The sequence below is a fragment of the Schistocerca piceifrons genome, chromosome 3, assembly GCF_021461385.2.
Source record: "Schistocerca piceifrons isolate TAMUIC-IGC-003096 chromosome 3, iqSchPice1.1, whole genome shotgun sequence".
NCBI classification, from domain to species: domain Eukaryota; kingdom Metazoa; phylum Arthropoda; class Insecta; order Orthoptera; family Acrididae; genus Schistocerca; species Schistocerca piceifrons.
In genome coordinates, this window is record NC_060140.1 from 732500173 (window position 1) to 733046509 (window position 546337).

Genomic DNA, 546337 nt, shown 5'->3' on the forward strand with positions numbered 1-546337 from the left:
ACAAATTGTTAAACTCGAGGATGTACGATTACAAATGGGGAACAAACGAAATCCGCTTAAGGTATCTATACACATTAGCAATGAAAAATCAACCATAAGTCAGACAGTTAATACTGTTACCTGAACAATAACGGCCTCGAAACTCAAGGCGAAATATTAGGCTTTTAAGGTTCAAAATGTCTCTGAGCACTATGGGACTTAACATCTGAGGTCATCAGTCCCCTACAACTTAGAACTACTTAAACCTAACTAACCTAAGGACATCACACACATCCATGCCCGAGGCAGGATTCTAACCTGCGTCCGTAGCGGTCGCACGGTTCCAGACAAAAGCGCCTAGAACCACTCGGCCTCAACTGCCGGCAGGCTTATAAGGGCATAGCGATCTGCCCAACAGTTACGACTGTATAACATTTTGACTCTCACATATTATGCTGCTTTGGGACGTTGGGTGTCTTATGTGTAGGCTCATTACACTTCAACAAATGGTAGAATTGTTGTCCACAAGCTCCACTAGAACATCAAGGCTGCGCAGGACGTTGTCCTTTACACTGAACATGCACTTAGGTGACAAGTGCAGATTCAAAACTGGAATTGACGACATGGGCTGCTAAGAAGTCCTAGCTGCAAAACAGCACCTGAACGTTGTCGCTCCTTTCAGCGGTGATACTGGCGTCCAGACGCTACATTCGTCAACACGAAAGCAGCAGCCCCACCGACCAGGCCACGGTCCCTCTCATCGGCTCCGCAAACGCCACTCGCCGTAAGTTCGCAACTGTCCCTCCTTTACACAGCACGGCGCCCCCACTGTATCCCGCGGCCTCACTCATTGCCGACGTACGACTCGCATTCTCTCTCGGACTGTCCTCATACCACCAGCCAGCCAATTACGTACGCAAGGGTCGCGAACCAGCCCGCACGCCAAGGTTCACGCCGTAATTATATTTGTGGTGTCTGTTTTTTTTTTTTCAGACATAAGCTCGAACTCGTACAGGGATTGCCAAGGTGCCACATGTAATGAGGCTAATGAGCATAGGCACTGCATTAGTAGTTTGTGGTATAAGTTGAGAATTAGAGTCTGACGGTAGGCGTGCTAAGGTAGTCCGTGCGATTTTGATGACCGTGTCTTGATTCATAGTCGCTGCAGGATCAAAATGTTGTCTGTTCTTTCGGACATGTCCAAACAACTGCCTACACGAACGACCAGTTGATAAGTGTCCAATGGTCCCGCATGCCATCAGCCCATTTACTGACTATGTATGACGATTACGAATGTTCTCTGGCAACATATGTTCTCTTTGAAGAGTTCACACACAGACACATCCATGATGTCGTTGAGCAGATTGCTGTTGGAGCGCCTCTTTGTGCTGCCGCATCAGCGAAACTGCAACCATGGTCGCTGTTCTGACGGTCACTGGTGCTCTGGACGTCGTCGCCTTCTTCTTATAAATAATTGTCTTACTGCAAACAATCCTAAATTATGGTCGAAGTACGTCAAGAGGTTGCAGCTTCATGCGCGGATGAGCGAACTACGCTGGTGTCCAAAACTAAAGCAATAAACTGCGATTTCGCCCTTCTGTGTTTAATTCAAGATGTAATCATTGAGACGCCCTGTTAAACCCGTAGGACAGGACAAGTAGTAGGAGTTGTGGAAGGGGGCCAGAATGAGCGGCTGTGAGTTACCCTCCAAACATAACACTTTATTTAGTTGTCCAAACATTACAGCGCAACCTCTAAGCTTGACTATCGACAGAAAACGTCTTTAATTCTAAAACGGCTGCAGGCCCACGAATTAAATACAACTGCTATATATATATTTTTTTAGACAGAAAGCTCTACACTTTAACCTTAAATAGTATTTAAGGCCAAGCGATGTAAGACTTGATAAGTAAGAATCCAAACTTTTAAAGCGGCTGAAGGCCCATCACTTTAAGAACAATACAATTACAATAAGCTTTATCTTCAGACAATGTAAGACTTGCCCAATTTAGAAAAACTTACTTTTAAAACTGCTGAAGGCCTTTGATTTACAAGCATACAAATTCCAACCATCGGCTATGAGCCATTAAACATAAACAAACGCCAACAAGAAAGGCAGTATAGGCAACGGCGCTCAGAAGTTTCCAGGGGGCTCGATCTGCCCTTGGAATCTTAACGTTTGCTTAGGTGAGACAAGAAGTCAGCCCAACTATACTCGATCCGCCGGCAACACAACCAAGAGACAGTCAGGGACCCACCGACAAGACGACTTGCTAACCACCGACCAGTATAAGAGAATTCCAAAGTCAAAACGTTACAGACATAGCCGCCCACAACCAAAAATACGTTAAGCTGTCAAAAACTACACACCTTGTTGGACAGCCACAACAGGTGAGCCGGCCGGGGTGGCCAAGCGGTTAAAGGCGCTACAGTCTGGAACCGTGAGACTGCTACGGTCGCAGGTTCGAATCCTGCCTCGGGCATGGATGTGTGTGATGTCCTTAGTTTAGTTAGGTTTAGGTAGTTCTAAGTTCTAGGGGACTGATGATCTTAGAAGTTAAGTCCCATAGTGCTCAGAGCCATTTGAACCATTTTTTTTTTTTTTGACAACAGGTGAGGAAAGGACACTGCCTGAATTTACGTGAGCAACCAGGGCAGGTAACCGGAACACTAATGGCCACAAGGCAGAAAATTCCGCTGGTGCACTTGAATTTCAAACCGACAAATATAGTTAATTCCACCACAAGGTGGCTAAATCTTCAACAACCAGAACACTCGCTGTTGCTCCCAGGAATACCGCCAACAGCGAACTACCAACGAAGGGGACAACGTGTACAGACGTGGCTTCAGTAATTAAATCACCACTCGACTTTGATGTCCTGGGTCGGTGAGCCACGAATCTCATAGTACTCGGGGCAGCCCCCATATGCTCCGACACTGCATCGAGACCGCGAGCGGCTCTGGCCGACTGCGACGTGCGGAGACTTGCTTGCTGATCCGCTCTAACCTACCGACTGGCTGCCAGTACGCCGGCAACATTTAAAACAAGTTGTCAGTGGAAATGACACCAACTACACACTCAGTTTGACAAACATTTGCACGAAGACGAACGACACTAAGCAGTGGCTGTGCAATCATGAAGAGAAATCTGGACTCGATTCACACACACAGCCAACCCATAAGCGATCGGCGAGCCAATGCACGTCGTCCAGTAGGGCGACCGACCGACGATGCACGATGACCATCCCCAGCTGAAGTGATGTGTGACAACAACGGCCGGGCGAGCCATGGACATGCAGGCCTCACTGCTGCTCCAACCCGACTGAACTAGTGCCGCGTTCCAACTCCCCGACTGGCAGGTCCGAACTGCACTCCTGGCACATTCCAACTCACTCCACGACAGACAACTGGGAAGTAAGAGCAATGCAGCAAAGATAACATGTGAGGGCTATATCGATAGGCGCTGCTGCTGCTGCCGCTGACGGGCAGACAAAGCAGCAACTCAGTGACAACAGAAATTGAAGCTAACATAACGAGGTGGCAACACGAAAAAAAAAACAGGATGTAAAATAAGAGATGGCACGAGCAAGAACCAATCACGGCTCAATCACACAGACTTAACAGGTGCCTGTACAACAATGGCGTAGTGTTTGCTGGGTAGTGGCTCTGAGCACTATGGGACTTAACATCTTAGGTCATCAGTCCCCTAGAACTTAGAACTACTTAAACCTAACTAACGTAAGGACATCACACACATCCATGCCTGAGGCAGGATTCGAACCTGCGACCGTAGCAGTCCCGCGGTTTCGGACTGCAGCGCCTAGAACCGCACGGCCACCGCGGCCGGCTGCTGGGTAGTCAAACATCCAAAATCACTGTAGACACAACCACAGATGGTGCGGTATGTTACAGAGAAGACGCCTACCAGGGCGGAGGAGGGCCATAGGAAGAATGGAAGCAGGACAGTCGCAAACTGATGTGGCCCGATGGCTTAATGCGAACCGCTCTGTTGTTCCTCCGATGTGGCGACATTTCACAGAGACAGAAACTGCATCCCAGAGATCCTGGCAGGGCCCGTCACGTGTGCACCAGAAGAGAAAAATGGTTCAAATGGCTCTGAGCACTATGGGACTCAACTGCTGAGGTCATTAGTCCCCTAGAACTTAGAACTAGTTAAACCTAACTAACCTAAGGACATCACAAACATCCATGCCCGAGGCAGGATTCGAACCTGCGACCGTAGCGGTCTTGCGGTTCCAGACTGCAGCGCCTTTAACCGCACGGCCACTTCGGCCGGCACCAGAAGAGAATGATGGTACCACCTTAGTACTGCTCGTCAACCTGAATGTGAGCTCGTAGCATCCATTGGATGTGTTGTATCGAGACAAACGGTGCTCAGAAGGATTCGGCAGAGTGGTCTTTATCGTCAGAGACTTATTGTATGTGTACCTCTGATGCGTCTTCACAGAAAAGAACATCTAGAGTGAAGCCGTCAACATGCCACCTGGACAGTTGAACAGTGGGCCATTGTCCCTTTTACAGATAAGGCCCGATTTGCTCTGATGAGTCATTCTCGACGGATTCGCATCTAGGGGGAACGTGGAACATGATTTCGAGACCCAAACACTGTGGAAATAGACGGATATCGAGGAGCATCCATAATGGTGTGGACATGGATTATGTTGATCACTAAAACACCTCTTGATGAAATTGTTCAGGTGGTTCAACAAGTTTTAACTGCTGTCAGCCATCGTGACTTGATCTTCGGACCTCATGTGCGGTTGTTGCGACGTGCTGTGGGCCGAGACTTCGTACTGATGGACGATAGTGCTCGACCTCAGAGAGCACAGGTGATTGACGTTTTCTTGGAAATGCACGATATTGCACGCATGGGGTGGCCTGCTCGCTCTCCCGCTTTGAATCCCATAGTGTGTGTCGGGGAGACGGGTTCCATCACGTCAGTATTCAGCAATCACACTTCAAGACTCGGAAACAACTCTGCAGGAAAAATTGCTGTTATTGCCTCAAAATGAGATTGATGACATCATTCACAGCAAGCCTCGATGTTGTCAGGCCTGTAAAGCTGCATTTACACATATAGCAGTTGTTTACGTTCTGTACACTCTACATTGTTTCTACTTTACTATCACCTTCTTGCACAATTTTATGGCAAAATTAACGGAACATTGCAAAATTTCCGTTTGTTGCTTTAATTTTAAACCAGTCTCGACAGGTCTCAATCCGACTGCTGACGAATCCCGGCGTTGTCCTTCACGCACGTGGCCTAACACTACTTTCTCAGAACTTACCATTAAAATGCGATTTCTGAATGGGAAACCGGTTAAATAGTCCTCCTTTGTACAGGTGCAGAATGCAGATCGAGTTACTCGTACCTAGTTCACGCAGTTGCGCTGAAATGAAAATCATTTCTATATCCAAGCATGTAGTACACTTCACTTCAGTACGATATTTGTTGGCAGCCGCCTTCATGACATAACAGTTTTAATGGACATGAGTGTGATCAGTGATGGATGTGGAAGATCCAACGGACAGCAGCGCGCTTCGTTACAGGATCATTTAGTAATCGCGAAAGTGTTATGGAGATGATAGATAAACTCCAATGGAAGACTCTGCAGGAGAGACGCTCAGTAGCTTGGTACGGGCTTTTGTTAAAATTTCGAGAACATACCTTCACCGAAGAGTCAAGCAGTATATTGGTCCCTGCTACGTATATCTCGCGAAGAGACCATGAGGATAAAATCAGAGAGATTGGAGCCCACACAGAAGCATACCGACAATCCTTCTTTCCACGAACAATACGAGACTGGAATAGAAGGGTGAACCGATAGAGGTACTCATGGTACCCTCCACCACACACCGTCAGGTGGCTTGCGGAGTATGGATGTAGATGTAGATGGAGTAGTGCCAGATGACGATGAAGTAACTTTCAGAGGCAAACTGTAGGGGACAAAAGCACCACCAAAGGGGTAACATCATTAGTGACACCGTCGATTGAGTCGGTTAGGATTGGCATTGGCTCTGAGCACTATGGGACTTAACTGCAGTGGTCATCAGTCCCCTAGAACTTAGAACTACTTAAACCTAACTAACCTAAGGACACCACACGCATCCATGCCCAAGGCAGGATTCGAACCTGCGACCGTAGCGGTTGCGCGGTTCGAGGCTGTAGCACCTAGAACCGCTCGGCCACTCCGGCTGGCGAGTCGGTTAGGAGCATCCACTTGCCTAACACGTCTCTCGAATGTAACGACCGGTGGAGACGGAAGGTCGATAAGATTTACGTCGTCCGCTTCGTCTGCTAGCCTTATCCCGACGCTGCATGTTTTTTAAGCGTTCCTAGAAACCGATTTGTTAAAATAAAATCGCTTCAGCGCTTGGACAGCCCCGTGACCATAGGGTAGCCTACGAAGGTCGAGCCATCCTGATGCAGCAATCTCGTATACTGGACAGGAGTTTCCCAGCAGTGAGAGAGGCCTGCGGTGCGGTGCCTTGGCCGGCCGCGACCGCAGCCTCACACTCACACACACGCGCGGCTGCCCACATACGCGGCACAAAACCGGACGGCTGCGCCTCCAGCAGCTCCAGTCTGCGCGCAGCGGACACAGTCGCCGGCCGCGCCGCTGCCCCCTCCAGTTCCTCCGGAGTCCACCATCCGCCGCGCCCGCTCGCTCTCGGCGGCCAGCGAGCAACGCCGTGCCGACCCACTGGCAGACAGTCCAGCACTTGGCACGGCTTTCTCCACGTGCCGAGGCCTCAACCTCATTCCGATTGTGCGTGAGGCGGCGATCCTCGCTGGACGGGTTTGGCGGTAAGTGCTGCTGCCATTGCGTCGGCTTGCTGTGCTCCTCTCGTTAGTAGCTAGCCGAGTGGTAGTTCCTTCCGTTCCACCTGCAGGCTGCATCAGAGCGCCATTTGTTTAAAAAATATGGCCAGTGGCCTCCAGGCGAGTTCCGTGAGGTCATTTACACACCTCGGTATTGCCGTGGTTCTGAAAGAGCCTCCAGGAAGGTAACTCGTGTAACTGTGATTCATGAACTACACCGATAAAAGAAATTAGTTGCTCTAGCTGGCTGGAGTTGAAGTAATCAGCCCTTCGAACAAGAAATCGTGCTGACATCTACATGAAGACACGAAAAATATGAATAACAACGCCATCAGTCACAAAAAATAGTGTTTTATTAAAGCTCACGATTCATTTCGGACCCTGTGGGTCCATCAACAGGTGCAAGTCATACGTTATTTACGTCTGTTCTTGAGTGAGCCGACTCAAAATGCACGTTCCTTTTGTGAGAAGATTAGGTGTTAAATTTGGAAATAAGAGAACTTAGCACTTAACCTTCCCACAGCAGAAACATACATTTCGCATCACCTCACTCAAGCAGACGTACACAGTATATAAAACAATTTGAACATAATAATTAACGTGAAGGTTCCGAAATGAATCGTGTAGTTTAATAAAACACGGATTTCTTGTGACTGAAGACAATATTATTCATACTTCTTGTGTACTGAATACAGTCTCGTCCACAGCTGCAAAATATGGGTAAAAATGCATTACCTGAAGAGACTGTGGAAGTTACTGAAAGTGTGAAATAGGTGACCGAACGTAGATTTGAACCTGTTTAAATACAACCGTACGGTAACGGGCCGCCTCTCTCTATTGTGTCCGCGAGACGTCCTTTGGTATTGGAGAAATAGACGCCATAAATATTAATACCGTCCTCTGTGAGTAAAAGGCGCAGTAATGCGGTAAACTTTAACGGGGTATAAACACAGGTTTCAGCGATTCTTCCAAGTACCAGAGCAAATCTCACTTTCACGGGGAAACGCGAACTGAAACGTATCTTCGTGCCAGGCCGAAGTGGGCATCGTATCGACATTCCAATGCTGATATCTGTCATTCGCCGCATTCTCTATCGGGTGAATAATCTCACTAACAACTGGAGTGTCTTAAAACGCTCTTTCGTCTCTCTGCCTCTTCTGAATTGCACATAAGTGGCATATTTACTCGTAGTTTGTAAGGAAAGGAGGCAAGCGGTGGCAGGTTGAAATGAAGCCATTCCTGACGCATGTTCAGATAAATCGCCCGGAAGAGCTCCTCTCACAAAACGCAGCTGCCTTCATTCGGCTACCAACTTCACGAATCTTCTGCTCTCCGAGTACTGGGCTCTAAGTTTATAGTTATCGCTGACTCCAGTCGGCTTCCCTTCTAATTCTTGCACTAATGACCTTGCCGTTCAACGCCCCTAACTCACCCATCCTTCCAATTCATTTATAGTATACCACTGCCGACGAGCGGTACGGATTTTATTTCAGTTTTATGAGCGCAAAATAGTGCCGCATTTCGACAATGCTCTGGAGCTACTTTCTTCATACTGCTGAGAGTGGTGCTTACTGGGCGCTGGAGCCTCGTTACGGCGTTTCCTTTCAGATGTAGGCTGCTGAGGTACCCTGGAAATCACCTTCGAATATATTTTTTTTCCTTATCACAACCTCTATTTACTAACTGAAGTTGTTGCTTTTGCTACTGGCCATAATCCGCTAAGGTTTCTTCCTTTTCTGCCTCCTGTTTCACATTATCACCACAAGATTGTAATTGAAAAATTGTAAAACCGTGTCATGTGACAAAGGCATCTATCTTCACTTGATTTGGATCCTAAGGGGTAGCTTCCTTATCCGTCACTTGATGTGTCGTTAGAAGTGTCTTATCTGATTCTGTTGGAACATGGAAATAGTTGCGCATAGACAAAGTTGGGGCGCGACGTGCTTCCAGGAGGATGAGAGCTTTGAGTTTGGTCTTACTAATCTCCATAAAATTATTCAATTTTTGGGTTTAGCGGTTGCTGTAGGGGTCATGTTCTTATTAATCAATGTATGCCCATACCATATGAGGATACATGCTACAAGCGTTTGGAGTGTGATGCGTATAGAATTTAAGAATGAAAAGTACTTGTTTGATCATTATAAACCAGTAGTACTTCGCTGACTTTGCGTGTAAAATTAGTAACAGTGACAATTTTTTCGCAGAAAACTAAATTGGTTTGAGTGTTGTGTTGTTCGTCATCATAATAACTTTAACAGTCTTCATTGTGCCATGTTCTAGAATAAAGACTGCATAAACTGATGCCGTACTGATAGCAGAGACGTGCTGATATTCAGTCTTTGTATTGACATAAATTTCATCAACTGTTCATATCATAGATTAATGAGTAATTGTATCTAAATACAGGCGTTTTCGAATGCACGGTTTGAAAACACAGAATACACCAAACCTGTATCTCATAAAATAACACAGTTAAAAAATTCATGATAGTGCGCACTCTGCGTCAACTACGTAATATAACTTTTAGGGTTTCATTTAATTATAAAAGAATTCTACATAACACAATAAAACCACAAGGTGCAGGATGCGAGAGATGTGTTGAGGAGAGCATATGGTCGGTAAGGGGAGAGATATTTTGGGGGTATATACTCCAATGTCACACAGTTAACTCAGCCTTATTGTTTTCTTTACGTCAGATGAAGCATCAAACGGGTTTACATTTTCGTACCATAGGGAATGCTAAGCGTGCCTGAGGAGCGAACGGATAATTATATACTAAGAATGCGAGTCGTCGGTTATAGAAAGCTGCGCCGCATTAGCCGAGCGGTCTAAGGCGCTGCAGTCATGGTCTGTGCGGCTGGTCCCGGTGGAGGTTCGAGTCCTCCCTCAGGCATGAGTATATGTGTTTGTCCTTAGGATAATTTAGGTTAAGGAGTGTGTGAGCTTAGGGACTGATGACCTTAGCAGTTAAGTCCCACAAGATTTCACACACATTTGAACATTTTGGTTATAGAAAGTGTAATGCCTGCTTCTACGAACAACGAGCTTTTTGGGTTGTTAGAGTTCAGTAGACTCTGCGTTTTGTCCACTTATTGTTTTCAATTTTTACTTCAGAGAGGATAGTTAACAACGACTACAATGTTCATGCTCAGCGTGTTTTGACTGACATTGTAAGTAATCGGTTTCCTTCATAAGTATACCCTGCTATATAAACCACGACAGAAAAAAATATAATATTGGAAGTTTGCTATACACTTAATGCAGTACATTCGAGGAATTTTCCAGTGGTTTATATGTTTAGACTACATTTTACTCGCAGAATTTAAAATCCCAGGAAACGTCTAAATTCCTGACGGAGTTTCAGTAGGATAACGAATCCCACCGAAAAACATTTTACGGTTGAATATAGTAATCTGTATAGCACTGCACCCTGCTGTATTGTCATGCCCTCCCTCGGAAGTGCTTTCACTACCTATTCTTCAGTGTTCAGTTAGGTGGCGGTGTGTTCAATCTACAACATATGCGGTAAACCTTTGTCGTGTGACTCTCTCTCTCTCTCTCTCTCTCTCTCTCTCTCTCTCTCTCTCTCACACACACACACACACACACACACACACACTGTGGAGTAGAAGACATTGCTAATCACAAACTACTTTAGTTTTTCGTGTATACTGTATAACTTATCTACGACGAGAAAAATTGTCACAACGCTTTGGGAAACATTGATTTATTATTGATTGCCTTTTCCGAACCTAAAAATAAATATCAATTCATCTAGTCAGAAGAGGGAGGTCTTCAGTTGAACACACATTCCGAATAAATTTGTGAATGGATATTTTTCGGTTGAGACAGTATTGAAGACATAACTGTCAGAATTACAAGAATTTATGAATGACAGAGCGCCAAAGTTTTGGGTGGCTTAGTCGTCACTTAATGACTGAACCACCAAGCCTCACGTACCTTATGGTGAAGATCATATAGTGGTTACGTTGGAAGGTTTTGTAACATCCGCCGAGGAAACCAGCAAGGGCTCGCAGAATCTCGCGGAAGGGCCATGCAGTAGCCGCTCGGCAGTGTTTTGCTCACGAGGCCTTCGTGGCAACGGCGGATCTGGTGCGTTGCGACAATGCTGTGGGGCCGTTCCTTTCCGGTGTGGCAGCTGACTGACCTTCAAGGTCACGCGCCTGCACTTGCAGCCGTCTTAGCTCGCAGCCGCTCTTGCACAGCGGCGTCTCATCTCTTTTGGACAGTGCATTCGTTAGTAAATTTCATCTTAGATCTTTTCCACGTAGAGAAGCACAGTGTAAATTGCACTAGTTAGCAAAGCATTTTCCTCTTCTTGCCTCATTTTTTCGCCTTGTCCACTAGCTAGAGCCTAATTACACGACTGGCCATTAAAATTGCTACACCACGAAGATGACGTGCTATAGACGAGAAATTTAACCGACAGGAAGAAGATGCTGTGATATGCAAATGAGTAGCTTTTCAGAGCATTCACACAAGGTTGGCGCCGGTGACGACACCTACAACGTGCTGATATGAGGAAAGTTTCCAGTCGATTTCTCGTACACAAACAGCAGTTGACTGGTGTAGCCTGGTGAAACGTTGTTGTGACGCCTCATGTAAGGAGGAGAAATGCGTACCATTACGTTTCCGACATTGATAAAGGTCGGATTGTAGCCTATCGCGATTGCAGTTAATTGTATCGCGACTTTGCTGCTCGCGTTGGTCGAGAACCAATGACTATAAGCAGAATATGGAATTGGTGGGTTCAGGAGGGTAATATGGAACGCCGTGGTGGATCCCAACGGCCTCGTATCACTAGCAGTCGAGATGACAGGCATCTTATCCGCATGGATGTAGCGGATCGTGCAGCCACGTCTCGATCCCTGAGTCAACAGATGGGGACGTTTGCAAGACAACAACCATCTGCACGAACAGGTGGACGACGTTTGCAGCAGCAGGGACTATCAGCTCGGAGACCATGGCTGCGGTTACCCTTGACGCTGCATCACATACAGGAGCGCCTCCGATGGTGTACTCAACGACGAACCTGGGTGCACGAATGGCAAAACGTCATTTTTCCGGATGAATCCAGGTTATGTTTACAGCATCATGATGATCGCATCCGTGTTTGGCGACATCGGGGTGAACGCACATTGGAAGAGTGTATTCGTCATCGCAATACTGGCGTATCACCCGGCGTGATGGTATGGGGTGCCATTGGTTTCACGTCTCGGTCACCTCTTGTTCGTATTGACGGCACTTTGAACAGTGGACGTTACATTTCAGATGTGTTACGACCCGTGGCTCTACCCTTCATTCGATCCCTGCGAAACCCTACATTTCAGCATGATAATGCACGACCGCATGTTGCAGGTCCTGTACGGGCCTTTCTGGATACAGAAAATGTTCGACTGTTGCCCTGGCCAGCACATTCTCCAGATCTCTCACCAATTGAAAACCTCTGCTCGATGGTGGCCGAGCAACTGGCTCGTCACAATACGCCAGTCAGTACTCTTGATGAACTGTGGTATCGTGTTGAAGCTGCATGGGCAGCTGTAACTGTACACGCCATCCAAGCTCTGTTTGACTCAATGCCCAGGCGCATCAAGGCCGTTATTACGGCCAGAGCCGGTTGTGGAGCCGGTTGTTCTGGGTACTGATTTCTCAGGATGTATGCACCCAAATTGCGTGAAAATGTAATCACATGTCAGTTCTAGTATAATATATTTGTCCAATGAATATCCGTTTATCATCTGCTTTTCTTCTTGGTTTAGCAATTTTAATGGCCAGTAGTGTGGTTTGCTGTCCACTATGAGCGTGTATGTAGATTTTAATCTGTCTTTCATTTGTAGTAACCATTTTTGTGCTGCCTACATAAAAATATTGTAAGAATCATCTCCAAAATGTGTCGAACATCAGAACATCTAACTATAGCAATCTTTTTTCCCTACGGGCGGTTCGCTGGCGGTACCAAATCAGTCGTGATTTAAGTACGGTTTTATCATCAACCTGGGCAGTTAAACGAAACGAAGGCACGGATTCGCAACAAAAACTCCAGCTATCGTGTGTAGTTTCGGATTAGGACGTCTTCTTAGTTTTCATTGCGAGTCATTTTATCGTACTGTAGCGATGAAGTCGCATTGGTTAAGACGATGAACTGGGTCCAGTTTGGTAACGTTTGGTTTCTTGAGCTGTAAAAATTTAACTACTTCTGTAAACAACTTACATTCACGCGTAGACTGTTTCATGCTATTCTCCGCATTGTTATTGGGGTGCCCACTGCTGGCCGTTAAAATTGCAACAGTGTGAAAACAGCGTACCACAAACGTCAAAATGTCTAAAAAATGTTCAAATGTATGTGAATCTTATGAGACTTAACTGCTAAGGTCATCAGTCCCTAAGCTTACACACTACTTAACCTAAATTATCCTAAGAACAAACACACACACCCATGCCCGAGGGAGGACTCGGACCTCCGCCGGGACCAGCCGCACAGTCCATGACTGCAGCGCCTGAGACCGCTCGGCTAATTCCGCGCGGCCAAAATGTCTACGTGTAGTACATTCTTGGATACGCAAACAATAAGTATTTCAGCGCAACTGCCCATGATACGTAGCAGTATCGTCATCTACATTATGTTTGTAACCTAAGATAAATCAGCGGGTTTCTAATTCAGAAACCGCTTTCTTCTGAAAAGATAATGTTGAAATTCATGTAAGAAAAATAAACGTCTTTCAGGCACGTAACAGAAGGCTACAGTGACGGAATCGTGGCCAATCGAGACTGCGGTTTATGTTTCAGCAATACTGCTCCTTGTGTTGGTCGGCATCCAATTACTGTCATACGAATATGTAATCGATGGGTTCAGGAGAGCCATACTCAACGCCACTTAGGATCTCAGTGGTTCCACGGGATTAGCGCCTGAGAGGATGTTCAGGATTGTACAGCCACTTTACGTTCCACGAATCAAGAAAAGGGTTTCTATGAAGGACGAAAAATATGTACAACGACAGTTTGACAACATCTTGTGCACCGAGCGAAGTGGCGCAGTGGTTGGCATACTGGACTCGCATTCTGGAGAACGAAGGTTCAAACGTGCGTCCGGCCATCCTGATTTAGGTTTTTAGTGATTTCCATAAATGGCTTCACGCAAGTGCGGGGACGATTCCTTTCAAACGGTACGACCGATTTCCTTCCCCATCCATCCCTAATCCTTTGGGACCGATGACCTCGTTGTTTGCTCCCCTCCCTGAATCAACCAACCAACCAACCAACCAACTAACAACTTGTGCACTACGGACTGTCAGCAAATCTCCCTCGTGCCCCATTTTTTTCACAAAATTATAAACTATCCGTTCGGTCAGTGACGTGTCTGATCAGTGTATTCCAGTTGTGTCTGTATCGTGATGTAACATCCGTTCGTGCGAGAGAGGGACCTCAAGATATAAGTATCTCCTATCTCTTCTCCACAAGTGATCACATGGTATGACTCTTGCGTTCCGTTTTGGAATTTTTGACTCTTTTTCTTTTGTCGTAACATAGTTCACACCCGAGAGGTCTATGTGGCATCTCGCCTGCTTTCACTACATGAAATTTACTTGCGGCAGTAACATATTCTTACAACATGACTCACATTCTATAACCAACATGCAGCATGACAATTGCCAAGACTCCAAGACTACAGAAAGGGAACCGCCACGTCAATGACCTGACGGAAAGCTTATAATTTTTTGGAAATATATATATATATATACAGGGTGTTACAAAAAGGTACGGCCAAACTTTCAGGAAACATTCCTCACACACAAAGAAAGAAAATATGTTATGTGGACATGCGTCCGGAAACGCTTATTTTCCATGTTAGAGCTCATTTTATTACTTCTCTTCAAATCACATTAATCATGGAATGGAAACACACAGCAATAGAACGTACCAACGTGACTTCAAACACTTTGTTACAGGAAATGTTCAAAATGTCCTCTGTTAGCGAGGATACATGCATCCACCCTCCGTCGCATGGAATCCATGATGCGTTGATGCAGCCCTGGAGAAAGGCGTATTGTATCACAGCCGTCCACAATACGAGCACGAAGGGCCTCTACATTTGGTACCGGGGTTGCGTAGACAAGAGCTTTCAAATGCCCCCATAAATGAAAGTCAAGAGGGTTGAGGTCAGGATAGCGTGGAGGCCATGGAATTGGTCCGCCTCTACCAGTCCATCGGTCACCGAATCTGTTGTTGAGAAGCGTACGAACACTTCGTCTAAAATGTGCAGGAGCTCCATCGTACATGAACCACATGTTGCGTCGTACTTGTAAAGGCACATGTTCTAGTAGCACAGGTAGAGTATCCCGTATGAAATCATGATAACTTGTTCCATTGAGCGTAGGTGGAAGAACATGGGGCCCAATCAAGACATCACCAACAATGCCTGCCCAAACGTTCACAGGAAATCTGTGTTGATGACGTGATTGCACAATTGCGTGCGGATTCTCGTCAGCCCACACATGTTGATTGCGAAAATTTACAATTTGAATCGAGGAAGTACAGTACATACTGACGAAACTAAAATGAGCTCTAACATGGAAATTAAGCGTTACCGGACACATGTCGACATAACTTTTCTTCATTTGTGTGTGAGGAATGTTTCCTGAAAGTTTGGCCGTACCTTTTTGTAACACCCTATATATATATATATATATATATATATATATATATATATATATATATATGGGATAAGAAAGTTTTGAACACGGATCCCCCTTTTGCAGTCCAACAAGACTCAGGTTGCACGCACCGCCCTTACCTTCTTCGATGCAGAGTTTATTCGTTTGATGCCCTGGCCAGCACGTTCCCTAGATCTGTCTGGAAACATCTGTCCTCGGATTGCCCAGAGCTTGGCACACCATTTATCGCCAGCGACTTCTATTGATGAAGTGTGGTACATAGTTGAAGCACCTTGAAATAACCAAGATCAGTTCTACTCGACCTCCAGATGGGCGCTGTTGCTGCCACAGGTACCAGCTCTGTACACCCTGTACGTCCCCAAATTACCTACTACACTGTTTAGGTACTATACGTACAATTTTTTTATGTGCTGCCATTGCTGGTGTGGTAATTTTAATAGCTGGCAGTGTGTTCTTGATATCAGAAGTTATGTTCGACCACTGGCTGCCTGGAGAACTAACATTTGGAAACGCTAACGCTTCCACTGCCAACTAATTATTTATGAGACATTTACACGGTTGTCAGTGATCGACATGGTAATGCGGACATATGTATTCTGCCTGACATCGTGAAGTGCGTGGCAGAGGGTACCCGATGTACCAGGGTCACCCCAATCCCCTCTCCCTTCATCAGTTCTATTTTCAGTTGACGCACAGGAAACAAGACTGTCTTTACCACTCAGTATACGCTCTAATTTCTGTAAGTTTTCTTCCATAGTCATTACGCGTGGAAAGTAGTAATTTAACTGACTCTGGATGTAGTCTACCGGAATTCTAAGACATAGGGTCTGTGCGATGTACATTTCTCTATATGTAACCTGCACCATTGCAATTTGCTGAGCCTACTTTGAATCATCTGTCCTATTTGGTAGATCTCCTTCGTAGGTGAGTTACACTTCCTTAGGACTCAGCCGATAAATTTCTGTCTGACGTCACTTTTCCCACCGCTTATTCTCCTTCTTCCTCCTCCTTGCCGGTTCCGGTTTCCCTACGTGATCGGTACTGTTACACTCCTGGAAATGGAAAAAAGAACACATTGACACCGGTGTGTCAGACCCACCATACTTGCTCCGGACACTGCGAGAGGGCTGTACAAGCAATGATCACACGCACGGCACAGCGGACACACCAGGAACCGCGGTGTTGGCCGTCGAATGGCGCTAGCTGCGCAGCATTTGTGCCCGCCGCCGTCAGTGTCAGCCAGTTTGCCGTGGCATACGGAGCTCCATCGCAGTCTTTAACACTGGTAGCATGCCGCGACAGCGTGGACGTGAACCGTATGTGCAGTTGACGGACTTTGAGCGAGGGCGTATAGTGGGCATGCGGGAGGCCGGGTGGACGTACCGCCGAATTGCTCAACACGTGGGGCGTGAGGTCTCCACAGTACACCGATGTTGTCGCCAGTGGTCGGCGGAAGGTGCACGTGCCCGTCGACCTGGGACCGGACCGCAGCGACGCACGGATGCACGCCAAGACCGTAGGATCCTACGCAGTGCCGTAGGGGACCGCACCGCCACTTCCCAGCAAATTAGGGACACTGTTGCTCCTGGGGTATCGGCGAGGACCATTCGCAACCGTCTCCATGAAGCTGGGCTACGGTCCCGCACACCGTTAGGCCGTCTTCCGCTCACGCCCCAACATCGTGCAGCCCGCCTCCAGTGGTGTCGCGACAGGCGTGAATGGAGGGACGAATGGAGACGTGTCGTCTTCAGCGATGAGAGTCGCTTCTGCCTTGGTGCCAATGAAAGTCGCATGCGTGTTTGGCGCCGTGCAGGTGAGCGTGCAGGTGAGCGCCACAATCAGGACTGCATACGACTGAGGCACACAGGGCCAACACCCGGCATCATGGTGTGGGGAGCGATCTCCTACACTGGCCGTACACCACTGGTGATCGTCGAGGGGACGCTGAATAGTGCACGGTACATCCAAACCGTCATCGAACCCATCGTTCTACCATTCCTAGACCGGCAAGGGAACTTGCTGTTCCAACAGGACAATGCACGTCCGCATGTATCCCGTGCCACCCAACGTGCTCTAGAAGGTGTAAGTCAACTACCCTGGCCAGTAAGATCTCTGGATCTGTCCCCCATTGAGCATGTTTGGGACTGGATGAAGCGTCGTCTCACGCGGTCTGCACGTCCAGAACGAACGCTGGTCCAACTGAGGCGCCAGGTGGAAATGGCATGGCAAGCCGTTCCACAGGACTACATCCAGCATCTCTACGATCGTCTCCATGGGAGAATAGCAGCCTGCATTGCTGCGAAAGGTGGATATACACTGTACTAGTGCCGACATTGTGCATGCTCTGTTGCCTGTGTCTATGTGCCTGTGGTTCTGTCAGTGTGATCATGTGATGTATCTGACCCCAGGAATGTGTCAATAAAGTTTCCCCTTCCTGGGACAATGAATTCACGGTGTTCTTATTTCAATTTCCAGGAGTGTATATAGACTGTAGCAATGTCAGCGACACTGGATGACCGTGAGCCCTTCCTGACGTTTCCACTACCCCTCCCCCTGTGTACACTATCTGTCTGCGCCAAGAGTAAATCTCATGTTCAAGTGTGAGAACGTTTTGTAAATGTTTGTGTAGCTTGTATCTGAGCGGGACAAAGACACCAGCCCGGTACCACATCCAGGTTGGCCGGCTCAGTTGGCCCTCGTCGTTCATCTGCGAGGCGGATTCGACCTGGGGCACACTTGCTTCCCCTAATCCTGGAAGCGGTGCGTTAACGCGCTCGTGTATCCGGGCGGGTAGCTAGACTTCCGTGATGGTTCCAGCTTAAATCCGCACGGACAGATAATCTCAGGTACCTGACAACTGTTACTAATTTCAGTGACTGATCACCGCCGATCCTATAGTCAAATCACTTTGAATTATGATGCGAGTCAACTGTCAGTTTCCGCACAGAATGCTAATCTCTGTGAGACTTCTCGCATTTTGTAACAGTTTGATAAATACGAGACCTCCAGGTATACGACAGAATCGTCTGTGAATTGCTTATGGAGCTAAAAATGCAATTTTCGGGAACGTTTGTGTGTATTGGAAACAGTAGCTGTAGTGGAGAAAAAAATGGTCAAGTGCAAGGAGGACTTGCGACATGAGGGTTCCGTAAAGATTTAATTATGTACGTATATCATTCATCCATCTCGGAAATCTAGGATCTCGACGGTTATTGACTACTATCCACATAGATGTTGGCAAGATATCTGTCCGGGCAGTTCCAAGATTTACGAGAATGCTTTAATTTTAAAGTATTTTGTAAAATTTTGAATTTGATATTGAAATTACTGAGCGATAGGAGTCTTAACAGATGGACAGACAGTCAGATAACAAATGACGAAAAAGCATTTTTTTGTGTGATATAAGTAGAAATTAGCAATTTTCGGATTTATTTCCTTTACTTAACAATTTTCAATTTTTTTCCTTTACTTGTACTGTGAACCCTTGCTTCTTGCCAAATGTCATGATTCTAGGTCAACGAGAGGTACGCTATTGGTTTTGATGAGTGACTTTGCGAATATCAAAGTATGTGACATAAATTGCCTTATCTCTTAAATGGATTAACTTGGAAACAAACTTTTTGCACCGCCAAGGGACAGTAGACCTTGCGTGTGACATTAAGTTCAACTTGAAATGTCTTTTCATTCCTGAGAAAAAAGGTTTTTAGCAGTCGGACTGACTGACAAGAAAGTGATTTATAGCGCTTCCGATTTTACTGTATGACATATGGAACCCTAAAAAGCAACTTTATCACAAGAGTGGAGAGCTTGGCGCAAAGTGTTACGGGGTTAGTCATAAGGAAATACACACGGTAGCATTTAACTGACTCAGAACAAAAAAACTTTTGAATGAGAGTAGAATGGTGCTCCAAAAATGTTATTGGCACAGTTGTTATGACGGTGAGATAAGTGAGCGTACAGAAGGTAAGTGCTCATATTCAAAATAGGTCGACAGAGTGAATAGTTCATTGACCGGAAATATGACTTCGATATCCTTAAGCATCTGAAACCTGCTCACGGATAACGTGATTCAGATGCCAGCAGCACGCTGAGTTACATTTGTTTCCACGGCACTCACACCCGACGCCCACCGGTTTATGTAATTCGACTCGCTTCAGAACCCACTTATCTCTTTGAAACAGCCGACTGCGTAATTTTAACCTCGGACCAAGGTCTCGCGACAATGGATGACAGCTCAACATTTACTCACTTTTCTCGCGGATTAAGTTACAGCTTCAACATTGCATTTTTATCTCATTTTTCCACTGCCTTCTTCCTCTCCTAGCTGCCAGAACTTGAACTACCAGCACTTATAAACGATATCAAGGCGCGCTGAAACAACAGGCACTGTGCCAGTTCCCTTTCTGGTACATCATCTTCCTCATTGAAATGCTGCAGCTGCCAAGGAATTACATTTTGCAGGCTCACTCTTTTGTCATTAATAACGGCACAGCAAGAAGTAATTACTTAACACTATGGTGCCGGTATGGGGTAAAGTATCGCTTTGTTGCTATACCGGCTTCTATCGTTATAGTAGAATTTCCCACTTCACTGTGCGAGATTTCTGTAGAGATTCCTAAGTTCCTTTTGAAACGCAACAAACGGTTAGGTAGCTTTTGAGGTGATCTAGCTAGCGGTATACGTTATTGAAACACTGTAACTTACGTTCACGTTACTGCTCTCGGTTGGCCATTCGATTTAGTTCATTCTTGTTTTGTACACCATCCAGATATTGCCTTAGCTTTCTAAACACAGCGTTGTTGCGTAAAAAATGAAATAATACTGTCAAAACATTGTCGCACTCTGGAGAACAGACAATTGGCCAATAACGAATAATAATTTTTATCGCCATAGTTCAGGAGAATTAAACCAGCGAACCTAGTCCAAACCACGAAAATCAAACATGAAGCGCAATATTTCCCATCCCCCCAAAAGGTTTCGAAACTGGATAAAAAAAAATAAAAACAAAAAAACAGAAAAGTTATGATGATTCTTTTAATGCTTCCCTTTGTGTAACCCGCCCACCGGTCCCCCCATTTGAGTACAACGCACAGAATGTTCATACAACCATGTGAAACCTTCAGAAGAGACCTCCTTTGGGACGTTGTTCAACTCCCGTCATATTCACTTGAAAGACGGTAATGTCCTCAGTGCGTTGACCATTCATGTGAATTTCTGCAATTTCTTCTTTTGTGGTGGTTTTGTTTTGATAACACGAAGACTCCTCACCAATGATGATTTTTTTGAGAAAGAAATTTTCGCGTTTTGCATTTTGATCAAGTCGCAGCAAGCGTCCACGCGCCGTTTATTTTTTCTTCAGAGTCAAGCTATGCGGGACAAATACTACACAAACCTTTCTCTTCTTTAAAACATTCTGAATAACGTCATGAACACTTTATTTGTGAGAAAACAACATTGAAACGCTGCGGTCGCACGTTCGCCACCTAAACTGACTGGTCGAATGCAAATCTGTTGTTTACAGTTGACACTTCAAGCTGGCACCGTAGCTACTGCTCTGGCTCCGCTTATCCGCCACAAATAAAATAAGTCATTCCTCCATCGTCATCGACCTTATCTGAGATGGGTGAAGGATTAGAGAAAGGATGAAAAATAACACTGTTGAAAGAAAAGTTGCTGCATTCGCGTTAGACGATTCTGGGAAACCACTAAAAACCTAAATCGGGTGGTGATTCGGGGAAAAAAAGCACTGCGGTATGTAACACTCACCTAGAACTGCCAAAATACACAACAATCCATTGGAGAGCCACAGTATGTCTTTCGAGACTATACAGCTGTCGACTAAGTTTGATATTTCCAATATGTACGTGGTCGTACATATACAGGCTTCTTGTTTCATAATCCTCACCACCAACCAAATTTAATGCTAACAGGTCTCGATAGATCGCATTTTCGGGCATTTGTGACTATGAACTTTCAACGAACCTTGGAGACGTGACTCCATGATCTAGGCACGAGGTATTCTAGCCTGACTTTTTCTTCTCTGAGATTTTGCAACTTTGACGGTTCCATTTGATTACTTCATCACGCATTTTTGCACTGAGAAATGATGTTTGAAACCCGGAATGGAGTCGTGCTGCTGTTTTATTTCCTCCCGAGACAAATTAGCTCACATCTTCTATAAGATGTCCGAACTGATATGCGTGAGATTTAGATGCCAGTAACCTCTATTTCAGACAACTCATACAGCCATACGCCACAAGTGAACAGTCTTGTGTTGTTGAAGACTGAAGCATAATATTTTCTAAGAGATATGGAACAAGAGCGTATCCCTGTATCATAGCATTTGCCGATGCCTTTACCAGAGATGTTTCGAAGTAATAACCGCTTGTGCCGATGTCATTAAGCCAAAAGTAGCAGTCAGCATACGTGCGCACAAAAGTCTTCTGCGATAATAATGAACCGTCATTTCTGGTACATAATGATACGTCGCTGTCCGTCAGCATTGCCGACCAGCCGCTCGTTTCAAAACGTAAAACCTAGTCATCTGTAGTCTGTCCACGCAAGTGTGAACCTTTCAGGCCAGCTGTTGGAGTTCTTCGCAAGTAAGTTACAGTACGTATATTCAATGTCAGTGAGCTAAATTTTGAGATAGCAGGTGCCTGCAGAGTCGAGCCGCTGTCACATAGAAGCACTGAATACCGTTGATAATTTGTTAGTTAAATCACACTGTCTCGTAGGCGTCAAAACCATGGTACTTTACAAAACACGAGTGCTGGACATGCAGTGTATCTCCCGAGATGCGTTACCTGTGTTACCTCATGGTGCTAACTGATAGTCTCAGTCGTCAAGTACGTAGCAGGCCTGCTTTCTATACAGGGTGTCCGTGGAGGGAATGATCAGTATCCAGGGATATCACAGGAACGTTCATTCGAAGCAAAAAGTCTGGTAAATATGGGCTCTAAAATGCTTACGTTAAGGGCTATGAGCGTTTGTTCATCTTCACTACTACGAAACATCTCTTCTACTGAAGAAGTGTTCATAGGTTTTAAGGGGTGCATTTTACAGCCCATGTTTACTGGACAGTTTTGGTGCATACCACCTCCTCCCAAAATATGGAAAGCAAAAAAGCTTGCATTAGAAGAGATTTGTTTCACATTATCGAAGATGAAGAATTGATCATAGCTCATAAGGTATGCGTTTCAGAGCGAATGTTCACTAGACCTTTCTGTTTCGAATGATCGTTCTGACATATCCCTGTATATTGACCTTTCTTTCTGGGACACACTGTATACCGGGATGATACAACTAACATATAATTGTCTGGATTGTGAATGTAAATGCTTTGTAGCATCTAGGGTGATTCATATCCTCATCTACGAAGAACATGTAAGAATTTGAGGTTAACTAGACCATTACTAATCTGTGCTTAACTGTTTTGTCTGCGAAGTATGTACGAGTATAACCAGCATGCATTTCTTTAGCGTTGCATTCTGTAACGGTATTTCTAATACGCACTCGTACGTTGGCTAAGTTGTACCAATTTTCAAGAATATATATCGTTGCATAAAAAATTTAAAACTAAATTTATGAAAATTGGTATCTCAAATTTATGAAAATTGGTATCTCACTTCTCAGATATAACGAAATATATGTTAGGGGATGAAAGTTGAGTACGGAAATATCTCCACAAGAACGCAAAAGGCATGATTAACAAAAACTTTGGGCTCCAGCTACCAGACTCGCTTTTTGCTTAGTAGTACTGTACATTCATGCTTATATGGACTCACTTAGCGTGAAAAGCTCAGAAGGTGTTGCAGTTTGTGAACAACATAAAAATTTGATTAAATAAAAAGAAAAAAATTATGCACGCCACACAGTCTACGCGAATGAAGCAGCGGGCGATAAGCTACTGCACGATATGAAGAAAACGAGACGCGCAATGAATGCGGTATGACTACAGGGGGACATGTCTGAGTAACTTGAAGAGAGGAGAAAAAAAACTTGTTTTACCAAAAAGACGCTTTTTATTTACAATTTATTACTGGAAGTACGGACAGTTTAACGTATGCCACAACTGTCGTCCATGAAGAATCTTTATCTCATGTTTGATACTGCATTGTACGAGGGTAGTTTGAAAAGTTCTCGGAACGGAATAGGAAAAAGTACTTACATCACTGAATCTTCTTTTATTTTTCTCCTTGTAGATTAATGCACTTGGTCCAACGATGTTCCAGTTCCTTGATCCCATCTCGAAAATGAAATACCTCCAGGCCTGCAAAATAGTTGTCAACTCCGGTTAACAGTTTTTCGTTTGAAGTGAATCTTCGTCCACCAAGAAAAATTTTCAGTTTTGGGAAGAGATGGAAGTCTAACGGAACCTTATCAGGTGAATAATAAGACGGGTGTAATTTTGCCATGGCGACAGGACATGTGCGCAGGCGTGCGTCTTGAGTCGCGGCACCTATCTTGCAGATAATTTTTTCATTTCTAATTCTTCAGCTAAAATGTGATATACCCTTTCAAATGACGTATGGCAAACGTGAGCAATCTCAGGCACTTTCAATCGGCTACCCTCCATGATCATTTTGTGCACTTTTGCAATGATTTCTGGAGTAGTGACACATCTTGGGCTGTGACTGCGCGAATCATCGTCTAAGTTCTCCCGACCAAATTTAAATTCATTTGTCCATTTGGCAACAGTTGAATATGCAGGAGCAGAGTCCCCCAGTGTATTCTGGAAATAGGCGTGAACGTCCTTTGTTTTCATACCTTTCTTTACGAAGCAATCAATCACTGCTCGAATCTCTGTTTTTTCCATCTTCGCAAATGACTACGCGGGAACAACAACAGAGCTACGTCACCGCCACAGCTCTCTTCCAACAGCACTGACGTGGCACGTGTTTACAGGCAACAGTCCAATGAATATCACGTGAACAACTCGTTGCGTAGCGCTGACCTCTCGTGGTGATTCTGATAACTTTTCAAACCACCCTCGTTTTACATACTTGTAGTAATTTTTTAGTTTTAGATACACCTCTTTTCGGGCAGGAAAATTCTTCAGTCCCCTGTGTATTACTCCAGAGGGAACAGTGAAGATGAAATGAAATTGATAAGAAGTCTCCCAGAGACATATATGCAACGATTCGTCGCACATACAATCAGTAAGTGGATCAGGAACGGAACGCTTTAGGTGGCACAACGAGAAGAAATCTGTAGCGTGCACGTAAATTTTGTACGGACTTGCAAAGCCCAAATGCACATGGAGATATGCTCATCGTCATTACCGTTGACAACCGCTGCTCCATATCAGACTCACGATTTTTTCCTTTCCAGTTTCTTCCTGCTTCGTGCTGCGTCCCGCTAAAGGTCCCCTGGCAGCTGGAACAGTACTCTGCTAATTATTACGGCGCCCTTTCTCACGGGAACTTTTTCCTCGGGCTGCTTTGCGCCGCTGCACTGTTTCCCACCGGCCGCGGGCGCTATCGTTGGGGGAGTGACCCGCGCATGGCTCCTGCTGTGTTATGTCTTCACGATGCAATCATATGAAACGTTGACAAAGGAGTCCTCATTAAAAACATGTAATAGTAGTTTTTGTTTGTCAATCAAATTTAGCGTAACTTGCGTATTTCCATTTGAGATGTCAAGGGGTGACTATGGTCAACTTCTAAAGATTAATGAGGGTTTTCTGCTGACGACGGCTTGTACTAGTCCATTCTACAACTGTATAAATGTGGACTTTCAGAACAATTTGCGAGATGCTTGGCGCGTTTACTTCCTGAGTTTTGAATCAACTCGTTCTGCACTTCGAACGTCTTTTGTTGGCGGATGTTGAAAAGCAGTCAGTAGGGCAGCTTCTAACTTCTGACAGATCTTGTAGTTAGAAACTTAGAACGCCAAATTTTGATGCAGTCAACAAAAAGAAATTACATTGTTAACAACGAAAATTATCTTAGTTCGTAGCAGCACATCAGATAAACTTGCATACACAAGGAGACGTCGAAAAATAAGTTATTTGTTATTACGGGGAGGCCATGTAACTTACACTGAATGTTGCACTGAACGTCAGAGTGACGAAGGTCGGACATTATTTTTTAACGCAGCCACCAAGTCTCTGTAAACAGCAGTCGGGATGCTCTGCCAAGTTCAGTTCCTCGGCTACAGAAATCCGCTCCTCGGTCACGGAGCCATTCGAGAACCGCTGTGTGAAGCCCTCACCGTTGAAAAATCTGCGACTGCTGCAAATTGAATGCCAGGACATTGTCGTAAGTCGTCGGTCAATGGCCTTCCTTCCCGATTAGCTTTAGGCCTGGACAAATTGTTGCCACCATTTCACTATACCTGCAGGCGGCGTTGCATTTGCTCCATATACCGCCAGAATTTCACGTTAAATCTGTGTGCAATTTAGACGTTTTCTTCGTGAGAATCGTTCTGTCCCACCTACTTCAGTTTTGGAGTATTTTTTCAGTTGCTGCACGATTTCACTCCCAAACTCTGTCAGCAGGAAACCCGGAACGTGTGCTCTCTCTTACCGATGTGCCACTCTTGTTGCGCTACGGTCTTAGCCTGGGAGAATACGAGTAATTTACAGTATGAAATCCTCCCATATACGATTAGATAAGAAAATACGATTCATACGGGTTATCTGAAACGTCATTAACAATAACGCAAGAGATATTATCCAACAGAAAAAAAAGGCCGAAATATTGTTTTGCTTGAATAAGATCTACACATAATACGGTTATAGTGCATTGAACGGTATAGTGCCAAGGTGCATATATTTTTCTGGCATTGCTGAACCGCAGCATTTCTCTGTCTGTTTAACGAATATCTTTGTAGATTGGCCATAACCATGGCTTTTTTTTTTTGGTCACTTATTTTCCACATTAGTTTATTTAGTCAAGACAACTCAGGACGATCACTCTTACATCCGGCCAGGAGCTACACATATCAAATATTTCGCTCCGAAGAAGTATAAGATTTTCTTTCGCTATCCATCTTTGTAGCTCAGTTACGGATGTGCACTGTATGCGAATAACATTTGCAACTACAACTGTTATTAAAAATCTTAACAACAGAAAAAGTGATTGTAACTAAAATAATTTGTAATGGGAACCAAAAGTTTGAAAGAGCGATAGTGGTATTTGACTCTTAGTGTCATGACAGACAGCGCCGGCGCAAGGCACGTGCGAAACGTGCGGCCGCACGGGACGGCACTTTCGGAGGGGCGGCAAATCTGCCGCCCCACTCTCTTTATTTTCTTTTAGGACAAACTCAACATTCATGCCCGAGAGAGGATTCGAAACCAAATCTCGGAGGGAGCCGCTTCGGGATGGCACGGCGCCTCGACTACCTGCCGGCCGCCCCTGTTGAACAAGGGGAGGGGGAGGACTAATTTGTTCCTCGCCACTATGGCAGCACAGTCGTGTTTACGCCGAAGGAACAGAGAGGAGGAAGCAGTCTGGCGTACACGCTACTATTCTTATGAGTGGAGCGCTGCCAGCCTGTAACGCGCCGTGGGCATACTCGCAACTAATTTTGCAGAATACGAAATCTAATTTGGAAATTCGAATGCAATGTTCGATACTGCGGTTACATGTTAAGCCTGTAGAAGTTTTGCTAAGCCCTTCAATGGCAGTTTCCGAGTGTTTTATTCTTCCTGCATTATGGAAAAAAAAATGGTTGAACATTATTACAGTCAAACATGTTCAGCACCTACAATGGCTAGAAGTATTCCGAATGGGTAAATACGCTGCGAGTAATTACAAGGGATAAAGACAGTGCTAATAACCATGGCGTAAGTTGGGTTGTGACGTATTTTTGAAAATTTTTGCTATCCGTTTCTGAGAGATAGTCGGACGTTTTGGTTTTTGAACCATGAAAGACCTGTCTCCGCCTGCATCAACAACAATTAAACTCTGACGGGCACTTTTGTTTGACAATACTACTCGCACACTATCACTTTGCCAACATTTATTCACTGTATAATGCGTGTGAATCCATGTTTCATCTTAGTAAACTACCGGTCGCTTTGATTATGATGAAAACCTGAGAAAGTATGATCTTTTAGCAACAATGCCCTCTCGTCCACACAAAACGAAACGTTAATTCTGACACCTTCTAAAACGAAAATCCATAGACAGAACATTGCTTCTAAGGGTTTCCTTGCTAGCTTTGAAGCTCATTTCTGTTTGACATAAGTTGAGCAGTTTTCGCAAAGTTCGCATTTCTTTCCATTGTTCGTAATGTCATAGAAATTGCTGCCTGATAATACATTTATCCATATCATCGCTCACATACTTATTGTGAGCTTCTTGCTTCTTCTTCTTGGGCGCTAGTTTAACCGTAGCCTCGCTGTACCTCGTCACGTGACCTAGTTCCTGGCATTGCCGCGTCACCACTTCGCCTTTCCGGGCAATAGGTATTGTTGCGTTCTCTGCAACGAAAACTACAAATTCGTTTCGGTAGTTGGCCGAGGGAGTCAAGATTGGTCAAAAACACTTTCAATGCGTTTCGTAAGAACAGAAGAATTGGTGCATCCGAATTTCTTGCAACTTGCTTTTCATATAACGTTCAATTAGTATTGCGCATGCGCGTTACTCGTCATAAGTTAGAATTTTTCTCCTTCAAGATTGCAGAATAGGAAAATTTATTTTTCTTATGATCTGTCACTTCAAAAATTGGCAAGTCGGCAAATAAGCACGCGTCGTCCCAATAGCTAGAATGAAAATAAAGCGAAGAAAAGTGAAGTGATACGGCGATGACTAATTTGTTACCCCTTATTCCATAATCAGACATGGAAGAAGCGACACATGGAAATTACGACAGATGTCGAGTGTCGAGTGGGAAATGAACAACAACAGTGCAGTGAGTTAATATATTTCGACCAGCATTAGTACCCGTCGATGCCCGGGTGTATATTTATAGCATTATTATGTAACTCCATCTCCTTATTCTTCCTCTCTCCATTGTCTTCCGCCCCACTCTTCGACCATCTCACCTGCGTCTGTAGTGAAATTCGGCCTGAAATTTTGTTTCACTCGGCTCAGTTCTTATAGCTTCATCTCCTGAACAGTGTATCCTACAGTAATATAATTTTCCGTTTACGTGCAGTGGAATATCAAGACACTGTCTTCGAAGTGTATTTCAAATAAAGTTAGTGCACTGACATCAGCAGTTAGTTTCACGGAATAGTTCTTTACAGGCTGGATCCAAACATGTCCGACGGTAGTAAAGAATGTCTGATAGTGAATATAGGAAAAGACGGGCGCTGAAGGAAGGTGACGATAAGAAGGAAAAGGATGCATTACAACGACATTTCAAGCCAAAGAGAGAACGACCTAGCAGCGGCGAGGGTGAAAAAATAGATCCTGAAAGTACAGAAACTAGTGGAGCTACTGCAGATACATCTTTATCTTCAGGACATGACAAGAAAGTTGAGGAACACAGTACTGCGACCACCGCATACAGTAGCAACGCTGACGGAGGGCCACCCACAACATGTTCAACAGACCTCGTCTAGAGTCAAGACCTGCGTTGTGACGAAAGCTCCGAGATTGAAACATCAGACAAAACTGAAATTAGGCGACCCGATTCGCAAAATACCGGAGGAACCTCAGAAGAGCTACTCACCACCGGAGAAGGGATCGAAGACGAGCCTAAACTGGAAGACACAATTGACTCAGATCCTGGAAGATGGCCGGAAATTATTACCGACTGCATTCGTCATGCGAGATCCATCAGAGCGCATTAAGGAAGCTGAAGAATGCCCTAAAAACGCGGACAACCGGCGTTACAGCCCTGTGCACTACAGCTATTCTTTGAAGAATTTAGAAGAAGCAGATAGACATTGGTTGGTGTACTCAAAGAGCAAGGATGCTGTGTTCTGCTTTTGTTGCAAACTTTTGTGTCATCTACAGTAGAAATTGCAAAGAACGGTATAAGCGACTGGCGGCACCTTGCTTCGTATCTCGAAAGTCACGGGAAGTCTTCAGAGCATTTGAATTCACATAAAAAGTGGATCGTGTTGTCCGAGGGACTGAAAAAGTCACGAACTGTCGACGACCATCATCAAATACTTCTGAATATTGAAAGCGAACATTGGAAAAATGTTCTTGAGCGCTTAATAGCTGTAATTCATTTCCTGGGTCGGCAATGTCTGCCTCTGAAGGGAAGTACAGATACCCTCTTTCAGCCTGACAACGGAAACTTCTTGAAACTCGTTGAATTATTCGGAAAGTTCGACATTGTGATGATGGAGCACCTGCACAGAACAAAGCAAGGTGAGAACAAGGGTCATCATTATCTTGGAAAAGGAAAACAGAATGAAATAATTCATCTTATTGGATCATCTATAACCAACAAAATTCTATTAATGATGAAATCTGCAAAGTGTTAGAGTATAATTCTGGACTGCACACCAGATATTTCAAAAGTTGAGCAGATGACAGTTGTGGTACGTTTCGTCCAGGAGACAAGACTCGACAGGGTATACGATGTCCGAATTCGGGAGCGTTTCCTGGGATTTCTTACAGTGCCCGATTCTTCAAGCTCCGCTTTAACGCACGTTGTACTCACGTTCTTGGAAGATAAAAAGATCCTACTGTGTAATATGAGAGGGCAAGGATACGACAACGAAGCAAACATGAAAGGTAAGAAGCCTGGTCTCCAGAAAAGAATTTTAGATATGAAAAAAGAGCATTTTATGTACCATGTAGCAGTCACTCATTGAAACTTGCTGTAAACGATGCCGCTATGTCTTCTAAACACGCTGTTTCCATGTTTTCGACAGTGAAAAGCTTGTATGACTTCTTCTCGTCCTCCGTTCGACGTTGGGATGTCTTGAAGAAGTATCTGCCTAACCTGTCGCTGAAGCCAGTGAGCGATACTAGGTGGGAAAGTCGCATCGATGCACTTACTCCCCTGAGGTTTCAAATTGGGAGCGTTTATGATGCACTGGTTCAGATATCAGAAAATTCGGTGGCATGACCGCTCATGAAACAACGTCACTTGCGAATCAAATAAAAAATTACACCTTTCTCACTTCTCTGGTAATGTGGTACGACGTTCTGCTTCACATCAGTGTAGTCAGTAAGACCCTCCAGATCATTGACATAAATGTTTCTGAGGCCGTGGAAATGCTTGAAAAAACGAAAGCATATTTTGAGACCTGCAGAACAGAAGAAAAGTTTGTGTCTTTCTTGACGGATTCCAAAGAATTGGCTACAGAATTAGAGCTAGAAGATCTAACGTTACCACGGATAAGTGTTTCCCGTCGACGAAGTAAGAAGCCAATACACTTTACCTATGAAGGAAGGGATGAGACAACAGATGACCCAACAAAACGTTAAAGATTGAATTCCACTATTATCTTTTAGATATAGTAATCACATCTTTGGATGAGAGGTTCAATCAACTGAAATCTCATTGTGATTTTCTCTGCGACATCGGCGAGCTGAAGAATGCACCAACTGACAGCCTGGACACAAAGTGTAGAAACCTCGCAGCGATTTTGCAAGATCATGAGCCAAGCGACATTGATGCACTGGAGTTGAGGGAAGAAATAAAAGTGCTTTCAACACTACTGAAATCTGGAATAGGTCCAAAAGAGACTATGAAGTTTATAGGAAGACATAATTTTTGGCCTAATGTTAACATTGCTCTGAGAATTCTCCTGACACTCCCAATGACAATGCCAGTGGAGAGAGGAGTTTCTCAAAACTGAAATTGATAAAGACATGCCTCCGATCAACGATGAACCAAACTCGTTTGAATGATCTTGCAACAATATCGATTGAGCACGAGTTTGCTGCTGACTTAAATTACACAGATCGTGTGAATGAGTTTGCACAAACAAAAGCCAGGAAGGTTTGATTTGTCTAGTATTTTTTTTTAAATTTTGATATTATGATCAGTGTCTTGGTTATTTACTGCGTTGTTTCTTATTTTGTTCAACATTAAATACATAGTTATCGTAAATATTATTGTTCAAACCAAATTATCGTTAAATTGTAAATAAATTTTGTTTTCCGTTGAATACATTACCTGTTCACAACCATTAAAAAGTGTTTATTTACGTTAACTGTAAATTCATTCCGCGTGGGATTAGCCGAACGGTCCAAGGCGCTGCAGTCATGGACTGTGCGGCTGGTCGCGGCGGAGGTTCGAGTCCTCCCTCGGGCATGGGTGTGTGTGTTTGTCCTTAGGATAGTTCAGGTTAAGTAGTGTGTAAGCTTAGGGACTTATGACCTTAGCAGTTAAGTCCCACAAAATTTCACACACATTTGAACATTTTTATAAATTCACAAGGCTTATTAAAATTAGCTAGATTTCTTCAATCAGGTTTGACTCCATTTTTGAGCTGGTGCCCAGCGACTGTCTAGCATAAATCTGTAGAGAATGTCACCAATCAGTCGCAATTTTTGTTTTTATTTTCCAGATCTACATAGATTTTGAGCACAGTGTGGCTATTCTCAATGCTTTGAGTCATGTTTACATCTATACCGTCATGCTGAACGTAACTGTCAACATGACGGTTTAGATGTAAGCACATATTAAAAGCTTTGAGACTGGCCACTCAGTGGCCGAAACCCTGGTAGATCTGAAAAAAAAAAATGCCTTCGATTGCTGACATTTCCTACAGATTTGTTTAAATAAAATTCCACAAACGTTTTGTAAAAAAAAAAACGGGGGGGGGGGGGGGGGGGGGGGAGGGCGGCGATTTAGCAGCTCGCACGGGGTGGCACTTGGGCTTACGCCGGCCTCGATGACAGAGTTGATACAACTGAAATGACAATGGCACTGATTGACAAAGAGAAAAGTGACAGTTTTAGCAGACAACCCTGAGGATGAGTAGCTAGGAATAGGCGGAAGTCGAAGGGGAGTAACTGCTGTAAGTTTACGTAAATGTTTCTGTTGCGACATGAAGTGGAGCTTTAACCCTCCTCTAAAGCTGGACAGGGATGTAATATCATGGAATATCTTTCGACGATGCGTGGTGTTGTGAGGGAGGTGGTGTCTACTTGAAGAATGTCTAGTGAAGAACTTTGTGTTTTGTTACTGGATGGTAGTTATACGGCAGAAGCTAAAAGTGATGTTCTAAAGACTTGCTTGCCACCTGCACTCTGGCAACAGCCCAGGAAGAAGCTTTCCACGAATCAACGTAAACGACCACTCCTCTCCTCAGATAACTTGTAAGTAGGCTGTTTAGGTTTTTATGTTGGTAACGCCACGTAGCGCTATGTATGAAAATCACTGTGCTGTGTGCAGTCTGTGGTTGGCATTGCTGGAATATTCGCTATTGTAGTGTTGGGCAGTTGGATGTGAACTGCGCGTAGCGTTGCGCAGTTGGAGGTGAGCCGCCAGCAGTGGTGGATGTGGGCAGAGAGATGGCAGAATTTTGAGAGCGGACGATCTGGACGTGCGTCCGTCAGAAAAAGGAAATTTGTAAGAATGATGTCATGAACTGATATATATATTGTGACTTTTGAACGCTATTAAAGTAAATAAATTGTTTGTTCTCTACCAAAATCGTTCATTTGCTAACTATGCCTATCAGTAGTTAGTGCCTTCAGTAGTTAGAATCTTTTATTTAGCTGGCAGTATTGGCGCTCGCTGTATTACAGTAGTTCGAGTAACGAAGATTTTTGTGAGGTAAGTGATTCTTGAAAGGTTTAGGTTATTGTTAGTCAGGGCCATTCTTTTGTAGGGATTATTGAAAGTCAGATGGCGTAGCGCTAAAAAAAATGTTATGTGTCAGTTTAGTGATGATCAAAATAAGTAAAGAAAAAATGTTTGAGTACGTTCAGTTTTGCTCAGTTGTTTGAAAATCAAATAACGTAAGAGGTTTACCAGCACAGTCATTCTTAATTTTTCTAAGGGTATGTTTCAAACTTACAGGAATGCATCCGGCCGACGCCGTCGATCACTCCTCTGTCATATCGTTTGAATATTTTTTTTCTTATGTCGAAAGCCTACTGTTGTTCACAGACTGCCTCTACTCAAGGTGCCGCATCGCTGCACCTGATAGTCGCTTGGCTTCTCAATTTGCACTTACTGCCCGGGATAATACACCAATGTCTCCAAAATAAAAGCTCAGGGACGAGCTGTATCCTACACATAACGTCGCACAGTAGATTTACTACTTGGTGCAAACAGCAATCGTCGTTAGTTTTCACAAGAAATTAGCGTTCGCAAAACCAAGCTAAGCAAGCATCACGGTACATCTGGTCGCATTTCTTGGAGTGCGGAAGGACAAAACACGCGGAAGGAAAATCTTGTCGTTGGACCAGTTTCTTCACGGTCGTAATGAAGTATTCCTTCAGTCAGAAGGCCACTCCTAAGAATACTGAAATATTTTCCGCTACTGTTAGTGACGGGTTTGTCCGGTTTTATCGCGTCCTCCACAGTCAGTAAGAAACAGGCGTCAGCGGTTTTCACAGGTTGGACAACACACGCACTCAACTACTTTTTATCTAACTTAACGTAGCAATTTCTTTTTAGTGCGAGGAGACGTGTCTGAAACCAGCCATTCACAAGTGTGGTATAATGTTTTCTTTACTATTTTTGATTCCTCTGTAAGGACGAACTGCCACAGCTAAGTGCCTGATACTCAACCATTTAGGTTTCGAATACAACAGAGAGTAAAATAAAAATACTAAAAGATGACAAAAACGTATAGATGTCATAAACTAAAACGGGTGATCTTGTTGTGATGGTGAGCGGCTGCGATGGTGAAGCAGTTGGCATTGTCATCTTGCTGAGCTTGTTGATGTCGGAGTTGCTGTGTTTCCACTGAAGATGATCCGCTGGGGCTTGACGATGTGGAACTGAGACGTTACTCCAAATCTTGTAATACAACAGCCAGCTGTGGCGTTTCTCAAGGGTGCAGCAAGAATATAAGAGTTTACAAACGCGGCAATTTAGAACAACAGAACAGCCGCGACGTAGAGGTTGGATAATTTTACTAAGACGTGCACAATGTATTATATCACACGAAAATTCCCTGCTTATAAAAATTCACCCTCTTGCAGTTTATTTGAATAGCTGAGTTATATTAGGCTGGTAGACGTCATTGTTCGGAAACAAGAGTCCGGTCAGACCCATGAAGTTTTAACTGCAAAATATTGAATATGGAAAGACACTAATTATGTCAGATTGTTTGCGTCCGAACAATCAGCCGCCAGTCTAGCTTATTTTTCTTACTGTAACATTAAGAAAACATAAAATAAATCATTAAAAGGTAAGGTCGTGGCTTGAATCAATAACAGAGCCGACACAACAGATAGATTTAAATAACCTTTGTTGAACAAATGCAATTATAGCTGCGACACTTACATCTTTCAGCTCGAACTCCAAACGACAGAAGATGATAACACATGAAGAAGATAAAAGAACAGCGCTCCTGCTTTGCCTTCATCTCTTTTACAGCTTCTGGAAGTTTCAGCATGTAAAATGCAATCTTTAAACAAAATCGTGACTCCCTTAAAAATGGAAAAAGGCTTTCTTATTGCACATCATTGCATTACCAGTTACGAGAATAAAAATTAGGCCAAAAAACAGTTTTGTGGCGAGCTGATGTGGGAATGTTGGTTGGAGAAGATAAGTTTCTAGTGAGTACTGCAATGTTTGGAGCTGATGGAATGGGTTCTGCCTGCTCGATGTTGGGTGAAGCTTAGGATACGACATGAGTACTTGGACAAGGAAAAGTAAAGCAGAAGTGAGCTCGGCTGTATGTGGCGGTATCAAAAACACAACAACCGGCCATTTAAGTTTTTGGAATGTGTACAGCGTAGCCAGAAACAAGATGATAAGCTTGCAGGGGTACTGCAGGGTAAGTTGTGCTGAGAAATAACTGTTAAGAAAGAAAATTCGATACGCTGCACCGTATCCAAGTTAATTACCATCGAAGTTGGCCAACCAGGCCGTTGCGCGCGCAAATTCAAGCGGCCCGCCAGATACAGTTAGAGTCAGTTGTTCTCATATTGCAGATGACAGCGCACGAGACTGGTCAGTCTTTGCAGTTGCGGAGGGAGAAAAATTCAAGTCTCTGGGCCTCGTGGTATGATTGGTTCGTTGAGGCTTAGAAGTATTCCAGCTAGTGATAGCAGAGACAATGATGTCGGCGTTGTCGAATTTATATAGACAGCATGTTACACTTGGAGTAAGCGCTTCAGTGTGGCAGACGGTTCTTTACATAACAGCTCAGCTAAAACCGCAAATAAAAGTAAAGTAAGTCCACTAAATAAACATGGGCTTGGTGAAGTTATTTCGTCTACTCAAGTAAGAGAGCTGGACAGGAAACGCGCCGAAGTTGTAATCAGTCTGCAAACAAAACAAGCGAGCCGCGGCCATATTGGGGGAAGTCACCTTTCCAAGAAGAATGTTGCTTGCGCTGTACAGGGTGACTAAGAATCAGTTTTTCCTCTGGCAGTGCAGAACAGTGCTCAGAGGTCTACTTGCGTCCTGTACAGCTGTGTTTCTTGCTTCAGTGTAATTGTAGTCAGGCTGCTGAAAGAACGTCCCTGACAGTTCACGCACATGGAGCGCATTGAGTGGCGGGAACACACTAGGGCCAAGCCTAGCTCAGCAGTTCGTAGACTCTGCCATGGTGACAGTATCCCATCGCCACCCGACAACTCTAGGCCAAGCGTGATTCTAGACTAAGTGGCTGCAAAGCGTTTATCGCCGATTAAGAATTACCGATGCAGTTCGTGTTGACGGAGCGATGTAAAGTGTCGTGTTAACATCATACGGCCACAGGAAAGTAGGCAGGGACGTTACCATAAAAAGCCAGTCTGTTGAGTTCTTATACAATGTACGATCATATTTTGGGATAACACCGGAATTGTTACACCTTTGCCAAAAGTCGTCGAACAAGCAGCTACGGGTGTGAAAATTAGAACGATCTCTGTGAAGCAAATAACGAGGGAGAAGTGTGGTGGAGAGCCACAGGCATAAACTGGTGCTCTTTCGACTCCAGGAAAAACCAGAATGCATGCTGATAAGGTGAGGGTTCTCGGTAATTTTCTAGAGAAGTCAGTGCACCATACTCCCAATATATGGAAGAGGGAAGAATGACATAGTGGACTGGCTACAGAAGAACGGCAAAGATTCTTTTTTTTCTGAGTCATCAGTTTCCTGACTAGTTTGATGCGACCCACCACGAATTCCTCTCTTGTGCCAAACTCTTCATCTCACAGTAGTACTTGCAGGCTACATCCTCAATTATTTGCTATATTATTCCAATCTCTGTCTTCCTCTACAGTTTTTGCCCCCTACAGCTCCCTATAGTACCATGGAAGTCATTCCCTGATGTCATAACAGATGTCCCATCATCCTGTCCCTTCTCCTTGTCAACGTTTCCCACATATTTCTTTCTTCTCCGATTCTGCGTACCTAATTTTCAACATTCGTCTGCAGCACCACATCTCAAATGCTTCGATTCTCTTCTGTTCCGGTTTTCCCACAGTCCATGTTTCACTACAATACAATGCTCTACTCCAAAAGTACATTTTCAGAAATTTCTTCCTCAATTTAAGGCCAATCCTTGATACTAGTAGACTTGTCTTGGCCGGGAATGCTGTTCTTGCCAGTGCTAGTCTGCTTTTTGATTTCAACCTTGCTCCGCCCGTCATTCGTTATTTTACTGACTAGGTAGCAGAATTCCTTAGCTTCATCTACTTCGTGACCATCAGTCCTGATGTTAAGTTCCTCACTGTTTTCATTTCTGCTACTTCTCATTACTTTCGTCTTTCTTCCATTTACTCTCAATCCACATTGTGTAGACTATTCATTCCATTCAGCAGGTCTTGTAATTCTTCTTCACTTTCATTCAGGATAGCAATGTCATTAACGATCGTATCATTGATATCCTTCCACCTTGAATTTTAATCCGACTCCTGAACCTTTCGTTTATTTCCATCATTGCTTGTTCGGTGTACAGATTGAACAGTAGGGGCGAAAGACTACATCCCTGTCTTACACCCTTTTTAATCCGAGAACTTCGTTTCTGGTCGTCCATGTTATTATTCCTTCTTGGCTCTAGTGCATATTGTATACTACCCGTCTCTCCCTATAGCTTACCTCTATTTTTCTCACATTTTCCAACATCTTGCACCATTTTACATTATGGAAAGCTTTTTCCAGGTCGACAAATCCTATAAACGTGTCTTGATTTTTCTTTAGTCTAATTTCCATTATCAACCGCAACGTCTGAATTGCCTCTCTGGTACCTTTACCTTTCCTAAAGCCGAACTCATCGTCATCTAACAACTACTATACTTTCTTTTACATTCTTCTGTAAATTATTCTTGTCAGAAACTTGGATGCTTAAGCTGTTAAGCTGATTGTGCAATAACTCTCGCACTTGTCAGCTCTTATAGTCTTCGGAACTGAGTGGATGATACTTTTCCGAAAGTCAGATGGTATGTCGCCAGTCTCATACATTCTACACACCAACGTGAACAGTAGTTTTGTTGCCACGTCACCTGGTTCTAAGCACTATGGGAGTTAACATCTGAGGTCATCAGTCCCCTAGACTTAGAACTACTTAAACCTAACTAACCTAAGGACATCACACACACATCCATGCCCGAGGCAGGATTCGAACCTGCGACCGCAGCAGCAGTGCGGTTCCGGACTGAAGCGACTAGAACCACTCGGCTGTTACCACTTCCCACAATGATTTGATAGGGAAATTCAAAAGGAAGAAATGTTTGAAATCGTGGAAGAGCATAAATCACTTAATATCGCTTACAATACTGACAAAACTGCAGAAGAAAATGGTCGTAGTGCGTAGAGCATTCCTCCAAATCATTGCCATTTCAGCGCAATAGGATTAGGTTAGACTCTGGCAAAACCATATGTTGCAGAGAGAAATAAAAGTTTGATATTAAAAGACGTCGAAATTTAAATTCGTGAGACATTGGGCAGTATACACCCACAACACGGAACAATATTTTCCCACACACGAGGCACCGTTTAGATTAGGTGCGATAGAAGGAGTAAAGACAGTGACCATGGCATATGCATTAAAATATGTATTGAAATACTGAAACATCGCCCTATTTACTTTATCTCAACATATACAGGGTGTCCCAGCTGTCTTGTGCACCCAAAATATCTCTGGAACAATAACAGCTATTGGAAAACGACTTTCACCGGTATCAATGTAGGGCTGGGGCCCATGAATGTACATATTTGGAAACATTCTAAAACGAAAGCATATGTGTTTTTTAACACTTATGTTTTTTTTAAATGGATCTCCTAAATTTTTTCTTCAGCAATCCATAGCATGACTAAGCACATACACAATGGCGTTGTTGCGGCGTGAACCCCTTGCTGCCCGTAATCGCGATGTGATTGACATATGTAATCACACCTCGATACTTATGAAGAGGGACACTTACTTGTCAATCACATCGCGTTTACGGGCAGCATGGGGTTCACGCCTGAGCCTCAGGATGTACGCTAGCAGCGCATGTCGGGTGTTTCAAGCGTCAACTTCGCGTCTCAATATCTCGGGATGTAATGGGAATATTGCGATGCAATCAACGCCATTGTGTATGTGCTTTGTCATGTTATGGATTGCTGAAGAAAAAATATAGGAGGTCCATTTAAAAAAAACATAAGTTTGTGTTAAAAAACACATATGCTTTCGTTTTAGAATGTTTCCAAATAAGTACATTCATGGGCCCCAGCCCTACATCGGTACCGGTGAAAGTCGTTTTCCAATAGCTGTTATTGTTCCAGAGATATTTTCGGTGGACAAGATAGCTGGGACACCCCGTAAAATTACGGAGAAAACCGCAACACCTAAAAATAAGTAATTTAGAGTAATGAAATTTTGAGAATCCATTTGTCTAAGTGATATAGTTAAGTGATTAACATTGTAAGATGCGAGATAAGCCATTTCAAATGTGAATTACTGGTACCTTAATAACCGGTGTTGAATGAAAGTTTTCAAACGTGCACGCACTGCGCTGTACAGGTGCCGGACGTCAGTTTGCGGAGTGGCATTCATGTTTGTTGCACTCGGTGTGTAACCTCCCCCTCACTTATCGACCTTAATGACAGTGAAAAATTAAACCGCGTGTACCTAATGGAAATTTGGGAAAGCAATCGTCACCGAAGTTAATCTGTCGGTAAAGAGGGAGGAAAGGGTTACATCTAAATGAAAGGAAAAATGCAAAAGAAACTGGTGGAAATTAATTTTGAAAAGGGGTAAAGTTAATAAAGAAAGTAAATGTGCGGCCGTTACGTTAACAATTAACTAGCGGTAATTAGATATTTGAGATTTGGGGGAAATCACGGTCGGCAGTCCTAAGGACAATTACTATAGTAACTGAAAAAGAAAGGTTATTACACATATAATTAGCACTAGAAGCGTGGCAACTGAAGGTTGACACGTGTAGTGTGAAAACTGAAAGTTTGTCAGAAGTAATAAATTTCGCTACACCCTGACTTAATTTAGCAAAAGAATTAGTAAAACCGGAAAATCGAAAGTTAATTTAGTGACTGAAGTTAATAGTGAGCTATCTTTCTGAAGCACATCGAAATCCAGTAAAATACGGTTAGTCTTGGACTACCTCAACAATCATTTCAAAAGCAACTTGACTCTGCGCAATTTAGAAATAAGAGATTTAACTTTGAACTTGAATTAAATGATTCTGAACAATTAACAATAGTAAAATTTTGTACGTACCAAGCTGAGCTGCAGTCACAGGTAAGCTAAAATATGGCAACAAAACTCGCACTCTTAATTTGTGCTTGTGTAATCTAAATATTGTAGCCAGCTATGAATACTTTAACTGAACTTTGAAATTAAAGCAGTGAAATCTAATTATATTATTTTAATGCTGGCGTTTGAATTTCAACGACACTCGGGTTCATTTCGGAAAAGGAAGGGACCCTGCTTGGCAATGCAATTGGGACAATGAGCAACAAAGGTTCATGCTAAGTTGCTGTAATTTTGCGAGGCAAATGGAACAATTTGAAAAGCTGAGGTCTGCCATACAGTTCTGAAACTTTACGTGCTTTTAGTCTTCCTTGTTGGTTGATTGAAGGTTTGAAGCCGTCGATCGAGGAGGTGGCGACAGTCACTCATTGTCGGCCGTCGCTGTTGCAGAAGCTGGATGTTGGCGTGCCTTCTTCTCAACACAGTCACCAGACGAAACGGGCTCTTGATGTGCGCCAGCTAATGCTTCCCGTCCGCGACACCATGTCAGAAACTATCATCGCAAGTCGAGCGCAATTACATGCTGCCAAACCCCGAAAGCGCGACAACTTGCGGGAGCTACACACAACACACCTGCTCCACTCGCTACTCCAGCCAGACTCCCCCATGCTCTGCCCGCGCTCCACGCGGCAGAGTTCACACTACCAAAGATCCTAAACACTTTCGTTCTCCACACGACCTATCGATGTATTCGTTCGATAGTATAGTTTTCCCTAGGCCAGACCCAGCGTATAAATACAAATAATCTTTACACAACAAATCAATTATACATCGACATAAATGCATATATATATATATATATATATATATATATATATATATATATATATATATATACAAATAGTAAAACAATTACAATATATAAAGGCACAGAAATGTCATATATTCAGGTAACAAAATAAGGAAAACAAATTATAGTACAATAGATGGAAATACGAGGATATGCATTTCCGGCGTTACAGGTGGACCAGCACCGGGACAGTTTATGCTGTTCGTGGATGAGGCTGACGTCGTAATCCGATGATGTCCCAACGTGTGCTCGACTGGAGACAGATCAGGTAATCGAGCAGTGCCCCTGCTGTCATACCAAATCGCACCGCATAGCTCGAGGTGCAAGTCCAGTGTGTCCAGCACTTAGACAGGTTAGTTGCAAGCCCTCAGCTGGCCTCCTTATAACCAACACACGGCCACCACTGGCACCGAGGCAGAACCAGCTTTGTTTAGAAAACATAACAGACCTCCACCCTGCCCTCCAATAAGCTGTCGCTTGCGTCCAATGAAGTCGCAAACAGAGGTGGTTTGTGGCGAATGGTATGCAGGGAGTCTAGCTCAGAGTTTTTCTTGAAGTAACCGATTTGTAACGGTTCGTTGTGTCACTGTGGTGCCAACTGCTGCTCAAATTGCTACAGATGCAGCAGATGCGCCACACCCATACACCGAACACGATTGTCTTCCCTCTCGGTAGTGCCACGTGGTCTTCTTGCGACTGAACAGTGTCGTGACCATCGCTGCCTTCATTCGCTACATTCCTGCTAAGTCTTTCTGCAGTATCGTAGTATGAACATCCATCTTCTCGTAACCCTGTTATTTGTCGCCTTAAAGACATTCTTGAATAACATCAACTCACCACATCCAGTCTGTAAGGAAGCTAATGGTCACGACCGTTACAGCGCGTATTGAAAGGAAACCTGATATGCATCCTCAGAGTGGCACTACTAGCACCACGCTTATGCGACTGGCGCGATGTTTGAATAGACATGATCTTTAAGTTATAGATAAAGCGCCTATCATCTTTTGTTTACGTCGCACAACTCCTTCTTGGTGTTGCGATTTCTCTTCCGTGAGTGTGTTTCGAAACCTTTTCTTTCAGACTACTACGAGAATGTATTTCATTTTCCTGTCCGCCGCCAGTAGCTGAGTGGTCAGCGCGACAGAATGTCAATCGTAAGGACCCAGGTTCGATTCCCGGCTGGATCGGAGATTTTCTCCGCTCAGGGACTGGGTGTTGTGTTGTCCTAATCATCATCATTTCAACCCCATCGACGCGCAAGTCGCCGACGTGGCGTCAAATCGAAAGACTTGCACCCGGCGAACGGTCTACCGGACGGGAGGCCCTATTCACCGACGTTTACATTTCAATTTGCTAAGCTTATTAGCGGTTTTTCACGCTTCAGTACTACGGCACTGCAACGGCCCTACGAATTTCGAGTGTGTCGTATGCAGTCGTGCGACCGACACGTCGTAACAACGAACAGGTGCGTAGTAGCACTGGCAACACAGCCGCCCGCTGTCAGGGACGTTTTTCCGGCGGCTCGACTACAGTTACTCATACCTGTATTCCATGTCGTGTTAATGCGCTTTGTGGACAACAAAACTCCTAAGGGCATGTGTGCGTACTGCGTCGTCACTGATTCGTAAGCTGAGCAGTGGAGGGATCGGTATAATTTGTGAAACACCCTGTAGTACTTGTCTGTTATGTAGTGGAGTTGAGAGGGTAGGGAATTGCTTTGTCGTTCATTTTGTAGAGCTATGAAGCGAGGAAATGCATGACCACTGCCAGAGGCCTACGACCCCCACATCCTCCAATGCCTTCCCTCACACTTTTACCGTCCAACCCCCTTCCGCCCTGTTACTGCCTCAGAACACAATTTATCCCTTAAAGCGGCTATACTGCTGATACATCAGTACAGACAATAGTTGTTCTTAACCAACTTTATTTAACAATAACCATTAATTTTATATAATTAAAGCACTATTTTAATAACCTGCGATTTTTCCTTCTTCTGCATCGGGGATACTATTACCACTATAGAAAATGAAAACATTTTCGTTAGGATGTTTCATGCAGTTTAATTATGCACGGGAAAAATTTTCGGTTGAAGATGCGGTTTTCGAAATATTCAAGAAAACTAAACCTCCTCAGCCCCCTCCATCACCCCCACATCCTCCACTCTCAAATCTTACTGGTCAGGACTTATGTATGTTTCTCATGGCACTCCCTCGCACCAGTGTATAAAAATTTGTAACTATATTTGCCCAAATGTTCCTTCATCGACCGGCCTATGGCGTCCGTGGCGCTGTGCAGGTTTCGAGCAGCCGTTAGCCTGGTTCAAATGGTTCTAAGCGCAATGGGACTTAACATCTGAGGTCACCAGTCCCCTAGAACTTAGAACTACTTAAACCTAACTGACCTAAGGACATCACACACGTCCATGCCCGAGGCAGGATTCGAACCTGCGACCGTATCGGTCGCGCGGTTCCAGACTGAAGTGCCTAGAACAGCTCCGCCAGAGCGGCCGGCGCCGTTAGCCTGGATGACGGCTTATGTGGGCGCGAACATCGACTGGTATAACGAGAAACGTGATTCATCCGACAAGGCGACACGTTTCCCTTGATACTCGGTACAGTTTCGATGATCCCATGCCGACTACAATCTTAACTGACGATGTCGTCGAATCAACAGGGGGACAAGTAGGACTCACGTTGAGAATGTGCACTGAACGGTGTTCTCCGAGACACTTGTGCCTGCACCGTCAGATCTGCCACAGGTCGCCGCCTACCTTGCTTTAGAGAGCGGGCGAGCCTCTGCGTTCTGTGATGAGGCGTGGTCGTTTAACTCCGTGTCGCCTACTCGTGGTTTCACCGTCCTTCAAGCACTTTCCATAGATGCTCACGACAACACCGCGCGAAAACACGCCTATTTCCGTCGTTTAGATGACGCATGTTCCCAGGCACTGGGACATAACAAATTGTCCTTTGCAAAATCATTTACGTCGAGCGAGTCCCCCATATGCGTTCGTATCATTGTTAGGATCCCCCATTCGTCTCTGCTCTACTTATTTACTTTACTTGTCGCACCACCCGCCAACGATGCCATCGGGCGACATACAGGTTCGTGGTGGGCAGTGAGCATAACGATTTGCTTTGCCAGTGTAGGAATAAATGGGCTGAGAGAGATTAAACGTGTTAGGTAGAAGCGGGGACTGAAGTTTCGCGCATTGTTTCAGAAAGTAACTGGCTTTAGAGGGCGAAAAGTTGGCAGTTTTCCAGGCGTATGGGTTTTGGTTGAATGGGAAAAGATATTTCTTGCTGGTTCGGCTCCATCCCCCTTAATTATTTTCTTGCGCTTCCTTTGTAGTCTTGTTTTTCCATGTCCAACTAACAGCTCGGCTCTATAAATTTTATGGCCTCGTACTAGTCCTGCCTCAATTTAGAACGGTTTCAGTTACAGAGTTAGATGCTTACTAGCCACGGCACCTGGTACTATGCAGAGTGAGTTGCTAGTTGCTTCGTACCAGGGGCCGTGCTCTTGGGAAGAGACTTTCACACCGCGAGGAGTGGCCGCGCGGTTTGAGGCGTCATGTCACGGACTACGTGGCCCCTCCCGCCGAAGGTTCGAGTGCTGCATCGGGCATGGTTGTGTGTGTTGTTCTCAGCATAAGTTAGTTTAAGTAGTGTGTAAGTCTACTGTCCGATGAACTTAGCAGTTTGGTCGCTTAGGAAATCACACACATTTAAACATTTTTTGAGACTTTGACAGGCTCACCTGCTTTGGGCTTTTTCCAGCAAGCCCCAGCCCCTTCCCTTGCGCACCCGCTTTTCCGGCGATGTGTGTAGCAATTGTAGCTCTTAACCCTAGAGTACCAAAGGGGGGAACATGTTACATTGTTATTAAAACCACCGTAAATCTTATTACCCAATATTTTAGTCAAAGGAAGTCATAATTTGCAGTTTTTACACTAGATAATTAAGATTATAAGGTTCCCAATGGTATGTCCCATACAAAATAAATACGAAGTGTCCTCGTTTACACAGTGTCCTCGTTTACACACTAAACTGACGATAACAATGGTTTAGTGATTTAGGGCTAACTAAGGAACTGCACAGTGCCCAGTGGTTTAAAATAAAATCTCGTTTCTCATCAGTTAATACCAGTTAATGCCAATTAATGCCAGCTGTATTTTCTACATCGAAACAATCTGCCGACAAGGTACAATCGGGTCGCACAGGCCACAGCGAACAGCAGACCCTGAAAAACTTTACGCTCACTTTCGGCTGACTACTGACATTTAAATAATTTTGTTCACTTTCCGCTCCCTGTCCGAGGGTTCCCGAACCGATGTAGAAGTTTCTTTTCATTTTGATCTCAGGAATGGGACAGAAGAGTTGCCAGTTTGGAATTGCCTACAAGAAAAGAGAACCTCACGAACAAATCGGAAGCATAATTATAATTTAATCGCAGACAATATTTCCCACACAAACAGCTAGTGTGGGACTGTGTAATGGAATGCAGTGGAAGGGTTACATATGTAGCAGTGCTCTCCTCCTCCCCCCTCCCTTCTTCACACCATCATGCTATTTAGGCTGCCCTTTTTTCTGCGCCTGTTGCGGAAGTTGGTTGTTATTAAGGCAGTTTGAGTTCCTTGCTACTTCGAGATGTTCCCAATCGTACTACGCTGCTGCACATTGTCTATATGCCTTCAATTAAAATATAATGATGATATCTGGCTTAGAAGACACGGTGGTGAGCCAGACGTGCATCGAATTTAAGTGCCATATTAACGACCGCTGGTGTGGAACACTCGCTAGCGCTAGTGTGGTTTCTCATGCAGTTTTCACGATTTTGGGCGCATACTGAGCTGCTTCTCAATTCTGCCTTAGGAAACGCTAGAGAAAAACAGAATACGATGATTCACGGACAAAGTTTACACGACTCACAGTCATATGGAGCAAATGACTTTCCTCTCTTAGGTTAACGGACACCCGTGGTGACAGTGAGGTTTTCAACACAAAAATGAAAACAACTCGCCAGTCATGAACCAAAGTGAAATCCATGAGCGTGGAACGGCAGTAGAATGAAGAAGAATGAGAAGCTTTACCAAATACGGCGTAATCTGGTCTCCTGTAGTGCTCCACCTCCTCCGCTGCCAGGGGTGACTAAATTTTTCGTCTTGGAAAAAAACAGTCTATCTTTGATGTTCGATAAATACCGAAAGAAAACAGGGGGAAAATCGGCCTCTTTCGGCTCTCAGAAGTACCCAATGGGTCGCTCTTTCACTTTTGGACGTCTGACAGAGGACCTGCCACTTGGAGGCAGTTCCGTGTTGACAACTCAGGCATTGTGGCGTGAATGTCACAAATGCACACGTATTCCAAAGGAGCGTAACTCCGATTTCCTATCAGTCACTTTGATAGGCCATTTCTGTATCAGTCAGACAAATGAATGGATGGTTACTTCAACAAAGCCACAACCGATTGGTTCTGCTGGCAAATCCGATGGCCTCGAAATAGGAGAACTGCCCTTCTGCAAGAGATCTGCCTTTCTGCAGATATAACCTGTCTGGCAATGGAGCTCGTTGAATAAATCGAAACGTTGGTATTCAGACAGTTCCTTCTCATGATGACTTGCCGTTCAGAAGCCGCCACAGAAATACACCAGTGGCTTTCACCGTTAGATTCTGTTGTCCTACCTGGTGAAAGAATTCGTGTTATTCTAATGACATAAGTAATTGTGAGGAAGCGCTTTTTTTTAGTCCGTGTTCTTACATTTCATGTCGGTCTTTTCCTCAGTCACGCCATTTACGGTATCGGCAGCTGATTTTCCTTCTTCCGCTAATAAATGTTGTGTTTCGAATGCAGTCCTGTTGCTGAGAACCTCAGTCACTGTCCTAAACTTCATGTTGCTGTTTTTAGAAGCGGGACATAATTGAAAAATGAAAAAAAGTGTAAGAAGAAAGTGTAACTGTTCAGTTAGCTTTCTTGTTGTCGCTCACACATCTCTATTGCACCTGCAGTGTAAAATTAGTGATAATCAACACGTTAATCGTAGCATAATGTGATTCGGAGCATAAGCAGACAGTGAAATGGATAAATTTGCAGACATTTTTACATTGAGAGGACTAAGTATTTTTATCAGATTAGAAAAAACATCCCAGTTGCTTCGTTACCTTTCGCGTAAATGACAGTTTTACCGACGGCATCAAACAATAATCAGCTGAAGGTAGATTTGTATATCACACCTGAGTTGACTGTGCTCTACTATATAAGCTGTGTCCTTCCCGACCTACTATGGCTACATCTACATGCAGACATTGCAGACCTTCATACGGTGTGTGGTGGAGGGTACTGTGTATCAAACTTAGTCATTTTCTTTCCTCTTACACTCGAAAATGGAGTAAGGGAAAAACGACTGTCTATATGCCATCGTACAAGCCCTAGTATATCTTATCTCAGTGGTCCGTGCGCGAAGGTACGTTGGCGACAGTGGAATCGGTCTGCAGTCAGCTTCAAACGCCACTTCTCTAAGCTTCCTCAATAACGTTCCACGAAGGGAACGACATCGTCCCTCTAGGGATTCCCATTTGCTTTCCCGAAGACGTCCTTAATATTTGAGTATTGTTCAGATCTACCAGTAACAAATCTAGCAGCCCGTCTTTGATTTGCTCCGATGTCTTCCGCAGTGGGGATCCCAAATACTCGAGGAGTAGTCAAGAATGGGTCGTACTAGCGTCCTGTATGCGGTCTCCTTTACAGATGAACTACACTTTCCTAAATTTCTCCCAGTAAATCGAAGTCGACCATTAGCCGCCCCTACTACAGTCCTTACATACTCGTTGCACTTCGTATTGCTTTGCAACGTTAGGTCATGATAGTTAAACGACGTGAATAAGTCAAGCGGCACTCTACTAACCCCATATTCGAACATTACGGATTTGATTTTCCTTCTCATCTGCATTACTTTATATTTTTCTACATTTAGAGCATCACACGAATAAGAAATTTTATCTAAATCGTCTTGTATCGCCCTACAGTCAGTCATGACGATACCTTCCTGTACACCACTGAAACATCAGCACACAGGCGCAGACTGCTGCTCACCCTGTGCGCCGTATCATTTATGTGTATAGGAAAGAACAGCGGTCCTATCACACTTCCATGGGACACTCCTGACAATGCCCTTGTCTCTGACGAACACGGTCCTGTTACTCAAGAAGTCCTCGAGTAGCATATCCTGGAACCTGTTGCGTATGGTTCAAATGGCTCTGAGCACTATGGGACTTAACATCTGAGGTCATCAGTCCCCTAGAAATTAGAACTACATAAACCTAACTAACCTAAGGACATCACACACTTCCAGGCCCGAGGCAGGATTCGAACCTACGACCGTAGTAGTCGCGTGGTTCCAGACTGAAGCGCCCAGAACCGCTCGGCCACTCTGTGGTACAGACTGCCTGAAGTTAGGCCTAAAGTTACAGAATACGAGAGTAAATATCTGAGACAGAAAAACATGCACGAAATTTAAAAAGTGTTCTACTACAAAAACGCAGAAGAAGCTAAATACGTTAACTTACCGCTCTGTAGGTGTGTAACAGGCGACAGCTGGAGCTCTGAGCCTAGCCTGTGATGCGGGAGCCGATAAGACGGGAGTGGGGGTTCAAGATCAGCTATTTAACGCGGACTCAGAACCACTGCGTACTTGTACACGCACTTTTAATCGGAGGTAACAGTTGTCTCGAAATAAATAAAAGTCTTGAGTGAATGAACACTGAATCTTGGCATCAGAACTTAGCACTTAAGCAATTAAGCCTAAAAGCTGTCTCTTCAGTTTTGTGACGGCACATCAAATGACTAGAGGTCGGAGTTTTGGTATGTTGTAACAATGGAATGAACTTACGATACAGATTTTGCTTATAATGATTCTGACGTATCTCATGTAGACTAGCGTTCTCTGCGTGGCCTAGCAGTGTTAGAGAGAGGCAAGAGATTTCAGAACAGGAAACAAGGCGGTCAGCCGATCCCCGGAAACAGGAGAAAGTGTTACGCATCACGTGATGTCGCAGACGAGATTCGGTTTCTCTTCCAACATCTACAGCGAAATATCGAAGTTCGTTTCGCGGTGGAACACGTAGGCAGCACGAATTGTGTGTGTTGTCTCAGCACTGCATGTGTTATCTCAATTACCTCATCAACCCGAGTACGCAGGTACCTGACCGTGTGAAGATTTGTTGAAACTTTAATTTTTCACGGAGCTTCTTGTACTACTTGTCATTTTCCTATAACGTTGGCGTGTGCAACAGTAACAACAAACTAATCATCTTAACGAATGTAAAATGTTAACAACTGCCTCTGATAAACGGCTAAAAACTGATGATCTTAAAATACTGAGACGTGTTTGTTCTTTCATCCATGAAAGTTATTTACCTGTAAAAGTCTGCACTTTTGTACGCACAATTTTTGAAGGTTAACGAATCAAGAGACCAACGAAGCACGGGCCACTCAGGAAACAATAACGTATGACAGATAGTTATGACCAGCAGATTCACAAGAGTTTACGTGAGGTATTATTTAACAAGAAGATAAAAATTTGATTGAAGCAGTATGTGTTTAGACATGAGTACTCACAAGGCCATATTTTTCATAAAAAAGTTTGGTGTATTGTCGTACATTCTTAACTTATTCGTCATCGAAGTTATTTTAATTTAATAATTTTTTTCATTCAAGATAAACCACAAAGTGCGTTATTTCTGGTTCTAGTTTATTTAAAGAAGTCCTGTTTTTCACTCGATTATTTCTATGAGTCTTTTGTCATAACTGCTTCCTGAACTACGTACTGACCATTTTAGCTTTGCCTCCCTAACAACCGCGTTATGTTGCCTGCCCCCACCCTTTGCTCTACCATAATGCATGCAGTTTCTTTTTCAGCTCCCCTGTATTTCTTATGGATGAGGTTTGAGTACTGTTTGCCCGTAAACATGCTTGCCGAGCGAGTATTTTACTCTATATATGTAGTCTGCTGTCAAAATGCTGCAGCGGAAGGCCAGTAACTTTGGCTGATTGCTGTAATCTTGTCTCACACGACAAATGAACGGATGAGCTATCGTCTAGACGGTACACGTAAAGGTGACCAGCAGGGATGTAGCCTAATTACTACATACACAAACTTTGTCGTTAGAAACAATGTGTTTAGTTAGTGTGTTGGGATTTCAAAAAAATGGCTCTAAGCACTATGGGACTTAACATCTGACGTCATCAGTTCCCTCGACTTAGAACTACTTAAACCTAACTAACCTAATTACATCATACACACCCATGCCCGAGACAGGATTCGAACCTGTGACCGTAGCAGCAGCGTGGTTCCGGACTGAAGCGCCTAGAACGGCTCGGCCACAGCGGCCGGCGTGTTGGGATTTGATACTAACTCTGATTCGAAATAATTTTTCTCCTATACATTATTTCGAGACCATTTAGGCATTTGTCGAAACATGTCTTTTCAAAATTATCCTGCCATATATATATATTTGTTATGCCTAAGGAGAAGAAGAAGAAGAAGAAGAAGAAAAGTTGGAATTTTTTTAAAACTCTCGTGTAAAAAAAAAAAGAAAACACTAATTTTAGAGAAATTGTTTCTACAGATATGCGTAGGATTGTTGATTTGTGCTATCTTACTAGTCGGGATTGGTTTACAAGTATAACGTACGTACTTAAAGTATCTTATCTGTATTTGAAATACATTATCTGTATTTGAAATACACAATTTTACATTGTTTCAGTACATTTGCTAAAGAAACATTTGTCTTAGTAATAACAGTCTCTTTTTTTATTATAATAAGTAAACGATTCCGAATGAAAAGAAAATGACACTAATGTTTTAATGTCTACAAATATTACGAATTATGTTACAAAGGCGATGGCTTCCTTTGAGAGTTTCGTTGCTGATAATCTGTCTAGGAATGAGTGACATTATAGAACCATGATAGTGTGATGATTTGAAGTACATAGGATATCCCTAATTTAATCTAAAAAGACTGAATTCCATTCTACATCGCCCAGTCACATTAATGTGACCACCTGTAGAAAGCCTGAATAACCACGTGTTGCACCGCGAACCTCTGCGAGACGTTTAGGAAGAGAGCCACTGAGGTTCTGGAAGGTATTGACAATGACGTGGAGCCATGCCGACTGCAGTGCCGAGATCAGCTGCGCCAGGTTTATCGGTTGAGGACCCATGGCGTGTACGGCCTGATCGAGGTGGTCACTCAGATTCCCAACTTGGTGTAAAGTCGGGGAGTTTGGTGGCCAGAGGAGTATGGTATGCTCATCCTCGTGGTCTTCGAACCACGTGCGTACAATGCGAGCTGTATGACACGTCGCGTTGTCCTGCTGCTAAACGCCATCGTGCCGAGGAAAAACAAACTGCCTGTAGGATGTACATGGTCCCAAGGGTGTAGATGTATACTTTTGTTGATCCATTATGCCTTCCGGAATGACAAGGTTACTCAGGGAATCCCATGAAAACATTCAATAGAACATAACGCTCCATCCTCCGGCCTTTTGCAGAATGTTTGCCTTCAGACGTTCCGCGGCGTACACGCCAACGGTCATCTATCCGATGGAGCACAAAAGAAATTCACCTCAAAAGGTCCCTAACGTCACTCACTGGGCGGTACTGGTGTGCCAATACCAGCCTTCATCGCCGATGATCAGCATGGGTGCACGAATCAGGGGGAGGCACAGACACAGCAACATTCGCTAAACGGTCGTTGAGGAGACCGTGTTGGTGGCCCCTTAGTCTATCTGGGCTGTCAGCAGCTCAGCAGTTGCACGTCTATTCTCCCGTACACATCTCTGGAGCCGTCATTCATCCTTTCACCATGGCCCGTGGTACACCACGGATGCCGCGACGCCGGTTTTGGGTAGCGCCATTTTGCCAAGCAAGGTATACTTTAACCACGGCGTCACACCAAGGTTTTACAGACTCAGTCATTTCGAAATACTTCCACCCTTGGCCCGAAAACCAATAACCATGCCATTGTGTACGTCAGATAAATGTGATTCTTGAGTTTCTCCCGGCGTATTTGATAATCAAAATATCCACGGGTGTGCTGCCGGTCAATAGTGCCCGTTGGACACTATTGACCGGCAGCACACCCGTGGATATTTTGATTGTCAGATAAATGGCTTCGTTTTCGCATTACGACAATGACTGCACTGTTTGTCGCTTCTCCCCCCCCCCTCCCACTCTTTTGCTCCCAGGCATGCTTTATGTACCTTCTACTGCTAGTGCTGCCATTTGCGCCTGTGTTGGTTATTTCGGGTTCACATCGAACTTAGGGTGTCACTTTAATGTCACTGTTCACTGGACCGTGTACAATACTCGCATTTTCATTGCCTCATTTGTACTCCATTGAGTGAGGAGTGTTTCTATTTGCAGTGTGCTGCAGCACCATAAAGTGGAATCTATATTTCCTGGAGAGGCAGTAAATTCGTGCGCATTATTCCCCGTCTCCATCATTGTTTTCATATAGATGCTTGACTGAGCTAGGAATAGTTCAGCACACAGTCAAACAAGTGTTTGTTACAAATCGGTGTTTCATGTGTGCCATCTCAACACTCTCGAACTTTTTTCTAAACAATACTTTGCAACAAAAAAATCAAATGTTCAGATATTCGTGAAATCTTATGGGACTTAACTGCTAAGGTCATCAGTCCCTAATCTTACACACTACTTAACCTAAATTATCCTAAGGACAAACACACACACCCATGCCCGAGGGAGGACTCGAACCTCCGCCGGGACCAGCCGCACAGTCCATGAATGCAGCGGCTAATCCCGCGTGGCTACTTTGCAACAAAAAACCTCATATTTCACTAGGCTTTAGAACGCTGCATCCCGGCTCCGGCACAGCTGAGTTGCTGTGACGTAATGGTGTATTGTCGAGGTGCAGCGACCGTCTACTGCTGCCAACAGGGGGGCACTCAGCTGAGTCTTGTACATGCAGACCCAGCTGGCGAAGAACCAGGCCCCACGATCTGAGGTGACGCACAGGTTCTGCAACGTATACCGAGTCCCGAACTCTCATTGCACTGACATTCATCTACCTCTGTATCTGTATTCATAATTTATAAGCCATCGTTTTACTTGTGGCAGAGAATGCATAGCATCAGAATAATTTCCGCCTTTACTATCCTACTTTCGCATCTTATACGAGGAAAAAGGTAGTACGTGCCCCATTGTATACGTCTTTATGTCTGTAATTTTACATTAGACACCACCACTTGTATGTATGTTGGTGGCTGTACTCTGCCTTCCTAATCGAATTGGAAAATGAGTTCCCCTAACGACGCTTCTCGTCAAGGGCAACTCCCTTCTCGTATCGTCTCTCACTGGAGACTGTTCAGCATCTCGGTGTTGCTGGCACGATGTAGCCATGCTACAGATCTCAACAGAAGTGCCTGAAAGTATAATGCCATGTATTTCACTTAACTATGTTACTACACAATATTGAGAAAATTGAAATTTACGTCATGTACTATGGCTCTGTTGATAAGAGTCGTTATAAAAATCAAAAGTTGCAAGAAATAATCGACAACCGGGCACAGTATTTTATTTTGCACGAAACGCGAATTTCAACTTTAAAAATACGTTGTGTGCGTGAAAACCTACCCATTACTTCGCTGACCACAGTAAAGAGCTGGCTGCACACTGCGGCACACAGTAAAATTTTCGTTAATTTAAGGGCAGTATTCCTCACATTCATCGCCGTAAATGTTTATGATTGCTATTCTTTGACTTTGCCGTGGTTTATGGAAGACTTCACTGATTTACTAGCGGCTTGAGGAGGAGGAGAGGGTGAGGTGGGGGAGTGTCGGCTTGTTTGTGTTTATGTTTACGTTCCCATGAGCCTGTGGCGTCCCGATTACTGAGGACAAGAGCCAAGCCGTCGTCGAGATAAAAAAGTCAATTTCTTCTCTGACTTTACGTTTGTATAGTGATTCTGCTAAAACGCGAACTTCAGCAAAGTCTAAATGCTAACCGCATGTTTCGATATTTTTAGCTACAGCTTACTTCTGTGTTGTTTGAGGCACACGTGAGGTTTTTGCCCATTTAGACGTTCTTTAACTGCTCAGTCTGTCTCCCCTTTTGTACACCCTCTTTCTTGTCTAGAGGACGCAACACCACTACAACTGATGATTCTACAGTGGTTAAAAAGTGTGACCGATCATATCCGAAATATCCGCCGGACTGAAGGCCTAAACTTTTTTCAGGTAGTCATAAAATAAACGCTATAGACCAACCAAAACTGGTTCAGAAAAGTGTACATATGGGGGACACGTAGTGTAGTTAAATGACGTCAGAAAGAGCACGAATGATGCGTGCGACTATGATAACCCAGCAAGTCACCTGTAGCAGAACATAGTGAAACATGCGGTGAGGATAAAGACATTGCTAATAGAATTTTATCAAAAACACCATAGTAACGTAAACGGAAGTCAGAGAAGTTGTCCAGATTGGTAACACCTGAACAAATTTAATCTTTATATTACGCTGCCAGCGGCATGGTGTATACAGCATGCGTATAAATTTACAGAAGTCTAATAGTGCGCCACAGAGTGCAGGCAGTTACCGGCAGAAGGTCTGAAAAAGTTGGTCGAAATGTCAGTTCGAAAGACTGGCAAGAAAAACGCCGTACCCGTTCTCAAGAACTTTAACATCACCGACAACGGCCGCTTCTCTTTTATTATCTTTCAACAATAACACTATTCTGAAACAGATTCATTGCCACAGTGTCGTCCAGCCTGTTATCATGTTGCAATTAGACAGTATTGACCGACTCAGAACACGGCATGATTGCCTGGTGGTGACTGAATGGTTTCGCCTATTAGAGCCGTCATCCGGACGTGGAGTGCTTGAACAATGTGTCATAATGTCGCCAATGCAGCACAAAAATATGTATTCTTCCTAACTGATCGGAAGGTCACAGCCGTTACGCATCCATTGGCGATGAAATACACTGTAGTTTTCAGGTCACAGAATGTCTGACTCATTCGAATTCCTGAAACGTCAAGTTTTTCGTTTGCCATATGAAGATCTCGATAATTACTTTGGTTAAAGAATTACAGTTATTCTTTCGCGAACGAATACCGAAACAACAGGAAACATAATCATTACTTCCTGAAACGTGTTTCTGCTTGGTTTGTATCGAGCAGGGATGTTTTGTTTTATCTCTGCTCTGCTAATCTTAGTCATTCCTTTACTTCTTCATTTTTTCTTCTTATCACTGATCTTCATTATACGCTGCATGACTTATTACTTAGACTACCTGTCAACTTTCCATCATTGAATATATTGATGATTTTCGTCTATTTTTTCTTTTTTTATGAATATCTGTTCTTCCCAGAAAAAGTTTGTTTTGGCTAATTAGTACTGTATGCGTTCGTGTACGTGTTTTATTTCGAATGCTGCCATATTTCTTTTCCACTCAGTTTATGGATAGGACCAAAAAACTCACTCGGACGTCTGCATTCTTTTTATTATTCTTACTTTTCTTCTTTTCCCTTTTTTAAGGCTCTTCCTATTAAACAGCAAAGCTCTTGTCAATCTGAAGATAGCTTCCAACATCACAAAATTATATTGAGAACAGACGTACACAGAGGTGACAAAAGTCTTGGGATACCTCCTAACACCGCCTCGGACATCCTTTTGCCCTTTCAGTAACTCGACGTAGTATGGACTCACTGGTCGTTGACAGTCTCCTGCAGAAATATTGAGCCTTCTTGCCTCTATAGTCGTCCATAATTGTGAAAGCGTTCCCAGCGCAGAATTTTGTGCACGAACTGAGCTCTCGTTTATATTCTGTAAATGTTCTATGGGATTCACGTTGGGCGATCTGGGTGACCAAATAATTCGCTCGAACTGTCCAGAATGTTCTTCAAACCAATCACGAACATTCTGGACGGTGACATGGCGCATTTTCATCCATAAAAATACCATCGTTGTTCGGGGACTTGAAGTCCACGAACGCAGATGGTCTCCAATTAGCAGAACATAACTATTTCCAGTCAATGATCGGTACAGTTGTAAAGCTTGCACAAAGCCTTTTTCTCAAATTGGGTCCATGGCTTCGTGGGGTCTGCGCCATATTCGAACCATACGGTCAGCTCGTACCAACAGAAATCGGGACTCATCAGACCAGGCCACGGTTTTCCTCTTCTAGGGTCTAACAGATATGGTCACGATGCCAGGAGAGGCAGGCAATGCAGGCAATGTCGCGCTGTTAGCAAAGGCACTTGCGTCAGTCGTCTCCAGCCATAACCCATTAACGCCAAATTTCGCAACACTGTCCTAACGGATACGTTCGTTCAACGTCTCTCATTTTCTCGCAGTGTTGTTTGTCTGTTAACAATGAAAACACTAAGCAAAAGCCGCTGCTCTCGATCTTTAAGTGAAGACCGTCGGCCATTGCCTTTACCGTGGTGAGACGTGATGCCGGAAGTTTGCTATTCTCGGCACACTTGACGCTATGGATCTCGGATTAATGAATTTCCTAACGATTTCCGAAATGGAATGTCCCAAATGTGTAGCTCCAACTAATATTCAGCTTTCAAAGTCTATCAGTTCCCGTCGTCCGGCTCTAATCACCGAAGTACAAATGACAGCTCCGTCAGTGCACTGTCCTTTTATACCTTGAGTTCGCAATACAACCGACATCTGTGTATGTGTATATCGATATCACGTGACATTGTCACTTCGGTGTCATTTAGCTGCTTTGTTAGTCTTTTCCTCTATACTCAGATCGAAGTACTAGTGACTTATCAGCAATGTACACTACAACACACTTTACAATAAAATTTTACCAAGCGTTAAATAATACTAAGAGTTAAAGACAGATCAAGAATAGGCCTCTAAAAATGGAAGAGTTTTGTCCGTGGTTCCAAAAATGGGGAGTTGTATGTACAAAGAAACACATTTTCGCGCACATGATGTCGAACTGAAGCCCCATTGAAAGTACGCAAAATATCTTACATTATGAAATCCTGTTGACTCGATCTTTGCTGTTACTACGATTTCTGCTACGCGTGTGGAAAGTAAAACTCAGACAGCATACACAGTCTGGACTTCAAAATCCCTTACTGTAGGAACGCAGGTTCCCCTTTCGATTTGTGTGCCCTAGAGATTGATCAGAGAGAGATACCTCCAGAGCTGATGTGCAGCTATAAAGGAATTAAGTCATCTACTGTTTTTAAAACGACCATACCGGAATTAATGTGGAACCAAACATGCGCCATTTCGCTACGTTGTCAATAAAAATTTCTTTCAGAAAACTACTCCTTTAAAAACCTACACGTTTTTCATTCTGAAGTTGATTACATCGTCCACCAGTAAGATCAGAAGGGATTATATTTAAAATATTGTGTTAGCAATCTTCATTCGATCGAATACGAAAAAAAGTGTTTTTCCACGGACCGGTTTACCAAGCTACAGTTTCGCAGCGCGTTATTTTCTAACCTGTTTTTCGTATAATACAACCCACATTCCACTTCGTCTTTCACTTTTTACTATCTAATGGTCGAGGGAAACCAGTCCCAGAATCTGGTAATTCCGTCAATGTTCAGCGTTTCCTTGCCTGTGGAAGATTATAAGCACCTTGCTATAAATTGAACATGCACGCAAAACGTACTTTAACTAATGGTAAATTAAATTATTTTCTTACGCTGTTGTGATACCTGTATGAAGTAACTGTCAGCAATAAACAAACCCTTTCGCTTGTTTATCCATTTATAAAGCCCGTTTATTCGCATCGCTGATACTTGATGAAAATGTCAACGGGTTGTTGATGTAATGATATGGAAAATGTCTGTTCCACCTGCAGATTAATTATACACACATCAACAACAGTTTCGTATCACCCCTTCATGTCGATGTTCGTGGCTCATTAAACAAAAATTGGCTCCGAAGCAAGCGCATATCCCCAAATAAAATAAAGAAATTGTGTAACAGCATAATTGTATGTTTTCTATTCACAACACTCTTGAACAGCGTCAGTATGTTGTGGAACGTCCCCTTGCTCCGATGCAAGCTTGAATTCGTCGTGGGGTACAATCGGTGAGATCGCCAACCTAGCCCTGGTCCAAATGGTCCGAGTCTTCAACGGCGATTATGCTTAAGTCGCGTACAGTACCTGGTCGCTGTTGACGTCTAGAAACAGTTCATTTCAATCGGTCCCACACATACTCGTATTCGACTGGGATCATCTCCGGAGAGCAAGCAGGCCACTCCCATCTGTTGATCCTAGAACGCTGAAGAAACAGCTTCACGCGAACAGCACAGAGAGCACGCGAGTTATCATCCATCAAGCTGAAATTGTCACCAAAATGTTGACGGTACGGTTCTACTGTTGTTTGAAGAATCTCATCCCTCAACCGTGGAACAGTGAAATTGCCCTCAACGACCATGAAGGATGTTCGGCGGACTTGTGTAATGGTTATTCCATATCCCCATTTCGTCACCACCTTGTAGCACATGTGGAACACAGTGATGGATGCATTCGATATTACCGGATTGTCACCAATCACGTTGTCTAGCATCCTACGTCCTCAATTATTTGCTGGGTGTATTCCAATCTCTGTCTTCCTGTACAGTTTCTACCCTCTACATCTCCCTCTGGACCACGGAAGTTATCCCCTGATGTCGTAGCAGATATCCTATATCCTGTCCCTTCTTCTTGTCATTGTTTTCCATATGTTCCTTTCCTCGCTCATTTTGCGGAGAACTTCCTCATTCCTTAACTTATAAGTCCACACAATTGTCAACATCCTTCTATTAGCACCATATCTCAAAGGCTTCGATTCTCTTCTGTTCAGGTTTTCCCACATTCCATGTTTCACTACCATACAATGCTGTGCCCCAAACGTACATTCTCCGATATTTCTTCGTCAAATTAAGATGTATGTTTGATAGTAGCAGACTTCTCTTGGCTAGGAACGACCATATTGTCAGTGCTAGTCCGATTTTTATGTCCTCTTTGTTCCGTCCGTCATTTTGCTGCCTAGGTGGTAGAATTCGCTAACTTCGTCTACTTTGTGAGTCCCAACTCTCATGTTCAGTTCCCCGCTGTTCTCATTTCCGCTACTTCTCATTACTTCCGTCAATTTTCAATCTACTCATAATCCATATTCTGTATTCATTCGACTGATCATTCCATTCACTACATCCTGTAATTTTACTTCGATTTCACTGAGCATAACAATGTCATTAGCGAATCTTATCATTGATATCCTTTCACCTTGAATTTTAATCCCACTCTTGAACCTTCGTTTTATTTCCGTCATTGCTTCTTCGATGCACAGATTGAGCAGTAGGTGCGAAAGACTACACCCCTGTCTTACACCATTTTTAATCGAAGTACTTCTTTCTTAGTCTTCTAGTTTTATTGTTCTCTCTTGGTTCTTGCACGTATTGCATATTGCCCTTCTGTCCCTGTAGCTTACCCCTATTTTTCCCAGAATTTCGAACATCTTACAACATTATACACTGTCGAACGCTTTTTTCAAGTCGACAAATCGAACGAAAGTGTCTTGATTTTTCAGTCTTGCTTCGGTTATCAACAGCAACGTCCGAATTGCCCTCTGGTGTTTTTACCTTTCCTAAATCTAAACTAATCATCATCTAACACCCTCAGTTTTCTTTTCCATTCTTCTATATACTATTATTGTCAGCAACTTGGACGCATGAGGCGTTAAGCTGATTTGCCGATAACTCTCGCTTTTATTGGTTCTTCCTATTTTCGGAATTGTGTGGATGATGTTTTCCCGAAAGTCCGATGGTATGTCACCGCTCTCATACATTATACACACCACCGCAATTGTGGTTTTGTTGCCAGTTCCCCGATGATTTTAGAAATTCTGATAGATTTTTGTCTATTCTTTCTCTCTTAATTGATATCAAGACTTCCAAAGCTCTTTTAAATTCTGGGGTCCTGCCTCTTCCCCGTCGAATCCTGTTTCTTCTTCTATCATGTCATCAGACAGATGTTCCCCTCGTAGAGGCCTTCAGTGTACTCTCTCCACCTATCCACTCTCTCCACTACATCTAACAGTGGAATTCACAGTTAACTCTTAATGTTACCACCCTTGATCTTAATTTCACCGAAGATTGTTTTGACATTCCTGTACGCTGAGTCCGTCCTTCCGACACTCATTTCTTTTCCGATTTCTTCGCATTTTTCATGCAACCATTTTGCCGTAGCTCCCTTACACTTCCTATTTATTTCGTTCCTAAGTGACATGTATCTTTGCAGTAGTGAATTCTTCTGAACATTTTTGTACTTCCTACTTTCATCGATCAACTGAAGTATTTCTTCTGTTATCCATGGTTTCTTCACAGTTGCCTTCGTTGTATCTACGGATTTCTTTCCAACTTCTGTGATTGCCCTTTGCTGTTCAGCTGTACCTCTTACTGGGCTATTCATTACCGTAGGATCTATAGCCTCAGAAAACTTCAAGTGTCTCTCTCTTCATTCCTTAGTACTTGCGTATACCATTTCAATGAGCATTGACTCTTCCTGACTAGTCTCTTAAACTTCAGCATACTCTTCATCGTTACTAAATTGTGATCTGAGTCTATATGTGCTCATGGCTAAGCCTTAGATGTAATCTAAATGAAATCTTCGCGGCCTCTTCCAAGTATACCTCCTCCTCATGTGATTCTTGAACAGAGTATTCGTTATTACTAACTGATATTTCTCCTCTCTCTTCCCTACTACCAAGCCCATATTCTCCCGTAACCCTTTCTTCTACTTCCTCCCCTGCAACCGCATTCCAATCCCCCATGATTATTAGATATCCATCTCTCTTTGCGTACTGAAATCCCGGTCAGTATCCGCATACACTTTCTCTGTCTCTTCATCCTCAGCCTGCGAAGTCGGCATGTTTACCTTAATTATTGCTGTCGGCGTTGGTTTGCTGTCGATTCTGATGAGAACAACCCTATCACTGAACTGTTGACAGTAACTCACTCTCTCCTTTCCGTCCTATTCATAACGAGTCCTACTGTTATACCATTTTCTTCTGCTGTTGATATACTGATCTGATCAGAAATTCTTGTCTTCTTTCCATTTCACTTCACTGACCCCCGCTCTATCTAGACTGAGCCGCTGCTTTTCCCTTACAAGATTTTATAAGTTCAGCATTCTGACATTCCATGCTCCAACTCGTAGAACGTTAGACTTGCGTTGATTATTCAATCCCTCTCTCATGGTCATCTCCCCCTTGGCAGTCTTCTCCCAGAGATCCGAATGGGGGCTAGTCCGGAATGTTTTGCCAGTGTAGAGATCATTATGACACTTTTTTCAGTACAGGTCACATGTCCTGTGGACACACATTATGCATCTTTAATGCAGTGGTTTCCATTGCCTTCTGCACCCTCATAGCGGCGATCATTGCTGATTCTTCCGGCTTTTAGGGGCAGTTTTCCAACTCAAGGGCAAAGAAGTGCCCTGAACTTCAATCCGCTCCTCCAACCCTTTGACAAAGCCGTTGGCATGGTACCACTAGATCAGAGTTTCGGCCTGGAACATCTGTTCTATATGATTTCTTGACTATATGTGACAGTGTCCGTTTCTAGTCTACGACTTGTGTTGACTGTGGTCATCGGGAATGGAGATTCGCATCATGCAATCGTCGCATAACATATTGATGCAGCACGTGGCGTCCTGAAGCCTCTTCGAACGTCGAATTCATTTATGGAACACTCATTCCACGGTGCCTTTGACTCAACACTCATAGATACCGATAATCCTGTGCAGCTGTCGAACGAGGACGACTTGTGTACCTTAAGTCCTCGACGTAACCTGTCACTTGGAACCGATTCCATGTTCGCACAACATCACTTTGACTCCTGTGCACGCATCGAGCAAATGGCCTGGTTGACAAACCACCCGAGAGTAACGTAATGATGCAGGCTCGATCTTTGATCGCGACGGTCCTTCGTGGCAGGATGGAATTTCAGTCTACTCTTCCACATACGTCTCACGCGTTTCTGCAAGTGCTTTACTTTCCACTGCAAGGCTGTAATCTGTTCAATGCGGCATTCTACTTGTACGCAGCGTTCATTGTAACTGTGTGTGTGCTTACAAATGGCGTAAGGGGTGACCTCCTGATCAATACATGAGCAGTTACAGTAGCGACACACCTGCACGCTATAACGGACTGATGCAAACTTTTGTTGGTTGTGTAAACAGCAGCCCCAGTCTCCGAAGTGGTCACAGTTCTGAAGTAGTAGTTCCATTTAACACTTAGGATCAGATGGATTAAACATACAGCAAACTGTCCTATAGGTGTTTGCACTGCGTGCTAGTTCGGAAGGAAGGAAAGAAGTTTAGAGTTCAACGTCCCCGTCAACATTTACATCATTAGAGACGGAGAACAAACTCGGAATGTTTCAAGGAAAGGGAATGAAATCGGCCTTATTCTTTGAAAGGGACCATCCCGACATTTGCGTGGAGTGATTTAACTAAATCACGGAACACCTGAATTTGGATGACCAGACGCAGATCCGAACGGTTGGCTCCCCGAATGGAAGTCCAATGTGCTAACCACTGAGCCACCTCGCTCGGTGCTAATTCAGTGAGACAGAAAGGATTTGTCACCCGCGCTCTGAAGATTCGATGTCAGCATTCTGATCAAAGTACTATGGCAGATCAATGATAGTTAAGCAAAAGTGCACTGAGTTAGCAGGAGTACCTACAGGGAGCCCATACTCTGAAGTGATTCGCGTAGCAGAGTTCAGCTCCTGAAATAACTGAAATTTCTAGATATACTTACAGATACCAGAGCCATTCACGGTTTCGATAAAACTAAATAGTATTTCTAGACTTTATATTCGTTTAAGAATACAAAGAAAAAAGTCATATTGCTCCCAGGCTAATACAAATCTTTTGATCAGACGCTTCTTTGGTAGCCTGTGTGTCAGTTTAGCTGCGTATTTTATCAAGCAGCTTATCATTTTGCCTCCAGACACCGTTCCACCAGGAATTGAACCGGAACCCTCCGTGTTAATGGCCAACTTCGGTAACCGCTAGAACACGGAAAGTGATTAGCAAACTAGAGAACTACATCTGTATCATTAACGATAAACAAACTTCTTTTTAGAATATTACGCATCTTTATCTTTTCGTTTTTTCATGGTATTGTAATCGAGTTTCAGGTAGCCTTATTATTTCTTAAAATGTGTTATCTTGAAACACAGCATGAAAGACCTAAATTGTTGTGTGAATTCGTAGTGTTACACTGTCTTTGGACATCAATACAATAAATGTAGTCAGTGTGGTCACCACAGACAGTTGAACTATCAGCCTTGAACCATGTTGGTGTAAGAACCTATGTTTTGTTATGTAGCCATGTGTGTAACAATTCCGTCTGATTTTGTAAATGTATAATCTCCAACAGGCAGGATTAAAAATACTGTTATAATCGTCGAAACGAATTCAGTTTTCCATAACCGATAAATGTTTCAGATAACGAAATACGAAGTAAATTATTGGAAAACTGAAATAGGTAATAAAAAGGAAAGCACTCTGTCTTCAGGCCACGAGAGACCTCGGTGGAGGATGCGGACAGGAGGGGCGTGGGGTCATCACACCGCTCTCCCGGTCGTAAGATGGTATTCTTGACCGAAGCTACTAGTATTCGGTCGAGCAGCTCCTCAATTGGCATCACGAGGCTGAGTGCACCCCGAAAAATGGCAACAGCGCATGGCGGCCTGGATGGTCACCCATCCAAGTGCCGACCACGCCCGACAGTGCTTAACTTCGGTGATCTCACGGGAACCGGTGTATCCACTGCGGCAAGGCCGTTGCTGAAAAAAAGTAATAACGTGGTAATATAGTCTCATGTTCACAATTATAACCATTGCCCATAATGCGTTAAACCAACACAAAAATCAGTGACAAAAAAACTGTCACCTTCATAACACAGTTCTCAAATTAATTAGAATTTGTCATACATACGAAAAGCTGTTGTATTAAGCGCTGGGTAACTGGTAAAGACTTAACAGTAACAGCTGTTATATGAAAGTGCCATAGTTATTGTAACAGCAGGTAACATACAGTCATTCCATAATGATATTTCGTCCAAGGAGTCACAGTGGCTAAGACGATATTATTGCTATCACGAACAGTTCTCTTCGCATCTCCATTCGGCGACTCTTATTTGGAAAGCATATGTTTTTTTTTAAAAAAAATCACGATGTACTGAATACCTGGTTGGTTCCTTCAATTATGTGACAGTTAATTCCTTCGTCTAACTTTTTCAACCGAATTATTACCGTGTCCTTAACCATGTTTACGTCCATATTCCCTTATTTTATAAGTGTACGAGTGACCTCGGTTACCAGTCTCTTGACTTCGAAATTCACTTTTATGCTATTTTACAAGTTGTAGAGTAAGGGAAGAGTTCTGTCATACGTCTGTCGTTTCATTATAAGGTCATTTTGCTCCTTCAAGCACTGTTTTGTTGACTGGTTTGTATTATTTGGTTTCGTGCTTATAAATACGAAATGTTCACTTGATCAGCAGCGTTCAGGTATCTTCCTCTCGTAAACGTTTAGTGTTGTGTCTTAAGTGCTACATTTTTCTGTTGGCAATGGTGATGAGTGCATTTGTCTAGTATACTGCTAATGATGATGAAATAGGTCAGAGACACAGTGAAACCTACTCTTCCAGACGAAAACAGGGCGGTCGGCCATCCTTATCCAGTGGACAAAACACAATCAACCATATCACATGCCTTCACCAAACGAAGCTGCAAGCAGGTTTGGGATGTAACCCAGCAAGTTGGCCTGTTAACGATACACATTTCACCACTACCAGGGCATAACACTCGACACGTCCGTGCTGTTCGGCACTGCGTCAGTGTGTGTTAAAGTCTCGATTTCCTATGATGCTGAGTAAGAGGTAAACATATCATCAGGCACATATACCACAGGTCTCCTCCCACACAAACGACCTCCAAGAAGGCTTCTTCGCACCGTACATAAGCATACAAGTCGACAGTATGACGTCTACATGCAAACTGTTTCAAGTTGCACATCTTATTTGTCAAAAGCTAACACCAGAGGCTTTTTATCAGCGTTAGCACTCCACTGCCGCGGAAGGTAAATACTGAGCGCCCTTGTAACCTCACATAGTTATTGTCTTGCATTCTACTTTCACTTGTAGTCCACTGCAGGTCATAATAGTAATGCTACTTGAAAAACTGTATTGACCATTCTCAGTAAACGATACAACATGCAATCTATTTTATGTAAATGTTCACCAACTTTGAACGGAAGGTCGCAAGTACAGAAACTATAAAAGTGTGGCAGCATCATGGGATTTTAATGTACCAAATACTACGCAATGGTTGTTGTGTCTATTATGTTTCTTTTTACGGTATATACATCTATACTCTGATATGACAGTAAAGATCATGACAGAGATACTTCCTGTTGCACCGTACCTAACATATTTTTGAAATTCAGTACACGTCTGTGCGAAATATTACTTATTAAATTTTAATATACGGTCCTCGTATGTGCGTGGTTGAAGAGTGTACCAGCTTTCACCATTAACACCGTTTCATTGAAATTTCTAAAGTACACTCCTGGAAATGGAAAAAAGAACACATTGACACCGGTGTGTCAGACCCACCATACTTGCTGCGGACACTGCGAGAGGGCTGTACAAGCAATGATCACACGCACGGCACAGCGGACACACCAGGAACCGCGGTGTTGGCCGTCGAATGGCGCTAGCTGCGCAGCATTTGTGCACCGCCGCAGTCAGTGTCAGCCAGTTTGCCGTGGCATACGGAGCTCCATCGCAGTCTTTAACACTGGTAGCATGCCGCGACAGCGTGGACGTGAACCGTATGTGCAGTTGACGGACTTTGAGCGAGGGCGTATAGTGGGCATGCGGGAGGCCGGGTGGACGTACCGCCGAATTGCTCAACACGTGGGGCGTGAGGTCTCCACAGTACATCGATGTTGTCGCCAGCGGTCGGCGGAAGGTGCACGTGCCCGTCGACCTGGGACCGGACCGCAGCGACGCACGGATGCACGCCAAGACCGTAGGATCCTACGCAGTGCCATAGGGGACCGCACCGCCACTTCCCAGCAAATTAGGGACACTGTTGCTCCTGGGGTATCGGCGAGGACCATTCGCAACCGTCTCCATGAAGCTGGGCTACGGTCCCGCACACCGTTAGGCCGTCTTCCGCTCACGCCCCAACATCGTGCAGCCCGCCTCCAGTGGTGTCGCGACAGGCGTGAATGGAGGGACGAATGGAGACGTGTCGTCTTCAACGATGAGAGTCGCTTCTGCCTTGGTGTCAATGATGGTCGTATGCGTGTTTGGCGCCGTGCAGGTGAGCGCCACAATCAGGACTGCATACGACCGAGGCACACAGGGCCAACACCCGGCATCATGGTGTGGGGAGCGATCTCCTACACTGGCCGTACACCACTGGTGATAGTCGAGGGGACACTGAATAGTGCACGGTACATCCAAACCGTCATCGAACCCATCGTTCTACCATTCCTAGACCGGCAAGGGAACTTGCTGTTCCAACAGGACAATGCACGTCCGCATGTATCCCGTGCCACCCAACGTGCTCTAGAAGGTGTAAGTCAACTACCCTGGCCAGCAAGATCTCCGGATCTGTCCCCCATTGAGCATGTTTGGGACTGGATGAAGCGTCGTCTCACGCGGTCTGCACGTCCAGCACGAACGCTGGTCCAACTGAGGCGCCAGGTGGAAATGGCATGGCAAGCCGTTCCACAGGACTACATCCAGCATCTCTACGATCGTCTCCATAGGAGAATAGCAGCCTGCATTGCTGCGAAAGGTGGATATACACTGTACTAGTGCCGACATTGTGCATGCTCTGTTGCCTGTGTCTATGTGCCTGTGGTTCTGTCAGTGTGATCATGTGATGTATCTGACCCCAGGAATGTGTCAATGACACATTCACGGTGTTCTTATTTCAATTTCCAGGAGTGTATATTTCCGCTATATCTTAAACATATTCCTATATTCTTTTTATCACTTCCTATTCGTCATACTTCCTTTAACGCGCAAGCAAGGATGTGGCAATTCACTTTGTCCTTGTATGTATACATTCGTTCTCCTCTATTGGTCCAATTCGATATAGAACCCATATAATGTCTGTTTCCCATATAGTTGAACAGTGTTCCAGCATAGCCTGTAGATAAATTTTACAAGCGGTCTTAATCGCAGTTCCTCTGCAATTTACCAGTATTCTATCTACGACTTATACTATACGATCGTTTTACTTAACATCGCACTCAATTACTCCAGAAACTTTGATGAATACAGTGATGGCTCATTCGTAAATGTACATGTTATTAATTTTTTTATGTTTTGTGATTTACAATTCATTTAGTTTCTCTATATTTAAAACTAATAGTCAATATTCGTAAGATTTTGGCATTTTGTCAGTATCTGATTCGACATTACTTTGGTTTCATTTTACATCAGTTATTCCAAGATAACTATCCCCTTTGTCATTACTAATAACAGAAATAACAGTTTTTGTGGATAAAGCGCAATATTCTCCCTCCCAAGAAATTTTCAGTCTTTAGGATAATATCTCGCGCGGTATTGTTTTCTTCTTGGAACGAAATTTTTTCGATGTAAAGTAGTACAGAATTCATGAGGTTACGCCCATCCATGGCTCTCAGGATATCCTATTGTGCGTTTGATACCAGCTTTATTTCCAGAAACTATTGAAGTTGCCATGAAGATGGTCATTAACTTCCTGGCAGGCCATTACTATTGAACCTAGAATGTGTTAGACAGTTGTACTATACATCAAGAATATGGGATGGTAGTTCTGTTTGTTAATTAGTTACATGTTCTATGGATCATTTTGCACGATAGATCGTAATGATTTTACATTTTACGTTCACATAGCAAATTAATTTTTACATAAAGTTACATTCTGAACATTTCTATATTTTTTCCGTTTTTTACAAATTAAAAAAAGTAATACAGATGTGAGTTAGTAATTTCTACCCTCCACCTTTTACACATTACTATAATAGAAATTCTTCTACGGAATAGAAGAAGCTGTCAAGGAGAAACTTTCTCAGTTTGTTATCAAATTTAGCTGTGCTGTCTGTCAGATAGTGTTAAAAAATTTTTGTTGTAGCATTGTGCAGCCCTTTTTGTGCTAAAGACAACCTTAATGTGGAGTAACGAATGTCATTTTTCCTTCCGGTATTGTAGTTGTGTACTTCATTGTTCTTTTTTAACTGTAGTGGATTATTTACAACAAACCTCACGAGGGAATACATACACTGAGAAGCAATAGTCAGAATGCCCAACTCCTTAAACAGATCGTAGGTGAGCCTCACATATAATTCTTATATCACGATTTTGCGCACTGAGAACTTTGAGTTACCCCAGAACAATATTCCATATGACACTATTGATGAAAACATGCAAAATATGTAAATTTACTTATTTGTCACTCCCCAAGATTTGCAATGATTCTAAGCACAAATGTGGCTGACTAAGTTGTTTTAGGAGTTCCAAAATGTGTTTTCTCCAATTTCAATTCTCATCAATATGGACCCCTAAAGATTTTGAAGTTTGCGCCCTATCTATTATTTCCTCACCATGTGTTTCACTTATCGGTGGGGTAGTACCTGTAGATGTACAGAGCTGAATATGTTGTGTCTTTTCAAAATTGACGGTGAACTTTATCTGCCATTTCTTCTGTTTCTGTGTGTATGCTTGGATTGATTTCAATACTAGTGTCATCTGCAAAAAGAACTAATTGCGTTTGCTGTATACTAGGCGGCAGTTCGTTTACACGTGTGAGTAACAGTAGTGAACCTAAGATTGATTTCTACCCAGTCAGAATTATGTCTCAGGACTATATTGCTTGACTGACTGAGTACAACTTCCTGCATTCTTTTGGTTAGATGTGACACTGTCCATTGGTTGCTGTAAGATCAGTTTCGCAAAACATCAATTTATCTAGGAGAATACTATGATTCACACAGCCTTAGCGAGGTCGCTGATAATACCAACCGGCGCTATTTTATTATTTAATGCTTATTAAATCTGGGGAGTGGACGTGTAAATGTCATTCTCAGGAGAGCAACCGTTCTGAAACCCAGACTGTAATTTGCTAAGGATACTAGTGTTGCTAACGTGAGATACTACCTTTTTAAAAGCGTTGGAGAATGATGTCAGCAATGAAATCGACCGGTAGTTACTGACATATCTCTTATCGCCTTTCTTAAATAGGGGATTGACAACGGCATATTTTTCTCTCTCTCTGGAAAAAATCTTGAGTTAATGATGCATTACATATTCCAGATACGACTGGGCTTATTACAAGGGTACAAATTTTTAGTACAGTACTGGAAACTCTATCAAAACCAGATTAGCTCTTATTGTTGGAAAATGTATAATTTTCTTAATTTCAGAAGTAGACGTTGGTGAGACATTCATAAGATCGAATTTTAAGAAAGTTCCAATTTCAACAAACTGCTGTGATTTTCTCTTGAACTGTTTGTCCCTATGCTTTTTACTATAATCAAGAAATGATTATTAAATCCATTTGGTACCTGTAGCTCATCATTTATAGCCCTTCCACTCAGTTCAATAGTGGTGTCTCTTTCTGTGACTACTTTCCTGTCTCCCATTTAGTCTCGTTCTGTGGGTAGTCGTCCTGTCTCTTGTTTCACTACATTCCATGTAACTTTAAGTCTGTTGTCGGAAGTACTGATTTCGACATTATGTGCATGTTCATTCATTTTTAATAACCTTTCTGAGCAATTTTGAGTAGTTTTTTTAGTGTACATCTACTGCAGATCCCTGCTCGTTCTTGTCAAAAGATACATTTCCCTTTTCCTTCCACAATATACTTTAATCCTTCTAGCGATCTGGTTTTTTTCCCTGACTGTTTAGTGTCCTTTCTGACTAGCTTATAATGAAATATATTTTCAAATAATTATATGAATTTATCATGAAACAGATTAAATTTTATGTTAGCATTTGGTTCATTATAAATTACGTCCCTTGTCAGCTCTTGTAAACTATTCTTAAAAACATTTGTCCTGGAGTCATTAATTATTTTAACTGATTTCTACTGAGGAGTATCCATACTGTAAGGCGCCATGTTATTAATCATAACGAAATGTGCATCATGATCAGAGAGAACATTTGTTACTGGGTAAACAGTTATTTTCATACTTTGAGCTTCATCAACGGAACATTATCAATTAGGGTCCCTAGAGTCTTTATCCACCCGTGTTGGAAAATTAATTATCGACAACAAATTTTAGGATCCAAATAAGGTTTCCAAGGTAATTTGTCCTATCATAATCCTTTGCAAAATCTGCATTCAAGTCGCTACAGTTTATTGATAGTGGATCTAATCAATAGTGACAGTTCTCCGTGCATGCGGCTTGTGTTTAAAAATAGAGCAAATTTTCAGAACTCGATAGGGACGTCTTAGAGTCTTCATACGTAGCCTTCTTTATATTGTTGGTACGATGAGAGAGAGCAGGCGCGCCCGTTTTGCGTGTGTGTGTGTGTGTGTTTCTTCTGGCTCTGAAACAAGCACTTTCAGAAACGCAAAGGAAGACAATCACACAAAAGCAGTTTTACCACACATAATACTTTCTCAACGGTGAAAGAATTAGTTAACAGCATTTCCGATGAGATGTCCCGAGAAAGATCTACCTCTTATTCTGGTGAAGCTCTCTCAGTTGTGACGCGTGTCGTGAATAAAATAAGATTATAAGAACTAAACGGTGGTGCTGAGAAAAAGCTGTGAAATCAGTAATTTCTCATCCTAGCAGAAAATTGTTTACCTAAACCATTACAGAGATACGGAATGCTATTGCTCATTGCAGCTCCTGAGTGTTTACTACTTGAGAGTAAAAACATTCGTTTCAGAAAGTTCTGGGAAGAATTAGACTGTCACTGTTACTACGCGTGGAAATATTTTGTGATGTAACACGAATGTTTATTAGCGTTGAGAAACAAGGAGTGACGCGGCTACGTACCGTGGTAAATGCTGGTCGACTCCTGTCTCTTATGTCTTACTCCGTTATTGTGATTCCTAAATCAGTATCTATACCTCTAATACGATAATCAACATATCGCGGGGTGCGGTGAACGGCGGATAATAGGCGTGATATACAAATATTATTTAGCCCCTTCCAGTCGCATTCACGAAATTCTGCAAGATGAACATTTGTCCGTGTAAGTCGCGATTTCTCTAATTTTATCGACATTGTCATCTCGTGAGATATATTTGGAAGAAAATAATACGTTTCTTGATTTATCTTGAAATATATTAACTTGACATCATAATCATAAATTTTTATGCCATTTATTACGCCTTTCTTCCAACAACCCTAGCTGAATCAACAAATCCGAAATGTAAGTGCTTTACTCATCTTTCACTTTTCTCTCCCTCTAAGAATCCACGAAACAAGAAGTACTTCTCTCTCTCTTTCTCTCTCCCTCCCACCCTCCCTCCCTCCCCCTCAACACAAACACATAGTGTACCATACTGATGGGTAATTCTCAGGAATCATGCAAATAAATTTTATGCGAGCATTAATTTCTCTTTCTTATCCTCCCTTGAAAGAATCAGTTTAGAATCTATCTTTCAAACATCTATATTACACAGAGTGTTTCAGAAATAAGCACAAAATTTTTGTGGGATGGTAGGCTCGGTATAGACAAGCATTTTAAGTGCACGAACATGGGGTCTGTGACTCGTAGATAGTGCGCTAGGCACCGCCAAAGCGCATTCGCCTTGCCTGGAGGAAACACCACTCGAAGTGTGCGACACTCTCTTGATGGCACAGCTCAAGCCGTCGGACCACGGAACGGCGGATATTGGGTATGTTCTGGTGGCTTAATCTAGGACGCCTGCTGCTGCAACAGCAATTCGAGCTACGAGTTCTTCCATAATGTCGGCCGGTGTGGCCGAGCGATTCTAGGCGCTTCAGTCTGGAACCGCGCAACCCCTACGGTCGCAGGTTCGAATCCTGCCTCGGGCATGGATGTGTGTGCTGTCCTTAGGTGAGTTAGGCATAAGTAGTTCTAAATTCTAGGGGATTAATGACCTCAGATGTTAAGTCCCATAGTGCTCAGAGCCATTTGAACCATCTTCCATAGTGTTTACAGGACTTTGATACATAAGTGCCTTCAAGTGCTTTCAAAGATAAAAATCAGTTGGTGTGAGATCCGGGTATCTTGCAGGCCATTGAACTGGTCCATTACGTCCAATCCAGAGTCCAGGCTATTCTCTGTACAAGAGTCTTCTTACTTGATTTGTAAAATGGGGAGGTGCCCCATCATTCTAGAAAAACATTAGTCTTCTGGTTTGAAGCGGCACATCTTCGAGAAAACCAGGATGTACGTGTTCGAGAAATACGTGGTAAACACGACCAGTTAGAAGATGTGGAAAAATGTTAGCCTCGACAACTTGGTTGTTAATAATTCCAACCCAAAGATTAACTGAAAATCGTTCCTAAAAATGGCGGAAACCGTATCTCGAGGATTTTCATTAGGATAGACATAGGAGTTACGACTTTTGAACATTCTTTCGTGGGTGAAAGTCGATTCATCAGGCCACAGAACAACGTTTGCGAAGTCGAGAGTTCCCATTATTTGCCAGAAAAACCATACGGCATAGTCGTTGACGGTGATCATCATAAAGAGTTCTCCAAACACGGCTAGCTCCGGCATTTAGAGCATGAACAACGGAGCGTACGCTATCTGAAGGATTGTCTAACATTTGTAATGCTAGTTTCTCGAAACCACGATTGTGAACACTCCGTGGTCGACCGCGCGCAATGAAATCTCTGATGTGCCCCTTTCACTGGGACAACGATCCACAGCAGCAAATATTCTTTGATTTGGTATTCATCTGTTTGGATGACGTTCTGTGTACAAACGCCGTGCTCCTTCCGTAGATCCTGCTGCACCAAAGGCGTGTCTGCAAGTTGGTTTCATCAAACCTTTCATGTCCTCCGCATGATAACACAGAGTCAACAAACTTTTTACATTCGCAAGTGCATACAATTGTTCCATAACACACTACTTTACCTTTGGTACAACACTTGATTACGAATTAAGTTGAGGTGGAAGCGAAGTACACAGACAACAGCTCACTTCCGAATGAAGATGAAGATAACTAGAACAGTGTTTCCTCGTTAGGGCACGGGCACCAGTGACACTAGACATCCAAACTTACGTGAACGTACCGCCGGTAATGACACTACCAGACGGACCGATGACTCTTTGAGGTCGCCTACTGTCGTAAATATGCTTCAGCGATGCCATGTCCGTGTACTTAAAATAATTGTCTATATCCAACCTATCATCACACAAAAAATAGTGTATTTATTTCTGAAACGCCCAAAATAGTCACATCTCCTTACGGCACTCCAAACGATATATTTAACATACTACTACCAGCGGTTTCCGACGATAACTGTTTTGAATAACATCAGAATCTGGTTATTTGAATGTAAGTTGCAAGTTTTTCGAAGTGAAAACTCTATATGTCTTTTTGTATTTCACAGGAATTTAACACTCCTTCGACTTTGTATGAGCCTGTTTATCAGTAACTTCATTCTCCAGATAATCCGTACCTTTTCTGAATAGTAGCGACATGCACAGTCTTAGAACTCTTTAGTAATGTACTAAGGATGTAAAACGTCTAAACAGCCACGGAAATACTGCGTGTTGAAAATGTGGTTTCACATGGATAACGTTTTTCATACCGCCGACGAATTCTTGAATAGCAATAAGTAACCATTTAAACTTGTTTGAATGGTAGTTAGGTTTATGAACAGTTGGATAAAATTTGTACTGCTGTAGCGTACCATAATGATAACATATGTGTAGCTGTCGCGTAGATAACAATTCTTGTGAATATAATCGAAATATCAAACTAGAGTCACCTGAATGAAATTTAGACGATAAATATGGAAAGTATTAGCAAATCCGAACTGTAGTACAGCTACAGTAACTTCTAGACCCTCATTAACAGGATGAGTTGCTGATCAGCTCGAGAAGACAGCTCACATTTACTGTAACCCTCTGCGAAAATAGAGAGCACCCTGATTAGAACAATAGGGTTCTTCACTGTTCAGCATCAAGCAGTACAACCACTCGGTCCAGTCACATTTATGTGAGTACCACATAAGTTCGACGTCAGCATGCAGTAGCCATTCACGCACGGCAGGTTGTAGCACTAGCAGTGGGGGGTATATGAAGCGTGTCGGTGAGAGGACAGTGCAGTAGTTATCGTAATGCGGAAACGTCCACAAGGGCATGAGAATTGGCTTTCGGGCCAAGGGTTGAAGCATTTCCGAAATGGCTAAATATGTAAACTGATCGTCTGCCGCCATGTTTAAAATGTAATGATGCATGGCAAACTGGCGCTATCCAAAACCGGCACACAAGGAACTGTGGTGCACCATGAGCCACTGTTGGTAGGGGTAAACAACGTCTGTGGTGAATGTGTACGGGCGAACAGACGGGAAACTGTTGAGCAACAGACTGCCCATACCAACCGAGGGGCTACCAACAGTGTCTCATTAACGGCCGTTCGGCGAACGTTGCTGCATATGGGCCTCAGCAGTAGGCGCCTGGCTCACGCACCCACGCTGAATGCCGTTCAACGGCGACGAAGACTGAAATTCGCACGCCAGTTGGACGAGCAGTGAGTGGTGACAGAGGGACTATTCAGATGAATCGTGCGTTTTATGCTCCATCGGATGGATGGCCGCTGGCGTGTAAGGCGTGAAATGTCTGAAAGTAAACACACTGCATCCATCGCCAGAATGATCCAGGTCGGAGGAGGGAGCGTTATGGTCTGGGAAATGTTTTCGTAGCACTCCCTCGGTGATCTCGTCATTCTAGAAGGCACAATGGATCAACGGACGTGTGCCTGTATTCTTGAGGACCATGTTCACCCACACATACAGTTTGTTTTTCCTCGAACACGATGGCATCTATCAGCATAACAATGCGACGTGTCACACGTGTCACACGTGTTTCGAAGAGTAACAGGATGAGTTTAACGTAGTCCCCTGACCACCAAACTCTCCAGATTTAAACCCAATCGAGAACCTGTGGGGCCACCGCAAAACTGCTGTTCGCGTCATGGATCCTGCATCAAGAAACTCGGCTGAGCACAGCACTGGAGTCAGCATGGCTTCATATTCCTGTCTGTACTTCCCAGACTGACTCCCTTCCCGCACGACTCGCAGCGGACCACGACGCAAGAGATGGTTATTCGGGCTTTTGACGGGTTGCCGCATTAGTGTCACGAGACAGTGTAGTAACGCTCCGAATTCAACACCTGGATACGCGCTGAATCGGGACTGTTTCTTTTCGTTGCTCCCCCTATTTCAAACGAGTTATCGCACGTGGCAGGTATTGGGTGAACTGAAACTATTTCCAGACTCCTTCGGTAATGCCATCGGATGAGGTCGATGGGTACCGGAAGGTAAGAATTTGTAGAAATAAACCCATACAAAAGACTTCACTACTAAGAAATTAACATTTCACTTTACTCAAGCGTTCGTAGCACCTGCTGATCAACAACGTTAGCGGTCGTAAAAAATTGATTTGTGTATGCCCTAGCATTGAACAATCAAACTGCTTAAAGAAATGCAAATTGCCGTAGAAACAAGTGTAAAGCAAAAACTAACTGGAACAAATACACTGGTTAATGCCGAGCAGATAAGTAATACGCGTTCTCGTTGCTAGTCCAACAGGTTAGGCAGAACCTTGAGACTCAGTAATTTCAAGGCAGTTTGGTATTTTTTCCCTTTTTTCTTGTCAACAGGAAAACAGACTAATCAAGGTAGAGAAAATGAGTTCTCCCAAAATTCATCTTAAGTAGAAATTCATTCTGAAATGTGTAGGTACAAGTTATCTTTCAAGTTCACGAATCGAAGGTATTCATAACTTTCGTGTAAATTTGTGATAGGTCTCTGTTCTACGGTCTCGTCCGCCCCTAATGTTATCATGCTGTGAACAGAGTATTACACCAGATCATAGGATAATTCACTGTTGCTTTCAAGTTTCATTTGTGTAAAAAGAAAGGACGACGAACCATGCTAAGTTCATGGTTTCTGTGGTGTCCCTAAATCATTATTGGCAAGCGCCGAGATGGGTCTGCCGTGGCAGATTTTTCTGTCAGATCTCTGTCTAATCCAAATTTATGCTCAGTTTATAATTAAGTCGTCGCAGCTGGAAAAATTAGCCGTAAAGATGAAATGTACTTGCCTTTCCAGCCGAGAAGACATTCGTAGAAAAATCTTTCCTGCCATTCCTTTTCATGGACAGTATGTCACGAGAAAGTCTGCAAACCATTGTACATTTCCTGGCACAGGAGACATGACACTTTAGCGTTTATTAGGGTTTCTTCTCGTTCCATTCACGTATGGAAAGCGAGAAGGGTGACTGATTAAATACCTCTGTGCGCACTATAATTAGTTTAATCTTGTCTTGCAATCCCTCCAAGAGGGATACGTAGGATGCTGTTGTATGTTTATAGATTCATCACTTAAAGCTGATTCTTGAAACTTACTAAGCAGGCCTTCACGGGATCTTTGTGTCTCCCTTAAAGCGTTGGCCAGTTCAATTGCTCAGAATCTCCGCGGCGCTCTCTCATAGGTCAAACAAACCTGTGACCATTCGTGCTGCGCTTCTTCGTTTACGCTCAATATCCACAGTTTGTCCTATTTCGCACTGTCCCACATCTTTCAGCAATATTCTGTGTCGCACAAATGTTTTGTAAGAAATCTCCTCCGTTGTCTAATTGCATTACTATAATACTGATTCCAATTTTTTAGATTTCCAGACGGCTTTTGATACCGTTCCTCACAAGCGATTTCTAATTACTTTGCGTGGCTGTGGAATATCCTCTCAGTAGTCTGACTATATTCGTGTTTTCCTGTCAGAAGGGTCACAAATCGTAATAAGTCATCGGGTAATATCTGGCGTTCCCGATCTACATAAACGATTTAGGAGACAATCTGGGCAGCCCTCTCAGATTGTTTGCAGATGACGCTGCCATTTGCGGTCATGATGATCAAAATTAATTCCAAAATGATTTAGACAATACATCTGTATGACGTAAAATGTGGAAATTTAAATAAGAAAAGTGTAAAGCCATCCACATGAGCACTAAAAGGAATCCGGTACACATCAGTTACAGGATAAATCACACAAATCTAAAGGCTGTAAAAACAACTAAATACTTACGGATTACAATTACGAATTACTGAAACTGGAATGATCACATAGACAATGTTGTGGGGAAAGCCAACCAAAGATTACGAGATATTGGCAGAACAGTTAGAAAATGTAACAGGTCTTCTAAAGAGACTGCTTACACTACGCTTGTCCTCCCCCTTCTGGATTACTGCTGTGCGGTATGGAATCCACATCGGATAGAATTTACGGAGGAAATCGGAAAACTTCAGAAAAGGGTAGTTCGTTTTGTATTATGGCTAAATAAGTGAGAGAGTGTCAGGGGCATGTGATACACGAATTGGGGTGTCAGTCATTAAAACAAAGGCGTTTTTCGCTGCGACATGACCTTCTCATGAAATCTCAATCACCAAATTTCTCGTCAGCATGTGAAAATATTTTGTAGACGTCCGTTTGCATAGGGAGCACTATCATCAAAATAAAATAAGAGAAATCAGAGCTCGCGCGGAAAGATAAGTGTTCGTTTTTCCCACTCGCTGTTCGAGAGTAGAACGGTAGAGACGTAGCTTAAAGAACCTTCTGTCAGGCACTTAGCCGTGAATTGCAGAGTAGTAATGGGGGTGTAGATGTAGATGTAATATTCTAGCAATGAACCGAGTTCCGGCATCTGCTTTACCAACGACTGATCCTTTCTATTCCCATTTAATATTCATGAAAATTTTTACATCCTAATCATCGTATTTAAACATCACGTTAGGCCACCCTGATTTAGCTTCTTTATGGACCACCTAGATCACATCAGGAGAATAATATTCGATAAGACACCCCCTAAATTTTTTCACTAGCATTGGTCAATTCGAAACAGTGTTCACCCTCTGCTGATGTCAGTGTTGGCGCACTTCTAAGAGCTTTCTTCCTTGCTTTGAGCCAAGGGCACAAGAAGTACACACAGAAGTAAAGCACCACATGTGAGGCAACAGCAGGAATGAAACGAAGTAGCCTGCTGCGGGGCTAGTAATCAACCAACGCCAGATCTGTGGAAATTAAAACATAAGACGCCAAATAATTCTGATATCTACGTGGAACGTTTGAAGAAGAAATTACTTTTTTTTCTAAAACACAAGGATATATTCTAAAGAAACTGCACACTCAGAATAAAACTTTGCAGTTACGATCAGTCACACAATCTAATAAAAAACAAAATTATTTACGAAAAAGAAAGTAATGGACAGTTATATGTCTATTTTAACAACATTTAAAATAGCAGGCATACGAAGAAAATAGTGGTCTCTCCTTGATCAGTAATAAATGGACTACAAAGCCATAAGCATATAATAGAGAGGGAATTACTCAGCTTACTTTGATTTAACACTGTTATTCCATAATATGCTTCTTAAAAAATACTTCAAATTTTCTCCTAAGAGACGGAATCTCTGCGATGAGGCGCTGTGGAGCGGACTTTGCCGATCGACTGCTGTTATGCTTTGCTCAAGGCATCATTGGACGTCTATTTTGTCATCAGTCTTCGATCCACCACGAGTTTCTCTCCTATACCAACGCCTTCAAATTAGAGTAGCACATGCACACAACGTTCTGAGTTATTTGTTGGATATATTCTAATATCCGTTCTCTCCTTCAGTGTTTAGTCCCTACACCTCCCTCTAGTTACTACCTGATGTCTTAACAAATGTCCCATCACCCTCTCCCTTCTTCTAGTCACAGTTTTCCACCTGTTCTTTTCTTTACCGATTCTGCGGAGAACATCCTCATTCTTTATCAGTTCTCCTAATTTTCAACATGCTTCTATAATACCACATCTCAAACGCTTCGATCCTCTTCTTTTCTGATATTCTCACAGTCCATGCTCCAAACGAACTTTCTCAGAAATTTCTTCCTCAAGTTAAGGCCGATTTTTTATACTAGCAGACGTCTTTTCGGCAGGAATACCTTCTTTGCCTGCCTTAGTCTGCTTTTGACGTCCTCCTGTAACGAGCTCCTCATCAGACCTTGAAGGCCCAAGGGTTGTCGACTGGTCGCAGTGTCACGTATTGCCATGAAGCGTCATGCGGATGCAGTATAGAAGAGCATGTGGTCAGCACACTACCCTCCCGACTGTTTTGCCGACTTTCCAGACCTGGAACCCGCTACTCTCAATCAAGTCGTTATTCAGTTGGTACCACTAGGCTCAGTGCACCCCGTACCACTTCTATCAAGGAAAAATGCTTGCCAGTACAGCGAATTTAACCCGGGTCTCTGGCATGGTGGCCGCCTACGCTGACCACTTAGCTACTGTGGCGGACTTACGTCCCCTTTACTTACTACAATAACACATGAGTGCTTTTTTGCATCCAGAGTATCAGAATTCCCCTTTATCTACTTTGTGGTCATCAATTTTTATGTTAAGCTCATCGCTAAAATTTCTGCTACTCCTGTTTCGCTTCGTCGGTTTTTGTTTCACCCTCAATCAATATTCAGTACTCATTGGACTATCCAACTGGTCAAGTCCTGTAATTCTTCTTCCATATCACTGAGGATAGCAATGTTATATGCGAATCTTTTTAATGATATCCTTTCACTTTGAATTTTAATCCCACTCATGAACATTTTCCTTATTTCCGCCATTGCTTCTTCGGCGTATAAATTGTCACTAAGGGCGAAGTACTACGCCCCTGTCTTCCACCCATTTTAATCCGAGCGCATCTATCTTGGTCTTCCACTCTTATTAGCCCTTCCTGATTTTTGTATGAAGAGGTATTTTTTTATACAAATGGGTATTTTTTTGTATAAAGGGTATATCATAGAACATTACTGTCCTGGCCATCAAAGTTTGCTTTTGCAAACTTGAGTCGCCATTTCTCCTACAGAAAGCCTGCATATCATTCGTGTGACGAAAATGAGTGCACCCCTTTCCACTCTACCCACGACGGGTGCTTTCGGGGTCAAAGCTGGATTCTCTGCCTGACAGTGAGGCAAGCTGACTACTCAGCTACTTTTATTATTGTTGTTGTTTCATTTAATGCATGGATTGGCTAGCTCGGTGCTGCTGTCTAGAAATGTGGTCCAAAAAATAACGTTACTCCTTAACGTCCCGTCGAAGACAATCTCGTCAGCGACGGAGCACGAGATCGGCTTGGACAAGAATGGGACGAGAAATCGGATGTTGCCATCCCATGGTTTGGGGTGAGCACAAAAAACCTGTATCTCAATGACCAGACGTGGATTTCAACTCCCGTCATGCAGAATAGGAGCGCAGAATCTCAACAAATCAGCCACAGTACTCAAAAAACACTCGACACTCAAATGGTGTTAATTACAAACTACTTATTCCTACCATAAAAGTAAATACTAATAAGTTTTTTTTTTACTCTTCATCTCCTGTTTCGCTCATTGTCTAGCCCATGTAGTGGTACATTTAGAGTAACAGTAATCTTCATTTAACGCTTTTACTTTTGTCAAACAGTTTTCATACATTTTTGGAATAATTCCGTACTGCCTGCAACTGTCTATTTTGGTTTATTTTTCAGCATCTTTGTGGCCTTGGGCCATTTTCAAGTACCTAGGTTAGCTTGTTGGCCATAGAATCAACAAAAAATTGCGTCGGAAAATATTGCCGTATCCGTATAGCGACTGGGTAAATAATACAGTCAAATAGCGGTATTTGATGGTGTACTGGTACTTCAGTGATGTGGATTTAGATTTTTTCAAGCTTGTAACTGATTTGTCTTGATCATTTCTTTCTCTTGGTACTAATCCTGTGCCGGCCGCTGGTGGCCGAGCGGTTCTGGCGCTACAGTCTGGAACTGCGCGACCGCTACGGTCGCGGGTTCGAATCCTGCCTCGGGCATGGATGTGTGTGTTGTCCTTAGGTTAGTTAGGTTTAAGTAGTTCTAAGTTCTAGGGTACTTATGACCTCAGCAGTTGAGTCCCATAGTGCTCAGAGCCATTTGAACCATTTTGAACTAATCCTGTTTTCTGCAATGACAAACGATATGCATTTGCTCATTGTTTTATGGCCAGATGCCATTGTTATAAACACATCCTCAATTTAATATAAGATGGAAATTTATATGCATATAAGCATGTCCATCTCTTCCGTATATAATGGTCTATTATAAAAGGGCTGTAATTTTTTGAGCACAGCCGTCACTCATTCTGGGAGATCAAAAATCTATTGTAACTTGTTGTAACTTGTTGTTTCAACGTATTTTCTTCCTACAGAATCAAAGAGATTATGTTAACATCGAAGCGCAGTGACTAATTATATTTGATATGTAAGGTAGTGTGAAGACCAACGCGTCAGCGAGAAAGGTGAAGAGAGGGAATACCAAGGAACGTGGTGAAGGGGAAAGCGTTGTCGGGTTTCGGGTGTTCCCCATCGTCGGTGGGATGGAAATTCCGACATATTCCCGCAGAGGTCAGCGAAGTAGCCTTGTGTTGCCACACCACCTGCCCGCAGCGACCAAGAACACGTGTCGGTCTGCTCTTAGCACACTACACGTCACGTTAAGCGCAGAGACAATGCCAACATTAATATTTTCGTAACGAGATTGCTATCTCTCTGTGTGTTCCTTTCTGTTGTCAGTTTCCTTTTGTCGGTGGCATAGTCTACCTCTCTGTTCACTCTCTCCTCTCAAACCCACAGCGCAGTGAGTTAAACAAACCTCTCAGGCAGGGGGAATGTAATGCTATGTAAGACGCTTGATCTCTTTGTTTTTCTGCATGTTGATGAGATTGTCGCAGTGACTAAGCCAACGTGGCGTTAGCAATTCCCTCCTTGCTGTGTTGCTGTTCAAAGTAACCAGTCAAATTTTTTTATTCCAGTCTTTGATCACAATATCAATTCTTTTGACGATGACCGGTTTCAGTCCATAATGACCATCCTCAGATCTTTTCTACACTATGTCCTAAGGTGATAAGGCCATAATGACATCGTCAAAACATATAAATGTAATCACCACAGCATCGTCACATAGATCTAAAATAAGGTGTAGAATAGGCCACAACGTTCACACAGTCATTGTTGCTTCATCACTGTACATTCAGATTTTATGTCTACGCTGGGAACGATCCAGTCAGCTGGAGTTTATTACAAACACAAAGAAACATTCTTGAACCTGGTGCACTGTCCTTGTGAAGAGTTTACTGTGTTCTTCACAAGGAGGAAGTATGTTTACAATCCACGTCAGCACATACTGCATTTGTAATTATGCACTGAGATGAGGCGGTCAGTTTGTAACTGCCGTCTGATTTAATTCAAACTTAGCTTGCTGCTCAGGCTTACGAGCGACCGAGCGAGGTGGCGCAGTGGTTAGCACACTGCACTCGCATTCTGGGGGACGACGGTTCAAACCCGTCTCCGGCCATCCTGATTTAGGTTTTCCGTGATTTTCCTAAATAGTTTCAGCCAAATGCCGGGATGGTTCCTTTGAAAGGGCACTGCCGATTTCCTTCCCCATCCTTCCCTAATCCGAGCTTGTGCTCCGTCTCTAATGACCTTGTTGTCGACGGCACGTTAAACACCAGACTCCTCCTTCTCCACACGGGCGAGCATCTAAACTGTAGGTGTCAGCTTTTGAAATTGTACGCATGTTTATATTAACTTTAAGCTCTAAATGGCCCATTTGACCATCAAATGAAATGTTTAGCGTTTGTCCTAAAATAGAGGCATAATGGTTCAAATGGCTCTGAGCACTATGGGACTTAACTGCTGAGGTTATCAGTCCCCTAGAACTTAGAACTACTTAAACCTAACTAACCTAAGGAGATCACACACAGCCATGCCCGAGGCAGGATTCGAACCTGCGACGTAGCGGTCGCGCGGTTCCAGACTGTAGCGGCTAGAAGCGCTCGGCCACTCAGGCCGGCAGATGCATAATGATTAAAGCTCAAAACTTGTATTCGGAAGTCATGGTAATTGTATATGTGAACCAACTTATGTTTATTACTATAGCGTAGTAGAAGTTCCGAAGCAATACACACAGAACAAACCATGATAAGCCTCGAGCAGCTTATCCGTCATAGGATAAAGAGAAATACGGTGCACGACTGTTGCAAGAAAGACCAGACAATAGTTAGTTCTGTTCTCAGAGTTAGTGGCAAACAACCGAAAAGCAGTCAAAGAGAAAACAAGTGCGTAATGAGGATCTGGTAACTGGTGTAGTACAGAGCGTTCATGGTGAACACACACTAGCTGTAAGCTATTTCTTTCCCTACCCCTAAATCTAAAGTGGGCTGTTAGAGTTGTGACCCACTGAAGACGCAAGGTCTTTGTGGCCAAATATCAGGTGAGCTACTGGTTGTATAATGGAAGTCCCAGTTGGGACTATTCGAGAGGCCATTTACATTACAACCAAGGGAAACCAACCTAAAACCTGAAACTTCCTGGCAGATTAAAACTGTGTGCCGGACCGAGACTCGAACTCGGGACCTTTGCCTTTCGTGGGCAAGTGCAAAGTTTGCAGGAGAGCTTCTGTAAAATTTGGAAGGTAGGAGACGAGGTACTGGCGGAAGTAAAGCTGTCAGGACGGGGCGTGACTCGTGCTTGGGTAGCTCAGATGGTAGAGCACTTGCCCGCGAAAGGCAAAGATCCCGTGTTCGATTCTCGGTCCGGCACACAGTTTTAATCTGCCAGGAAGATTCATATCAGTGCACACTCCGCTGCAGAGTGAAAATCTCATTTTGGAGCCTAAAACCTTTCAGAATGTGAGATGGGAAGTAGTTTTATTTTAATTCTGAGAGGATGTGTCTCAGATAAAAATATGAAAGCCTGTTATACATGTAAGTGCATTTGTTTACATGCATACAGCGTAAACTTGGTTCAAATGGCTCTGAGCACTATGGGACGTAACATCTGTGGTCATCAGTCCCCTAGAATTTAGAACTAGTTAAACCTAACTAACCTAAGGACAGCCCGCCGGAGTTGCCGAGCGCTTCTAGGCGCTTCAGTCTGGAACCGCGCTCCTGCTACGGTCGCAGGTTCGAATCCTGCCTCGGGCATGGATGTGTGTGATGTCCTTAGGTTAGTTAGGTTTAGTTAGTTCTAAGTTCTAGGGGACTGATGACCTCAGAAGTTAAGTCCCATACTGCTTACTGCTCAGAGCCATTTAAACGTTGTTGTTTTTTTTTTTTTTACATAAAAACAATACAATTTCCTTCTTAACTTTGAATGTCACAGCCAGCAGCCTTGCACCATTGTGCTTTATGATAAATAAATACAGAACAAAAGTAACTACTATGCACAAATCTTTACAACAAATATTGTATTACCTAATGATTCAATAAGGTGTCATGCTATCATCGTTCAATGTGTTTTGTGTGGAGGGAATGATGATGTGATACTTAACTGAAAATACTGATAATTTAAATTTACTATATCTTTTAAACAAATAAAGTTACAGAGTTGATATTTAGAACATTTGTCATTTTACTGATGCGCTTCTATTTGAAATGCTGTTCGTTAAGATCGACCAAAGCGTTCAGATTTTAGCATTTAGGTCTTTGATTCAAAACTTGTTAATTTCACTTCAACAGTAAATCCTAAACTATTATAGATATGATCAATATTCAAGTTTTATTGGGATCACCATGAAAGTTTATGGAAGATGGTAGATTAAAACTACTGTGGCTTCATTCCCTGCACTGCTACAGAATTAAATAGTTTTGCTAAATGTTTCCCCTTATGACCGATCTTAGATCCGCCTTATTTAACACTGCTGCGTCTCCTTGGCCACAAAAGCCTTCTACTGGGTTTCCCTATGACGTAGGTTCTTCTCTGTCTCATTCGCGCTCTACAGCGCTTAGGCCTCAGTAGACAATAGACGTCTGTGGATTTCCCCATCTCGTGGTTAATCTGCGCCTTTGTGGCATCCGGTCCTAGACGACAGGGTTCGTTTGACAATTCCTGAAGGCTGACTCTTTCGGCCATATACTTAAATGAGAGTGAAATACTCGTTAACTCGCAGGAATTATTATTTTTAACCAATTCTTTTCTCTATAATACCAATCTACACTCCTGGAAATTGAAAAAAAAACACCGTGAATTCATTGTCCCAGGAAGGGGAAACTTTATTGACACATTCCTGGGGTCAGATACATCACATGATCACACTGACAGAACCACAGGCACATAGACACGGGCAACGGAGCATGCACAATGTCGGCACTAGTACAGTGTATATCCACCTTTCGCAGCAATGCAGGCTGCTATTCTCCCATGGAGACGATCGTAGAGATGCTGGATGTAGTCCTGTGGAACGGCTTGCCATGCCATTTCCGCCTGGCGCCTCAGTTGGACCAGCGTTCGTGCTGGACGTGCAGACCGCGTGAGACGACGCTTCATCCAGTCCCAAACATGCTCAATGGGGGACAGATCCGGAGATCTTGCTGGCCAGGGTAGTTGACTTACACCTTCTAGAGCACGTTGGGTGGCACGGGATACATGCGGACGTGCATTGTCCTGTTGGAACAGCAAGTTCCCTTGCCGGTCTAGGAATGGTAGAACGATGGGTTCGATGACGGTTTGGATGTACCGTGCACTATTCAGTGTCCCCTCGACTATCACCAGTGGTGTACGGCCAGTGTAGGAGATCGCTCCCCACACCATGATGCCGGGTGTTGGCCCTGTGTGCCTCGGTCGTATGCAGTCCTGATTGTGGCGCTCACCTGCACGGCGCCAAAAACGCATACGACCATCATTGGCACCAAGGCAGAAGCGACTCTCATCGCTGAAGACGACACGTCTCCATTCGTCCCTCCATTCACGCCTGTCGCGACACCACTGGAGGCGGGCTGCACGATGTTGGGGCGTGAGCGGAAGACGGCCTAACGGTGTGCAGGACCGTAGCCCAGCTTCATGGAGACGGTTGCGAATGGTCCTCGCCGATACCCCAGGAGCAACAGTGTCCCTAATTTGCTGGGAAGTGGCGGTGCGGTCCCCTACGGCACTGCGTAGGATCCTACGGTCTTGGCGTGCATCCGTGCGTCGCTGCGGTCCGGTCCCAGGTCGACGGGCACGTGCACCTTCCGCCAACCACTGGCGACAACATCGATGTACTGTGGAGACCTCACGCCCCATGTGTTGAGCAATTCGGCGGTACGTCCACCCGGCCTCCCGCATGCCCACTGTACGCCCTCGCTCAAAGTCCGTCAACTGCACATACGGTTCACGTCACGCTGTCGCGGCATGCTACCAGTGTTGAAGACTGCGATGGAGCTCCGTATGCCACGGCAAACTGGCTGACACTGACGGCGGCGGTGCACAAATGCTGCGCAGCTAGCGCCATTCGACGGCCAACACCGCGGTTCCTGGTGTGTCCGCTGTGCCGTGCGTGTGATCATTGCTTGTACAGCCCTCTCGCAGTGTCCGGAGCAAGTATGGTGGGTCTGACACACCGGTGTCAATGTGTTCTTTTTTCCATTTCCAGGAGTGTATATCTTGTTAACTTTTACTGTCGTCAGTTATGTTGTTACTTCGCCAGCAAAACTCGCTTAATTTTTTCAGCTTCTTATTTTCTGTTCTGATTCCCTCAGCAACGCCAGTCTATAAAGACGTCAGAGGTAATAAGGAAGGAAAAGTGCCAGGAGATGATGGTGTTCCAATAGACACTGTCAAGGGAAAAATAATTGAAAAGGAACCTTAGCAAATTATTTATAAAATATCTGTGGAAGAAGTCACTTCCTACAAATTAAACCATGCTGTAATTATTGCACTTAATGAGAAATAAGATAAAAAAGGCTTAAAAAACTGTACACCATTAGCTTCCTCTTCGTAAAAAAACACCAAATTTCACCATGCGAACGAACAAGCTGTCTGTACAAGTGGATATAACGCAATACACTATCTGCATAACGAGTTATGCGTAGAACTGAGTAATGAGTGTGGTCCAAATGGCTCTGAGCACTGTGGGACTTAGCCGGCCGGGGTGGACGAGCGGCTCTGGTCGCTACAGTCTGGAACCGCGCGACCGCTACGGTCGCAGGTTCGAATCCTGCCTCGGGCATGGATGTGTGTGATGTCCTTAGGTTGGTTAGGTTTAAGTAGTTCTACGTTCTAGGGGACTGATGACCTCAGAAGTTAAGTCACATAGTGCTCAGAGCCATTTGAACCATTTTGAACCACTATGGGACTTAACATCTGAGGTCATCAGTCCCCTAATGAGTATGATGTACAACTTTATCTGGGAAGCACAGATACAGAGACGGCTTTAGATTCGATTTGAACGAAATCAACAAGGGAAGCAAGGCAGAGATTCAACATATGTGATCATACTGGAAAGTACAGAAGCGATGTTTTCAGAAGATCGAACTTTTGAAATAGCGCATAAACCGGCAGAGCGAACTAGCAGCGGCTATTTAGCACAACTAGTGGCAAGTTTAAAGATCTATGGTTCGCCTTTTTTTGCTCTGACTGTTAGTTGTCGAGCTACAGCCGCTGAAGTGAATACGTGGACAAACTGTTCGTCGGATTACTGACCAACATCTACATCTACGTGATTACTCTGCTATTCACAACAAAGTGCCTGGCAAAGGGGTTAATGTACCATCTTCAAGCTGTCTCTCTACCGTTCGGGACAAGCGTGGCGTAAGCAGTCTCTTTAGTAGAGCTGTTGCACCTTCTAAGTGTTCTGCCAATGAGTAGCAGTCTTTGGTTTGCTCTACCCACATCATCATCTGTGTGATGGTTCCAATTTAAGTTATTTGTAATTGTAATCCCTAAGTATTTACTTGAATTTACAGCCTAAAGATCTGTGTGAGTTATCGCGTAATCAAAATTTAGCGGATTACTTTTGGCACTCATGTGAATAACTTCACACTTTTCTTTATTCAGGGTCAATTGCCACTTTTCGCACCATACAGATACCTTACCTAAATCATTTTACAGTTCATTTTGGTCATCTGATGACTTTACAAGACGGTAGATAATAGCATCATCTGCAAATAATCGAAGAGGGCTACTGAGATTGTCTCCTATGTCGTTAATATAGAGCAGGAAGAATAGATGGCCTATAACACTTCCTTGGGGAACACCAGGTATTACTTCTGTTTTACTCGATGACTTTCCGTCTATTACTACGAACTGTGGCCTTTCTGACAGAAAATCGCAAATCCGGGCGCACAGCTGAGGCTATATTCCATACGCATGCAGTTTGCTTAGAAGACGCTTGTGAGGAACGGTGTCGAAAGCCTTCTGGAAATCTAAAAATATGGAATCAATTTGAAATCCCCTGTCTATGGCACTCATTACTTCATGGGTATTTGCGTTTCACAAGAAAGATGTTTTCTGAATCCGTGCTGACAATGTGTCAATAAATAATTTTCTTCGAGGTAATTCATAATGTTCGAATGCAGTATATGTTCCAAAACCCGACTGCAAATGGACGTTAGTGATACGGGCCTGTGAACCAGCGGATTATTACTATTTCTCTTTTTGGATATTGGTATGACTTGAGCAATTTTACAGTCTTTAGGTACGGAACTTTCTGCGAGCGAACGGTTGCATATAGCACTCCGTCTCCAGGCCACGAGTGGACTACCGGGACCATGCGACCGCCGTGTCATCCTCGGAGGACGATAGGAGGGGCGTGGGGTCACCACACCGCTCTTCCGGCCGTTATTATGGTATTCTTGACCGAAGCCGCTACTATTCGGTCGAGTAGCTTCTCAATTGGCATCACGAGGCTGAGTGCACCCTGAAAAATGGCAACAGCGCATGGCGGCCTGGACGGTCACCCATCCAAGCGCCGACCACGCCCGACAGCGCTTAACTTCGGCGATCTCATGGGAACCGGTGTATCCACTGCGGCAAGGCCGTTGCCAGCGGTTGTATATAATTGCTAAATATGGAGCTATTGTATCAGTATACTGTGAAAGGAGACTGACTGGTATACAATCTGGACCGGAGGCCTTGCCTTTATTAAGTGATTTAATCTGCTTTGCTAAACCGAGGATGTCTATTTCTACGTGTCTCATTTTGACAGTTGTTCTTGATTGGAATTCAGGAATATTTTACCAAATGACAATGAAAGAGGTTGAAGAACAACGTGTGCTTGTCAATTTTTACTATAAACTTGGAAACACTTTTACAGAGGCATTCGATTGGTTAGTCTTCGCAGAGGGTGGGCAAAGAGTCTCCTTGTCCAAAAGAAGCACTCATGAGTCGGCCAAGTATCAGGATGATGTTGGTTGGTTGGTTAGGTTTGTGTTTTTTGGCTGAAAAAGCAATGTGCATCGACCTGTTCATATGGCAATCAAGGGAACCTACCAGAGAATTTTAGTGCGTTTGATGGATGCTGTGCCCAGAAAAAGGCCTGAATTATGGTAAAAACTGACTCGGATGACGGTGCGCTGGTTCACGCATCGCTTCTTGTTCACTGCAATCTAGTAAAATATCTGACTCTCGTTGCGCCGCATCTACTCTGTTCTCCTGACCTAGCCCTAGCAAACTTTTCCTGTTCCTCAGCCGGCCGGTGTGGCCGTGCGGTTAAAGGCGCTTCAGTCTGGAACCGCGTGACCGCTACGGTCGCAGGTTCGAATCCTGCCTCGGGCATGGATGTGTGTGATGTCCTTAGGTTAGTTAGGTTTAAGTAGTTCTAAGTTCTAGGGGACTGATGACCACAGATGTTAAGTCCCATAGTGCTCAGAGTCATTTGAACCTGTTCCTCAAACTTAAAACCACTTTGAAATAAACGTTATTTCCAAAGCTTACCGAAGATTCACGATAATACGACAAGAGACCTTCGCGCCATCCCAGAAACTGCATTCCATAAGGTTTTTCAAAAGTGGAGGGAACATTGGGAACGGTGTACTATCAATAAAGGGGACTACTGTGAAAGCGACTGCACTTAAAATGTAGTGCAATGAGCAATAAAAATGTTATAAGCAAAATTTAGTCTCTTTCTGAACACAGCTCGTTTGTCCGTGCTGCAACTTCCATTAGACTTCGACAGGACAATGAGAAACTCGGAATTGGAGAAAGGGTCATTCAAAGAGATTACGTATCTAAAAAAACTGTTCTCAGCAGTCCTGGATGAAGTATTCACATCTCTATGTATTAATAAAACAATAAGAGTATCCGTGTTAATGGATAGTACCTGAACAACCTTCGTGTTACATGTGACACTGTAATGTTTGCACATAATGCAGATAGTGGGAAAAGCAGACGCCAGACTCAGATTCATTGGAAGAATTTTACGGAAATGTAACTCATCCACGAAGGATGGGAAGGAAGTGGCTTGTAAGGCGCTTGTTCAACCAATTATTCGGTATTTTTCATCTATCTGGGAATCCCAGCATGTAGGACTGACATAAAAAATAGGGAAGATCCAACGAAGAGCAGCGCGTTTCATCACAGAATCGTTTAGCCGGTGCGAGAGCGTTACGGAGGTGTTCAACAAACTCCACTGGCAGACGTTAGAAGAGAGGGATTGCCTATCGCGGAGAAGTTTATCACTGAAACTTCGAGAGGGCACTTTCTGTGAAGAGTTGGACAACATATTGCTTCCCCCCCCCCCCCCCCCTCCCCACATAAGCCTCGCGTAATGATCACGAGGAGACAATTCGAGAAATTAGAGCCAATACAGAGGCTTACTGAGAGTCACTCTTCCCACACGCTATTCGCCAGTGGAACAGGGTCGGAGGACTCAGTATTCCGCCACACACCAATAGGAGGCTTGCGGAATATGATGCATATGTAGCGTAGATAAACTTATGGCAATGCGACACGAAGTTCCCGCAGCACTACAGGCCGATTAGCCTCTTGCCAACACTCAGCAAGATCTATGAGCGCCTCCTGCTAAAACCCATACAAGAACATATTACCAGAGAGCAAATTCTCCCGGATTTCCAATTTGGATTCCGGCAGAAGCACTCTGCCCCACAACAGGTCATGAGAATGGTTGAAGCAGCCACAGAGGGCTTCAACCACAGAGGCTACTGCGGGATAGTGCTACTAGACGTAGCCAAAGCCTTTGATTCAGTATAGCATAGAGGGCTACTCTACAAGTTGTACTCACAAGGGTTTCCAGGGAGCACAGTTCAGCTAATCAAGAGCTACCTCACGAATAGGACTTTCTCCGTCAAAGTCGAAACAGCCACCTCCACCAGAAGGCGTATTCGTGCCGGGGTGCCACAGGGATCGGTCCTGGGGCCCGTGTTGTACAGCTTGTACACTGCGGACACTCCAACGGCCCCCCTGGTGGACACCGCGCAGTACGCAGACGACACAGCCTTCTACACGAGAAATGCGAACAAGGACATGGTCATTCGTAGGCTACAAAAGGTATTAGACGACACAGAAACCTGGGCCCGTCGCTGGCGCATCACCATCAATTCGGAGAAGACGCAGGCAATGCTGATTACCCGCAGGCTCGGAAGGCGCGAACCTCCTCAACGTCCCCCCCTCCACCTCCACCTAAATGGAACCCAACTCCCCTGGCGCAGAACCGCCAAGTACCTTGGCGTAACCTTGGACTCTCGTCTTACGTGGAAACCCCACATAGACGAGGTCCACAGGAAGGTCTGCGCCAGAATGTCCATCCTATACCCTATCCTGAACACAACCAGCTCCCTTCCCTGCCCAGTAGCAGTAAATGTATACCAGGCCCTGATCCGGCCAGTAATGGAGTATGCGTGCCCTGTCTGGGGATACGCGGCAATGCAGCACCTGGACAAACTCCAGAGGCTGCAAAACCGCGCCCTCAGAAGGGCACTGCATCTACCTCTCGGATTCCCCACAGACGACCTGCACGCCGCAGCCGAAATCCCACTCCTGAGAGAGCGTTTCCAGGATCAGGCAAGGGCCTTCTATGAAGGTACTTCCAGATCCGGAAATGCACTCATCCACTCCCTAGGTCGGTACGACATGTCCCGCGATAAACACAAGCGCCCTATGACGATCTTCGACAATTAAGTCGAAGAGAAAATCCCAATACCCAATCCCTAATCCAGTTCCTTCCCATACATCACCAATCATCTCGCCTACCTCAGGCAAGTCCCAGACACACTCACAACAATTCATCACATATCACAGACACCAAAAATATATAGAAAAATCACACACACATGTATTCAGGGGAGTAAAAGCCAAACGGCTACAGACTCCCCCTTCACACTTCCCTAAAGAGGGGAAAGTATTAGATGAAAGCAACAGCAGACACGAAGTTTCACTCGCTGAGTGGCAGTCAAGGGTTGAGCTTGCTCCTCTTACTCGCGCACTGTCAGTCATAGTCCCCCGCTTGTACGGGTGACACACTAGGGGTATCTACGGCTTTGCTTTTATTAAAGCATCGGCGGGAACCCAGTCAAGGTCTGCAGTAAGGACTTACGGCGGTCAGCATATTTTTTGGCGACGCCCGACAGCAGAATTGTCGTGTTTTCCTCTTCCAATTGCGGGATGTCGAGCTCCATTGGTGCTTTGGGATCGAAGCGGTCAACCGCTGTCGACAAAAAGCGCGTCTCGTTGTTGCCGCGGGCCGCGTCTCCGGCCGTCTCGGGCGCCCCAGCTGCCGCAGAGCCAGGCTCTGCCCCCCCCCCCCCCCCCCCAAGGTTAGGGAAAATGTGGGCCAGGACCTGGGAGCCGGCCGCGGAACCGCAGAGAAGGTAAGGTTTCCGCCGCCGCCGATCAGACCTCCACGTCCACAAGGAGAATAGGGCCAGCAATGCAGCCGGGCCACCTAACGGTGTCAACGATGGCTGTAACTGGCACCCCCCTGGCAGCACCCCCCCTCTCCGTTCCGGACGTGGCAAATAACACAGCAAAAAATGCCACCCTACACAGAACACCAACAACCTCATACATCGTCAGTACTTGCAATCCCACCCCTCCTAACCTCGTCCTAACCCCGCTCCTGCTTGCCCACGCCACCGACACACTACCTGAATACAATGAATCCATGAAAAATGACAAGCAGACGATCCGTCTGCCGACCAAAATCCTCCCCAAACCCACCCCCTCGTCTCAGTCCTCCACCCATTCCAAATACCTTAAATCCCCCCCACACAAGTCCACCATATCAAAGCAGTGGCGTCTAAAGAAGGACAGAAAGGAGAACCACTCCAAGGGGAAGAAGCAATCCACCACCCCCACCCTAACCAATTCCACACCCTCCAAGGAGCCTGCGCCCCCGACAGCACCTGTCGTCGCTCTGGGAGGGGATCAGGAAACACCGGCACTGGAAGGGAACCGCGTAACCGAGCAGTATTCGGATGGTTTCATGCTGGCGAAGAAAAGGTTTCGCCAGCCGAGGCTTCCGCCGGCCTGGGGAGTGGAACCCACCCCAAACAGATTCCAGGCGGTTGCTGAGGAGCCAGAGACAACAGAAAACACAACACAAACACAGAACCAAGTCGCCCACCACCTCCCCCCGATTGTCGCAGAGTTTCCTCATAACTACGAGGAGCTCTTCGAGTTGCTCAAGACAGAAATCGGGGGAGGCAGTTTCCAGGCAAAACCCGCTGGTGGAGACAAAATAAAAGTCACAGTACACACACTCGAGCACTACAACACAGTCAAAACACTATTCAACACAAGAAGCATACCTCACTACACATTCCCAACAACAAAGACACGGAACAGGAACATAGTTATCAGAGACCTTCCAAGACGAGTGTCCCCCCAGGCAATCAAAACAGACTTGACTGCCCGGGGGTACGTCGTCAAGGTGGTACAGCAAATGGGCAGCATAAACAGTAAGTGGCCGCTGTACCAGGTAACACTCCCTGACATACCCCAAAACAAGAGGGAGATTAAGATGGTCCTGGCGGTGCCTGTCACCACGGAGCCGCTGCGCCGTAAAAACAAGACGGTGCAGTGCTTCAGGTGTCAGGGCCTGAACCACATAGCTGCACACTGCACCATGCCAGTGAGATGCAGGAAGTGCGCCGAGGCCCACGACACCAGGACATGCACACTCAAGCACACGGACCCACAAATAAGGTGCGCGCTGTGTGGCAAAAACCACACAGCGGGTTACCAAGGTTGTGAGGTCCACAAAAGACACTCACAGCAGGCAAAGGGCGCAAAGGCCGCCCCCCACACACGTAAATAAAACACGACAAACCCAACCAACCACACAAGAAAACAAAATACAACAACACACACAGGCAAGGCCTGGCTAAAACCAAGACCAGACACACCCAGGGCAACATATGCAGAAGTGGTTTCTCCCCCGAGAAACCATGAAAGTGTGGCCCCGTCACCACAACACCAATCACAGTCACAAGAACAACACCGGGAAACACACAACAACAGCGACCAGGTCCACCAAGTCAGAGGAAGCTCTAGGGAACCCCACACACAGTCCCCCCCCCATGGACCAGTTGTTAGGCTTTATGGTGCAGACCATGAACCTCGTCATGGAAATGATGAAGGAATTCAGGGAAGCCCAGAAGCAGAACACACAGATCCTCGTTGCCCTTCAGGCAACAGTCCAGCAGTCGCTCCCCTCTGCGACTTCCTCAGTAGTTTCAAAACCCCATCATGGATAGACGACCAAACATCCATGGCCTGACAATGTGTGTCTTTAACGCAGACGGCATTGTTAACCAAGAGGTCGAGTTCAGAGAACTCATGAAGGAGTTCTCCATCGACATATGCATGATGGGGGAAACCCACTTAAAACCGGGAACAAAAGCGACAGTCCCCAACTATGTTAGCTATCGCAAAGACAGGCCAACCCATGGTGGAGGAGTGGCCATATACATAAAAAGAGGGATCCCCCACCACCAGGTATTCTTACCAGCTACCAATAAAATCGAAGCAGTGGCAGTGGAAGTAGCCACTGCCACTGGACCCCTAACAATCGTTGCAATCTACCGACCCCCACAAGACCAGATAGATGAGGGAGACATAGCTACTCTAGGGCAAATTGAAGGCAAACTCATAATAGGGGGCGACTTCAATGCCAAACATCCTGATTGGAATTCTAGAGTAACCTCCAGAGCAGGCGCCAGATTGCAACAACTAGCGCGCAACCACCATTTCGAAACATGGGGTCCAGTCGAGCCCACACATTTTCCAAAAAATGGAGGCAGGCCCGACGAATTAGACATAGCTCTCACTAGGAGGATTACTGGGTTTGTGACCGCGAGGACAATTAACAGAATGTCCTCCGACCACAACCAAGTGATCCTAGAGGTCGATGTGGGAGAATGGGTAGCACTCCCACGGTACCAGACGTCTTACAAACGTACAAACTGGGAGCGATACCGAGAAACTGTCGCCTCTGATATCGCTCGCGCTCCGCCACCTGCTGCCGAAACAGTAGATCAAGCGCTACAAGACCTAACAGGTACCATTCTGCAGGCAGCAGAAGAGGCCACCCCTCCACAAAGGGATGGCCCACCGCCGCAAATACAGCTCCCGGAACACTTGCTAGCTCAAATTCGACATAAGAACAGAGTGGCAAAAGAGTGGAAGATAACCAGGAACCAGGCCACAAGGAGGCTGCTCAATCGTCTACAGAGAGAATTGAAGGTAGCGCTCAATGAGCACAGAAACCAGCAATGGCAAAACCGCCTCTCAATCCTCAAAGTAGACGATCACACACTTTGGCAAGCAACCAAACAATTCACAAAAAGACGCGCTAGGATGCCGCCACTGCACGGCGAGCGGGGTATGGCCTACAGCCATGCTGAAAAGGCCAACGCCCTCGCCGACACTTTCGAGAAGCAGTTCCAAGCGGCTGAACCCCAGGATGATGAGCATGAAAGAGTGGTCCGTCGTCAACTGGCTGTCTTCCTCAATGCTGAGGAGGACCCAGAAGACGAACCCACAGTTTTTGCCCCTGAAGACGTGGCAAAAGTAATTAGGTACCTCCCCTGCAAAAAGGCGCCAGGACATGACAATGTCACCAACCAGTTGTTCAAAAACCTCCCACCCACGGCGATCGAACACCTCGCGAACGTCTTCAACGAGATGACTCGTACCCGCAAGTTCCCAGCTTGCTGGAAACACGCGGAAGTGGTCGCAATACACAAACCAGGGAAAGACCCTCTATTCCCGCAGCACTACAGGCCGATTTGCCTCTTGCCAACTCTCAGCAAGATCTATGAGCGCCTCCTGCTAAGACCCATACAAGAACATATCACCAGAGAGCAAATTCTGCCGGATTTCCAATTCGGATTCCGGCAGAACCACTCTGCCCCACAACAGATCATGAGAGTGGTTGAAGCAGCCACAGAGGGCTTCAACCACAGAGGCTACTGCGGGATAGTGCTACTAGACGTAGCCAAAGCCTTTGACTCAGTATGGCATAGAGGGCTACTCTACAAGTTGTACACTCAAGGGTTCCCAGGGAGTATAGTTAAGCAGATCAAAAGCTATCTCTCGAACAGAACTTTCTCTGTCAAAGTAGAAACAGCCACCTCCACCAAGAGGCGTATTCATGCTGGGGTGCCACAGGGATCGGTCCTGGGGCCCGTTTTGTACAGTCTGTACACTGCGGACACACCAACGGTTCCCCTGGTGCACACCGCTCAGTACGCTGACGATACAGCCTTCTACACAAGAAACGCTTACAAGGACCTGGTCATTCGTAGGCTACAAAGGGTTTTAGATGACACAGAAACTTGGGCCCGTCGCTGGCGAATCACCATCAATTCTGAAAAGACGCAGGCGATGCTGATTACCCGTAGGCTCGGAAGGCGCGAACCTCCTCAACGCCCCCCCCCCCTCCCCCTTCACCTAAACGGAACCCAACTCCCCTGGCGCAGAACCGCCAAGTATCTTGGCGTAACCTTGGACTCTCGTCTTACGTGGAAACCCCACATAGACGAGGTCCACAGGAAGGTCTGCGCCAGAATGTCCATCCTGTACCCAATCCTCAACTCATCCAGCTCCCTTTCCTGCTCAGTAGGAGTGAACGTATACCAGGCCCTGATCCGGCCAGTCATGGAATACGCATGTCCTGTCTGGGGATACGCGGCGAAGCAGCACCTGGACACTCTCCAGAGGCTGCAAAACCGCGCCCTCAGGAGGGCACTGCGTTTACCCCTTGGATTCCCTATTGACGATTTGCATGCCGCTGCGGAAATCCCACTCCTGAGAGAGCGTTTCCAAGACCTGGCAAGGGCCTTCTATGAAGGTACTTCCAGGTCGGGAAACGCCCTCATCCACTCCCTAGGTCGGTATGACATGTTCCGCGATAAACACAATCGCCCCATGACGATCTTCGACGACTAAGTCGAAGAGGAAAATCCCAATACCCATTCCCAAATCCTGCTCCTACCCAAAATACTACAATTATCTCGCCAAACCTCAGGCAAGTACCAGACTCACACAGAACATACATCACATCTCACAGACATCGAAAAAGTACAGAAATAATCACACACACAAGTACACAGGGGAGTAAAAGCCGAAAGGCTGCAAACTCCCCCTCACACTTCCCCAAAGAGGGGAAAGTATTAGATGTAAGCAGCAGACACGAAGTTTCAATACAAAAAGTATTCGAATACGAAGTTTTGCCTAGCGAATGACGGGGAGATGTGTATGGGAAATTACCAAGAGACAGAAGACAAATGGGTCGGTGACCTGAGTGGAGAGTAAGGCGCCATTATGATTGTGAGAAAAATGACATTGAGTTGGTTGTTACATATAACGAGGCGAATGGATAGTAGATAGGCAGAGGATGTGCTTCAATTTATATTAAGAGGAAACAAGAGACCGACAACCTAAGAAAGGTTTACGACAGTAGTAACTTACAGGATAGGTACCGATTTCCCCTTTTCCCCTCTTTTCTTTGCTTATATTAGCACAACTTAATGGAAAATAGGGGGGGGGGAGGTAGGAGGATAGATAAATAAATTTTCGTGGACCAAAAAGTTTCCTGATAGTAGCTCTCCTCACCATTTCATTAACAAATTTGATTTTTTTCTGGTAATAATTGCAGTTTGTAATTCGCCATGTTCTATGTGCAAACCTTCCGTTGTATAGACATTTATGATTGCAAACTTTAATTTCCGACGTTACGAACATGTGCTTCGCCTTTATTCAATGTTTCTCGAAGTCTAAATTTGCTCGCTCTAGATTTCTCAGTTTTACTTCGGTTGTCAGATGTCTTTCTGACGTTACAATCGCTCCTAAGTCTTTTATAACCCGAGCTGCACTGTCCGCCATGTTTTCCCCAAAGTAGAGGACATTCATACTTGTTTACCTATGAGTCACGATACGAATGGAGATTTGCTTTCAAATGTATTGAATTCGTCATAAATATGGGGTGCTACTCAGCTGTGAACTACATACGGTTTTCGTATGTTTCCATTCCCAAGTGACCCCTAACAAGGAAAAATAGGCCATAAGTAGCTGCAGACACAACTGGGAAGCAGGATCTGACGCACAATGGTGTATTGTAAGTATACGTTAATAAAAGTAGTTATAAATATGAAACCTGTTGCATACAACAGCGTTTCTTCCCCCAGTCGATAACTGCACTGAAGCAATTTGTCTAAAAAATTTTCGTTTCCTGGGATATTTTCGTAATTGGCTAAGTGAGGAGCAATGTTTATTGTGATGTACAGACAGAAAGTAACAAATAGTCATAGATTTTTACTGCATAACATCCCTATTTGAAGACATTCGTATTCAGTTATGAACTCATTTCGTTTAATATTTACAAACTACCACACATTAATCATTACATTTCAATTTTTCTGTTATACGGCAAGGGCAATCTAAATATCTATATACACATTAATTTCTGTTCGGTACAAGTCGCACGTGCAATATCAAATATTTTAAGCGAAATATTGTAAGAAGTTTCGTGAACAGGTTAACCACCCACAAGGAAAACATTGCGTATCCTCAGAGATGGGGAAAACATGGCGGACGATTCAGCTGTAACCGCTACACTTCTTAAAAGATGGGTTGGTGGTGTTTGAGGCTGGGAGAGGGGTGCAAAGGGGAGGGGAAGGGTGACATATTGACCAGACGCAAACTGGCCATCGTCCGAGAGCAGTGGACATATATCAGGAAAAGATGTGGTTTCCCGCCTTGACATGTCAACTAACAGCCTGCACGAGACACTATAGAAATATGTTCTTCAACCAAGTGATTTCATTAAAAGTACATTTTAAGTTTCGATTAATCAGGTTACTAGTTCTGCCGTAACTCAATTGTCTCTACTGTTTTTTGAATCAAACGGTTCAGTTAGAGTGGCGATAATAGCGTTGAAACTTCCTGGCAGATTAAAACTGTGTGCCGGACCGAGACTCGAGCTCGGGGTCTTTGCCTGCGAAAGGCAAAGGTCCCGAGTTCCAGTCTCGGTCCAGCACACAGTTTTAATCTGCCAGGAAGTTTCATATCAGCGCACACTCCGCTGCAGAGTGAAAATCTCATTCTGGATAACAATGTTGTTCCCAGCACAAGTAAAAAGTAATTTGGGGTGCTTCCCACGTGTACGGTCAAATACACAAATATTTCATAAATCGTTTTAGATGTCCAAATAATGTTTTTGACAAATAACTGCCCTCAAAGGAGCGAGTATTATTCTTTCTGGTTAATGCACTTATGCTATACGTTTCTTAACATCATTCGTGTGATCCTGTAAAAAGATGCAGCTATAACACCTTTGAAGTTCTGGAATTAACGTGTTTAGAAACGTGACAAAAAACGTGTTAAATTTCAATTTCTAGAATTTCAGGACCAAAATATCGCCCCCATAAGGAAGTAAGCATAACAAAACGATGTGAAAACTATCCTGGGCTGGCTCCTTAGTCTGTTTTAGGAAAACAAACTCCTCTGAAAAACTTGACAGATGTTATGGCACTCGCTACTTTCTTCAAGAGCTGCCTAGTTCAATGAGTCTATACGTAAAAACATTACGAAAATTGGCTACGTCTGAAACTAATTTCTCCTTTGTCGATAACTTCTTTCGCAAGCATTTACGATGTATTAGGGATTTCCATGTCACAGTAGACAACCTCTAGATATTAACTTCCTCCAAGCACCACGATCACGATAGGCAAGACTGAAATTTCCCAGCCATGTTTACTCGAACGATATACAACAGACCTTCATCTTTTTTGGCGCATGGAGCTAAGGTTAATTATGGTAATAGCTTTATGAGAGGATCTGATTTTAATGAAGCTCTTTTTGCCTATCACGTGTTCTAGAGATCTGCTTATGTTTCCAATTACCTGCGGTTATTCTACTCCAACTGCCAGTTGAACTGGAAGTCCTCGACTACTAATGACGTCACAGATCAGTAGCTGTCGTGCAGTTTCTGTTTACAGGTTTCCATTAGACAGGTTTTACAGATTGCTGCGGCCTCCGAGGCGAAGCTGAGTCCAAGATTTCTTATCGTCGTAACAGGAACTCAAAATTTTCCACAATGTGAAGGCAGATGTTACTGTACAGAAGGAACTAGTTATTTGGCCTAGGCAAAGACCAGAACTTGTTGGCTGAGAGGATAAAATGCACACGTCCGCAGCAGCCGGTATGAAAATGGTATAACCATGGTGACTGCAAAAGCAGTAACGTGATTTAGATCCCGGGAAAAGCTGGTGTAGTGGTAGAACTATGCGTGGCGGATGACAACCGTAGTGGCCAGACGTAAGAATCTGCCCAGGTCAACAGATCAGTTATTGTCTGATAAGGTATAGCTGGCAGTCAGTAACGTTTCGAAATCGTCATTTGTTTAGGTGACTCCAGAATTTGGGTCCAATGCATATTTTTATCTACGCTATGCAAGTTAATACAAATTACGTGGCAGCGCGTACCTTTCGTTTTTCAATGCCTACAGGTATTCTTACATTACAGCCACGAATAAATTGTGCAAATAATGACTACTATTATGCTTCGTGTGAACTGTACCGCCACTTTAAGACACATTACAGGTAACCGTAACCAAGTTTTGAGTTCCTCAGTGAAATCTGAAATGACGTAATTAGACTTAAAGCTCATGACGACTTTTTTTAACACCAGTAAACAAGTGCAGACCGAAGTGCCCTCCTGTAGACAGTCGCTAACCCTGTTAAGGTCAAAGGTGATAGGTATCAGACACGCCTTACAAATTTTCATAACAGGTCGTATAAGCATTTTATATTACTCTACGTAGATTAGCTGCAGTGTTGTCGAATCCATTCAATGACCCTTACTCTACCACTCATACCACCCAATTTTTAAGCCCACGAATTGTTACACCCAGGTATCTGCAGGCTCTGAGCAACATTAATGACCCATTAATACTGTGTTAAAAGCTTACTACATTTTTAATCATATGAAATCTTTCATTATAGTTGCCAGTCTTTAATCTAGAGCCGGCCGGGGTGGCCGAGCGGTTCTAGGCCCTACAGTCTGGAACCGCGCGACTGCTACGGTCGCAGGTTCGAATCCTGCCTCGGGCATGGATGTGTGCGATGTCTTTAGGTTAGTTAGGTTCAAGTAGTTCTAAGTTCTACGTGACTGATGACCTCAGAAGTCAAGTCCCATAGTGCTCAGAGCCATTTGAAACATTTTAATCTAGACTACAATGAAATAGTGATCTCACTGGACATTCGTACAATATTGTTGAAGAATCCTTTTAACAGATAATCATGTTATCTTCGGGAAGTCTGAACTACAAATAAGGCTATACAGGAAGTCATAAATACACACCGTAGTGTGGACATAAACAACTCTTTCCACGATTCCCCAAAGAGTGTCAAGTGTTGCTATTAAGTTTGTAAAACTATGTTTGGTAAACCAGCAGAATACCTGAGACGACAGAGAACTCTTTCAGCTTGTCAAAGACTGCTTTGTGGCACATGGTGTTCATAGGTTATATATTCGGCTCCGCCCAGAGTATGACCCTTCGCTTCATCGTCTATGCCGCCCTCTGTCATTTCCCCCTCCGAGTACGGTGTTTCTACCTTCCCGCTTATGCTTGCATGGCCCACAAATATTATATTTACTCCCTGACGTGTTTCAGATAATGCCCGTCTCAAAAATCGTACGACATAGATATAAGGAATTTCGTCAGTGTTGATTTATGGTTTGTGTCGACAACAAATGGTTCAAATGGCTCTGAGCACTATGGGACTTAACTTCTCAGGTCATCAGTCCCCTAGAACTTAGAACTACTTAAACCTAACTAACCTAATGACATCATACACATCCATGCCCGAGGCAGGATTCGAACCTGCGACCGTAGCGGTCGCGCGGTTCCAGACTGTAGCGCCTAGAACCGCTCGGCCACTACGGCCGGCTGTGTAGACAACAGCTACGAGATAATTTATATCACTCAGTATCACGTCGTTTTGAACATGAGTAGCGATCGAAACGCGTCAGGAAATTAAGAAAATATTTGTGATCAAGACAAACACGTAATTAAATTATATATGCCCAACTGCGACCGTTGCATTTAATTTTGTGTTCATGAAATGTGTTCGAATCTACAGTGCTCTTCATTTTCAGTTTTTCTCTAGTCCATTAAACAAAGATACTCCTCTGTGCTTACATGTATGTCGACAGTTCGCAGTGGGTCGCACTGAAGGACAAACGAGGCATAACCCTCCCAAATGCTTGCATCACCGTTCGCGTAGCATGTCTTCCTTTTTTTATACTTAACTGCAGCATTACTTCCACGGTTTGCTCAGGTGACATGACGGTGGCTTTGCCAGCCGTTTCATAGCTGAGCAGCTGAATCCAGTCTGCATTTCACGCGGATTCTCGCTCTTTTGATTACTCTGCGTTAGACAGTGTATGACAATGAGGCTGAGCTCTCACACTACAATACGTCCCCTGCTATATTACCCACATCCCTCATTTCTATGGTCTCATAACTGTTTAAAAGTCTCTTCTCATCGTTATCATCCTTTTTTTCAGAAACTATGAATCCTAGTCCACGAGCCAACTAAAATTTTAATTCTGGGTCACAGGAATTCTGGGCCATAGGGTCCTCTTTGCTATACCCAAATGACAGTAGCTCTCTAAGAAGTGTAAGGTACACACTGATATCTTGCGATACAGCCTTTTCTCGTCTTAGCACTAGAACAGAGCATGTACAGGGGCTACTACAGGTAATGCGGTAAAGACTTTCAATCATAAGGAAAATATTAATTCTTTAAGGGAAGAAAATGTCAAGAAATAGGAAAGACGATAACAATGAAGGTAATGCAGGAAGAAGATGCTGAAGATTTTGGCAATGGTCACGTCATTCTGTATTATATTTTAAGCTTTGTGTTAATTGATGATGATGAGGTCCCATACTCCTTGACAGAGCGTAGGGGACGATGCGGGAGACCCGCACCGCTGTACTAGGCAAGGTCCTAGCGGAGGTGGTTTGCCATTGCCTTCCTCTGACCGCATTGGGGATGAATGATGATGATGATGATGAAGACGACACAACAACATCCAGTCATCTCGAGGCAGATGAAAATCCCTGACCCCGCTGGGAATCGAACCCGGGACTCCGTGCTCGGGAAGCGAGAACGCTACCGCGAGACCACGAGCTGCGGACTTATGTTAATTATTCATTATTTAATGTTAGTATGGTTTATTTGGTGCCAAGTAGAACCACTTCCAAACTTGTTTCATTTGGCAGTCGGCTCTGCTTCGTGTTGCGCTCAGAATACTTGTTTGAGAGAGACCCTGCTTTGTCCAGGAGATATCTCCTTGTTATTTGAACGTCTAGTTTTTCTCGACAGCTAGTATCTTGACATTTGGTTTTTAATTTTGGATATCATCTTTAATGCTTACTTAAGTACTCACCCTTTGTACTCTACTTTTCCCAATCATTCTGCATCAGCATACGCTGAAGACCTTACACAGGTTGTTTATTTATATAAATTTTTGGATTACACTAAATTCCGCTCTTTACTGTCCTGCATACCACATAGTCTTGAATTTGTGCTGATTTCACATCAACTTCGACTGTGTCTTTTGTATCTACGCCAACGAGCGAGTAGATTTCGCACTGTCGTCTAAAGATGAATAATCTATTCGGCACGTTCAGAAATCAAGTACTTTCTAAAATTATGGGAGAAGGATTTGAAAATGACAAGGGAAATATTATTTAAGGGGTAAAATGATTTTTAAGATTATTCTGGAATATATTATCGGATAAAGGAAGGACTCCAGCAATGCAAACAGTCACCGTAGCTAATGGAGAAAAAAAGTGAACAATAAGATTTCGTTATGAATACATAGATACAAAAATTAAAAATGTTCTTATGTCCCTTCTTCAAATGATTTCGTATACCTCTTCAATACTGCGGTGACACGTTGGTGTTTCCATCCACTATTACTGGTGTCCTTGCAGGTCCTCACGATCGTCCAAATATTTATTACGTTGTACTTACGAGGACTAAGAAATAAATATTCAAACAAGTTTTTAAAACTGTCCTGAGTATATTTTCACACACAACCTTTGTACATTCATAAGGTTAATAAACTTGGAATTCGTACATTTTTTACACAAGTCATCATATGCGCCTGGTCTCGTTCAGGTCACAACAGAGACAGACATCTGCTAATTAATTAGTGCAGGCAAAATAGCTCGTAAATAATCATCTCTGATCTCGCTTTCTTTTATCGTTGTCACAGATGTTATCGCTATCTAGCGGTCAGAGAGCACATCTTTTAATCAACTTAAAAATTACCGCCACAGCTTTCAAGTGTTTTTGAAATCTCGTACCATTATTTTTGAATCCCTTAGACAATTCAGTGTTGATCATCAAGGTGAAGGCAAACCCGTCCGAAAACGCACCACAACTTTCATTCCCTTTCTTCTTTTAAGTTTTTTTATTCAAGATAATGCCTCAGAAGCAAAGGAGACATTGTCATCTTGCTTATCATTTATTTCTCCATTTTCACTGGAAGAGGATCAGTCTGTACATGAATCAGTAAATGATATCGTGGGGCATTTGTTATTTACATTAAGTAGCAAATTCCTATCCTAGTTATTAGATCGTGGAAAGAGGACCTACAGCTTAACGTGGAATCCGAACCACGTATTGTTTCTAGTGAGAGCCAAAGGCTAGCTTGAAGCAAAGACTGAAAAATCAACGATGCGACCCAGGCAGGCTCCGTCCCGCGACCTCTCGGTTTCCATCCTCCCGTTCTTAGGGATATGGCCAAAGGGATGAAATAGTTTTTTATTTTTATTTCCTTTTTTGTGATTTACAAATGAAAAACACAACATATTGAAACTAAGGGCGTCGCTCAACACATCCGAACGCAAAACAGCTCCCAACGCCATTTAAATATAACGAATTCAGTAAGAAAAGAAAACGGGATCCCGCAACGGCCCAGTAGGCGTTTATCCAGGTTGGCTTCTCGCTAACTTAAAAGTGATTGAGAGCTGGTTTCTCAGAGTGGGGCAGGATAAGGTTACGGTTGTGGATTGGGCCTTAATCAGTTACTCTCGGTTGCTCAACAAATACGTAAACTTTATTTAAAGAAATTAAAATTTTAAAACAATTTAAAAAGAAACAAAAAAACAAAACGCAATTGACTGTATAACGGCTGAAGGCCCGAATTAGAAGTCAGAAGTGTGGTGTCACCGCCAGACACCACACTTGCTAGGTGGTAGCCTTTAAATCGGCCGCGGTCCGGTAGTATACGTCGGACCCGCGTGTCGCCACTATCAGTGATTGCAGACCGAGCGTCGCCACACGGCAGGTCTAGAGAGACGTCCTAGCACTCGCCCCAGTTGCACAGTCGACTTTGCTAGCGATGGTTCACTGACAAATTACGCTGTCATTTGCCGAGACGATAGTTAGCATAGCCTTCAGCTACGTCAATTGCTACCACCTAGCAAGGCGCCATTATCATTTGCTATTTATCTTGTGATGCATGTACCGTCAGACCGATGTTCACCAATTATGGATTAAAGTTAAGTATTCCAGAAGCTACGTACTTTTTTTACTAGACTCAACTCCTTTAACGGTTCCAGACCTCACGCCAGCCTGCGTGAGCTTAAACGCGTGCCTTTCGGCTTCCTCTCATAGTGACTTGGCTGTCTTGCCAAGTCACAACAAGAAGAACAATTCCAAATAGCACATATTCAGACAAATACTTCGTTTTAAAACAAAAAAGTGAAATTATTGCTTGGCTGAAGGCCACACCAACAATAATTAGAAAATTACAAATATCCTTATAACAACATCACAATCTAAGGAATCAGGCCAAGCGGTTCTCAGCAAGTGTTCCAAAGGTCGGCCTGGGAAGGAAATTCAAACATAAGGCAAGGTGAATAGGTAGCCAAGAGGTGTACTCACGTAATAGGATGGCAACTCAAACTAGGGGTAGCTTAAGCGCCAATCGACCGATTAACCAATCCGCCTAACGTCCGATCACCGGTACCACGATGGAATATTATTAGGTAAGGGTGAAGAGACAGGCAGCACTATGTCTTCAGAAAACACCCAAGGCCGAAGGAAACACTAGAACCAAGGTCGACCTCGCAAAAAATATGCACAGTACTATACAAGAGGCTGTCGAACTACACGCCGTGTCGGACAGCATCCACACGACGAGGAAAGGTACACCGCCAGGAAATACGCTAACGTCCAGGGCAGGTAAATGGGGCGTTAGCGGCAACGAGGCAGTAAATATCGCTGGTTGCGCTTCACTAATAAGAATAATACTAAGTTCAGTGATGAATAACAAAGAAAGAAAGACGGTTGCAATGGTTCACCGCCTCGAAACACTTCAGTCGAGCAACAACCCGCCGACCAAAGGCGAGATCTCAGAATAGTCGAGGTTGCATTAGTAGTTAACTCTTCAGTCAACTTAAACTCCAGGGTTCGGTTAACAACGAAGTCGTCGCTCTCGCAGCTACCCCTCCTCGATCTGGCAGTGGCAGCACACTGCCAGCAGCCCCGGCTTGCCCTCGCGCTGCACGGACCTGCTCGCTGCTGTGCCCCAACCAAACTGATCTCCGTTCGCAACTCTCCACTAAATCCAGTACGCAGACAGCATTAAAATGACTGCTCATCAAAACCACAAGATACACACGGATCCGGGAACACAATTCCAACAACAACGCACAATACTAAAACCAGTCACAGTGAAACAACACGTACGAATTAAAAGTCGGCACAATCACAGAGAAGCCAAAAGCAGTCGGAAGACCAAATGCATGTCGTCCGCTGCGATGACAGACCGAACGACCGACCAACGATCGTCCCCACACTAGTGAGGCACGGGAAGGATCCCAGTATAAATCGTCGACTGACAACTTATTGCCATGGGGGCACTTCGACGGGCGGAAACACACACATAGGTGAAAGTTGTACTACTCGAATATCACGGTCCATTCAGCTAAAACTCACAGAATCCTGTCCTTGACGTGGTCGTGCACTCTCGCGACCACACCCTCCCTTCGGACAGTGCATGTGTGTCGCCAGCGGTCGGGTGAGTTCTGGCTGTTCAGGCCCCACTGCTGCTCCGTCCCAACTCAACTGATTCGACACACGACGACCACGAAATAATAGAGGCCGCTCCAAATATGGCACCACAGTACGCGCTACCGATAAGCGCTGCTGCTGCCACTCACGGACAGACAAGGCGAGCAAACGTAGTGGCGCCAGTGAACACACTAAGAAAACGAGACATCACTATCGCTATTACGACACGGCACAGTGATACGTAGTCCCCCGGGTACATTAGGCATGAATGTAAGGTCCTGAATCATAATCTATCTTCTCACTTCACTTCTCACACCAGGAACACTCCAGTTAGATGGAGGGTCCCTTAAAAACGAACCCAAGTAATAGATAAAACATGTTCTATATGTTACGTGTAGCAGCAAAATTCTTAATTACTCTTGCAGTATGTAACAGAAGTTCAAGACATCCTTGTCATTGGCACGATACAGATAATACGTACCAAGTTGACGGCGTTTGTCCGGACGGAGGGAAAGTACCGTTCGTCGGAAAAGAGTAGGTCGTCAGCTATGACTGCCATGTGCGCCGTACGCAATAAAGGGCCAACATTTTCTTCATGAGTAGCCAACACTCGATTGGTGTGCCACAAACCAAACGATGCCCGTCGGAGTCGACGACCGCTCTATGGGGGCATATCGGTATGTCGACCAGATGAATAGAGTGCAGTCGTGGACGGTTTGGGAATTACCCGCCCGTTAGACCACCAGGCTCGACGAGTGTGTAGATAGATCATGTATATGTTCTGATGAGTGAATTTGCATCAAAAGTATGTGACATACTTGGCCGTCTCTTTTGACTGAATTGAGTTAGAAGCTTAAATTGTTTTACCGACAAGGGACCGTAGACCTTAGTATTTGATATAAATTTCAACTTAATGCCTCTACCCATTCCTGAGAAAAAGGAGTCTTAAGCAAGGGACAGACAGACAGACTGACTGACTGACTGAACGCCTGGCTGACGGACAACAATGCGATCCCGTAAGTGCTCAGTTTTTACCCATTGATTACATAACCATAAAAACCCATTGCTTTCACCGTCGCATGCTGTCGCCAACAATTTCTAATGAATAAAATAAAAAATCTAAATTAATAAAAAATTGTAACACATGACAAAGACAAAATGTACAGGAAAATAATGCGCCGTTGGCGGAACGTTTTATGCCTATTGTCCTCCACCAACGGCAAACAGAACTGCAATACGGTATTTGATACTCTCAGATTGAGAGCAACAGACCTTTTACATAGTCCCTTTACACAGTACATCAGAGCTCTCTCAGTCGGTGGGCAGGGGCGTGTGCCGACGGCAAAGGAGCTGCCATCTTTCGGCCTCCAGCATCCCCGATGGATGTAAAACAGGCAGCGAGTTGTTTAGGCGTGTGGCGTTCTCGTCCGCTAGGGCAGCTCCGTGCGGACGGGAATCATTACGCATCGGCTGAAAGCCGGATTCACACTCACTACGAAGAAGTTGCGCACACCATCGATCTCAACAACACAGATTTCGGAAACGCGAGCGGTGGAATGCTCGTAATGTAATACCGCATCAGACGAGACAACTTGTCACAATATTTGCAGCGTGGTATCGTGCCCCAGCCGTGAGTTCGATGAGCAGACGGCGACAATCAGTCACCACGCTAAACTGCGACTCATTCAATAAAAAGGATACCACCACACAGTCCCTGGAGTCACTTACTTTGAGCAACCGAACACAGAGAGTAACTTCTCAACTGCGAAGAGACGTAATCCACTTGGTAGCGTGTGACCAGGCGGATGCTAGTGAGGACAAGTGCTGCGCTATTTGGACGTCTTCCGACACTTAGGGCAAGTAAACCATGCTGGGGTTGCATTTTACCTCGTGGTCGTCTTTGATCGTTGTGCAGATGAGCTTTTCTTCCCTCATGGTTATCCGTGGACATGAAATGAGACAAGGACTGCTTTCAACTCCCAAGCCTTCTCACGTTGTTGTCGGTCTCTATCTGGCAATGTTGAAGCTACACATAATGGTTCCCAAAGCGTTCGCTGTGACATTTAGCTTCCCTACGGTTCGGAAGCTATGTAAAAAAAAAAAAAAAAAAAAAAAAAAAAGCGTACTCACGTAGTCTGAAGAATTCTGTTCAGTCACAGTTCAGTCCGCCCAGTGTTGCGATGACGTAATAGTTTTTCGTTAATCTCGAAGACCCCTTAACTTACGGAGTGTATAAACCCTTAATACAATTCCAGCTTACCGATTATATACAAAAATTGTTCACTATTATGTCAACTACTCAGTGATGATTGTATCCAATGTCAAGATACGGCGAATGGGATCTGGCTACGAGTGAGATCGGCTCATACATCAATTGTCAGGTTAGACTAACATACACAAACAACAATAACCTACCCTGGAACGCGGTTTTCAGGGCGATATCAACTACGTATTACTTCTGTCGTGACTGTGGATATAAAATTAGAACAAAAGTAGTATCCACAGAGACACACGAGGAGTCGTACTTGACATGTTTCACTGCATGGAACAGTAAACAGCCTTCATGCATCTTTATAAGTATTGCCACCTGTCAATCATTTATCTGGTACATGCGAATTAACGTATTTCACGACTAAAGTTTGCTTTATTTGTTAATCTAAAATGTTTCACCCAATTATTTTAACTGTCTTCAATAACGTACAACAGAAATCATTATTATGATTGCATTGATGCAAAAATTCTCTTTCTTAGCTGTGATTTCAGATAAACTTTTTGTTTCCCTTACCTAAAAGTAAAGTATGTCGAAGAAATATTACTTTGGACCCGAGATAATTTTAACGTTTGCTGATAACATCGTTAATGAGAAGTAAACAGCCTGATGCACGAATTTGAATGCTGAACTTTAAAAGTGGAATCCATCCAGTGTTTAGTTTAAGATCAATATTCTGCTTCGGAGTTCAATGGAATTTACTTTACTCAGGTAAGAAGTATGCTATTACGACGGGCAAAACATTCGGCTCTGGAGAAATAATATCGAAATTTGATTAATAATACTGTACATTCCAGGGGATTGATAAAATATAGCTTAACTGCTGAATCTTAATTTTTATGTGTATTTCTGAGGCGGTATTTTCAGTGCCGATATTATTTGTATGCTACATGGCAGATTTTTTTAAAAAGAAAGCGTTTATGCTCGTAATTCGTCCTCTTGAGACGCTTTTTTTCAATCTTGTTCACAAACTCAGGAGAAAGGAAGAAAGCTAACATAAACATTAATGTCCTACAATCACAACATGCTACAACAATTTTTTTACTTACAATTGCCAAAACTATTTCACTGTGTGAGTTGGTTGTAAATAATACAATTTCATGAGCATACGAGTATATTAATGTATGTTTAAAGCGAAGGCAACAAATGAACAGAGAAACTATTTAAGCGAACGGTGGACGTATAGCACACCAGATTGATTTTATTGACAGTGCGTCGGGCTAGTGAGAGAACCTAAAAGTGGAAGACGCGTGGGGCCTTACATAACGATATGGACGCTGCTAGCCAAGCAGAGGTGACGGGATAAGTAGGCCTATATCCGACAGGCGGCCGAAAACCGTCTAGTGCCAGTGGTGTCCGACATCCGAAAGACTCTTATTTAGCAGCGACGTCACATACACGGACTCCGATATACGGGAGGAGAACTCTTTGAGCCTATCATATTCCACTGAGATAAAATTAGCTGCCGATAACTAGGCGTAATCCTTTATCAACGCTCGTGACGAAGCATACTGGCTCCAGGTAATTCCATGACCTACTGCCAGAAAAACAGCATGAACAGCTTCGTTGAAAACTAGTTTAGCTTCCACACGGAAGTGTTCCTTTGGAGACTATCATACGAGGCTGTTATAGCTGTTCCTTATCTTAAGATTACAGAAACTAAAACACTGTTGTTCAGAAGCAACTAAAATGGTATGGAGAGTCGGTGGCGATTCAAGCAGCAGGGTCTCGAGATGCTGGCTGGAAGACGCTTTACAGCTTTGACACCTACGATAAATTTGTTAATGGTTGGAGATTATAATACAAACCAGTCTTTTATTTCTAGTTTGGTAAGGAGATAACTGAAGTTGATACGGTATTACCTTCAGCCGCTTTAAAATATGGCCGGCCGCTGTGACCGAACGGCTCTAGGCGCTTCAGTCCGGAACCGCGCGACTGCTACGGTCGCAGGTTCAAATCCTGCCTCGGGCATGGATGTCTGTGATGTCCTCAGGTTAGTTAGGTTTAAGTAGTTCTAAGTTCTAGGGGACTGATAACCTCAGACGTTAAGCCCCATAGTGCTGAGAGCCATTTGAACCATTTTTTAGAAATATGTTTTCCTATCAAGTTTTATTGTGGGGACTGCTAGTCAGTACACGCCTTCCTGTAAGCACCTGAGCGAATTCTTAACCTACATTTGTTTTGTTTTGATTCCCCCCACTCTTTCTGTGGCTGTGAAATGCCTTGGAATGCTGTTATGTAATGAGATGGTGGGGTCTGCGCGTGGGCGTGTGGGACCCCGAGAGTTGTTCCACACCGAAACCTCCTCAAGTGATCATTAAGGCGTAGCCTGGAATTACGCCGTAGAAGAGCGTGCCGGGACCGCATCATTAAGATTTCGTCAGCTTTTAAGCGCGCTGTTCGTAGGCAGAAAAACGACCAAGACTCAAGTTTCTAAGAGACGGGAAAAGAACAGTCGCGCAGTGAATGTGTTCCAACATTCCACTGATACTTTGTCTGCTTTAGCGCGAATCCAAATGGTTTCGATTACCTGGCAGTAAGTACTCGACTGACCCATAGACAGTGACCAGCATATAGCTGTATGCGAATACATATATTTATTTAGAAAATGTGAACTAATTCCGCAAAAATAACGAAATTTGAGTTTACTTTTGGAAGAAATGGTCAGAAATGTTAGTTCTTAGTTGAAGCTATAAGACAGAAGAATTTTATCTAACTCTTCCAGAGCTTCTGAAAGTTTGTTTCTGTAAGATATTTTCACATTCAAAACGCAAAGAAGACCTACCTATTTGGTTATAGAGGTGAAATGTCGACTGAGCTTCCACTTTTTAATTTCGAATTCTGCTTTGCTCCTCGTAGTTCCTTGGATGAGCTGGTTCTCATGTTGGACGAAGGAGAAAGCGCGTTACCTCTTACATGATTATCTAACGAAACACTAGTGTGCAACCCTACCTTTGGCATTGCGAGCTCCTAATGTCGATTAAGAATAATGTGCCGCCTATATGTTTCTAAGGCTAACTGAATATCCTCGCAATGCGACCAAATGTGAAATCATGTAACTGATTTATTTAGGATGGAGATGGTATGGCGAAGATAAATTGTCAGTACTCAACTTTATATATAAACGTTAGCAGAACGGAATCCACCGAACTATACTGAAAGTGCCAAAGAAACTGGCGTATACATCGTATTCAACTACAGAGATATGTAAGCAGGCAGAACACGCCGCTGCAGTCGGCAACGCCTATACAAGACAATAAGTACCTGGTGCAATTGTTAGATCGGTTACTGCTACTACAATGGCAGGTTATCAAGATTTAAGTGAGTTTGAACGTGATGTTACAGTCGGCGCAAGAGCGGTGGGGGACAGCACCTCCGAGGCAGCGATGAAGTGGGGATTTTCCCGTACGACCATTTCACAAGTGTACCATGAATATCAGGAATCCAGTAAAACATCCGACCTCGCTGCAGCCGGAAAAAGACCCTGCAAGAACGGGATCGATGACGACTGAAAAGAATCGTTCAAAGTGACAGAAGTGTAATCCTTCCGCAAATTGTTGCAGATTTCAATGCTGGGCCATCAACAAGTGTCAGTGTGCGAAACATTCAACGAAACATCATCGATATTTCCTTTCGGAGCCTAAGGCCCACTCGTGTACTCTTCATGTCTACACGACACAAAGCTTTACGCCTCGCCTGGGCGCGTTAACACCGACTTTGGACTATTGATGACTGGAAACATGTTGCTGGTCTGGCGGTTCTAGGCGCTCAGTCCGGAACCGCGCGACTGCTACGGTCGCAGGTTCGAATCCTGCCTCGGGCATGGATGTGTGTGATGTCCTTAGGTTAGTTAGGTTTAAGTAGTTTTAAGTTCTAGGGGACTGATGACCACAGATGTCAAGTCCCATACTGCTCAGAGCCATTTTTGAAACATGTTGCTGGTCGGATGAATCTTGTTTCAAATTGTATCGAGCGGATGGACTTGTACGGGTATGGGGACAACCTCAAGAGTCCATGGACCCTGCATGTCAGCAGAGGAGTGTTCAGACTGGTGGAGCCTCTGTAATGGTGTGGGGCGTGTGCAGTTGGAGTGATATTGGACCCCGATACGTCTTGATACGACTCTAACAGGTCTCACGTACGTAAGTATCCTGTCTGATCACCTGTATCCATTCATGTCCGTTGTGCATTCCGACGGACTTGGGCAATTTCAGCAGGACAGTGCGACACCCCACACATCCAGAACTGCTACAGAGTGGCTCCAGGAACACTCTTCTGAGTTTAAACGCTTCCTCTGGCCACTAAACTCCCCATACATGAACATTAGTGAGCGTATCTGGGATGCCTTGCAAAGTACTGTTCAGAAGACATCTCCATCCCCTCGTACTCTTACGGATTTATGAACAGCCCTGCAGCACTACGAGTACTTCAGATATTAGTCGAGTCCATGCCACATAGTACATGACATTAATGCAAATGTTACGTTGAACACAATTACGTATCATAAGCTGCATAGCAAGTGATTACTGTGGTTATCAAAGCTGTAGAAACCGGAACTGCACGCTCATGAGCCTTACATATCCGTTGCATCAGAGCTCTTTTGCCGCCGACTGAAACTAGGATGCTGTGGTCGCTGAACGTGGCGAAATGCATCTGCCGATGCAACCTTGAGCCAGTTACCGTGACGCTGTGTCAACAGTACGACCTGCACCGGTAGTCGGAGATGTGCGAAGGCCGTCTGTCGTCGTTATCGGCTTCAGCGCTGGACACTACCGCTGCGAATTAATGTCTGATATATATACAGAACCTTGCTAGCATACTGGAGTGTGACGCTCGCGACTCTGCGAACTACGATACAGAACACGATTCACATTTATTTTCTGTTACATTTGCGTAGCGGTCGATGAAAGCGGAAACGTAATTGCTTCTGAATTACGAGAGTGGTTGATATAATCCTAATAAGTAAGCCAGCACACGCGAGAGCAAGGTCTAATTTTGGGTCTAGACTTTTCGTTTAGCTTCTTCGTAAGGTGATTGACACTCTTAAACCTTACATTGATTTAGTGTGAAACACTATAGCAGTACCAGTTCGTGAAGACATTGCCAGAAAATCTTTAGTGGTTAGTGGAACATATACTAAACTATCTCTAGGACATCATATCTGTACGAAGCTACAACATAATACACTGTGTTGATCTTATATAGAACAGGCCATCACTTGATAAACAGGCATAAGCATCCAATAATACGGATTTCAAACTGAAAAATCATTCCATTCTTCAAGTGAGGGGGAATGCGAACAGCGATTAAGAAAACAAACTCGTGTTCGCAAGCAGCTGTACACTAAATTTCCGTCCTATCACAATTATATAGATTTGCTATGGATTAAATAGATAAATGCATTTCGAATAAATTCTAGGATGGTTCCCAAAATGTGCCCATGACAGTAAACGCTAAACACAACATTACTTTTTTCGTCTTTTACTTCAGTTCAGCGCCAAAGGATTAGATCCACTGTCTAGAAAGATGAAACAAAATCAGACCCAATAAGCCTTTTAACATTTTTTGCAAAAGATGTTGTTTAGCGAGACTGTGAGTTTCAAGGTGTTTTGCAAAACACGAGTCGGAAAGAAAGGGCCTACACCAGAGGAAATGCAATGCAATTCCCATCTATTGACGGATACCTGCAGTATTATTTGAAAATAGCATTAGTGGTACACAAGAAATGTTAATATTATAACTCTGATAAATGGCTAACATCGTTCAGACGGGCGCAAACTAGCAAAGGCTTGTCGATATTTACTGTTTGGGAAGCGGTTCAAAAGTAAAATTCTATGGATGTGGATTTTCTTTCCTTTTGTAAAATAATTATCACCATGATGGTGAGCATGTAAACCACTTTCTAACAACGATCCCGTGTGTTTGCATCACCTACTAAACCGTGGCCCGCATCTCGTGGTCGTGCGGTAGCGTTCTCGCTTCCCGCGCCCGGGTTCCCGGGTTCGATTCCCGGCGGGGTCAGGGATTTTCTCTGCCTCGTGATGGCTGGGTGTTGTGTGCTGTCCTTAGGTTAGTTAGGTTTAAGTAGTTCTAAGTTCTAGGGGACTGATGACCATAGATGTTAAGTCCCATAGTGCTCAGAGCCATTTGAACTAAACCGTGATGATGAAAAAATTCAAACATGAATAATGCGATCGTAACGGATTTGTTTGGTCGCCGCGAGTTGAACAAGATATTTGCAACAAACTCTACAGGAAATATGTCGCATATCATGCGCAGTACAACTTTTAAAATTCATTTCGAAGATGTTCTAGCGAGATAGCGGAGTGTTTGAAATATTAGACCTCTGTATGGAAGAAACGGCGTACAAACCTCCATCACCAAGTAAGATGTTCGACTTATTAGTAGGTTATTGTTTAGCAACAAGTGTGATGAAGTTGTTCCTTTTACTGGTGAGAAAGCTCTCTTTTTCGTCAAAGCATGTGAATGTATGTTCCACCAAACTGACTGTTTTGTAAAATACTGAGAGATAAATCTTTATAGTGTCTCCTAATTAGATTTGAATTTATATCAAGAATTACAGCATACTGAGAGTCCGTGATCATATATACACTACTGACCATTAAAATTGCTACACCACGAGGATGACGTGCTACAGACGCGAAATTTAACTAACAGGAAGAAGATGATGTGATATGCAAATGATTAGCTTCTCAGAGCATTCATACAAGGTTGGCGCCGGTGGCGACACCTACAACGTTCTGACATGAGGAAAGTTTCCAACCGATTTCTCATACACAAACAGCAGTTGACCGGCGTTGCCTGGTGAAACGTTGTTGTGATGCCTCGTGTAAGGAGGAGAATTGCGAACCATCACGCTTCCGACTTTGATAAAGGTCAGATTGTAGGCTATAGCGATTGCGGTTATCGTATCGCGACATTGCTGCTCGCGTTGGTCGAAATCCAATGACTGTTAGCAGAATATGGAATCGGTGGGTTCAGGAGGGTAATACGGAACGCCGTGCTGGGTCCCAACGGCCTCGTATCACTGCAGTCGAGATGACATGCATCTAATCCGCATGGCTGTAACGGATCGTGCAGCCACGTCTCTATCCCTGAGTCAACAGATGGGGACGTTTGCAAGACAACAACCATCTACACGAACAGTTGGACGACATTTGCAGCAGCATGGATTATCAGCGCGGAGACCATGGCTGTGGCTACCCTTGACGCTGCATCACAGACAGGAACGCCTGCGATGGTGTATTCAACGACAAACCTGGGTGCACGAATGGTAAAACGTCATTTTTTCGGATGAATCCAGTCCTGTGTACAGCATCATGATGGTCGCATCCGTGTTTGGCGACATCGCGGTGAACACACATTGGAAGCGTGTATTCGTCATCGCCAAACTGGCGTATCACCGGGCGTCATGGTGTGGGGTGCCATTGGTTACACGTCTCGGTCACCTCTTGTTCGCATTGACGGCACTTTGAACAATGGACGTTACATTTCAGGTGTGTTACGACCCGTGGCCTTACCCTTCATTCGATCCCTGCGAAACCCTACATTTCAGCAGGATAATGCACGACCGCATATTGCAGGTCATGTACGGGCCTTTCTGGATACAGAAAGTGTTCGACTGCTGCCCTGGCCAGCACATTTTCCAGATCTCTCACCAACTGAAAACGTCTGGTCAATGGTGGCCGAGCAACTGGCTCGTCACAATACGCCACTCACTACTCTTGATGAACGGTGGTATCGTGTTGAAGCTGCATGGGCAGCTGTACCTGTACACGCCATCCAAGCTCTGTATGACTCAATGTCCAGGCGTATCAAGGCCGTTATTACGGCCAGAGGTGGTTGTTATAGGCACTGATTTCTAAGGATCTACGCGCTGGCCGAAGTGGCCGTGCGGTTAAAGGCGCTGCAGTCTGGAACCGCAGGACCGCTACGGTCGCAGGTTCGAATCCTGCCTCGGGCATGGATGTTTGTGATGTCCTTAGGTTAGTTAGGTTTAACTAGTTCAAAGTTCTAGGGGACTAATGACCTCAGCAGTTGAGTCCCATAGTGCTCAGAGCCATTTGAACCATTTGATCTACGCGCTCAAATTGCGTGAAAATGTAATCACATGCCAGTTATAGTATAATATATTTGTCCAATGAATACCCGTTTATCATCTGCATTTCTTCTTGGTGTAGCAATTTTAATGGCCACTTAAATTATTCAGTTTCTGTGTAATATTTACTTAAAGCGTCTGATGTACCCGCTCATTATCACCTTAAAATTGAGTCACGCGACATGGCGTCTCCTAGTTACGAGGTTAATTAAGAAATTGAAAATTTTAGTCCGTCTGAACTAATAGTTAATTGAATTTTTCAATGGAATGAAATTTAAATTCTTGTGTTGCAGGTACAACCGTAGTAGGAAACGAGAGAGACGCCCACGTTGACGCAGCCTGTACACACACACATCAGGAGCTGAGAGCCATCAATTAATATGAATTATCTTTTGGAGCATCGTAAGTTCGTGAGCTTCTCGTCTCATTTCTTGAGACACAGAATTTATTTTATTTCTAAAATAACTTCGGTTTTTAATAGTTTCTACTTCATGTAATTCATTCTTCCTCTGCGGCATGAGAGGACCGGTAACAATGTTATCCAGACACCACGGAACCTCGATATGCTCAGTAAACTTGGTTTCGAAAGTAAATTGCAGTAACAGTACAAGTGGTCCCACGAAACCAACTGATAATAATGTTCTGATGATATGCGCGAACAATGGATGAGACCCTGCTTTTCATTATTGTCACCATCAGCCAGTAAGGAGGAACTCTCTGTGTCTCAATGTTTCTTCCTTGACACCTGATGGCGCTATCCTTCACCTAATAATGTCGCCTGAAAATCCGATTCTCTACTAGCCGCTTTCTGTGGTGCTGCGTTTAGAGTACGTGTATGCTTGGTTGTTGTTGTTGTGGTGGTGGTGGTAAGTCCCTAGGGGACCAAACTGCCGAGGTCATCGGTCACTAGACTTACACACGGTGGTAAATATAGCAATATTCAAAGAGTTTCTGCAGAAAATACGGAGGGAGAGGGAAAGTTCACTTAAATAAGAGCTTTTGTAAAATCTAGTCATATCTAAATGCACTTGATAACAGCCAGAGCGCAGCATACGTATTATCTTCAGGGGAAAAAGACCATACAAACAGAAATAGAGGGGAGCCTACCTCAACGATAGTTGACTGGGATACGCAGAATAACACGTGTAAATGACGTCGATAGCTCTCGGTGTCCTGGGTGATGCTGTTGGTTCTATGGGGATGGAATACGTAGAAAGTTCCTGCGATAATCGGCAGGCCTTTCAAACCAGATGATGGATATACATTCTAAGAAAAAAGAAGAAAAAATGAAAACGACATTCCACGAAAAAATTATCCGAATGGGACGAAAATCGGTAGATGTGATGCAAATGTACAGACAAACAGATGATTACAGTTTCAGAAAAATTAGGTGATAGATTCGAGAGAAATAGCTTCTCACACTGAACAAGTCCATAACACGTTGGTCCATCTCTTCTCCTTATGCACGTAGTTATTCGGCTTGGGATTGACTGACAGTTGTTGGATACCCTTCTGAGGAATATCGTGCCAAATTCTGTCCAACTGACGCATTAGTTCGTCATAATCTCGAGCTGGTTCGGGCGACCTGCCTATAATGTTCCAAACGTTCTCAATTTTGGAGAGATCCGGTGACCTTGCAGGCCAAGGTGGAGTTTGGCAAGCACGAAGACGAGCAGTAGAAACTCACATCGTGAGCAGGCGAGAATTATCTTGTTGAAATGTAAGCCCAGGATGGCTTCTCCCGAAGGGCAACAAAACGGGGCGTAGAATATCGTCGACGTACCGCCGTCTGGGACGTCTCCAGACGAGTCTTCGCTGGTCATCAGACTCATTTCGAAGCGGGACTGAGCACTGAGGACTGTTCTTGTCAATGAGATTCCAGGCCGAAGACGTGTCTGGGACACCCCGAACAGCGCTGAGTGTCGCCTGTCATACGACCCGACAAATGGCAGTGACAGTCGGAGGTGGCATTTCTTTTCATGTTGTTGTTGTGGTCTTCAGTCCTGAGACTGGTTTGATGCAGCTCTCCATGCTACTCTATCTTGTGCAAGTTTCTTCATCTCCCAGTACCTACTGCAACCTACATCCTTTTGAATCTGCTTAGTGTATTCATCTCTTGGTCTCCCTCTACGACTTTTACCCACCACGCTGCCCTCCAATACTAAATTGGTGATCCCTTGATGCCTCAGAACATGTCCTACCAACCGATCCCTTCTTCTAGTCAAGTTGGCCACAAACTTCTCTTCTCCCTAATCCTATTCAATACCTCCTCATTAGTTATGTGATCTACCCATCTAATCTTCAGCATTCTTCTGTAGCATCACATTTCGAAAGCTTCTATTCTCTTTTTGTCTAAACTATTTTTTCGTTCATGTTTCACCTCCATACATGGCTACACTCCATACAAATAATTTCAGAAATGACTTCCTGACTCTTAAATCTATACTCGATGTTAACAAATTTCTCTTCTTCCGAAACGCTTTCCTTGCCATTGCCAGTCTACATTTTATATCTTCTCTACTTCGACCATCATCAGTTATTTTGCTCCCCAAAATAGCAAAACTCCTTTACTACTTTAAGTGTCTCATTTCCTAATCTAATTTTATCAGCATCACCCGACTTAATAGGACTACATTCCATTATCCTCGTTTTGCTTTTGTTGATGTACATCTTATATCCTCCTTTAAAGACACTATCCACTCCGTTCAACTGCTCTTCCAAGTCCTTTGCTGTCTCTGACAGAATTACAATGTCATCGGCAAACATCAAAGTTTTTATTACTTCTCCATGGATTTTAATACCTACTCCAAATTTTTCTTTTGTTTCCTTCACTGCTTGCTCAATATAAAGATTGAATAACATCGGGGAAAGACTACAACCCTGTCTCACTCCCTTCCCAACCACTGCTTCTCTTTCATGTCCCTCGACTCTTATAACTACTATCTGGTTTCTGTACAAATTGTAAGTAGCCTTTCGCTCCCTGTATTTTACCCCTGCCACCTTTAGAATTTGAAAGAGAGTATTCCAGTCAACATTGTCAAACGCTTTCTCTAAGTCTACAAATGCTAGAAACGTAGGTTTGCCTTTCCTTAATCTAGCTTCTAAGATGAGTCGTTGCGTCAGTATTGCCTCACGTGTTCCAACATTTCTACGGAATCCAAACTGATCTTCCCCGAGGTTTGCTTGTACTAGTTTTTCCATTCGTCTGTAAAGAATTCGCTTTAGTATTTTGCAGCTGTGGCTTATTAAACTGATTGTTCGGTAATTTTCACATCTGTCAACACCTGCTTTCTTTAGGATTCGAATTATTATCTTCTGCTTGAAGTCTGAGGGTATTTCGCCTGTCTCATACATCTTGCTCACCAGATGGTAGAGTTTTCTCAGGACTGGCTCTTCCAAGGCCGTCAGTAGTTCTAACGGAATGTTGTCTACTCCCGGGGCCTTGTTTCGACTTAGGTCTTTCAGTGCTCTGTCAAAGTCTTCTCGCAGTATCATATCTGCCATTTCATCTTCATCTACATCCTCATCCATTTTCATAATATTGTCCTCAAGTACATCGCCCTTGTATAGACCGTCTATATACTCCTTCCACCTTTCTGCTTTCCCTTCTTTGCTTAGAACTGGGTTTCCTTCTGAGCTCTTGATATTCATACAAGTGGTTTTCTTTTCTCCAAAGGTTTCTTTAATTTTCCTGTAGGCAGTATCTATCTTACCCCTAGTGAGATAAGCTTCTACATCCTTACATTTGTCTTCAAGGCATCCCTGCTTAGCCATTTTGCACTTCCTGTCAGTCTCATTTTTGAGACGTTTGTATTCCTTTTTGCCTGCTTCATTTACTGCATTTTTATATTTTCTCCTTTCATCAATTAAATTCAATATTTCTTCTGTTACCCAAGGAGTTGTACTAGCGCTTGTCTTTTTACCTTCTTCATCCTCTGCTGCCTTCACTACTTCATCCCTCAAAGCTACCCATTCTTCTTCTACTGTATTTCTTTCCCCCATACTTTCTTTTCATAGCGGGACCTTTTAGATTGTCATCGGTGGCGCCGTTACAGTACGACGATACGCCGACGATATTCTACGCCCCGTTTCGTTGCCCTTCACGGGAAGCAATCCTGAGCTTACATTTCAGAAGATAATTCCCGGCCATACACGGTGAGAGTTTCTACTACATGTGTTCCTGCTTGCTAAATCCTACCTTGGCCGGAAGGCCGCCGGATCTCTCACCAGATACAATGTTTGAGCATTATGAGCAGGGCCTTCCAACTATGTCAGAATTTTGACAGCGTGACGCTCCAGTTGGACAGAATTTGTCACGATGTCCCTTAGAAGTACATCCAACAACTCTACCATTCAACGCCAAGCCGAATTGAGTGCTTGCGTAAAAGTTAGAGGTGGAACAACGCGTTACTGATTAGCTCCACTGTGTGAAGCTCTATCGAATAAATCATTGAATTTTTCTGACACTGTGATCATCTGTTTGTCTGTACGTGTACATCACATTTGCCGAGTTCCGTACCATTCGGATAATTCCTTTGTGGTATGACGATTTTTTTTCTCTTAAAGTTTATTAGTTCAGCACCGTTCAACAAGCGAATACATTCATAAGCAGCTGAATTAGCGACGTGCATATAGAAGTGTCTAGCCTCCACACCTCCAAACTCTTATAATGAGGGCGGTTATGAGTCGTGGCATGACCTAAGCACGATGTCGAAAGTCTTCGGGAATTAGCCTAATCCCGGCTGCACCAGGTGGTCTGAAATAGCACTGAGATTCTAATACTATTCGGGAGCGCTTGTGGTACATTGTATAGCTGAAGGTACAAGGTGCCTGTGAGATATCCCACTTACCTGGGCGCCGTGTAACGATTAAACAATGTTAGACCGCTCACGCGTTGGTGGCGGTCGTCTCGCGTGGAAACCTGCCGGGCTGTCGCAGGCCACAGGCTTTGGTGCGTTCCGTCACGTACCCGCCGCTCTCGGTAAGCAGCGTGTAGCCACTTCGGCCTGCGGGCTGCCAATTGACCGAAACCATCTGCCTGCCTCGCTGAGTCGACGAGCGGTGTGCTGAAACACCTCCGCTTGTGTCCAAATGGTTTTGCTGTTCTATGGCAAAATTTTTAAACAGTCAGTAGGGAGAAATAACTAAAATGGCGAAGAATATGTGCTACAAGGAACGGAAAGTGATTTCTGCAAGAATATGGCTTTTCACTCTCACTTAGGCACGTAGACAGCCACTACTCGATATTGGTTGTTTCGTCTCCATGTGCTACACAAAAATAAATCTTGCAGATGAATCTAGCTGTTGTTTCGTCACAGGCAAGTGCGTAACGTGGAGACGTACTAACACCATTCTTCTCCAAGCCGGAGACGGTAACTTGTAGTTAGCACCGAGCGACGTTGTGTAATGATTAGTATTCCGTAGGACTGCAGTTCAAATCCCCGTCCGGCTATCTACATTTAGTTTTTCCATATTATCTCTGAATCAGTTAAGGCGAGTTCCTTTGCAATGGCTGATTTCCGTTCCCAATCCGACTTTGTGTTCTGATTCTTTGGTCACTAACGGTATAACTGGAATTCCTGTTGTATCTCACGACTCTTCACTCTTGCCAATGTTTAGAAAATTGCCGAAAGACTCTGTTCTATAAGAGCCAGAAATTAAAAATTAAAAGTGATGCTTTCCTCTGCCATCATAGCCTTTCATAAATATCAACATGATCCCAATACAATGGATAAATTATTAGTGAAAACAACTGCTAGCTGGGTTATGGTTCGCGGACGGCAGTTTACAAAAATTTTTAGTAGTAAATCGACTGCCAATTCCGAGAGCACTATTCCTAAAAGTATTACAGGCGAACGTTTGACACAGGAAAAGTTAGGCGCGTGGAATCAGTCGCAGGCTTAAATTTTCTTTTCTTTTATTGTGCTCGGAGTTTAATTTTTAACCACTACATTGCATGTTCTAAAGGATTATATGCTATTATAATCTTGCGGAACATAAGCATTATGGTGGATTTTATTTATCATGACGTTATACTACCAAAAACCGACGGAAGAATCAGTTAACATGGCAATTTCTAATCCACACGCATCCTTAGCTCTGCTGGACAAAGGGGAAAGGACGGGAGGTATCATCACCGCCTTCGTTTACTACAGTTTCAATGTGGACCACGCTTCTATCAAGTGACCATATACTGACCACAGAGCCGCGTACGACTCGCCTCCACATCGAGCGAGACGGTGTGAAGATTAAAACACTGGAGTCGCATCCAGCTTCAAACGACGTCTGGAAATGAGTAAGGTTAACATTTAATGTCCCGTGGACGACAGGGTCATTAAGGTTGCCCTCTTCCGGAAGTCAAGACTTAGGTCTTCCGTAGTTTCGCTAAGACAGTTATACTAGTTGCATTGTGAAGGCTACGGCAGATTGGCAGATTTCCTTTTCTACGATCCGATCTTGTGATCCGTCTCTCCTACCCTCGTGGACGACGAAACGTTAAAGCCTAATCTTTCTCTCTTCCTCACTTTCACGTAATTATGTAAAACGATGTTAACGTCGTCGTTACGTAAAGACAGATTCCAAGAACTTCTTTACGTTTATAAGTAACTGGAAATTATCCCTGTGCTTCGAGGAAGCCGTTAACAAAAGCCTGGTAGTGTACACCAACTTCTCTACAATGACGTGACAACATGCAAAGTACTGTTTTTTCGACATGTTATGACTTGTCTTATGATTTAAAAGAGAGATCTCATAGGGGATATAATTTTCCTCTTATCACATGCGAATGTTGTACCCCTCGAAGATTACAACAGTTATTTAAAGCTGTCGAAGGTGTTCTCCGTCTAACTGTGACAGGGAGAAAACTCGTACAGAGAAAGATAATGAACAGACACTAATGTTCGCTGATTGCATATAACACAGTGGATAAACGTCATGAAAGTTTTTAAACCAGTAAGGAGAAGCAAGCATTACGTCAATGCCGTAAGTTAAACAAACATTAAATCTAGAAATTTCCGAATAATTTTAAACAACAAAAAATGTGTCACAGGGATGTTGGGACAACTTTCGGAAATTTCTATTATCATTAGGAGTTGGTCTAGCGAGTGTCAGACAATAAGAATAGAGTGATGGCTTGTATCTCTTCGACTCCTATTTCTCTGCAGACGAACAAGGGGTAACTGACGGGAAGAGTACAAGAATTATATGAAGAGTAGATGAGCCGTGTATCGACTCGTGCTACACCTTGTGTTTGGATTGCATTGGTTTTTCTTTTCTTCCCCTGACATGTTTGTTTGATATTTTGTCTGTCATTAAGTGGCTGCTTGGTTGTCTTTTCCCTCTGCTATCGATATCTGCGTTTTTGCTTCTGGGAGACTGCTATGGAGGAAGTGAGATCTTTGACCAGTTGTAACCTCGTGTGGTGGCGCGGAAGTAGAGGGTTGCGTGCAGGGAGTGTGGTGGACACTGCAGGGAGTGTGGCTTTCCAGCGCGATGCAGTCGTGGTCGGTTGTACCGAGTCGCCACGTGATGTATGTCGGTTGTGTATAACGAGCGGGTCGAGTTGACGGAAGAGCTCCCCGCGTGTTGGTTGTATACAGAATCACCCCACGAGTAGTTGCTGTTCATTTCGCCTTGGTGGGACGTTAACAAGCTTCTTTAAATCCTCCGTTTCAACACTGGAGTTTAAAATGAGACACCTAACATGAAGGAGCGGTCACTACCCGTCAACGTTGCAGAGAAGACGTGAACTCCGGTGACAGAGCGTGCTGTCGCATGACCGTGGCGTCTTGGGTACGCTGGCGACGCGTGCGCGGTCGGATGTGTGGATCCTTGCCATCGGAGGTCGTGTACTGCCTGTTCGAGCATAATTGCAAGTTAAGTTCGTGGAAGGTTTAATCATTAAGTAATAATTTTGTGTAAGCCGCGTCTCTTCTGCCTTGTGCCCTCCGGCGACCGGGTTTCCTGTCCCTGGCACTGGTGTAATTGAAGACAGTGATCTTTCCACCTCCTCTCGTTACTGTCCGATGGGAGGTGTAGTTTTTGGGTGTGGTCACTCATTCAGGACTGTGTGGTGTAATGTTTCCTTGCACGAGGTTAGCTCTAATTCTGCAGCAAGTTAAGCCATCTTATAACAAGTTTTCGCTGGCTAAAAGTCGGTGCAGTGACCAGCCTGAGAGTGGCAATTGTGTTTACGGGCGTATTTAAATTGGTTAGTATTCTGTGAGTGAGTGATTTGTGGCCGCCTTACACGGGTCCGTCATACCTGTTATGTTCTAATGATATTCCAGGACACTTTTGCTTAAATTTTTTTTTAAATTCCTCCAAGTTTGTAAATTCCTTTTATTGCCATTAACCGTGTGTTTGCTGAGACCTGTTTAATTTTTTAAATGGCGGTGTTGGTAGCTTCACTACCTCACCGTACTTTATTAGCAAAATTCTGTATTTACTTTAGTAGCATGTTTACTAATGTTCTTTAAATTTTTTTATATTGTTGTATTGCATTAAATTACTTGATTGCCCTTAGCGGCGTGTTTTAAAAGGTTGTTTATTGCTGTACTGCTAGCTTCTGTGTTTTTTTAATTTTTTTAAATTGTTGTATTGCTATAAATTACTTGATTGCCGTTAGCGGCGTGTTTAAAAGGGTGTTTATTGCCGTACTGCTAGTTTCTGTAAGATACGAATAAAAAATTTGTGAAAATCTCAACTCGACAGTAAACTACTAGAAATTTGGCCCCGTTTCACAACCTGTGGTGTGGCTTGTAGTAACCGTAACCACTGTGTGTGTCAGTAGACTTCTATAAATTACTTTCCAAGAAGAAGAATAACTAGTAAACAAAGCTACGAGAAGTCTCTGGATGTTGAAAGAAAAAAAGCTGAGAAGTGAGAAATTTCAAATGTTAGAATATGTGTAACACCAGTTAGAAGTACTCTACTACAAGTGATGTTGTAGAACATCACTCTCATTAAAATCCTTCTTCGTGTACTTTCGCGTCATTTCATCAAATTTTGTATTTTACAAGGTGACACACCCGGCCGGATATCCGTGGAGTGTTGAAGCGCCATGTCGGGTCAGAAAGATGTGCCACCACCGGAAAGAATGCTCCTGACGAATTAAGGGAGAGGGTCGGTATTCCAGCCATCCTGGAAGTGGTTTTTAGGCGGTTTCCCACATCCCACTACCTGAATACTTGGCTGGTACATTTACACGTTCGCTAACACTTACGAAAATTTTCCTCCACTTTCACATGAATAACACTATACGCATACATTTGGGCTATACATATTCCATCCCATGGGTTAACAGTGTGACAAAATGAAGGGCATACGGTCGGCCGTTAAATTAACCATGCCAAATCCGTCAATAGCCATGTCGAACCTGCGCCAATGCGCGTAAGCTTACGTTTTTACACAGAACCCAACTAACGTTATTACAAAAGTGTGCAACACACGACTGTTGTTCTGTTCGAATTCGAAACTCGATTACAGTATGCTGTTTCTCACGCACCGACATAGTTACGTTAAACACCCCCATATTGCACGCTACGGTCGAAGCCCTCTATCGGCAGGAGTCTGAAAAGTAGACATGAAGAATAAAGATGCAAAATGTTAATATAGTTTGTTTTATTTAAAAAGCTTTAAGAATTTTCACATAAAAAAGTTCAGGGGCATTACTTTTCAGTACGCCCTCATACTCTATTCGATGCACAACTACACTGCCGGAAAAAAAAAACTGGTACACCTGGAAGGATGACGTCAACCTAACCTAACCTAAGCTAGGTGTAGTAAACGTACTGATAGTAATACAAGGTCGTCCGCCAACAGATAGCGTAATGGCATAGCTACCAGAGCGCCGTTTGTGTCTAACTTTTAACAGGGAATGCTCACAGCGAGATGGCTTTTAACAGGGAATACTCAGAGCCAGATGGGTCAGTGTAGTGCAGACGTGTGAAGCAAGCAGGCAACCATGCCATGGAAACGCACTCGTGCTTCCTATAGCCAACTGAGCGAGTTTCAAAGGGATCAAATTATGGCCTTCCGAGTGGCAGGATGGTCCTTTCGAACTGCCACACATATTGTACGTGCGGCGTCAGTTGTGCAACGATGCTGCTATCAGTAATCACACAAACACTCTCACACCAGTAGACGGGGTTCTGCACATGCACGCAGCACAGTTATTAGCAGTGGGACTACGGGCACGCTCCTATAGCCTATCTTACACTCACGTCACAGCATCGACGTGCATGGCTCTGCTGCTGCCTTCAGAGGATCACTTACAAGATGAAACGGCGCGCAATGGTCTTGCGATGAAAGCAGATTCTGCCTGCACGCAAGTGATGGTCGCTTGCACATATGACATAGACCTGAGGAGCACTGTCTCTTAGAATGCAGTATTATGGTCTGGGGTGCAATAACCTAGCAGTATTATGGTCTGGGGTGCAATAACCTAGAACTCTCGTTCACCTTTGGGGTTTCTAGAAGGGAAGCTAACCAGCGTTCGGTACGTGCAGAACGCTGTTAGATCCACTCTTTTGCCATTCTTGCAGCAGGAAGGTGATATGTGGTTTCAACAGGATAATTCTCGTTCACATATTGCCCCTGAAACTCAGCGTGCTCTGAAAGATGTGCAGCAACTTCCCTGGCCAGCACGATCTCTGGACTTGTCTCCAATTTGGCACGGGTGGGATATGATGGGACGAGAGTTCACTTGTGCGATTCGTCAACCAACAAGTCTTACAGAATTACGTGGTCAGGACGAACAATCGTGGCATAACGTATCCTAGAACAGTATTCGCCATCTGAAAGATCCGCTGGATGCAACACTCTGTGCCTGCATTGCCGCCTGTGGAGACTACACCACATAGTAATATGGGTGTTTCACCGTGGGTCGATACTTGGTAGCTCAGAACCACTTGTGCTACTGATCTGTAAATGCAATCATTTCATGCACTCCTTATGCACTGCTGCAACAATAAATCTTGAGTGAATATGAAAGATCTAAAAATGTGTACTAATTATTTTCGGCAGTGAGGGTCGGCTGGAAGCGCCTCGGGGCGAGAGAAAATTCCCCAACCTGTTGGGGGAACGGTCAGGTCCCTCCTACTTGGACCTCCGCCGCTTTGGCTGGCGGAAGAATCCTTAGTGCAGCGGCATACGAGAGGAGGAATTTCCGACAATTATCTCCGAGTAAAACGGCGCGACACTTAGTTCGTCCGGCACTTTGACGTCAGTCTCTTGGCTGTGAGCGTCTCTCCCAGACACAGGCAGGCGGCGCAGCACGTCTCTGCTCTTCAGCAGGCTTCCAGCAGCAGGTAAACGGACACTGAGTCCAGTTCCTCAGAATATGTCTAAGTTTTAATCACGCAGCTGGTACGTTCGAAAGTCATCATTTCGCATTCATCGGTTTTAACACATGGATGCGACACACATCAGTTCCATCTCGTTTTTGTGGTGGCCTTCTGTCCGAAGACTGATTTGATGCAGCTCTTCACGTTAGTCTACCCTATGAATAACGTCGGGGAGAGTTTACAAACCTATCTCACTTTCTTCTCAGTTACTTTTCTTTCACTTCACTCGACTGTTATAACTGCAGCCGCGTTTCTGTACAAGTTGTAGATAACTTTTCACTCTCTGTACTGTATTTTATTTCTGCTACCTTCAGCTTAAAAAAATCAAATCAAAATATGGCGACAAATTTTTTTCTAAATCTACAAATGCTATAAAAGTAAGTCTGCCTTTCTATAAAATGTCTTCGAAGCGAAGGACTTGAATGAGCAATTGAACAGAATAAACAGGGTCGCGAAAGGAAGATGTAAGATGAAGATCGATAAAAGCAAAATAACAGCAATGGAATGAACTCGAATTAAATCAGACTATGCTGAGGGAACTAGATTAGGAAATTAGACATTAAAAGTAGTAGATGAGTTTTGCTATTTATGGCAGTATAATAATTGATAATGGCCGAAGTAGAGAGGAAATAAAATATAGACTGGAGGAAAGTGTTTCTGAAGAAGAGAAATTCGTCAACTTCAAATATAAATTTATAAATTTAACTGTTAGGAAGGCTTTCCTGAATATAGCTTTGTATGGAACTGAGACGTGGACAATAATCAGTTCGGGCAAGAAGAAGATAGAAACTTTTGATATGTAGTGCTACAGAATAATGTTGAAGACTGGATTAGTAGATCACGTAATTAATGATGAAGTTCTAAACACAACTGGTGAAACAAGAAATTTGTGGCGCAACTTGACTGAAAAAAGCGATCGGTTGATAGAACACGTTCTGAGATATCAGGAATCATTAATTTAGCATTGGAAGGAAGTTTGGGGGGGAGGGGTTAAAATTGTAGAGGGAGATCAGGAGACGAATACAGTAAACAGGTTCAAGTGGATGTAGCTTGCAGTAGTTTTGAGATGAAGAGGCTTGCACAGGATAGTGCGGCTAGGAGAGCTGCTTCAAACCAGTTGTCGGACTGAATACAACAACAAAAACAACAGCAACAAGTTTTCCTGCATTTCTTTGGGACCCGAACTGAACTTCCCTGAGAGTAACTTACGCACTTCGTCAATCTTCTGCATATTATTCGCGGTTGCATTTTTATAGCCATCTTATTAAACTGATAGTTATGTAATACAGCTGTCAGCACTTGCCTTCTTTACAATTCGAATTATCACATTCTTCTTGAAGCCTGAGGGTATTTCACCACTCCCATACACCTTGGACACCGTATGGAATACTTTAGTTCTTGCTTTCAAAGAAACTTAGATCTTCCAGTGTTCTGTAAAATTGTTCACACAGTGTCGTATCTCCTATCTCATCTTCATTTACTTCCTGTTACATTTCTGTACTAGCGACTTCAGATTCATTTCCCTTGTATAGCCCTTCAATCTATTCGTTCCAACTTCCAGCCTTCCATTGTTGCTTAAATTTATTGCATTTTATTTCCGATTACTGGCTTTCAAAGGCTCGTAATTATCTGATTATTTAGTCTTCAGGTGACAGAAAGTATATAACGTGAAGGAAAAGGAAGCACCGTTTTAAAATTCCGTTTGATATAAAAGGTCATTAAAGACGGGATATTACATTCTTCTCTGGTACCTTAACCGGTTGAGCACTAGGTCGTGGATAGCATTATGAGAAAAACAGCAATGAACCAGAGCTCTGGAATAACAATCTTGTTTCTTCTGTGTCTACCAACGTAAATGTGGTTTATAGGCGGTTTCCTACAGGGTGGTCCATTGATCGTGACCCGGCCAAATATCTCACGAAATAAGCATCAAACGAAAAAATTACAAACAAAGAAACTCGTCTAGCTTGATGGGGGACACTAGATGGCGCTATGGTTGGCCCGCTAGAAGGCGCTGCCATAGGTCAAACGGATGTCAACTCCGTTTTTTTTAAAAAGGAACCCCCATTTTTATTACATATTCGTGTGTTACGTAAAGAGAGATGAATGTTTTAGTTGGACCATGATTTTCGCATTGCGATAGATGGATCTGTAATAGTCACAAACGTGGTATCACGTAACATTGCGCCAATGCGGACTGTATTTGCTTCGTGATACATTACCCGTCTTAATATAGACCATTTACCAATTTCGGAAAAGGTCGATATTGTGTTGATGTATGGCTATTGTGATCAAAATGTCCAACGGGCTTGTGCTATGTATGCTGCTCGGTATCCTGGACGACATCATTCAAGTCTCCGGACCGTTCGCCGGATAGTTACGTTATTTAAGGAAACAGGAAGTGTTCAGCCACATGTGAAACGTCAACCACGACCTGCAACAAATGATGATGCCCAAGTAGGTGTTTTAGCTGCTGTCGCGGCTAATCCGCACATCAGTAGCAGATAAATTGCGCGGGAATCTGGAATCTCGAAAACGTCGGTGTTGAGAATCCTACATCAACAACGATTGCACCCGTACCATATTTCCATGCACCAGGAATTGCATGGCGACGACTTTGAACGACGTGTACAGTTCTGCCACTGAGCACAAGAGAAATTACGGGACGATGACAGATTTTTTGCAAGCGTTCTATTTAGCGACGAAGCGTCATTCACCAACAGCGGTAAAGTAAACCGGCATAATATGCACTATTGGGCAACGGAAAATCCACGATGGCTGCGACAAGTGGAACATCAGCGATCTTGGCGGGTTAATGTATCGTGCGGCATTATGGGAGGAAGGATAATTGGCCCCCATTTTATCGATGGCATTTTAAATGGTGCAATGTATGCCGATTTCCTACGTAATGTTCTACCGCTGTTACTACCAGATGTTTCACTGCATGACAGAATGGCGATGTTATTGAATAGCATATTTCATGACAGGTAGATTGGTCGTCGAAGCACCATACCATAGCCCGCATGTTCACCGGATCTGACGTCCCCGGATTTCTTTCTGTGGGGGAAAGTTGAGGGATATTTGCTATCGTGATCCACCGGCAACGCCTGACAACATGCGTCAGCGCATTGTCAATGCATGTGCGAACATTACCGAAGGCGAACTACTCGCTGTTGAGAGGAATGTCGTTACACGTACTGCCAAGTGCATTGAGGTTGACGGACATCATTTTGAGCATTTATTGCATTAATGTGGTATTTACAAGTAATCACGCTGTAACAGAAATGATAAGTTCACAAAGGTACATGTATCACATTGGAACAACCGAAATAAAATGTTCAAACGTACCTACGTTCTGTATTTTAATTTAAAAAACCTACCTGTTACCAACTGTTCGTCTAAAATTGTGAGCCATATGTTTATGACTATTACAGTGCCATCTATCACAAAGCGAAAAAAGTGGTCCAACTAAAACATTCATATTTCTTTTCGTACTACACGAATATGTAATAAAAAATGGGGGTTACAATAAAAAAAACGCAGTTTATATCCGTTTGACCTATGGCAGCGCCATCTAGCGGGCCAACCATAGCGCCATCTGGTTTCCCCCTTCAAGCTAGACAAGTTTCGTTCTTTGTACTTTTATTCGTTTTACGCTTATTTAGTGAGATATTTGGCCGGGTCACGATGAATGGACCACCCTGTATATCACCATAGGCAAATAAAGGGCTAGTTCAAAAAACTTAACTCCACTTACAGTACCCGTAGTCTTCTGTACAGAAACTATAAAATTACGCTTTTTCTTCCTCCTCGACTGAAGAGAAATATACCGTTACAGGTTCGTACTGGAGTAAATGAACGGCGATATGAAGAGTTAGCTGAAGGGAGTAGAGATTGCAAATTCAGCTCATGCTCCTCTTATTGACTTTCTCAGAAATGATAAGTTCACAAAGGTACATGTATCACATTGGAACAACCGAAATAAAATGTTCAAACGTACCTACGTTCTGTATTTTAATTTAAAAAACCTACCTGTTACCAACTGTTCGTCTAAAATTGTGAGCCATATGTTTATGACTATTACAGTGCCATCTATCACAAAGCGAAAAAAGTGGTCCAACTAAAACATTCATATTTCTTTTCGTACTACACGAATATGTAATAAAAAATGGGGGTTACAATAAAAAAAACGCAGTTTATATCCGTTTGACCTATGGCAGCGCCATCTAGCGGGCCAACCATAGCGCCATCTGGTTTCCCCCTTCAAGCTAGACAAGTTTCGTTCTTTGTACTTTTATTCGTTTTACGCTTATTTAGTGAGATATTTGGCCGGGTCACGATGAATGGACCACCCTGTATATCACCATAGGCAAATAAAGGGCTAGTTCAAAAAACTTAACTCCACTTACAGTACCCGTAGTCTTCTGTACAGAAACTATAAAATTACGCTTTTTCTTCCTCCTCGACTGAAGAGAAATATACCGTTACAGGTTCGTACTGGAGTAAATGAACGGCGATATGAAGAGTTAGCTGAAGGGAGTAGAGATTGCAAATTCAGCTTATGCTCCTCTTATTGACTTTCTACATTGCATCGTCTGCCCACTGTCACGGTTTTCGCGTCCTCGTGGATGCATCGACCAAGGAGTACTCTGTATGGTCACGATCGTGTATAACTCAGTCTCTTAGTTTACGAGATCAGAAGGCTATTAGATAGGAGGGAAAAGGTAGATACTCCGTTTTTCGGCTTCAGGAAAGTCTTCAGTTCAGTTTCGTTGTTCAAGACACACCGGGTGTAACGTAATATGGCCAAATTCTCAGGACACACGCACAAAAGAGGAAAATATGTTATACGTTGATGGGCCCTGGAACAGTTCATTTCCATGTTAGAAACAATGTTTATAAATTTTTGTATTCATGGGAAAAACGCAGGAACAGGTCGTATCAGTGTACAATATCAAACTTTTCCTTACATGAAATACCCAAAATGCATTTGTCAGTGTTAACAGGGACGTCAGCTCACCGCCAACTGAATTCCGGACGTTCTAATCAAGGGCGTCCTTATCATTATTTGTAGGAGCGGGAAGGGGGTGTAGGGGGTGGGGGTAAGGGGCGAAACCTCGGGGTATGGAGTAGTTTTAATATTTTGGACGACAAATGGGGGCTTGCAAGTAGCCATAAAAACGTTCTGGTTCCGATCCTCTTTAAAAAAATGCGTAAAACCGAATTTTAAATCATTTTCTTGAAAGAAAAATTCCTGACTACACCATATTTTTTCCATCCGCTAAGAGCTGTGATGAGGGGGGGGGGGGGGGGCGACACCAGTTTGTCCCCGGGTATTGGCACCAATGGTTCCAATGCATCACTGAATTATATGAGGTTTTCTAATATTCCACGATACATGACGAAGACTCTCTGCATTCAATATGCAAGACCTTTCGGATGCCCTCGCAAATAAAAGACTATTGGGTCTGCGACCGCAGAACGCGACGGACAGGAATATGGTTCACATCTTCCTATCCAGCTGTCACAGAATTTCTTGTTTGGAAGCCAGCCGGTATTATCACTGTTATGGCGAAAAGTTCCATCCAGCTTGAAGTACACGTTTCGTAGCACTGATAAAGGTACATTTTATAGCGGATCAGATAGTGTATTCTTTATTAATACATTGTAATTCCGTTCACTGTGCGCAAGTAAAGTACAAGAAGACCTAATAGTCACTAACAATATCGACCCGGACATTACCAAAATATCTTTGTTGATAAGGTGCTTTAACAGTTGCGTAAGAATTCACGACAAGGCTGATTTTGAAAATCTACAGCCTGATTATGTTGAAAGACTCCTCATAGTGAAAACACAGTGTGCAGAATCGACCATTTGCAGAAGTGTGCCGGCGTAGGAAAGCTAGCTGCTGATAGTGCATGAAGACGCTGTAAATGGTACTGACGTAGGACTGAATTGTGTAACACTCGCTAGATAATTAGTGTTTAACATTACGTGTCATAACTACCTGCCTTAGCTGACATTATAGGGTCGTCGTCATTGCTTGAAGGACTGCCTCTTGCAATTGCGACGTAGTCGTCCTTACAGGCTTCCTCCAGGAGAGTGTAGCAAGTTGAAACGTCGCATGCGCCCTGAGTCGTTTGCTTTAAACGTTCTACTATCGGGCACCTTCCGGAAAACTCTCGCGACACAAAACGGTGAGCTGCATGCCCATTAACACAATAAAATCCATACCTCAAATGGACACTCCTACCAAAACCTCATTTGTATTCACTTCCAGTACACTGTATCGGAAATGAAGTGACGAACACTAGTAAGCAGTTAAGTGCTCGCCAAATCTGGCTCACTGAAATAGTTGATTTTATGTGTAAGTAAGCAAATTAAGCGATTCCCATGTCAACCCAAACTCTGACGTGAGTTCAATGTCAGTATTAGCTTCTGTGAAGTGGGACATAACACACTGCGCTGAAACTGAGAATTACATCTCGAACAGACATAGTCAAATTTGAACACTGCATATAAGAAACATTGTCATGTAATATGGTGGTATGTTCTGTTCCCTTGAGTTTCCCATAATTAACGAACGGCGAAAAGTTGCGAAAAATGAGTCCTGAAAGGCAATGAAATCTTTTCTGTTCTATGTCCATATGACGCCTCCTTCTTCTGGAAGTTTTCTCTTATTTTCTGTTACACACTCTATACAGGGTGTTAAAAAGTATTCCATATTTTTTGACATGGTAATATGGACCGAAAGGAGAAAACAATTTTCAGTAGATATGGCCTAAAAATGTGTACCTTAAGACCTATGAACACTTGTTCATCTTCGCTACTGTGAAACATCTCTCTTCTACTGCTAGTTCACTGTTTCTACGAGCGACCTACATAATCTTGTTCTTGTTCTTTTTATCGTGTCTTTGACTTTCCTCGGTGCAGGGTCGACATGGTTATCAACGAATTTGACAAGGCTAATTTAAGGGGTGTCCGTATGTAGTTCCTGTCGCCACCATGTTACCTCCCACCTCCGGAATATCTGTACCCCAATTGCCTGCGTGCGGTGTTATTCATCGTGTAACTGAGGCAAGACTGTGGTACGAGCCCGATACTCTCTGCTAGGATTTGGGAAACCACCTTGAAACCACATTCATGCTGGCTGGTGCACTGACTGTCGTCTATAATAATCCGCCAGGAGGATTCGTTCCGCTTTGACAGGTGCTTTAACACGCACGGCTATCCAGGCAGCAAATAAATGGGAACAGATTCCGCTACTGTGAAACAGCAGAGCTTCTAAGGTAATTTGATTGCTACTAGATGCTACCTACTTTTGTGACCCATTGCTAAAGGATGTTTCACTGTAGCGACGATGTTTAAAGTTCATATTTACTTCGAATTTTTGGTCTTTTTGTTGGTCCATACTATCACTCCTTAAATTATGGAATTATTGTAACACTTATGTAAATGTCTTTCAGACAATTAACTCTCTAATGATTTTTACAGACGGTGCAGTCGTACAAGAGGAAGTCATGCCGTAACTGAATTGTTACGAAATATATGTGTACTTGAAACTGATCAGCACCTAGTGCAAAGACCAGCAGTTGACCTTCAACATACATCAGTGTCATGTAACGTGGCTCAAAACAAGGAAAGACTACTACCGAATAAGTAAAGAAACTAAACGATTGGCAGTCATTCACTGAAATCAGCCACTTTAGGTATCGAGGAGTATTTGTCCGGAGCAATTTGAGGTGGATGACCACGTTATCTAGCCGTGGAGAAGGCAGATCGCAGGTTGATGTATACGAATAATTCTCACGTCAGAATCGCTCACAAAATCCTGTTACAACCAGTTTCTGATATTGTTCTTGAATCTGGGATCTTTAACAAGTAGAGCTAACTGAGAAGATCTGGAGATCGCGAGATTAAATACCAAACATTTGAAATTGTCTTTTGACATGTACCCACTGAGTCACGAAGCCTGTGAAAAAACTGTTCATTTTTTGCAAAAAGATCGTTGCTATTGTCTATAGACTATCGTACGTCACCGAATTCCGTTACAATGTAGCATAGAGATCTCGAGAACTGGTAGTGCCATAGTTTCTCTGAGAGCTTGATTTTCCAGCAAGATAATGAATACCGTAAGGAAACCAGTCACAATAAACAATATAGACATGATTCGACGGTTTAAAATGAGAACGGCGCCGGGCAAGAAGGAAGTAATCCACATAGGCTCCTATGAACCGACACGCGCCTTGTATACGGCACTTTTAGTCTTACAGGATGAGAATCAAGGGTGATAATATTAAAAAGTGTGTGGAATTGGCCCTCTTGGACGCGAAGAAAGAGCCAGTCCCTGCGGGTAGACGTGTAGCTAGCCTGCTGTCTCGCACCCAAGTTCTTTCTCTGTGGACAATCCACAACAAGGGACGGAAAGCACATTATAAATCGTTATATGTAATACAGTAACAGGTGTGAAACTTACTACATTACGATGGTTACGGGTTAATTAAATGATAAAGTGCATTAAACATACAAGTGGTTAAGGTTATCTAAATTTAAGTGATCAGTGACTTCGTGAATTCAGTCGCTTTCGAAGCATCTAAAAGCTGCAAACAAATCTACTAAACGTCGTGACCTGGTATATGTGAGCTCCTGGATACATTCTTGGTGTGAATTTCAATCGCCCTCATCACTGTTAGCATGCGAGTACGCAAAGCGTCGTTAGTGGTTTGTGGTGGCTCGGGATGAACAAATTCCTTACGACCCAAGTAGAACAGTCATGTCGGCTGGAAGGAATACCAGTTAAACTTGCGGGCCAGGAAAAATTGGGTGCCAGACGGTCTTGGAAGGAGGTCTTCAGATACTTCTTGTCTGAAAGAGGGATACTGCGTGGAGCACTCAACCCCTCCTTGGTGCACAAGTTGCTGAAGTTGACCTCTACACTTAGGAGACGAGATCATATGTTATACCCAATGGTACCTCAATCACGTCCGCTCTGCTTCTCAACTATACAGATTTCAGTCATCTCATTAGTGTGTAACACAGCTGCATGCATCACTGTAAGATAGAATGAAGTGGGACTCTACCGAAAACACAACATTTTTTGCCACTTTCCTTGTGCCAATGTTTCTGGATGTTGTACTTTCCATAGATATCAGAGCACCCAATCGTATATACGGCTCTGAATATTAGCGACCCGATCACGAACCTCTAACGTGGCACCTCTTTTCGAGTACTGCAGCATCATCGTCACTAAAAATAGAACAATAAACCTGTCACATTTGGACAGGAAAAGGAATCTGTTACGACATTCTTCAAGTAGTAATTCCGTTATTTACCAATAAGAACTCTGAGAAGGCACAGGCTTTTAAATCAGTATAATAATAATCTTAAATTCAAATTCATTGTCTTAACAGCTACACCATATCGCTCTCTGTATAAATTATACAGCTTGAGGCAGCTACAACAGACCACCCTAAATATGTCCATAATGAATAAATATATCGAGTTGCGTTTTTCGTCAAGTTATAGCGGCCAATATGGCGAATTTTCTTCCATTCGCAAGTAATTTTTATCGTTTGTATTTCCGGAATCTATGTACTTTTCTCTGCGGCATATGAAAGAAGTTTATAAGAGGACGTAACATGTATGGGACTTTATCAAATAGTATTGGGATAACAGTGCCGCAAACCGCTGTCCCGCCGTCACAAGTGTTCCACGAGCATCGGCCATATTATAACAAATGTGAGCAAGCACGTAATAAGGTACTGATTGTGTATTTGTTATGGCGGCTCTCATACCAAGTGTTCAAAATGTTGACCTTGAGAATTGATACACACAACGGTGCACGCAGAATTTCCTGTAGTGTTAATGGTTCAAATGGCTCTGAGCACTATGGGACTTAACATCTTAGGTCATCAGTCCCCTAGAACTTAGAACTACTTAAACCTAACTAACCTAAGGACATCACACACATCCATGCCCGAGGCAGGATTCGAACCTGCGACCGTAGCAGTCCCACGGTTCCGGACTGCAGCCCCCAGAACCGCACGGCCACCGCGGCCGGCTGTTAATGGTAGCACAGGCTCATATTATAAGGCATTTCATGCCTTCGGGAGTTGTCGGTGTTTCCTAAAAGACCCCTTGTTTTAATTTCCGCTACAGACAAAAGTACAGAAGACTTAAGTTTGGTGAGTGTGCAGACAGTTTCGCTTTTCCAATACTCTCCAAATGTTCTCTTGAAAGTGTTTATAATTACATGTGGGGAACGGGAGGGACATCCGTCATGTTGGTACCACACTGATTGTCTTATGTCCAGTGGGGTGTCTTTCACTAATTCCGGCAGCAGCATATTTCAGGAACCCCAGATACTTGACTGTATTTAAATTCCCATCACTAAAACAGGGACCGATGATAGGGTTTTAAGAAATGGGCACCAAACGATGATATACCAAGAGCGTTCTTTTTATCCACTTTTTTCGAAAATGGTTCAAATGGCTCTGAGCACTATGGGACTCAACATCTTAGGTCATAAGTCCCCTAGAATTTAGAACTACTTAAACCTAACTAACCTAAGGACATCACACACACCCATGCCCGAGGCAGGATTCGAACCTGCGACCGTAGCAGTCCCGCGCTTCCGGACTGCAGCGCCAGAACCGCACGGCCACCGCGGCCGGCTCCACTTTTTTGAGTCATCGTGGATTTTCATCTGATGATTAGTGCAAAGATCCACTTGCTTATGGTTTTTACATGATACTTCTTCCTTAAACAAAACTTTGCATAGATACGCCGCGTCCCTTTGCACTTTTCGTAGAAAACATTCTGAAAAGTGTAACAAATTTTGGAAGTCACTGGCATGAAGCTACAGATGCAGAGAAATGTGGGGAAGGTAAAGTGCGATACAATGTAGTGCTCGCAGAACACTCATTTGGTTGATCCCTCTCGTACTACCGAGATGCCTCTTACTAACATTTCCGCTGTGTGTTACTGCTACTAAAATGTTACTTTCATTTCTTTCACCAGTTTCTCTTTTTTCCCTTGGGGTATTTTACTCTCACACTTTCTTGAACTTTTTCCACAACGTTCGCAAAGCCGGCCGCGGTGGTCTAGCGGTTCTAGGCGCGCAGTCCGGAACCGCGCGACTGCTACGGTCGCAGGTTCGAATCCTGCCTCGGGCATGGATGTGTGTGATGTCCTTAAGTTAGTTAGGTTTAAGTAGTTCTAAGTTCTAGGGGACTGATGACCACAGATGTTAAGTCCCATAGTGCTCAGAGCCATTTGAACCATTTTGAACGTTCTCAAAGATAGATTGTGAGTGCTTCGTACGATCGGGATTCTCTTCATCGTACAACCACACCGTTGCTCTAAAAGTTTGGCGACATTCGCCTTACACGATATTCATTTCCCGATTATCACATACATTGTGAATGTCTCAGTAGGTTTATGTGTAAGTTTATCTGATTGCTACAACAGCGCAGAACAGACTGACGTGTTTCAAGAGCGCAGATGAACACAACAACCCTGCCTGAGTTACGTGTTTGCTTGCATTTGATATAATAGGATAGGCATTTGTTGAAACTCTTCTCTTGAGGCAGGACTGTGGTTTGCAGCGCTGTTATCTGGATACTATTTCATCATGTCCCATACATGTTATTTCGTTGAAGTTCTATTAGAAATTTTCCAAATCCGATCAAAAAAAGTCGGTTACGTAATTCGGGGAATATTTATAATTTATTAATTCTGGATACAATTGGAGTGTCCTGCCTTGGCTGCCTCACCCTGCATTGAGCATTGTTGCCGGGCGCGGTGGTCTCGCGGTTCTAGGCGCTCAGTGCGGAGCCGCGTGACTGCTACGGTCGCAGGTTCGAATCCTGCCTCGGGCATGGATGTGTGTGATGTCCTTAGGTTAGTTAGGTTTAAGTAGTTCTAAGTTCTAGGGGACTGATGACCACAGATGTTAAGTCCCATAGTGCTCAGAGCCATTTTTTTGAGCATTGTAGCCCAACAAAATGTTCAAATGTGTGTAAATTCCTACGGGACCAATCTGCTGATGTCATCGGTCCCTAGCCTTACACACTGCTTAAGCTAACTTATGCTAAGAACAGCACACACACCCATGCCCGAGGGAGGACTCGAACCTCCGGTGGGAGGGGCCGCGCAGGCCGTGATATGGCGCCTCTAACCAAGCGGCCACTCCGCGCGCCGCAGTCCAACAGTAAAGCGTCATGTCCTGGTACTTCATATCTTCATCATCGAAGAGATCCATGAGTTTCTTGAGAAACATAAATACTTATTCTTCTCCTCCTCTATGATTACGATTTTTCGAGTAATGTTCTACATTCTCAGTTCTTTATCACTCCTATAGATACTGTGATCTCACGCCAAAAGACAAGTACTTTTTCCCTTGTAGTGTAATTTGATAACTGGATCTCGCACGGACGCAGATCAACCACAACAAGCATCTCCTTGTTTGTATTAGACTAGAAGAAACTAACGAAAGTTATTTGCACAGGCAGTGTTAACTGATGACAACTGTACATTGATGAATACAGCCTACGTCACGTGGCAGTGCAGCAATTAGTTTCAAATTTCTTTTTATCTACGCCAATATTGCATATAATTTGGAATGATCTATTGCTGAAGATGCTGTTTCGATGGCTTCTAAAATTTACTCACAGTTTTCAAATGTTTTGAATACACGCGCATTTAAGTGGTAATTCCAGGTAGTTAGGCAACAGATATATCTGCATTTCCTGCGGAAAGTGTATTAAATACAAATTGCCTTATGCACCTATCACTGTAATCCGCAATAAAGCAAAAAAATAAATGAAGTTAAACAGCATTACAAGAGATAATAAGAAATATTAATTTGTTACTGGGTTATTTTACTTTCATAACTCAACTTCATCTACATCTACATCTACATTGATACTCCGCAAGCCACCCAACGGTGTGTGGCGGAGGGCACTTTACGTGCCACTGTCATTACCTCCCTTTCCTGTTCCAGTCGCGTATGGTTCGCGGGAAGAACGACTGTCTGAAAGCCTCCGTGCGCGCTCTAATCTCTCTAATTTTACATTCGTGATCTCCTCGGGAAGTATAAGTAGGGGGAAGCAATATATTCGATACCTCATCCAGAAACGCACCCTCTCGAAACCTGGCGAGCAAGCTACACCGCGATGCAGAGCGCCTGTCTTGCAGAGTCTGCCACTTGAGTTTATTAAACATCTCCGTAACGCTATCACGGTTACCAAATAACCCAGTGACGAAACGCGCCGCTCTTCTTTGGATCTTCTCTATCTCCTCCGTCAACCCGACCTGGTACGGATCCCACACTGATGAGCAATACTCAAGTATAGGTCGAACGAGTGTTTTGTAAGCCACCTCCTTTGTTGATGGACTACATTTTCTAAGCACTCTCCCAATGAATCTCAACCTGGTACCCGCCTTACCAACAATTAGTTTTATATGATCATTCCACTTCAAATCGTTCCGTACGCATACTCCCAGATATTTTACAGAAGTAACTGCTACCAGTGTTTGTTCCGCTATCATATAATCATACAATAAAGGATCCTTCTTTCTATGTATTCGCAATACATTACATTTGTCTATGTTAAGGGTCAGTTGCCACTCCCTGCACCAAGTGCCTATCCGCTGCAGATCTTCCTGTATTTCGCTACAATTTTCTAATGCAGCAACTTCTCTGTATACTACAGCATCATCCGCGAAAAGCCGCATGGAACTTCCGACACTATCTACTAAGTCATTTATATATATTGTGAAAAGCAATGGTCCCATAACACTCCCCTGTGGCACGCCAGAGGTTACTTTAACGTCTGTAGACGTCTCTCCATTGATAACAACATGCTGTGTTCTGTTTGCTAAAAACTCTTCAATCCAGCCACACAGCTGGTCTGATATTCCGTAGGCTCTTACTTTGTTTATCAGGCGACAGTGCGGAACTGTATCGAACGCCTTCCGGAAGTCAAGAAAAATAGCATCTACCTGGGAGCCTGTATCTAATATTTTCTGGGTCTCATGAACAAATAAGGCGAGTTGGGTCTCACACGATCGCTGTTTCCGGAATCCATGTTGATTCCTACATAGTAGATTCTGGGTTTCCAGAAATGACATGATACGCGAGCAAAAAACATGTTCTAAAATTCTACAAGAGATCGACGTAAGAGATATAGGTCTATAGTTTTGCGCATCTGCTCGACGACCCTTCTTGAAGACTGGGACTATCTGTGCTCTTTTCCAATCATTTGGAACCCTCCGTTCCTCTAGAGACTTGCGGTACACGGCTGTTAGAAGGGGGGCTAGTTCTTTCGCGTACTCTGTGTAGAATCGAATTGGTATCCCGTCAGGTCCAGTGGACTTTCCTCTATTGAGTGATTCCAGTTGCTTTTCTATTCCTTGGACACTTATTTCGATGTCAGCCATTTTTTCGTTTGTGCGAGGATTTAGAGAAGGAACTGCAGTGCGGTCTTCCTCTGTGAAACAGCTTTGGAAAAAGGTGTTTAGTATTTCAGCTTTACGCGAGTCATCCTCTGTTTCAATGCCATCATCATCCCGTAGTGTCTGGATATGCTGTTTCGAGCCACTTACTGATTTAACGTAAGACCAGAACTTCCTAGGATTTTCTGTCAAGTCGGTACATAGAATTTTACTTTCGAATTCAATGAACGCTTCACGCATAGCCCTCCTTACACTAACTTTGACATCGTTTAGCTTCTGTTTGTCTGAGAGGTTTTGGCTGCGTTTAAACTTGGAGTGGAGCTCTCTTTGCTTTCGCAGTAGTTTCCTAACTTTGTTGTTGTACCACGGTGGGTTTTTCCCGTCCCTCACAGTTTTACTCGGCACGTACCTGTCTAAAACGCATTTTACGATTGCCTTGAACTTTTTCCATAAACACTCAACATTGTCAGTGTCGGAACAGAAATTTTCGTTTTGATCTGTTAGGTAGTCTGAAATCTGCCTTCTATTACTCTTGCTAAACAGATAAACCTTCCTCCCTTTTTTTATATTCCTATTAACTTCCATATTCAGGGATGCTGCAACGGCCTTATGATCACTGATTCCCTGCTCTGTACATACAGATTCGAAAAGTTCGGGTCTGTTTGTTATCAGTAGGTCCAATATGTTATCTCCACGAGTCGGTTCTCTGTTTAATTGCTCGAGGTAATTTTCGGATAGTGCACTCAGTATAATGTCACTCGATGCTCTGTCCCTACCACCCGTCCTAAACATCTGAGTGTCCCAGTCTATATCTGGTAAATTGAAATCTCCACCTAAGACTATAACATGCTGAGAAAATTTATGTGAAATGTATTCCAAATTTTCTCTCAGTTGTTCTGCCACTAATGCTGCTGAGTCGGGAGGTCGGTAAAAGGAGCCAATTATTAACCTAGTTCGGTTGTTTAGTGTAACCTCCACCCATAATAATTCACAGGAACTATCCACTTCTACTTCACTACAGGATAAACTACTACTAACAGCGATGAACACTCCACCACCGGTTGCATGCAATCTATCCTTTCTAAACACCGTCTGTACCTTTGTAAAAATTTCGGCAGAATTTATCTCTGGCTTAAGCCAGCTTTCTGTACCTATAACGATTTCAGCTTCGGTGCTTTCTATCAGCGCTTGAAGTTCCGGTACTTTACCAACGCAGCTTCGACAGTTGACAATTAGAATACCGATTGCTGCTTGTTCCCCGCATGTCCTGACTTTGCCCCGCACCCGTTGAGGCTGTTGCCCTTTCTGTACTTGCCCAAGGCCATCTAACCTAAAAAACCGCCCAGCCCACGCCACACAACCCCTGCTACCCGTGTAGCCGCTTGTTGCGTGTAGTGGACTCCTGACCTATCCAGCGGAACCCGAAACCCCACCACCCTATGGCGCAAGTCGAGGAATCTGCAGCCCACACGGTCGCAGAACCGTCTCAGCCTCTGATTCAGACCCTCCACTCGGCTCTGTACCAAAGGTCCGCAGTCAGTCCTGTCGACGATGCTGCAGATGGTGAGCTCTGCTTTCATCCCGGCAGCGAGACTAGCAGCCTTCACCAAATCAGATAGCCGCCGGAAGCCAGAGAGGATTTCCTCCGATCCATAGCGACACACATCATTGGTGCCGACATGAGCGACCACCTGCAGATGGGTGCACCCTGTACCCTTCATGGCATCCGGAAGGACCCTTTCCACATCTGGAATGACTCCCCCCGGTATGCACACGGAGTGCACATTGGTTTTCTTCCCCTCTCTTGCTGCCATTTCCCTAAGGGGCCCCATTACGCGCCTGACGTTGGAGCTCCCAACTACCAGTAAGCCCACCCTCTGCGACTGCCCGGATCTTGCAGACTGAGGGGCAACCTCTGGAACAGGACAAGCAGCCATGTCAGGCCGAAGATCAGTATCAGCCTGAGACAGAGCCTGAAACCGGTTCGTCAGACAAACTGGAGAGGCTTTCCGTTCAGCCCTCCGGAATGTCTTTCGCCCCCTGCCACACCTTGAAACGACCTCCCACTCTACCACAGGTGAGGGATCAGCCTCAATGCGGGCAGTATCCCGGGCAACCACAGTCGTAGTCCGATCAGGGGATGCGTGGGACGAGCTGGCCGTCCCCGACAAACCCCCATCCCGACCCCCACAGTGATGCCCATTGGCAACAGCCTCAAGCTGTGTGACCGAAGCCAACACTGCCTGAAGCTGGGAGCGAAGGGATGCCAACTCAGCCTGCATTTCCATTGAAATATAGAAGTCAGTGCTCACAGAAAGTTATGTACACAGTTCACACATTTTACACAGGAAAAACAGAATGTTGTCTGGTGTTTATTTCAGTGAAAGATTTGTTATTCCTTGCGCTTTTTTACCTTCCGCTTACGTAGGAACTGCGTCGCAAAACTCTTTAAGTAGTGGCGGGACTTGACAGCCGTTGGCGGTTAATTTCACAGGAATATTTCAGAGACTTGTACATTTTTTAGCTTGTCCAAGAGCAATTCTGCAGCAGTTACGTTCCTCGCACTTGTTTTATCGTCGTAGTATCAGACTGTAGGCCGCATTTCCTTTCTTCACCACATTCTACTCCATTCCTTCACCTGTTATGGACACAAACTTCTGATGAATCTACCACACTGATAAGCTATCAAGTCTCACACATAATCTATAAATATTCAATATCTCTACAGTAGGCTTGCTTGCATTATAGTTTCCTCTCCGCGCGGAATGACTCCCCATTGAAACATACCTTTCACAGATTGTGCTGTATTCAGTCCTCCTCATACAACAGCGAAGTAGTATTATCAGTGACGATAACCCCTCATTTCTTTTTCTAAAATGAAATTTCTGAGAAATCATATGTTCCATTATGAATTTTATGTTAATACGCTGCGTAGAACAATATTAAAACAGTGAGTGAAACACAACTGAAATGCACAAAAATAAAAATAGAGTCGGCTAGTTCGAGCTGATTTTATTGTAATTAACACACGAGGGAATATTCAGATAGGAAAAAAGTGGCACCCGTTTTCACGTTGTTATTGCTGTCTTCTGAAACGAGCTCAGAATCATGTGTTAGATAACGCTTCCCGGGCGACGTTGCTTACACATGATGGTGGGGTGCTGCTCGTCACGGCAGTAGGCGGTAGAATCGTACTGGTGGCGGAAAGTTTTGTGACCAGGATGTGGCTGCCGTGAGGGGGGGGGAGAGGAAACCGGATGGCGTAAGGTTCCTGGAACGAGACGGTGCGTCAGTGTCCTTGTTTAAATCTATATCGTCCCTGCAGAGCTCAGTGGAGTAATGGCAGGCGAAGCTGTTGACAGCGAGCCGTACGTTGAGTATGGACGGTAATATCAACGTCGCCCTAAGGTTCCTCGGGAGGAGTGTGTTGTTTTACCAGCACCGGGATCGCTTTGTCACTTCCTTTCATTCTGTAATCATCGCTAACAACAGAAAAACAACACATAATGCTCTTTACAAGCCTTGTTCACAGTCATATTACCACATGGTACAGTTAGCCACAACCAACAGGTTGAAGACGTCCTAAGGTAATGTCTCTCAATAAGGTCATTGTCCTGAGCAGGCAACATTGCACAAATCTATGGCTCGTTGAATTCAAACATAACACCGAAAAAAAATCCACCTTCAGATTAACTACAAATTTTCATTTTACGATCGAATATGGTCGATTACCACCGTCACATATATGTATAATAAGGGCCTTTGAATGCTGTTTATGTAATGCAAACTGTACTACGAAAATCTGGAAAAAATTCGACAAATAACAAATGTATTTACAAATTGGGGCCGATATAATCTTTGTATTGCTACACTACACTTGGATCAGCGGCCACTTATATTAAAAGTATGAGCTGCTGACAAGGTGACGTCGTAGTTGTGATTCATATATACAAGGTGCTCCGTTGATCGTGACCGGGCCAAATATCTCACGAAATAAGCGTAAAACGGAAAAACTGCAATGAACGAAACTTGTCTAGCTTGAAGGGGGAAACCAGATGGCGCTATGGTTGGCCCGCTAGATGGTGCTGCCATAGGTCAAACGGATATCAACTGCGTTTTTTCAAATAGGAACCCCCATTTTTATTACATATTCTAGTAGTGCGTAAAGAGATATGAATGTTTTAGTGGGACCGCTTTTTTCGCTTTGTGATAGATGGCGCTGTAATAGTCACAAACATATGACTCATAATTTTTGTCGAACAGTTGGTAACAGGTACGTTTTTTAAATTAAAATACAGAACGTAGGTACGTTTGAACATTTTATTTCGGTTGTTCCAATGTGATACATGTACCTTTGTGAACTTATCATTTCTGAGAACCCATGTTGTTACAGCGTGATTACCTGTAAATACCACATTAATGCAATAAATGCTCAGAATCATGTCCGTCAACCTCCATGCATTTGGCAATACGTGTAACGGCATTCCTCTCAACAGCGAGTAGTTCGCCTTCCGTAATGTTCGCACATGCATTGACAATGCGCTGACGCATGTTGTCAGGCGTTGCCGGTGGATCAGGATAGCAAATATCCTTCAATTTTCCCCACAGAAAGAAATCCGCGGACGTCAGATCCGGTGAACATGCGGGCTATGGTATGGTGCTTCGACGACCAATCCACCTGTCATGAAAGGTGCTATTAAAAACTGCTTCAACCGCACGCGAGCTATGTGCCGGACATCCATCATGTTAGCAGTACATCGCCATTGTGCCATGCAGTGAAACATCTTGTAGTAACATCGGTAGAACATTACGTAGGAAATCGGCATACTTTGCATCATTTAGATTGCCATCGATAAAATGGGGGCTAATTATCCTTCCTCCCGTAATGCCGCACCATTCATTAACCCGCCAAGGCCGCTGATGTTCCACTTGTCGCAGCCATCGTGGTTTTTCCGTTTCCCAATCGTGCATATTATGCCGGTTTGCGTTACCGCTGTTGGTGAATGACGCTTCGTCGCTAAATAGAACGCTTGGAAAAAAATCTGTAATCGAGCCGTAATTTCTCTTGTGCCCAGCGGCAGAACTGTACACGACGTTCAAAGTCGTCGCCATACAATTCCTGGTGCATAGAAATATGGTACGGGTGCAATTGATGTGATGTAGGATTCTCAACACCGACGTTTTTGAGATTCCCGATTCTCGAGCAATTTGCCTGCTACTGATGTGCGGATTAGCAGCGAAAGCGGCTAAAACACCTACTTGGGCATCATCATTTGTTGCAGGCCGTGGTTGACGTTTCACATGTGGCTGAACACTTCCTATTTCCTTAAATAACATAACTTGGTCCGGACACTTGAATGATGTCGTCCACGATACCGAGCAGCATACATAGCTCACGCCTGCTGGGCATTTTGATCACAATAGTCATACATCAACACGATATCGACCTTTTCCGCATTTGGTAAACGGTCCATTTTAACACGGGTAATGTAACACGAAGCAAATACCGTCCGTACTGGCAGAATGTTACGTGATACTTCCTACTTAAACCTTTGTGACTATTACAGCGCCATTAATCACAAAGCGAAAAAAGTGGTCCAAATACTACATTCATATTTCTTCACGTACTACACGAATATGTAATAAAAAATGGGGGTTCCTATTTTTAAAAAAATGCAATTGATATTCTTTTGACCTATGGCAGCGCTATCTAGCGGGCCAACCACAGCGCCATCTGGTTTCCCCCTTCAAGCTGGACCAGTTTCGTTCTTTATAGTTTTTTCGTTTGATGCTTATTTCGTGTGGTATTTGGCCCGGTCACTATCAGTGGACCACCCTGTGTATATGCAAGGCATTAAATCATGTGAGTGGAAATTATCCTACCTTTGTGTACGTAGCACCAGTTTCATTCACTTTCAGAACGGCGTTTATGATTCCCGTATAATGTCTGTATATCTTTCACTACTTTCCTCTAAGAGAGTACTATTCGGATTTTTTTTAAGAGACGGCGTTCTATACTAGTGTACATTCCTCAGATTTATTCTTTAGGAATGTAACTTTTTCAGATAGGTCTGTTGAAACATTAGGTGTCAGACATAATCAGTACGGAAAATAAAAGCATGGAGTGCAGCTGACGGAACTAAAGATAGTGTTTTAATAGAAAAGAAAATGAAAAGTATCCTTGTGATCAGTTGAGGTTAGGAAGGGAATCGGGCCACCAGCTGTCAATAACATTACCAAAACCTACATAACAATGCCGACCCCAAAGAGAAACGGGAAAATGCGAGGACGAAGAAGATCCTTGCCGCCTGCAAGGTATGGACCTTAAAAAATATTTACACCTACAGGTGACACCCCAGCGCTATTTCAAGCTTATATAAATCTGCAGTATATGTCTCAGCACCATACATATATATGACAATGTCTCACTGAATGATTTTTGCATTTTTCCTTCTTGTAATTGTGACTGTCTTCGAACTTGAGTGTTAAAACACACGAAAAAATATCTACACGTTATTAACGGAAGTATCCCACCCTGTCCAGAAAGAGAAAGCAGGCAGGCTGCGCTAGTGTGGATGTGTCCATGTAGCAGCTCCTCCTACCGTAGTTGAAACTGCGTATAACACGGAAATAAATGACAGACCTCAACTAGGAAGGGCTGAGCAGCGAGATAAATGCGTAATTCGTAACTATGAAATACATAAAAATCGCTGGCCTCTTTTCAGAGAAGTCAAAAATGGCAGTAGGTGGCGTGCCAGTATCCAAAACGCTCGGCCGAACATGATTTTGGAGAGCAACACTTACGTAGGCTCGCAGAAAGAGCTGGTGCACTAGTCTCTAAGAAAATTAGAAACTCAGTAGCTCCAGCACTGAGAAGATGAACTGGGTGCCCACATATCGGTGCAGCAGAAAATGCAGAGCGATGTCTTCAAGCGTGTTCTTCGCGGTATGAACAGTCACTAGAGTGTCCACTGCAATTCTTTAAGAGGAACTTCATCTTGGAGAGATGGAGACAGTTGCAGTGACGGACGCTTTAGACATACTCGAATTACGAAGAGGGTTCGTAGAAAACGCGGGCGTATGCCTTGGGCAATTGTAAAGTAAGACGTGCCGGCGGCAAACCTCCCGCTAACGACGTTGTTTTCCACCGCTCTGAACGATCGTCGGTTGGGTCTGGGGGCTGCGTGAGTAATTGGTCGGGCGCTAACGAGCCAGGTTCCGGCAGGCGGCCTCACGGCGCACCAGCCAGAGCAGTGCGCACCCTCCGGCCACGAGAACGGCATGGCGTCTTGGCTGCTGCGTCCAGACAAGTACGAGCGGGTCGTCCGCGACGTCACTGGTAATACACTCATCTCTCGCAGCTCGCCATTTGGCATTTTGTACGGAAGTAAATTAATAGATATCGTATGGCTCACAACCAGCCATGAGTATTCCACCTGGGCTAGCGTAATTTTCCGTCTTGATCACTTTTTTTATTTTTTAACTATACAGCTTTACGCATTTCGAGTTAACCCATCATAAGGATATGTCTAACGCCAAAGATATCGATAAGCAGTTTTCACGTCTACACATCGTCGATACAAAGCATCTCATTAGATTCTCTTTTTTTCCTCCTAGGTCTCACTACGTTGGTTTATGTTTCAATGTCGTACCTTATTTACTCAGGCTGTTCTACAGATGATCATAACAGTTACTGTACATAAAGGAAATGCCAGGCTTTGGTTTATTGATTGGACACTGAAAAACTGCATTTGACGTGTGAAAGAGATTCCTTAAAAAACTTGTACGGTGTCTCTTAGTGTGTTGGGCAAACGTAAGATATCCATGTCCGGTTCCACTACTAGGATTTATTTAGTGTATTCAGAACAGGCTAATCGAGCGAGGTGCCTTTGTGGCACGACACTTCACTTGCATTCAGGAGGACAGCAGGTCAGATCTCCTACCAGCCGTGCACATTTAGATTTTTCGTGATTTCTCGAAATTGCTTATCGTAAATGCGAGACATGACACAGCCGGTTTCCGCTTTTCCAAACTAAGCCTGTTCTCCGTCCCTAATGTCCTCGTCGTTGACGGGGCATCAAGCCCTAATCCCTCATATCACGCTGCGCGAAATGTTACCGGCTTGCTTCGCTAATTTATCAGAAATGGAAAGCTAAATGACAGTTTCCGTCTACTGTCTTACAGTAGATGATTTCTGTTAGCAAATAAACATTTTGAATTGCAACTTCATCTTCAGGAGCAAGGTGATCATTTGTCCAAGTGCACTGCGATGTGCGTGGGATGAATAACGTGTATTGATAGAAGAGATGCGAAAACGGGTCTTCAGTAGAAATAACGAGACGATGAAGCTACATTATGGTGTTGTTAGAAATGGAAAGAAGAAACTACGTTCAGATACAGCATTCATAGGTGGAGAAATTTCCCAGATATGCATTACCCCACATCGATGTAATGAAGAACCATCATCAGTCATCTGAAGCCCCGAAAATCAAGTTCCGTCTACGGGTATTCTACAACCTGCTTAATGCTCATTCAGTTCATAACATACTACGGTTTATTTTAGGGAAGGAAGATTAGGGTTCTACATCCCATAGGTATCACAGCCATTACAGGCGGAGCCCCAACTCGTATTGTTTCGAGGAGGGGGAAGGAAACCGGCTGTGCCATTTCAAAGGAACATCCCGGCATTTACCTTCAGAGATCTAGGGAAATCAAGGAAACCCAAATCAGAATGGCCGGACGCGTATTTCCACCGTCGTCCTCCCAAATGTGAATTTGTTATGCGTTTCAATAATAATATAGACAGTCTGAAAATAGTATGCAAAGGTTTACAACATATTTACAATTTAGGTTGGTAACTCAAGGTGAATAGTTCCTTCGGCCTTTGTTTCCCACACAAGTCAAACTGTGCTACACCTCGATTTAGGACGAGACCTTACTGCCCAACAGTTTTTTTCTTTCTTTTCTTTCCTTTTTTTCTTTAAATCCTGGAAAACATTGATGGATGATGTCTGAGTTGTCACACCACCAAAGTTTCTCGATGATTGTGTGGTTACGGGTACTAGGTGATCGTGTTATTGGGCCACACATTCTTCCAAAAATTTTGGTGGAGGAGGGTACCTTAGGTTTTGTGGTCTTCGAGATTGCTTGAGAACGTTACGCTTACGCAACGTCGGGGAGTGGGGTACACACTGGATCAGGCATCGGCGCATTTGGCTTCTGATGGAAGACGATACCTAAACCACCAAAATGGTCCAAAATTGGTAGGTAGAGTAGGGTCGTACATTGGTCTAAAACATCACCTGACTTCAATCCTGTGGCATTTTCTGTCAGGTCTCATTTCAAAAGTGAAATGTACAGCGCTCCCGCTGATACGGTTGAAGAAGTGGAGTAACTAATTTGGGCCAACTTGAGTCTTCTGTACCGCCCGTCGGCTTTGAGCCATGACTTTGTCCCGTTCTAGTGGGTGACGTCGTTCATGAACCAGCTTATGTTCGAATCCTGCCCCGGGCATGGGTGTGTGTGATGTCCTTAGGTTAGGTTTAAGTAGTTCTAACAAGAGAACATCCCCATCGCACCCCCCTCAGATTTAGTTATAAGTTGGCACAGTGGATAGGCCTTGAAAAACTGAACACAGATCAATCGAGAAAACAGGAAGAAATTGTGTGGAACTATGAAAAAATAAGCAAAATATAAAAACTGGGTCGTCCATGTGTAAGATAGGCAATATTAAGGGCAGTGTGAGATGAGGAGTGCCGTGGTCCCGTGGTTAGCGTGAGCAGCTATGGAGCGAGAGACCCTTAGTTCAAATCTGCCCTCGAGTGAAAATTTTGCTTTCTTTATTTTCGCAAAGTCATGATCTGTCCGTTCGTTCATTGACGTCTCTGTTCACTGTAATAAGTTTAGTGTCTGTGTTTTGCGACCGCACCGCAAAACCGTGCGATTAGTTGACGAAAGGACGTGCCTCTCCAATGGGAACCGAAAACATTTGATCGCAAGGTCATAGGTCAACCGATTCCTCCACAGGAAAACACGTCTGATATATTCTATACGACACTGGTGACAGCATGTGCGTCACATGACAGGAACATGTTGTCGACCCACCTAACTAGTACACTTGGCGAATGGGTAAAAAGATTCTTCTACCTTGCCCGATTTAGGCTTTCTTGTGGATGTAATAATAACTCCAAAAAAAGTGATGAAAACATAAGAGTTTGTCACATAAACTGAAAATAAAAAGTTAAAATTTTCGGTTGAGGGAAGATTTGAATTAAGGACCTCTCGCTTCACAGCTTTTCATGCTAACCACGGGACCACGGTGCTCCTCGCCTCACAGTGCCCTCAATATTGCCTATATTATACATGGACGATCCAGTTTGTATATTTTGCTTATTTTTTCATAGTTCCACACAACTTCTTCCTGTTTTCTCGATCGATCTGTATTCAGTTTTTCAAGGCCTATCCACTGTGCCAACTTATAACTAAATCTGAGGGGGGTGCGATGGGGAGGTTCCCTTGTAAGTTCTAGGGGGGACTTATGACCTAAGATGTTGATTCCCATAGTGCTCAGAGCCATTTGAACCATTTGAACCAGCTTATGTTGCCAATTAATCAGACGTTAAATATTATCTTTGGTTGTTCTAGGGATGTGATTACATTTTACATGAACTTCGAATTATTTATGTATGTATTTTCCACTAGAATGTAAAATTCTTGCCCTGAGTGCTAAATGCTTTGAAATGTCGTGCCTCAATTTGTGTGTTATAACAATATTAAACTATTAATCCTATGTTTTATTTCAATATGTTGCCTGCTGTTAGTTTTGGCCATCTATACTGGTATTGCTTTCGACTTTCTGTATTGGTATCAGTCTTTCAAGTTGAACTACGTGGGTCAAGTAATGTTTTTGACGCCACCCTAAACCCCATTTTCCGTGGTTGTCCCACTAGCTTAAACATTTGTTGTTAAGAATTTGTACGATACCATATTTGATGTATATACTTTCATGTCATAACAATGTGTGATGTTAAGAATCGCCATTTTAAATAATGTTTGCGTTGCATCTGAAACGTCCCCTTTTAACAATTGTTACAAGACTGTCCTTAAACTGACATACAATATTTTTGGCGCAACGCAATCTGACTTTCAAAATTCCCTACAAAAGAATGGCCCTGACTAACATTAAACTATACCTTTCACAAATCACTTACCTCACAAAAATCTTCGCTGCTCAAGCTACTGCCATACAGCGAGCGCCACTACTGCCAGCTAAATAAAAGATTCAAACTATGGAAGGCACTAACTACTGATAGGGATAGTTAGCAAATGAAAGATATTAATAGAGAACGAACAATGTATTTACCTTGATATCATCACAAGTCATAATATATATATCAGTTCATGACAAATTACAAATCTCCGCCATCTCTCTCCCCACATCCACCACTGCTGGCGGCTCACCTCCAACTGCCAACGTTACGCGCTGTTCACAGCCAGCTGCCTAACACTACAATGGCGAGTATTACAACAATGCAAAGCTGCCACGGACTGCACACAGCACAGCCAGTGATTTTCATACAGAGGTGGCGTTACCAATAAAAAAGCTAAACAGCCTACTTACATAAAGAAAACATAAACAGCCTACTTACATAGAGAAAACATAAACAGCCTACTTACATAGCCCCCATGCTCCCCACAAAAAATTTTACAAAATATTTTTGGGCAGTGGCCAATAATGATTTGAAAAATTTTTTTTCATAATTACAATAACAAAGAAATCAAATGCACACACTTATTGATACATTGTTGGTCAAAAGCTAAAATTGTCTCACAGTCCATAAAGACAGTCCTAATCGTACCTAACAGGAGAATAGCAGTGTTTTTCTCAAAGTCTGATTAGTAAAAGAAATTGCACACAGAAGTAGTGGATTTCAATGCTGTCTTGAAGAAGTAGTGTTGTCCTTCCAACGGAAAGACAGTGCTGACTCTTGACATGCATACAGGTAATGGGCCACAACAGAGCAAACCCACAGCAGAGTCATTCGAAGTTTGGAAGAATATTGGTAGGTAGGTCATCACAGAACAGACCCACTGTAGTCCTGGTAGAGATTACGATATTGGTGGGCCACCAGAGGTGCAGACCCACTGCAGTCCTTGTAGAAATAATGCCGTTGGTAGGTCATCATAGATGCAGACCCACTGTAGTCCTTGTAGAGATAATGGTATTGGTGGGCCACCTGAGGTGCAGACCCACTGTAGTCCTGGTAGAGACGGCCAGCAGCCATCCGTTGCGACTGTGCAGGTGCACAATCACCATCGAAGATTCTTGCAGAGAATATAGCAAGTCCATAAACCACCACTTGTGCACTCAGAAAGTTTTTCTTTTAATTGTCCTTAGAACCAGCAATGCTGTTATCCAGTCCCTTGCTGAATTACCAACACACGTGCAAACACTATCAGTCCCTACTTCTCACATATTGTCCATATACTATGACCAACAGAAACGTGTGCAGTGAAATGTAACTTAATTTGAAGAACTGGTGTCTGTACAATTATAAATTTACAACATGAAAATACAATTACAAAGGTACAAAATACATCATTAAAGAACATAACAATACAGATAACATTTGTAGTAACACAGGCTTTACAAAAGAATAGAAATAAACATATACATCAGTGTTACAGGAATTATGACATGAGTACATACATAAAGATCACAAGAACTTTTGAAACATCACCTTCACACATTAGCATTAACACAAAACAGAGTAAATAATGTCTAAACATCTTTACAAAGTAAATAACATATTATTAATGCCAATTATATTCGAGGATAACAGTATTCCTCACCATAGTGAATGTAGCTTAATATTAAAAGAAGAAAAAATTCTATGAAACTACACAGAGACAGGAAGAAAACAAATACATAAGGGTACACACACACATAGTGGGATAACACCAATAGGAAAGGACAGGGTTCGTTTTCAGTGTAACATTTGGTACTGCAGTCCAACCCAAAACTTCATATATCTTTCCTCTTATTTCATCCTTTGTTTCCACAAAAAAAATTCTAACTAAGCATGCTTTCTGTGTTTATATGTTCACACATTTCGTACCTCATTTTTATTTTCCATTACCTTACCTCATCATTTATTTCCAAGAAAATCCTACCTAAACCTGTTTTCTCAATGCATTTCTTCCAATTCATCGCAACTCATTCTCTTAGAGGCTACCCCCTCTTAAGCTAACTTAAATCTACTGAGCTCAGATGCTAAACTAAGGAACGAGGCAATGCAGCAGCACAAAACAATTAACACAAGCAGCAATGACAAAAAATACAGATTGGCAAAGCTAGCAGCAGCAAATGTAATAACTTATATCAAAACATGACATAGCTCAAGCAGAAAAAATAGTACACTAAAGATAACAATGCAGATAAGGGAAATGTATAATCACATCTTAATGTCTATGTAATTAAAGTGGTGCACCACAAGAAGTTATTCTACCAATTACTTGAAAAGAAAATTATGAATGCAGTTACTAGTTCCTTCTTATTGTTCTCTCCATTCGAAGAGCTCCTTTTTCAAAGAATGTGGATCAGAAAATAATTATTTAATAGATCTGTTGACAGAAAGTGTTCACATTAGCAAATGCATTTAATTTTATTTTATGAAAGCAATGCTGCAACACAGCTGGAAAACAGATGTCAAATGAAATAAGCAATTACGCAAACCAAAGCATAAAAACATCATTCAATAGCTATGTGGCATTTCGTAAGTCAGTAGCTCTCAATTCTCGTAGAAAGACACTTGTCATTATCAGGTTTGCAGATGTAAGAATATTTCCAAGGATAATGGCCTCCCCTTTTTTTTTTTGTGCTACCTGTGCCGCTGAAAAGGGCTCGCAATAATGGCTTTTTCTCCAGGCGTCTGACACAGCTGGGTGCCCGCGACGCATTACGTGCAGGTGGTCACTTAACTTTCGTACGGAAATATTTACGACAGGAGATTCTGCTACCGTGGTAGTCTCATATAAAAATATTTCACAGGTCAAGAATTAGCGTTGCAAATCTGTAGAAACAAAACCCTATAAATATAACAGTGTCCAAAAAAATTTTCAGTGGCATTGTGATACATTCATGCATATACACACACATTTCATAACTCTTAAAGTACGATTCTTGGTTTCCAACAACCTTTTCATAAATCAGAGTCCCTAACCCCTACTCCTTATTCCTTACCTTATTACACATATACATATTCATATTCATCAACACGTCTTCAATATTTCATCATAATAGCTACATAGCATAATCAGATTCCTCATATAGCATCAGCTTATTTATCATAAACATACCTCAACAGCATAGTACACATCGTCGTCGTAATAATAACATCATAACACTTCAGTCAAATCTTAAAATCGTCGTAACTTCCTCCAAAAATTTCAAAACCTAAAAAAAATTCTCTGCTCATTTCAATAGTGTCATCTACCTCAAACGTACTTTAAAATCATGCTCCCTTACCAAATATATCATTCAAATCTCTCATAGTATCACAATGGTTCCGAAAAAATATGAACAGTTTACAAAGTACAGACAAAATACAGTTTCATAAGTGTGAAGTTATCCAACCGTGTAATTGCGTAAACATGTGTCACTGATGCAGTAAAATAAATGTTTGTCTCTCTCAGTTAAATAATCAGATAACTGTGTAATTTGTGTGTTAGAGAAATAAGGTACCGACGTAATTTCTGTTTAAATAATTTCTCTTGGTTCTTGGCTGGATATTGAACTTCAAACATTGTTGCATGGTAACAGTTTCTAAAGCATACTAGTAACGTGAAGTGAAACGTTTTATGGCAAAGACAAAGTTAAAAGGCAGATTATCTGTCAATAAACGGTTTTACATGTGAAATATGGTGTAAACCTTCACTCTTCCTAGTACGCAGAATTTCAACTTGAATGCAATTGTCAGGCGGTATACGTCGGTAAAGAATACTGGAGTTTTTCTCAAGGTTAGCGTCTATGTTATTTTTCTCTGAGCCACCTGGCGCACGCGGCTGCCTGCTGTGCGAGTCATTGTCTGTCTCTTTGTTGGCGCGCGTCGTTATTGGGATTAGGAGACCTAACTTCTACAAATTCGCCTTGCCGAGAGGGCCCTGCTCTGTTTGAATCCCGCCAGTTCTGATGCAATTGACGTCTGTCGTTATGATCATATCGTCTGTCGTCATTTCGGTAGAATCCGTAGTTTCTTCCTTGTCGGTCACGTGGTGGAGAATTTCTCCCTGAATCGTAACTGCGCGCTGGACCGTTGCATCTAAAGTTATTCTGTCTCCCTTGATAATGATTGTTTTGGTTCCCATATTGTCTGTTTCTCTGATTGTCTCTGTGATAGTCATTACCACGGAGAGGTGATCTTTCCCTGTAGTTATTACTACTCTGCCAACGGTTGTCATACGGGTGGTGTCTGTTTTGGTCACGATATGTGTTGTGAGAATAGCCTTGTCGTGTCCAGTTATTACTTCTTTCATCGTGGAATTGTGACAGTTGTGACCTGTAATTGTTGTGCTCCTGTTTCCGCGTTCCCCGATTGTCAGTGTCAATTTCCAATTCTTGTAACAGACCCTGAAATGCTTCAATGTCATCTTTGCAACGTCCTGCTAAAATAATATGTCGTAAATGTTCAGGCAATTTGAGTAAGCAAATGCGGATGAGTTCTGAGGGGCTGTATGGGTTTGAAAGATATTGATTCTTGTGCAACATGTCTTCAAAATATTTCACAAGACTGGAGAATTCAGATTGTTCGAAATGTTTCATCATTATGATGCCATGTTTTACGCGGTCTTGTGTGGCTTGAGACCAATATGCTGAGAGGAAGGCATGATAAAATTCTCCTTCACTGTGACAATCGTGAATGACCGATCGCATTCTTACAGCTGGTTCATTCTCTAAATAGCCACACATAAATTCTAATCTGTGTTCTAATGACCAGTTGGGAGGAAAACAATGAGAGAATTGATGGAGCCATGCTTGTGGATGAATGTCGTTGCCAGAATTCTTAAATGTTTTGAATTTACGTGTAGTAATGAACAGCTTATAGTCAAAATCATCGTGTCGGCGAGTAGCATCTCGGTCATAGTTACGTCGTTTCGGCGGTTCCATCTCAAAATCCAATGCGCCTTGCCAATTTCTTTCACAATTTCCGAAGTGCCCTGTGTTGTTATTTTGTGTCTGTTCCGTATTTGTATGTCCCTCTTCCCGTATTGGGGCGCGAGTGTCCTCTGAAATACGTAATTCTTGTACTACTTGTGCCAACTGATCTTGCACTTCCCGGATTTCTCTTTTGTACTGTGTATTGATTTGATTTTGATTTTGTTTGAATTTTCTAATTTGTTCATACTCTTCTGTGTCAGTGAAGGCTACAGGTGTTGTGTCATTCAGATCATCATCTACCTTTGTAGATAAGTTAGTGAACTGATCTGAAAGTTCGGCTACTTTATCCGATAGTGAAATCATTTCCTCTGTATGTTTTTCTGAACCAAGTTTCAGAGTGTCCATTTGTGTTGCAATCGTGTCTACTGTGACCTTTAAGTTTTCCTGAGTTTTTGCAAGTTGCGTAACCGAATCGGTAGATGCAACTGAGTCAATTTTAGCTCGTAAGGTGTTGTGATTTTCATGAAAAATAGTTTGCAGTTCTTTTATGGCTGCTTCATGATTCTGTAATGCATTTTCATGCCGCGAAAAAATAGGTTGGAAATGCTCACAAATTTGTGATTTTACGTCATTACAGACTTTTTGACATTTCGATTCAATGTTATGTAACTCACTAGTTAAATCTTCACGTGTTTGTTCAAGTGTGGTGTCTAACTTTTGAAGATTTTGTTCCATTGTGTCTAACTTTTTGAGATTTTGTTCCACTGTGTCTAACTTTTTGAGATTTTGTTCCACTGTGTCTAACTGTTGCTGTGTTTGTCTCTGGTGTTGTTCCATTGTGTCTAACTTTTCAAGCTTTTGCTGTGTTTGTCTCTGATTTTGTTCCATTTGTTGCATTAATTGCAATAATAATGTATTAGTGTCTGGAATCTGTTTCTCTACGCTTTTCGGCAGTGCATTTGCACCGACAACATTCACATTTTGACAAGCAGAAAATGTGTCTTGACTTATTTGAGAAAACGGTGATGACCCAAAACCTGAATCTACAGTATTTGCGAAATTGTGTCCTGTCATTTCGGATTCCTGAGGCGAGCTGTTGCCGACCGATCGATCGATAATGCTTCCCTCTTCACTAATTGTTTCACCGTCCACGCCATTGTTTGCCGCCCACTCCATTTCCCTATGCACAGTTACCAAATTACTACTTTGAACATCAGTTAATTCATTACTCGGTGGCGCTAACACACTGCTCTCATTTTCACTGTCATTTCTCAGTTTACTTTGGAGCCTAGTATTACGTTTTTCACACGCCATTATTGACACAGTATTTCACACGACAACACAGAAAAACACAATTTGAAGAGCAAAAATAAGAGAACACATTAACATAGCACTGAAATTAATATCTAGTTAATTACAGCTGCGAAATACTTGGTGCAAATCTATATGCATGCCACAACTGTTTTACTGTACAACAATGAAAGGCTACAACTACAAAGGAGATTCTCTCTACAATTACGCGCTAGCAATAAACAAAAGCTACACTAAATACACAAACTACAAGAAAAATCAGAAGATTCCAGTGAGGTATCCTAGGCTAAGGGTCGACATGTGAAACGTCCCCTTTTAACAATTCTTACAAGACTGTCCTTAAACTGACATACAATATTTTTGGCGCAACGCAATCTGACTTTCAAAATTCCCTACAAAAGAATGGCCCTGACTAACATTAAACTATACCTTTCACAAATCACTTACCTCACAAAAATCTTCGCTGCTCAAGCTACTGCCATACAGCGAGCGCCACTACTGCCAGCTAAATAAAAGATTCAAACTATGGAAGGCACTAACTACTGATAGGGATAGTTAGCAAATGAAAGATATTAATAGAGAACGAACAATGTATTTACCTTGATATCATCACAAGTCATAATATATATATCAGTTCATGACAAATTACAAATCTCCGCCATCTCTCTCCCCACATCCACCACTGCTGGCGGCTCACCTCCAACTGCCAACGTTACGCGCTGTTCACAGCCAGCTGCCTAACACTACAATGGCGAGTATTACAACAATGCAAAGCTGCCACGGACTGCACACAGCACAGCCAGTGATTTTCATACAGAGGTGGCGTTACCAATAAAAAAGCTAAACAGCCTACTTACATAAAGAAAACATAAACAGCCTACTTACATAGAGAAAACATAAACAGCCTACTTACACATCTTGGGGTTTCTTACGACACCATTGGTCAAAGGCGACGGATAGTATGGAAGGGTCTGGTTTTCCTGCTAATTGTGCTGTCTACTCAAGCTTACAACATGATCCAGGGATGTCTGAAGGAATTCGTAACTGATCGCAGAGACGAGTATCAAGTTGCATTCAAATACGGGAACGAGATGTGGTATACCTCCTTCAAGAGATGTGAGGATTGACAAATTAAAAATGTACCATGCTGAAGCAGTAGTGTATTTCGTGTTAAGGTAAACCATGTGCGAAATTTGAGACTTGTTAGAAAAGTTTGGATTTCAAATACTAGCTTACTAAGACAATATTTCCTACTGTAATCACTGGCGTTTCGCAACTACACGACTGCAGCTGTCTCGTCGACCGCTCGTTTGTGGACCTATGCATAGTGGAAAGTATTAACCTCTATATCGTGCATTATTGCCCCTGTCAGTATTCGCTGTTAACTATTACTGATATTTTATAAACATATACACAGACGTGTTGATAACTCGACTCTCCGCATATTTTGAACACGTCTTCTCCTACGCTGTTTGTGCACGCTTAATATTAATGTCGACTGTCCTATCTTAATGTCGATAGTTCGATTTGCAGCTTCCATTCTTGCCTTGTTTGAAATTGTAATCAGAACGATTAAGCGCCCATTATATACCTGCCTCGACGTTAAGTAGTAATCGGTAACTTTCCAAACTATTGATTCGGTCTTTATCTGTAGCCACTTTCACTTTGATGAAAGGTGTGGAAATTTTCTGAAAAGCTTTCGCTTCTTCTTGGCTATGGTATATGTCTGAAGGTCTAGTGTAACATGCAGTTTCGAGGGGATCTTCAAAAAGTAAGGTATCCATTATCATGGCAGTACAAGTAACTTTTACTGAATGTTGCTCTACATTTCAGAAGTGACGCAATAATACTGTTTTTCAGCATAGTTGCCAAACCCCTGAAAACAAAAATCGAAACGTTTTACCAATTGTTTAGTTGCTCGAAGACAGAAATGGGGTTGGTGGATGGGAAAGGATGACGGATCTATCCGAGAACCGCTGTGTGAACGTCCTTATCGTCAGAAAACATATTTCTCCACCAAAAGTTTAGGCTTACCGAAAAGACGAACATGGCTTGGTGTAAGATCTGGACTTCCTGACCAGCATATTTCATTTCTTTGTAGTTTGGTTTGGTTGATTCGGGGAAGGTGACCAAACAGCGACGTCGTCGATCTCATCGGATTAGGGAAGGAAGTCGGCCGTGCCCTTTCAAAGGAACCGTCCCGGCATTTGCCTGAAGCGATTTAAGGAAATCACGGAAAAACTAAAAAAAAAAAAAATATGCTGACCGGAGGGGGGTTTGTACCGTCGTCCTGATGCACGCGACTCTAGTGTGCTAACGACTGCGCCACCTCGCTCGGTCATTTCTTTGTGGTCTTGGTCAAATTGTTGGCACTGCATTTCGTCAATATACTACCAGAATTTCACGGTGAATCTGTGTGAAATTTGACCTTTTTCGCAACGAGAATAGTACTCTCCGGCGTACTTCAACTCCGGAGGACGTTTGCAATTGCCGCGCCGTTTCACTTGCACACTGTGATGCGCCCATTATACGTATCGTAGCAGAACTCTCTCAACAGGAAACCCGAAACATGTGCTCTCTTCTAACTGTGCGTCACTCTTTTTGTGCAACTGTTTCAGCGTGGAACGATATGTGTAACTTACTTCGTCATGTCACTACATACTTTTTCGAATAATTTAGATGTAGGCATCTGATTCCAAAGACAGTTCCTGGGTGCATTACGTTTTTCACGTGTCGCCATGTGAGGGTACGTACAGCACTGTCAAACATGATCGCTTTGGTGGTCCATATTTTATGGTGTGGGGAGGCATAGAGTTGCATGGGCGGACACCTCCAAATTTTTGAACACGGTACTCTTACCAGTCAGTGTGATTGTAACGCTGAACTCCTTGCCCATGTGCCTCTTTTATTGTGTCCATTAGGCCATAACTTCAATTTTATTGGTAACAATACGCGACCCCATCGAACAGCGGAGGTGGAGAAGCTCTTGGAACGGGAGGATATTCGGCGAATGGAAGGCGTGCGCTTCCCCCGACATTGAGACGTATTGCAACTCGTGCACAGACACTAACGACCATCCACCAGCTGTCAACGGTTCTCATGGAAGAATGGAACACCCTACCACGTTGCGGAACGTGCATTGCCGTCCATTGTAATAACACACCCTATTAGGAACCACACCCTGCCACTATCATTCCTGTCCGTCACATTGTGTCTTTCTTTCAGTTACCATCCGTACTATACAGTTCTTCATGTGATTGGTCCAAGTTTTATCAAGAAATGTTAGCTGGCAGTGACATTCCAAGCGAAAGTTACTTTCGTTCTCTACTTTTGCGCACCATTTTATTAACGCAGTGACGTTTGTCAGCGGTAGCTTAGCATTGTTACCAAAATCAGTCGTTCTTATTGTAACATTCTAGTCATTAATTTGTAACTTGAACTTCTTCTGTATGGCGCAGTGATTATTCCTAATCAGTGTTTCTTCTATTATTTTTAAACCACACTTAGGCTTATTGTTGTTTAGGAGAGCAAGGGGGCAGTTTCCAGACTAGCGATAAAAAAATATTCGTTTTAGGTAAGAAACTAGTTTTTTCACCTTTGTACGCATTTATATCAATACCCTTTTTCCAACGTTTTTCTCGTGGTTCCAGCCCTGAACTGCGATTGTGAAATGTTGCCATAACATCTTCATTGGACTCAATACGGTTTCCAGCACCAGTTTATACAGAAGAGATGTGAAACAGGATCTCAGTTCTGTAAACGGTCCAGGTATACGATTCGTTGATCAAAACTGTCAGTTTTGCCGACAAGCTACATTTATTGTCCTACTAGCACAGAAACCAGGCCTTGCCCAGGCATTTATAGCTGTGCGTCCACGTCCGTACCACGAAGCGCTTCACCTTGTGGTAAATGTTTATGACGTCATGTCTCCTGAATTCCCTGTTGTTCAAAAATGGCTCTGAGCACTATGGGACTCAACTGCTGAGGTCATTAGTCTCCTAGAACTTAGAACTAGTTAAACCTAACTAACCTAAGGACATCACAAACATCCATGCCCGAGGCAGGATTCGAACCTGCGACCGTAGCGGTCTTGCGGTTCCAGACTGCAGCGCCTTTAACCGCACGGTCACTTCGTCCGGCTAATTCCCTGTTGTATATTAATATAGTGTTGTAGGTTCATTTAGCGACATATACGGATACTACCTGCGAAATTTATTGCGAAGAGAGTTAGTGGCAAAGAAGAAACAAATTCAAACGTCATGCATGATCCACCAGTTTTTCACACATCTCACTGTTTATTACATCACATCTCCTGAACTATGTGTCGTACAATGATATAGTTCTGTATTTAAATTCAGAGATGTATGTGATACTGTCTGTAAAATGTGTCACGAATGCAGTTAGTAGTACGGTAGTAACAAATTACAACATCATACTTTATGCAGTACTTTTACTGCATGAATAGCAGGAAAACGGTAAATAATAAACATTTTTGCTTTCCTCATTTTGTAGGGATTTTCAGCGAGCAAAATTTCGTAAGAGTTTAAAATTATGTATAAAGTTTGTTGCAAGTCGCTAAGTGCTCTCATTCTCAAATACCGGATCGATAAAATCTGGAAATTCCCGCATAGTGGGATAAGCTTTTTCACGCACCAGCCCCACAGAGATTGTCGTCTGACAGTAAGGTATGTGTGTGCAAAATTTAGTTGAAATCGGTCCAGTGGTTTAGGAGGAAATGTGGAGCACACACACACACACACACACACACACACACACACACACACACACACAAAAACACACACACACACACACACACATACGCACACACACACACACACACACACACATTAACAGACATACAGGCACACCCACGCACATACAAACATCCATATGTATGGATTTTTGGTAATTACGATCGCTTGTTATCCTTTTCACGCCGCAGAACTGCATAGTCGTCATTCTTGTAATACAATTTGCAAAATATTATCAAGAAAAATCCCTTTCGCATGTCATAAATCGCTGGATATCTTTACCGACAGGTGATATCGATTTCACCATTTTTGGCGCTTGACGCACTAATTGCATTCCGCACTCTCGGTTTCGCATCATGGAGAGCCTAGTGATGAATCTGACGACGACCTGTAGCGCTTCTAGCATTCTGCCAGTTCACGTACTCGAATAAATACTGATCGGTTTCGTGAGACAGGATTAACCTTCCCATCATGGACAGACTGCAATAGCCAGTAGCAGTAGAAGTCAAGTAGCACCGTCTAAATTGGTCGCTCGATGATCTGCTGCTACTTGGCGCGGCTGCAGTGTTACAGCTCTGTGACCAGATGCTGCTGACACTCCAGTGTCAAGTCCCAAACGACGCAAGAGTTTTCCTGGGCATTTTTCCAAGGCCCCCCCTAATTTGTCTTAGTTCCACCAAAACTGATACGCCACTTACGAGAGTCTCAGGAACAGGCCATAGAAGGGTGTGCAACAATTGGAGGTAGACTTCCCGTTCCGCGCAATGCCGGACACACACTTGCCTCGTACTTGAAACTCCCTATAATATATAACTATTCTTAGTTCTGACGTGCCTATGTCGTTAGTTATTTGGTGAACTTCAAGTCGCTGGTCGTCCAGAACCATACTATTTTATCGAATTTCTTAACTATGATCGCAACTTTTTGGGTATTCTTCATGTATATCGATTTTTCAACTATAACTGAAAGCGAGGTTTTGATTATTATGTAATCAGTGGAATACTAGAGCTCAACCAAATATAATTAATTTTAAATTAGATGCGAAATGACTTTTCGAGAAAGTTCTCATCCTCAAGTTAAAGTAAGAAAGGCAATAGACGTTAACATCCCGTCGATGATGCGGTCTTTAGAGACGCTCAGGATAAAATACACTCGTGTTTTCACACATTAAAAGTGAACAAAGACCAGACACTAAAGCGCCCTGCTACACAGTCTCTGTCTTACATTAAAATCAGTCCTCTCCACGCGCCATAGGCCCCGTCACAGCCAGCCACCTTTCTCTTCCTATACAGCGTCCTCACCCGTCATGCTACTCACGGAAAATAACTTGCAGGATCAGTGACAACTGAGTGATGATTACCAACTCTGACTCAAATTCCTTTGGTGATAAATTGTCCAAAACAAGGAATTTTATAGCAACACGTTATTGAAGATTTATAGTTGAAGGAAATATAAAGGAGACTACTTAAAAAAGCTACAGAAATGAAAGTGTTCCAAAAATAAAGACGGCATTTGACTTCCATCATTACGGAGAATTTACCAACAAAACAAAATAGCATTCATATCACATCCATCTCTCTGCCAAATCGAGATCTTTCCATTTTTCCCTGCCATTTTTTATTTTTTCAATGTATGTTCCCTTCATTACAGTAATGTTTTGATTCTACATCTACATATATAAGTCCCTAGGCATCGTTTTTCCTGTGGCAGAGGGTACCTTATACCACTACTACTCATTTTCTCTCCAGCTCCACTCGCGAGTAGAGGAAAAAATTACTGTCTATATGCCTCCGCACAACCCATAATTTCTCTTATCTTCGTGGTCCTTACGCGAAATGTACATTAGTGGCAGCAGAATCGTTCGGCAGTCAGCTGCAAGTGGCGGTTCTCTAAATTTTCTCAATAGTGTTTCGCGAAAACATCGTCTTCCTTTCAGGGATTCAGGGATTCCCATTTGAGTTCACGTGTTAATCAACCTTTCCGATACCAAATCTAGCAGCCCGCCTCTGAACTGCTTAGATGTCTTCCTTCACTCCGACATGATGGGTTCAAATGGCTCTGAGCACTATGGGACTTAACTTCTAGGTCATCAGTCCCCTAGAACTTAGAACTACTTAAACCTAACTAACCTAAGAACATCACACACGTCCATGTCGAGGCAGGATTCGAACCTGCGACCGTAGCGGCCGCACGGTCCCAGACTGTAGCGACATGATGGGATCCCAACACTTCAGGTGTGGGGTTGCATTAGTATTCTGTGTGTTACAGATTAATCACACAACGCTAAAATTTTCCCAATAAACCGAAGTCGACCATTTGCCTTCCCTACTACCCTCCTTACGAGATCCCGATCCTTCAGTGGTGTTGCAACTCAAGTACTGTTGCATAAATCTACTGGCAGTCCAGTGCATTGCCACTTGGTTACGATATTTTTCTGCTAAATCAAAAATGTTGTAATTTTTTGAAAGCAGACTCAATTTTTCACAAAAATCAGTTTGAAAATTATGTACAATAATATAAAATTATTTTTATGTTTGTAAATCTTGCTCGGCTCAAAAATATGTTTTCATTGTAATTGCCCCCTCATATACTTATATGTAGGAAAGTGTAGAATTGTAATATGATCAGTTACCGGTTCTGGAGAAATCTAGAATTTCTTGCTGTGATATATTGTTTGTCACGCGCGCCAGAGGTTAATACGTCTTTGTCTATATGCGGAGTTATAAGTTAGTCTTTACGCTGTGGACAGAATGTGCGGCATGTACTTTTCTGTTGAAAACTGTGATTTATATTGAAAATGCACTCAAAATGTTTACGAACTTATTAACTGGGTACAGTGATTAGTAATAAATCTGTGTATGCTCTCAAGGAGACTCTCTTCAGCGATGTGTACAAAGCTGATGCATAAATTTCATTGGTTGCCACATCTGGAAGGAAAATAAACCGAAATTTGATGAAAATGTGAGTAAGTATCTTCACTAATATTCGATAACCCTGAATCTTCACATCGTCCCCCAACAGAAACCAACGCTAGGAATTACACTACATCCAGAAAATAAGACTAGTATTAAAACTTATTGCTCATCGTAACAACAATTTTAGAACTGTTTATAACATTTCTGTTTCCCGTATTGTACAGCTACCCACTTACGTAGCTATATGACTAGCTGAAGAGTTGGAGTTCTTTATTAAGAAACTACGTAACAATGACTCTTAATTGGGCAAGTACACTGAAATTCCCGAGCCACGGTACCGTAGCGCACAGTTAGAGTAGCTAAAACAAAATGACGCAGTCCGTTGATGAAATGCAATATTGTGCAGTTATTTGTTTCCTGAATTTGAAGGAGGAAAGCGCGTCAACAATACATATTCAGTTCGTGTTAGTGTGCGTCAAACGCCGAACGAGGTAATCAGTGGTTAGCACACTGGACTAGCAATCTGGGGGACGACGGTACACATCCCTGTCCAGCCGCCATGATTTTGGTTTTGCTCTGATCTCTCTAAATCGCTCCAGGCAAACGCCGGAATGGTTCCTTTGAAAGGGCACGGCCGATGTCCTTCCCCACCCTTCTCTAATCCGAACTTGTGCTCCTTCTGTAAAGACCTCAGTTAAGTTCCTCCCTTGCATGTCAAGCACCATACCATATGGCACAGTGGTTACATACGCAGCCGCTTGCAGTGTTGTAAAAACATGTTTGAACAACGTAGAACGAAGTGGCAGGCCATCTCTCCGCGAAGAACCGGAATCACAAGAGAAGTGAAGGTCTCGCTACGCGGTGAGCGTTGTATCACAAACGAGGTGACAGTGGAAAAAGTGAAAATAAGTTTGGATCAGTCTTAACGTCTTGAACGACATTTTGAAGATGACAGAGATACCGCTCACCACATTCATCACTGTCCAAAAATCCCCCCGAGCCGAGGCAGCATCGGAAATGTTTCCGCCGTTTCAAGCCCATCCAGATGACTCCCTTAGCCGCCTAATCACGATGGGCGAGTGCTGGGTGTATCACTACGAACCGGAGTAAAAGAAACAAAGGAAGCAGCAGAAGCTTGGACTTGCCACGGTCTAAAAAGGAGAAGACCCAGTCATCGTGGAGCAAGGTGGTGGTGTTTGTCGCGACTACTATGGTGAACTGCTGACACTCGTATGGGACGCACTGTTATAGGAGCATACTACCGATGGCCTCTGACGAGTTTTCCGAAGGCAGTCAAGGCGAAGGGACGCGGGAAGCAGTATGAGGATTTTTGCTCCACGAAAACATCACAGTTCATTCTACACACGAACGACTTCTGCCTCTCCCCCTCCCCCTCTCCTCATCCCGTTCCCTCCCTTATTTTCCACGCGGCACCCAGTGAATTCCTCCTTTTTCCTCGGATGAAGATACAATTCCTTGGCAGGCATTTCCAGAATGATTTTCAAGTTCGAACGTTTCCCGAACAGCCAGAAAGGAGCTTCTACATCCGAGGACTCCGCCACATCCATCGTTGAGAAAATGTGCAACACTGAAGGGTGGGCATGCAAAGAAGTTCTAACATCATTACCAAGTTTCGTGGGAGCAGTTTGAGTTTGTTGAGGTGGTAATTAAAACTTTAGCTATTCACGTAGTAAGCCGTAACAGGTGGGAGATGTAACGCCGCAGCTGACCGGAGAGTGTAGAGTGGAGAACCAAGCGGGGCCCTTGGCCGTATTCGGCTCAAGGGCGGCCCGTGGCAATCCTGCTCAGAAGGTCACGGCGCTGCCGCTGCAGCCGCCTGTTCGCCCCACTGCTGCGTCACAATGTGCTTCGCGTAGTAATTTTCCTTTCTGTGCTTTCGTGGGTTTTTAATTTAAATTCTACGATTTCGTTGCAGCCTTTCTGTCACAGCCTCGAAATGGAAAGGTAGTCACACCACATCCCCAAAATATTGTAAGTTCTGGTGAATGTTTTCAATCCATAACTGCATGATTTGACAGATTTGCGTTCCGCTTAATTGCTTGCCATTTATGGTCAAATAAAACAGTTGCAACGTATAGGATAATTAACTTCTTTTATAACCAAAAACCAAAATAGTGTACCAATATACAGGGTGGTCCATTCAACGTGACCGGGCCAAATACCTCACGAAATAAGCGTCAAACGAAAAAAAAAACTACAAACAACGAAACTTGTCTAGCTTGAAGGGGGAAACCAGAAGGCGCTATTGTTGGCCCGCTAGATGGCGCTGCCATAGGTCAAAAGAATATCAACTTCATTTTTTAAAATAGGAACCCCCATTTTTTATTACATATTCGTGTAGTCCGTAAAGAAATATGAATGTTTTAGTTGGACCACTTTTTTCACTTTGTGATAGATGGCGCTGTAATAGTCACAAACGTATAAGCACGTGGTATCACGTAACATTCCACCAGTGACGGTATTTGCTTCGTGACACATTACCCGTGTTAAAATGGACCGTTTACCAATTACGGAAAAGGTCGATACCGTGTTGATGTACGGCTATTGTGATCAAAATGCCCAACGGGCGTGTGCTATGTAAGCTGCTCGGTATCCTGGACGACATCATCCAAGTGTCCGGACCATTCGCCGGATAGTTACGTTATTTAAGGAAACAAGAAGTGTTCAGCCACATGTGAAACTTCAACCACGACCTGCAACAAATGATGATGCCCAAGTAGGTGTTTTAGCTACTGTCGCGGCTAATCCGCATATCAGTAGCAGACAAATTGCGCGACAATCGGGAATCTCAAAAAGGTCGGTGTTGACAATGCTACATCAACATCGATTGCACCCGTACCATATTTCTATGCACCAGGAATTGCATGGCGACGACTTTGAACGTCGGGTACAGTTCTGCCACTGGGCACAAGAGAAATTACGGGACGATGACAGAGTTTTTGCACGCGTTCTATTTAGCGACGAACCGTCATCCACCAACAGCGGTAACGTAAACCAGCATAATATGCACTACGGGGCAACGGAAAATCCACGATGGCTGCGACAAGTGGAACATCAGCGACCTTGGCTGGTTAATGTATGGTGCGGCATTATGGGAGGAAGGATAATTGGCCCCCATTTTATCGATGGCAATCTAAATGGTGCAATGTATGCTGATTTCCTACGTAATGTTCTACCGGTGTTACTACAAGATGTTTCACTGCATGACAGAATGGCGATTTACTTCCAATATGATGGATGTCCGGCACATAGCTCGCGTGCGGTTGAAGCGGTATTGAATAGCATATTTCATGACAGGTGGATTGGTAGTCGCAGCACCATACCATGGCCCGCACGTTCACCGCATCTGACGTCCCCGGATTTCTTTCTGTGGGGAAAATTGAAGGATATTTGCTATCGTGGTCTACCAACAACGCCTGACAACATGCGTCAGCGCATTGTCAATGCACGTGCGAACATTACGGTAGGCGAACTACTCGCTGTTGAGAGGAACGAATGTCGTTACACGTATTGCCAAATGCAATGAGGTTGACGGACATCATTTTGAGCATTTATTGCATTAATTTGGTATTTACAGGTAATCACGCTGTAACAACATGCGTTCTCAGAAATGATAACTTCACAAAAGTACATGTATCACATTGGAACAACCAAAATAAAATGTTCAAAGGTACCTACGTTGTGTATTTTAATTTAAAAAACCTACTTGGTACCAACTGTTCGTCTCAAATTGTGAGCCAAATGTTTGTGACTATTACAGCGCCATCTATCACAAAGCGAAAAAAGTGGTCCTACTAAAACATTCATATTTCTTTACGTACTACACGAATATGTTATAAAAAATGGGGGTTCCTATTTAAAAAAACGCATTTGATATCCGTTTGACCTATGGCAGCGCCATCTAGCGGGCCAACCATAGCGCCTTCTGTTTCCCCCCTTCAAGCTAGACAAGTTCCGTTCTTTGTAGTTTTTTCGGTTGACGCTTATTTCGTGAGATATTTGGCCCAGTCACGATCAATGGACCACCCTGTATAACGGAAAAACTTGGAAAGGTGAGACATTTTAGTAAATACTTCCACACAATTCACTGATCCCACAGCCCTCCCCCCTCGACCCCTTTGTACTTCAGATACTTGATTTTAGGTAAAACATAGCTGGAAAGAGGGTGGAATCGCAAATTTAGTCAAACATGCTTGGTATCGCACTTTACTATTGACCAACGATCCCCATAATTCTGGCTCGTTATATAGGACAACAGATGCGTACTTTCAGACAAACAAAATATTAATCATAATAAATAAAAGGCGCTAATTTTATTAATCACATACATTTTATAGACGAGATGATTAAAATTTTATCGCTACTCTCTCCCCCCGTAAACTCTGCTGCTATTATACTCTTGTTACATTCGTTTATGTATATTTAAGAAATGTCCAGATGATTACACATAGTACGTAAATTACATGATAACGGTGGTAGGGAGACCTTTTACGTGTAAAAAGCTATTGAGTATTTAACTCGTTCATTTTGCCTATGAAATACGATTAGGACAACCACTTTGGTACTTTCCGACATTTTCAGTTAATGTAACGAACAGGAGAAACAACCACTCGTCCATCGGGTAACTATGATATCCGCGAAACCTACGAGGCACACCGAAAGAACTTACTATAGTATATTTCAGCAAGTATTAGAAAATTATAGTTCTGTGTAAGATCGCTTAGCGATTTTTCATCATATCACCCGTTTTTCTCGAATAGTAGACAACAAAAGGAAAGCTGTGATTCGATATTTCGCTTCTAAAAATTAGATCTGTGCTAACGCCTTATAAAGAGGAACAGGATCCAACATTCGTATATAAGCAATTAGTCTGTTTCGCGACTGGTATATTTCGTAGTAATTCTCTCAGCTCCGCAGATCTGTGACACCCAAGGCCGTCAATGGCGTTTCTCTCTCACTATTCCATCAGTGACCATACTAGTTAGTGTTGGTTACCTGAGATCCAAACGTACTTTGGTAACACTATTATTTAGACATTTGATACCTTGGCCAAGTGGATAAGGTTGTTTGAGGTATCGAGTCATCGCTGAGTACCCACTTTTCAGACACTCGCCAAGGGGTTGCGATTTGGACAGGGTGTTCACAAATGGGAATATTTGGATGTTTTCATAAAAGTCCCTAGAATCTCGCTTAGAGTCAGGAAACTGGGACTATATGAATTTAGTGCTAAGACAACACTGTCTCACTCACAAATACATAACGTAGACTCTGTGTCTGGAACGACTCACAAGCTCATATTTGGATTGCCCTCTCCGACAGACATTATTTGGCTTCCGTTTTCCTTTCCATCGGTCTTGTGATTAGTTCGATGCGGCCTGCCACAAATTCCTCTCCTGTACCAACCACTCATCTCAGAATAGCACTTGCACCCTACGTCCTTAATCATCTGCTGGATGTATTCCTGTCTCTCTCTTCTGCAATCTTGGCTGGTTCAAATGGCTCTGAGCACTATGGGACTCAACTGCTGAGGTCATTAGTCCCCTAGAACTTAGAACTAGTTAAACCTAACTAACCTAAGGACATCACAAACATCCATGCCCGAGGCAGGATTCGAACCTGCGACCGTAGCGGTCTTGCGGTTCCAGACTGCAGCGCCTTTAACCGCACGGCCACTTCGGCCGGCTTCTGCAATCTCTCCAAGTACCACGGAAGCTATTTCCCGATGTCTTAACACATTCCATGACTCTTTACTTGTCAGTGTTTCTCGTATGTTCCTCTCCTCGTTGAACCTGTGGAGAACCTCCTCATTTATTGTCTTATCAGTCTATCTATTTTCAACATGCTTTTCTGGCAACGCAGGAATATATCCTCTTTTCTTGTGTTAGTCCTTTTTAAGTCTTCCTTGCTTCGTACGACACCTGTTTATCTTCGTGTACTTCGTGCTCCTCAATTTTATTGTTAAGTTTATCCCCAATCTTATTTCTGCTACACCTTATTACTTTCGTCTTTTCGGGATGCTGTCACTCCATCCTGTGTGCTCAGTAGACTCGACATTCTTTTCAACAGGTCCTGCAATCTTTCTCCCTTTCAAAGAGGATATCAATGTCGTCAACGAATCCTGTCATTGACAGACATCGACTCTGAATTCTGAGCCCTCTCGGAAAACATTTATTTCCGTCATTGCTTCTTCGGTTTGTAGATTGAATAGTAGTGGACTGTCTGATGCCCTTTCTAATTCGAAAACTTTGTTCTTAGACGTCTATTTTTATTTTTCTATCATGGTTCTTGTATATTTTGGATATAACCAGTCTTTCTACATCACTTACAGTCATTTTCCTGAGATCTTCGAACATCTTGCATCCTTTTACATTGCCGAACGCTTTTTCCTATGAATGTGTCTCGATTTTTCCCAAACCTTGCTTTGTTATCGAGCGCACTGTCAGACCTACCTTGCTGGCCCCTTTCCGTTTGCTAATGTCAAACTGATCATTTTACGTAACCTTAATTTTCTTTTCTCTTCTTGTGTACGTCGTCTTATGGGAAGATCTTTCAATTTCTGCACTTGAGAGCATTTGGTGTCCCTCTCAGCTTGGCTCAATAAATAGGCGTTTGTGTCGCTTTGGCTTAAACCTACGCAGGTTCCAGTCAAATCTTAACGCAGATCATTATTGAATAGCTGTGTGTAACATCCCCAACATGTAGATAACGGAGAAAAGAGCAGCAATCCATTGCGAAATCCCTCGTTTTATTACAGCAGATGTAGATTTCAACTGTTACGTGCTAGAAATTACAAAACAGGAGAATCACGAACAGATTTAACGTAGTTCACAAAGTATCGTAAGTGCAAACATAAGCAACGCACAGTGACATACTATGTAACAAAACATGACATGGTGTCATGTAGTAAACAACACCGTCTATTACGTGATACTTTGGACTAATGTCATCTGCTGTTACTTGGTATGTAACAAAACGTGACACTTTGGACTAATATCACATGCTGTTACATGGCTTGTAACTGTGCAGTGGTTATGTTTGCACTTACGATTCGTTATTAACTATCTTATGTCTGTTCCTGGTGTTCTTGTTTTGTAATTTTTAGCACTAAAGATGACTATCTAATAACTGAAACCTAGATCTATTGTAATAAAACGACGGATTTGGCGATTGATTGCTGCTGTTTTCTCCATTGTTTATCTGGGCAGAACAGGATCGTATGGATTCGAATCTAATCACCAGTCCGCAGCTCGTGGTCGTGCGGTAGCATTCTCGCTTCCCACGCCCGGCTTCACGGGTTCGATTCCCGGCGGGGTCAGGGATTTTCTCTGCCTCGTGATGACTGGGTGTTGTGTGATGTCCTTAGGTTAGTTAGGTTTAAGTAGTTCTAAGTTCTAGGTGACTGATGACCATAGATGTTAAGTCCCATAGTGCTCAGAGACATTTTTTTCTAATCACCAACATTTTCCTCACGCACTGGCAACACTTAGGATTCATCGGCACTACTGGCCATTAAAGTTGCTACACCACGAAGATGACGTGCTACAGACGCGAAATTTAACCGACAGGAAGAAGATGCTGTGATATGCAAATGATTAGCTTTTCATAGCATTCACACAAGGTTGGCGCCGGTGGCGACAGCTACAACGTGCTGACATGAGGAAAGTTTCCAACCGACACAAACAGCAGTTGACCGGCGTTGCCCTGTGAAACGTTGTTGTGATGCCTCGTGTAAGGAGGAGAAATGCGTACCATCACGTTTCCGACTTTGATAAAGGTCGGATTGTAGCCTATCGTGATTGCGGTTTATCGGATCGCGACATTGCTGCTCGCGTTGGTCGAGATCCAATGACAGTTAGCAGAATATGGAATCGGTGGGTTCAGGAGGCTAATGCGGAACGCCGTGCTGGATCCCAACGGCCTCGTATCACTAGCAATCGAGATGACAGGCATCTTATCCGCATGGCTGTAACGGATGGTGCAGCCACGTCTCTATCCCTGAATCAACAGACGGGGACGTTTGAAAGACAACAACCATCTGCACGAACAGTTCGACGACGTTTGCAGCAGCATGGACTATCAGTTCGGATTCTATGGCTGCAGTTACCCTGGACGCTGCATCACAGACAGGAGCGCCTGCGATGGTGTACTCAACGACGAACCTGGGAACACGAATGGCAAAACGTCATTTTTTCGGATGAATCCAGGTTCTGCTTACAGCATCATGATGGTCGCATCCGTGATTGGCGACATCGCGGTGAACGCACATTGGAAGCGTGTATTCGTCATCGCCATACTGGCATATCACCCGGAGTGATGGTATGGGGTGCCATTGGTTACACGCCTCGGTCACCTCTTGTTCGCACTGACAGCACTTTGAACAGAGGACGTTACATTTCAGATTGTTACCCTTCATTCTATCCCTGCGAAACCCTACATTTCAGCAGGATAATGCACGACCGTATGTTGTAGGTCCTGTACGGGCCTTTCTGGATACAGAAAATGTTCGACTGCTGCCCTGGCCATCACATTCTCCAGATCTCTGAGCAATTGAAAACGTCTCCTCAATGGTGGCCGAGCAACTGGCCCATCATAATACGCCAGTCACTACTCTTGATGAACTGTGGTATCGTGTTGAAGCTGCATGGGCAGCTGTACCTGTACACGCTATCCATGTTTGAGTCAATTCCCAGGCTATCAAGGCCGCTATTACGGCCAGAGGTGGTTGTTCTGGGTACTGATTTCTCAGGATCTAAGCACCCAGGCTATCAAGGCCGCTATTACGGCCAGAGGTGGTTGTTCTGGGCACTGATTTCTCAGGATCTAAGCACCCAAATTGCATGTAAATGTAATCACATGTCAGTTCTAGTATAACATATTTGTACAATGAATACCCTTTTATCATCTGCATTTCTTCTTGGTGTAGCAATTTTAATGGCCAGTAGTGTAGATCTACCGTAATAAAACGACGGATTTGGCGATTGACTGCTGCTCTTTTCTCCATTGTCTATCTTCAAAGATCGCTGGGCAGAATAGGATCGTATGGATTCCGATCTAATTACCAACATTTTCCTCACGCAGTGGCAGAAGTTACAAGGGAACGTCCCCATCGCACCCCCTCAGATTTAGCTATAAGTTGGCACAGTGGATAGGGCTTGAAAAACTGAACACAGATCAATCAAGAAAACAAGCAGAAGTTATGTGGAACTATGAAAAAAATAAGCAAAATATACAAACTGAGTAGTCCATGCGCACGATAGGCAACAAGGACAGTATGAGCTCAGGAGCGCTGTGGTCCCATGGTTAGCGTGAGCAGCTGCGGAACGACGGGTCCTTGGTTCAATTCTTCCCTAGAGTGAAAGGTTTAATTTTTTTTATTTTCAGACAATTATCAAAGTTCAGGCACTCACACATAATCAACTTCGCTCTCCAGATTTGCTTGGACATATGCAGGATTTGACGGTCTACACACGGAAAAATTTGAAAACGTTAAAAACATATGTTTGGAAAGAGCACAGGGAAAACTGTGCGACTGTGAAACTGTTGCATTCATTTGTTGCAGTTTATGTGACAAACTCCTATGTTTTCATCACTTTTTTGGGAGTGATTATCACATCCACAAGAAAACCTAAATCGGGCAAGGTAGAAGAATCTTTTTACCCATTCGCCAAGTGTACAAGTTAGGTGGGTCGACAACATATTCCTGTCATGTGACGCACTTGCCGTCACCAGTGTCGTATAGAATATATCAGACGTGTTTTCCTGTGGAGGAATCGGTTGACCTATGTCCTTGTGATCAAATATTTTCGGTTCCCATTGGAGAGGCACGTCCTTTCGTCTACTAATCGCACGGTTTTGCGGTGCGGTCGCAAAACACAGACACTAATTACAGTGAACAGAGACGTCAGTGAACGAACGGATGGATCATAACTTTGCGAAAATAAGGAAAGTAAACTTTTCACTCGAGGGAAGACTTGAACAGAGGACCTCTCATTCCGCAGCTGCTCACGCTAACCACGGGACCACGGCGCTCCTGAGCTAATACTGTTCTTGATGTTGCCTATCGTACGCATGGACTACTCAGTTTGTATATTTTGCTTATTTTTTTCATAGTTCCACACACCTTCTTCCCGTTTTCTCGATTGATCTGTGTTCAGTTTTTCAAGGCCTATCCACTGTGCCAAATATAACTAAATCTGTGGGGGGTGCGATGGGGAGGCTCCCTTGTTAGGATTGATCTACTTTTCACAGCCGGATGCAGCGATGAACAAGTTGTCTAGTGTGGTGCGCATTGTCACAAGAGGCCTGCTCTCTAAATACGGCGGCGCGGCGTCGCTTTTGCAGAGGTGTCGAGACGGAGCGGGATGGTGGAGGAGTCGCCGCCGGACGCCCAGCCCGTGGCGAGCGAGCCCGACGCAGGGGCCCAGCAGCTGGGCTCGCAGCACGACGGGCTGGACGCCGACAGCGCGGACGTGGAGCCGGGCGGCGTGGTCGACTTCTACCGCGACTCGGTCGTCTTCATCACGGGCGCCACCGGCTTCATGGGCCTCGTGCTGCTCGAGAAGCTGCTGCGCGCCTGCCGCGTGCGCAAGGTCTTCCTCCTGATCCGGCCCAAGCGCGGCAAGGACGTGCAGGCGCGCCTCGCAGACATGCTCGCCGACCCGGTGAGTACGCGGCACGGTGTCCAACGAAGTGTCGATACGTGACCCGAGAAAGGCGTCGTAAGAAAAGTATAGGCTGTCGGTAAACTGAAGAGCGAGCGAGTGCCCACTCTGCCTAGCCAGCTACGTCACAAGGCTCTTCTACAGGCTGTTTCACAACATAGTACCGTCCATGCCGCGGCGCTCACTTCAAATCTGTGGCGAAGCCGTGTGCAGATACGTCTCGGCTGCGTTTATTTTTAGACAAATGCATTAACAGCATAAGGAATACAAAAAACGATAGCTTCTTCCGAAACACAACATCATAGAGTAAATAATATTAAGATAAGAATGCAAGTCAGGATTATACTACAAACATAGAACCGAATGCCTGTTCATGTGAATGTATTGTTTATTCCTCTATTGCTGTTCGTAAAACGAACCCCATATAATGCAAACAATCTGTAGAATTTGAGGCTTGTTCTTACTTTGTGTTTCTACGAAAAGGTAGAAGTTTTCTTTGAAGGACTGCATTGAAACTTAACAATTTTTGCAACACGAAGGCCAAGCGGTTAAATGCGCTACAGTCTGGAACCGCGCGGCCGCTACGGTCGCAGGTTCGAATCCTGCCTCGAGCATGGATGTGTGTGATGTCCTTAGGTTAGTTAGGTTTAAGTAGTTCTAAGTTCTAGGGGACTGATGACCTTAGAAGTTAAGTCCCATAGTACTCAGAGCCATTTGAACCAATTTTTTTGCAACACGAAGAGTGTTTAAAAAGTAAGCAGAAATTAATAATTTTGCGTGTTGTATTAGTCCGATCTGCACTACTGTTTTGTCTCTGTTTTCGTAAACATGCCTCAAAAGTATGTGTTCAATGTTATGCATATTGGGTATTTACTCTGTTGTCAGCTGTCAGAAAGGCTATATGTGTATTTGGTAGCATCAACGGGTAGGTAGGTGGTTAGTGTTTAACGTCCTGTCGACAACGAGGTCATTAGAGACGGAGTCCAAGCTCGGGTTAGGGAAGGATTGGGAAGGAAATCGGCCGTGCCCTTTCAAAGGAACCATCCCGGCATTTGCCTGAAACGATTTAGGGAAATCACGGAAATCCTAAATCAGGATGGTTGGAGACGGGATTGAACCGTCGTCCTCCCGAACGCGAGTCCAGTGTGCTAACCACTGCGCCACCTCGCTCGGTAGCATCAACGGTTGTTTGTTTTGTATACAAATAAATTAGAGAATCTGTATTAAATTTTGTTATAAGAATGGAATAAAGGGTATGAAATTTTTAGAAATGGTAAATTTTGCTTTTGGTGAGTCTGTAATGAGTAAACCAAGGGCAGACGAGTAGTATAAACATTTCAAAGCAGCTCTTAAAGGACAGCGGTTTTACAAGCATGGATGAGATTAAAAATGCACAGTTAAACAGACCTACAAAATATCCCGAACAAACAGTTCCTAAAGTGTTCCGGGGATTGGAAAAAGCACTGGCATAAGTGTATAGTATGTAATGGGGCATATTTTGAAGAGGATAAAAAAAATGGCTCTGAGCACTATGGGACTTTACATCTATGGTCATCAGTCCCCTAGAACTTAGAACTACTTAAACCTAACTAACCGAAGGACATCACACCACCCAGTCATCACGAGGCAGAGAAAATACCTGACTCCGCCGGGAATCGAACCCGGGAACCCGGGCGCGGAAGCGAGAATGCTACCGCACGACCACGAGTTGCGGACTGAAGAGGATAACATTGCTATAGATTAACAAATAAAGTTCTTACCAAAACATAAAAATTAATATGTGAACGCACCTCGTATGTCAAGCTTTTTGCTTAGAAGTCAAGAATCGGTGTAAATGTTTCGAAAGAAATTTCAACAGTATTTAGAATAGCTATTGCGCAAATACTTTAAGCAATATGTCTTAGAATCAGGTCAACAGTAACCGAGATAGAGATTTAGTGTTCCATAAGCATCAAAGGTTTTACGTGACTTTGAAACTGTCTGTAACGATGGGTTTCCTCTCAAAATTATCAGTTTTCCTTCGTGACGATTCCAGTAAACCATGCGGCTTATTTTTTCATTCATTACTTATGCGTCCTATTAGATGAGGTTGACGTTTGCGTAAATTTTATCACTTTGACTGGGACTGCTAATATTAGCCACCGGTTCTTTTTGGGTCGCCTCCTTAATACAAGCTGTAATAACATTAGAGATGATCAAACGCTCGTTACTCCACAAATACCTCCTCTTCTTCGTATTCTGCACATTTTCTTGCAATGCTAGACGATTATCCATCACTTCCGGATATCGAAGTACATCAGTATGTATACAAAGTTAACTCACTGACACTGGCAACTAAGATCCCACGAACAGAAACGACGTATATCACTGCACGCCGATCTACACTGCTAGACAGGTAACGGGCAACAGATTTTGGGTGCCCCTGTAGGCCGGTGGCAGCGTTCTTCCGGGAGAGGCCACTTCCCCCACCAAAAGCGCTGCTCGCTCTTCAGTTTACTGACAGACTATATCGGATTCATCAAAGTATCAATACTTATCTTTGATAAAAAGGATATAGAGTAGAACCTCGATTAACCGTCACCTCTGGGGCAACGAGGAAGAGGGAGATGGTGACAGTGAGAAGAGACAGCAGCAGTGGGAAGGAATGAATGAGATAGCAGCAGTAAGAGAGATCAAGAAACGGTGACAGAGTGGACAGTAGTAGGACAGAACAAATGGGACAGTGACAGTTGGAGAGTCACAAAGAGATATCGACAATGAGATGGGCTGAATGAGTGACTGAGCGTGGGTAAGTGGGAGTAGATGGGTATGAGCGACTTACAGCGATAGTTTAGTGGGTGTGAGGATGTTACAGTTAGGGTAGGTTGGGTGAGTGAGAGGTGTGTTGCACGTCAAAATGAATGTGATTATGTTTGCATGCCAAACTTTTTGGGAAAATTTTTAAAGGTGCCAAGGAAGGCAGTTTGTACCCCATTTTTCAGTCAGTCTTTTAAACAGGATTGTATTCGCCTTTTTTGTGCTCCGACAGGGGCATTTTTCCGTTGCTTCAGTATATATTTCATAAATTAGGTGGCTTTTGCCTGTTAGAATAAAATGTTAGAAAATCTTACCTCTTCAAGGGTATTTTCTTTCTTGACAAGTCTGGTATGAAAAGCGACAGGGCCGCGCGGGATTAGCCGCGCGGTCAAAGGCGCTGCAGTCATCGACTGTGCGGCTGGTCCCGGCGGAGGTTCGAGTCCTCCCTCGGACATGGGTGTGTGTGTTTGTCCTTAGGATAATTTAGGTTAAGTAGTGTGTAAGCTTAGGGACTGATGACCTTAGCAGTTAAGTCCCATAAGTTTTCACACACATTTGAACATTTTTGAAAAGCGGCAGGAAATCTATCTTATTCAAATGCTTTGCAGCGTTACATGTGGAAGTGTGCAAATTTTGCAGTCGTTTCCCACTGCGGCTCTCTTTCATTTATTTTGCTACAAGGATGGCTGCCTGAGACAATATTATTTACCTCTTCCTTACGCCTTTCTTCACCCAATGGCAGTCTGAATTGGTGTGCATCTTATTCCCTCAGACTACTGAATCCTTTTCAAGAAGAGTTAACTCTGTTGTCTCTGTAAACGCCGTTGTTGAAGGAGCGTTAAGCCTTAGATTTATTCGAAATAGTGTTCAAGCTCAGAATTGGAAAATATGGGAAAAATCTGATGTAGACTTTAACGATTGTTTCAAGCACACTTTTAATCAAATTCATCATCTTACCAGTTCACTGACTGGTTTTCGCGCTTCTTGACGTTTCCCCTTCATAATTAAATCCTCAACAGAGGGACACATACAAACATACTCTCGTAAAATATCTGATGGATGCTTCTTTGAATTCACCCCACACTGTCCTCTGCATCTTGCAGAAAGATGGGTTGACTATAAGTGTCTTTACCGATACATCCTTCTCTCATATACAGTGCATCGTATGTGTTTCCAGGCACCTTGAAATTCCCTGACTTTAACTTTCATGAAGTCTTACGAAAAGTTGGGGGTGATGCAGCTATTTAAACTAATCGTAATGAACCTTATTAATTTTACTATGTAGGAAAATCATTGAAAGTTTGGGTTGTACGCAGCCACATGATGCCACATGGGCAAGTCAGAAACCATAGCTGATGCATAAATTAACAGTAATGTATTACAAAAATAAAAAGGAAAGGTTTCCAAAGGACCTAGCGCAAATTATGCAAACATCAGTATTATACAGTAAAAGAGCTGAATTTTGCCAAAATCTTACCCCTAATTATGTGCTCAGTCAGCACAACAAGCTATGAAAGTAAATCGAATATAATCTTGTTGAACGTTAACTCCTTCAATTTTAAGGAATATTGTAGACCCAAACGCCATGGGAATAATAGACAGCTCCAGTGCAACACTTGAGTGTTCTTTCATTCTTTGGGGCCCGTAGTGCAAAATATGTCTTCTAATGACATGTTTATTATGAATAGCAGCCAGCTTCACTGCTCTTTAAATGTTTTTTTGTTTTATAAATCATTTAGGATGAGTCCATTTCGGTATATTTCCATGATCAGGTACTCTGAAAGTACGTAAGTAAGTGATGGTCTTAATGTAATGGTCGGTAACAATGATCAGAAAAGTTGTAAAAGATTCGTTTGGTGTCTTTCCCTTACTTGTAATATCGTTACAGCCATTTCCCATCCTTTGGTAGAATTATTAGTTTCCCCTTAGATATATGCTGGAGATGTATATCTAACCTTACCCCTAATTATATGTTCAATCATCACGACACTATCAAAGCACACGCAAGCTATTTTGCTCTTGACAGTTTGAATTACATTTTTACATAGTTACCACTATAAATAAGTGATGTGCGGAAATTCGGTTTTTTTGTATTTTTTTATGCGTTTGGTTCTAACTATGTTTTGCCTGGAATTTGTTTTAGTTTTATTTGAGATTTTTATTTTACATTTTTATTTTTTCATATTATCTTTGTTACTGCCTATGACTTTTCATGTTTCTTGCTGTTATGTTTTTATTCTATACTCTTTATGTTGTTATCGCTGTTGCTACAGATATGTGTTATTTAGTGTGTCTGATTTGTAACTTTTTCATTTTTCTTGCTTTATAATGTGAACAAAGTTTTCTATGTACTTTTGTGCGTTAGGTCGGTTTGTTCATTCAGTAAATTTGTTGGGTTGCTGTATGCATGTGAATATACATCTCCACTTCCTCAAGGATTTTCATAAATGTTTCCTTTTGCGTAATGTGGAGGATTCGTAGTGCTTCGTTTACGGGCTTTACGTGGTGTTTTTCTGTTTTTAGATGTTGAGAAAATGTGGAGGGGCGTTGGATCGTCGCTAACATAGGAAAGTCTCAGAAATAAGAAGAAAGCAGAATCAACATGAGCGAGTGCCACATGATCCAGAGAACCGCGCGCATATACAGGGTGATTTTGCTAAGTGGGTACAAACAGCAGGAAACGATCCTTAGGGTAAAGCCCGTCTCACATAGAGCACGGTTCGCTACGATCTTACCGGCCGGCTAATGGGTCGGCGCAGCCGTCTGCTAGCCAGCTGCCGCCATGTTTCCTGTGACAAGTCTGATGCTACTTTTCTTGTAGGGCCTAGCTGGGTTCCCTTCGTGACGCTTGCGATGGCCTATTAGGAGTCCTGTTTGGGGACAGCCTACAGGAACTCTGAGACAACGCCAGTTAACCTTCGAGACTGAATAGAACGTCACGCACCCGCCTGCCGACCTGCGATCTTTCTCAGACGATCATAAAGAGACTGATTGATAAAAAAACATGACTCTCACGCGTCTCTTAGTTCTATTCACCAGCTTTATGAGGAGCTGCCTATCATTTCGTTGATGGTCATATTTGCTGTGATATTTTAGAATTAAGTAAAATACTGCAAAATAGGGGTCGCTATGAATTTGCATTTGGTGCATGTTAGGTCATATGTTGCTGCGTATGAAACGTAACTAAAATATTGAATTTTTCTTTAAACTGTGAAGGATTGCTATCAACAATCATGAGAAAATGAATAGTGTGTAAAGCACTTCGTCCCGAGCTCGTGCGCCAACAAAAAAGCCATAATGGAATATTCTCAAAATTCCTCATATCTCGTAAATGGTCTTAGATATGGAAACAAGATTTTGGCAAATGACAATATGCAAAGAAGGGAATATTCATCTTGTGATTAATATGCGAAACTTTCATATATACCGCGATATTCAAGCGACTACAGATTTTTTTCAACCAAATGATGTAATATTTAAGCGGCATTGATAGCTGGTGAAACGAGACTTGCTATGCCTTTAGAACAGTACACGTGAAGAAATTAAAGTTTATTTTGATACAGAGAATGGGCATTTTCATAAACCGTTGACACATCTTTACATCAGTTGCTGTTTTATGATTCTGTCCCAATTTTAACTGCGTTAGGATGTTAGTGAGATCAACATTTATAAACTCAGGTGCATTTTCGCGAAATAAAGCGATTAATATGTCCACAAACAGTCTTATGAATTACTCAAAACTCGTCACTGATAACGCTTCTCTGAAGAAAAATAAAGGTGATGATGAGTCTGGCGAAAATAAATCGCTACTTTTTGTTGAAATTTCTGCGAAATTCTATACCCCAGTGCATTTTTAATAACGAATTACATGGATCAAAACTGGGCAAAGGGTTTTTTTTCTATATCTCAGTAATCTGAGAGACACGAAAACAATTAACAGCACATAGCATGTAATCTTTTCTTTTCTATCCCTGTATGAATAAGGGATTGTACTTTTTTTTGCAACAAACAACTTTTACTTTCTAAAAAGTACTGCTAACCTGTTTACACCTTGACAGGTAATTGACTGTATTTTGCATATTTAATTTTTCATATTTCTCATATCATCGAGATATAGAAATGTAATTCTTTGGTGAGCGTGAGTCCACATCATTACTAAACACACCGTGGCATAGGATTCCCTTAGAATTTCAACAGAAGTATCGATTTATTTTCGCCGGACTTCTTATTCCCTCTAATTTCCTTCAGAGAGACGTTTTCAGTGGTGAGTTTTGAGAAATACGTTAATTTCGCTTGTTGCCACGGTCAAATCTGCTTCTTTCACGTAAACACAGCCGAGTTTGTGAATATTCCCGTCATTAAAATTCTAATGCAGTTGAAATTGCGATATAATCATAAAACAGCAACTGATGGAACGACAAGTCAATAGTTTATGGGAATGCCCATTCTCAATATAAAAATAAAATGAAATTTCCTTACCTATGTTGTTGCGAATCCACAAAAATTCTCGTTTCATCAGCTATCGATGGCGCTTAAATATTAGATTATTTCATTGAAAAAATCTGTAGTCGCCTGAATATAGCGGTAAATATGGAAGTTTCGCATACTAATCACATGGCAGAATGCTTTCCTCCTTGTGTACTATCATTTTGTCAAACTCTTGTTTCAGTATCTCAAGACATTTACGAGATCTGAGGAATTTTTGAATATTTCATTCTTACTTTTTCGCTGGCGCGCGAGTTCGGAGCAACATGATTTCCATACTATCTGTTTTCTCAAGTTTGGTAATAGATATCAATATCCTTGAAAATTTAAAGAAAAATGAAATATGTTAGCTACATTTCATATGCAGCTATGTTTGAGCTGACAGGCGCAAAACGCAAACTCATAGTGACTTCTATTTTTCACTGCAAACCTTCCGAAATTCTTGCAGTAATTTACTTAATCCTAAAACATCACAATAAATACGATCCTTAACGAAATGACAGGCAGTTCGTTATGAAGTTGACGAAGGAAGCTATAAGATGTACGAGAATCAAAATTTTTTTACTGAATAATTTCTTTACACTCGTTTGACAAAGATCGCAGTTCAGATGGCTCACGCCCTGTGGTTTACGGCGTCAAGCCAGCCAGCTAGCTTCCGCGCCCAATAATTTATCGTGTGTGGAGTTTAGCGTGCGAGGTAGCTGTCACCCCCACTTGCTAGCCAGTAGTCATGCGTGCCACCTACCAAACTTGTGGAGATTCTTACTCCGTGTGTGATGGGCTTATGGAGCAAAATAATATCATTCGAAGATACGACCAGAAATGCCTTCCAAGGGAGATGCTTCCACTTGAAGGTGGAGATAAAAGATCGTTGAGAGTGCAAGTTTCAACGATTGAAAGCACATATGAGAACATCAGCCAGTTGTGAATGTTCTTTCTGTACTAGTGTCTTACAATTAGCTTCACGCTTAAGAGAGGATTAAGACGAGCTCCACGATGTAGTAACCACATTACCCTTTCTATCATCAGAAGGTACGTCCTGCAGCAAGGGAGGCATCCTTTCTCACAGGAAGTGCAGATATGCCTCACCTGCGGGGTGTTGTGGAAGGACGATTGATCCTATGACGTGGACGTTAGTAATCACCGCGTACACACTGAAGGTGAACCAGTACTGATAGTTCGCTGCCATCGTAGCTTGGGTATTCTCCATAGTTCATACGTGGGTTGTGAAGTTTGACCATATCGCTTTTCGGAAAGGCGGCCAGATTTGTGAATAGGATAGAAATCCCAGCTCCGTGGTGACGTGTGTGACGAACCAGCGACATATCCATTGCCGTGGGTGCAAGTCTGAAGATAATGACTCCACATGTTCTAACTGATACAATATTGGCAGTCGTCATGGAGAATGTTCTTCACGGTCTTCTGGCTTACCCCATCCCGGGGCCTACTTGCTTGCTGCTGTTACTGGGTTACTGTCTTATCTCCACCTTCAAGAGGTGTACGTGTATGGTCAATGAATTTTTTTGCTCCTTATCCTCTCAGAGCTCGTTAGCTCCAGATATGCGTAAAGGAGAATACTCTTAGCTGATCCGTACCGCAGTGATGTATATTCACGCGTACTACATATAATTCCAAGCCATATCATGAAGCAACGGATTACAGGTATAACAAAATGCTATCGTAAACGGACTTTCCTGTTTTTAGGAGTCATAGTCAAGCATAAATGTCTAAATGATAGACGTAATTTGTATGTACTTTTACTTCCTTTTCGACACTGTTACGAACTCGGCTCTATAGCCATTTTAAGTAATTCGTTATTATCCTGTGATAAATAGTCACATTTCATCTATAGCACATGTCAGAATTTTGCATATGATGTTCTTCACATGTGCTACGGCATGCGATTTGACTAATTACTGTAGAATAATAATGAATCACTTGAAAATAGGTATAGAGTCGAAATTACAGAAGGGTTCAGAATGAAATAAAAGAGCAGTCAAATGGCGAAAGTGCTATCATTTAGATAGTAACAAAATCAGTTGCGTCTCGTTTATGTCTAGATTGTATTGGTTACGGTAGTGAATGTAATAAGAATGTGAGCCATCTCACGGTGTTGGCGAAGGCAATTAGATTTCATTTTTCTCCGACCTTTTATGAGGTGTCAGTTTTGTATGCGGGGGATGATTCTGTTGAGTGGTTGTGCATGTAGTGTGGTGTTACATCTTGATGGTTATTCAGTGGAAGTGAGATGGTTAAAACCAGTGCCCCCACAGACCCCACTCCCCTGTAATAGCACCAAGCAGACTGTCGGGCTCAACGCTCGCAAGTGACGCGTTGAACGCCACTGACACAATGCACCCACTCGTGTCACACGATGTCCCGATAAGCTTCGTCCTTAACCCACTAAATTGGAAAAGATCACGACGATTGGGAATTGCGTGGCGTCATCATCTCTAGCCAACATTCTAACGATATCCCGATGACATAAAATTTTACATCTCCAGAACTTGAATGGGTTGTCACTGAATGAATGCTATAGTAGCAAACTATGTTCACGACCTGAAGTACAGAAGTGATTTCTCTCACCACAGGTAGCTCACCCACTTCCAGAAGGTAAGCGTAAGAAATGAGAACATATTTCCTGAAAAGTATCTGGGAATCATTGCAGAGCTATGTAAAATTTAATTACCGAACATGTAACGATATCCAGAACGTGTAATTATAGAATTTTTGAAACTAAAGATAACTACAATTTAAAAAAAAAAGACTTATGAAACCGAGAAAGACATCTCCCAGCAACGAAACTGTCAGCATTGGATCTTATTAGCTCTGTGATTAAACTGCTCTGTTGGCTGTCGATTCTATTCTTGACAATGAGATGTGTACGTGGCTGACAGACTACATTTTATTAAACCAGTGCATTCCAGCCACACTCATTGGAATTCATATTGTTGAGTAGTGCATCCAGTAGTGACCTTCACGTACTAGAGGAGTTCGATATGGTCAGGCACAACAAAGTAAAAGCCTACATAAACCGCATAAGTTTGAAATGTGGTTGTAGTATTTCGTCTCGGTACCTCTGGGCATTCACAATATTCCTCCGACACGAATGAAAATTTGAAACTTCTTACATCCGTCCAACATGAACATTAACTAGGAATTCACCATCAAACTGTTCCTTATTTGCAACGTTATTGTCATTGTGCCTGCTCCCACTTACCACTCAGACTAATGTGCTTCGAGTATCACTATAGATTCTGTCTTGAGGCATAGTGCAATCTCGGGTCTGCTGACTCGAAAATAAACGTCTTCTTCTATGCTACGCTGTGAGCGGGTCGTCTGACATACAGACCATCAGCTCTGTGCACGCGATGCACAGCATGTCAAGGAACAGCAACTTCTGGAATCTTCAGTCAGTGGTAGTGCTGGTATGGTCTGTTTTCGTCGAGCAGTTAAGCACAGATATCCGTCCTACGTAAAATAATTACTGTTTCTCGGTATTGTACTAAAATGAAGCACATCCAGAAACTCAATTACTTAAAAGTGGAAAAGGCAATATATTTATGAAAAATTTAAAAGAAGTTAGGTGTACATCAAAAACTATTTTTCGACGTAGTCGCCTTCGTTCTCAGTGCACTCCATCAGTCGAGGGATGCGCATTTCGATACCTTAGTTAAAACCTTAGTCAAAAAAGTCTCCCGGCGCCCGTTTGGCACATTGTTTTACGGCGCTATGGACCTCATCGCCGGTAAAAAGCCTTTTTCCACCCGTTAACACCTTTAGAGAAGTGAGAGGAATAAAATCTGAATGCGCCATATAAGGGAATTGAGCTGCGTGGTTCCTACCGAATGAATCCAAGAGCTCGTCTGTGGCGTTGGCTTTGTGTGGGAGTACATTGTCATACAGTACGCACACTTCCTTCGTTGACGTTTTCCTTCTTTTGTTCTGTAGTTTTTTTTTATGGGTTCATAGTACTGTGCAGCATGGCGTTTGATACAGTTCCCCACAGTCGTTTAATGAACAAAGTAAGAGCATATGGACTAACAGACCAATTGTGTAATTGGATTGAAGAGTTCCTAGATAACAGAACGCAGCATGTCATTCTCAATGGAGAGAAGTCTTCCGAAGTAAGAGTGATATCAGGTGTGCCGCAGGGGAGTGTCAGAGGACCGTTGTTATTCACAATATACATGAATGACCTTGTGGATAACATCTGAAGTTCACTGAGGCTTTTTGTGGATGATGCTATGGTATATCGAGAGGTTGTAACAGTGGAAAATTGAACTGAAATGCTGGAGGATCTGCAACGAATTGACGTATGGTGGAGGGAATGGCAATTGAATCTCAATGTAGACAAGTGTAATGTGCAGCGAATACATAGAAAGAAAGATCCTTTATCATTTAGCAACATATAGCAGGTCAGCAACTGGAAGCAGTTAATTCCATAAATTATCTGGGAGTAGGCATTACGAGTGATTTAAAATGGAATGACCATATAGAATTAAACATCGGTAAAGCAGATGCCAGACTGAGATTCATTGGAAGAATCCTAATGAAATGCAATCCGAAAACAAGGGAAGTAGGTTACGGTACACATGTTCGCCCACTGCTTGAATACTGGTCACCTGTGTGGGATCCGTACCAGTTAGGGTTGATGCAAGAGATAGAGAAGATCCAACGGAGAGCAGCGCGATTCATTACAGGATCATTTACTAATCGTGAAAGCGTTACGGAGATGATAGATAAACTCCAGTGGTAGACTCTACAGGAGAGACGCTCAGTTATTCGGTACGGGCTTTTGTTAAAGTTTCGAGAACAGACCTTCACCGAGGAGTCAAGCAGTATATTGCTCCCTCCTACGTATATCTCGCGAAGAGACCATGATAAAAGCAGAGAGATAAGAGCCCACACAAAGGCATACCGACCATTTTTCTTTCTGTGGTGTCACCGCCAGACACCACACTTGCTGGGTGGTAGCCTTTAAATCGGCCGCAGTCCGTTAGTATACGTCGGACCCGCGTGTCGCCACTGTCAGTGATTACAGACCGAGCGCCGCCACACGGCAGGTCTAGAGAGACTTCCTAGCACTCGCCCCAGTTGTACAACCGACTTTGCTAGCGATGGTTCACTGACAAAATACGCTCTCATTTGCCGAGACGATAGTTAGCATAGCCTTCAGCTACGTCATTTGCTACGACCTAGCAAGGCGCCATTACCAGTTACTATAGATGCTGTGAAACATGTACCGTCAAGAGCGACGTTCACCATTTATGGATTAAAGTTAAGTATTCCACCAGCTACGTCAGTTTTTTCTACAGTCTAATTTCCTTGTCCTGTTCCAGACCTCACGCCAGCCTGCGTGAGCTAAAACGCGTGCCTTTCGGCTTCCTCTCATACCGGTGTTGGCTCTCCTGCCAACCCACAACACTTTCCACGAACAATACGAGACTGGAATAGAAGGGAGAACCGATATAGTCAAAGTACCCTCAGCCACACACCGTCAGGTGGCTTGCGGAGTATGGATGTAAATATAGATGTAGATTAACTGTTTCCCTCTGGGAGAAAAATTCGATGAGGAGACTCCCTCTACGGTTCGGCAAGACAGAGGCCATTGTTTTTCGGGCCTAAATGATGGTTTTTAATTTTTCAGGTAAGGGTAAATAGGGATGCCGTCACTGCATTGATTATCTTTTCGTTTCATGGGTGTAGCGTGCCACCCATGCTTCGTCGTCAGACATCGTACAGTCAGGGAATTGTTCACCTTCCAGATGGAAGCAATCGAGAAATTTGCTTGAAGATGCGATTCTATTGGGTTTGTGTTTATTTGTGCGCTGTTTTCGTATCCACCTCTTAAACAATTTTCTAAAAATAATGATCTCATGCACAGCAGGTGTGGAGATTTGTGGAAACATTGCGTTCATCTCATCCAAAAGCAATCGACCTTGTTCACCACATCATCATTGACGATTGGGAGACACTCACTCGCTTGTTCATCATGAACATTCGTTTTAGCACATTAACCAGTTGTACACATTAATACGATTCATCCCATCATCCCCCATAGACAGTTTTGATTTCGTTAAAAAAATCTGGACTGGCACGTTTCCCTTTGAAATAAACTGGATTACGCTCTTGATCTTGAGGCCTACGGAAAAGGACTAGAGTCACTCATTTTAACACACTACTACAAGAGTTTTTAGCGGAGTGAGAGATGCGAGCGCGCGTTCTACTGCCAACATCTTCTCCTACTGCCAACACGTTATCCTTGAACGCAATAGTGCCAAATTTGTCTCTTAAAAATTTCTTTTGTCCATCAGAAACTCAGTACTTTTACTTTCTGGACAACTCATAAAATGAGTCTTGTGTTTGGAATACCGAGTGCTGCTTCGACTCCATTCTGTGTCTGATATTCCTTAAGGTGCCTGAACTGCTTGCTCACAAGTTCTTTGTTACGTTAATCTTTTCTCGCTGATGCTCAGTCTTGTAGCATAAGGCAGGTGTAGCGGGCGAGTGGACGGTAAGGTAATGGTGCGGGGCGCGTTGGGTCAGCTGTTCGACCAGGTGCGCAGCCGCGTGGCGAAGCTGGAGGAGCGGCTGGCGCCGGTGGAGGGCGACTGCGCGCTGCCCGGGCTGGGGCTGCGGGAGCAGGACCGCGCCGCGCTGCTGGCGCAGGTGCACGTCGTCTTCCACGTGGCCGCCTCGGTGCGCTTCGACGAGCCGCTGCGCTACGCCGCCGCCATCAACGTGCGCGGCACGCAGGACGTCATCAAGCTCGCCAAGGAGATGCCCAACTTCAAGGTGCGTACTCTCTCGACTCCCGCCTCCTGAACTAGGGACGCATTTATACATGCACTGAGACGACAAAAGTCATGGCACAGCATTACGCACATGTACCGGTAGCGGTAGTATCGAGCGCACAAGGCATAAAAAGACAGTGCATTGGCGGTGCTGTCATTTTTACTCAGGTGATTCACGAGAAAAGATTTCCGACGTGGTTACTGCCGCACGATGGGAATTAACAGACTTTGAACGCGGCACGGTAGTTGGAGCTAAACACGTGGGGCAGTCCATTTCTGGAATCGTTGGGGAATTCAATATCCTAGATCCACAGTGTCAAGAGTGTGCCGAGAATACCAGATTTTAGGCATTATCTGTCACCATGATCAACGCAGTGGCCGACGGCCTTCACTTAACGACCGATAGCAGTGGCGTTTGCGTAAAGGCGTCAGTGCTAACAGACAAGCAACACTGGGTGAAATAGCGGCAGAAATCAATGTGGAGTGTAGGACGAACGGATCCGTTAGGACAGTACGGCAAAATTTGGCATTAATGGGCTATGGTAGCAGACGTCCGACGCGAGTGCCTGTGCTAACAGCATGTCATCGCCTGCAGTGCCTCTCCTGGTCTCGTCATCATATCGGTTGGACTCTAGACGACTAGGAAACTGTGGCCTGCTCAGAGGAATCTCGATTTCAGTTGGTAAGAGCTGATGGACGTGGACCCAAGTTGTGGACAAGGCACTGTGCAAGCTGGTGGTAGTTCCATAAAGGTGTGTGCTGTGTTTACATCGAATGAACTGGGTCCTCTGGTCCAACTGAATCAGTCATTGACTGGAAATGCTTATGTTCAGCTTCTTGGAGACCATTTGCTGTCATCCATGGACTTCATATTCCCGAACAATGATTGCATTTTTATGGATGACAATGCGCCATGTCACTGGGCGACAATAATTTGCGGTAGGTAAGAAGAACATTTTTTACAGTTCGAGAGAATGATTTGGCAACCCAGATCGCCCCACACGAATCCCATAGAATATTTATAGGACATATTCGAGAGGTCTGTTCGTGCACAGAATATTGCACCGGCAACACTTTCGCAATTATGGACGGCTACAGAGGCAGAAGACTCAATATTTCTGCAGGAGACTTCCAACGACTTGTTGAGTCCATGCCACATCGAATTGCCCCAGGTAAAAGGAGGTCCAACAACATATTAGGAGGTATCCCATGACTTTGTCACCTCAGTGTAGAATGGAATGGAATTCTCTCCAAATTCTTGAACGCCATGCACTCCTTCTTGCTATCTGCACCGGTTTATCTCCCTTATACAAACCCTGTACAGGGTAATCGCTTTCCTTTCCCTCCTCAAGCAAACTGCACACTTCCATATATCCTGAACACTATGTTTCACAATGCCTATAACAGCTTCTAGGGGTTGTAGGGAGGAATTAGTAGATAATGCGCTGATAAGGAACCCATGCCCTGCAGTGTACCGTTTGCATGTAAAATAACTTTGAAGACAGGATAACTTTCAAATCTTGCGCCTGAAACCGGCATTCAGCTTCCTTCTCTGGAACTTGGAAGTGCACTCACAGATAGTGAGATTTTCACTACAGACTCAGTTGCTGCGAGATCGACTACGTGGGCCAAACTGAAATTTTTGTACTTACCTTTCGTTACGGTAGTGTCTTCCAAGTTGAAAATACGTGTTGTGTGTTCACAGGTCCTACAATTTGTGTAGCATGCGTTTAATGTCCTCCCTTGCCTCTCAAATAAAAATACTGTCCATGAAGTTTTTTATGTATTTCCATCTATTCACTGGTAGGCTAATATCTACCTAGTGTAATATATTGCACAATTTTCAGCAGGGCTACGCAATAAATGTAAATACAGTGTAAGAGACACATACTTCCTTTCACTCAGACATCCACATTACAAGTCACTTTGGCCTCAGAAATGTCGAGGGGCTTTTTCAACTTCCCAGTATCAATACATCTACTACAATGTGACTTCCTTACCCAAGTGTTTATTAGAAAACAGTATTCGTATAAAAAATAGAACACATGCTACTGATTGTTTTGGAAATATTATATATCGTTGTACCACCGATCAATTATGGAAATATGCTTTGAGGTTTAGTCGTTAATAGTACTGGTAATTTGACCACACAGTGTATTTGGTACTTTCTTTGACAAAGGTGTATTTCAAATTTAATCTTCTTGACGACGTGACTTTTTCATTGGTGCCCAAATAATTTAAAAGCGTAAAAATATAAATAGAATTTTGGTGTTAACCTTGATACAGATAAATTGTGCTTGAAATTGTCCAATACGACGCAGTTTAAACCATACTTATTTCAGTACATCCTCAGTCCAACAAGTTTGACAAAATATGGAATGTTTTCGGATTCTCTATCACCTAAGCCTTCTACTGAGGTGTAAATTATGGGAAACGTAATTACTTTTTGTAATACAAAATTTGGAAATACAGAAGCGTCCGATCTTACCCGTCGGCTTTGACCCATGACGTCACAAATACCGTGGAAACGACCATAAACAACAATTCCAATATGGCGGATATAAAAACATCGAATACGTATTGTAAATCAATATTTTCGAATCATAGGCGGCCGCTGCCGCGGCCGCATTCCAAAAAAAAAAACTCCCAACCTAACCTCAAGTGGGCTACGCTACAGATCAATATGTTCATCAAATTGCTTCATATTACGTATATGTTCATTAGTGTCAAATCAATATTTTCGAATCATAGGCGGCCGCTGCCGCGGCCGCATTCCAAAAAAAAAACTCCCAACCTAACCTCAAGTGGGCTACGCTACAGATCAATATGTTCATCAAATTGCTTCATATTACGTATACATGTTCTTTAAACAAGAGTACATCAAACCATGTATTAGGTTTTCCGCGCCGTAATGACGTCACACACCACAACACGCTTACGTCACGGGTCAAAGCCGACGAGTAAGATCGGACCTTTCTGTTGACCCCAAAATTTAGTACATTACGTATTTCGTAAATTTCAATGATACTTCCATTATGTGGTAGTTTTCACGGTTATTTACGAGTTGTGGCCAGTAACAGACTACATTGAGAATCACTGTGCTTTAAACTGTCTCGCTATTTATAAGTATTTTTTTATTTAGTATTTTTAGCCATTGCACAAACATAGCTAATGAGAAGCAAATAACTCAACTGTTATGTTATTACGTACGTGTCAGTATCTCGAACATCATGGAGAAGGTTGTTATTCCAGTTATGTTATTTGTTAATAGTATACCGTAAAAATATCAGCTGGATTTGCTGATACTGAGCAGCTTATGACTTGATGCTCGACAACAGATCTGATTATAAAATTAATTGACCGATACTACGCATAAACTGTTAGACGCTTCGCGGTACGCACAAATCGGAGGTAATGAGTCTGACCTGTGTGCTATACAGGAGCCTATGGCATGGACAGTGTTTCGAGTACACGTCGTCGGGACCTCTTCTGTGTGACCAGCGACATCACCTTCAGAATCGACAGACCAGTGCGTTCGTAAAGTACTACAGTGAAACTTCCTCACTGCGAACGAAAGTTTTTCACAGCCGTTGCTGTAGCGGACGAAAATGGTATGTGACGTCATAATTACAACAAAGACTGACGACAGCGCTCTCCTCTCATTTTGTGAACATACCATGAAGTGGGAGATTGAAAAAGTGATTCTGTCTTCAAACTTATGTCCAGACGTTTGTTCCTCACTACAATTTTACCTGCTTAGTCCCTCTACAATCAATAGTATCCTCTAGAAACCCCCTGTATTACTCACAAACTTAACTACAGCAAGCGCACAATTTGTCCTCTAATTTCCAATCTTCATATACTTCTGCGCCTACATAACACATCCCACCAACGCTACAATTATACACTCTCCCTGCTCGGTTCTAACAGACTTCCTTCCCCGACAATGAAATCCGCCCTAACACTTACATCCCCCAGCCGCCCCTACTGGATCTAATCAACTCCATATCCTCTCCCTCACCAGGGCTCCCTCTTGGCCTCCCCATACTCTCCTACTCTTCCATTCACATTTCGATTGTCTAACATCCTACTCAGTTACACCTGTCCCATACCCTCGTTTTTCAACCACCTAACTTCCCCATTCTCAAATATCAGCTATTCTGCTGCAATGATACCTCCCCTCTGCCAAATTATCCGTTCCGGTTCATCAATTTTATTAGTATTTTCTTAAAACAAATCTTTTTAATATAATCAGTGTATTAACATAATATTAACGATTTTATAAACCGCGTAAATGCTTAATCTTTTTCAAAAGTTTAAAGCTGCGTTTATTAGTAATAATAGTTATGGTTGAAGGGTGGCACGTACCGCTGACAACCACAAAGTAAAAAGAATAAAGGGAAAAAATCAGTGGAACTTCTTTTGAATACATCACTGTGTTATTTTTGTACTTCATTGCTACAATTTGTTTTGAACCAAGATCTAATTTCCTATGGTGAACCATACATCGTGCATCATATATGAAAACTATCAACTTAATACCTCACAGTCAATAACAAAATCTAAATGGATTGTATACGGATGGTCCGAATAAGTCTGTAAAGCTTGTAGGGGTGTTGCAGGAGAGTCTGTGCTGAGCAGTAACTGCTAAGAAAAAAATTCGATACGTTTCTCCTTTTCCGAGTTATTTAGCATTAAAAACAGCGTATCACGTCGCCGCGGGCGTAAATTTAAGCACTTGCACGAGCTACAACGTAGTAATGACAGGTATCTGTGAACCCGCGAGTTACCACTTGTTCAAATGCTCAGTACCAATTAAAAAACACCTTTTCCGGAAGTGATAAATTTAAGTTAGAAACCAAGCGAGGGACTCCTTTGGTGACGTTGTCTTTGGCTGGCTGATTGAATTTGCGCCCGCAGCATTGTGGTTGTCCAACTTAAATGCTAATTAAATCGGTAACAAGTTCAGTGTACTGATGTTTTTCTTTACAGTTATTTGTCGGAACAACCACCCCTGCAACACCCTCACAAGTTTTTCATGCTGTTTCTGACCGCCTGTAATACAGTTCCTTAAATTGCTGCACTAAATATATCTAAAAAAACAAAAAAACGATTTCTAATAAATTAATTCATTAGTTATAGATAAAATAATAATTTCTACCAAGAGTTATCAGAATTTGTTAACTGTTATTCTATTTTAAAATCTGAAAACAGGAGCGAACGACACTAATTCTTATACTGAACATCTTCTCTGAAAGTTATTCAGGACAGTTAGCCTCGTAAAGGGAACGTCTTAGTATCCCAGTAGCTTATAGACTTTAAATTTTCAATTCATGTAATGTAGAAGAAAGAGTCAGGCTATTATGGCAACGAAAGTTAATAAAAGGGAGGAAAATAGCTTTGCTTATTAATTATGGCAGAAAACAATTTGCAGGTTATATGAGCAATCAGCAATTAATGTCAGGCATTCATCTCTGGGGTCAAATAACGGAGTATCATTGCATAAAATTCATACATTCTGTACAGTACGCTTTAGACCTGTAAGCATCGAGGAAGGTTTCGAAGGATGCAAGAGAACAAAGGTACCCTCATCACAAAATCAACCAAAATCAAAGACTTACTGAGAGGCCAAAATAAGTGTACGAAGACTGATTCGGTCTTTCGCGAACTCAGTACACGTAGCTAAATCTTCTATATAGTCTCTCACTGGCCGCATTGGCGCCGAAAAGGATGACATAGAAGCCCGAACCGTGTAATTTGATTTTCCGAAATTATTTCACTGCTAGAAAATAGTAATCAGTACAAATGCCGAAATGACATTTATTAAGGTGTGCTAGAAAGTAATGCTGCCGAATTTTTTATGTGAAAACTATTAAGGCTTTTTAAATACATATTTTCAGCCCTCTGCGACTAGAGGGCTCCGAATTGTAACGTGTAGCATGGCAGTGTGTAACGCACTCGTAATTACGTCGGTGCATCAGAAACAGTGGGCTAAGAGTTTGTCCACGCATGGAGCATCCTCTCCTTTAGTACGACAATGCCAAACCACACACGAGTGCTGTGACATCTGCAACAATCTGACACTTTGGATTCACTGCATCGATGATCCTCCATGCAGTCCCGACTTTTCCACATACGATTTTCATCTGTTTTTAAAACTTAAAGAACACTTTCGATGACTTCACTCTCATAGCTATGAAGTGGTGCAAGCAGAGGTGAGACTCTGGCTCCGTCAGTCGAACATTTCACAGTGACGGTGTGACATTTGAGAAATAAATATGTAGACGTGAAGAATAATGATGTAGGCTGTTAATACCGTTTGTTTTATTTAAAAAGCTTAAAGCCTTTCTACACTTTTCAACACCCTATAATTGGTTAATAAATCACTACAAGCGGTGATATCTCTTAAATATCTCTGTGTGAATGTTATGGGTGATTAGGGAAGAAACCACCTGAATATTTTAGTGGTATGCCACACACCAGACTGCTATGCGTTTGAAAAGATTTTGGTCAGATGTTGTTCCTTTATGTAAGAAATAGCTTACAAGACAGTAGTGCATCAAACTGTGAAGTACGGGTCGTTTGATGGGTTTCGCGTCTGTCTGAATACTAGAGAGAGGCAGTGATTAAGTTGAAAAAAGAAATTGTGTGATTTGTGATGCAAGTATTTGCCCGGTATGGTAATTTCACAGAAAGGCACAATGAAATTCACTGAGCCACCGTACCAGAAATACGTCGTGCAGCTCATGAATGGCTACTCTGCAGTTCATAGAAGACGTTCAGAACGTACCCTATACTAAGCGCAATGAGAACTGGATACTGAAGTATACGCGCTATGGCGGCTTTTGCACATCAGTAAACGATCTCTTCAAGCGTGTCAAACAGTCAAACTAAAAGGTTGAGCTTAAGTCTAGTGATCTAGTCATGGACGGATAGGAGAGTACACCAGAAAATAGCATGAGGAGTTAACGTGTGTGTGTGTGTGTGTGTGTGTGTGTGTGTGTGTGTGTGTGTGTGTGTAGTGCTAGCATACACCATTCTTCTGCGGTTTGCATTGCAGATTATAGGTGCGTACACGTAGTACGGACAAGAGTGTGAGCAGCGGTGTGTTGTTCTTTGCGGCAGGCGCTGGTGCACGTGTCGACTGCGTTCGCGCACTGCCACCGGAAGCAGATCGGCGAGGCCTTCTACAAGCCCGGCCTACAGGCGCACCAGCTCTCCTCCATCCTGGACTCGCTGCCTGATGACAAGGTCGACGCCATCATGCGTGTGTAAGTAGCAAACATGTACCAGCTGTCCTCACTGAGCTGACACCTTTATCGATACTTCAGTAGTAATCGTTTACTTCCAACACACTTTGTTGCTTGACAGTGCCGTTTCTTATTTGGTTTTCATGGAAGCTTAGTTGCCTTTGCATGCACACTGGACAAAAAATTAGTTACCCTTACGAGTCACCTTGCTAAAGCCGTGTAACACCACCTCTAGCCTCTGGCCTCAAACCGGCCTCGGCAACCCAATGACAGTGACGAAATGCTCATTGGTTCTTTGGTTCTTTCGATCTCTCTTAGCTGCTTTTTCTGTCGTGTTTGATGTGACTCTACTGAATTGACCAGTTATATTCAAAAAATTCCTAGAATGTTTTGTAAGCCGTTGCTCTCATGGAAGAGCTACATTTCCTTGCGATTATCCCAATGGACCTCAGTGGAAATAGAGAAATCGAGTATAGAATTTGACAAGTGAAAATTGTGTTTCGTTTGTATGTATCTCCAGCTCCGAATACTGTTATCACATTAGTTTTTTGTAGGTCTAATAATTATTAGAATCACTGTACATTAGTATCGCTTACAACTGATGCGCAAGGATTGATGACACGATTTTAGATGTTGGTTATTACAGCACAGAAATGATTTATTTCTGATTATAAGTTCATCTTCAAAATTCTGCCGTCTGTGTCACAAAAATAAAACCTTCGAAACGTACAAGAGGAATTTAGAAACGCGCTGTGTGCTTTTTAATCAATTCTCACATTAATATTAGACGCACAATCGTCACGCAATAATAATTCAAGTCCATTCCCTGATTATTCCTTCACTATTTAGGGTGATATTCTATATTTTTCACTGTACAGAGCTATTACAAACGTAGTTTTGACGACATCCTAATTTAACCAGGTAATATGTCTTTGAGTAGGAGGAGTTAATATTATCATGGAAAAAGAAAATTACAACAATGCTGGAACACGTTAAAGATGATAATTTCTAACAGGTGTGAATTATACAGCGGTAGTTAAATATGTGATACCTTGCTCATAATGGTACAAAGATCATTAAAAGTGTTTTACGAGGGCGTGCTGAAAAGTAATGTCTTCTAATGTTTATTCTGTTCTCGATACCGATTGAGGTATTACATGCCATGCATATTGCTCGGTCGACTTTCCCGTTTCACTGACGCAAGTTGCAACACTCAGCCGATAGAAGGCTCCGAATTGTAGCTTTTAACATGGCGGTGTGTAACGTAATTATGTCGGTGCGTGAGTGGCTGCATCTGATTTTCATCTATTTCTAAAACTCAAATAAACCATAGAGGACTTCACTTTGATGGTGATGAAGCGGTGCAGGCAGAGATGAGGTTGTGCGGCAATGTCAACAAAGTCAAACATTCTGCAGTATCGGTATCCACCAACAGGTCTCTCGTTGGAGTGATGCTTGGTTTGTGGAGAGCACATCAACGCGGTTGTCAGCGCCCGTACAGTTCCCCTACCTTTTCATAGTCCAGTCTCACCATATTCAAGAATAATGATGAAACGATTAGGACAACTCGGCCGGGACTCGAACGCGGGACTCCATGATCCATAGGCAACAACGCTATCCAGAAGACCATGAGATGCGGTCGTCTATCGTTGGGAAAAATTTGTTCGTTGTCGGGGTGACTGTGTTGAGAAATAAATATGTATACAAGAAGAATAAAGATGTAGAATATTAACAAAGTTTATTTAATCAAAACGTTTCAATGTCACTACTTTTCAGTACACCCTCACACATGCTAGCGGAAGTTGTTGCGTCAGTATAGTGAAATTAATGTTGGACATGCCTTTACAGTGAGTGGTAAATATTGACATGAAAAGTATACTAGTTATCGATAACTACGCTGTATTCGGTCCTTGTGTACGTGTCTTCACAGTTCCAGTATATATTTTACGTACATGTGTTTTCTGCATTTGGGCCTTAGTACTGGAGATCCTGTCTGAATTGTTGTTCAAGACACCCAAACGTTGAGAACACCTTACATTTTTTGTACATAATTATTATACTTACCCATATGTTACCCTGGAATGTATATCACCAGATACTTCTCTCCTGTCTCCAAATGTGTTGACTAAGAACTTAATGTTACAAGCAGGTAACGGCTTTTCTACCAAGAACCATTTTTCAGCAACACCCTGCAATAAAATGTAATCATTTTCTTTCTTCCAGTTCAGCTTTACATTAACGATTTTGGAAAATCATCTACGAACAGCACAAATTCTGGTTGGAAAGTCAGAACAACGATCGATAATCCTATACGGATTCGATCTGGGTTTGCATCACCTAACTGTCTTGCATACTATTTGTGTCAACATTGAAAAATTTTCTCAGTGGGGAGGTACAATATTAATTGTAGTTTTCAATGTAGGCTGATGGAACATGGAGAGTCTGTAGTACTTTAAGGAAGAGTATATAGTAGCTAAATAAGAACAATGTCACGTATCGTAAGTGCTGTAGCCGACTGGCGATATGCGGCTGTTGCAGAATCCTGGACAAGTGGCCGAATACTTACACGTACACAAAGGCCATCGCTGAGGAAACGGTCCGCGAGGAGGCCAAAGGAATGCCCGTCGCCGTCGTGAGGCCATCCATGGGTAAGTGCTAAGTGTACAGATGCCTCCATCTAGCCTACTCTTGCCGCGTCTATGATTATCTAGTAACATGGGAAGCCTTGATAGTGACACTACCAGCTATCTATGGTCTGGTGTCAGTTTTATATGTTGAATAACGCAAGTTATTTCATTGGACGATGTGGCGCCATAGTTTAGACCCTGTACTCGCAGCCCGGAGAAGCGGCGTTCAAATCCCGGCTAGCAATCCTGTTTTCTAAAACACTTACGGCCTATTGCTGTAGTATCACAACGTAACCTCTGTTCCTGTCCTCATCGTCTTCAGGAGTTGAGTCCCAATCTTCCATCATTTCCAGTAAATTTCCAAACACTGTACTGACGATATATCATTTTCATCTGAAGCACTCTTAACGATTTTGACGTTGTTACCATCACCAGCAGACAATTTATCGCCGTCCTTGCAATGTGTCCACAGACTGGTAGGCCTTGTCACCCAATGCACAGTACTCGGACAGTGTGATGTAAAACTCCAAATTTTTAGAGATGTTATGTACGCTGCGAACTGGGAATGGATGTTTCTAATTTCTTAATAAAGTGTCTTCCAGTTTATTTATAATTTCTTCATCACTTTAGAAAATTAAACCTTTTACGAGGACGATCTAAAAATTTTTGAAATATCCCATTTTCAAATGTTCTAATATGTGTGAATTTCTAAGGGACCAAACTGCTGAGGTCATCGGTCCCTAGACTTACATATTACTTAAACCAGCTTATGCTAAGAACAACACACACACCCATGCCCGAGGGAGGACTCGATCCTCCGACGGGAGGGGCCGCGCAATCCGTGACATGGCGCCTCAAACCGCGCGGCCATCCCGTGCGGCTATCGCATTTTGTCACACTGAACAAGATGGTGTAGTGGAAAGCCATGGATTTCAATCTACGACCGTCCACACATGTTCCCGTTTTCCTGATTTCCCCAACTTGCTGCAGAGAACTGGCAGGATGAAACCCTTGAAAGGGACACGGCCTATTTTCTTCCTGATCCATCCATAATTCAAGCTAGTGCTCCGATTCTAATGACTTCGTCGTAGGGAACGTTGAACTCCACTTTTTCTTCTTCATTTCCTCACATCACTTAAGATGTCTCAGCTGCTCTAAATTTCAGCAGTTTTAATGATCTTCGTAGGATGCGTTCGAGAATATGAGAAATCCATAAAAACTGATTTATTCCTTCTAGATTTTACGAAGAGTTGATTTGCTGCGTGATGAAAGCTTTTCTCATCTGCAACTGTAACTCACCACTGGGATAGTTTCTTGGTACTACGTCGAAAGAAATATGAGAGTCTGGAGCTGAATGTAAGTGCGAAAGTCATCTTCCTTGTAACACGATATCTCTTGAAAACTGTCGGTGAGACAATGTGACTCATTACGTGGGGAACGTTAGGACAACGCTCAAGTTCCTGGACAGTTGTTTTTTCACGGTAGAGGAGTGTGTCTGCGCGTTATCGTGATAAAGTCTTCTCTGTTTTAGAGTGTCAACAAGAGCATCTGAATAGTTACTAATGAATGTCAGCTCGTCTGTTTACTTTGGGGGAAAGTAATTCGCAGTAAGCATCTTTTTTGTCCTAACAAACTCACAATATCATCTTGTGCTGGTAGTCATACACTTTTGAATAGGATGTCGGTTTTTTTCTTATTCTGATGTTGGAAAAAAGTGTTACATGTACATCTTCAGCATCAGGAATAGTTCATTATGTACTTTGTCCATAAAATTTTTCTAAGCTTACTTTTTACTTATTCTACATGGTCTTCTTTGAAATACTCTCCTCTACAACTGATACACCGCTCGCAACGCAGTTTCCACTTCCGGAAGCAGTCTTGGTATGCCTCTTATTGGGTCACCCAAGTGCTGTCTGCGAATTTTCTTTTACCTGTCTATCGTTGCAAATCTTCGTCCTTTCAACATCGTTTTCAACTTCGGAAATCAAGAAAAGTCCACAGGGGCCAGGTCTGGAGAGTACGGAGGATGAGGTAACATACTGATTTCGTTTTTTGTGCAGTAGTCACGCACCAACAGGGATGAATGTGCATGTGCGTTATCGCGATGCGGGAACCATGAGTTACCTCGCCGTATTTCAGACCGTTTCCTTCTCACATTTCCTCGCAGGCGTAGCAACACGTCTCGGTAGTAGCATCGATTAACAGTTTGTTCCTGTGGCACGAATTCATGATGAACTGATCCTTCAAAGTCGAAGAAAACTATCAGCATGGCTTTGACATTTGACCTGACGTGACGAGCTTTTTTGGTCTTGGAGAACCTTTCCCGACTCACTGTGAAGATTCAAATTTGGTCTCAACAACATAACCGTAGGCTCAAGTCTCATCACCAGTTATGATTCTCTTAAGGAACATCTCGTTCTCATTTACGCGATCCAAAAGCTCTTCACAGATTGCGAGGCTAAGGTCTTTCTTGGTCTTGACTCACGGGCTGTGGGAAGAACTTGACGGCAACACGACGCATTCCAAGATGTTGTGTCAGGATTTCATGACATGATCCAACTGAAATGTTACAATCTTCTGCAATCTTTCGGGCAGTCTTCGATTGGCACGCACAATTCGTTAACATTCATGACATGAGCGTCATCGATAGACGCCGAAGGGCGTCCTGAACGAGGTTCATTTTCAACTTCCGTCCGGCCATTTTTAAACCATGTGAGCCTTTCGTTAACACCGAGTACGGTTTAAGCACTCATCACCGCAGGCTTCCTGCATAATTTGGTATGCCTCTGCAAAGGTTTTCTTGTGTTTCACGCAAAATTTAATGCAGACGCGTTGCTCCTCTAACCATGCCATCTCGGAATTCACACACTGTGCGACACAACGTTCTGCTCAGTACAGCACTGAACAATAACTAACAGACATACATCAATGAAACTTCCTGTAGTTACATTCTAAACACAGGCGTGTGCAAAGATGTCAATTACATTTAGCTCCAGCCCGCCATTGGCGCGAAATTGCGAATGTTCTGAAATTTTTTGAACAGACCTCGTACGTGAGTAATAGTTATTCGGGCACATCCTTTCTCATGCACAGTTAGGATAGATGTGACCAGACAAGCGACGTTCTTTCCACGAACTTTGTATTGATCACCTCCTAAATCAGTAGACTTCTCAATTCATCCCCTCGCATGTCAAATACCTGTCATTATTCCATTACTGCAACGCAATATCTAGCAGATCCAGGGACCTAGATGTACCTACGCATTATTCAAAATCCTTCTCAACCACTAACAGATCAACGGTTAATACTCATTTGATTCAAAATTATGCTGCACTATAAAGGAAACTCAAGCTTTTAGTATTATCATATTTGAGCATATTCCAGTTGTCCTGCTGATCAATTTTTGTCCTGCTGATCAATTTTGGATCAGCATCACTGTGCCGTTGTCAATGCTCATCCATAGTTTCTCACCTTTGTGTCGTCATATTCCACCTTCGTTGCATTTTCTTTCATAATTTATCCTAATACTTTTGTAGTATGTGCTTTTCTCTGTTCCTGAACCAATGAATTCCTGCTCCTGATTTGCATTTTTCAGTACTGTTGCCATATGTTTCTTACTGCATAGTTATCATTCCTCCCCCTCAGCATCAGCATTACACCTCTGAGGTACATACTTAACAATATCAATACGACTGATATTTAATTCTACAAGATTACGTGGAGGTTGAAAGGAATATGAATTCCAATAATTCTATTGGACGCGGCTCTATTCGAGTTCGCTAAATTATGGGTGAAACTGATGGTGCACATCCAACGTCATAATTTGCAGCTACGTCTGTGACTGCTGTGTCTTACGAAAGGCATTTTTGGTAGGCCGGAGCCATCATACTACACAAATGGGAGATGAAGCGGGAAGTGCGACTGTGGACTGACAGTGATCATAGGTGTCGAGAGTAGAGCGTGTGATGACCTTTCTGGATGACTTTTAAAGCGCCAGAAGCTTTCACAAGACAGCTAACGTTTACAGGAGCGCTGCAATGTCTGGGCTCTTGACAGCTCTCACAGGGAACAGTAACACAGTCTGTGACAGTTCTAGTGGGAATGTGTTTCATCATACGGAATCCGACCAGCACTGCCGCCTGTAACAGGTTTTGCGTGTCACAAAAACACGTTTTCATTGCGTTGCTACTGGTCTACCCGTCATCCATTAAAAGAGCGGCACAAAAAAGGAAAAAGACAACGGAGAAACAGTGTCGATATCTTGCAAGCGCTTATTGCTGTCAGGCGTAGCAGAGCAGGGGTAAAAACTCAGATTCGCTTTGTGTAACGATTCGCCAGTTACAGTCATTTGTGGAATAATGGTAGAAAATCTGTTATCAAAATATACCGTCTAAATCAATTCTGATAATTTATTTCTTATGAAGGAAAAAAGTATTAAAATGCACTTGAACCAGAAGTAGGCCTACAAGCGTAATAGATACGATTTCTAGTATTTGTAGATAAGCTTCAACCTGTGTCTTGAACTAAGGTGGCATTAGCAAACATCGGAGCAGTTGCGATCAGATCTTAACAATGACAATTTTAGTAGGAGCTGGATTTCAACGAGATCTCAAATCAGCTGGAGTTTTTAAGGCTCTTACGGCAGCTTGTGACACTATGTGGAGGGAGGCACTGCTGTCAAAATTTATAGAAATAATCCCCTGATAAAAGCTGGCGTTTCTAGTACACAATATGCTATATGACAGGCTCTGCGAGGTGTTCCTGAATGGACAAGCTAGCAGGTGGAGGTCCCTGAATAATGGTCCTCCTCAGAGATCTGCCCTTCATTCTGTTTAGCCTGTATATTCGTGACTTGCCAGAAACAGACTCCATTAAAAATCCAGTACGCAGATGACCTAGGTTCAAATGGTTCAAATGGCTCTGAGCACTATGGGACTTAACATCTATGGTCATCAGTCCCCTAGAACTTAGAACTACTTAAACCTAACTAACCTAAGGACAGCACACAACACCCAGTCATCACGAGGCAGAGAAAATCCCTGACCCCGCCGGGAATCGAACCCGGGAACCCGGGCGTGGGAAGCGAGAACGCTACCGCACGACCACGAGATGCGGACAGCAGATGACCTAGCCTTAGTCTTCCAGGGTAAAGACTTTAATGCACTGTGAGAATGTGTGCTCAAACAAAACTGATATTATTGCGTTACATCTAAATAATAAAGAAGCTCAATGGAAACCGCATGTGACTTTCGATGGAATCGAAGTGCAGTATAACTACAGCCAATATATCTACGAATCATCTGCATCTGTCCTTGACATTCAAATAAGAGTGCATCAAATTCAACAAGACATTTAGCTCGAGAGTGAATCCACTTCGTAACATTGCCAGATGGAGTTGGGTTTCGAACGTTAATAACAATCTATGCTCTGCTACGCTCGTTCCTGTGTTTTCTGCTGGTGAATATCGTACTCCTCTGCAAGAACACAGCACCTACACAACGAATATTGATGTGCAGCTTAATGAAGCCACGAGAATTATCACTGGAATTGTTAGACCTGTCTCCATTCAGCGGTTATCTGTCCTATCCAATATTGCTCTAAACGGCTAAGGCAAAGTTGCTCAAGAAGATCACCTCTCACAAGAAATCTTCTTTGTACGATTTCCTACAAGATCCACCAACAACTCCCCTGAAATTATAGGTTGAGTCACAAATTATCAATTCTTTCGATATGACCTCCAAATTGCGACAAATCTGGAATAAGCAGCCACCTAGCGACGTTGACGTGGTTCGGGATCCAACAGAGAAGGATGACAGATTCCGACTAATGAGTCATACTTGGTCGTGGCTGAACCGCAGTAGGACGAAAAAAGGAAGGTGCAGATACATCTTGAAGAAGTGGGGTTTCCGTTCATATGCTGACTGCCACTGAGGACTGGAGGAGCAAACAGTAGGACCTATTAAACTTCCTGGCAGATTAAAACCGTGTGCCCGACCGAGACTCGAACTCGGGACCTTTGCCTTTCGCGGGCAAGTGCTCTATCATCTGAGCTACCGAAGCACGACTCACGCCCGGTACTCACAGCTTTACTTCTGCCAGTACCTCGTCTCCTACCTTCCAAACTTTACAGAAGCTCTCCTACGAACCTTGCAGAACTGTTCTGCAAGGTTCGCAGGAGAGCTTCTGTAAAGTTTGGAAGGTAGGAGACGAGATACTGGCAGAAGTAAAGCTGTGAGTACCGGGCGTGAGTCGTGCTTCGGTAGCTCAGATGATAGAGCACTTGCCCGCGAAAGGCAAAGGTCTCGAGTTTGGGTCTCGGTCGGGCACACAGTTTTAATCTGCCAGGAAGTTTCATATTAGTGCACACTCCGCTGCAGAGTGAAAATCTCATTCTGGAGTAGGACCTATTGTTGCGGAGTGCTCACTGCGAGCATTTGACAGTGACCTGAGCACTCTACACCAAGTGACTCCGAGTGCTCTAGACTGGTTGTCATATTTGGACATTTCCATCTGATTGTATATATTTTTATGTACTTGTACGAATATACGATAAATAAATGAATAAACTGAAAAATACAAAAATCAAATAAACTGGACCAACAGAAACGAAACATAGAAGTTCAGGTCACTCACGAATAAGAAAAACACTAAAACAATTTCCTGTTCAACAAAATTACGGAAAATGTAGTGGAAATAGAGTACTTAGGAAGTACAACAATACGGCATGAGCGAAGCAAGGAAGATTCTGTGGACATAGTCGTACAGATGGTAAATGTTTAGACGAACTACAGAAATCACACAGTGGCTCTGAACTGAAAACAGAGGCATGAACTTTTACGGTTTGTGCAAAGAATTATGTGGAGTAGAAACACGGGCACTGAGAAAGAAGAAACTAATACTATTAACGATGTTATGGTACAAAAGCATACTAATAATAAAGTGGAAAGACAACTGATGTCGTTCAGTGGAAGGTACAACTGGAAGAGACGTAAACGAAGATTTTAACGTATCGTTGACGTTGACGGAACACACTAGAAACATTGATGAATATTAAAATAAGTGAGATCTGTTCTTGGTTTACATCCTTCCACTGACGAATCGTCACAGTATAGTCTATCTTATGATATTTGCTCTTCACCAAGGCCAGTATTAGCCATAAATCTGTGTCCAAAGAATAAAATTGCTTTGAGGATACGTAAAAATTCAAGTTGAAATACGAGAAGTGTTACTTTTTCAATGTTGTCGCTCATAGTTGGGCACTTACGTACTCCATCTATAAAAGAAAAATGAAGCGCACTTCCTGCCTGAGTACGTCAAATTCCAAATCCGTATCGCTATTTTCCAGTGCCAACAGGTTCCTAGCATTTCTATCCTCGTTGTTAGCGTTTCCTCTGGTAATGCATATATACATGAAATATCTCTAGTTGCTTCCCAGTCTGGATACCAGACTAATTGTAAGTCTCCTCGCAAACGGCAATACGTTTTTAATAAGATCGTGATCGGTAAAGTATTGCGTTACGCAAGCCAACCTACTGGCTGATACTTACTGCCTGATTAAAACTGTCGACAGGGGCGGGACTCTAATTTAGGTCCTTTACCTTTCATGGGAAACTAGCTCACAAGCTGGACTATCGAAGCACGACTCACCATCCGTACTTAAAGCTTTTCTTCCGCCAACACCGCTAGATAATTGCTTTACAGTCGTTGATATACTGTTCATATTGCGTTTTAATGTCTCGATTCACCTTCTGGAAGCTCTCGTAAAAATTTTTGTCTATTGATACCGAAAACAGCATAATACACCGACGGAAAAACATTGCAGCAGCAAAAAATAATTAATGTAGGGTAATGAAATGTCGGGATTACATTTGTCTTGATAACGTATTTAAGTGATCAACATTGCAAGATCACAGGTTAATGTATGCGCGAGATAAGCCATTGCAAATATGAAATGCTGGTACATTAATAACCGGTGTAACTTCCAAAATTATGAACGCAAGTATGCAGATGTGCATGCATTGTATTGTACCGGTGCCGGATGTGAGTTTGTGGGATGGAGTTCGAAGCTTATACCGGGCGGGTAAATACAGGGACAGTTAATGCTGTCTGCGGATGACACTGAAGTCGTCGTCCAATGATGTCCCATATTTGCTCAACTGGATACAGACCTGGTGATCGAGATGGCGATGGGAACATGTCGACACTCTGCATAGCATGTTGGATTACAACAGTAGTATGTGGGCGAGCGTTATCCCATTGGAAAACACTCCGTGAATAGCAGCATAACAGACAAATTTGCAGTCACGGTGCGTGGGATAACCATGAGAGCGTTCCCGGTGTCATACGAAATCGCACACCAGACCATAAATCTAGGTGTAGGTCCAGAGTGTCTAGCATGTAGACAGGTTGGTTGCAGGCCCTCAACTGCCCTTCTAACCAACACACGGTCGTCACTGCAACAAGGTAGAACCAGCTTTCATAAAGAAACACAGCACACCCATCCCTGCTCTCAGTGCGCTCTTGTTTGACACCACTGAGGTCTGAAACGGCGGCGGTTTGAGGTCAGTGTAATTCATGTTACAGGGCGTCTGGTTCGTAGCTCTTGTTAAAGTAACCGATTTGCGATTTGTAACTGTTTTTTGTCACTGTGGTTCCAACTACTGCTCAAATTGCTGCTGCAAGTGCACTGCGATATGCCAGGGCCACGTACCGAATACGATGGTCTTCCATCTATCTCGGTAGTGCCAGTGGCTGCCGGAGCGCAGTCTTCTTGTGACCAAGCATTATCGTGACCCCGCTGCCAGAAGTGGTGTACAGTGACTGCAATACTACCAAGTCTTTCTGTAGTATAGCGAAAAAATGTGTGTGAAATCTTATGGGACTTAACTGCTAAGGTCATCAGTCCCTAAGCTTACACACTACTTAACCTAAATTATCCTAAGGACAAACACATACACCCATGCCCGAGGGAGGACTCGAACCTCCGCCGGGACCAGCCGCACAGTCCATGATTGCAGCGCTTAGACCGCTCGGCTAATCCCGAGCGGATGCAGTATAGCGGAAGGATCATCCAGCTTCTTGTAGCCATATTACACGACCTGATTCAAACTCAGTGAGGTGCTGTTAATGACGTCTTTGTCACCTTGAAGCCATTGTTGACTAATATCAACACACCAAGTCTAACATCAAACGTCTAACTCTCACGATAGTTACAGCCACTCTTACGCGACTGGCGGGAAATTTGAACAGACATAATCTTTGAGATGTAGAAACATGTCTACCAATTACTTCTTGGTGTAGCGACATTTTTCTGTCAGTGTATATTGGAACTTGTCATATCCGAAACGTGAATGATCTAGTTCTGTCGGAAATAGTCATACGCCTTTTCATTGTACTCGAATTCATGTGCGAAGAATACTTAATTGTTACGTGCGCAAGTGTGCGCTGTGGTGGACCGCGAGAGGTTCAGAAGTTTGGGCTGCAGACGGCGTTGTGGGCTTTCAGTGATCTGCACGGCGGCCGAGCCGGTCCGCGGCTGGGTGAACAACCTGAACGGGCCGGCGGGCGTGGTGGCGGGCGTGGGGCTGGGCGTGCTGCGGACGCTCAACAACAACGGCCGCCTCACCGCCGACCTAGTGCCCGCCGACATGGTCATCAACGCCACCATCGTCGCCGCCTGGGACGCGCACCGCAGGCACCAGGAGCGCAGGTCCGTACACCTCACTTTGTCTGCTCGCCCTGTGTGGTCAATATTCCCCTCCTTTTCTAGCTCTAGTATGGTCTTCTGTCACGCTTTTGACGGAGGACGTGTGTGATGAAGTGACAGCCGAAGAAACAGGAGTCGACAGGGAAGAGAAAGGAGCTCCAGTATTAGAATCAGAAATTACAAGAGCTTTCGACGACTCAAAATCAAATAAGACAAAAGGGATATATAACACTCCATCAGAATTTCTAAAATGATTCGGGCCACTGGCAACAAAAGACTACGCAAATTACTGTGTAGAATTAAACTTCCTGGCAGATTAAAATTGTGTGCCGGACCGAGACTCGAACTCGGGACCTTTGCCTTTCTCGAACAAGTGCTCTACCATCTGAGCTACCCAAGCACGACTCACGCGCCGTCCTCACAGCTTTACTTCTGCCAGTACCTCGTCTCCTACCTTCCAAACTTAACAGAAGCTCTCCTGCGAACCTTGCAGAACTAGCACTCCTGGAAGAAAAGATATAGCGAAGACATGGCTTAGCCACAGCGTGGGGGATGTTTCCAGAATGAAATTTTCACTCTACAGCGGAGTGTGCGCTGATATGAAACTTCCTGGTAGATTATAACTGTGTGCCGGACCGAGACTTGAACTCGGGACCTTTATCTCTCGCGGGCAAGTGCTCTACCATGCACCCCCTAGGCTGTGGCTAAGCCTTGTCTCCGCAATATCCTTTCTTTCAGGAGTGCTAGTTCTACAACGTTCGCAGGAGAGCTTCTGTGAGGACGAGAGGTAGGAGACGAGATACTGGCAGAATTGAAGCTGTGAGGACGGAGCGTGAGTCGTGCATGGGTAGTTCAGTTGGTAGAGCACTTGCCCGCAAAAGGCAAAGGTCCCGAGTTCGAGTCTCGGTCTGGCACACTGTTTCAATCTGCTGGGAAGTTTCATATCAGCGCACACTCCGCTGCAGAGTGAAAATGTCATTCTATTGTGTAGAATGTTTGGGACTGGCGATGTTCCAACAGACTTTCGGAAGAACATCATCCATAAACTTGTGAAGATAGCAAGAGACTACAAGTGCTAAACTTATCGCACAATCAGTTTAATACACTGCTGGCCACCGTAAATGCAACACCCTGAAGGAAGCATCTGAATCAAGTGAAATTTACACCATGGGTTTGCAGCGATGAGATATGCAACTGATTAGAATTTCAGCGCAGACGCACATCACGCGCGCCTGTGGCGCCACCTCATAGCGCCATTTAAGGCTTGGCGATTTCGACGAGCATACGTTCGGCACGTGTGTTTACCTTGTGGTTGTTTCACAAGACGATCAGTTATGCCTCGTAGACAACAGCGAACATCGTTTGATCAAGTATCCGAGTTCGACAGAGGAAGGATAGTGGCTTACGGAGATTGTGGATTATCATACAGAGAAATCGCTAGTCGTGTTGAACGAAACCAAACAACTGTAATGCGGATATGTGACCGTTGGATGCAGGAGGATACGACGGACCGACGTGGTCGATCGCATTCACCTCGGTGCACCACTGCACGTGCTGATAGGCAAATTGTGCGCATGGCAGTGACGGATCGTTCAGTGACATCCCGAACCATAGCACAGCACATTGCGTCTGTAACGCATCATCCAGTGTCTGCGTGTACCATTCGACGCCGTTTACAGCAGAGTGGTCCGTCCGCAAGACGTCCATTGCTTCGTCTACCATTGACGCAGAACCACAGACGTCTCCGTCGCCAATGGTGTGATGACAGACGGATGTGGACGGCAGAATGGTATGACGTTGTCTTTACTGACGAGGCACGCTTCTGTCTGCAGCACCACGATGGTCGGATTCGAGTGTGGAGACACCGTGGAGAGAGGATGCTGGACAGCTGCATTATGCACCGCCACACTGGTCTTGCACCGGGTATTATGGTATGGGGCGGTATTGGATATTACTCTCGCACGCCTCTAGTACGCATTGCCGGTACTTTAAATAGCCGGCGCTACATATCCGAGGTGCTGGAGCCAGTTGTCCTTCCTTACCTTCAGGGCTCGGCCACAGCCATATTTCAACAGGATAATGCGCGACCACACGTGGCACGCATTGTCCAAAGGTTCTTCGTCAATAACCAGATTGAAGTGCTTCCCTGGCCGGCTCGCTCTCAGGATCTTTCGCCGATAGAAAACATGTGGTCCATGGTTGCTCAACGAGTGACCCAGATTACATCCCCAGCTGCCACACCAGATGATCTTTGGCAACGTGTGGAAGCTGCTTGGGCTGCTGTACCCCAGGAACACATCCAACGTCTCTTTGACTCAATGCCGAGACGTGTGGCAGCGGTGATCACCAACGGCTACTCTGGCTACTGATTCTGGCAGGAACCACATGTCACAGACGTCTGTAAACGTAATCATTTGATACTTGGTCAACATGTTATCTACGAAAAAATTTTGTTGTGCTACCTCTTGTCTTTCTTGGTGTTGCATTTACGGTGGCCAGGAGTGTAGCTCTTGCATCAAAGTTCCTGACAAGAGTAATGTACAGAAGGATGGAATAGAAAAGTGAAAATCTGCCGGATGACGATCAGTTCAGCTTTAGGAAAGGCACATGCACAACACAGCCAGTTCTGACGTTCCGGTTGACAATGGAAGCAAAACTGAAGAAAAATGAAGACGCGTTCATAGCATCTGTCGACCTGGAAAAAGTTTTCGACAGTGTGAAGAGATGTAAAATGTTAGAATTTCTGACGAAAGTGGGGGCAAGCTGTAGGAAAAGACGGGTAATATACAGTACACGCGGTGGTCCATTGATCGTGACCGAGCCAAATATCTCACGAAATAAGCGTCAAATGAAAAAACTACAAAGAATGAAACTTGTCTAGTTTCAAGGGGAAAACCAGATGGTGCGCTATGGTTGGCCTGATAGATGGCGCTGCCATAGGTCAAACGGATATCAACTTCGTTTATTTTAAATAGGAACCCCCATTTTTTATTACATATTCGTGTAGCACCGGTACGTAAAGAAATATGAATGTTTTAGTTGGACCACTTTTTTCGCTTTGTGATAGATGGCGCTGTAATAGTCACAAACATTTGGCTCACAATTTTAGACGAACGGTTGGTAACAGGTAGCTTTTTAAACTAAAATACAGAACGTAGGTACGTTTGAACATTTTATTTCGGTTGTTCCAGTCTGATACATGTACCTTTGTGAACTTACCATTTCTGAGAACGCATGTTGTTACAGCGTGATTACCTGTTAATACCACATTAATGCAATAAATGCTCAAAATTATGTCCGTCAGCCTCATGCATTTGGCAATACGTGTAACGACATTCCTCTCAATAGCGAGTAGTTCGCCTACCGTAATGTTCGCACGTGCATTGACAATGCGCTGACGCATGTTGTCAGGCGTTGTTGGTAGACCACGATAGCAAATATCCTTCAATTTTCCCCACAGAAAGAAATCCGGGGACGTCAGATGCGGTGAACGTGCGGGCCATGGTATGGTGCTTCGACGACCAATCCACCTGTCATGAAATATGCTATTCAATACCGCTTTAACCGCGCGCGAGCTATGTGCCGGAAATCCATCATGTTGGAAGTACATCGCTATTCTGTCATGCAGTGAAACATCTTGTAGTAACATCGGTAGAACATTACGTAGGAAATCGGCATACATTGCATCATTTAGATTGCCATCGATAAAATGAGGGCTAATTATACTTCCTCCCGTAATGCCGCACCACACATTAACCCGCCAAGGTCGCTGATTTTCCACTTATCGCAGCCATAGTGGATTTTCCGTTGCCCAATCGTGCATATTATGCCGGTTAGCGTTACCCCTGTTAGTGAATGACGCTTCGTCGCTAAATAGAACGCGTGCAAAAAATCTGCCATCGTCCCGTAATTTATCTTGTGCCCAGTGGCAGAACTGTACCCGACGTTCAAAGTCGTCGCCATGCAATTCCTGGTGCATAGAAATACGGTACTGGTGCAATCGATGTTGATATAGCATTATCAACACCGACGTTTTTGAGATTCCCGATTCTCGCGCCATTTGTCTGCTACTGATGTGCGGATTAGCCGCGACAGCAGCTAAAACACCTACGTGGGCATCATCATTTCTTGCAGGTCGTGGTTGACGTTTCACATGTGGCTGAACACTTCTGTTTCTTTAAATAACGTAACTATCCGCCGAACGGTCCGGACACTTGGATGATGTCGTCCAGGATACCGAGCAGCATACGTACCACACGCCGGTTGGGCATTTTGATGATAATAGCCATACATCAACACGATATCGACCTTTTCCGTAATTGGTAAACGGTCCATTTTAACACGGGTAATGTTTCACGAAGCAAATACCGTCCACAATGGCGGAATGTTACGTGATACCACGTACTTATACGTTTGTGATTATTGCAGCGCCATCACAAAGCGATAAAATTGGTCCAACTAAAACATTCATATTTCTTTACGTACTACACGAATATGTAATAAAAAATGGGGGTTCCTATTTTAAAAAAACGCAGTTGACATCCGTTTGACCTATGGCAGCGCCATCTAGCGGGCCAACCATAGCGCCATCTGGTTTCCCCCTTGGAGCTAGACGAGTTTCGTTCTTTGTCGTTTTTTCGTTTGATTCTTATTTCATGAGATATTTGGCCCTGTCACTATCAATGGTCCACCCTGTATACACGAACCAAGAGGGAACAATGAGTTGAAGACCAAGAACGGAAAGCTCTGATTAAAAGCGGTAAAACACAGAGATTTAGCCTTTCGCCCCTTCTGTTCAAACTATACATCGAAGAAGCAGTGATGGAAATAAAAGAAAAGTTTGAGAGTGGAATTTAAATCCAAGGTGAAGTGTTATCAATGATGAGATTCGCTGATGACATTGCTATCCTCGATGAAAGTGAGGAAGAATTACAGGACCTTTTGAATGGAATGGACGAACTAACGATCACAGAATATGGTTCCAGAGTAAATTGGAGAAAGACGAAAGTAATGAGAAGAAGCAAAATCGAGAACAGCGAGAAACTTAATACCAGAATTGGGGATGACGAAGTAATGACGTTAGTAAATTCCGCACCCTCAGCAGCAAAATAGCGAATGGCGGACGAAGCAAGGAGGATATCAAACGCACACTAGCACTGACAAAAAGGGCATTTCTGGCCACGATGATTCTACTAGTATCAAACATAGGTCTTAATTTGAGGAATAAATATCTGAAAATGTAAGTGTGGGCACAGCATAGTATGGTAGCGAACCGGAATAAAAGAGAATTTTAGCGTTTTAGATGTGGTGCTACAGTAGAATGTTGAAAAATATGTCGACTCTTAAGGAAAGGAATGAGAACGTTCTATGCAGAATCGGCGAGGAAAGGAATATGAGGAAAATATTGACAAAAAGATAGGCAGGACGATAGAACACCTGTTACGACAGCGGGGAATAACTTACGTGGCACTAGAGGGAGCTGTAGAGAACAAAAACTGTAGAAGAAGACAGAGATTGGAATCCATCCGTTGAATAACTGAGGACATACGTTACTAGTGCGACTCTGAAATGAAAAGGTTGACAGGAAAGGAATTCGTGGCGGGCCGCAGCAAACAAAAATCAGTCAGAAGACTGATGACTCAAAGAAAATAATGATGTTCATATTTTGTAAACACACTGATGACTGTACGCCTGCACTTCTGTTGGCCTGGGACCGCCCTCCCCATTCCGCAATCTTCCCCTTACAGTTGTTTTCAGAAGGTACCCTCTGCAATGTCAGGGTGACAATGGTCGGAGGAATTGTCCGCTGTTGTTGTGGAGGTATAACCCCGATCTGCGACTGGGGAATTTCTGGGTACCATTACTTTTTCTGATAAGCTGGTAGGCGGAAGGGAGGAGGAGGGGTTACGAAAGTTCTGATTGGCTGATTCTATTGGCAGAATTTATGTATTTATCACTGCAAGCGTAAAACTCTGAAGTTCATACTGAGAAAGAAGAGCCCTGAGATTTAATGTGAGCTGTCCGCTGGCCGCCGCAACTAAGCAGTTCAGTAAGCGACAAAATGTGCTTAAAATGTTTAACTTCGACAGTTTATTGGATTGGCAGTCATGGCCCGGTCAACAAGAGAAAATCGAACACAGTAAATGCTAAAATACACGAGAAATGAAATGAAATGTGTTTATGGAATTTTTGCCCGGAAATCTCCTTTTGGGTAGTTTTGTCGCCTGAAAAAGTTTTTATTTGACGCCACTTTAGCGACTTGTGCCTCGATGAAGCGACCTTAAATCTAGCCCGGGGCCCCGTGATCGAGAATCAGCAACGTTAACCACAACATAAAGAGTTACTGACATAGCAGAAATGAGGCGAGGGAGAGAGATGCTGTGGTATGAGCAGAAGTTTCAGCGCTACATGACTGGTAGCATGGATGACTTCAAGATTCGGCTGCAGTGGGGTGCCATTGGGTACACGTCTCTGTCACCTCTTGTTCGTATTGACGGCACTTTGAACAGTGGACGTTACATTTCAGATGTGTTACGACCCATGGATCTACCCTTCGTTCGATTCCTGCGAAAACCTACATTTCAGCAGGATAATGCACGACCGCATGTTGCAGGTCCTGTACGGGCCTTTCTGGATACAGAAAATGTTCGACTGCTGCCATGGCCAGCACATTCATCAGATCTCTCACCAATTGAAAACGTCTGGTGAATGGTGGCCGAGCAACTGGCTCGTCACAATACGCCAGTCACTACTCTTGATGAACTGTGGTATCGTGTTGAAGCTGCATGGGCAGCTGTACCTGTACACGCCATCCAAGCTCTGTTTGACTCAATGCCCAGGCGTATCAAGGCCGTTATTAAGGCCAGAGGTGGTTGTTCTGGGTACTGATTTCTCAGGATGTATGCACCCAAATTGCGTGAAAATGTAATTACATGTCAGTTCTAGTATAATATATTTGTCCAATAGATACCCGTTTATCATCTGCATGTCTTCTTGGTGTAGCAATTTTAATGCCCAGTAGTGTATTTTCCTCGTTGTCAGTAGATAAATTTATCTTACATAATTATAATAGTTGAACTGGTATTGTTTTATCTGCGGAGACACAGCAGTTATTGCGTTTTTGCAACCCAGAAAATTTTTACACTCGCGGGGCGTACAGGATGGTACAATCTCTCTCTTGGTCATTCATCAGCTGTAGAAATGAACATTTCTTCGTTCATACTTCATAGAAGGCCATTCTAGGGTACCAAAACCGGAGGCTGTGTTGACGACGATACCACACCCTGTATGGAACCAATTATCTCTGGGATGCCTTAAAACGTCACTATATAATGCACCGATTAAGTGGGTAACTAAATCGACTGCAGGTTGCCTGTGTCTGTGAAACTTTCTGGCAGATTGAAACTGTGTGGACGACCGGCACTCAAAACTGGAACCTTTGGCTTTAGGTTTAAATGATCTGCCGACCGAGCTGTGAAGACGTGACTCAAGACGCGCCCACATAACTTCACTTCCGCCATTATCTCTGCCCGCTTTGCAAATTTTACAGAAGCTTTCCCGCATGCTGTGACGTTTGGAAAGTAGAAGAATACGACTGGCAGAAATAAAATTGTATGGGTGCGTCGTGAACGTGTCTTGATAGTTCAGTCGATAGAGAACTTCACCACAAATGGCAAAGGTTGGCACTAATGAAGAAATTGACACTTTAGCAACCAAGCTGAGCAGCATGCACAATAACATCAAATTCACGGTTGAGCATGAATCCAATAACACCATCAATTTCTCAGATTTAAAAATTTCCAGCAAGAATCAGGAACATCACTTTGAAATTTACAGAAAGCAAACAGCCACAGATGTGTACATCAACAGCTCATCTCGCCATCCAAACATACATAAGATGGCATACTTCAGGTCCATACTGAATCGCCTGCATAAAATTCCACTGGAACCAGTTGAACAACATAAAGAAAACAATATCATCAAAGAAATAGCTCTAAACAATGGATATAACCCTCACATGATTGATAAATTATCACAAAAAATCAAAAAACAGCAGAGAACAAAGTCCCACACCAGACACCTATGCAGTCAACACAAAAGTCTGTAGACATCAGCAGAACTTCCTTTTCTAGGGAGCATATCCAATAAAATAAGTAATCTATTCAAAAACGCAAACGTAAATATAAGCTTCCACACAAGCCATAAACGTCAGCAGCTAACCATTCGTAACATAAAGAATTACAACCCCCCATACAAAAGTTCACATATATATAAACACAGATGCCAAAATTGCCTCTCCTTTTATATTGGACATGCTAGGAAAAACTTTGAGATTCGATTCAGAGAACATTTAGATGCCATACGTTTGAACAGTCCTTCAAAATCTGCATTTGCAATGCACAACATCATAATGTGGATGCCTGCTCAGTCACACATTACTGAAACTGTAAAATTGTTAAAAAAATAATAAAAAAGGGGGGATGTGCCGTACTACATTAACATAATTTCTACTGCCACATTATTAATGTATCTCATGTATATGTTGTTGCCTGTTTATGACACAGTATTTACACAATACCATACAAGTAACATTCATACAAAGTGGTCACCACATGTTCCCAATTTGTTTGTAATTAATGCTTACTGAATATGGTATGCTCACAATGTAACGTTTATTCTTTGTAATATAGATACTTGTAATGCTACCTTGATAATTTCAAAAAAGTATTTACATAATACCACGTAAGGAGCATTCACACAAGCTGGTTACTACATCTGTCAAATTCATCTGTAATATTATATGCTCATAATGTAAGGTTTATCTTCGTGTTTTAATTTTCGTTGTGTTTTGTCTATTCTTTAAAAATAGTCATAACTGTGAAATCAAAGCAATCTGTATATTGTAGTATCTCTGAGAGAGAACATCTCTGGTGCTGTTGTATTTGTAAAACTGCAATCCTTGTATCAACTTCACATGTGGCAAATACTTTTTGGTGTGTGTGAGTGTGTGTGTGTGTGTGTGTGTGTGTGTGTTGCTTTGCACAATATGGTGATATGCAAATCATATAAGTGCTGCATATATTTTGCAATATTTCAAAAATGCAATCTGCAACTTCGCAACAAAATTGCGCGGAATTTTCGATGTAAGTACAATAACTACTAAATCTCACACATTTGCTCACTCTGTATTTCATCGTTTGGAGGTTAGTCATGTTCACATAGGACGCTTCTAACACTGTTTTCTACCGGAGGGCACCAACACACCAAGCATATTTCGCTACAGTGGAAGAATAAAAATCGGAAACTGACGATTATGTAAAGTGCATCTTGTAAATTTTGTGAAGAGCCGTCTGATGATGAACATGTCAGTTCGAAACCGGTTACGGCGCTATTTACTTAAATAAATAGCAGTATTAATAGTGGCTGGTTGCTGTCTTCTTCTCTGTAAGAATCAACCTTCATTAACTGTACACAGCCACGATTTTACCACGTCAGTTTTAGACAAAATAGCAAACGATTCGATTTTGAGTCCCGGCACATGATTTAATCTGCCAGGAAGTTTCAGATCAGTGGACATTCCGCTGCAGGTTGAAAATTCATTCCGCAGGCTATGTTTGTACCAGCTGACAGACTGATCTCTTGCAGCAAGCACGCTCCGAGGATCGAGGAGGTGGCGGACAGCACCGCGGAGGCGTCGGCGGGGGCGGCGACCGCTGACAACGAGGAGCTGCCGAGCGACATCCCGGTGTTCAACTACGTGTCTTCGGCGCGCAACCCCATCACGTGGAAGCGCTTCATGTACCTGAACGAGAAGACGGGCACGCAGTGGGCCAGCTTCCACGTGCAGTGGTACTACTGCCTGTTCCTGACGCGCTACGCCTGGATGCACGCCATCCAGAAGGTGCTGCTCCACCTGCTGCCCGCGCTCGTCGTAGACACCTGCGCGCTCCTCATTGGTCGGAAGCCCATGTAAGTGAACTCTCCACCACTCTCGCCTGGAACTAGAATTATAGCTCGGTTTAAATTAGTTGGCATCTGACGTTTAAGGTCCAAAAGTGGCGACATTTTCGCGACAAGTGGCCTATTGTCAGCAGGCACAGCGCTCTGCTCTCCACAGGGATACAAAATCCATATAAAGCATCTGTATCCTACAAAAATACGCGTGAGAGTCTGAAATTAATTTACGGTATCGAGGGGCGCTCAATAAGTAATGCGACAGTAATCTTTTTTGGCTGCAAGACCCTATTTTTCTACATAATCTCCGTTAAATGCGACGGCCTCACGCCAACTTTCTGGGAGCGTCTGTATGCCCGCAAGGTACCACTTTACTGGTCGACGTCGCAGCCAACGTCTTATTGCATCAGTAACCTCCCCCTCATCCACGCATGTTTCCTGCAGAGTGCAACCTTTCTTGGGCCGAACAGATGGAAGTCACAAGCTGCGAGATGCGCGTTTTGCGGTGGATGAGAAAGAACAGTGCCATTAATTTTTGTGTGGTTACCTCGAGTGCGCAGTTTTGTTTGGTTGTGATCCGTCGATGGCGTCGAATGAGAGTGTCCGCACGTTCCAACACTGCACGAGTCACAGCTGTGCGCGGCCGGTTCGCACACGAATGATCAGACAGGTTTGCGTGACCTTGTGGTGGTGCTGGTGGTGGTACTGGTGGTGCTGGTGGTGATGACACACATCTCGCCCAACGATTCACCGTCCTTTTTGTTCACTGCCAGGTCTCTCAAGACATACTGCAAGCGCCTATGAATATCTGCGATGCTTTGTTTTCCGCCAAAAGAACTCAGTCACAGCTCTCTGCTTGGAACGCACCCCCGTTACAGGCTACGTATAACGCCACCACCTATCTGAACTTCATCAAACTGTAGCGGCTGAAGCGGAAATATTCCGCAATGTCCCACAACTAATTCCGCATTCTTTCAATCATAATTGGCCCAGAAAAAAGGGGAAATGTGTTCCATTACCTATTGAACGCCCCTCATAGATCACCACAGTGTCTAAGTTTGTCAAACATCGGTTCTTATTTTTACTGTTTTCCCTTCCACGAAATAGCTTCGAACTTATCACATCATAAAAACTATTTAACTTTCTGAAATATTCTTTTCTGTTTGCAGAAATACCTCTCGAGAAATCTGTACAGCGTTTAAGCTTAGGACGCGCTTTTTTGTCAATATTTAACTCGTAACAAGCATTAAATTTTAAAAAATCCCTGTCGTGTAGAAAAACGACGTAAACATTTTCAGATTAACACAGCTCTACACAGTGTTTCAACGTCCTTACGTTAAATCTCTAGGGATGAGTTAGTTTCATGTTCCTTCGATCATTTGCACAATAAATCGTAATGATGTGGGACGAGTAATTTTACATTCACGTCGCAAATTAATTTATAAATACGGCTACATGCTGAATATTTATAGGTATCTTTTTTAATACATATATATATATGAGTTAGTAATTCTTAATTCCTACCCACCACCTTTCCCACATTACAGTAACAGAAATTCTGCACGAAATAGAACCGAAATAGAACGAGTTGTCAAGGAGGAACTTTTTCAGTTTGTTTTCAAATTTTTCTTTACTTTCTGTCAGACATTTTATATCACTGGGTATAAGTTATCAAAAATTTTAGCTGCAGCATTGCCCACTCCTTTTGTGTGCTAAAGATAGCCTTAATGTGGCGTACTGAGTACGTTTTATAATAGAGATTTGCATCGACTACAACAATTTGTAAAACACAGGTAAAAAGATAGGGATCCAGTAAGACTGCTCCCACTGTAACAAACCACGATGAGCCGCTTTCTAACTCAACGTCAGTTTTGTAACTCCATACTCTTTGATGTGCGTTTATCATCTGAGCTGTCAGAGATTTTGGCAGATACAGCAAAGGCTGTAGAACTCGCTCTACTATTTACTCGCTGTAGCAACGTGGTGAAGGAGTTTTAATTTTCTACCGTCGGCTCTGGCTATCCTAGAAACTCTTACCAGCCTCTTAAAAAAAGCTCATTTTATGTTTCTGCTTTGTTGCCTTTTTAAGAGGGTACCGAGATCACTGACATTTTCATTATAATTTCATCCACGTGATAATACGGTTTAGACTCCTATGTGTCGACTTATAGCAAGAAACATGGATCATTTTCCTTAGAAAACACCCTGTTTCAAGTCATGATCTGGCAGAAATGGAAAGGATAGATTGCTACTCGCAGTATCATGTTGAGCTGCAGACAGGCACAGCGAAAATACTGTACGACATTGAACTTTTGCCCAAAGCCTTCGGCAGAAAAGAAAATACACATCACACATTCACACAAGCAAGCACACCTCATGCACACACCACCACTACCAAGGGTCGCTGTCGCCAAAATGCAGATGTGTCGAAAAAAAGCAGAAATCCTGAGTGGGATGGAAAGGGGAAGCGATAGCAAGGTGTGGGTAGGGGAAGTGAAGTGAACGCTGACTGCTGGAGCGCGCAGGGACTAGATGGCGGCAGGACAAGGCTACCAAGAGCATGGTTGGGAGGCTGTGGGGAAGGGAGAGGGGGGGATGGATATCGGAAAAGAAGAGGAGCAGAGAAAGGGAATAGACTGGCGGGTGTGTTGACAGAGAGCATCATACAATGAGGGTGAGAGGACATTAATTTGGAGGAGGTGATAGGACAGAGTGAGTCGAAATGTTTGGGTGGAGGGAGTGGGGACATTAGGTTACTGTAACTTCAGGTCAGAATAATTCTAGGACTGGAGAATGTGTTCTCAGAATAACTCTTATCTGTACAGATCAGTAAAGTTGCTGCTGGAGCGAAGGATCCAGATGGCCTAGGATGTGAAGCAGCCACTGAAATCAAGCACGTTATGTTCAGCTGCATGTAATACCACAGGATGCTCTATTTTGCTCTTGGCCACAATTTAACAGTGGCTATTCATCCTGGTGGACGACTGGTTGGTAGTCATATCAATATAAAACACTGTTCCATGTTTGCAGCAAGCTGGTATATGACATGGCTGCTTTCACAGGTGGCTTGGCCTCTGAGAGGGTAGAATAAGCCTATGACAGGACTGGAACAAGAAGTACTGGATGGGTGGATTGCGCAGGTCTTGCACAGGGATATGGTCCCTGTGAGAAGGGCCTGGGTATAGGGAATGGCATAGGTATGAACTAAGATATTGTGGAGACTGGGTGGGCGACAAAACACACTTCAGGAATGGCGGGAAGGATCATGGGTAGGATGTCTCTCATTTCAGGCCATGATAAGGGATAATCGAAACCTTGCCTCAGACAGATGTGATTCAGTTGTTCCAGTCTGAGGTGGTATTGAGTGATGAAGAAGATACTCCTTTGTAGCTGGTTCTTGAGATGGTCACAGGATTCGATGTATGTGGGGATATGGCGTGAGAAATCTGTTCGTGGACTAGGCCTGGGGAATAGTGCCTATCTATGAAGGCCTTTGAGAGACCCTCAGAATACTGGGAAGGCAGTTATTGTTACTGCAGATACGCCATCCCCAGTGGTCAGGTTCTACGGGAGGGATCCTCCAGTATGGAGCGACAGACAGAGGTTGCAGTAATAAAATTCTCATAGAAATCACTATCTTTCCTACGAGTTAGTAGAAAGGTTAACCCATTTACCCGCTGGATTCACATCTGACAATGCTTGACGATGTTCATCATTGCCATTTTCTACGCAGGAAAAAGGTAAAATTTCTTGTTTCAATGTTGACCGCATTTTTGGTGGACTCACATCCCTTTTGCCTCTTAGCTGGTGTTGTGTTACAAATTTTGGGATTCTCCTATCATCGTTCGCTGGAAATGGAAACACCATTTTTGTCTGTGTTGTTTTATTGCATAATTTTGCATTTAACTTTTTTTTAATGTCTTGATTTCTAATACTATCTCTTTTCGAACATCACCTGCGGACTCCTTGAAACTTCAATTCACCAACTTCTATTTTTGTTTTTCTCAGATAATCCATGTTTCACTTCTGTATTGTAGGAACAGTACAAGATGTCCCAAGCCATTAGTGTCGTAATTACACAGATTGCACACACTGTTCAACAGGGGGGATTCAATAGGTGCTCCGTCAGCACTGATCCACCGTTGACAGATGCTTGTTCATCAGCCTGTTTCACTCGATCCAACTTCATCTTCTCAAATTCTTCTTGGCAAATTTTTTTTGCAAGTTTCTTCATACAAGACTTCTCGGTAGTATGCTTCTGTGACGCTGTGCTCCGCACGAGCGTGACCCGTTAGCACCACACCATGGCAATCACAAAAAATATTCAGCTTCATCGAGCCCTAAGATCTTTGGATCTTCGCCCTTTTAAGACGGTGGCGAATCTGCATGTTTCTTCTGTTTTCTTTGTTCTTTTGACTCGTGTTCACAGTGGTACGCCGAGCGCTGGTTCACTATCATTGGGCGGCTAAAGAAGTCAACTGTATTGGCATGACACAGCTGCAAATTTCCGCCCCGATACAATGGGCTTTAATTTCAGCAGTCGCAACCAAATTTGGCCACGTTCAAAATTGCGTGCAAGATGTTCAAAACTCATTCATGAACTTTTTTTCCCAGTAGCGCCTCGGTTCTTATACGACGTCCTTCGAGCGACAGGACCTCCATTTCTTTTGAAATCGTCGGGTCATCACATAGATATGGTCCGCTGTATCATTGTTCTTCGTCATGCATACTTGTTTGATCACAAGGGCAGTGTCTGCGCCAATTAATCACTGTTTCATATGATGGTGTTGCATTGTGTCCTTTCATTTGTAACAGATTAGCTTGAATGGTTGCAGCTTTGTTCGCTTCAAATTCAGAAAACGAATAACCAAATGATGCTCTGCTATATCAATGAACTGCGCCATGTTGTTTTGCCTCCTCTAGCGGAAAAAAAATTGTTCTTGATGAACACAATCAACCGCAAATACTTTTTGAAAGCTTTATTTTTATGGCGTTATTGGTTTCGGAATACTATGTCCTTCTTCACATGGCTAATTTTCCAATCACAGTATTGCATCAGCATCATGACATCTGTTCCTGAGCTTCTCAAGAATATTTGAGCATTTACCGCAACTTCGTGTGTTGTGTGGATAAAAAGATAATGTGTCTGTATTTGAAAACATATGTAGTGAAACCATTATATACACTTACGTACATACTGCGAAAACAGCTTGTGGGTCAACTGAAAAAGTTAGCAATACAAAATGCTGTCTGCTACAACTTATATGTACACATGTTGTCCCAAAAATGTTGTGACAAACTTAGAGGGTTTGCAGAGGATGTCCTCAGGAACAAATCGAGAATAGGAACCCATGTCCAGAAACATAATCCAGTGATGCTACAGACTGTCAAAGTTATAAGTGCCGGCGCCTGTTGCTATGCCACTCCTCAGGCAGCAAAAGTGACCCCATCTGCTGATGGACCATAAGCGAAACGTCTCGCAATGACGTTTGTCATTCAGTGAACGTGACTGATTACCACGATCGCCAGTGGAGGAGTTGGAACTAGCTGCTATGCACAAAGGCTTTGTCTCCAAAGTGAGATGTTCTGTTGCGTTGTTAGATATACTGAAAAACATTGGAGATCTTAGAATGTTTCACGAGAAAAATAAACCCATGCCTGAAACTGTTATGGAAAAAGGCAATGGAGCATCACTATCATAGGGGACAAGGACTGCCTAGGCAACAGCTGTCTCCGTCTTCGCCACTTGCAATAGTGGCAATCAGTCACGGTCTCTGAATAGCAAGCAACGTAGAGAGACGTTCCGCTACAGTCCCTTAGAGTACAAAGAAACGTTGCTGCTGAAGGGTGGCGCAGTGGCAGCCGTCACGCTATAACTCCGACGGTCTGTAGCATCGTTGGATGACAGTTTCTGGGCACTGGGTCCTATGCACGATTTGTTCCTCAAGAAACCCTCTACGACTCCTCGAAGTTTGTGGGACAGCCTATATATACAACAGCTTCATTTCATATCATTTCGAATGTAGGCACATTCCCATTTTTTCCGAGCTACAGATGACATGAAGTGGCGCTAAATTCTCTAATATTCTTGTCCAGTGCAGGCGTGGACGACATGTTAGTGGCAAATATATTATTGTAAATGGGAAAGTTAGCCATCTGAAGATATGCTTGATACTCTAAATTGGTAACGTCATTAAAATTTTTTTTTTAAAGTATTTGTGTGTGGTTGCGTTCTTCTCCAGCAATCGTTAATGACTGTGCAGATCAATAAGATACGGCGTGAGTAACACGATATTCGAAAAACTAATTAGATACCATATTTTTCGAAGTGATAATTAAAACTTTTAGGCTAGTGCAGAGCCTAAGAAATTAAAATGTTCAGTCTGTTGAGGGAGATCAGTTGTCAATCATTATTATAAAATGGTTCAAATGGCTCTGAGCACTATGGGACTTAACATCTGTGGTCATCAGTCCCCTAGAACTTAGAACTACTTAAACCTAACTAACCTAAGGACATCACACACATCCATGCCCGAGGCAGGATTCGAACCTGCGACCGTAGCGGTCATGCGGTTCCAGACTGAAGCGCCTAGAACCGCACGGCCACACCGGCCGGCTCATTATTATAGTAATAATTGGCACTTTGCTCTACCATTTCATTTTCTGGAAATACTATACCCGATTGCAAAGTGCTAGAGTAACTCATCATCGCACCTAAGTTGCCACTCGTTTCGTGATACTAAGTGTATACGTTTTGTTAGTCCCATGTCGTTCACAAACTTTTTCTCCTCTCGCAGGATGCTGAAGGCGTACAGGAAGATCCACAAGTTCACGGACGTGATCGCGTACTTCTGCACGCAGTCGTGGAACTTCCGTGACGACGAGACGCTGCGCATGTGGCGCTCGCTGAGCGTGCGTGAGCAGAGACTGTTCCCCTTCAACATCGCCGACCTGGACTGGGAGGACGCGGTCGCCGGCTTCATCCCCGGCATGCGCCTCTACCTACTCAAGGATTCGTTCGACACGCTGCCCGCGGCGCGCAAGTACTACCGCAAGTGAGTCTGCATCCACACCCCGCTGCCGAGAGCAGCACCAGCACCCGCTCTCTGGCCATTCTACATCTACATCCATACTCCGCAAGCCACCTGACTGTGTGTGGCTGAGGGTACCCTGAGTACCTCTATCGGTTCTCCCTTCCATTCCAGTCTCGTATTGTTCGTGGAAAGAAGGATTGTCGGTATGCTTCTGTCGGGGCCCTAATCTCTCTGATTTTATCCTCATGGTCTCTTCGCGAGATATACGTAGGAGGGAGCAATATACTGCTTGACTCTTCGGTGAAGGTATGTTCTCGAAACTTCAACAAAAGCCCGTACCGAGCTACTGAGCGTCTCTCCCGCAGAGTCTTCCACTGCAGTTTATCTATCATCTCCGTAACGCTTTCGCGATTACTAAATGATCCTGTAACGAAGCGCGCTGCTCTCCGTTGGATCTTCTCTATCTCTTCTATCAACCCTATCTGGTACGGATCCCACACTGCTGAGCAGTATTCAAGCAGTGGGCGAACAAGCGTACTGTAAGCTACTTCCTTTGTTTTCGGATTGCACTTCCTTAGGATTCTTCCAATGAATCTCAGTCTGCCATCTGCTTTACCGACGATCAACTTTATATGATCATTCCATTTTAAATCACTCCTAATGCATACTCCCAGATAATTTATGGAATTAACTGCTTCCAGTTGCTGACCTGCTATGTTGTAGCTAAATGATAAAGGATCTATCTTTCTATGTATTCGCAGCACATTACACTTGTCTACATTGAGATTCAATTGCCATTCCATGCACCATGCGTCAATTCGCTGCAGATCCTCCTGCTTTTCAGTACAATATTCCATTGTTACAACCTCTCGACATACCACAGCATCATCCGCAAAAAGCCTCAGTGAACTTCCGATGTCATCCACAAGGTCATTTATGTATATTGTGAATAGCAACGGTCCTACGACACTCCCCTGCGGCACACCTGAAATCACTCTTACTTCGGAAGACTTCTCTCCATTGAGAATGACATGCTGCTTTCTGTTATTTAGGAACTCCTCAATCCAGTCACACAATTGGTCTCATAGTCCATATGCTCTTACTTTCTTCATAATTCCACACACCACTCGAGACGCGGAATGTAATAATCCACTGAGGTGACAAAAGTCGTGGGATACCGATATGCACTTGTACAGGTGACGGTAGTCTCGAGTATTCAATGTAGAATAGGGCAGTGCATTGGCGGAGCTGTCGTTTGTACTCAGGTGATCACATGAAAAGGCTTCGGAGGTGATTATGGTCGTACGATGGGAAGTATCAGACTTTAAACGCCGAATGGTAGTTGGAGCTAGGTGCATGAGACATTCCATTTTGGTAATCGTTAGGGAATTCATTATGAGATCCACAGTGTCAAGAGTGTGCCGAGAATACCAAATTTCAGCCATTACCTCTCACCACAAACAACGCAGTGGCCGACGGCCTGCCCTTTAAGTCCCAGAGCAGCGTTTGTGTAGAGTGGTCAGTGCTAACAGACAGGCAACAATGCGTGAAATAACCGCAGAAATCAATGTGGGACGTACGACGAACGTATCCGTTACGACAGTGCGGCAAAATTTAGCGTTATGGGCTGTGGCAGCAGACGACCGACGCGAGTTCCTTTGCTAACAGCACGACAGAGCCTGCAGCGCCTCTCCAGGGCTCGTTACCATATCGATCGGACCATAAACACCTGGAAAACCGTGCCTGGGCTAATGAGCCCGATTTCAGTTGGCGAGGGCTGATGGTAGGGTGCGAGTGTGGCGCCGACCCCACAAAGCCATTGATCCAAGTTGCCAACAAGGCACTGTGCAAGCTGATGGTGGCTCCATAATTATGTGGACTGGGTCCTCTGGTCTAACTGTACCGATCGTTGGCTGGAAATGGCTATGTTCAGCTACTTGCAGACCATTTGCAGCCATTCATCTTTGGAATTTCTATGGACGACAAGATCCGTGTCACTGGGTCACAATTGTTCACGATTGATTTGAAGAACATCTGGACAATTCGAACGAATTATCTGGCCAACCAGATAGCCCGACTTGAATCCCATCGAACATTTAAGGGGCATAAGCGAGAGGCCAGTTCTTGCACAAAATCTTGCACCGGTAACACTTTCGCAATTTTGGACGCCTACAGAGGCAGCATGCTCAATATTTCTGCAGGGGCTTCCAGCAACTTGTTGAGTCCATGCCATGTCGAGTTTCTGCACTACGCCGAGCAAAAGGAGATCTGACACGATATTAGGACGTATCCCACGACTTTTGTTACGTCAGTGTACACTTTATTTTACCTGTCCAGAGATGAAATTTGTTCTCTTCTGACTTTCAAAGGCGTGTTAGGAAATCTCTTCTGTAGTAACTTGTCTGGAGAAACAGCTCTGTACGGAAGCGAAACGTGGACGAGAAGCAGCTCAGTCACGAAGAGAGGAGAACCTTTTGAAAACTGGTGCTACAAGGTAATACTGAAGATCAGATGGTTAGATCGAATGACTACTAACGAGGTGCTAGGAGGAAAAAATTACATGATAGAACTTGAGAACACGATGCGATCCATTGTTAGGACACATCCTACACGAATCGCCAGTTTGGATGTCGAGGAAGGTGTGTGGGGTAAAAAGTGCAGAGAAAGGGCTAGATTTTAATAGAGTACGTTGCAGCAGTTATGCGGGGATGAAGTCGTTTACAAAGGATAGACTATCACGGACAGCTGCATCAAATAAGTCTTCAACTGAAGCTATGCAACCAGTTCGAATATTAACTGTGACTGTTAACGGCGCGACTTTTTGTCGATTACTGTCACGTTAAATGCCCTGCATAATAGAACAGTTTTAAAAACAAATCAGTTTCAGTATCAGTAGTCTCATTCCACAGTCACTCACAACAGGAAAATATATCTGTAAGGGAACTCTTTATAAGTTGTGCCTTGATAGTGTAATGGCTCATTCTTGCACATGACTCAAGTCACTCAGTTTTCAAAACGACAACAATGTGTCCGCACAATATAATTATTTAATCGTTAAATGAAAGCAAATAAACTTATGGAATACTGGTAATTACAGTGGCGTCCAGATACTGTTGGAAAGCATAATTACGTTCACTCACGCAACTTTAAGTGACAATAGAATTCAATATCTAAATTCTCATCCAGGAAAATTTCTACATTATACTGAAATCATGTTGTGAAAGGCATTTGCATCTCCGAAAATTCGAAGCAGGAATACAAAAATGCAGTCTTTTTAGTGCTCATCCAACCACTGACGTTTTACTTACTTTTATGATCCTTTGATTGTAGTCAAACCCCTATACCTTCCTAACGAATCAGCGTCTCGCATTTTCATCGCGTCTCTGTGATGCGTACGACTTCATACACGATGTTCAGGCAAACCTGCCAACCTTTGCGGTTTATCCGTAAAATTTACGGAAATTGCACCATTTTACGGATGGACGGTGTCATTTTACGACTTTGTGGACCGAAATTTGAAACCTTAACATTAGATAATCACCCCACTTCCTTAAAATCGATCGTTTGCATCTGTCGAAGGTAAGTCTACGATAGTCCACAAATGATTCTTTGATATGACTCATGCCTTTAACCGTGTGATGTTTGTGTCGTCACTGGAACTGAATTTAAAGCCAGGATAACAATTCTTCCACGTGAATCTTAAGTGTCGGCGGACTCTGCTCCGCAAATTCTTTGTTCCGCTCCGTTCGCTTGCTGTGATTGTACCCATATTCTTTGACCCCGTATGGACTGATCATATTCGTTCCACGTGTGTGTTTCACCATGAGCATATTCTTTGTTCACGAGATTGGCGTCGTGTTCGTTTAAGACTCTTGTGTGCTTTGACATGTTTCAATGAAGTGTTTGACTGCCTTGAGTGTTTATGTTAGAATTTTATGTGACGTTCAGTTATACAGGTTCTTTCGATGCTTCAGTACATATCGAGACATTTGTTCTCGGACATTTTCATACGCTATATTCCTTTTGTAAGATACATGAATAAATCCAACAAGAAACAGTACCTCCAGACGTTCTGCTGATTTTTCTTGCACACTAAAATCAAGAAAGGGGGAACAACATGCCTTTTGCACGATATGTTGGTGTGTTATTAGTATTGCACATGGTGGAAGAAATGATTTAAGTAATGATGTGAAGTGCGGTAAACACGTAAGTTATGTTACATCGAGGGAAGATAACAAGAAAATCAACACCCTTCTTGACAAGTCTGGAAACGTTGACAGTGACGTAATTAGGGCCGAGTGTCTATTTACTTCCTTTTTGGTGGAACAAAATGTGCCTTACGTGCCGCTGATCATGCTGGTGCTTTATTTAAAATGTTTTCCACATCAGAAACTGCAAAAAATATAGCTATGGTCGCATGAAAATGACATGCATAGTACATAAAATTTCAAAAAATGCATCATCTAAATTTGTTACTTGCCTTCAGAACGGATCATTTTCTTTGGCAACTGATGGAAGCATAAATATGAATGCCAAGTTGCATCCTGTTGTTGTTACATACTATGATATTCCGCGGGAAAAAGTAGTGAGCTCCGTGTTATCCATACCAGCTTAGATGGGGACTCAACAGGGTGCAACATAGTAACCTGATGATACCACAGCTAAGTTCTCATAACATACCAACTGAAAACTGTGTGGATTTCTGCTCCGACAATGTTCCTGTTATGACAGGACACAAAAATTGAGTTTCAGCAGTTCTGAAGGAAGTTCAACCAGATATTGCCATCATAGGTTGCATTTGCCACCTGATTAATCTAGCAGCTGAAAAATGTGCTGGAAGATTACCACTTACAGTGGATGAGCTATAATTTAATTCTTAGAGAAGAGTGTCAGAAATTTCAGCGCTTGCAGAATGAAGAGGCAAAGAAAATTCTGAAGCATGTATGTATGAGGTGGTTATCTTTAGGTAGATGTTTGGATAGACTACTGGACCAGTTGGGTCCGCTTCTTTCTTTCTTCGGGGAGGAAGTAATATTATGGACTCAAAACATTCCCATAAGGTTAACGTCTTTCAGAATACCTTGAGTTGAACAAAGTGGTCTTTCAGAATACCTTGAGTTGAACAAAGTGAATCCACAGAGTATCAGATGACGAAAATTCTTGATTCTGCTATTACACGTCTCCATAAAAGAATACCATATTCATCCAAATGTGGCAAACTTATCCTAAAAAGTAACACTTCTGCTACAACACGTAAGGAAAAATAGTTTATGTTGCTGTCCTCAAACTTGAACAAGGCCATTTGCGCTTTTCTTCATGTGACTATTCATGTGTTTGACAAACTGAATGTTGCCCTTCGAACTTCTTCCCCACAAGTTCGCTTTTTTTTAAAACTTCTAACTGATATGCTAAAGCAATTGTTCACCAGTTTTGTTGAGCCCAAAATTGTCAAAAACTCCTCGTTGCTTGAAGTTGAGTACAAGATGATTCAAAATCAAAACAGTGGTGATGAGTTATTGGCATTCATACTTTAAACATAGTGAATGATATCTAGGATACAGATAAATTCCTTTTCTTTTCATCAGTGAGAAATTACTTTTGGAGTGCCTGTGACTTTATCATCAACAAGTTTCCACTCAAGTATGATGTGCTGAAGCATGCTCAAGTTGCTAGGTTCGACAAAACCGAATATGTACAGTTTTCTTCCATTCGTTTCCCCCTGGAAAAAGTTTCCTATCATATTATGCTAGGAAGAGAATGAAACTTCAGATGAGGTGGTGAACGAGCATCAGAAACAGTTCACAGCTCTTCAGGTACGTGACACTTCGGTTGCAAATCAAGATCCCATAGATGTTTCCAGTTGGGCACAAATATCAAGAATTCGTGGAGTCGATGGATTTCTTCAGTATAACGGAATTTCTAGAGTAATGCTCTCTATTCTCACCATACCCCATAGCAATGCAGAATGTGAACGTGTTTTCAGCCTTGTGAAGAAAAAAAAGAACAGACTTCAGATTATGCATGTCCATGAATCTCTGGAGACTTTCTATTCTCAAGACTAGGCGTAGTGGTCCCTGTTATGACAAAACATTTTCTCAAGACTTTTTGCAGGAAGCTAGAAAGACCACAACTGTGACTTTAAAGTCGAACTAGCATATGATTTGCATGTCCATGAATCTCTGGAGACTTTCTATTCTCAAGACTAGGCGTAGTGGTCCCTGTTATGACAAAACATTTTCTCAAGACTTTTTGCAGGAAGCTAGAAAGACCACAACTGTGACTTTAAAGTCGAACTAGCATATGATTTGCAGAGTGTATTATATTAATTCTTGCCTATGTTACGTTAAGCAAGTTTTTTTCTGTAAAACCTTTTTTAATTAGCGCATATCTGCTTAATTTGTCAATGAAGTCCCTTTATGTATGCTCCAAACCAATATTCGCCACGCTTCCTGCTTTTTAACATGGATTTCTTCTTGATTGTCATGTTCATCTACAAATCAGCGAGCTATGATTTAAGTAGATGTGATTTCATTGAAATATCCTGCTTAAAGCATGAATTATTGTATTTTGTAGGCCAGAAGTGTTATTATTTTCGTCAAGCCGGGGCATGTTGAAAATCGTTAGATTTTTTGTCACGCATGAGTTTTACTGATAGACCTCTACAAAAGCTGGAAGGTATGGTAAGGTGGGCTACAAAGTGGTGTGGCAACTGCCGTCATAGGAAACCTGGAAAGGAGCAGAAACGAGTAGCGAATGAGATAACACAGGAAGCAGAAGATTTATTTAACTTGTATTTCTCTAAGCGTAATAACACTCATCGCGGTGTCAGCAGGGAAGAGGCTCTCTGAATGATGGTGTCAGAGCTGCGTTTAGTCTAAGTCTGGGTCTGTGTAGCGTCACACAGTGAAGAGGCTCGGCTCCGAGTGCGAGTGGCCGTGTGGCTACCGCCAGCCATCTTGTACCACGGCGGCAGAGAGCGCTCCCAGTCGAGAGCCACTGTAGGCGAGGCTCAGCAGGCGTGAAGCATTGGGTCCGCCGGGTCCCGCATGACTGCTATTGGCGTGTGAAAGAAACTTACAACTCCGTTGCCAACTTTGACGTCCCTGTGATGGTATCGATACGTGATACCACACTCTGGAATTCATCATCATCATCATCATTTAAGACTGATTACGCCTTTCAGCATTCAGTCTGGAGCATAGTCCCCCTTATAAAATTCCTCCATGATCCCCTATTCAGTGATAACATTGATGCCTCTTCTGATGTTGAGCCTTTTACTTCAAAATTATTCTTAACCGAATCCAGGTACCTTCTCCCTGGTCTACCCCGACTCCTCCTACCCTCTACTGCTGAACCCACGAGTCTCTTGGGTAACCTTGCTTCTCCCATGCGTTTAACATGCCCCCACCATCTAGGCCTGTTCGCCCTGACTGCTACATCTATAGAGTTCATTCCCAGTTTTTCTTTGATTTCCTCATTGTGGACACCCTCCTGCCGTTGTTCCCATCTACTAGTACCTGCAATCATCCTAGCTACTTCCATATCCGTAACCTCAAGCTTATTGATAAGGTAACCTGAATCCACTCAGCTTTCGCTCCCATACAACAACTTCCTTCTTGCAGAAGACAGTATATCGTAGCTGAGCACTCACTGCATTAGCTTTGCTACACCTCGCTTCCAGTTCGTTCACTATGTTGCCATCCTGTGAGAATATGCATCCTAAGTACTTGAAACTGTCCACCTGTTCTAACTTTGTTCCTCCTATTTGGCACTCAATCTGTTTATATCTCTTTCCCACTGACATTACTTTCGTTTTGGAGATGCTAATCTTCATACCATAGTCCTTACATTTCTGATCTAGCTCTGAAATATTACTTTGCAAACTTTCAATCGAATCTGCCATCACAACTAAGTCATCCCCATATGCAAGACTGCTTATTTTGTGTTCACACATCTTAATCTCACCCAGCCAGTTTATTGTTTTCAACATATGATCCATATGAACAACAGTGGAGACAGGTTGCAGCCTTGTCTTACCCCTGAAACTACTCTGCACCATGAACTCAATTTACCGTCAACTCTAATTGCTGCCTGACTATCTACATAAAGACCTTTAATTGCTTGCAAAAGTTTGCCTCCTATTCCACAATCTCGTAGAACAGACAATAACTTCCTTCTCGGAACCCGGTCATACGCCTTTTCTAGATCTATAAAGCATAGATACAATTCCCTGTTCCACTCGTGACACTTCTCCATTATTTGCGGTAAGCTAAAGATCTGGTCCTGACAACCTCTAAGAAGCCTAAACCCTCACTGATTTTCATCCAATTTGTCCTCAACTAATACTCGCACTTTCCTTTCAACAATACCTGAGAAGATTTTACCCACAACGCTGATTACAGCCGTCATAAAAACTATCCATCTTATCTTGATCTGTCCCTTCACAATGCGAATATACTGACACAATCCTAATTTTCTTGTTAGACACTGTCAAATCTATCCACATCAGTCGTTCGTTTACGTACCTTCTTGCAAACTACGCTGGATTCCATTTCTTTCCTGATGTAAAGCCCCACACCCCCTTGTGCTATTCCTGCTTTGACTCCTGGCAGGTAACCCTTGTATTCTCCCATTTCCTCTTCTTTCTCACCCCTTACCCGAATGTCAACCGAGCGAGGTGGCGCAGTGGTTAGCACACTGGACTCGCATTCGGGAGGACGACGGTTCAATCCCGTCTCCGGCCATCCTGATTTAGGTTTTCCGTGATTTCCCTAAATCGCTTCAGGCAAATGCCGGGATGGTTCCTTTGAAAGGGCACGGCCGATTTCCTTCCCCATCCTTCCCTCACCCGAGCTTGCGCTCCGTCTCTAATGACCTCGTTGTCGACGGAACGTTAAACACTAATCTCCTCCTCCTCCTCCTCCGAATGTCACTAACAGCTAAAACGTCCAACCCCATCTTACTTGCAGCCTCTGCTAACTCTACCTTCTTCCCAGAGTAACCCCCATTGATATTAATAGCTCCCCATTTCGTTGCCATTCGTTGCCGAGTCGTATCTTAGGAGTCCCTGGTTTGTCAATTAGAGGTGGGACTCCGTCATCTCCAAAGGTCCGAGGCATTTTGCTCTTATTGTTGCCAGCATCATATTTAAAGTACCAGGGAAGCAGGTTGCTAGCCTTACTTGTCCCGGGTCCCACTGAGTTTTACCCCTAACGGTTGAGGGACTAACCGGTGGATTTGGTAGTCTTTGCCGTCTGAGCACAAAGGTGACCACGACTCAGAATATGTCCGAGATGCCCAGCCTTATTCCAAAGTAACTGGCATCCTGACTGTCAGGACCACTTACTTGGCCACTCATACGTTGCCCGTGGTTCATGAACTAGGACATGACTACAGGAACCCACACCATGAACCACACACTCTGGAATTAATGGAGAAAATCCACAGCCCTCGGATAACTGTAGAATATAGCTGTAATCATTCTTACCACTATGCTTGCATCGATCAGTCAACAGCGAGTGGGGTCTGATATTGTTTTCCCAACAACTTTTCTCGTGTATCACTTTTACATTTCACATCCTCATAATATCCTAAAACAGATTTTTAAAAATATGTTACAGATCATTTATTTTAAGAAAGAGCATTTTCTTTAGAATTATGGGAGTACAACGTGGTTATTGAGTATTCATAAAATACACAAATTACAGAAACTTGTTTGCATCTCAGTGGCTTGTTTCAGTTAAACAGTTTCATATTCGGTGGAAAATCGCGTTTCTGTATATGTGCATCACAGAGTTTATAACTAATTCCATAGCTACATGAATTATGTGAAACGCAGAGAAAAATTATGCACGAATTATGTTTTATTTGGTAAATAACGGCTCCCTACTTTCCCAAAAAGCACTCAACAGTTCTACAACGTAGTACGTTACTTGAAAAAATACAGCAATTAATGATTTTTTACTTAACTCTACTGAGCCCACGACGCGTTTTGGATTTTCATCCATCTTCAATTGACGTAACACATCTATATCGTCATCATTATTATATCGACCATATTTTCAACGATGTAGCTGCTTTTTTTGTGTATCTTGTAACTTTTTGTTTCGCATTTATGTGCGTGTCACACACACTTTTAGATTCGCCATATTATTTAGTCCACAACTACGGAGTTTAGCCACCAGCGTCATTGTAAAATAAATGTCAGAGCTTAGTATTGTGCCATGTAACTTGGACAGTAAGTACACACACTTTTTTTGGATCGCAATTTATATTACGCATCATACTGATGGTAATTCACCCATGAACCATGGACCTTGCCGTTGGTGGGGAAGCTTGCGTGCCTCAACGATACAGATAGCCGTACCGTAGGTGCAACCACAACGGAGGGGTATCTGTTGAGAGGCCAGACAAACATGTGGTTCCTGAAGAGGGGCAGCAGCCTTTTCAGTAGTTGCAGGTGCAACAGTCTGGATGATTGACTGATCTGGCCTTGTAACATTAACCAAAACGGCCTTGCTGTTGTGGTACTGTGAACGGCTGAAAGCAAGGGGAAACTACAGCCGTAATTTTTCCCGAGGGCCTGCAGCTCTACTGTACGGTTAAATGATGATGGCGTCCTCTTGGGTAAAATATTCCGGAGGTAAAATAGTCCCCCATTCGGATCTCCGGGCAGGGACTACTAAAGAGGACGTCATTATCAGAAGAAAGAAAACTGGCATTCTACGGATCGGAGCATGGAATGTCAGATCCCTTAATCGGGCAGGTAGGTTAGAAAATTTAAAATGGGAAATGGATACGTTAAAGTCAGATATAGTGGGATTTAGTGAGGTTCGGTGGCAGGAGGAACAAGACTTCTGGTCAGGTGAATACAGGGTTATAAATACAAAATCAAATAGGGGTAATGCAGGAGTAGGTTTAATAATGAATAAAAAAATAGGAGTGCGGGTAAGCTACTACAAACAGCATAGTGAACGTATTATAGTGGCCAAGATAGACACGAAGCCCATGCCTACTACAGTGGTACAAGTTTATATGGCAACTAGCTCTGCAGATGACGAAGAAATTGAAGAAATGTATGATGAGATAAAATAAACTATTCAGGTAGTGAAGGGAGACGAAAATTTAACAATCATGGGTGACTGGAATTCGACTGTAGGAAAAGGGAGAGAATGAAACATAGTAGGTGAATATGGATTGGGGCTAAGAAATGAAAGAGGAAGGTAGAATCTTGCACAGAGCACAACTGAATCATAGCTAAAACTTCGTTCAAGAATCATAAAGAAGGCTGTATACATGGAAGAATCCTGGAGATACTAAAAGGTATCAGATAGATTATATAATGGTAAGACAGAGATTTAGGAACCAGGTTTTAAATTGTAAGACATTTCCAGGGGCAGATGTGGACTCTGACCACAATATATTGGTTATGAACTGTAGATTAAAACTGAAGAAACTGCAAAAAGGTGGGAATTTAAGGAGATGGGACCTGGATAAACTGACTAAACCAGAGGTTGTACAGAGTTTCAGGGACAGCATAAGGGAACAATTGACAGGAATGGGGGAAAGAAATACAATAGAAGACGAATGGGTGGCTCTGAGGGATTAAGTAGTGTAGGCAGCAGAGGACGTTGACGATGAATCATAGAAATTGCATCGGAATAAAATGCAAACGGCACAATGTCGACTTAAGTGCAAGAAGACTGGCTTTCCTTACTGTCTATGATTTGAGCTTTTCCTGTGAGATCAGTTTTGGATTCCGATGCTTCACTTCAGGTTTACAGTATCCCTTGGGCATTCACATTGACGATGAAACACATAAATTGCGTTGGAATTAAATGCAAAAGGCACAATGTCGACTTAAGTGCAAGAGGACTGTGTCTTCTTACTGTCTATGTTTTGAGCCTGTTTGTGAGACCAGTTATAGATTCCGATGCTTCACTTCAGGTTTTCTGTGTCCCTTAGACCTTCACATTGACGATAAAACACAGAAATTGCATCGGAATTAAATACAAAAGGCTCAATGTCGACTTAGGTGCAAGAAGACTGACTTTTCTTACTGTCTACGTTATGAGCCTTTCATGTGAGATCAGTTTTAGTAGGTAAAAAGACGAGGGCTAGTAGAAATCCTTGGGTAACAGAAGAAATATTGAATTTAATTGATGAAAGGAGAAAATATAAAAATGCAGTAAATGAAGCAGGCAAAAAGGAATACAAACGTCTCAAAAATGAGATCGACAGGAAGTGCAAAATGGCTAAGCAGGCATGGCTAGAGGACAAATGTAAGGATGTAGAGGCTTATCTCACTAAGGGGAAGATAGATACCGCCTACAGGAAAATTAAAGAGACCTTTGGAGAGAAGAGAACCACTTGTATGAATATCAAGAGCTCAGATGGAAACCCAGTTCTAAGCAAAGAAGGGAAAGCAGAAAAGTGGAAGGAGTATATAGAGTGTCTATACAAGGGCAATGTACGTGAGGACAATATTCTGGAAATGGAAGAGGATGCAGATGAAGATGAAATGGGAGATACGATACTGCATGAAGAGTTTGACAGAGCACTGAAAGACCTAAGCCGAAACAAGGCCCCGGTAATAGACAACATTCCATTAGAACTACTGACAGCCTTGGGAGAGACAGTCCTGACAAAACTTCACCATCTGGTGAGCAAGATGTACGAGACAGGCGAAATACCCTCAGACTTCAAGAAGAATATAACAATTCCAATCCCAAAGAAAGCAGGTGTTGACAGATGTGAAAATTACCGAACTATCAGTTTAATAAGTCACGGATGCAAAATACTAACGCGAATTATTTACAGACGAATGGAAAAACTGGTAGAAGCCGACCTCGGGGAAGATCAGTTTGGATTCCGTAGAAATGTTGGAACACGTGAGGCAATACTGACCTTACGACTTATCTTAGAAGAAAGATTAAGGAAAGGCAAACCTACGTTTCTAGCATTTGTAGACTTAGAGAAAGCTTTTGACAATGTTGACTGGAATACTCTCTTTCAAATTCTAAAGGTGGCAGGGGTAAAATACAGGGAGCGAAAGGCTATTTACAATTTGTACAGAAAGCAGATGGCAGTTATAAGAGTCGAGGGGCATGAAAGGGAAGCAGTGGTTGGGAAGGGAGTGAGATAGGTTTGTAGCCTCTCCCCGATGTTATTCAGTCTGTATACTGAGCAAGCAGTAAAGGAAACAAAAGAAAAGTTTGGAGTAGGTATTAGAGTCCATGGAGAAGAAATAAAAACTTTGAGGTTCGCCGATGACATTGTAATTGTCAGAAACAGCAAAGGACTTGGAAGAGCAGTTGAACGGAATGGACAGTATCTTGAAAGGAGGATATATAGGATGAACATTAACAAAAGCAAAACGAGGATAATGGAATGTAGTCGAATTAAATCGGGTGATGCTGAGGGAATTAGATTAGGAAATGAGACACTTAAAGTAGTAAAGGAGTTTTGCTATTTGGGGAGCAAAATAACTGATGATGGTCGAAGTAGAGAGGATATAAAATGTAGACTGTCAATGGCAAGGACAGCGTTTCTGAAGAAGAGAAATTTGTTAACATCGAGTATAGATTTAAGTGTCAGGAAGTTGTTTCTGAAAGTATTTGTATGGAGTGTAGCCGTGTATGGAAGTGAAACATGGACAATAAATAGTTTGGACAAGAAGAGAATAGAAGCTTTCGAAATGTGATGCTACAGAAGAATGTTGAAGATTAGGTGGATAGATCACGTAACTAATGAGGAGGTATTGAATAGGATTGGGAAGAAGAGAAGTTTGTGGCACAACTTGACCAGAAGAAGGGATCGGTTGGTAGGACATGTCGTGAGGCATCAAGGGATCACAAATTTAGCATTGGAGGGCAGCGTGGAGGGTAAAAATCGCAGAGGGAGACCAATAGATGAGTACACTAAGCAGATTCAGAAGGATGTAGGTTGCAGTAGGTACTGGGAGATGAAGGAGCTTGCCCAGGATAGATAAGCATGGAGAACTGCATCAAACCAGTCTCAGGACTGAAGACCACAACAACAACAACACTGATTGTAAGTACCCATCAGTAACACGCGTAATGTAAATTTCGATCGAAAAGAGTGTATATGATTTGTCAAACAGAATGACTAGTACTCAGATCATCGATTGACGATGCTGGTACCAAATAAAAACGCTAATAGCTAAGAAACTGCAAGTAACGACTCAAAAATTTCCATATACTGCGGTGAATGCCAGCTCGCATTAAACATGCATTAGTGCAAGATAACGTTCGTAAACACAGAAAGGCATTCAGTTGCTTTCGCTTACTGCAGGAATGGGGAACATTTGGTGACCAGTTAGCCTTATTTACATGTGTTACTGGCCATTAAAATTGCTACACCACGAAGATGAAGTGCTACAGACGCGAAATTTAACCGACAGGAAGAAGATGCTGTGATATGCAAATTATTAGCTTTTCAGAGCATTCACACAAGGTTCGCGCCGGTGGCGACACCTACAACGTGCTGATATGAGGAAAGTTTACAAACGGTTTCTCATACACAAACAGCAGTTGACCGGCGTTGCCTGGTGAAACGTTGTTGTGACGCCTCGTGTAAAGAGGAGAAATGCGTACCATCACGTTTCCGACTTTGATAACGATCGTATTGTAGCCTATCGCGATTGCGGTTTATCGTATCGAAGGTAATACGGAACGCCGTGCTGGATCCCAACGGCCTCGTATCACTAGCAGTCGAGATGACAGGCATCTTATCCGCATGGCTGTAACGGATCGTACAGCCACGTCTCGATCCCTGAGTCAACAGATGGGGACGTTTGCAAGACAAAAATCATGTGCACGAGCAGTTCGACGACGTTTGCAGAAGCATGGACTATCAGCTTGGAGATCATGGCTGCGGTTACCCTTGACGCTGCATCACAGATGGGAGCGCCTGCGATGGTGTACTCAACGACGAACCTGGGTGCACGAATGGCAAAACGTCATTTTTTCGGATGAATCCAGGTTCTGTTTATGGCATCGTGATGGTCGCATCCGTGTTTGGCGACATCGCGGTGAACGCATACTGGAAGTGTGTATTCGTCATCGCCATACTGGCGTATCACCTGGTGTGATGGTATGGGGTACCATTGGTTACACGTCTCGGTCACCTCTTGTTCGCATTGACGGCACTTTGAACAGTGGACATTACATTCAGATGTGTTACGACCCTTGGCTCTACCCTTCATTCGATCCCTGCGGAATCCTACTTTTCAGCAAGATAACGCTCGACCGCATGTTGCAGGTCCTGTACGGGCCTTTCTGGAGACAGAAAATGTTGGAGTGCTGCCCTAGCCAGCACATTCTCCAGATCTCTCACCAATTGAAAACGTCTGGTCAATGGTGGCCGAGCAACTGGCCCATCACAATACGCCAGTCACTACTATTGTTGGACTGTGGTATCGTGTAGAAGCTGCATGATCAGCTGTACCTGTACACGCCATCCAAGCTCTGTTTGACTCAATGCCCAGGCGTATCAAGGCAGTTATTACGGCCAGAGGTGGGTGTTCTGGGTACTGATTTCTTGGGATCTATGCACCCAAATTGAGTGAAAATGTAATCACATGTCAGTTCTAGTATAATATATTTGTCCAATGAACACCCGTTTATCATCTGCATTTCTTCTTGGTGTAGCAATTTAATGGCCAGTAGTGTATATACAGGGTTATTACAAATGATTGAAGCGATTTCGCAGCTCTACAATAACTTTATTATTTGAGATATTTTCACAATGCTTTGCACACACATACAAAAACTCAAAAAGTTTTTTTAGGCATTCACAAATGTTTGATATGTGCCCCTTTAGTGATTCGGCAGACATCAAGCCGATAATCAAGTTCCTCCCACACTCGGCGCAGCATGTGCCCATCAATGAGTTCGAAAGCATTGTTGATGCGAGCTCGCAGTTCTGGCACGTTTCTTGGTAGAGGAGGTTTAAACACTGAATCTTTCACATCACTATGCGTGAAACTTGCCCGCACGCGTTCAACCGTTTCTTCGCTCACTGCAGGCCGACCCGCTGATTTCCCCTTACAGAGGCATCCAGAAGCTTTAAACTGCGCATACCATCGCCGAATGGAGTTAGCAGTTGGTGGATCTTTGTTGAACTTCGTCCTGAAGTGTCGTTGCACTGTTATGACTGACTGATGTGAGTGCATTTCAAGCACGACATACGCTTTCTCGGCTCTTGTCGCCATTTTGTCGCACTGCGCTCTCGAGCGCTCTGGCGGCAGAAACCTGAAGTGCGGCTTCAGCCGAACAAAACTTTATGAGTTTTTCTACGTATCTGTAGTGTGTCGTGACCATATGTCAATGAATGGAGCTTCAGTGAATTTATGAAATCGCTTCAATCATTTGTAATAGCCCTGTATTTAAGCTCGCGGGCCGCGACGCGACAGGAGCGTTCCCAGCGCATAAAGTCAAACCTGTGGCGTCCGTGACGTTAATGTTTATGGCGTAACGCACCGATATGAACGGACCCATTCCCCGACACGCCATGTCAACAAATTGTACCTCAAAATACGCCTTTTTGAGAGTACATTCCTTTGAAGTTCACGACATCCTCACATGTTTACATTTATTTAAGCGTTGTGAACATGATTTTTTTCATTTATCTTCATCTTTTACTTACGACGCATTACAGTAGCTGCCTGTTGCAAAATCCTGCAATGCCGTAGTAAAGAAATAATGTTCACAACACGTAAACACATGTTAACATCATAAGATGATATGTCAGACATCTTGAAATGTCGCCCAGGAAAAATAAACTCCCATAAAACCAACAGGTTGCAGCTAATTCATTATAAATTACCTCCAGTTCCAACGGTTGCAGTGTTTTAATACGTCGTTAATAACAAGAATTATTTACGAATGTCAGTAGGAGAAAGAAATCCAAAGCGATCTGAGCATCGACGGGAGTATCCAAAAAGCGTCCCAATTGGAGTACAATGCGAGTCACTCCCTCCCTCTCAGATGGATTTCTTCCGCGGGCCACATCCGGCCTGCGCGTCGCTGGTTGCCATCCCTGATTTACAGCGTCAACGATAAGCTTCCCGGTAAAGTCTGCTGTAGTATGGACGAGTGGACACTTTGTATAGTTACGGAAACTTGTACCGTATCATCGAACAAACTGGTTCACAGAACCCTTGTGAGACCTGTTCTCTAGTACTATTTGGTTGTTTTTGAATACCCAATAAGTCGGAATAAAAAAGGAACGAAGGAATTTGTACCATGCTACTAGTTTGAACGTCATTCTCACGAAATACTATTTGGGTACATTTACAGAATCAGTTATCAATGTAGTACGTAAAACAGTTATATTCTCATTTTTTAATCAAAATTTGAAAAGGGCAACACTACAGTGCTAATACGAGCATAACAGGTTCCATTTGGGGAAAACACTAGCGGAGTAAAATTCTTAAGTTTTTCAGAGGAGGATTAGAAACGGTGATCAAAGACGGAAGAAGGAATCAGCTTGTTTATAGCCTAGGTGAGCCAGTCGTTCCGGATTTTTTTGAAATGACTTAAAGAAATCGCGAACGTACTAAATTTTAATAACTAAACAGGGATTTGAATTCCATTTTTCCGTAATCCTAATCCACTACATTAAACACTACCCCACTCCATCGATAATATCTTTGCTTACCCTTACACTACACAGGAAAACCACAGCAGGCCCATATTATCATACACAATAGTTTCTCTATTTCGAATACACTATCAGGGCAGAATGGCAAACACACACAAAAAAGAACCTTACACGAAAATATAATTGACTAACATGAGTAAATTAGTTGACAGAGGATCGAAACCTACTCCGTCGACAACGACGTTATTACTGACGTAGGACCGAGAAGAAAATCGGTCGTTCTTTTTTCAAAGCAGGCATCACGGCATTCACTTTAACCTATTTAGGGAACCTACGGAAAACCAAAATCACTATGGCAGGATGTGACTTTGACTGCAGTTCCTCGCGGATGGTACGTGCTAACCACTGTATCAACGCGCGCTGAAGCATTTGGAGACTTGTCCGCTGAAGCCAACTGCTTAGTGCAGATTCATCCGAGTTTACTTTCCTTGGCCCTCGTGGCCTTAGACCACTTCAGAAGGCTACTACATCGTCACACAAATTATGCCTGCAGCATGACACGCTAAACGCGTATACACGTAACCAGTTTTATAACGAAACATGAAATCATGCGGATAACCCGGCAGTCATCAGCTCAAGCATTAATAAGTCGCTAAACACGTATTCAGAAGTATGAAGGTTAAGATTCCTGTCCGGACATCCTAGTTTAAGTTATCCGTCGTTCCTCTAAATAAGTTGTGACGATAATGACGCCATCATTGTCCAGTCCGAACTAATGCCATTGAACTTTAATGTTTGTCCTCTCTTTCCTTCGTATGTCAGTAGGCTGTTTGGAAACATCAGAATCAGTGATCCACGAATCGCATAGACAGGCTTCAACAGATTACGCCAGTATTGTCGTAATTCATATACATGTAATACTGATTTCAAACTGCACTTTGTACACAAAACATCGACGTTCAACGCACGATCAGACACCGAGCGAGGTGGCGCAATGGTGAAACATTGACTGAAGTTCCGGAGGTCGGCGATTCGAATTCCCGTCCCGCCATCCAGGTTTAGTTTTTCATTTCCCTGAACATCTAAGGCGAATGTTTGGATGATTACTATGAAAAGTCACGGTTGATTTCTATCCGTATCCGTCCCAAATCCAAGCGTATGTTCCGTCTCAAATGACCACGTCTTCAACGGCATTTTAAACCCCAATCTTCTTCATGCTCAGAGTTTTTCGTTTTGGCGAACAATGGAGCAATATTTTTGTAAAGTCATGTGCTCGATAAGTGGTGGCCGTGCGATTCTAGGCGCTACAGTCTGGAACCGAGCGACCGCTGCGGTCGCACGTTCGAATCCTGCCTCGGGCATGGATGTGTGTGATGTCCTTAGGTTAGTTAGGTTTAATTAGTTCTAAGTTCTAGGCGACTGATGACCTCAGAAGTTGGGTCGCATAGTGCTCAGAGCCAATTTGAACCATGTCCTCGATAAGATGCGGAATGTGCTTATTCATTATGTACTAATGACGTGGCACCTATTGGCAAGTGATTAGGTAACCCTCTACTGTATTCACATTAACAAAGCCAAATTCGCGTGTGCCACTGATCGTGAAGTTCAATACAGCAATATCAGATAACTCTGCTGACAACACTGATTTTCGTACTTGTTTAAGAAGCAAGTGAAAAAGAGCTAGTTGTGTTCTAATTCCTTTGTGTCTTCGCAGGTTGAAGTGGGCGCACTACGGACTTGTCACCTGTCTGTGGCTTCTCCTGCTTCGGATGCTGTGGGCGATCGTGTGCATCTTCGTCTGAGCTCTGCGCCCGTGTGCTGACGAGTCCACAACCGCACAGCACTCCTGCCCGCCTCAAATTTACTGGGAGCCCTGCTGCGCGGCTCTCGCCCATCCTTCCAAGTTCTTTTTCATTTTTGCTACACATATAACTCAGATCCGCGATGAAGGTGGACAGGGAAGACATTCCAGGATACAGGAAACTGCAGTTCCGTATTAAAGGAAGGAAAAGAGAAAAGAGTCGATATACTTTCAGAGAGAGAAGAAAAGACAAGTTTAACGTACTTATTCACACGAACACATTTTTGCAGTGCAAAAACATACGCTCGAGTGAAACTGTTCATTCTAAACAGTCTCAGAAATTCTGAAACGTGTGTTATAGAGAGATAATGTTCTCTCGGTATTTTATAAACATAAATCTTATGACTGACAACTGTCCAATGTATATTTCTGTAAGATATTTAACAGTAGATGGTAGTTTTTGTATAATGTATAACCATTGCAAACTTTACTCTGCTACAAGTTTTTGTCTTATACATAAACAGAGATATTTAATGTGAGTCATGTTTGCTATTGAGATAATAAGCATATATTTACAAATAATTTATTCTCATTCTCGGAAAAGACTGATCCTTACCTCTCAGTGAAACCACGTCTTACACTACTACTTCGCTCATAACAGCGTTTTATATGGGAAGCAAAGTAATATATTGCACCACAGACTACACTATCTTAGCATAAATGGTGCTGTGATGTACTGTTGCTTTTCACTTAGCAAAATGTAAATTCGTGTTCGGCAAACCAATATACAGTTTATAACTGTGCCTGCCACTGTCTTATACAGTGTAAAGTTGACTAATACTCGTGGTGCGTCAAGCGTGTCCTTTTCCTACACGAATGTAGCCGTTCGGCCATATGGGCTGTCGAAGGCTCTTATGACGTAAAACGTGTTGGTGAATCTGTCAGGCGATGCTTCGGGTGTTATTGCTACAGCTGTCCCTGAGTTTAAGTGACACCACCACCGATACTCTCAGCGACATCTCACTACACATTTGCTAACTGTGTCTGTACAAACACTGCAAAACTGGACACTGTCAATTTAAAAACAGTTAAAACAAAAAATAACCTTTCGATGACACGGTGTACTCATGACAAAGCATAATAAATCACTTTTGGTCAGAAGTTCACGAAGAAATCCTGAAATCATTCAGATGACACTCTACTTACATTCATTTTGAAGATATAAGCACTAATTTTGCAAAATTAGCACTCTTCACACCACAGTTGTTGCCCTATCATGAGATAATAAGGATTTCTTGTGCAATTTCAGACAATTTACTTACATAATAACGCAAAGGATTTTTACGACATCCTGGTTACGTAATGAGAGGCATTTAGTAAATAACAGCTAGCATCGCTGCCTTCGGTGCTGTAGTACCTGTGTTCGATTCCCGGTATCATCTGATTTCTTTTGAGACGATGAGATCCGGAACGAGGTCCACTCAGCCTATTGACGCCAGATGAGGAGCTGATTCCATAAATAAGCAGTGGCCTCATCAGAATTCATCTACTGGCTAACGGCAGGAGGTATTGACGACATGCTGGTCACATGTACCACGCTCATAGATTGCTCCTCATACTGCCTTGTTGGTAGCACTCGGCCTCTTGGAGCAGTTCTAAGGCCTAAACCGTGAGTGGTGTTTGCATTTATCTTTTACTTGACTTGAACTGCAGATTCTGAGATCTTCTTGGTCTTCATACACTAGTTGACTGCTGGATGTCAGCTGCTTTCATAAATCCAGAGACAGCGACCCATTCCGCCGTGCGCAACTGTCAGAAGTGTGTTACAGTCGCGTGTAGTGGTATTCCTGCGTAGTTTATACTGTATAAAGGCTGTTCCACAGAAAATTCTAAACTACTGGCCATTAAAATTGCTACACCACGAAGATGACGTGCTACAGACGCGAAATTTAACCGACAGGAAGATGCTGTTGTGATATGCAAATGATTAGCTTATCTGAGCATTCGCACAAGGTTGGCGCCGGTGGCGACACCTACAACGTGCTGACATGAGGAAAGTTTCCAACCGATTTCTCATACACAAACAGCAGTTGACCGGCGTTGCCTGGTGAAACGTTGTTGTGATGCCTCGTGTAAGGACGAGAAATGCGTACCATCATGTTTCCGACTTTGATAAAGGTCGGATTTTAGCCTATCGTGATTGCGGTTTATCGTATCGAGGGTAATACGGAACGCCGTGCTGGATCCCAACGGCCTCGTATCACTAGCAGTCGAGATGACAGGCATCTTATCCGCATGGCTGTAACGGATCGTGCAGCCACGTCTCGATCCCTGAGTCAACAGATGGGGACGTTTGCAAGACAACAACCAACTGCACGAGCAGTTCGACGACGTTTGCAGAAGCATGGACTATCAGCTTGGAGATCATGGCTGCGGTTACCCTTGACGCTGCATCATAGACAGGAGCGCCCGCGATGGTGTACTCAACGACGAACCTGGGTGCACGAATGGCAAAACGTCATTTTTTCGGATGAATCCAGGTTCTGTTTACAGCATCTTGGTGGTCGCATCCGTGTTTGGCGACATCGCGGCGAACGCACATTGGAAGCGTGTATTCGTCATCGCCATACTGGCGTATCACCCGGCGTGATGGTATGGGGTGCCATTGGTTACACGTCTCGGTCACCTCTTGTTCACATTGACGGCACTTTCAACAGTGGACGTTACATTTCAGATGTGTTACGACCCGTGGCTCTACCCTTCATTCAAACCCTATATTTCACCATGATAATGCACGACCGCATGTTGCAGGTCCTGTACGGGCCTTTGTGGATACAGAAAATGTTCGAGTGCTGCCCTGGCCAGCACATTCTCCAGATCTCTCACCAATTGAAAACGTCTGGTCAATGGTGGCCGAGCAACTGGCTCGTCACAATACGCTAGTCACTACTCTTGTTGAACTGCGGTATCGTGTTGAAGCTGCATGGGCAGCTGTACCTCTACACGCCATCCAAGCTCTGTTTGACTCAATGCCCAGACGTGTCAGGGCTGTTCTGTGTACTGATTTCTCAGGATCTATCCACCCAAATTGCGTGAAAATGTAATCACATGTCAGTTCTAGTATAATACATTTTTCCAATGAATACCCGTTTATCATCAGCATTTCTTCTTGGTGTAGCAATTTTAATGGCCAGTAGTGTAGTTTTACATGGTCGAATGCCCAAATTCATCTCCGTGAGCTTCAGAGAAACAGAATGTCAATCATTTCATCCTTCTCTGATGTTGCGGGCAATATTCGAATCTCAACGTGATGCAAATATCTGTAGACGCATGGTGCTTAGATTATCCTATTTGAAAGAATGATGATTTTTATTTATATAAGGCTGTATTTTCTCTGTAGCTCATCCCATTTATTAAACATCCTCTTCTACAAAATACAGAACAATTGAATGTACGTCTATATACACACTCTACAAGTCACTGTTAAAGGCTTGACACTGGATACGAAACACTGCACTACACTTTAGGGTTTATTCCCGTTCTAATCTTTATGTAGCTTGGAAACAGTGACTACTTAAATGCTTCAGCGGGTGCTACGATTAAAGTGTGCTAACGCCCTTACGGGTGTGATCGTAGGGGGATGTACAATATCGTGCTTTGGCGGGATACTTGCGACATTCTCCAAGCTTCTGCAATCTAAAGTTTTGCAACATTTGGTGATGCTCTCTGGTGGGACAAACATACGACCATTCGTGTTACCCTTCCTAATAATCGTTCAGTATCCATGTTAGACCTTCCTGATGTAGGTCTGGCACACTCGAGCATTGTGGGGTAAACTAGTAAACTGTTCGAAAAAGATTTTTACCACCACCTGTATCTACATGACTACTCTGATATACGCAATTAAACACACAGCAGAGAGTTCTTCGAATCACCTTCACGCTGTTTCTCTACCTTTACACTCTCGAACAGCGCGCGCGGAAAAGGAACACTTGAATTTTTCCGTGCGAGCTGCGATTTCTCTTATTTTCTTACGATGATCATTTCTCCCTATGTAGGAAGTTTGTCCGTGAGGTAGCGACGAACGTCGATGCTCCTATGAGGAGGTGCTCCATCTTGTTATATACTCACTCCGTCTTCAGGCCACGAGTGGCCTACCGGGACCATCCGACCGCCGTGTCATCCTTAGTGGTGGATGCTGATAGGAGGGGCGTGGGGTCAGCACACCGCTCTGCCGGTCGTTATGGTGGTATTCTTGACTGAAGCCGCTAGTATTCGGTCGAGTAGCTCCTCAATTGGCATCACGAGGCACCCCGAAAAATGGCAACAGCGCATGGCGGCCTGGATGGTCACCCATCGAAGTGCCGACCACGCTCGACAGCGCTTAACTTCGGTGATCTCACGGGAACCTGTGTATCCACTGCGGCAGCTCCATCTTGCTGGAAGATGAAATTCTCATTATTAGCATTTAGTTGTGGAAACAACAACTGCATTTTTTTGGACTGCATAAGAAACTTTTCCTCGCCCTCTGCATTGTTGAGGCATAGCACACTCGCTCTACCGATACCATTGTTCCTAAAGTGTCGATACCAATGCGCAGCGATCTGTTTACACGGCGGTTCTTTTCCATTATTGCTTCTGAATATACGTTGCACTCTTTCAACACATAAACATCTCGCATATTACAACATATAAAAACCCTTTTTCTTGCTTTGTCGCCATTTGTCAAGTCGCTAAACTCGCAACGCCGACTGGTAGGCACAATACGTATTCGTTGAGTTTACGGTTCTTATCACGCATCAATCACATTTATACATGTAATACTTTGGAAAACAGAGAACTCTGAAAACAAATGAATCATTTATTGTAAATGAATCATTATTTTAATCAGTGGTAAATGTGTCGTACTCGGGTCATAGCGGTAGTTATCACGAATGATGTATGTACTCTTGTTTCTTATAGCCACATTACTTCGCTTAACGATGATTACGTATGCCTATCCTATGGTAATTCGGAAACTACGATAATAGTTTCCGTGATAATGAAGTGACAGTAACGGCAGACTCAGCGGGGAAGACGTTGAATTACCGTCGGTAAAAGCCCGACGAGAGCACCTTGCGGCTATGGACGCGCCGTGGGGAACCTGTTCTTCTCCTTGGGTATTTTATTACTAGCTGACTCAGGGCCGTTGTAATGCACAAATTAAAGCAAAAAGCGTAGCAGCGCCTGTTGCGGCGAGTCTTGTTTCTCAGCTACTTTGTGTCGGCATGCGTAGTTGAGAAGTGACCGAGACCGACTGCCACATTTTATTGCCGACATTTCACTGTCATGTAAATTTTATTTACAAAATAGGCTTTCATTTCCCATTAGCCTGACAAATTTGACAAGTCGTGCCAGGCTCACATTGTTACCACTTTTTGTTTCGGATCAATTGTTATCATAGACAACACAACAATAGAGGACGTCAATAATTACCTCGTCGTAATACGCCGTATTGTGACGAAACTGGTGTCATATATAACAGAGAAAACTTGTTATTGCAGTCTTTACTCCGAAGCCTGGTTTGGTGCTACTCTCCACGATAGTCTGTGCTACGCAGGCCTATTCATCTCTCTATAATTACTGCACGCTACATACATCTCAACCTGATTACTATATTCGAGCCTCGTCTCCCTCTGTATCTTACTCTCACACTGCCATCAGTTACCAAACCGACGATTCCTTGATGTCCTATCAACTAATCCCTTCTTTTAGTCAGGTTATGCCATAAAGTTCTCTTTTCTCCAATTCGATTCAGTACCTTCTCATCAGAAATTCAGCCTACCCATGTAATATCTACCAATCTTCTGTAGCATAATATTTCAAAAAAGTTTCTGTTTTCTTCTTCTATGAATTGCTTATCGTCCACGTTTCACTTCTGCGCATAGCTACGCTCTGAATACCTGTAGACATACTTATAACATTTAAATTTATATTCGACGTTAGGTACTTTCATTTTTCGGAAATGATTATTTCGTTATTGTCAGCCTGCATTTTATATCCCCAATACTTCGGCCATCGTCAGTGATATACTGTTCAAATAATCTACTGCTTTTAGTGTTTCATTTCCTAAGTCCCTTAGTATCTCCTCATTTAATTCGTCTACGTTCCATTACCCTAATTTACTTTTGTTGATGTTAATCACATTTTTAAGACACTATCTATTCCGTTCAGCTGCTCTTTCTAGTGGTTTGTTGCCTCTGACAGAGTTATGATATAAGCAAACTGTACGCTTGTCATTTCTTCTCTCTCAATATTGATTCCCTTTTCCAGTTTCTGCTTGATTTCCTTTAGTGCTTGTTCTGTGTACAGATTAAGTAACAAGCTACAATCAACACTTAATCACTTCTCAACTACTGCTTTCCTTCCATGTCGTTCGAATCTTGTAAGGGCATTACATTACTTTTCGCTCCCTGTATTTTACCTCTGTTACCCCAAAAATGTTAAAGAGTGTAGAGCAGTCATCGGTGAGGGTTGTCTTTCTTCAACCTATCTTATGACATAAATCGTAAGCTAAGTATTGATTTACTCGTTCCCATATTTCTCCAAAACAAGAATTGATCCTCCCAGAAATAGGCTCTACCACTTTTTCCATTCTTCTATAAACAACAGTAATTTATAACTATGACTTGTTAATCTTATACTTCGCTAACATTCACACTTGTCGGCAACTGCCTGTTTTGGGGCTGCAATGAATACATTCTTCTTGAAGTCGGGTATTTCACCTGTCTCATATACCTTACACACCCGGTGGAACAGTTTTGTAATGGATGGTTCTCCCAAAGATCTCAATAATTTCGAGGCAAAGTCGTCTACTCCAGGCAACTTAAGTCGAAACAAGACCCCCAGATAGAACATTACAAGTAATAAATCACATAGTGAAAAGAAAATCAAGTATGAAAGACCGGATTTCTTGTAAACATCCAGGAAATTAGCGAAATAGGAGCTCCAGTTACAAGTAGATGAATTCTGATTTCTTTGTAAGCCTTATAAATAAGACAGATAAAATAATTTACAAATACGAACAGAATTTGAAAAAGGGGTGCTACCTTAAATACAAGATGGCTATTGTTAGCAGAAGAACGATACGAAAATAATCACAAGATAGGGGGAACAATAAAACTCTATCACCTCACATGACAACAAGCAGATGCTCTATCGAAGACAATCATAATGTCAATATTGCTATTTGGAAACTTAAGAAACAACAGAATAACACCAGATTACAGCCAGTCAAGCTGATGAACATGATAAAAATACCGAGTAATAGTCGATTATTTGCATGTAGGCACACACTGAATTACAACAATTTCTCATATACAAACAACAACATAATTGGAATAAAATAATTTCGGGTATTAGGCTGCATCTTTAACTGGACTGACCTGAAGAGGATTGTTGCAAAGTAGGCCGAAACGTCAGCAAATTTGTTGCTTTACCGTCTCATAATGATACCCAAAATTGTTTTATTCTAAATGACACTGGCCGTGAAACCCTACAAAACTTTTAACAAATTAACTGATTTTCAGTGCAGTCCATTGAACTTATTTTTAGAATGAGCACTGGTATCATTCTTTGCTGAAACCTTCAAATTTATCGTATTGCATAGAAACCAGTCATTCCATGAACTATGTTCCGCGTCCATAAGTTACTATGTTAACTGTGATTTTGAACTTTGTAAGCACGCTTACGTGGGATAGTTGGCGCCTACAGTGTATGACTGCATCATTGCTTGCCTACGTTAATGTAGTGTGAGGTCGAGTACTGCTGTGCTCGATATGTCATTGTCTTAAATCTGGTTAGTTATTTACTTTTATGTTCCATGGATCATTTTGCACAATAAATCGTCATGATGTGGAACGAGTCATTTTACATTCATATTGAAATTAATTTATACATCTATTTGCACTCTAAACATCATCACAATATAACTATTTTTCTTATTTTCTTTTTTCCCCCAAAATGAAAACAAGATATACAGATTGAGTTAGCAATTCCTACCCACCACCTTTTACACACTACAAACATAGAGATTTTTCTACAGAATAGAAGGAGTTATCAAGGAGAAATTTTTTCAGATTATTTTCAGATTTTACCTTGCTGTCTCTTAGAAATTTTATATCACTGGGTAAGTGGTCAAGTGCAGCGTTGTACACCCCTTTCTGTGCTAAAGACAACCTTAATTTTGAGTAATGGACGTCATTCTTTCTTCTAGTATTGTAATTTTGTACCTCATTGTCCCTTTTGAACTGTAGTGGATTATTTACAACAAAGGGAATAAATATATTGCGAAGCAGTAGGCAGGATGCCCAACTCCTTAAACAGATGTCTATAAGATGATCGCAGGTGAGCATCACATATTATTCTTACAGCACGTTTTTGGGCAATGGAGAGATGAGTTACCCCAGAACATTATTCCATACGACATTACTGAATGAAAATAAGCAAAATATGTCAACTTACTGATTTCTCTCTCGCAAAAACTTGCTATGATTCTAAGTGCAAATGTGGCTGAACTAAGTTGTTTTAAGAGTTCTAAAATGTGTTTTTTTCTGATTTAAACTCTCATGAATATGGACACCTAAGAATTTCGAAGTTTCCACTCTATGTACTATTTCATCACCATGTGTAACGCTTATCACTGGTGGAGTACCCCTGGAGGTGCAGAACTGAATATGATGTGTCCTTGTGAAATTCAGGATGAGACCATTCGCAGAAAACCAGTCAATGATACTTTCGAGAACTTTGTTCAGCATTTCTTCCATTTCTGTATGTATACTGGGAGGGATTACAATACTGATGTCATCTGCAAAAAGAAATAATTCTGCCTGTTGTACATTAGACAGTAGATCATTACATATGTGAGAAACAGGAGTGGACCTGAGATTGAGCCTTGGGGAACGCCATACGTGGTTTCTCCCCAGTCAGAATTATATCCCTGGATTCTGTCGGTTGAATTACTACTAAGTACAACTTTCTGCAATTTTTGGTTAGATATGAGATGATCCATTGGTTGGCTATACCGTCAACCCCACAAAACTTCAATTTATCTCGGAGTATACTATGATTAACATAATAAAATGCCTTGGGTAGGTTACAGAAAATACCTACCGGTGCTATTTCCTTATTTAATGCTTGTAATATTTGGTGTGTGGACATGTAAATGGTATTGTCAGTAGAGCAATCCTTTTGAAACCCAAACTGTTATTTGCTGAGGATATTATTGTTGCCAAGGTGAGATACTATTCTAGAATACATCACCTTCTCAATGATTTTGGAAAATGATGTCAGCACTGAAATAGGCCGGTAGTTACTGATGTCCCTCTTATCACCTATCTTAAAGAGGGATTTAACAATGGCATATTTTAGTCTCTCTGGAAAAATGCCTTGAGTGAGTGATGCATTCCATATTTTGGACAGTATCGGACTTATTGTGTGGGAACAAATCTTTAGTACTCTATTGGAAACACCATTAAAACCAGAAGAGATTTTATTCTTGAGAGAATGTATGACCCTCTTAATTTCAAAAATAGAAGTTGGTGGTATATTCATATGATATAATTTTATGAGACTTACTTCTTCAACATATTGCTGTGATCTTTCTCTCGAACTGTTGGTCACTATGCTTTCTGTAATATTTAAGAAATGATTATTAAATGCATTTGCTTCCTATGACTTGTCATTTGTAGCCCTTCCATTCAATTCAATAGTAATGTTATCCTCTTCTATGGTAGGTTGTGCTTTCTCTTGCTTCACTATATTCCATATTACCTTAACTCCATTGTCAGACGTACTAATTTCTGACATGTGCACGTTTATTGATATTTTAACAACCTTTCTTAGTAATTTTGGGTAGTTTTTGTAGTGCACAACTACTGAAAGGTCTCTACTTAGTGATCTATGATTTTTTACTTGGATTTTTAATGTCCCTTCTAATTAGCTTATGCAGAAAGCTATTTTCAAATACTGATATGAATTTATCATAGACTAGATTAAATTTTATATTGGCATTCGGTTCTTTATAAATTTCATCCCAGGTTGTTTCTTGTAAACTACTCTCATTAATGATTCTAACTAACTTCCACTGAAGTAAGGCACTATGTCATTTATCCTGACTCACTGTGTATCACGATCAGACAGAGCATTTGTTATTGGGTAAACAGTTATTTTCTTGCTTTGTGCCTCACCAAAGAAAACATCAGCAATTAGGGACGTACTGTCTTTATCCACCCATGTTGAAAAGTTGACTACTGAGAGCAAATTGTAGGATCCAAATAAGGTTTCCAGATCATTTTTCCTCTCGGAATCCTTTATAAAATCTACATTGAACTCACCACAGACTTTTAACTGCTTGCTGATGACTGACAGACAGCACAGTAAGAAATCCAGGTTCCTCGTAAGTAATTCAAAATTTCCAATTAGGGATCTATATACTGTTACAATTAAAAGTGAACTGTTTTTAATTCACAAGTACAAACTTCTATGTGCTGATCACTACAAAATCTACTTGTGTCAATGCTTTTGAATTTATTTTCTGCCTTAATATATGCGAAAACTCCTCCTTTTCCCATATTAGTTCTGCATGAGTAAGCTACTAGACTGTGATCTTTTATATGTAACTTATCTAACCCTGTGATTATGTGGTGCTCAGACAGGATGTCTTTCTTTTCCTCTAAATTTTGCAAGCAGGCAAGAAGTTCTTCTACCTTATTAGTTAATCCTCTAATATCTTGGTGGAACCAGCTAAACTAGTTCTATGTGCATTCTTATGGGCCTCTTCTGTTAGAGTGACTTCTGTCAAAACAAGGTGCCTCAAACTTGATTCTAACCTAAAAAAGGTGCCCCTCTGGGAAACTTCTTCTGGAGCACTGTTTCTGTCATCATTTGCTTGAAGAATGGCGCGCTTACAGTCGAGGACAGGCGACTCATTTATTCGTTATCGAACAACAGTCGCCGCGCGCGATTAGCCGAGCGGTCTAAGGCGCTGCAGTCATTGACTGTGCGGCTGGTCCCGGCGGAGGTTTGAATCCTCCCTCGGGCATGGGTGTGTGTGTTTGTCCTTAGGATAATTTAGGTTAAGTAGTGTCTAAGCTTAGGGACTGATGACCTTAGCAGTTAAGTCCCATAAGATTTCACACGCACTTGAACATTTTTGAACATCAGTTATAAATAAACCAACTACCTTACCAACTTGTATCTTGTCGTCGATGGGACTATAACCCTCCCTCCCTAGTCAAGCAGCTCAAATCTTCTCGTTGTGGAACGCGGAAGCCGCCTTTTAACACGAGGAGTTCTGCTAGTTCCAACTCACTGGACGCAAAGATTAGCGCGGCTGCAGGATTATTGCTGTTGAATCCCAAAAGGAGAAAGTTATCTCGGACTGATGATCCAGTCTACATTGTCGTATGATTAATTACACAAGAACTAAAGGTGAAAGTTCCGCGAATACTTGCGTTTAGGAGATCGCGGAAATTGGAATTGCTATAAGATTCTCATCGACCCTTACAGATGAAGATTGACGAGGATTGCCCCTATGTCAACCTGTTTGTTCTTCTTGAACTGAAGAATACAATGCATCTCTCCAACTCTCCGTAATTGAATGGGAGCTATAAATTCCGCAACACGACGTCAACGGTCATCAGTCGCACTGAGCACAATTGTTTAAGTTGAGTTGCTCGAACGATTATCGACCAATGGATGCAAGTCCCTCAACGATACAAATTGCTTATGCATCTCATATTACTATGAGTACCTGGCATGTTTCTGTACGTGCATGGACCAGCGATTATCGTCACCAACAGCTGTACGAACGTAAAAAGGTATAGTCCGCTATGTTCCTATACAAACTTTTCTGGGACGAGATGTTAGAGAACGCTACGCACGTCTCCACCATGACAGAGTAATCCGTCTCAGTGGCCTTGCGCGGCACAAGAGGAGGATGTGTAAGGCTAGTGGAATAATGCTGGTTCGCCATCGAGGTCGGTCACATTTTGTGTGTAAGTGGATTCATCCTCATAATATTCAAGACGCCAGTGAAATTTATTTATTTTACAAGTGATGTTCTTAAAGAGGTACGAATTACTTTCATACTTGCACATCAACATAGCTGTGAAGAGGGCTGACCATACACATATTCAGCAACATAAAGGACAGTACGATCAAATTGATCCTGTGACAATGGGAAGTGTACTAAATCCGGTAGTTTCCAACTTTTAATGAAGATTTTCAGCAAACGTCATCGGACCGCAAAAATAACCCGAGACTAATAGAGTAAATATTTTAAAAGTGGCATCAGATGATCTTGGATCAGATCTATGACATTTTTCCAGACAATCGTAAGTCCGCGTTCTGCTTCACGTTCTGGTTAAAAGGATATCTTGTAAACCTCTGTGAGCCGGCCGGTGTGGCCGTGCGGTTCTAAGCGCGTCAGTTTGGAACCGCGTGACCGCTACGGTCGCAGGTTCGAATCCTGCCTCGGGCATGGATGTGTGTGATGTCCTTAGGTTAGTTAGGTTTAAGTAGTTCTAAGTTCTAGGAGACTGATGGCCTCAACAGTTAAGTCCCATAGTGCTCAGAGCCATTTGAACCATTTTTGTTAAACCTCTGTGAATTCCTTAAATCTCCTTAACCAAGTAGATCCACAGTGATCTCCATGCATTACAACAGCGATTCTGTGTGACATGGATTCGACCAGTCCTTTGTGGATTTGCGGATATATCTGGCACCAGAATTCTTCTCAATGAAAGTTCAGAGGTTTGTGAACGCAGAGCAGGCACCAAAAAGCGTCTTAGTGGTGTTCCATCACGTTCAAACCAGGTGATTGTGGTGGCCAAAACAGGAAGTGGGTGCCAAATCATCCTCCTTGAACCACTGTAGCACGATTCCGCGCTTGTGAACGGACAGTGAAGATGTCATCGCCCTTGGGAAGATATGAAGAACGAAGGGAGACCGGTGAGCGCAGTAATGTCCACGTAGTCCACAGCCGTCATGAGGCCTTCTATTACTACCACAGGTCCCACGGAAGACCAGGTGAATCTGGCCCGTAGCAAAATACCGCTCCCACCACTCCCTCCCCCATTCCTTCTGTGGCGCGTTGCACCTTTGGAGCAGCCATTGGCATGGGTAAAGGCGTATCTGGACAGGACCGTCGTCCTGGTGCAAACAAGAAACATGATTCATCCGACCAAGTGACACGTTTCCATTAATCCACGGTCTAGTCTCAACGTCCCCACACCCACTACAATCGTGACTGACGATGCTGTTAATTCAACTTGGGATTACGTTAAGTGTCACCCGCAGCGGTGCCTCTGTTTAACAATGCGCACTGGACGATGAGCTCCGAAATACTTTTGCCTGCACCGGTATTGTACTATGTCGCCAGATGTACCACATGTCGAGGCCTAACGTGCTTTACAGGCTGGGCAAGCCTCTGATCTCCACGCTCTGTGGTGAGGTGTGGACGTCCAGGACCTTGTCGCCTACTAGTGGTTTCATAATCCTTCGTCTCTTTCCATAGACCCTCACGACAAAAGCGCGCGAAAAGCCGACCAGTTTCACCGTTTTCGAGACGTTCTCAGGGGTCGGGCCAAAACAGCCTGACCATTGTCAGAATCGCTTACGTCATTGTATTTATCCATTTGTCCTGATTTGCCAGTCATCTCTGCTCCGCTCATATACTAGTTTAACCGCGTCACAACCGTTCAGCATCAGCAGGCGTCACTGAGTCTCGCGATGGGTGGTGGTCACACTGTTCTGGCTCATTAAAGTATTTCAGTCCTAGGGAAGAAAAGCGGTAGATTTACATACGCCACGCACCTCAAACATATAGGGAAGAATTCGTGCGTACAGCGATCAGGTACCAAAAATAAACGGAATCAATAACAAAAAAAGCCTGACTCTAGACTAAAGCTTTTATTTTGTGGTGGAGTTGGGTTTACTCTACTGATCCATCGTGATTTACATCTTTACTAAATTATTCAGTTGAAGGCAGACGATTCAGTAGAAGACAATAAACAGGCCACGATAATTATTTTCCCCTGTTCTTACCAGGTGAGTCAGTGCTTTCGCCTCTAATGAACACGACGACTTGTAAATGTGAGCCGCTCCGGATTAGCCGAGCGGTCTCAGGCGCTGCAGTCATGGACTGTGCGGCTGGTCCCGGCGGAGGTTCGAGTCCTCCCTCGGGCATGGGTGTGTGTGTCTGTCCTTAGGATAATTTAGGGTAAGTAGTGTGTAAGCTTAGGGACTGATGACCTTAGCAGTTAAGTCCCATAACGTTTCACACACATTTGAACATTTGTAAACGTGAGTGTTTCTTACCTTACTTCCTGCGTCCGTTCAAAAGATTCTGGAGACTGCCGACGAACAAGGAAGCATTCCCAAGCGTAAATAAACTATCCTATTTAAACTTGGATGTTGTGTAGGGTGGCCAAAGTAATGCAATACGTATCTTTTTGTTCGTGCTCAGTTTCACTTATAAGGGCAAAACAAAACCCCAAACATAATCTGGCATATTAGATTTAGAGGAATACCTCCGAAATGCTGATACATATAAAACATTTTTCATAGGAAAGTCGATATGTTAATAACGTTCTTTAAAACTGCACAATCAACTTTTGTAATAAGCCGAAATTTTGCATAATACTCAACCACCATTAATTAATTTTGAAAAACGAATATTTTTGTTTCAACATAAATTAAAGAGGCTTTCAAAGCACATACATCCAAGTGTAATAACACTGGTTTCCACAGTACAATTTTTGGAAAATAAGGTGCACACAATGAGCTGTCAAAGTATTTTCAACATATTAAAATACCTGAACATTCACTATTATTCCGACCAATTATTTTACTTATATTTGTTTTTGTTTTAAGTAGTTATTTCACGTTTTAAATTCATTTTTTCTGTTTTTTAGTTTACTGTTCCACATACATGTATTTTGCTAATTGAAAATAGTAAGTAACTCATTATTATGATGCAGAGTCATTACAATAATAACAATCTATAAAGAAATACTTCAAACATAACGCTTTTTACACCATGAACAAAGATTCCTCACATAAGAAACACGACAGAGAACACAATATGAAATAAAATAAAGCAAGATTTCAAATTGTCGCAGGTGATCTTCTAAATATCTCGATTTGTATGAAGCGTATTTCATTACATTGGTGAGCCTTGACGGAGAGAGTAGATTATGTACTAGTGACTGCAGCTTCATATATCTTGTTTCTCAAGTGGAGGTTGACGTAATTGTCATTCAACAGAACTGAATCTGAAAATCTTCTCACAGAGTTCTTCCAATGTCCCACGGCTGTACCTGTGACATCGAGCTCTTTGCGATCACCAGATGAACAAGTTCTTTGCCCTCAGGTGAAATGAAATGTCGTGTGGCTAAGGCCCCCCGTCGGGTAGACCGTTCGCCTGGTGCAGGTCTTTCGATTTGACGCCACTTCGGCGACCTGCGCGTCGATGGGGATGAAATGATGATGATTAGGACAACACAACACCCAGTCCCTGAGCGAAGAAAATCTCCGACCCAGCCGGGAATCGAACCCGGGACCTTAGCATTGACATTCCGTCACGCTGACCACTCAGCTAACGGGGCCGGACTGCCCCCCAGGTGTGAAGCGCTAATCGATTGTTTCACAATGACCACCCCAAAAGACCAACAATAATATAAATTTTTCTTCCTCACTGGCAAAGAAAACATATTTCTAATATCACTTGACCTGGTGACACGTTTGGTTGCCAGATTTAGATGCTGTCACAAGGACATTTGGGGTTTCAAAACGAGATTCTCCAATTTTTGGTCCAAACCAATCATCAATTTCTTATAAAACTATGAAAAGGCGGGAGGTCAGTGCGAGAAAACCTTTTGAGCATCGCACACGAGGACAAGAAACTTGTTCATCTGGTGATACGGCCACGAGACATATACAGCTTTCTGTGTTGGAAGAACTTTGAGAGAAGGTTTTCAGATTTAGTTTGGTTGAATGATTATGATGTCACTCTCCACTTGAGAAACAATATAATCAAGCTGCACTCACTAGTACATTATCAGGTCTCTTCACCATGGCTTACCAGTGTACTGAAATAAGCCTGACACAAATCAGGATATTTAGAGGATCACCTGGGACAGTTTGAAATACTAAATTTTGTTTCGTATTGTGTTCTCCATTGCGTATATTATGTGAAATAAATTCATTCATTTTCTGTGCATGCTTTAAGCATTCCTTCACACATAATCCTTACTGTAATGATTGTGGATCATAATATTATTATTATTTTCAGTTAACAAAATACACATATATATAATAGTAAACTAAAACGAAACGTAAATGCAAAGCTTAAAATAACAATTTAAAACATAAAACGAATAAAGTAAAGTAAATAATCAGAATAATAATGAATCTTCAGATACTTTAATTAGATATATTGAAAATACTTTGACAGGTCATTGCGTACAGTCTATCTTGCAAAAATTGAATTTCAGAAACCATTTTTATTACTGATGGATGTACATGGCATGAAAGCTTCTTTAATTTATATTGTAACAAAAGGTTTCGTTCTTTAAAATTAATTGATGGTGGTGGGGTATTCTGTAAATTTTCAAATTATTATAAAGTCGCTTATGTAGTTCACAAGAATTTTAGATATGCATCAACTTTTTTACGGTATATCATCGTTTCGAAGATATTTCCTCTAAACCTATTATGCCAAATTACCTTTCGGTTTGTGTTTGACCCCTTGAAAGTGGAAATGGCCGCAAAGAAACACGCAGTACCTTACTTTCCCCCTCTATTCACCCATCAAGTTTCATCAAGGTCGTTTATTTACACTTGGGAATGTTCCCTTGCCAACGAAGAATCAGTATGTAGGATGTTGCAGGAGGAATGGTCGATATTCAGGGACATGACAGGAATGATCATTCGAAGCAAAACATGGCTAGTAAACTGGGCTCCAAAATGCATTCCTTAAGTGCTATGAGCACTTGTTCATCTTTGCTGCAGTGAAACGTGTCTCTTATACTGAACAAGTGCTCGTAGCTCTTCGGCTATGTAATTTAGAGCAAACATTTACTAGGAAATTATTTCTTGTTTTTGTCCGAAATACTGCCCCCTAAAATGTGGAAAGCAAAGAGCTTGCAGTTCAGTAGATTTATTTCACAGTGTCGAAGATTGAAGTAGTGCTCATAGCTCTTAAGGTATGCATTTTACAGCCCATGTTTACTAGACATTTTTGGTACGAACGATCGTTCCTCCATATACCTGAATATCGACCTTTCTCCTAGGAAAATACTTGCCATTCTGTAAAAAGCAGAAATATTTTTTTTAAATACCGAATACTCTTACCATTCGTGAAGTCATGCTGGAAGGAGTTCAACGTCTCCAAATAGCTCTTTAAATCTGGGCATTGACATTACTTTCGGGAACAGCGAACACTTTCTTCACATGACACAAGACTGCTGCTCATCATGTAGTGCGTCAATGTTTCACACTTAATTCCAAAGCCGTTCGTCAAGCCTTACAAAGCTAAGGTTAAACCAACCGTTGGTGATGTGTCTGACCCATAGCAACGTTACGCTAAGCGCTCTTCGACGGACATTCTGCACCGCTACGTTTAACGAGCTTTGGAATTTGTGGAAATGGGGTAACTGACCTACCAGTCATACAGCTTGGAATTTTTTGTGCATAAAAAAATGAAAAAAATGTATGCTCACGGATATGAAGAGAAAGCTCAGTTAACTACCTTCTGGTGTTACAGTTCTTCTAATGCCCGTGCTTGCTACGAAAAAAGGACGAGGAATTCCGCCTTACGCAAGACGCTTTTCAGTATCGTTTTAGCCAGGCATGTTTCAACACATTTTGTGCTACCGTATTTTTTCTTACTTACAGGGTTTTCACCACCATTTGTGGGGCGGCGGGTGGAATTATTGTTAATATAAAATGTTTTGTTTTTCCCGGCCGATGCACCATATGTGGGGCGGCGGGTGGAATTAATTGTTATATAAATGTTCCTATTATTTATTTAATGCTGTTGTTTGCCGTTCTCAACACTGGCTCTCTAACTACAATATTGGCAACCAGAAAGTGATTAACAAAATGTGAAGCCTGTAATTAGAATTCCTAGTGCCCACTTCATCTGAGAAATACATTTATAGCTACAGCTTATAGCTCTGAGGAATTAGGAGATTGTCTGGGATTCATAATCAAAAACGATTCTCTCTATAATGTTCACTATATTCTGAAAGTCACAGACCAAAAAGAATCCACACAATCCAACTACCAGAGCAGTTCAGAGTCTAATGCGCTGATGCAACTATAACTGTTCAAATTAAATGTTTAAGTGAATGCTCGCCATAATTTGATGATAATGTTCATCAAACGCAACGCTAAATAATGGTAGAATGTCTGTCCCGCGGCGGCACGTGAAAATACGACATACGCAAACTGAAAATTGATCATTAAAGTCATCCCAGAATTAACACTTCACTCGAAAATGATTTCATGGTTACGCGGATCCCGAGTAACTTATTACGGCATCCGAGGCTGTTTATAGCAATGATACCGACGCGACGCGACTCCCGACAGAGGTGGTGCGCTAATCAGCGTCTGGAGAGAACTGGGGCCTTCTTCTCTCGCGCAGCGTTCTTATACACTCCTGGAAATGGAAAAAAGAACACATTGACACCGGTGTGTCAGACCCACCATACTTGCTCCGGACACTGCGAGAGAGTTGTACAAGCAATGATCACACGCACGGCACAGCGGACACACCAGGAACCGCGGTGTTGGCCGTCGAATGGCGCTAGCTGCGCAGCATTTGTGCACCGCCGCCGTCAGTGTCAGCCAGTTTGCCGTGGCATACGGAGCTCCATCGCAGTCTTTAACACTGGTAGCATGCCGCGACAGCGTGGACGTGAACCGTATGTGCAGTTGACGGACTTTGAGCGAGGGCGTATAGTGGGCATGCGGGAGGCCGGGTGGACGTACAGCCGAATTGCTCAACACGTGGGGCGTGAGGTCTCCACAGTACATCGATGTTGTCGCCAGTGGTCGGCGGAAGGTGCACGTGCCCGTCGACCTGGGACCGGACCGCAGCGACGCACGGATGCACGCCAAGACCGTAGGATCCTACGCAGTGCCGTAGGGGACCGCACCGCCACTTCCCAGCAAATTAGGGACACTGTTGCTCCTGGGGTATCGGCGAGGACCATTCGCAACCGTCTCCATGAAGCTGGGCTACGGTCCCGCACACCGTTAGGCCGTCTTCCGCTCACGCCCCAACATCGTGCAGCCCGCCTCCAGTGGTGTCGCGACAGGCGTGAATGGAGGGACGAATGGAGACGTGTCGTCTTCAGCGATGAGAGTCGCTTCTGCCTTGGTGCCAATGATGGTCGTATGCGTGTTTGGCGCCGTGCAGGTGAGCGCCACAATCAGGACTGCATACGACCGAGGCACACAGGGCCAACACCCGGCATCATGGTGTGGGGAGCGATCTCCTACACTGGCCGTACACCACTGGTGATCGTCGAGGGGACACTGAATAGTGCACGGTACATCCAAACCGTCATCGAACCCATCGTTCTACCATTCCTAGACCGGCAAGGGAACTTGCTGTTCCAACAGGACAATGCACGTCCGCATGTATCCCGTGCCACCCAACGTGCTCTAGAAGGTGTAAGTCAACTACCCTGGCCAGCAAGATCTCCGGATCTGTCCCCCATTGAGCATGCTTGGGACTGGATGAAGCGTCGTCTCACGCGGTCTGCACGTCCAGCACGAACGCTGGTCCAACTGAGGCGCCAGGTGGAAATGGCATGGCAAGCTGTTCCACAGGACTACATCCAGCATCTCTACGATCGTCTCCATGGGAGAATAGCAGCCTGCATTGCTGCGAAAGGTGGATATACACTGTAGTAGTGCCGACATTGTGCATGCTCTGTTGCCTGTGTCTATGTGCCTGTGGTTCTGTCAGTGTGATCATGTGATGTATCTGACCCCAGGAATGTGTCAATAAAGTTTCCCCTTCCTGGGACAATGAATTCACGGTGTTCTTATTTCAATTTCCAGGAGTTTATATAAAGCCGCGGTGCGGACGGCTAAGGGAAAGCCTGATCAATTCCGCTCTCCCGACTAGCCGCTGGGCTAGTAATGCACCACTTTAAGTTATTGAATAAATAATTGCTTCGTTTGCTGATGGCCGATAAAGATCTCAATTTAAATGTGCAATCAGCACACAGGTAAGTAATCATAATAAAAGTCTGACGTGGCTAAGTCAAATATTTTGGACGAGAGAATTAATTTAATTACACTACACGCAGTAGACGAGCTCTGAACCTGCCCTTTGGAGATACGCTATCGCTATAGTTTTATAGTTATTCAATTGAAACTTCTCACATCTTTATGATTATAGCGGATCTCCCTTCTACTTAAATTTAAACATCCTAGCCTTATTTATTCGCCTACTTAATCTATCTTGCTTCCTTAACTTCTAAGACAAAAAAAACCAGGAAATCACGAATTTCAACTAAAATTTTAATTTGTGAGATCCAGAATACTGTTTCTACTAAATTATTATGAAAAGGGAATCTAAATATAAATTTTTAAGTTTCTGTTGCGCCAATGATTTTTACAGAAAAACATCCAAATTTCGAAAATGGTTAAAGTTATTGAACTGATATTCAACACATATTGATTTAGTATTACTCCTGACATGCTAGAAACGTTTCAGGTTCTTTACTTGATTTTTAAAGTATTGCGCAACATTTATGACGTCAGAGCTAGTTACAGCGGACTAGGCTGGCACACAGTGGAAAAACTGATGTGAATTTTATACGGCGTGAGTAGGCTGCTTCCCTACACATTGACGAAAACTCTGCCCATGTTTGAAAATTCGTAAGTTCGTTGGCAATGGACCGTAATTCACAGAAATCAGCGTATTCACCTCGCCAAAACATATGAGAAAACACTACGACATCAAAGTCACGACAAACCGTAGATAGTGTAGCAGACTAGCTACCAACACAAATACCCAATAGCTCCATGTAAGTAAGAAAAATAACCCACTGAAGATAGCACAAAAAGTGCTGAAACATGCCAGGGTAAAACGAAACTGAAATGTGTCTTGCATAAGCTGGAATTCCTCGTCCGAAAACTCAATTAATCTTCAGTGTGTAATGTGAAAAGTTGTTTCACACACCCGGGGGTTTTTATCCATTGAAGCGATAAATTATTAGACTAATTCCGACAAAATATATAGCAAAGAAAATATTAACAGTCCAATTTTTCTCTTTAAATAGTAAACCTAGTGGTCATACCACTTATGACCAAGGTGTCGAATGGAATGTTCCAGCAGGACAAAAGAAGAGCCCAAACTGCATTTCACATCACAAACGCCATGAGAAATCTATGGATTTTTGACAGTACTGTCAAGTCTCCTGATTTGTCACACATATGTAATAATGTACAGAAGATAAGTGAAGAATATCAATGGTGCAAACTGCAATATCCGGAGGCTTTTCACAAGCTGAAATATTATCTAAAGTTTGCTTCTTGTCTGGTGACCTACGACCTCAATTTAAAAAAAATGGAAAAGAGCGTATGGCAATGTTGGCTGGGAGGCCCCATCCAGGGAAGTTCGGGCGCCAAGCGCAAGTCTTATTTCAGTCGACGCAACATTCGGCGACATGCGTGCCGGTAATGAGGATGAAATGATGAGGACAACACAATACCCAGTTCACGAGCGGAGAAAATCTCCAACCCGGCAGGGAATCGAACCCGGGCCCGATACACGGGCGGCAAGCACGTTACCAGCCAGCTAAGCAGGCAGACACCTCAAAACGCCTTCTTCTGGTGACTGATGCGTCTCAACATGACACCTTGGCTGTTCTTTCTCACAAAAATGAAGATGGGCATGAACAACTCATCACATACGCGTCCAAAGCGGCCGCTTCTGCCCAGATAAATTGTTCAAGAATTGTTCAAAACACTTATTGATACACTACAGAGGGTAGTTTAAACTTTCATCACCTCTACTCTAGGAGAATGATCCTATCCCACGTACTATACTGTAAATCGCAAGAAACGCCCAATGTGGCCCTGTTTAGTTGTTTGAAGCACTGTTTTCTAACGCGTTTTGTACACTGCCAAACATTTCTTTTTTCTGTCACACTCTAAACTGACATTGAGACGCTCTTTCCACGACCTCTCACAGAAAACTAGACATCACTCTATGTAAATCATATTCTTACCGCGGATAGCATAATACTGAATTATTTTTAAATAAAACACACTTACAACATAGGGAAACTAGAAGAGTTTGGGCAGCGTTGTGGAGAGTTTCCAAACTACCGTGCGAAAGTCTTTCATGACCTCTACATTTAGGTTCATATGTCCCTGTGACGGAACAGATGATGGCTCGGCGTTGCATTTCGAGTTATTCATAATTTGCACTCATGTACGCGATCGCTGTATAGCTGCTAGCAGCCCTCAGAAGTTGTCTCCGATCCACAAAACTTCTCCCCCAACTCAAACAAGCTATGTCACTCAATCATTATGTGGTAGCCGATGCGCGGATGTGATGGAAAAAGACACCTTCGATGTACTGTAATATTAAGCAACAGACTTGATAGTGCGAATAATTTTACACTAAGTTCAGCACCGACCATTGATGTAACAGCATGGCCCCCAATTGCAGTATCACAGCTAAACCAACTCTTTTACATCACTTTGTGAGTATGATTGCGAATGTGTGTAGATTACTGTGCAGTACATGCATTACCGTTGTGACGCCAGAATCGGCAGGTTCGAACGAGCAAAATATGTTTACGCCGCTGGACCCGTGCGGTCCGAGCGGCAGCTTGACCAGTGGCAAATGGTTCAAATGGCTCTGAGCACTATGCGACTTAACTTCTGAGGTCATCAGTCGCCTAGAACTTAGAACTAATTAAACCTAACTAACCTAAGGACATCACACACATCCATGCCCGAGGCAGGATTCGAACCTGCGACCGTAGCGGTCACGTGGTTCCAGACTGAAGCGCCTTTAACCGCACGGCCACACCGGCCGGCCGGACCAGTGGCGTGTGCGAGGGCTACCGCTGACCAGTGGCTCCAGGGATAGCCTCCTCTGCTGGCGACGATTTGAATTAGGTCAGTTGGAGTCTGGACCTAGTGGGGATGTGTACTAAGTCTGTTGGAGAACAAGTGATGACGGTACTGCTTGAAATAAAGACTTCAGTCCTTTTTCCCTGCAAAATCAGAGGATGTGAATTACATAAGTACAAGTGCAGTTTATTATTTGATGCGATTTTGATAGGTTAGCAGTGATAAAACATAAGTGACAGTCAAAGTTCGTAGTATATGGACTATTTCGTGCGTGTGATCGATTATGGTGTTGGAATTTGAACTTGTGACAGATTTTTCTTATGGATGTAACGCAAATGGCTTTCTTCCCGCCGAAATCGAACGTCTTGAATAAATAATAAATGATAATAATAATAAATAGAAGTACAGTTTTCGAGACATTATCGTGTTGGAATTTGAATTTGGCGCAATTTTCTAGTGGATGTAGGCCAGTAATAATAATAATAATAATAATAAATAATGATAAATGATAATAAATGATAATGATCATAATAAAGAATATTAATAAAGACAAGTACAGTTTTGCAGCCATTATCGTACTGGAATTTGAATTAGGCGCTAATTTTTTCTGGAGGGTTAGGTTAGTGGACATAGTACAATTGACCTATTTTCCTGCCAAAATTCAAATTTCGTGACAATTTTCTGGGCGCTAGGTTAGTGAAGGTAGTCCAATTTACCTATGTTCCTGCCAAAATTCAAACTTCCCACCAAAATCCGCCATCTTGGATGACGCCATGCGCTGTTGCCAAGTCTACACGACGCCATATTGGATGACGTGATTGCCGCCATCTTGAATAAGTTTGGAAACAATGGAATGTGGGGTAGCACGAACTTTGTCCCACTATTTCTGTAGTATGCAAGTAATATCAGATCTTGATCTGTTCTGGCCTTTATATAAATTTCCTTCGTCCTCTTGCATGAGTTGACCGATTCCATGTTTGTTACTGACGGCGGAAAAGCCAATAATTCATTTTTCTAATACTGGTTTTGATCTTTTGCTGTCAGAAATGCTTGAATTATTTGAGTAGCTTCGTCATACTGAATAAATGAAAGCCATCGGACAAGTACTCTTACATCGAGAAGAAAAGGGAGATTTAAGCATTTCTTCCAGTAATTTGCTGTAAGCAGGATATCGCACGAACCAAAATGAACCTAAAAAGAAAGAAACCTGCCATTTTAGGAAGACGCAGAAACTGCAGTTGCTGAAAGCACTGTGAGCTGCCGCTATAAAAGGCTGAACAAATTTACCCTTTGAAAACTGGTAGGACGTACCTATATACGCGAAGTCGCTAATGCTTGCTATTACGACAGCACTCTAGCCACAGGTAACCGGGTGTGATAAATAATTTCATGCCAAGCATTTGTTAGCTGTCATGGTTAGGAGGTAGTATATACTTCCTGATGACTCTACCTTGCGCCTATTTCTTCGCAGTGTTTCCTAAAGTGACGGTATGCAATGCTATTAATTATAATTCGTCCTTTGAATGGAATCGTAAAGCTCTGTGCCCTTCTTTGCTTATAATCGACTGGAGTAGGTCCTGCGCTAGCACCGAGTTTCGCCCTCCTTCGTCCTTCATTTCATAGTAGTACAACCACATCACATTGCACAAATGTCTGTTACTGCTAGCCACACGTTAGAGACAAAGGACGCGGTATTCCACATTATTCTCTGCATTCCTTGCATGTGTATGAAATTTATTCTTTTGTAAGTTATTAAGGTCTAAAACTGCACACTTTTTCAGGACAGCTATTCTCTACACGATAAATATTTCATGTCTATTTGCTATTAAGATCCAAAAATTTGCAATTGTGGAAATTAAACCAGTAGATACTCGTTAGAGGAAAAGTAGAGATATTTGTTTTAGTTAATTGGCCCATATTTCTGTAGGCAAAAATTACTTAGTTTTCTCTTCTGAACTACAAACTGTCCATACATTTTACATATAAATTCACTCAAAAGCAATTCACTGGCCTTCAGGAGAAAAGCCCACTTGGTACTTTCTTTAATCACATGTGGTTTGGAGGTATATTTTCATTTACTTAACGAATAAATTTCTCATGATCTGAAACGTCTAAAATGGACACCAGTGTGTAGTCAGGAATGATACAACTAATCAGGTATCGACAGGGCGTATGGGGATTAATTGGCGACTTACCTGCTATCTTTACGAAATAGGACCAACAAGAGGGAGAACGTATCCGTAAGTCCTGCTTCATTTATCACTGAATTCGTGTTTTTAGTACTCACAAGAGAGTCACTTAAATACTTAAAAGACATTTGAGTGGGAGATAACACAACAGAAGAGTCAAGCTTTCCATTTTGACTTTTTCGATCCGTTTGTGATGAGTTTAGTGTCATCTCCCACACTTTCCCATGTAGTACCAATATTTTCCACTCTACGTACCTAATACCCTCCACATCCTACATTCTCCGTTTTAAATTTCTATAACAAGTTTGTCCTTTCAGTTCTTCCCCAATAGTGCTAGCTTCAGTGACAAGTTAACTAGTTCTCAGCCCCTGAGGACACACACGCATCTGGTCCTTTCTTCTGGAAACAATTGTCCTACAGCTTCTAACAACCCTACCACAACAAAGGTCAAAAATAAATTATGATTGTAGTGTTGCTCACACTGCTAAATATTGCATTTTCGGGCAACAACAAAGTTATATTATGTGGCAGGTGTCATTAGCGCACAGTTAATAAAGTCATTTCATGAAATAATGGATAAACTAGGCACTCATCTTTTCATGTTTCCCACGCTGGTCTCGTTGTGAACTCATGGCTCAATCGCCGAAAATCTAGGTAGTGATGATTCCAAGCTCGGATGCAAAGAGGCCTAGGTGTTATTCTGCGATATTCAAAAGTTTTATAGATGTGTTTCATAAACCATTCTTGAAGATTAAACTTTTGCAAGTTAGTACAATGGTGATGTAAAAAAGTAATCAGCACTCCGAATTTAAATTACACTTCTTTTTTATTACTTTTGTTGCAACATCACTTCACAATATAAAACGTACTTGAAAATATCTTCCTCACTGTTAAAGTTCACATTTCATAAATTGATTACAATTTGCGTCTTTTCAACACGACGACCAAGACTTGACTCTCTAATAACCGCTTACGCCCTCAAAAATCAGAGTTACAAGTACGTCAAAGATCATAGTGACAAAAGAAAGAATACACACAAGAATAATATCATTGCAATATAAACATATCGATGTATCAAAGTACCTCTACATTAATGAAATCAAATCTGAATGTTGTCACAGAAATATGTTAACTATTTTGCAGAAACACAGTAGAATATTGCTGGTATCGAGAGGTTGAGGTGAGGTGCCGTAATGGTTACGTAATTCAAGTACCATTACAAGCTCCAAGTCTTGTCTTTTGTTTATTAATGTCATATCATTTCAGGCTCCACCGATTGAATTAACTGTTTACATCATTATGTAGCATAAAATTCGAAATGCTTCAAGCGTCGTCATTGCCAGTTTTCCCAAGCATGCTCCAACTTTTACTTCAACACAATGTTATGCTTCTGCTATTCTATTTCTGGAATATCATTTTGGCTTTTATGTCAGTATTTCATATTTGCATAGCCCTTCCGTCAAGCAAAACCTTTGTCATCTGCTACACTTGAAAGAGGCCAACTGAACTGGACATGCCCTCTGGCAATCTCAACAATCTGCATTAACTGGACCTTCAAGGTGGCAAACAGCTCCCCATGGAGTCAGACGAGGTAACGAAAACTATCGAGCAACAGAACAACGTGATGAAAAGGGGGGCCTTGACAAATGAGTCCCGAGAGCTGGTTCTTTCAAAAATCCGAATAAAAAAGGGGTTAATCTGTCTGCTGAAGCGAAAGATCTGTCCAGTTTGGTTCGATTTATTACAAAACCTCTGCGTCATAAACACAACACGAATTTTCTGACGAACTGAATCGAAAGGAAGAACTCACACAGCCAATAAAACAACTAATATTTATGGACAATTAACAGTCCAAACTAATGATTGATTCACTTGTCAAAGACCGCGCGAGGTGGTGCAGTGGTTAACACACTGGACTCGCATTCGGGAGGACGACGGTTCAATATCGCGTCCGGTCATCCTGATTTAGGTTTTCCGTGATTTCCGTACATCGCTCCAGGCAAATGCAGGGATGGTTCCTTTGAAAGGGCACGGTCGACTTCCTTCCCCGTCCTTGCCTAACCCGATGAGACCGATGACCTCGCTGTTTGGTCTCCTCCCCCAAACAACCCAACCCAACTTGTCAAAGACTGTGAGGAGTAAGGGAAAAGAGAATAGTCGTCATCTTACAAATCATTGATTAAAGGAAACGATTGAGGTGTCTGCAAAGTGATTGTCCTGACCTCGACAGAGGGCATTGTATGTCACATACCGCGACCAATGGAGCTCTTTCCCGCATTTTCTGCGACACGAGAGATCGTTTACCTGGATTGAGGCGGCGTCCGGCTGACAGCATCTCGCCTCCACAAAGGGAGAAAAGTAATTCTGAAATGAACTCAACCATTTCCCTTTCCATGAAAAGGACCGAGATCTTTATCTGCGAGTAGCGTCCTACTCTCCTGCTTTCTAGGAAGACTTCCGGCAATGGAAAACCGAAGTCTATACAGCCAAGCCCCGACCGAGTAGATTTGGCTTGTAAAAACGGCCAGTGTTCTGCACAAGGACAAGTTGTCGTCACGGCTCACTGTAACAGAGTTTTAAGGTGGAGTCAATGAATTCTCATTATTAGGGAAAACGTCTGCGCCTGCTGGCGGTCGGCAGCTGCCTTAAACAAACCGGCCTTGGATGAAGTCCATGCAGTGGCACTTCTCTTTGAAACGAAATCAACCTCCCGGGACAACCCTAGCGTCACTGAAGCCTCGCCTGTCCCTTCCTTAGCTCATAATGCGCCCCAGGCATGCAGTTACATAGAATTATTACATGCTGCAGCTACTCAGTGCGGAGAGAATATTAAAACAGTAATTCACGACTAAATTCTTGCAATCACTGAGACAGCTCATAATCAGCACTGATATATTTAATCGATACAATCATCTCTAAAATGCGAAAATGAATTAAAGAAATGAAATAAAAATGAGACGAGTGACACCAAAACATATAAATGCCTTTCACGCAATGTTTCTATCTTCCTTCCTTCAAGCACCGTGTTTCCTAGGCAGCAGAATTTAATCACCTCTTACAAATCTTTATTGTTTTTATGCTTTGCGAGTACTCTCTCTGTCACTGTCGAGTTTATTTGTTATTCATACATTAATCAAATTTTGCTCCGTGTAGGCTCTCTATTCTATTCAGCAGGTCTTCTTCGTCTTCTCAGTCTCAGGCAGAAGGACGGTGTCATCTGCAAACTTCAGCACTGGGACCTGTGCCCCTTACAATTTTATTTTTGTATGGATTTTCTTTCATTGTTTATTTGATGAACACTTTAGAAACAGCTATAAATTCAATCACGTCTAGCACTCTCCTAAAGACAAAATTATCTTTAATTTCTTAATGTAACCTGTCACAATCTAGCTTTTTAAAATTGAAGGTGCAATATGTTATGGATATGGAACGAAAATTTTTAATAAATAAAACCAGGAGTATGGTCAATGGGGCTGTGAAAACGATGACAATTATAATAACAGACCGAAATAAATCGAGCAACTGAACTATAACAAATTCCTATGTACTTCAGTCAGTACAGCATTGAATTAGCCACAAAATAAAAAACCGAATTACAGTGGACAAACAAGCATTTAACAAAATAAAAAAGTTAAGTTGGATATAAAATAATTGGTCTATCGTTCGGAGTATAGTTTTATATGGGTGCAGATGTGTACAAAAGAAATGAAGATGAAAACAGATTAAACTCTTCGAAATACGGCCATAGAGGAAGTTACAAGGAAAAACTTATACAAGAAGAGTCGAGTAAGTAAAGGGAAGATCAAAAGGCACGAAAGGATTTTAACTGTGAATAACTTTTTATTTCCTTTTTACCCTTTCTTTTGTTTCTGATTATGACAGAGGTAGAGTGTAAACAATATCCCCTCCTTGGTGTCGGTGAAAGTGGAATAATTAGGACGTAATCAAAAGAACGAGAACTTCCTAGAACACTTTCTGTGGGAAAAATACACGTTAATAGATACACAGGAATGAATGGCGGACAGAGAAAGAAAAAGAAGGAGGAGAAGATACATGACGACAGTCATATTGAAAATTCTAAATAGTTAAGTAATGACAAAAAGAATGGCAGAAGAAAGTAAAAACGTAGCGCTAATATTAAGTTAAGACCTGCCAATGGACTGGAAAATTAAAAAAACAAAACGATATTGTACCATGCGTTTCGAGATTTAATGTTTTGTCTCCAGTTGTATATCGTTCACAAACCCTACTAAGTTAGGTTGATGACGGCTATAACATGTAAATGAAGATGAGATATTAAACCACGAAATGTGTCGCACGTTATCTGCAAATCAGATCGTCTCTGGCTTCGGTTTTCAGTCTGTCTTTACACTTCTTTTACAACAGTTACAGCTTCAAAAGCTGTGCTTTCAAAGACATGATCACTCTTTAAAACCACAAGAAATTCCCTCAAGAGAAGAATTAGTACACGATAACTATGTAGTGCTTCAGGAATTCCGCAACAAAATTAGAGAAGTATAAGCTCATCTACATTTACATCACCATCTCTACTTTGCAGTACCCCTTATTGTGTTTGGCGGATGGCACTTTTTCCACCTCTGTATTCCCCCCCCCCCCCTCCCTTTCCCTATTCCATTCGCGAATGATGCACGGGAAGAATGAGTGTCCGTAAAGCTCCATACGACGTCTAATTTCTCTAATTTTCTTCGATAGCGTATTTCACGAGACGTATGTGGGAGGAGGTAATATTCTACTCGAATCTTCTTGGCGCGAACGTTCTTGGAATTGCGACGGTAAACCCCTCCGTGATGCACAACTCCTCTCTTATAGCATATGCGTCAGTTGAACATCTCCGTAACGTTCTCGCGCCGACTAAACAGTCTCGAGACGATACGCACCACTCTTTGTTAAATATTCTCTATCTGTTCTATTAATCCCTCGGGCATGGATGTGTGTGATGTCCTTAGGTTAGTCAGGTTTAAGTAGTTCTAAGTTCTAGGGGACTGATGACCTCCGCTGTTAAGTACCATAGTGCTCAGAGCCATTTTTTTTTTTTTGTTCTGTTAATCCAACATGGTAAGAATCCCAGACCGATGAGGAATACTCAAAGCCCCGTTACACAAGTCTTTTGTATGCTACTTCTTTCGTGGATGACTTACATACCCTTAGGATTGTTTCAATAAATCTCAACCAGCCATTTTCTTTTCCCATATTTTGTTTTATGTAGTCATTCCACTTAAGGGCGCTCCAGATGGTAACTGCTAGGTATTTTATGGTAGTTACTATTTGCAGTGATTTGTCGCCAGTACCGTAATCGAACAGTAGAGGATTTATTAGCTGATTTATTTGCATTATGTTACATTTCTTTACATTCAGAATCAACTGCCAGTCGCTGCAACAATTACCGATTCTCTTCATTAGTTCCTGCAATTTGACACAGACTTCTTTCGTTGCCACCTTCCCCCAATCACAAATGTTAGTCGAGGTCTCCGTAACCTCGTTTTTTGTTCACTTTCCGACAGTGCAGGACTGTATAGAATGGCTCAAATGGTTCAAATGGCTCTGAGCACTATGCGACTTCTGAGGTCATCAGTCGCCTAGAACTTAGAACTAATTAAATCTAACTAACCTAAGGACATCACAAACATCCATGCCCGAGGCAGGATTCGAACCTGCGACCGTAGCGGTCCCTCGGTTCCAGACTGTAGCGCCTAGAACCGCAAGGCCACTCCGGCCGGCTATAGAATGGCTTCCTCAAATCAAGAAACACGTAAGTACATCATCCTAGGGACTCCTGCCTATGGTGTACTGGATCTCTTGAACGAACAAAGCGAGCTGAGTGCCGTAAATCGCTGTTTATCGAATCTATGTTGATATTTATAGAGGAGATTTTAGATCTCCAAAAATGTCATAATATTTTAACATAAAACATGCTTCGTAATTCTACAAAAAACTGACGTCAGCGATATAGTCTTTAATTACGTACACCTGTCCCACGAATCTTCTTGAAAATGGGAATGACCTGCCCTTTTTTCCAGTCGCTAGGTGCCCTTCGTTGCTCCCCATCTTCAATGAAATACTTCCAGAAGAGGGGCAAATCGTTTCGCATAATATCTGTATTATCTCACTGGTATCTCCTCTGGCCGATTTCCTTTTAAACAAGTGAGAAATTTTAGTTGATTTTCATGAACAATCTCACACAGTCGTTCTTGCCAGCCGTGAATGGAACAGGGCGAATGACGAATGATGTAAGCTATGTCTCGCATGTAACCTCAGAAGCACACACTACAGGAGACTCTCAGAATGCGACCGTACATGTATATCGACTTTCAGTCGTGGAAACTAAAATTCGGTCTGCTTTCTCGCGGCGTCCTGAACCTTAGAATGCTAGTACAGCGTCCCGCTGTAATATATTTAAAGGCCGGCGGTGCGTGAGATGACTACGGAGCCGTCGGGAGAGAGAGTTAGGGTTTTTTTCCCACGAGCGCCCGTAGGCCGCTGAGAGTCAGGCTGCACGCCGGAGAGTTTCCACCCAAGCGGGCTCATCGACAGGCGCTATCAGCTCGCCGCAAGCGGCGTACGCTTCACGCTTCACGCCTCCCTCGGACGGCTATTTATCGTCGCATCGTCCCCGCGCAGCGCCTGGACTGTGTCCCGGCGATAAACCGCATAACGGCGGCATTCATACGCTGCACCAAGCAGGCGATTCGCTGCCGCAAAGCGGTTCTTCCTCAGCTGCAAACTACCGTTCCAGCACAATCTGTGTCTGATATATCGATTCTCAAAATTACACAACTGGTCATTAAAATAACAACACCAGGGAGGATAGCAAATAATGAAATTTTACTTACAGTATGTGTACAGCACAGTCGTACGACTACATGATTAAATTTCCAAGTGATTCGAGGGTGTACAGGAAGCGAAATTTAATACTTCATGCTACCACCTATGGGAGCCATAGAGGCTCTAGCACAACTAGGCTCAGTGCAGTTTTAGCTTACTATGAACACATGTGAACTTGTGGGACAAAGTTACTCCAAGCAAAGGTAATATTGCCCCAATTTTCTGCAAATATATTGCAGGCATTAACAGTTTCCAAAATATGATAAAACCGCATCGATTTACTCACACGTGAGCAATAGATACTAAAAAAAAATATTATACTACAGTTTAACAGTACCTTGTTAGTTAATCAGAACTTAACATGTCAAAGACGATGGAAAAGTTTTCCGAAATTCCATCTCCAACGAAGCCAAGTAAATATTCCAGAATTAGAAGCGAGAACAACTGCCAACATAAGTAACTTAGTAGATATCCTTGGTGTCGCGAGGCAGCTGAAAACAATTAATAAAGGCAAGTCTTCTGGTCTATATGGCATACGAAGGCAAGTCTTTTGGTCCAGATGGCATACGGATAAGATTCCTTTCAGGGTATACTTATACAATACCCTCATACTTAGCAACTATATACAACCAGTCGCTCAAAGAAATATCCATACTGAAAGACTGGAAAGTAGCACAGGCCACACCAATACTCAAGAAAGGAACTAGGAATAATCCCTATTTTACAGACCCATATCACTGATGTCAATTAGCGGTAAGAGTTTGGAGCATGTGCTGAGTTCCTACATCATGAATTACCTCGAAGGTAACTGACACATGGTCAGCACGGATTCAGAAAATGTCGTTCTTGTGAACCACAATTAGCTCTTTATCCGCACAAAGTAATGAGTGCTATCGAAAGGGGATCTCAAACTAATTCCATATTTCTAGATTTTCAGAGGGCTTTTGACACCGATTCTCACAAAAGACTTCTAATCAAATGGTGTGGCTATGGAGCGTCGTTTCAGTTGCGTGACTGGATTCGTGATTTCCTGTCAGAAAGGTAACGGTACATATTAAACGACAGTAAATCATCGAGTAAAACAGAAGTGCTATCATGCGTTCCCTAAGGAAGTGTTATAGGGCCTTTGCCTGTTTCTAATCTACATAAACGATTTAAGAGTCGATCTAAGCAGCCCTCTTAGAATGTTTTCAAAACATGTGTCACTTACCGCCTAGTAAAGTCAACAGAAGATCAAAACCAATTGCAAAATGATTTAGACACGTTATCTCTTCAGCGCAAAAAGTGGCAATTGTGTCTCAATCAGGAAAAGTGTCAGGTCATCCACATGAGTACAAAAAGAAATCCGTTAAATTTAGCTTACACGACAAATCACACAAATTTAATTAGTGCAAAAAGTGACAATTGTGTCTCAGTCAGGAAAAGTGTCAGGTCATCCACATGAGCACAAAAAGAAATCCGTTAAATTTAGCTTACACGACAAATCACACTAATTTAAAGTCTGTCAATTCGACTAAATACCTGGTAATTAAAATTACGAGCAACTTGAATTGGAAAGAACACATGGAAAATGTTGTGGGGAAAGCAAACCAAAGACTGCGTTTTATTGGCAGAACAAGATGCAACGGATCTGCTAAAGAGACTGCCTATACTACGGTTGTCCATCTTGTGCTACAGTGTTTCTGCGTTGTGTGGAATGTTTACCAGATAGCACTGATGAAGGAAATCGAAAAAGTTCAAAGAAGGCGAGCTCGTTTTGTATTGTCGTGAAATTGGGGAGAGAGTGTCACGCACCTGATACACGAACTGGGATGGCAATCATCAAAAACAATGGCGTTTTTCGTTGCGGCGAGATCTTTTCATGAAATTTCGATCACCAACTTTCTCCTCTGAGTCGGCCGATGTGGCCGAGTGGTTCTAGGCGCTTCATTCTGGCACCGCGCGACCGCTACGGTCGCAGGTTCGACTCCTGCCTCGGGCATGGATGTGTGTGATGTCCTTAGGTTAGTTAGGTTGAAGTAGTTCTAAGTTCTAGGGGACTGATGACCTCAGATGTTAAGTCCCATAGTGCTCAGAGCCATTTGAACCATATTCTCCTCTGAACATCACCAACTTACATAGGGAGAAACGATCATCATAATAAAATAAGAGAAATCAGAGTTCGAACAGAAAGGTTTAAGTGTTCATTTTTCCCGCGCACCGTTAGAGAGTGTAATGGTAGAGAAATAGTATGAACCCTCTGCCAGGCACCTAATCATGTAGATACAGATGTGAAAAGTGGACCATTGTTAGCCCAACTGTCTGTAACGCACTAGTAACTTCATTGTATCTAAAGTGCCACATAGGTTTTCCTGTTTACCTCGGTGTTGCCTTCTCACTTGTATGAAACACAAGTTGAGGCGGACGACCTTATGCAAACACTGCGTCCAGTCCGGGCGGTGGCGGCGTCTGTTTGTCCACACAAGAACAAGCTCCAAGGACTACGTCAAGTGCTCCTTTGGAGTGCCCGTGGGGAGTGGTTTGCACAACCTTCAAGCATCAAGGCTCGCCAAGTTCAGTCAGTCATCTTCGTTATCCTTGCATATTCCGTCATATTTTCTTTCTTGCTTCCCACGAAACTGCAGTTCTTAACACCTTGCTGCTAACCATCATTAAATAGCCTTCGCCCCCCACCCAGTGGCACGCATCTCACTGAGATACTGATACAGGATTTGTCAACAAAACAAAACATGCTAGATTTCTACAAAGATACTGTTCTCAAACGGAAACTCACGAAACTAATACGAAGAAATTACAAAAAACGATGGTAAATTTGTCAAGGCTTCTAGATGTGAAATAAAATTCGCGTCAAGTCGTCATGCTCAACCACATGCATCCACACTAGGAAATCAGGATACAGTATGTCCTAAGTGTCAGTAACACCCATTCATAAAAACAGTGTTGCTCAGAATTAGATCATAATTTTAAAAAATTTAACAACTGAAATATTACAACATACGTTCAAATAGTCACGCAGAGCCCGTAGATTTGTTTTGTGCTTGTGGAATCACATTCGAACATTCTTTCCACAGAAGTGTAACATCCATTGTTTTAATACTCTAGCGTATGATTTCCTTCAGCTAGTCTACCGTTCTAAAGTTATTTTCGTACACCCCCCCCCCCCCCTGCTCCCCGCAGATAAAAAGCACAAACACACACGCCCAGCGAACGACGCGGCGGAAAACCTTTGCTTCCTCCTCCTTCTCATGAAGGCTTCATGAATAGGGGAAGCATGGTACATGCCCCGAACTTGCTGGTGACAGCAGTGTTACCATTAATGTACCTTTAACTGAGAGCGGAAGTGCTTGAAAATTTGAAGGTAAACGTCTGTATTCCCAATGATTTGAGAGTACCAGCCCATACCTCGCGTACCGAAAACGACAACTAAAATCCAACTTTTCTCTGTCAAAGCCGCGCGAGGTAGCCGCGCTGTCTTGGGCGCCTTGCCACGGTTCGTGCGGTTCCCCCCGTCGGAGGTTCGAGTCCACCCTCAGGCATGTGTGTGTTGTTCTTATCGGAAATTAGTTTAAGTTAGATTAAGCCTATGGACCGATGACCTCAGCAGTTTGGTCCCACAGGAACTTCCCTATCTATCCATCAAGACGACTTTGATGCACAAGGTGAGGGTTTCCCAGTGGACCAGTAGGGATGTTTCGCTATTCACATGATCAGAAATGTGGACTAAAGCTTTGTCACTCGTGAAATATAGTGCCGGGCCAAGATCGCCATCCAGTCTTTTACAGTGATAAACTCGCAATAGTTAACCCTCTTTTCTTTATCAGCTGAAAGTAATGCCTGAACACATGAAACACAATAAGGCTTTAGGTGCAAGGACTTAGGTACAGAATGAGAACATGTCTGTTTAACACCCAGTATGTTGCGGAAGCTGATCGCTTCCTTTAGAGCTAGCATCAATTTACTGCAAAATATCTGCAATCACTATCGGAACCGGAAATGAAGGCTTACGATTACGTTTAGAATTATCAACATGTCACTGGACCACTATTTTGTTATCAAATTGTGAACACTATTTTTCGCAAGAATACTATAGTTCGAGAATTATTCACGGAAGATTTCATGAGTCCTTCTTAAATGAGACAGTGCGAATGTAAGCTTCAACTATACACAAACTTTCGCTCACAAAATATTGCATAATTTACTTGAATGACTCAGAGAACAATAAAAACACACTCACAGCTCTTCAAGTAACAAGTAGCAACTGAAACTTTGACTACTTACCACACCTGTCGCGTAATCAGAGTAGGAACACTAAAAAAACAGCGTGTTGCTGAAGGAAGGGGGCCACTTTTATCTCGGATATCCTGTATTTACAGATATAATTTGCATGGTACAATTACAGTATGATATGCATGATATAAACACAGAGTACAAAATACAATTACGTTTGAATGACACTGGTCAAACACAACACACTGAGTTTTCCACCATCCTCACAGACACATCAATAAAATACACATAGACTGATGAAGTGAATAATATTTACAGGTCTACTATGTGGATTATACACATACCATTCAGATAATAATTCAATGTCATTGTCACTGGTCATAGTGCACTATCACAGACATCAACATGCCATATGTTACTGAGAAATTAATGTAAAGCATTTCGTGGAAATATTTAAATTTATGTAAACTGAAAGGGGGGGGGGGGGGGGGGGGGAGAAAGGAAAGGAGAGGGAAGGAACTGTTAATGTCAGCTGCGTCAGGACTTGATGTGAAATCAGTGGCGACGAATAAAAATGTGTGCCGGATCAGGATTCAAACCCAGTATCTCCTGCTTAATAATCAGTTGCCTTAACAAATGTGCCATCCGGACACAGTGTTTACCGTAATTGTGCCGACTGTTTTGGCACGCCTCCCGGAATCCACAGTTGCGAACATGTAACGTAGATTGAAGAAGGAGTGGGGAGAAGGAAGGTACTACAGACGTCAGCTTCATCGTGACTTGGTGCGGAATCAGCAGCCATAAATGAAAATTTGTGCCTGACTGGTATTCGAACCCAGGATCTCCTGCTTAATAGGCAGTGCCGTTAACCACTGTGCCATCTGGACACAGTGTATATTACAGTTGCGTGGACTATCTACCAGGCCTCCCGACCAACCCACATTCCCATCTAGCGCCACCTATCCGCAGTCCCGTCCATTTCCAAGCTCACTGCTTTGAGATTCCAGTAATTGTGAATCTGCATTGAATGTGGTGGCTGCATTGCCCATCGAGGCATATCATTTACACGAATGTGTGGTGTCTGTTCTGGTTAAGCCAACTGCCTAGTAAGCACGAGATCCCGCGTAAAGTCTCAATGCAACTGACATCAGTAGTTCATTCCCTCTCCTTGCCTGTCTCCCCTCTCCCCCTTCCGTTTACATAATACCTATCAAAGCTGCGGAATTCGTATGATGTCTGTTCTTCCGGATGCGCCCGAAAGAACAGACACCACACAGTCATATAATATTTGATTTTCAGCTATTTTTGTGGTCTTCAGTTTGAAGACTCGTTTGGTGCAGTTCTCCACGCTGATCAATCCTGTGTGGCCTTTCCATCTCTGCAGCTGATGTTTCATACACAGAAGCGCCAAAGAAAATGGAATGGGCATGTGCATTCAAATACAGAGATATGTAAACAGACAGAATATGGCGCTGTGGTAGGCAACACCTACATAAGACAACAAGTGTGTGGCGCAGTTGTTAGATCCGTTACTGCAGCTACAATGGCACGTTATCAAAATTTAAATGAGTATGAACGTGGTGTTATTGTCGGCGCACGAGCGATGGGACACATCATCTCTGAGATAGGGATGAAGTGGGGATCTTCCCGAACGACCGTTTCACGAATGTACCGTGTATATCAGGAATCCGCTTAAACATCAAATCTCCGACATCAATGCGGCCTGAAAAAGATCCTGCAAGAAAGGGACCAACGATGACTGAAGAGAAACATTCAACATGACAGAAGTGCAACCCTTCTGCAAATTGCTGCAGATTTCAACTAGTGACAGCGTGTGAACCATTCAACGAAACATCATTGATATGAGCTTTTGGAGCCGAAGGCCCACTCGTGTACCCTTGATGACTGCACAATGCAAAGCTTTCCACATCGCCTGGACCCGTCAAAACCGACACTAGAACATTGATGACTGGAAACATGTTGCCTGCTCGGACGAGCCTCGTTTCAAATTGTATCGAGCAGATGAGCGTGCACGGGTATGGAGACAACCTCATGAATCCATGGACCCTGCATGTCAGCAGGGAACTGTTCAAGCTGGTGGAGCGTCTGTAATGGTGTGGGGCGTGTGCAGATGGAGCGATGTAGGACCCCTGATATGTCTAGATACAACTCTGGCAAGTGACGATGTAAGTATCCTGTCTGATCATCTGCATCCATTCATGTCTATTGTGCATTTCGACGGACTTGGACAATTCCAGCAGGACAATGCGACACCCCCACACGTCTGGAATTGCTAGTGGCTCCAGGAACAATCTTCTGAGTTAAACACTTCCACTTGCCACCAAACTCCAAACTCCCCAGACATGAACATTATTGAGCATTTCTGAGATACGTTGCAACGTGCTGTTCAGGAGAGATTCCCCCCCCCCCCCCTCGTACTCTTGCGGATTTATAGACAGCCCTGTAGGATTCATGGTGTCAATTCCCTCCAGCACGACTTCAGACATTAGTCGAGTCCATGCCACGTCGTGTTGTGGCACTTCTGCGAGCTCGTGGGGGCCCTACACGATGTTAGGCAGGTGTAACACTTTCTTTGGCTCTTCAGTGTAAATTCATCAGTGCTATAGAAGCTTGTAAACCCCCTTCCCCTATATCTTTAGTCTGCCGTGATCAGCAGGAGGGGGGGGGGGGGGGGTAGGAGTGGAGGGGTAAAATCCCTGGGGACCAAGCCTCATGGAGGGGCCCAAGTCTCTCCAGGGTTCAGACCCTCCACTGTGGGCAAATAACAGACTAGTGTTGTAAAATAAATTTTGTGTCATATAATATCCCCGCACCAACGTAGTCAATCTAACTCTTCCCCTCCAATTCTGTTTTTCAGTTTTATGAGTAAAAAAAAAAAAAAAATGGCTCTAAGCACTATGGGACTTAACATCTGAGGTCATCAGTCTCCTAGAGTTAGAACTACTTAAACCTAACTACCCTAAGGACATCACACACATCCATGCCCGAGGCAGAATTCGAACCTGCGACCGTAGCAGCAGCGCGGTTCCGAACTGAAGCGCCTAGAACCGCTCGGCCACAGCGGCTTTTATGAGTCATACCGGCTAACTGCGAGCACTTATATTTCGTGTTTCCTCTTGAATGCGTAATATTTTCTTTAGACGTCGTTCATCAAAACCACATTGTGATGAAGTCGAAAATGCGCTTTGTTTCAATGTTGTTGGAAATCCTATTAAAACATTTCCTCTACAAATGTACAAGGTAAAAGCTGTGAAACGTAGTTATAATTTGGTAGGTTTGCCAACAACGCTCAAAGATAAGGCACTTTTGATTCCATCACAAGGTGATATTACACGAAAAACGTGTATAAGGAAAATATTTTGCATTCAAGAGTAAACACAAAATAAAATAAAATAAAATAATTCCATTTCTGTATAGTTGTCCTGGAAAAATCGTGAAAGTGAAGGACTGAAATCACATGACAGAGGTCCATTGGCCGTGCTGATGCTCGGAAATAAAGAGATAATCTTCTTCTCTTGTTCATCTGTAGATAGCCAAGGGTATTGTCACGTGACTTGATGTGACATTATTTCTTGGTCAAAGAGGCTTGGCCTTCAGAGGTTAAGCTCAGAAAATTGGAGATCCAAATAATGGAAATTTCCTCAGTTTATTAGAGCTCTCGGGTTACTATGATCCAGTTCTTGCAGAATACATTAACAAGGTCAGAGACTGACAAGAAGCTGGAAACCGTTTACAAGTGAATTATCTGTCAAGTGATATTCAGAATGAATTTATTTCTAGTTGCGCCCACCATGTCAGCGATGTCATCTTGGAACCGAGGGAAAATGAGAAGTATTATTCAATTATTGTTGGTGCAAACCTAAGTTAGAACTACTTAAACCTAACTAACCTAAGGACATCACACACATCCATGCCCGAGGCAAGATTCGAACCTGCGACCGTAGCGGTCGCGCGCTTCCAGACTGAAGCGCCTAGAACCGCTCGGCCACACCGGCCAGCTATTGTTGGTGCAACCCCGATTCAAATCGTACTGAGCAAACAACATTCATCCTGCGTTATATTGACATCAAGAAGGAAATTGATAAAATATGAAATAAATGAAATATTTCTTGAATTCCGAGATTGCAGTAAGAAAACAAGAGCTACCACTGCATATTTAATTTGATTCACACTTGCGAAACGCTCAGTTGTTCTCAATGAATGTCGTGGATAAGGTTATGGTAGCGGAAGAAATATGAGGTGTTAAAAGGGGCTCAGACGCGTTTTCTTCGGTGAAATATCATTGCAAAATTTTCTCTATGTGCTTATTGTAATCTTATTTGGAGTATATGCCACTGAGAGTTGTCGTGAAAAAGATACTTTACAACTTGAAACAGTGTGTTGGAAGTTCTTTATATTCCATGTCTGACTTCTGCTGGACTGCTCGAGTTGACGCCGAAATACCAATTGCATCTCACTTGGATAAGATTGCCATTGTTATTGAAATTCTCAGTGAATTAAATTTGTCGGCTGAAATACGTTCGGTGATAGGGAGTGCTTCGGGTTATGTGATATCATTCAAATGTTTAATCATGGCATCATTGTTGGTACCAATTGACTACAGAAGCAAATTACTACAAGCTCGAAATACTAGTCTGATGTTGGGGTAAGACTTTTTGAGAACTTATTAAAGCTCTTAAAATATCTTCGTGAAAACTGAGGTGCCATTCTGCTTGATCTGAAGTTGTTGTCAGTGCAGCTAATATCGATCCTGAATTTTCGGAGGTGCACAGTAAGGTACGGAAACCATTTCGTAATGAAATCAAAAATGAAGTGAAAGATCTGAGTTCAGAAGACTGATTCAAGAAAAATGTATTTTACATCATTATTGACAATCTAGTACGTAACTTGAAAACACGATATGAAACAGTGAAGATTTTAGAGGAAACATTTAGGTTTGACGGAAATACTCAAAGATCAGGTCGTTGAGACATGCACATTATTTATCAATGAATACTATAATTACGTCACAACAGTTTTAGAAGAAGAAATTAAGTACTTGAAATCAGTTCATACTTCTCTGAATGCATTACTTTGGAACCATTAGAACTCTTGAGTAAGATGCATGACCTTAAAATTTTAAGATTGTTTCCAAACGTATGTGCGGATCCTTTACACTCTTCCAGTGACAGTAGCTGAAACAGAAAAGCCATTCAGCACTCTGTCTCATGTTAAAAGTTGTCTCGGATTAACTATACAGGGTGTTTCCGTAAAAGCATGCAAACATGTAACAGGACATAGAGAATGCTCCAGTGGACAGTTTGAGGTAGGGAACCTGGGGTCGGAGAAGCCAACTTAATGAATTATTGAAATAAACTTGTCTACTGCTCTGTTTATCATTACTGTTTTCCAGCTTATCTACAACAAGTTTACACGTACTATACTGTTTATGTACGTGTGCATTCTTTATTTCCTGTTAGGTAACATGGAAGGACGAGACTGATTACTAAGAAGTCATGATCCAGGTTTTGTTTACTTTGCTTGTCCATAAGGTGGCTCTGTTGTGTCATACTTACATTGTCCCATGACAGAACGTGCTACGAATCAACGACAGACCCATTCATTACTCAGTGCCATTCAGAGACGTAGAGTACAATACAATAGAGCAGCACCCGTACAGTTTCACAGAGCTCACTGATATACACCTTGTGTACGGGGAAGTATGTTGCAGTGCTCTCGCTGTTGAAAGGCTGTACACCGAACGATTTCGTAACTGGCATTACCCGTCATGACAAGTGTTTCTTTCTCTCGAGCGACGAATGAGGGATACTGGTTCACTGGAAAGAAGAAACGAGGGACGTGGCAAGATGAGGACCACTCGCACACCCGATTTTGGAGAGGTGCTGGAACGTGTTGCAGCGTACCCAACTACAAGTACTCATCGTATCGCAGGTGAAAAGGCCGCTGCACATACCAGCGTGTGCCGAGTACTCCACAAACAACAATTATACAGGTATTATCCACAACGAGTCCATGTAGTGCTTGTGACTGACTTTGTATCAGGAGTCGCATTGCATCAGTGGTTGCTCCAACAATGTATTGATCGACCATATTTCCTCCAAATCGTGTTGTTTACTGATGAGTCCTCATTTGGTCATGATGTTATTTAGAACAGCAGGAATAGCGATGTGGGGGATGAGAAAAACCCTCACCCTGTAGCAGAGTCACACCATCAACTACGTTTTGCTGTGAATATTTGGACCAGCATTTTAGGCAACAATCTCACTGGGCCATATTTTCTACCTGACCATCTGAGTGGCCACCTGTATGTGAGGTTCGTGCAGAGTTCCACCCAAGTTGTTGGAGAACGTACCCTTGGCTGCTCGTGAGAGGATGTGGATACAACATGACACTGAACCGCCTCACTTTAGTGTGGACATCCACAATCATCCCAATGCTGTATTTCCTGGTCGCTGGATTGGAATCGGATGTTCTATTCCATGGCCTGCGAGGCCATGTGACTTGAGGCCCCTTGATTGTTTCCTACGTGGATATCTAAAGTCACTTGCTTGTGAAACCCCGGTAGGTACACAGATGGAATTACTTGCCAGAATATTATCTGCCTATGATGTGATTCGAAACACACCAGACATATTTATCAGGATGCGTCAGAATCTTGTTCGCCGATGTCATGCTTACACTGTGGTTGATGGCCGTCAGTTTCAGCACATTTTGTAAGATATACATTAGAGATGGTAGGTTGATTGTGTCAATGATGGTATTTGCAGTTAACTGTAACTAATATTAATAAGAAAGTATACATAATGTCTTCTTATTGTCTCCTTAAACTGCATTCTCCGACCCCAGGTTCCCTACCTCAAATTTTTCAGTGGAGCATCCTCTATGTCCTGTTAAATTTTTGTATGCTTCTATGGGAACACCCTATATATCAACAACAGTTCACAGATTTGGCAACCTAGGAAACTTCATATAATGTCGCAAGGCTACTAAACTTTGATACTGTGATTCAAACATTTCCGGAGCAAAAGCTGACAAAGCGAGATTGGCAGTCTTATAGTCAAGTAGGTTATAATACGCTACCCACTGCATGACTCATACCGGTTTACATGGAGTGCTCTGATGTCTACTGAAATGTTTGAGCACACCATGGAATGAGTGGGGACAGAACACTACATGTCGCAGCGTTACTAGCACTAGACATTTCGTTAATGTACAAATCAGTATAATACATAGCCTATTGTCTTAAACTGAAGGGATGCGCGGTGTAGCCGCTCTGTCTTGGGCGCCTTGCCACGGTTCACGCAGCTCCCTCCGTCGGAGGTTCTAGTCCTCCCTCGTCCTTAGAGTAAGTTGGATTAAGTAATGAGTAAGCCTAGGGACCTATGAACTCAGCAGTTTGGTCCCATAGGAATTTACCATAAAATTTAAAATGAAGCCGAAACAAAATTAAATTTAGAAAAAAAATGGACCTTAAATACATTTTACAGTAACTCTTCATCGAGCAGCGTCTTTCGCCGAACTTCCAAGTTTCTCAGTCATATCAGTTTTCTCCCTTGCCACTTAGGTTATGGCTGAACTATCATTCAGTTCCCTAGTTGTGGTGACTAACGCTCCTGATAACTACATACATAAAAAAAAAATTTTCATCACCTCGGTTCCGAGAGTTCCCAAACCTGTACAGAAAATTGGATTAGAGATCAACATAAACATCAATTCCGCCCTTTTTATTACTCACGAATACCACACATTGCTTGTTAAACCACCATACAGCGAGACATCCAGAGGTGGTGGTCCAGACAGCGGTACTCTAATAGCCAGTAGCATGTCCTCTTGCATTGATGCATGCCTTATTCGTCATGGCATACTATCCACAAATTCATCAAGGCAATGTTGGGCCCGATTGTCCCACTCCTCAATTTGGCGTAGATCTCTCAGAGTGGTTGGTGGGTCACGTCATCCATAAACAGCCCCTTTCAATCTGTCCCAGGACGTTCGATAGAGGTCATGTCTGGAGAACATGCAGGCCACTCTAGTCGAGCGATGTCATTATCCTGAAGGAAGTCATTCACAAGATGTGCAAGATGGGGGCGCGAATTGTCGTCCATGAAGACGAATGCCTTGACAATATGCTGTCGATATTGTTGCACTAATGGTCAGACGATGGCAGTCACATATTGTACATCTGTTATGGCGCTTTCCATTACCACCAGCGACGCACATTGGCCCCAGATAATTCCACCCCAAAACAGCAGGGAAATCCCACCTTGCTGCACTCGCTGGACAGTGTGTCTAAGGCGTTCAATCTGACCGGGTTGCCTCCAAACACTTCTCCGATGATTATCTGGTTGAAGGCATATGCTACACTCATCTGTCAAGAGAACGTGATGCCAATCCTTAGCGGTCCATTCAGCAAGTTGTTGGGCCCATCTCTACAGCGCTGCATGGTATGGTGGTTGCAAAGATGGACCTCGCCTTGGAAGTCGGGAGTGAAGTTGCGCATCATGCAGCCTATTGCGCACAGTTTGAGTCATAACACGACGTCCTGTGGCTGAACGAAAAGCAGGCATGGTTGAACTACAGGCAACATGAGCCGTGTACCTCCTTCCTTGTGGAATGACTGGAACTGATCGGCTGTCGGACCCCCTCCGTCTAATAAGCGCTGCTCATGCATGGTTGTTTACATCTTTGGGCAGATTCAGTGACATCTCTCAACAGTCAAAGGGACTGTGTCTGTGATACAATATCCTCAGTGGACGCCTGTCTTCAGGAGTTCTGGGAACTGGGGTGATGCAAAACGTTTCTGATGTGTGTATCTTCCTTCGTCACTACTTCTCAAATCAGTTTATTTACTATTCTTTCATTCTCCTACTTTATGAAAACTTTATGGCGCTGTCACTCTTTCTCAATTTGTTTAATCTGTGCACACTCTGTCCTCTGAATGGTGTGTTAATTCGACACAATTTCGAAATGTGGTGCTACAGAAGAATGCTGAAGATTAGATGGGTAGATCACATAACTAATGAGGAAGTATTGAATAGGATTGGGGAGAAGAGAAGTTTGTGGCACAACTTGACCAGAAGAAGGGATCGGTTGGTAGGACATGTTCTGAGGCATCAAGGGATCACCAATTTAGTATTGGAGGGCAGCGTGGAGGGTAAAAATCGTAGAGGGAGACCAAGAGATGAATACACTAAGCAGATTCAGAAGGATGTAGGTTGCAGTAGGTACTGGGAGATGAAAAAGCTTGCACAGGATAGAGTAGCATGGAGAGCTGCATCAAACCAGTCTCAGGACTGAAGACCACAACAACAACAACAACAGGGAACTAAGGAGATGATTTATGACTATTTTTGTTTCATTACATTTACAATAACTTTGATTTTAATAGAACATTACAAAAGGTGTATCATAACACAAGGCATAAAACTAAACATTTTTCTCAATAAAGCAATGTCCAGTTATGAGCTGTTTTTAACTTGCACTGGGATGAAGGGAATGGTATATAGTAATAAAAACATTTGAAGATCTTCATTGGAAAACGAATGTGAAATTTAGGGCATGATCTTGGCAAGGGCTCATCACAATGATGTGCTATCAACTGTTTTCTTTCTGTGAGATTATTATAGTTAAATACAATGAAAATTGAAAATACTAAAATAATGAATGTTACTTAAATTTGTAGTCACTGCAATCTACTCTAATTCTGATTGAAAATGAGCATGGAAATCAAATATCTGAATGCAGAAAATATGCTCAAAAAAAAAAAAAAATATATATATATATAGTGGAGGGATCACATTTAACTTTCAGTGTCAGCTCTGTAATTAGGAAGCCTTTCTTTCCTCACTTTTACACAAAAACAGTTTTATGTATTTTAATACCCAAAACTAAGTAAACGAATTTCATAGATCACATTTTGTGACCAATAGTATCAAACCAACTTCAGTGGTTCATTGTTTCTGATAAGAATAACAGCTGAAGCAAAAGCATCAAAAGTCTGAGTGTTGGCTTTTATGTAGAAAACTAAGCATTTGTAGACATTGCATACTGATAAGTAATGTTTATGTTCTTCTCCTCTACACCGTCAGAGAACTGGGAACAAGTACTTCTTAAGTAATAGAACCCAGTACGTTGTCATCGATGGTGAGTGTTCATTGGAGGTGAGGGTATCATCTGGAGTGCCCCAGGGAAGTGTGGTAGGTCCACTGTTGTTTTCTATCTACATAAATGATCTTTCGGATAGGGTCGATAGCAATGTGTGGCTGTTTGCTGATGATGCTGTGGTGTATGGGAAGGTGTCATTGTTGAGTGACTGTAGGAGGATACAAGATGACTTGGACAGGATTTATGATTGGTGTAAAGAGTGACAGCTAACTCTAAATATAGATAAATGTAAATTAATGCAGATGAATAGGAAAAAGAATCCCATAATGTTTAAATACTCCATTAGTAGTGTAGCGCTTGACACAGTGACGTCGATTAAATATTTGGGCGTAACATTACAGAGCGATATGAAGTGGGACAAGCATGTAATGGCAGTTGTTGGGAAGGCAGATAGTCGTCTTCGGTTCATTGGTAGAATTTTGGGAAGATGTGGTTCATCTGTAAAGGAAACCGCTTATAAAACACTAATACGACCTATTCTTGAGTACTGCTCAAGCGTTTGGGATCCCTATCAGGTCGGATTGAGGGAGGACATAGAACCAATTCAGAGGCGGGCTGCTAGATTTGTTACCGGTAGGTTTGATCATCATGTGAGTGTTACGGAAATGCTTCAGGAACTCGGATGGGAGTCTCTGGAGGAAAGGAGGCGTTCTTTTCGTGAATCGATACTGAGGAAATTTAGAGAACCAGCATTTGAGGCTGACTGCAGTACAATTTTACTGCCGCCAACTTATATTTCGCGGAAAGACCACAAAGATAAGATAAGAGAGATTAGGGCTCGTACAGAGGCATATAGGCAGTCATTTTTCCCTCGTTCTGTTTGGGAGTGGAACAGGGAGAGAAGATGCTAGTTGTACTACGAGGTACCCTCCGCCATGCACCATATGGTGGATTGCAGAGTATGTATGTAGATGTAGATGTAGATGTACTCTGCTACATCTGTATAGAAACCTTCTGCTCTGCATCAGAACACTTCGCACTACTTCTTTTGGTGCATCCACTTTCTAAATACAATGCAATGACATGCCACAGTCTGTATAATATCTTTAAACATCCACATGTTAGCACTGCATCCATCACACAAAGCCAGTACATCTGATAGTGGCTCTATGACACAGGTATGTATACTGCCACACACTATGACTCAAGCTATTGCTCTATGAACAACTGTTAATTCGCACTAATTCTGCCATGCAAAATAAAGTACCATAGTATACACCAGCAGAAAAATGCTTCTACCACAAAAGGTGATTATGTTCCATTTGAAAAACTCTACCTTAATCCTCATTCTACCTTTCTCGCCAAAGATTTTTGCATGCGTTCTTTTCACACAGAACATTCTAAATCGTTTTACCCAGTCTCTCTTTGTAGTAAAGTCATCAGACAACAATATGTCCCTCTCAGTGACATTGCCCACATCTCTCTTGCACCATCTAATTTCCCTCCCATCGATTTACATTACATCCCGCAGCCACTGTCTCCTCACTGACTCTGCGCCATTGAGCTCCCATAAGCTTCGTCTCCACTCACTGTCTCCTCCTTTTGTCTTTCTTTCTCACTGCCTCTATCTCCACCATCGTCAGCAGCACAAAAATTCCAGCGGGAAGAAGTGTGTGTGTGTGTGTGTGTGGGTGGGTGGGGGAGGGGGGCGGGAGAGGGGACCAGCTTATTTGTTGCCCTATATTAAATTTCTGTCCAAAATGCGCCCTCCCTCATACCTATGTATTAAAGTCGCCAGCCTGGGAGGATCTCGACCCCACCCCTTCCCTAAGCTATATACGGTGTCCACTAATCTCTTTTTCATTTCAACTGTCTCCCTTCTCTTTTTCTCCCACTGTTTCGAACACATATACCCTTGCATCTCTCTTTTTCTTTTAATGCCACTGTCTCTCATTGACTTCCAATGTCTCCTCTGTCTAAGGGTTCTGCCCTCTGTTATTTCAGTCAATAAAGTCAATTTATTTTCATACTTTGACACATGTAGTTTGACCCATATAAACAAAAATTAGGTATGTATAATATAAGGTTAACAGGAAATCGTTTGCTTTACATTTTTTCTCAATACATCGCTCTTCGATCACTGCTCTTCGAAAACATCTGGCTTATGATTTGCGCTATAAAAGAGTAGAAATGTTATTAGAAATATTTTACTGAATCTGCAGTCTTTCCTGTTCACATGATTTTTTGGCAGTCATTCTAATTTCTTTTCAGGCACATTAACACCTGATTTTAAGCCCATTTGTTTTACTGCAGTACCACTTTGGGGGTACTTGTATAGATGTAAAGTGACTGTTATACACAATCAGTGTGTCATAAAGTTTTTTTTGGTGTAAAAATGCTGACTAAAAGCATAGTTTCGTGATGTCAGAGGCCTTGTGATGGCCCTAAAACTTTTTCCTTGTGTCCACAATGTCAGTTAAAACAATGATTACACCTTAGACCGGATGTTATGTGCATATTTTACTGTATAAGTAAGACAACTTTGAACCTCTGGATCTCGGTAACGGATAATGATATCTAAAAAAAATTCAAAGTTCCCTGGGGTCATCTTAAGAAGGTATGGTAGCATTTTCGACCGCCTGTCCTGAACAGAAAGTATCAACTTTCTGTATCCAAAAATCGTTATTTTTTGGATCTTTTAAGAGAATCGTACGTGAACAAATGGAGCTACTATAAGCCATCTAAGGTCCACCCTAGGCCACATCTAATGCAAAAGAACCAACTGATTTGTGCAATTTTCCTAGGCTGAAAAAGTGGGTAATGCCTGAACTTTATCCCTGTACTGTTGGATAGTGCCAGTTCTTCCGATAGGTGTACGAATGGTCAATCGGCCGAGGCCTACAAGAAATAGCTGACCCTTTATCTCTGTGATCAACAGAATCTGAGATATGACCTGAAACACCGCTTTGCACTTGCGGATTTGGGAACATATAGGCACCGTGCACTGCCTTGAGTTATTTTTAAATCATGTCAAACCTTATTTAAAATAATAATAAAATTTAGTTGCCAAGTTTGGGAATGGGTCCCAATTTCTGTCTCTCAGAGGCTCTGGTCGGACATGCGTAAGGCACCGTTAACAGAAAGAATGCATTTCATTGCTAAGTGAATATGACTGTGTTGCCTAATATGATAACATCTCTTTTCTTTACGTAAATTAAAGTTCCCCAAATTCAAGAGAGAAAATGTTGCTCTGAGAGGATAACGGTTCATACTGTTTGCTGTATTTATTGATTTTGTAAGTAACATGCCTCCTACTAACGCCTAGACCCAGCCATACTCATCAACAGTTAAATTTTTTCCATTTTCAAGCTGAAGTTTGTCATTGCTGTATTACTATTCCAAATTAATCTTTCATGCTACGACAATCCACATTAATCTTTTTAACTATTTAAATAATAATCCGTCTCACCAACAGATGCTAGTGCGCAAGAACGATGTCACTGATTTAGTGTGTAATTACTCCACCTTCTGCAAGTAAACCGAATAATTATTTCTGTTAGCCTACCAACTGACAGAATACTTCCACACTCATAATTTATCACTATAGCAAACTGTTCAAATAATGTGGATGTGATTCAACTGCACGCGACCGCTCTGTGCGAATCCCAAAGCATTAATGCCGCCTCGTATTCTTGCACTTGATTGGTAGTTCTTGGGCATTTATGAATGTAAAAGCAAGACTGCCCCTTTCTGGAAAGACACGCTCTGCTCCAAAAGTTCCAGAGAACCAGTGAAGCTTGTGGCTTCTTGTAGTGGCATCATTAACTACCGTTCACATAGGATGCCACAAATTTGACGTAGTTGCACAGCACAAGACATGGCCTGCATCTCAGTAGGAAAGGGAAGTGAAAACTGGCTGGGATTATAGAAAAATCATTAAGGGCGGGGGGGGGGGGGGGGGGGGGGCGGCTGAAACTCATGGGAGTACCTTTTTAGGCTAAGATCAGTGTCCAATCATTCTACATTGATTGAAATTAAACTTAATGAGAAGTTCAGACAGGCAGGTACTAGAGATGCGAAAATATCACAGGATTCTCATAACAGTACAGTGAAGAATAATGTTAGTAAGTCACAAGATTCACATAAAAGCGCAGTGAAAAATAATGTTAAATGTTAACACATTGCATCAGAATATCAGGGGATTAAAAAACAAAGTAGATGAGCTTCTTGTTTGTTTAGAAGATATAGAAATTGAGGGTGGAATAGATGTACTATGCCTGTCTGAACATCATATAGTCACATGTATGGATATGATAAATGTAAGTGGATATAAGTTATCAGTGCATGTAAGTAAAATAGTAAATGTAAGTGGATATAAGTTATCAGTGCATGTAAGTAAAATGGTAAATGTAAGTGGATATAAGTTATCAGTGCATGTAAGTAGAGACACTATGGAGAGAGGAGGAATTGCCATATATTTTAAAATCAGTCATAGTATGAAAAATTTGGAAACTAAAATATTTTGCATAGAGCAACATATAGAAGCATGTGCATGTAAGCTTAAACTAAATAATGGCACTTTTATAACTGTAACCATGTGTAGGTCCCCATTGGGAAACTTTCAACTATTTTTGAAAAACTTGGATTCTTTGTTGTGCTACCTGTCATACAAAGGAAAGCAAATTATTGCTTGTGTGGATTTCAGTGTAGATTTTCTGAAAGAGTCGGATAGAAAGGTTGACCTTGAAATATTACTTGGTTGTTTTAATTTGACATCAGTTATTCGTTTTCCTACTTGGGTGGTACAGGAAAGCAGCACACTGATAGATATTGTTTTCCTGTTAATAATGGTCTGTCTGATCTTGATGAACAGCTAGTCACAGTATATGATATAGCTCCATACAGTAATGCAAAACAGTCCTCCAAAATAGTGCATTCCATTAACAATTTAACAATTCAAAATTTTAGGGAAAGCTTGCAACAGTTAGACTGGGATGAGGTGTACAGGGAACAGGATGCTAATTTAAAATTTAACCTATTTCATAATACCTTTGTGAGTATCTCTGAAAATAATTTCCTTAAGAAAACAGTGAAATATAATTGTAAGAAACCATGTAAAAACTCATGGCTTACTAAAGGGACAAAAAATCTTGTAAGCAGAAAAGGGAAATGTATCTTATTGCTACGAGGAGTAATGATCCCAAAACAGTGAAACATTATAAAAACTACTGCACTGTATTAAGAAAAACTATTAAAAAGCCAAGAAATATGTGCATTGTGTCTGAGATTGGCACATCTGACAATAAAAGTAAAACCTTTTGGAATATTGTGAAAAGGGAAACAGGGCAACTGAGAGCACAGGAAGACTATATTTCCATCAAACACGATGAAAAGTTTGCTAACAAGAAGTCAGAAGAAGAAAACATTTTTAATAATCAATTTTTAAGTGTTGTAGAGAAAATAGGATCCAGCTATTCATTAGAAAATGCAAGGCAGTATGTGGAAGAGGCAGTACCTATGCAATTTTATAAAATTGAAATTCAACACACCTCTCCTATTGAAATTAGGAAAATAATAAATTCACTCAAAAGTAAAAGATCACACAGAATTGATTGCATTTACAACGGATTACTAAAAGCTTTTTCCCAACAAGTAAGTAGGTTTTTCAGCCACATATGTAGTAGCTCACAGAAACAGGGCATTTTTCCAGATAGACTGAAATATGCTATTGTTAAACCATTGCATAACAAAGGTGATAGATCTGATGCTAACAACTACTGCCCAATCTCACTTCTGACAACTTTATCCAAAATTCTTGAAAAAGTAATGTATTCAGGAGTAGCACCACATACTTACAAAATGTCAATTTGGTTTTCAGAAAGGCTTTTCAACGGAAAATGGTTTATATGCTTTCAGTGATCTAATATTAAATGCACTGAATAACCAAACATCGCACACTGGGATATTTTGCGATCTCTCAAAGGATTTTGACTGTGTGAATCATGAAATTCTTCTAAATAAGTGTAAGTATTGTCGAATGTGTGGGATAGTGCACAATGGTTTAATTCATACTTACCCGGAAGAATGCAGAAGGTTGAAATTAACAGTACAGATAGTCTGCAAAAACGTGCAGAGTCCTATAACTGTGGTGGTATCAAGAATGGTGTCCCACAGGGTTCAGTCTTGGGTCCCTTATTGTTCTTAATATATATTAACGACTTGCCACTCTATATTCATGAAGATGTAGAGCTAGTTCTTTTTGCTGATTATACAACTATAGTAATCACATCGAAAAAGCAAGAATCAACTGAGGAAATTGCAAATAATATCTTTCAGAAAATTATTAAGTGGTTCTCTGCAAATGGACTCCCACTAAATTTGGAGAAAAAACACTTTATACAATTATGTACAGTAAATGGCATAACATCATTGATAAATATAGACTATGAATGGAAGTCTGTTGCTAAGGTAGAATACTCAACATTTTTGGGTGTGTACATTGATGAGAAATTGAATTGGAAGAAACACATCGATGATCTGCTGAAATGGTTAGGTTCAGCTACTTATGCTGTTAGGGTTATTGCAAATTTTGGAGATAAACATATCAGTAAAGTAGCCTGCTATGCCTCTTTTCATTCACTGATTTCATGTTGTTGTTGTTGTTGTGGTCTTCAGTCTTGAGATTGGTTTGATGCAGCTCTCCATGCTACTCTATCCTGTGCAAGCTTCTTCATCTCCCAGTACCTACTGCAACCTATATACTTCTGAATCTGCTTGGTATATTCATCTCTTCGTCTCCCTCTACGATTTTTTCCCTTCACGCTGCCCACCAATACTAAACTGGTCATCCCTTGATGCCTCAGAACATGTCCTACCAACCAATCCCTTCTTCTAGTCAAGTTGTGCCACAAAATCCTCTTCTCCCCAATTCTATTCAATACCTCCTCATCAGTTATGTGATCTACCCATCTAATCTTCAGCATTCTTCTGTAGCACCACATTTCAAAAGCTTCTATTCTCTTCCTGTCCAAACTATTTATTGTCCACGTTTCACTTCCATACATGGCTGCACTCCATACAAATACTTTCAAAAACAACTTCCTGATACTTAAATCTATACTCGATGTTAATACATTTCCCTTCTCCAGAAATGCTTTCCTTGCCATTGCCAGTCTACGTTTTATATCCTCTCTACTTCCACCATCATCAGTTATTTTGCTCCCCAAAATAGCAAAACTCCTTTACTACTTTAAGTGTCTCATTTCCTAATCTAGTTCCCTCAACATCATCCAACTTAATTCGACTACATTCCATTGTCCTCGTTTTGCTTTTGTTGATGTTCATCTTATATCCTCCTTTCAAGACACTGTTCATTCCATTCAGCTGCTCTTGCAGGTCCTTTGCTGTCTCTGACAGAATTACAATGTCATTGGCGAACCACAAATTTTTATTTCTATGGATTTTAATTCCTACTCCGAATTTTTCTTTTGTTTCCTTTACTGCTTGCTCAATATACAGATTGAATAACATTGGGGATAGGCTACAATGCTGTCACACTCCCTTCCCAACCACTGCTTCCCTTTCATGCCCCTTGGCTCTTATAACTGGTATGTGTTTTCTGTACAAATTGTAAATAGCCTTTCGCTCCCTGTATTTTAACCCTGCCACCTTCAGAATTTGGAAGAGAGTATTCCAGTCAACACTGTCAAAAGCTTTCTCTAAGTCTACAAATGCTAGAAACGTAGGTTTGCCTTTCCTTAATCTTTCTTCTAAGATAAGTCGTAGGGTTAGTATTGGCTCACGTGTTCCAATATTTCTATGGAATCCAAACTGATCTTCCCCGAGGTCAGTTTCTGCCAGTTTTTCCATTCGTCTGTAAAGAATTCACACTAGTATTTTACAGCTGTGACTGATAGTTCGGTAATTTTCACATCTGTCAACACCTGCTTTCTTTGGGATTGGAATTATTATATTCTTCTTGAAATATGAAGGGATTTCGCGTGTCTCATACATCTTTCTCAACAGATGGTAGAGTTTTGTCAGGACTGGCTCTCCCAAGGCCATCAGTAGTTCTAATGGAATGTTGTCTACTCCTGCGGCCTTGTTTCGTCTCAGGTCTTTCAGTGCTCTGTCAAACTCTTCACGCAATATCATATCTCCCACCTCATCTTCATCTGCATACTCTTCCATTTCCATAATATTGTCCTCAAGTACATTGCCCTTGTGTAGACCCTCTATATACTCCTTCCACCTTTCTGCTTTCCCTTCTTTGCTTAGAACTCGGTTTCTATCTGAGCTCTTGGTATTAACACAAGTGGTTCTCTTTTCTCCAAAGGTCTCTTCAATTTTCCTGTAGGCAGTATCCATATTACCCCTAGTGAGATAAGCCTCTACATCCTTACATTTGTCCTCTAGTCATCTCTGCTTAGCCATTTTGCACTTCCTGTCAATCTCATTTTTGAGATGTTTGTATTCCTTTTTGCCTGCTTCATTTACTGCATTTTTATATTTTCTCCTTTCATCAATTAAATTCAACATTTCTTCTGTTACCCAAGGATTTCTACCAGCCCTCGTCTTTTTACCTACTTGATCCTCTGCTGCCTTCACTACTTCTTCCCTCAAAGCTACCCATTCTTCTTCTACTGTATTTCTTTCTCCCATTCCTGTCAGTTGTTCCCTTATGCTCTCCCTGAAACTCTGTACAACCTCTGGTTAAGTCATTTTATCCAGGCCCAATCTCCTTAAATTCCCACCATTTTGCAGTTTCTTCAGTTTTAATCTACAGTTCATAACCAGTAGATTGTGGTCAGAGTCCACACCTGCCCCTGTAAATGTCTTACAATTTAAAACCTGGTTCCTAAATCTCCGTCTTACCATTATATAATCTATCTTATACCTTCTAGTATCTCCAGGATTCTTCTATGTATACAGCCTTCTTTTATGATTCTTGAACCAAGTGTTAGCTATGATTAAGTTATGCTCTGTGCAAAATTCTACCAGGCAGCTTTCTCCTTCATTTCTTACCCCCAATCCATATTCACCTACTACATTTCCTTCTCTCCCTTTTCCTACTATTGAATTCCAGTCACCCATGACTATTAAATTTTCATTTCCCTTCACTATTTGAGTAATTTCTTTTACCTCATCATACATTTCATCAATTTATTCATCATCTACTGAGCTAGTTGGCATATAAACTTGTACTACTGTAGTAGGTGTGGGATTCATGTCTATCTTGGCCACAATAATGCATTCACTATGCTGTTTGTAGTAGCTTACCTGCGCTCCTATTTTTTTATTTATTATTAAACCTACTCCTGCATTACACCTATTTGATTTTGTAATTATAACCTTGTATTCACTTGACCAAAAGTATTTGTTCCTCCTGCCACTGCACTTCACTACTTAACACAATATCTAACTTTAACCTATCCATTTCCCTTTTTAAATTTTCTAACCTACCTGCTCGATTAAGGGATCTGACATTCCATGCTCCGATCCGTAGAATGCCAGTTTTCTTTCTCCTGATAACGACATCCTCTTGAGTAGTCCCCACCCGGAGATCCAAATGACGGACTATTTTCCCCCCGGAATATTTTACCCAAGAGGATGCCATCATCATTTAATCATACAGTAAAGCTACATGCCCTTGGGAAAAATTACGGCTGTAGTTTCCCCTTGCTTTCAGCCATTCGCAGTATCAGCACAGAAAGGCCATTTTGGTTAGTGTTACAAGGCCAGATCAGTCAATCATCCAGACTGTTTCCCCTGCAATTACTGAAAAGGCTGCTGCCCCTCTTCAGGAACCACACATTTGTCTGGCCTCTCAACAGATACCCCGCCGTTGTGGTTCCACCTAAAAGAGAAAGTATTCATTGCACAAAAATGTGTAATCAAAATAATAGCTGGAGCCCACCCAAGATCACCTTGCAGACATTTTTTTAAGGGACTCGGGATATTCACATTACTTTCACAATACATATATTCACTTATGAAATTTGTCATTAATAACCCATCCCAATTCAAAAATAACAGCTAAGTGCATAGCTACAACACTAGAATAAAGGATGATACTCACTATTGTGGATTAAATCTCACTTTGCAACAGAAAGGGGTGACTTATGCTGCCTCAAAAATCTTTGGTCATTTGCCAAATAGTATTAAAAGTCTGACAAATAGCCTACCAACATTTAAAAGCAAATTAAAGAATTTCTGAATGACAGCTCCTTCTACTCAACAGATGAATTCTTAGATATGAAGTAGTAACTGTAAAAAATAAATAAATTTAATCAATTAATCATTTTATGTAAAGAAAACTTATGTTAATGTGAGACATTCCACATCATTACAAAAAGTCATAGGTACAAATGTTATTGTGCAGGCTATGGCATTAGAGCTGTCACAAGAGTTAAATACAAGGAAGCTGAACCACAAATGTTGAAATGTTGGATCTGGAAACAGATTTCACACAGGGGCCACAAACATATTTATAAAAGAAATAACACTCGTAGACAAAATTGCTGTCTGCAATGGCAAACTAATCAGCAGCTGGCATGTATATATCATGTGCAAACAAGCCACTCTTCCAAGATATTAGAATCTTATTGTATTTGTTGATACAGGCTTATCACACTCGGGAACTATTTCCCACATATAATACAGACTTTATACAATACTTGTTCTCACAAATAGTGAAGTTTATACAACTCACTTTTTTGGTTACATTCATGTATTTATTAATCCAAAAATCTTGTAAGATTGCAGGATATGTAATTGGTTTGCAAATATCTCCCCCCTCCCCCCCCCCCCCCCCGACAAACACACACACACACACACACACACACACACACACACACACACACACACACAGACACACTGCTGCAGAAAATCAAATGTGAGTTGCTATTATTGTAGTTGAAGGAACTACGAAAATGTACCTGCCAACCACTTAACTTTTTAAACTAATAAAACGAAAACACACTGAAATTGAATGGAGTACAGCACCAATTATTCCACGATAACTGCAACAGAATGCTTGTTTTCCAGATACTGCCCCAATGGAGCAGTGGTGGAAGGAAAGTGGCACAACAAAGTATACAACCAAGTTGAACTTTACGTGGTATGACAGAAGTTATGTCTCATAAGTTGCGCCACTAAAAACTGGGAGTTCACACATACAACTATAGTATGCCACCAGCTATGGTGACACTTTTGTTGCATGCGTGAACACTGCTTTAAACTCCTTGGTGTATAACACTGTACCACTATCGATACCAATGTCCCTTACAAGCTGTGGACTGGTCAGCATGGTTTTATCACTTTTTTTAATCCACGTAGCAGTAAAATTCGCTTGATTATCTGATGTAAAGCATTAAATAAAAGTTTTGGTTAATACAGCGCACTTGTTTTATACAATCCTGTTCTAAACACTATATTGAGCTACCATTAAAATTACATCTGTAACTTCATTTATGTCTTATCATAAAGATAAGAAAAACTTCTGTTTTTACAACTAAAGTTCTCAGCCTGGCACTGGGGTAGCATTGAGATTAACGATTTTTCATTTTTGTTATATTGGTACATATATAACAACCTAACTAAAATGTAAACTTATTGCACTATTCATTTTGTAAATAAGAACCGTATTTTCTTGCTGCAATGTATTCTATTTCTTCCAGACGTGTTTTGCCTTTTACTTCAATGTATCTCCAGTGGGATCTAGAATTTAATAGTTTTGTTTTGCTATATGATATTGTTGAGTATAAAATACCATAATGTAAAACAAAACTGTATCATCCTAGATTCCACCGAAGATGCCTTAAGCACAACGTGTCTGGAAAAAAATAAAATATATTGCAGCAAGAAAACGCTGTGTTTATGTAAAAAAGAATATTTTTGTGCTTCCTGCAGATAACAGCCAAGCAAACAAACTTGTTATTTTGCTATTCTTTGGAATAATTTTGTCTGTGATTTGTTACAATGGATAGATTTTGTACATCAGCGTAGAATTCTTTGCTAAGGACTTCTTTCCAATGACAGAAGTAAATCCCAATTTGATGAAGATTTGTTAGAGAACTGACTCTTTTTTCTTTCTTTCATTTACTACAGTTAAGATATAAAAGGCTGAATTCAACTGCGGCAGTACTTTCCTTGAAAGGAAGCGGAGTTGGGGAGCAGAAATACCCACGCCAAGAACATCCCAAAACAGCAACTATACTTGAAAATATGGAGACTGTGATCAATATGTTTTTGGACGGTCGGCGTTTAAAGATGTACACACATCAAAAAATGTTTTGCATCACCTCAGTTCCAGAACCTGTACAGAAAATTGGAATAGAGGTCAAACAGCGAGAACTTCAGAGGTGGTGGTCCAGATTGCTGTAGACACCAGTACCTCTAAAACCAAGTAGCATTGACGCATGCCTGTATTCGTCGTGGCATACTATCCACAAGTTCATCAAGGCACTGTTGGTCCAGATTGTCCCACTCGTCAACAGCGACTCAGCCTAGATCCCTCAGAGTGGTTGGTGGGTCATGTCTTCCATAAACAGCCATTTCAAATCTATCCCGGGCATGTTCAATAGGGTTCATGTCTGGAGAACATGCTGGTCACTCTAGTCGAGCGATGTCGATACCCTGAAGAAACTCATTCACAAGATGTGCATGATAGTGGCGCAAATTGTCATCCATAAAGGCAAATGCCTCTCCAATATGCTGTCAATATGGTTGCTCTATTGGTTGGATGGCATTCATGTATCTTACAGCCATTATGGCGCCCTCCGTGACCACCAGTGACATATGTCAGCCCCACATAATGCCACTGTAAAACAGCAGGGAAACTCCACCTTGCTGCACTTGCTGGACAGTGCGTCTAAGGCATTCAGTCTGACAGGGTTGCCTCCAAACGTGTCTCCAACAATTGTCTGATTGAAGGCATATGCGACACTCATCTGACGCCAATCCCGAGTGATCCATTCGGCATGTTGTTGGGCCCATCTGTACCACGCTGCATGGTGTGGTGGTTGCAAAGATGGTCCTCGCCATGGACGTTGGGAGTGAAGGTGCGCATCATACAGTCTATTGCGCACAATTTGAGTCATAACATGACATCCTGTGGCTGCACAAAAAGCATTATTCAACATGGTGGCATTGCTTTCAGGATTCCTCCGAACCATAATCTGTAGGTAGCTATCATCCACTGCAGTAGTAGCCCTTGGGCAGCCTGAGCGAGGCATGTCATCGACAGTTCCTGTCTCTATATATCTGCTCCATGTCCGAACAACATCGCTTTTGGTTCACTCCAAGATGCCTGGACACTCCCATTGTTGAGAGCCCTTCCTGACACAAAGTAATGCAATCGAACCATGGCGTTGACTGTCTAGGCACGGTTGAACTACAGGCAACATGAGCCGTTTACTTCCTTCCTAATGGCATGACTGGAACTGATCGGCTGTCGGACTATCTCCGTCTAATAGGCACTGCTCATGCATGGTTGTTTACATCTTTGCAAGGGCTTAGTGAAATTTCTGAAAAATCAAAGGGACTGTGTCTGTGATACAAAATCCACAGTCAACATCTATCTTCAGGAGTTCTGGGAACTGGGGTGATGTAAAACTTATTGTGATGTATGCATAAAATAACTGATACTACAGTTGTATCAAAAGAAAAAAAAGTACAGCATATTTTACAAGAGAAATTAGTGATGAGAAAATCTGTGAGACTAGAGTCTCATTTGTTGAATGCTGACCAAGAGCTAATGTGAAAATGATGCTCAACATTTTGAGCTCTTTTAGAAAGGCTCCAACTGAATTTGTGCACTGATTTGATATTGTGGATCAAGGTCCCTTGCTTCATGTTATAAGTGAAATGGCAATCACAGCAATGGTGGGACCAATTCTATGTCATTCACCAGCCACAGCTGGGCAGACAGCATCAAGATACATTATCAAAATACATGAATATGACCCTACTATGATAGTAATTTAATACCACAAGACATATTTAAGCAATAAATTAGGTTTCAATAGTACCACAACAATAAAATAGTTACAGTTGCTGTTGGAGTCATGGAACTGAGCTGCAGCTCAAGTAAACACTATGCTATTACTAGAGAAGAATTCTTCAATATTGTAGAAGTGTTCCTCTTTTAGCTTCCACAAAATAGTGGTTTTAAACTGTTCCCATGGTAAAGACTGAATGTCATCAGATAGAGCATTAAACAATTTTAGGGCCACCATTGGGAAGCTGTTTTGTGTCTTTGCTAATTGACACCTTAGCATGTTGATACTGTCTTTGTTGTGAGTGCTGTATTTGTGAACTTTATTTCTCTTTCTGTAGATATCGTGGTGTCTCTTTATGAGGAAGAGGCAGTTCAATACATACTGGCTGTAAACAGTCAGAACTCCTAACCTGGTGAAAATTGGTTTACAGGGCCTGTTTTTTTTGCTTGAAGTCATGATCTTCATTGCTTTCTTTTGCGGTAAAAGCATGTTCTTGCAGACAGCATAATGGCCCCAAAACAACAGCCCATAACTGATGTGGCTGTGGAACATTGCATAGTACGCAGTTAGTAGGTATTGTTCTGGTACTTTATGATGGGCGAGCACGAAATACACAATGTCAGTTTCATAAGTCGGAAAGGTTATGTCAAGTGCTTTCTTAGGCTGCAAATGGTCATCTCCTTATTGGTAGCAAATATTTTTGTTGTTAGTTGTTTCATGTTTCATGGATCATTTTGCATGATAAATCATAATGATGAGGAACATTGAGGTTTGTACATTCACATGGCCAGTTTATTTTAAATATGGCTATATACTGAAGTCTACAGATGTGAGTTAGTAATTCGTACCCACCACCTTTCACACGTTACAATAATAGAAATTCTTTATATGGAGTAGAAAGAGTTGTCAAGGAGAAAATTTTTCAGTTTGTTTTCAAATTTTACTTTGTGTCTGTCAGACACTTCTTACTACTGGGTCAGTGATCAAAAATTTTATTGCAGTATTGTGCAGCCCAATTTTTTGCTAAAGACAACCATAATGTGGAGAAATGAATGTCATTTTTCCTTCTTGTGTTGTAATCATGTACATCATTGTTGCTTCATGAGGGAATAAATATCCTGTGAAGCAGTAGTCAGAATGCCCCACTCCGATGTCTACAAGATGATCATGGGTGAGCACCACATATCATTCTTACAGCATGTTTTTAAACAATGAAGACTTTCTTTCTTAAAGATGAGATTCTCCAGAAAATTGTTCCATATGACTTTATCGAAAGAAAATATGCAAAATATGTCAACTTACTGATTTGTCTCTCCCCAAGATTTGCAATGATTTTGAGTGCAAATGTGGCTGAACTAAGTTGTTTTAGGAGTTCCAAAATATGCTTTTTACATATTTATATTCTCATCAACATGGAAATCTAAGAATTTTGAATTTTCTGCCCTATTATTATTTCTAGTAGTACACATAGATGTGCAGAACTGAATATGTTGTGCCTTTTAAAACTGAGGGTGAGACCATTTCCAGAAAACCATTCAATGATACTTTTAAGGATATTGTTTACCATTTCTTTTGTTTCTGCATGTATGCTCAGATTGATTACAATCCTAGTGTCATCTGAAAAGAGAACCAATTTTGCTCGTTATATGTCAGATGGAAGATCGTTTACATGTTTGAGTTAACGGTAGTGACTCTAAGACTGAGCTTTGGGTTACCCCAATGTGAGATCTCCCCAGCCAGAGGAACCTCTGCTGTTTACATTGGATGAATTACAAAAGTACAACTTTCTGCATTCTTTTGGTTGGATATCACATTACCCATTGGTTGGCTATACCATCAGCATCGTGGCTATCTACGAGAATACTGTGATTTACACAGTCAAATGCCTTACAGAGGTTCCAGAAAATTCAAGCTGGCATCATTTTAATCTTTAATGCTTATTAAATCTGGTGAGTGGACATGTAAATGGCATTTTCAGTAGAGCAACCATTCCGAAACCCAAACTTCATTTTACTAAGGATGCTATTGTTGGTAAGGTGGGATACTATTCTATAATGCACCACCTATTCAAAAATTTTGGAAAATTATGTCAGCAATGAAACAGTTTGGTAATTGTTGACATCTCTCCTATCACCTATCTTAAATAGGGGTTTGACAATGGCATATTTCTGTCTCTCTGGAAATATGCCTTGAGGTAGTGATGCATTACATATTTTAGATAAGACTAGGCTTATTACATGAGAACAAATCTTTAGTACTCTGCTGGAAACACCATCAAAACCAGATCACCTTTAATTTTTGAAAGAATATATAGTTTTCCTAATTCCAGAAGTACAGTTGGTGACACAGTCGTGTGATTGAATTTTTGAGAGCTGCTTTTTCAACATACTGCTGTGATTTTTCTCTTGACAAGTTGGCCCATATACTTTCTACTATATTTAAGAAATGATTTTTAAATGTATTTGCTACCTACGAGCCATTATTTATAGCCCCTCCATTCAGTTCAGTAGTGATGGTATCCTGTTTTGTGGCTGGTTATCCTGTCTCTCATTTAACTACATTCCCCATAGCCTTAAGTCTGTCGTCGGGATTACTGATTTCTGACATTATGTACATGTTTCTTAATTTTTAATAACTTTTCTTGGAATTTTGAGTAGTTTTTGTAGTATGCAATTACTGCAAGATCCCTACTTGTTCTTGCCAACACATACATTTCCCTTTTCCTTTCACAAGACATTTTAAACCCTCTGGTGATCCACGGTTTCTAGATGGCTGTTTTATGTTAGTTTATGCAGAAAGCTATTTTCAAACAAATAGATGTTAGCATTTGGCTCATTGTAAATTTCATCATGGGTAATCCCTTGTAAACTATTCTTAAAAATGTTTGTCATTGAGTCACTTATTATTCTAACTGATTTCCACTGAGGATTATCCAGACTGTGAGGCACTATGCTATTTATCCTAACTAACTGTGCATCATGATTAGAGAGAGCATTTATTACTGGGTAAATAATTATCTTCTTGCTGTGAGCTTCATCAAAGGAAATATTATCTTGTTATCTTTATCCACCTGTGTTGGAAAGTTGATTACTGAGGCGAAATTGTAGGATCCACGTAAGGTTTCAAGATAATTTTTCCTATCAGAATCCTTTAGAAAATCTAGTTTGAGGTCACCACAGACTCTTTAAGAGCTTGCTGCTGTCTGACAGATAGCATAGTAAGGAATCAGGATTACTCATGAACACTTCAATATCCCCCAGAGGGGATCTATGTACAGGTATGATTAAAAGGGAATTATTTTTTAGAATTAATTCACAAGCACACATTTCTGTTTGCTGATCTCTATGAAATCACTCGACTCAATGTTTTTGAACTTGTGTTCTGTCTTAACATATGTAATGACTCCTCCTTTTCCCCTATCAGTTCTGCATAAGCAAGTTGCTAGAGAGTAATCTTCTACATGTAACTTATCTAGCAAATAGTTGACCTATTCACAGATTTTGCACCAACAGCTGTTCTCTGGTCAAAATACATTAGTGACTCGATAAAGATTTGGGTCCAATGGAGCGCTGACTGTAGCCATCGAAGACCCTACACAATTGCACTTTGTAGATGGAATTAGTGGAAAAATAGTTGACAATATTCTTCGCTGGGCAATTATGTCGAATTCTGAGTATGCTTTCTGACATAAAAAGATGTCTTTCACTGACAAACTGAGTACTTTTTAGTTTGCCTTCATACTACCAGTGATGGTTACAATATTAAAGAAGAAATGCTGAGTCACAAATAGGCACAACAAAAAGACTGTCACAAATAAATTGTTCGCCAGTAAGGCCTTCGTCAAAAACAGATCACACACACACACACACACACACACACACACACACACACACACACACACACACACACACACACGTGCGCGTGCTTATGCAAGTCACTCACACAAGACTGCAGTCTCAAGCAACTGATACCACACTGCAAGCAGAAGCACCAGTGCATGATGGGAGTGGTGACTGGGTGGGGGTAAGAAGGAAGCTGGGGTGGGAAGGAGGATGGATAATAGGGTAGAGGTTGCGGACAGTCCAGTGCTGCTGGGGAGAGCAGGGACGAGGTGGAGAGAGGATGTAGGGCAGCTATGTGCAGTCGGGAGGTTAGACAGAGGGCAGGGGAGAGATGGGGAATAGGGGTGGGGAGTAGGGGAAAAGGAGAGAAGTAAAAAGACTGGTTGCTATGGTGGAATGAGGATTGTATAGTGCTGGAATGGGAACAGGGAAGGGGCTGGATGGGTGAGGACAATGACTAACAAAGGTTGAGGCCAGAACATAGGATATATTGCAGGAAAAATTTCCACCTGTGCAATTCAGAACTAGGTGGTGGGGAGAGGATCTATAGGACAGGTGCGGTATGACCCTGTAATATACCAAGACCTGTCCCATGCATCCTCCCACTACCACCTATGCTAATCCAGTCAGCAACATCACCTATCCCATTAAAGGCAAGGCTACCTGTGAAACCAGTCATATGATCTACAAGCTAAACTGCAACCGTTGTGCTACATTATATGTGGGCATGATAACCAACAAGCTGTCTGTCTGCATGAATGGCCACTGGCAAACTTTGGCCAAGATACAAACAGACCACCCTGTTGCTGAGCACACTGCCAAACATGATATCCTTCATTTCAATGACTGCTTCACAGCCTGTGACATGTGGATCCTTCCCTCCAACACCAGCTTTATTGAATTGTGCAGCTGGGAACTTTGCCTAGAATACATTGTATGTTCCCGTAACCCGCCTGGCCTCAACCTTCGTAATCACTGTCCTCACCCATCCAGCCCCTTTCCTGTTCCCATTCCAACACTACACAACCCTTATTCCATCGTCTTACCCAGTCTTTTTACTTTTCTCCTTTTCAGCCATCCTCCCCACCTCTCCCCTGTCCTCTGCCTAGCCTCCTGACTACACACAACTGCTCTACACCCTCTCTCCACCTCATCTCTGCGTACTCCCCACCATCCCTACCCTCCTATCCCTCACCATCCCCAGCCCAGCCTCCTCCTTACCCCCACTCAGTCGCCACTCCTGTCACGCACCAGTGCTGCTCCTGACAGTGTGGCATCAGGTGTCTCAGACTGCAGTCATGTGTGTGTGAGTTGTGCATTTGCGTGAGTTGTGTGTGTGTGTGTGTGTGTGTGTGTGTGTGTGTGTGTGTGTGTGTGTGTGTGTGTGTGTGTGTGTGTGTGTGTGTGTGTGTGTGTGTGTGTGTGTGTGTTTGTGCGTGTGCTTGTGTGTGTGTGTGTGTGTGTGTGTGTGTGTGGTCTCTTTTTGATGAAGACCTTACTGGCTGAAAGCTTTATTTGAGACAGTCTTTTTGTTGTGCCTATATGCAACTCAGCATTTCTGCTATATGGTGAGTGGCCACTTTCCTTTTCATAGTATTGTTACATTCCATCCTGAATTTTCCATTTCTTAATGAAGAAGAAACATTTTAGTAGTAACTGCTTGCCAGAGCTAACCAGGATCTGAGCCACTGGTGGGCACTCATGTTAATTTGCAAATTCAAAAGGGGGTTTGATAACTGACAGATATTGTGAAATCAATCATCATTTGACATCAGTTTGTTGCTACATAATCACCAGAGGTTGAGTATACACTCTTAAATTTGTATGTGGATCATCTTCAAATTAGGGTTCAGTTGCACATTGTTGCTTGTGCAACCATCAACTATTCACATGGCATAATTAGACAAACAATAAGTGAAAATTTTTATAAACAGTTGAGTAACTGAATGAATTCAGAGACAGAAGAAAGGAATCATCCTTTCAGACAAACACAGGATTAAAGTTCCATGTCGATTTACTCAGATCAAACACAAGCTACTTCAAATTGTGGTCTTACAGAGGCTGGACTGTAGCACACTAAGCAATAAGAGATCAATATTATCTATCTAACAGAGCAAGCAGATTGCTTGCAGGTAAAGATGAATGTTGTAAGCCAAATGCAATGTTCAGTGCACCCAAATTGCTCAAACTGGACACAGTTCCTGAAGTTTAGTATGTTCATTCAAGACAACCAATACACCATAGCAAAATTCTGCCACTATTAGTGCTCACTGTTCAAATATTTTCTAAGTCCCAAACTATTACACTGAAAAATTCTTAAGTTCCAAATAGGAAATAATTCCATCTCCAAACTATCACTGAAACATATGTGGCTCAGTGGCCACGCAAACCTTACCTATGAACCTAACCAACTAATGACAAACATCAAAAGGTCCTGAACCATGTTCTGCTCACGTGCTTGAAACTTTTGTCATGTCACTCACTAGTACAGCCAAGAAGAATCTTGTGACTAGGCCACCACTCAAATGACTACATATTTTAAAATCTATGTATTTTCAGCTGTATGATTATAATATAAACTTTAAACAATTTAAAACCAGTTATTTATTACACATTAAACAACACAGAATAATCAACTTTGATTTATATTTTATATATCGCAAAACAGAATGACAAGAGTTAGTCAGCTCATAACTTTATTCAGTTTGCTGCTGATGCACTATACTACTCAGACAGCCATCTTACCAACAGTGACTTCTTAAAATTCTTATCAACAAACAAAAAGAAATTGTGTCACAATGTTTGTAATGCAACTATAACTCTAGTTACTGTTGTTACAAGCGATTTTACATGTAAATGTTAATAACTTTGTTAATATTTGTTATATGGATATGGTAATAATTTTAGTGACTTAATTTGTTTATTATGATTTCAATGCTGCCATATAATTTTTATAGTATGCCTGAAAGTGGTTTTTGTGTTTTTAATTCATATTCAAATTTTTTAGTTTGAAAAGTCAGACCTTGGCCACTCTGCTTGGCATGCTCAAGCATGTGGCAGTACAACTTACCCAACCATCAGGGGTTCAATTCCCCACTGGACAGCAACCCTTGCTTCCTATTGTGGCTCGCAGCAGTGATCAGAATACACATCACTCGCTCACCTACCTGGTCCAGCTGCCTCACAGCAAATGGCCACCTGCATGATGCTCATATAAACCCACCATTTTTAATACATTCTACACTGGACATACCGCTTATAATGTTACATGTTTTGTTATGACAAAATAGTTGTGAGATTTTACTACAGATGGCTTTATTGTCTTCTTGTATTAACAAGAAACAAACCAATGCTGGGGGACTGATGACCTTAGCTGTTTAGCCCCCCTTAAACATCCCAACAACCACCACCACCAAACCAATGCTTTCCATTGATGCTGGGTGTTGCTTCAAAGACGTGTTGAGCGGTATCTGTTTGGACTGACTTCAGTTGCACATTCCAAAAGCTAAAGTGGTAATATCTGGGAAAACACAAGAGAAAATGTGCCAAATGACTCCTAGGAGAGACACCCTCAGTCCCTGTCATCTCTCGCTGGGGTACTCGTGCATTATCTTCACATCTGTTGATTTTTTCTGGTTGAGAATAACATGAGACTGTTTGGCAGTCTTGGTCTGATACTCATTAAGCTTGCATTTTGTTCAGCAAACTATAGTGTGGAACTGTATGTAATGCCTTCCAGAAATGAAAGAACACAGCATCAACTTGGGTGCTTTTGTCTACAGTGCTCTGGATTTCATGGACAAACAGAACAAGCTGTGTTTTGCAAGATCTCTGCTTAAGGAATTCACCTATGTGAAGGGAGACATTAAGAGACAATGATTTTGTATTTTCAATCATAAGTGAGCACACTAGGGTTTGTATCACTATATGCAGTGTTGTTCACATTGTATACTTGCTACTAGAAAATGCTGGTCAAAATTGATTCAACGTTGAACTGAGTTAGACATATTGCACTGAATGCTGAATTAGACTGGACTTACCAGTACTGGAGCAATTTTTTAACTTCATAAAATGCAGGGCTCGACATACTTCGTTCATCTGAGATTATAACACAGGAATAAAGCAAGACAGAGAAATGGTGGACTTAACAGGGTATTGAGTGGTATGACAATGGTATTATAATTTCACATTGGTTTTTAAGATATTGGTAATTTAAAAGTTCATGTATATCTACACCTACCTGTTGTAATGACACACAGAATCAGCTCATATTTGATAATGAGAAGATCTCCTTCCACATAAAAAGATTTTTTTTGTTTTCTTCCTTTGTTGGTGTTTGGCTATCACCATGCAGCCATCTATCATATTTTATGTAGTATCATTCTTAATGGTTATTCTACTATGAACATCATTAATAACTACATATAAAAAAATAGGTTATTATTTAGAAATAAAGGAGACGACTCACCAAAAGGCAGAAGTGCTATGTCGTCGACAGATACACAAACAAAATGTACAGAGCTTTGCTTTGCTAGATTTTAGAATGAAATTCCTTTCTCAAGCTGTAGGAGAAACACACACGCACACACACACATACACATATTTCTTACAACCATAAAAAAAAAAAAAAATAGCCAATCATCACGAACCCCACAGAATACACTTGCGGTGACAAAATAGCAGAAGTTCAATCTCTGACTCACAGACAAAATGTCAACCTTTTCACCAAAGGTAAAGTAGCACTTTAAAGAAATCAAAAATTTTTTGTATTATTTGCATAAATATGTAAAGACTTGTTCTACATCAGTACAAAACACATGTTATTGGCACTACTGATGTAACTTACAGATTCGGGTGCACTTGGTGCCAAAACCAAACTGTGTTTCAATCTTTGTATCCCACTTGGTGCAGGGCATAATGAACCCTCAGATTAAGTGCCACAATGTTATTTTCACATCTCACACACAAACACTGTCACAATCTCCAAGACTGGAGAGATCTTTAATGCAGTATATCACTTAAACTGCGTATACTTGTAAAACATAAGCATAACTATGAAAAGCACCAAATGAAATGTTAGCTATGGAAATGCTAGCATCAACATGGCGGCTGCTTGGTTTGCTTGTGTCAACCGGTCACAGAGTAGGATCTGGGATGTCACAAAAATATCACTATTTCATCATGTTAACTCATAAACACAATGGACTCTTTCCCATATTGTAGAGGAATTTGTATACAGAACTGTTAAGTTTGCAATTTCAGCAAATGAATGGTCACCAAATATAGTTATTCCATTGGTTTTAAACTCTGCAAATTACTTTTTTGTTGCTAGATGCACAATGTTGAGACAACCAGATGTAACCTTCACTTTTAAACAGGTTAAGATGAGATTTGAGGTTTATATATAGATTTTTCCAGTATACTATAATCTAGTAAATGTCCTTGTATCATATATGCACCAGTCAAATCTAGATTTTTTTTCCTACACTGTATTTAACGTAATTTGTAAGCCTTGTTCACACGTCTGCAATGACTTACTCTTTCTTCAACAGTGGATTATATCCTTCATCATTGTCAACTGTTTCCTCCCAAATACTCCAGTTTGCATTTTTGACAACAACCTCCACACATAAAACACCGTCAGGCAGGCCTTGAAGGCCCAGCAGTTCCGACTGCTGCTGTGTCATCCTCAGCCTGTCGGCATCATCGGATGGGGATATGGAGGGCGAGCAGTCAGCACACTGCCCTCCTAGCAGTTGTCGGTTCTCATGGCCAGTGCTGCTACAACTCAGACAAGTAGCTGCTCAACTGGCGTCACAAGCACTGAGAGCATTCAGCTTGCCAGTAGCATGGGGAAGACCTAGAAAGTGACCCATCTAAGCCCAACAGTGATTAACTTCGGTGATCTGATGGGAACCCGTATTACCACTGTGGCAAGGGTGTTGGCATATATACATTGCATAGAAATAACACATGAACTGCACCCAGGAGTGAAGTCTGTAATAAGGAATGGTTTAAGTCTGGTGAACACATGGTTTCCTTTTCTTCAGACTTGGGGAATAACATGATTTGTGGGAACCAATCCAGATTTTGCAATATTTATATTTAATGATATTGTGAGAACTAATGTCCTGGAGTGAGAAAAATATGTTTCTCCACTTTTAATATAACACTTACGTTGAATACCCTATCATCTTTTTGGAGTGGGTGTTAACAATTTCTATATAGTTTACAGCTGAATAATTAAAACTATAGGCAGACAGAAGAAGGTTTATAATCTTTTCTCAGTGTTTATTGTCTGGAAGGTTTAATTGTACACAGTCAGCTTTTGTGTATTATTATTGCCCCAGGCAGAGAAATTGTAAAACTCTATTCAAAACTACACTGTTTGTAAGCAATGCAAATTACACCTCATAGAAGTGATTTGCACAGAGTACAGTGGAGTACACTGTGTTTTTTTTTTTTTTTTTTTTTTTTAAATTCTGTAGTTATAAATTGTACCTTTCAGTCTCATAATACCATGTAAAAGTTACTCTTGGATGCATATCAGGGACACTTTATAAAATCCATAAGATGGTTACTAATTTAATTGGATGGATAAAAATCTACTCACCAAGGGGCAGTGGAACACATACATAAAAGTAGGTTGTAATTAGATAAGCTTTTGGAGCCAGTGGTTCCTTCTTCAGGCAGAAAGGTTGAAGGGAAGGAAGAGCAGTGAAGGAAAAGGACTGGAGAGGTCTAGGAAAAGGGATAGATTTCGGAAAAGTCATCACGGAAGACTTACCACATAGGATGGGAAGGAAATACTTATCGTTGGGGGGGGGGGGGGGGGGGCTGCATCAGATGAGATTTGAAAACCTGAGAGCCTAAGGGTGGAAGAAAGGGTAATATGCAAGACAGAGATAACTGCTTACACATCGTGCATGAGTTAATAAGAGTGAAAAGCTAAGTGCATTGTATGTAAGAGAGGTGGAAGGGGGCGGTGAATAATAGATGGATAAGACAATGAAAGATGTAGAAAGTTAACGGAGTGAAGAAAAGAGTAGTTACTGTTAAGAAATGCTGAGACAGATGAAATTAATGTAAATTAAGGCCAGGTGGGTGGCAAGAACCAAGGACATGTTGTAGCGCAAGTTCCCAACTGCGAGGTACTGAGAAACTGGTGTCTGGGAGAAGAATCCAGATGGTGTGTATGGTGAAACAGGTGCCGAGGTCATAGTTGTCATGTTGTAGAGCATGCTCTATCACTACTTCAAAATCATCCCTTCTAAGCGTTCCAAGAATTCCTCACACCCAGCACTACTTCACAACCCTTCCTCAGGTTCCCACAATGTGACCCAGACCTGTCCTCTGCAGAACTCCAGACTCTACGTTCCATAAAAGCTGATGACTCCATCATTATCCTCCCATCAGACAAAGGATCTACCACTGTAGTATTTGACTGAAAGGAGTACGTTAGTGAAGGTCTACACTAGCTGTCTGACATTTCTACAAGCAGTGTCTACCATCAAGGTCCCATCCCTGTGATTCAAAATGACCTGCAGTCCCTCCTTAAAACCTCAGGCCCCTCACAATGACTAACACCTCAAACCATGCACCCCCACCTTTTACCTTCTTCCTAAGATCCACAAACCCAATCATCCTGTCCATACCATCCTATAGTTGTTGGCTTCAAATCACCCACAGAACATGTATCTGCCTTAGTTGATCAGCACATTCAACCCGTAGTACAAAAACTCTCCTCCCATATCAAAGATAACAAAAATTTCCTAGATCATCTGAAAACTGTGCCCGTCCCACTCCCACCACATACCTTGCTTGTCTCTATTGATGCTACCTCCCTCTATACCAACATCCCCCATGTACATAGTCTGTCTGCTGCTGAGCATTTCCTCAGTCACTGCCCACCTGATTCCAAACCTATGGCATCCTTCCTACTCACCTAATCAACTTTATACTTACCAACAACTAAATCACCCCTGAGGAGCAGACATACAAACAAATCAGGGGTATGGCCACGAGAACCAGGATGGCTCCTTCCTGTACCATCCTTTTCCTGGGTCACTTGGAGGAGGCTTTTCTGGGATCCATAGCTTGGTTAAGATACATTGATGACTTTTTACCATATGGATTCATGGTCAGGCTGACATGCTAAACTTCCTAGAATCTTTGAATATCTTCTCCCAGTTAAAGTTCACATGGTCCTATTCCCAATCCCATGCCACTTTCCTTGATGCTGATCTCATCCTCGCCGAAGGCCAGTGACACATTTCTCTCCACATTCAACCTACCTACGAACAACAGTACACATCAGCCTTCACTGCACGTAATCACCCCACCAACCTAGTTCAAAAGCAAATTTCCTGTCCCATCACATCCAATCCTGGTACTGGCTAATCCCTCCAAAAAACAACTTCAGAGCACACCACTGGTAACTCAGTATTATCCTGGTCTGGAATGTATTAATCAACTACTTCTACAGGGCCATGACTTCCTAAGATCATGCCCTGAAATGAGATCCATTCCATCTGAAATTTTGCCCAGCACACCTAGAATACCTTTTCATTGCCCTCACAATCTCCACAATATTCTTGTCAGACCCAATTCTCTGTCTGCACCCACGATCGCGTATAGGTTCCATTAAAAAAAAAAAAAAGGAAATTTAATAAACCTGATGAACAGTGACAGAGGATCAGAACTGAACCCTTCTTTTGGAAAGAGGTTTACGACTATGTTACAAATATCCATGAGTTATTCTGTCTCCCAACCCTATGGCTCCTAACCCTGTGACCATCGCCACTGTAAGACTTGTCCTATGCACCCTCCTTCCATCACCTATAGCAGCCCTGTTACTGGAAAACATATACTATCAAAGGGAGAGCAATTTTCAAAACAACATCTCATATACCAACTATTGTGTAAACACTGTCCGGCCTTTTACATTGACATGACTACCACCAAATTATCAATTAGGCAGAATGGGCATAGGCAGAGAGTGTATACTGGCAACATGCAATATCTTGTTGCAGAGCATGCTCTACAACATGACAGTCATGACCTCAGCACCTATTTCACCACACACACCATCTGGATTCTGCCCCCAGACACCGGTATCTCAGAACTCCGCAGGCAGAAACTAATGCAACATATCCTTGGTTCTCGCGACACACCTGGCCTTAATTTTTGTTAATTTCTTGTCTCAGCAGTTCTTCACAGTAACTACTCTTTTTTTAACTCTTTATTAGTTTTCTACATCTTTCATTGTTGAATCTGTCTATTTTTCACTCCCCCCCCCTCCTCCCACCTCTCTTACGCACAATGCACTTATCTTTTCACTTTTAGTAACTCTGCCTTGTATATTTCTCTGTCTTCCACCTTTAAGCTCTCATCCAATGCAGTCCCCAATGATCAGTCTTCCTTCTCATACTGTGTGGTCAGTCTGGGTGACTTTCCTGAAATCTACCCATTTTCCTAGACATATCCATCCTTTTCCTTCACCCCTCTTCCTTCACCCCTCTTCCTTCTCCGTCAACCCTTCTGCTTGAAGAAGGAGCCAATGGCTCCAAAAGCTTGCCTAATTACAACTTTCTTTTATGTGTGTGTGTTCTTCTGCCACTTAGTGAGTAAATTTTTTTATTCATCCAATAAAATTATTCTGTCAAAAATTGATTGTTTTCGTTGTCATAAAACAGTTACTGATGTTTTTATTGATTCCTGTGCTTGTGATTTCACAAAGAAACTTATTGTATGGGGTGAATCAGCTAAAACTTGCCCCCAGTTCTGTAGAATTGGAAAGTGCTATCCATGTGGGGTTTTGACAGAACAGATTTGTAGTTATGGCCTTAATTGTTAACCAGTGACCAGATTGTAATAATACTTAGAAAGTGTATTTTTGGCACAAACATATACTTTTTGATACAGAACCATGCCTACTGGTATTAAAAAACAAAAATTAGGGTAAATTAGAACATCATTATTTGTTGCAGGGTTCTAATGCAAGGCGTTTACGAAATTTTGTATTTTGAAAAGTTTCCACACCACCACTGTACAATACCTGTGGTAGTACACACTAAAGAACAACACAAGTGCATACACTAGATATGTGGATCTGACCAATATAACAAGACAACAGATCATCACAGGTTACATTCAAAATGATTACTTGCAGCAGCAATACACACTTCCAGTCTGGTATGGAACAACTGCTACATAGTTGCTAGTATTTCAGCAGAGATGTCCAAGCAGGCCATAGTAATACAATGTTGCATACCATCAGGTGTAGATAGTATGTCCTCGTAGATAGAGTCTTTCAGTTTTCCTCACAGAAAAAAGTCTACAGGCATCAAATCCTAGTAATGGGCCAGCTGAGATACAGATCCTCTACGTCCAGTCCAACAATTTGGGAAAAATTCATGGCGACATGCTGTAGTACTTTGTGCACTATGGCCTAGACAGCCATAAAGCTGATACCACAGGTTCCTGCTAGTCTGCTGATGAATGTCTCCTAGTATCTGTGGAATATAGTCTATTAGGATGCTGTAATGCTTGTGCATGTTCAGTGTCCTGTCTATGAGAAATGGGCCTATGAGCTGTTGGTTCATTATCCCACTCCATATGTCTACACTACATGAACACTGATGTGCATGTTTCAGCAACTTGTTGTCTGGTCATGATTTTCAAACATGGCTACATCACTAGGTACATTATACATGATACATCTGGAGTATCCTGCCTTAATGCCCATGTACAGAAGTTAATACGATTCTCATAATTGTTTCCATGCGGCTCTTGATGGAGAGAGATGTGATAGGTATGGAACCTTGGTCAATGGAGGTTGCATAGGACATTTGTCTGACCCATGCTACTTCCATGAGCGATTGTGTGGGATCTAACATGTGTGTCAACTGCAACAGCAGCAAGAACATAAATTTTCCCCTGTTCTGTGGTCATTTATTTCATTCTGTTATGTTGTCTCGGTGTTACACTATCACTGTCATGTAACTAGTTGCAGAGGTTGATAAGTATTTGCTGAGATGGTTGACATCTACTGGGATATCTTGCCACATACACCATACAAGAATGGACTGCATTCTTCCTACACTCTCCATACATCATTAACATGTCGGCTTTTCTGCAGTGGTAAATCCCATTGTCCCCGCATGATCTGCTGCTTGAACTGTCACCACTAACAGCCTAGCAAGTTGCAAGAACATACAAGAACACTGTAAACAAACATAACAAAATAATATTTTGCAAATATGCAGGTTGAATGGTTCCAGGAAGTGTCGGTGTGGAAACTTTGCACAACATGATATCTCATGAACAACTCGCACTAGACACCTGCAACAAACACCACTAACATTATTATTTACTTTACATTGTTAATGTGAATAGTCATTGTTCCACTTACAAAAGCATGTGTATGCACAAAAAATACACTTTCTCAGCATTATTACAATCTGTTAATTAGCTAACAATATGAACCCCTGACTACCAATTCATTCTGTGAAAACAACACATCAATAGTACTTTCCATTTCCACAATATTTGCAGTGCAAGTTTTACGTGATTTACCCTGTAAATCATTATCCTACAATTGGAGCTCATCCAACAATCACATTGCCACACTGCTGTTTTCTTAAAAGCCTTCTTGCACACAGAAGCCACAGTTTTATGTTAAGTAGATGGTTACTGATATGTTCACTCCTGAGCTTGTGATCTGACACAAATTCATTACATATCAATACTCATCTCATTCACATCAAACTGTCTATTCGAAATGTCTTGCAGTATTCTCTATCACTATGCCACATTGCTGTTTTCTTGCTAGTCTTTTTCCATGCTGAAGCCACAGATTGACATTAAGTAATCACACATGTCCATTTTGTTAAAAATCACAGCAAAATAGTGCATTATATAAAGCTCCATAATATAGAAGGATATAAGATGACTTAGACAAAATTTGTATTTGGTGTCACGAATAGCAGCTACTTATAATGCAGAAAAATGTAAGTTACTGCAGATGAGTAGGAAAAACAATACCACAATTTTTGAATACAACATTACTGTGGGAACTGACATGGTCAGGTTGATTAAATATGTAAGCATAATGTTGGAAAGTGATAAGAAATGGAATAAGACCACATAAAGAACACTAGTGCAACCAGTTCTTGAGTACCACTGAGTGTTTAGGATTCCCACCTAATCGAATTAAAGGAAGACATTAAAGCAATTCAGAGGCAGGTCCATAGATTTGCTACCAGTAGGTTCAATCAATGTGCAAGTATTATAGAGACAATTCAGTAACTCAAATGAAAGGGCAATGTTCTTTTCGAGCAGCACTACTGACAAAATTTAGAGAACTGGTGTTTGAACCTGACTGCAGAATGATGCTACTGCTACCAACATACACTTTGCGTAAGGACTACGAGCATAAGACAGAAATTAGGATTCCTATAGAGCAGATGGACAGTAGTCTTTCCCTCTGGGGGTGGGGACGGGAGGGCAGCATCCAACAGCCTTCTAAAATTTAGGAGGAATAACCAGAAGTGACATCCTGAGTGGACTGCCATGAACAATTAGACAAAGGATGGTCTATATCTACATCTACATGCAAATCACACTTAAGTGCCTGGCAGAGGATTCACCACCTTCACAATAATTCTCTATTATTCCACTTTTGAACAGCACACGGAAAAAATGAACAGCTATATCTTTCTGTGTGAGCTCTGATTTCCCTTATTTTATTATTATGGTCATTTCTCCCTATGTAGGTTGACATCAACAAAATATTTTCATATTCAGAGGAGAAAGTTGGCATTTGAAATTTCATGATAAGACTCCACCACAATGAAAAATGCCTATGTTCTAATGATGCCCACCCTATCTCCTGTATGATGTCAGTGACACTCTCTCTCCTATTTTGCGATAATACAAAACATGCTGCTCTTCTCTGAACTTTCTCAATGTATCTTGTAAGGATCCCACTCTGTGGAGCAGTACTCCAAAAGAGGACAGACTAGCATATTGTAAGCAGTGTCTTTAGTAGATCTGTTGCATCTTCTAAGTGTTCTTCCAATAGAATGCAGTCTTTCATTCACCTTCCCCACAACATTTTCTATGTGTTATTTCCAATTTAACAATTTAAGTCATTCATAATTTTAATTTCTAGGTATATAGTTTAATTTAAAGTCTTTAAATTTGACTAATTTTTAGTGTAACTTACATTTAATGGTTTCCTTTTGGTACTCATGTGGATTATCTCACACTTTTCTTTATTTAGGGTCAACTGTCAAATTTTCACCATACAGATATCTTTCCTAAATTGTTTTGCAATTTATTTTCAGCTTCTGATGACTTTACTATATAATAAATGACAGCATCAGCTGCAGACAACCAAAGACTGCTACACAGATTGGCTACTGCATCATTTATATAGATAAGGAACAGCACAGGGCCTGTAACACTACCTTGGGGAATGCCAGAAATCACTTCTGTTTTACTCAATGTCTTTCTGTCAGTTGCTATGAACTGTGACCTCTCTGACAGAAAATCATGTATCCAGTCATGTAACTGAGACTATATTCCATAAGCCACAATTTCATTACAAGCCACTTGAGAGGTAAAGTCAAAAGCTTTCTGGAAATCTAGAAATATGGAATCAATTTGAAATCCCTTGTCAATAGCACTCAACACTTCACGAGAGTAAAGAGCTAGTTGTATTTCATAAGAATGATGTCTTCTAAATCTGTTTTGGCTGTGTGTCAACAGACAGTTCCCTTTGATGTAATTCATAATGTTCAAACACAATATATGTTCCAAAAAAATCCTGTTGCATTTCGGCATTAATGATATGGGCCTGTAATTTAGTGGATTACTCCTTTTGCCTTTCCTGGATATTGGTGTGACCAGTGAAGATTTCCAGTCTTGGGGTATGGATCTTTTGTTGAGCAAGCAGTTGTATATGATTGTTAAGTATGGAGCTATTGCATCAGCACATTCTGAAAGGAACCTAACTGGTATACAGTCTGGACCAGAAGACTTGATTTTATAAAGTGATTTAAGTTGCTACACTACTCTGATGATATCTACATCTAAGATACTCTTGTTGGCAGTTATTCATGATTAGAATTCCGGAATATTTACTTCATCTTCTTTGGTGATGGAATTTTGGAAGGCTGTATTTAGTCACTCTGCTTTAGCAGCACTGTCATCAATAGTATTTTCATTGCTATTGTACAGAGAAAACACTGATTACATCATGTTGCTGGCATATATTACATATGACTGGTATCTCTTTGGCTTGTCTGTCAGATTTTGAGACAAAGTTTCATTGTGGAAACTGTTACGAGCACCTTGGATTGAAGTCCGTGCTAAATTTTGAGCTTCTGTAAAAGATTGTCAATCTTGGGGACTTTGCGTTCGTTTAAATGTGGCATGTTTTTTGGTTGTATCTACAACATTGTTTTGACATGTTTTGTGTACCAGTGGGGGATCAGTTTCATCATTTGTTAATTTATTTGGTACAAATGACTCAACTACTCTTGGTACTATTTCTTTGAATCCAAGCGACATCTAGTCTATATATACACTGTTAATTTGGAAGGAGTGGAGGCTGTCACTCAGGAAGGCATTTTCATTTGGTTTTGGAGGATTTTGGTATTCAGTCTCGCTATGACACTAATCCTTGTATCCATTTTGATGCTTGTTATTAGATCAGGATTATTTGTTGCTAAGAGGTCAAGTGTGTTTTCACAGCCATTTACTATTTTGGGGGGGGGGGGGGGGAGGGGGGAGGACATCAACTAACTGCTTGAAATAATTTTCAGAGAATACGTTTACCACAATTTTGGATGCTGTTTTATGCATACTTCCAGATTTTAAAATGTATTTTTGCCAACATATTGAGGGTAAATTGAAGTCACCACCAACTATAATTGTATGAGTCAGGTACATGTTTAAAATTACACTCAAGTTTTCTTCAAAGTTTTCAGCAATTGTACCATCTGAGTTGGGAGGTCAGTAAAAGGATGCAGTTATTATTTTATTCTGGTTCCCAAGAATGAGCTCTACCCATACTAACTCACAGAAACTATCTACTTCAATTATACAAGATTAATTACTTCTCACCGCAACAAAAACACCACCACTAACTGTGTGTAGCCTATCCTTTCTGAGCACTGTTAGGTCTTTCATGAAAATTTTGGCTGTACTTATCTCTGGTGATTGCCAGCTTTCAGGGCCTATAACTATTTGAGCATCAGTGCTTTCTATTAGCACTTGGAGGTCTGGTCCTTTCCCAACGTGGCTATGACAATTTACAACTGTTATACGGATGGTTCCTACATCGAACCTCTTCCTGTGTTCGGCCTGCACCCCTTGTGACTGAAGCCCTTTATTGTTTTCCCATGACCCTCTAACCTAAAAAGCTACCCATGATGAATGCTCCAAATTCACCTCTGTGAGACAGGCATCAAGGCCAAACCACGATGTATTGTGTCACATCACAAATATGCATATGAAAAATGCTGGATGTCAAATTTAAAATAAACAATATGTACAAACATATGGATAGTGTGCCAAATGCAAGTGCTCATGATCACATAACAGCTCACTATAGTAGCAGTCCAGTGATTTTCATGATCTTCACATGTATATTTGTGATGTGACATGATAAATAGCACAGATAGAGCAGATCTGAAGATGGTAACGTAGTCTTTCCAAAACAAGTTATCAAAATAAGTGCTTCACTAGTGATCTTGGCCTTTTGAAGTTTTTCTCATGAGTTTCTTAGATTAAGAAATCTATAACTAAATTTAACATCTGGTATATCAAAATTTAAAAGTAATGGTATGTGTAAGTTCCAAGTATATTATTTACTAAAAGAAATAAAATAACATATGAATAAAAGAAAACTATTACCCTAAAATCTGGACCAATCAAAGAAATGAATAAAAAAAAAAGGATACCTGCATGAGTAACCATTCGGATATCACAGTTACATAAAAGTTGTGATTAAATAAAAATAAACAGAATATGCAATATGTAGAACACAAAGCTATATGTCAAACATAGTGTGTTGTGCTAAAGTAAAGATAATCCTAATCGGATTCAAACTCTCTATGAACAAAAGAACATGCTGGGCTAAGAAAACAAAAGCTACAAAAGCAAATAACATGGCATCTCAGTTCTGTCAACATTTTCTTATGTATATGACAGAACATTGGAATCAAACAGTCTGCAACACTGCTATACATCACAATGTAGCAGACAGACCTGGTACAGTGTATAACTCCCCTATCAAAAACCCCAAAATAGTAGAAATGCCAGAAATATCTAATGGAATATGGGGACCAAGGATCAGTCTCTTGATGACACCCAATTTATCTGCAAATCATGGCATTCATGTAGCCAAAATAATGTACATAAAGCACACTGAATACATCTGAAAAGAAACAAGCTCCCTATTAGGGTAGTTACACCAACAACCTGAAAACAGCTTTCGCATCCCGCAACTACCCTCCTGACCTGGTACAGAAGCAAATAACCAGAGCCACTTCCTCGTCCCCTCAAACCCAGAATCCCCCACAGAAGAACCACAAAAGTGCCCCACTTGTGACAGGATACTTTCCGGGACTGGACCAGACTCTGAATGTGGCTCTCCAGCAGGGATACAACTTCCTCAAATCCTGCCCCGAAATGAGATCCATCCTTCATGAAATCCTCCCCACTCCACCAAGAGTGTCTTTCCGCTGTCCACCTAACCTTCGTAACCTGTTAGTTCATCCCTATGAAATCCCCAAACCACCTTCCCTACCCTCTGGCTCCTATCCTTGTAACCGCCCCCGATGCAAAACGTGTCCCATGCACCCTCCCACCACCACCTACTCCAGTCCTGTAACCCGGAAGGTGTACACGATCAAAGGCAGAGCCACGTGTGAAAGCACCCACGTGATTTACCAACTGACCTGCCTACACTGTGATGCATTCTATGTGGGAATGACCAGCAACAAACTGTCCATTCGCATGAATGGACACAGGCAGACAGTGTTTGTTGGTAATGAGAATCACCCTGTGGCCAAACATGCCTTGGTGCACAGCCAGCACATCTTGGCACAGTGTTACACCGTCCGGGTTATCTGGATACTTCCCACCAACACCAACCTATCCGAACTCCGGAGATGGGAACTTGCCCTTCAGTATATCCTCTCTTCTCGTCATCCGCCAGGCCTCAATCTCCGCTAATTTCAAGTTGCCGCCACCCATACCTCACCTGTCTTTCAACAACTTCTTTGCCTCTACACTGCTGCCTCGACTGACATCTCTGCCCAAACTCTTTGTCTTTAAATATGTTTGCTTGTGTCTGTATGTGTGGATGGATATGTGCGTGTGTGCGAGTGTATACCTGTCCTTTTTTCCCCCTAAGGTAAGTCTTTCCACTCCCGGGATTGGAATGACTCCTTACCCTCTCCCTTAAAACCCACTTCCTTTCGTCTTCCCCTCTCCTTCCCTCTTTCCTGATGAGGCAACAGTTTGTTGCGAAAGCTTGAATTTTGTGTGTATGTTTGTGTTTGTTTGTGTGTCTATCGACCTGCCAGCGCTTTCGTTCGGTAAGTCACCTCATCTTTGTTTTTATATATAATTTTTCGCACGTGGAATGTTTCCCTCTATTATATATATATATATATGGGCCATATGTTGAACTACAAAGGGCCTGTATATGAAATGAAGTAGAAAAATGACCTATTACAGAGTAGGGAGAAGAGAGAGGAAAGATGGGTGAATGGGGGCAGGGGGAGGGCCCCAGAAGTTACCGTACTGAGGAATACTGAGGATAAGAACCTAGCTTCTCTCATCTAAGGACCTTTCTGAAGTAATCAAGAAATGGTTTATTTTAAGATTCAATCTATGAATTAAATACCTTTCCTGGCTCCTTAAGGAAACTGGAATATATCTCTAAATCTTCTAATACATCCATTTCCATCCTTTATCCAATATGTGCAATATCTTTAGGTTATTTTCACTGTTAGTGACCTTATGGTGTTCATTACATAAATGTTCTTTAAATGTTGAAACTCTTCCTTGATGGCAAAATACAAGAATATCATTATTATTATTTATTTTATTATTCCTTATTAACCCACTCAATTATGACATTGTTTAAGAAGTCTGACTTCTCTTTACGATTTTTGTGCACATATGGTTAATCACATCTATTTGAAAACTGTTGTTGGCAGCTGTACCCTCCAATCCATGTATTTCATGTTCTATTTTTTCTTGTAGTGGAATTTTAAACATTCTACTAATCATGCTGTAAAAGAAGGCTGTCTTATACTTTTCGCTATTCACAGATTGAAAGGAGATAACAGCATTAGGTGTGGTCAGCTTTCTGTGAATGTCACACTTACATCTACCACTATTATTACCTGAGGTGATATTTAAAAAAACTAATCTTGCAAGTCTCTTCAACTTCATGTGTGAAGGCTATCGTAGGATGTAGGATACTAAAGGTTCTAAGGATATCCTGCAGGCAGTCATCCCATCTTTATACAATCACAGGGTATCATTGACATACCTACAGTAATACAAACATTACAGTGCTGCATGAAAAAAGTAGTCTCAAGGTAATTTATAAAAATATTTATAAGTGTGCTGTTTATAAATTTTACTATTGAGAGAAAAATAATAGTAAGATAAAACCAACTCTAGTAATCATACAAAATCATCATTTTCAACCTGTGACATATCACTAACTAATCTGATATTCATAAAATTTCATTTACAAATTATCAGCCCATACACAACCAGTTACACTGCCAACTGAATGTGGATCTTCACACTGAAGTTTATACTACTGGACATTATAACCTGTGGCATGATTTTGCAACTCATAGAACATATATGAGTCACTTTATCAGTATTCTTTGTTCACACATCATGTTCCATAAATTTTATCATGAATGAAAGACTGCAGGCACACACAATGAGTCATAAATTAATAAGCAGAAGCAGCCACTGCAGGCTACTTCCATAAAGAAATCTAAGAAAAATCTAATCATTGTCATAATTATAGGAACCACTTTTATATATCTTTATTTACATTTTGTTAATGGAGAAACAGCTTCTTGGGGGGAAAAAATTACCTGATAATTGTCATATTTTGTATAGTTCCATTCTATACTCTCTTACAGTACAATCTTCTGGGGAAACACTGCAGGAGTTGAAAAGTCTTCAAAAAGGAGCAGTGAAATTCATATATGGGGTCTCTAACAGAAAATATTCCAGGGATATACATACTAAGGTACATGTCCCATGGATATGAATGTCCTATCTCTAGTTGTTCAAGGTGTTTTGTTTTTTCTGAACATGAGTGTATTATAGGTCAATATATATACTCAGTGATGAAGTTTATAGCCAACAGGGAATAATTTCAGAAACATTGTGACATTCACAAGCACAGCACAGGTGAAAAATTTTCACCAATGCTCTGCAACTCTGACAAAGGTGCTCAGGGGAGTTACTGAGTCAGGTATAAAAGAATACAATAGGCTTCTCACCAGTATAGAAAAGGAAATTAATAATGAACAGGTATTCAAAAGGAAATTAAAAACAATCCTCATAGAAGAAACTGTTTACAAAATGAATGAATTTTTAGAGTTATATGGCATCCCTTAGTGTAACAGTAATGGTACCCAACAATGTAGGAAAAGATAGATTGCTACTTACTGTAAAGCAGACATGGAAAGTTGCAGATAGGCATGGTTAAAAGACACTCACATATATGCTTTCCGCCACAGCCTTTGTCAGTAAAGAAAGACACACTCACAACATTCACACACTCACTCACTCACTCACACACACATACACACACACACACACACACACACACACACACACACACACAAGCAAGAAAAAAATGTGATCCTTACTTATGTCATGAAGACAGAATTTTGTATTTTAACTCAAATTATGATAATAAAATATAAATTTGTTTATATCTTTAGGATACAAATATGTAACTTAGGACAAATTTTGTATTTTAAACTGAAAAATGTAAATTTATTTATTTATATGTCATTAGGATAAAGATGTTTACTTTCATTTATTTTACTATTTTAACTATTCATTTAAACTTATGCCAGTAAACAGCAGGCTTTAATATTATAAGCAAACAACTGTTCTTAGAAAATAAGTACAATTCTGTATAAGAGATAGATAAAATATTCATGTAACAATTGTTGTGGCCACCACCAACACTGAACATTTGGTTATTGATTTTGACAAGAACTACTTTGGTGTATAGTTTGATGACCTTTGACATAGTACACCATCAACAGCCACTGTATGAGTTCAGTTGTATTATTGTATGGTGTTTACAGTATAAGATTGCTTCATCTGTGCATATGGTTGTGTGTTGGTAATACCCACTGCCTAACAATTTGGTGTGGGGAAAAGGAATTGCCACACTGGCAACTCCTGACATATTCTGTTCAAAGTGTTTTCATGTGATGAATTTACACCTTTGCACCTAAGCTTACACAATGAACTAATTACAGTTTCGACTTGGACTCCGCCATGGGTGCAGAGACAGTGTTTTTTGACAGTGACACTCCTACCATTCAGCCTATATTTATTCTGCACTCATGTGTGACTACAAGCTTGCATCCATTCATGACTGTAAACTATAACCTCTCCATGTTGCAGTGATCTTGGTAGGAACCACATACAGGACAATGTGTCCACTTCCACAATGTGCCACAACATCACAATTTCATCTGATACCAAACCAAACAAGAGATATCTTCGTCTTTCCCAGTCCGCCACATCAGACATATGTACATAATATGGACTTGCTCCCTCCTTCCATTACACAAGGACATGTACTTTTGTGCGATCCTCACACTGACAACATTCCAGTATGAACATTCATGACTACAATCACATCATCTGTGACAACCATGTGCTCACCTACACCAACTGTACCGTGTGTCACATGTAGACAGCATATCACTATCCCCTCCTTGTAGACCTCAGGTAAAGTACCACTTCCTGGGTCCACATCACCACTACCATCACAACATTGCCACTCACCTCTTCCTGTGACACCACAGCTGGTGCTGTCACAAGTTTCCCTAAACTACCACATCTGCACAAGGAGAAATCCAAAATACGGTTTGCTTGATTGATAAACTGTTGGACAGTCATTGAATTCTGAGTGACGATGCACACTTCTTATGCCTGATTAGCCACTTACACAACAAACCAGACCTCATCAGTGACCTACTGCTGGATCTGTCCTCTCAACATAAATATGCTACAGTTCGGTTCCACATTATTGAACTTCTGTCCAATCCTCCTACTGAAACAAATCACTACACTATACGTGATATGCAGCTACAGGATTGGACCCAATCTCAGTTGTGACACCATCTCCATTCCCAAGTCGCACCTAAGGAGCTACCTGATGTTGGACTGGGGACACTTTGGCTGGTTAAATTTCCATACGATCTTCAACTACATTTCTTGTCTCACAAGGCTGCTGTTTCAGAGGAGAAATTCTGTATCACTGACTGGCCCTACAGTATTATTTGGTATCATCAGCTCCTTCCCTCTGACAGCTCCCTTATTGATGCAAAGTTTGGCAGCTCTCCTCCTGCCCTTATCCAGACGTCTCTGCAGGTTGTGTGTGCTGCCAGTAGCTCCCTCCTGTGCTACATGGCTGTCATCTTCCAGCATAACCTGCACTGCCAACACCTGCATCCCATTCTTCCCCTATGGCCAAGTGACCATACAGTGCACCCAGCAGCCCAATTGATCCACACCATTGCCACATCCAAAGTACCCATTATGTTGGTACCACATAAGTTTTAACATCTCCACACGATCTCGTTGACCACTGTGTGCATATCAAAACTCTGGCCACAAGTCTGTCTGGTCATCATGACTCACAGTGATGGTGTAGGGAGCCTCTCCTCTATTTCATCATCCAACACGCTGAATCCTCCTGTGGGTAGGCTCTATATTTTTGATCCTGCTGGCACTCTCCATTTCCTCATTGATGCTGGAGCCAATGCCTGCATCAGTCCACCATTGTCTGCTCCTTCAATCCTTCTTCCTGCATCATTGTTCCATTGTGCAGCCAACAACTACAACATACCTGACCATGGCTTGGCACACCTCCATCTCCAGGTCGTGCCAGATCTGTAATTCTCTTGGGCCTTCCAGGTCACTGACATTGACCTCCTGTCCTCAGGATCAATTTTCTCAAACCTGTTGGCCTCTTTACAGACCTCCAATTGGTCACATTGCTTCACTATGCATCAGGCTCTGGCATTTTGGATACCTTCCCCCTGCATCCCCTTACACTCCCACTCAGTGGGTTGCAGTCATCCACGCTACCTCCGACTGGTGATGTCCGACCAGTGGCGGCTACCAAGTATGCATTCTGGAAGCCCACAAATTTTTAGATGCAGATAAATTTGAGAGTGTGAAATTAATTGAATCTGCTGTATAACAGTTCTGCTTATGAGAAAATTTATACAACTATAACCACTGCCAATAATAATAATAATAATAATAACAATAATGATATAATTTGTATTATTTGCCTAACAAAAGAAAGAACTGTTGCATGGATTTTTGTTGTTTTGCCCATAATTAAGCACAATTTAGGGCAAGAATGAAATAAACTGTAAGCTTTCACTACTCTCCATTTCTTATTTTTGTGTAAGTTGGAGTTTGTGCTTTTTTAATTTTTTGGACGAATATACAAGATCTGTAACACATGTATTAATCCATGAATTAATTTTCTGGCGGAAAACTAGACACTCTTACATTGCACCTACACAACAACTTACTGTTATTATATACTTCTTTGTTAAATGTTCTCTTGTAGTCACACTTACCTGATTTCATCACTTTCTCAAACAATGGATCTGGTCTAGGACACCTCAGTTCCTTTGCAGCTAACATTTCCTGGTAATGCACTTTTCTCTTAGCACTTAAAATAGGTTCAACAGAGTTCACGTGTAAACTGCGCACAAAAGCCGATTCCCACACAGTAAACAACCAACTCCAAACACAAACTGCCATTTGTGGAAATGATTAAATTCAAGTAGTAATGCCCACCAACACAGTCTGTGGACTAGAATACAAATGATTCACTGAAGACCATAAGAGCCTAAAGCACACTGTCATCAGTCCCATATTTAAGTGAATATCAGAGAAACTGAGAAAGCTTTTCATCACTTAGTTCTTGGTTTTTGGATGTTATTACTATACTTGTATCATCAGCAAAAAGAACTAACTTTGCATCTTCATCAATGTGGAATGATAAGTCATTAATGTATATCAAGAACAGTAAAGGACCTAAGACCGAACCCTGTGGGACCCCGTACTTCATAGCCCCCCAGTTTGAGGAATCAGCTGTTGTTTTAACATTACATGAACCACTTATTTCAACTTTCTACATTCTTCCAGTTAAGTATGAATTAAACCATTTGTGCACTGCCCCCCTCAAACCATAATGATTTAGCTCATCTAAAAGAATTCCATGATTTACACAATCAAAAGCCTTTGAGAGATCACAAAAAATACCAATGGGTGATGTCCGGTTATTCAGAGCATTTAATATTTGATCAGTGAAAGCATATATAGCATTTTCTGTTGAAAAGCCTTTCTGAAAACCAAACTGACATTTTGTTAGTACTTTATTTTTACAAATATGGGAGGCTACTCTTGAATACATTACTTTCTCAAAAATTTTTGATAGAGCTGTCAGAAGAGAGATTGGGTGGTAGTTGTTGACATCCGACGTATCCCCCTTTTTATGCAATGGTTTTACAATGGCATATTTCAGTCTATCGGGGAAAACACCCTTCTCCAAAGAGCTATTACATACGTGGCTGAGAATCCTACTTATCTGTGGGGAACAAGCTTTAAGTACCTTGCTGGAAATGCCATCAATTCCGTAAGAGCTTTTACTTTTCAGTGAGTTTATTATTTTACTGATTTCAGAGGGAGAGGTTGGTGGAAATACAGTTGTTTCAAACTGCACAGGTATGGCCTCTTCTATTAGTAGCCTTGCCTCTTCTAGTGAAGATCTAGATCCTATTTTCTGCATAACATTTAAAAAATGATTATTGAAAATATTTTCAATTTCTGATTGTTTGTTAGCACACTTGTCATTTAGTTTTATGGCACTAAAGTCTTCCTGTGCTCTCGGTTGCCCTTTTTCCCTTTCAATAATATTCCAAATTGCTTTAATTTTATTATCAGAGATACTGATCTCAGACATGATACACATGCTTGTGGACTTTTTAATAACTTTTCTTAGTACCGCACAATAGTTTTTATAATATTGAACAATTTCGGGGTCAGTACTCCCTCTTGCTGTTAGAACAGTTCTCTTTTACGGTTGCAAGATATTCATATTCCTTTAGTTAGCCAAGGTTTTTTATATGTTTTCTTGGAAGTATGTTTAACTATTTTCTTGGGAAAACAATTTTCAAATACCCTTAAAAATGTATCGTGAAATAAGTTATATTTCAAGTTTGCATCAGGTTCCTTATACTTTGAACAGAAGTCTGTAGCTAAGGTAGAATTTTCAAACTTTTTAGGTGTGTCCATTGATGAGAGGTTAAACTGGAAACAACACATTGATGGTCTGCTGAAACGTCTGAGTTCAGCTACGTATGCTATTAGGGTTATTGCAAATTTTGGTGATAAGAATCTCAGTAAATTAGCTTACTATGCCTACTTTCATTCACTGCTTTCGTATGGCATCATATTCTGGGGTAATTCATCATTGAGTAGAAAAGTATTCATTGCTCAAAAACGTGTAATCAGAATAATTGCTGGAGCCCACCCACGGTCATCCTGCAGACATCTATTTAAGGATCTAGGGATCCTCACAGTAACCTCACAGTATATGTATTCACTTATGAAATTTGTTGTTAATAATCCAACCCAGTTCAAAAGTAATAGCATTGTGCATAGCTATAACACCAGGAGAAAGGATGATCTTCACTATGCAGGGTTAAATCTGACTTTGGCACAGAAAGGGGTAAATTATGCTGCCACAAAAGTCTTTGGTCACCTAACAAACAGCATCAAAAGTCTGACAGATAGCCAACCAACATTTAAAAATAAATTAAAAGAATTTCTAGATGACAACTCCTTCTACTCATTGGCTGAATTTTTAGATATAAATTAAGGGAGGGGAAAAAAAAGAAAAAAAAAAAAAGAAAACCCGACTTAAACATTAGTGTCATGCAATATTTTGTGTAATGTAATATCTTGTACAGACATCTTTTATTAACCTGACACATTCCACATCATTACGAAGTGTCGTATTCATGATCTATGGAACAAGTATTAATCTAATCTAATCTAATCAGTGTCCATATTTGTACAGGCAATGGGGGCCTACAGCATGGATAAATCTGCCTTACTGTAAGCTCAACAGATATCTAAAGCACGAATAAGTGTTACAATCTCACAATCTACGATGATGTGCTGTAGACTCTTAGGGTTCTCAGCACCTCCAACTGACCACCATGTGATAAAATCTGAAACTTGATTTACTATAACTCATTCAGAAACCAACAAAATAGGTTTTGATATCAGTATAATTAGAACATATGCTGATGTCTGACCTAATTTTACTCTACAGTGAGTGAACTGGCATAACAGAGGAATGTGCTATGGTCTAGAGTGATTTATGCTAAGCGAACGAGGGTACAAGTCTGCAGCATTGTGCTACCACCTGTTGGTATTGATGTAAACTTTTAGTTGAATGGTGGGGCTAGCTGACAGCTGTTCATGCCATGAACCGTGCATGTTGTTGATCAAATATGTATGTATGTGATCTATAATGCAATTACATCACACCAGTTGTACATGGGCAAAAGCTCCTTAAAACATGCATAACTGAAGATGCGCTCGCAGCCCCAATGCTAGGCAGCAAATGTAGCATAGCATGGTAGATTCAATCGCATATACTTCAGATTACCAATCTATGTTATGTTTAACACCATTAATGAAAAAAAGAAAAAAAGTAAGGGAAAAAAAACACTCCGCAAGGTGTCAAAAGCTAGTGTGTTCATGTGCTCTTGTGCTCTTACACAGCAGTTGCCACTGTGTCTGATGATGGATTTTGATGACTTGCCGGCCCAGCTTATAACTCACAACATCAAGAGATCACTGACCTTCACCCTGACAACAGAAAATTGTGATTCTTGAAGTTTTCCTGGCATACTGAATGTTTGATGAGATTTCGGGATTGCAGCCGGATCATGTTGACCTCTTGCCACAATATTTTGTCTGGCAATTGTCCAGCCATCTTCACATGAGTGTCTGCGACTGGATACTCCTAGTTCCTGGTGTTGGCTTTATAGCAAAAACTGGTGCATAAATGCATGCACATTGGCAGCCGTCACAGAAGCGTCCTTTATCAAAATCTGCACCCTATGCAAATACTGTTCTATCTGTGGCACACAGGCACATGCATAAAGGTGAAAATACATGTCTGCCCTCTGTTGGAATGCACGCTCACATCTCTAAAAACCAGGTGTCAGATGTTGGGAGATGCATCACTATGAATAAACTGTTGTCCCTCAGAAGAAATTCTGGCGACATCTGATGTATGGTTTTTACCAATGCCAGCACGCATTCCGACAGTGGGCAGACATGTAGTTTCACTTTTACGCATGCGCCTGCATGCCACAGACAGAACAGTAACTGCAGAGGGTGCAGATTTAGACAGAGGACACTCCTTTGATGGCCACCAATGCACATGCATTTCCGTGTCAATTATTGCTGCAAAGCCAATGTCGGGGACTTGCAGTCTCTAGTGGTGGACACTCACTTGAAGATGGCTGGACGAAATATTGTGGCAAAAAGTCAACATGATCTGGCTGCAATCCTGAAACCTCATCAAACAACAACAAATTGTATCAGCTGATTGCCAACACATCAGCCAACCTGTCACATGCTCTCTGCATGGTTTCTAACCTCACTGAGACATAGCCACACAGCAATGCTGAGGATTCACCTGCTCCTTATCTGCTTCTGCCTTCGCTGAACACTCCTCAGGTCAGTGACAATCAGACTTACAGTGTATCATGTCTCCATCGTCCAGTGTTGTTATGTGTCAACCATCCCCTCTGTTATAGGTGCTATTACTAATGACACTTCTCATAGGGTAGTCACTATTGATGGTACCCCTGTCCAGTATTACACTTGCTGCCTCAAAGCCAGCAAAGTCTCCCATGCTAAGGCAGAAATCTAAGACCTCTTAGATTCTGGGTTTGTGTGCCATCTGGATAGTAACTGGTCATTGCCTATACAACTTGTGCCTAAAAAAGACCGTTCTTTCCACTTGTGCGAGGACTATTACAAACTCAATGCCTGGATGATCATTGACAGTTACCCAATTCTGCACATCCAGCATTTTGTGTGACAACCGCATGGTGTGCAGAGTTTCAGCGTTGTTGACTGTCAAAAGGTATATCACGTAATCCCTATGCACTGTGACGATATAGATATAACAGCCATTATCATGCTGTTTTGCTTATTTCAATACTGCTACACAACTTACAGTCTCAAAAATGTTGTGCAGATGTGTGTTATTGACTCCATTTTGTTCCCACTCCCTTTCTGCTATGCCTACCTCAATGATACTGTCACGTAATCCCCATCTGCTGAATAGCACAAGTTTCATTTATCGTGAGTTCTCACAGCACTTTCCAACAGAACCATCAAGATAAACCATGATGTAACAGGAAAGCAGATGTAAAGCAATGGAGCAACTGATTGAGCAAGAGTTGGGATACAATTTTGAAATACATTTGTAAAGATATACCAAGTCAAGACAGTCTTAAGAAAACAGCAATAAAATACCACTTTTTGTAAATAAAGACTGGACTCAAACAGACTGGTGCATCACGATGAATATCTGAGCTGATATATATATATAGATGAGGTGACTTACCGAACGAAAGCGCTGGCAGGTCGATAGACACACAAACAGACACAAACATACACACAAAATTCAAGCTTTCGCAACAAACTGTTGCCTCATCAGGAAAGAGGGAAGGAGAGGGGAAGACGAAAGGAAGTGGGTTTTAAGGGAGAGGGTAAGGAGTCATTCCAATCCCGGGAGCGGAAAGACTTACCTTAGGGGGAAAAAAGGACAGGTATACACTCGCACACACGCACATATCCATCCACACATACAGACACAAGCAGACATTCACCTTCACTCAAACAATGAAAAATCTAGGATGGAATGTAACAATATTATGAATATTACAATGAATATTGTATGGCTTCAGTTGCCAAAGACTGCAGTCATGTGAGTGAGAGTTGCATTTACGTGTGTGTGTGTGTGTGTGTGTGTGTGTGTGTGTGAGCGTGTGTGTGTGTGTGTGTGTGTGTGTGTGTGTGTTCACTATTTTTGACAAAGGCCTTGCTGGCCAAAAGCTTATTTGTAACAGTCTTTTTGTTCTACCTATCTGCAACTCAGCATCTCTGCTATATGGTGAATAGCAACATTGATCGATCATAAGCTTTCTCAGTAATGCACAACTAATTAGAAAAACACACACATGCAGCAGAAAATTAATCATCAGCTGGCATTAACAAGAAACTAGCCAACAGGCCACAAAATTACTCACTCCTCATATGACATTCTCATAAGCATGAGAAATGGATTTAATGAAACCTTCAAAATGTAGCAATTGTGAAAGAGAAAAACTAACAATTAACATCAATGCATTAAAAAGAATCTGTTATGACAATCATCATGTCGTGCACTCATAAAATCAGTCTTAACCATATAATCGTATATTATAAGCAACATTTTGAAACGCACGGCCTTCAAGAATACATGACAAGCAAATAACATGGGTGCATTAAAATGATTCTGTCAAATAAATTGTCACCTTGAGTACTTCATGAATTAGACTTTGCAGAAAAATCATACACTAAAACACTAGCCTAAGTTTCAAAACACAAAACATATCTTCCCTTATTCTCTGCATGGTGACAAGAGGCCCAGTTTCTCTTAAAATCACATGTCTGTACCAGTCATGTCTCATGGAAGTTACACAACTTCCGACGTGTCTCACTTTTCTTCATGACATGCGCCCACCACTTCCAAGTCTGAAGGGCGATAGAGTGCCCCACAAGATAAATGATATCAATTCAGTCAGGGCTAATGCATGTCTCCAAGTACAACTGTCACACACAGTTCTTGGAGCTGTTCCACCAAACCACCAGTTCTGACAGACAGCTTGGGCACGTGATTCCAGAGACCAGCCATACAGGCACACACCAATCCCCCTTTTGGGGTTGCTCCTTCCTGACTACCATGGCAACAGAGTTCCCAGTTTAAATTTGAAATAATAGCTCCTGCCAGCCCCATTCAGAATTAAGCCCACCTTCCCAATGAAGTCTGCTCCAAATATGCAAGATGTGGCCAGATTTTTAACAATCTTCATATTAATTATCCACAACAAATCTCCCAATGCCACCTTAACCAGTAAACTCCCATGACCACCATAAACAACCCCTTTTCTGATGACAGTCCTTACCATTTACATTTACCTTGTTGTATGAGGAACCAATCATAATCAATTGCTGAAAAAGTACTCCCTAAATCCATGAGTGCACAAACTGACTCATTATTTACAGCAATACATACAACAGCTGTTGTTTATTCGATGTGTCCCTAATCGCACATATTAGTTTATTGTGTCAAAGATACAACAATTGTCATAACAAGGGCTGCAATGTCTTTCCCATACAATCCTTCTTCACATGATACAGTCCATTACAATTCCAACATTTTGATTCCAAGTTTTCCCCTCTCATGGAATCTCATTCCTCAGTACCTACTGATTGTATCCCAACCTGGATGGCATTTCCCTCCAAATTCACTTTCTTCCTCACAAAAGTCTTCCCCTCCCATTTCTTCCTGTGGTAGTCAAGGCACTCCCTAGCTTGAAGCTCTCTGATCAGATCCTCTAATTGTAAAAATGTCCCATGAACCTGACAAAACACTGCCCTCTGCCTACTTTCAGTATTCAGCATTTCTAACAAGTGTGTTATAACATGTTCCTCCGTGTGATGAAGAAACTGTGCCAATACACTTCTCTTAACTTGTGAAACATATTCCACTAACAGTTCACTAATACCTTGCCACTTTTCATACTCCCAATAAAATATTTCCATCAAAGATCATGGAGGAATGAGCCTAATTATTTGGCTCCTACACCCCACGCAAGTCTCCTTACATTGTATGGACTGCAAAATCTCCTTTTACAACCTATCTTTCACTGTTACAGCAATTAATCTTAAGGCATCAATTCCACTTACTTCCATGGCCAAAGTCATGTGCAGAAATACTAATGAAAAACACAAAAACTTCACAACTGAGTCCATTGACTCACATGACATGCTTGTGCACTGCCTTAAAACATCTTGCAACAGATTTTGTAACTTTGTTAACATATTATTCAGGGCTGTTCCCTTCATGTCCCCATTGTGTGCCCCTAAATTACTAACAGGGTGTGCATCATGCAGATCCATGCTCCTGTTATTTCCAAATATGCTCACTACAATTTTGTAACTCCTCGGCCTGTTCCAGATCAACACCAACCAAGTCAAGATAATGATCAAATTGGGCCTGTACCCTATGAACCCGACTAGCTGTACAACCCTCCAAATAGGGGATAACTTCTATAATCTCCACCAAGGTGTAACAAATAGTAGGAGTGACCAACCGTACCTCATTGGATGCAGTCACTTTATGTATCATTGCCACATGATGTGCTGACATACTTTTTCAGTCAATTCCTGTAGTGTACCATTGGGCTCAAGCCCAAGGTCACTTTGCCCAGATAAGTCAGATTCTTAAAACACCAGGCACTCTGGAAAATACAAAATAATGAATACTCACAACTTAATCTTAATATTAGCCCTCCCCTCCTCCCCCCACCACTCAATTAATCGAGATCACTTTGCTACTAAATTTGTAACAGGAAGGTAATGTAAAGGTGCATAGTGATTGATTGATTGAGCATGAATTGTGATACAGTTTCGAAAAAACATTTGTGAAGATATATGTACCCAGTTCACTTGCAGGCCTCTGGTTCTGAATTTTAGGTTTTGAATGTGTAGTGTGAGAGGACTTACTGTCCTCCCCAAGTTTCCACTCACAATAATTAGGCTGACAACAAGCTTTCTGATATATAAACACTTTATTCCGTATTACTTTACAGGTGCTATTCAGCAACATCTAAGAAGTGCACAAGGTGCCCACGAGCTGTGGCCCTTGGCTGGATGAGACATACATCTATCTGCTTGCTGCAGAGGCTCCAAGCTACAACAGCTGACCAACTTACCTGTGTGCACTTCCACACACATCGTTACATTGTTTCCTGAAAGGGAGTAGATTATACTGGACAGTCGGATCTGCCCAGTTTTCAAACTGCTGCTAGATGGCTCTTACATTGGCAAGTGAGCTATGGAACTCAACATACTCCCACTCTAAAATGAGTCACCTCATTTTACAAATAGCCATAAACTTAATGAACAACAAGAATCAAAACAATGAAAACAACAAAAATAATACCAGACACAAAATCAGGGCACATAAATATGAAATTCACTACTTTTGGTTGCACAAACCAGCAAATGTTACTGTCACACTGATGAGAGACATGAAAGGTACTAACATTAAACACAAAGCAACAAATATTACTATAGCACTGCATATAAAATGTATTAAGTCAAGATTGACAACAGTCAGTCCACAAAAGAAACATGCACAGCTTCTCAAGCTGATATTATGAATTAAGGATTTGTTCCTGTAAATAGCAATTTGGCTGTGAGCCTTATCATGTACCACCACACAAATCTGGGGGAACACTTAACTGATTCACTGCTTAGGCAGGGGACACAATTTTGCTATAGGCCTCTTAACCTGTACATTAGCAGTTAGCAGTATTCACCATCAGCACATGCACATTATTATCAGGCCCAGGAAACAGCTGCTCGATGACCCTCCACACCAAGGGAGGCAAGCTATCCTCCTTGACCAGGACCTGATTGCCTATCTGGGGAGGCTGTGCTCCTTCTGATTTCCATTTACTGCGTTGCTTCAGTTGATGTAGGTACTCAGTGCACTCAGTGGACCACCTCTTCCAAAAGTATTGATATGCTGCTATACAAGTTGCCACCTGTGCAACATATTGGCAGGAATTTCAAAGACGGAGGGTTTGGGATGGGCACAAAGTGGCTGTCCAATGAGGAAAAGCCCGAGAATGAAAACAGACAGAGAATGTATGTCATCAGAGAGAACACACAATGGCCTTGAATTTAGGCATGCTTCTATCTGAGTTAATACCATAGTTAGTTCTTCAGAAGTCAGTACTGTATTGGCAATGACACATTTGAGATGTGACTTCATACGTTTGACTCCTGCTTCCCACAGTCCACTAAAGTGAGGGGCATAAGATGAAGTAAAATTCTAATTGATACCCTCTGAGGTCGAAAAGTTCACCACACCTTCAACTGTTGTGTCATTTAAGTTCATTGTGTGCACCTACAAATGTAGTACCATAATCGCCATACATGTGAGAAGGTTTTCCTATAGTCACAATGAATCTCCTGTGGGCAGCCAGAAATGAGCTGGTTACTAAGTCACTAACTAACTCTAGATGGATGGCTTTGGTTGCCACGCAAATGAATAAGGCAATATTGGCCTTGGTAGTGACTTTACTCCATCTTCCACCATGCTTCACAGTAACAGGGCCTGCATAATCCACATCACAGTGCCGGGAAGTATGAGACTGATTTACTCCAGATGCTGGTAGTTGACCCATAAGTTGAACTGCAGTCTGTGACTTGAACCTAAAGCACACCAGACATTTCCCAATAACTCCTTTGACAATGTTGTGCCAGTTGGGAATACAAAACCTCCTACACAACATGTTCAGCAAAAGCTGTGACCCAGCATGCAACAGATTTTGATGTTCATGAATGATGAGAATTTTTGTCAGATGATGCTTAGATGGTATAATAATAGGATGTCGCTCATCATATCTCACTTCAGCACTTGTTAACTTCCCTCCCACTTGTACAATATCTTCTGCATCAACAAACAGATGCAAATCTCATAATTTGCTGTTATGTGGTATAGAAGAATTGGCCATTAACGGAGTGACCTCACTACCATACTCACAAAGTTGAACTATGCCAAAAGCCTTTTTGTTGGCATTTTGGCATTCTTGTGGGAATTCTTGTGGGATGAGGGGACCAGTTATCCTGTATGCTTGTGGCAATCTAGTACTGTTAGCAAACCTCAGTGCATAAGCCAAAACCCTACAGGTTTTCTTGAATGAGGAATATTTACACAGCAATCAAACTTAATAATGGACACCAAAGATACTTGCATACACCTTCTTTCAGACACATCTTCTACCACAAGTGAAGGATAAGTACAGGTCATAGTTGGATAGCCATGAGGGGCGATATCACCACTGCACAAGAGACCTTAGATGTGCTGGACTAATGCCACGTGATAAGTGATCAGCAGGATTGTCTTCTGATTTGACATGCCTCCAGTTGGGAATTGAACTCAGTTCCTGAATTTCAGAGACTCTGTTGGCAACAAAAGTTTTCCAGTGACTAGGACTACAGTGCAGCCAGTAGAGAACTACTGTGGAGTCTATCCACAGGTGGATATCACTATTGTTTATGATGTCTAAGGCACTGGCCACCTTATGAGTGAACCAAGCAAGAAGCAGAGCACCACGTAATTCCAGTCATGGACGAGACTGCAGTTTGACAGGAGCTACAACAGATTTGGCTGCAACCAATGAAACTGCAACCATGTTGTAGGAAAGAACACATCTGATGTATACAGATGTGAAGCATCACAAAAACCATGAATTTTGAGTTTAATGGGACAGGGAATGATCTTCCTTCTGACTGAAATATCATATAGGGAAGGCGGTTGCATGTAGAGGACATTCCATTCATCAGTTAGGTTGGATGGCAATACATCATCCCAATCAAGGGTTAGTTGCCACAAGCACCACAAGGACAGCTTGCATCTTATGACTGCTGGACCCAGAAGCCCTAGTAGGTCAAAAATAGATGCTATTGTAGATAGAACATTATGATTGGTAATCTTTGAGCACTGCTGACTCTTCAGCTGGACATGGAACTGGAATGTGTCAGAAACATATTGCCATAACATTCCTAACATTTTTATGGTTTCTTCACCAGTAAGATTACAAGGCAAAGAGGTTTCTCTGTCCTGCAATGGAATTTTTTCCATAATCTTATGACTACTGGAACACCATTTCCTCAGTGGAAACTCCCCAGAAGCAAGTAACTGAATCCACTATGTTTGAAGTTCCTGAGTTTCAGCTTCTGTAGTTGACCCACCTAACAAGCAGTCCACATAAAAGCTATACAACAGCACTTGCAATGCCACTGGAAACCTGTCTTGATTTTCCAAGGCCAACTGTTGGAGACATCTAGTCACAAGAAAAGCAGCAGGACTGGGTCAATAAATGACTGTGCACAATATATATTCTTGCATTGATTCAGACTGTGATTCCTGCCACAGAATTCTGTAGAAGTTCCTGTCATCAGGATGGAGAGACACTTGGCAATACATTTTTGTTATGTCAGCTGACAGAGCCACATTAAAGGACTGAAATTTTATTATAATGGAAAATAAACCTGGCTGGACGGTGGGACCAACCATCAAGATATCATTGAGAGACCCTCCATTAGAAGTGGCAGCAGAGCCATCAAACATGACCCTCAACTTAGTAGTGGAGCTGAAGAAAGTATGATGTGGAAGGTAAAAACTTGGACCAACAATATCCTGAGAATTAGAGACTTCCATGTATCCTAGTTTAATATACTCATGCATGAATGCAGTATATTCCCCCTCAAGTTCAGTTACCTCTTCAATCTTCTCTCAAGATGCTCCAGCCTCTGAGAGGCCTGTTCTCATGATTCACATAAGGGTTTACAGTCAGGTTTCACTGGCAGTCAAACCACAAATCTCCCATCTTCATTTTGAGCTGTGTGGTGCTGAAAGTGAGTCTCACACATTTTATCCTGCTTACTTATCATTTTGGTAGACAGTTCCTCTAGCTCCCAAAACCTTTGCAGTTTGGCATCTAAATTGTCAACTCTAACAATGCATGAGGGCACTGTAGAACGAGGCATGTTGCATGAAACTAAAGAAATCCTACCAAACAAAATCCAGCTGAATTTAGTTTCAATCAGTGATGGATGATTTGGTTTCTCTAGCCTTTCCCTACAAACAACATTGAAGAAAACCTAAGCACCAAGAATTAAATCTCTTGTGGCAGGCTTGTTGAACTCAGAATCAGCAGGTGGCAGCTGAAGTGGGACATTCCAACTTCCTATGTCTATATAGCTTGCTGGTAGGTCACTGGTGACATTTTCAGCAATAGCACGAGTGGCTCTGATATGTAAGTCACTAAGCCTAAACAACAGCTCAACATTACAGCTATAAGGCACTGAGGCTGCAAAGGCATTGTTCATGACATATCAAAGGCATTTGATTGTGTAAATCACCACATTATCATACAGAAAGCCAAACTACTTGGAATAAGGGGTGTCGCAGGTAACTGGCTGCAATCTCATCTTCAGGAAAGAAAACAGAAAGTAATTTTAAACAGCTCAGATGAGTCAAGGGATACCTCCACTCAGTCTGAATGGACTTCTATTAGTTGTGGTATGCCTCAAGGCTCAATTCTGGGGCCACTGTTGTTTTTGATGTTTATAAATGATTTACCATTGTGTGCAAACCTGCATTGCAAATTTACCCTTTTTGCTGACGATACCACCATCTTCATGAGTGGAAAATCAGATGTTAATTTTGAGAAGTCAGTTAACAACATACTCTCTGAAGTGATTAACTGGTTCAGTGCTAATGGTCTCTCTCTAAACTCAAGTAAGACAAATTTCATCCAGTTCCATACAAAAACAAAAAAAGTGAGAGAAATAAATGTAACATGTGGAAATCAACCAATAGAAAGAATGGCTGTGTCTAAATTTCTTGGAGTGCATATTGATAGCAAAATGAACTGGTCCTTCCATATACAACAGACCCTAAAAAAATTGAGCTCAGCTATGCATGCTATCAGAATGATGTCTTCCATTGGAGATTTAACCACTATGAAGTCCGCATACTATGGGTATTTTCACTCCATTATGTGTTACGGAATTATCTTCTGGGGAAATTTAGCTTTGGCAAAAAAAATTTTTGTGGCCCAGAAAAGGGCTATTAGAATTATGTGCAGAGTACCCCCTTGGACACCATTCTGTAACCTTTTCAAAAAGCTGCAAATAATGACCACTGTATCCAAGTACATATATTCGCTGATGTGTTTTGTAATTAAGAACCCTGCACAATATCCATCAAATAAGAACTATCACAAATATTATACAAGAGGGAAAGAAAATCCTCATTGTGAACTTAAGAACCTGACAGTTGTTCAGAGAAGTGTCAAATGGTCAGGAAAAAAATTTTTTAACCATCTCCCTAACCAGTTAAAATGTTTAAGAGAAAATGAATCTCTTTTTAAAGCAAAACTAAAGGAATATTTGTTAAATATGTCTGTTTATACATTAGAAGAGTTTTATGATGCAAAAAGGGAAACAGCATTTAGATAGAATTATCCATCCTGTTAACAAAGAAATGTGCTTGCAATTTTTCTCCAAATTAAAACATGAAATTTTCTATTAACACTCAAAGAAATCTGCTGTTAAATGTACAATATCTGTTTTTCCACTAAGCATTGTATTAACTATATGCAGTTATGTAGAACATTTTTATATATTTAATGAAGACTGTTTTGTATCTTTTTGTATGTTTGTTGTTTTGTATGTTTGACTCATTCCACATCTCATGTGACGTGCTCGCAATACGAGATCTACGGAACATGAAATAAATAAATGCCTTTCACAGGAAATGGCTGTTTATTTCTTTTCAATTTTATCTGCCATACCCTTAAATATAAATGACAGCTGGCTCGCACTATGTAGCAACGCCCTACAAGACCACCCCCTACCCAGGCTGTCTTTAATGTTGACAACAGCAGTTGCCAACACAGCATTACAGTTTGTGTGACATCTCCCCTCCATAGTCTGATGGGCCAAGGAGTGGTTTCCTGATTCACCATTCTGTCTATTCCTTGAATCGGTTGCAGTATACTGTACCTTCCCTTATGGGTCTTACAAGGAGAAACCTTCCATTTAGTTGAGAATTGATCATGGCGCATGCGCAAAAAACAAAGCTAATTTCTTGTTACAAATGCCCGTCACTCTTCGATATTTAGTGCTTGAAACCCCTTGCATTTACTGGTAGCATAAGGTTCATTACAAAGATGACATGCCCCCTCACATGCTTAGTTTGAGTTACTGGCATTTCCTTGCGGATCCCTTGATGTGATATCCCTGAATCTGATCAACTCAAGAGCCTGATATTTTGTTTTTAAAAAATCTATCAGTTAATTCAATGTGGTGAATGTGGACCCAGACATTTTTACCTGTCCTCATGGCAGTCTTTGGGTCACAAAACAGCCAAAATTGTTTCAGAAAGAATCACTTCATGAAGTGGGACGTTAGGTTTAAGAGCTTCTAAGGCCTTCTAATGGCTACACATGTGATAAATTAACTGCCTATAATTGGTAGCCATGCCATGGACGACTGAAGGTGGAGCTAACAAAGCCTTTGCATATCTGGCTACAATGATTTTGGGATTATCATACCTTTGCATGATAAGTTCCCAAGCAAGTGATAGATTTTTCTGATGTTACAGACATATGTTGTAAAAGGTTCCTTGCTTCAGCTCACAAAGAGGAGTTTAGGTAATGTAATTTCTGTACTCATCAACTGAATTATTGTTCATAATGAGACTTATAAAGGCATCTCTGTAGGATGACCACTTAAGGTAATCCCATTTGAAATTTGGCAAATTAAAGGCAGGTAGTTTTAAAGTACTGACACTGCTTCTTGTATTTGATTCCATAGGCCATAGCTTAGTGTGCTCCTTGAGTAAACCCTTGATAGTCGTTTCAATCAAGTCCCATGAATCCTCAAATTCTTCGCTATCCTTGCTGTGATCTGTGCATTTGTCTTCAATTTCCAGTCGACCTTGAGACAACTCAAAATCAGTCTCAACCCGTATCTCTGCTTAATTTTGCTTATAGTATTTCAAAGCTAGCATTATCTGCATTCTGCAGAAAGGTCCCTAGGTATGCTAGAGTGGCCTTTGCAACACCTCTCTGTTTGAGTAAATTTGTTCTCTCACAGGAATCAATCTTGGGAATGGGCAGAAGATAACAGGAAATCAGCAGTTGCACTTACCAGGTTGCAGTGGCAGTACAATATGGTACAAACTGCAACAGCATCAGCATCACGAGTGCTGTTTCCCGTGGCACAAAGTTTCGGTGAGAGGAGGAGCTGACATCACAGATGATGATGGAACCATCCATGTCTGTACTTCTCATGTGTAAAGCTCAAAATATATTACATGTCAGCAAAAGATGTCTCCCATCACTGGTGATAAGGCTGTTGTTATCGAATTTCCAAACAGGCCTTATAAAACCAGAATGTGTGCTACTCATATGTGGATATCTTCTTGTGGTTTTTCATTCATTCACAAATACAAGAACAAACATGCATGCGAACATAACTATTCCGCATGCTGACTGCATCTGGCCCAGAGGACCAAAAAATGTATGTACTTCACTTGCAGGCCTCTGTCCTCTCTTTGTTTCCATTCACAATAATTAGACAGAAGAGAACCTTTTTTATACATAAACACTTTATTCTGTATTACGTTACAGGTGCTATTCAGCAATATCTAACAGGTGCACAAGGTGGCCGTGAGCTGCAGCCCTTGTCTGGACAAGACATACGTCTGATCATTGCAGAGTCTCTGGGCTACCTGCTGGCCACTTACAACAGCCAATGAGCTTATCTGCGTGCACAAAGGATCTGGGAAATCCACTTCTGCACACACAGTTACAATGTTTCCTGAAAGGGAGCAGATTTTACTGGACAGTCTGATCTGCCCAGTTTTCAAACTACTGCTAGATGGCTCTTACAGTGGCAAGTGAGTTATGGAACTCAACAATATATCAAGTTGAGACAGTCTTAAGAAAACAGCAATAAAATACTACGTTTTGTAAATACAGGCTATACTCGAACAGACATGCATCAGAATGAACACTCAAGGTGATGTAAAAACACATACACTAATAACCATTGATATAGCAAATTCAAACAATCCGTCAATGTATCAATCATAAGCATTCTCAGTAAAGCACAACTAATTAGAGAAACACATACACAGCAGAAAATTAACCATTAACTGATGTTAAGAAGAAACTAGCCAACAGGCCACAAAATTACTCACTCTTCACATCAGCATTAATCTCATAAGCATGAGAAATGGATTTAATGAAACATTTGAAATATAGCAATTCTCAAAGTGGAAAAGTAATAATTGATGTAAATGCCTTAGAAAGACATAGGAAAATCATCAAGTCAGACACTCAGCAAATCAGTCTTAGCAAAATAATCGTACATTACAGCCAACACTGAAATGCACAGTCTTCAAGAATCCATGACAGGCAATTGCCTTAAAATGATTCTGTGAAATACATTGTCACCTTGAGTGCTTCATGAATTAGACTTTGCAGAACACGCATACACTAAAACAGTATCTTCCCTTATTCTCTGCTTGATGCAAAAGGTCAACATCCTCACACAATCACATGTCCTCACTAGTCATGTCTTACAGAAGCTACAAAAATTCTGACTTGTCTTACTTTCCCACTATGATGTGCATCCACCAACAACAAGACTGAAGAACAATAGAGTGCCCCACCAGATAAACAATATCAATTCAGCCTTACTCTTGCCCCCATAAAGTGCTCTGTCGCTCCACCCACACCTTTGATATCCTCTTACAAGTCAAGCCACAAACTGTCTCCATGAACAGATTCAAGCCAGCTTGGACACTTGATGATTACCTCCCTTCCACAAATACCTTGGCATCTCCTCTAGCTGACAATTTTGCTCCTTCCCCCATGGAATACTCACCGTCCAAATGCTGGTAACCCATGTGATCCATGTGTTTCATGTGTTCCAAGTGCAATGGGTACTGTGTGTGACATTCCTCCCTCTAACTCTGCCACTACGAGTGCTCATCTTGAACTTCCCACATCATCCTCTCCCTCCTGCATCACACACTTCAACATTAATGTCTTTTTTTTCTCGATCAATGGTCTCTCCTTACAGTTACGTGATGGCACTCTTTTCATGCTCCACAAACCTCCCATCACTCAATGACTCCACTCATCACATCACACTCCTGAGTGCTTTCACACTTTCTCCCGATGTGAAGGAAGATGGCGTCACTGCCTTGATCAGTAGCCTCGGCCGCCTTATAATCTGCGTGCCTCTGGCAGCGCATGCCATCACCAGCACAACGTGGAACCAATTGATTCCCATCTCCTGCATCAGCTGCCCCTCTCCGCCCTCCAGCATGGCATCAAGAGTCAAGAGTACATCATTCATCATTTCACCCCCCCCCCCCCCCACACACACTGGTTAGTCATGGCACAGTTGGTCAGACAAACTTGCCACTTGCCACAAATTATGCCTGACATCGACTGATCACCATGTTGCCTCATGACCGCCATGTCACCTCATTGACCTCAGCTCTGTTACTTCATTTTCTCTGCATGCTCTCACTGCTGGGGGAGGGGTGGACTGCTTCACTTGCACATACAGTTGTGTGTCAGTGATATCCCCTGCCCAACAATTTGCTTGGGGAAAATGAATAGCCACAGTGGATTATCTCACTTGAGTTGTTCTAGTTACCAGTATACTACTTGTACAATAGGTAATCAACAGGACCAAATAACAAACCAAATCAAATTCAAACAAAGCATTCATATAACTCTGCACAAGACACTAACACCTGGCTTTATCATAAAAAAGCCAAAACCTCTTTAATATATATTTTTCAAATAATGTTCTTATAGCCAAGGAAATGTCTATGGTGTCTAATGTTCATTGCATGTACCTTATCGGGTATTCCAGTAAAGGATTTCCAATGATTCTCTCATGGAAGCACACAGGAGGACCACATGAATGTGGACAACTTTCCATGCAAGATATAAGAAGGGTGGATAGGAAGTTTTATGCTATACCTGACAGGCAGATGAAGAATGAATTCATTCTTAAGTACACTATCATGGAGACAGTAAGGAGCAGAACATCATCAGAAGGACTAAAGAATAGGAAGGTAACGACTAAATACCTCATTCCTAAGCTACATAATGGGCAACTTCAGAGACTCAGGGTCTGTAAAAAAGTATTCTCTGAAACACTTGGCGTATGGCAAGATCATGTTCAGAATCCATGTTAACAGTCTCTGGAGACTGGAGTAACTTCCAAGGATAAGAGATGTGGTGACACGAGATCTCGTGCTTACGGTGATAGGAGGAGGTTTGTGAAAGGTTTGATTGAATCAATGTCAGGGGAAAAACATTGACAGACAATATTTCAGTAGTGACCTTTTAATTTCCAAATTAAACAATATGCACAACAAAAAATTTGACAAACATCTGCATAAAACTATGAATTCATTCAAAATGTGTTTGTTAATGATTATAACATTAGATTTGGACTGGCTGGCACAGACATTTGCTCTTTTTGCATACAGACCAAAGAGCAACTAAAACAGACTTTAGATCTCATGGAGAAAGACGAGTTGATGGCCAAGTTTATCACACATCAACTGAAAGGAAATGCAATTTACAATCAACTTTGCAGCGAAACCGAAGGGGAGAGAATAATGAGCTTTGACTGCCAACAAAATTTGATTCCCTGTAAGCTTCCTGATTAGTCTTCACATTACTTAAGACAACTTTATTTTTACAGTTTCACTATTTGTGAGGGCCCCTCTCATGGTTCCCAGAACAAGGACAATGTGTTTTGCTTTACATGGTCAGAAAATAAATTCTCGAAAGGTTCATGCCAAATTGCATCATCAATTTTTCATAGAGTATGCAATAAAAATCTGGAAAATATCAGTATTCTGAAGTTACTAACTTCAACAGATTGAAAAGGAAGTACATTCAAACCCCAGTCTGAAGCAACTTGAAGCAACTGAAGTTGGTCAGCAAGTTTAAATAATTTTCTTACGGTTTCTGTACACCAAATACATTTTAGACCATAAATCCACTGACTTAGACAACAATGATATAGAACAGACTTGGACCCCAGTGATTATTATGACATTATCAGAAACTTTGGGACTATCTAAAAACTTGGATCAGATGTAAATGTTGCTGACTGGAAAACATCTCTTAAAGATGCCTTGAAACCTCCCTCAGTATGGCACTTTCAGTTCAAGCCTTCAAAAAGGACATTAACTAAAAAGAAGAGCACTATTACCATTTAAGGAGAACAAAGCTGTAACACTTACACAGGATGTGGTAAAAGAACCTGCAAGAAGGGTAAATCCTAGATGAGAGTAAAACCAGTAGAGATACATAAAGGTGTTATGGTAAAACTAGAAAAATCAAAGATGTAACAGTCGTTTTAAAGAACCACTATTGACAGGTTGTATGGACATTAATGAACTTTTATTCTACAAGAATGTCTTCAAACAGCAGTCTGGAGCTGAACTAGATGAAGAATCTGATGTAGGAGAGCTACCTGATGAGGCTAAAGAGCAGATCAGTATTTGCTGTAAAAAGGGAGTGATTCTGTAATGATGTGCTATTTATAAAGTTGACAGCAATTGTTTAAGAAAATAGTTAGTAGGTATGTATTATGTTATTCTTTCTAGTAATAATATTTATGTAAAAGAAATAAATATTTTGAAATGTCTACATTATTTTTAAGATGTACCCATCATTTTAAAATCAAAACATTTCAAGAAACAGTTATGTTCACCTCACAGTTCCAAAAGTCATTATATTCAAAGTAAAATATTTATTTTAAATACAAATATTGAGGTCATTTTTGGGAAGTGTATGTATAAATCATAATATAAAAGAAAATTATAATAAATAGACTATAAAAACCAAATAACAGCTGAGTGACAGTTTTTTCTCATTTCTGAAAATTTTTGTTACCTGGAGATAATGGACTTAGGTAACAGTTGACTATTATTTATGTAATGACACTAGAGCATATGAATCCATAGGTCTCTAAAGAGATATCTGCATGATGTTTGGTTAACAACTTTAAATAATTTTCTTACAGTTTCTGTACACCAAATACATTTTAGACCATAAATCCACTGACTTAGACAACAATGCTATAGAACAGAAGTAAGTGACTGTATTCAAAGCTTGCTGGCAATCCTGTCTGTAGGTCAAAATAATGTGAGAGATTTCTAAGTGTAAAGTACGCAGAACTGAGTATTTTTGTTTAATTTATCCACATACTGATGCTACCTCAGTTTATTATCCTTCTGGATGCCTAGGAACTTGATACAAGGAGCTTCATCTAAGGTGTGCTTATTGGTCTATAGTTTCTGTTCCTGTAAATCATTTTTTAATTAAATCATATATGAGATAGTGTGTGCAAAAGAGCTCCAAAATATATGAATTATCTTTTTCAAGATGTCCAACAATTAGTTCTACATATCATTCTTACAGATAACTTCTGCAAAGTATATCCCCATAGCATTACCTTGTCTCACTGAGCTAATGGGACAACTCTGGTACATCAATTACAGCATTGCCAGAGTCTCGTTTTTTAAATTGCATTTCTATTAAACCTACTGGTGGGACTAGATTTTGATATTGTCTTAAACTGGGGTGTAGGCTCCCATGCCAACTGTAAAGTAAAGCATTTTTTTCTCCACCCTGTGCTTCCATATCTGCACAACTGAATTACATTACACTCATAAAACTGCCTCATTTTGCTGTTTCAGTTGCCTCTACAAGTGGACTATACAGCCCTGAAAGTTATTGTTGGTGCAATGGATCATTAACTTGAGGATTCAACTGCCTCATGACTACATGGAATATTATTTGTGAAATATGTGTTAATTGGGTATTCATGATGGAATCTAATCCTTATACTCTAGAGTGATCTGCAAGTAGTTTATAATGTTACTGATGAACATTCCTCAAAGAGCTATTTTGCTCAATTCATTGACTAATTTATTATTTTATTGTTGGAGAATGGTTTATATCAATAAACATCATGACCTGAAGTAAGGGTGTTCCATCTACATCTACATCTACATGATTACCCTGCAATTCACATTTAAGTTCTTGGCAAAGGGTTCATCGAACCACAATCATACTATCTCCCTACCATTCCACTCCCAAACAGTGTGTGGGAAAAATGAACACCTAAACCTTTCTCTTATTTTGACGATCATTCCTACCTATGGGTTGGGCTCAACAAAATATTTTCGCATTCGGAAGAGAAAGTTGGTGACTGAAATTTCGTAAATAGATCTCGCCGCGCCGAAAAATGTCTTTGCTCTAATGACTTCCATCCCAACCCGCATATCATATCTGCCACACTCTCTCCCCTATTACGTGATAATACAAAACAAGCTGCCCTTTTTTGCACCCTTTCAATGTCCTCTGTTAACCCCACCTGGTAAGGATCCCACACCGCGCAGCAATATTCTAACAGAGGACAAACGAGTGTAGTGTAAGCTGTCTCTTTAGTGGACTTGTTGCATCTTCTAAGTGTCCTGCCAATGAAACGCAACCTCTGGCTCACCTTCCCCACAATGTTATCTATGTGGTCTTTCCAACTGAAGTTGTTTGTAATTTTTACACCCAGGTACTTAGTTGAATTGACAGCCTTGAGAATTGTACTATTTATGGAGTAATCGAATTCCAATGAATTTCTTTTGGAAATCATGTGGATCACTTCACACTTTTCGTTATTTAACGTCAACTGCCACCTGCCAAACCATACAGCAATCTTTTCTAAATCGCTTTGCAACTGATACTGGTCTTCGGATGACCTTACTAGACAGTAAATTACAGCATCATCTGCGAACAACCTAAGAGAACTGCTCAGATTGTCACTCAGGTCATTTATATAGATCAGGAACAGCAGAGGTCCCAGGACGCTTCCCTGGGGTACACCTGATATCACTTCAGTTTTACTTGATGATTTGCCATCTATTACTACGAACTGCTTCGCAACCCCTAAGGTATCTACTTCTAAGAAACTCATGCTAGCAGCTGTTCGTGTTTCAAATTCTGGAATATTCCATTCGTCTTCCCTGGCGAAGGAATTTCGGAAAACTGCATTCAATAACTCCGCTTTAGCAGCACAGTCGTTGGTAACAGTACCATCAGTGCTGCGCAGCAAAGGTATTGACTGCGTCTTGCCGCTTGTGTACTTTACATACCACCAGAATTTCTTCAGATTTTCTACCAAATTTCGAGACAATGTTTCATTGTGGAACCTATTAAAGGCATCTCGCATTGAAGTCCATGCCAAATTTTAACCAATCTTCAGGATTTCGCGTTCTTCTGAACTTCGCATGCTTTTTCCGTTGCCACTGCAACAGCGTTCGGACCTGTTTTGTGTACCATGAGGGATCAGTTCCATATCTTACCAATTTATGAGGTATGAATCTCTCAATTGCTGTTGCTACTATATCTTTGAATTTGAGCCACATCTCGTCTACATTTGCATACTCAGTTCGGAAGGAATGGGGAGTGTCTCTTAGGAAGGCTTCTAGTGACACTTTATCCGTTTTTTTAAATAAAATTATTTTGCGTTTGTTTCTGGTGGATTTGGAAGAAACGGTATTGAGCCTAGCTACAACAACCTTCTACTCTACATCTACATCCGTACTCCGCAAGCCACCTGACGGTGTGTGGCGGAGGGTTCCCTGAGTACGTCTATTGGTTCTCCCTTCTATTCCAGTCTCGTATTGTTCGTGGAAAGAAGGATTGTTGGTATGCTTCTGTGTGGGCTCTAATGTCTCTGATTTTATCCTCATGGTCTCTTCGCAAGATATACGTAGGAGGGAACAATATACTGCTTGACTCTTCGGTGAAGGTATGTTCTCGAAACTTTAACAAAAGCGCGTACCGAGCTACTGAGCATCTTTCCTGCAGAGTCTTCCACTGGAGTTTATCTATCATCTCCGTAATGCTTTCGCGAATACTAAATGATCCTGTAACGAAGCGCACTGCTCTCCGTTGGATCTTCTCTATCTCTTCTATCAACCCTATCTGGTACAGATCCCACACTGCTGAGCAGTATTCAAGAAGTGGGCGAACAAGCGTACTGTAACCTACTTCCTTTGTTTTCGGATTGCATTTCCTTACGATTCCTCCATCGAATCTCAGTCTGGTATCTGCTTTACCGCCGATCAACTTTATATGATCATTCCATTTTAAATCACTCCTAATGCGTACTCCCAGATAATTTATGGAATTAACTGCTTCCAGTTCGTGACCCGCTATATTGTAGCTAAATGATAAAGGATCTTTCTTCCTATGTATTCGCAGCACTTTACACTTGTCTACAATGAGATTGAATTGCCATTCCCTGCACCATGCGTCAATTCACTGCAGATCCTTCTGCATTTCAGTACAATTTTCCATTGTTACAACATCTCGATACACCACAGCATCATCACTAATCCCTGTATCAGTCATGATGCTCTCTGTTAGCTCTGGATTGTTTGTGGCTAAGAGGTCAAGTGTGTTTTTGCAACCATTTACAATTTGCGTGGGTTTGTGGACTAACTGCTCGAAATAATTTTCGGAGAAAGCATTTAGGACAATCTCGGAAGATGTTTTCTGCCTACCACCGGTTTTGAACAAGTATTTTTGCCAACATATCGAGGGAAGGTTGAAGTCCCCACCAACTATAACTGTATGAGTGGGGTGTTTATTTGTTACGAGACTCAAATTTTCTCTGAACTGTTCAGCAACTATATCATCAGAGTCTGGGGGTCAGTAGAAGGAGCCAATTATTAACTTAGTTCAGCTGTTAAGTATAACCTCTACCCATACCAATTCGCACGGAGTATCTACTTCGACTTCACTACAAGATAAACCACTACTGACAGACACAAACACTCCAACACCAATTCTGCCTAATCTATCTTTCCTGAACACCATCTGAGACTTTGTAAAAATTTCTGCAGAACTTATTTCAGGCTTTAGCCAGCTTTCTGTACCTATAACAATTTCAGCTTCTGTGCTTTCTATTAGAGCTTGAAGCTCAGGGACTTTCCCAGCACAACTACAACAATTTACAACTACAATTCTGACTGTTCCTTGACCCAAGCACGTCCTGTATTTGCCATGCACCCTTTGAGATTGCAGCCCACCCCATACCTTCCCGAGGCCTTCTAACCTAAGAAACCGCCCAGTCCATGCCACACAGCCTCCGCTACCCATGTAGCCGCCAGCTGAGTGTAGTGAACTCCTGACCTATTCAGCAGAAACCGAAACCCCACCACCCTATGGCACAAGTCAAGGAATCTGCAGCCAACACGGTCGCAAAACCGTCTGAGCCTCTGATTCAGACCCTCCACCTGGCTCTGCACCAAAGGTCTGCAGTCGGTTCTGTCAATGATGCTGCAGATGGTGAGCTCTGCCTTCATCTCGTAAGCAAGACCGGCAGCCTTCACCAAATCATTCGTCACAGGTTCAGTCCACTAGTTGATTTGTTCTAATTAAGACTTCTAAGTTATGTGCTTCCAATGGGTTTCACCCTTGTCTTTCCTTCAAACTCATCCATAACCCCTACAACACAATGCTTTGCAACCCAGTCTTTCTTTGGAGTGATGGTATAGATACACACCAATTTTAAATACCATTCCATAAGAATGCATAGGCCCCATTACATTTGGGGTCACCCTCATCAGGCAAACAAGAGTTGTACCTTGAAAAGCAGTATGGATATATACCAGACATGAAGATGTATGCAGCCTGTAAGATCTTCATTCTCAGCATCTAATACATAGAATGTCGTTACAAAATATAACCTGTGTAGATAATATTATGAGGGTGGTTTGAAAAGTTCTTGGAATGGAATAGAAAAAAGTGCTTACATCACTGAAACGTTTTTCTTTTTTTTTTTTCAATGTAGTGTCCTTGTAGACTGATGCACTTGGCCAAATGATGTTCCAGTGCTTGATCCCATTTCGAAAATGATTTTCTTCCAGGGTTGCAAAATAATTGTCAATTCTGGCTATCAATTCTTCGTTTGAAGTGAATCTTCACCCAACAAGAAAAATTTTCAGTTTTGGGAAGAGATGGAAGTCTGACAGAGCAACATCAAGTGAATAAGGTGAGTGTGGCAACAATTCATATCTTAGTTTGTGTAATTTTGCCATGACGACAGCGCATGTGTGCGGGCACCAGATAATTTTTTCATTTCTAATTCCTCAGTTAAACTGTGATATATCCTTTCACATGACATCTGGAAAGTGTGAGAAATTTCACGCACTTTCAATCAGTGATCCTCCATGACCATTTTGTGCACTTTTGCAAAGGTTTCTGGAGTAGTGAGACATCTTGACTGACCACTGTGCGGATCATCATCTAAGATTTCCTGACAAAATTTAAGTTCATTTGTCCAGTTGGCAACAGTTGAATATGAAGGAGCAGAGTCCCCCAGTGCATTCTGGAAATCGGCATGAATGTCCTTTCTTTACGAAGTACACTACTGGCCATTAAAATTTGCTACACCAAGAAGAAATGCAGATGATAAACGAGTATTCACTGGACAAATATATTATACTAGAATTGACATGTGATTACATTTTCATGCAATTTGGATGCATAGATCCTGAGAAATCGGTACCCAGAACAACCACCTCTGGCCATAATAATGGCCTTGATATGCCTGGCATTGAGTCAAACAGAGCTTGGATGGCGTGTACAGGTACAGCTGCCCATGCAGCTTCAACATGATGCCACAGATCATCGAGAGTAGTGACTGATGTATTGTGATGAGCCAGTTGCTCGGCCACCATTGACCAGACTTTTTAATTGGTGAGAGATCTGGAGAATGTACTGGCCAGGGCAGCAGTCTAACATTTTCTTTATTCAGGAAGGCCCGTACAGGACCTGCAACAGGTGGTCGTGCATTATCCTGCTGAAATGTAGGGTTTTGCAGGAATCAAATGAAGGGTAGAGCCACAGGTTGTAACACATCTGAAATGTAACATCCACTGTTCAAAGTGTCGTCAATGCGAACAAGAAGTGACCGAGACGTGTAACCAATGGCACCCCATACCATCACGCCAGGTGATACGCCAGTATGGCGATGATGAATATACGCTTCCAATGTGCATTCACCCTGATGTCGCCAAACACGGATGTGACCATCATGATGCTGTAAACAGAACCTGGATTCATCTGAAAAAATGACGGTTTCCATTCGTGCACCCAGGTTCGTCATTGAGTACACCATCACAGGTGCTCCTGTCTGTGATGCAGCGTCAAGGGTAACCACAGCCATGGTCTCCAAGCTGATAGCCCATGCTGCTGCAAACGTCGTCGAACTGTTCATGCAGATGGTTGTTGTCTTGCAAACATCCCCATCTGTTGACTCAGGGATCGAGACATGGCTGCACGATCCGTTACAGCCATGCGGATAAGATGCCTGTCATCTCAACTGCTAGTGATATAAGACCATTGGGACCCAGCACAACGTTCCGTATTACCCTCCTGAACCCACCGATTCCATATTCTACTAACAGTCATTGGATCTCGACCAACGCGAGCAGCAATGTTGCGATACGATAAATCACAATTGCGATAGGCTACAATCTGATCTTTATCAAAGAAACATGATGGTATGCATTTCTCCTCCTTACACAAGGCATCACAATAACATTTCACCAGGCAACGCTGGTCAACTGCTGTTTGTGTATGAGAAATCGTTTGGAAACTTTCCTCATGTCAGCACTTTGTTGGTGTCACCACTGGCGCCAACCTTGTGTGAATACTCTGAAAAGCTAATCATTTGCATATCACAACATCTTCCTGTCGATTAAATTTCACATCTGTAGCCTGTCATCTTCGTGATGTAGCAATTTTAATGGCCAGTAGTGTACTTAATCACTGCTCGAATCTCTATTTTTTCCATCTTCGCAAATCACTACATGGGGCAGCAACAGAGCCACATCACCGCCACAGCTCTCTTTGAAGAGTACTGATGTGGCACCTGTTTACAGGCAACAGTCCAATGAATATCACATGAACAACTTGTTGCGCTGGTGCTGACCTCTCGTTGTGATTCCGAGAACTTTTCAAACCACCCTCGTAAAACTTTTTCTGAAGAGGTTAAAATGAGCTTTTGTGCTTCAAGTCACTATGTATTCTGGGATCATCCTACTTCCTTTCCTTCTCCCCACAAAAAGGAATGAAAACTTCAAAAATATAAAAATATGAGGAACGAAACTGAAATGTGAGTGGCCTGCATTGCTATATCTAAACTGCCACCCATCAGATCCAGTAGCCATAGAAAATTAATAAATAAATCAATTACTAAATTAGCTGACTCAGCATTACGGCTATTAACTGACCTGTTCCAATGATTACCATTTCTGGATTGCTGTAGTTAACTTACAGTTATTATTTGTTTTTGCGCATCTATTACTGTCAGTATGTAGATCATGAAACTACTGATCAGTTATCCAAGAAATTCCTTTGTTTACCTCAAATGGTGAAAGATCACTGCTCTCTGGAAAATTTAATTTATTATTTTAGTTTTAAGTGTACAATGTTGTTCATGGCATCTCTGCCATACCATTCAAAGCAGGTGAAAAACAACAAAATGCAACTACTGTTGTTACTGTTACATGGACTTATCCATGAAACAGAAGTATTATTACTAATATTTATTTATTTATTTATTTATGTCCTGAATCTTTGAGGTACATATACCATACCTTAGATGTTGGACAAAATGACATTACATTTATATACTGTTACATTGATTGTATACATTACATTTATAAATTGTTACATTGTTATATTGCTACATTGTTACATTACATTTTTATATTGTTACAACTGAAATTAACTATTTTTCAAGATACTGTGTTACTGAGTAAAAACAGTTTTCCAAGAGATATGAAGTTACAGATTTTTTAAAGCTAGGGATTTTGTTTATGGCCTTTAAGTTACTTGGCAGCTTATTAAACAAATGTGAACCTGAGTGATATACACCTTTCTTGCACAGTGTGGTATAACAATGATGTCTATGTATTTCACTATTTGCCCTTGTATGGTGTTCATGTACAGATTTGTTTTGAATAAATACATTTCCATTTTTAGCATGCTTTTTTTAGGTACATGACAACTTCTAGTATATAGATACATGGTAGGGGTAGAATCGCCAGTTCTTTAAAGGATGGTTCGCATGATTTTTGGCTGTTAGCATTTTTCATTATCCTCACAATCTTTTTTTGTTTCCAGAATGTGGTTATGCTATGAGGAGAATTTCCCCAAAATATGATGCCATATCTCAATAGAGTGTGTATGCAAGTGTAATACACTGCTCATGAATGTGTTCCATAGAGTAACAAGAAAGATATTGTGAAGTACATGCACATGTACACACTCAAACTGAAGGCAGTAAAAAAGTAACACAGGTAATTTGAAACATTCCTTTTGAGCTGTAAGTTGCAGACAGTGCTGAGTGCTCCATATTTTAATCATTTTCTTTCTCCTATTAAAGGAACATTTAGCAATTCTGAAATCTACAGAACCAATGCATTTTTCAGTTTGTTTTATCTTATGGCAACCATCAACTGCCAGTAACTGCCGCCTGCCAAGTGCACAGTAAATTGCCTTTGTATTCAGTGGTCTTTGGGGTTTTGTGTGGTTTTGACTCTGGTGGAGATGTTTGAGTTGTTATTGTCTGCAATGTTTTTCCTGTGTCTGGTGTAATTATACAAGCCTTAATAAAAATGCCCGATCGTAACTACTTAAAGTTTTCTGTGCATGGTCAGTCACTATAGCTAGAAAACCCACAATCTGTTGGCTGTATTTCTGTTGTTACTGTCTTGGCAGTTTGTACACTCCATTATTGTGTTCAATTTTTTTCTTGTGATATGATTAACTGAAGGATTATTGCCAACAGATAACAAAACACACACACACATACACACACACACACACACACACACACACACACACACACACACACACACACACGTTAGCTACATTGGGTCGTAAAGTAGCATCTTCAGAAGTGGTGGGAAAGTCAAAGTAAACAATGAATTACACCAAGAGACTGAAGAAGCCATCATAAATTATTCCTTTATTACAGACCATCAACTGTCCATTGTCAATGAGAATTCTGTTAACAAATGCTTTTTCTATATTTACTTTGAGTTATGATGGTCAATGGACATGTTGCTGTATGCACAGAAAGGTCACAACTTCCACGAAGACTGTTAGTTTGCTATCAATTCCTTTACTTGCTGTGTCGCAAATCACAGATTCTAAATAAGCAATCAACAAGTAGGATGACTGGTTAGTAAGCAGTATTTTGGTTATTCTTGCTGAGGATGTCACTGGGGGTCATACCTAAACTGGATATCTATAACTTAAAGTGCCATTGATCAGAATTATCTTTGATGAAAACTGTATTGAAATTGGCAAATATGATTACTTTCCAGTTACTTGTATTAATTCTTGTTAGTGCCTTTCCTGGTTGTTTAATGAAGTTTAAAACATTTCATGTTGAGGGCCTATAGAATGACAAAACTGCCAACTTGCATGTTTCCAAGTCTGTTACCAAAGTGTAGCACTCAAAGAGCTGTTCATAGCAGTATTCATTGAAGTCTCCGGCTTCGGACATTAGTCTACTGTTTGGGCATACAGCACTCCTATTTTGCTCACATTATATCTACAGTAATGTGAAACTAACCTGTATCCATCCAGAGTCATCTGTTCAGCTTATGTGATTTTGATACAATGTTCAGTTAAGCATAGTACATTTGAAGAAACATCTATAGGTGTTTCAAAGACCTGCATTGATGTGAAAAGCTCATTATCTTATGTGATATGCTTATTATGCTTTTATGTAAAAATTCAAATGAATTATGAATGATGTTCTCTCTATTGTCCAAGCCTGTATTTTTTTTCTTCACTGATTGTTGCAGTTGACTCTATAGTCACTTGGTTGCATTCTATTTTGAAACATTTGTCCTAAAAAATGACTAGTGAAAAAATTTGAAATCACAAATCTTGCACACTGTTCTGGTTACAGTGAATGCTTCTGGGAATTAGTCAGACAAGTAATGTTTTAATGGAAATATTCATATTTAAACAGTAGCAAGTGTGGTTTTACCATATAAGGGATGACATATCAGGCACATTCATTTTTGACAAACCTTTTCTGTGGAGTGCCTGAACAGATATTTTCATCCAGGGCTTGTAAAATTGCTCAAAGAGTGACAAAATTTTCAAATTTATATGTGAGGATCATTCCCAGTGATGTACATGATATAATGCCCAGTGCGTCATTGAGATTTCTATTCAAAGTGTTCCCGGCACTTCCAATAATCAGCAGATGATCTTATTTGCCAAGCTGTTTCCACAAAAGTCTGGAATTGCTGATGACCTCATTGAAGCCTGTGCTTGGGTTAAAATATTAGTTACCTGGCACTGACTACCTATGGAGTTCTGTAATAGTGCAGACATTCCACCCCCCCCCCCCCCCCCACCCCGGCCCCCCATGAGTACTCTCTACGAGACTGAACTTCTTGCTCTTTTTAACCCACTGACTACTACCAACCTTAGCTCGTTCTTTTCTCCCCTGTTTTGTCCAGGAGTTTCTGAACTCACTGAGTCACACTTTTGCCCATAGTCTCCAGAGCAATGAGGCTCTTGGGAGTCATCTAGATTAGAGCTAGATCACTTACAGCATCTTTTGAACTACTTACACGATCTGGCAGTGAGTCAGCTTTTGAGAATATGGAAAATTTTATGTTTCCCTTCTGGTGATGCTGCCATTTTTCCATCATGATCATATAAACAATTTATTACAGGACTCTCATCTGCTTCATGAAAGACAGTTGGATTCTGAAATAAATTGCCAACTGTTGTTCCAGTCTGTCTTTCTATTCTGTTTGCATCTGCTTTTCTATGTTTACTTTGAGATGGGACTGTCATTAAGCATATTTCTGTATGCACAGAAAGATCACAACTTCTATGGAAACTGCCAGTTTGTAGTTAGTGTATTCACTTGCTGCTTCTAATCAGGGATTCCAAATACTAAGCCACCTTGTAAGATGGCTGGCTACTAAGAAGTACTTGTATATTTGGCTATTCTTTTTGGGAATGTTACTGTGGGAATCAAATCAAAGCTGAACAACAGTAACTCCCTAAGTGATTTCAATAAGCACTATCGATAATAAGACCAGTGTTGAAATCTCCACATATAATTACTTCTCAGTTACTTATATTAAGTTTTGTCAGTACACTCTATAATTCGATAATGTAGTTTAACATATTTGTTGTCGGAGGCATGTACCAAAACAACTATCTTGTATGTTTACAAATTTATAACTGAAGTGTAACACTCAAAGAACTGTTCTGCACATTATTCACTGACGTCTCTGGCCTGGGACTGTATTCCCTGTTTTTGTATATAGCTCCCTTTTTCCTCAGATTATGCTTAAGGTAATGATATACTAACTTGTATCCATCTTGTTCTCTTTCTGCAACTTATAAACGATTTTCTGTTATGCATCACACATTTGCAGAAACGCCTCTAGATGTTTAAGTAGCTGTGGATGCATTATAATTGTTAATTGTTAGGAATAATGTACTCAAATATATATTGCTTATAGAAAGAATTATTCAGTGTTGTAAGTGATACAAGCATTACTCACAACTGCATCAAAACAGCTAAAATCAGACTTTAAAAATATAAAGAGAAACTTACAGAGGGGCGTGTTAATGAACACATCGACCATGATCTCTGCAACACAAAGTCATTACATATATATAATCATATGAATGTGGACTTGTGTTTTAAGCAGCTTTAACACTCTCTCATAGTACCTATTCTTATTTTATTGCGGAATCAAAGATTTAACTCAGTCTTTCATACAGTTATTTCAGTTAGTTTCTTCCATTCCAGTCAAAGTTTTCACTCTAGATAACATTTTCACTGACAGACTTTTAGAGAAAATGTCTATTGCCTGATCTAGTGCTGAAACATTTTCTACATTGATCTTCTTCTCACTTGATAACTGCTGTACATACTGATAATGTGTTTCAGTAAGCTTAGAGTGTTCATAGAATATTGTACCTTTTATGTATTTGATAGTACTTTATCAGTATGCAACATAGGAATTGAACTTTATTGAATAATTTCAATTTCCTCCAGTAAATGTTGCTGCCATACTAATGATTTACGTTCCTTGCATGCAACAATGAAGTTGGCTTCCATATTTTGAAATTATAGTTTCAGCTGTTTTTCCTTCTCATCCCATCCGGTAAGTCTTCCCTGACCTGGAGTCCTGGGTGACTTTTCTAAACTATGCCCTTCCCTAAACCTCTCCAGTCCTTTTCCTTCACCCCTCTTTCTTCCCTTTCAACTCTTTCACCAGAAGAAGGAGCCACAGGAACTGAAAGCTTGTGAAAGTTAAATCCTTTTGTGTGCGCATGTGTGTGTGTTCCCCTGCTGCTGCTTGGTGAGTAGATTTTTTTTTTTCTGTCCATTTACATTATATTATCAATAATTGATTATTTTTGTTATTACATGAATAATGTTTGTATCAAGTAGATCACTGAATAAATCTTTACCTAAGCATTATATTTTTAAGTACATTGAGCATAACAGGGAACCTTTATAGCGTAAGTTTAAAGTAATCAAAAATGAATTGGTGGCATTTCCAATTTGCATTTTTCATTAAAACTAAAACAAACATTATTCAAGTTATTAAACGAAACCTTGGATTACAAAATAGATCAGAATTTTTCTGCAGTACAAAAAGAGAATCAGCCCTATCTCGTACATTCCTAAGGTTATCTGATGCGCTTGGAAAAAAGGGATCACTGTTGATTGTTGTTTCAAAAAGAGACCTTAACACATATATCAGACTTTAATTATTTGAAATAGTTGAGACACTTTGTCATCAACAGGCTTGCAAACAAGACCAAAAAGCATGATAACAGTAAAAGGTAAGATAGAAACAAATAATTGATGACTCAATGTTCCATATTTTGTTTCAGTTTCATATTTTACAGCTAGCAGCCTTCTCAGTCTTGTTTATGCACCTGACAGTATCTCACTAACTCAGCTTAATTACTTAAATTTTTTATAAGGGGAAATCAAATGAAAATGAGACTAATGGAAAAAAAGTAAGTTAACTGTTTATCAATTCAAAAATAATCACCATAATTATTAATACATTTATCTCACTGTGGGACAAGGTGACCAATGCAATCATGAAAAAGTGTTTGCAACTGCCTACATTCATGAGGAGCCTGGATTCCTTACCGTGCTGTCTGTCAGACATCAGCAAGCAGTTAATAGTCCACGGTGACTTCAGTGTAGATTTTCTGAAGTATTCTGATAGGAAAAATGATATGAAACCTTATTTGGATCCTACAATTTGCTCTCAGTAGTTAACTTTCCAATACGGGTGGATAAAGACAGTAAGTCCTTAATTGATAATGTTTTCTTTGATGAGGCACAAAGCAAGAAAATAACTGTTTACCCAGTAACAAATGCTCTCTCTGTTCATGATGCATAGTTAGTCAGGATAAATGACATAGTGCCATACAGTGTAGATACACCTCAGTGGAAATCAGTTACAATGATTAATGACTATAGGCCAAATGTTTTTAAGACTAGTTTACAAGAAACAACCTGGGATGAAGTTCATAAAGATACAAATGCCAATATAAAATTTAATCTTTTCCATGATAAATTCATATCGGTATTTGAAAATAGCTTTCAACATAAGCTAATCGGAAGGGACATTAAACAGCCATGAAAAAACCATGGATCACTAAGGGGATTAAAGTATCATTTGAAAAGAAAAGGGAAATGTACCTTTTGGTAAGAACAAGTAGAGACTCTGCAGTAGTTGCACACTACAAAAAACTACTCAAAATTACTAAGGAAGGTTCTTAAAAAATCAAGAAACATGCACATAATGTCAGAAATCAGTATGCCTGACAAAGGAGTTAAGGCAATATGGAATATAGTGAAGCAAGAAACAGGACAACTGACCACACAAGAAGATAACATTACTACTGAATTGAATGGAAGAGCTATAAATGACAAGTCACAGGTAGCAAATATATTTAGTAATCACTTCTTAAACATAGTGAAAGCACAGGGATTTCTGGGTGGGAAGGCATGCTGGTCCCTGGCACGAATCCACCCAGTGGATTAGTGTTGAAGTCCGGTGTGCCAGCCAGTCTGTGGATGGTTTTTAAGGAGGTTTTCCATCTGCTTCAGTGCATGCAGACTGGTTCCCCTTATTCCGCCTCAGTTACACTATGTCAGCGATAGCTGCGTGATCACTGTCTCCACATACACGTACACTATAATTATTCTACCACACAAACATTGGGGTTACACTCGACTGGTGTGAGACATTCGTGGTGGGAAGCGGGGGGGGGGGGGGGGGGGGGGGGGGGGGCGTCCACTGGGGGTCGAACCACACAATAACCCCCTGTGTTTGGTGTGGGGTGGTGGTGGGGTGAGTGGACTGCTGTAGCCTGTTGTGGGGTTGTGAACCACTGAGGGCTATGGCGGGGACGAAGCCTCTCTGTCGTTTCTAGGTCCCCAGTTCCATACAATACAATACAATACAAGCATAGGGACCAACAGTTCAAGAGAAAGATCACAGCAGTATGTTGAAGAAGTAACTCCCATGAAATTACATCATATGAATGTATCACCAACTTCTACTTCTCAAATTAAGAGGGTCGTATATTCTCTCACCCCCCCCATGAACCATGGACCTTGCCGTTGGTGGGGAGGCTTGCGTGCCTCAGCGATACAGATAGCCGTACCGTAGGTGCAACCACAACCGAGGGGTATCTGTTGAGAGGCCAGACAAACGTGTGGTTCCTGAAGAGGGGCAGCAGCCTTTTCAGTAGTTGCAAGGGCAACAGTCTGGATGATTGACTGATCTGGCCTTGTAACAATAACCAAAACGGCCTTGCTGTGCTGGTACTGCGAACGGCTGAAAGCAAGGGGAAACTACAGCCATAATTTTTCCCGAGGGCATGCAGCTTTACTGTATGATTACATGATGATGGTGTCCTCTTGGGTAAAATATTCCGGAGGTAAAGTAGTCCCCCATTCGGATCTCCAGGCGGGGACTACTCAAGAGGATGTCGTTATCAGGAGAAAGAAAACTGGCATTCTACGGATCGGAGCATGGAATGTCAGATCCCTTAATCGGGCAGGTAGGTTAGAAAATTTAAAAAGGGAAATGGATAGGTTGAAGTTAGATATAGTGGGGATTAGTGAAGTTCGGTGGCAGGAGGAACAAGACTTCTGGTCAGGTGACTACAGGGTTATAAACACAAAATCAAATAGGGGTAATGCAGGAGTAGGTTTAATAATGAATAGGAAAATAGGAATGCGGGTAAGCTACTACAAACAGCATTGTGAACGCATTATTGTGGCCAAGATAGATACGAAGCCCACACCTAATACAGTAGTACAAGTTTATATGCCAACTAGCTCTGCAGATGACGAAGAAATTGAAGAAATGTATGATGAAATAAAAGAAATTATTCAGATTGTGAAGGGAGACGAAAATTTAATAGTCATGGGTGACTGGAATTCGAGTGTAGGAAAAGGGAGAGAAGGAAACATAGTAGGTAAATGTGGATTGTGGCTAAGAAATGAAAGAGGAAGCCGCCTGGTAGAATTTTGCACAGAGCACAACATAATTATAACTAACACTTGGTTTAAGAATCATGAAAGAAGGTTGTATACATGGAAGAACCCTGGAGATACTAAAAGGTATCAGATAGATTATATAATGGTAAGACAGAGATTTAGGAACCAGGTTTTTAAATTGTAAGACATTTCCAGTGGCAGATGTGGACTCTGAGCACAATCTATTGGTTATTACCTGTAGATTAAAACTGAAGAAAACTGCAAAAAGGTGGGAATTTAAGGAGATGGGACCTGGATAAACTAAAAGAACCAGAGGTTGTACAGAGATTCAGGGAGAGCATAAGGGAGCAATTGACAGGAATGGGGGAAATAAATACAGTAGAAGAAGAATGGGTAGCTTTGAGGGATGAAGTAGTGAAGGCAGCAGAGGATCAAGTAGGTAAAAAGACGAGGGCTAGTAGAAATCCTTGGGTAACAGAAGAAATACTGAATTTAATTGATGAATGGAGAAAATATAAAAATGCAGTAAGTGAAACAGGCAAAAAGGAATACAAATGTCTCAAAAATGAGATCGACAGGAAGTGCAAAATGGCTAAGCAGGGATGGCTAGAGGACAAATGTAAGGATGTAGAGGCCTATCTCACTAGGGGTAAGATAGATACCGCCTACAGGAAAATTAAAGAGACCTTTGGAGATAAGAGAACGACTTGTATGACTATCAAGAGCTCAGATGGAAACCCAGTTCTAAGCAAAGAAGGGAAAGCAGAAAGGTGGAAGGAGTATATAGAGGGGTCTACACAAGGGCGATGTACTTGAGGACAATATTATGGAAATGGAAGAGGATGTAGATGAAGATGAAATGGGAGATATGATACTGCGTGAAGAGTTTGACAGAGCACTGAAAGACCTGAGTCGAAACAAGGCCCCCGGAGTAGACAATATTCCATTGGAACTACTGACGGCCGTGGGAGAGCCAGTCCTGACAAAACTCTACGATCTGGTGAGCAAGATGTATGAAACAGGCGAAATACCCTCAGACTTCAAGAAGAATATAATAATTCCAATCCCAAAGAAAGCAGGTGTTGACAGATGTGAAAATTACCGAACTATCAGCTTAATAAGTCACAGCTGCAAAATACTAACACGAATTCTTTACAGACGAATGGAAAAACTAGTAGAAGCCAACCTCGGGGAAGATCAGTTTGGATTCCATAGAAACACTGGAACACGTGAGGCAATACTGACCTTACGACTTATCTTAGAAGAAAGATTAAGGAAAGGCAAACCTACGTTTCTAGCATTTGTAGACTTAGAGAAAGCTTTTGACAATGTTGACTGGAATACTCTCTTTCAAATTCTAAAGGTGGCAGGGGTAAAATACAGGGAGCGAAAGGCTATTTACAATTTGTACAGAAACCAGATGGCAGTTATAAGAGTCGAAGGACATGAAAGGGAAGCAGTGGTTGGGAAGGGAGTAAGACAGGGTTGTAGCCTCTCCCCGATGTTGTTCAATCTGTATATTGAGCAAGCAGTAAAGGAAACAAAAGAAAAATTAGGAGTAGGTATTAAAATTCATGGAGAAGAAATTAAAACTTTGAGGTTCGCCGATGACATTGTAATTCTGTCAGAGACAGTAAAGGACTTGGAAGAGTAGTTGAATGGAATGGACAGTGTCTTGAAAGGAGGATATAAGATGAACATCAACAAAAGCAAAACAAGGATAATGGAATGTAGTCTAATTAAGTCGGGTGATGCTGAGGGAATTAGATTAGGAAATGAGGCACTTAAAGTAGTAAAGGAGTTTTGCTATTTGGGGAGCAAAATAACTGATGATGGTCAAAGTAGAGAGGATATAAAATGTAGGCTGGCAATGGCAAGGAAAGTGTTTCTGAAGAAGAGAAATTTGTTAACATCCAGTATTGATTTAAGTGTCAGGAAGTCATTTCTGAAAGTATTCGTATGGAGTGTAGCCATGTGTGGAAGTGAAACATGGATGATAAATAGTTTGGAGAAGAAGAGAATAGAAGCTTTCGAAATGTGGTGCTACAGAAGAATGCTGAAGATTAGATGGGTAGATCACATAACTAATGAGGAAGTATTGAATAGGATTGGGGAGAAGAGAAGTTTGTGGCACAACTTGACCAGAAGAAGGGATCGGTTGGTAGGACATGTTATGAGGCATCAAGGGATCACCAATTTAGTATTGGAGGGCAGCGTGGAGGGTAAAAATCGTAGAGGGAGACCAAGAGATGAATACACTAAGCAGATTCAGAAGGATGTAGGTTGCAGTAGGTACTAGGAGATGAAAAAGCTTGCACAGGACAGAGTAGCATGGAGAGCTGCATCAAACCAGTCTCAGGACTGAAGACCACAACAACAACATATTCTCTCAAGGATAAAAGCTCCTCTGCATTTGATGGTGTTTGCAACAGAGTACTAAAGATTTTTTCCCACATACACGTATCATGGTTCATGGTGTGGGTTCCTGTAGTCATGTCCTAGTTCATGAACCACGGGCAACATATGAATGGCCTAGTAAGTGGTCCCGACAGTCGGGATACCAGTTACTTTGGAATAAGTCTGGGCATCTCGGACATATTCTGAGTTGTGATTACCTTTGTGCTCATACAGCAAAGACTACCATATCCACCAGTTAGTCCCTCAACCATTAGGGGTAAAAATATGGGACGCGGGGCAAGTAAGACTAGCAACCTGCTTCCCTGGTACTTTAAATATGATGCTGGCAACAATCAGAGCAAAATGCCTTGGACCTTTCGAGATGATGGAGTCTCACCTCTAACTGACAAACCAGGGACTCCTATGATACGACTCGGCAAACAAATGGTAATGAGATGGGGAGCTATTAATATCAATGGGGGCTACTCTGGGAAGAAGGTAGAGCTGGCAGAGGCTGCAAGTAAGATGGGACTGGATGTTTTAGCTGTTAGTGACATTTGGGTAAGGGGTGAGAAAGAGGAGGAAGTGCGAGAATACAAGGTCTACCTGTCAGGAGTCAAAGCAGGAATAGCACAATGGGGTGTAGGGCTTTACATCAGGAAAGAAATGGAACCCAGCATAGTTGCAATAAGGTATGTAAACGAACGACTGATGTGGATAGATTTGACAGTGTCTAGCAAGAAAATTAGGATTGTGTCAGTATATTCACATTGTGAAGGGACAGATCAAGATAAGATGGATAGTTTTTATGATGCACTCAAAGATGTAGTTGTTAGAGTAAAGGACAAGGACAGTGTTCTGCTCATGGGTGATTTTAATGCCAGGATTGGAAATCGAACAGAAGGGTATGAAAAGGTTATGGGTAAATTTGGAGAGGATATGGAGGCCAACAGGAATGGGAAACAACTCTTGGATTTCTGTGTCAGTATGGGCTTAGTAATCACAAACTCCTTTTTTAAACTTAAGACCATTCACCGGTATACTTGGGAAGGCAGGGGAACCAGATCTGTCATTGACTATATAATAACAGATCAGGAATTCAAGAAGGATGTGAGGGGCACACATGTATTCAGGGGATTCTTTGATGACACTGATCATTATTTAATCTGCAGCGAAATTGGTATTGTGAGGCCGAAAGTGCAGGAGATCAGGTCCATATGTAGGAGGATAAGAGTGGAGAAACTTCAGGATAAGGAAATCAGGCACAAGTACATAACAGTGATCTCAGAAAGGTACCAGTTAATTGAATGAAGTCAATTACAGTAATTGGAAAAGGAATGGACAAGGTACAGGGACACAGTACTAGAAGTGGCTAAAGAATGTCTTGGAACAGAGTGTGTAAAGGTAGTATGAAGAAAACAGCTTGGTGGAATGACACAGTCAAGGCAGCCTGTAAAAGGAAAAATAAGGCGTATCAGCAATGGCTACATACTAGAACTCAGGTAGACAAAGAAAGTTATGTTGAAGAAAGAAACAAAGCCAAACAGATAATTGCAGCATCCAAGAAGAAATCTTGGGAAGATTTTGGAAACAGGTTGGAGACTTTGGGTCAAGCTGCTGGAAAACCATTCTGGAGTGTAATTAGCAGTCTTCGAAAGGGAGGTAAGAAGGAAATGACAAGTATTTTGGACAGGTCAGGAAAACTGCTTGGGAATCCTGTGGATTCCTTGGGCAGATGGAGGGAATATTTTGAAGAGTTGCTCAATGTAGCTGAAAATACGATCAGTAATGTTTCAGATTTTGATGTACAATGGGATAGGAATGATGATGGAAATAGGATCACATTTGAGGAAGTGGTGAAAATGGTCAATAGATTGCAGTGCAATAAAGCAGCTGGGGTGGATGAAATTAAGTCGGAACTCATCAAATACAGTGGAATGTCAGGTCTTAAATGGCTACACAGGATAATTGAAATGGCCTGGGAGTCAGGACAGGTTCCATCAGACTGGACAAAAGCAGTAATCACACCAATCTTTAAACATGGAAACAGAAAAGATTGTAACAACTACAGAGGTAGCTCTTTAATCAGCATTGTGGGTGAAATCTTCTCAGGTATTGTTGAAAGGAAAGTGCGAGTATTAGTTGAGGACAAATTGGATGAAAATCAGTGTGGGTTTAGGACTCTTAGAGGTTGTCAGGACCAGATCTTTAGCTTACAGCAAATAATGGAGAAGTGTTATGAATGGAACAGGGAATTGTATCTATGCTTCATAGATCTAGAAAAGGCATATGACCAGGTTCCTAGGAGGAAGTTATTGTCTGTTCTAAGAGATTATGGAATAGGAGGCAAACTTTTGCAAGCAATTAAAGGTCTTTACATGGATAGTCAGGCAGCAGTTACAGTTGACGGTAAATTGAGTTCATGGTTCAGAGTAGTTTCAGGGGTAAGACAAGGCTGCAACCTGTCTCCACTGTTGTTCATATTATATATGGATCATATGTTGAAAACAATAAACTGGCTGGGTGAGATTAAGATGTGTGAACACAAAATATGCAGTCTTGCATATGCGGATGACTTAGTTGGGATGGCAGATTCGATTGAAAGTTTGCAAAGTAATATTTCAGAGCTAGATCAGAAATGTAAGGACTATGGTATGAAGATTAGCATCTCCAAAACGAAAGTAATGTCAGTGGGAAAGAGATATAAACAGATTGAGTGCCAAATAGGAGGAACAAAGTTAGAACAGGTGGACAGTTTCAAGTACTTAGGATGCATATTCTCACAGGATGGCAACATAGTGAATGAAATGGAAGCGAGGTGTAGCAAAGCTAATGCAGTGAGTGCTCAGCTACAATCTACTCTCTTCTGCAAGAAGGAAGTCAGTACCAAGACTAAGTTATCTGTGCACCGTTTAATCTTTCGACCAACTTTGTTGTACGGGAGCGAAAGCTGGGTGGATTCAGGGTAGCTTATCAATAAGGTTGAGGTAACGGATATGAAAGTAGCTAGGATGATTGCAGGTACTAGTAGATGGGAACAATGGCAGGAGGGTGTCCACAATGAGGAACTCAAAGAAAAACTGGGAATGAACTCTGTAGATGTAGCAGTCAGGGCGAACAGGCTTAGTTGGTGGGGTCATGTTACACGCATGGGAGAAGCAAGGTTACCCAAGAGACTCATGGGTACAGCAGTAGAGGGTAGGAGGAGTCGGGGCAGACCAAGGAGAAGGTACCTGGATTCGGTTAAGAATGATTTTGAAGTAATAGGCTTAACATCAGAAGAGGCACCAATGTTAGCACAGAATAGGGGATCATGGAGGAATTTTATAAAGGGGACTAGGCTCCAGACTGAACGGCATAATCCGTCTTAAATGATGATGATGATACACATATCAAAAAAAGTTTTGCATCACCCCAGTTCCCAGAACTTCTGAAGATAGACATTGACTGTGGATATTGTATCACAGACACAGTCCCTTTGACTGTTCAGAGATGTCACTATACCCACCAAAAGATGTAAACAACCATGCATGAGCAGCATCTATTAGACGGAGGGGCTCCAACAGCCAATCAGTTCCAGTCACTCCACCAGGAAGGGGGTACACGGCTCGTGTTGCCTGTAGTTCAACCATGCCTAGACAGTCAATGCCACAGTTTGATCACATCTGCATTGTCTCTTTGTGCCAGGAAGGGCTCTCAACAAGGGAAGTGTCCAGGTGTCTCAGAGTGAAACAAAGTGATGTTGTTCGGACACGGAGGAGATACAGAGAGCCAGGAGCTGTCGATGACAAGCCTCACTCAGGCCGCCCAAGGGCTATTAATGCAGTTGATGAGCGCTACCTACAGATTATGGCTCAGAGGAACCCTGATAGCAATGCCACCATGTTGAATAATGCTTTTCATGCAGCCACAGGGCATTGTGTTATGACTCAAACTGTGCACAATAGGCTGCATGATGCGCAACTTCACTCCCAACATCCATGACGAGGTCCACCACACTGTGCAGCATGGTACAGATGGGCCCAAAAACATGCCAAATGGACTGCTCAGGCTTGGCATCATGTTCTCTTCATCGATGAGTGTCACATGTGCCTTCAACTACACAATCATCGGAGACACGTTCGGAGGCAACCCGGCCAGGCTGAATGCCTTACACACGCTGTCCAGTGAGTGCAGCAAAGTGGAGGTTCCCTGCTGTTTTGGGGTAGCATCATGTGGGGCCGATGTACACTGCTGGTGGTCATGGAAGGCACCATAACGGCTGTACGATATTTGAATGCCATCCTTTGACCAATAGTGCAACCATATCGACAGCATATTGGCAAGGTATTCATCTTCATGGACGACAATTCGCACCCCCATCATGAAAATCTTGTGAATGACTTCCTTCAGGATAACAATATCGCTCGACTAGAGTGGCCAGCATGTTCTCCAGACGTGATCCCTATCAAATAAATTGAAGTTTTATGGAACTGATGGTATCACCAACCAATTGATCATGTCATATCTAACTGAAAGAATGCAGAAAGTTGAACTTAGTAGTAATTCAACTAACAGACTCCAGAGACATAATTCTGACAGGGGAGAAATCACATATGGGGTTCCCCCAGGCTCAATCTTAGGTCCACTACTGTTTGTCATGTATGTAAATGATCTACCATCTAATGTACAACAAGCAGAATTAGTTCTTTTTGCAGATGCCACCAGTATTGTAATCACTCCCAGTATACATTCAGAAATGGAAGAAATGGTGAACAAGGCTCTCAAAAGTATCACTGTCTGGCATTTTGCGAATGGTCTCCCCCTGAATTTCACAAAGACACATCATATTCAGTGCCAGGGGTTCTGCAGCAGTGATAAGTGTAACACATGTTGATGAAATAATATACAGAGTGGAAACTTCAAAATTATTAGGTGTCCATATTGATGAGAATTTACTTCAGAAAAAAAACCACATTTCAGAACTCTTAAAACAACTTAGTTCAGCCACATTTGCACTTAGAATCATGGCAAATTTTGGGGAGAGAGAAATCAGTTCGTTGACACATTTTGCTTATTTTCATTCAGTAATATCGAATAATGTTCTGGGGTAACTCATCTTTAAGAAAGAAGTCATCGTTGCCCAGAAACGTGTTGTAAGAAGAATATGTGGTGCTCACCCATGATCATCTAGTAGACATCTGTTTAAGGAGTTGGGCATTCTGACTACTGCTTCAAATTATTTATTCCCTCATGAAGTTTGTTGTAAATAATTCACTACAGTTAAAAAGGAACAATGATGTACATAATTACAATACTAGAAGAAAAAATGACATTTGTTACTCATAATTAAGGTAGTCTTTAGCACAGAAAGGGGTGCACAATGCTGCAACAAAATTTCTTGACCACCTACCCAGTGATATAAAATATCTGACAGACAGCAAGGTAAAATTTGAAATTGAATTGAAAAAGATTCTCCTTGATAACTCCTTCTATTCCGTAGAAGAATTTCTATGTTTGTAGTGTGTAAAAAGTTGTGGGTAGGCATTGCTAACTCAATCTGTATATCTGGTTTTCATTTCAGGGGAAAAAAAGAAAAAAAATAATTATATGGTGATGTTTAGAGTACAAATAGATGTACAAATTAATTTACAATATGAATGTAAAATGAGTCATTCCACATCATGACAATTTATCATGGAAAATGATCCATGGAACATAAAAGTAACTAACAAACTAAGTAACCATGATTGTACCCAGGTTCATCCAATGGAAACTGACAGCCACAAATGTCTTCCTTCAGGACTCCAAATATATGGAAATCATGTGAGGAGAGATCGCCATATGGACACTTTGCAAAAATTGAAGTGCACCATCAAGTCCTGTTGCAGGATAATGCCAATACAGATATTGCCAAGCTTTCCTTGACAACACTGCACAAGTTTCACTGGGCAGTCCTTACACATTCTTCATACAGTCCCGATCTCTCATCATGCAATTTCCACATTTTAGGAGACGTGAAGAAAGACATTTGTGGCCACTGATTTGCTTTGGATGAAGATATGCATGTCTGAATACCATGATGGTCTCATAGGCAACTGAAAAAATCTTCCATGAAGGCATTGACCACACTGTGTCACAGAGAGATAAATGTACTAACAGTTATGGCAATTATTTTTGAAATAATAAACAGATTTCTTAGTTTTACCCATCTGTCTTGTTTTCATTTGACTGCCTCTTGTACATTCTATCACAGACTTTCAGTTACAAAATATATGTCAAACTCAACACAGACAATTACAACAACAAGACAAAAAAAACCTAGGGAATTATAATAAGGGAGGCTGGGAAATACACAGAGTGTCTCTAATAACCAAATAAAACGTGGCAGCATTAAGGTACAAAAGACATATGTGGATGTCAAAATTTTCAACAGCCTTTATTTTATAACAGCAGATGTTGGCTGTAAGAACACCACAGATGTTTGTACTCCTGCCTTAACCTCCCAATTAATGATCAGAACAATGCAACAAAAACTAAAATTAATAGTTAAGAATTATATCTAAAAACAAAGATGCTGTAACTTACCAAACAAAAGCATTGGTATGTTGATAGAGACAATAAAAACAATAAAAAACACACAAACACACACACAAATTTCAAGCTTTTGCAACCCAAGATTGCTTCATCAGGAAAGAGGTAAGGAGAGGGAAAGACAAAAGGATGTGGGTATGCGCGAGTGTATACCTGTCCTTTTTTCCCCCTGAGGTAAGTCTTTCCGCTCCCGGGATTGGAATGACTCCTTTGATTTTGTATTTATAACCCTGTATTTACCTGACCAGAAGTCGTCTTCCTCCTGCCACCGAACTTCACTGATTTTCACTATATCTAACTTTAACCTGTCCATTTCGCTTTCTACATTTTCTAACCTAGTGGCCTTTTAAGGGATCTGACATTCCATGCTCCGATCCACAGAATGCCAGTTTTGTTTCTCCTGATAACTATGTCCTCCTGAAGACCTCTTGCCAACTGTGTTAGTTCTGTTGAAAAGATGTGTTGCGATCAGTGTATAGTATAACAAAATGACACTAGCAGACAAGATATTGATAGTGCAAAAGAATTCAACTCTGAAATGCTTGGAATATAATGTCACCCTACCTATAAAATGTTTTGTGAGTTTTCATGAAAGGTCACTTTATTTTAATTTCACTAAATTGTGTCAGTAGTACTACAATAAATTTTCATACAGTGTTCATGCATGAAAGAATAAATATCTAATTTAAAAGAAATAAAGTAATTATTTGTACAATAGGTCTACTCTTAAGTCCACTGTTCCAAAAATGGAAAATTAGAGAAAATGTAGATCTGTACCCTCCTGGGACTGTTGTTAAAAAAATGGAATACACTAAAAACTGAGATTAAACTTTTTAAATGCAGAAAATCTTATATGGATAATGGCTGTGCATGCTAAAGACATAGAAAATCCATAAGAAGATTAATTTCTTAAGGGAAAATGAAGTTGGTTCCAGGATGTCTAAGGAAAACCTCTATAAGTGAAAGATATCACTTTTAAACTTATATAAGTGAGGAACTTGGTAAGTGACACACCTCTATAAGCATGAAAAAGTTTCTGGTCTGTTGAGCTTGTACTGACAGTGATAAGTGTAAAGTCTGTTAAATGCTTTGGCTGAGGTTTTTCATAAAAACAGCACCTAAATGGTATAGGAGAAGGAGCAGTGGCTTTTTCAAAATAGCTGTTTCTCTTCTAACATACACTGATAAAAGTAATCCAAATAATTGGCTTAATTGTCAGTGTGAGCAGATTAGTACTAGTCATAACTCGATGATAGCTTACTTTACAGAAATAGTCAGCAATGGGTGCTTCTGCTAGTTAATAAATAACACGACTTATTCCACAACCCAGAAGACTTTCCTTCATGACAGGATTTATGGAATATGATGTGTGAACAAATGACGAAATGAATGGCATAATTTAATTATACTGTTGCCATATCAGTTCATCTGTGAGGGTACAGTAAGTACCGGAGTGTCTTGAGGGCCTGTATTGTGTTCTTTGTTGTGTCTTACATTGGTAAATGGTGTGAAATAACTGTGAGCAAATTTACCCTCTTTGCAGATTATTGTGGCATCTGCCAAAGAATTCTGCATGAAACTCGTAATATGTGATCTAATAAACTCATAATAAACTCACTCTGATCCTAACCAAAAATTTCGGTGAATATAGTTCCAAAACTCTCAGGGTGGTTAATAATATGCAAGTTTAAAAAAAAAATGAAGATGAACAGATAGCTTCAGCAGATTCACCCAATTTGAGAGGCTTACACATTGACAATAGGCTAAACTGACTTTTCCATATTTTTAATCTGAGAAAAAACTTATCATTTCACATAACTGTATTGACTATTGATAAACATGCTACAAGAACTGTCTATTTAGGATACTTCCACTAACTGTCATCATATGTTATAACTCTTGGGAGAAAATCTTTGTTGGTTGTTAGTTATTTATCCAATCAACATGTGGTTCCATCCAAAAAATTGAAGTAGGAATCTTTCAAAACTGTAGAGTAGACACTCACAATGAAATCACTTGATTAAAACGAAATGAAGCAAACTTGGGTCCTTTGCAGAAAGTATACATTATTGAGGCACAGCAGTGTTCTGTGAATTGTCAACACACGTCAAGAACTTTGTATAGACCTAACTCCAAAACTGAAGGAGAAATGCATCACAATATTTACTCATTTGGTAAACTTTTGAACTTCTTGTAAATAGTTTAGGGTGACGAGACGTTTTGCATTTTAAGAGATCATACCTTATTTAGCTTTAGTGTCCCATTTCCCAGACAAGATACTTAAGGGGTGTATATTCACCTATTTTTCATTAACTGTCCTGCATATCCTGAACTGGCTGCCTAGTGAGCTAATTGGTAAAGTGCCTGACTACAAATTCAAAGGTATTAGGTCAATCCCCATTCTGTCCTAGGTTTTTTATTTGTCATTCATCACTTTTTCCAAGTCTGGCAATGTTCATTGATACGTAAAATGTCAGTACAAACTATTCTAATTTGCTCTGAAGAATGACAGTGGGTTCCCATCTCTCTCTGTTTTCGATACTGCAATGCCTAAAAAAAGGGAAAACCAGTTTATTTCAACCAATATTATATCATGCCTTTGTGGTGTACTGCAAACTATTCACATAAATGGCAAAAAGGTAATGTGTATTTACTGGTGAAATTAAGGCTGAGTTTCCATGTCTGAAATTAGAACAACAAAGTGAGAAATTATTTTGCATACTGCATAAAAATACTTTTTCAACTGAGCATGGACATCAATCTGCAACATATTAATGTGAAGAAACACAAGCTTGTAGCTTCACATTATACTTCATCACAAAGCCACAAAGCGTTTTTTTTTTTTTTTTTTTTTTTTTTTTTTGTTACAGAACACAACAACAGGGCCATTATAAATTATGAAGAAAAGTTTATTGTTGCTACGGAAGGTTTGCTAGCTTCCTATGCAATGAAACAACCATTCCATCAGGTCAATGAACTGTACTGCTGCGATCATCAGGACACTGCTTGACAAGAAATTTACCTGCTCCAGAGCAAAGCGTGGATCTATAATAGAATGAGTATTGGCTCCATACACATTGTATCAAATTTTTGAAGAGCTGAAAGATGCCGTTGGCACTTCTAATTACAAAAGTGTAAAATTGGTACTAGTGGTCATTAGATACTTTGCACCAAGTAAGGGCTTTTAGATGAAGGTGACTGACTGCCAGCAATATAACAGGTGAAACAGCTGATGTTATAACAAATATTATCATGGAAGCTCTTAATAAATTCCATGTGAGGGATAAAATTTTTGCAGTTTGTGGTGACACTGTAAACAAAATGTTTCAATATTTCCTCACTCACACCATTCCTGTTGAAGAACAGGAAGAGTTTTGTGAAGTGGGAAATAAACAGGTGCTTGGTAGTGTTAAAAGCAGATCGCTTCCCTTGGAATCAATTGTTAACAGAATTACTGATACTTATGATGGATTCAAATCTTGTTATTTGCTCAAGGGAAATGTCCTACTGTCTTAAAATCATTCTTTAGGGTTCCTCAATCACTGCTTTGGCTCTGCTTCATTCAGAGACAATTCAGTTCACTTCAATTTATTATCATCCATTGGATCATGTATATGATATAGGAATTGTCATATCCAGGGTGAAAAGTATTTAAACCGACAAACTCTGGGAGGTTGTAGGGGACATCAAAACAAATATTTTTCCCTACTGTCATTTTTTCCTATGAGGATTATTTAAACAAGTAGAAGTCGTATTACGCTCTTCAGTTGTTAGAGGTTGTATTACGATCTTCAGTTGTTAGAGGGCGTATTATGCTCTTCAGTTGTTAGAGGGCATATTACGCTCTTCTGTTGTAGGCAACTGCTGTCCACCAGTGTAGTAATGCATTGTCTCTGTTTGCTAACAGAGCAATACAACTGGAGTGAGTACAGTGATATGGTTGGTGCGTACTATCTAGTGCACCACAACGGATGAGCTGCACAGCGGGTTTATCAACAACAATATCCTAATCGTCGTATCCCACATCATACGACTTTTACTGCTGTGTACCAATGTCTGCTTGAGACTGGGTCATTTTACAGATTACCTGGACAGGGATGCCATTGCACGGTAAGAATGCTCCAATTTGAGGAAACTGTCTTAAAGCATGTGGAGCGGGATCCTTCAATCAGCACTCGTGCAATTGCACGTAACATGGGGACAAATCAGACGAATGTAAGAACAGTCCTCCGAGAGCAATTGTTACATTCATTTCACCTACAGTGTGTCCACAACCTGGAACCAGTTGATTATCCACCCAGAGCACAGTTTTCGCAGTGGTACCTGGAACAGTGTGAAATGCATCCTACATTTCCATCCTCTGTGTTGTTTACTGATGAAGCAACGTTCTGGCATGATAGAGTCTTCAACATCCACAATTCGCATGTTTGGAGTTAGGAATACCCACATGCCACAGTTACTAGCGCTCATCAAGTGTGGTTCTTCGTTAATGTGTGGGTTGGTGCCATTGGGGACTGTTTAATTGGGCCGTTTCTACTACCTTGGCCATTAAATGGCAGGCACTATTACAATTTTCTCACCAGAGTGTTGCCAGAATTGCTGGAAGAAGTCCCGCTCCCTACAAAACAACGCATGTGGTTACAACATGATGGGGCGCCATCACATTTCAGTCATTGTGTGCATCGATTCCTGGGCCGACGGTTCCCAGAAACGTGGATTGGCAGAGGTGGTCCTGTACCATGGCCTGTTCGATCCCCAGACATGTCTCCTCTGGACTTTTTGTGTGGGGAGGTATGCGCAACCTTGTTTACGCAACTCCTGTTGCATGAGAAGAGGATCTGGTTGCCTGGATAGTAGCAGCAGCAGCAGCAGGAACAATTCAGAGTACTCCTGGGGTTTTTGCCCGTGCCAGACAGAACATGATCCGATGGTGTAACCTTTGTTTACGTGTCAATGGAGGCATTTTTGAAAATCTACTGTAGCCTGATTGAAATTGGGCTGTGTTAATGTGTTGTCTCTTGGTCATAAAAAAATGGAAAAGTGTTTGTTGATTTAATTAATTTGCCACCAAAGAAATCTTCCTCTACCAGTTTAAATACTCCTCATAGGGAAAAATAACATTAGGGAAACATATTTGTTTTGATGTCCCCTACAACCTCCCAGAGTTTGTCAGTTTAAACACTTTTCATCCTGTAGAAAGAGAGAGAGAGAGAGCAATTTATATTTCCAACAATTAAAGGAAATTACATTATTTTGTAATTACACTTTACGTATTTGTGCAATTGGTTGTCTTACTTGTACATATAGGTTACATAACAACAGGAATAAATCAAGTGATACAACCTAACTGTTTTGATAACAAAGAAATTTATCAACACTATAATATGTTGTTGCAGTTTGTGGTGACACTATAAACCAAATGTTTCAAGATTTCCTCTCTTACACCATTCCTGTTGAAGAACTGAAAGAGTTTTGTGAGTTTTGTGGAGTGGAATATAAACAGGTGCTTGGAAGTCTTAAAAGCAGATCTCTTCCCTTGGAAGTTAACAATTCAGTTTCTTTAATTCTTTTTAAATTTATGTAAGTTTTGTAGTTTTTTATTTATCTAGGCAAGGCACTGAACATAATTTTTGGAAGATACATCACACTATTTTGGTACACGGCATTTGAATGAATGTCTCTGTGAAAATCTTGCCTCTTCTGGTTTCATACTTGCTTATTTTAATGTTTAGAGTAGAGAACTCTTGATGTGAATTATGACAATGTACAGATTCATAAATGAATAAACCAGGGAGGGTACCAAAATTTTTAATTCCTTAAAGAGTTCTCGACATGGCTCCCTGTGAGGAACACCCTTAAGAATTCAAATGGCTCTTGTTTGGAGCTTAAAATAATTTTTTTTTGTAAATGCTGTATTCCTCAGCATATAATACCATACCTTATAAGGCTATGTATATAAAAGTAGCAGGTACATAATACTGTTTCAAAATTGCAGTTTTGTTTAAATTTTCTTAATATATAACAGTATCTACCAAGTTTTTTATTCAATAATTCAACATGTTTTTCTCATCTTTAATTTTCGTCCAACCATACACCTAAAAATTTGGTGATAGATGTTTGTTCCATTACACAGTTCCCCAACTCTACTGAAGAGTTATTTTTTACTTTGATCTCTATATGCCTAAAATTCTTCCATTTTTTTGCCATTTATAGCCAAACAGTTGCCATGAACCATTCTGCTGGCTCATTTGTTGTTAAAGTTTTTTTTTCTCGTATGTCAGCTTTGCTCTTTCCTTTCATAAACAGGGTTGCATTATCTGAAAAAATTACTTTTTCTCGTATGTCAGCTTGGCTCTCTCCTTTCATAAACAGGGTTGTATTTCTGAAAAAATTACTGATTCAGCTCTTGTTAGATGCTTTGGAAAGTCATTAATAGAAACCAAGAGCAGAGGGCTTAAAACAGAACCTTAGGGTGCACCGCAGTTAACTTTCTTGAATGAAGAGTAATATTTTTTGCCATTATGTGTTATTTCTACATTTTTATACCTCTCAAACAGATACAATTTAAACCAATTTTCCATGAACACCATAGCAATATAGCTTCTCTAGCAATTAATCATGGTTAATGAGGTAAAATGCCTTGTACGGATCTAAAAATATTCCACAGCTTAAGTCAGCATTATCTACTGCAATTAAAACCTGTTCTACGAAGTGATACACAGTTGTATCAGTAGACCTGTTTTTCCTGGAGCCATTCTGTGCATTGGTAAGAATTTTACATTTGTCTGGGAAACGCAACAGTCTCTCATACATTTCCTCTCAGAAAATTTAGCAAAACCTGATAATTGTGACAATGGCCTGTAATTTTGTGCCTTATATGTACAGTCTTTCTTTTATAAAGTGGTTTTATTATTTATTTTTTAAGTGCTGAAAGGAATTCACCAATTTTAAAGGACATATTAATAATATCAGTTAGTTCAATAATTATTTTGTCTGAACTACGTTGTATGACTCTAACATGAATACCATCACATCCACATGACATTTCATTTTTCAGCTTATTAATTTCATTTCTTGCTTCTGAATGTGTAACTGGATATAAAAAGATTGTTCTTTCCCGTATGTGAACTTTTATGTTTCTAACTTTTTTAGTTTCTCAAGTTCTTGGTAAGATTTTGAGGAATGTTAATATAGCAGTCATTAAATATATTACCAACATTTTGAGGGTCTTAAACAACTTTTCCTCCCTGTTTATAAACAAATTTTTCTCTGTCAGTCAGAATTTACCTACGCTCTATTTTATGACCTTCCAAATGCATTTGGTTTTATTGCTGCCTTTCCGATAAAAGTCATTATTCAGCTTTTACTGCTGCATGCACGCCCTTTCTATAGACTTTTCTATAGCATCTAAGATGTGACTTTAGAGCTGCATTACAGTTTGTAAGCCTTCTGAGTGTTCTAGAGCGCCTGCAGATTTCTTAATTCCTGCAGTTAGCCATGAATAATATGTAGGCTTGTTATTTCAGTTATTTATTTAAAAAAACAGAGTTAAATATGCTGCTAATGTTGTTTACCGTCGATTCATGCCAGAAAAGGCTGATCCACTCACAAAGCTGGGTTAACAAGTCGCCACAGTGACATACTAACTGTATACACGGGGCAGAAATTGCTAATGACGTTCAAGCACTGTGCTATAGATCTGTCTGTTATTGCAGACTTTATTTCATTCTCACAGGCACTGGCATGGCAGATGAGGTGAATATCATGTATTGGACACCCTGATATCTCGGTAGTGGTGACACATTAATCTGTAGTGCAGGTCGAGGTCTAGGTTAGGTTGGAAAGTGATAAGTTTGTTTGGACTTGGCGAAGCCAAAAGTGAAACCAGAAAATCTCGTTGTCCTAACAAATTGACCTGCCCAATATTTAAGGCCTCCCAACACTGATGAATGCAAGGGTAGAGGGGCAGGTGGCAGTGCAATTAAGTTTTATGGCACGTACACAAACATCTCCGAACTTAACCTAGAAATCGGCCTTCTTTCCGGGATGGGGAGGGTAAGTAAGGAAAATTAACTTCTTTCCTGGATTCGCTGTGATGTAACAATACTGGTATTGGTACAGACTTTGCAGTGAATATTACACATTAAACAACTTCTATGATGTTTTAGGCTCACTATGGGCAACTGTTGGTTCTTTTCTTACCCCCACAGATGGGATTCCATATGGTCTGGTTCGTCATTGCGGTTGTCTGGCAGAGCTGAGTGAATGATGCAGTCATTAAGTTTTTTTTATTATTTCAAAAGACGTCATTTATTATATGCAGGTAATCTCCTGAGTTTGATTCCCTCTTCTTATCACAAAATAACCGGAATTTTCTTTCCATCATAACAGAATCATTTTTCGTACTTCTTACAATACCGCGGTGCCCCTAAGAGAAAACATGACATGCTTCAATCTAAACAAATTCTAAGTCATTTCACGTATCCTTTAACACAAATCTGTTGCTACTGCAGACACGAATGTATTACCCGTATTGTGTATAAAGTCTTGTGCTCTGTGGAAGCGCAAATTATACATTTATATTTTTCTCCTCTTTATTGCGTAAAGTAGGTAAGCTTGGTGCCAGTAACTTAATAATTTATGATCTGAAGTATTTCTCAATATATTATGCGAGCGTGCGAGTTTGGGTAACAATTGACCATAATGCGAATTAACTTCTTCGTTGGGCTGTGATGCACTATACCCAGCATGCTGGAGTTACACAGATTACTCATTAGTCATTGTAATTCCTGAAAATACAATGGAAAAAGAATAAGGAATTGCACAGGACCATACAAACTGAACAAGCAGTATCTTCTCCAATTCGAAAGACAATTATATGAATGCAGCATGGATTTCAGTAAATCTATGAACTGTTTAACAGTTTAATATAAATTCTGTCAATATCTGGTGAGTTATTCCGCAGCAGCCTTTTTTTTATCATCATAACGTTAGGCTAGGCGCAAATTGAGAAGCGTATAGCACGTGTGACGTGACACTAGACTACAGCGCGACACGCACGTGCCGCACGGGTCGCGCGGGTGTACCGAGCGAGGTGGCGCAGTGGTTAGCACACTGGACTCGCATTCGGGAGGACGATGGTTCAATCCCGTCTCCGGCCATCCTGATTTAGGTTTTCCGTGATTTCCCTAAATCGCTTCAGGCAAATGCCGGGATGGTTCCTTTGAAAGGGCACGGCCGATTTCCTTCCCCATCCTTCCCTCACCCGAGCTTGCGCTCCGTCTCTAATGACCACGTTGTCGACGGGACGTTAAACACTATCTCCTCCTCCTCCTCCTCCTCGCGCGGGTCCAGTGCATATTGCGACGCATACACCATACTTCGCACGCGCCGACTGGCGACGCTCTGCGCTGACTGACCCGAAGCGCGCGCAACCTCTTATCTTTCTCAAACGATTTTACAGAAACTATTCTCTGAAAATATATGATTTTTGCCTTACTTGTAGCGTTTATGTCAGCTTCGTGACAAAGTGCCCATCACCTGGCTAATGACCGTTCTTATTGTGATGTACACATTTTAGTGAGACACTACGCAAAACTCAAAAAGTTTGCAACGAAAATTAGGGGTCGCTATGATTTTGCGTTTGGTACGTATGAAATTCAGCTAACATGCTGAATTTTCGTTTAGACTTGGGAAGAGATCTGTATCTGCCTCCGATCTCGAGAAAATGGATCCCATGTAGCGCGCTCACTTCCGATCTCACGCCCGCGAGAATGAAATACTCGCAACATCTCTCGTATCTCCTAAACCGCTCGAGACATCGAAACGAAAGTTTGGCGAATGATAGCACACAAGGAGGAGAGTGTTTTGCCAATTATTAAACACACGGAACTTTCTTATCTATGGCGATATATCACTACTTATACTTCTTTTTTATTTATTTCACTCCAGTGACTGAAATTTTTTAAGAGTTATCGACAGCTAGCGAAACAAGAGCTTCCTAGAAACAAAAAAATACAAAAGTTCAAAAAATGTGCCCGACAGATGGCGCTTCATCTGATCAGAATAGCAATAATTAGCATAAGAAAGTAAGAAAAAGCAAAGATGATGTTCTTTAAAGCAAATGCTCAATATGTCCACCATCATTCCTCAACAATAGCTGTAGTCGAGGAATAATGTTGTGAACAGAACTGCAAAGCATGTCCGAAGTTATGGTGAGGCATTGGCGTCGGATGTTGTCTTTCAGCATCCCTAGAGATGTCGGTGGATCACGATACACTTGCGACTTCAGGTAACCTCAGGTAACGGACTGAGGTCTGGGGACCTGGGATGCCAAGCATGACGAAAGTGGTGGCTAAGCACACGATCGTCACCAAACGACGCGCAAGAGATCTTTCACGCGTCTAGCAATATGGGGAGGAGCGCCATCCTGCATAAACATCGTACGTTCCAGCAGGTGTTTATCAGCCAGGTTGGGGATGATGCGATTCTGTAACATATCGGCGTACCTCTTACCCGTCACGGTAGCAGTTATTGCTGTCCAGCGCCATCTGTCGAACATTTTGTGAACTTTTTTTTTTGTTCTAATAAAACCCCATGTCATTCCAAGCATGTGTATCAATTTTTACCTCTCTATCTACTTTATTCCATGGTTTATTAAGTTTTCAAATTTATACTTACTTTTTGATCACCCGGTATTTACTGATAAACAGAAAAAGTGAAATAGGTAATTATAAGTAGAAAGTTTGCCTCTTTTGTAATACGGTATGTGTTTGTTGAACTCTACTAAAAAGGGTCGTAACTACTGTGTCTAGAGCCTAATCAGTTGCAGCAAAAGATAAACACTTTAATATATAGTAAGTAGCGTTTGATGAACATACGTTAACTTGACTTTCGTTACCCAGTGCGGGACGTGATTTTGTTGCAGAGAGCAGTCTTAGAGATGATCATCACGATCTCGTGCTCTTCCTATGTCGAACTTCATGCAGCTAACATATGAATAGCCGGTTGTCATGACGTGTATGTTCTAGCGTTTTTATCACTTCTCCATAGAAGTTAGATTTGCTCCAAGGACACTCATTAAACTTGCAGGGACGAGTCTGTTAAGGAAGCGAAAGTCGCGCACATTATAGGAGAACTCCTACGAAATACGACTGCAGCATGTAAGACGTGTCTGTCGGATTTCTGACACGTGATGCAGGGACACTTTCACTGTTTCTTCAGTTTGCTGGGTCGAGTGAGCCACGAGAAGAACCACCGAGTCAGTTTGTAGAGGAGAAACGCCGCCACGGCAGCCACAGCCAGTATGAAGGCAATGACGTCGAGCAGCAGCAGCTGCCACCAGTGCAGATCGAGGACTGCGCTGCGCAGGTGAGGCGCCCCCTGGTGGCGGATCACGTACTCCACCCACCACACCGCCCTCTCCAGGGACGTGCTCTGGTGCTCCCGGTAGATGGCAGAAAAGCGTTTCAAGTTCTCCTGATAGCTGCAACAGTGAAACGGCATAATTCCAAGACTGACTAGATTTAAAATATTTGATATTTAAGAGCTTAACATGATGGATTGCTTCCACCAATAATATACTAACAAGAAAGTGGCACTGTCAATTCCAACAGTCCCGCTGCTTGCGCTGCGCAAAGCATTGTGTCTGCCGGCCAGTTTTCAAGTTGCAAACTTCTCCAGACGCTAAAACTTTGCTGATTTAAAGAAAGAACGTAACTCCCTCCACAATTAAAATAAAGAATTTCAGAATTTTTACATGTATTTGTAGAAGATAGTAGTTTTTTTAAACGTGAAACTTTCTAAGTATTAAATATTCCAAAAATTGGGAACTAAAGAAGCAAACACCCAAGCTTATACGTAGCAAATGCAATCCGATATGCAACTTCGGAGTGTCCCCTTGCTGCGATTTGTATTTTGATTAACAACGAAAAAAATATTTCAGGGAGTTCAGTAGCTTTAGAGACACGACGAGACAAGTTTCAGTCTGTTTAGAGACACTGACTCCACGACTTATCTTACACAAAAGATTAAGGAAAGGCAAACCTACGTTTCTAGCAATTGTAGACTTAGAGAAAGCTTTAGACAATGTTGATTGGAATACTCTCTTTCAAATTCTGAAGGTGGCAGGGGTAAAATACAGGGAGCGAAAGGCTATTTACAATTTGTACAGAAAGCAGATGGCAGTTATAAGAGTCGAGGGGTATGAAAGGGAAGCAGTGGCTGGGAAGGGAGTGAGATAGGGTTTTAGCCTATCCCCGATGTTATTCAATCTGTATATTGAGCAAGCAGTAAAGGAAACAAAAGAAAAGTTCGGAGTAGGTATTAAAATCCATGGAGAAGAAATAAAAACTTTGAGGTTCGCCGATGACATTGTAATTCTGTCAGAGACAGCAAAGGACTTGGAAGAGCAGTTGAACGGAATGGACAGTGTCTTGAAAGGAGGCTATAGGAAGAATATCAACAAAAGCAAAACGAGGATAAAGGAATGTAGTCGAATTAAGTCGGGTGATGCTGAGGGAATTAGATTAGGAAATGAGACACTTAAAATAGTAAAGGAGTTTTGCTATTTGGGGAGCAAAATAACTGATGATGGTCGAAGTAGAGAGGATATAAAATGTAGACTGGTAATGGCAAGGAAAGCGTTTCTGAAGAAGAAAAATTTGTTAACATCGAGTGTAGATTTAAATGTCAGGAAGTCGTTTCTGAAAGTATTCGTATGGAGTGTAGCCATGTATGGAAGTGAAACATGGACGATAAATAGTTTAAACAAGAAGAGAATAGAAGCTTTTGAAATGTGGTGCTACAGAAGAATGCTGAAGATTAGATGGGTAGATCAAGTAACTGAAATATCGTGTGACGAGGGCCTCCCGTCGGGTAGACCGTTCGCCTGGTGCAAGTCTTTCGATTTGACGCCACTTCGGCGACTTGCGCGTCGATGGGGATGAAATGATGATGATTAGGACAACACAACACCCAGTCCCTGAGCGGAGAAAATCTCCGACCCAGCCGGAAATCGAACCCGGGCCCTTTCGATTGACAGTCTGTCGCGCTGACCACTCAGCTACCGGGGGCGGACATCACGTAACTAATGGGGAGGTATTGAATAGAATTGGGGAGAAGAGGAGCTTGTGGCACAACTTGACAATAAGAAGGGACCGGTTGGTAGGACATGTTCTGAGACATCGAGGGATCACCAATTTAATACTGGAGGGCAGCGTGGAGGATAAAAATCGAAGAGGGAGACCATGAGATGAATACACTAAGCAGATTCAGAAGGATGTAGGCTGCAGTAGGTACTGGGAGATGAAGAAGCTTGCACAGGGTAGAGTAGCATAGAGAGCTGCATCAAACCAGTCTCAGGACTGAAGGCCACAACAACAACAGAGATCTCTGCAGTGCAAAGCTCCATACTCGGGATATGAGCGTAGGCGAGCAGATGCAGAAACCACCAATGGCAGTGTGCTAGTGCAAGTGGTTTGCCGTTGCCTGCCTCCGATCTGTTATAAAGTGTTAAGTCTGTATCTGTGTCGTGTGCATGTGTAAGTAGGCTGTTTATGTTTTCTTTATGTAAGTAGGCTGTTTAGGTTCTTATATTGGTAACGCCGCCGCCACATAGCGCTCTCTGTATGAAAATGAAATCACTGGCTGTGCTGTGTGCAGTCTGTGGCTAGTTTGCATTGTTGTCTGCCATTGTAGAGGGGCAGCTGGATGTTAACAACGCGTAGCGTTGCGCAGTTGGAGGTGAGCCGCCAGCAGTGGTGGATGTGGGGAGAGAGATGGCGGAGGTTTGTAATTTGTCATGAACTGATATATATATTATGACTTGTGATGATATTAAGGTAAATACATTGTTTGTTCTCTATTAATATCTTTCATTTGCTAACTATCCCTATCAGTAGTTGGTGCCTTCAGTAGTTTGAATCTTTTATTTAGCTGGCAGTAGTGGCGCTCGCTGTATTGCAGTAGCTTGAGTAGCGAAGATTTTTGTGAGGTAAGTGATTTGTGAAAGGTATAGGTTAATGTTAGTCAGGGCCATTCTTTTGTAGGGATTCTTGAAAGTCAGATTGGGTTGTGCTAAAAAATATTGTGTGTCAGGTTAAGCACAGTCTTGTATAATTGTTCTAAGGGGACGTTTCATATGTCGACCCTTAGCCTAGGATACCTCACTGGAATCTTCTGATTTTTTCTTGTAGTTTGTGTATTTAGTGTAGCTTTTGTTTATTGCTAGCGCGTAATTGTAGAGAGAATCCCCTTTGTAGTTGTAGCCTTTCATTGTTGTACAGTAAAACAGTTGTGGCATGCATATAGATTTGCACCAAGTATTTCGCAGCTACGCTTGCAATTAACTAGATATTATTTTCAGTGCTATGTTAATGTGTTCTCCTATTTTTGCACTTCAAATTGTGCTTTTCTGTGTTATCGTGTGAAATATTGTGACAATTATGGCGTGTGAAAAACGTAACACTAGGCTCCAAAGTAAATTGAGAAATGATAGTGACGACGAGCGTAGCTTGCCAGCACCACTGTGTAATGAATTAACAGACGTTCAAAGTAGTAATTTGGTAACCGTGCATAGGGAAATGGAGCGGGCGGTAAATAATGGTGTAGACAGTGAAACAGGTAGTGAACAGAGAAGCATTATCGATCGATCGGTTGGCAACAGCTCGCCTCAGGAATCGGGAATGACAGGACACAATTTTGCAAGTACTGTAGACTCAGGTTTTGGGTTCTCACCGTTTTCTCAAATAAGTCAAGACACATTTTCAGCTTGTCAAAATGTGAATGTTGCCGGTGCAAATGCACTGCCGAAAAGAGTAGAGGAACAGATTCCAGACACTAATGCATTGTTATTACAACTAATGCAACAAATGGAACAAAATCAGAGACAAACACAGCAAAAGCTTCAAAAGTTAGACACAATGGAACAAAATCAGAGACAAACACAGCAAAAGCTTCAAAAGTTAGACACAATGGAACAAAATCTTAAAAAGTTAGACTCATTGGAACAAACTCTTGAACAAACACGTGAAGATTTAACTACTGAGTTACATAACATTGAATCGAAATGTCAAAAAGTCTGTAATGACGTAAAAACACAAATTTGTGAGCATTTCCAACCTATTTTTTCGCGTCATGAAAATGCATTACAGAATCATGAAGCAGCCATGAAAGAACTGCAAACTATTGTTCATGAAAATCACAACACCTTGCAAGCTAAAATTGACTCAGTTGCATCTACCGATTTGGTTACGCAACTTGCAAAAACTCAGGAAAACTTTAAGGACACAGTAGATACTCTGAAACTTGGTTCAGAAAAACACACTGAAGAAATAAGGACACTATCGGAGAAAGTAGCCGAACTTTCGGATCAGGTCACTAACTTATCTACAAAGGTAGATGATGATCTGAATGACACAAGACCCGTAGCCTTCACTGACACAGAAGAGTATGAACAAATAAGAAAGTTCAAACAGAATCAAAATCAAATCAATACACAGTACAAAAGAGAAATCCGAGAAGTACAAGATCAGCTGACACAGGTAATACAAGAATTACGTATTTCAGAGGATACTCGCGCCCCAGTACGGGAAGAGGGACACAGAAATACGGAACAGCCACAAAATAATAACACAGGGCATTTCGGAAGTTATGAAAGAAATTGGCAATGTGCACCGAATTTTGATATGGAACGGCCGACACGACCTAACAATGACCGACATGCGACTCGCCGACATGATGATTTTGATTATAAGCTGTTCATTACTACACGTAAATTCAAAACATTTAAGAATTCTGGCAACGACATTCACCCACAAGCATGGCTCCATCAATTCTCTCATTGTTTTCCTCCCAACTGGTCGTTAGAACACAGATTAGAATTTATGTGTGGCTACTTGGAGAATGAACCAGCTGTAAGAATGCGATCGGTAATTCACGATTGCCACAGTGAAGGAGAGTTTTACCATGCCTTCCTCTCAGCATATTGGTCTCAAGCCACACAAGACCGAGTAAAACATAGCATCATAATGATGAAACGTTTCGAACAATCTGAATTTTCCAGTTTTATGAAATATTTTGAAGACATGTTGCATAAGAATCAATATCTTTCAAACCCATACAGCCCCTCAGAACTCATCCGCATTTGCTTAATCAAACTGCCTGAACATTTACGACATATTATTTTGGCAGGACGTTGCAAAGACGACATTGAAGCATTGCAGGGACTTTTACAAGAATTAGAAATTGACACTGACAATCGCGGAACGCGAAACCAGGAACACAACAATTACAGGTCACATCCGTCGCAATTCCGCGATGAAAGAAGTAATAATTTGACACGACAAGGCTATTATCACAACACAAATCGTGACCAAAACAGACACCACCCGTATGACAACCGTTGGCAGAGTAGTAATAACTACAGGGAAAGATCACCTCTCCGTGGTAATGACTATCACAGAGACAATAAGAGAAACAGACAATATGGTAACCAGAACTATTATTGTCAAGGGAGACAGAATAACTTTAGACGCAACGGACCAGCGCGCAGTTACGATTCAGCGAGAAATTCTACACCACGTGGCCGACAAGAAAGAAACTGTGTAAACTACCGACAAAACGACAGACCTGAATTCCATCAGAACTGGCGAGCTTCAAACAGGGCAGGGCCTTCCCGTCAAAGTGAATTTGTAGAAGTTAGGTCTCCTAATCCCAATAACGGCGCGCGCCAACAAAGAGACAGACAATGACTCGCACAGCAGGCAGCCGCGTGCGCCCGCTGGCTCTGAGAAAAATAACATAAGACGCTAGCCTTGAGAAAAATTTTAGCATTCTTTACTGATGTATACAACATGATAATTGCGTTGAAGTTGAAACTCTGCGTACTAGAAAGAGTAAAGGTTTACACCACATTTCACATGTAAAACCGTTTATTGAAAGATAATCTGCTTTTTAACTTTGTCTTTGCCATAAAACTTTTCACTTCACATTTCTAGTATGCTTTGTCAGATATAGAATCTGTTAACATGTAACAATGTTTGAAGTGAAACATCCAGTCAAGAACCAAGAGAACTTATTTAAACAGAAATTACGAATGCATTGTTATAATGAACAGACAACACAGTGTTATTGTGTGTGTACATTCTTGCTTGTTAGTTGCACGATTATGGAACGACTATAAGGCTTACATACTTAGAACATTTACCAGCACTGCTAATGAGATTTTAATGCAACATTTTGGTTTACTTGAAAATATATTCTGGATTTAAAGTACTTTCTGTGAGATACCAGATGACACAGTGGTTAGTTTATGTGACAACTACACGGTTTTATCACGACGCTACTAATGAGTGACAATTTACAATGTTGCTTTTGCAGTGTTTCTGTTTTATATCTGCACAGTTTTTCTGCATTATTCTGGAAAGTAAAACACGTTTTAGTAGCAACTTTTGTGGTATAGCAACAATGAGACAGCCCTTTTCGTGGCACAACATCACGTTACTGTACAGCACTTTCTCCATCTCGCCAATAAGCATAATAACTAAGATATCTATACGCAAAGCATTTCACTTTTGTTTATCATGAGGTAAGTACATTGACTTCTGCAGAACTTAGCTTTCGGAGGACGATAACTACGACACTTCGACAGAGATTATCTTACAACAAGACGCACAGTTTAGCGCTACAGTACATGTATTTGAGTGATTAATTTTGTACTTAAAACATTTATTTTTAAAGATTTTTGAATTACAAAGAAAGTTTTCCGTGATACATTTCATTCCATTGCTGTAATCTGTAACACCTGAGGGTATAATTACATTAATCCTCAGGGGGGTACACGCTTACTTTGTGTACCATGTGTTTGGCAAGCACAAGGAGCCCTAGCTAATATGGTATTTGCTTATACAACTTTACACTTCGGTACCATATTTCTCTAACACAGAATTACACAGCTATCTGATTATTTGACAGAGAAACAAACATTCTTTTTACTACATCAGTGACAGATGTTTAAGTAATTACACAGTTGGATAACTTCACACTTATGAAATTGTATTTTGTCAGTACTTTGTGAAATGTTCATATTTTTTCAGAACCATTGTGATACTATGAGAGCTTTGAATGTCGTATTTGTTATGGGATCATGATTTTTAAAGTAGGTTTGAGGTAGATGACACTATTGAAATGAGCAGAGAATTTTTTTTTAGGTTTTGAAATTATTGCAGAAAGCTACTACGTTTTTGAGATTTGACTGAGGTGTTATGATGTTATTATTACGACGACGATGTGTACTATGCTGTTGAGATATGTTTATGATCAATAAGATGATGCTACCATATATGAGGAATAAGAAGTATGCTGGAAACCAAGAATCGTACTTTAAGAGTTATGAAATGTGCGTAAATGCGTGACTGTATCACAATACTGACGAATATTTTATTTGGACACTTATATTTATAGGATTTTCTTTCTACAGATTTGCAATGCTAATTCTTGACCTGTGAAATATTTTTATGTGAGACTGTCACTGTAGCGGAAACTGGTGTCGTAAATATTTCCGTAAGAAAGTTAAGTGACCACCTGCACGTAATGCGTTGTGGGCACGCAGCTGTGTCAAACACCTGGAGAACAAGCCATTAGGGTGTGCCTTTCCGGAAGCACAGGTAGAAAAAAAAAAAAAGGAAAAAAGGCAGACCTTTATCCTCACCATTGACATTTCTTTAGAGAAAATATTGCAAATGCAACACCCTCATTACTTCCATTAACCTTGCTATTGACATTCCTTTGTAGAAAGCATCGCAAATATTACACGCTCATTACCTGAAAACATATGATTACTCGTACTTTGTGCTAATTACTGCAATGCTTATGAATTGATGGGAAATATTCGTACATCTGCACACCTGATTATGACAAGTGTCTTTCTATGAGAGTTGAGAGCTACTGACTTACGAAATGCCACATGACTATTGAATGATGTTTTTATGCTTTGGTTTGCGTAATTGCTTATTTCATTTGACATCTGTTTTCCAGCTGTGTTGCAGCATTGGTTTCATAAAATAAAATTAAATGCATTTGCTAATGTGAACACTTTCTGTCAACAGAGCTATTAAATAATAATTTTGTGATCCACATTCTTCAAAAAAGGAGCACTTGGAAAGGAAAGAACAATAAGAAGGGACTAGTAACAGTAACTGCATACATAATATTCTTTTCAAGTACATGGTAATATGTTTTTTACAATAAGTTGTTGTGGTGCACCACTTTAATTACTTAGACATTAAGATGTGAATAGACATTTCCCTTATCTGCATTGTTATCTTTAGTGTACTATTTTTTTTGCTTGAGCTATGTCATGTTTAGATATAAGCTGCTGTTTGCCAGGCATAGTGCTACTGAACTTTTATTTGTGTTACTCTGCTAAGCCAGATTTATTTTTTTGTTTGCTGCGCATTGCCTCATATTAGTTGTAATGTTGAATTGCTTGGTAATTTAGATTTACTGTAGCTTGCTTTGCAATTTTCCATTTTTTTCATTGCTGTTTATATTAATTGTTTTATGTGCTGCTGCATTGCCTCGTCCCTTAGTTTAGCATCTGAGCTCAGTAGATTTAAGTTAGCTTAAGAGGGGGTAGACTATATAAGAAACTGACTATGGAGAATAGGTAAAGAATGCATTGAGAAGTTATACAAAAAAAAGTACAGAAAACAGGTTTAGGTAGGATTTTTTTGGAAATAAATGTTGAGGTGAGAAATGTGTGAACATATAAATACAGAAAGCATGCTTAGATAGAATTTTTTTGGTGGAAACAAAGGATGAAATAAGAGGAAAGATATATAAAGTTTTGGGTTGGACTGCAGTATCAAATGTTACACTGAAAACGAACCCTATCCTTTCCTATTGGTGTTATCCCACTATGTGTTTGTGTACCCTTGTGTAGTTGTTTTCTTCCTGTCTCTGTGTAGTTTCATAGAATTTTTTCCTCTTTTAATATTAAGCTACATTCACTATGATGAGGAATACTGTTATCCTCGAATATAATTGGCATTAATAATATGTTATTTACTTTGTAAAGATGTTAGACATTATTAATTCTGTTCTGTTTAATGCTCATGTGTGAAGTTGATGTTTCAAAAGTTATTGTGATCTTTTATGTATGTACTCATGTCATAATTCCTGTAACACTGATGTATATATCTATTTCTATTCTTTTGTAAAGCCTGTTTTACTACAAATGTTATCTGTATTGTTATGTTCTTTAATGATGTATTCTGTACCTTTGTTATTGTATTCTCATGTTATAAAATTGTAATTGACACCAGTTTATCAAACTAAGTAACTTGTAAGCATTCATTTCACTGCACACATTTCCGTTGGTCATAGTATATGGACAATATGTGAGAAGTAGGGACTGATAGTGTTTGCACGTGTGTTAATGATTCAGCAAGGGACTGGATAACAGCATTGTTGGTTCTAAGGACAATTCCAAAAACTTTGTGAGTGCACAAGTGGTGGTTATGGACTTGCTATATTATCCGCAAGACTCTTCAATGGTGATTGTGCACCTGCACAGTCGCAACAGATGGCTGCTGGCCGTCTCTACATGGACTACAGTGGGTCTGCACCTTCGGTGGCGCACCAATACCATTATTTCTACAAGGACTACAGTGGGTCTGCATCTTTGATGGTCCACCAATACCATTATTTCTACAAGGACTACAGTGGTTCTGCGCCTCTGATGGCCCACCAATACCGTAATCTCTACAAGGACTACAGTGGGTTTACTCTGTGATGACCTACCTACCAATATTCTTCCAAACTTCGACTGACTCTGCTGTGGGTTTGCTCTGTTGTGGCCCATTACTTGTCTGCCTGTGTGCAATTTCTTTTACTAATGAGAAACTGTAATTACTATTATGATGAATGATCAGGACTATCTTTATGGACTGTGAGAAAATTTTAGCTTTTGACCAACATTGTATCAATAAGTGTGTGCATTTTATATCTTTGTTACTGTAATTGTGAAAATTTTTTTGTCAAATCTGTATTGGCCAGTGCCCAACACCATTTGTAAAAATTTTTTGTGGGGAGCATGGGGGCTATGTAAGTAGGCTGTTTATGTTTTCTTTATGTAAGTAGGCTGTTTAGGTTCTTATATTGGTAACGCCGCCGCCACGTAGTGCTCTCTGTATGAAAATGAAATCACTGGCTGTGCTGTGTGCAGTCTGTGGCTAGTTTGCATTGTTGTCTGCCATTGTAGAGGGGCAGCTGGATGTTAACAGCGCGTAGCGTTGCGCAGTTGGAGGTGAGCCGCCAGCAGTGGTGGATGTGGGGAGAGAGATGGCGGAGGTTTGTAATTTGTCATGAACTGATATATATATTATGACTTGTGATGATATTAAGGTAAATACATTGTTTGTTCTCTATTAATATCTTTCATTTGCTAACTATCCCTATCAGTAGTTGGTGCCTTCAGTAGTTTGAATCTTTTATTTAGCTGGCAGTAGTGGCGCTCGCTGTATTGCAGTAGCTTGAGTAGCGAAGATTTTTGTGAGGTAAGTGATTTGTGAAAGGTATAGGTTAATGTTAGTCAGGGCCATTCTTTTGTAGGGATTCTTGAAAGTCAGATTGCGTTGTGCTAAAAATATTGTGTGTCAGGTTAAGCACAGTCTCGTAAAATTGTTCAAAGGGGACGTTTCACATGAAGTGGAAGAAGGTGCAACCCGGTGGCCAGCACACAGTCTTCCTCTCGAGGAAAGCACCGGTCTTAACGTCTCTATCCGACGGACGAATCACCAAGAAGTGTCACATGCCCTCCACTTCATGAGACACTGCGCGGAAGTTTGGAACTGAATCCAGGACTTTGGCTTAAGGACTGGTGAGCAGGAACATTACACCACCACCACTTTTTCCCTTGCCGGGCAAATACGGGAAGTGAAAATTTCATCCACCACCAGGATTGTCACCGCTCTAGTACGCGCCAGCGACCTCGGCTACTCATAGAGATCTATACCATACTTGAATTTCAGTTTTTTACTAGACTTTTGTAAGACATAGAAGCTTTACGGAGATTTTCTGTCGACAATGAGAGGGAAGTGCCGTGGGGGCTGCTTGGACTCGTGGCAATTTCTTAACTGTCGACACTAAACATCAGACAACTAATTTAAATCAGACTGTAGTTGTTCCAAAAACTATCTTGATCATGTGTTTTTAAGTGCGTTTTGGTGAATAGTTATCTTTGTACTGTGTACAAGTGCAACTACGAAAGGAAATCAACATGCGGTGTACACCAATATACAGCGCGGCAGCGTGTATTCCAGTATTGTAACTGAGGAAGAAGTTACATTGTCGTGTACTATGTGCGAAATGTTAATAATGGCATCAGCAATCACAAATCTCAATTGACTGTGAAGTAATGGCAGTGATTCATACACTGTGTGAAGGAAAAAAGGTATCGGTATACTTTCTCGATGAAATGTATACAGTTTATGGAGAGAATGTGAAACATTTATATCGCATGTTTTTATACGTACAGGATGACGTACGCGATCAGGCAAGGACGAACTTGTTCAAAATTTGAGTGAAAAAACGTAGAGAACATTATCTGAATCGTGCAGGAAAAGGGAAGAGTAAATGACAAGTTGAAGCTTAGAGTCAGTCCATAACTGTTATGTCCTAGCCAGTAATGCCACCCGAGCCCGCTGCCAAAAGGATGGCAGCATCAAAGTCCGGACGCCGTCCGCATAAGCAGCGCCAGCGATACAGGAAATCGCCGCAAGTCTGCGCGCGCCACCGCTGGCTCCTGGCTTCTTAAGCGCTGGAGTCGCGAGCGCTAGGACAGTTCTGTATTCGCCGCTCAGTAGTATACTCGCCTCCGAATTGTGTACTTGGTAGTCAGTTGTGTGTTCATCGCAGCAGAGTTGTTGTATGTCGTCAGCCGACGCTGACCTAGCCGCTCCGACTCGAACTAGACAGATCTCTGTAGACACCGAGTTCACTACTGTGTTACTGTATCTTCATTAATAAAAGATAAGTACCGACTTTTATTTAATCAGAGTGTTTGGGGTTTCATCTTTCTGTTTACTGTTCCAGCGGACCGGTCGGCCCGCTATTAAAAGTGTGGCGGTGACTTCGTTAGCCATTTCTACAGCCAAGTGTTTGTCGCTACGAACACCGCCACAAAAATAACAGTATTTAATTTACAGCAGATATTAACTACATATTTTCTCCAATGGGAAATCCTGTCTAACATATTCCGAAAAACATTATAAACGTAACTTCCAGTCTTGTTTCATGTACAAGTATCCATATCTATATATCCTGATCGCGTAATTGGTGGTATACATCTCATGAAAGGAGATATCTCTTTACGAATTCCGTTCTGGTTTAGAGTTTTAACTTGTCTCATATATTTCATTCGATCATTTTCCCGAAGCAGCAGCCGACAGGCTACTGCAAGTTTTGTGCTCTTTTGGGCTCCGACATTTCTTCCAGATGACCGTAATATCCAAGGATGTTTCTGATTACATACGCCGACGAAGGTGATTGTTTTCAATAGTACATTTTGCAAGAAAAGAGACATGTGTTCTGTTCGTTTATGGCGAGTCTACTGAGAGAGCTCACACAAGCTTACAGAAGCTTATGAAGTGTCGACAGACGTTTTCTTAAAAGAAGATGTTGCTCAGTGGTGCAGTTTACAGATTAACACACAATAATCAATTCACCAAAGTACAAGGAAAAATTGAAATCATTTTTTATTACTTAGTCGACATTTATGGTTCAAATGGCTCTGACCACTATGGGACTTAACTTCTGAGGTCATCAGTCCCCTAGAACTTAGAACTAACCTAAGGACATCACACACATCCATACCCGAGGCAGGATTCGAACCTGCGACCGTAGCGGTCGCGCGGTTCCAGACTGTAGCGCCTAGAACCGCTCGGCCGCTCCGGCTGGCAGTCGACATTTATATTTCCCTTGTATAGGCACGGGCTGGTTCTTTAATGAAAATGAAAGTAATACAAATATACGTTCTAACGGGACAACTACTTAAGGTGCTCTAATTTACGTAAATTTATGTTAAGACATAACTTAAGGTTGCATGTGTATATAGTAAAACTTGATACATACGTTAATGTATTTTTAATAATAACTGACGTTAATTTCCAAATTGCAATCGTGTTAACGTTTCTCCTCGTAACATACAGTGTCAAAAAGCGGGGACGGGTAGTGTGAGGGATTATATACTTCTGTGGAAGGGTAATTTGTATAATGTGACCTCCAGAATACTGCGTGAGCTTCGAGGTTTGATGGAGAGTTCATGTTGTAGTTGGCAGCACAAATTAGTCACCTCCTTCCTAATCGTGCGTGATGTCTTGACGAGGTTCGATGATGGTTGCCAGTTTCTGCGAGGCGGACATCTCTGTCCAATCATTCCTGTCACAGCAACCCGAGCAGCCTAGACAAATTTCCTGCTTACCGCTCCGGACGTTTGGCACAATTTATCGGAGATTTTCATCTGCATTCCCTTCAGAGAGCTTTGTGGACCTACAAAGTCGCCATCTACGTGCGTCCGGAATTAGCACGACATATCACCGCCAGCACAGCGACTCCGCTGCGGCTCTACTCGTCAGCAATCCAGGAACTTATGTTCTAAAACCAGTCTGCCTCGTCTCAGAATTCAAAGAAGGAAAAGACTGAAAGGGGCCAAAATGACCAATGAACAAGACGAACTTTTTTGTGGTACGAGGAATCTCCTCCAGTCAGACGACTGTTCAACATCTGAAATTCGAACGAACGAGTCCCTCGGGCGTGGCTCTAAGAACCAATGCTAACTCTAGGTGCAAACTGAGATGCGTATAACACGTGAGAAGTGACACGATAATACAGCGCGGCGCGCACTTTCCGCACTTTCCACACATGTCGCACTTGTCCTGCGCATATTGAGCCACGTACACATTCTTTGCTCGTGCCGATGCGCAAACGATTGCACAGAAACTATTCTGTAAAGAAATTGATTTTTACTTTACCTGTAGCTTTATATGTTAGCTTCATGGTGAAGAGGCCATTATTTCACGAATGGTCGTACTTATTATAATACTCACATTTAACTAAGAGTTAAAGTTTCCGATTAAAAATAGGGGTCGCTATGATTTTGCATTTATTGCGTATTACACGATATGTTGCTGTCTATAAAATTTAACTAAAATAATGAATTTTTCTTTCTCCATTCTCAAGAAAATGGATGTATGTAACACGTTTACTGCCGATCGGACTCGCGAGAGAATGAAATATTCATAACATCCTACGTACCTCTTAAACACATTGAGACATCGAAACGAGATTTTGGCGAATTACAGCACACATGGAGGACAGTATTACGCCAAATCGTCAACACATAGAACTTCATTATCTACGGCGATGTCGCAGAAGCTATAGTTTTATTTTATTTTTTTTTCAATCCAGAACTGTAATCTTTTAAGTCATCGACAGCTAGTGAAAAGAGAATTTCCTAGTATGAAAATAAACATGAAATTTCTTCTGTTATGTTGCTGAAAACCGACACAATGAGGTTTTTCATAAGCTATTGACCTCCTGGTTGCCAACTGCTTGTTTAACGAGGTACTATGTTTCAGAATTCTGTCGCAATAGCTACTGCAGGGTGCGTTTGTGCAAATTATACTGTGTTTTCACGAAAGAAGCACAATTACACCTGTCAACAAGAGAGATGCAGCCGTTACTCATAAACGATGATACTTCTTCGAATGAGGAAAAGTAAACAATTCACACAAAAATAAACCGCCGATTCTGTTCCAATTTTGGCGGAATCCCAGTAACTAAGTTTTTAATAAGTGAACAACTGAAATGGAAACTTAAAATGGAAACTTACCGAAGGATTTTCGTTCTGTTCTTCATGTAAGGAATATCAAAATAGTGAAGAGTGTATGCTTCAGGCGGAGTGACATGCACATGCCAGATGCTGGTTACTCACCTATGGCTTCAGTCCAGAACCGCGCTGCAGCTACAGTCGCAGGTTCGAATCCTGCCTCAGGCATGGATGTGTGTGATGTCCTTAGGTTAGTTAGGTTTAGGTAGTTCTAGGTCTAGAAATGACCTCAGATGTTAAATCCCATAGTGCTTAGAGCCATTTGAACCATTTTTTAGAAGTCATTCCTCGCCAGGTGACGCTGCTATCGCCTGGATTTGATATCGGTAGTAGGTCAGTGGGCATAGTGTTCTGGCTGACAGGTGTATATAGAGAAAAGGAGCGGATCTATCGCACTTCCTTGGGCCAGTGCTGATGATACTTTCGTCACAGATCAACACTCGCCGTCCAAAACTGCGTACTATATTCTACTACTTCAAAAGTTTGCGAGCCACACATATATTTGAGGACCTATTCCGTATGCTCGGACCTCTGTTAACAGTCTGCAGTGCGACACTGTGCCGTAAATCTAGCAATGTGGAATCTGCCTGTTGCTCTGCATTCGTGGCTCGCAGTATATCGACAGAGAAAAGTGAAAGATGTGTTTTTCACGATAGATACTTTCTAAATCCGAGTTGATCTGTGGGTAGAAGCTTTTCTTTATCAAGGAAATTTATCATATTCTAATTTAGAATACACTCAATAATTTTTCTGTAAACTGACTTTGGTTGTTCATGGTGTGGGTTCCTGTTGTCATGTCCTAGTTCATGAACCACAGGCAACGTATGAGTGGCCAAGTAAGTGGTCCTAACAGTCGGGATACCAACTGCTTTGGAATAAGGCTGGGCATCTCGGACATATTCTGAGTCGTGGTCACCTTTGTGCTCAGACGGCAAATTCTACCTCAATCGTTAGAGGTAAAACTCAATGGGACCCGGGGCAAGTAAGGCTAGCAACCTGCTTCCCTGGAACTTTAAATATGATGCTTGCAACAATCAGAGCAAAATGCCTCGGACCTTTGAAGGTGACGGAGTCCCACCTCTAATTGACAAACCAGGGACTCCTAAGCCCAAGATACGACTCGGCAGACGAATGGTAACGAGATGGGGAGCTGTTAATATCAATGTGGGCTACTCTGGGAATAAGGTAGAGCTGGCAGAGGCTGCAAGTAAGATGGAGTTGAGCGTTTTAGTTGTTGGTGACATTCGAGTAAGGGGTGAAAAAGAAGAGGAAGGGGGAGAATGCAAGATCTACTTGTCAGGAGTCAAAGCAGGAATAGCACAATGGGGTGTAGGGCTTAACATCAGGAAAGAAATGAAGCCCAGTGTAGTTGCAATAAGATACATAAACAAATGACTAATGTGGATAGAGATGACAGTGTCTAGCAAGAAAATTAGGATTGTGTCAGTAAATTCGTATTATGAAGGGACAGATCAAGATAAGATGGATAGTTTTTATGATGCACTCAGTGATGTAGTTGTTAGAGTAAAGGACAAGGAGTGTTCTGCTCATGGGTGAGTTTAATGCCAGGATTGGAAATCGAACAGAAGGGTATGAAAAGGATATGGGTAAATTTGGAGAGGGTATGGAGGCCAACAGGAACGGGAAACAACTCTTGGATTTCTGTGACAGTATGGGCTTAGTAATCACAAACTCTTTTTTTTAAACATAAGAAGTATTCAGGGGATTCTTTGATAACAATGATCACTATTTAATCTGCAGTGAAATTGGTATTATGAGGCCGAAAGTGCAGGAGATCAGGTCCATATGTAGGAGGATAAGAGTGGAGAAACTTCAGGATAAGGAAATCAGGCACAAGTACATAACAGTGATCTCAGAAAGGTACCAGTTAATTGAATGAAGTCAATTACAGTAATTGGAAAAGGAATGGACAAGGTACAGGGACACAGTACTAGAAGTGGCTAAAGAATGTCTTGGAACAGAGTGTGTAAAGGTAGTATGAAGAAAACAGCTTGGTGGAATGACACAGTCAAGGCAGCCTGTAAAAGGAAAAATAAGGCGTATCAGCAATGGCTACATACTAGAACTCAGGTAGACAAAGAAAGTTATGTTGAAGAAAGAAACAAAGCCAAACAGATAATTGCAGCATCTAAGAGGAAATCTAGGGAAGACTTTGGAAACAGGTTGGAGACTTTGGATCAAGCTGCTGGAAAACCATTCTGGAGTATAATTAGCAGTCTTCAGAAGGGAGGTAAGAAGGAAATGATAAGTATTATGGACAGGTCAGGAAAACTGCTGGTGAATCCTGTTGATACGTTGGGCAGATAGAGGGAATATTTTAAAGAGTTGCTCAATGTAGGTGAAAATACGATCAGTAATGTTTGACATTGCGATGTACAATGGGCTAGGAATGATGATGGAAATAGGATCACATTTGAGGAAGTTGAGAAAATGTTCAATAGATTTTAATGCAATAAAGCGGCTGGGGTGGATGAAATTAAGTTGGAACTCATCAAATACTGTGGAATGTCAGGTATTAAATGGCTACACAGGATAATTGAAATGGCCTGGGAGTTGGGACAGGTTCTATCAGACTGGACGAAAGCAGTAATCACACCAATCTTTAAACATGGAAACAGAAAAGACTGTAACAACTACAGAGGTATCTCTTTAAGCAGAATGTGGGTAAAATCTTCTCAGGTATTGTTGAAAGGAAAGTGCGAGTATTAGTTGAGGACAAATTGGATGAAAATTAGTGTGGGTTTAGGCCCCTTAGAGGTTGTCAGGACCATATCTTTAGCTTTCGGCAAGTAATGGTGAAGTGTTACGAGTGAACAGGGAATTGTATCTATGCTTTATAGATCTAGAAAAGGCATATGACCGGGTTCCTGGGAGGAAGTTATTGTTTGTTCTACGAGATTATGGAATAGGAGGCAAACTTTTGCAAGCAATTAAAGGTCTTTACATAGATAGCCAGGCAGCAGTTAGAGGGTAAATTGAGTTCATGGTTCAGATTAGTTTCAGGGGTAAGACAAGGCTGCAACCTGTCTCCACTGTTGTTCATATTATATATGGATCATATGTTGAAAACAATAGACTGCCCGGATGAGATTATGTTATGTGAACACAAAATAAGCAGTCTTGCATATGCGCATGACTTAGTTGTGATGGCAGATTCGATTGAAAGTTTGCAAAGTAATATTTCAGAGTTAGATCAGAAATGTGAGGACTATGGTATGAAGATTAGCATCTCCAAAACGAAAGTAATGTCAGTGGGAAAGAGATATAAACGGATTGAGTGCCAAATAGGAGGAACAAAGTTAGAACAGGTGGATGGTTGCAAGTACTTAGGATGCATATTCTTATGGGATGGCAACATAGTGGAAGAACTGGAAGCGAGATGTAGCAAAGCCAATGCAGTGAACGCTCAGCTACGATCTACTCTCTTCTGCAAGAAGGAAGTCAGTACCAAGACTAAGTTATCTGTGCACCGTTCAATCTTTTGACCCACTTTGTTGTATGGGAGCGAAAGCTGGGTGGATTCAGGTTACCTAATGAATAAGGTTGAGGTTACGGATATGAAAGTAGCTAGGATGATTGCAGGTACTAGTAGATGGGAACAATGGCAGGAGGGTGTCCACAATGAGGAAATCAAAGAAAAACTGGGAATGAACTCTACAGATATAGCAGTCAGGGCGAACAGGCTTAGATGGTGGGGTCATGTTACACTCATGGGAGAAGCAAGGTTATCCAAGAGACTCATAGGTTGAGCAGTGGAGGGTAGGAGGAGTCGGGGTAGATCAAGGAGAAGGTACCTGGATTCAGTTAAGAATGATTTTGAAGTAATAGGATTAACATCAGAAGAGGCACCAATGTTAGCACTGAATAGGGAATCATGGAGGAATTTTATAAGGGGTACTATGCTCCAGACTGAACGCTGAAAGGCATAATCAGTCTTAAATGATGATGATGATGATGACTGACTTTAACGGTATTAGTCTGTAATATTGTGTGCCTGTTTTTCTTAGACATGGGAGTCATCTGCGCTTTTTTTTCAGTCGCTTGAGGTTTCCCACTGAGGAAGAGATTCACGATAAATAGAAGCTAATTATGGAGCTAAGGGCGAAGAATTCTCTGTGAAACAGATTGGGATTCCATCGTGACGACTTACTTGTTTTTAACTCTATTAGTCCGTTTGCTTATTATTATTTGCCAAAACTACATTTCGATATGATAAGCTGTACATGAAATACGAATGGTCTCGTGACTCCTCATGCTACGAGGTGTTTTTTTTTAAGTAAGTAACATTTTGAAATTAAAAAAAGACGTGGTAAGATACGGTATCTCAATAATTTTATTTTTACATGAAAGCCTGTACCTTAATCTACTTTTCTACATAATTTCTGTCAATATTGAGGCACTTGTCACAACGTTGTACCAGTTTTTGAATACCCTCCTCATAGAAGTCTGCCTCCTGACTTGTTAACCACTGCATCACCACTGCATCATCTTGAAGACGCTGACTGTCCAGGTGTTTCTTCAAGTGTAGGAACAGATGGTAGTCACTGGGCGCAAGATCAGAGCTGTACAGAGGATGATCTGTAGTTTCCCATCGAAAAGATCTGATGAGATCTTTGGTCTGATTCGCCATATGCAGACGGGCATTGTCTTGCAGCAAAACAATGCCCTTGCTCAACTTGCCACGTCTTTTGTTCTCAATTGAACGTTGGAGATTGTGCAATGTCTTACAGTAAGCTGCTGCATTGATTGTCTCATTACGAGGCAGAAATTCCACAAGCAGTACTGCTTTTCTGTCCCAAAAAACTGTGTACATGATTTTCCGGGCAGAATTTGTTTGCTTAAACTTCACTTTTCTGGGTGAATCTGAATGCCGCCATTCCATGGACTGTTGCTTTGATTCTAGCGTGACGTAGGCCACCCATGTTTCAACGATCGTAACAATTTGGCTTAAGAAATCATCACCGTCATTGTGGTACCGCTCAAGGAAAGACAATGCACTGTCTAAACGTTTAGTTTTGTGCACAGGTGTCAACAATTCCGGTACCCAACGTGCGCACAATTTTCGGTAATTCAAGTGGTCGGTCACAGTGCCATACAAAACACTATGAGAAACATTAGAAAAGTCATCCTGCAAGGAGGAAATTGTAAAGAGTCTGTTTTCTCTCACCTTATTGTCCACTTCCTGCACCAACTTTCATTAACGACCGAAGGACGCCCACTCGGTTGCGCATCATGCATATTTGTGCGGCCATCTTTAAACGCTCTCACCCACTTTCTTACCATTCCATCACTCATAATGTTTTCTCCGTAAACTGCACAGATCTCACGATGAATATCGATCGCTTTTAGGCCATTAGCACTAAGAAATCTTATAACAGCCCGTACTTCACAGTCGGCGGTACTCACGATTATCGGTGGCATCAGACACTCAGTACACAACATAGACAAGGAAGAATCAGACTGTAATGGCGTCAGTGCGTAGACAACAGGTGTAGGTACCCAGTGCGCATGCGCACTTATTTAAAAAAACATGCCTCGTATATTATACACGGTGCGAGGACGCGATGTATTTGTCTCGAAATAACCAGTTCGCCGCGACGGCTGGCAGTGGCCGCAGCGCCAGATACGCGCTCTGTATGGCGAGCACCGTGCAGCGGCCCGGTCGACGGTGGAGGTGGGCCACTATGTCTGCACAGGTCATTAGGCCCTAACGCCAGTACTGGGCACATAATGGACGTTACCAGACGAGATGTCCGCACCGTGAAACCTGCTCCTATCAGTACTCTTGAATTATGTGTGGAGGTCTGTGGGGATGTGGAAATTCGCAGTAATAATTACATTCGGATAAAAGTTAACGGATATTGTTAATGATACAATACGAACTACATTAGTATACTCTCGCCGCGAGAAGTGGCCATGCGGTTAGAGGCGCCATGTCACGGACTGCGCGGCCCCTTTTGCAGGAGGTTCGAGTCCTCCCTCGGGCATGGGTGTGTGTGTTGTTCTTAGCATAAGTTAGTTTGAATAGTGTGTAAGTCTAGGGAACGATGACCTCAGCAGTTTACTCCGTTACGGATTCACACACATTTCAACGATTTTAATACAATATCAGACTCAAATGGTTCAAATTGCTCTGAGCATTATAGGACTTAACTGCTGTGGTCATCAGTCCCCTAGAACTTAGAGCTACTTAAACCTAACTAACCTAAACTGTACTTTATTTGCGTCATATGTGAAGCAACAACTGAAGTCAGGACAGAAACGAAAGTTCCAAACGATGGAGTATCCTACAACCGCCTTCATGTCGCTTTCTCGCAGCTTTCGGTAGTGGCATAAGCTACAGCTGTTACCGCAAAACAAGTAGGTTAAAATGGCTCTGAGCACTATGCTACTTAACTTCTGAGGGCATCAGTTGCCTAGAACTTAGAACTAATTAAACCTAACTAACCTAAGGACATCACACACATCCATGTCCGAGGCAGGATTCGAACCTGCCACCGTAACAGTCGCGCGGTTCCAGACTGACGCGCGTAGAACCGCTCGGCCACTCTGGCCGGCATCTCAGACTCAAAAAAAGACACACCACAAAGGAATTATCTGAATGGAACGGAAATCGGTAGCTGTGATGTACATGTACAGACAAGCAACAGTTTCAGAAAAGTTTGATAATTTATTCAATAGAAAGAGGTTCACAAATTGAGCAAGTCAACAACACATTGCTCCACCTCTTGCGCTTATGTAAGCACTTATTCGCGTTGATATTGTTTGATAGATTTGCTGGATGTCCTCCTGATAGTTATGCGCCAAATTCTGTCCAATCGACGCGTAAGATCGTCAGAATCCCGAGATGGTTGGAGGGGCCTACCCATAACACTCCAAACGTTCTCAATTGAAGAGGGATCCGGCGACCTTGCTGGCCAAGGCAGGGTTTGGGAAACTCGAAGGCTAATAGTAGAAACTTCCGCTGTGTGCGGGCGGGCATTATTTTGCTAAATTCCGAGATAGTTTGAGGGGCCTGCCCATAACGCTCCAGACTTTCTCAATTGGGAGAGATCTGGCGACCTTGCTGGCCAAGGTAGAGTTTGAAAATCACGAAGGCAAGCAGAACGTTTGGAGCATTATGGCAGGACCCTCCAATCAGCTTGGGATTTGGACGATCTAACGCGCCAGTTGATCATAATATGATACGATTTCCCTCAAGAGGACATCCAACAACTCTATCAGTCACCGGCAAGCCGAATAACAGCTTGCATAAGGGTCAGAGGTGGACCAACGCGTTATTGCTTTGTACACCTGTAATATCTGTTTGTCTGTATATGTAGATCACATCCACCGATTTCCGTCCCATTCGCATAATTCCTTCGTGAAGTCTCTTTTTTTGTGTGTCTTAGAGTGTAATATTTTGGATCACTATTATTGCATGTTCGGGGTGGAGTGCCACTATGTTGACTGTAATACATAGTGTGCTGGGCATGGTAGACGCGTTGTTGATATCTGCAAAGAATAAAGATGACGACATAGTTTCCTTCTTTTTTCCCTCACAGTTACAAATAAATCCTATTCCACCGTTCCAACAGCTGTCGTGTCCGAGTCACTCCTACTTGTTTTGCGGTAACAGCTGTGCCTTATGCCACTAGCTGCGACAAAGCGACATGAAGGCGGTTGTAGGACACTCCATCGTTTGGAACTTTCGTTTCTGTCCTGACTTCATTTGTTGCTTCACATATGACGAAAATAAAGTACAGTTTAAAATCAGTGAATCTCTCAAATTTTTTAAAAATATATTTACAAGTGCCAATTGCTTATTGCATTGAGAAGTGTAGCACGACAGATGGTTGTATCCTTTGGAACTATCAAGAAAATGAAATGCTATGTTGTATTAAAATGTTGTCATGATCGGGCTCTACGTTTTTACGAAAACTCAGGCCAAGTGCAAGCCTGCCCTCAGAGCTCAGGCATACAGATCGGATTAAATTTATTGACAAAAGTTATCATCCACAAGTACAGATGTGCATGCGAATAAAAGACTTGCGGATGCTGTTAAGGGATTTATGATTGCGGATAAGGGACTTCGCAATGAAGGGCGTGTACTGTTTTTCTTACCCGCACGGACATCGAGTTCTGGGCGACAGATGAGTGATCATAGATTGCGATACGACCGTAACGCGTCTCGTTGAGTCCATGCCCGGTGCATCATCGACTTCATTAGAGGGTAAATGGGTGCTGCACGCTACTAGATCATCATCATCATCATGTTGGACCGTTTCCAGCCTCTAGCAGGGCCTGTATGGAACATAGGTCTCTCCATCGTCTTCTGTCTTGCCACCATCTCTCTGTCTTCACCTTGGTCCAGTCTTCTCCTTTCTTCTGGACGCATTCCTCTACTCCTTTAAGCCATATGTCTCCCGGTCTTCCTCTTAGTCTCTGTCCTTCCAGTTTCATCTCGTGTATCCTCTTGGATATCCTCTTCTTCTCCATTCTCTTAACGTGTCCATACCATCTCAGCCCTGATTTCTTTATCTCCTCCTGTAGTGGTTCCACTTTCATGAACTCTCTGATCCTCTTATTTCTAACCTGTCTATGTCATTCCATTACTGTTTCTCAAGAATTTCATCTCACTAGCTTGTACTTTGCTTTTCTCTCTTCCTTTCATAACCCAGGTTTCTGATGCATATGTCAGGATCGGGACATAGTATGACCAGTATATAACCTTTTTACTGATTTGGGGTACACCCTTGCTCCATATCAGGCTTCTGACACTCTTCCGCCATGCTTCTGCTTTTCTCCCCCGCCCGTTTATTTCTCTGTCGTTTTTTCCATCTTCCTGTACCAGGCTTCCTAGGTACTTGAAACTTTCCACTCTCCTCAATCGTTCCCCACCAATTGTTATTCCAGTTGTTCCTCTTGTAAGTAGGCTGTTTATGTTTTCTTGTTGGCAACGTACGTAGCGCTCTGTATGAAAATCACAGACTGTGCTGTGTGCAGTCTGTGGCTAGTTTGCATTGTTGTCTGCCATTGTAGTGTTGGGCAGCGGCAGCTGGATGTGAACAGCGCGTAGCGTTGTGCAGTTGGAGGTGAGCCGCCAGCAGTGGTGGATGTGGGGAGAGAAATGGCGGAGTTTGGAAATTTTTAAGACTGGATGTCATGAACTCCTATGTATATTATGATTTTTCAACACTATTAAGGTAAATACATTGTTTGTTCTTTATTAAAATCTTTCATTTGCTAACTATGCCTATCAGTAGTTAGTGCCTTCCGTAGTTTGAATCTTTTATTTAGCTGGCAGTAGTGGCGCTCGCTGTATTGCAGTAGTTCCAGTAACGAAGATCTTTGTGAGGTAAGTGATTTGTGAAAGGTATGGGTTAATGTTAGTCAGGGCCATTCTTTCGTAGGGATTTTTTGAAAGTCAGATTGCGTTGCGCTAAAAATATTGTGTGTCAGTTTAAGGACAGTCGTGTATAATTGTTCAAAAAAGGGGACGTTTCATACGGATCCTGGCAGGGTCGCCATATGAAACGTCCCCTTTTTTGAACAATTATACACGACTGTCCTTAAACTGACACACAATATTTTTAGCGCAATGCAATCTGACTTTCAAAAAATCCCTACGAAAGAATGGCCCTGACTAACATTAACCTATACCTTTCACAAATCACTTACCTCACAAAGATCTTCGTTACTGGAACTACTGCAATACAGCGAGCGCCACTACTGCCAGCTAAATAAAAGATTCAAACTACGGAAGGCACTAACTACTGATAGGCATAGTTAGCAAATGAAAGATTTTAATAAAGAACAAACAATGTATTTACCTTAATAGTGTTGAAAAATCATAATATACATAGGAGTTCATGACATCCAGTCTTAAAAATTTCCAAACTCCGCCATTTCTCTCCCCACATCCACCACTGCTGGCGGCTCACCTCCAACTGCACAACGCTACGCGCTGTTCACATCCAGCTGCCGCTGCCCAACACTACAATGGCAGACAACAATGCAAACTAGCCACAGACTGCACACAGCACAGCCTGTGATTTTCATACAGAGCGCTACGTAACGTTGCCAACAAGAAAACATAAACAGCCTACTTACACTCTCTCCTTCTTTCTTGTGATAATCATCTCACTCTTACTTATGCTAAATTTCGTCCCATATTCTTGTACTGTTCGCTCCCATACGTCCAACTGCTCTTGGACTTCCTCCTCCTTATTCCCCCAAATCATCAGATCATCTGCACACATGCTACTAGATACGTATATCTAATTCAGCTGGTTAGGACAGAATTCACTTCATGGAACACGTTGTGACTTACCTCGGATCTTCCAGAACTTTCCGCAGGGCGTCCAACATAGAATCCTTAGTAATGGCCCAGAAATCTATTTTGACTCCAATTCCTGATCTGAGCATTTTCGCTACGTTGTACTGCTGATCTCCAAAGAAGGGAACTCCGACGAGAGGGACACCGTAGTATGAAGCCTCGTTGAAACTTTGAAGTCCACCCTGAGTGATGAACAGGCGGATGTTTGGGTGAGCTGCAATAGAATTTCGAAGAAACATGTGCCAGTGGTACAGGATTCATAATAGAAAATCACAAAACTCCAGGTAAAAATGTTCAACTACTTATGAAACTGAAAGAATCCAGTCTGTTCTTATTCGTGATAAGCATATAAATATCGGGAGTTTCATAAAGCACCTAGATTTAAAATACTCGTATTTTTTGTAGCAAGAAGTCAGCAACACTGTCACTAATATTTTGACCCTTGAGAAGTATAGTGGAGAAGGGTGGTAGCAACTGTAGACTTTTTTGTGGCCCCTAATAAAGAAGTGTACTGGGAGCGGTAAATGCAAGCTCCTAGACTGCCTCAATGTAAGAAATGGCGCGCAGGGAAAAAGTGTTGGCTCTTGTGTGTAGAAGAAAAACATAAGATTCAGAAGAGCTGACCTGTGTGCCTCGCACACAACTGTCGAATGCTTTATTCGAAATCGAAATCGTTTAATGCGTAGTCATGTTCAGTAATGTACACGAAGCTGAAGCCGAAAAGTGTATTCAACGATGACTGCCACTGTGCAATACTACTAGCTGATCTTAGTGGATAGCACCAAGTGGAGTACACCCAGTTTCAACGAAGCAGTGCTGGGGAACAGAATATTCAAGAGTCCGCGAATAACATATATGTTAACGTTCATTCGTAACAGTGGAGAAATATAAAATTGCTCAATGCATGTGAGCAAAACCACAGTAAACGAAAGAAAACGATTACATGAAAATTGTTCCAAAATTTCGGGCTTCGCGAATCGTCGAATGATTCAGATGACAACGAAATTTGAAGAAGCAGGTGTCACGAACGACAAAGGCCCACAAACCTTCCTGATTATCGGTTTGGTTTCAGATGTCATGATGGGTGACTGTGTTGTATGAATGCCAAAGAAATCGATTCGTCACTGCTCTTAACAGTTGCATTTCTGATGTCAACTGGTATCTATAACCTGGCGGAAGATCTCCAATTTCATGTCAGCATAGCCCAGTTAAGAAAACAATTGCAGCCATTCACAGGCTACCTATCGACTGTACATGTTCATTAAAAAAGACGGGATAAATTCCATGTGTCAGCCCCTCCTAAAACAGTAACTGAATTTAAATTACTTACGTATGGTTGTATTTACAGGGATTGGTCAAAACAGCATGAATAATTGAGAAAAATACAAAATGTTTATGAGGAGGCTGTTGATCCTCTTTTGGAATGAATAACATCTTTTATTCTGTGTGATACGAACAACTCATGCACACGCTCCGAGGCATACATACTCACTTCTACAGGAAGTTTGCTGATTAAATAAATATTCTTGGATGAGGAAATAAACTGTCCACTTTGTGCTACAAAATGACTCAGGAACATTCAGTTATAATCATATCAGTGGATTGACGGAGCCACACAAGGCGCTTTATTTCGTTATCGTGTGAACTAAATAAGTCTAGGACAGTTCCAGCTACGAGAATGACAGCACTATTCCCTTTAAGTACAGGTAGTTCACTGAGGAGCAAAATTTGCTGCGTTGAATTAAGAGGGGCCTCAGTTTTATATCCATAATCCCAATTTGTCACCAGCTCATGCAGACCAATAAAGTCACTGTGCAGTTTCACACCTTACAAGATCACTGAATCACCGACATGTTTCTCATTAAGAGGGGACAATCAATATAATAGGCATTCTCCAAAAGTAAATATGTCCACTGGTTGGATGTATTGTGGGCGACGATTCATCTTACCAGATGACATTCTCCCCATTAATGTCGTGTTCAATTTGGACCCTCTCGATACCAATTTCGAAGTTTTTTCAAGGTAAAATATTGTGTAATTTATGTTTTTGAAACAGCCGCTCTACCGTGAATGTTTGTGACACGTAGTTTACGCCACATAGCGCATGATGAATTCAGTCGCGATAACAACTGAAATTAATGCACATCTACAGGCAGTTTTATTTGGAGCGCTGCTGTTTTGCAGTTTCTTACCGTAATTCGCTTCAAGTTTTGGTCATATTTGTGCTTGAGAGATGTCTGATATAGGCTGTCCTTGCAATCGAAACGGTACTTCTGTCGACACCAATAAGGGCTGCCATTTTCGGTACTAAGGCTTTTTCAAATCGGGCCATAACAGTCGTGCCTCTTTTGGAATCTTGGAAAGCATGCATAACGAACTTTTAACACCTAAATATGTTCTGCATATGTCCGCTATCATATAGACATGAACAGGTGTGAGTGCATTCTTACCCGTCTAATATCACGAGTCAACACAAGGGGGCTGGAATATATGACAGATTTCCTTTGGGTACTGCTGTTACACAGGTGTTCATACCATTTTTTCCAGTCTTAGATGTAATGTTTGTAAGTTGCAATTTCAACAACGTAGGAATGCATCACCAAGCTGAATAAAGTCGTTCGTTTAACCAGGCTGATGCAGTTCTGTTTGTGATGTTTATGTAAGTCCAGTTAGTTAGCTATGTATAAACTTGTATAATGCAATATCAGTCGGTAAATCATCTAAAAGTATGTGTTACATATATTTGAGATTGATAATTGTTATACTATATGTAATCTTATGAATGGTGTTCAAGTTGTAAGTTGCTACACTGAGTAGAGCAGTTGGTCACATGGCCAAGTTTTAAATAGGCAGTCAGCAGGGTTCATGGCCTTCGTCACTTGATCATTGGGTTGGTTCTGCTAAGATTTGAGCGGCGAGAGAGTCGCTTGAGCTTAAGTTTTTTGTCGTGATTTCTAAACATTTCGATGTGCACCAACTCGGGACTATTTTGATGTGTACCAATTCGTGACTTAGAAATATTTGTCGCCCTGAATGCTAATGGACATCTCATCGAGGGCTATCAGTAATTGCCTTTTCACTCGAGATGAATTTTGTTACTTTATAAAAACTTGTGTTCATTTGATGAACTTTAGAATTTGAATGCAGTTTGAGTTGATTTGATGCTCGGCTCGATGCCTTTAGTTTATACTCATTACTATTTTTGAATGTTCCGCTTGCTCTGCAAAAAAAAAAAAAAAAAAAAAAAAGGTTATCTTCGATGAAGAGTCATCGACAGATCTCGAAGTAACTTCGAGTGTTCCCCAGGGAAGTGTGTTGGGATCCTTGTAGTTCATGTGTGTATTAATACCTCTGGGACAATGTTAATAGTAACATCAGACCTTCCGCAGATGATGCATTTATCTATAATGGAATACTGTCTGAAAGGAGTTGCGCAGGTGTTCAGTCAGACCTTGATAAGTTTTCGAAGTGGTGCAAAGACTAGCAGCTTGCTTCACACGTTTAGAAATGTAAGACAGTGCACTTTACAAAACGAAAAAAAGTAGTGTCTTGTGACTGTAATACCAATTAATCACATCTGGAATCGGTCAACTCTTAAAGATACCTGGGTGTAACATTTTGTGTGGATATGAAATGAAACGATCGCAAAAGGCTGAGTCGTAGGTAAAGCAGGTGGAAGACTTCGGTTTGTTGGCATAATACTAGGAAAATGCAGGCAGTCTACGAAGGAGGTTGCTTACAAATCACGCTTGCGATCCATCTGATTATACTGCTCAAGTGGGTGGGAAGCGTACCAAATAGGACTGACAGGGGATATTGAATGTATACAGAGAAGGCAGTACGAATGGTCCCAGGTCTGTTTGACCCGTGTGAGAGAGTGACAGGGTTTCTGAAGAAGTTTAACTGGTAGACTCTTAGAGATAGACGTAAACTATTCCGAGAAAACTTACAAAATTTCAAGAACCAGCATTAAATGATGACTCTAATAATATACTACAGCCTCCGACGTGTCGATCCTGTACATATAGTAAAGACAAGAATAATTACAGCTCTCACAGAGGCATTTAAACAATCATCTTTCTCGCGCTGCGTATGTGAATGGAACGAGAGAAAGCCCTAATAACTGTACAGTGGGACGTACCCACTTGTCACGCACCTTACAATCGTTTGCTCAGCTAATAACGAGCATCAGAACGGACGCGGGGTTAGTGGAAACAGCGTTGTCGTAGCGAGACTGAATATTGTAACCCCCAAATACTACAAAAATAAACGAATAATGTTCCTGTTCAAAAACGCAGATAAAAATTCACTTAACGCCTTCCTGAGAGACAGTCTCAACTACTTTCAAATTAACAGTCTAAGTGCAGACCAGATGTGGCTTGAATTCATATAAATAGTATCGACAGCAACTGAGAGATTAATACCAAATAAATTAATAAACGACGGAGATGGTCCCCCTTGGTACACAAAACGGATCAGAACACTGTAGCAGAAACAAGAGAAAAAGCACGCTACATTTAAACGAACACAAAATGTCCAAGATTGGCGATCTTTTACAGAAGCTCAAAATTTTGCTCGAACTTTAATGTGAGTGCTTATAATAGTTTAGACAACGAAACTTTGTCTCCAAACCCGGCAGAAATCCAGAGGGACTGTGGTCGTCTGTAAAGTGTGCTAGAGGCAAGACACAGTCAATCAATGCCTTCTCTGTGCGACAGCAATGGAAATACTATTGACCACAGTGCTGCCAAAGCAGAGTAACTAAACACAGCCTTCTGAAATTCCTTCACCAAAGAAGACACAGTAAAAATTTCAGAATATGAATCAAGAACAGGTGCCAACATGAATAACTTAGAAGTAGGTATCCTCGGAGTAGCGAAGCAACTTAAATCACTTAAAAAACGCTAGTCTTCCAGTCCAGACCGCTTACCAATTAGGTACTTTCCAGAGTATGCTGATGCAATAACTCCCTACTTAACAGTCATATATAATTGCTAGCTCGTCAAAAGATTCGTACTCAAAGACTGGAAAGTTGCACAGGTCTCACCAATATTCAAGAAATGTAGTAGACGTAATCCACTTAATTACAGGCCGATATCATTAACGTAGATATGCAGCAGGATTTTGGATCATATATTGTGTTCAAATATAATGAATTACGTCGAAGAGAACGGTCTATTGACACACAATCAATACGGATTTAGAAAACATGACACACAACTAGCTCTGTACTCACACTTGCTGCTGAATGCTATTGATAAGGGATTTCAAACTAATTCCGTATTTCTAGGAGGCTTTTTGGCACTGTACCACACAGGCGGCTTGTAGCGAAACTGCGTGGTTATGGAATATCGTCTCAGTTACGCGATTGGATTCGTGATTTCCTGTCAGAGAGGTCACAGTTTGTAGTAATTGACGGACAGTCAACGAGTAAAACATCAGTGATTTCTGGCGTTTACCAAGATAGTGTTATAGGCCGTCTGCTTTTCCTTATATATAAACGATTTAGGAGACAATCAGAGTACCCGTAGCCGGCCGGCGTGGCCGAGCGGTTCTATGCGCTTCAGTCTGGAATCGCGCAACAGCTACGGTAGCAGGTTCGAATCCTGCCTCGGGCATGGACGTGTGTGATGTCCTTAGGCTAGTTAGGTTTAAGTAGTTCTAAGTTCTAGGGGACTGATGACCTCAGATGTTAAGTCCCATAGTGCTCAGAGCCATTGGATTTTAGAGTTGCTTGCAGATGATGCTGCTGTTTATCGTTTAGTAAACTCATCATAAGATCAAAATAAACTGTAAAACGATTCAGATAGTATCTGTATGGTGCGGAAATTGGCAATTGACCCTAAATAATGAAAAGTGATCGGTCATCCACATGAGTGCTAAAAGGAACCCGTTAAATTTCGATTACACGATAAGTCAGTTAAATATAAATGCCACAAATTCAAGTCACTGCCCAGGAATCACAATGCGAACAACTTAAGTTGAAAGGAACACGTAGAAAGAGCGGAGAAGGCAAACCAAAGACTTCATTGCATCGGAAGAACACTTACAAAATATAACAGATCAACTAAAGAGATTGCCGACACTACGATTGTCCGTTTTCTTTTGGAGTACTGCTGCGCGGTCTGGATTCCTTACCAGATAGGGTTAACGGCATACATCCAGAAAGTTCAAAGAAGAGAAGCACGTTTTGTGTTAATGCGAAATAATGGAGAGAGTGACACTGCCATGATACAGGATTTGGGGAGGACATCATTAAAACAAAGGCGTTTTTGTTGCGGCGGAATCTTCTCACAAATTTCAGTCACTAACTTTCTCCTCTGGCTGGCTCTGAGCACTATGGGACTTAACATCTGAGGTCATCAGTCCCCTAGAACTTAGAACTACTTAAACCTAACCAACCTAAGGATATCACACACATCCATGCCCGAGGCAAGATTCGAACCTGCTACCGTAGCGGTCGCGCGGCTCCAGACTGAAGCGCCTAGAACCGCTCAGCCACACCGTCCGGCCTTTCTCCTCTAAATGCGAAAATATTTTTTTGACTCCGACCTACATAGAGAGAAACGAATAATAAAATAACGGAAATCAGAGCTCGCGCTGAAAGACATAGGTGTTCGTTTTCTCCGTACGCTGTTCGAAATTGTAATAACAGAGAATTGTGGCGACAGTGTTTCGATGAACCCTTCGCCAGGCACTTAAGTGTGATTTGCAGAGTATCCATGTAGATGTAGTAGATGTGGATGCAGATGTGGACCGAACCCTCCTTGTACAGGGCCTTCCATATATTACGCAAGTTTTAAATTGAGTGGTAAAGTTTTGGAAAAATTGGAAATTTGTGGTAAGTCTTATGGGACCAAACTGCTTACGTCACCGGACTCTAAGCTTACGCACTACTTAATCTAACTTAAACTAACATACGCTAAGGACAACGCACACACCCATGCCCGAGGGAGGACTCAAACCTCCGACGGGGGTAGCAGCGCGGACCGTGAAAGACGCCTAAGACAGCGTGCTACTCCGCGCGGCGGTAAAGTTTTATTTTCGAGTTTACAGTACTGTATTTATTACTTTTAATATCGTTTGTATTCCCATTACTTGATCAGTCGTTGCTTGTGTATTTCAGTATCTCAGCCGCCATGGAGCGGTTCACAAAAGAGGAACGAGATATCATTGTGAAAATCCATTACAGAACCAGCGAGTGCTATGCAGAGACTGCTCGTAGACTTCGCCAGACCTTCGGATTAACAATGCCCCTACAGCATTAACAGTTTTGTGGGTCCTTTGCAACCGTAAAATCACCCGGACGAAACCGTACGGTTCGCGCGGAATAAAACATTGAATTGGTGTAGAATAGTGTGCCTGTGAGCCCTAACAAGTCCCTTCAACGTGGGTCTCAACTACTGGGAATTTCGACAGACTCTTTGCAAAGAATTTTGGAAAAGGAACTTCATATGCACCAATGCAAGATTCATTTGACGCAATATCTTAAACCCACAGATCATCTGAAACGGGAACTTTCGCCGAGTGGGCTCTCACAAAACTAGAAGCGGACAACAGTTTTGCAAAAAACATTAATCTTCAGCGGCGAGGCACTTTTTCAACTGTTTGGGTTCGTGAAAATTACTGTATTTGGGGTCAAGAAAAGTAAACCCTAAGGTGGTCCAAGAGAGCCACATGCGTACACTGCGAACCACAGTTTGGTGTCTTACAGGCAGATGGTGTGATCGGCCTTTTCTTTCTTGAAGATTTCGACGGTAATGCGGTAACAGTTAATGGTGAGCGCCATCGCGAAATGGTCAGAAACAACTTCTGGCCTGCTCCGGACGATGTGGTTACATCCAATATGTTGTTTCAGCAGAAGGGGGCTACGTGCCACACATCCTGCGAGACAATAACCCTACCTCATGAAAAATTCTCTCAGACTGTGATCTCACTTCGTGGCGAATTGGAATAGCCTCTTGAATCGTGTGACCTCACTTCATGTGCCTTTTTTTTATTGGGTTATGTGAAGTCAAACTTCTACGAGAACAAATCACAAACAGTTCTCAAACTGAAGGGAGAAATTCAACAGCTCATCAACGACATCAACAGTGATATCTGTGAAGTTCATAGAGTAACTGCTTGCCGAGACAGTGGAGGTCGTCATAAAAAAAAAAAAAAAGAATTTTCTTATATCGATGGATTTATTATTTCATTAGTACATTTTAAAAAAATGGCGTAATATATGAAAGATCCTATACAAACTTAAGGTCATGTACTCACGATGTGGAGATACGTCCGCAGTGCGTGGTGTTGCGGTAGCGTTTACGCTTCCAGCATGTGGGGTCCCGGGTTCGATTTCCGGCGGGCTGTGGACATACGTCAGCAGTGCGTGGTCTTGCGGTAGTGTTTCCGCTTCCAGCATGTGGGGTCCCGGTTTCGATTCCCGGCGGGGTAAGGATTTTCTTCTGCCTCGTGATGACTGGGTGTTGTGTCGTTTTCATCATCGTAATTTATCCCCATTACGGTCGGAGGAAGGCAATTGCAAACCACCTTGCCTAGTAAAGCGGTGCGGGTCTCCCGCATCGTCCCCTATGCTCCTCGGAGTATGGAACCTCGTCATCATGGAGATAAGGCAGCAATGAACAGACCACAAATGACTATTAATCTCCGTTCGTCGAACTGTTACCGGCCGCCGGTAGCATTACAGGTGGACTGTAGAGCAATCACTGCTGAATGAATGGTGACGAAATGGACTCATAAAAAAGGTGTGACAGGTAGAGTATGCACGGATCCTTGCTCTGACAACAGCTGGAATCCCAGCAGAGGTTACAGACGCAATGTCACGGTGAACCAGTGGGAACAGATAGCTGGAAGCTGGGCTGATATATTGAGCGTCTCGAGCCACTTACTGCTGACACTATACCATAGACAAAAGTCACTTGCATGGTGCAACACCAGAGCCAAATTGGATATAAAATGGTGTTCTTTGGCGTTCAGCGATGAGTGTCGCTTCTGTTATTGGCGGTGAGATCGATGACATCGTGTCCTTTGACCATTTGGTGAAAGGTGAAAGGAAGCAGCGATCCTCGAGACCATACCTCACCAACTACTGGGATCGTGGAATGGGGACTAACCGGACAGGAGAACGGTCAGTTACCGTACTGTCGCCTAAAGTTAATGACATTTTCCTCTTTAGTGTCATAATTTCGTGAACACTGGCGAAAGTTAAAAAATATTGGAATAATGGAACCACTTACCCAAAACTTCTTCTTGAGGTAGCCACTTTGCAATAATGACATTGCTTGGCTTCCCTGGTAGGGAGTCGTCCTCGAATTTCCAGAGCACCCTTTGCGGCAGTTCGGAAAAAGCATCCATGAGGGCTTGTCGTGTGAACACAGGAAGGCTGCTGCTTTTTACGTTGGAACAAAGACTGAAGTATGTGAATCCGTGTTTCGCACCGTTCAGGAAAGATTGTATCTCCTAAAATGATAGTCACGTCTCACGCTATGGGTGGCACATCATATAGCGTGACTCAAAAGAATGGGAAATTTTGGAACACCTTGTGGCAACGCTGCGAGGTAGGTGGTGCCGAATGACATACAGAATGCTGCTCGCACTGTGTTGCCATTCAGGAAACAGTACACATAGAGTAATGGAACGGTGTGTTGCTTGCCTTTACGCCAAAAACCTATTACAAGAATGGAAGTGTGGAGGCCGCGCGTAGAGAGTTTCGGCGTCATTTCAACATCGGACTGCACGGTCGTGTTCCCTCCGCGCACGCAGTCGTTACCTCGGTCCGCAATTTTGAAACAACGGGTTCTGTGTTGGCTGGCTCTGAGCACTATGCGACTTAACTTCTGAGGTCATCAGTCGCCTAGAACTTAGAACTAATTAAACCTAACTAACCTAAGGACATCACACACATCCATGCCCGAGGCAGGATTCGAACCTGCGACCGTAGCGGTAGCTCGGTTCCAGACTGCAGCGCCTAGAACCGCACGGCCACTCCGGCCGGCTGGTTTTGTGTTGAAGAAGCAATCTGCAGGGAGGCCTCGAACCGCTCGTACGGGAGATAATATAGAGCCTGTGCAAAATGTTCTCGTGAGAAGCCCACAGTGCGTTGTTCGACGTCACGCAGAGTCTCTACAGTTGCATCGTTCGACTGTTCAACGAGCACTGAAAGTGGATTTAAAGTTCCATCCGTACAAGCTGCAGTTCGTTGAGCAACTGCAACCTAACGATCTGCTAATGCGTAATCAGTATGCTGAAGGAAACTTATTGTCGGATTAAAACTGTGTACCGGACCGAGACTCGAATTCGGAAGCAGTTCGAGTTCGAGTCTCGGTCCGGCACACAGTTTTAATCTGACAGGAAGTTTCATATCAGCGCACACTCCGCTGTAGAGTGAAAATTCATCCTGGAATATGCTGAACGCTTGTTAGCAAAAGTGCACGATGATGACAGTTTCATTAACAACATGTGGATGTCGTACGAAGCTCACCGTCACCTCACTGGCTTTGTCAATAGACAGAATTTTCGCTGCTCATCTCAGCAAAATTCACGTGGGACCACTTTAAGAACGCTGTTTACCTCACTCGACCTGATACCACCGAAGAACTTAAAGCAAGAATACGAGAGGAAATCTCCAAGATTCCTACTGAAATGTTAGATGGAGCCGTGCATAACATTCAGGAATGCGCGCGCCGAGGGGCAGCTCATATGTCGGATGTGATGTTGAAGAATCAAAAATGCTTGTGGCATACTCATTTTTGTACACTGACGTAAATAAATATGTATAAAGTATTTTTGCTCATTCATTAATCTACATTCCAAAATTTCCCATTCTTTTGAGTCATCCTGTATATTCGTTCTAGAATGAGCTATTGTAAGACATACCTGAGGGAGTGGTTTTTGGGGGTCCCTTAATATGAAGTCCAGTCATCTGTATCACATTAGGTTGTATTGGATACGGATAGCTGGAAGAGATGACCACTTGCAAGCAATAGGCTTGTATTATATTGTAATTCAGCGATGCTAGGAACTTCACTTCCGAAGTGAGTTCTCATTATTTCGTCTTGAGATTCTATCAGTCTTTTGACGTCCCTACAGTCAGTCATCAATTGATACGCGTTGTCAGCTCTTTCCAAAAGCGTCATGTGATCCGCGTAGGGAGTAGTCAGTTTTGGGATATATGCAGGGTTAATCGGATTAGCCACCATGCGATGCATCTGTGGAGTCATTTGAGCCGAAAGGAAGCCAACTACTGGTGGATGTCCCAATTTATGAACGAGACCAAAGTAGCAGAAATATATGAACATTTCCATTATCACCAGATCGAATTTTTCTCCAAACCTAGAACAGAAGATAACAAATAAAAATGAGAACTAAGAAAGTTGTTACCCACTTTCATCAGAAAGTAAAAGCGACAAAAAGACAACTGACACACAGAACTTCGGAACGAAACCCAGAACATGTATACCTCTCATGCATAAGCTCTTGTAAAAATAGTCCACATATTCAGAAGACATAATAGTCTACAATATACTCTCCCAAATAAGACACATACACACAAACACACATACACACACACACACACACACACACACACACACACACACACACACATACGCTCATCACATACACCAGTCAAACACTACATAAATGAGTTGCAGTACCAAACTTACAGAGATGTTTACAAACGCAACAGTTAACACATCAACGCATACTATACTAACAATTACTTCAATCAGCATTAGCTACCCACCTTATTGACACGACAGCAAATACTGGGTGTTACAAAAAGGTACGCCCAACATTCAGCGAACATTCATCACACACAAAGAAAGAAAATATGGTATGTGGACATGTGTCCGGAAACGTTTAATTTCCATGTTAGAGCTCATTTTATTACTTCTCTTCGAATCACACAGCAATAGAACGTACCAGCGTGACTTCAGACACTTTGTTACAGGGAATGTTCAAAATGTCCTCCGTTATCGAGGATACATGCATCCACCTTCGTCGCATGCAATCCCTGATGCGCTGATGCAGCCCTCGAGAATGGCGTATTGTATCACAGCCGTCCACAATACGAGCACGTGAGTCTCTACATTTGGTACCGGGGTCGCGTAGCTTTCAAATGCCCCCATAAATGAAAGTCAAGAGGGTTGAGGTCAGGAGAGCGTGGAGGCCATGGAATTCGTCCGTCTCTACCAATCCATCGGTCACCGAATCTGTTGTTGAGAAGCGTACGAACACTTCGACTGAAATGTGCAGGAGCTCCATCATGCATGAACCACATGTTGTGTCGTACTTGTAAAGGCACATGTTCTAGCAGCACAGGTAGAGTATCCCGTATGAAATCATGATAACGTGCTCCATTGAGCGTGGTGGAAGAACATGGGGCCCAATCAAGATATCACCAACAATGCCTGCCCAAACGTTCACAGAAAATCTGTGTTGATCACGTGATTGCACAATTGCGTGCGGATTCTCGTCAGCCCACACATGTTGACTGTGAACATTTACAATTTGATCACGTTGGAAAGAAGCCTCATCCGTAAAGAGAACATTTGCACTGAAATGAGGATTGACACATTGTTGGATGAACCATTCGCAGAAGTGTACCCGTTGAGGCCAATCAGCTGCTGATGGTGCCTGCACACGCTGTACGTGGTACGGAAACAACTGGTTCTCCCGTAGCACTCTCCTTACAGTGACGTGGTCAACGTTACCTTGTACAGCAGCAACTTCTCTGACGCTGACATTAGGGTTATCGTCAACTGCACGAAGAATTGCCTCGTCAATTGCAGGTGTCCTCGTAGTTCTAGGTCTTCCCCAGTCGCGAGTCATAGGCTGGAATGTTCCGTGCTCCCTAAGACGCCGATCAATTGCTTCGAACGTCTTCCTGTCGGGACACCTTCGTTCTGGAAATCTGTCTCGATACAAACTTACCGCGCCACGGCTATTGCCCCGTGCTAATCCATACATCAAATGGGCATCTGCCAACTCCGCATTTGTAAACATTGCACTGACTGCAAAACCACGTTCGTGATGAACACTAACCTGTTGATGCTACGTACTGATGTGCTTGATGCTAGTACTATAGAGCAATGAGTCGCATATCAACACAAGCACCAAAGTCAACATTACCTTCCTTCAATTGGGCCAACTGGCGGTGAATCGAGGAAGTACAGTACATACTGACGAAACTAAAATGAGCTCTAACATGGAAATTAAGCGTTTCCGGACACATGTCCACATAACATTTTTTTTTTATTTGTGTGTGAGGAATGTTTCCTGAAAGTTTGGCCGTACCTTTTTGTAACACCCTGAATATTGAAACGGTTTTCATATATTACATGAAATAGACAAAGGATAACAGAAAAATTTATATAAAGAACTTGACGTATCCATAAATGGCACAAAATATAGAAACGAGTTCCTGAATGGCGAGATAGAAAGCAATAATGTCATTTTTTAAAACATTCTTCATAGTCGGATACTTGTTTTCAGTAACAAAGTAGACAGCTGTGTATTTCTTGAACCCTTCCTTCAAAAATGTGTTGATATGAAATACATTTTCTTGTGTTTTCTGGGAGAAAACTAATACGTATCGTGCTGTAGTTCAAGTGTGATATACTTCTTTCAGAATGTAGTTTTCACTTTGATTCGAGTGTGCACCGTTTTGAAAATTCCTAGCAGAAAAAACTTATGTCGGATTGGGGTTAGAACACGGAGTTTTCAAGTAAAGTTCTGGGTTCGATACATCTCACTTTAATCTGCTTGGAAATTTCATAACAACACGTGGTCAAGTACAGCATCTTATCAGCAAATCTCTGATTCCAGCAAAGGAGCTCTGTGGGAGTGCGAGCGATGTTATCGTTTTCGTATGGTTCTCTGTGTGCCAAAAACTGGAATACATGCTCACATCATACGTAAGTAATAAATTTTTGCACTGAACATATGTGACGTAAAATTTTTAAAAAAATTGATCGTGACTCATAAAACATTTCTCTGCAGAGCGTTGCCACCTAACTTCACTTTCAAACACAACAAAATAAAAACATCCCAGCTTTGGCATAAGAAATCATAATTTATGGTTAATAGATGGGAGCTTGATGGAAGCAGGTTGTTGCCGATACACGTCGTCACTAAACAAATATTGGTATTAGACGTGAATGAAGCAACAGAGTGTTCTGTATAAAATTCGTAAGACCGTCGCTGACCTTATTCAGATCTATATAAAATGCATAAATTTCGGTACAAAATTTCTAAAATCTCATTTACCGTTTTATATTGGCCTTTTAGTTCAGCGCCCGAAGACTGTTACGGTAAACCAGTACTTTACGCTAGTGATCTGAATCAATGACTCACCATCAGTGTTTGGATTTTGAAGGGAATTCACTTAATCTCGCCGTCTGACAGTCACTATATTAGTAAAAGAACAGTAGGCAAAGGTAAGATCGACACATCGTATTACTGAACAGGATTCGCTAGAGCGTTAGAGGCATATTCGCGTGTTTGTGGTCGAAGAAGGATAAAAAATGATGCTGTTGCAGCCCTTTATCAGTTAATACAATTGTAAATGTTTGTGGGGAAATCAAAACTGATAAGCTTTTGGTTGATTCCTGTGATGTATACATGCCCGACTGTTCCGTATTTTCTATGTTGGGAGAGAATGTCAGGTAGAATTACGGATTCAGTACAACGGGATTAGCTGTGAGAGCGGTATCGTCATGCTCCAAATATCCCAAGGAAGCCGCACTGAAAAGCAAAGGAAATCTGGTTATTGGATCATTTCTTTGGTGGCCTAGCGAAATTAATAGAATACAAAATCCACTGGTACTTCTGTGGTGGTAGTTTGACGGACGAGCGTTTCCTTTTTGAAATGCTTAAGTTATGAAGGGGATGAAGATACCATTGAAATAGCTGAAGCGGGATCTTTGAATACTTACTGCTCATTACAAGTACGGATAGTGCTGGTCCCGTGACTGTTTTTCTGTAGTATTAATGGAAGGAGCGAAGTGATCAGAGAAATCTGAGTGTTTCCAATGCGTTGAAAATAAACAGAAGTGGCAAAATTTAAAATTCATTCTTTGAGGAAATAATATATAATTTATTTAATCATGTCGAATAAAAGTATTCCTGAAAAATGTGATTTATTTTCTTTATTGTTATGCCACTCCCATCATCACATGTCGGCGGGGTGGGCTGCCAGCGATAATTCAACCCTCTCTTCAGCTAAGGGTCAAGTGGAACTAACCAGAAAAAAACACTAAGGTGAAGGTTTCACAAGTGAAACAATTTTTAAAGACGAAATTAACGGAAGATTTTATATGTAAGGAACATGGTTTTCTTCGATTTTATTTTATGGCAGGAATAATAAAAAATAAAAGCACAAACAATAAGAGTAGGTTTAAAGCATTAAGCACTATGCAAAACACTGATTTTAGGCAGACAGCGTTCAGGGCTGGAAAGAATGCCAATGTGCACTCGATGTGGCTGTCGGGGGGTATCACCCAAGATGTGGAGGGGGCCTTGCCTGCGGCAATCTAGCATCCAGAATGCAGTCGTCAGCAAATTGTTGCTCACGTCAGCACCAACTACGCCCGTCACATGACTTCTGAGGCAATCCTGTTCATACCGGTGGCTGGCGGAGGTGGTTAAGACAGCTGATATCGCGCGCAGTGCAAGCAGAGCTCGCAAATTTTGCAGCATTGTTCCCAGAGTTGATCGGGGTCCTTTGGTTCGGAGGCGAGTGGACGTTGTTGTTGTTGTTTTTGATGATGGTGATGATGATGATCGGCCGAGTGGAGGGTCTCGACCAAAGGCTTCGTCGACTCTGTGACGGTTTCCGCTGCGGATTTATAGACCCGTGTTATCGTGTGGGGATTTGTAGGACTACCCTTCATTTGTCAGGGATGCACTACACAAAGGAAGCAGCTACTCAGGTAGCAGAGTACTTGTAGACTGCACATGAAGGTGTTTTAGGCTAGGCAGTGGTCTGAGGTGCTCTGACGAACACTTGCCAGTCGATATGTAGCAACGGGAGTCAAACGGAGTTCAGAATAGACACTTCGACTGTCATAATTTTATCAGTAAATTGTAGAAGTATTCGTAATGAAGTTCCCGGATTTACTGCTCTCCAGGAAAGTTCTCGCACTCAAATTTTTATTGGGACTGAGAGATGGCTGAAACCCAAAGTGGAAAACTCAGAGTTATTTAACGAGTAGTGGAACGTATATCGGAAGGACAGATTGAAGACTATAACAATTGTAGATGAAAGCAAGGTGATTGATTGGTGTTTTTACCTTCAACCCGATTCTGTTGTGACAGCTCTAGTCGTTACCGAGCGAGGTGGCGCAATGGTTAGCGCACTGGACTCGCATTCGGGAGGACGACGGTTCAATCCCGCGATCGGCCATCCTGATTTAGGTTTTCCGTGATTTCCATAAATCGCTTAAGGCAAATGCCGGGATGGTTCCTTGGAAAGGGCACGGCCGACTTCCTTCCCCATCCTTCTCTAATCCGATGAGACCGATGACCTCGCAGTTTGGTGTCCTCCCTCCAAATCAACCAACCAAGTTCTAGTCATTCAAAGAAAGTCTAGGGCCAATAGAACGTTAATTACCAGATCATGCAATACTAGTTGGAGGCTACCGATTATAGACTGGAATGCCTATGGATTCATTGCTGGGGGTTACAGACAGACAATCATGCGAAATACTTTTGAACGAGTTTTCTGAGAACTGTCTTGAGCAGCTAGCTCGTCAGCCCACATGCAATGGAAATGTCTTAGATCTTGTAGCTACAAATAGGCCGGACTTTATCGACAGTGTGAGTATAGAAACGGGGATTAGCGAACATGTCATTATAGCAACTATGATTACGAAAATTAATAAATCAGTCAAGAAGGCTAGGAGTTATTAGTATCTCACTTAGATAGTGAATTGGGATCACTTAGTTCCACTAAGATTATGGGCAAAGATTAAGCAAATTGTGAATCGTGACATACAGAATTTTGAGCCTAGTAAATGGATATAGGATGGAAAACACCCGAAATGGTTTAATAATGAAATTCAGAGGATGTTGAGGAAGCAGAGGCTGTTGTACTCTCGGTTCAAAAGTGGACGCACAAATGACGACAAGCGAAAGCTAGAGGAGATTCGGGCGTCTGTGAAAAGATATACCGTCACAACTTAGCAAAAGATCTGGCAGAGAACCCGAGGAAATTATGGTCTTATGCAAAATAATAGAACCAATTATGTTGCCCTCGACGGCAGGTGTTCATCAGAGACAAGGGCATCGTCAGGAGTGCCCCAGGGAAGTGTGATAGGACCGCTGTTGTTCTCTGTATACATAAATGATTTGGCGGAAAGGGAGGGGGGGGGCAGCAGCAATCTGCGGTTGTTTACTGATGACGCTGCGGTGTACGAAGAGGTGTCGAAGTGTGAGAAGGTACAAGTACAAGCTATCTTACACTAAATTTCCAGTTGATGTGACGAATGGCAGCTAACCCTAAATGTGGAAAAATTTTAATGCGGATGAGTAGGAAGATGAAACCTGTAATGTTCGGTTACAGTATTACTTGTGTCCAGCTTGACACAGTCAAGTCACTTACATATCTGGGCGTAACGTCGCAAAGCGATATGAGATGGAATGATCATGTGCTAACTGTGGTAGGTAAGGCGAATGGTTTATTGGGAGAATTCTAAGAAAGAGTGGTTCACCTGTAAAGGAGAACGTATATAGGACGTCGGTGCGACCTATTCTTGAGTACTGTTCGGGTGTTTTGAGACCCGTATCAGGTCGGATTGAAGCAAGAAATCGAAGAAATTCAGAGGCGCACTGTTAGATTTGTTACGGCTAGGTTCGAACAACACGCAAGTATTGCGGAGATGCTTCAGGAACTCAAATGAGAATCTCTAGAGGGAATAGAGGGAAGGCGGCATTCTTTTCGAGAAATACGACTGAGAGAATTTAATGAACCGGCATTTGAAGCTGACTGCCGAACGATTCTATTGCCACCAACAGACATTGCACGTAAGGACCAGGAAGATAAGATACGAGAAATTAGGGCTCATACGGAGGCATATAGACAGTCGTTTGTCCCTCGCTCTATTTGGAGTGGAACAGAAAAGAAAATGACTAGTAGTGGTACAGGGCACCCTCCGCCACGCACTGTACGGGGGCTTGCGGATTATCAATGTAGATGTAGTTGTAGATCTTAAAAGGAGGTACTTCACTGTGACTAAAACTGGAAGGTCTTGCGTTGGGAAAGACCTATGATTCTGCAGGGGAAAAAGATTGGACGTTGAGGAGGGTAGGAGGGTTGGGATATAAGAACGGAGGACTGATGCCTAATGTGGAGGAATCGTGAGTTTATTAACGGAGGGAGGTGTGGGGGGTAAAAATTGTAGACGGAGACGACGGGATGAATACAGTAAGCAGATTCAAATGGATGTCGGCTGCGGTAGTTACGTAGAGATGAAGAAGCTTGCACAGAATAGAGTCGGACTGAAGATGTCAGAAAGAGGGGGACTAAACGAGGAAATTAATATAAGACGCTGAAGAAATGCAGCAACAGCTAAACTATTATTCCTGCAGTACTATCCATTTGCCTGCCATTATGGCGTCGTCTCGGTGTTCTCTCATCTGCTAGAATACAGTGAAGAACCTCCTTCTTCCATCTACTTTGTATTACTCAGGTTACAATTTCCGTATTCCATTGCCCAGACAGACATAATTACGTTTCCCACTGCTGTGTGTTGTTTGATTCATTTGTTTATTTTCCTGTAAGGCCTAGTATTTCACGATGTGCAATCCTCATTTCTTGAAGATTTCTGTATAAAATGTCCTCATCTTCCCGCCACGAGTCAAACCTTGTAATATAAACTGATTGCAAACGTCCAGTGTTAGACACAGCCCATACTGAATACTTTATTTAGTTACCTGAGGTATTCTAAATCGTTGTTACACTCCTGCTTTTATTTTGTTGTCAATCGATCCATGTTCCCTAATCGCTCTAAACAAGAAGCTTGTCAATTAGTGCCATGACTTCGTTGTTAATCTGAGATGTTTCCTATTCAAAGTGTTTCTCAAAAATTATTTTAGGCTCATTATAACTGATTTTGAGTGCCCGCGTAGGTTATCCGTCCTGATATATATTCAAATTTGAAATGGCTGTTCAGTGCAATTAAAAGAGCCGTTAAATAAGGAAACAGTACCCTTAATATTTTGGATACATGTACGTATACTGAAACATGATTTATATTTACCCTCGTTAAAAAATGTATATGCCCTGTTTTCTGTTGCGAATAACAGTCTTGCAGTGTCATCACCCTCAGCAACCTCGCTTCTGTAAGGAATTAGCTTTTTCCTTACGAGAACACAATGTGAATACTGTTGTACCACATAATGTGCCTCAGATATGAATTGTTTTGAACTGCAAAAAAACCTGCACCGTTAATTCATCAAAGCGCATATATGATTATTTGTAATTATGTCCAGTGAACATTTAAACGTATCTTACAAAACAACATCGAATTTTCATTATCAATGCCAACGTTATTCCTATTACTTCATCTACATAAACATTGCATCTTTCTAGCTCTTTGTCCTTCGGTCTGACCCCTTAGCGATCTCCTTCTAGGCATAGCCTAAAACAAATATAGTTTATGTAGTTTCCATGCAATAATGGAAGTCGGATGTCATGGTCACTCAAAATAAAGAAATTAAAAATTACCATGCTTCAAATTTTCTGGTACGCCGGCAAATTAGCACAGTTACCCCTACAGAAAAGTAAGTGAAACAACGACGTAAATATATAACGTTATTTACAGACATAGTTACTACAATATTTTGATTTCCAGTACTGACATCATCGACCTAGCAATTGTCGTATTGTTGCTGCCCGATACGTGTGTGTTACCGTAAATTGACGATGTGGGCATGAAAGTCCCTAGAATACGTTTCCATGAAACATTGTTACTTTCCTGTGTCATTTCCACCATAGCACCTAATGGGTGCGCAGAGCAGAAGTTGGTAGCAATTCAATTCTCGACGTTCGCGAATTGGAGATCTTAACGCGTGATAAAGAAGATATCATCAAAGCTGTTATGAATATGGAAGTACTAACTTCCTTTTACCATTCTTAATTGTTAAGTACACACGATTTTTACTTCGTGCTGATCTATGACAAATGACATACCGAATTATGTTAAGTTTCATTGGTCTCCTTGTATAATTAATATTAAAAATCGGTACTTCAATTTTCATGTTCATGTATTAATGTTATGATGAAACTACTGGGTAGTGGAAAATGTAGACAGATTACCAGAAAGTAAGCATTTTCTGCTACTCCATGCCACCGTGGTAGTGGAAGGAGGCGGGGGAGGACCGTTCTCAGAGGGGCAGCACCTGTAATAACTGCTAGTAAAACCTGTTGTGGAACATACTTCAATGTGAAGTCATCAGTTTCTGCGAAAGAGTACTTTGCAAATGTTTGAATACATAGTGAATCTTTCATACAGTGTGACTTTAAGACGCCTATGGAAAATCAATCAGCGAAGAGATAATGCTGAGAGGAACGAAACGTTATGCAGTTTTTTTCTTTCTTCACGCAAACCAATATTTACGTAGCTATAACTACTTTTCTGTACTTCACAAATGACGAGTTAGAATGACATAAAAGTAATTAATTCATACGTAAAATGATCACATTATAAATATACCATGAGTTGCTTCGTCTAAAAGCAGCACGTTGGCCGCTAATGCACGAATCGTGTCAGCAATGAGTGAAATTTTAAAAATGATCGTAGCTTTTGATAGCATAACATTAGATGTCAGTAACGCCCCATCGGAGAGAGTGGCTGCGGTGTTGTGGGACTCCGCCAAAGAAGTGTATGCGAGCCAGCACAGTTTGACAGAGATATGTGGAGAGCAAGGCGAAGGCAACTTGGACGATTGGATGTCCCAGCATTCAACGACCAGCTAACGAGGTAGTAATGGGGACTGCTGCTAAGAAAGCATAAATGGCGTAGATTCGAAGAGTATAAATATTGACAGCTATACCTATGTGAGAAGGACTGGTCGGACGCTTGGTTTCTAGTATTCTGTCTACATTATATCTGTATAATCTGAAGCTTTCTAAAAGAAGATTCTTGTGGTAGAAATTCTCTCTCTGTGATTCTTGTCCTTGGACCCTACACGCACGGAGAATATGCTGATTTTGCGAATTTTCGTCAAATAATAACGATTTATTAAACATTACTACAACGACATACGAGGGCTTAAATGGAAGCTGTTGGGAAGTGCCTTAATTTTCCCACAGCACCAACACTACCCACTTCCAGTCTCAACTTTTACAGACCGACGATTACATTTATTTGTTATAAACAGTTTATCATATAGGTTAATTTCACTGCACAAACAGAAAACAGCGTCTAGTAGGCTCAAGGTACTTCTAAGACCATGTAATGAAATATTCATATTTTTCAAGATATAAATACATTTCTCATCAAGACAAGTTTATCATTTAAACAATTGTCGTAATTCAAAAACGTCGCACGATACTCAAAAACTAACTGCCGTAGTGAAATCAGAAGGTAAACAGTGCACATTAATGTGCCAAATATATTCTTTCTGTTAATTATTGTATCATTTTCCATGACAGGATTGTCGTATTTTAGAAAAATTGTAATAAAGGATTTTAGATAGTTTGAATCATAAAAGTGTGTGTTATAGTGACATGCAGTAAGATGGGTTCATTAGATCGTGGAGTGATGGGGAAGTGATTTATAATATTTATGAGAAAGCAATATATAGAGGCAGTTTGAGTTGTATTACCACTTGTACCGCAGTATGTGATGAACGTACTGTGAGAAGGCTGCTTGCTTCGAGCATGGAATATTTTGCCACAACAGTTGGTGGCGAATTTAATTAAACAGTGGTGAAAATTTAATAACGCTTCGAGTATAAACAATTAATAAAAGTCACCACGAGAGATTAGACGGACTTTTAATTGACTGGGGCGTTCTCGATTTAATGAGTGCAGGTGGATTCACGCCAATGCATTTTAAAGCTATAAGGGATTAAAAAAATAAACATGCTAAAATATAAACTATTGCCAGTGAAAGTAATTTCAGTATGGGCTGCCATTAGGCACACAGTATTTTATTGCTTGAGCCTAATGAACAATAAAATCCAGTGTTCATTTAAACATCAATGTTCATTTAAATTTCCAGTGTTCCTTTTAACATTAAGAAGAAATTTATCGTCAATATTTTGTTATTCTGGTGAGAACTAATGGTCAGAAAGAGCATAAGTTTTGACAGGACACATGTCAGCAGGCATACGATTAGGGATTTCGATGATTCGACACGTGTATCTTCGGTGTAAGCCTGTATTCCTGTACTGTCATAAAAATTCAATCCGACGGCAAGTGATTTCGACAGTAAAATAACTCAAACATTTTTATAATCATCACATAAGGAGACTTATATGTGTCGATGCGTAATATGAGCTGTTTCAATCTGCAGATACAATCGTGGAAAGAAGTAAAAGGAACAAAATTGCAGAAAATAATATAACTAATGCCAAGAAATTTTGTTTATAAAAGCAACCATCAGAAACCGCAAGAGGCTGTACCAAACAACCGCAGGAGACACCACCTGCTTCGTATTGACAATTCGCGCTGCGTAAGTACAAGAGAAACACGCCGTATTAACTTGAAGACATTCATAAAACAGCCCTTGCTACAAAAGACTAAAATTCACAATAGAACATGAGGACAACAAAACCATAAATCTACTGGATCTCAAAATTACCAACCACCAACAAAAACGTAAGTTCAGCATTCACAGAAAACACAAATATACAGACATGACACTGGACAGTTCATAATGCTAACCCACCACACAGGACCATGCTGCATTTACGTCCATGCTACACAGAGTACACTCTCTTGATTTAGAAGAAAACACCCTCAGGAATGAGCTAGATACAATAAAAAACATTGCCATAAACAATGATTACACAGCCAAAAAACTGGCAATTTAGACAAGCAAATGCACAAAAGTAAGACAACAAATGGCCACACTGTGAAAGAAGAGAAAATATTTGCCAGTATCCCATACCTGGACGCCATATCACAAAAAGTCGCTAACCTTAAAAAAAAAAAAGTAACAGCTGCGGTGTCAACTAATAATAAGTTAGGAAACTTAATCGTCCATAGCCTAAAATCACAAAATTTCAACAACAGTGCAGCGTGCAAACTATCATGTCCCATTGTCCTGCCTACTATGTAGGGAAAACAGGCAGAAACTTCAAAACCCGTTTCCAAGAACGCGTAAATGCTTTCAAGCTCAAGCACACCAAAAAATCAGTTATTGCACAACATATGTTGGAAACGAAACATATCGTCAACAGCCTAGAAAACAGTTTGGTAGTACTGCATAATGAAGCCAATGATAAGGAACTAAATCTGTTAGAACAACTGGAGATACAGCTTCATAAAATAAAAAATTATGTTAAATGAACAAACAGATCTCGCAAGCCACGGTTATTTCAGTGGTTTTAAAGATCTATTCCTAAGTTATTCCCTGCATGTGTCAATTGTTTAATAATTCGATCTCTGGCACTTCTAATAAATTCATCTTTGATCACACCTATTACAGCAACATCTGTGAAGTGTTTACAAAAGTGTGTATGTAAATGTAGCTCTTGAGTGAAGTGATACTGCGAGACAACAGGATGGATGAACCAATATATGATGTTTCCAGAATGAGATTTTCACTCTGCAGCGGAGTGTGCGCTGATATGAAACTTTCTGGCAGATTAAAACTGTGTACCGGGCCGAGACTCGAACTCGGGACCTTTGCCTTTCACGGGGACGGGGCGTGAGTCGTGCTTGGGTAGCTCAGTTGATAGAGCACTTGCCCGCGAAAGGCAAAGGTCCCGAGTTCGAGTCTCGGTCCGGCACACAGTTTTAATCTGCCAGGAAGTTTCATATCAGTGCACACTCCACTGCAGAGTGAAAATCTCATTCTGAGTTTGAGATGTTTCCAAAGTTACGACACCTTCTAGCTTGGCTGACTACTGAAACTTTTTGTGCTTTTTGCGAGCAACTTGCTTTCTTTTACCTGTAGAGGCTCAATGAAACCTTTTTAGTATGACTATTTTAAGTGCGAAGTAGTTTTATGTTTTTCTTATTTGTCATTAGAGAACTGCAGAAAAGCAGGGATAGTTCCGTAAATATTGGTCTACGTGAAGAGTGTTGCGTATCTTATCGACTACTTTCAGCGATATCTGTACGTCACCCTTTAAGTGACACTGGTAGTTCTGTATACCACTGGTAAACAACTGGAATTACCAAGTACAGTTTTTTTTCTATTAGTTCATTGGTATGACTACTTAATATCTCATATCCCGTGATAAAGTTGTTTTTTTTCTATTAGTTCATTGGTATGACTACTTAATATCTCATATCCCGTGATAAAATTAAAAATGCATGATATTCATTGCTATTCTCAAAGAGTAAACGCTGACATGTATTTCACTGTGATGCTGGAAAAACCTTTTGTCACTTAAAGACTTAATTTCTCCTTTTACCTCGGAAAGTTAGCCTGTTTTTCATTTTCCATAATGCCAACACAATTCAAACGGACGTTTGTTGGAATAGCAATGACAAATATTTTGTTAGACAGTTCAGGGTAATGTAAAGAGAAAGGTTACACAGACAACCTTCGATCTATCTGAACCGACTCGCTTTCTTTGTTTTCCAAACCGTCAGCTGTGTTCCAAATATACGATTCATATATATTTAATTCTAAGCTATAAGACAGTGTTGCCATCATGCTATACCTTTTTTAAGGAAATCTGTTTTCGCTTGCGTCAGTCTGCCATAGAGGCATACGAAATCTATTGGATCACATCTAACCGTTGGGGAAGCAACTGGAGGAGGTTCTAAATGTGGAAAGATTTGTACATTTATAGAATGCCATTACAGATACACCAAAAACTGGTGTAATGTTTATTTATTCATGAGAAACCAATTTCGGTCAAACTACCAGCTTCGTCACGGATTAATGCTGCACCACATAAAGGAAGTTCTTTGATGTCAAATCCACAATTGCTACCAGTTTCAGCATCTGTCGGGGAAACACTAAAAGCACATTATCGTCCATAATACGATGTAGGAAAACTTTAGCATTCAAAAGGGTTTCCAGTCGTCTCGGAATAGATAAATACAGATCCTGTACGGTTTTCAAGGGAATCGTATACCATTCGTAGAACAAAACAGTGGCTGTTCAGGTAACAATGATGGAAGTGCACAGTGATAACGCACCCTTTCCCCAAAGTAGACCACAAAGTCTGAGTAATATTGAGATTTGGTGACAGTAGTGGCCAGGGGAGATGTGAAATTTCATCCTCGTGCTCATCGTATCAGCCCCAGACGACGTGAGCTGTGTTAACACGGGCTTTGTCGTCTTGCAACACAGCATCACCATTCGAGAGCAAACATTGTACCATGGGATGGATCTGAACAGCCAAAATGGTCACGTAAGCCTTGGCAGTAATATGACATTGCGTAGTCCTAAGGGGCCTATGAAATACCATTGAAATGCCCAAATCATCACCAGACACCCGCCACGTTTCACTCTTGGAACGTAAGCTCGGTCAGAAGGTGGAAGAAGTATGAAATTAGACTTATCCGAGAAAATAACTTTCCTTTTCCTGTCAGTGATTAATGTTTTTGGAATCCCAGCTTGTCCTGAAATTCCTTGGTTATGGAGCTCTCTTCGTGTCGTTTTGGTGCTCACAGTGTTCGCGAGTGCAACATTCAGTTGTGCAGTGACATTTGCAGCTATCGTCCTCTTACTTCTCCTCACAATACTCTTCAATGATCGCCTGCCAAAATCACTCCACACACATTTTCGTCTGCGTTGTGACTTGGCGGTTGGTGTTTTTCCGCTTTCCTTGTTTGCGATATGGTGCCTCTTGAAAAGCAAACATTTCACGTACCTTGGTTGCGGAAGCATACGAGCACCAACAATTTGCCTACATTCGAGCTCACTTAACTTCGACGTAATGCACTCACTACGACACAGAACACGAGTGACACTTGAAATGCACTGAGGACATTGCACAGGTTCCGTTCTTGATCAAATACAACAGTGCAACTTACAGGGTTGTCTGGCATCTGCATTTATGTTTAAGCATGCATTTGTCGCTGTGTTCCATATTTTTATCCATCTATTGTCTCATACATTTTTTTCATTAGTCACTAAGTGCACAAATCGACCACCGTCGTGCTCAGCGTACTATCTGACCAAAGTCGTATCATTGGATACGACCCAACTTCCGTGCATTTTAAAAGTGTAACACTACTTTGTGAGTATCAGGTAGTAAGCTACTTCTTGATATACACCCTAAAGGTATTTTTAGAAGAAGTTGTACCAATCGTCTTGGTCTCTTAGCGTTACATGTCTTACACTGAGACTTACAACGCGAAGAAAAATACACAAAATGATTTGGAATCCTTATCGATTTCACTGTACTTGGAATTGGGACAAGACAAGTAAGGCCATCATGGTTTGATACTAAATGCGAAATAGTAATTGAAGAAAAGAACAAACCATATAGAAGGAAACTGCGATCACACTGTACGAGGAGGATAGTAGAAGAATACAAAGAAAAACGGAGGATTGAAAAGAGGACTCAGCAAAGAAAAAAGAGAGAATGGATGAAAGCAAGTGTCAAAGAAATGGAGCTCATGAGATGCAAAAATGAAATAAGAAAACTCACAGAGAGGTGAATGCGGCACGGAAATCTTTTGGCAGCAAAACAAGCCTAATAAAAGATGAGACAGGGAATATAATAAGTGAAGGGAATGGAATATGCGAAAGATGGCGCAGGTGTTTTGATAGTCTCCTCAACCCTAGAATAACTATACCAGAGAACCCAACAGACACGAATGGGGAAGAAGACCCGGACAACAACACTACCCCACCAAATATAGAAGAAGTGAAAACTGCCATGAAGAAATTGAAAAACAACAAGGCGGCAGGGACAGGTGGTATTTCAGCAGAACTGTTTAAGCAAGGAGGCAGAGAGCTGGAACAAAGCCTTCTGAAAATGGTCACCAGAATATGGGAAGAGGAGAAAATGCCACAACAATGGAAAGGGGGTATCATATGTCCCATATATAAGAAAGGAGATAAGATGGAATTTGGGATATAAAATACTCACTAATATACTATTCGACAGAATACTCCCAATCATACAGAGGGAGACGGGGCCGTACTTCCTGGGAAGTCAACCATAGATCGAATATTCACCTTAAGACAAATCCTGAAAAAAACAAACGAATACGGAGTTGACACGCATCTCCTCTTTATAGATTTCAAAGCAGCTTATGATAGCATAAATAGAGAGCAGTTATACCAAGCTCTAGATGAACTGGGTATCTCTAGAACGTTGGTAAGGCTGGTGAGAATGACAATGAGCGGAACACAAGGTAGTGTAAGAATAGGAGTGCGACAAGGTGATGCATTGGCATGCCTTCTCTTTAATGCCGCCCTGGAGAAGGTGATGAGAAACGCAAACCTTCTGAACAGAGGAACGATCTTCTATAAATCGGTGCAGATACTGGCCTACGCAGATGACATAGATATAATAGCAAGAACCCAAAAAGCACTGGAAGAGACATTTACAGCTCTTGAACAGGCCAGTAGGAACATGGGGTTAATTATTAATGAACAAAAAACAAAATATATGGCAGCTGGAAAAGCACATAGAGAAAATATGCCAAATGTAATAACAATGGGCAATTACACATTTGAGAGAGTTGAACATTTCAAGTATCTGGGCTCGACAGTTACACATCTGAATGATACCTCCTTTGAAATTAAGCAGAGATTAATACTGGCCAACAGAGCCTGTTTTGCCCTAACAAGACTTCTATTCTCAAGGCTCCTGACTCGTACCACGAAATTAACTATGTATAAATCACTTATAATATCAGTACTTACATATGCCTCTGAAGCCTGGACATTAACAGCTAAAGATATTGAAACACTGGATGCAATTGAAAGAAAGGTACTTAGACGAATTATCGGCCCAATCTGTGAAAGAGGAAGATGGAGGAGGAGATACAACCATGCGTTGTATACCATATACAAAGACAAGGATAGTGAAATCATCCAGATTGAGGTGGCCGGGACATGTGGCTCGCATGAATGATACAGAAGTACCAAAAAGAATTTTACAAGGAAAGCCAGGAGGACAGAGAGGACGTGGTCGACCAAGAGCCAGATGGGAAGATGGAGTAATCGAAGATCTTAGGAAGATGGGCTATAGAAACTGGAGAGTATTGGCAAAGGACCGAGAGAGATGGAAGGAAATTATAGAAGAGGCCAAGGCTCATCATGAGCTGCAGAGCCAAGAAAGAAGAAGATTATGCTGTTGTCGATAAAGCTGTACCAACTGTCTTCGTCTCTTAGCATCACATGTATTACATTGAGACATACAACGCGAAGAAAAATACACAAAATGATTTTGAATCCTTATCCATTTCACTGTACAAGCTGTAACGGCTATAAATCAGGTGCTCAATCTACAGGAAGATGTTGCAAAGTCCTAATACCGTTGTTAACAGCCTAAGCTACTATGTACCGATCTTAGCTTCTCTATTATCTGACGAAAAAGAGTACTTACTGAAGTTGTTTTACAGCAGGAGTTTTGAGCTGAAGGTCACATCCTTTGTGAGCAGCGTTTATCATCACTTCCAACCTCTCATCTTTGGACAACTGGCCAATTTTGGTGAAATCAACAGCGTTCTTCCACTCGTCGTTCATAAACGGTATATCTATCTGAGTTGTGTTTGGTGGTGGACCATGCAACACAGAAATAAGTTTTCAACAACACTGAGATGAACCTATTGTACTATATGTGGTGTCGTCCGAGGACTGAGGTCCCATCTCAAACTTGGTTCCTCATGACGCAGTAAGGACAGTCGCGGCCTGAAGCTGGAACGATTGAGAGACGGGGGCGTAGACACGCCCTCCAGAGGTTTCTCACGCTGCAGCAGCTGGAAGGCTACTGACGTCAGAGCGCAGTGCCTCCCAGCCCACTATGCATTCATCGCTTACGACAACAGCATCGTCTTACTTCAGATCCAGCTCCGCGAGTTTTACGAGAACTCAGAACTGTGTCGAAGTTACTAGGCAATTGTACAGTGTGCGAAGATACTATCGTTCTGAGTTGTATCAAGTGATAGGTTATATAGAGTTCAGCGACAGCAACGAATACATTTTGTCATCCTGTGGACATGGTCTACTTCCAAGTAAAGTATTGAACCTTGTTCAAGTATTAATAAAGTGCTCTAATATTTTGTGTACGTTGCAGTATCCACTCGACCCCCTCTAGAAGTAAATCTAGAATTGCTAGAACCCATTACAGAGTCGTCACGTGTGTGTCAAGTGTTTTTTCGTCGGGCACTACGCCATAGAGAGTGATCAAAGCTAATAGATTTTGACCATTGCTTCTTTTGATCAAACGTCTTGTGTCCCATGTAAAATTTGGGCTTAACATCGGAGGTCATCAGTCCCCTAAACTTTTACTTTCTTTTAATTACTTTTCACAGAAGGCCTTTTGTCCTATCGTTAATGGTTTGCACACATAGCAACCATTCTGTTCAATTATATATAATATGTCAAAGGATACAAAAGTCGTTCCCAAATGTATCCACTCTCCAGCAAGAAGATCGTCGCAGCATTCTTTCTTGAGAACCGGACAGGGCACCTCTTTCTTCGTTTGAATTCAAAACCTCTTCAAAGTAAGGCAAGGTGACGCTGATGTTTGTGAATCACTTGTGTGCGTGCGTGGAATGCAGAGGGGAGGGCGAGGGTTTGCAGCTGGCTGCATAACCCATCTTGACAAGAATGACACTTGCTACTTGGATTCAGAAGCCATCCTCGGTTCCTTCAGGCAGCTGGCCGAATAGTTAAATGTGCCGGCCAGCGTCACACGCTAGTTGTAAGCACGGCTCGAGATCTTCTGCTGCGTGCACAGAGTCGATAGCATGTCTCTGGTTAGGTCGAGTGGAGGAATTAATCACAGGCTCAGATGATTCTGCGACAATCTAGAATGTGACCTTTTTGACTTCCGCTGTCGTGTGGAGAAATGTAGCACATTCGCTCAATACGTCTGGTAAGTATTACATAGAGGAAGAGAGACTGTGTGGCATTTTACGTTAGAGGACCACTCCATAGACGCTGTGATGAATTACGTGCCTTGGTCAGAGAAGAGACTATTTTAGCCATCAATGATAACATTTGTTCTTACAGTTCAGAAAAAGAAGATATTACTGTTATCTTGGGTAACCGTAGGAGGGTAAATAGTTTTTTTTTTTTTTTTTTTTTTTTTTGCAACCTACGTCCTCAATTATTTGCTTAACGTATTCAAATCTTTGTCTTCCTCTACAGTTTTTGCCCTCTACAGCTCCCTCTAGTACCATGGAAGTCATTCCCTCATGTCTTAGCAGATGTCCTATTATCCTGTCCCTTCTCCTTATCAGTGTTTTCCACATATTCCTTTCCTCTCCGATTCTGCGTAGAACCTCCTCATTCCTTACCTTATCAGTCCACCTAATTTTCAACATTCGTCTATAGGGTAAATAGTATGGTCTCACTTATTAAGATAATAATATCCAGATAGTGGGTGCTGATCATCAGATCATCGAAGTTAAGCGCTGTCGGGATGGGTTAGCACTTGGATGGGTGACCATCGGGTCTGCCGGGCGCTGTTGACAAGCGGGTGGCACTCAGCCTTTCTGAGGCAAACTGAGGAGCTACTTGATTGAGAAGTAGCGGCTCCAGTCTCGGAAACGGACATACGGTCGGGAGAGCGGTATGCTGACCAAATGCCCCTCCATAACCGCATCCAGTGACGGCTATGGGCCGGTCGGTACCGTTGGGCCTCCATGGCCAGTTCAGGAGGAGTTTTAGTGGGTATCGATCTATTTGTTCATGTAAAGAACTCCATAATATATAGAGTAATTATTATAGCTTTCGAATGAAAAACAATCAGGGTGAAAGTAAGCATCAATGGTTGGTCAAGCAAGGTTATTAAATACTTTTGTAGACCATATGCCCCAGGAACTGTTCAATGTCATGCATAAGTTTCCTGCTCACACCATCGTAATAGGGAGAGATTTCGAATTACCAGGTACAGATTTGAAGAAATTTGTGTTAAAGATAGGTGTCAGGCAAGTACATTCGAGTGAGACACTTCTAACCACAATTTGAAAATTACCTCGAGCAATTAGGTAAAATAACCTCTCGGGAGCCCAATGCGTTATATCTCCTGGTAACTAAGAAATTCGAACTTCTTGTTTTAGTCCATGTGGTTAATGTAGAAGAATAAATCAGTGATCGTAAGGCTGTTATGGAATCAGTGAGTACATATGTTAAAGGAATGTTAAGGAAAGTACTGGAAGGAAAATTTTTCTGCCCAACAAGTGTGACACGAATCGGATTACAGATTATCTAACAATCCACACCGAGCATTTATCTCTGTGAACGAAACCGTGTAGTTATCATCATCATCGTCATCATCATCATCATCATCATTAGCAGTCAGTTGAGTCATTTATCAGCTGTTCATACTTTCCGCTCACGGGACCACTAAAAACGCAGCGGTTTGTGTTGCGATGTTAACGGCAGCCTAAGCAAGAGACGGTAATTCCGTAGTCCAGTTGCTGTTAGTATCAGACCAATGGTACAGTGCGACACAGAAAGCTGCAAGGAGTCCATTACCTTTTTCAATAGCAGGTGCAGAAATGAAGGTATTACTATGTGCCTGGTGCACTAGACGGCGATCCTCCATTCTGGTAGTCAGACGTATTCGGCCGAACCCTTGACGACAAGTATAGCTACCATCACATTCCCGATTCTACCAGCCAGTCAAATGGAGACCCACAATGAGGCCTTTTTTAACCCTTTCGGTTATGGCGTCCTCATATAAGGACATACTAAATAAATGCTTAGTATATTAAAATTCGTCAATTTTTACCATTTGTGATTGTTGTCCTCATATTGTCACAAGCAGAGAATTTATTTGAGAATGGTGTCACCATCTTCTGTCAATCTGTGGTACCACAAAACAAAACGGATTCGTAGTCACATGGACGCTTCCCAGAAATCTTTGTACCTTCCATCAGCCGGTTAATATCTCCTGAGTTTAGGTAAGATCAAAATTATTTGTGCGTCGAAATGTGCATGCTTAAAGGTGAAAACTAAAGGTGTCCTTCAGAAAAAGGTAAGTGACATATTTATAACTTTATACATGTCTCCAAATGAGGACATTGTGATGGAAAGGCTGTAATAGCATAGAAATTTAGGACATTATTTCGCTGTCTTTTTAGTCATCTTACGGTGATTTCACAATGCCCCGAGTCTAAGACAGACGAAGGCCACTTACAGAACAAGTTATAGAGCTCCTTAAATCATCTGAAATTGACGATTCATCCTATGATCCTGGCGGTAATTTTGAACAAGAAGACAATGATGGAAGTAATGTTAGACATTTTGTTCCATACGGTATACTGTAAGCTGAGTAGCCTAGACGCAAAGCCCGCTAACTGCATGATAACTGACTTTGAAATAATCACGGAACACTCTTCCCATCCGAACGACAATGCATTGGCAGCAAGGATGTTTTTGCTGCGTACGAATTTGTTACAGCGCAGCCAACCTAAAGCTGAATAGGAGACATACTCATTCTAGATGTCTGTTCACGTGCTTTGCGTCCGGACATGACATGGCGACAGCCACGCCTATTGGGCATTTACCGGGCTTTGCACCCGAAGACAAAATGCAGTTAGCTGCTGTTGAAACCGAAGACGATTTTCGGCAGCCATGTTTGTTCATGCAATTGATATTGCATGTGTAAATGCATGGACTGAGTACAAGAAAAATGCATCAGATGTAGCTGCTCCTAAAGATAAGACACTTGATTTGCTTCACTTTGGGGCAAGTGTGGTCAAAGTACTGACAAAAATAGATGAACCAGCTGCCAGGAAAAGAGGCTGTCCCACTCGTGAGAGTCCAATGCGCCATCTCCAAGTACTTCAAAACGAGTCATTGTGGAAGTCCGTCCCGAAGCTGATGTTCGTTTGGACAACGTTGAGCATCTTGCAGTGGTCAGTGACAAAAAATCGTTTGACAGGTGCAAGAAACCGGCTTGCAACAGCAAAACCAAATTTTATTGTGTAAAATATACAATCGCTCATGTTTGGATGGAAAAAAATTGTTTGTTTGATTATCATTCTTCAGAAGGGTAAAACCATAGTTTATGTATACAATTTAAAGTAAGCTTTGTGTAGTTTATTTATTTTGATGAAATAGAAATCAAATAAGATACTTCGAGTTTTCGACTTATACTGCACCCACTTGAACACAATGTCTTCATTTGGGGACGCGTTGTTTCCCCGCTTACGGGGCACCTCGGAATATTTTATACATCTGAAAAATCATAATTTAATTCAAAGGACTGGATGGCACAGCAATTATTTGTTTTTTTTCACGAAAAGAATAATTCGTGACCGAAATCGTTAAACTCTGTCAGTTGCTGATGACGCTGTCTAACACAAGTACGCGGAATTTCCTTGTCCTTCACAGCTATCACTCAACATCTGACGCTACTCAAGCCCCTTATATACACCACAAGGCCTGGCAACAGCACTAAACACGAAGAACACAAATACACTCTGGTGGCTATTTTATCTGACACAGAATTGCAACACTTATCCTCTACACACTCGCCGACGTTGTGTATGTATATGAAGTTAAATTGATTCCGACCATGTATTTTAGGAGCTTCATTTTTTTTTCAGGCAGTCCATCCAACAGCACTGTATACATCACTTCAGTTCTTGTGTTTGTAGATGTCTTATTCTGATCAGTATTAACATTTAAGAACAGGAACTGCATGTCACGTCTAAGTTTTTTAATATAATTTTTTTCATCATAACTTCCTATAAAGGTATTACCTGTGGTTGTTTTTAAATAAGTAGCTGCCTTTGTTGTAAGAATTAAGTTGCATGGTAATATCACTAATTGGAATAATCTGTTGCTGGAATATCTTTTAAGTCATCGCTGTTATTGATTACTTCACTGTCAAATGTTACGTACGTCATCTAAGCCAACAGTATGAAAGAATACATGATAAGAGGCCTCACAAGCAAAATAAAGGAGCCATACTTCTTGCCGGCCGAAGTGGCCATGCGGTTCTAGGCGCTACAGTCTGGAGCCGCGTGACCGCTACGGTCGCAGGTTCGAATCCTGCTTCGGACATGGATGTGTGTGATGTCCTTAGGCTGGTTATGTTTAAGTAGTTCTAAGTTCTAGGGGACTGATGACCACAGCAGTTAAGTCCCATAGTGCTCAGAGCCATTTGAACCATACTTCTTGTGGTCATTGCACCTACTCACAAAAGTACACTCTGAATTGGACCACCGAGGAGCTTGAATTACAAAGTAGTGGAACAATGACCCTATTCTAAAGGTTTAGACAGCTCCCCTCCTCTCCTCCCTACCCATCTGTCGCCACATCTAAAGAAATGTATGTTTGGGAAAAGCTTGGAGACCATTGAACATGTTATGGTGGCTGTAGATGGATAATTTGCAGTCATTGCACAATCATACTTCGAGAATGAAATCTTATGCACTGAAAATCGTCGGATGAAGTCTGTTCTTGAATAAAATAAATTACAGCCAGGCCAAGAACCTTCTACATTGTTTGGCACATCAGTCATGTGAGACTAAATATTCGAGACGACTGTGGATTACCGTGGTCATCAATAGCTGTGTTTACTCAGATGCACTTTTTTGGTTCACATTGAAACCTCCCCTTAGAAAAATTAATGAATTACTGTGCTCGTAAACCTCTTACTTTATTTGATTTTCAAACAGCTCAGCAGAACTGCACCTACACAGACATTTCCCTCTTTCCTTATTCTGATCAACACTAAACTGACACACAATATTTTTAGCGCAACGCAATCTGACTTTCAATAATCCCTACAAAAGAATGGCCCTGACTAACAATAACCTATACCTTTCATGGACCACTTACCTCCCAAAAATCTTCGTTACTCGAACTACTGCAATACAGCGAGCGCCACTACTGCCAGCTAAATAAAAGATTCTAACTACTGAAGGCACTACCTACTGATAGGCATAGTTAGCAAATGAAAGATTTTGATAGAGAACAAACAATGTATTTACCTTAATAGTGTTCAAAAGTCATAACATATATATCATTTCATGACATGCAGTCTTACAAATTTACTCTTTGTGGCGGACACACATCCAGATCGTCCGCTCTTAAAATTCTGCCATCTCTCTCCCCACATCCACCACTGCTGGCGGCTCACGTCCAACTGCGCAACGAATCGCGCTGTTCACATCCAACTGCCCAACACTACAATAGCGAATATTTCAACGATGCAAACCAGCCACAGACTTCACACAGCACAGTCAGTGATTTTCATATAGAGCGCTACGTGGCGTTACCAACATAAAACCCTAAACAGCCTACTTACAACATCAGCTGAGATGTCCCCCAGCGTGAATGGAAAAGTTTGTCGAGCATGACGTCGGATTGATAACGGTTATGTCCGCGCCTTGTATTTCAAGCAGGTCGACGTTAAAAATCAGAGAAATTGAATATGACTTGCCTCCATGGGATTAGGGTTGATGATGGTGACGTGGTGCCCCCTTTCAGCGAGAGCTCGCATGACGACGAGGAAGGGCCTCTGGTGGCTGATGGATGGCGTTGGGTTGATGCCCAGGATCCTCGCGCAACTGCAGGCGTGAGCCAGCAGCGGTAGAAGCAGCAGCGGTAGGCCGGCCCTCATCCTGTGACACAAACAGAGCGCCAGTGCCCAGAAATGTATGCAGCGCTGAGTACAAACGCAAAACACAGAAAAAGTGGACGAAGTACTACTCAAGCACCGAATTATTGCACTTAGCCGTTATAGGCGGCACGCGGTAACGTTACAGCAACCCAGTACAGTGGTGAATAAGGAAAAACACATCTGACTGTCAATGCTTTCAGGTCAGTCGTGCGTATACCGTCAACCTCGATTACGCACTGCCTCATGATAAACCGACTGAAGAGCTTTCACTTTCAGGTGCTATAATGTTGTGGTCGACTAATACAGGAAGACTGTTGTGATAAATCTTCTGCTTTTCCGGTTTTTCAGTGAGCAGTATTGTATTTAATGGTATCCAATCCATGAAAAGAATGTATGAATAAAGTCATATGTACCATACTGCGTACTGACCATGTCATTTGGTCTGTCAAGGAACAAAAGTATTTTACGGTATTCAGTTCAGCACACAGACAGCTCGGTTCTCGTAAACATTCGCTGTCCTAAAGATACCCTAGAGCACGGTGATCTTAACCTGAGGAGACGGATTTAATTCTTCTGCTTGAAATCGAGAGAGGTAACACAGTGGTAAAGGCATTGGACTAGCATTCGGGTGGAATACGGTTAAATTCTCTTACAGCAATTGTGATTTACAATTGTCGTTGTTTCCGCAAATCATTTAAGGAGAATGGCGGTATGGTGTCTCTGGAATGAACACAGCTGATTTCCTACCTCATCCTGAACAAAATACGAGAGTGTACTCCGTACCTAATGACATCCTAGGACGTTAAAGAGTGATCCTCCTTTCTTATAAATGAAGGTTTACCATAGCAGCAATTATCATCTGAATAATTAATAAGTGTGCTCCGAGTGTCACACTATAGGCTGCGGTAGGGGATACGTCTTACCACAGTTATTCACTCTATACCCATTCTACAGAGCTTCATACACTGAAAGAAAATTGCACTCTTCCTATAGCCCGTCTGAGATATTGTTTATCCAACTTTAACCAATACTGTTTAGTGAGTAGAATGTTACTGGTCTCGTAACTATGATTCCACGACTGTTTCCTTCATAATGTGGACAAAATCAACCAGTTGCTAACCCGTTAGCCTGCCCCCTAGGTTCTTCGGCTTCCTCTTCGGTTCCAACACATGACAGGTGTACGCGCTAAAGCAGTTCTCAACAACAGTTTGCGCTACTGTCTTGGATGAAGTGTTTGTAAATGAAAACATTTTTGCGGATTTTCTTAAAGTATTTTTGACGTATTTAACCGATGCGAGAAAGCCGATAGTCCATAACTGAATAGAGTAGGGCGTGCGTCTTCAGCTAACGTGCATAAGAACGGACTTATGACGAGCACTCGGTCACCCCACCAAGTAGATATTTTCTCAAGCTACACGAATTTCGCTACATTTATTGATTCATGGTACCATATTACAAAAGTAATCTGATAGTGCAGATCACATGTTTCCTTAAAAAAGATTCAAAACTGTTCTCACAACGCAACCGTTTAAGTTGTTTAATGATTTTAAAAAAATCTAAACTGAATGCATAACGATGTGCTCTTCAGGTTTACAGTTATTTATTTTCGCTCTTCTTCCCATTCCCCTCACGCATGAAGCGCGGAAAGAATGATTGTTTAAATACCTCTGTACATGCTATATAATTAATCTGATCTTGTCCCTGCAGTTTGTCAGTTTTATTCATGTTCACCCTGTGTAGGTGGTTGTAATATATTCCTAGATTCGTCATTTAAAGCTGGTTCCTAAAACTTTTTAAGCAGGCTTTGTTGGGATAGTTTGCATCTACCTTCAAGATTTTTACTGTTCAGGTTCTTCAGCGTTTCTGTGAGACTCTGCCACGGGTCAAAGGTGTGACATTCGTGCTGGCCTTCGCTGTATACGTTCAATATTCCCTGCTAGTCCTATTGGTATGGATCCCAAACTCTCGTGCAATATTTTAAAATGCATCGCACGGGTGAATTGTGAGCGCATTTCCCTAGTATTCTACCAACAAGCCGAAGTACACTATCTGCCTTACTCACGACTGAGTCTACGTGTTCCATGCTCCTACTAAGTGTTACACCTGATATTTGTATGAGTTTATCGATTCCCGTTGTAACTCACAGATATTATATTCATAGGACAGTATGATTTTTTGTTTTGTGAAGTGCACAGTTTATGCAGTTCTGAACCTTTACTGCAAGATGCCGAGTTTCGCACCACTTTGAAATATTGTGGAGATCCCACTGAATATTTGTGCAGCTTTTTCCAGACGCTGCTTTTCGCAGACGATATTGTTATTTTTTGAGAGTGCTGCAATTCACTAATGTTTGTTTAAAATCAGTGTTCGGGGAAGCGACTCCCAGCAGACTTCAACAATAGCAGACGTAATTAGACACAGAAAATACGTTGTGTTATCTTCTGGTATTATGAGCATTAAATTCACCACAATAATTGTTCTGTATGTCGTTTCCCTGTTTATATGGACATCCCAGCGATTCCATCTCGTCGCTATTGTCAGTCTCTACCACCACTTCATCCGCCGATGACGAGGCATTAGCTCTAAAGACTCATCATTAAATTCGGCTTTATGATTCCTATTCCGAACATTTAAAGGGTGCAATGAGGCAAAGAGCAGTCGCTGGTGTACGGGTATGATGCTCTTTAATCGACAGTCAACCGCACATTTGCATTTATTGCTCTACGATCGCTGAAAGTATTGTTCTTTATTATAAAATGTCCTTTACCTCATTCGACGAATGGCTTGGTGTCATATGTAACAAAATAAAGAAGTAGAATGTTTGCTGAATACAGTTTGTAGGCCTTTCGTAGTTTCTCCATAATGCGTGAGGTAATTTTCGCGATGGTCTCTGCAAAATGCACTCCCAGTACCCTTGTGCCTCGGCTCTGCGGACGTCGTCGTCGATGTGATGTTCGACCCTAACCTTCCTTCCTTCCTTCGTAAACTCATACGTTGTTCAGTATCTCCAAATAGTGATAGCTTTCCTTACTTTCCGGAGTATACTTTCTCTAACTTTAATTCGCGCTATACACACTTTCCCTAGTGGAATTTATGAGCAAGTCGACATCTACACAATCACTTTATGGTGATACCGTCGGGCCTGATTGCCATTTTCATTCTTCCCCATTGCGTTCGCGAATGGTAAGTGAGGAGTGCGATTATTGGTAAGATTAGCCTCTGTAAGAAGTGGTATATCCGTGATTGCTTGTACCATCGTGGTAATGCAATTCATGAGAAAATGCTTCAGAATCCCACCAAATTAACCCGACACCTGTCGCAAGAGACCGGCGTTTCACGTCGATCATGCGGACGAATATTCCACCTGGATCTGCACAAGCATCTCTACAGAGTGTCTGTTGTCCATGCATTAAAGCCAGCAGATGCACCTCAGCGCCTCCAGTTTTGTGGGTTCCTGTTCACTGAGATAACGATGAATGGCTTGGACTTGGATCTGTTCTTTATATCTGATGAAGCCCTATTTCACCTGAGTGGTTGTGCCAACTCACATATCACGGGTTATGGCCAGCGGAGAATCCGTGTAACTTCCACGAACCACGGTTGCATGATCAGAAGGTTGGGGTTTGGTGTAGAGTGTCTGCAAGCAGCATCGTTGGTCCCATCTTCTTTCATCAGTCGCTCACTTCTGCGCGTTTCATTGCCAACGTTTTGAGACCATTTGTGGCAGCATTAATGGTGAAGGAAAAGACCTACAGTTACTTCCAACGTGATGGAGCAGCTGCCCATACAGCCGGCCGAAACTTGAAGTACATTTACACAATCTTCTCATCTGACAGAGGTGTTAGCAGAGATCAGCCTGGTTGCAGCCCCAGCTGGCCAACCAGGTCACCTGATCTGTCCGTGTGCGATTACTTTATGTGGGGAGCCCTCAAGTCTAGGGTGTATCACAACAACCCTCATTGTCTTCAAGGACTGCAGCAGACCATTTCGGATGAGACTGCAGCAATTCCAGCGTCCAGCTTCGATCCGCCTTCAGCAACTTGCTGACCAGGATCCAGAAGTGCAAACAGATGATTGGTGGTCACTTTCAGCACCTGATATAATCAAGTTAGTACCGTATATCCTTTCCTCTGGTGTTTTTCTTTGTGTCCTGGAACTCTGTTCCCTGGGCCTCTTTTATTTGCCCCACCTTGTACAATTATATTTTGCCACATTTGGTGTTACCCGTACATGTACAGGGTGTTTCAAAAATGACCGGTATATTTGAAACGGCAATAAAAACTAAACGAGCAGCGATAGAAATACACCGTTTGTTGCAATATGCTTGGGACAACAGTACATTTTCAGGTAGACAAACTTTCGAAATTACAGCAGTTACAATTTGCAACAACAGATGGCGCTGCGGTCTGGGAAACTCTATAGTACGATATTTTCCACATATCCACCATGCGTAGCAATAATATGGCGTAGTCTCTGAATGAAATTACCCGAAACCTTTGACAACGTGTCTGGCGGAATGGCTTCACATGCAGATGAGATGTACTGCTTCAGCTGTTCAATTGTTTCTGGATTCTGGCGGTACACCTGGTCTTTCAAGTGTCCCCACAGAAAGAAGTCACAGGGGTTCATGTCTGGCGAATAGGCGGATAGCCCAAAGCAATCACACGATCATCGAAATATTCATTCAGGAAATTAAAGACGTCGGCCGTGTGATGTGGCCGGGCACCATCTTGCATAAACCACGAGGTGTTCGCAGTGTCGTCTAAGGCAGTTTGTACCGCCACAAATTCACGAAGAATGTCCAGATAGCGTGATGCAGTAATCGTTTCGGATCTTAAAAATGGGCCAATGATTCCTTTGGAAGAAATGGCGGCCCAGACCAGTACTTTTTGAGGATGCAGGGACGATGGGACTGCAACATGGGGCTTTTCGGTTCCCCATATGCGCCAGTTCTGTTTATTGACGAAGCCGTCCAGGTAAAAATAAGCTTCGTCAGTAAACCAAATGCTACCCACATGCATATCGCCGTCATCAATCCTGTGCACTATATCGTTAGCGAATGTCTCTCGTGCAGCAATGGTAGCGGCGCTGAGGGGTTGCCGCGTTTGAATTTTGTATGGATAGAGGTGTAAACTCTGGCGCCTGAGACGATACGTGGACGTTGGCGTCATTTGGACCGCAGCTGCAACACGGCGAACGAAAACCCGAGGCCGCTGTTGGATCACCTGCTGCACTAGCTGCGTGTTGCCCTCTGTGGTTGCCGTACGCGGACTCCCTACCTTTCCAGCACGTTCATCCGTCACGTTCCCAGTCCGTTGAAATTTGTCAAACAGATCCTTTATTGTATCGCTTTTCGGTCCTTTGGTTACATTAAACCTCCGTTGAAAACTTCGTCTTGTTGCAACAACACTGTGTTCTAGGCGGTGGAATTCCAACACCAGAAAAATCCTCTGTTCTAAGGAATAAACCATGTTGTCTACAGCACACTTGCACGTTGTGAACAGCACACGCTTACAGCAGAAAGACGACGTACAGAATGGCGCACCCACAGACTGCGTTGTCTTCTATATCTTTCACATCACTTGCAGCGCCATCTGTTGTTGAAAATTGTAACTACTGTAATTTCGAAAGTTTGTCCGCCTGAAAATGTACTGTTGTCCCAAGCATATTGCAACAAACGGTGTATTTCTATCGCTGCTCGTTTAGTTTTTATTGCCGTTTCAAATATACCGGTCATTTTTGAAACACCCTGTATATAAGAGCGCTGTGAGGCCTTTCGATTTTGTGAACGTGGGAGACTGCTTTTTATAGCACTGCTCGACTGTATCGCAATTCAGTATTTATTAATTAATTTATTTTTCATCGAAAAACTTTTCAGATCGTGGAATACAAATTTCCTTTATAAATACTCTGCGTGATTGGGAGGCACAAACACACATGTAGACATATGCACTGACAGCAAATTTAATAGCACTATTGCAGCAAATAATTGATTGTTTTGGCTTTACCTACAAGAGAGCTTGCACTACTTGCAGTAGGATATTTCGTACTCCCTTTTATAAAATCTTGTATTCCAAATGTTCTAAAAATTCTGCTGCTGAATAAAAGATATAATTTAATAACAATGACGTTGGTTTTTCACTAAAAAGTGAGAATGTTCAAATAATTCTTATCTTTCATGAAAAACTTTTGTACTATTTTTAATGGGAACTTTGAACATTGATGACCTTACTGAGTGGATATGGAACTTCACTTTTTTCTTTGTAACATATTCGTGGACATTGAATTTTTTACCTGCGTGTAGTACAAAAAGACAGTAGCTAGCACATAGATAATGGAGGAAATGTGCGTTTTAGTAGATCTAACGTAGCAATTATTACGCGCGTCCATTTCCGTGAACAAAGCGTTTGAATTGTGAGCCAGATGCAGTCGATAGCTGCCGATGGAAAGCTCTGCAGGCGCAAATCATGACGACGGGCACATTCTGTGAAATGGACCGTCTCGTTTCTGTGTATCAAGCAGGGTGGAAACTACTTCTGACGAACCTACTTCAGATAAGAAATACGTCTCGTGTGATCACGGGTTAACCTCTGACTGCTGGCAGCGTTATCAATTGCGGAGCACTAAAGGTTGCTGCTTCGGCAACAATGAAGCGTTGCCATTGAGATGCAAGCAAGTGCGCATTATGTGAATGGTTGTGGTAGATGCGTAAAACAGCCACGCCAAAGACTTTTCAACTGTCAGGATTCTTCTTTCGCCACGTGGACTACAGAACGTCTTACTTATGGCGAAGCACATCCGTCTCTGTTGGCTGTGGGGAAAGCCTGTAGACATTCTCACAAATAGAAGTGGGATAACGTTCAGAAGGATATGTAATACTTGACGAATGATTAACAGAAAAGGAAGTGCTTGCAGCATCATTGGATGCTGTTGTGCGTGACGGACCGCAGATCATCTATATAAATGGAAGTTAATTGCCGCATGTAAGAAAGGCCATCACGTGAGACCGTCTTGACCAATTTGTTTGGTGCTTTTTTTGTGTTTTTCCGCCTTACGAAACGTTATCAGTTAATAACGGCCCGACAGATTTGGATAAGTTTTCTGTCTGTTGTGTGAGTAATTGTCAGAACAAGGTTTGTGTGAAAGAAAATCTTTGGAAAATGCGCCAGAGAAGTCGGAAATTAAAATCCATTTGACAGATCATCACTTGAGAACGGCTCCGCCAGTTTGGTTGATTTCTTTTTTTTGTGTTCCTAATTTTGGATGATAATGGTATTTTTGGTATAAAAAAGAAAATAAAAAGAATTGCGTTCAGATTGACAGTTCTGGCGTCACTTGGTTTCTTAATAAAATAATCAGTTTGACAGTTATATATATAATCTACAAATACGTATGCAATATATAACAGGAAAACGTTGTTACCGAAAAATATCGAAAACTTCTTGACGGATTTACTTCAAGTTTTTACGCAATACTCTAACGTTAGGACGAACACAGGCAGCAAGGCTATACATTTTTATTACATGTAATACACACGTCTAAATGTTATATATAAAGGAGGAAGCGTTATTACCACCAATATCGGAAAGTTCTTACCGATTTACTTCTAACACGATGCTCTAATGAACATTTGGACGGACATAGGCTATATATTTTCGTAATATATTACATATATGAATATTTATGTAATACATAAATCGGAAACGTTCTTACCAAAAGTCTCAAAAAGATCTTTACGGATTTACTTCAAATTTTTACATGATACTCTACTTAACATTCAGACGGAAATGGACGTAGAGAGGGGGTAAAAGGATATGGACAGCGAGAAGTGGGAGGAGGTTACGCACAGAGAGTTGGGGGAGGGGGGGGGGGGCGGAGGAAGAAGTGTGTGGAGAGATGAGGGGGTATGAGAAGATGGACAGAGAGAGGGGGATGAAAGAACTTAGGATGTATATGCAATTCCCATAAATATTTATCAGTTGCGAAGCATTGCCGGGTTCGCTAGTATTGTTAAAAAATATTATCTATTCATTTATATTAACTGAGTACGGTATCTCAACTTTGGAGCACGTATTTCTTTTCTTGTTACAAATACAGCTAAAAATTTTGTTGATAACTTTCTCTCTCAAACATTTCCGCGGAACAACAAGTTTCTTGTGATTTTTCACAATGGAAGAATGTAACTCTTCGACAGAATTTTGGAAGCAACAATGACATGAGCCGTGCGTTTGGATTCATAATTTCCTGTCAGAAAGGTTGCATTTCTTAGTAACCGACGGAGTGTCATCGAGTAAAAACATAGTGATAGCCGGCCGCTGTGGCCGAGCGGTTCTAGGCGCTTCAGTCCGGAACCGCCTGAGTGCTACGGTCGCAGGATCGAATCCTGCCTCGGGCATGAATGTGTGTGATGTCATTAGGTTAGTTAGGTTTACGTAGTTCTAAGTTCTAGGGGACTGATGACTTCAGATGTTAAGTCCCATAGAGCTCAGAGCCATTTGAATCATTTGAGCTACAAGTGATATCTGTCGTTTCCCAAGGAACTGTTCTACGTGTAGGCGATTTAGGAAACAATCTGAACAGCCCTCTTAGATTGTTTTCAGATGATGCTGTCATTTACCATCTTGTTATGTCATCACAAGCTACAAACCAATTGCAAAATGATTAAAGAAGGTTCTGTATGACACGAAGAGTCGTAATTATCTCTAAATAATGGAATGTGTCAAGTCATCCATATGAATACCTGTAGCAATCCGCTAAATTTCGGTCACACAATAAATCACACAAATCTAAAAGCTGTGAATCCAAATGAATATTTAGGGATTACAATTTCGAATAACTTAAATTGGAACGATCACATAGCTAAGTAGCCGGGACAGCTCACCAAAGACTGCATTTTGGCAGTAGAACTCCTAGAAGATACAAGACATCTACTAACAAGACTGCCTACACTACTCTTATCCGTCCTCTTCTGGAGTATTGCTGCGCATTGTGAGATCCGCATCAGAGAGTATTGACGGGAGACATCAAAAAAGTTGAGAGAAAGGCAACTTGTTTTCTGTCATCGCGAAATAGGAGAGTGAGTGCTACAGTAGATGTACGAGTAGGGTCGGCAGTCATTAAAACATGGATGTCGTTCGTCGCGGCGAGATCTTTCCACAGAATTTTAATCATCATCTTTCTCCTCAGAATGTGAAAATGTGTAGGGAAAAATGAGTATCGTAATAAGAGTTCGCACGGAAAGGTTTAAGTGCTCGTTTCTCTCACGCGATGTTAGAACGGAAAGGTAGAGAAATTGCTTGAAGATAATTCAGTGAACCCTCTGCCAGGCACATAATTGTGAATTTCAGTTGGTCATGTAAATGTAGATGAAGAGATAATGACCTGCCTATTAAGTATCGCCACCGAAATTTTACACATGAACTTCTCACACAGCATGAACAACATCAAACAGTATACCACTTTCTTATAGACACAGTACATATTGACGACACGTGGTCGAATAACGTAGGGCTACTGACGACTCCTATGCAGTTAACTGCCCAGATAATCATCCAAGTTCAACGTCCTTCGACAGCAGTAATAATATTTAAGAAGGCCATTATGACGACAAAAATATCACAGTATTGTTCAGAACACGTAATCTGTGCGAAAATGTTAATCAGACGGGAGAGTTGCGTTGTAATTTCCCATTATTCCCAATTTCGTGATAATCTGCTAAGATTAATGGATATTAGTCAACTAGGACGAATTAAACCTCTTGTGTACGCCACTGATGCAAACGTGAAGTCTGTATTTTTTAACAAGAGGTGGAGCCCCTCCACGCCCACACCGGCATGATGGCCAACACAAAAGGTCTACTGCCATCTCTGCATAAGGGTTAGTATTCACTAAAGTGAGGTGGCGCAGGATGTGGGTGCTGCGATGTTTGCGTACGTCTGGTTAGGATTAACCATTAATAAGCGCTCATCTGGAGATAGATTGGTCGAAATCTGACGAAGGGTAGCGGTTTGAAGGGCAGAGGAAAAAAAGTGCCAAGGCAAGAGCCAAGGGAAAAAAACCTCTGCGAAAGTTAGGTCGGGCGGCAAGAGCAGTAGCGGTTGTCTTGCTGCCTGCGATAGGTTGTGCAAGGATAGGCTTTGTTAGTAGTGGGTATCATGCATGTCGATACCTTGACGTTGTGCGTTTGTGCTGCTCGGCGGCTGGCGCTGGGTGCTGGTACAGAGTCCTCGTTCAGCGTCCTGCAACCTGCAACAGTTATGTTTGTTATCGGTCTTGTGTCCGATAGGTCATATACCGGAGGCACAGTGTGAGGGAGTGTTGGGAGATTGTTCGTGCGTCTGTGGGCGAGCTCGTCGGTGTCGCTGCTGTGGCCTGTTGGTCGGCTCTAATAGCAGCTGGTAGTTGCCAGTCAGTATTGCTGATATGCAGGGGCTTACCGACGTTTGTCGCTGTTTGCGTATGTTAGTTTACCATAGGTGGTTATGCCCTAGCTAGCAGTGTCTTTGGTCGCTTGTGTTTCCACCTGTGGTTGTGATCGTAGTTTCCCAGAGTGAGGATGAAAGGATTGTTCGAGTGTCTCGAGTTCCTGTATAGTCGTGTGGCGTGTTTCTTGAATACTTCCTTGAGGGTATCAAGGCGGTATTCATGGTGAAGATCCACGGTGCGTGTGTAGCGTGAAGCATTGCTAATGATTCGTAGCACTTTGTTCTGTATGATCTGCAGGCGGCGCAGTCGTGTGGGAGCTGCATATCCCCAGACGGGAGCTGCGTACGTCATCAGAGGTCTAATTAGTGTCGTGTATAAGGACCTCGACACCCTCCTATTCAGTGTGCTTTCCCTGTTGAGCATTGGATAGAGCTGTTTGAGCCTCGCGTGCGCTCGGTTGGCAACGTATTCGATGTGGTCCCCCCATGTAAGTTTCCGGTCCAGCCAGACACCAAGGTATCTGACTTTCTCTCGGAAACGTATTGGGCGTGTATGTAGTGTTATCGGTCTACAGTGTTGGTGTTTGCGCAGTAGTTTCGGTCTGCGTGTGAACAGAACTGCTTCGCACTTGTCGACGTTTACTTTAATACGCCATCGCTCCAGCCAAGGCTCAGCTGTTCTGAGTGCTGTCTGTATTCGTGAGTTGATGTTCGACGGTTTCCAGTCTTGCGCGAGGATGGCTGTGTCATCCGCGTAGACGGCTAACGTCGTGTTTCGTGTCGCTGGGTAGTCATTAATGTACAGGTTAAACAAGATGGGCCCCAGAATGCTTCCTTGGGGTACTCCAGCTTGGATACCGTGTTGTGTTGATTGTTTATCCTGCACGTTAGTGTTGAAACATCTGTTCGTGAGATATGAGTGTATGAGACGTACGAGTCCGTCTGGGAAACCAGCTTCGCTTAGTTTGCGTATGAGTCCGTTGTGCCAGAGACGATCGAAAGCCTTTTCGATGTCTAGGAACACGGCCCCTGTGGCTTTGTTCATGTTGTAGCCGTGTGTTATATGTTCGACTACGCGGAGGAGTTGTTGTGTTGTCGAGTGGTGATTCCTAAAGCCGAATTGCTCCGGTCTTAGGGTGTCGTTGGCGATGCAACGCCTAGTGATACGTTTTAGTATTACCTTCTCAACAATCTTGCTGAGCGAGCACAGCAGACTGATGGGTCGGTAGTTTTGTGGGAGGGAGTGGTCTTTCCCTGGCTTCCTGAACATCAGGACCTTGGCCGCCTTCCAAAAGTCAGGGAAGTGTTGGTGTGTCAGGATGGCATTCGTTAGGTGTGTGAGGTATTCTACGGCTTTATCCGTGAACTCCTGGAGGACACGGTTTTGAATGCCATCAGGCCCAGGGGCTTTTCTAGCGTTGGTGTGCTTGATAGCCCATGTGACTTCATTTGTGCTAGCACGTCTGATTTCGTCGCGCGAGGGCTGGGCTACAAGTCGTGTAACCTCCTGGTCCGTTTCAAGTGTGAATGCTGGGTCTGAAGGAACCAGATTCGGCATGAAGGACGCTGCAAGCGTTGTGGCCATAAGCTCTGCCTTCTCCGTCGCGGAGTAGGCTGGGCCGTCTGGTCCTTGTAACGTGGGAATGTAATGTTTCTCCCTGGTGAAGTGTCTGGCCAGCTGCCACACGCCAGGACGTGTGGTATCCAGCCGAGCGAGTTTCTGTCCCCATTGTTCGTTTCTGAATGTTTGGATTTTATTCCGTATTATGCCCTGGAGTCTGTTGACGTGCAGTTTATAGAACGGGCGCCTGGTACGCTGCCAGTATCTCCTGAGGCGGTTCCTCATTGAGATAAGGCCCAGGATTTCCTGGGGCAGGGCCGTCGAGTGTTGTCTTGGTGTTGTAAATGGAATGGCGTCAGTCATTGCGTCTTGGACGGCAGTTGTGAGAGCCTCCACAGCCTCATCGATTTGCTGTGTGTTGTTAATTTCGTGGGTGTCAGGAATGCGACTATCAAGCGTTTCCTTGAAGTCTGTATTGTGGCATAGCCGCCTTATTGAAGAACGTGGAGGGCAAACAGGTCATCATGGAACTCAACCTACAGGTATTTAAAACACCTCGGAATCCACCAGTCTACAAAGGGAAGGTCGGAAAAACGTCAAATATAGACGTTAGCAGATGTGGCAGCGGCGTCTCATGTGAGGCGCTGAAGGTTGAGAGTGGAATGACAGAGTGACGACAATATCATGTACTATCATCACTGGAACGAACTTCAAAACACTAAAATCGTACGCATAAGACCCAACTACATGAAGAAGGCTAACTGGGAAGAACTGAGTAGGGTGTTTCGGTGTCCAGGAAGCCCATCGTTGCGTGATGCTGTAGATGTTAAAGCGCAAGAACTAGCAGTGGCTGTACACAGAGAAATGGTGGCGTCGCTATGTATCAGGAGAGGTCCATCTAAAGGAGTGCCTTGTATCTGGACCGAGCAGCTGCGGGAATTAAGATGTGAAGCAATAGCCAGCAAGGTATGCCAAAGCAGGGTGGCCTAAGAGGCAAGAATCCGAAGGGTGCATGGGTACAGACATGTTAAACAATGTTTTAAGGAAGCGTTGTGGAAAAAAATAGAGCGATGAAAACAATTTGTGGAGCCTAACTCAAAAATCGATCCAGGGGGAAATTCATAAAAAATAATCTTCTAAAATATACGATCACCAACCTCAAGCTCAAAAGAAATGGTGAGACGGTAACAGAAAGTTGGTAACAGTTAGCTGCCATAACGTTGTAATGCGGGATGAAATGGAACGAGCTCGTAAAGACGGTAGTACGGGTGGCGAATGGGCGACTTTTGTTTACTGGGAGAATTTTAGGAAAGCGTAATTCACCTATAAAAGAGCCCGTGTGTAGAACACTTGTGCGACCCATCCCAAATAGTTCAGATTAAGGGAAGACATCGAAGCAATTCAGAAGCCTGCTGCTAGAATTTTTACCCGTAAGTTGGAACATCAGGTGAGTGTTTCGGAGATTCTTCGTGTAAAAAGAGAATTCCTGGAGGGAAAACGACGTTCGTTTATCGAAACACTGTTGAGAGAATTTAAGTAGCAGACACCGAAGCTGACTGCAGAACGATTTTACTGCCGCCAACGTACATTTCGTGGGAGGATCATAAAGACAAGGTAAGAGAAATTAGGCCTCGTACGGTGGCATACAGATAGTTTTCCCTCGCTCCACTCGCCAGTGGAACAGCCGAGGAAATGACTAGTAGGGATAGTAGTGGTACTGTACGGTGGCTTGCGTGGAATGCAAGGAGATGTAGGTATAATGGATATGTCGCTTCCTGATGATGAAGAAGAAGTCGGGGAACAATATCGGCGTATGTCAGGAACAATCTTATGAGAAGACTATCGAAAGTAGATGCTTGTTTGCACTCTTCTCACAAGTAGAAATTATGAAAATAATTTTTGGATTAAGAAAGAAAAAATCCCCAAGACCGAATGGACTCGCTGTCGAAGTAATAAAAGCCTTATGTGACCGCACAACGAGTGTCTCTAGCAAGGAAAGATCGCTGCACCATGGAAGAATGCTGAGGTAGTGATTATCAATAACCGGCAAGGAAGTATCTGATGATACCCAAATCCCAGAGACCAATTTGTCTTATGAAAGTTCTCGGTAAGATATCTGAAAAACTGTTATGCAACAGGCTAAAAGATCACAGGCTGTTACATGGGATGAGCCCTCACCAGTAAGCTACAGGTTTAGAAAAGGCATGTCAACAGAAGATAAATTAATAAATCGACCTCGCTATTGACAGAACTCATTCTACTCACGCTCTAGTGATGATGATCGATACTACTGGCGCCTTCTATAACATACACTATGCGATCAGAAGTATCCGGACACCTGATTGAAAATGTCTTACAAGTTCGTGACACCCTCGATTGGTAACGCTGGAATTCAGTATTATGTTGGCCAACCCTTAGTCTTGATGACAGCTTCCACTCTCCCAGGCATACGTTCAACCAGGTCCTGGAAGGTTTCTTGGAGAATGGCAGCCCATTCTTTACGGAGTGCTGCACTGAGGAGAGGTATCGTTGTCGGTCGGTGAGGCCTGGCACGAAGTCGGCGTTCCACAACTTCCCGAAGGTGTTGTATAGGATTCACGTCAGGATTCTGTGCAGGCCAGTCCATTACAGGGGATGTGACTGTCCTGTAACCACTCAGCCACAGGCCGTGCATTATGAGCAGGTGCTCGATCTTGCTGAAATATGCAATCGCCATCCCCGAATTGCTCTTCAACAGTGGGAAGAAAGAAGGTGCTAAAAACATCAGTGTAGACCTGTGCTGTGATAGTGCGACGCAAAACAACAAGGGGCGCAAGCCTCCTACATGAAAAACACGACCACACCATAACACCACCGCCTCCGAATTTTACTGTTGGCTCTACACACGCTGGCAGACGACGTTCATCGGGCTTCGCCATACCCACACCCTGCCATCTGATCACCACATTGTGTACCGTGATTCCTCACTCCACACAACGTTTTTCCACTGTTGAATCGTACAATGTTTACGCTCCTTACACGAAGCGAGAGTGGATCCTGATGCAGTTTGGAATTTTTCTGTGATGGCCTGGATAGATGTCTGTCTATTACACATTACGATCCTCTTCAACTGTCGGCGGTCTCTGTCAGTCAACAGACGAGGTCAGCCTGTATGCTTTTGTGTTATACGTATTCCTTCACGTTTCCACACATCGGGAACAGTGGACCTAGGGATGTTCCGGAGTGTGGAGAACTCGCGTACAGACGTGTGACGCAAGTGACACCCAGTCATCTGACCACGTTCGAAGTCCGTGAGTTCCGCTGAGCGCCCCATTCTGCTCTCTCACGATGTCTAATGACTACTGAGGTCGCTGATATGGAGCACCTGGCCGTAGGTGGCCGCACAATGGACCTAATATGAAATACGTATGTTTTTCGGGGTGTACGGATACTTTTGATCACATAGTGTATGATGGTTGTCTCTCTTTGATTACTTTATGGAGTTGAACTAGCCAGAGGTGCTGAACAACTGCCCGAGAAACTATTGCCGCGGGGAATATGTATCTTTAATATGACCAGGGAATGAAATGACGAAGACCATCACTATTACAGCATTCTATGGAAGCCAGTTCGTAGATGTTGGCCACTGATGGGATCGTGTATACAACTAGAGTTCACCCCCTCAGCGTCAGTTAAGCCCGAAGATGGTGTAATCAGTCAGCGAAACTGCTGGTAATGTAATAAAGTAACACTGAAACGACTGCTGCAGGTTTTTCGTTCCATTACGTAAGTGGATGGCTGATGTCCTGCAGACCAATAATCAGAAGGATGGACATACAAAAAGTACCGAATGCCTGTCCAAAGAGATCAGTGTCTGGCCCAAAGTTTTAGGCTGCAGCATTGGCGCCCATATTACAGAATTTACAAGACATCAGTAAAGTAAGACGACTGGTAGGATTTTCAGATGACTTGTTGCTCGTCGCAATTGATGACGAATTATAGATAGTTAATATAGTGCAGCGCTGCATAAACTTGAAGGATAATGTCGAAGTGTCACACTGTCACCAGTAGCTCACAAAACTATGCACCTTCTGCTGGAAGGTAACCTAGAAATGAAACCTCAAATAAAATTAAACTCCGTAACGATTAGAAGAAGCGTAGTAACGACATATGTCGAAGTATATCTGGATGAATGTGCAATTGCACATCATGTAGAGGAAGCTGGCAGGAAACGTACAAACGTGATGAACCAAATTACAATCATAGCAGATAGGTAATTCCGACTTCCCTTGAAAACGACCAGAGCATCTCATCAATCTATATTACCATCACCCTATATTTCCATCACCATTACCGAACCGCACACAAACCTTGAGTTCGGTGTGGGGTGGCGGTGGGATGTGTGGTTTTCTGTGGCCTGTTGTGGGGTGGTGTACCACTGAGGGCCACAGTAGGACGAAGCCTCTCGGTCGTTTCTAGGTCCCTGGTTTAATGCACAGTGCACAATCTCACCTCCTCTCATGGTCGATCTACACTTCCATCGAGCGCCACCTATCCGTAGACCCTGTCCATTTCCTCCATATTCCCTCTTGTGAGTTTCCCACAGGAGATCGGACGTGTTTGTACATCCGCATCAAAGAAGGTGGATTCATTGCCCAGCTAGGCCGATCAAATTATATGAATGTGTGGGTCTTTCGGATATGTCCGAAAGAACAGGCACTACGCATTCATAGAATGGAGAATGTTATGGAGCAGCACATCTGTCGAAAAGCACCATTGTGGAATGGTAAGCCAAGTTTCATGCTTGTCGCATTCAACGCAAGACGCTGGTCGATGTGGAAGGCCATCTGCATCAATTACGTCCGATCAAGTGAGTGCGATTATTGCTACCTAGGTCACTTAAGAAGGCCTCGAAGAGTCGACGGTTCCTGTCGGACAAGGATGTGTAGCAAACAGTTACGGACTTGTTCACACAGCAGGACATGAAGTTTTAGCCAAATGGATGATTGCCTCAAAGCTCACGGTGGTTTTGCCTGATTGGCATGCCCATTCCAGACTGTACGGCCTTAGGATTGAAACTTTTTGATCGCAATGCAAAGTGATGACATACAGAAGATACAGGTACCTGTAAAAAATTACTTCTTTCTACAACTGCCCTAAGGGAGTAGTGTAGTGTAGTGTAGTGACGGGCATAAAACAAGCACGTGGGCCCTTTCTGTGTTCTATTTTTTAAACGTTTGAGAACTGAACTCCTATTTCATTTACAAAATGAAGGCCACTAAAAATACCCAAAGAAGAGCTTACCTCAACGATCTTAGAACTAAAGAATCAGGGAAAACACTGTCAAGGAATTGTTAATAGCCGTATATCCCATATTATTAGAGAGAACGAAATTGTTTTTGATGGGTAGAGGAATAGAAGTACCAATTTAGCAGCCAGCTTCATTAGCCGGAAGAGTTTAAAGAGGAGTGCTACTAAGATTTAATGGTCTTGCCTACTGCACTCTCCGAATGATACTCTGTTAGAAATTCTAGGGATATACGCACCGGACTAGGATGTCAGGAAAAGGAGAGCCCGTTATTGGTTAAAGAAAGACATCCACATAGAAGTATGAAAGATACTCGGAATCGAGGCCAACACAAAGTTAATACAAGAACGTATGTCGTAATTGTGACAAAATAAATAGGACACCTCAGTACGGGGAGAAGAACGTACGAATTTCTCCCTAACATCAGGGAGAGACTAAAAACCGGATTTCTTACCTCGTCGAGTGCACTGATACATTACCTGACCGGTCATGGTCCTTATGGTACGTATCCATACAAAATCAAAAGACAGATGAATGGCAGCTGCGTCTGCGGCCGTGTGGGCACTCAGGAATAGACATTGTGGCACTGTGGGCTGTACGAAGATGCAACGGGTAATGGGCCTCAGGCATTAAGGGTTCTGGATCCTGAAGCAGCACTGAGAAACGAGTCAACCTGGCGCGTCTCGGACGATACTGAAGCCGTAGTATCCAGGAACGCACAGGAAGACTTCACGTGACATTCAATCGCACGCCATAGGGCTTCCGTCATGGCTAGACAACATGCTCAACGGACGGAGAGAATAAAACTGAAATCGGTGACACGGAATGAAGTGGTTTTTGAAGAATTTACACCGCATGGTGCAAGTAATAACGGAAGTATCGATTCTAAGACATTACAGTGAATCGTGGAATCTCTTGTTACATTGGAAACGCTGCTGACGTGCTGCCTTATATCCAAGGAATCCAGCAGACAACGGCTGTTGACCGGAGTAGTATGAGAACGAATCCAGCAGCAGAAACAACCATACACAGTTTAGGCGCACCCTAATACATAAACAAAAACAGAACTAAATTTATTTCTTTTACCGTGAATAAATTATTTATCATTTATATCCAAAAAATGTGATATATATGACCTATTTCAGCTTCTTAAATAATAAGCTGTAAATGTGAAGAACAAATTAAAAGAGGCGCTATCAATTAGAACACGTTGTAACAGTAATAAGTACTGGCTCCGCAATTGCAATATTTTGTGCAGAAATTAATAAAAGCAACAAAAACGTGTTTCACGACGTAAAATGTATAGTGATAGCACATATTCTTACGCTACGTTTCTAAACACTGGAACCACGCGCATATACAACTGAAAACTACCAAAGCCTGATGAGCTACATATGTAGTTCGGCAGAGAGCCAGTGACACACGTGACTGGATATACTTATCTTGGCTATGACAATGTGTTTTCTGCGTCAAATGACGATATTTATGATTCGTAATGCTCTGATGCAGCAAAATGTGTATCATTTATGCACCGATTTAAGGATGATCTCAACAACAGAAATCTTTGCCGTTAGTCAGTAGCTCATGTGACTATAATCTCTAATCGGCGCCATATCAAGCATGAGAGGTGGCGCGTTCTGCGTCTCAGGACAATCTTCTGGCGTATATTCGCAAAGTGAATTAATTTTATCAGGTCTTGCTGTAACTACTAAATGCAGAACAGTGCTTGGTTAAAATATCTGTTCTGATGTTATTACTTCGCGTCCGTCTAGCACAAAGTTAAAAACTAAGCATGGTTTATAGTAATCCGTTCACCCTTGCAATACACACACACTCTCTCTCTCTCTCTAATAGCCAGTTTAAGACTTGACTAGACCTGTTACTAAAAAAGACTCACTTTTTATCAGTTAAGAAATAGATGGAAAAAAATAAAAACACCACTTTTAATGGATTCCAATGCACTTTGCAGATAACCACTTTTGGCCTCGTTGTAACTGCACAAAATCTTGATTTTGAGCTGCTGGGGCACCCACTGTGTAGTCTTGCCCCAGTTCCGAGTGAAATTCCCCTTTTTCGTGCTACAAGGAGCATCTGCGTGATACCAAGTTTTCGTTGGATGACGAGGTTGTGGCCGCGCGGAGTAGCCGTGCGGTTTGAGGCGTCACGTCACGGACTGCGCGGCCACTCCCGCCGGAGGTTCGAGTCCTCCCTCGGGCATGGATGTGTCTGTTGTTCATAGCATAAGTTCGTTGAAGTAGTGTGTAAGTCAAGGAACCGATGACCTCAGCAGTTTGGTCCCTTAGGAATTCACACACATCTGACCCTTTTATGAGGCTGTGGAGACGGTTCAAGAGTGTATGTTGATGATGTCACGAAGTTTCTTGCAATTATTGTACAAAACTGGAAAGCTTTCCACGAACAGGATCGAGAGCACAGACGTTGATCACAGACGTTCAGGAAGATTATGTACAGAAATAATGTTGCAATGTGTTCCAATTAAAGTTTATTTTTTAAAAAAAAAAAAAACTGCCTTTACTTTTCGACTTGTCTTAGAAACAGATAGCAGAATGCCGACATCGAATAATAAAACCTGCTTGGGGTAAACCGCCATACGGTACTCTTGAATTTGAAAGTCACAAACGCCAAACAGCTTTCATTACATCGAAGCTTCTGCCGTGCTCGAGAACACATACTCAACAATAGTGAAAAGACTAAATTCGTCTACGATAATTTCCCTTGGTCCTGGGTCCGTAGTTGCTATGAATTTTTGAATGACGCCTGTAACTGCTAATTGACGATATTATCCAATGTCTCAAGGTAAATGAAAATGGCCAAAGGCTAAAATTCTACAACTACATCTGCATCTGTATAGATACTCCGCAAACCACGGTACGATGCGTGGCAGAATGTACCCTGTACCACTCCTAGTTGTTACCTTTCCCTTGGCATTCTCAAATAGAACGAGGAAAAAAAAACTGTCGACATGACTCCGTATAAGCCCGGAGTTTTCGTATATTATATTCGTGGTCCTAACGCCTAATGCATGTTGGCGTCAGAAGAATCGTTCGGCAGTAAGCTGCAAATGCGGGTTCTCTAATTTTCGCCATAGAGTTCCTCGAAAACAAAGTCGCCTTCCCTCCATTGGTTCCCATTTGAGTTTCCGAAACATCTCCGTAACAAAATTTTAAACATGGCTGAAGCAGCAACTGTTGAAAATCTTCACGGTAAATGATAACAGCCAAACAGTCGCAGGAGAAAGATTTATAGAAATCCTTGACCACGGTTTCGGTATATCTAAATATACCTTCATCAGGAGCAAAAATACACCTGAACAGGGAGACACCTTCATTAGCAAAAAAACTTAGCAGCATAATTGAGATGGAAAAAAAAACACTTATAGCTTCTGGTAACTTTGAAAATTACCAAAGTATTACAAGCACAAAAACTTTTAGTCACTTACTAAAATCACATCCTGCAGTGGAGACGCATAAAACAATTGTCCCAAAGGCGTTGTCAGTAGTTAAAATTAAAATATCACCTCCATCTGTGCAACATAATCATGGACAGATGGTATATGCGAACACGGCATATTATCAGTAACTAGCGTGAAGAGAGTGTGGAAGCACTAGGGCAGACATTTTCACCGACAGAGGGCACTTGTGGTACAGTGCCGTATATCAATGAAGTGTATGACACGTTCTTGCAAACGCAGTAGAAGGGCATGTGACAATAAACCAGTACTAACATTTCTGGAATGATATATTTAAGGAAATTTAAAGCATCTACACTCAGAGATCAAATACAAAATAATGTTATAAGAGATGAACTTAACATGCAGGGTGCCCCAAAAGAACACCAACAAACTTTATGTACAGGTTCCTTATACAGGAATAAGTATACGTGTCTAGTAAACATGGGATCTAAAGTGCATGCTTTAAGAGGTATGAGCACTTGCCCATCTTCTACTATGAAACAGATCTCCTCTGGAGCGAGGTCTTTCCTGTACTTGTTTTGGGAGGAGGAAGTATTGATCAAGAAAAAAATGCCAAGTAAACATGGGGTCCAAAACTCATCCTTTAAGAGCTACGAGCGTTTGTTCATCTTCGCTGATGTGAAACACATGTCTTCTATTGAACAAGTGCCATTAGCTCTTAAGGTATACGTTTCAGGGTCCACGATTACTAGACTTTCTTCTTGTTTTTTTTTCCATACTAGCTCCTCCCAAAACATGAAATGCAAAGAGCTTGAAGCAGAGAAGATGTGTTTAATAGCATCGAAGATGTACTAATAATCATATCTATTAAGGTACGCGCCTTATAGTCCTTGTTTACTAGACACGTTTTTTTGTTTTGGTGTAAGAAACCTGTCCCTAAAGTCTGTCGGTGTTCTTTTGGGACACCCTGTACATTGTGTAAATAAAGATAGAGCATCAAATGCAAACAACAAATCAACAGAATGGAGGAAGACATTAGATAAACAAGTAATCAGTTGTAAACCAGCAGGAGAAAGAGATGTCGGACGACAGAGAAATAAATATCTCCACTGAAGACGGAACAGGCTGTAAGTTTACTTCATGAAGTGAAGAAGAAATGAAGAAGAAGAAATTTCGGATATTTCGGAGCAAGTCTGACCTGATACATAACAATATCCAAATTTCCACCTATTTGCACCTATCCAATTGTCTTGAATTCGAAAGTTCTTCGAGGGCGGTATTAATATAAGTACCATAGTTACTCAAAGAATAATCAATGTCAGATTAAAAAAACGTGCTCGACCCTTTTGTCTCCTCTTGTATACTCTGCGTCCTTATGATTTAGAACGAACAGTCACTCCGCCATAGAAATATTACAATATGTAGACATTCTCTGAGTTTATTCAGCGGCAGAATCGCATCTACAGACCAAAACGGTAAGTCCATGAACAGAGATTTCTGCTCGCATTTTCGGTCACTCCTCTTGTGGGAAGTATACTTTCTAGATAAAATTTCATGCTTCATTCCACAGAATGATATTTCACTGGTGGATAAGCTGGGCGCCTCACATACAATCTATTGTTAATAAGTGCGAAGAAGGATTAAATGTAATTTGTTCTTTCACCCTTGTGTGATAGGAACGACACCAAAATATTCTTCTTACCATGTACCAAGGAATTATTTAATGTAGACTGAACTATTGAAATATGGGTGTACGCTGCACCACAATGAACTCAACAAATTATACCAGCGGGGAAATGCTCCTGCTGGAGTACAACAAAGGCGAATATGTTCCAATTTAAAAACCTTTGTTAGAAAACTGGGGAACCAGCTTCCGTAATCTTCATTCTGCCTTCTTCGCAAAAACTTTGGCTTGCGAACTTATCACGCTCTTTTAACACAGAACATTCTAAATCCATTTACTCTGTCTATCTTTGTAATCCATGAAATTGACCGAAAATGTTAATTTTCAGTTTATTTTTTGTTTATTACTAGAATTTATGGACAATAAGTTCTGAAAGTTTGCATGATCAAATCGCATCCGAAGTCCTAGAAAATAATTAAACGTGTAAGGCGACCTTCATGCCACGCCCACTTTTTGAAGCAATGCATCAGTACAAGCTAGGTGAACAACGATTACTTTCAGGTGAACTTGCACGGGATGCATCAGGAAGGCTGTGGTACATACTCCTCGGTTTTATAAATTATCTGTGACAGCGTTCCGTATCTTATAAACAACAGCAAGCCTGCTGTTTGTTCATGAAAAAACAATTCTTGTTTTGCCCTTTGCTACTAATGGAGATCTACACAAGCGTTCGATTATGATGCAGTTCTTGTATTTAATGATGGGGACGTAGGGAGGATGAAGGTATTAAAGAGAATACCTTTAAGATAGAAAATTTCAGTCAATACATCTTGAGAAAAATAGATGTACAGCCTCTCTGAGCTGAAAAGTCAGTTGGAGATCTGGTAAAGGAAAGAGGGCAGGAAACATGAAACCAGAGAGAAGCCTTGAAGAGAAAGAGGACGCTGATTACATCTCTGGGGCCTTATGGAGAAAGATCATAGGAAAAACGTTAGGTTGAACTTTAAATTGCGTTCCGTTAAAATTATATTTCTTTAAGTATATGTACCTTTTTCTAAGAAACTGTTAAGGCTAGAATTACGAAATAGTGTACTTATTTCTATAAACCCAATAAATGTCGTCTCAAGACTAAATTTTGAATTTCTGAGTATAAGTTGAGACATGGGACAACGTTCTTCAAATTTTGCATGAATTTTAAATTATACTTAAAGAACTATAATTAAAAATTATTAACATTCTCCTTTTTGATATATTCTAAAAAGTCATGCGAGAATCTTACTGTATGCAAAAATAATTCGCGCCAATCAGACATCCGCTCCAGGACTCTCTGCTCATGACGTGATTTTCTTAAATTACTCAGTACATACTACCAAAGAAAAATCTCACCTGGTAACCTACAGAAACCTAAAAAATGTTAACCATGACGCTCTTCAAAAGGATTGCTCAGACATCCCTTGGCATGATATAAGCAATGAACCGACTTTAGACGGAAAAATTCGGGAATTATGTCGCAAAATTATTGCACTGTATGATAAACATGCTCCTCAACGCACTGTCAAGGTAAAGAGACCTCCCGCTCCGTGGCTCACCACTGCATTACGCCAGTTAATGAATGAACGTGATGCTGCACATAGGGCCTTCAAGCGTAACCCAACTCCCGAGGCGTACGAAGCTTATAGGAAACTCCGAAATAGAACGAAGCAAAGCGTGAGGAATGCCAAAATCAGACATGCCCGCTCTGTCGTATGCGGCATATCAAAACCTGCTGCACTGTGGAAAAAGCTGCGCAGTTTCGGTATAGGGAAGCGAAGATCTGACGCTGTTTATCAAGCGTCTGCAGAAGAATTAAACGATTTCTTCTCAACAGCCGTAAACTGCCACGCAGCGACAAATTACCAGCCCCAAGATATCAATCTCTCGAGAGACAAGTTTTTCCTAAAACATGTCACTACCGGCACAGTACACAAGGCAATTATGAGAATCTCTTCCGAGGCAGTAAGAAATGATGGAGTGAGCATTGGCATGATTAAGAACGTCGTAAACACTATTACTCCAGTTATCACAGACATCTTCAACCTGTCTCTTGTCAGTAGTACATATCCCACTGAGTGGAAGCAAAGCTTAATTCAACCTATACCCAAGACTGACAACCCTAAGTCGCCAGGTGACTACAGGCCGATCAGCATACTTCCTGCAATATCTAAAGCCCTAGAACACATCGTCCATGAACAGCTGACGGATTACCTGAAAACTCATAACATGCACGACAAATATCAGTCAGGTTTTCGAAAGCACCATAGTACAGCAACTGCATTAATCAAAGTAACTGATGACATTAAACATGCTATGGACAGACGTGAAGCTACCATCCTAACACTGCTTGACTTTAGCAAGGCTTTTGATACAGTTGACTTTGATATATTACTAATTAAAATGAGGCAGCTGAATTTCTCAAACAGCGCAATACACTGGTTCGACAGCTACCTCAAAAACAGAAGTCAACAAGTCATTTGTGGGTCGGAAAAGTCATCATGGAAAAACGTGCGCTCTGGAGTTCCCCAAGGCTCCGTCCTTGGTCCATTACTCTTCTCACTGTACATTAATGATATTTCTTCAGTGATTCACTCCTGCAACTACCATCTATATGCCGACGACATCCAACTGTACATAAGTGCAAGCCCCAAGAACATTGCTGACGCAGTAGCGAGTATGAACGCAGATCTTTGCTCTGTTTCTCGATGGGCACAGAACCTAGGTCTGAAACTAAACCCCAAGAAATCCCAGGTCATACTTATATCTCATCCAAAGTTAATCAGTCGGTACTTTCGCGAAACAGTCCCTCAAATACTCCTCAATGGTACCCAACTACCATACCAAAAAACAGTAAAAGACCTTGGAATTATCTTGGATGAACACCTAAACTGAGAAGAACAAACAGTCACAGCTTGCCGGAAATCGCTCTCCTCCCTACATGCAATTCAAAAATTTAGAAAAATATTTCCAACCCATGTTAAACAAAAATTAGTCCAAACACTAGTCTTGCCTAATCTTTACTACTGTGATGTAGTTCAACATGGCACAAATAATGAAAATTCGAGATGCCTGGAGCTAGTGATGAATGCTTGTGTTAGATACGTATGCAACATACGGTTGTATGATCATATCAGTCCTTCATACTCCCAGCTAGGTTGGATACGCCCACATAAGGCACGCGATCTCCACACGATGTGCTTACTTCATCGATTTCTTAGCCACTGGTGCCCCCAATACTTATCTTCTCACATTAAACACCTATCATCATTCCACAACCGCAATACCAGATCGGATACGTCTAGCATCTTGGCTGTACCCTTACATAACACAAAATCTTTCTCCATGTCATTCTCCATCTCAGCCATACGACTATGGAACGCGCTCCCCTGTGATCTGCGTCTTATCCAAAACCACTCAACATTCAAGAGGGAACTTAAGACTTACATATTAGGGACGGTATAGCCACCATTGTTGCGCCCCCCCCCCTCATCTTTTTCTTTCTCCTCTCCATCATAGCTTCGAATTTTACCATTCTGTTTCTCTTCCTCTAACCTATCTACCTCTTCTATATCTCTTTCACCCCATTCCATCGTCTTATGTCTCTGCTTGATGAGAATAACTCACAAGCTGCAAGAATATAACGAGAAAATTCCCAACTAGCAATAGGACTGACACTCATATAAGAAAAATATGTTTACTTTCATATACATAGTCATTATTATTATTATTATTATTATCATTATTATTATTATTTTTATTATTCTTGATTGTTATAATTATTTTTTGATTGTTATAATTATCATTGTACTACTTTTATAATCTCTATTTTTTTTCTTTAACATTAATACTGTATAACATGTTATATGTCCTAATTTTCTGTAGACACTGAAATTTGTTGAATCTGAGTATGCCTGGTTAGGTGTAAGAGAGGGCCTAAAGGCCCTAATCTTGCCAGGTAAAATAAATGCATAAATAAATAAATAAATAAATAAATAAACAGAGAAAATTTTGTAGAAATCTCTCTAACAGTTTCTAAAAAAAGTACATGCATTATTTTTTAAAACTAAAAATTTTAAATAATGCAAGAAACTTAACAGTTAATGTGTTAGTTTCATGTGAAGCATGGTACAAAATTTCATTGCCATTCTTCAAAATTTGAATTTGGTGCACCTTTTAGATAGTGTGAGTTATTCATTAACGTCCCCCCTTAAGCCTTCATATTCAGCATCTCCCTCTCACTGCCGCTGTATATATATGTCTGTCTTCCATTGACTCCCTGTCTCCCTTCGTCTTTTTTTCCCAATGCCACTGTCCCTCTCACTTTGCATCCCACTGACACTGTCTCCTCTCTCTTTCAGCTTCATTGTCACTTTGCAACGCTCTTTCAGCCCAAAAAAGTGCTAATAGTTAGTGTACCAAAATTTTTGGCGACGAAGGCGGAGTGAGAACTGAGACAGCTGATTCCTCACTTTTCTGACAGTGTCTTTTAAAGAGGAACATATTCGCCTTTCTTGTGCTCGAAAAGGAGCTTTTTGCCACTAGTTCCCTTCTTTTTCCTGCTACAGCAGGGTGTGCTGTTCATATAAATTGAATTTTGTAGTCCAGTTCGACAGTTTTTTGTATACTGTGACACGTGTATATAATTTGACACATATAAACAACAAATAAGTACATACAATGTAAGGTTAACACAAAATCGTTTGCGTTACTTTTTTTTCTGGATAATTTGTTCATCGATGGCAATTCATTGAAAACACCGATCTCATGATTTATATCTTAAAAAAGTAAAATGTTATTATAAATATTTTACAGAATTTGCAGTCCTCCAGTTTTACATACTTTCTGGCAGTCTTTTTAAGTTCTTTTCAGGCATTTTTAATTCAAGTTTTGTCACTGCAGTATACCTCTGGGCGTGTTTGTATAGGCGTGAGGTGCCAATTACAATTAGGCAGAGCGCCATTAAGATTTATTGGTGAAAAATGTTGACTAAAAACATAGATTGGTGACCTCAGAACCCTTGCGATAGCCCTAGAATCCTTACCATGTTTTCACTACTTCACGCCTCAGTCCGGATATTACGTGCGGTACCTTTGAACCTCTGGATACCGGTAAGGGATAGTGATATCTAAAACTGTTTCAGCTTTCCCCAAGAAGATCATCTTAGGAGCACATGATAAAAATTTCGATTATATGCCGTGAATAGAAATTATAGACGTTATCATCCTCACATCTGATGAGTTTGGTTCCCAAAAGCATGGTTTTTGGATGCATCTTGATAACGGACACAGATTTTCGAAAACGGGAAATAGCGTATGTAGATGTATGTCTAAAAAATGTGTAGTTAAAACTTGAGAAATATGTTACGGATAGTTATTTAAATAACTACGACCCACGGTGAAAATAAGTCTATAACGGGATTTTGCGGTTATATGCATCAGTACCGTAACTTTGAACGTCTGGATCTCAGTAACGGATAATGACATCGAAAAAAGCTTCGAAGTTCCTCGAGAATATCATCTTAAGAAAGTATGGTAAAAATTTCGACGGTCTGCCATGAATAGAAATCGTAGAAGTGTCTATCCGTACAATTGGTACTTTTCGTACCCAAAAACCTTGTTTTCTGTGTTTTCTCAGGAGCCATCCATGAACAAATGTAAGCCTCCTAAGATCTACCCTAGACTACACCTAACACTAAAAAACCAATCGATGTGCTCTATTTGCCTGATTCAGAGAAAATGAGTAATGGTTAAATTTTGACCCTGTACTGTAGGGCGACTACAGCACGCCCGTTCTTTGGACAGCTCAAGGGCTAGCTCAAGGGCTATCCAAAGCACTGACCCCTTAACTTTGTAATTAATAGAACACGAGATATGACCCACTGGGAAATCGTATTTTCGCGCCCGGCTTTTTGGAACACATTTGTAACGTGCACTGTTGTGCACGAACCGATATTCTTCAATACAGAGCCATTCGTACTTGTCTCGGAGGCTTGCGTGCGACACCTACAAATGCCGTCTGATGGAGTCAGGAGAGAGAAATTTGAGCTTTAGATGTCAAATGCTCGTAGATAACCTTTTTGTTTCAAGGCATTGCATCCAATGATAGTCCTGCCTGCGAAATTGCAGACTGCCTTTACCAATTACGGACTGCCTCCAAGAGAACAAATAAAAATCCGGCCCTTTGTACCAGCTTTGAAATTTGATCTCAAAATTCTTCGTATTTGCGTTTACCGAAATAAGATCTTAACAGACTTAGGTACCAAATTTCAGTCTTATTTTAAAACGTCAGGCTCGGAAAGTATACATATAAACTGCTGGGGCTCAGTGACTTGGTCGATCATTTCCCGGGAGGAGTATACAGAATGTGCTTTTCTGCGCCTTCAGATTCAAGTCACTAAGGCATTCAAACTACCTAAAGCCACTTCGGTTTTAACGGCAGCGACAGTAGCAATTTCGGAAGCATTGAAATTTGTACCTTCAACTCCCTTCTTAAACATATTAATCGAGTCCTACTTCGGGAGTGTCACTGAATGTATTTCACACCCGATACGAAAGAAAACAGCCAACCGTTATATACTGGATGTTGTACGGCAATATGTTAGCAGTAAACGGAGAGCATTTATAGGAAAAGGAAGATTAGCGTTTAGAATCCCGCCGATATCGAGGTGATTAGAGACGGAGGACATGCTCGGAATGTTTCAAGGATGGAAAAGGAAATCAGCCAGGCCCTTTCAAAGTAATCGTACCGGCATTTGCCCAGAGCGATTTACTGTAATCTTGGAAAACCTAAATTAGGATGGCCAGATGCTGTTTTTAACCGTCGTCCTCTAGAATTTGAGTTTATTGTTCTAACCAATGGGCCGCCTCTTCTTCGATTTGAAATTGGCGTTTACGGTCTAGTTATATGAAGTCAAGATCCACGGAAGACATCAATGGCAAGACAGATGTGAAGCGTCTCATCAAACGAAACGTGGACAGCATTACAACCTCAAATTTCTACAAGATCGAGGTTTACCAAGACACTTTTGGAGTGATCAACAATTTCCTCTATAGCATCTTCACAAGCTAAGATCGCTAAAAGAAGCATTTCATTAAATGACCAGTTTTGACAGAGCTATGTTGTCGTCGTAGGATGTACAAAACGACACAGCAGTTAATCGTGACCTCAGTGACATAATCCAGAAGTTTGTTTCATCAGGCAAGGAAATGGAAAGTCAAATTATAATAAAAACACGAATTCTGGAAAAAAATTCTCATCTCTTTATTGAATGGGAAGCAAATACTAAGCGTCATACTAAAGCCAGTGTGCAGTGGCAGCCGAAAACAGTAAGATACAGATCTCTGTTTCTTTAAATTTTTCTTAGAAAGTATCTGCAATTTTTAATTTATTTACTACAACCACACATTAAATTCGTTGTGTTCAGTGGTTTTCACCAATATAGTTAATTTAAGCCATTTCCTCAGTAATGACTTTTATTTACTAAACATTTTTTTAAATTATAAAATTTGCAGTATCTGCGTAGAAACAATAGCAGAAAGATAAATTTACAGTAATGGGGGAGGTCTGGGGGCACTGTTTTGCTAGTTCCACCGCGGACGCAGGATCACGTGGGTACGGCTGCGTTCTTGGCATTCAGAAGACAGGCGAACGGGACCTTGCACGATGAGCAGGTGGCGCGCGCTTGTTGCGTTTCAGCGTGACGCAGCTTTCCCACCACGTGCTGCGTCATTAGCCAGAGCCGTCTCTGCAAAGTAAGAGTGACTCTGCAGCTTCGCAGTCCACCGCAGTCTGAACCACTGCGGAAATACAGCTGTTGCGTGTCGTTCTGATGAAGGAAAAGAGCCAGAACCCGTGGAACTGCATGCCACAGACGAGTGTTTGCAGCTGGCCGCCACCACAATCTCTACGACAATCACCAGACAGCAGACAATTTGTCCTCTCGTTAGTGAAGAGAACCTGCACGTCAGTAATCCAGGTTCCATTGTAGGCGCTTCACGCTGGTGTGAGTTGTGCTGTACTGTTTTTTAAATTGTATTTTATTTACCTTTTTTTATTTATTGGCTTTCGGAACGTGTCCAACAAAATGGTTCAAATGGCTCTGAGCACTATGGGAATTAACTTCTGAGGTCATCAGTCCCCTAGAACTTAGAACTACTTAAACCTAACTAACCTAAGGACATACTTGGAAGGAGAGACAGCATTGGTCGTATTTTTTTTGTTTTATTAAACGCAAAATCGATTTTCGGTCACTTAGTGACCATCTTCAGTGCTAGAAGTTAAACATTATTTCACATTACGATCAGAGAGTATAAAACAGAAAATCACAACTACATCTGCATATGAACATAACATTTGGTAGGAACATACCTGTAATATATAATTTAAATTGGTAATTGGTAGGCACTGGTGTCAACAAGCTTACAGCGATCACATAAACTGAGGCCGCTGTTTATATGCACTTGTTCAGCAGACCTCGGTGTGACAGGGCTTGGCACGCCCTCTATGTGACATGTGCCACGTGAAGACTTAATATTACTGGTTTTGCGAGATATTAACACTAAATAACTCTTGTGCATTTGTGAATCATGAAGTAATTCAAATTTAAAATGTACGTAAAAGACATAGCAGACGAAGGGGGAATTACGGAACAAAAGCGAGCATCTTTTTTAAAAACCGAAATTAGTAATGTTATTAGAACAAACCGAAACATGTGTGTCTGTGTGATGAGATAGTTGGAATAGCGGCCATTGTAAGTGTTCTCGTAGCAATTATGACTGAGGCGTTGTATATAAGTCATAGTTGCTACAAGAACGCTTACAATGGCCGCTATTCCAACTATCTCATCACACAGACACACATGTTTCGGTTTGTTCTAATAACATTACTAATTTCGGTTTTTAAGAAAGATGCTCGCTTTTGTTCCGTAATTTTCAGAACTTATGGTCGCCTACTGAACATAATTTTACTACAGTCGACATCTCTTAGGCGTTGACACGAAGTAATACTAACCGGTTATCACTTTACGTAATTATTTTTAATGTATATTAACAATTCCTTTTCTGTTTGAATAAGTGTTGGATATCGTGCATAGCCTATGTTTAATTTCTCTAAAGTACGATGTACATTTCTGGTATAAGTGGCACTATTACCTGTCCTTCCTCATGATGGTTTCTCGATGTTTGATGTATACTACCTGTTCGCACCTTATATTTTTAAATTTATTTCAATAACACAATTAGAATTATAGGTACTTCTTAAGTCTGCTTGTATTTCATATGGGTCCCACTACTACTATAAGTTATGTAAAATCAAATTATTTTATTAATATTCATAACCGGTTGCTTGGCAATTTTATTACTGTTTTATCAATCTGTGAATGTATGTATGGGTTCTGACCAGTGCTTATGCGGAAGCGTACAATCAGTGATAGGACGAATGATATGTACATTATCACACCGTTAAATATGATAACAAAATTGTTACTCTACACCCTCAAACCTATTTTGTTGTTGTAGTGAATATTGTTTAATGGCATTTGAATTGTTACTTAGTGGCATTTTCGTACTATTACTATTTTTATATGTTTGACTTCTCAGTTTTAACGTAATATTTACGTAAATCAAGAACGATATACTTCTAACTTCCCACGCCAAATGATGGGGCTATGTTTTACAATAAGCAACCGTGTATATTTGATGTCATGTATGTATGGGTTCTGACCCAGTGCTTATGCGGAAGCCTGTAACCATTGTTATAACACTGCTATCTTGTCCAAAGGGACAAACGAGACATACATCAGCACGTCGGTTAAATATGATAACAAAATTGTTTATCCACACCTACAAACTTTTTTTGTAATGAATATTGTGTTTCACGGCATTTTAATTATTAAGTAATGGCAGTTTCGTACTATTATTATTTTTATATATTTGACTCCTTAGTCTTAACGTAACATTTTACGTAAATCACGAACGTTGTACTTCTAACTTCCCACGCGAGATGGTGAGTATTATGTTTTTTAAAAAACCTGTGTTATACCTCATTTCATGTTATTCATTTATTATTCTTTTTCATTGTCTTTGCTCTTTTACCTGTCCTGCACTCTGACAACTTATCATCGATCTGTTTTATGTTTTATAAGTTTGTTTTTTAGAAACAATACGCCAATGTATTTTAGATATTTCCTTCCCCATTCGTCTGCTATGTGTTTTACGTACATTTTAAATTTGAATTACTTCATGATTCACAAATGCACAAGAGTTATTTAGTGTTAATATCTCGCAAAACCAGTAATATTAAGTCTTCACGTGACACATGTCACATAGAGGGCGTGCCAAGCCCTGTCACACCGAGGTCTGCTGAACAAGTGCATGTAAACAGCGGCCTCAGTTTATGTGATCGCTGTAAGCTTGTTGACACCAGTGCCTACCAATTTAAATTATATATTACAGGTATGTTCCTACCAACTGTTATGTTCATATGCAGATGTAGTTGTGATTTTCTGTTTTATACTCTCTGATCGTAATGTGAAATAATTTTTAACTTCTAGCACTGAAGATGGTCACTAAGTGACCGAAAATCGATTTTGCGTTTAATAAAACAAAAAAATACGACCAATGCTGTCTCTCCTTCCAAGTATACCCATTATATGGTCGTGGTGCACAGGACACTCCATGGAGTCGCCAATCAATAACCTATGGACGTCACACACATCCATGCTCGAGGCAAGATTCGAACCTGCGGTCGTAGTGGTCGCGCGGTTCCAGACTGTAGCGCCTAGAACCGCTCGGCCACTTCGGCCGGCCGTGTCCAACACCCATATAGTTATTTCATCACTGGTAATGTTATATTACCGTTTGTTTTGACAATTCAGAGTATACATTAAAGTCATACCTGGTGCGAAGCTACAGCTGTACTGTTGTTCGTAATGGACAGTTACTCGTCAGATTGATCTTATGAAGACAGTTGCGTTTTATCGGGATTGACACACCCATGTCAGGGGTCTCTAAACAGGAAGTGTGGATTTCTGTTGCGTTCTTCTCGGACCATAATTTGTCGGTAACTGTGGACATCTGGTGTTGGTGACTGTCAGCAACAACCACAACGCAGATCTTAATTATGCCATATCTCACGGTAGAATTTTCGTCAATCCGGCGGGCAACATCCCGTGACGACAACTCTTCGTGTAGTAAACTAAAAACGCATGCGCGATTTAAGCTTCAAATGAAGCACTGAGGCGTCTTTACGAACAGAACAGTATACAGTGTGAACCAGAACTCCACCGACAAACTTTCAGGAGTGGTAGTATGGACCAAACCAACAAAAAAAGTTAGTGGCTATGGTCTCTAAAATGCATACCTTAAGAGATACGAGCACAGGTTCAATAGAAGGTGTGCATTAGAGCATTTTAGACTCCGTGCTTACTGGATTATTTCTTTTTTGGCCCATACTACAACCTCTGAAGGATTGTAGGAAGAGCTGTGGTTCACCCTGTATACAAGCTGCGGTTAGAGACACAGCGCTCTCTAATCAACCCCACTAATAAAATAGGCTTACTTTTGCCTTCGTTAAGTAGGTGACTGTACGTATCGCTTCCTCCGTACTTTAGAACAAAGAGGAAAACGTTTGCGTTTTAAAAATGAGAAAGAGACCTATTCAGGTCATGAGAAGGATGCATTTAAAACTATTTGAGGTTACCTTATCCCACACTCATTTAAAAGTCAGGCTGACGAAGCTTGTTACTGAAGTTGTCGGTATTATTACCAAACAGTACTCTTGTATGACTGCATTTACCTCTTCTACTTTGTAGTTAGCCCACTTTGCTTTCGTCTTGTCGTTTACTATTAACAAATACGAGGTGCGACTAGAAAAAAACCGGACTGATGCTGGAAAAAACATTTATTTACAATTATTTACAATTTCATGTTATCTCCTTCAATGTACTCTCCTCCTCGGTCTCTACACCGCTCCATACGAATTTTCCACTGTTCATAGCAATGCTGCAGATCATTTTCGGTAAGTCCATACATTACTTCCGTCGCTTTTTCTTTTACTGCTTCAACAGTCTCAAATCTAGTTCCTTTCAAACCTGACTTGACTTTAGGGAAAAGAAAAAAGTCACAGGGGGCCAAATCAGGTGAGTAGGATGGATGATCTAAGATGGGAATGTTGTGTTTTGCCAAAAACGTCTTCACTGACAACGCACTGTGACCTGGGGCATTGTCTTGGTGAAGGATCCATGACTTTTTTCTCCACAAATCGTTCCGTTTTCTCCGTACTCGCTCACGGAGGGTAGCCAGGATGCTAATGTAGTAATGCTGATTCACTGTTTGTCCCTCTGGTACCCAATCAATGTGCACAATCCCTTTGATGTCAAAAAAAAACAATCATCATTGCCTTGAATTTCGATTTTGACATTCGTGCTTTTTGTTGTTGTGGAGAACCAGGAGTTTTCCAATGCATCGATTGGCGTTTAGTTCCGGGATCGTAAGTAAAAAACCACGATTCATCGCAAGTAATAACATTTTGTAAGAAGGTGGGATCACTTTCAATGTTTTCCAGGATGTCAGAACAAATCATTCTTCGGCGTTCCTTCCGTTCAATTGTGAGACACTTTGGAACCATTTTTGAACACACTTTGTTCATGTTGAAGCTTTCATGAAGAATCTGCGTAACACTTTCCTTGTCAACTCCTGTTAACTCAGACACTGCTCTGATTGTTAAACGGCGATCTTGTCGAACAAGTTTACCGATTTTTTCAATGTTTGCATCAGTTTTTGCTGACAATGGTCTGCCAGTGCGAGTGTCATCACTGGTGTCTTCGCGGCCATCTTTAAATCGTTTAAACCACTCAAACACTTGTGTTCGCGATAAACAATCATCGCCGTACACTTGTTGTAACATTACAAACGTTTCACTTGCAAATTTTCCTAGTTTGAAACAAAATTTGATGTTAACACGCTGTTCTTTCTGTACACTCAACATTTTCCGACGCACAGACAAAAGTCAACTACTTAAAACAGACGCCACGGGCAGACTGAGTGCAGGAGGCAGATGAAACTCGAGCAGTAGGCGGAGCGAGAGTCACGTGACAGGCCACGCGACTTTCAGCCTTATTGCATTCGTTTTATTGTTTCACCAGTACTAGTCCGGTTTTTTCTAGCCACACCTCTTACACCTCCTTTTCCCCGGTTTCCCTTATTTTTGGAGTGCAACAAACTTTTTGTTGCGTTCTATATGTGGAAGGTTTTAAATGTTACAGGTGTGTACTCTGTGCTGTTCGGTAGTGTTTTACATCGCCACTCTTACCTGAGAATTTTCCGCAGATATCTGGCAACTAAAACAAGACTGGAAAGTCACAATTAACGACATTATGCTAGAGTAACTTTCCCGCTATTAGAAAGGGTGGTGGTACATTTATAATACGAGGCTCTTTGGTTTCTAAAATGTTTGTGAAATCTTATGATACTTAACTGCTAAGGTCATCAGTCCCTAAGCTCACACACTACTTAATCTAAATCATCCTAAGGACAAACACACACACCCATGCCTGAGGGAGGACTCGAAGCTCCGCCGGGACCAGCCGCACAGTCCATGGCTGCAGCGCCTTAGACTCTTTGGTTTCTAAAATGCTCCGGTGTTTAGCAATGCATGCCAATATAATAAACGTTTTATTAAAATAAAGTTTAAAATATTTTTTTTTACTGTGCTTTGACTTCTCTTGGCGATTAACCTAGTAACGGTTGGAATTCCCACGCGCTCTCGCCAGTAGCGTATCAGCTGTACTTTACTAATACTTTCGCGTGAAAACATGTGACTCAGAACACACAATCTTATCTCTGTAGGATCCAGAAGTGCAGTCACTGTTTACGTAATTCTGAATTTGGTACTACGCCAAGTCACGTTGTTTTCTGCAGTTGAGAGGCTGATTTAAATATTCTACTTAAGACATCCATCGTCTAAAAAGAAATGTTCCAGGTAATCAATCAGACTTCAGTGAAAGCTTATAGCAGTCACGAATGGGTAATCTGCAGTTCTTCCAGAATCACACTACCCATCGGAAAGAAGTGGGACAAGTTGAGTGGACTGAGAGGAGATTACGCTGGAGGAAAGTGCTTTCTGACGTCAGAAGAGCGTTTCACTGATATTCGAAGAGCTTTCTCCGGAAGACTCGGTTAATGCTGAGTGTATTGAACTCGCTGTTCCGGGCCACACGGACTACGTACGAAACTGCCGAGTCACTTGCAAACCGCAGCGTCCTTGTCACCACGCGTGTAGCCAATCAAAGGAAGTGCCCGGAGCTCCGCACGGCAGTGTAGTGCTGAGCAGCGGGTCGCGGTTCACCGCGTGTAGGTAAGTGCCGACTCACGCCTTTGAGGAACACAACGTCCTGGTGCTGATATGGTTCTCTCGTACTGTGCATTCATTTCCTTTTCGAAGTTATTTCTTAGTCCCTCCCGCTGTGGGGAACGATGTGATATATAACTCGTATTCTCAGCACATTTTGCTATCTGCATACATGTTTAAAAATCTGAAATTGTCGAATATTGGTCTGCATCAAGACGCTTAGACAGGACCCGTGTGAAAAATAAAAAAAAGAAACAGAAATTTTTCTTAAACAGACTAGCCATGTTGGCTTACGGAATCACTATGAAGCCTGGTGATTTCTTTGTGTGTTGTACAGCGTGTTCCTCAATTCCTATTACATTCTTCTAGGTATTGTAGAGGAAACGTAATACATGAAGTTTTGACAAGGAATCCATGTCCAGAAATGTATAGTTTGGTTGTAAAATGTGTCTGAGTATGGGATCACTTTCAAATCTCCCTATCCAAGGCATGCATACAGCTAAGAAAATGATCGCTCTACAGGAGCCCTCGTCGTGCACAATATTTATTCGAAGTCGAGAGTGCGGTGCGTCCGTGGAGCACCACATCACCGTCCTAGTTGCGAACGTATCAGTTTCTCGCACTATTTGCATTAGCCGAACGAAAATGTTCCGGGTGATCAAAAAGTCAGTATAAATTTGAAATCTGAATAAATCACGGAATAATGTAGATAGAGAGGTACAAATTGACACACATGCTTGGAATGACATGGGGTTTTATTAGAGCCAAAAAAAAAACAAAATACAAAAGTTCAAGAAATGTCCGACAGATGGCGCTTCATCTGATCAGAATAGCAATAATTAGCATAACAAAGTAAGACAAAAAAAATGGCTCTGAGCACTATGGGACTTAACTTCTGAGGTCATCAGTCCCCTAGAACTAAGAACTACTTAAACCTAAATAACCTAAGGACATCACACACACCCATGCCCGAGGCAGAATTCGAGCCTGCGACCGTAGCGGTCGCGCGGCTCCAGTCTGTAGCGTCTAGAACCACTCGGCCACCCCGGCCGGCATTAAGACAAAGCAAAGATGATGTTCTTTACAGGAAATGCGCAATATGTCCACTATTATTCCTCAACAACAGCTTTAGTCGAGGAATAATGTTATGAACAGCACTCTAAAGCATGTCCGGAGTTATGGTGAGGCTTTGGCGTAGGATGTTGTCTTTCAGCAGCCCTAGAGATGTCGGTCGATCACGATACACTTGTGACTTCAGGTAACCCCAAAGCCAATAATCCACGGACTGAGGTCTGGGGACCTGGGAGGCCAAGCCTGACGAAAGTGGCGGCAGAGCACACGATCATCACCAAACGACGCGCGCAAGAGATCTTTCACGCGTCTAGCAATTTTTATTTTTGGTTTTAATAAAAACCCCATGTCATTCCATGCATGTGTGTCAATTTTTATGTCGCTATCTACATTATTCGTTGGTTCATTGAGTTTTCAAATTTATACTGACTTTCTGATCACCCGGTATGTGATGTCATAATTATTAGGCTGGTGCGTAAGTTCGTAGCGTCTTCGTTTTGCTTGTTGTTATTCCGGTTACTATGAATTTATTTATCCATTGTCATCTTTATTTACAGTTCATTGTTGCTATTTGAGTTTACATATTATCATTTGGAGTTAGTGAGTGGAGCCGTGGACGCTAGAAAATCGAATGGCAAGTCGAGAAATCGGAACATTTTTGACACATTCTTCTGTTTGGGTTCAGTGGTGGGATGACGGCAGCGCAGGAAGCCAGAAACATTTGCGACGTTTATGGGGATAATGCCATTGGACAGAGGACGGCAAGAAAATGGCTTTCTCGATTTACGAAGGATCGTTTTGACATTAGTGACTGTCCACGTTCAGGAGATTGAAGATCGTTTAAACGCATCAGTCCACAATCATCCACGTCATTGTACTCGAGAACTGGCAAATGTGATGAATTGTGATCATTCCACAATCGTGCGACATTTGCTTGCAGTGGGGGAACTTTCGAAAATCGAGTGCATGGGTACTGCATGCTCTAAGCCAAAATCACAAAAATCAGCGGGTGGCCGTATGTGCATCTCTACTTGTTCGTCATCAACTGGCTTGTGAACAACACCGACCATTCCTATCCTGTATCGTTACTGGTGGCGAGAAATGGTGTCTTTATGTTAAAATAAGGAAAAGAAAGGAATGGTTGAGTCCACAAAAGCAGCAACTCCCTGTGCAATGACCTATACGCATCCATGAAAGATAATGTTATGCTTCTGGTGGAGCAGCAACGACGTGGTGTAGTACGAACTGCTTCCCCGAGGTGTAACCATCACTGCTAACGTTTATTGTCAACAACTGATACGTCCTGGAGATGCTGTCAAATAATGACGACCAGGAAGACTTTTACGTTACTCCACGATAACGTCAGCCCACTTTCTGTTAGATTAACATAATACACTACACAGGAGTTGGGTTGGAAAGTCATTCCGCACCCATCCTATTCACCTGATCTTGCACCCTCCGATTTTCATCTTTTCCGCTGTCTATCGAACAATCTTCAAGGACTTTCTTTCCGTATGAAAATGCCCTCCGAACACGGCTGGACGAGTTCTCCGCCTCAAAACCACGTGATTTCTACTGTCGCGGAATCGAGTAATTACACCACCGTTGACAAATTGTTGTGAATAGTGAATCAGAATATATTATTGACGACTAAATTCTCTGTCATGTGCATGTGTTGTGTTTATTATTATTATTATTATTATTTCTTCAATAAAATTCTTCAGGGTATCAGACCGCATCGTCATAATTTTAAATTGCGCCAACGTTTCGGCCAGCGTTGCAGCTAGCCTTCATCAGGGCCCTGATGAAGGCTAGCTGCAACGCTGGCCGAAACGTTGGCGCAATTTAAAATTATGACGATGCGGTCTGATACCCTGAAGAATTTTATTGAAGAAGACAACGGCCGCGGAAGCCTACGCTTACATTATTATTATTGTTGTTATTAAAGTTATGCGAAAACGCTACGAACTTATGCACCAACCCAACAGTTTTTGCGCGAACCTTGAAGCGGCAGACCTGAACATGATCCGATCTTCAAATTTGTTGTGTATCCAGACGGTACATTTCCGGTCATGGATTCCTTAGCAAAACTTTAATTACTAAGTCCCCTCTACAACCACAAGCCTGTTGTTAATGTATACGGACGACAGTGTGCAGGAGGTCGAGCCGTCGGATTTGAGAGTGGGGGTCCAGGTCTGCCGTCAAATGACAGAACAGGAAATTAGGTACAATAAAGATAATATATTTCAGTGTATGGCATACAAGGGACGAGCCTAGGGTCGGAAGTTACCAAGTTTAGGCCGGTCTAGGAGGTCGAACAATTAATTGAAATGGGCAACGGAGGGGGAAGCGGTTCATGTTAACTTAAGTTGGTGGCCGGTCGTGAAAAGCAGAGCCAGAGGCTCTGCCTTCGGAAAGTCTGTTCTGCTCGAGGTCTGGATTACAAGAGAGAGAGAGGAAACTGTGTTCCACACCGCAGAACACTCCAGCGTCCACACACAGAACTGCCTCGGTTTTACGAGACAGGCAACTTGTGTCACGTAGGCACAGCGTAAGTTCTCTGCAAGAAAACTCATAAAGATTTCACTGGGCCTTTGAAATAAATTTTTTAAACAAATTCCCTAAAATATTCCTTGACTGGTTACCACCATGTACACTGCAATAGGAAATGTGATAAATCCTGTGCTATTTAGTGTGCACTTGTGAACGTTAGCTACTTAGTTAGATGCTCGCAGCTAGCGTCTGCAGGTGGGCGTCATCTGTCCCACTTGTAGTGCACGTCTTGCTTATCTACACCAGGCGGTTTTAGTACTTTTAGCTTGGAGAAGGCTTTCTTTCGCAATCAGTTTTACACTGTGAATATTCTTGATCTCATTTTCGCGATTTAAGAATAACCAACTTTATATTATTACGTAGTGCACTGTAGCCCTCAGTTCCGACGATTGGAGCACAGATAGCTTCACATTACGAGCGCCTTCGTGCGCCTCTTCAGTCGGCGAGTTACAGTGTAACGGATTCAAGACCGCGTGATTGTGTATAGAACTTAGATTGATTTTTAATTTAGTTTTCCATTATGTTACTTCTCTTTCTTTCTCTCTTTTTAAACAATCTGATGATGACTTGGTAATAATTCTAAACTAATAATGATGCGGTACCACTTGTGTGACATGGTTAGAAATAGCCATTTTTCTATCTATTACTTTCCATATTATTTGCTCTTATCAACCTATATTAAGGTTGTCCCACAACTTCTACAAAAGCACCTGAGAATTCATTGACACATAACTGCATTTGCCTATTGAATGAGTCAATCAGTTGAGTGAACTCCGGTATGGAGCATTTCAGTGATGTATGACAAATTTTTTTCCCTCGTGTGACGCTATGTACGTAATAGGCGACACCATGCAGCTGCCTTTCCTTCTGGGAAAGTCCTGTTATTAACTTAGCAAAGCCATGCCCCAGATCCTCATCTTTTTTTCAGTTAGGTAACAAGTGAACATTTGTGGAATGTTAAAACTGTGTGCAGCACCGGAATGCAGTGAGCCCCACTGGTAGCACACTTCTTACAAATGGTAATCGTAGCGAATATACTGTTAACGTTAGAAAAATGTCGTCCCCATAACACATTCAGACTTTCCATGGTTTCGCTATATGAGAGTGAATGACTTGCTGACTTACAATGGAACCATAAGATCTTTAATCACGGATTTCGTTGAATAGTAGGTATGTTGTAGAGGGGCCTGTTCTGAGTAAGTGGCTAGCGACGTTACATGTGACGGCCCCTAGTTTTCGGGAAAATCTATGTTGAAGCTTTATGCGTACATTCTACAACTGTTAACGTTTATCAGGTTTCGACCAAACGGGCAAAGCTCAGTGTCTAAAGTTCGTGGTTACCAAGCTGGCGGTACTGGTTCAAATCTTGGCCGTGTGCTTATTTTCTTGCATTATAGATTCGTGGGGAGGGCAGACTGGTCAGACAAATCTCTGTGGATGAAAGAAAGCATGCACCTGCACCGGAAGGATTGTCCCACCGAAATGTACTCCACTTTGCCACCGCTGTGACGGTTATTGTTACAGGCACGAAAAAAAACTCTTAATTCTCTCGACTTGCTGAAGACTAATAGAGAAATCGCTTCGGCGGAATATACCATACGAATACACTCTTTAATTCTGCGTCAATCTGGTGCTCGTGCTTTCACAGAACTCATCAAATACACAAAGTTGGCATCGACGTTAATCGAAGAAAGAACAGCCTTTTTCTAATACAAACGAAATGTGTTTTCCGTTATTGCTTCTGAAAAATCCGTGTCTGCTTAGCAGTAGCTTTCATCGTGTGTGCGTGGTGTTTTACGAATTCATCCTTCGGTTGCTTCTACGACAAATACCATCCGGAATTCTGTTCTAGCACAGAATGCGATGTGAGCTATATCGAGTAAGACGACTGTGTAATGTATTCTGTAAGAAACCGAATACACATTTGAAGAAAGTTTGCCATAGTGAGTGACATATTAATGAAATTAATAGATAATTTGCCATGACATATACTATTTAATTATATTCTGTAATATGAAATTGAGAAATTCACGAGCTGGATTTGAACCGGCACTTACATGGTGGTGGCCTGGAACGTGTAATATCTCTTTATATTCTACTAATTATCCCTGCACAATTCTATGAGTGAATTACGTTTCCTTCTTGACCATCTATATACTCGCAGAATCGATGCGCAAAGTAATACAGTACTGTTACTATTCCATGAGCGCATAATTACTCTTTGTAACATTCTCTCTGGTGTGTTGAGAGGACTTCTAGGATCTTCTTCGTGCCGAATAGCCGCATTGAATAATTGTAATTTTGCCATCGAGATTACTGGAAGAAAGAGATTGAAAATATATTGCATGTTACTCAAGAAAATATATACTGAGCATTTACATCAAAGGTGTGTAAGGAATTTAATTATATATGTATTCTCCAATTGGAAATTTGCACGGAGGTGTCGTTTCGCTGGTAGTCAAAAGGGAACTTCCGATGAATTGGTAACGAACCTGCAATTATTAGATCCAAGAGCTCCCTTATTTCATCGGATAATTAAACTCTATCAAAGCAAACTTTCCGCTTGATCTGAGGTTTCCCGACTACGCAACGCAAGAAAACCAAGACATTTTATTTACACAGGATTGCAGATCGCTTCGAATCATCGAGATTGCGGACAAGGAAAGTCATCGTCCGATTCTTGTTAAACAAGTAAAGCTTAATTATAACTTTCTTGAGCGACTGTGATATGGCTGCTTATGAATGAGATCATTAATAAAGTACTAATAACTAACTTTCCTCCTCACCAGCAACCAGTATAAACACAATATTAATTAAAATTATAAACGTTAGCCGCTGCACTTCGCTCGCTTCGTCGAAAAATGGCTAACGCTACAAGTATACAGTGCGCATACAATTTCAACGTCGATTTTTTCCGGAAACTATCTGCTGTAACATGAAAAGGCGCTGCCCAGGTACTCAGCACAGTTTCCTCTACAACATACCTAAAATTCATGGAAATCCATAATTAACAGGTCTGACTGTCCCCTTTTCAAATAAAGGAATAACGTTAGTTTTTCCGGCAGATGTCACAAGGAGGAAATAAGGTCTTTCACGTTGAATAAGTCCTTTGTATAGACGCTTACTGTTACGTTATGGCGAGGTTACTGTTGCACAGTATCAGTATTAGAAAAATCGGGCAAAAGAGCGAAAGACTTACTTATTAGTGTTCTTAGGAGGGTTCTGAAAAAGTAATTGTAGCGCGTCTGTAAAGCATATCGCAACAAGACGCTAGTGCGACCAATTCTGCAGTACTGTTCGAGTGGTTGGAGTCCGTATTAGGATAGCTATAGGACGTTATCATAGGGCAAGGCTGAAAGTAATGCGCAAGCCGACGACATCAAGTGGAAATAGTCACATGACAGAGGTACGACGCTATTATCACACAATAGCAACAACAAGAGTGGTGAGTAATAACTGCTACGGATGTAGTCGGAATTCGTAAAAAGAGGAAAAGTTACTTTCATAGATAAGTACCACAAATGATTACAACCAACATGGTTGGGAGAGTCAGCGATCTTACTTGCGATAGTTATTTGTGAAGAAACAACCATGATTCCAAAATATCATTTATTTAAAATGACCGGTTTCGGCACATTCAGTAGACGATCTTCAGATTGACTGCACCATTTGCTGTAGCTGCCGACTTTCTGTACAGCTGCGTGTTGCCAAGACGATAACTGCTCCATAACTACAGTTATCATCTTGACAACACGCAGCTGCTTAGCACGTCAGCATACGGTCGCAGGTTCGAATCCTGCCTCGGGCATGGATGTGTGTGATGTCCTTAGGTCAGTAGGTTTAAGTAGATCTAAGTTCTAGGGGACTGATGACCTCAGAAGTTAAATCCCATAGTGCTCAGAGCCATTTGAACCACATCAGCATGTCAGATGCCCGTCTGCATGTAGTTTCGATGCGATAGAGGTCACTAGCTGACGGACACTGTTAGAGCTGCAGTCAAAATACAGCCATTTTTATTTGCAGTTCTGTTTGTTTAATTTTTTAGTAGTTTATTAATTACTATTATAATTGTGCTTAGTTATGAGGGTGAATGAAGGTGTGAGTGTGAAATGATGTTTTTGTGAATTTTTTATATCAGACATTGGAGTAAATGGTCTCGTGAGGAATGTTAGAGAATGATGTGTATGTTAGTCATTTGTACCTGGGGATTTATTATAAACTATTTCGTCAGTTTATGGTACTTGAGAAATGAGGTTATGATTTCGGTGAAGTAGTTTTGTTGAGAGGGAATTGATTTTATATTTGTGGGTTTTCAAAATTCGTTTATGTTGATTTATTGTTCTGATTCAGTGTCAAATTGTGATTGGTTCTGTATATATGCGCTGGATTGAGCGGGTTTGATACTGCTTTCCGATTGGCTGTGATGTTTCTCTGCCAATCAGAAATTAGCCTATTCCCGCGTATTTTGGGAACTAGAAACTTCTTTTCTGTAGAGAGATAAATCGGAGCTTTTATCTCATAGTGACCAGACCTGTTGATAGGTGCTTTGATGAAAATTATTAATATTGTGATATTTCGGTACCAAAACATTTGAGAAGTGCCGTAAAGTGTGGAAGAGAGTTCGATTTAATGCACGATGCGAAATTCAGAACTTTTGGTTACGTTTTAAATAAGTAAATTCCGCGTGGGGTGTTAACTACTCGCGAACGAGAATATTTTGTTGCCTGAGACTGATTATAGCAACATTTGAGATAGCTGTTCTAAAAGAAACAATCCGTTTGTGAACTTTTTGTTGAAGGATAACTAATAATTACAGTAACCTGGCTACGGTTATGAAAGATGTGTGCGTGTGGACCTTTCAACCTTCGTACTGCTTAGAAAAAAACCTCGGTAGTAACTAGTGTATGCAAGTTTACCGTAACAGAGTAAAATTTTACACACATAAATGCTTTCATTTAACTGTTATTAACCTTCCACTGATAGAACAATTTTTAGTGCGACTTGTCGTTACGACATGTACAGCTGTTTCTTTTTATAGCTTTTCCTGGCTGAGAATTTGTGGTGTGCGAACTGTAAGACCTTCGGTACACACACTATCAGATTAGACTTGTCGCTCTAACGAAGTATGCGAGTGTCAGCAATATGTCTCGTGGTCTTATTGTGGCGTGTTTATCTTCTGCCATTAGGTCAGACGATAGAAATGCCACTTGCACGCTTAGAGTAGCACATTGACGGTGACCAACTTTAAACAGAACTTGATTAATTTTCACACACATTTATTAAAATAATAACATGCATAAAAATAACTTAACTTGGTTCTGGATGCTATTTACAATTGACAATCTGAAGTTCCTTTGGTCTTGGTACGTTAATCTTATTCTCACATATCTCTGATACTTGACAAAGTGTCTATACATTTCTCTTCATGGCTATGTACAGGAATATGATAATCTTATTAGGCGCAGACTGAATCTTGACTATAGACTGGTACAGACAAATGCAGACTGATGCAGACTGACTCATCAGAGGTCTGTACACTCGTTATAATACCTCGAGAATTCAGGTATCACTGCGCGAGTGTGATCCGCGAGGAGAAAAGGTTCTACGTTAGCAGCAATCTCATTGGCTGCGTTACATATTAATACGCGGATCGGCGGAAGCAGAATTTTGTCCGTCTCTAAGACAGCGCCATCTCGTAGTGCGGAGACGGACGAGCGCTGCGCCTGCGCTGTTGTGCTTAGCGGGGCGCGCTGTTTTGGGAAAGTTGTGTACGTGCTAACTACGCGGAACTATGTACACAACAGAATTGCATTTCAGTAACTTCAAGGAGGCGTGCGTGTGAGAAGGAATTCAGCACGAGGTGAGTGGAACTTTAATTCGCAGCAACATCGCATCGCGTCGCCCCAACCATGCCACAGATACGTTAAGTAATCCACTCCATAAAAATAATTTCAGATAAGTTTTGATGTGGACTGATAAGTGAAACCGGATAAAATAACATCTGGTCTACACAGAGGTTTCATATGATGAAAAAAAAAAGAACACTTTCAGATACGGAGAAATGTGCTCCAAATGCCCAACATAAATAGAATAAATTCATAAAGGAAGAAACATTGTAGGTAACTGGTTGTGAGAGTATTAAACCGAATACGCCGACCTGGTTAACCACATGACACAAAAATCTGAGAAGTACGGTAAGGAAAGAGAGATCGACAGTAGCATTGTAAGCGGCCTGGCAGTTAACTTCGAATTTGGGAAATTATGGTGCGATAATCCGTATTCATGCTTTGCGAAATACGTGTACTGCATGATAACGTATTTCATTTATACTTAAAGTGTATATATATGTAAAGTCCAATATTGCAATGTCGACCATGCGCTGTTGTCAAGTGGAAATTATATTCCTGGTTACGACCGTCTTGTATTTATTGCACTCTTTGCATTGAAACGTAAATGGCGACTCGTATTTGGCTTAATTTTTTCTCTCATCTGTAATATTGAGTAGAGTAAGTTATTCCACAATTTTTTTGTTTCACTTGAAACAGAAGTTGGTCTCATGGCATGGTATTCTGTGGGCTCATGTCTGTTTGAACCATGAACCATGGACCTTGCCGTTGGTGGGGAGGCTTGCGTGGCTCAGCGATACAGATGGCCGTACCATAGGTGCAACCACAACGGAGGGGTATCTGTTGAGAGGCCAGACAAACATGTGGTTCCTGAAGAGGGCAGCAGCCTTTTCAGTAGTTGCAGGGGCAACAGTCTGGATGATTGACTGATCTGGCCTTGTAACATTAACCAAAACGGCCTTGCTGTGCTGGTACTGCGAACGGCTGAAAGCAAGGGGAAACTACAGCCGTAATTTTTCCCGAGGACATGCAGCTTTACTGTATGATTAAATGATGATGGTGTCCTCTTGGGTAAAATATTCCGGAGGTAAAATAGTCCCCCATTCTGATCTCCGGGCGGCGACTACTCAAGAGGACGTCGTTATCAGGAGGAAGAAAACTGGCGTTCTACGGATTGGAGCGTGGAATGTCAGATCCCTTAATCGGGCAGGTAGGTTAGAAAATTTAAAAAGGGAAATGGATAGGTTAAAGTTAGATATAGTGGGAATTAGTGAAGTTCGGTGGCAGGAGGAACAAGACTTTTGGTCAGGTGATTACAGGGTTATAAATACAAAATCAAATAGGGGTAATGCAGGAGTAGGTTTAATAAGGAATAAAAAAATAGGAGTGCGGGTTAGCTACTACAAACAGCATAGTGAACGCATTATTGTGGCCAAGATAGACACAAAGCCCATGCCTACTACAGTAGTACAAGTTTATATGCCAACTAGCTCTGCAGATGATGAAGAAATAGGTGAAATGTATGACGAGATAAAAGAAATTATTCAGGTAGTGAAGGGAGACGAAAATTTAATAGTCATGGGTGACTGGAATTCGTCAGTAGGAAAAGGGAGAGAAGGAAACATAGTAGGTGAATATGGATTGGGGGGAAGAAATGAAAGAGGAAGCCGCCTTGTAGAATTTTGCACAGAGCACAACTTAATCATAGCTAACACTTGGTTCAAGAATCATAAAAGAAGGTTGTATACCTGGAAGAATCCTGGAGATACTAAAAGGTATCAGATAGATTATATAATGGTAAGACAGAGATTTAGGAACCAGGTTTTAAATTGTAAGACATTTCCAGGGGCAGATGTGGATTCTGACCACAATCTATTGGTTATGAACTGCAGATTGAAACTGAAGAAACTGCAAAAAGGTGGGAATTTAAGGAGATGGGACCTGGATAAACTGAAAGAACCAGAGGTTGTAGAAAGTTTCAGGGAGAGCATAAGGGAACAATTGACAGGAATGGGGGAAAGAATTACAATAGAAGAAGAATGGGTAGCTCTGAGGGATGAAGTAGTGAAGGCAGCAGACGATCAAGTAGGTAAAAAGACGAGGGCTAATAGAAATCCTTGGGCAACAGAAGAAATATTGAATTTAATTGATGAAAGGAGAAAATATAAAAATGCAGTAAATGAAGCAGGCAAAAAGGAATACAAACGTCTCAAAAATGAGATCGACAGGAAGTGCAAAATGGCTAAGCAGGCATGGCTAGAGGACAAATGTAAGGATGTAGAGGCTTGTCTCACTAGGGGTAAGATAGATACTGCCTACAGGAAAATTAAAGAGACCTTTGGAGAGAAGAGAACCACTTGTATGAATATCAAGAGCTCACATGGCAACCCAGTTCTAAGCAAAGAAGGGAAGGCAGAAAGGTGGAAGGAGTATATAGAGGGTTTATACAAGGGCGATGTACATGAGGACAATATTATGGAAATGGAAGAGGATGTAGATGAAGACGAAATGGGAGATAAGATACTGCGTGAAGAGTTTGACAGAGCACTGAAAGACCTGAGTCAAAACAAGGCCCCGGGAGTAGACAACATTCCATTAGAACTACTGATGGCCTTGGGAGAGCCAGTCATGACAAAACTCTACCATCTGGTGAGCAAGATGTATGAGACAGGCGAAATACCCTCAGACTTCAAGAAGAATATAATAATTCCAATCCCAAAGGAAGCAGGTGTTGACAGATGTGAAAATTACCGAACTATCAGTTTAATAAGTCACGGATGCAAAATACTAACGCGAATTATTTACAGACGAATGGAAAAACTGGAAAAACTGGTAGAAGCGGACCTCGGGGAAGATCAGTTTGGATTCCGTAGAAATGTTGGAACACGTGAGGCAATTCTAACCTTACGACTTATCCTAGAAGAAAGATTAAGAAAAGGCAAACCTACGTTTCTAGCATTTGTAGACTTAGAGAAAGCTTTTGACAATGTTAACTGGAATACTCTCTTTCAAATTCTGAAGGTGGCAGGGATAAAATACAGGGAGCGAAAGGCTATTTACAATTTGTACAGAAACCAGATGGCAGTTATAAGAGTCGAGGGGCATGAAAGGGAGGCAGTGGTTGGGAAAGGAGTGAGACAGGGTTGTAGCCTCTCCCCGATGTTATTCAATCTGTATATTGAGCAAGCAGTAAAGGAAACAAAAGAAAAATTCGGAGTAGGTATTAAAATTCATGGAGAAGAAGTAAAAACTTTGAGGTTCGCCGATGACATTGTAATTCTGTCAGAGACAGCAAAGGACTTGGAAGAGCAGTTGAACGGAATGGACAGTGTCTTGAAAGGAGGATGTAAGATGAACATCAACAAAAGCAAAACGAGGATAATGGAATGTAGCCAAATTAAATCGGGTGATGCTGAGGGAATTAGATTAGGAAATGAGACACTTAAAGTAGTAAAGGAGTTTTGCTATTTGGGGAGCAAAATAACTGATGATGGTCGAAGTAGAGAGGATATAAAATGTAGACTGGCAATGGCAAGGAAATCGTTTCTGAAGAAGACAAATTTGTTATCATCGAGTATAGATTTAAGTGTCAGGAAGTCGTTTCTGAAAGTATTTGTATGGAGTGTAGCCATGTATGGAAGTGAAACATGGACGATAACTAGTTTGGACAAGAAGAGAATAGAAGCTTTCGAAATGTGGTGCTACAGAAGAATGCTGAAGATAAGGTGGGTAGATCACGTAACTAATGAGGAGGTAGTGAATAGGATTGGGGAAAAGAGAAGTTTGTGGCACAACTTGACTAGAAGAAGGGATCGGTTAGTAGGACATGTTTTGAGGCATCAAGGGATCACAAATTTAGCATTGGAGGGCAGCTTGGAGGGTAAAAATCGTAGAGGGAGACCAAGAGATGAATACACTAAGCAGATTCAGAAGGATGTAGGTTGCAGTAGGTACTGTGAGATGAAGGAACTTGCACAGGATAGAGTAGCATGGAGAGCTGCATCAAACCAGTCCCAGGACTGAAGACCACAACAACAACAACATGTCTGTTTGTTACTATTTACAAATCCGCGTGATAGCTACTCGATTTTAATGCATTGTAAGTATATTGTTCGTCTTCTACGGTAATTTTTGGTACCCTCACATTTAATGGTGGACTCCGAAATTTTCATTCACTTCTGCTAAAATGTACTACTTGTAGAATATGTTTATAACGTGAGAAAACATTTGCGTAACTACTGTTACAAATTTAGCATTTGCAAAGAATAATGCTCTAGTTACCAACACTACAAAGCGTACTCTTCTACATTTGCCTCTGCGAAATGCATGGCACTCAGAGGCAAGAAGTAACACCATTCAAAGTAGAATGAAGAACTCACTCTGTGACAAGATGTAATAAAACTGAGTTCCAATGCTGTCAAAACCTGCCAACATGGAGTTCTCCAGTAAATGCGAGAAAGTACGAAATATTGCATGCAAACAAAAATAAAGGAGAATAAAAGCAATATTCTTGACAGACATTTAAATCGTGCAGGTCACCACGGATTTGTAAGCAGAAACAAATACACAAAAGTCCACAGAACACCATGTGGCGAAACCAGCTTCTGTATTATATAAAATAAAACAAATATGGAATCAATTAGTCTACCCATCATTAAGACTGCAAGCTGAGCTCAATCCCATTACGATCAACAAATTTACAATGTAGTTCAAAGAGTGAGTTACACACAAGTAGTTGTAATCAGAAGTACAATGTGGTGAAATCAGTTCTGATAACTACAAAACTAATCACTAAAAAATCCAATTAGAAAGAGAGATGATGCATTGATAAGCTTGTAGCACTCCAACTGGCCTGGCAACGAACCAAGTCGAGTTACTGTAAGTCCCGAAATGAGTTTCACCTCCGTGTGGTTACCTGTGATTGATCTCTGCAACAGAAGATAGAAAACTGGGTTAGTGCCAGTACATCTTTCTGGTCAAAGGTAGCCTTGACGCCAAATGCGCTTCTGGCTAGCCGAAGATTTTACATTATTACAACCCAGCGATTTTACACCTACAGAGAGAACTAGGCAATTATTTGACACAACCCTAGCTGTCCGTAGGGTTTTCTATAATACGATAATTAAGTGGTTATTTAGTGGAACACAGAAAACTAACAGATGAATTGGACAGTGTAAGAAATATATTATAAAAAGAGATATTAACATTTACCTCCATAAATACTTGCGATTAATGATGTGAGGAGGTGATGTGAGTCACTCCGGCTACTAATAAGAAATTAATTACAAATAAGGCAGCACAACTGTGTTATAAGTGTAGACACGACGGAGGGCTAAACCGACCGCTGCAATAAAATGCAAGCAGTAGTCATATTTAGCCGGGTCTTTTATCGGCGAGCTCAAAGTGATAGCTCTTTATGGACGAGGAATATTACAGGGTGTTCCTCAATGATCTTTACAACTTTCATCACGTATATTTCAAACATGGTACAAGTAGCTTCTTGGGGCTTAATCTCCACACACACCTAAAGTCTTAGCATCCGTTTAACAGAGTTCAATATGTGCGCCATCTTTAGCAGACAATATATCTATGCGATATACCAGTTTGCCCCACGTGCAGTCTAGCGTATCCTTAACGCGTGGACTTCCTGTAGGACCCACACTTACGCCTGGTAGAAAGCATCATTCAAAAACCCTAAAGAAAAGAATATAATGGGGTTATGTTTGGAGACATTTGGGCTAGAAAAAAGTCCTCCTCTGCCAGTCCAGCCACCTTCCTAATGACAGAGGCCCAAAGAGGAGCAGCACCATCCTGTTGCAGCATGTTGTCAGGTTGCAGTTTTTCGACCAGTGGAAAATAAACTGTTCTATCAAGTCCAGATAAATAGTCGAATTTATTGGCTCCTTTACGAAGAACAACGATCCCACCACATGGCCATGAAGCAGAAGATAACACTAGACTGCTGCCCTGACTCCTTCATGCTAAAGAGTGTGTGTGTTTGTGGGGGGGGAGTCATGTATTGCGACTTTTGACTTATCCATTGTTAAGCTTGAGGCTGTTGGGAGTCAGCAAGAGCACTCCAAGGCAAGAGAGCGAGACACAGCACGGGTGGCGGATGTAACAGGAGGATCTAGCTTACACGGAAGAAGCTTGGGAATTGCAGACGCTCTGGACAGCTGACCCAGCGTAGACGTACCATTTAGTTAGAAAATTAACTGCACCGCCTAAAAGCTGTTGTAAGGTTCCACAATAGACTGTAGTCGCCAACAGGCACGTCTTAGCATATGCAACAAGCATGATCCTTGATCCTGAGGATAGCACCGTCAGTGGTTTTGCACAGGTTAGAATGAGAAGGGAAATGAGCACTGAGTTACCTGTTTAAATTTATTTTAGAGAAAGTGGATCTGCAATGTTGACTGTTAGATGCTTAACGTTGAGCTTCTTGTTTTGAATGGTGCGCATACCAGCCCCTAAAGCTAAAAGCTTGCGTAACGCAAACTTTTGGAGACAAAATTCAACTGAGAGACTTCATAGAGAAATCTAATGGCAAGAATTCTAAGAAAATCATGCCCTGTCTGAAGCTTATCGTTATCACAACATCTGGCTATGAAATTAAATGAAAAACTGATTACTCTGAAACTAAATTTGGTCCTTGTGAAATTTAGTTAAAGAAAGGAACTGTTTTCTACCTTGTTTGCCTTACATGGGTTGCACTGGATAACGCCGTGCAAACTGCTCTCATAGCTACAGCGCGTCTCGATTATAGAGCTGCCTAACACAAAGGTGAACTGCGTTCCGTAAAAAAATTGCTATCAGTCTTGGTTCATAATTTTTGATAGTGGATTTAAATAAATTGGAAATCAATTGACTTTTGGGATGTGGAGAATGACTCTGGGTTAAATGAACTCAATAGAAGTCTCATGTCATTTAACTTAATAAGATTTAATGAAACTTCAATAGATAGTTAAGCTTTATCTGAAATCTCATAACTGTAATCCAAGAATTACAAAAATTAAACTATTCTTTTTCTCTTCACAATAAATCTTCCATTAATCCATAATATAATTCCTAATAATCCCCAATGTTTGCTGCTCGTTGCTACTAAACCACATCTAGCACCAAAGCTCAACTGTCTGTCTCCTCTCCTCGCGATGAACAGATAACTCTGGCTCGCACCTTCGCAGAGCAAAGATCGCCTCTGACTCATCTCTGTCAAGGGTGCTCGCTCATGACTAAGCAGTTCAACACTTACGAGGTCGATTTCAGACACCCAAAACAAGGAAAGTTCCTACGAAAATATACACACACGCCTTTAAGTATAGCAGTTGAAACAGTGGAGTGCACTCGCAAGATGGAAGTCACCACCCTCAGGGGAGAGCAAAGTGATGTAAAACACTTGCTGTCAGCCGTGCTAGGAAGTACAGTGGTGTTTCCCTTTTGGCTGAACGCTGTTGGTGCTGTCGGGTTCACCTAAACTGGTGGCTGTCCGACCTTTGCTCAACGTGATTCAGAAGAATAAAGACCTTCAGTTCAGCAACAATAACTTTATTGCGAGCGTGTATCTGACGATGCCAGGCATGCATGGACTGATCGGAGTTACAAAATTTGCTTCCAGACTCTACAGAAGGATCCTTAACCCTGGGAAATCTTCCGTAGTTATTGGAGGGAAAACAGTACTCGTCCACACAACCCAGGAGGCACAGAACTACGACGAGGTGCCGCTAGTGGGGTGTCAGGAAAAACATACGCAGGCTTAACCCGATTCAACGCAACAGTCGTGGTTTTGCCGTTCACTAGAATATCCATCGTGTGGGCACTGCGCCATAGCACTTCATATGGACCAGAATAAGGAGCTTGTAGAGGCGGTTTAACGCCCTCAGTGCGGAGCATGACGTGACGACATTGTTGCAGGTCCTGGTACCCGAAAGTGGGCGGCTTGCCATGACGTGTGGCTTTCGGAGGGCGAATCTTTGATACATGGTCCCTCAAGCGTCGCAAGAAATCCGGCTGGCCAGTAGCAACTGTCTCTATGGCATCAGCGTGTACAAAGTCACCAGGAAGGCGCAGTGTTTCTCCATAAACCAGTTCTGCTGCTGACGACCCCAGGTCTGGTTTGAAAGTCGTCCGTAAGCCTAACAAGACCACTGGTAGTGCGGTTGTCCAGCTTTCTCCGTGGCACATCAGCGCGGATCCTTCAAACAGCGGTGTCAGCGTTCGATCATTCCGTTGCTTGCTGGGTGATAACTTGTGGTCTTATGGTGGGTGTAACCACAGAACTTGGCCAGCTGTGAGAATAGGTCTGATCCAAATTGCCGTCTGCGGTCAATGGTAATATGTAGTTGGCGCCCAAATCTTGCCAACCAAGTTATTGAAAAAGCGGAAGCTAATGTGTCTGCTGTGATATTATCCGCCGGCACTGCCTCCGGCCAACGTGTAAAACGGTCGATCATTGTAAAAAGATATCTTTGTCCGTTCGAAGGTGGAAGTGGTCCGACTACATCCAAATGAACGTGGGAAAAGCGGGCGGTGGTATCAGGAAAATCACCGATCGGTGCGTGTATATGGCAGTTAATCTTGCAGCGTTGGCACTGAAGTCAAGATCGGACCCACTCGCGACAGTCTTTTTGTATGCCCGGCCACACGAAACGTTGCGATACTAGGCGGAATGTCGGTCGTACCCCTGGATGGCACAATCCATGTATTGTATCAAAGGCTTGTCTTCTAAAAGCCGGCGTCAAAAAGGGACGAGGTCGGCCGCGAGAAACGTCGCAGTATAGCTGTGTATCTTCCCCCGCAACATCAACGAGTTTCAGTTGCAATGCGGAAGCCGTATCTTTAACACAGGCAAAGAGTTTCGTCGTCTCTCTGTGCCTGTGCCTGTGCCAGTGCAGGAAAGTCTATGGTACTGGAAACACTGCTGATCCGTGATAGGCAATCCGCAACAATGTTGTCGATACCAGAAATATGTCTAATGTCGGTAGTAAACTGGGCCACGAGCTCAAGGTGATGAAATTGACGGGGGGAGCAGTTGACACTATTCCGACGGAAGGCAAACGTGAGTGGCTTGTGGTCTGTTTATATCGTGAAAGTTCACGCTTCCACTTGGGGGCGGAAATATTTCACTGCTTGGTATACCGCCAGGAGCTCACGGTCATATGTGCTCCATTTTCTCTGTGCAGGCGAAAGCTTGTGGGAATAATACGCCAGTGGCTGCCATGCGTTGTCCGACCATTGTTGTAACGCGGCTCCGATCGCCGTCTGGCTCGCGTCTACGAGAATTGTTAATGGCGCGTCGAGCCGTGGGTGTGCGAGAAGCGCCGCGTCGGCCATGCTCTTCTTTGTTGCCTCGAACGCAGAACACATGTCCTCTGTCCACTGTATCAGAGACTTGCTATTTACTTTAGGGCCTGATAATGCCGCCGTCAAAGGTTCCTGCAGCTCCGCAGCGTGGGGAAGGTGTCGTCGATAAATATTGAGCATCCCCAAAAAACGACGTAATTCTTTGATCGCAGTTGGTCGGGGTAGCTGCAAGATAGCGTCCACCTTCTCGGACGGAGGAAGAGAGCCTTCAGCAGAAATCTTATGGCTAAGAAATGTCACCTCTGACTCCCCCAAAAACACACTTGTCCACGTTGAAGACGACACCGTAACGCTCTAATTGCTCGAAAATATCTTGCAGTTGTTGTCGGTGTTGTTCATGGTCAGCAGAGAAGACTAACACATCGTCCAGGTAGGCGAAACAAAACGGCAGCCCGAGTCTATAAACCTTTGTCAGGTCTGAGCGGCATTGCGTAAACCCAAAGTCATCAATTTGCTTTCAAATAAACCGAAAGGCGTTATTATTGCAGTCTTTGGAATGTCGTCATTGGCCACCGGAATCTGTGTATACGCTTTAGCGCAGTCCAGAACTGTGAACACCGTGGCACCATGTAAAGCGTGATTATGATCCCTCAGTAACGGAACGGGATATCTGTCCGGCACTGTTCGCGCGTTAAGCGCACGGTAGTCACCGCATGGGCGCCAAGCTCCACCCTTCTTCGGAACAAGATGTAATGCGGGAGACCATGGGCTCTTAGATGGCCGCATTATGCCCTCGCGAATCATGGCGTCAAATACTGCCTTCGCTATCGACAATCGGTCCGGAGCGAGACGCCTAGGTCGGCATGCTACTGGGGGACCATCAGTCGTTTGAATGTGATGCACCGTGTCATGTGGTATGAACCTGGGAGCGCCGGGCGGTCTGGTCAAGTTCGGATGTTTAAGCAGTAATTCAGTGTACTAACCCTCCGTAGCATGGACCAACTTGGCACTGTGCGTTGCGGTGTTGCGACGGAAACCCGTGACTGCTAAGCCAGTGACGCTGTCTACCAAGCGTGCGTTCGCGACGTCCGGCAGCAGGTGGTAGTGCGCCAGGAGGTCAGCCCGGACGATCGCCTCCGTGACGTCAGCCACTGTAAAATTCCACTCATACGGGCGACGTTGGCCGAGACTAAGCTCCATCCTCTGTTGTGACGAAAGAATTGTTGGCAGCCGTCAGACGGAAGGCAGTTGGCGGCCGGTAACGATGTATGGCTGTTCGTGGTATGATACTCAGGTCCGACCCGGTGTCAATTAAAAACTTTACGCCGGAACTCCTATCGGTAACGAACAGGCGCTTGGAGGATAACTGGCAGTTGGTTGCGCCTATTGTCGACCGCCGGTGGCGTTTGGGTGCGGGCATGGCGATGTGCACTTCCTTGCCTGATCGCCGAATCGTCGGTGGTACCAGCACAACGGTACCTCGCCTTGCGGAGTGGTAGTACCGCCGGAAGATCTGCTTCTCGAACGCCGCCGTCTGTATCGGCTTCTTCTATTCATGTCGTCCTCACGTGCCAGCAGTGCACTGACCTGGGCGCACAAAAGCTCAACCTTGGCCGCGAGTGAATCATGGTCGGCCTGTGCTACAGACGCGGTACTGTTTGTACTGTTGTCCAAAGCCGCGACTGCGCTGACCTGAGTCGGTGTTATCGCGTCCTGAATCCGGTCTGCTAGCTGCGCCATGTCATCCAGCGGCATGTCCGTTTGTGAGGCGATTATGGCTTTTATTTACGGCGGCAACCTACTGCTCCATAGCGATCTGAGCAGAGTTTCTGGTACAGTAACGGTTTCAACTTTGCTGCGTAGATGTCTCAGGCATTGAGAAGGCTTCCTGGCGCCAATTTCTTCCTGTGTCAGAACTTGACGTATCCGGTCCTCTTGTGACGCGGCCACCCGTCGAATCAACTCGTGATTTTAGCCTGGCATAAGCTCCAGTCTCGCGCGGTGCTGTGATTATGTCCTGCACCTCGGATGCGTAACGTTGGTCGAGCTGGCTCACAGTCAGCGCAAATTTAGTTGCTTCGGCCGTTATTCCAGCGCAGACAAAACTTGCCTCTGCCTGCGCGAACCAGAGTACCGGGTTGTCGGGCCAGAACGGCGGCAAACGGACTGCAATCCTGGAGACGGCCTGCTGTTCGGTTATTATGTGCTCGTTACTTACGTAGCTCGCGCCTGCTTCTTCTTAATCACGTCGGTTTCTGCTTGGATCACGTCGGGGTCACCACTTGTCGGGTTCAGCTAAACTGGTGGCTGTCCGACCTTTGCTTAACGTGATTCAGAAGAATAAAGACCTTCAGATCAACAACGACGCGCGGCATGCATGGACTGATCGGAGTTACAAAATTTGCTTCCGGCCTCTACAGAAGGATCCTTAAACCTGGGAAAACTTCCGTAGTTATTGGAAAGAAAACAGTACTCGTCCACACAAGCCAGGAGGCACGGAACTACCAATATCACAAAAAACAAGGAATAATAAAAATAAAAAACAGAACGTATATAAAAGCTAGAAAACACAGCGCCTCTAGAGGTTGGGCGCGGAACTACACAGACGTCGTGTACAGTAATTACGACCGCTCAGCACTGCACTGACACACGTGCACTCACCACACGCACACACACACACACACACACACACACACACACACACACGCACACCGGCGAGCTATAGTTAGCGCGCGGCAGCGTCGCTACAGTGCCAAACATGGAGTTGAGCAATCAACGTGCGATCACTCGAAGTTTGTGTTGCTGCATTAGTTGCTAACCGCTCGGAATTTGCAGACTGGCCTAAACATGCCTTAAGTTCTCATACACTTGTTTCTGTCCTAAGAATGCACAAGAGACGGGTTCTCAGAGCCCAGACATTCACTCTGTGTCGCCTTACCTTCCTGGACACATGAAAGTAAGCCTCGGATGGGAACATCACCTCTTTCAGATAGTCTGGGTCATCGTCATTGCTATTCAGAATCTTAACTGCAAATGTTTCGTACTACGGCCTGTCATCAGGTTGAAGCGCTTGCGGCAGCTGGATCTTGTAGACATGAAGTTTCAGTATCTTGTGTAGTACCATGTGCACTGTGGTTGTTGGTAGCTAAAACTGTTGAGACACTTGACCGATTGACTTGTTCGAACTACGGATATTTGCCTGTTTCACACGTTCCACATTTATACACTCGTGTTCAGAACTCGCCCTGTTCGTAACACCGTCGGCTTCCTTGAACGTCATGTGCCACTGTCTGTCGGTCGCACGTGATCGTGGTGTGTTTGTGCAGCGTGTTCAAAACTATGGATGTTCTGTTGGACCTCAGGGTCTAATTTGGTCTCTATCAACTATTCCATACACTGCTTGGGTTTGGCCATTTTCGTCAACAACTAATCTAGTTTAGATGTTCGTGAACATCATGCCATGGACCGCACCTTTCTATTTATGGCTGTTTCTGAAACACAGTTGATCAACTTTGTAAATTGTCGTTTTGGAACACACTCTACTTTTTTGTAGCAACTGAAGCGAACGGACAATTCGCTGTGTGGCTTAAAGGGAAAACTGCCGACTGAAATACTTGAAGTTGCAGTACAGGCGTACGATCTGACTCCATAAATGCAGAAGCCCAACCATGTGCATTTGCTGGACGATCGGCTCTTGGCACTACTATATATATTTCTATGAAATAGAGAATGAGGAAGGAAAGGGAAGAAATGGATTGAAAGGACATAGCCAGGATTTTGTCAAAGAGGATCTTACAACGACACATTTATTCTGAAAATTTCCATAAAGAACAACAAATCATTTTTATTCGAAATTGATCTAGGGGTTTTCGTCAAGCGGAGATATGATCTCGACACTTAGTAGTGCTGTATATTGGCAAACCAGTAAGAAGCAGTCATATTCCAGTCTCTCTTCACCCTCCAAGGTCATTTTACACTCCTTTTCTTTCACTATGGATTTGAGGTGAAGGAGTAATCTGGAATGCACGAGCGCTAATCTTCTGAGACAGCGTGATTATTACCGACAGGGAGTTTGGAATAGAGAGATCTCTGTTCGACAGAAAAGCTGGAATAATTTTCAGTAGCGAAAATGCATACGATCTGGAATTATTCAGCCTTACACTTTCCCATATTTCCTCATTTAAGTATGTGGCTGTCACGTCTTGCAGTATAAGAAAGATCATTTTCTGCATTAAAGAACGTCCCAGCAGACAAATGGATGAGGGGTCTAAATGGATTACCATTTATTTGTCATATAGCTTTTAGTGCTGGGAGTACCCAAAGAGAGGCTCAGCTCGCCTTCGATCCAGCTCTTTTCATTTAAGCAGAGGGGCTGCATCGTTAAGGTAATTGTAATCTGCCGGGAAAGAAACGTGTTGGATTTCTTCCGAGCAATTAGCTGTCGCCTGCAGTAAGGGGCGAACCTCGGTATTTGCCTAAACTGAAATTGGGAGTGCACTGAACAACATTTCCAAGGTTGCCATAGGATGGATTAAAACCATCCGCCTCCAAATCCAGGGACAGCTAGCTCAGCGGCTCAACACGCGGACCTGTCCGAAGTCGGTGGAGAATTTGGAAAAACAGGATGTTGTACGTTGTTTTCAAATAAAATAAAATGCATCGCAACAAAATATTGAATTCTGACACATGTTTTTCTCTTACATGTGCAAATTTAGTCATTTGATAGTACATGAATGAGTGCATATTTTAAGATTTAATTGTGCATGAAATTGCTGGCTTCGGTTATTATAGTCTTTCAGGAGCGTAAATAGATTTTGGATAAAGAGCGAGGGAGGGATGAAGGACTCTACCTGCTCGGACAAATTGAAGCAGCACGCTGAAAACATCTTTTAGAAATGAACGAACTATGGAATGTGCTGTATCACATATCCCTGCTCTCTACTACAACCTCCCCCCCCCCTCCCCTCGCCCCACCCACCAAACTAATCGTTCTGTATCGGAAATGGTTTTCATAATTGATACCACCCAGGTGACCAGACAGAGTGATATTTTGCTGCTTCGGCTGCTAATGATAGCATATTGAACAAATTTTTAAGCAAATACAGCCATCGCCGTTTAGGCGATATTTTTGGTGATGAACGTGATGTTTGGATAACACAGCCAAATACAAGTGTATTTTTATGCACTGATATTAATTTAATGTTATTTGTTATGATATTTACCGCTTCGATGCTTTGTGAAATACTGAAATACTGCAACCCCTGGCCTAAGTTCTCCCAGCCTCCAAATAACGGCTCCATAAAATGTTCGGAAACAAATAAATATTATCAAAAATGCAGATCGAAATTGTAAACAATTTTTGAGAATTAATTATGTATAATTAATAAATTTATTTCAAAGAATCAAAGAAAGATTAGGTAATGGTTGTTGTCTAAATTATTTCAATATTTTTAAAAATTATTCATGAGAACCATGATATAATAAATTTATCGAATATTATTAGAAAATAAAACTGAATTTCCAAGTACTTTTCTCATGATTAAATTAAAAATAACATTTATAACAATTTTTATATAAATGTCATAAGCTAAATCTATCAAAACCATCTGATTCAATTAATTTAAACTTAAAATTCTCAAATAAATCTGACATAAGATCATTCTTATTAACTCTTATTTTAATATCAGAATATAATTTATCTTCTTTAATGAAACAGTGACTGTCATGTTCATTATCTTCAGTACCAAAGAAATTAAAATTTTCAATAACTAACTCTATTTATATAACAAAATTTTATAAGACGATTTTATTTTTATAATAGAATTTTATTTTCCCCTGATCCAACTGTTGTATGAATTATAAAATCCTAACAATTTAATATATACTTTCTTACCTTTCTTACTTAAAAATTTTTCAACAAATGATCATCTGGAAAATTTGTTTACAGTAGTTCTTGTTCATAAAAATTTCTTTTTATTTCATCCCCATTTAAATCTTGTTTTCTTTATATGAAATGGGATTAGAATGAATAACATCTTGAATTTAAAAATATTCTGCTGATCAATTTGCTGTATATCCTTCTTCAAAAATTCCTTTTAATTTACTTATTCGTACTTTATCATCTATCTTATATTTACGTTGAGTATCTATCAAATTTGTTACATAAATGGGTTTCAATAAGTGTGTTTTCTTTTTCTTTGTGTACATCTTTTCGTTTCATTTGTATTATTCAATGTTTTGTGTTGTTATATTCATCAACACGATTTTTAACTAAATCAACCCATTTATAATTTCCTTGTAAGTCAGATTTCTTCCAAATCTTTTCTTTCAATGTTCTATTAACTGTTTCAACAACAGATGCTTTTAATTCAGAATATACTGAGTGATGTTTAACATTAATTGTTTTATTACTTTTTGAATTTTTTATTATAAAAATCTTTACCATTATTTGTTTGTAAATTTCACTAAAATTATCATCAATACTATTCATATGTTCATTATTTTATTTTATTTTTATTGATTTTGGTTTAATTTCTCCACTTGCAACAAAAGTATAATCAATAATAAATTTATTAAGTTATGTGGATTAAAAACTAATAAAGAATATTTAATAATCCTTATCATCTATCATCAACTTCTTATACCATCACTAATTTTTGTTTTCAAACATTATTGTTATAACAGCAGTATCATCTAATTTTTCACTGTATGAAGCATGAGATGAATGCGTTCTTTCTTTTGCAGTTAACTAAAGTTCTGTATCTGATTGATGTCTTTTTTCTATATCTATATAAGCAATATCATCTTCTCTATATAATGTTTCACCTAGTTCGATTCCAGACTCCCCATAATTATAACCAGGGCGCTGCATTTCAAATGGTAATTTGTTAATCAATGTACTTACTAATTTTACAATATTTTTCACTTTTCCAAAATGTGTAAGGAAGATTATCAAAAGTATAATGAACTAACGAATTCCTTTTGGATTATTAATAATAAAATCACTAAATCTGTTAAAATCTGTGTTATTCTTTTTCATTATCTTAATTTTTAATTCAAGCTACTTCATCTCTGTGAATTACTGCTAATATGTCATTTAATTGACGAATATTATTCATCCAAATATATTCAACTGGTTTTTCTATACGTATCTTTGAAATGCATCTTTAAAATCTCTTTTCGAAAAACTAGGGAAACATTGTTGTTGCTGTGGTCTTCAGTCCAGAGACTGGTTTGATGCAGCTCTCCAAGATACTCTATGCTGTGCAAGCTTCTTCATCTCCCAGTACCTACTGCAACCTACATCCATCTGAATCTGTTCAGTGTGTTCATCTCTTGGTCTCCCTCTACGATTTTTAACCTTCACACTGCCTTCAATACTAAATTAGTGATCCCTTGATGCCTCAGCATATGTCCTACCAAGCAATCCCTTCTTCTAGTCCAGTTGTGCCACAATTTCCTCTTCTCCCCAGTTCTGTTCAATACCTCCTCATTAGTTATGTGATCTACCCATCTAATCTTCAGCATTCCTCTGTAGCACTACATTTCGAAAGCTTCTATTCTCTTCTTGTCTAAACTATTTATCGTCCACGTTTCACTTCCATACGTGGCTAAACTGCATACAGATACTTTCAGAAACGACTTCCTGACACTTAAATGTATACTTGATGTTAACAAATTTCTCTTCTTCAGAAACACATTCCTTGCAATTGCCAGTCTACATTTTATATCCTCTCTACTTCAACCATCATCAGTTATTTTGCTCCACAAATAGCAAAACTCATTTACTGCTTTAAGCGTCCTATTTCCTAATGTAATTCCCTCAGCATCACCCAATTTAATTCGACTACATTCCATTACACTCGTTTTGCTTTCGTTGATGTTCATCTTACATCCTCCTTTCAACACACTGTCCATTCCGTTATCTGCTCTTTTAGGTCCGTTGCTCTCTCTGACAGCATTACAATGTCATCGGCGAACCTTAAACTTTTTATTTCTTCTCCATGGATTTTAATATGTACTCAGACTTTTTCTTTTCTTTCCTTTACTGCTTGCTCAATATACAGGCTGAAAAACATCAGGGTAGGCTACAACCTTGTCTCACTCCCCTCCCAACCACTGCTCCCCTTTTATGCCCCTCAACTCTTATAACTGCCATCTGGTTTCTATACAAATTGTAAACAGCTTTTCTCTCCCTGTATTTTACCCAAGCCACCTTCAGAATTTGAAAGAGAGTATTCCAGTCAACATTGTCAAAAGCTTTCTCTAAGTCTACAAATGTTAGAAACGTTGGTTTGCCATTCCTTAATCTATCTTCTAAGATAAGCGTAGCGTCAGTATTGCCTCACGTGTTCCACCATTTCTTTGGAATCCTAACTGATCTTCCCCGAGGTCCGCTTCTACCAGTTTTTCCAGTTTTTCCATTCGTCTGCAAAGAGTTCTTGATGATATTTTGCAGCTGTGGCTTATTAAACTGACAGTTCGGTAATTTTCACATCTGTCAACACCAGCTTTTTTGGGATGGGAATTATACATTTTTCTTGAAGTCTGAGGGTATTTGGCCTGTCTCATACATCTTGCTCACCAGATGGTATAGTTTTGTCAGGGCTGTCTCTCCCAACGCTATCAGTACTTCTAATGGAATGTTGTCTGCTCCCAGGGCCTTGCTTCGACTTAGGTCTTTGAATCTCTTCATGCAGTATCATATCTCCCATTTCATTTTCATCTACCTCCTCTTCCATTTCCATAATATTGTCCTCAAGAACATCATCCTTGTATAGGCCCTCTTTATACTCCTTCCACCGTTCTGCTTTCTCTTCTTTACTTAGAGTTGGGTTCCATCTGAGCTCTTGATGTTCATGCAAGTTGTTCTCTTTTCTCCAAAGGTCTCTTTAATTTTCCTGTTGGCAGTATATACCTTAACCCTAGTGATATATTCCTCTACATCCTTACATTTATCCTCTATCCATCCATGATTAGCCATTTTGCACTTCCTGTCTATCTCATTTTTAAGATGTTTGTATTCCTTTTTGTCTGCTTCATTTACTGCATCTTTGTGTTTTTTCCTTTCATCAATTAAATTCAGTATCTCTTCCATTACCCAAGGATTTCTATTTGCCCTCGTCTTTTTTACCTACTCGATCCTCTGCTGCCTTCACTATTTCATCTCTCAAAGCTAGCCATCTTTTTCTACTGTATTTCTTTCCCCCATTCTTGTCAATCGTTCCCTAATGCTCTCTCTGAAACTCTCCACAACCTCTGGTTCTTTCAATTTATCCAGGTCCCATCTCCTTAAATTCCCACCTTTTTGGAGATTCTTCAGTTTTAATCTACAGTTCATAACCAGTATACTGTGGTCAGAGTCCACATCTGCCCCTGCAAAAGTCTTACAACTAAAAACCTGGTTCCTAAATCTCCATTATATAATCTATCTGAAACCTTCCAGTATCTCCAGGCTTCATCCATGTATACAACCTTCTTTCATGATTCTTGAACCAAGTGTTAGCTATGATTAAGTTAAGGTCTGCGCAAAATTCGACCAGGCGGCTTCCTGTTTTATTCCTTAACCCCATTCTGTATTCACCTGCTATGTTTCCTTCTCTTTTTTTTCCTACTATCGAATTCCATTCACCCATAACTATTCAATTTTCGTCTCCTTTCTCTATCTGAATAATTTATTTTATATCATCATACATTTCATCAATCTGTTCATCTGCAGAGCTAGTTGGTATATAAACTTGTACTACCATGGTAGGTGTGGGCTTGGTATCTATCTTGGCCACAATAATGCGTTCACTATACTGTCTGTAGTAGCTTACCCTCATTCCTATCTTTTATTCATTATTAAACCTACTCCTCCATTACAGCTATTTTGAATTTATAACCCTGTATTCACCTGAGCAGATGTCTTGTTCCTCCTGCCACCGAACTTCACTAATTCCCAGTATATCTGGCTTTAACCTATCCATCTCCCTTTTTAAATTTTCTAACCTACCTGTCCAATTAAGAGATCTGACATTCCACACTCCGACTGTAGAAGGCCAGTTTTCTTTCTCCTGATAACGTTCTCCTGAGTGGTCTCTGCTCGGAGATCCAAATGGGGGACTATTATACCTTCGGAATATTTTACCAAAGGGGACACCGTCATCATTTAACCATACAGTAAAGCTGCATGCCCTTGGGAGAAATTATGGCTGTAGTTTCCCCTTCCTTTCAGCCGTTCACAGTACCAGCACAGTAAGGCTGTTTTGGTTAGTGCTACAAGCCCAGATCAGTCAATCATTCAGACTGTTTCCCCTGCAACTACTGAAAAGGCTGCTGCTACCCTTCAGGAACAACACATTTGTCTGGCCTTTCAACAGATACCCCTCGATTCTGGTTGCACCTACAGTGCAGGTACCTGTTTCGCTGAGGCACACAAGCCTCTCCACCAATGGCAAGGTCCATGGTTCATGGGGGGGGGGGGGGGGGTGTGTAATAATCTCCAACAATTTTTTATCAAATTATTACATTTATTTCCTTCATTTTATTTTATTTTATTTGAATTAATTTCATTATATACAGCATTTCAGTCGAATAAAATTCTAGCATGGTTTTGTAAATCAGCAGAACCAAATTTGTCACCTAAATCATCTATAGATTCATTAATCCACCAGTACCTTCAAATTCTTGTACACCAGTTTTTAACTGATCACATTTGTATTCAACTGGACATTTATCAATACGCTTAAAAGTACTAACATACCTTGCAGTTTATATATTGGAGTATTGGCAAAAATCTAATACAAATATTTTTAAAAGTTTGAATTCAGTTGCTAGCGATTAATTTCTTCTATTATAATGAAAATTCACTAATATTTTGTGCCTTTTTTTGTTTATAAATTCAACAACTTACAGGTTTTTGGGAAAAGGCTGTGTTAAGTTACACAGATGGGGCTGTGTAACATTTCCTGAAAATCTGATGCAAAGTGGTTTAGAAGATCCTGAGAAAACATATAATTTGTATGAAAATATAAAATTTTTGGGAAACGAGCGACAAAGTTTGTATTATCTTTTTAGTGCTTTCCAGGACTTTAGGATAGATTATCTTCATCTTCTGCAAACTTCTCCTCCAGATTCCTCTTTGTGCTCCTCCTGTTGACTCTTTCTTGTATTTCTAGGCTATTTACAGCCCTGTCAGTAGCGCAAAGACGTTCCTTGTCTAAACCAAGCATCGTCAATACCAAGTTGAAACCTATCTTCATTACCCTATTTCGAAATACTTTGCACCTTACAACATTGCCATAACTGAAAGCAGCAACAATATCATACACACCAAAGTGAAGTGTTTCTATTTCAACAAACACGGTCTTGGGGATTCTTGACCATATAAATCTATTTACACTTTCATTGGGATTTTGAACTTTCCCATGAACACAGTTTTTCAACATTCCAAGTGCTGCTAAGTCACTGAAAGTGTTTTATCATGTCCATTACTGCATAAAGCAGGTTATGTTTATGAGTGTACACTTCACCAGTTAGCAATCCCCTGTCGTATTATACTGACTGTTGTCTCTTTTGGGGCACAAGAAATGATGGGGACTTTCATTGGTTGGAAGAGTATGAAAAAAAAGCTCCCAAACAGCATTCTTCACTTCATTGACACCGTGTGTTTTGCCTAATAGCCATTCCATTATAGTCCTGTATTTTGTCAACTACACTGTCTGCTAACCTTCCCTTCCTTTCCCATCCAATCCTTTACCATGACCGAGTTTTTATTTTTTGTACAAAACTTTCAGTCTCAAATGTCGTGATCGCATTCGCTTCTGTACATGTCCAATATAGTCAAATCTTTGCACTACAACATGACCATAGGGCTTGTAACGTACCCTCTCTGTTATTGTTTTTGTTTTTTTTGTTATTGTTTTTTGTAATTGTAGTTGTAGAGACATGAAATTATTATAGCGGTTTACTTAGTCAGCAGTACTTCGGAATTTTTTGACATTAAATGGAGCCTGAAACTTGCGTAATAAATACTTCGCGTGAAGTGCGATTTGCGGCATAAACAAAAATTAATTGCGGAGCTGCAATCCACAGAATATTAACAGAAAAGCTTTAGAACAATGCACACGACTTACTAGACACATTCAGAGGGTATGTACATTCGCGTACGAGTGGTTGCGCGATCTGATGAGAAAGATCTATCTTAATTTTTTGTGTGTAAAATAATTACTTCGTAACACACTCGGAGATTGCGAACGTACAATCAGGGTAGAGGCACGTACTTTCTATCATTCCCCGTGGCCTGGGTACAAGAATTGCAATTATTTAAATTTAAGAATGTTTCTTTTTCAATCGGACTCCTATTTTTATACGAAAAGGAAGATTGCAGGTTCTGAATGTCTCGACAAAAACACATCGAAATTAATCTTAGCGGCCACCAAAGGAAAGTAGTGAGCACAATCACGTACCTCTATTGTTGAGCAGCGCCGTCGTAAAGATCGTCGCCTCCATCTAAAATTCGCGTTCTCGAATTAACAGAATAATTTGTACTCCATTGGTATGGGATTTAGGCTTGATCTTGAAAGAAATTATAAAACACATTTTTCACCATTTAACACCTTCATTTGACACACACATAGACATGAAACTATACAGTACATCTTTACGCCAGCACATCAGAACAAAAAGGTAGTTAATACCAGAAGTAATAAAAGAATCACGAAATAAGTTCTTTGTCTCTCAGTGATAAAAAAGTTTTTTAGAGTATTCCTCTGGTATGACAGTCAAACAAATTTTCTTCTTCTATCTTTGAGATTAAATTACAACATTTTTTAGTTCCTTTTCAGGCTTCAGTTCTTAAATATGTTTGAAATTTTTAGAATCACTGTCACCACTTTATCACATACAGAAGAATGTTGAAATGTACTAGCAACAACAGCAACCTCCATTCCTTCATTACTGCCACTATTGTTAGTTGTACAATTATTGTCATGTGTATCTTTATGGTTTGTGGATACCTATCATATTACTGCTCTGTCTAAAACTTTCCCTGTGTACATACTGGTGGCATATACTACGCTATGAATAGATATGTGTCCCCATTTATGCCAGGCACCATCGAATGCTGCATTCAGGACTCTATTACCACTGTTTCTTTTACTGCCTCTTCCACAGCTTTCTTCGTAGAGTCTATACAGACATCTTCTACTTCAGACACTGTAAATCTATTATAGTTTGTAAACTTTGAGGGGAATTTGTAAGATTCATCATGCCACGGAAAACTTCACCTGCAGTAGCTTCCTTACCCAATTGTACACAAGATATAACCAAATCTAATTTTGTGTTCATACCTTTCACTGCCATTTTCTGCATTTGGAGTTTCTGCAACACTGTTCCAAAAGGTGGTCATGTACAAACACTTACCACACTTCAGTTCCATTTCAATGTTAAGTCCGACATGACTTTTGTAGTGTTCCAGACCGACTTCACTACTCGAAATACATCTTATACAATTTGCAAAAATTCCGTTGAGAACAGACATATCAAATATTTCATTCACATCCGATTTGCCCATAAAACACTTATATTTTTCACTAACTGAATCAAGCTTCCTCTGTGAAGTACTTTCTACCACTCTTTCATTGCAATGGGCAGGTGTACCAGCACCATTATAGTGTTGGTTGTAGTCTTTATTATTATTATTATTATTTGTCACAAAGCTCCCAGAGTGGAAGATGCTGAGTAAAGATGGTTCATTTTCTGTTTCCTTGTTCTTCTGGTTCTTTTATTTGCCCACCAATTTTTCATTGTTTGCAAGAATTTAGGTCTTCTTTGTTCACTCCATTTTGTTCCAGTTCTTTGGGCTTTTGTTTCTGGTTTAACTTCCAATTTTTCTACTTTTATTCTAAAATTGTTCCCTATGTCTATTTCTTCTTTGTGATTTTGACTAATTCCAAGTATTTTTTAACATTTTGGTTCCATTCTCCTCCATTAGCGAGGGAATTACGTATTTTACTATTCTTTTCGTTAGTCTGTGTTCGGGAAGCCTCATTATGTGGCCATAGAATGTCAGGCATCTTGTCCTCTTGTCTGTCTCTATGTTAGAATATTCTTCAATTTTAGACATTTTCTGTATTCTACATTCATTCTTGGTCCATATTGGTCCCAAAATTTTCCTAATTATTTACTTTCTTATTTCTTTAGATTTTCTATACAGTTTTCCTGTTTAGTGCCAAGCTTTTGCTGTGATATAACATTGATGGTTGAATTACTGTTTTGTAATGTCTAATTTTGGAATTTAAAAATAAGCATTTTTTATTATAGATGTTAGGCACTAGTCCCAAACCTTTATGAGGTTTTTGTATTCTTTCTTGTTGTGCATATTTTTCAGAGACAATTTCTCATAGATATTTAAAGTGTGATACTCTGTTAATTTCTCCATATTTGGTTTGTAATTTGAAAATTTCTAAATTTGTTGTTGTAAACACTGTCTTTTCAAATGATATCTGCTGGATGACTTCGTCTGCACGTTGTTTTCGAATTTCTATCCATTTTATCGCCATCTTATAAGAATCCACCATTATTGTGAGGTCATCCACAAAGGCTAAGGAGGGGTGTGTGGGTTATTTTCTTTGGTTCATAATGAAATTGGTTTCCAGCAGTTAACTTCTTCAAGCTCTCTCTAGAACTACACTGAATAACAAAGACAGTAACCCATCACCTTAGCTAACCCCAGTTCTTATATCGAATGGTTTTGAGAGTTTTCCCATAAATTTCACTTTGGATGTTGTATTTGTTAATGTCTGCTGAATAATTTTCTGTATTTTCTGATTTTATTGTTTATAGTACTAACACCAACCCTTTGCTTTCCTAAATTTCTCCTTTTCTTAAAGCATTCAGAGGATTTCTAGTCACTTAATGTTTTCCATGATTATCCTTCAACAAAACATAGACTTTAATGAACAGACTTCATTACAAACATTTTGAGAAAAACAAAAGAGTAAATAAACATGAAACACTCGACAATTGAGGTAGTGATACATATCAAACCACCACAGCTTAGCCACAACACTTACTATGTAACACTTATTTTCTCTCACAGCACTAAAATGTACATGATGAGCATGTAGATTCATGAGTGCACCATTTGACAGCAGTTTAACAGCACCACAGTGGATCATACCCAAGCAGAACACATTTCAAAAATATTTTAAAAATTTCTGAACTGAATAAATTATGCACTGATTCGAAGGTGGTTCGATGAACCGTCTGTCAGGCACTTAAATGTGATTTGCAGAGTATCCATGTAGATGTAGGAGGGGAAAGTCTGTAGATTGTTAAAGTGCAAAAATGTAATAATTGAACTGTTCATGATTTTGAACCTTTCCAGAGCCCTTCAAACTATCAAACTTCAAATGCCCCCCCTCCCCCAAGACATTAATGACAAAAATGATGTAAATTTGTCTCATCTTGTCTGAAAATATTTAAGAAGTTAAGATTATCTGTAATAGTTTTGCTATTTTTGAATATGTTAGACTTAAATAAATACGAGCTTTTCCTTTGTCTGCCTCTAGTAAAATAAACTCTGTTTATATCTTTATTTTTAAAGAATGAAATCATCAAAAACTACACCTCAGTTATTTTCACGTCCATCTAATGGAATAATTTCATCATTATTTTCAATAAAGGGGGTAACTTTCCATTAATTTTATCTTCAATTTTTTCGCAGATTTTTATAAATTCTTTATATTTTGGTTGAACTTAACTTTTACAATAAATTTTCCAACAATTAATTTGATTCCAGGTTAATCACTGAGGTGTTAGAATTAATTATCAGTCATTAGTGTTGTTTTTCCACGACCACTAGGTCCTGTTATTGAAGATCAGACAGAGATTAGTAACAGATGACCATGTTTGTTTTTTAATTTTTTTCTAGGATTATTATGTTTGGTTCCCACTTAGTTTTCATTTATTTACATAACTTTTATTAATATAATCTGTGCATGTGTTTCTAGTGAGTGATAATTCACATGTTTGGAAAAAAGATTATCTGTCCCAATAAGAGAAAAGTATAGTTGCTTTTTATTCAACTTCTCAACTCCAAATATTGTATCAAAAAATTATAAATTATACACCAACGAAGAAACGATACAGTACCTGTTGGTAAACATAGTTCGAATAATTGGGAAAACTGTATTGATTAAAAAACTTAATATACATATTAAAGAGATAAATTTTTAAACAGAGTATCTGTTGAAAGGAATGTTAAATTATTTATGGTTAAAGAAGACTGTATTGGACAAATTGTAGGTTTTAATGATCAAATAATTGGAACTGATGAAAAAACAATTGTTAAAAATGTTCCTAAAATTATTCAATTTGAATTGATAAGTATACTTTTTAATGTAACTGATGGAGTGTGTGTTAAACGTACTGATTCTTTTCATAGAGAAACTTAAATTATTTCTTCATGTAAACCAAATACCAAATCTGGAAGACCAACAATTTATGAACCAAATTTCTCTGTAAATATTGCAATTTTTGATACCATTCAGAATTTAGAAATAACTATAACTGATGAAAATCATAACTTGATTACTTCAATGGTGCTTGTGTAAAAGTAATTTCAAAAATGTATTAATAAATATTTTCCTTAATATATCCTGAACAAAATTGATAGTTAACAGTTTTACTCTGGCAGTGAATGAGGAAACAATAAATATTTTAAATATTCCAAACAAGGAAACAGATGTTAATATTAATATTGGCACTGGTTGAATTCATCCTAATTATTCACAACTGCATATGACATTTGATGTTATTCACAGATATGGAACCGATTTTTCAGCATGTGATGGGAAAATTAAACATTAAACTAAGAGGTAATTATGAGTTAAAGTTCTTCAGTGTTATTACAATTAAAAAAAACAATATTTTGTCTAGAATAGAATATTCATTGGTTTATAAAAGTTGTTCAGTGTCATTACAATTAAAAAAGAAAACAATTTGTTTCTTCATCAACTCTTATTTGATTGATTTCATCTCTATGAAATGAATTAACAATGGAAAGCCATATTCTTAACAATGGTAAAATTGAAAACAAGCATAACGAAGTACTATACCCATTAGAATTATTTGTTGCATTGTCTAAAGATTTAAAAGAAGTAATTTGGGGAGGAGATTTTCCAGTAATTTTTAGCTGGAGTTCAAGAAGAGATCATGTTATATTCTTCAATGGTTTAGTAAAAATAATGATGGTCCTGATGTTCCACAATCATGTCCAAAAGAAAGTAACATTGTTGTAAAAAGTATTGAAATTCGTGTTCCTGTTGTTAAGTATGAACCAGAATATTCACTTGAACTAGAATAAATAAGAAGAAAAATCAAAAAATTCCATTTTCTGTATAAGAACTGTAAACATGAAGTTTGCAGGATTAAATGGAAAAGAAATTTTGAACTACAAATTACTAATTATTATAGTTCTGCTGAATATGATATGCCTAACTTTATTTTCGTTTTTTTCCAAACTAATCGAAAAATAATCATTTCAATTATTCTTCTTTAATCAGTCATCTAAAATTACAAAATACCTGTGTAAAGAATGCAAGGAATAAAATTTTACCTCAAGAATTATGGAATCTTTATTCCTCAAAAAACTTTTTAAAAGCTTATGAGGCTTTTTGTGATTTTAAGGAAATAACACAATTAAACAACGAGGTCAATGTTTGTTCATTCAATTTTCTTCAAAATTATCCGATCTGTGTAATAAACATGTCTAGAAGAATTAATGTTGTAAGTACCATAAAACAAGAATGAAATTGTGTGTCTTTTTTAGTGGAAACATACCATTGCATATATAATTATGTATGATAATAAGTATTTAACTTATGATTCACAACATACAATATTCACTGAAAATTTTCAAGCTTGAAAATTTAGACTTAAAAAAATGAAAACGTTTTATAAACATATTAATTTTTGAAAATATAAATTTTGTACATGAATAAAAGCAAAACAAAACGAACATGAATGGCAGCATTGAAAATCTAGTAAATGAACTTAACAGTTATAGTAATGGCTACACAGTAGTGTTCACTAAATTAACAAAGTTGAAAAAAATTGAACCTTACAGTAAATCAAAAGCTGAAGTTTTGGTATCCAAATATGGTCAAAAATTTATATTACGTTTAGAGGATAAATATAAAATAACTCTTCCAGATCATTATACCAAATCCTTTCAGAAGACGATGATAAATTAGAGAAAATTGGTGGGCTGAATTTTATATATCAGGGTAAAAAACAAAATAAAAATTATTTGGTTCAGCTTATTGCATTTGAATACATTTTAGATTATTAATATTTTTTAAATGTTCTGCTTGATGCAAGCTGAATAGATTTAGCTCATTGAATATTAAAATTTAACTAAATGAATTTATTTTTTAATTAAATGAAAATTCCTTTCATAAGTATAGATAAATTTTTAACTGAGGGATACCGCAAAACAAAAATCCTGGTTTATATCAGGTAATTCTTAAAGAATATGCTTTCTTGTCTAGAACCAGAATATATATACTACTACAATGCATCAGGAATCTTATTCTCTTCCCCAGGTATATGAGTGACTGTAAAATCAGATTCTTTAGATGCGAGAGTCCATGTTGTTAGCCTTTTATTGCAGAATTTTTCTGTGAGAAGAAGCAAGTCTAACTCTCTGTAGTCGGTGTATACTCTCGTTTTGCGACTATACAAGAAAAATCGGAATTTATCAAAGACGACCGCCAGTGCCTCCAACCCAGTGACAGAATCATTTTTTCTGCATTTGCTCTGGTGCTTCCCAAAGATCAAATCCTCCAGCCCAGAACAGGATCTGTTCATGACCATACAAGATTCCTCTTCTAGGCTGGGGTGAGAGAGGATTGGCATGTTAATGAGTGCAGTTTTGAATGTTTGAAACCTTTCCCCAGCTGTGTTGTTGCATACCTATGTAAACTTCTTTCTGGTGAGTTGGCGAAACTGTGGTGTTGCCATTTGTTTTATGTGTATGAACCTCTTGTAGGAATTGACAACACCAAGAAACCCATGGAGTTGCTCGTTTGTTGTTGGGATCAAAAATTTCGTCCTTGCTTCTATTTTTTCTGGATCTGGCAAGATTCCCTCTGCCATGATGATATGGCCTATGAATATTACTTCAGACATCCTGATACATGATTGGGTAATACTCTCTGAAGGTATGAAGGATTTCCCCTAATACCATATTGTGCTGCCTCCATGTCGGATCTGTAATCAGTAGATCATCACATAGCTGATGATCCTTGGCTTAATAGAGTCACTAAGGACACTGCCTAGTCCTGTAATTAATTCAGTCAGAGAGACGTTGGAATCAAATGGTAACTATTTGGATTGATAATATTTACTGAATACAAGGTACACTGTATATTTCTGACAGTCAGGTTGGAGCGTTATTTGCCAGAAGCTACATCTGAAATTGATTGTGGAGAAAACAGTGACTCCATGGAAATTTTGTAGCAGCTCTTCTAGATTTTCTGCCGATTCGTCTCCAATAATCGTGTTGATCTGGCACAAATCTAACACCAAGTAGGCAACGGCCTTGCTGCAGTGGATACACTGGTGCCCGTCAGATCATCAAAGTTAAATGCTGTTGGGTGTGGCCAGCACTTGGATGGTTGACCATCCGGGCCTCCATGCACTGTTGCGATTTTTTGAGGTGCACTCAGCCTCATGATGCCAAGTGAGGAGCTACTCGACCAAATAGTAGCGGCTCCGGTCAGAGAAAACCATCATAATCACCGGGAGAGCTGTGTGCTGACCACACACCCCTCCTATCCACATCCTCATGAGGATGACACGGCGGTCAGATGATCCCGATGGGCCACTTGTGGCCTGAAGATGGAGTGCTTTTTTCTTTTAACACCAAGGGAATCAAGCCGTCTTCTTTCTCAACCACAGTGATTGGATTATTGTGTGTGAAGATTGCTGGTTTGATTATATCATCGTCCAGCATTTTATTTATCTCCAAGTAGACTTTCTGCCAGTATGCCAGTGGTACTGAGGAGGGAGGCACAAAGGATTTCTTGTGGTCCTGCACATGGACTGCATATTCGAAATTTCTAATTATATCTTTTTCTGGCAAAAATACATCTCTTAACAGACTCTCCTGATCCACCTTGTCGTGCGGTGGGATACTCTCGAGGTTACTCAGCATGCTATCTACTGCACTATGCCCCTCTTGCGTAATTTGTATCGTCTCTGGAGCTGTTCGTCTACTTTTGTAACAAAGCAGTTGCTATAGGTCTCCTTCCCCACTGGTAGTGTAGCCCAGGTTTGAAGACTCTACTGAGATCTGTGCTCATATTGCACTGTCTGCAAATGAAAAGCTGACCACGCCCTCTTTCTGCAGGATTAGTTCACCTTGTCCTACATCCAGAATGGGCTGCTGTTCCTTTAAGAAGTCCATTCGAAATACTATCTCAATAGACACATCGAGGACGACGAGGAAGTTTGTCTCTGCCCTTGGCAGTTAAACACCAGATGAATTTGAAACTACACCTAAGTGTACCTCCCCATCAATACACCTTTTATTCTGGGCGCAGGAATCGTTGATTTTCAATGGATCTATTGTATGCACTATCTGATATGGCTGTAAAGTGGCTCCGACTATCGACAGTGGCCGTCAGACTGACTTCACCTATGGTTACATAAATGACGGGGTGTAAATCCTGTCTGATAATCACCTCTTTTTTCGCACAAAATTTCTCGTAAGTCATACTCTGATAAGTTAGTGTTGCTTGTACCAATGTTACGTGCAGTTTTGTTTTGGGCTGAGGCTACAGTGGCCGACTATCAATTCCTACGGAGACATCTGCTGCGGTTCCTGTTTGATGGATTAGGCGTTCTGTTTCCCACTATGTAATTCTTGAGATTATGTTATGGACTTCGTCTACCAATACCTGCTTTATTTCTGTTTGTCCTGAGCTCCAGACCAGCTGCATGAGCAGGTTAGAATTTTGCATTACTGTCCTGTTCCTATTTCTGACTGAGTGCTTCATTGAGTGCCGTACCCCATTAAGAGGGTGCTCCAGCCGTGTATCGACTTGTGCTGCAGATATTGCTATGAGTTGAGCTGCTTGAAAATTTTTGTCTCTGACATTCCTGGCGGCCAAAGAACTCTCAGCGATGAGCTGTTGTTTCTGGCTGAATTTCTACACGAGCGACCTGTTCGCATATTTGTCTCATCTCATCTGCCAGCTCATTCTGCTGGGTGGTGAGATATGTTTAGTCATCTTTGATTTCTAACATTCATTCCTGCGTCTTTTCAACTACTCTCTATCCCTGTTTTTCATGAGCAGATAAAGCATTCTTGACTGCACTCAATTTCACTTTTGCCAGCACTGCCTGATCTCGCCCTCTCTGGGCATCTTTTTGCAGATCTTATGCTACTAACCTGGTTGTCTTAGCCTCACGTTTAGACTCTAACGCTACTTCTCTCGTCTCACTTGACGTTCTCTTTCTGCCCTCAACCTCCCTTAACTTCATTCCTGGCGTGATTTATGTTTTAGAACAAACTCATCAGTCTTTTTGAATTTTCTTAATTTCTTTCATGACTTCGTCCTGTCTCTTTTCCTCCTTGTCTTGTGGCTTCTGAATTTCCCTAATTTCATTAATGAGGATCTCCTGTCTTTGGTCTTCTTCCCACTGTCGTCTCTTCTCTGCCTCTTACATATATTGAAGGTTTCGCTCTTACTTGCGTAGTTTTCGCGAAAAGATAACTTTTCTAAAGTGCCAGCCGTTGGCATGAGTTTGTTTTCGTTATCGACCGCAGTAAGTTATGTGATTATTCAATAATTTCCGAGTAGTGTCTGTGTAGCTTTATTGTGAAGAGTCTCGAGCGTGTATAGTTTGCATTCGGTTTGTGTTTTCTGTGTTTCGATACTTCCGCACAGTTAATTTTCCATATTGTGCTGTAAAGTCGTTAAGTGGTGTTTCTGTTTCCATTAGAGTATTTATACGTAATTCAGTAATAGCGCCTGTTGAAATTTGTCGTTAGAAAATATCGAGCCTCTTCAGTTTCTTACTCGATCCGTGATTTCCGCCACTATAACCTACACCAGCAATTAACTTCGCGCTGTTTACATTCGTCTGCTGCTACATTCACCTGACGTTAAGATGTTCTCTGCTCATATCACCAGAAGCTACGTTACTCTCTACTAATTATTAATTGGTGTAGCGGAATTGTCTTTAGTATAATTTGTATTGTTTGCATTTGTGTTGTTTGTTTGTAGTTTAATTTGTATTGTTTAATCTGTCATCATGTGTGACAAATGTGGATGTTGTCGTAGATTAGTGAGCACAGGAGTGAAATATCAGGATTGTGGTTTGGTGTTTCACTGGGGTGATTGTAGCGGGGAAGGTGTTATAGTGCCAGACGAGGCTCGCCAATGGAGTTGTAGATTATGTAGCCGTGACAAGAAAATCGTGGAACAGGGGAAAAAGACTTGTGCCCTTCAGGCTGAACTAGAAATGGTATACTTCGAATTAGACAGGTTGTAAGGGGGAAAGAGACAATGGGAGCTGAGAGCAGGTAACAAGTCGTAATCAGAAGGAGAAAACCCCAGAAATCACTATTCAGATACCAGTGAGCAATCAGTTTGATTTGTTACCTGAAGCAGAAGAGCCTCAAACAGTTTTTGAGCAAAGTAGGGTGCAGCGGACGCGTAGTAACAATTGTAATTCTAGATCGAGAGTAAAGTCAAGCAGAAAGAAAAGAGTCCTACTGTTATGTAGCAGTCATGGGAGAGGTGTAGGCCAGTTGCTACAGGATAGGCTAGGAGTCGACTAGCGGGTCACAAGCATTGTGAAACCTAGTACTAAGCTTAGCCAGGTTACAGAAAACCTAGGCGCCTTGTGCAGAGATTTTGGTGGTGAGGACCATGTTCTTATAGTAGGAAGAGCAGGAAACAGCCAGCTAGCAATTAGGTGTGACCTGGATATAATAGGAACAGCAACAGCTCACACTCGTGGGGGGTTTGTGGATGTTTTGCAGCGCCATGACCAGCCCTGGGTTAAAACGGCTGTTAACCGTGCTAAGGGAGAACTGTGGGACTTACTACTGCCAGAAACTAAATCTCATATCTGTGGGAGGTATGGTTACAATAGTCATGGCCTGCACCTGAATAGGAGGGGAACGATAGATTAGTTGATCTTCTTTCAGAAAATGTGAGGGGGGGGGGGGGGTCACATGCACACGAGAAAAAATACCTGTGATTACTAGAGTCAGAGGGGCACCTTTTTTAGTTTAGAGTCATGTTACAGACAGAGATTACTGAAAGAGATTAAAACAGAACAGTGCCATAATGTCTGCGGCAGTATCCAAAGAAATAAAATTTTTGTGTTTCAACAGAACATTAGAGGATTGAATAATAAGATAAATGAGCTGCTTGTATGCCTAGAAAATGGGGTAAATTCTGAAGATATAAGTGTTTTGTGTCTCTCTTAACACCATGTAACCGCAGGGATAGAGAAATTAAATTTAAGGGATTACAGATTAGCATCTTATTCATGTAGAGTCAACATGGAAAAAAGAGGAGTTGCTACTTATACAAAAACTGGACACAAAGTGAAAAATATTGAAACAAATAGTTTTTGTACATATCAGGTCCTTGAAGCATGTGCTTGTGAGTTGCTACTGCAATATAAAAGTCGCTCTAAGCACTATGGGACTTACCATCTGAGGTCATCAATCCCCTAGACTTAGAACAACTTAAACCTAACTAACCTAAGGACACAACACACATCCATGCCCGAGGCAGGATTCGAACCTGCGGCTGTAGCAGCAGCGTGGTTCCAGATTGAAGTGTCTAGAACCGCTCGTCCACCACGGCCGGCGCTACTGCAACATACTTCTATAGTAGTTGTAATGATCTACAGATCCCCTCAAGGTAACTTTCAGCTATTCATGAAAAATCTAGAGGCATTATTGAGCTACCTGTCACACAAAAAGAGGCAGTTAGTGGGTTGTGGTGATTTTAATGTAGATTTCTTAAAAGATACAGATAGAAAAAAAGAGCTAGAATCTTTGTTTGGTTGTTTCAATCTCGTATCTGTTGTAAATTTTCCAACTCGTTTGCAGCAGGATAGTAGGTCACTTATCGATAACATTTTCATAGACAGTGCTCAGGCAGAAACAATTAATGTGTACCCAGTTGTTAATGGGCTATCTGATCCTGATGCACAGTTAATGAAAGTAACACAATAGCACCTTACAGGCTTCAGGCAGGTTCATACAAGGCAGGGAGGCTTATTGATGCGAACAAGGTACAGAGTTTTAAGAGCAGCCTAGAAGACGTACAATAGGGTGAAGCATACACAGAAAATGATGCTGATGCCAAATTCATTTTATTCCACCTTAAATTTGTCTCAATATTTGAGAGTTGCTTTCCTGAAACGTTATCCAAAAAAGCCATTACAAAGTCAAGTAAGCCATGGATTACTAATATAATTAAGATATCATGTAAGAGGAAGAGGGAAATATATATGGACAGACCAGAATAAGTCAGGATCTGACATTACTTGTTTACTGCAAAAGATACTGTAATATTTTAAGGAAAGTCATTAAGAAGTCTAGAAGCTTATATGTTCTGACAGAAATTAATAATGTGGATAATAAGATTAAAACTATATGGAATATTGTCAAATGGGAGATGGGGCAGCCTGACAGTGCACAGAATGCATAGGAATAAAGCTAAAAGATGATGTTATGAGTGATAATTTACAAGCTGCAAGCATTTTTAACAATCATTTTCTGAATGTAGCATCAAAGATAGGGTTGAAGGGTTCAATTGAAGAAGCAAAAAAAATGTTAAAATGTCATTCCCCAGGACTTTAGGCCTTTAGAAATAGCACCACTGAAATAAGGGAATTATAAATTACTGGAAAACAAGAGCTCATGTGGTGTTGATGGAGTCTCTAGCAGAATTTTGAAGTGTTGTTGTAATTAAATAAGTGGAGTCCTTAGTGATATATGTAATGCTTCGCTGGCAGGGAATTTTTCCAAACAGATTGAAATACGGAATTGTCAAACCTGTTCATAAGTAAGGGGACAAGAGTGACTTAAATAATTATAGACCAATCCCATTGCTGACTTCATTTTCTAAAATGTTCAAAAAAGTTATGTATGCAAGAGTAGTCTCACATTTGAGTGAAAATAATTTTCTCAGCATGTCATAGTTCTGATTCCTGAAGGGTTACTCGACTGAGAATGCTATCTACACATTTACTCATCAAATAGTACAAGCCCTAAATAACAAATTATGGCCAGTTGACATTTTTTGTGATCTTGCCAAGGCATTTGACTGTGTGGATCACGTCACACTCTTATAAAAACTCAGGTTTTATGGAATTTAAGGCTATACATACAGCTGGTTTGAATCATACTTAACGAACAGAAAGCGTAAAGTTGTGCTGAATATCACAAATAATGTTGGGAGGTTGGTAAATTCTAGCGAATGGGAAGTTATCACAAAGGGAGTCCCACATGGGTCAATTTTGTGTCCCTTGCTGTTCCTTATTCATGTGAATGACCTGTCACTTAACATTCAGCAAGCAGAACTAGTACTTTTTGCAGATGACTTGAGTGTTATAATAAATCCCATTCCAGAAAAATCAGCTGAAGATATTTTTAAGGATGTCTTTCAAAGAGTTATTAAGTTGTTCTCAAAGAATGGACTCTCCCTTAATTTTGAAAAAACTCACTATATCCAGTTCTGTACACCAAATAGAGTCATACTGACAATTGATGTAGTGTATGAACAGGGCTCAGTTAACAGGGTAGATTTCTCCAAATTTATGGGTGTTCACATTGATGACAACTTGAACTGGAAGAGGCATATTACTGAGCTTCTCAAACAATTAAGAAAAGCTTCTTTCGCTGTTCGTATAATAACTAGTCTTGGTTATAAACAGATCAACCTCCTAACGTACTTTGCATATTTACACTCAATAATGTCTTATGGAATAGTTTTTTGGGGTAACTCACTACTTAGACATAAAGTACTGATTGCACAAAAGAGAGCAGTGAGAATAATTAGTGGTGTTCACCCAAGGACGTCTTGTACGCGCCTATTCAAGGAGTTAGGTATTGTAACTGCACCATCAGAGTACATATATTCACTAATGACATTCGTTATAAATAATCCATCTCAATTCGCAAAGAACAGTGATGTTCATACATACAACACTAGAAGAAAAATTACCTTTCCTATCCGTTATTGAAGCTGTCAGTTCCTCAAAAAGGAGTACATTATTCAGCAACAAAAATCTTTGTTCATTTGCCCAACAATATAAAGTGTCTGGCAGGTAGCAGATCAAGTTTTAAATCTAGCTTCAAATCATTTCTTTTGGACAACTCCTTCTATACCGTGGACGAGTTTTTGTTTTAGAACTGGTAAAAATTGTACCTCTAAATTTAGTTACATGTGTAGAACTAAACATTTCAGTAATATTAATATTAGCGCTATTCAAGTGTGTATATCTTGTCGTCTGACTTGTTCCACATCATATCGATAAATAATCCTAAAAATGATCTACGGAACATCACATAGCTAAAATAAACTAAACTAAACAGATCGATTCTAATTGCAAGTAATGTATCCTGGAGTAGATGGATGCGACTCAAAGGCACTATGACGCCTTGTCTGTGAAATCAGACTGTTACTCTTACTTACCCTGACAGTACCTCTTCCCATATTTACAGAACCTATATGACCTACCACCTCGGCATCATACTCACTTTCACCTCCTAAGTGAACTGGACCCACATCATCTGAATCATCTGGATTTGACATTTGCACCCAGTCTGCAGATTGATTTAAATGAACTTCTTCTGCCATTCTATCTTGCTCTGTATATATGGTCGGCTCGTTTTCCATTAGTGCACAGCCTTTCTCACTATGCAAACGAGCTTTGCTTGGCGGAAGCATTCAAATCGATTGCTACTTCAGCAAGTTTTCGATTCTACGGCATCACGTGCCAAATCACTACTCTGATCTTCTTTTAAATAATGCATACATTTATGTCTAGCCCCATGAAACAAAACCTACTCTAAAAACTTTTTCACATCCTCATAATAAAATTTCTTCCATAAACTGCACAACGCTGTTACCGATGACGCAACAACAGACAACGAGTGACGCAGGAAACACTAACAAGACACACTGAAAAAAAAAATAAAAAAAAATGACACAAACAATACATACACCGAAATAAAATCACTACAAGATACTAAAAATTGCTGAGATACAACGCAGAGCACCAAACCTGAGTCTAAATGTTCTCAGTGAACCACAGTCTCACGCCTGTTCCGCAAAACAGTGTACTAATTATCTCGAAAAAGTGCCTTGATTTGAGAGCCTGGACAAGGATCGCCAATTGCAAGCCATCACTTGCGTTAATCATAAACATGTGTCTGAGCGAAGCTAAATGTTATTATCTTTATGTAAAGAAAAATATTATTCTGATAATAACTGTGAAACAATGTGCTACTCACATGAGTCGTCTATATGAATTAGTCACTTCACTCATTGGAATTTTGTTGCCCTACGTATGTAAACACTTTCAGGAGTGAAATTAATAATCTACTTAACTAATTTAATGATATTTAAAAATACAATTGCTAGTGAACCCATGTACCGCCACAATAAAATAAAAACAGTGAAGAGTACAGGGAATGTGAATGAGAACAGTGGCATATTCAAGTTTACAAGATAATAACAGGTTTTGTTAAACCTTTAGTAGCTAAAATATTCTGGAGAATAGAAGCTGATAAATCTTACACAAGAATTACTAACACAAATCAGTTAAGGAATGGAGTTTCACAGGGAAATCATGCACTGGGGTGGAAGCTATACAAACTCTCCCCTCAATTAATGACTTCTACAACGCAATCTGACTTTGTTTACAGGAATCCACTGTGGCGCACAACTCTGTTCAAATGGAATCAACTACGATTAACTATAACAAAACTATGGTTCACTTGAGAACAGAGAGCTGTGAATACCATTTAACAACACTGCGCCAGTACAGCGGTGCTTTACCCTTTCACCTTGATTCAGGCGGCAGCAGAAAACGGCGCATTGTGGGCGAGGAGCAAGGCGCTGCGGCATCTGTAACGTTCTGATGCATCCACGAAAATATGAAAACTACCTAGTGTGGCCTTCAGATTATCAGAATGTCGGAAAATTCCGTGTCAGAATAAGAGAAACATTCTCATATAAACAAAACAATGAACTGCATATTTGCGAATTACTGTCAGATTATTCTCAATTACGCTTCCATTTCATCTGAAATGAATAACAAAGACTTAACTGACACTGACCACGGTAGGCAACATGTCTATCCTCCGTCATTGCCGAACTAGCTATGCTTTAATTGAAATGCAACTAAATAAGCTGTTTAGTTTGTCTAATATTAATAACATAAGATTATTCTTTATTATTAACTTCCGAACGCAGCAGCCAATCGCAGAGAAGGACCACAATTTAGGCGATCTTTCTCACGATACTCATATCGAACAAACCATCTGTCTTCGGAACCTTACACCACATTGCATCATCTTCCCACTGCTGCCTCCTCAACTTCTCCAAGAAGAGCTTCTTGTAGCCGAATATGATGGCTGTAAAGCCAGAAATATTACGATACGTCGACCGATATGTCTCAGTAATGGTGTCTGCGGTCTCCAGAACGAGACTTGAAACGACCAACGATGTGCAGATAGTAATACAAATGTCTTTGTCAAAGTAAAGACTTTTCACATCGGAATCTTCCATGGCGTCTGGCCGAATCCCCACAATTCTTAGCAATATCTGAGCATTGTTATAGACGAAAAGAGGAACATTTTGTAACATGCGAAATCTGTTACTCGGTACTAGTTACGCGTAAAGAGTATAATCATTCTACGAGATCACAAGAACCCAACTATCCAGTAAGAGACGCCTTTGAGTATGGAAAACTGTCTAAATGCAGACTGATTAGGACACAGGAAGCACTGTAAGAAGGATTTAAAACATATTCCTGAGCATTTAGAAAGGACTAAGATAAACTGATCTTACTAGAGGTTTTGTTAACAAGACACGACTCAAATATTTTAATCGAACAAGATCTACTATCAGACCAATAGTGAATGTGGAGGAGGAGATTCTCATTTCTTCTCTTTTCCAGGAAGAAAGGGAATAAAAGATTTAAGGTGAAATTTGCAAACACTTGTAAGAGATAAAGTTTTATGAATCGAGGCAACGTCTTCACAGTTCACATCTCAAGAAAGCAGCTGCACCACCGTCAATCACTCTGAACAGTCACCGCTCTTCAGCTGGACTGCAGAACTATTTTAAACTGGACGGATAACGAGAAATGTTACTTCCATAACGGCAACACTTAGTGGAGTTAAAATTATGTGATGTTACAAAATTTTTAAGATTAGTTGTGTGGAATAGTATAGGCAATCCACACCGGCAAATCTAAATTCGAGGAATGCCAAGGCACAATCATACTGGTGCAGGCCACCTGCTTACTTACTTACTTACTTACTTACTACCTTACTACGGCGACCACTGGAGCCGAAGACCGTCCTTTACCTCATTAACGTGCCTTCGCCACTTTTTCTGTCGGTTAAGTGCTCTTCATAGCGTGGGTTATGTAAAATACTATTATGTTCCTAGGTCTAGAAGTATTTACAGTTAGTATTGGCTGTCCAAGCCTACCATACCTATGAGGTACGCGAGGCTTGGACAGTCAAAACTAACTCTAACCAGTAATTGCTTATTAGGTACAAACAAAGAAGACGTTTAACACGGTAGTTACACAGACAGTATGTGTTTTGTTAATTAATTGTCGTTATTATCTATCAGCAACCTTCAGTACGTCAGTGCTTGTCTTCACAGACGTGGCCTATGCAGCATGTTGATTACATGAAAATTACGAAACGTGAAAACCATTTTGTTTGCGGAACATCTGCTCACATACAAAGACTTACTTACGCAGCATTGATTATTGACAGTTGCGGGTGTATAAGATGGGTAGAGATGAAAAATATGGCACATGGCAATAAGAGACACAGAATGATGTCACACTAGACAGAGCACCAGAATTTGTGTAAAGAAATGATTTATTTGCGAATGAGAGGTGATTAAAATGAGATTTTTTGAAGTGAGCTTTCCTGTAGTTACAGCTGTGTCACATTTTTTAGTCGCTTAGACAGAAGCAAGGTGCATGAGTCTTGCAGTGACTCATAGATTAGATTAGATTAGATTAATACTTGTTCCATAGATCATGAATACGACACTTCGTAATGATGTGGAGCGTGTCAGGTTAATAAAAGATGTCTGTACAAGATATTACATTACACAAAATATCGCATGACACTAATGTTTAAGTTTTTTTCCCCTTAATTTATATCTAAAAATTCAGCCTATGAGTAGAAGGAGTTGTCATCTAGAAATTCTTTTAATTTATTTTTAAATGTTAGTTGGCTATCTGTCAGGCTTTTGATGCTGTTTGTTAGGTGACCTTAGACTTTTGTGGCAGCATAATTTACCCCTTTCTGTGCCAAAGTCAGATTTAACCCTGCATAGTGAAGATCATCCTTTCTCCTGGTGTTATAGCTATGCACACTGCTATTACTTTTGAACTGGGTTAGATTATTAACAACAAATTTCATAAGTGAATATATATACTGTGAGGTTACTGTGAGGATCCCTAGATCCTTAAATAGATGTCTGCAGGATGACCGTGGGTGGGCTCCAGCAATTATTCTGATTACACGTTTTTGAGCAATGAATACTTTTCTACTCAACGATGAATTACCCCAGAATATGATGCCATACAAAAGCAGTGAATGAAAGTAGGCATAGTAAGCTAATTTACTGAGATTCTTAATACCAAAATTTGCAATAACCCTAATAGCGTACGTAGATGAACTCAGACGTTTCAACAGACCATCAATGTGTTGCTTCCAGTTTAACCTCTCATCAATGACACACCTGAAATTTTTCAAAATTCTACCTTAGCTACAGACTTCTGTTCAAAGTCTATATTTATTACTGGAGTTGTTCCATTTACTGTACGGAACTGTATATACTGTGTTTTATCAAAATTTAAGGAGAGTCCGTTTGCTGAGAACCACTTAATAATTTTGTGAAAAACATCGTTTACAATTACATCACTTAGTTCTTGGTTTTCGGATGTTAATACTATACTTGTATCATCAGCAAAAAGAACTAACTTTGCATCCTCATCAATGTGGAATGGTAAGTCATTAATGTTAAAGCTTATCAAGTTTATCAGTAATTACCGTACAGTACTGAGAGTTAATCAGATAAGCTTTTGTCCTTTTGAACTCTACGAAGCTGTCATACGACGTAATTTTGATACCTTGGGGACGACGGACTGTCTAAAGGTCACTGTCTGACATAAATTTTGCTGAATAAGACATGTTAGTTGATCAAAACGCGAAGATAACATTTGGACATGTAACAGTCGTGAGCTGTCGCTAATAAGCTATATAATACACGGGTAACTTTTTTACCATTCAGTTAAACGTGCATGCGGGTACGTTGTACGTCTAGAAGACAGCGAACGTAATGTAAGAGCATATGTTAATGATAATTGTTTTCCGGGATTTCTGAACTTCGTAAAAGGTATAGTGTCTAGAGACATGCAGTTTATTCTTTCTTTTGTCTTCTTAAACATAAAGTTGTGAGTATGAAAACGTCACCTGACGCTATAATTTTTCTCGCTACCAAATAACATCAGTAAATATTTTACTTCTCTGTATTTCGGTTCTTTTTTCAGCAGTTGCAGATATACATGTTGTATAGATTTAGTGCCGTCTTTTGCAACTGTTTAGAAAGTCTTATGAAGACTAAACGCTTTTCGTTTTATTCTAAAACATCTTCAGTGGTCACTGTAGCAATATGATTTTTTTTTCTCTCACAATTTTGATTGCTACAGTCATGAACAGTTCGCTGCTTAGTACCACTGTAAACAGTAGTGACTATTATCGTTTCTCAGGGTCCTTTGTTGTTAGCGTCATTCATCCTTTTCTTCCATTAGAATATGTTACATTGTTGCACATGGCAGTTTTTTGGTTTTCTATTGCGGCATGTGTTCCTTTTATATTTCCTTTGGTAGTAGTGGCAGTGGGGTAGTGTCTACTACTGCACTATGAGTGTGTGTGTCTGTGTGTGTGTACATTTTTTTAATCTTTATATTTGTTATGTGACGGTAATTGTCTTTGCGTGTGTGTTTGTAAATGGAGATAACATGTCCTAACTATCGCGTATGTAGGGTAGGGTGACATGGATGTCATCCTCTGCTTGGAAGATGAACCAGAAAATAAAACAGAACAAATACATGCAAAGATAAACACATTAAACAAAAACATAAAGTTCACCTTGTTGACAAAACAAGCAGGTCAAATAAACTTCCTAGATATATCCTTTAAGGAGAAAAATAACCAACACTTATTTTGTATTCACACGGAAAACTTTGCAACAGACATAATATTATATCAGCCATATAATCACCCACAGCCCCAAAAAGTATCTGTCTTCAGAAACAAGCTGCACAGGCTAAACACAGTACCAATCGACAAAGATAAATGCAATAAGGAGCTGGACATAATTATTCACATAAAAAATTGTGGTTACGAAGAATCCCTAGTAGGAAACCTGAACAATAAAATCCAGAAAAACATAAAACTAAATCTAACAAAACACCACACAAATCCAGAGACCAACAACACGTATCACAAACACACACACCAACTTCACCCCCACTATACAGCAAGGGCACAACCCAGAAACGCAACAGATCATCTGGTACACACTCACTTCTGGAAACAAAGTGACAAACAGAATTACGAATATCTTGATGAAAGACGGAATAAAAATAGCATACGAAATTAATAACTCTATTCAGAAATATCTGAAAAGGTAATATCTCACTGACATGTACCGATAAGTCTGGCATTTACTATGTTGGTATAACAGCTGTGATGCTCTGTACTTGGGGCAGACAGACAGAAATTTCGATATAAGATATAAACAAAACAAAAGACCATGGGAAAACGGTACCAGCGATTCAACATTAGCTGAACTGGCAAGAAAACCACCATCCTTCCACAATAGAAAAGGACATGTAAATAGTCAAATTAAGTAATAAGAAACATCTCCTACATCTATAAGAGAACTTCAAGATTTGAAAACCAATAACAGAGAAGAAACACAATGTGGTGTCACCGCCAGACACCACACTTGCTAGGTGGTAGCCTTTAAATCGGCCGCGGTCCGTTAGTATACGTCGGACCCACGTGTCGCCACCATCAGTGATTGCAGACCGAGCGCCGCCACACGGCAGGTCTAGAGAGACTTCCTAGCACTCGCCCCAGTTGTACAGCCGACTTTGCTAGCGATGGTTCACTGACAAATTGCGCTCTCGTTTGCCGAGACGATAGTTAGCATAGCCTTCAGCTACGTCATTTGCTGCGACCTAGCAAGGCGCCATTATCATTTGCTATTTATCTTGAGATGCATGTACCGTCAGATCGATGTTCACCAATTATGGATTAAAGTTAAGTATTCCAGAAGCTACGTACTTTTTTTACTAGACTCAACTCCTTTAACTGTTCCAGACCTCACGCCAGCCTGCGTGAGCTTAAACGCCTGCCTTTCGGATTCACCTCATAGTGGCTTGGCTGTCTTGCCAAGTCACAACACACATAATAAATGACCAGTCAAACGTCATCAACCAGACGTTATTTAAACTAATAAAACGTATTGTAGAGAAAGAATAATCCCTCTAGACATCATAAAATAATATCACAAACTAGGCAACGTCAGCCTACCCTACATCAGCCATACTGTACCATGTTAAAGTAACAATTTACACACACGGTAGTTAGACCATGGGCCATGTTCGCTCCATTTACAAACACACACACACACACACACACACACACATACACACACATAAGCTCATAGAGAATAGCCGAAAAATATAAACAGACACACGAAGATATAGGACACGCTCCTTCCACAACCAAAACAAACAAGAAAATGCCGCGATAGCAAAACAGAACATATGCTGGTTAGCAGTGTTAGCTGCAACAGGAAGAAGAAGTGCTTTGTTGGTGCTGCACATTTTAGCGATTTTGATCGAGATAAACTCACGCTGCAGAGTTCTTTTGAGGAACATCACTGCAGAAGTGTGTACAGAATCAGCTAAGTGAAAAACCCGTGCCATACGCATGTTTATTTATATACAAAAGTCGACATAGAAATTTTCCTTTGTGTGAGACCGTGTGTACAAGGTCGTTTCTGCGTATCTTTCATTTATGGTATCAATATCCATTGGTACTGTTTCATATTGTGAATATTCGAACACTTGCGAGTGCCGCTATAAACTCCTACTGTCGTCGTAAATTGCAGGCTTAAACTTAATTGGCTCCTTTGAAATTTTGGAGGACAGTAGGCCTATGCTATCTCAAAACAATAATTCTCTAATTTCGTTGTACAATTACGTGAGAAACAGGTTATTCTGAGAATTTTCGGACGCTTACAAAACTGTATTTTCGTTAGTTACCGGTAAGAGTGTTTTGGATGCTTAATTTATTTAGTAGCGAATCAGTGTTTGTGGTTCACTGTTCCGCCAAAGAATACATTACCTCTGAACGTCATTGCATATCAACGCAAATAAACGTGCGTTTTTAAAAATTTTCGGAAGCTGCCATTGTCCTTTGCATAGTCTGCGAGTAATTTGTGTTTTAGTTACTGTAGCAGATTTTCTAAGTAACGTAGTGTGCTACAACTTGTTTTCCTTTAAAGAGGAGTAGCCCTAAATATTACCTACATTTATATTAAATTAACTCTGTTTCCGAGTTAGCGAACAACTACGATTAATATCAAAACGTTTTGGGAAACTAGTAGTTTTTACCAAATGATTTTGAGTTGCGTTAATAGAAATTTCGTTTGGAGTATTTGCTTCCATTCTTACAGAGAATTAGCACTCATTTAGCTCAACAGATTAAAAGATAATCAGCGGGCTTACTTTAAAGTTATTATTCACTGCCTTATAATGCATTGCACCAGCCAAAATGCACCCCCCTGTGAATGCTGTTCTCGAACACGATGAGTTGGCTGAAGTTCATAAGCAGCTGGAAATCGCCCTTACTACCGTCAAACGATTGATTGCTGCTGTTCCCAGTAGTCGTGTACCTGTGACATCCGTACCAGAGGTACCTCACGTACTATCCTCTCCCGCAGATCCTGTCTCCTCTGCAGAAAGTCCAAGATCTGTCATTACTTGTCCACTTGACTGCGAGTGGCATGTCAGTGGCAGATATAGGCATCCTGTACGCAGTAGACAGGGACCAGGGAGGACTAAAGGTGCTGCATCGATCCCCCTGAACAAAAAGTCTGAGATGCTGTCCTTCACTTAAACTGAAACTGAGCCAGTGGGATTCACTTCATCTGTTTTGGGGAAATCTGTTTTGTCTGGTGTCAGGAGGAGGTAAAACCAGAAGGACAGACGTTGATTAACTGTCAGCAGTTCAGATGAATGGTGAATGATGGTACCCCTTTATGGAAATGGCAGCAACAAACAGGAAAGGACACCAGGTGCACTCAGTGTATATGCCTTTCATTCAACATGTTGAAGAGACTATTCTAGCAGCCATTGAGGTAACGGGGTGCAACCAACTGCAGATTGTGGCGCATTTTGGAACAAATGGTGCCTCTCATCTGGGCTCCAAGGTCATTCTTGGGTGTTGCCAGGGACTGACATAGATGGTTGAGAAGACCAGTCTTGTGTATGCAGTTTCAACGAAGCTCACACTTTGCAGCATTGTCCCGAGAACAGATTGTGGACCTTTGGTTTTGATTCGAGTGGATAGGTGAAGCAGACTTCGAAAGCTCTTTGAAAAGCTCGGCTGCGATTTGCTAGACTTACGCCATAGAGCTGAGCACTGTAGGGTCCCCATAAAAGGCTCAGGCTGCTACTCAGGAAACTATTTGTGGAGCGCACATCAGGCCAGATAACGATAGCTATATGAAACCAGAAACATCAATGTAAGATCGAAAGAAATGCCTCCCACAGATTAGAGTATTAAAATCATAATGGTACACTGCCGACGCAATCGCAACAAAATGGCAGGTATTGAAGCGCTCATAAAAAAGCAGTGAAGCTCTCATAATACTAAGTACAGTTGGCTGACTGAAACCCGAAATTGCTACCAGTGAGATTTTTGGGGAAAATTTAAGTGTAAATTGAAAGGATAGGCAAGTGGAAAATGGAGGTGGTGTATTTGACGCAGTAGACAAGAAACTCAGATCCATTGAGACAGAAATTGAAGCTGCATGTGAGACTGTTTGAGCAAGACTCACTGCCAAGGGAGGGCATAAAAAGATAATTGGATCCTTCTATCACCGACCGGAATCAGCTCCTGATGTAACCGAAGACTTCAGAGGAAACCTCAGTCCACTTGTAAGTGTGTTCCCCGGTCATACAGTAACCATCGGTGGAGACTTTAATCATCCAACAATTAATTGCGAAAATTACAATTTTGTTAGTGGTGGCCATGACATCCTGTGAAACTTTACTAAATGCCTTCTCTGAAAACTGTCTAGAACAGATAGGAACCCCACTCATGATGGAAATATATTGGATCTAATGACAACAAACAGACCT

General features: G+C 41.8%; 2 protein-coding genes and 2 pseudogenes across 2 annotated transcripts; 1 reads left to right on the plus strand and 3 right to left on the minus strand.

Moving 5' to 3' along the window:
* Nucleotides 1-6597: 6597 nt before the first annotated feature.
* LOC124789280 (fatty acyl-CoA reductase wat-like) lies at nt 6598-250258 on the plus strand. Its single transcript, XM_047256585.1, has 10 exons — nt 6598-6808; nt 118304-118412; nt 179308-179627; nt 193458-193706; nt 200831-200976; nt 203494-203603; nt 213087-213291; nt 222934-223257; nt 230040-230297; nt 249616-250258. Exons 2-10 carry the CDS (start codon nt 118391-118393, stop codon nt 249701-249703), a joined length of 1722 nt encoding a protein of 573 aa, XP_047112541.1. The 5' UTR covers nt 6598-6808; nt 118304-118390; the 3' UTR covers nt 249704-250258.
* On the minus strand, nt 63769-63886 carry LOC124790744 (annotated as a pseudogene).
* Nucleotides 88994-89111, minus strand: LOC124790288 (annotated as a pseudogene).
* A 142943-nt stretch (nt 250259-393201) lies between the features above and the next one.
* On the minus strand, nt 393202-427580 carry LOC124789010 (UDP-glycosyltransferase UGT5-like). Its single transcript, XM_047256297.1, has 3 exons — nt 427463-427580; nt 418215-418434; nt 393202-393478 (listed from the first exon to the last, which is right to left on the minus strand). Exons 1-3 carry the CDS (start codon nt 427578-427580, stop codon nt 393202-393204), a joined length of 615 nt encoding a protein of 204 aa, XP_047112253.1.
* Nucleotides 427581-546337: the final 118757 nt, after the last annotated feature.

Excerpts from the sequence above, each read along its gene's own strand:
- LOC124789280 (XM_047256585.1), top strand. The coding sequence starts at position 118,391 with ATGAATTATCTTTTGGAGCATC. Across the intron at positions 193,707-200,830 it reads AGGAGATGCCCAACTTCAAG|GCGCTGGTGCACGTGTCGAC; the intron begins GTGCGTACTCTC and ends TCTTTGCGGCAG. Across the intron at positions 200,977-203,493 it reads GTCGACGCCATCATGCGTGT|AATCCTGGACAAGTGGCCGA; the intron begins GTAAGTAGCAAA and ends CGGCTGTTGCAG.
- LOC124789010 (XM_047256297.1), bottom strand. The coding sequence starts at position 427,580 with ATGGATGCTTTTTCCGAACTGCCGCAAAGGGTGCTCTGGAAATTCGAG. Across the intron at positions 418,435-427,462 it reads ACCTCAAGAAGAAGTTTTGG|CTCACCCAAACATCCGCCTG; the intron begins GTAAGTGGTTCC and ends ATTCTATTGCAG. Across the intron at positions 393,479-418,214 it reads AAAGTTCTGGAAGATCCGAG|CTATCAGGAGAACTTGAAAC; the intron begins GTAAGTCACAAC and ends TCACTGTTGCAG.